The following is a 576,716-nucleotide window of genomic DNA, read 5'->3' on the forward strand; positions in this document are numbered from 1 at the left end:
AATGGGAATTAAGAAAATACTAGATATCAATACAAGTTTATAGAAGAGGAACTTGGGAGTTAAAGTGTTTTATTTATTTTTATTTCTTTAAGATTATCTTTCAAGGAAGGGAATGAAGATATTGACTAATCTGGGATGTTAAGTATTAATGTTATTATGTTAAGGGTAACCAATAAGAATTGAAATACAAGGTAAAAATATCAAACCAATATAAGTGTTTAGAAAAAGGGAGTGAAAACTAAATAATTCAGTTAATAGAATAGAAGGCAAGAAAGAAAAAAGAAGCAAAGAAAGAGAAAGTTAAATAAATGGGAAATGAAAAGGTGGTAATAAATCCAAAGATGGTGATCATAATGTGGTGGAGAGCTAGTTTTCACCAAAATCTGTTCTCTGTTTTCCATAGTAGTAGAGTCGTGGTTGGGACAAAGTTGCCTGGTTGGTGGCCTCATTTCCCCACTCCTTTACTGCTAGGTGTGACCATGTAACTAAGTTCTGGTCAATGGGATATGAGCAGATGAGAAATGTGTCACTTCTAGGTCTAGGCTTTAAGAAGCTGTGCTCCTTATACTCTCCTCTTCCTGCTGTGTGCTGGAATTCTGTAACCAGCTTCTACCAGGCAGATGAAGGTAATGCCCTAGGGAATGGAATAGCGATATGGTGCAAAGGAGCCCAGCAACCTGGACCTCTTATCCCAAGACTGTTTCATGAGAGAGAAACAGACATTATGTTTTGGGGGAAGGAGGGAGGAAGGATCTTTCTTACAACAACCTTTTACCCTAATTAATATACATGATAAATGCAAATCAATTAAAATCTGTTACTGAAAGGCAGACTCTCAGAATGAGTTAATAATAGGTAAATTAAATTGTTATTTATAAGACACACATAGTGATTCAGAATAGTTGCAAATAAAGAGATGGAAAGAGATATACTAGGTAACCACTAGCAAAAAGAGCTATTATATCGTACAAAATAGAATTTAAGGTATAAAACAATAGATAAATGTGAAATAAACTTGACTGGGCAAACTGGGTTGTAGTCCTGGTGTTGTGATTTATACAGCAGAATCTTGGGCAAGTTGCTATATTCTTTTCTAGTTTCAGTTGTCATCTTTATAAAGATGATAATATTAATTGCAGAATTGTGAGAATTAAGAGATGATGTGTGGGAAGATGATTTTCTATAACCATAAAAACATAGTAACTCAAAGTCTATCATATAATTCATGTGACATCTAATGAGTACCTACTATGTGTCAGAAATTGTACTGAGAAGTAGCATAGAAGTCTGTCATAGTACTTGTCATCAGAGAAATTATATATTAAAAATGAGTTTAATAAAGTCTTCCAAGGCATTATGATGGGGGTGAGTTTGGCAAAAAGTCTAGAGAGTGGCCAGTTCTAATGTACAGCAGGGTCAAAAGATTTCATAAGAACAGTGACTCTTAGATTGAATCTTGAAAGATGAGCAGGTGTTTGGGCAGGCTGAATAAGAGGAAGGCCATTCCATGAGAGCGCACAGCATAAAAATAAGTGGCCTGATAGGGAACTGCATGTGAGGAACTCAAGAGTAGATTGATGGGACTGAAGAAATAGATAGTGGCTAAGGTATTTGGTCTTCACCCTAAAGGTAATGGGGAGCAATTTGAAGGACTTGTCTAGGTAATGACTTGCTCAATTTTATATTTCAGAAGGCTTACTTTGGCCACAGTGTGAGATATGGCAGGAGTGGAGGTGCCACCAGTTTAGAGGCAGTGAGGCTCATAAGGAAAGTAATGCAATGCTTCAGGGGCTTGAAACAAAGGACCTGAAGCCAGGGAAGAAAAGTGAAATGGAGGCAAGGTGATAAGAATGTCTCATGCAATGGAGGGGGACAATGAGAGGGAGAAGGAGGAGCCTGGAACAATTTTCCTTCTTCTCTTTTGTGTTAGGTTGGTTGTGGAGATATTTACTGAGAGAGCATGACTAGAGGGAAAAAGAAGTCAGCTGACAGGAAAGTTAACTTCTGTTTTAGTCAAGCTGAATTTAAGGCCCGCGGGACATTTGGGTAGAAATTTTTGGTAAGAAGTTGGTTTTACAGACCTGGAGATTTGGGATAGGAATGTTTGTGAATTATCAGCACCTCTTGGTAGTTAAGACATGGGTGGGTCTGGATAGACCAGGCAGCTTTAGCAACAGACCAAAGGCAGACTATTCAGGCTCTCCAACATGTAAGAGGTGGCAAATGGGCTGAGCAAGAAATGGTTAGAGAATTTGGATGCTGAAGTGTCATAGGGGCCAGTGGAAGGAATAGTTTCAAAGTAAGTCTGGTCCCCAGTTACAAATGCTGCAGATAGGTTAAGAAAAGAATTGGAAAATAAACACTAACGACCCAGTGGGTTAGGGAATTTTCAAAGCCACAGGGGGTCTTTGGCAGTGTTGCCTGGGTAGAAGTTTGGTTTGCCGGGAATAAGAACAAGCATTTATCACCCTCAGGAGTTTGGCTGTGAGGAGGTGGGGAATGGAGGCAGACTGGATCAAGTGTGTTTTTAATTTTTCGGCTTGTCTAAAATGTTTGAATGTGTTTGACATAAGGGCGGTAGGAAGATGCTGGTAGAAGGGGCCTAAGAGTCCAGGAGAGGGAATAACCTGTGAAAAGCCATTTTTGGATTGAAACTAGATGGAAGCAGACTTTGATGCCACAAAGATGATCGGAAATGCCATTTGAAAAGTTGTTCTCAAAGGGCTGGAGGAGGTGACTTGCTATTTATTGAGCGTTCGCTCCGAACCAGTCCATTTCCTTAATTTGAATGTAATGCTCGTATTGGAAGGCAGATCGACTCCTTGGCCAGTTTTCTTTCCACGAAACCGTTAATCATTAAAACTGAATGAAACAAGGGCTCTCTCAAGCTTAACCTCTCTTGCAGATGGTCACCCGTCTGCAAGCTTTTTAACATCACAAAGAATAAGCCATTCTCGGCGTGGCTGTCGGAGCGGCTCTGGAGTGCAGTATCTCCCTTGCTCTGTTCAAGTCGGTTACTGTCCAGGGTGATTTCTTTCAAGCCTCAGCGTCCAAAGGAGGGGAGGTGCCTGTAGTGCGGGCAGCCAACGTTTGGAGGGAGGCAGGCGCGGGCTGCAGGCACCGGGAGAGGGAGACAGGGAGAGGGGCGCTGGGAGGAGTCTCCCGGGACTCCCGGCCACCGCCGCTCCGGTCGCCGGAGCGTGCGCCGGCCCAGCCCGGGCTTTCCCCGCCGCTCCCGGTCCCGGGGGAGGCCGCTCCAGTACCCCCAGCCGCCCGGTGCCCGTGACCACCCCGCGACCGCTTTCGGTTCCGCGCCTTATAAGGCCTGACAGGGGGGTCACGTGCGTCCCGGGCCGCCCGCCGGGAGGAGGGGGCGACGGGGGGAGGGGCGCGAAGCGGGGAGGAAAAGGGGAGGGAGCCGTGGGCGGAGGAAGGAGCGAGGGGCGGATTCTGCGGCCGTGGGAGGCGGCGGTGGCGGCGGCGGGGAGCGGACCGCTCGGAGCTGGACCGAGGAGGAGGAGAAGGAGGAGGAGGTGGAGGAGGAAGGGACCGGCGCGGGGGCGGGAGAGCGCAACGCGGCGGAAGCCGGAGCCAGCGGGAGGGCCGGTGGCTGGCCCCGGGCGGGAGCCGGGCGGCGGCGGCGGCGGCCGAGAGGACCGCGGCGAGGGAAGCGCATCCAGCGGCTCCGGTCGCGGCGGGGGTCCGGGTCCCCGCGCCCCGGCGGCCGGCGGGCGCGGGCCGGCGCGATGGAGCCACAGCACGTGCGCCCCGCGCCCGGCGCCCGCAGCCCGGCCTGGGAGGAACCGGTGGGTACCGCGCCCGCGCGCACCCCCTCCCACTGCTCCTCTGCTTCCCCCTCCCGGGCCGGGTTCCGTTCAGGAAATGGCCCGGGATGAGGTTCCCAGCTGCTTCCCAGCCGGGGCAGCGCTTCCTCCGCCGCCTGGGCTCCTCGCTCGCCGCCCGGAGCGCCTTTGTCCGGCCAGCCGAGGCTCTTCCCGAGCGGCCGGACCTCACGACGGCCCTGGGAGGATCGTTTGCTTCGCTTCATCGACTTACCAACTTTTTACTTGATTTCAGGGCGTCAGGGTAGGAAAGGGGAGAGGAGGAACTCCGACCGTGGGGTCCGCGTGCTGCGCTCGGAGGGGACCGGTCTTCCCTCCCGAGGGCGCGCCCTGGCAGGCACCTGGGCGCGCAGGTTCCTGAGGACCTCCGGCTGGGAGGCTGAGCGCCGCTCGAAGCCCGGGACCACGCCTCCCACTCCTGCTCGCAGCTAAAGCCCCGGGCTTTTTAGGGTTCAGGGATTTGTGTTTTTCTTGCCAGGGATGAAGCGGGAAGCTAACCTCCATTTCGCCCAAGATTTTGCTGCACATGCAACGCGGAGGTTGGGTAATTTTAGGAACCTAGAGGAGCGTGTGCCGTGGGTATTGGGTGCGTGAAGACGAGGAGGAGACCGGGGTGTGTTGGGGGGGGGGTTGCCTTTGGATTTGTTTCCTCAAACTCCTCCAAACTTCTTTCTTCCAACTCAGGCAGTCAGAACCATCGCACATCCCTCCGGGGAGTCTGCCCCGGAATCCCCGTCTCACGCAGAGCTCTGCAGTCCGGTGTGGACTGCCTTTCCCTGGCATCGCGTTTGGGCTCCTCACGCCCTCCCTCGATGCTACTTCGCCTTTGTTGAAATTCTTGAACCTATTTGAAAAGCTTCGTCCGAAATATCTGGCCTCACCCGTCTTCTGTTCGAGGTGTTCTGTTGCTTTTTTCCCAGGAACCCCGCACGTCGGCTCGGGCTAGCCCCCGTGTCTGTTCAGAGCTTCTAGGTCAGGTGCTACGCTAGGTTCTCCTTTTTCTTTTCTAATATGTAAACTCCCAGCTCCTTTGCCCAAGTACTTTTCTCTGCCTCCTGTTTCCCGACCTTTTTAGAAGTGTCCTTCGACTTAGATCCGTCTGTACCTGCAAGCTGCCTTTGCTTTTGTAAATGTGAACATGTTGTTAGGTTACCCATCTGCTCATACTTCTTTGATTGTGGTTATCGCTGGGGATTAAATTATTCTTGAAATTAAAAATACAATTCAGTTTTAAAATGTAAATCAAGGATCATTGAGAAGTAAAATCAGTGACCTGTTTTTGTTCCATTGTTACTTTTAACCTTTTCTATAGGAAGACCCTTTTGAACCCAGAGACTTTCAGCCAACACCAGTCACAATGAAAAATACCTGTTATATGTATTTTACTTAAGGGTGCTGATGCCACATCTACTTTGTGCCTAGGAAAAAAAAGAAAAATTTTAATTTTTTGTTTCACTTAAAGTGACAAAAATGAAAATGCTCATTTATTGGCCCTTAAAACTATAGTCCTAACAGAAATGTGTAAATGAATTGGGACTTTTTATCCAGACCCCAGAACTCTCCTAAAAAATTAGGCCTATTTTCTTTAAACACTGAAAGCTTTTTTATTTTACTCAACAGTTGGTTCATCCAGCATCTAATAAGTTCTAGGAGTGTTGGATATAGCAGTTACAAAACAGACACAAATCCTTAAGTCCTCACAGGACATACATTCTTAAATGAACAGAATGTCAGTTTCATATATGTTAATAGTTTACATTTAGATAGCCTCCCAAAAAAAGTCTTAAGAGATCTCAGGTATTGGCATAAAATGATACTTTTGGCAAAGTGATTTTATTTGAAACTCTGTGGCCACATGTGAATAATCACAAAGTTTTGAGAATTCTCATTTAAGATAAGTTAACCAAATTATTGGAAGTGGCATATAAAGAAAAAAGAAGATAAATTAGGGAAAAAAGTATTTAAATTTTAATTATTTCAGAACTGGAGTGAAAGAACTATCAACCTAATCTAATTGTATGAAGGGACACAAAATTTCACCAAAATTCAGGGATTCTTGAACTTTTCTTGGGTCAGTGACCCCTTTAAGAATCTAATCAAAGCTATGGACTCACTCCCCAAAATATGCCTATGTAACATACTTATACATACATACATAAACACTGAAGGCCTTTTTATTTACTCAACAGATTTTATCCAGCACCTGCTATATTCTAGGACTGTTGGATATAGCAGTTAACAACAAAGACAAATCCTTAAATCCTCACAGCATACTTTCTTAAAATACTTAGTTTTAATAAAAATGTTTAATAATAAAATCTCAAGAGAATCACAGAATTCCTAGAACCCAATCTGGGGACCCTCAAAGAACTTGGGTTGAGAACCTCATTTCTGACCTAGACTTCATTTTGCATTTGTTTGAAATCTGCTTTTTGAATTTAAATATAGGCAATTTTAATGCTTTATCATAATAGTATATTCACTTATATTTATGAAAAGGCATATTCAATATTGAACAGGCAATATTCACATTACACAGATCCTGTTGCATTATCCCTTATTGTATATAACAGCATGTATTGAAGATTTGGTCTCCTTAGTGTTTTTTGATGGAGCCTAGAACATGATTCTACATGGAACTATTCAAACAGAAAAGTAACAATTTAAGGAATCAATGCTGAATAGTTAAGAAAACAACACTTCTGACTTGAAATACACCCTTGTCTGGATTTGAGAAGCAGCTTCTGGACTTAATGACATCCTTTGTATTTGGAAATGAAATGAAGTTACTTAGTTAAGTGAGAGCCTTTAAATAAACTGTCAGCCTTATTATTACTCCAGTTAGGGCATTGGGCTTAAAAGAAGATAAATGTTAGCATTCAGGTTACTGTGTATGTCCTTTAATGCTTGCTTTGGAATATAATCAAATCAGTGGAAATAGAGGCATTACCTAAATTTCTAATCAATTAAAAATATTTTGGTGGTGGGAAAAGGTGGGCAGGAAGATATTTACCTATGACCCCTTACTCATAGATAACATCTTGAGGGGGAAATGGATAGTTTGAATTCTAGCCAAAATTTTAAAGGTGTGGGTGTATTTTACAAAGTAGTTCTTAGAGGAATGATACTAGGGTACATCTTACTAAAATTTGTTTTTATTTCCACATAATTTTTATCTAGTTGGCTCTGATGAAACTTCAGCACTCATGGAAGATTAGGAAGGGAAGTGTTTCCAAGGAAAAAGGGTCAAGAATATGAGAGGTTATAAGCATTTTATACATTAGATCTAGATGACAAAAGATTCTTGCTTGGGTGCAGGGTATGACCATGTATGCATGCAGTTGGTATCACAATTAATCTCAGTCTTTTCAGTTAAGGTAACAAAAAAATTTTCATAAAGTTTTGAATGTTAAGTTCTAAAGAGGTAACAGTATATTTTGGAAGTAGTTCTAAAGTTTGAATGCAAGCAGGCCTGTACTTTTTAAACTTGCAGCGATCTTTGCATGGTTCCCATTGATTAGAAATGTGAGTCCTGGGATAAGATAGTTTTGAAAGTGCCTGCTTGGGTTCTTCAGGATATAAATGTAGATTTCTACATGTTATATATATATAATATTTAATGTAAAACAATAGAACACAGGGGATTTAAAAGTTACATAAAGATGTTTAGCTTTCTTTGTTATGAGTATTGATCAATGATGATAATATGACTTAATAAATAACAATATACCAGTTTTCATAAAATTGGTATTAGAATAATTGGCTGTGATTTATACATCTTCAGTATAATAATTTTTTTTTAATAGAACAGGAAGCCCTATAAGTAGAAAGCTAATTTAATGGTAACTTCTATTTCCATTACATCCTGAGCACAATGTCTATGTGGCTTATGTTCAAGTTTTTAATAGTGTGTTTGTGATATGTATGTTCCAAAGAAAGATTTCAAAGTAACAATAATAAAAGAAATAATCTAAGACAGGTCTAAGAAATTACTTGGAAATTTGAAAACAAGTAAGGAAAAGCCAAGGAAATCTTGTAAATCAAAGAAATAATGTTGTATACCACATATTTGAAATTTTAGTTGCCATTTTGAGCTACACTAAGATGGTTGAAAAATATTGAGCCGTTGGACATTGCTATGCTATTTTTAAGGAAAATGAAGAGCATTTCAGGTTTATAATATACAGATTGAATATTCATCTGGAAACTTTTAATTTATAGATAAGATCTGAGAAGAAACCAGTGATCAGGTACCTTAAATTAGGGATTACTTGAAATAGTCTCCTCAGAAGAGATAATTGAGGGAAAGAGGGTTTTTCATGAGCTGCCTTTTGTGGGAAATGAAGTGACATTCCTTCATTCAGTATTTTTACTCTGAGCATTCTATGTGCCAGAGAAATTGTAGAGCAGGGATAATTTATTTAGCATGAGCTGTCTAAGACTGGCTATGCTTTCCAAGTAGCTACCAAGTTTTGGAACTTGCTATGGAGTTTTTGAAGAGCAGGTGTTAACTATGAGGTTAATTTTTATGAAGTAATTAATACTTTTACTTTGAGGATCTATTTGCTCAGCTCTTGTACATGAAGCTCTTTTAAACTGTGTTGATGCAGTCTTATTGAATCAGAGTGAGAAATGTATTCAGTTTTCTTAAGATCACAGAATAGACATGGGCGTTAAACCCTGCCTTTTAGTCTGCCTGGATTCTGGAAAATGATACCCTATAAAACTCGAAAGCCTAAAGTGTGAATAGAAGCATACAATAATTGACTAACTTTGTTGTATGTGGTAAAGTGAATAGAACATTAAGATAGTAATCACATGGTTTTGACTTTGGTCCCAGCCCTGGATTTTGGGCCTCCATTTCTTTACAGTAAAAGAGAGGTCTGAACTAGGTTTGTTCTTTAAAAGGTCCCTTTGCCAGGTGTTCTTGTCTACACTGCCAAACCATTGGACTTGTCAGTGCCGAATAAACTGGGCTAAAGGCCATTATTTTGATTATTTTTTCTCTTCAATAATTCTCTTCACAGTGATTATGTTATTTGTAGATATTGAATTACAGGGCCATAAGAACTCTTAAAGTTAATTTTGTCCAACTCCTTCTCTTCCTAAAGAAGACAAATGAAGCTGGAGAAGTAACCTCTAGCAGTATCACATGGCTGCAATCTCCTGTCTTTGGAGATTCAAACTAACCAGCACATTTTACATTTTAATGAATTTAATCAACAAAGTGGATATATAGTGTTGGGATTGCATATTGTTTTTTAAAGCCTCTTAGAACTGGTAGTTCTGACACGGCAAATTATTGTTGAGATTAAGATTGCAAACTAAAAAAAACCCAATAGCATCTTAATTTGGATGACCCTTAAAGGTCATACATATCAACTGAAAAATACGAATGGGTTCTGAAGGGCATGAACACGAGAAGGGGACTGAATGCTTTACTGAAGCGTGAGGAGATCCAGAGTCTAGCAGGGACTTTTTGCCCTACTTAAAAACGTAGCGGACACCAGTTGGGAGGAAATCTGTCATTTTACTATCTTTTCCCCCAAGCCCTCCCACACCTACAAGAGTTCTTTGACGCTGAGTCGGTACGACCTGCCGCGAGGCTATTGATCCCAAGTGCCCGCTTTAACCAGCTCGCTGGGGACGAGCTGTGCGCGGTGGCTGCTGCCTGTTGATCCCGTTTCCTCTCGCTCTAGTCCTGGTTAGGGAGTGGCTCTCCAAGGACCTCCAATGTTTTCGTGCTCGGGCACTGGTGTTCACATGGCTCCAGTGTATTGTTTTCTTCCAGGCAGTCTCGGCCAGCGCTTCAGTTTGGACATTATTTTGCATTCTGTCGTCTTGGGCGGCGGGTACTCTCTTGTTTCTGCGCTCTCTCCCCGCCCTTCCCAGTTTCCTGTTAGGCAAAGGGATCGCTCTTTCTGAGCGAAAAGTTCTCGGAGCGGAGTGGAACCTCCCGGAAAATGCTCTTCTCTTCCGTGTGCGCCGGATGAAGGTGGGGGTGGGCCAGAAACCAAACTGCGCGGTTGGGATTGCTGCAAGGGCCCAAGCCCCAAGGCAGAGGCGGGAGAGGTATGGGTCACCAGAGAAGGGCTGGTGGGTAGTGAGAAAAGGAGCAGCGCCCAGCCACCTCAGGGGCAGAGGGGACTTTTATTCAGAGGGAACTGTGAGCAAGGCCCAAGCTTCTCTGGATTCTGGTTCCAGAAGGTGGCAGGGTGCGCCCAGGGGAGGCGGGAGGAAGCTCGAGGTTCTCTTTCCACTCCGGGAGCCGTTCTTACTCCTGCGCCCATGAACCCAGGGAGGAAGCATCGCCTCTGCCACTCCTGCGGGGGTTGGCCGTGGCTTCTCCCCGCTCTCCCGCCCATCCCGGGGACCCCAGGCCCTAGAGGAAGTGGGAGGCTCTCCCGATCCCCCTTCACTCCTGTCTTCTCTACCCGCGCTGCTCGGTTCTGGGTCCGAGCCCTGTAACATCCCGAGGTGGGGTGCGCAGGGGTCCCAGGCGGGCCATGGTTCGCGTCCTTGGTGCCCCTCCGCGCTCGCCGTTGTCGCCGCAGCCGGGCGAAGGAGCCTGGGGGCCCCTGGGGAGGGCGCCCGGTCCCCGGGGACCCTTCCCCGCGGGGGCGGCTAGGGGATCGGAAGATGGCGGCAGCTGGGCGCGGGGCTCCCGGCACGGCCGGGACAGAGCGCACCGCTTGACCGCCGCCGCCGCCCCCGCCGGGCGGTGCTGTGTCCCCGCAGGACGTGGAAAGGATGGCTGGGGCCGGCGGCCAGCACCACCCTCCGGGCGCCGCTGGAGGAGCGGCCACTGGGGCTAGCGCCGCGGTTACTGCCGCCGCGGTCTCGGCGGGTCCCGGAGACGATTCGTCCGACAGCGAAGCGGAGCAAGAGGGACCCCAGAAACTGATCCGCAAAGTGTCCACCTCGGGGCAGATCCGGACCAAGGTGAGGCGGACGGCGGCGGGCGGGGAGAAGAGTGGGTGCCCGCGGCGCTGGGAGCGCGCGGGGCGGTGCCGGGAGCGCGGGAGCGGCGGTGGGGGCGGGGCCTGGCCGGGGGCGGGGCCGCGGGAGCTGGACAAGTGGCCGGAGGGGATTCCCGACCGCGGGGTAGGCGCGGGGCGCGCGGAGGCGGAGGCGGAGGCGGACGAGAAGCGAGCGGGAGCGTGGAGCGTGGGAAAACCCGCCGCGCTGTGGAGAGCTCCCACTCCGGGAACTTAAAAGGACTGCTATTTTTTGCCTTCCCGGCCGAGCGGTGGTTCGGTAGCGTGTGCGTTGCGCACGCAGGCCGACCAGCCAGAGCTGTAGGGAGCCCGCCAGCTTCTCTAACGCGGGCAGCAGCCTGTTCCTGCCTTGGCCGCTCTGTGAGGGCGGGTGGGAGTGACCCCGGACAGCCTCTGCCTCCTGCTGCCTTTTGCAAGGCAGAAAGCCGTCCGGCGACGCCGGCGGTCAGTGATGCTCGTGGTTAAGCGTACTCTGCGCGACGCAAAAAGCAGCCCAGGCTTTTAAAGAGTCGTAGGTTCCTGTTAAATGCAGAATTCAGATTTTATCAACACACCCATAGTTATTTTTAATAGTGAAAATTAACCTCTTGTGTTATGGAGTTTAGCATTTGTTAAACTCTTATTTCTGAAGCAGGTACTGTTGACCTGTGAGGGCTCAAAGTTGAGTTTGAATTTGATCCTGAAAATATACATAGCAAATGCTTAAGACTAAAGGATTATTTATATACTCTGATTTTCGTCTTCAAAAATCATCTTGCAGAAACTCGGTTGTCTCTGGGGGATTTTAATGAGGAATTTGGAAAGGGAACCAATGTAATCACTGGATTTGTGTGCTCTCTTGAAAAATAAGTTTGCAAAAGTTCATTCACTCTGTACCCATTTTTATGAGAATTTGTTTTCTAAGGTTAATGGACCTCAATTTGAAAGTAGGACTTTTATTATATGCCTGTGGATTCATGCTTATGTTAGCCTGCCTCATTTTTAAAAATAAATATGCATAAGCACACACAACTGTTAACAAGATGGACTTAGCAGAGTAAGAGTCATTTTTTTAAGGGCACATCTTGTAACTCCTCTTAATAATGACATTTTTAACTTTAACAATTTGTCGTAAGGATATGGAATTTAAAGTATTTTTAGAAGATTAAGGCTAAATAAGTAGGGACTTCACTAAGTTGAAATCTTAATTTTAAAAAAGTTCACAGAACTGTTAATAATGGGCAAAATAGCAAGTTTAAAAATGGTATATTTTGTGTATTCATATGAAATGGTTAGAGTTTTATAAAGATTAACTGGTAAATTTATACTGTTTGAAAGAAAATTTGAAGTTGGCTCTAACTTGAATTGAGTAAAGTCAACAAATTTATTGGTAGTACCACTAAAATTTGTAGGTGCTATGAACTCATGGTCATAGTCAAGCTTATACTGTTTAAATTTGGTACGATCTGTGGTTTGGGGTGAAGCATATTATCCAGACTAAAGTTAAATTCAAGAAGCATATTTATTTTTGGTTTTCCATTTAGCTTTCTAATAAAGTATTTAGTACATTTGTTTTGCCATCATTAGAGAGAGTGATTATTAAATAAAATGTTCCTTAAATCTCCCAAGATGTATTGTTTCAGAAATTCTGCCTTTTATACTAACTCATATAAGTGTGTATAAGTTTATCAGCATTTTCACGTATGAAACCTGCGATCAGGGTCTAACACCTCTGATACCAGTGAGCCTCAACCTCCCTGCCAGCCCCCCAAATTTGGACTGTTCATATAAGCTACAGATTTCATCAGTTACATTCTTTATCACATATACTGATTCTCAGGGCAGAGCGTGAGGGCAAGTGAGTGAATTCATAAAATGAGAACTGCATTTGATATTCGTTCCCAGTCTTCATTTATGATCATGATAAAGGTCAAGGGAAAGATCTTCAGAACAAGACAGATACTTGCTTGATACCCTGTACAGATAAGATGGGAGAGCCTGGAAAAGAAGGGGACCCTAGGACCAGCCCAAGGCTTAATGGTTTTTAAGATAGAAAGCAGCTTTTGCTTATATATCCTGAAGATATACCAGGTAACCACCAGGTCTGACAGATTGTGTTTACTAGTGGCATCTTCAAATCTGTTGTGTAGCAGCGTAGGATGGTATATGTGGCACATGCACATATACGTCCACACATATACATGTATGCACATGTATATACGCTGTCTCTTTATAAAGCATTTATGCATAGATATACAGAGGGCCTACAGCAGAGACTTATACATGGAAATCAAATATATTTTCTAAATGAGTGACTGTATATATATTATATACTTATATATAATGCTTCATCTATATGGATATTATTGTTAAACATAGCACTTATTTTAGTTTCAAGATCTTCCCGATCATAAAGCTGTTTAGTTAGTTCAGGTTTGGAGTGAAAAAAGGCCACTAATTTAAGTGATTACCTTATTTGAAGTGTTCTTTGTTACAAATACTGGTTAAATGTTTGAGATAATTTGAAAGTTAGTAAAGAGTCGAGTCTTAAGTTGATGGTGGCATTTGAAAAGTATCCAGACTTTTCTTAATTGAAAAAGTAATGCATGCATATAATAAGACATTTAAACAGCACGAGGTAAATATTCAGTGGTGGGAGGGTGGCCAGTGAAAAGTGATCTTGCTCTCATCCCAGACCTTCTAGTCTGTGTCTCGGGGCAGTTGTTGACATTTTCTTGGTGTTCTTCCAGAAAATGTCTATGCACATACATATATAAAAAACTATTAATTGGAACATTCTACACAAGTGCTGTGTCTTGTTTGTTTGGAGTTACAGTTTAGACGTTTTCTTAATAGCATGTGTACCTCTATCTCATTTTTTTAATGATGGCAAATTATTCCATTACATTAAGTTGAACTAAGTGAAGTTGCTGTGTTAGTAGGTCAAGGGTGGTCATGAGTAGAACAGAGATTACCAGGGGCTTGGAATTTTGGTCAAACGGTACAGAATTTCAGTTATAAAATAAGCAAGATCTGGGGACTAATGTACAGCACAATGACTATACTTAATATCCTGTATTGTGTACTTGAACTTTGCTAAGAGTAGATCATAAACATTCTTACACACAAAAAAAGTTAACTACATTAGGTGATGGAGATGTCAATTTACTTAATTGTGGTAGTCATTTTACAATACATATCTAGCAAATCACCCAGGTTATATATTTTAAGCATATACAATTTTATCAAATATATCTCAAAACAGGGAAAAAGCATAGGATTTACTTTAAAATAAAGTATCTATAAATAAACTCATACTTTATGGAAAGGCAGTATATGGGAATATCGATTTGTATTTTTTGCTGCTTTCGGAGATACAATTTATGCAGTTGAAACATATCTGTCACCATAAACTGTAAGGCAATTCCGATGGTTCAACTTAACATGTTAGGTCATCAGTCAGTTAACCTATTCTCTATGGAAGGAAATAGGGGTAATTTTAGGACAGCACTAATCTCAGTTTTTTTGCAGTGGATATGATGACTTCTTAAGTAGAGAAAAAGAGTGTCATGCTTTTAAAATTAGTGTGGTTTAATAAAATGCTCATGTACATTTTAGCACCCTCTTCACATCCCCATTTTGTATACTCTCTGTTCCTTTTTCATTTTGCATTTCATCCTCATTCCTTTCCCTTGCTGGTCTCTACCGTTCTTTTTTCTTTCTCTGTTTCTCACATTTTTCCTTTCTCTATATCAGCTAATTTCAGGTAGTCTCATCTAGCTACCAGGAGCTAAACACTAGATGATTTTGTCTGCCCTATTTCCCCAAAGGAAAAACAATAACTTATATACTAAACTGGAAGCAGTGATGACGTGGGAAAGCCATGGGGAGCTATAACTCATCATATCTCCTCCTCTCTTTACCCTTGGTTATTATCCCTAAATTCTTAGTCCTGTTGTAAGGAGGTTTAGTTTACTTTCAGATTTACTGTTGTTGAGAATTTCACAGGTATTTACTGAGAATGAGACATTCTGAAATAACACTAATATAAATGCAGACCAGCTTGGTTCTGAACATGAACATAAAGGAAGCTCTGTTTGCTTTTTATTGGCAGATGAATACTGTAGTCTTTCATTTTGCAGGGAATGGCTAGAGGAACCTTGGTCAGGCTTGTAAACTAGGATTGTTCAACTGTCTTAAACCAAATGGTGTAAACAGGTGGGGACTATCTTAATTACTTTTTCTGACAACTACTCATCTTGGCCATATCTTGAAGCTTCATGTGTCAAAATGTCTCCTAGTTAGGTTTATTATGCTCTCATTTAATTTTTGACACTTATATGTCTTCTTATATATATAAAGGACTAATTTTGAATGTCCATAAATGAGTCTCTAAACTTTGTTCAAACATACCTCAGCACTGGAAAGATATTCATAACTTTGCAACATTGTATCTCAAGACATCCCTTAAAGTCTATTAAGAAAACAGTAGTCACCACATTCTTCAATTAGTACATAGGTTTTACTTTAACATAAAGGATGTGTAAATAAACTCTTGTGCCTTTTTGGAAAGGCAGTATATGGGAATATTGATTTGTACTTTTTGCTGCTTTATGAGATGGAGTTTTATATAATTAAAATGTTGTCTTTCACCAAAAATTGAAAGTAGAATAGACTAGGAAACACTTGTTCAGCATTTTTCAGATTGTAATTGGTACCTCATTAGTGGGTTGTGATAGTTTGCATGCAGCATTTAAAACAGAAACAGAATGGATTATAAAATATTGTTTAGAACTTCTACCCACAGTTTGGGGTGGAAGCACTGTATTGGGTAATGATCCAAATAAAATGAGAAACAGAAACACGGCCAGAAGACCATTAGGAAATGAGAGTAAAGTAATATTGACAGGTTTATTGTTCAGAAACTCAATTGTGGTATGCGAGGCAGGTAGGAACTTTAAAAGTTGAATGGATGATGACCAGGAAGATATCTTTAGTAATAAGAAATTAACATTCATCTAGGGCAGAAGTGGGCTAACTTTCTCTGAAAAAGGCCAGATAGTAAATTTTTAAGCTTTGTGAGCCATGATGTCTGTGCTGAATTACTCAACTCTACTGCTGTCGTGTAAAATCAACCAATAGACAATACCAAAGTGTGGCTGTGTACCAAAAAAACTTAAAGGACAATGAAATTTGAAGTTCATATAATTTTCATGTGTTAAGAAATATTCTTCTTAAAAAAAGCCGTTTAAATGAAAAAACCTTCTTAACTTGTGGGCTGCCCAAACCCAGGTGTATACGGCCGTGGATTTGGCTGTGTGATGGTGGAAAATGGCATATAGTTAGGTTTCCAAAGCACTGTAGAGTTAAGGTGCAGCTAAGTGCTGTCAGCATTTAAGAGACCAAATAAAGCTAGATTTCAATCCTTTTAAAAATTTCATCTTTGTAGAACATTTTATTTTTAGCTTGGTTTGCGTCTTAGCTTCCATTTTAATGTGACCTAAATATAGACTGGAAACTCTGAGTCTTGGTACAGTAATATATGGCATAACAGTTTTCTTTCCATTTTGATTACAAGTTAAACATGGTATCCCATTATTAAAGATAAGAGACATAATAAATAATTTACTAAACCTTTACATGTAACTTGAGATGCGTTATTTGGAAGTATCTAAATTTAGAAAGCTTTCGCTTCGTTTAAGGTTGCGTGTTTGCTGTGGTGGGAGTGATGAAAGGTTATATGAAACTATTGTAACCACTTGGGGCTCCTTTCTGTTTCCAGGGGACAGTGTTTCACTCATATTGGATTTGTTAGGCTTTACTTACTCAGGAAATGTGTTTATAAGCAAAGGTTTTAATTAAAGAGAGTTTGTTTTATGTCTAAGAATAGATCATTGAAAAAGACCCTAACATAATGACCCTAACATAATCAGTACATCACATTTTTCCCTTGGCAAATAGTTTGGTTTTGTTAGGTACCCAGTGTTTTCCTCTGTGACTATTTAGTTACTTGAAACATATTTGTATTTTTGATTTGGTGAAGTGGCTTAAAATTATCAACAACAATTATTGATAATAGCCTTAATTTAGGATTCAACTTACATTGTAGTTTAATGTTTTTTTTTTTCAAATGAATAGATACAGGAGTAGACCCATTTCTCCTGCTTTTTGTAATAAGGATATTTTTAAAGGCTGATAGGCTCTTGTTTTTATGTCAAGAAAATATGATTAACTTTACCACATGTGGAGCTGGAGTCTCTAACCCTCTCTCTGCACTGGTTGAGTATATCAGGACTTTTTCAACTCACCAGGATGTAATTTAGTATAATAAACCCATTTTGTATAAGCTTGGGGCATTTATGTCATAAATCGAGTAATAATACCTTTCCACTTAACATTTTATTGTTTAACAGAGCAGTTTTATATACATGAACATATTTATTAGTTATGTGAAACTATCAGTTTTATAAAGGATAAAACTAAGACCAAATGAGTATCCGTCCAAGTAAATGGCAGGGTGGAACTCAGAAGCAGGCCCTCTGACTACTGTGCCATTATTCCTTGGCACAGTGGCTACTGTGGATGGGTTTCAAATACCTTTTTTCAGTAGTCCCATAGCTTCTTGGGTTTTGAAACTTCACATCTGCAGTATGCAAGTATGGTGTACGCAGGCAGTCGGCTGGCTTCTCGTCACCTCTCTCCCTAAGTTCCCCTTCTCTCTCTTCCCTTCCCTCCTCCTTCCTGCCCTGCCCTTAATTTGTTTCATCTGTGAGCAACTCTCTCCCCAGTGATTTTGGTTTCATAATGCCTTTTGGCATTTGAATCCCATGTTTTTAGTGACATGTTTAAGTGTATATGTTTGAAAAGTGAATGTCAAAATAAAACATTTCAGCTGAAATTTACATTTGTTTTAATTACTGTTACTAAAATGATGAAATCACTTAGAAGGACTATTTTAGAAAAAGTGCTTTCAGATTTTCAAAGAAAACTGTTAGTTTCACTTCCATAAGGTAAGATGCTATTTTTAAAAGGTCATAATATAGGTTTAAAAAATTATATAAAGTAATTTTCCATTTGACCTGTTAAGGCATAGTTGGGGAAAAATATGAGTAAAATTTATTTTTAACTAGCTAGGGAATGAGAATGAAATATTTGGGGCCCAATTTTCTCCATCTGACTATTTTTTGCAGATAAGGAAATGTGCCAGGGTGTGTATGTGAGCAAAAATATTGAGTTGGATTATTTGTACAAACTCATATAAGACTTTGAAGTTGTGTCATATATATGTAATGCTTTCAATACCTTGCGTCTATCTGTGCTCCTTCTCTTTTTTTTTTTGTTCCTTTTTTTTTTGCATCTCAAGATACTCAAAAAGGTATTTTTGGTTTTCTCAGGTGCCAAGGATAGAGCAGTAAACACAATCAAAGCAGCCAAAACCTCTGCCCTCACAGAGCTCACATTTTCATGCAGGGAGAATTTGTGATCTAACACATATGTAAAATGCATAGTATGTGAAAAGATGAGAAGAGAAAATAAAGCATGAGTGGGAGCGCAGGTGGTGTGGGAAGGGGAAGGTCTTCCTGAGAAGGTAAAATCTGAGTAGTGTTCTTGAGGGAAGGAGCCGCTGTGTACCTCTAGGGGGAAAGCAGTCTAGGCACAAAGAACAGTAGCTGTGAAGACCAAAGACAGAAGCTACAAGAGGAGGTCAGTGCGGCTGACCAGGGGTGGGGTGGTGGGGGGTTCTGAGGGGAAAGCAGGTAGAAAGTTGGAAATAAGTTAACAGTGTCAAAAGTAAGGTTTAACTATAGAAAAGAGTTATTAACTTGGGGTTCATGCATTCCACAGCATGGACAGGCTTCAGAGGGCTCCCCAGCTTGTATGTCTATGTGTATGCCCCTCAGAAGACTAAACTCATTGATTTGTAAAGGGCAATTGCAAGACAGACAATAAAAGACAGATGAAAACACACACACACACACACACACACACACAGAGTAGCCCTCTATGGTTGTGATTTGGAGAAGTGCTGAAATCGGAGGTGAGTTCAGTGAAATGAAATGAGAAGGAACACAGAATAGCAAGCTTCCCAGAGCAGTTAGGTAGTATTGGCTTTGCTGCTCAGCTCCTTTGTGTACTTAGTCATGTTACTATGTGGCAGAAAATGCTGTGCCCATCAATATCTGTATTTCTCCTGTTCCTCCTGGCCCACCATTGAATTTCATTTCCTCCTTGCAGATAGATGGGTCTGTGTGACTGAGTTCAGGTCAATGGAGTATGGGTGGGAGTTTGTCACTTGGCTTCTGAAGCCATTTGTGGGACTCTTCCTGCTCTGTCTCTTTGTTCACCTGCCCAGCTAGACGTAGATCATTCCATGGAAGGAACTTGGATCCCTGAATGACTTAATGGAGCACAGCCTCTGTGCTCCTGCTCCCACACCTCACAGGCCACAGTGGATTGTAACACAAAAGGGAGGTAGACCTTTCTTGTGTTAAGTCCCTGAAATTTGGGCATTGTTTGCTACAGCACTTAGCGTACTCTGACCAATACACTTCATCTCTCTGAGCTTCAGACTGTTCATTTGCAAAATGGATTACTACCCTCATAGGGTAGTAAGGAGGAGGAAATAAATGCACAGTATGCTTTTGGATCCCTGATTATTATAATTGTTTTTAAAAGTGGTAGGAAATCCTGATATCTCAATTATTCTTGATATGTGTACCTTCTAAATAATCAGTAGGGTATATAGATCACTAAGCTTTATTGACTATTTAAAAGACTTGATAAGGGAGGAACAACCTAAGACAGGCACAGTTGCAGGGGGGCCATCAGGTGAGAATTTGGGGATCAACAAAGGTGAGGCTCAGAACCTCACCCCCCCTGCTTTGAGAGAAATCTTCTGCATCCGCGGATGTCTTGCTGCCCTTGTCTAGCCTGAATTAATACTTAGTCCATAGGCACACACCTGATCATCTGATCATCTACATTTGCCCTCTTACAGCACTAAACTATGTTTTCTACCTTTATCTTGCATCTACCTACCACTTCAGCATTTTATTAAAAATAAAAATAATAATAATAATAGAGGGAGAAATGTGGGATCAACATATAAATCAAGTACAAAAATCAAATGAATATTCATATTTGACCTGATTGTTTATAGGTCATAATGCGTGATCAAAACCGAAAGTTTCTGTGATAAATGCCCTTGTACTGTTCACCATGTAAGAATTTATTCACTATGTAAGAATTCGTTCACCATGTAAGAACTTGTTCGTTATGCTTCAGAAGATTGGAGACTGACGAGAATTAGACTTGAGATGGATTAATGATTGTACATTGAGCATTGACCCCCCTATACTGAATTTTATTGTTGTTAACAACCATTTGATCAATAAATATTAGAGATGCCCTCTCAAAAAAAAAAAAAAGACTTGATAAAACTTGTATTTTACAGACCATTGTTTTGTCATTTAAAAAATGTCTTTGCTGCCATGCAGGGTCCTTTGGACATATGAAAAACATTGTGCAGGAGAGGGGAAGACAGGCTTGCTCTACCTGATGGTTTTAGTTAGGGCCAAACTTCTTTCTAGAATAATGTATGTTCTAAGTGTCTTATAAAAAAAATGCTTTATTAAGAACAAATGGCCACTTGGAAGTGATAGTGGAAATAACTGGCCAGGTAGGCTTTTAGGTACTTCCATGCCCAAATCTCTTCTGTCTTGGAATGATCTTCCTTAGTCTTCTGTCTCCCCTTCCTCAACTCCTGTTTACTCTTCGGTTCATGCAGTCTGGCTTTTGCCCCAACTACTTCGTGAGAGCTTCCTTTGCAAAGGTCACTAATGATCTAATTGCTAAAATCCAGTAGTGTCTTTTTTGTTTTTACTGTATTGTATTTCTTGCCAGTTTTGTAAGTGTTGACCTTTCTTTTTTTCCCCTCACAGCTTCTCCTTTTGCTTTCAAGATTTAAATTTCACTTGTCTTTCTTACCTTTTATCACCTCTCGGGCTCCATCCCCAATTCCTTTTGCTAATGCTGCAGGTATTTGTTTCCTAGGATTCTTACTCTGCATCTGTTGTCTTTTCCTGAATTGATTTGGTTCATTATATTAAACTTTGACTACCAACCGTACCAGTCTTTCTCTAGCTTGCACTTTTTCCTGCAACCTGGACCTGTATTTCTTTTGCCTACTGGACACATAACTACAGTGGATCCCATAGCCATCTCAGCCTCAGCATTCTCAGACTAAACAGCTACAACGCAGTCTCCCCACTTTGCTCCACTAGTTTTATATCTTACAGAAGGATTTGCCTCATAGTTAACCCTGTCCTTTTATTGTGCTAATCTTCATTAACTCATTTACTTTCAACAAATATGCATCCAGTGCCTGCCTGCCTACTGGGCAGGCAGTGTGCCAGCCCTGGGGATGTAGCAGCGTACAGAGCTGACAGTTCCTTTCCTCATGGAGTTCAGTCAGCAGTCACCAATTTAGTCAATTCTGTTTTCTCTTACATCTTCTCCTTTAATTTTCATAATAAACTGTTAAAGTAGGTACAATTATTATCCCCGTTTTAGAAATGAGGACACTAAGGATTAGATAAGTAACTTCCCCAAGGTCACACAGCTTTCAAGTGACCTGTTTGATGCCTAATATAGCTATGATACACTCTCTCTGTCTCCTGCATGTGTCTGTTGTGAATTCATACTTCCCTTTCCGTTTCTATTCCTGCCTACCCTAATTTCATTTAACCTTCTTAATTTATCACTTGGATTTTTGCAATGGATTTGTCTCTGGTCCACTGCTAGAGTTTTTTTTATGAAAGAGAGTATTGTGATTGTAATACATTTCATACAAACTATTAGACATTGCCCATTACTATGGGATAAAGTTTACACTTCTGAGCATGGCTTAGTAGGTCTTGTTTAATTTGACTCTAAACTATCTCTGTTCATTCAGTCAGTATTTATTGAGTACTGTTGTAGGTGCTGGATTAGTAAAACAAAAAGCCTTGCTTACTAGAGCCTATGCTCTATTGAGGGAGAAGAATAATCATATAAACAAATATATAATACATCAGATTTTTCATAAACATAATGAAGGAAAATAAAACAGGGCAAAGGGAGAGGGAGTGATTGAGTTGTGTATGCACATATGCGTGTGTGTAAAAGTATTTTGGTTGAATTGGTCCAGGAAGGACTCTGATGAAGTCATGTTTCAGCAGTGCTCTGAGTGAAGTGACATGAACCAAGCGGCTATCTGGTGTCAGACCATACCAGACAGAGTCAGTGCTGTGGCATTCCAGTTGTACTTCTGTCACTGTCATCCTACGGCCAGTCATGCCAGACTCTTCTCTGTTCCCAAAGTAAGGCAGGGCCTGTCTTACCTCCAAGTTTTTGCGTGTTATTACTTCTACCTGGAATGCTCCCTTTCTCCTATTTTTCTTCCTGATTTATTTTTACATGCTCTTACTTCCCTCCATTTCTGAAAGTATTTGAATGGTTTACGTTCAGTACTGGGTATCAAGCCTAGGTAAAATGTAGATGGGACTAAGAGACCAAGAGGAAGGGTGGTAGGTTAGTCTATAAAGCAGGGTGTTTGCATGCTCTCTCTCTCTCTCTGTCTCTCTCTCTCTGTCTCTATATATATATGTATGTGTATATACATATTTGGCCCCAAGCTTTCTCACAGACAAAGCAACAAGATCATTTATAAAACTTTATTGTCAGTGGTGCAAAAGCCCTTTAGATTTTAGCAGGAAAAAAAGCTTCTCTAGGTCCCAAAGAAATATGTTCTGTCAGTCTTCCACATGGGGATCACCGAGGCAAGAAGCAGATGCTCCCCTCGCCTGTGTTATAACAGATGCAGGAGGTGTCCTTACAGTGTCTCCCCTGGTAAGGACTGGATGTAATCCAGACTACAGCTTCATGGCAGCAGTTCTGTAGGAGATTCAAGTAAGGTAGTTTTAGTTATAGCTAAATCCAGGCATAAAACCAAAATATTTTTGAAGATTGAACAAATGGTATGTGCTTCAAACAATCCTCTTGTTAAACTGAGTGCTAAAATACTTTCAAAGTAGTGTAGAATATTAGGTTGTTAGCTGTTTGTGTTTATTCAGATACAATTGATAAGAGGGGATTGAGTGGTATGTTCTTAGCTAGAGTGGAAAGAAAAATCTCATGTTTTTCAATGGCTCTCAACTTCATTATTTCTAATAAAATTGTTCTACAGCCAGGTTTTTAAAAAATATGTTCATGATATTTAATGAGTGCAATGCAGAATAAAAGATGTATATGTTTTAGGATTATTATGGATTATTATGAAAACAAAAATATGTTCAGTGTTTGACCTTATAGAGTATTTGTTTTTCAATGAGTGCCAAAAAAATATGCAGAATAAAGTGCAGAGAATGTATATGTTTTAGGATTATTATGGATTATTATGAAAACAGTGTTTGACCTCATGGGCCCCTGAAAAGGTCTTGGGGACACTTTGACAAGACAGCAGATTGGTTGTTGTGATGATTTCCATGAGATAATATACATATTTAGCACAGTGGCTGGCACATAATTAGCACTTAATAGATACTAGTTACTATAGTACTATGAAAGAAATACAGTTACTGTTCCATAGCTAGCTTGATCTTTAAAATCAGCATCTAAAACAAACTGTTTTTGTTTTAGAGAAATTAAGCACTAGCTAGAGAAGTACCTGGGGGTCAGGTGAGGGCCTTTTTCTTTCAGTGAAATGACTTTTTTAGGAGAGAGAAGGGTATGTTTGTGGTCTAAGGAGAATAGTCCAATTGAGAGGGAAGATAAATGAGGCAAAAAGGAGAGAGGAAAATTACCAGAAGAATGTTCTTAACAATGTGAGGCGGGATGGGATCTAGTCTTTACTGGAAGCAGGTCAGTTGAGTGTGGTAGGTGCAGGGGCAGGCCTTTTTGAGGCTATTTTGTGATTGAGTGTTAGTGGAGTAAGAAGCTAGCTCATCAGCTGAGAATATAATGGGGAGAAGATATTGGTGATCTGAGGAGAGAGGAAAAGGTGTGAAAAACCTGAACAGGACTGGGGGGAAGTGAATAGAGTAGAGAAACAGTGTCAGTGTGACCACCAAGTGGCACTGAGGGCACACCTGAGGTGGGTGACCACGAATTCAAGGGAAGCACTGTCAGCCAGGCTGTAGGCCCATGTTCAATTGTGTGTGTACAGGCACAGAGTAAGTGGGGAACTGGGTCAAACCAGGGCTGTGGTTTGCTTAGGTAAGTAAGGCAGAGCAAGAGGGGACAGGGAGACTGAGGGTGGGTGCAAAGGGGAGATTATAGTGACAGCCTCCGGGATTAATGCTGGGTAAAGAACAAGCCCTTGAGACAGGTCCTAGGAGGTGACCAGGGACCAAGCAGCCAAGGAAGGGTGGGAAAGAAAACCAGTGCGAAGAATTAGTCACTCAGATTCAAAAAGGAAAAGAAAGAAAAGAAAAATTACCAAAAGAAGCTGTATAGTTTTAATTACACTAAATATGTTTTACAGATGCCTTAATAATAGTGGGGAAATCTCTAGATCAACCATACACAGCTGGGGTAACTCTATAAAGAAAATACAAAGACTATTTTACTTTGAACACAAGGAAACCAGTTCTTCAAAGGAGTACATAGATCTGGTTTGAAATTTAAAATAAATGAATTTGTGGAATTTGAAATAAAGTACAAAGGAAGCCCTAACGTGCATTGGTAATTCATGAATGAACCCCTGTTCCAGGTCTTACTGGTTCAGTTTCAGAACCTCTGTAAGCCTTTGTTTCCTCAAAACTAAATCCTGTTAAGGCCTTGTGAGGATTAAAGAGAGAGAGAGAGAAAGACCTTAGCTCAATGCCTGGCACACAGTAAATCCTGGGAAATGTCAGCCATATATTCAAGAATTGGAAACTGCCTTTCCAGAGGGTACCTCTGCCCTTAGAAGTGTGCAGGTGAGTCAGGTGTTAGTGAGATCTCTGATCATAGTGAAAAAAATTCCCATGCTTATTCCTCCCTTGGCGACCAGAAATTAGAGCTGTTTGATTGTAAATCTTTCTGTAGGTTGGGAAGTGGGGAGAGATTTAATATTGGATCCAGTTAAGATTCCACACTCAGAAGGGAAGAATGTTGAAGGAGATTCACCTTTTCCCTGGTAACACTTTCACCGCACCACCATCCAAAAATGTCCCAGCATTTCTAAATAATTACCATTAGAGTATTGATGGTCTGTCCCCTCTTCTTCCTAAAGAAGAAGCACTCTAACTTGCTGGATCAGCTCTTTCCATTCTCCTTATTGTTTGGAACACGAGTGCATGGATATAATGAAAGGACAGGAAAACATTCCCTATCTGGTATTATTACTGTAAGGGCCTTAGGGTATGTGGTGTAACTGAGAGGTTGGACTGACCCGGGGAAGTCACATGTACTTGCCTTCCCTGTCAAGGTAAACTGTGAGCATATCTGAGACATTCCCTGGGAAATATTTAGGCAAGGGAGGAAGGAGGACTGGGGTCCTACGGGAGCAAGTAAGAGAAGCAGCCAGTAAAGTATGGATTATTGTCATCATTGTGACTTCATGTGTACCTGCAGATTGATTTTAATGCACCATCTGCAGTACAGTATAAGCACTTGATATATAAAACGTTTAAACTATAAAACAGTTGTAAACCCATGTTCATAGCAGAATTATTCACAAGAGCCAGAAAGTGGAAGCAACTCAAGGGTCCATTGATGATGAATGGATAAACAAACTGTGGTCTATACATACAATGGGATATTATTCAGCCTAAAAAGGAAAACAATTCTGATGCATGCTTCAACATGAATGAACCTCGAAGAAACTAAACTGAAATAAGCCAACCATGGAAGGACAGGCAGTATATGATTCCACTTACATAGGTACCAAGAGCAGTTAAATTCAGAGAGGGGAAGGAGAAGGGTGGTTTCTAGGGTCTGGGGAAAGGGAGGAATGGAGAGTTAGTGTTAATGGATGTAGAGCTTCAATTCTGTGAGATGAAACAAGCTCTGTGGGTGGCTGGTGGTGACGGTTGCACAGTAATGTGATTATACTTAATGCCACTGAACGGTGCATTTAAATATGGTTAAGATGGTAAACTTTATGTAAGGTGTATTTTACCATAGTTGAAATGAATCATAAAGCAAGTGTCATAGGAATGGCCCACTATAAATGTAAATAACATAAGAAAACTTTTTAGTGAGGTAAAAGTTAAAATCTTGAGGAATGTGCATCAAGAAAACTATGAAACTTTTTAGAGGGACAAAAAGAATTTGAGTGAATGCTTTAAGTTTTACCCAATTTATCTGTAAATTTTACACAATTACAAATACATATGCTTTTGGAATTTTGGCTTACTGACTAAATGATCTGAAAGGTCATAAATTGATATCTAGTTACAAAATGAGGATGAAGAGTAATGAAGAAGGCCTTAGGCAATCAGATGTAATTAAACAGTACAAAGCTGAAAAAAAATTATATCACTTTAGTAATAAACTAAAAGATCAATGGAGTAGAATTAAAGAGTTAAGAAACTTACCTATAAATATATACAACTATCTTTCACAGTAAAGATAGTATTTAAAATCAGTGGGGAAGAGATAGATTATGTAATAATTCCCCTTGAGGCAACTGGCTCATCATTTAGTTAAAAAAACTGCAAATCATACTGTGGACTAATAGCTTCCAGATGGGTTATAGATCATATTTATAATAAATGAATCATAAGAGTACTAGAGTAAATACAGGCAAGTCATGCATAGTTTCAGGGTTGGAGGGAATTTCAAAATGTGACTCTAAGAAAGAAAATAGAAATTAAAAGCTTGTTAAATCCTGACATTGAAATTCAGTGTGAACCAATTGTACAGGGCAAATGATTTCCCCAGTTACTCTAATGTTTAGCTAGGAAGATTATTTCTCATTCTTTGTTTATGATTCAGTTTTGAAGTATTAAAATATTGGTTAAATGAATTATGCTGTATCCATATAAAAAATCACTATTCCCTCAAGTGTACAGTGCCTCGTAGGCAGGAGGTATTTAGTAGGAACTGAGTAGATAAATGAACAAATAAACAAGTTGATTTGCATCATATTTATGTGAAGGATCCTCACAATACATTGTGCATAAAAAGGAAATTATAATGCCACCTTCCACATGTAGACTCTGAGCCCCATGAAAGGAGCTCACAGAGACCTAGTAATTTCTCACTGTACTATGGAATTATGGGTGTTTTTTCTTGTCTTTGTTTTTTTCTATTTAAAACATTTTTTTTTACAGGTTTCCTATTTACTTTTGTAAAAAGAAAGACCTTTAGTTTTAAAATTTGGATGTACCTCATTATGGAAAAATGCAAATAAAAATTTTGAATTCTTATATACCAAAGGAATTTAAATGCCACTTAGTTTGTATTAATAAAACATATATGATAAATTTGTGGCATAATACTTCATATTTTCACAGGTGAATTAAACATTTCTGTAGGAATAATCAAAGACAGATCGTATTATCTATGTAGCAGCAAGCGTTAATTTATCTAAAGAAATGAGTGAATAATTATTCAATAATTTATCATTTCTGTAAATGTAAAATCAAACAAAAAAATCCCTGCGTGTACTTATAAACATGGTTCCTATAGTCATGTTATTGAGATGTTAGAAGCTGAATGTCTGCATAGCCTAATTTTTATCATAAGCAAAGTGTTAAATATTGATAATAAAATCAGTAGTCCCTAAAAAGGTTGTTAAAATTTGTCCTATTTGTAGATAGAATAATAGGGCTTGTAAGCTGATACTACCTTAAGATCTAGGTTTTTAATTTGTTTCTTTAATAAACTGAATATTAATTCTTAAATAATTTGATAATAAAAAGGCTGGCTATTGGTAGCCTGCTAAAACTTATTTGAACAAGAAATAATTAGCAAATTGTAATGTATTAACAGAATACTAATGGGAACTTGTTTGGTAAAATGTACACCTTTTGTGAAAAATTCTCCTTTCAGACACTGAAACAGTATAAGCATGTCTACTAGAAATGCTTTGTATGCAGAAATAATTGAATTTTATTTTGATGTTATAAGACAAAATACATGACCCAGGTCAGTGATGACATACATCAAATGACAAATATTAGTGAAATGCTGCCTCTGTGTCACTGTGAGGTTAGAAGTCATACCTTGAGGTGGCCTGCAATCTTTAGTGTGACTTGCTGACATTACTGTGTGACACAGTATGACATTTAGTATAGTTTCTCACATAATAAACAACACTACATGCACGTACTTAACATTTTGTGTAGAGGATCCTCATTTGTGGGTTGTGTGTTTACTAATTCACATACTCATGAAAATGTAGTTGTAACTCCTAAATCAGTATTTGAAATGCTTTTGTTGTTATTCAATGAAGACTTCACTCCTCTTAGTAACTTTCAAATATGCAATTGAGTATTGTTAACCATAGACACCATGCTGTGCATTACAGCTCCAGGACTTAATGTATTTTATAACTGGAAGTTTGTACCTTTTGACACCTTTCACCCATCTTCACCTCCCAACCTCACCCCCAGCCTCTGGCAACCAACGTTCTGTTGTCTGTATCTATGAGCCTGCCTTTTGTTTTGTATTATGTTTATGAAGATTCCACATATAAATGAGATAATGTAGGTTTTGTCCTTCTCTGACTTTTTTCACTTAGTATAATGTCCATGAGATCCATCCATCCATATTGTTGCAAATGATAAGATTTCAGTCTTTTTTATGGCTGAGTAATACATTTCTTTATTCATTCCTCGATGGCCGCCTAGGTTGTTTCCATATCTTGGCTGTTAAGTAATACTGCAGTGAACTTGGGGGTGCATACATCTTTTTGAGTTGGTGTTTTTCTTCTCTTCAGATAAATAGCTAGAAAAATGGAATTGCTGGATATTGTAGTTCTATTTTAAAATTTTTGAGGAACCTCCATATTGTTTTCCATAAAGGCTGCACCAGTTTACATTCCCACCAATGTTATGAGGGTTCCCTTTTCTCCACATCCTCACCAAAATTTGTTATTTCTTGTCTTTTTGGATACTGGCCATTCTGACTAGTGTGCGGTGGTATCTCCTTGTCGTTTTGATTTGGATTTCCATGATGATTAGTGATGTTGAGCATCTTTTCATGTACCTATCTGTATGTCCTTTTTGGAAAAATATTCAGATCTTTTGTTCTTTTTTAAATCAGATTGTTTGGGATTTTTTGCTGTTGAGTTGTGTGAGTTTTTTGTATGTTTTAAATATTAAGCCCTTATCAGATATATGATTTACAAATATTTTCTCACATTTAATAGGTTGCCTTTTCATTTTTTTTGATGATTTCCTTTGCTGTACAGAATTGCTCTGATTTGATGTAGTTCCACTACTTGATTTTTGCATCTGTTGCCTTTGATTTTGGTGTCAGATCCAAAAACTCATTGCCAAGGTGGATGTCAACGAATTTCCTGCCTTAGTTCTTCCTCTAGGAGTTTTATGGTTTCAGGTTTTACATTCAAATCTTTAATCCATTTTGAGTTGATTTTTGCATACGTCTAAGGCAGTTTTATTCTTTCTCCTATGGCTGTCCAATTTTCCCAACACCATTTATTGAAGAGACTGTCCTTTCCCCTTTGTATATTCTTGGCTCCTGTGTTGTAAATTAGTAGACCATGTATGTGTGGATTTTGGTGCTCTCTATTCTGTTGATGTGTGTGTCTGTTTTTGTGCCAGTACAGTAGTTTTGATTACTATAATTTTATAATATTGTTTGAAACCAGGGCGTGTGATGCCTCCTGCTTTGTTCTTCTTTCTCAGGACTGTTTGCTATTTGGGATCTTTTGTTGTTTCCACAGTGACTTTATAGAGCTTAACTACTGCAAATAATGAGAATGAACTATATCTTAAACTATTTTAAAGTAAAAATATAATTAATTTTATTCTTCCTTCTCAGGATTGCTTTGGCTATTCGGGATCTTCTCTGGTTCCACATGAATTTTAGAACTATTTTCTGTAGTTCATTAAAGTATGCTGTTGGTATTTTGATAGGGATTGCTTTGAATCTGTAGATTGCTTTAGGCAGGATGGCCATTTGGGCAATATTAATTCTTCCTATCCATGAGCATGGGATTTATTTCCATTTATTGGTATCTTTAATTTCTCTCGTGAGTGTCTTGTAGTTTTCAGGATATAGGTCTTTCACTTCCTTGGTTAGGTTTATTCCTAGGTATTTTATTCTTTTTGATGCAATTGTGAATGGAATTGTTTTCCTGCTTTCTCTTTCTGCTAGTTCATCATTAGTGTATAGGAATGCAACAGATTTCTGTGTATTAATTTTATATCCTGCAACTTTGCTGAATTCAGATATTCTAGTAGTTTTGGAATGGATTCTTCAGGGTTTTTATGCACAATATCATGTCATCTGTAAACAGTGACAGTTTGACTTCTTCCTTACCAATCTAGATGTCTTTTATTTCTTTGTGTTGTCTGATTGCCATGGCTAAGACCTCCAGTACTATGTTGAATAAAAGTGGGGAGAGTGGGCACCTTGTCTTGTTCCTGATCATAGAGGAAAAGCTTTCAGCTTCTCCCTGTAAAGTATTATGTTGACTGTGGGTCTGTCGTATATGGCCTTTATTATGTTGAGGTACTTGCCCTCTATACCCATTTTGTTGAGAAATTTTTTATTTTAGTTCTTAATCTTTGGGTTAAATTATTAAGTATTGCTGCAATTGATCTAACAATCAATAATACATTTCTCACCTCTGTGTTGGTTTAATTTAAAAGGAACAACTGTGAGCCTAGAGATATTCTTAGAGACAGAAGGATGTTGTTTACTTTTTTTAAAATCCATTACACTTTATTTCCTTTTCCTAATCATGACTCTTCTGAGATGACTACTCACTGAGTTTATATAACAGATGCCCAAGGTGGTCTTTAAAAATAGGCGCTGTATTTTGTTTCAGGGAGTTCATATTGCTTAATGTCCGAATTACAAGAAAATCTTTTGTTATAAAGTCTCTTTACATATTAAATGTATGTTTTAAGAATTTATAAGCACATATATTGAAATGCTAATATGACATAACTGTTCTTGCTTTTGAGTCAATAGAATGTTGTGGCTCACAACATGGACTTTGGTTTTTGAAAAAGGCCTGGTCTTAAATCCCAGTTGTCATATGAAGTGACTTGGGGAAAGTTACTTAATCTAAATCAGTCTCATCTGTAAGACTGGGATAATAACAGAACCTATCTCATAGAGTTGTAGTGAGGATTTGTATGGGATAATAGTATTTAGAACTGGAACATTATTTGTGGTTATTAAAGGTCAATTATTATATTAATATTAAACAAATATATATTATGTATGTAGTAACAAGGTTGGTAGTTTAAAAGAAAATTAACATCTAACATAAGCATCACATTTACTATGTGGTCATCAAATAAAAAAATCATTCAGATCTGCTCATTGTTGTCAGATGGGGGCATCCCATTAGTTCTGTTTTAAACAGTTTCTAAATTTACCAGATTGTGAAATCTCATTATGAAAGCTTAGACAGGGCAATGTCTATTGAAGTTTTGCTTGTAATCAACAACTTATAGAACAGTATAAACAAAGACTTACTAGTTTTCAACTAATAAGACGCCCTCCCATCAGGTGTCACCTTCTCAATGGGGCCTGTCCTGGCAGTGCCATCCAAAATTGCGTCTCCCCGTCTCCAGCCTGGCCTGCTCCAATTCCTGTTCCTTCTTTTCTTTTCCCTTATCAGTGCTCACCATCTAATACCTAGGTGGTATATTTATTTATTTCTCTATTGTCCATCTATATTGTCCATCTTCTAACACTAGAAGAAAAACTCCATGGGGACAGGGGTATTTGTCTTTTATTCCCTGCTGTGTCTCTGGTGCTTAGAACACTGTATGTCAGAGAGTAGTATGTCAGAAGTACTTGCTGAATGAATAAGGGAGTAGCTGTAGAACTGAGAAATCCTTCCATGTCTTTTAGTTGTTGTAATAGTCACCCTTCTCTTCCATATCTGTGTGGTGAGAGTGACGCCATTTCAGAACCAGCATCCTGCCCAGTACACTCAGTATTTTATAGCAGGGTATGCAGCATACTAATAGCTTTCTTTCTTTGCCATTGTTGAGGGTTCTTTCTGTGCTGGGGATATAAAAATAGCAGAATGCAGTCCCTTCTTGTAGGGGGAGGGGTAGGCAGACCACCTATACTGTATGTGGTAATGGATGCCTGCTGCAAACACAGAGGGCGCTCTTGGACAGATGTGGGCGGCTTCCAGAGGAGGTCATGTTAACTGAGTCTTGAAGAGTGAAAGTCAGGCACCAGGGAAGAATGATACTCTAGCAAGACTGAACTGCATAGTCTTTTTCTCCTAGTACTCCTCTCTGAGTACTCTGTTATGATCACCTTAAACTTTTTTTTTTTAATGTCCACTGAATTCTGGAACTTTTTTTCAGGGGTTCTCAGCAATTGTCATTGGCATTTTTGTTAGACTATCTAAAACAGGCAAGACCAATTAGAAAATTTACTAAGTTCTACTTATACTCTTATTATGATTGAATATGTATTTTTGAATTAAAGATTTTTCTTTTCATTATAATAATTATGGTTTTGGGTACACTGGAAAACTCAGTGACAGTTGAAAAATGCTGCTTTATTTGCATTTTCATGTTTTAGATATAGAAAATTATAACTGAGGTTGTGTGTGTTTTTAAAAGAATAATTCAGGCATATTTATTCTAAAGAGTATGATTTTTTTGCCATTTTAAAGCCCTATTCTTACAGTTTCCATTCTTTCTGTAAGGTCATCACATTTACCAAAATCTCTATCCTGAGGATGATGAAGTTCAGGTATCATTCAAAAATGAGTTGTGAAAAGCACCAGATTTCATCTTCCCTTTCTTCCTTGAATAAAGTAAATATTTATCAGTGGCATATTAAAATAAGTATTGAGATGACACTTGAAACAATCCTCATTCTGGAAGGGGGAAAAAAAAGGCGTCCTTACCCGAAGTTGACATACTGGCTCTAACGTATCTGTGTATCTTCGAACTCAGATAATGTTTGAAAACAGGCTGCTGTCCAGTACCCACCCATGCACTCATCCCCTGACGTCTTGAACAGAGACTATCTATGTATTAGAATGCAAAGACTAGTAAAACATGTCTCCTGCATTTTACCTGTTCACTGTCTGGAGTGTCTTTCTAATGTTGAATGGTATCTCAAAACTTACTTCTAATAAATGCATACTTTGACTTGACAGAACAAGTTTTGGAAAAATAGAACTGAATATTTGAAAATATATGTTACCCTTGAAATGAGTAGTACCTGGTGCTTTGTTTCCCATCAGACATCAGAGTGCCAGTACATGGTAATGGATATTGCCTGAGTTTTTAAGGCATATAGGCCCTTCTGCCTTATACCTATAGTTGAAGTAGTTAACATCTTCAAGCCTCAGGTTTCCTAATTTAAAAACAGGTAATTTGATTTACCTTGTTGGGTTGTGTGATGATTAAGTGAGGTGAGATATGTAAAAGTGACCTTTAATTTGCTTTCTGTCTTTTTTGTACTTTTCCTGCTCTAGGTCATATTTCTCAATTTGTTAAATTCACATTAAATTTACTAGTGGTGTTTGAAAGTGTAATAATCCCTCCAATTTGGCAATACGTTTAGAATACATTTAGAATATTCATTTTTTAGGCTGGCAGATTTGAGGCAGCTATGCTGCTGTGCTGTTTCTTACAGATCTCAAGCAAAAGAATTTTGTAACTAAAATATTTACTTGATCATGAAAGTGTGTCTCTGGGGCCTACGAACATCAGTGAACATGAGATCTAAGTATAAATGTGCAATAAGCACTTGGCTCAACTTCCACTATCATTGTAGTGTTATTCTCTTTTCTTAATTTGCAAAGCTTTCAGAAGTCCCTTTGAATTGTAGCCCTTTAGATCTGTTGACCACTTCCTATTGCTCCTGCCCACTTGTTTGCACTATGTAAATGCTATTTATTAATGTCTATGGGTTGCTGGAGCCACTAACTGAACCGTAAAGAGGGTGAAGGTGGGGGCTCTGAGGCTCATGCAGTGGTGGCTATTCACGTGGTTATTGTAACCACAATAACCACGTGACGTTACCTGTTGGAACAGTCTTCTTCTACTCTTCCTATTTTCAGACTGCTTTCTGCATTTTTACAGACTTACTGTCATCTCAGTTCTACCAGCATTAGCTGTCTAATGCTTCTAATTGAACTTTCCTGTTTTATTTTTGTAGGCTCTAAAATCTCCTGAACAATTTTAAAACAATGCATTATGTAAAAAGCTTTAAATCTCATATAATAGCTTTTTCCTTATAATGTAAGCCCACTTTCAGTGTGATTCCACTTGCCATTTTGGGCCATTGCATGTAATCCTCTTACAACATTTTTTTTTGCTGGGAATTGCAGATGGTGTTTATTAATATCACACAAATCATTTTTATAAATAAATTTCTCAAAACTTATTCTTATTTAAGAAAACAGGTCTCAGCCTCCAAGATGTTAACTTAAAATAAGTTTAAAACATTACTTGAGTAGTAAAAATTGTTAATCATGTTGTTTATAGATTGGGTAATAGACTGATGTGTGGGAAGGGAAACAGCACGACTTCTTATAGGCCTTCAGAATGAAAGAATTGTTGCTATAGCCTGAATGTTTGTGTCCTCTCAAAATTCATATGTTGGAACCTAATCCCCAATGTGGTGGTCTTTGGAGCAGGGCCTTAGGGAAGCGATTAGGTCGAGAGGATGGAGACCTTGAATGAGATTAGTTCCTTTATGAAAGGCACGCCAGAGCACTCTCTCGCCCCTTCTGCCCTGTGAGGACACAGTGAAAGCCAGCCATCTATGAACCCAGAGCTCCCTCGCTAGATGCCCCCGAATCTGCTGGCATCTTGGTCTTGGACTTCCCAGCCTCAGGAACTGTGAGAAATAAATGTCTGTTGTTTATAAGTCACCCGGTCTGTGGTGTTACAGCAGCCTGAATGGACTAAGACAGTTATTATATATCAAAAGAAATTCAATGTATGATATGTTTGGATGTGTAATTTGTGCTAGTGTAGTAAGGTATCTTCTGTGACCTATCACTGAACCTTTCTGCACTGGCCTTTTGGAAAATGAGCAGCTGAAGAAAGAAGCAAAAAGTCAACCTAGAACATAAAGCTGAAAGGGAAAAGACATAATATTTATTTTAGTTAAGTGTTCTGTAAGAAAACATTATAACCTTTTTTATTGTGCATTTTCTAGAAATCGTACTGCTATTCATGTTTAACCATGTTCTCTTTACAGCTGACTGTTTTAACTTTGCTTCCATGTTCTGTGACCATAGAGTTTTAACATACAATGTAGAGGATTTGATTATTTTAATTTTAAATAACTTGTGGCTCTTTCTAAGAATATGTAAACAACAGAATATTGGTTTAAAAAATGTGCCATTCAGATATGACTGTACAAATCATCCAAGGGAATTAGCTAAGGCTTGCAAATTAAAACAGTTTGATATAGCTCCAGTTTCTATAGCATCGAGAAAGCTATAGGTTATTGAAATGTTTTCTGTGTGTATATGTGGTTGGGCAGGTTTTTTCTTTTAGTGCTTGTAACAAAGACATTCATCCTTTTCAAATAAAAGTCACCAAGGTTTTTTTCTTCATTAACTTTCATAGAATAGAAAATTATGTACCACTTTCTCTTTCTGCACAATGTTTATTTACTCTCTTTTGGCAGTTCAATTCAGACATTCCTCTTGGTGCTTTTAAATTGCTTCTATTTGTAATAATCCCTCCACTTGACTATTTAATAAATTCTTTAATATAGTCCTTAAGAAAGTGGATTGTATATAGAAAGACTGGAAAATGCTTCATCATTGTGCCCACATTATGAATTTAACCCTTCTAAAAATAACAAGCTTTTTTCTGATGTGGTTTAGATCACCATTTTATTAATACTTAAAAGAGTAATGCTGCAACCTTCAGAGTAGAAATACATCATTAGGGAAAGTCTTTTGTCAGGCTTTTGAAAGCTTGCATGAAATTTTACTACTGATTATTACGAGTGGCCCTTGGCTTACTGTTGCAATATAAAAGAATAAAGTCATTTACTCAATGAATATTTTGTATTGTATTCATATAAGTAATGTATTCATATAAGGAATAACAAATGTAAGTTTCTGAATATTGTTCATCTGAAACAGAATTGAAATTGGAAAGTAACTTTTACTGTCCTTGGCCCTGTCCTTGAACTGTTACCTGTTTAATGGGAAGTGTAAGGGTGATTTAGGGTAGCCTGTTCAGAAATAACTTAAGACTCGTTTGACTTTTTGTTCAAAGCACTCATCTGCTGTTCTGGCTAAAAAGAGTGGAAGGGACTTCTGACCATCCAGATTTAAATATTGTCTACTTCTATTTCAACCAAACAGAATTAGGATAAAAATATCTAGCTCTAATGAGGGTGGCAATGGTATTTTAGTTGCTCCATGGCTAAAATGATCTATTTCTTTCTTTAAAAGAGAAAATATTTTTGGAAAAAGGAATGAACAAAGTAAAAGGTAATAGCCTTTCATGTTCCCATCATCCAGAATTAAACAGCTTGAACATCTTGTCATATTTACTTCCATTTTTTAAATTTGCTTAAATTAAAATCACTGTATTATTTTTGCAAAAATAAATGATACATGCAAATGTATGTAAGTATGATACAGTTATTAATCAAAATAAATGTATGGAAGTACTCTATCAGCAAGGTTTCAATGCAAGAAACAAAACATTCTAGGTGTTTTAAGAAGAAAGGGATTTAATTCAGGGAATTGGGTCATTCCAAAATCCCTGAGAGGTGGGTGGAGTAAAAATTAGAGGCCACCACTGAATTGTGAGTGTCAAGGTACCATGATGTGTCAGAAGGCTGCAGGTATTCCTGGAAGCACCTCAGCCACTGCCACAGCGTCTCCCACCTACACGTACTGCCAAGACTGGCTCAGTGGTATTTTTTTTAGTTCTGTAAAGACTTGAGAATATCTGCCTATTGTCTTATGCATGAGTAATTTGTCTGAATATACTATTCTTGACTCCCATTTTCCTTCCCTCCAAATTTTGTTCCATTGTCTTCTGACTTTTTCGTTGTGGAAAAATCTGAGAATTGCCTGATTTTCATGACTTTTTCTCTCTGGATGCCTGACTAATTCTTTCTTTGTCCTTGAAGTTGAATAATGGCTTAGTTTTCACTATACCCAAACAGAAAAATTAAGTTTCTATTTAACACTGCAATTTAGATGTCTTTATCATCACTGATTGGTGCCCTTTTTTCTCTATGCTTTTTGACACAATGCATTTCATACAACAGCTAATGTTTCTTAGTCCAAATGTAAGAATATTAGAGAAGGTATTTAACTTTTCAGTTCCAGACTTACTTTGTACCTTATGAGATGCTGAGTTTACTACCATAAGGTATTTGAGCACTTGTCGATGAATGGGTTCTGTCCTCTAGAACAGAAGGTTGGAATAGGTGACCTTGTAAGTTCCCTCCTTACAAGGGTAAGGATACTCCTTAATTAGTATTTTGTGACTTCAGTATTAGCATTCTGGTAAAAACTTTTGGTCATTATGTTTAATGTAATAAAAATGAATGAATTATTTTCAGTTCTTGATAATCATCTTTTGAAAACTAATTTATAAATCAACTCATCTCTCAGAAATCTTCCTCTGGAGCTTAAGATTCTCGGAAGGCTACTAAACTTGACTGTTGTATAGGTCAGATCTGCACTATTAAGTTATAAAAGAATCCTTTATGACTATTTTTTTCCCTGCCCCACTTTTTTGTCTTGGAGTCTGAAAGCTCCACATTTCTGAGCATTTTCCATGAAGTATACCCATTTTAGTCATTATTTAAATTTTCCTCAGAAAATTTTGTTCCCAAATTGTTTATTTGGATTTTATATATTACAGCTTCATGTAAGATTTTATTTGAATTAAAAAAAAGGCTTTCTTGAATTTAACAGCTTAGAACCAAGAATCTAGTTCACAGCCCTTTACAGGGGAGGACACTAAGAAGCAGAGAAGTAGCTAAGAATTAGTCACAGCCCGTAAGTCAGAGAGCCTACCTCCTAATTTATGCTTCTTTAGCCACAAGCTAATAAAGTTTTGGGAAACAAAAGCTCAGGCCATTCTTCATTTGAAATTTTCCATTTTATATGCATATTTTAAAATGCTAGAGGTAATTTTTTTCTTTCAATAATTACTACGTATTTGCCAAATGGATTTTCCAATTTCACATTCTTTCTGTGTTTATTAGTTGCCATTCTACTAAGGAAATGCTTTTTCTTCCCATTGGTTTTTAAATTTATTTTTGTGTATATCAGTATGGACTTATGACTCGCTGTTTCACTCAGTGTGTTGTAAGCCATTACTGTTACTTGTTTTGATGTCCAAATTATCTTAAATCATCCAGTAGGAGCTCTCTCAGACAGTTTCACTATTCTTTTGATATGTCCCTGTCATTTTTTTTTTTTGAGAGGGCACCTCTCATATTTATTGATCAAATGGTTGTTGACAACAATAAAATTCTGTATAGGGGACTCAATGCACAATCATTCATCAACCCCAAGCCTACTTCTCAACAGTCTCCAATCTTCTGAAGCATAATGAACAAGTTCTTACATGGTGAACAAGTTCTTACATAGTGAATAAGTTCTTACATGGTGAACAGTGCAAGGGCAGTCATGTCACAGAAACTTTCAGTTTTGATCACGCATCATGAACTATAAACAATCAAGTCAGATATGATTATTCATTTGATTTTTATACTTGATTTATATGTGAATCCCAGATTTCTCCCTTATTATTATTATTATTTATTTTTTTTTAAATAAAATGCTGAAGTGGTAGGTAGATGCAAGATTAAGGTAAAAAACATAATTTAGTGCTGTAAGAGGGCAAATGTAGATGATCAGGTGTGTGCCTATAGACTAAGTATTAATTGAAGCTAGACAAGGGCAACAAAACATCCACAGATGCAGAAGATTTCTCTCAAAACAGGGGGAGTGAGGTCCTAAGCCTCACCTCTGTTGATCACCAATTTCTCACCTGATGGCCTCCCTGTGACTGTGCCTGTCTTAGGTTGTTCCTCCCTTGAGGAATCTTACCCGTCTCTGGCTAACCAGTCATCTTCTGGGGCCATACAGGGAAATGTAAAGTTGGTAAGTGAGAGAGAAGCAATATTCTTTGAAAAGGTTAGCTTTTTACTTCTTTGCAGATTTATGCCCTGTGGCTTCTATGCCCAGCATTTGTCTTGAGGTATCTTTACCACTTGGAAGAATTATGATACTCGGTAATTTTCGATATGAGGCACGAATTCTACTAAAGGGTTGTAATTAGGAAGGAAGAAGAAAAGCTATAGAAGTAGCAGACGGAAGAAAACATGGGAAGATTGATTATTTCTTTGACATATCTTCTTGTAGAGTAACATAAGTATGTATAGGTTTAAACAAACAACTAATTAAATTGCGTACACACATTAACAGAATAGGAATACAGCTACATAACAAAAGCAGACCTACAATTACTAGCCATATCCAGTGAAACCAAGAAAACCAGTTAGGTACCCTAGGCATTTGATGTCCCTGTCATTTTTAAGCACTTTTGAACTTTCTGGCGTAAAAAGATATGGCAAGTTTGTCTTGTTCTTTCCTTCCCTAACCTTGAGATAAGCCCTTCCTCCAAAGAGTCCTAGTTCCTTCAAATGGAGAATGGTATTTAGAAACCAAGACCTGAGCTTTAGGTGTGGTGTTCATTGCTATTGCAGTGACCCTGTCCCCAGCCCCCTTCAATGGCCAGAGTTATATACACATTTACATCTGTATTTATTTCTGTATCTGTTTGCATTGAAGACCATGACTTCACCCTGATGCCCTTTAATTTCAATCCAACACCACAAGTTTTCTTTAAGTTTTCTCCCAGCTCGGATAGTGAGAAACCTGGCTTCCATTATTCTCAATATATTTACTTACGAGATCAATCCCCTTTGTAAATAACTGGTCTCTAGATGCCTTTATCCCTTCTTCCCTGTGGTTGTTGTCCCACCCCACTCAGGCCTCAGCGCGTCATGCTGGGCTGCACACACACCCTCCTCCTTCTGCTCAGGCTCTGGCGTTCTGCATAGGGATGGGTGGAAACACACCTCCACCGCCCTACTCTGCCTCCAACAATCCACACTTGCCTGCCTTGTGCAGCCTCACCTAATGGGCTTTAGGACTGAGTTACTACAGAAAGAAAGGAAAATTATATTGTTATTGCCAGCAATAATAGCTCAAAGTAAAGTTACTTTTTTGGAATATTTTTCTAGACCTTCCAACTATAATTGTAATGACGTCTGTGTCCTTAGGATTTTCATATTCCTTACTATTTATGTGATTTGCCTTATTATCTCTCATGTTCAGCCATAAAATTACATTTTATTATATGTTATTTTTCAATGTTCATACATTTCTGATGCAGCAGCCCAATTTTTTGAACTTTATAGTGCCATGTTTTTGTTTCATGTTATCTCATTGGAGCCCACTGCTTGTCCAGTAGTAGAATTAATCTGTAAAATAATGTTAGCTTGTTCCAAACAGTCAGAGTAATCTTTTCAAATCATCATTTTTATTAGGTCCTAGAATACTGTCTGTTTAGTTTCTGAAGAGAAGGGCATTTCTGTCATTCTCTCAGAGAGGATCAGGTGCCCCTCCTGTGAGCATCAGTAGTATTCTCTATTACCCCTTTCTTTACACTTACAAGTGGGTTTTTTCAATTTGTATGTTTCTCCCTGGGGACCAGTATAGGGTTTGTTGAAATTCTTGTGAAATGAACTGGACTGTGAAAACGAGCAGTCGATCCTTGGCCTTTGCGATAATGGAGAGTTGATAGGGCTTACGGTAGAGGCCCTGACTGCCCGGACTAGGGAAAAGGCATAGAAATATGTTGGCTTTAACTGGAGTAATACTAGTAATTTTCTTGGCAGTATGTGGTACTTCAGCACTCTAGTCCTGTAAAAATAAACCATAATTGTCCAGATTCTAAAAAAATTAATGAATTCAAATAAGGGTGTTTAAAGATGGCACTCTTATTGAGTATGACGCCAGCTGTCAGTATTTTAAAATGTCTGAGAAGCTGAAAAGAGTAAAAAAGATGATGATGGGTTTCTTTTTGCTTCAGGGAACATGCAGCTTGCATGAGGAGAGATGTAGAGGGGGCAGTGAAACCAGTCAGGAGCAGTATGACACTACGAGGCCACTGAAACTCGTTTTCTCCATTTGCAGAATAGGGACATGCCACCCTCACTGTTTTATTCAGCAGCAAGACACAAATGGAGAAACGTTAACAACCGTAAAGAATCATACAAAGGCAGGGTCAGGTTCTTTTACCATTGGGGACGAAGAGTACCCTGTGCTCCCTGGCTTCACAACGCCCCCTCACCGGGCTCTGTAGCTGCTGCGGCCGGCAGGGGGCGCCCTGCGTTAGGGGCCGGCAGGGGACGTGCCAGCCCGGGAGTCGGTGGAGGTGGGGAGGGTGGTGAACCAACCCCTGCAGCAGCCAAGGATTGGGGTAGGACCCAGCCCTCTCTGCTCTGGGCTGCAGGGGGCCCCTATGGTTTCTCTGACACCATGGCTGGTGTGCCAACCCACCCCTGCTCGAGACTGACCCCACTTCTTTTCCTCACTTAATCCTTTCTCCTGGATTGCTGCCTGGGGCTTGGTTTTCTAAGGCACCTAGGGTAGGACAGACAGTTTTCTCTTTTTTGTTTTTTAATTAAAAAAAAATTTTTTTTATTTTGATATCATTAATTTACAATTACAGAAAGAACATTATGTTTACTAGGTTCCCCCCTTCACCAAGTCCCCCCGACATACCCCTTCATAGTCACTGTCCATCTACGTAGTAAGATGCTATAAAATCACTACTTGTCTTCTCTGTGTTGCACAGCCCTCCCCATGACCCCCACGCACTATACATGCTAATTGTAATGCCCTCTTTCTCTTTCCCCGCCCTTATCCCTCCCTTCCCACCCATCGTGCCCAGTCCCTTTCCTTTTGGTAACTAGTAGTCCATTCTTGGGTTTTGTGATTCTGCTGCTGTTTTATTCCTTCAGTTTTCCTTTGTTCTTATACTCCACATATGAGTGAAATCATTTGGTACTTGTCTTTCTCCGCCTGGCTTATTTCACTGAGCATAATACCCTCTAGCTCCATCCATGTTGTTGCGAATGATAGGATCTGTTTTTTTCTTATGGCTGAGTAATATTCCATTGTGTATATGTACCACATCTTCTTTATCCATTCATTGAGTGATGGACATTTAGGTTGCTTCCATATCTTGGTTATTGTAAACAGTGCAGCGATAAACATAGGGGTGCATCTGTATTTTTCAAACTGGAGTGCTGCATTTTTAGAGTAAATTTCTAGAAGTGGAATTCCTGGGTCAAATGATATTTCTATTTTGAGCATTCTGAGGAACCTCCATACTGTTTTCCACAATGGTTGAACTAATTTACATTCCCACCCGCAGTGTAGGAGGGATCCCCTTTCTCCACAACCTTGCCAACATTTGTTGTTGTTTGTCTTTTAGATGATGGCGTTCCTTACTGGTGTGAGGTGATATCTCATTGTGGTTTTAACTTGCATTTCTCTCATGATTTGCGATGTGGAACATCTTTTCATGTGCCTGTTGGCCATCTGGATTTCTTTAGAGAACTGTCTGTTCAGCTCCTCTGCCCATTTTTTAATTGGACTATTTGCTTTTTGTTTGTTGAGGCATGTGAGCTCTTTATATATTTTGGGTGTCAATCCTTTATCGGATCTGTCATTTGTGAATATGTTCTTCCATACTGTAGGATACCTTTTTGTTCTATTGATGGTGTCCTTTGCTGTACAGAAGCTTTTTAGCTTGATATAGTCCCACTTGTTCATTTTTACCTTTGATTCCCTTGCCCTGGGTAGATATGTTCATGAAGAAGTCACTCATGTTTATGTCCATGAGATTTTTGCCTATGTTTTTTTCTAAGAGTTTTTTGGTTTCATGACTTACATTCAGGTCTTTGATCCATTTAGAGTTTACTTTTGTGTATGGGGTTAGACAGTGATCCAGTTTCATTCTCTTACATGTAGTTTCCAGTTTTGCCAGCACCATCTGTTGAAGAGACTGTCATTTCCCTATTGTATGTCCATGGCTCCTTTATTGTATATTAATTGGCCATATATGTTTGGGTTAATGTCTGGAGTCTCTAGTCTGTTCTACTGGTCTGTGGCTCTGTTCTTGTGCCAGTACCAAATTGTCTTGATTACTGTGGCTTTGTAGTAGAACTTGAAGTTGGGGAGCAAGATCCCCCCCCACTTTATTCTTCCTTCTCAGGATTGCTTGGGCTATTCGGGTCTTTTACAGTTCCATATGAATTTTTGAACTATTTGTTCCAGTTCATTGAAGAATGCTGTTGGTAATTTGATAGGGATTGCATCGAATCTGTATATTGCTTTGGGCAGGATGGCCATTTTGATGATACTAATTCTTCCTAGCCAGGAGCATGGGATGAGTTTCCATTTGTTAGTGACCTCTTTAATTTCTCTTAAGAGTGTCTGGTAGTTTTCAGGGTATAGGTCTTTCACTTCCTTGGTTAGGTTTATTCCTAGGTATTTTATTCTTTTGGTTGCTATTGTGAATGAAATTGTTTTCCTGATTTCTCTTTCTATTAGTTCATTGTTAGTGTATAGGAAAGCCACAGATTTCTGTGTGTTAATTTTGTATCCTGCAACTTTGCTGAATTCTGATATCAGTTCTAGTAGTTTTGGAGTGGAGTCTTTAGGGTTTTTTATGTACAATATCATGTCATCTGCAAATAGTGACAGTTTGACTTCTTCTTTACCAATCTGGATTCCTTGTATTTCTTTGTTTTGTCTGATTGCCATGGCTAGGACCTCCAGTACCACATTGAATAACAGTGGGGAGAGTTCCCGATCTCAGAGGAAAAGGTTTCAGCCTTTTGCTGTTCAGTATGATCTTAGCTGTGGGTTGATCATATATGGCCTTTATTATGTTGAGGTACTTGCCCTCTGTGCCCATTTTGTTGAAAGTTTTTATCATGAATGGATGTTGAATTTTGTTGAATACTTTTTCAGCATCTATGGAGATGATCATATGGTTTTTGTCCTTTTTTGTTGATGTGGTGGATGATGTTGATGGATTTTCGAATGTTGTACCATCCTTGCATCCCTGGGATGAATCCCACTTGGTCATGGTGTATGATCCTCTTGATGTATTTTCGAATTCGGTTTGCTAATATTTTGTTGAGTATTTTTGCATCTACGTTCATCAGGGATATTGGTCTGTAGTTTTCTTTTTTGGTGGGGTCTTTGCCTGGTTTTGGTATTAGGCTGATGTTGGCTTCATAGAATGAGTTTGGGAGTATTCCCTCCTCTTCTATTTTTTGGAAAACTTTAAGGAGAATGGGTGTTATGTCTTCTCTGTATGTCTGATAAAATTCCAAGGTAAATCCATCTGGCCCTGGGGTTTTGTTCTTGGGAAGTTTTTTGATTACCAATTCAATTTCGTTGCTGGTAATTGGTGTGTTCAGATTTTCTGTTTCTTTCTGGGTCAGTCTTGGAAGGTTGTATTTTTCTAGGAAGTTGTCCATTTCTCCTAGGTTTTCCAGCTTGTTAGCATATAGGTTTTAATAGTATTCTCTAATAATTCTTTGTATTTCTGTGGGGTCCGTTGTGATTTTTCCTTTCTCATTTCTGATTCTGTTGATGTGTGTTGACTCTCTTTTTCTATTAATAAGTCTGGCTAGAGGCTTATCTATTTTGTTTATTTTCTCAAAGAACCAGCTCTTGGTTTCATTGATTTTTTTCTATTGTTTTGTTCTTCTCAATTTTATTTATTTCTTCTTTTATCTTTATTATGTCCCTCCGTCTGCTGACCTTAGGCCTCATTTGTTCTTCTTCTTCCAATTTCGATAATTGTGACATTAGACTATTCATTTGGGATTGTTCTTCCTTCTTTAAATATGCCTGGATTGCTATATACTTTCCTCGTAAGACTGCTTTTGCTGCATCCCACAGAAGTTGGGACTTTGTGTTGTTGTTGTCATTTGTTTCCATATATTGCTGGATCTCCATTTTAATTTGGTCATTGATCCATTGATTATTTAGGAGCATGTTGTTAAGCCTCCATGTGTTTGTGAGCCGTTTTGCTTTCTTTGTACAATTTATTTCTAGTTTTATACCTTTGTGGTCTGAAAAGTTGACTGCTAGGATTTCAATCTTTTGGAAATTACTGAGGTTGTTTTTGTGGCCTAGTATGTGGTCTATTCTGGAGAATGTTCCATGTGCACTTGAGGAGAATGTGTATCCTGTTGCTTTTGGATGTAGAGTTCTATAGATGTCTATTAGGTTCATATGTTCTAGCATGTTGTTCAGTGCCTCCATGTCCTTACTTACTTTCTGTCTGGCGGATCTATCCTTTGGAGTGAGTGGTGTGTTAAAGTCTCCCAAAATGAATGCATTGCATTCTATTTCCTCCTTTAATTCTGTTAGTATTTGTTTCACATATATTGGTGCTCCTGTATTGGGTGCATATATGTTTATAATGGTTATATCCTCTTGTTGGACTGAGCCCTTTATCATTATGTAATGTCCTTCTTTATCTCTTGTTACTTTCTTTATTTTGAAGTCTATTTTGTCTGATACTAGTATTGCAACACCTGCTTTTTTCTCTCTGTTATTTGCATGAAATATCTTTCTGCATCCCTTGACTTTCAATCTGTGCATGTCTTTGGGTTTGAGGTGAGTCTCTTGTAAGCAGCATATAGATGGGTCTTGCTTTTCTATCCATTCTGTTACTCTGTGTCTTTTGATTGGTGCATTCAGTCCATGTACAGTTAGGGTGATTATTGAAAGATATATACTTATTGCCATTGCAGGCTTTAGATTTGTGGTTACCAAAGGTTCAAGGTTAGCTTGTTTACTACCTTACTGTCTGACCTCACTCGCTTATTGAGCTGTTATAAACACAGTCTGATGATTATTTCTTTCCCTTCTTTTTCCTCCTCCTCCATTCTTCATATGTTGGGTGTTTTGTTATGTGCTCTTTTTAGGAGTGCCCCCATCTAGAGCAGTCCCTCTAAGATACCCTGTAGAGGTGGTTTGTGGGATGCTAATTCCCTCAACTTTTGCTTGTCTGGGAATTGTTTAATCCCTCCTTCATATTTAAATGATAATCGTGCTGGATACAGTATCCTTGGTTCAAGGCCCTTCTCATTGCATTAAATATATCATGCCATTCTCTTCTGGCCTGTAAGGTTTCTGTTGAGATGTCTGATGATAGCCTGATGGGTTTTCCTTTGTAGGTGACCATTTTACTCTCTCTGGCTGCTTTTAATACTCTGTCCTTGTCCTTGATATTTGCCATTTTAATTATTATGTGTCTTGGTGTTGTCCTCTTTGGATCCCGTCTCTCGGGAGTTCTGTGTGCCTCCATAGTCTGAGCAACTATTTCCTCCCCCAGTTTGGGGAAGTTCTCAGCAATTATTTCTTCAAAGACACTTTCTATCCCTTTTTCTCTCTCTTCTTCCTCTGGTACCCCTATAATGTGGATATTGTTCCTTTTGGATTGGTCACACAGTTCTCTTAATATTGTTTCATTCCTGGAGATCCTTTTATCTCTCTCTCTGTCAGCTTCTATGCATTCCTGTTCTCTGGTTTCTATTCCATCAATGGCCTCTTGCATCTTATCCATTCTGCTTATAAATCCTTCCTGAGTTTGTTTCACTTCTGTAATCTCCCTCCAGATGTCTGTAATCTCCCTCCGGACTTCATCCCTTAGCTTTTGCATATTTCTCTGCAGCTCTGTCGGCATGTTTTTGATTTTTGTTTTGAATTCTTTTTCAGGGAGACTGGTTTCTCAGGTGTAACTATCTTGGACTGGACCAGATTTTTTTGCCTTTTCATGGTGATAGCAGTTGCTGTAGGCAGGTTGCGGGTGTGTCAGCTGGGAGAAGAAAGTCCTTTCCTGCTTGCTGGATGCCTTGCCCTTCTCCACTGCCTGTGACGGTTACCCGCACTCCTGGAGCAGCCACCGGCTTAGTCCCCTAAGCTGCTGTGGGCGGGGTTTTCGTCAGAGCAGCGCGGAGCCCTGCGGGTAGTGGCAGGCATGCCAGGTGCGCTCCTCCGTGCTAGCGGCGACCCTGCGAGGCAGCTATGTGGCAGCAGTGGCCTTTGGGTCTGGGCCGGGTGGCTTTGTGTTTGGCTGGGATTCCGGTCGGCTGCTGGTAGCGTGCCTGGTCCCTCTGGCTCCACTGAAGGTGCGCGCGAGGCTATTACGTGCAGGCTTCTGCCGGGCTCTGGCTTCACTGCCGCTGGTGCACGCGAGCCATGCCCGGGCTGTTTGGTCACGCCGCTGCGAACTAGCACAAGCCTCTCCTGCGGTGCATGGATCTGCTTTTGATTCCTTCTGGCGCTGCTGTCCCCGGTGTGCACTGCCACTCTCCTGCTACTGGGCCCATGTGTCGGGGTCCGCGCCAGTTGGAGGAATGACTGGCAGGCTGCTTAGTGCCGTGAGGGGCTTCAGAGCTGCATTGCCTCCATTTAGGGCGCCTAAGTTACCCCGGTATTCCCAGCTGCCGAGACAACGTCGTCCAGCAATGGGGTCCCTGTCTCTTTAAGGCTTGCAGAAAGTACTCGCTTTTCTTTTGTCTCAGGGGTGCTGCCTGCCCACAGGTTTTACTTTTCCATTTCTCTAATATCTAGCACCCTGTGCACCTTTTGTCTGCATTCTGGATGCGGATTTCTAGAGCTATTTGTTTAGCTGCCCTGGGCTTTCACTCCCTCCCCATTCCAACTCCTTTCTTCCCACTGGGTTCTGGGGTGGGGGAGTGTTGGGTTCCTGCCTGGCCGCGGCTTGTATCTTACCCCCTTCATGTGATGCTGAGTTCTTGCAGATGTAGATGTGTCCTGGCTGTTGTACTGCATCCACTGGTGTCTCTTTTAGGAATAGTTGTATTTATTATATTTTCATAAATATATATGTTTTGGGGAGGAGATTTTCTCTGAACTACTCATGCCACCATCTTCCCGTGATCCCCCTCTGTCTTTAAAAGCTAAAAGAAAGTAGTAAATGAGCATAAAGATAATAAATTATAATAATAAAAATTTTTTTAAATTAAACCCAGAAATTCACCATATTTTCTGAAGAATTATACAAATAAATAAAAGTGGAGCCAGGGCTATACCCCGTTTTAAGAAGCATGAGGGCAGGGAGAGGAGCAGCATGGGTGTTCAGGTAAAAGCAGTGACCACAGCAGAGCGCTAGTGTGTGAGCAGATTGCACACCCTATTCCATACCATTCCAGAAACTGGTAACCCGACTTTAACAATCTTTACGTAGTGACAGAACTGCTTGCCACACATACTTATGTAAATTTATTTCATATAAAGAACAACATAGACATTTATGCATTTATGTACTTTATATGTTTACAAATTTTTGCACCATCATCTAGTGGTTTGAGAAAAAGATTTTTTTGAATTGTTTATTCACAGGTATCTCTTAGAAGTTCTTCGCTGTTCATCCTATTGGTGCCCAAAAACAAACAGTACAATCTGTTCTTTTTTCTTTGCTACCACATTGTAGGAAATGATCCCTTCTGCTATTCAGTGTTGTATATAAGACTGCTTGTGTGTTTTTAGTTTAGGTGTAAATATTTAAAACTGCTCGGATTTTTTCAGGAAGTTATTCACAATAGCCTCATTCATCTTAAAGAGTTTTACTATTAAAAAACATTGATACTGAGGATAACTTAATGTAAATGAAATAAGCTCTAGTTAACTAAAAGAAATGTACGTTATGCATTCAAGCTTTAGTGCTGTAGAACATTGCCTATATTCTTTTCATTCTGAACAAATATTAAAATAATCTCTATGGTTATATCTAATTCAACCAATACATTCTTAGAATATAATTTTATAGTTGACAATATCCTGTGTAGGCTGTAGAGGATCAAATTTTTTTTTCCCAGACTAGTAGGTTAAATATGCTGTATTTTTGTTCCCTACAATATATCTATAATACTTTGAGTTGGCAGTGTTCTGGCAAAAATGACAAGTACTTTATAGCTGCTTAGGTTCTGAGTGTAGCACAGAAGCATAGCAAATTTGGAAAACAGATGTTAGTGATCAAATTAATCTCACTTTATTAACCCAGTAAAATTTTTCATAGTGCTTGTTCTTTGTTAGTATAAAATAACCTTTCATCTCATAAATGGATATTGTGTATGCACCCTGGATTTATGTTTACTACTTGTGCTCATGGTACTTTGTACTATTTTTATTCCTACTTTTAAATATCTAGCCATCATCCATTTTGAGCTACTCATCCATTTCATGAATTAGACATATGATGCAACATAAGGAAAGAAATGCAAATTTAGGCTATATTAATGTAAATGATATGATAAAATGTTAAAAATGTTAGTTGAGACTTGCTGGAGCACAAACTGAATTAACTGCTGAGGTGTATTGACCAACACTATAGTTGTAGGGCATATAGAACCTTTGAGAATATAACAACTATTTATAAAATCATAATATTACATTTCATATTTGTAAAATGAATGTGTATTTGTAAAATAGTTTCAAGGATTTCCCTCTCCCATCCTTCACCCCACAAGGTAACGGGCATCATATCTCCGTGACTTTCCAGGATGGCTTTGGCTCCTTGGGGTATACTTAGAGGTATGCTGATTTAGGGGAAAAGTACAGTGACTGATTTGGAGTTTGTGGCAATAGATAGTTTGAAAACTCTCACAGTTCTCAAAATAGGAGCAACAAGGCTGTTATGATGCAGCAGACATACATCTTGAAATGTTAAGAGAAATGATTGAAGAGGAAAATTTTACAGCATGCAAGTCTTTTATGAGAATGAAATGAATGGTTATGGAGAGAAAAATGTAAAATAGAACCAGCCTTATCAAAGGAAACAAAATGGTACCAGGATTTAAGACTGAAATACAGTCCTGTGCTTTTTCTTGACTAAGGTAGGCAGAGTTCTTAAATTGAAATAATGGCTTTTAAAAATAATTTCAACTCTTGGAAAATCTAGGAGGTGTGCTTAAAGTCCATAGTCTACACAGACTCTTTCCTCTGAATTTCTGTAATATGAAATACTCTTAACAAAGATATTTAGTACATGCTGATGTGTATACAGTGTGATGTCTGTATTTTTATCTCACTTATTAGACTTTAAGTTTCTTATAAGAACAATAAGAACAGGGATCTTTCATGCACCTTTTTAATGAAACTAAGTGCCTAAAACATTGCCTTAGATATAATTATATATTCAATAAGTGCTGCTTACTAATAGATGAATAAGTAGGCAAATTTCCCTTGCCATTTCTCTTACTTTGTCTCCACAATATTGAAATATAAAGGTAGGCCTGAAAATTACAGTAACTTTATTGTTAACCAGAATATGTATATTTTTTACTTTTCACTGTTTTTATCCACTGATGAAAAAGTTACTCTAATATATATTATTCTAACTATAATTATTTTCCTCAAGCAAACATTAGTTATAATAAGTTCCTCTAAAAATTGTTTGATGCAAATAGATGTTTAGGGAAATGAAAAAAAATTTAATTAATAACAAAAAAGACAGTTACCTTTGGCCATGACAGAGTAACAGAGACTTCCTGCCTTGTAGAAGTACACTGAACAATGGTTTTCAGACAACAGATAGCACATGACAGTGATCCCTTAGAGAAAGGGGGGCAGGGTTGTGTGGCAGCCAAGGTGTGAGCCACGTGATTGCACCAGCTTACTGCCTAGAGCGTTTCCAGGCCCCAGTGCTGTAGGGAAACCCAAAGAATGTGCTGTTGTCTTGCTTGGTTGAAGAAGCAGATTTCAAAGTTTGATGGGGTTTAGAATTTGTGGGGAAAAATACTGAAGAGGTGAGAGCTGCACAGAAGGGAAGCTGTAGAGATCTGCCAAATGCCTTTGAGTCTGGCCAAGAACTAATCAGTGCATGCATAGGAGAAAACCACCTAAGGAAAGAAACACCAGAAAGCAGTAGGCAAAACAATCCTCAGAGCTCATACCAAGCTGAGAATAGTTCATATTTTCACTGGAGAGAGTGGAAAGACCTTATAATACACAGAGCATCAGGTAGAATTCTCAGAGGGGCATTTCCTCAGTTATGTAACTGATTAGCTAGATCTAGTCTAAAGACTGCTCTGAACATGCCATAACAAAGCTTACAAGTAAGCCTCAAATTAATTTACACATATTCTACTGCAAGCCCAACAATATTTAAAGGAATAAAACAAATTACAACCTAGCAACAAATCCATGGTGTTCACACTTAAGGAAAAATTACCAAGCATACAAAAGCAGGAAAAAAACGACCTATAAACACGAGCAAAAGTAACCAGTAGAAGCTAAATTATAAATGAAAGAGATGATAGAATTAGCCAAAAAGATCATTAAAACAATTATAAGTATACTCCATTTGTTTAAGGAGGTAGAGGAAGACATAAACATGGTAAGAAGAGAATATCCTAAAAGCAGCTAGAGAAAAGACAGACAAATTATACATAGAGTAAAAATAAGAATGAAAGCAGGCTTCAACAGAAACCATGCTAGCCAGAAAGTAGAGTGAGATCTTAAAATTGTTTTAAGAAAACACTTACCAACCTAGAATTATATGCTTTGCAAAAAATACTGAAAATGAAGTTGTAAAATGAAGACTTTTAGACAAAGAAAAACTGAGAAAATTTATCACTAAGAGATCTACACTGAAAGAAAGAGTAAAGGAATCTCTTCAAACAAAAGAAAAATAGTACCAGAAGAAAATTTAGAAGTACAGAGAGGAATAAAGAATAATCAGAAATAGTATGTGGGTAAATAAAAAATACTTTTTTCCTCATATTATTTTTAAAAATGTAAAGGGTGATAGACTTTTAAATGCAAAATTAATAATGTGTTGTGAGGCTTATAAAATATGTGGAAATAAAATGTAAGTAAAAAGCAATAGTACAAAGGAGAGAGGTTTACCATTATAAGATTCTTATGCTGTACATGAAAAGAAAGTAATACCTGAGTGTACACTGTGATAAATTAAGGACATATATGGTAAACCATAGATAAACCACTTTCAAAAATAGAAAGCACTAAAAAAACACATGATGCCAATAATGGAGATTAAGTTGAATCATAAAAAGCACTGATTTAATCCCAGTAAAGGCAAGATAAAAAGGGGTAAAAAGGTAACAGAGAACAGATGAAACCAATATAAAACAAATAGCAGGATGGTAGATTTAAATGTAGTTATATTAGTAAGTCCATTAAATGTACATGTTCTAAATACTCTTTTTTGAATGAATTGCTGGACAGGGTAAATAAGCACGACCCAATTATGTGTTGTCTATGAGAAACCTGCTTTAAATGCGAAGATAAAGTTGTGTTAAATGTAAAAGAACAGGAAAAGATATACCGTGCAAATACTAATCAAAACCTGGAGTTGTTACGTTAAGATCCGACAGAAGAGACTTTGGAACAATGACTATTAGAAGTGGTGTAAAGAGGGATAGATACTACACATGATAAAGTGGTCAATTCATCAAGAAGACTTAAAAATCCTAACTGTATGCAGCTGTAACAGGTAAAAAAAAAAAACCAAAGAAACTAAAACTGATAGATCTGAATGGAGAAATGGCCAAATATTTGGCCATTTCAACATTTCTTTCCCTATAACTGACAGAACAAGTAGAAAATCATTAAGGATATTAAATCATGAATATCACTATTAACTGACCTGATCTAATTGGTATTTGTAGAGTACTCAATCCAACAAGAGCAGAATACACATTCTTTTCAAGTGTATTTCCCAAGATAGACCATAATCTGCATAATAATCAAGTCACAATAAATGTAATGTCTTAGTTTTTGACTGCTGGTAACAAGTTACCAAAAATGCAGTGGCTTAAAACAACACAAATATTTATTACCTTATAGTTATGGAGATCTGAAGGCCAGAATGGGACTCAGTGGGTTAAAATTAAGGTGTTGGAAGGTGTTCTTTCTGAAGGCTCTAGGGAACAATTGCCTCGCCTTTTCCAGTTTCTAGAGGCTGCCCATATAGGCAGCAATGTCTGCCCAAGTTATTCCTCATAGCCTGTCTCTTTGGTTCTTTGTCTTCTCCCTCCCTCTTTCACTGAATAAGGACCTTTGTGATTATATTAGGGCCACGTGGATAATCCAGGATAATCTCCCCTTTTTAAGATGAGCTGGTAAACTTAATTCCATCTGGAACCTTAATTCCTTTTTGCCACATAAGGTAACATATTCACAACTTCTGGGGATGAAGATATGGAGATCTTTGGAAGGGAGCATTATTCTGCCAACTGTCTGCCTACTATCTGGTTAAAATGATTGAGATCATGCCGAGTATATTCTCTGACAGAAGGGAATTAAATTAGGGAAAAAAATAGCAAAATGGTATTTGGAAAAATCCCCAAACATTTGGAAACTAAACAACACACAAATAATGCATAGGAAGAAGAACAAACACAAGCCTATTCCAAGATATTTGGAACTATAGGGGAAAATCCCGGAGGAGTTGATAGAAAAACAAGTGAAAATGTAATTATTGATTGGGACATACTGATTTTGTGGAGCTACATTCCTGGCACCTAGGGAGGGAAAACGTTAGACTCCAAGAAGTTAAGGAACGGGGAATGACAATTGTGTTTTCCCACCTCTACCTGGAAAAAAAAATCATGTGATCCACCTAAATCAAGTAACAACTGCACCTGGCAGTCTGACCCGCTGCCGGATTGGTCATTCCCATTCACGTGCTATGAAATAAGAGAAACTCAGGTAGATGCAGTGTAGAACTGTTCTACTGTGCTTGATGCCATCAACATGAGCTCTGGAACTTGAATCCCTCTCATACATATACAAATACATGGTCTGGCACAGCTTTCTTTGAGTCTGACTGACATGAATTCAGTTGCTTCTCCTGTGGTTCCGGAAGCCTTGGATTCCTTGCCTTGTCTTACATGACAGTTGAGGCTGGAACCACCCATTGGCACGGCCCGTGGGGCTTAACAAACCAAGTAACAGTGATCCAAATCAAGTTGAGCAACAAATCTTGGGCTATATGTTATTACTAACTATAGAAACATTATTTCTAACAAAGATTTTTTTATAGACATTGTATTCTATGATAATATTTACTAGTTCTAATAACTTTTCTGGATTCCTTCACATTTTCTTCATAGATAATTATGCTGTTTCTGAATAAAGATACTTTTACTTCTTTCTTTCCAAACTGTAATTTTTTTATTTCTTTTCCTTGCCTCATTGAGCTGGCAAGGAAATCCAGTATGATGTTGAGTAGAAATAATGAGTGTAAACTCAAGTGAAAAAAAAAAACCTATCATATGGTGGGTAATATGCAGTCATTATACATGACAAATGACTAATTCTTACTGAATAGATTTAAGCTTTCATTTTAGAAGAGAAGAGCATGCAAATGTTGTACATAAAATAGATACTGTTTTCATTAAAAAATTCTTACATTAAAAATAATTAACATAATTTTATAAAAGTTGCATTTTAATATTCCATCAAAATTATTACCAAATTTTGAAACAAATCAATCAGGATTCAGTTTGGATCCATTTTTCAACCATTTTAAGTAACTGAGAATACTTTATAATTACTTTACCCCCACAGGCGTTTTTTACAATTCTTTTTCTTTCCTTTTTCATGAAAACACATGCAAAGGTCCACATTGTATCCCAACCCTAGGGCCATTTCTGGCACCTAGCTGGTGCTCCATGTACATGTGTTAAACGAATGAACATTAAGTATTTAGTAGAATACTAAACTTTTTCTAAACCCAATAAACTGAAAAAAAGTCTTTGTGTGCTTTAGAAAAAGCTGTTTAAAATCATACAACTAACATAAAGAATAAGGAAAAAATGCTGTTTGTAAATATAAAAATATTTTATTTTCATTTTTATTTTTTTATTAAGGTATATCATTGATATACATTTTTATGAAGGTTTCACATGAAAAACATGTGCTTACTACATTCACCCATATTATCAAGTTACCTGCATACCCTATTAAAGTCACTGTCCGTCAGTGTAGTAAGAGGCCACAGAATCACTACTTGTCTTCTCTGTGCTACACTGTCTTCCCGGTAACCTCACACACACACACCATGTGTACCAATCATAATACCACTCAATCCCCTTCTTCCTACCTCCCCTCACCCCGCCCTGCACCCCTCCCCATTGGTAACCACTGGTCCTTTCTTGGAGTCTGTGAGTCTGCTGCTGTTTGTTCCTAAGTTTTTCCTTCATTGTTCTCCACAAATGAGGGAAATCATTTGGCATTTGTCTTTCTCTGCCTGGCTTATTTTACTGAGCATAATACCCTCTAGCTCCATCCAGGTGTTGCAAATGGTAGGATTTCTTTTCTTCTCATGGCTGAATAATATTCCATTGTGTATATATACCACATCTTCTTTATCCAGTCATCTACTGATGGACACTTAGGTTGTTTCCATATCTTGGCTATTGTAAATAGTGCTGCAGTAAACATAGGGGTGAATATGTCTTTTTGAATCTGAGATCTTGCTTTCTTTGGGTAAATTCCTAGGAGTGGAATTCCTGGGTCAGATGACATTTCTATTTTTAGTTTTTTGAGGAACCTCCATATTGCCTTGAAAAATGGTTGAACTAGTTTACATTCCCACAAACAGTGTAGGAGGGTTCACCTTTCTCTGCATCCTCACCAGCATTTGTTGTACCTAGTCTTTTCAATGTTTGCCATCCTTACTGGTGTGAGGTAATATCTCATTGTTTTTTTAATTTGCATTTCCCTAATAATTAGCATCTTTTCATGTGCCTGTTGGCTATCTGAATTTTTTCTTTGGAGAAGTGTCTGTTCATATACTCTGCCCATTTTTTAATAGGGTTATATGCTTTTTGGGTGTTGAGACATGTGAGTTCTTTATGTATTTTGGATATTAACCCCTTGTTGAATATGTCATTTACAAATATGTTCTCCCATAGTGTAAGATGCCTTTCTGTTCTACTGATGGTCTCCTTTGCTGTACAGAAGCTTTTTAATTTGATGTAGTCCCATGTGTTCATTTTTGCTTTTGTTTCCCTTGCCTGTTGAGATGTGTTCAGGAAAAACTTGCTTGTGTTAATATTCAAGAGATTTTTGTCTATGTTTTCTTCTAAGAGTTTTGTGGTTTCATGACTTACATAAAGGTCTTTCATCCATTTTGAGTTTACTTTTGTGTATGGAGTTAGACAATAGTCCAGTTTCATTCTCTTAAATGAAGCTGTCCAGTTTTGCCAACACAAGTTGTTGAGGAGGCTGCCATTTTCCCATTGTATGTCCATGACTCCTTTATCGCATATTAATTGACCATAGATGTGTGGGTTTATATCTGGGCGGTATATTCTGTTCCAATGATATATGGGTCAGTTCTTGTGCCAGTACCAAATTGTCTTGATTACTGTGGCTTTGTAGTAGAGCTTGAAGTTAGGGAGTGTAATCCCCCCGGCTTTATTCATCCTTTTCAGGATTGCTTTGGCTATTTGGGATCTTCTGTGGTTCCATATGAATTTTACACCTATTTGCTTTATTTAGTTCATTGAGGAATGCTGTCAGTATTTTGATAGGGATTGCATTGCATCTGTAGATTGCTTTAGGCAGGATGGCCATTTGGGCAATATTAATTCTTCCTATCCATGAGCATGGGATTTATTTCCATTTATTGCTATCCTCTTTAATTTCTCTCATGAGTGTCTTGTAGTTTTCAGGATATAGGTCTTTCACTTCCTTGGTTAAGTTTATTCCTAGGTATTTTATTCTTTTTGATACAATTGTGAATGGAATTGTTTTCCTGATTTCTCTTTCTGCTAGTTCATTGTTAGTGTATAGGAATGCAACAGATTTCTGTGTATTTGTTTTGTTTACTGCAACTTTGCTGAACTTAGATATTAGCTCTAGTAGTTTTGGAGTGGATTCTTTAGGGTTTTTTATATACAATATCATGTCATCTGCAAACAGGGACAGTTTAACTTCTTTGCCAATCTGGATGCCTTTTATTTCTTTATGTGGTCTGACTGCCATGGCTAGGACCTCCAGTACTATGTTGAATAACAGTGGGGAGAGAGGGCATCCCTGTCTTGTTCCTGATCTCAGAGGAAAAGGTTTCAGCCTTTTGCTGTTCAGTATGATCTTAGCTGTGGGTTGATCATATATGGCCTTTATTATGTTGAGGTACTTGCCCTCTATGCCCATTTTGTTGAGAGTTTTTATCATGAATGGATGTTGAATTTTGTCAAATGCCTTTTCAGCATCTATGGAGATGATCATGTGGTTTTTGTCCTTCTTTTTGTTGATGTGGTGGATGATGTTGATGGATTTTCGAATGTTGTACCATCCTTGCATCCCTGGGATGAATCCCACTTGGTCATGGTGTATGATCCTCTTGATGTATTTTTGAATTTGGTTTGCTAATATTTTGTTGAGTATTTTTGCATCTACGTTTATCAGGGATATTGGTCTGTAGTTTTCTTTTTTGGTGGGGTCTTTACCTGGTTTTGGTATTAGGGTGATGTAGGCTTCATAGAATGAGTTTGGAAGTATTCCCTCTTCTGCTTTTTGGAAAACTTTAAGGGGGATGGGTATTAGGTCTTCACTAAATGTTTGATGAAATTTAGCAATGAAGCCATCTGGTTAGGAGTTTTGTTCTTAGATAGTTTTTCGACTACCAGTTCAATTTATTTGCTGGTAGTTGGTCTATTCAGATTTTTCTGTTTCTTTCTGGGTCAGTCTTGGAAGGTTGTATTTTTCTAGAAAGTTGTCCATTTCTTCTTGGTTATCCAGTTTGTTAACACAGAATTTTTCATAGTATTCTCTAATCTTTCTATTTCTGTGGTGTCTGTAGTAATTTTTCCTTTCTCATTTTTTATTTTTATGTGTATAGACTGTTTTTCTTGTGAAGTCTGGCTAGGGGTTTATTTCATTTATTTTCTCGAAGAAACAGCTCTTGCTTTCTATTGTTTTATTCTAGATTTTATTTATTTATGCTCTAATTTTATTATGTCCCTCCTTCTACTGACTTTGGGCCTCATTTGTTCTTCTTTTGTAGTTTCGTTAATTGTGAGTTTAGACTGTTCATATGAAATTGTTCTTGTTTCCTGAGGTAGGCCTGTAGTGCAGTATATTTCCCTCTTAGCAATGCCTTTGCTGTGTCACACAGATTTTTGCAGTGTTGAATTATTATTGCCATTTGTCTCCATGTTTTGCTTATTGTCTGTTTTTATTTGGTCATTGATCCATTGGTTATTTAGGAGTATGTTGTTAAGTCTCAATGTATTTGTTGGATTTTTCATTTTCTTTGTGTAATTTATTTCTAGTTTCATACCTTTGTCGTCTGAGTAACTGGTTGGTACAATTTCAATCTTTTTTAATTTACTGAGGCTCTTTTTGTGGCGTACTATGTGATCTATTCTTGGAAATGTTCCATGTGTACTTGAGAAGAATGTGTATTGTGCTGCTTTTGGCTGTAGAGTTCTGTAGATGTCTGTTAGGTTCATCTCTTCTAATGTGTTGTCCAGTGCCTCTGTCTCCGTACTTATTTTCTGTCTGGTTGATCTGTCCTTTGGAGTGAGTGGAGTGTTGAAGTCTTCTAGAATGAATGCATTGCATTCTATTTACCCTTTTAATTCTGTTAGTACTTGTTTCACATATGTAGGTGCTACTGTGTAGGATGCACATATATTTATAATGGTTATATCTTCTTGTTGGATTGACCCCTTTATCATTATGTATTGTCCTTCTTTGTCTCTTGTGATTTTCTTTGTTTCGAAGTCTATTTTGTCTGATGCTAGTACTGCAAATCCAGCCTTTTTCTCCCTGTTAGTTGCATGAAATATCTTTTTTTCATCTTTCCACTTTTAGTATGTTTATGTCTTTGGTTTTAAAGTGAGTCTCTTGTAGTCAGCATATAGATGGGTCTTGTTTTTTCATCCATTCAGTGACTATGTTTTTGATTGGTGCATTCAGACCATTTTCATTTAGGGTGATTATTGATAGGTATGTACTTATTACCACTGCAGGTTTAGATTCGTGGTTACCCAAGGTTCAAGGTTAACTTCCTTACTATCTAAGAGTCTAACTTAACTTACTTAATACACTGTTACAAACACAACCTAAGGGTTCTTTTTTTGTCCTCCTTTTTCTTCCTCCTCCATTCTTTATATATTAGGTATCATATTCTATACTCTTTGTCTATCCCTTGATTGACTTTGGGGATAGTTGATTTAATTTTGCATTTGCTTAGTGATTAGCTCTTCTGCTTTCTCTACTGTGGTTTTATTACCTCTGGTGAGAGCTATTAAGCCTTAGGAACACTTGCATCTATAGCAGTCCCTCCAAAATACACTGTAGAGATTGTTTGTGGGAGGTAGATTCTCCCAGCTTTTGCTTATCTGGAAATTATTTAATTCCTCCTTCAGATTTAAATGATAATCTTGCCAGATAAAGTATTCTTGGTTTGAGGCCCTTCTGATTCATTGCATTAAATACATCATGCCACTCCTTTCTGGCCTGTAAGGTTTCTGCTGAGACGTCTGATGTTAGCCTGATGGGCTTTCCTTTGTATGTGATCTTATTTCTCTCTCTGGCTGCTTTTAATAGTCTGTCCTTATCCTTGATCTTTACCATTTTAATTACTATATGTCTTGGTGTTGTCTTCCTTGGGTCTCTTGTGTTGGGTGATCTCTGTACCTCCATAGCCTGAGAGACTATCTCCTTCCCCAGATTGTGGAAGTTTTCAGCAACTACCTCCTCAAGGACAGTTTCTATCCCTTTTTCTTTCTCTTCTAATTCTGGTACCCCTATAATGTGAATGTTGTTCCGTTTGGATTGGTCACATAGTTCTCTCAATACTCTTTCATTCTTAGAGATCCTTTTTTCTCTTTGTGCCTCAGCTTCTTTGTTTCCTCGTCTCTAATTTCTATTTCATTTATCGTCTCTTCCACCATGCCTAAACTGCTTTTAAAACTCTGCATTGTATGTTTCGTTTCTGATATTGTGTTCTGTAATGATTGTGTCTCCTACCGGAATTCATTCCTGAGTTCTTGAGTATTTTTCTGTACCTCCATGAACATGTTAATGATTTTTATTTTGAAATCCCTTTCAGGAAGATTCATGGGGTCGATTTCATTTGAATCTTTCTCAGGTGTTTGATTCATAATTTTACTTTGAACCAGGTTCCTTTGGCATTTCATGTTTGTATATGGTGCCCTCTAGTGCCCAGAAGCTCTACTCTCTGGAGCTGCTCAGCCCCTGAAGCAAAGTTGGGGGTCATAGGGGAGCGGTATTGGTGCCTCTGGGGAGGAAAGAGCTGTTTCCTGCTTGCTGTCTGCTATGCCCATCTTCACTGCCAGAACCAGTGGGCTGAGCACACAGGTATAAGCCTCTATGCTTTGTGTTTGTAGTTTATGTAGATGGGGCTTCCCTTTGGCTGACCTAATGCCAGGGTAGGGTTTGCCGGTTTGCGAGCCAGGTGTGACTCACTGGGATAAAGGCGCCGTAGGCTGTGTTTCACGGAGGGTCCTTCAAGCTGTGTAGCCGGCTAGGTAGCTGGAGTGCCCGAAGATTAATAAAGTTTCTGACCTGTTGGCAGAGTGCACCTGGACAATTTTGTCTATCTGTCCTTTCTCCTGAGCAATAAGCTCTGTGCAATCCTTGCCCCTTTAGCAGCCCTCTTGCTGTTAGGAAGTCTCTCAGACTGCCTGCCTTTCTTTTGTCCCAGAGCAGCCAGATATGGATCCCTGCTTTCCACAAGTGGCTGGAATCTCAGTCTCTCCAAATATTCTGCCTGTCTTAGCTTTCCAACCCTCTAATCACAATAGTACCATGAAAGCATCATGAAATGTCGGTTTGCGCTCCCAGAGCAGATCTCCAGAGCTAGGTGTTCAGCAATCCTCCACTCCCTCCCTGCTCTGTTTCTCTTCCTCCCCCCAATGAGCTGGGGTGGGGGAAGGGCTTGTCCAGCTGGGCTACGGGTTTGGTACGTTACCCTGTTCCATGAGGTTCATTCTTTTCTCCCGGTATATGCAGTTTGGCGCAGTCCTCTTTCATGTTCCTCTTTCAGGATTAGTTGTATCAATTATATTTTCGTATTATATGCGGTTTTAGCAGGAAGCCTCTGTTTCACCTCTCATGCCGCCATCTTTAATCCTATCTTCTAACATGTTTTAAAACATTTTAAAAACAGTAATGATAATGGGTATGGGCTAAAAAATACATTATTTTCAAAATCTTACACATTAGATGCCCCAAAGCATTAACTTGTACTACCACAATTGTTCATGTTTGGAAAAAGACTTGAATTTCAAAACAATTCTGTTCATATTAATTAACTCCACAATATATACTTTTACCCACTTGTACCTAAATATGAATTTAATAAAGCATCTTACATATTTTAAGTATTGAAAATCCAGTGCTAAAATTACTTGGAAACCATGGTTGTAGGGGTTCAATTTGGATTGTTACTCTTTGATTATCATAGTTGCATTCAGCACCTTCAAACTTTCTCCTTTCTAATCTCTCTTGAATACCAAATGCAGACTTAATTTTCTTAAAACACTGAAGCTTTTGTTTAATGCTTTAAACTCAAACCCTCTTGTGGGGGAAAGGAAACCTGGATATTAGGTATTAGTTCTGCCACAAAGTGCTTTGTAACCTTAAGCAAATCTTTTGTTTTCTCATACATCTGTAAGTATGTATGAGTTTTTACTTCCATGATTTCTTCTCTGTCAGTGGGCTTTATGATCTAGCTGTAGGTTACCCACCCAATTCTACCCACTCCACCCTCCCACCCTTTCCCACTCTTACCCTCTGCTCTAGGCTGCTCTTCTTCATCATTCCTGTCTCCTCCCTTCCCCAATTCACACACCATTTGCTGTTAATTACTTTCTGATTACATCATGCTATTTCTCTAGACTAGAGTGACATCTTTCTTTAGTCCATTGAGTTAATTCTGCACATACTTTAAAAATAGTCTTCTAGAGCTTATGGTTAAAGAAAAGTTCCTGGTAGTATGCTGGAAGTACCAAATAATGTAACATTAAGGTAGATAAGGAATTGGGAACAAGCCATTTGGTTTGTTTGGAATTGTGCTTCTAAAATGGAAGCCACCAGCCACATGTGGCTGTTTAAAATCAATTAAAATGGAATACAGTTAAAAATTAAGTTTTCACAAATCCTACCATTTGCAACAACATGTATGGAGCTAGAGGGTATTATGCTCAGTGAAATAAGACAGGTGGAGAAAGACAAGTACCAAATGGTTTTACTCATTTGTGGAGTATAACAACAAAGCAAACTGAAGGAACAAAACAGCAGCAGACTCACAGACTCCGAAAAGGGACTAGTGATTACCAAAGGGGAGGGGTTGGGGAAGGAAATGGGAGGGAGGGAAGGAGAAGAGGATTAAGGGGCACTATAATTAGCACTCACAATATTGGTAGGGCATGGGGAAGGCGGTACAGCATGGAGAAGACAAGTAGTGACTGTATAACATCTTACTATGCTGATAGACAGTGACTGCATTTTGGGGGGAGGACTTGATAATGTGGGTGAATGTTGAAACCACAATGTTGCTCATGTGAAACCTTCATAAGATTGTATATCAATGATACCGTAACTTAAAAAAATCAGTTTTAGGTCTCACTAGTACATTTCAAACGTACAGTAGCCATATATGGCTAGTGGCTACTCTTTTGGACAGTGCAGATTCCATCATTGCTGAAAATTCCACTGGATATTGTTGGCCTAGAAGGTCGCAGGTGACTTGGAAGTTCTGTTTCAGGGACTTCTGGGGGAGAGATACATTGGCAGATGATCAGATGATCATCAATACTTGATGAAGAAACAAAAGTGATGAGCTTAGACAGTTGGTTCTAAAGGTTTGACAGTGGCAAGAGGGAAAGATACAGGAGAAAATATGATGGCCAAGTGAAAAGAGGTGTGTGGGAAAAAAAGCCTGTAATTGGAGGAAAAAGTAGGAAGAAAAAGGTAGATAGTGGATATTCAAAAAACCTAGTGATATAGAATGTTGACGTGGTTTTCATTCTGTTTCCATTTTGGTGGGAGCCCCAAAAGGTCACAAACAAAGCAGTGGGCACAGTGATATCCATGTTCCTTAGTTAGGTTTGTATTTCTTAGCTCAACACCTTGAAAGTGTGCTTGTGGTTGAAGATGCCAGGACAGGGCCTGGGGGTGGGGCGGGAAGGCAAATGATCCTTCCATGTCTCCTCAAGCTGAGTGTTGGGCTTGGAAGGAGACTGCTTGGCTCTTTTGACATGACCTGTATCCTCCTGAGGCTGTGAGCACATGAATCTGGACTTGAAAAGTTTAGAGGTCAAATGCTAGAGCTATCCCCACCTGCCTGGCTCCAGAACAAGGAGAGGCAGCTAGCTACACTGGCCAGGGAGCCAGCTGTGCTTTCACTAATAACAAGGCAGCAGTGTCTATTTTCCTTGGGCCAGGAGAGGGCATGGTGGTCTTACAAAGAGTGGCCCCACCCAAGAGCCTTTGCTGCCAGGGACAGCGTGACCTTCGAGGTAGAGGCTGGAGGTGTGCCCATCAGATACAAAGGCTGAGGGTGCACGGGTGTTCTAAGTGATAACTTGGGGGAGGGGCTCTGCTTGAGCCTTGGGAGCTGCAGAAAGATGTTTCCAGAGGGAAAAATCTGCAGAACCCAGGAAAATGTCCCTTTTGAGGACTCATACACTGGGTAGTGAATTGAAGGAAGGAGCTGGCAGATTCAAAAGAAGAAGGCTACTGTGCCTGGAACAGCCCAGGCTGGGGTAGGGAAGAAGCTTTAAGTTTGAATAATAGAGTTTGAAATTTGGGCTGACATTTTACCTAGTGAAATATAACTGTGCTTGTGACCAGATGATGTTTGAGTTTTAGGAATGACTGAAAAAGCTTTGGACAGGTTTCGTCCATGTCAAGGAATAAATAGCCTTCTGAACAGAGTAAGGGTGCAGTGGAGAACGAAGACAGTTTTTGCTGCTTGCACTCTGTTGGGTCCTACTGTTTTGGGCAATGGCTGTACTCAATTGGAGTTTGATGAGAGTATAGAATGTTTAGGAGAGCTCTTAAGAGATTGTGTTGAAAACTAAGTGAAAGGCTAGTAACCTGCAGCATGTCGGTTAGAAGAGAAACAGTGGGCATTAAGTGGATCAGGTGAATGAGATTTTGCTTCTCTTTCCAGGAGTGCTCTGTAGTCTGGGATAAGGAAGAGATTGTCATATATTTGTCTGGGGTTTATGGTTTTGGTAACTTTTAAGCCTTATAGTTTTGTGGATTGTCATGTTGAAGTGAGAATAAAGTAAACGGAGAATGCTATTTAACATAGTTGAGTTTCCTCTTTTTGTGGTGGTTCAAGTGCCCTTTGAAAATGCTATTAGGGTGGTAGCAATTAAATAGATTTCTTTTCAGTTCATGATGGGCTGAGTAATATTCTATTGCTATTTATTTTTAGGATTGGTCCATTTATTATGTACATTCTATGAGGACTCTTACTATATTTCATCAATTAAAATGCTGTCAGCTGCAGGTAACGAAAAAACCCTGAGTCATATTGGCTCAAGCACTGCGAATGGGGCAGGCTCTAGCTCACTTCTCTCTGGTGTTCTCCGGCTTTGCCTTCCTCTCTGTGTTAGTGTGTGTTTAGCAAGGTGCCTGAGTCAGTCTCAGGTGTCATGTTCAGACAGCAGACAGAAAACGGCTCTCCCTTCAGGTATACCAATAGCAGTCTCCCTCCCCTCCTCACACCCCCCACCACCACCCCAGAGACCTCCACTCAGTGGCTGGAATTGGGTTACATCCCACCTCTGAACTAATTACTGATGACTAGGTGAAAGGAATCCTCAGAACAATTTATTAAACTAATCAATATGTACTTGGTAGAACTAGGAATGAATAGAGGCAGCATCCCCTAAGCTCTGCAAGAGTAGAGAGCTAAACCATGTCAGGGTTCTGTTAGGAAGGAGGAAAAGGGAAATGGGTGTTGGGTCGAGTCTTGTACCTACTCCTAGAATGATATAGAATGACTAATTGATTAGATGGCAGAAACATGGTATTTATACAAAACCCTAAAATACACTGGCTTAAATATAAAGTTTATTTCTCTCCCACCATTAATAGAGGCATGTGGTCCAGAGCTAGTGGGAAGCGGGGACTCTTAACACAGTTTGAATACTAGAGTTGCCCAGTTGTAACAAAAAGAAATCCCCCAAATTGAGAGACATAAATAGTTTCTCTCTTACATCCCAGTTCAAGGAAAGCTTCTGAGGTGAGTGGGTTTCTCTGCTGCAGGGAGCTATTCAGGGATCCTGGTTCCTTCTGTGTTGTTTCTTTGCCATCTTCCCAGGAGAACATCCTCACCTGTGTGGTCAAAGCTGTCACCATTTCCAGTTCTAGCCAGAAAATGGTGAAAGAGAGCACAGAGGAGGTAGGCCCATCTATAAAGGCTTAGGTCAAAGTGACAAATATTGCTTCTGCCCACACTCCATTGGCAAGATCTTAGGCACAGGGGCATATCTAACTGCAAAAAACCTGGTGTCTTAGTCCATTCGGACTGCTCTGACAAAATACCATAGGCTGAGTGGCTTATGAACAACACATTTATCTCTCATAGCTCTGGACTCTGGTAAGTCCATGGTGCTGGCAGGTTCACTGTCTGGTAAGGACACTGATCCCATTCATAAGGGCTCTGCCTTCATGACCAAGTCACCTCCCAGAGTGTCCACCTCCAAATACCATCACATTGGGGTTTAGGCTTCAATATATGAGTTTTGGGGGGATATAAACATTCAGTCTATCATACCTGGGAAATGTACTGTTGCTGGGCAGCCTCCAAGGTTACTCAACTCACCACCATTGCCAGCAGCATGAAGTGGGAAAGAGAGAGTCCAAACCAGGCCAAGTGTCCATAAGGGGATGGTGCTTAAGTTGCACCAGTCACTCCTGCTCACATCCCATTGGCCTAAACTTAGTCTCATTGCCACATCCAAGAGGGCAGGTGGGAGCAGGAAATGGAGTTCGTAGCTGGAAGGCCAAGTATTGGGAGAAGGCAAGAAGAATGGATATGGTGGACTATTAGCTGTTCCCCTCACACCATGGTTTCTCTCTGCTCTGTGTAGGATCTTTCTATCTGAAGTCTGTTTACTTACTAAACAAAGTTCTATTTAATGCCCAAGGCCAAGAGTCACCTGTCATAATGATTCTGAGTTTGGTTAATTGCCATCGTTCCACCATTGGAAGCTGATATTATTAGTAAAGCAGTATTAGTAGAGTCATTATGAATTAAATTTCCAAAGGCGCTTTTTATATAAAATTTACATAATCTTCTAAAACAATTTAGTTGTATGTATGTATATTATGTAGTGTTAAACTTTTATAACCTAACATGATACATTTGATAAAAAAGAGAACAAATCTTTTTGGAAGTTAGTAGTAGATGTTCTTCTTAAAGCCCTTTTGGACTTTGGTCTGCTACTCTGAGGTGGCCACTAGCTTTCTTATGTAGAAACTATTCTTTAAGTGGTTATAGGATATTGTCTTAAACTTTTATATTTACTCTTTTATGTGCTACTCTTTTTTTTTCTTGGTCATACTTATAAACTAGTTTAGTAAGGTTTATAATTAGATAAATAGATTATGTACACCTTTTATATATAAGTAAATTAAAATGAAATTAGATGGTGTTAAAAAACTTTTCTAAAATTTTGAGCATGATCTCTAATACTATTACTAGCTCTACAAAGGCAGGCATTTGTATCTGTTTTATTTACTGCTGTATCTCCAGTGCTTAGAATAGTTCCTAGAATGTAGTAAACACTCAATAAATATGTGTTAAATGAATGAAAAGATATGTAAAGTACAGTATATTTCATGTATGAATCATCAAACCTGATTTCTTACCTCTGCACTTAAAGAACCTATATGTCTTATGTCTCTGAGTGAAGTAGTATTTATGTGCCCCACCTTCCAAGGGAAAAAGTGCAGCAAGCATTACATCTTCCCTGGCTCTGTCTGTCCTCAGCAGATTCATTCTTTGTGTATGCAGAGAATCATGGACAGTAAAGGTAACACTATGTGATATGGCCTAACAGGCATCTGAGATGTAGGAATGTGTGAATTAGAGGGAGGGAAAGGAAATGTTCTCTTTCATCCCCAAAAGAGCAAAAACACCCACTTTTATCAACACAGCTTTTCTCAAGTGGATTGGAGTTTGAGTAGTATGAGGAGGAAATAAAATAATTTGGATCCTAGAATGACTTTTGGGGTTTAGGGAGATGAAGTTAAACAATCTCTTGACCTGTTTCATGATTTATTTTCTTCTCATACTGTAATATATTTTTCAGAATATATGTATCACTGATAATATTGAACATGAAAGAGATAAGCTTTTTAGAGTAAACATAATCTTAGCACATTGCTCTCCCACTGCAAATTCATTATCTTTTACAAATAGGGCTCTGTGAGGCCTGAGCACATGGAATTGCAAATGAGTGAGCTTTACAATGGCGACACTTTTGGGAAGGAGGGTGTTTTAGCCCAACATTTAAGGATGAGTCAGTGAAATGGAAAGATCCTGGGGAAAGCATTCTGGGCCTGAGAAAAGATACTTAAATAAGGACCCCAAGATAGGAGAATATGTGTTTGCTTAGTCAGTGGTGGTGGTGGGTAGACCAGTATGCCAGGAATATAAGGTGCATGGTGCACCTGGAGAGGTGGCTTCAAGGGCAGTGAAAGTGCAGATGGTCGTGGGTCTCCAGGGCAGAGTTTTTGTTTTATTCTGTGTCTTATGAATGACCAACAAAGCTTTTGAACAGAGAAGTGACAGGATGAGAGCTGTATCTTAAGGAAACAATCCTGGAGAAGGAGTATGGAGAATTAATTAGAGGGAGGGACTAGTTTATATCCATATCATTTCTTTTATGAACAACAGGACACTTCTGTTGGATTTGGTGTTCAGCTGAGGCCTGCCCTGAAAAGCCAGCTTCCCTGTGCGTAGAGGAACAAGAACTGTGAGGACAAGCCCCGGCTGTGCCAACGGGAGGGTTTTGGTTTGCAGACCTTGTGCTCCTTGACAGCAGGGCAACACCTGGCGTGCATCTGCTAGGAGAGCCAAGGTGGACAGGGCTTGGGGTTCCTCTTCTCACTCACAGGCCTGGAGGAACAAGTATTGTGTTCATACTGTCTAGCGTGGACCTCTCCGTGCTTTGTCCCTCTTGTTATTGCCAGCCTTTGGCAAAGACTTGTTTGAATGTTCTGTCTTGCCTCCATTTTATCATGGGTTATTAAGAGTAGAATAGATTTGCACACTTGGGCTGAACTTAAAGGAGAGGCAGTAACTTCAAGGGAAGCTTTAGTGCTGGTGGCAGGCAGGTTAGCTGATTCAGCTCTTGTCCCCAGCAGGGGCTTCTTCCCCCAGTGCTGGTCCTCATTTCCTCATCGGAGGTTAATTGCTAAAGTGTGGGTGAGAAATAACGAAGTTACTAGGATTGGGGCACTGGCACGAGAGCAGATAGGAAGACAAGATTTCAAAAACATTTTGATGGCAACTAAAAAATTTAGGGGTAACGAAGAATAAGGCAGTTTTGGGATTGTATGTTTAGGAGAATGCTGCTGCTGGTAATAGATGTGGTCACAGGAGGAGGAGCAGCTGCCATGGGAAGGTGTTGAGTTCATTTTGAATTGTGGAGAGGGTGAGTGACTTTTACCCTCTGTTATGTAGTAATTTACTGTAAGTTTCAGAATTAGAATGTAGGTTTCCTAAACCAGGTCAATGTTTTTTCTATTATACTTAGACTATATTACATATAAAATGTAATAAAATGTACTTAGTGAGTTGTAGGTGGTGATAGCATCACCACGTGGAGATGTCAAGGAGGCAGCTGTAGAATGAAAAGTTGAGAATAAATGCAGAAACCTGTTTTAGGAGTTACGTGTCTATTTAGAGGACATAATTGGAGCAGTGTGAAGGTTAAGTTCATCCAGAGAGATTTGGCATGTAGGATTTAATTGGACATAGTCAAGGGGCAGTTTTCTTGAAGAAAGAGTGAAAGTTTAGGTTCCCTACTACCTACCTACTTTCCTCTCTATGAATTCAGAGAACTGGCAGAAATCTGAGAATTTCCTCTGCATTTGGGACCCAGATTTTCTCTAGGGAAGAACCAGAGAATTTTAGAGGCAGATTATTGAAGACGAAATTGAAGTTCCAGAAAATAAGCAGGTATTTTGCACAGACTGGTCAGTAGCCCTTTGTGAGATAGGTATTTGTGGTAAATATGTAACTTCTGTTTGTATGTGGTTAGTCCACCAGATCCTGAGCTTCACCCCATTTGCCATCCCATCCTTGGCCATACCATGGATGTCCACCTCCTGCCTCAGCTACAAACTGCAGTTTAAGGCTGGGGACATGAGGAGAGCAGCAGTATTGTGAGATTCAGGCATGTTGTGAGGTTGTCTGCTTTGTACATTAGTGATAGTCACTAAAAAAAGAAGAGTAATGCTTAGTGGTTTATTTTAGGCCATGTTAAAATACCCCTACATCAAAATAGTTACTGCTACATTATTTTCAATAGCCAAAATAAGGAAACAACCCAAGTGTCCATCAATAGATGACTGGATAAAGAAGAGGTGGAACATATACACACTGGAATATCATTCAACCATAAAAAAGAAAAATACTGCCATTTGCCATTTGTGGTGGAAAGCCTTTTGTATCACTGGATTGGATGAACTTATTTATTATGCTAAGTGAAATAAGCCAGTCAGAGAAAGACAAAGACCATATGATCTCACTTACATGTGGAATCTAAAAACAAAACAAAACAAAATGAACAAAACAGCAGTAGACTCACAAACACTAAGAGGTGACCGGTTGTTACCATGGGGGAGGGATTTGGGTGGAGCATTGGTTGGGGGTGTGATGAAGAAGCACAAAAATCTCAATCATAATAAAAGTTGGTCATGAGGATGAAAGTGCAGCATGGAGAATCTAGTCAGTGGTTCTGTAGCATCTTTCTATGTTGACAGATAGTAACTGTGCTAGTTGGGGTGAGGATTCAATAATGTGTTGAACTGTTGAATCACTGTGTTGTATATTTGAAACCAATACAATACTGTTTATCAACTATACTTCAATTAAAAAATACACTTAAAAAATAGTGTGTCATTGTGGCCATGTGGGAAAGTTAAATTAAAATGTCATGTGTGGGCAAAAGGATTATTCTTGAAAGTGAGTAGGGGCATTTGATAAAGGAAGAAGTAAATTCAGCATTGGAAGGATAGATTTTTTTTTTTTACTGCTTTTCAACTGAGTTATTCTGTGCTGCTCACATGTATGGACAGGGATTTGTCTAACTCTAATAAAAGGCCCATCTATGTTCTCAGCTCTAAAAGAAAAACCTGGGCATTTGGCATAACACCACTACCACCCTGTGGTAACATGTTGTAGTTCATTGTATTTCTGTACAGCATGCACATTTTGTACCTTCTCCTTTAAAGGAAAGTACAGTAGTACTTTATAAAGTCATATATTTTATCTCTCCAATACTAAGTAGAAAAATAACATTTAGAAACTCCTGAAGAAGGAACATATTAAAAATAGAGTGCTTAATTTTAGGAATTAACAAATAAAAGTTCACAATGTAATTACTATCTCAGGAAGTTAATTATATCCATAGCCTTTCTCAGTAAAATTATAAACAAGTGTAAGGGACAAGGCACTTTAGTATATCCAAATGGTTTATTGGTAAAGGGGGTAATGAGAATATGTTGAATAATCTCTATATAATTTTGCTTAGAATGCATTAGTTTAAATGTCCCAAATATTAGAGTTTATAGTATTTCAAATAAAACAGTGAAGATACTTTGAATATATTTAGAGGTTTCAAAATACCTCACCAGGCACAAGGAAACAATAGCTTCCTTCTTAATGTTTCCTGCTGTGTACATTCTCTTGATTTCTTGAGCAGACCCAATCACTTCTCAGGATTTGTCCATGCTGCAGCGTAACTAGTTTTTGTTTGACAGATTGAACTTTTCCTTTTTAGACATTGGAGAGGTCCTAGGAGTTGTGGTGGAAAGCCTTTTGCGTCACTGGATTGAACATGGCAGGATGAGAAACTGCAGAGCCACAGACCCATTTGAGTTTTAGGCTTCACTTAATCACTTGTATACAGAATTGCAAAGAGCATTTGCTGCCAGTGTAAGACAGTTAGCCTGACTGTATTTTCCTCTTAGTATATACGTCCCAGACAACCTGAATCAGAATATGTGTGTGCATATGTGTGTTATGTGTAAAAGTAAATAGTTACTTCTGGTAAAATTTTTTAAAAAGCAAAACAGTACTGGTTGTATATTTTTGTGAGAACAAAAATGAATAAAACTGTTTCACAAGCTTCTAGAATATTAAATGCCAAGGTTTGGTTGTGTGAACTTTAAATATGTTAAGTGCATGTAATCATCTTGCCTTACAGTTTTTGACCTGTATTTCATGGAGCAGTAGAATTCCTAAGAGTTACCCCAGAATGGGGAGGCCGAGCTGGTCACTTTAGTATCTAACATCTGGTCATATATCCTTGGATTATTTTTATACACACGGCTGCTTGAGGACAACTGCTCCGAGGCAGTGTTTTGTGATGCTGGAAACAGCCCACACCTGCATCACCCTGTTGCATCATCATATGGCTCAGATTAGCCCTGTCTCCGCCCTTCTATCAGCTGGGTGATCCGCATCCTACTGTGCTGGCTTCTGGCTCTAAACCAATACATCCCTTCCTTGTTCCCATTGCAGTTTCTCTCCAGCGTTTGCTCTCCTGGCTGGGTGACGCAGTCTTGGGTGATGGTGGGAGCAGGAGACATTACTAGGGACGTGGGAAGGAGGAGTAGCCAGGGCCCCTCCTCTCTCCACACCCCTCCCCCATTTCCCAGCCCTTGGTGGTGTCCAGTGCAGATCCCAGCTCCTCATTCCCTCATCCACAGGCCTTACTCTAGTCGTCATCTGCAAACTATATATGTGTGTTTTTTTCTCTGACTGATGGTTGGTATAGCCGGGTTTCGTGAGGGCTACTGGCTGTCCAGAGGAGGAAGGGAGGAGCTTGAGTGAGCTGTCATTAAACCCTAATTACTCCCCCTGCCTCGCTGGCAGAGCCAGGGGGTGGTGGAGAGGGGGCACAGATGGGATATCAATGGGACTCCACACACAGAGAAAGCAGCAGTTCTGGTGTAGAGACGCAGTACTTCCTCAAAACGGGTTTTAGGAAGATTCTTACAGTGTGTCTTTAAACTGCTCAAAGCCAGAGAAGAATAGTGGTTAGACTGAATAGTATCAATTAAAAGGAAGTGAAAAAAAGGCTCAAGTGATGAATTACGTCTTTTAAAGGGTTTATACAAATTATTACTTAAGCATTGTTCATGAGTGTTTTTATTAAGCCTGACTGATAATTGTAGTCACCAAAAGCATTTTAATGTGCATAGGTTCCCAATGCCCTATGCCAGAACTATTAAATCAAAACTTGCCAGAAGAACAGAGGTCCTTTATGTCTATAAAGTTCTCCTTGTGAGTCATATAATCAGCCAGATTTTAGAATAATGGGTGTATTTAATAGAGCTTAATGTAAAGTATGTATGTTTATGTTAATAAAGAGGCTCACATTTGTTTTTAACAAAGTAGGAAATTCATGGTGGGACAAAATTCAGAAGGGAAAAGCAGCATACAAGGTGCAAAAGCCAGAAGATTCTGGAATCAAGAAGAACTGGGGAATATTCTGGAGGCTGATTGAAAAGTCAGGCTTTAAGCAATTTAACATGTGGCTAATAAGAGAAGCTGACAGACTGAATCGGAATGAGATCAATTGGCTTACCGTCCAAAGCCCTAAGAAAAGGGGCAGCGATCAGTCAGTATAAATTCTGGCATGTTTGTAGAGGAAAATAGATTTTGTTTGAATTACACACACAAAAACATCATTTAGAAGGGCAAATAAAACAAGTAATGTGACAATAGGAGATACAATACATTGAAGTGCAAGCTTGTGATGAAGATAGATTTTTAATTTTAGACCTGTAGGGTCAAATGCTGATTTGTGTGATTTGTGTTTGACTACCTTTCAAGCCAAATTACCTAAGTTCACCTGTTGGATAAGATATGGAAGGATAGAGAACCTTTACAAATGGTAGTTGATTTGCACATTTTATAGGTATATCTGCCTATATAACTTCCAAATGAAGTATTAATGCTGATGAGATGGATGGCCTGCCTTAATAAAGATGAAATGGTAGTAAATAAGAGCAGAATGGCTTTCAATTTGGGGGAAAAAAAGGCAGGAGAGCCAACAACTAAATCCTTATATTTGCTGCAGGGACATTTGCAAACGAGAATGAGTTTCCCTGGATCCAGTTCTCAGAATACTGTTCAGTTTCCTGCTCAGGCTCTCACTTGAGGGCTCTTAAGATGGTGTACAATTCACATTTCCCCCAAAAGACATTTCCACTGCTTTACTTGAATGTCAGTCTTCACTTCATTTATTTGTTCAATGAATAATTACTAAGAGCTATTATCTGTGCTAGGAACTATGATAAGTGCTTGGCTACGGAGGTGAATAAGGTGGGCCTGGCCCTGCTCTCATTCTGCTCGCAGGCTAGTTGGGGAAATAGATGTATTAATTTGGGGTCAGCTGAGTTTGGAAATGTCAGTGGCATCCAAGTGGTGATATCCAGCAATAGTTGTTGTCATTTTCTGATTCTAACTGGTAAACAAGACTCATGTTCTAAGAAGTGAAATAATCATATAGCAGTTGCAAACTCTGCTCCATTGCTGTATTAAGTGCAATTGCATGACTTATTATTTTGTTTAATGTCTAGAAAACTTTACACAATTTGGGGCTGTATGCTTTATGTATACGTTTTGTGGTTGTTTCTCTAAATATAAGCATTGGGCCCTTGGTCAGGAGTAGTAGTTATTTAGCTTGTGTCAGTCCCACTTAAAACACCTTTTCCTAGAAGCATGACCCTCTAAAATAGTACTTACTTATGATATTTTATACTTATATAGCATTTATGAGTTTATGAATTATATTTGTGCATCATTTTGTTTCATCCTAACAATTCTAAGGAATCCAGGGCTGGTGATATTTATTCTAACCTTATAGATGTGGAAACTTTGGCTCATAGGTGTTAGTACTTATTTGTGGTCACAAAGCTAGTACGTGGGACCAGAAGTAGAGTCCAGTTTGGGATTCTTTTTAGGAGTCAGGTCTATTTCTTTTATATGTTCTGCCTGTGTATTTCTTTCTTGCTGGAAAAAAAAATCAGAATATTTTTCTCCATTGAATTCCTCAAGTTCTTATCAAAAGAAGTCTTGATTCTTTTAATTTCATTTGTTTCCTGATTCTCATTAAATTGATTAACATGGATTAATGATTTTCTTGTATGAGGTACATGGCTGTATGTAAAATGGAAACATATTATGTGAGAGACACACACACACACAAATTTAAAACAATTCCTATGCAGGAAGACTAATGCTATAAATTGTGTATGAGCGTAGTGCTGTGGGTGCACCGAGGATGGGATGGGCCTGAGCTGTGGCGGATGATTGGACGGGGTGGGGGGCTTACCAGAAGAACCAGAGCATAGACAATATTATGAGCAGAAGGAAGAGCTCATGAGAAAGCTTGGACATAGGGAAGCATGGAGGATTTGGGGATCAGCAATTACTCCTCTTCTGTGCTATTATTAGGTGAATTTAGGAGGACTCCTGAGGGCAAAGCTGTTAAAAAGGGTAGGCCACTAGTGGAAGGAAGAGAGTAGAAATATGGCATGGGGGACAGGAAGCCATTAAACATATTAAACCGAAGTGTGGTGGTGTCAAATCTGTTTTTTCAGGGGTAATTCTGTCCACCTTGGGAGAATGGACTAGTTGTGGGAAAAACTGACAGCGTAGAGAACACCTAGGGAGATGTTGAGTCAAGGGGGTAGGAGGAGCTAGAACTAAGGCAGGAGCAGGAGGAGTGGAGAGATGAATTGAAGAGATGGAACCTTTTCTACAGTAAATAATACGTATGATGAAGACTAACATTAGTGATGGTAATATCTTGTCATACACATTTTAAGAGAATTTTGTATTCTTTCATATCCATTGTCTCACATGTCTTAACACAGTGATAAATAGGTATTATTTCTGCTTTAGGGGCTAGAGTCTGTACAAAGAGGTTTACTATTAAAGTCGGATGGAATACTGATGTTATAGGTTCTGTACAGACACTCAGGAGGGCATAGGCAGCATCCCTGGAGCCTATATAACAAAACGGATAAGGAAATGTATATGGCAAAGAAAAAATCTCTGGGAGGATGGAGTAGACAAAAGTTAAAAGAGATAGGAAAGAAATGATTACATACAAAATATTTAGTGTGAAAACCTCTTGACCCAGTCTGCTCCAGCTGCTATAACAAAAATACCATAGACTGACTGGGTGTCTTCAACATTAAATTTATTTCTCACAGTTCCAGAGGCTAGGAAGTCCAAGGTCAGGGCACTAAGATTTGGCGTCTGGTGAAGCCTGCCATCTTCTCAGTGTGTCCTCACGTAGTGGGCTTTGTAAGAGCTGTAATCCCATTCATGAGGGCTCCACCCTCATGACATCATCTCCTCCCAGAGGGCCCACCTCCTCATACCATCACGTTGGGGTTAGCATTTCAATTTGCAGGGTATGCAAACATTCAGCCCGTGACAACCCAACCCTCCCATCACAAATTCCATTCCCATTCCCTGGAAGAGAGTTAAGGGGTCATATTGGGACAAGACTAGGAGGAGCTAGAGATTCTTCTGGAATTTTTGAAAGCATCTGTAAAAGATGAGTCATCACTGACATTTCCACTTCACCATTTCACGCTTTTTGCCAAACCTATTGGATGGCCTAAAAAAAGCCAACATTTGAAAATGTACATTTATCAGATAACTTGGGCATCAACTATCTGACTTTTCAAAGATTCTTAGCTTTACTAAAAGGCTCATTAAATGGCTCTTTGTAAAGTTGCACACTCCTCAGCACATTAAAGTAGTATTCTTTCAGAGGAACTTCAGCTTGTGACACAGATGTGTTTCTGAAATTTTAGGTGAAATCCTAGAGCCCCCGTATGTGTAATTTAAAAGAGAAATTACTTCTGTTTGCTCTAAGCAAGGAGTGTGAAACGAACAGTTCCACAGCTTTAAGACATTAGACTGAACAGTCTCAGAAAGCCAGCTAGTTAAGGATCTTTCAAATTAAAGTTCACTGTATTGAAAAGTTTTTCAAAGCCAAGTTCATTTAACTTTTTCCTTTGAATATTTGAAAACTGGATTCTTAGATATGGTTTTACTGACTATTCGTAAGGGCCAGAAAGTATTAAACTATTATCTGCCAGACTGTATGACTAAATGCAGTTAAATGTAAATTTCTAAGCCCTTTTTTGAGGGAGGGGAGAGTTTGGTTCAATCCCTTATCCTAGAGATTGTGTACAAAATAAAATTAAAATTTAATGCTTAAATTTGACACATTCTTAATTATAACTGATGATAACTTTATGTCTTACTAACTTCAATGTGTTATTCTAGTTGAACATTAATATTGAACGTAATAAATGTTATAATTTTAAAGAATGATTCCATTTTTTCACTTAGCATTCTCATTGTATTTTTTTGAGATTTTTGGAATAACACATGTCTTTCTCTGAACCACACTTTGATTATATGTTTATATTTGCTAGGGTTGTTGCAAATTAACGATTTTTTGTTATGCTCCTTCTTTTATAAGAAGTGTTTGTTTAGCTAGCCATATATAAACAGAAGTTTATTTTGAGTATTAACTTTCATGTGAATAACTGCCTCCCAGTTAAATCTTTTAAATCATGTCTCTTTTAGTAAAACAAGCTAGCCTTAGAATGCTTTCTTCTTTTTTCTTTAAGAATTGAAAATGAACTGTTTGTATATTATAACAGAGAAGTTTGTAAATGCATGAAGATAAGGACTGTATCTTACACATATTTGTATTCCCCACAGCCACACACATTGCAGATTAACCCATGGCTTATAGAAGATTTAAGGAACATAAAGTTATATAGAAAAAAACAGATACATTATATGCTTTGAATCTAACTATGTAAGGACCATCTTGAAACTAACAATATTCTTGCAATCAGGATAGGCAGACATTTTTCCTATCCCTCTGCCTAGTTCTCCCAAAGTGTGCATTTAGGAGCACATACACCTTTGTTCATTATATCTGCTGTTTTTAAACACATGAAAAGAAACAGACTCAGATGGGCTAAATGCTGGAAACTATAAAATCGTTTCCAGCCATTATTACCTGTTCTGATTGTTTCATTCTTTTAAAATCCAAAGTTACCTCACATATTGTTTTACATTTAAAGATGTTCAGTTCAGCATTTATGGTGGCCCTAAGGTGTCAGTTAATGTGTTAGGTAGTGATGTTATTAAAATACACAGGATGCAGTCTTTGCTCTTCTGAAGATCACAGCATGGTGGGGCCACAGCCCGTAAACTGATTCCATTCCATGGCACGGGTGCAGTTACACACACTGGATAAGGGTGCCTTAGACGGACAAAGCTGGGGTGATCACTTTTTCCTGGGGGTCAAAGAAGCTGCCAGAGGGGCAGTGGCCCTGGATCAGAGTTGGACGAATGGGTGCTTTCAGAACTGGCACACTGAGGAGGGGACGTTTGGGTAGAGGGAGGAACATGGGCAGGGCAGGCAATGATGCTGGGGCACTGCAGAGGTCTTCACTGATATGTATGGAAGTCTGGACTTTATGCTGCAGACAAAAGAGAACTAACAAAGGGCTTTAGCTGGGACATAATATAAGCAGGTTTTCAGTTTAGAAAATTACTTTAATAACCGTGTGGAGAATGAAGTAGGAATTAATGCTTTCTTAAAACAGTGCTTATAGAACATAAATAGGCCAAACATGAAGTTTTCTTCCTCATTGCCTTAAACGGTACTTTACAAAAACCCTGATACACTTAGTTCTATTACTGGAGTATCATTGGAAGTTCAATTTGTACAGTGTGTCAGTTCTCTGTGTGGATTTAAGAATGATAGGCTCTCTACCCTGGGTATCGTCAGATATTATAGCAGGACAGCAATGCAGCTCACCACATAATGCACTCTAACCCCTTTCTCTCTCTGTCCTTTGCATCTAGTTGCTGAAGCCAAATGCGGAGACTTTTCCTTGATTGTCTCCTCTTTTTTGCCCTTCAGCCTATTAGCAAGCAAGTCCAGCAGATTCTGCCTCTGAAATAACACCGCAAATTGCTCTACTTCTCTCCATCTTACTAATGCTACAACCTTAGTTCGAGCTCCTAGTGTCTCCCTTGAAATACTGCAGCTGCTTCGTGTTGGTGCTCTGCTTTCTCACCCATTTCCTCATCTCACCCTCCTGCTTCACACATTTTGTTAGTTTTTTGCACTTACAGTAAAAGGCAGACTGCCCATTGTGGCCAGCATCTCCTTGCGCAAATCTCCCCTAACCTCATCTCTTGACACTCTCCTGCTCCAGCTGTTATTTGCCCTCAGAGTGGCCTGCAAACATATACGCCCTTCTGTCAAGAAGCTCTTATAATTTGGTGCCTGGCAAACACTCCCTGAACTTAATAGCCTAATGATATCATAATAATAACACTTTCTGCCATTTACTGAGTGTTTTCTGTAACTCAGACAGTGTGCCAAGTGCTCTCCAGGCATTATTGTATAATTAAATTAGATGCAACAAGCTTATGAAGTTGGCATTATTATTCCCATGTTGGAGGAGCAGAAACTGGGGCACAGAGAGCTGGAGTAACTGGCCCAGGTTCATGTTGTTAAGTGTGTGGTGGAGCCTGACTTGAAGTCTGTCTGTCTGACTACAAATTGAGTTCTTTGGTGTATTGAAGTTTCAAAAGTATTTTGTTACCATTAAATTGTAATGATCTCACAACAATTACTGGAGGACAGTCTCAAAGTGAGTTATTGAGAAAATCTCTTATCTGAAATTGAAAGTAAACATCAATATAATGTAACTATGACAACAAACTTTTCTTAATATTTTATGCCTTATTGATAATAAAAGATAGTATAGTGCAAAAGTTGGGAATAAAGTCTGGAGTCAACAGACCTGGGTTTAACCTCAGTACCAACTATTCATTCATATAGATCTCAGTATCTTATGTGCCAGATAATATTCTGGGCACTTGAGATATGTCAGTGTGCAATCCAGTGGGGTGGATTTAAAATTTTGGTTCTGTAAACTGTTTTTGTCTTGAAGTCTTCCTATAGCTTTACTACTGTTCTTTGAATTTGGTATAAATGTGATCCATCTTGGACCCCATCCCAAGATCTAATTGAACCAGTCCTGTGATATGTCTCCTAAGGACAATCTCACAGCAAGACTGAAAGTTTAGTTTGCTATAAGGGTAGTTTCATTCTTACATCCTTTCTTCTTCCCTTCCAATTAAAATGAAACATTATATTTAACTTTATTAGATATAATAAACTCAGGGGCCTTCTAATAAGAGTAGCACAATAAACATAATAAATGTGTGAATTACATTATATGTTAGAAGATGCAGAGTACTCTGTGTGGGGGAGTAACTAAGATCAAGGTGGCGGGGAAAATGAAGAGCCTGTTGTATTATTAAAAGGGAGGTCAGTGAGGTCATCTCACTGAGAAGGTCAGAGACTTGGAGGAGGTGAAGAAGTTGTACAGATGGACATCTGAGGGGAGAGCAGTTCAGAAGGACAGAGTAAAGAGTGTCCATACCTAAGGGAGGAGTGTGCAGGCCACTGAGAAGCAAAGCTCTGTTGTGGACAGAGGGGTTCCAAGTATTTTGCTGGTGACTGTGAAGTGAACTTGCATAGATGAAGTATTTAGCTCAAGGTCTGGCCCAAAGGCACACAGCCCCTGCCTATCATTTCCAGTCACATCTTCTGCTGCTTACCCTTGCAAACCCTACCTTGAATTTATAACCAAAAGCTCTCTGAAGATTCCCCAAATACCCATGTTGTTTTAAACCTTTCTACCTTTACACACATCAAAACACCCTTTCCATCTCAAGACCCAACCCAGGCTCTGCTCTGTGAGGACTTCTTTCACTGCCTCTGAGGCAGAGCTGATGCGTCCTTCCCTGGACGCATGCTTTGAATACGTATTTGTTACAATAACATATAGCTAATGATAACTGACATTTAATGAACACTTACTATGTGCCATGCAAGAAGTCCTTTACATGTTTTTAACCCTCACAACAACCCTGAAGGGTATGTCCTATTGTCACCCCCATTTCATAAATGAGTTAAAAAGGCATGAAGCTTAGTAACTTGCTTAAGATCATCTAGTTACTACGTAGTGGCACCAGGAATTGAACACAAGGTTTCTTGCTCCTGAGCCCATGACTTTCTTACCCATATTGCACCTCCACTCTGTGTGCCATTTATTGCATATCTACTATGTGCAAGGCAGTGGATGCATCACACTCTGTTTCAAGCATTAGCCGATGTTCATGTCTCTTCCATACTATTTGTTATTGCTTGGAGGCCTGGGAACTATGTCAGATTTGCTTTTGCTCTTTAGGGCTTTGAACATGTACTTTCTTGGTTGAACGGAAAGCTGAAGAAAATATTCCCTCATGTAATTTGTGGGACATGGGAAATAATATTCAAAATGTTAGTGGTAGTGTATCATTAATTCTGAATTTGACCTGGTTTTGAATTTCACTTTAATCATGTCGTTGTGCTTGTGTCTCTTCCCAGACCAGTATTAAAGAGGGACAACTATTGAAGCAAACCAGTTCTTTCCAAAGGTGGAAAAAGCGATACTTCAAACTGCGAGGTCGTACACTCTATTATGCAAAGGACTCAAAGGTAATTCAAAAGAATATTAATTACAAACATTTTAGATTGTGGATGGATTTAAAATGTTGGTTCTTCAACCTGTTTTTTGTCTTGAGGCTCACTGTAACCTTACTGCTCTTACATGAATTCAGCGTAAATGTGGTCCATCTTAGTCCCCACGGCAAGGGAGTCTGTTTGAGTCAGTTTCATGGCATGTCCCCTAAAGAAGATCTTATAGGAAGATTCTAACATAGTTTTTTCTTTCTTCCTGTCTTGTTTCCTTAATGGAACATTTCCATAATGGAAATGAAACATTAAGTATAGACTTATTAAATATAATAAACTCAAAATTTTGGGTTTCCTCCCTTTCTTGCTACTTTTTACCCTATAAATCTTTCTCTCACCATGAGAGAGAAAATTGCTATAGTCGCTAAGAATCCATGCTCTGGTGTCAGACAAGAGTTGTTATCCCAGTTCCGGCACATTCCAGTGGCGTGGCTGTGGACAGCCTGTTGGTGAAAGTAGGCTTAAATGGGATAATACACATGAAATGCTCACACAGTGCCTGACATGAAATATTCAGTTATGTTAGCAGTTAAGAATAAAACTCATAGTTAAATAAAATCAAGGCTTTAAATAATTTTTACAGAACAGTTGAATAAATAAGAATGATGTAGTTTTGGGCAAAAAATATGATGAGCCTTCATTTAAAACTGGTAGTTGAGTATTCCTTCAAAAGTTAAGATTTCTTGCTACTGTGCCAGTTGAAAAATTAATAATTCCATATTAAAAAATGTATAACTAGTAGAGTTATACAGCAGGAGGTAAAAACAAATAAACAAAACTAATTCTTAGTTTATGCAGCTGTAGAAATAATAACCAAATAAAATAATCTTACTGTGAAAGTCATTATGCTCAGTGCTGTCCTGATCCGGCTCCACCCTGATTTTTCCCATTTATTTCTAGGCAGCATCGACCACTCAATAGCCTTCATTTCAGCCTTGCCTCATCTGTCTCCACCTGACAGAATTCTGTTCTCTTTATCCCCTCAAAGGCTTATTCCATCATTCACAAGGCAAAGGTTAAGTGTTTTCTGCTGGAGAAATTATCTATGACCTTTCACAGCATTTTGTAGTATCTCTTCTCTTCTGCTTTTAATTGTCTATATTACATTCAAATTATTTGTGCCTATTCCATCTCCTGTGCTAGATTATAAGTTTTTTCTAGTCAGGGAACAAGTCTTTTGCTCAGATTGCTTGGATTCACGTGGACTTGTGTAACCCTCTGGAGATCTTGGGGTATGGTGGAAGCTATCAGAGAAAGGGCCTCCTTATCTGCAGTTTTAGGGGTGCACTGTTACATCTGCTTTGCTGCGAGAACATTGAGTGAGTGTGGACAATGACCAAATGACTAAAAGTGGGAAGGATATATAGTGAATTAGAATTTCCTAATCTCTAAATTGTACATTTTTAAAGATTCCATTTTTAGGGAGTTTTTGCCACTGAAACTTTTTTTATTAAAACCACTTTTAAGAGTACAAAATAAGCATCATCTTGTATTTGCAGAGCACATTCATCATCTCCTTTGAACACATTTATAGATGAGGAAAATGAGGTTCAGGAAGTTCAGGAACTCACCTTGATTTGAGCCAGAACTAGTTTTTCTCATTTCTCACTTAGCAAATGTGGGGACAGTGTGTTGCCTCTGCCTTTCTGCAGAATTGTTAGGAGTTCAGAGATACTGTTCTGTGTGTGTGAGTATGTGTGTCATACACTTAGTAGGTTCTCCATAAATGATGCTTCTGGAAAGCACAGAGCATTTTGCATTGGAACACTGTGCCACGGGGTTCCTTAAAGTCCAAAAGTTTGGATTCATGGGTTAGTTGCACTTTGTGGTTTTCCTCACTCTTCCTAAGAAGAAAAAGTATCACTAAGTTAACTTTTTCTTCATTTTCTATTTCTAAACACTGACATAGATTCATAGTCATGACCTGATAGTAAAAAATGTTATTGGGGAGCACTGAGTTAGGTTTTAATTTAATGTGTTTATGCTCTTTTTCATTAACAGTCTCTGATATTTGATGAAGTCGACCTCTCAGATGCCAGTGTGGCTGAAGCAAGCACAAAAAATGCTAACAACAGCTTCACGGTACGGCGATACTCTGCTAACTCCTTATTCAGAACTTTTAGAAAAACCTTTCCTGAGCATGTGCAGAAAGCCCTCTCCAGTTACTAACCGTGTGTCACCTTCTAGGTGTTGGAGTTCTTAACTGACACAATGAACTTGATAAGTACATTCATGATTGTTTGGGTCAGTGAATCAATGTATTAAATCTTTGTTTTAGAGAATATTTACATATTTTTCCTTCTTAGACCTTTTAATTTTAGTGCTATGAATTTTTCACTTTTTTAAAGTTTAAAACTTGAGCTAATACCATGGTTCTTGAATATCCCAGAAGCTAGTTTTTTGCCTTCAGTTATAAAAATAACGTTTTTCTCCTCTTATCTACTTTTACTTTATTACTGTAGTTTAGACAGTTGCTGTAGTTCAGGCCTTCATTTCTTCTCACTTAGGTAATTCATTTGGTAGCTACTTAAGAGGTATCCTCTGTTCCAGTTAATTCCTTTGCACTAGCAAATCACATTGCTTAAAAGGTCTCACTGGCTTGCCATTGCCTATCAAATTAATCTGCAACTGCATATTCAAGTCTTGTAAAATGGCATGTCTGAGCGTTTCAGTGTTGCTGGTGATTATTTGTCCTGGCACACCCACCCCAGCAGCCCACTATTTCTGTCTGTAGCTGTGCTTTTCCCATTCCGTCTAACTCCCAGGACTCTTCCTATGTCTGTAGCTGTTGAAATTCTACCAGTTCCTGAGAGCTTATCTCATACCGATTTTTTTCTACTTTTTTCATTCAAAAACATATGAGTTGAGTACTCACTGTGTGCCAGGCACTTGTGCTTAACCACAAGAGATTCAGAGATGAATGTATATATATATATATCACTTAACTGAAGATATTCAGAGTCTAGTCCAGTAAAGTCCATTGGGGGTACTTTCTGTCACTACATACGTATTCGTTAGGTCCCCTAAAATACATTGCTCTGGCTTTGTTTGCATCCCCACCCACACTCCCAGTGCCTGCTCCTGGAGGCCACCACTACTGACAGTAGTGGTTATGTTCCTCACCCAAGCATGCCAGGGCATGGCAGACAGATGGACACAGATGGAGGTACGCACCGGTAGGCGTGCGGGTGAGGGAGGAAGCAAGTGAATTCAGATTTAGTTTTATTAATTTATGGGCATGTGGGATAATTCCCCTCTCCCCAGGGAGAGTAGTTTGAGGAGAGGAGAGCCAGGAATAAAATTCTGGGAAAATGTTGAAATTTAAAGTTTGACCAATAAAGACTGAGAAGAGAGCATGCTGAAATGTAGAGGGAGCATCAAGAGGCAATGATGTCATGAAAAGCCAGTAGAAGAGAGTTTCAAGACAGAAGTTGTTAAACATCAAGTGCTGCAGGGAGGTCAGGTCCAAGAAGAATGAAAAGCATTTGTTGAATTACTTAGCTTGGAGGTTAGTTGGTTACATGGATGTGAATAGTTCAGGGGAGGGTGGGCAGGCATTCAGGGGCACTGCAAATGTGAAGTGGAAAGGCGGAGCAGCCAGCGTAGGTGACGTTTTCTAAAAGCGTGGCTGTTGCAAGGAGAGCCGGTATAGTCAGAAGAATGTTCAGGTAGGCAGAGGGTTTTGGTTTTGTTGTGGTTGTTCTTTTGTTTTGTTTTTAAAATGGGTTTTGAGTCTGTATGAAGAGAGGAAAGAATTGTTAGAATCATAAGTTGAAGCTTCGGGAGAGGGGATAATTGGTGGAGCATGGTTGTAGGTAAGCTTAGGGGCTTGGGACCCAGAGCACAGGGAGGAGATAAGCTCTGACGAGGAGAAGGAACGTGTATGGGCGGGCGGATCATATACTTCAAACCCAAGTACTGTACTGATGTTTTCTCAGTGAAATTAAAGACAAGATCATCTGCTATGAGTGAGAACTTAGGTTTGGAGGAGCTCCTGTAGAAAATGAGAAATGAAATGAAACAGGGACCTATAGAAGATTACAAGGTAGTAGTGTCTTCCAAAGATTGGAGGCCAGGTTTAGTAATGTTCTCTTTTCCAATGCCTACAGCATTTTCTTTACGATAGGGGTAGAGAACAACTAAAGTGATCCAGGGTTGATGGTTATAGGGCAGGGCATACTGGATTGTGAATGTTTGAGGGATCCATAACTCATCCATCTTCTCCCTTTAGGTTCTCAGTTTTTGAGAATGTAACACAAGGAATAAGGGGCAGCTTTACTCACAGCTGAATGGGACCCAACAACCACTAAATACAGAACTTCTGATAAACTGTTGCAGGCCTAAAGCCAAAATGCTGCTTATTCCTCCTTCCTCTCAAGTGAAGATCGGGTAGGGTGACTAGTCAGATGAACCACATGCCCTCCCTGGGGAGTAAGCAATAATCCTTCACTCCATGGAGACCTGCAGGGGAGGGGAATAAGGGTTTCCCCTCAACAGGGATCTGGAGTTTAGTCTGAAAGAGGGTTCCAAAATTTAGGTGAAGGATGGAATAATTTCAGGTAGACAAGGTCTAGGATGTGGTGTGAAAACTGAAAAATTTGGGGAATGGTTATTCAAATCCTCTGTACAGCTCTTTCTTAAACCTCCAACTGTATGCAGTCTCCTCTATTGTACCTTTCTTCTAGAACTAACTGTATTCTGCCTTCTGTTTAGTTAGGTACTTAATATTTATTATAACCTCCTCGAAGACAGGGACTCTGCCCTATATTTTACCTCATAGTACATTATCCATAAGTATTTGCTGATTTTAATTAATAAAGGTGAAAGTTTATGTAGGCATGAGAAGACATTTTGTTGAAATAAGTTCAAGAAATTTCTTCACTCCAGTAAATATTGTTTCTGAGGTTTGTTGGACTAGAAATGTAGAGGCTAAAATGTTAGGCAGATTGCTTAGAGTTTTACAGCAAATCAGTCTTTCCAGGGAATAAAATGGAATAGAACTTTTCTAGGGTATAAGCTTTCCAAGGTATAAAATGAAAGTTTTCAACCAGTAATTAACAATCCTCCCTATCTTTAAATATTTAAATTTCCCACCTGCCTGGATTACAGTGACTGCTACTGATGCTGCTCTTTTGGCTACTTCATGTCAAAGGTGAATGGCCCGGTGTAGTAGTGGTACAGCTGAGGAATCCAGGAACAGCTAAGTTCTGCTTTGCTGCAGCCACTCCTTCACTCCAGGGAATTTCTAAGGTTGATATATTGACATGGGACAATAGTCCAAGGAAAACTGATAATTAGTAAACAGAAAGTGAAAAGGCTGTGCTTTGCCCCCAAACCCACTACCAGACTCTCCAGTACAGTGGATTCTAGAATGAAGTTCTAGAGAGCAGGGCAGAAGCTGGCTAAACCTGGGCAGTTACTGAGTAATATTCTGTTGATGATGAGCGGGTGGCTAGGACTGGCTGAGCTTCTAGGGGAGAGGACGTAAACACCACTGAGTAGAGTCAAGAGGATTTGCGGACATGGTTAAGCCCTACCTGCATGATCATTACTTTTCCTTTCTTGCACAGTCCTTTGCCACCATCTCTGAAGATAATGATTGTCTTATTTTTGTGGTTGTCTAAATCACCTCATGTATTCATTTTCTTTTGTTACCTAACAAAGTACGACAAACAGTGACTTAAAACAATGCCCATTTATTATCGCACAGTTTCTGTTGGTCTCACAGAATAGCTGGGCTCCTCTCTTCCAGGTCTCAGTTTGAAATAAACAGATATAATAAACTAAAAATACACACACGCACATGTATTTTTTAATTACCTTCAATCAGGCTAATTTTTACCATGGTTACGGTTTTACATATGTCTTCTACAACAGGCAGCAAGGACAGCAGAACCCACTAACACTGGAAGCATTTCCTGTGACGTTAGGTGTCAGTGATGCGATCAGAGAATGGAAAAGAACGATTCCTGAGAACTGTGTTGGCATTCTATAAGCCTTTAAGATAATGTTTATCATTCATTTATTTGTAGTTTTAAGTTCTACCTTGGCATTGTCCATGACTGTGGAATTTATAATGCATTTTTCATTTTGTCATTCACTTTTTAACTGTTCATTTTTTTTATTACATTTTTATTGATACGATGTTCTGGAGTTTTATTTTCTCCTTAACATTTTTTTTTTTAGTTTTACTTTTACTTTAGCATTTTATCTTTACCACGCCTCTGTTCTGTATGTGCGTGTGTTCTTCTATTAGACTGGAGGGGAGAATTGGTTTCCCCTTGGTCAGACTGGTGCTCCCCTGGAAGGGATCCCGGGCCTCCTGATGTCCAATCCAGGGTTCTTCCATTGGATTAAAATTCTTTATATATCACATAATATTCCTTCTGTCTGGATAGTCTGGATAGTCTTTGCCTGTTCTCTTTGTGTGTTTCTCACTGATCATGATAGGCATATCCCCTGCTTTTTTTTTATTTCTCCAATTACGGAGCTTAGACTGTGAAGTCAGACAGCTGGGTTTGGGTCCTGGTGGCCTTGGATAAATTAGTTAATCCCAATCCTAATTTGTAATTCAGGATAACAACGCCACCTGCCTCACAGGGTTATGAGGATGAAGTGAAATGTGGTAACGCACTGCATTTCCTAGCACAGTGGTGAGCACATACAGTTTAATAAATGTCAGTGGCTGTTACCATGCACTTATCATCCCTGTATTCCCTTCACAAGTGATAGTATGTTGCCAACTCCTGAAAGTTTGGGAGTTTTGTAGGAGGTTGTGGATGAACATTATCTTGAGAAAACATTCCATCCCGTCCCTCTTTCAGGGATACAGTGAAGATTTATTTCCACTTTTGTCTCATATTAATAAGGGTTACTGGGAAAAGCAACCATTCTGTAATGAATGAAAACACATTGTTCCTTGTTAGGCAAATATTATTTGCCAAAGTGAGCTTTTTAGTGATTTGAAAGTCATCATAATCATGTGGTCTATGTTAGGCTTTTGGAGTGTGCTGTTGCAATCACTGTTTTTTTCTTTAAATTTTAATGAAGATTAGGTTAAACCTTAAGAAAATGAGTCATCATTTTTACAGAAATTATTGAATTGACATTAAAACTTCTATGGAAGCTTATAAAGAACGCCCCCCTCTTTTTAACTGGAAAGAAATACAGAGGTAATTAATTTGGTTTATTTGGCCACTCTTAAAAATTTTTAGTCAGTGATCTACAAGTGTGTTTGAAATGCCATGGTTACTGCACATCCATGCTGGTTTACTTGGTTTTATGAAGTGCAGATACCATGTGAGAGCACTTATTTTTAGTACTAATTGAGCACTGGAACGAAGTCGTTTTAGTTCAGGGGTCACTTGCCATAGCAGACATGACTGAAGCTGATTAGTATTAGATTGTGCATTCTTAAAAAGTATGCATAAAACAAACCAGTAAAGAGAACATACTGTTATGGCACATAAAATGCTGGAAATTATGCATTCAGAGTACAGTTGAAATGACCAGGCTGTGTTTTAATAGGAGGGGAAAAATGTTAAGAATTTGTTTCTTTAATGTTTGCTTTCTGTTTATTTTCTCCTTAGCTTCCTTTCCATTAATATAATTCAGTTCATCTCTCTTAAGAGAGAGAACACATCCTTTGAACCTAAGAGAGTGTCAGTTTACTTTTGTCCATTAATATCTCAATCTTTAGTTACAAAGGAAGTAAAGAAAAATTATTTCCTTTACATATCATTTTTTAACACACATCACAAAACAGGTATTTAATCACCAAAATAAATAATCACTTAAATAAGTTCTCAACCTTTTTTGATAATATTGCTTTTAACCACTGTGTATCTCTCCTAAATGCTTTATATCTGATGACCCATTCGGTTCTGTAGATTAATCCCATAAGGTTTTAACCCTATAAGGAGCATACTATTATGCTCCCCATTTTATAAATGAGAAACTTGAGACAGAGAAGATAATATCTAATGCATATAAATAGCTAGAATCTGAACTCACCTCTGGCCTCAGTCTGTAGTCTTCACCCTCTGCTCTCCTGCCTCTTTATTTGGACTTGTAAAGAAAGATGGTTCAGGTCGTGTTCCTCTAATGGATTTGTATGTCACAGCTCAGTTGTTTTTTTTCCCTCCAAGTCAATCCTAGAGTCTTGTGTTGGGTCACCAGATATATAGCAAGCACTTTCTGGTCATATTACAAATTTAGAATACTACATTTTATTTTGGATGCTATATTTTAAACAAATGTTGATAAAGAGCTCACGTGTAAGGTAACCAATATTATAAAAAGGTCTGGGAATTATGAGGATTGACTGCCATTAAGGGGCACGTTTTAATTTAAAGCTTTGGGAAAATGTGACATGTCTTTTTCATATTGGAGGGATTAGCATGTATAAAAGGCAGTAGGTGGGTTTTGTGTAGTGCGGTGTACAGGACAAAGACCTGTGGTTGAATGCATAGAGGGATAATTTCAGCTTTATGTAAAAAAGAGCTTTCTAACCTGAGTCATCTGATAGAACAGGCAGGCCTCTTGTAAGGTAATAGCTCTGCCCATTATTAGAAATCTCCCTAGTCATCTCTTCCCTGTGAACAGAAAGAGGCCTTCAAGAAGAGAGTTCTCAGAGCAGACTCAGGTTCCGAGTGCTGAAATGAATTTCTCAAGGTTGGATGGCTAACAGCTCTGCACAGGCTAGTGCAGAATTCAGGGTTCTCAGCTTGTGGGGTTTGTTGGGATAGGCAAGGAGGAGTGGGTTTAGCGATTGCTAGGCACTGTGCTGGACACTACACATGCTGTCGCGTTGTACCTCACAGCAAGAGCTATGTGGCCGTCCTTCAGGAATGCTGTTGGAGAGACCTTTGCATGGTGTGTGTATTGGGAGAGGGTGAGGAGAGATGGTGGAGACAAAATTCCTTTGCAGGCACAAGAGCTGTCTTCTTTACCACTGCATCCCCAGGGCTGGCCCGGGGCCTGGCACAGAGGAGAAAGGCCAGAAGTATTTGTTGAATGAATGAAGGAATGTGTCTTGCTGAATGAATGAGTGATATTTGTGAACTCCTGTTTTTCTTTGGGAGAAAAATGTCATTTCAAGTTTAGCTTAGAAAACATGGTTTCCTAATTCTCCCCCATGATGCTGTATTTTAATAAACCCATAGATACTTGTATTCTTGTTGAAGTCTTTACATTGTGACTAAGACTATTTTTATACCAACAATAAGTCTTACAAACCTGATTCTTGCCTATGATTAATTGTTGCAGTGGTCGCACATAATTACTAGGTGCCTGATAATGGCAAACCTCATATGTCTTATGTCTATGTTGATTAAATGATCTTACAGTGCTCTGAAATGATACCACATTAGTACAATTTAAGTGCTTATTGTTTTACCTTTTAAAATTGACTTATACTTAGTTTAGATGTATTTATACTATGAAAGCTGACAGTTTTAAAGTTAAGTCTGGTATTTGTATTCCTTTTTTATGTAACATAGATATAAGGCTTTTGGAAATAAAATATCATTGTTTCTGTGGGTGTATCATGTTTATCTCTTCATTTAGTGATGTTGCATTGCATCTTTTCTGAATGCATAACCCAGAGGAAGATTTCTTAAAGCCATTGTGAGCATCATCAGACTGAACTCCTAGAAGGCAAGAAACCATTGGTCCTTTGCTGCTGGACTAAAATCATGGGTTGGAGATAAGGTATGGGTGGAAGCACTGTGCCTTTGTTTCCACCTTCATTAGTACCTTTCTGTCAACATTTCAAGTAGATTTCCGAATGTCTTCATCTTCACTAGAAGCCTTCGCTAAATCGTTCAAATGGACTTTGTAAAGTCAGTCAAGAACCAGTGAGCATGTCCTTAGTATCGTGGAAACTGCAGCTCTGAGAACCTGGGCTTGCTGGCGTCATCAGCCTGTGGATGTCCTGGCATGTGGATCAGTTGTATCAGGTGGTCTGTCCTGGTGTGCACAGACACCACCAAGCCCCTATAATTATGACTTTAATATCCATAACTATTATTTTTAATTTAATTAGGTTTAGTTCAATCTGGTCATTCCTAGTGAATCCTTACTACCTCACCAGTGAGGAGGTTTATGTAGAACAACATACCCACTGATGATGAGCAGATGCTTCTTGCCACACAATATCAGGTCTTGTGGTGGTCATTAGACTAATTACCTTTAATGGAAGAGAGAAGATTAGCAGTTTTGATCACCCTTTGCATTGAGATAGGTCTCAGGTAGGAATTTAATTTCCAACCAAAAAGTGGTCAAAAGATTTTCATTTTTAGTTCACTAGTTTCTACCTTAAACATTTCTGTAGTCTATGGATCCAGTTTAAACTTTGCCAAGACCAAATCACAGTGCTTGAAGGCAAAGTCACGTTGGTACTTACAGGAGATCAAGTACACGCTAGTCAGCAACAGACACGTGGAGTCAGCAGCAATCTCCCTGTTGCTGTTAGGCAGGGTGAGTGCCACCCAGTTGGAGTTGTGCTGCTGTTGTGGAAGTTCTGTTGGTCCTCACATGATGAGACTTGCTGGTCGCACATCTTAAGGCTTTTGGACAGTCCTGGTGCTCAGGCTGTGCTGGCTGATCAGAGTTTATAAAGGCTCAGACAAACTGTCCAGGATACTTTCAGGTGCACCTGGTAAGCTCCCCTTATGGAGCTCAAGGCAGAAGTTGATCTCTGAATCTTAGGAAAAAATCAGATTAGTAGCAGGAAGCTCTTGAACAGAGCCAACATCTTAGAGTAGAAAGTGTGGCCATATGATAACCTGACCCTTGACATCAGAACTTAATTAATCCCCTTCCAGCAACATTGAGTGATGTCTGCCATTGATCCAGGCATGGCCTAATGACACTGTCTGTCTGGATCAGCTGGTGAGAGTCCTTGTCCTTGCAAAGGGGATGCTTTACCCACTTCACTAATGCTTTGTAACACTCTAGCACAGCGCTATTTAGTAGACTGACAGTGGGTAGTTACTAGGGTAATAACCAGAAGTCTCATAGGCCTGCATAATATATAAAGTGGGAAGAGTCACAGTGTATTCTATGTGTTGTATGTATGTCTGTTCTGTGTATCTCATGTTTATAAGGGATGAGCATTTGGCCTCTGTGGTCTGCTTTCTGCACAAACCCTGGCAATTTTCTTTTCAGAAGTCTGTGAATAAGGGATGGTAGCAAGAATTAATTTTTCATAGTTGTCTAACAGTATTATTAGAGCTGCCCTATTTGTTAGGCTCATAATATGAGAAAAGCTGTCAGGACAAAGCTGCCAGTCCTCTTTTGGTGACCCTCTGTAAGAACTCAGAGTGGTTCTGTACAGGTAAAGTCTTGTTGACGGGCACTCGCTTCAGGTTGTATGTGCCTTTGCAGGATGGCTGGAAGCATGCCCATCAGGAAGGACTGTTGTGACTGTATGCAAAGTGACTTCTGAGAAACCGCTAAACAATTTTAACATGAGGTTTAACACAATATGATCCAGATACACACTTTACAGGGTGGATTGTGAAGAAAGTTTTTGCATGTCTTTAGATTTATCAATGTTGCCCATGTCATCAGAATTAGGAGCAGTAGTGAAATGTACTGTTTATTTGTGCAAAGTCATATGTACAAGGATGTTTATTGCACATTGTAGTAGCAAAGGATTGGAAACAGTCCATATATGCAAGTTAGAGACTGGTTGGAATTGAATTATGAAGTGTCTCACACAGTAGAATGTTATGCAACCATGAAAAAGAATTTTTGTCTATAACAATACTCACTGAACTCCAAGTTTTTTCTTCAGTGGGAAAAGTGAGATGTGAAACAGTGTGCATGTGTAAGATGTTACTCTCTGTGTTTGTGTGTGCGTACATGTATTTAAATCTCAGAATGCCGTGTATTTGTTGTATATGCAGAGAATATGGAGAGATACACAGAAGCTGACAAATATTGGCCTTTGAAGGAAACCTGGTTAGCTGGGGGTGGGCTTGGGAGGAAGACATTTCATTCTAATGAAGTCTTTTCACTCTAAATATATTTTGAACGTTTTTTTAATCACAAATGCTTATTATTAAAAAAGAATTGTAAGTGCTGCACAGGAACCCTTTTTGGTGGCTTCCTATCAGATAGATGCATTTGACAAAACTGATGAATTTAGCAGGAAGCCCAAGTTGAACACTGGTGTAGTGTCCAAGGAAACCACAATAAAAGTATTTATCAGACCACCTATAATAGCAGAAAAGGAGAGATGGATGAGAGATCTTGGGGGTAAAGACTGGAGAGCTGTGTCCAAAGGGAAGAGAGAAGGAAGAGGAGGAAATTGGAGTAGAGTTGTTGAATTTGGGAGGATTGGCATATAAATGCTGCCTGTAGCTAAGGGTAGAAAATGAGAATACAGGCAGGTTTGTGGGGAGTGAAAAGAAGACATTGTGAATTAAAACTGATGGGTAAGATGACCTAGTGATGTTTTGTAGGAAATGGAATGATATGCTTTAAAAACTATTAAAACAACATGAAGTACTCTTTTGGTATTATTTTCATGGCTCTTTTAAAGCATCTATCATATTCAGATATCTTCTCTGTTCCTTAAGTATGATTACAGTGTAATAGAAAATTTAGGTTTTAGAAATCTGTAGTTTTCTGGTGACCAGTACAAACAAGATAATTATTTTGTTTTGATACTTCCCATTACATACATGTTCTGTACAAAGCAATTTATGGTTTCAAAGCAGAAGAGCTTGTGCCAAGGGAATGAGGCTAATGCATTGTTGCAATCTCTGGTACAGTCTGAAAATCTTAAATGAATGTGAAACTTTTAATGTATCCATTAACTAATAATACTCACTGCTAATTTACAGTGGAAGTATATGTGACAGCCTTCATAAATTATTTCTGCAATCACTGTGATCCTTTTTATTACAATTAATACTAAAAACAAACATCCCTCTCAGATTCCCAGGTACAATGTAATACCTCAAATATAATGCTGTATATGATTATATATCTTATCAGTATTTTGTTCTACAGGTGCCTGGCTTGCAAAGCCCTATCTATGTTAGTAAACTAAGTTGTTATTCATAGTATTATCTTACCAGCAGCTCTTCTTGCTCATCTTTAAGGATTGTACAAGTGTGTACAGGACTGAGATATAACTGTGGAATGGCCCTGAGTATTTTTAAGAGGAAAAAAAAGAAGCCATACATGCAGCCTTTTCTGTCTGTTCTTCTAGAATAATGTCAGTAAATTCTTTGCCATTCCTTTGTTCTCTAGTAGATGGCCTAGGAAGACAGAATTTAGTTGCATAACCTACATGTACTTTGTAACTTGGACAGGTTACAAACCTTTCTGAGCCTTGGATTTCTCAAATGTAAAATGGATTGCTACTTTTTGAGTTGTGGGGATGAAATAAGATATCTAATATAATGTAATGTAATCTAATATTGTATAACTTAGTGCACACAGATTCTAGCCTGTTATAATTACTCTATAAGTGCTTTAAGTGGTAATTCTTGGTAGTTTGAACTCGTAAGCTGATTTTCATTCCAAACGTGAAACCTGCAGTCATCTGAACTGCTCCCTTGTTGTCACTCCTCACAACCAGATAGTCGCCAATTCCTATTAATTCTTCATCTATGAAAACTATTAAATCCTTTTCATCTCTATTCAGATCTCTCAAACCTTCATGGAAAGCTCTTGCATGGCAGCCCCACTGCCACCCTGACCTCAGGTCTTGCAATACCTTTCCCACGGTTTAATAAGAGTTGTCTCTGACCACTGAGCTGACACTCTACACAGCTGCCAGAATCATCTTTTCAAAAACAAATGATTAGTGTCTTTTCCCTGCTTAAAGCCATTTAGTAGTAAAGATGAAATCCGTATTCCTTAGCATGATTAAAGGTTTTTCAAGATTACTTCTCTTCACACTCTGGCATCTCTTTGTTCTTCACCCTGTTACTATCATCACACTACTTAAAATACCCAGTCCTTACCTTAACCTTTCTTCATCTGTGTGTTTGTGTGTCCCTTAGGTTGTGCTATCCCTGCCTTAAGTTGCAAATTCCCCTTCTTTGGACTCCCTCCCTACAGACATACACTCAGAACCGTACTCACCCTTCCATCCTTGAGTTTCTCCCCCACAGAGCGTTTGTGGAGGCTTTGGTCTTGGTTAGCTGCCCACTGTGCTCTGGGTGCACCCTGGGTGCTGAGACCATACATAAGGGTCCAGATCTTGAAGGATCATGTACACCAACCTCAGTGTTTTGGAAGATGATGGGAACCTAATGTGTTGTAATTAGGTTTACTTATCTATGTTGCCCATGTACTGCCAGCCTCGGGAGTGAAAGGACTAGGCATTTCATCTCTCTCCTCAGGGCTGCAACATGGCTTAGCATAAAATAGGCACTCTTTACGTTTTGTAATGAATGAGTAAATAATTTAATGGATGGATTCAAATTGAGAGTGTAAGTTTAAAATTCTGACAATAGGTAACCTTCAGCACTTTGCTCATAATGTTATAACTCAATCTAACCCTTCATATTTACTCATCATATACTTTGTGCTAGGATTATGTTTGCCTTTTAGAACACAGTTGTGAACCAGTTCAAGAGCTGGGTGGAGTCAGAAAAGAATCAGATGTTAATATGTGAGTGGGGCAAATGCCATAAAGGTAAGAAGAGCACATTGTGATGGAGAATGAAAGTGGAGACCTCCATAGATACGTTGCCAGGGAAGTTAGTAAACTCTGGTTTTCAAACTTCTGGGCGTTGAACTCCAGCGGAGCCTACACACTTGCCAAACACTAATCAAACTACATAGAATCATGCAGCTGATTTGTGTAGCCTGCCTTTCAGTTTTGAATTGTTTGCCTCTGGTAGTTGTGAAATATGGCTCCTCTGTACTGATATTAATTGATTTTGGTCTACCCTTAGAGTGCTGATTAATAATTTTTAACTTTTTTTAAAACCAATTTTGGTAAACCAAGTATATTTTTAGTAATGAGATATAGTTAAAGCTATTTTTATAAAGCTAAATGAAGTTATAGCTTAGTTATTTGAAAATTATTACTAAGGAAATATTTTATATTGCTACTCTGAAACTTTCTATATCTTAACCCTTTTGTTTTGTATTGACATATGCTTTGATAACAGTTGATTTTTTAGCCAAAAATACCAAATCATAGCTCAGTGGGGTTCACTTTCAGCATGGTTCAGTGGCCCATACAGGCAGCTGAGAACAGACCCTGCTTCTCTGGTCTAACAGGGAAAAGTGGTTGTGATGTTTTTTTTTTAATGTCTTAAACATTAATCTGTTTATTCTCATAGTATAAATTTCTAAAAGTAGTTTCTTCACAGTCTTGTTTCCCCTACCATCAGTTCTTTTTTTTAATTAAGATATTATTGATATACACTCTTATGAAGGTTTCACATGAAAAAACAATGTGGTTACTACATTTACTCATATTATCAAGTCCCCACCCACACCCCAATGCAGTCACTGTCCATCAGTGTAGTAAGATGCCACAGATCCACTAAGTGCCTTCTCTCTGTGCTACACTGTTCTCCCCGTGATCCACCACACCATGTGTACTAAACACAATGCCCCTCAATCCCCTTCTCCCTCCCTACCCATCTGCCCTCCCACACCCCTCCCTTTTGGTAACCACTAGTTCCTTCTTGGAGTCTGTGAATCTGCTGCTGTTTTGTTCCTTCAGTTTTGCTTCGTTGTTATACTCCACAAATGAGGGAAATCATTTGGCACTTGTCTTTCTCCGCCTGGCTTATTTCACTGAGCATAATATCCTCCAGCTCCATCCATGTTGTTGCAAATGGTAACATTTGTTTTCTTCTTATGGCTGAATAGTATTCCATTGTGTATATGTACCACCTCTTCTTTATCCATTCATCTCCTGATGGACATTTAAGTTGCTTCCATATCTTGGCCATTGTAAGTAGTGCTGCAATAAACATAGGGATGCATATGTCTTTTTGAGTCTGAGAAGTTGTATTCTTAGGGCAAATTCCAAGGAGTGGGATTCCTGGGTCAAATGATATTTCTATTTTTATTTTTTTGACAAACCTCCTTATTGCTTTCCACAATGGTTGAACTAGCATACATTCCCACCAGCAGTGTAGGAGGGTTCCCCTTTCTCTGCATCCTTGCCAGCATTTGTTGTTCTTAGTCTTATCGATGTTGGCCATCCTTACTGGTGTGAGGTGATATCTCATTGTGGTTTTAATTTGCATTTCCCTGATGATTAGTGATGTGGAGCATCTTTTCATGTGTCTATTGGCCATTTGAATTTCTTCTTTGGAGAATTGTCTCTTCATATCCTTTTTGGGTGTTGAGGCATGTGAGTTCTTTATACATTTTGGATGTTAACCCCTTGTCAGATATGTCTTTTACAAGTACATTCTCCTATACTGTAGGATGCCTTTTTGTTCTGTTGATGGTGTCCTTTGCTGTATAGAAGCTTTTTAGTTTGATGTGGTCCCATGTGTTCATTTTTGCTTTTGTATCCCTTGCTCGAGGACATTCATTCAGGAAGAAGTTGCTCATGTTTATATTCAGGAGATTTTTACCTATGTTGTCTTCTAAGAGTTTTATGGTTTTATGACTTACATTCGTGTCTTTGATCCATTTTGAGTTTACTTTTGTATATGGGGTTAGACAGTAATCCAGTTTCATTCTCTTACATGTAGCTACCCAATTTTGCCAACACCAGTTGTTGAAGAGGATGTCATTTCCACGTTGTATGTCTATAGCTCCTTTATCATATATTAATTGACCATATATGGTTGGTTTTATCTGGGCTCTAAAGTGGTTGTGATTTGAAGCCAGAAGATCTGACTACATTCTCATTCTTCTACTTACCAAGTGGGCAATTTTAAACAAGTTACATTTCTTTTTACCTATCATATGGGCCAGTTATATGGAAAATTAAATGAGATAACATGTGACCATATAGACAGCAAAACACTTTGAAAATGTATGATGATACAGGAGTAATCATTCTGCTTATTTATCAACAGAGCCCTTAAGTGTCCTATTTAATGGACTTGTTTATTAATTTCTTTAAAGAAATGTTGGTTGTACCCATGGATACTAATTGAAATTATGAATATAGTAAGAAAGTAGATTACAAGTGTCATTGATTTACCAGTTCAGTATTACAATATCAAAAGTTATAATTATGTAGTATATTTATGTTGTGGGTATGGTAGGCTGGATAGTGAAGCCCAAGATGTTTATGTTCTAATCCCTGGAACCTGTGAATGTTACTTTATGTAGCAAAGGGGACTTTGTGATTGTGATGATGTTATGGATCCTGAGATTATCCTGGATTATTGGAGTGAGCTCAGTGTAATCACAGAGGTTCACAAAAGAGGAAGGCAAGCAGAATCAGAGTCAGGGAAGATGGGACCATGGAAGCAGAAGGTTACAATGATACAAAGAAGGGACCATGAGTCAGGAATGCAGGCAGCCCCTAGAAGATAAAAAAGCAAGGAAATAGATTCTCCCCTCCAGCCTCCAGAAGGAATGCATCCCTTTACACCCTTTGATTTTACACTTCTGACCGCCACTACTCTCTAAGGGAATAATTTGTTACAGTAGCACTAGGAAACTGATACAATAGGGATTGACTAAACCTTAATAATTATAGTTTGCTGGAGTTCTAAGAGACTTTTAATACTGATATGGGTCCAGACTTTCTTTATGAGACAGCATTCTTCAAAGAAACAGTAGTTTATTATTATACATGGAATTCATCTATATAAATGATACAATAGGATACCCCAAAAAGTAACACTGACATTCTTTCTTGGTAGACTCCCTGAGGCCTCTGCCATGTCTCTTTTGCAGGGAGAGCAGGGCAAGGGAGCAAAGCCTACCCAGGGACTGTCTTTACCTTCTGTGGTTTCACTATATCCTTCCACCTTTGGTTCTGTGGTGAACCAGAGGCTTCTAGGAAGTTACCATTACTTCATAGCAAAACCTTAAAGACAAGATAGTCCCAGACAGATGTTAAATAGACTGCTTTTTTTATAGTTTTGTGTAAACTATTCTAAGAGTATATAAGTTATGTAATATTGAATTTAGTTGCTCATTTGAAAAATGTTTGTATTCTGCCATTTTACATGTCTCTGTTTTATTGTGTTCATATTTTATTAAATGCTTTTCAATAAAAGTTTAGCCTTAGAGTATTTTGGATTTTTAAATATAAAAACTAAGGGGGAAAATGTGCTTTCATGAGATCCTTTGGAAATACTGTGTGTATAGTAAGAAGATTGATACTGATAGCATTGAAATCTGTGTTTCTTTTTTTGTGGAAGTATCAGAATTTATATTTTATTTATATTTGATACCCTCAGGCAATAAAAAAATTCAACATTAGGTTATAGAGGAAAATCAGAATGACACTGAAAATGACATTGTTATGAAGCCTTGATTCCTTAGTCAAAAAGTAGGTTTTATGACCAAGTGACCTAATCTTAAGCAGAGTCACCGAAGCTCAAGAATTGGTCAAGTAAGATTTTCATGGCGGTCTTCAGCTCCGTCCATCCCACTCAATCTCAACTAATACAGAAATCTTACTTTATTAGCTTTGTAAACGTTTTGGAGCACTTGAGGAGGAAAACATTACTCACCTAACCTGAGTTTGATACAGCACAGGGAGGAAGAATGTCAGACCCAGTCCTGGTAGGTGTGGCCTGCAAGCTGAGTTCAGGTCCAGGGGTTGAAGAGGGTCTGTATGCATAAAAGGAGGCTAAAACAGCCAGATCCCTCACCTTCTTAGATCCTTGAAGAGCTTTGCTTAGGGGTTCTCAAGTGCTTGGGTACATTATTTTTTAGCTGTTAAAAATTTCAAATATGTACAAACTCAGGATAACCATTGTGAACCCCCACATTTCCACTGTCCAACTCCTACTATTTAGATGTTTGCCACACTTGCTTCGTCTGCTCTCTTTTCCTTATTTTATCTGAAGTATTTTAAAGTAAATCTTTCCCATTATTGTACTTGACCCCTCCTTCTTCAGTAGGCATCCCTAAAAATATGGCTGCTAGGTTTGAACTCTTTCTCTTATCCATCTTTTTTTCAAACAAGCCTGGATGTGCAGAAGCTGCAAAAGAGAAAGATTTACTGAATTGGCCATAGTTACTCAGTTCAGTATTTCAGTGAAGGAATCATCCTTTTTTTTTTTTTTTTTTGCTATCACAGTATTGTTACCTTTTTTTTTAATTCCTTGTATAAGAAGTGTATGGACTAATTGTAGACAACTCAATTTAGCTTCTGTGTTTTTTCTTTTTAGTGTATTTTAACAAAATTAACTCCATACTTAATTTACATAGATGATTGAAGAATCGAGTCATGTGTTCCTGTAGGTAAGAAGACAGACATGCTTTTGGCAGAAAGGCTCTGCTCTCATCCAGAGGTTTTTTCCCTCGTTAAAGTTAGTAGATTTCTCAGAACAATTGTTCTATATATTTAAAAACTCCATTAGAATTTTTTCATAATTGCAATTTTTAGTGGAATCTTGTCAAAATGTTTTATATATATGCTACAGAATTCTGTCATTTATGTCAATGTATAGGTAATTACTTGATTCATAGTTTGATTTTTGAAATAAATATTATATCCACAGATGATATATAACTTCTTAGATGGGAAAATAAGCAGCACTAGGACAGACTTCCTCATGCTCATGACTAATGCCTCCCTTTTTATTTTGAGAGCCTGTGGGGATGTTTGATTTTTCCTAGTCTATATTACAGGAATGCCTGCTAAGATCAGTAAGTTGTTATTCAGCTAAAATGACTCATCGGTTAGAGAGAGGATCAGTCAGCCAAAACCAAAAGGGAGGAATGACTTTCACAGTCCTCTTTGACTCTCAGTGGACAGTGTGTATTTGTGTTTGTGTATAAATCAAAACATGGTTCTAGACATCTGAAGAGATTTTTATATCATTTTAGATTTTAGAAAGGAAACACCTAAGACTTTATTAGTTTAGCCACCAAGTAATATGATGTACGGTCATATTTACATATTGTGCTGCCTGCAATGCAGCATTTCTTTATAAATCCCAGCTGTAGAGAATAATGAGATTCTTGCATGTATATATATTACCTGTCAACCTCAGTCTGACCTTTAGTCCAGTATATCTAAGTTATTTTACATCCGTTTAGATACTGTGAAGTTTGTGTTTCAAGATCTCATGGAACTACTCTCTTTCTTTATAAGCACTTGGTGCAGATGCCACAGTGTTTACAGCCGGAAGGCAGATGTTTATGGTCTTGCATCAGGATGATAATGTCTCCTCGTCATCTAAATTTCTGTTACTTTATTGATTTAAATTTTACTGTGTGTTGAAAATACCTGCGACATATTCTTGGTCTTCGTGCCAGAAATACATTTGTTTGACATTATACTTTTCCTAGTCTTCTATTAAAATCAAACACCCTGGGGGGAAAATATGCATTAAACTCTTATTGTCTATTAACATCTCAGAAAAAATTACTTTTTAGGTCAGTAGTTTTCATTTTAGAAAACAGATGGGGCTTGAAGCAACTGGTTAAGAAAATAGGAAAGTTCTGACCCCAGAAGGCACAGGAGTCAGAGAGTCTCTGCAGGACTTGCAGACCCAAATGCCTCTGGGGGGCCCCTTGGTAATGAACATGTATGAGGTGACCAACTGAAGAAATAGGTTTAGGCTGCATGCACTGTGATAAGCAAAGTTAAGTGCCTGTCTGACGGGATGGATTTTAAGTTGCTGCTGTGATCGCTGTCTGACAGCACAGCGCTCAAGTGCTCAAACAGAACGGCCCAACAAAAACATCCGAAGGCATTGTTTTGTACCCTCCATGATCCCGTGGGGTGCTGTAGGTGGTGGGCTATTGCAGACTGGTTCTCCCCACCCCCACGAAGGAGTGCGAGTAGCGGCAGATGAGGACAGTGGAGCTCATTTGGGAGCAGCAGGGTGCAGAAAAGGGAGATAGGGAACCATAAAGATTAAGAGCACTTTCCCTACATTATTTAGACCAGATCTTGCCTTGACTGATGGGAAAGTTAGGTGCTTCTACCACTCTTCGTGGTTGATAAACAGGGATGTGCATCAGAATCACCTGTAATCATACTACAGATTACATCTGAAACTATCCACACCTTTCCCCCAAGTAAGATTTTGATGCACCTAGTCTGGTTTGGAGCATGGTTAGATGTTCTGGAAAAACTCTTGGGTTGGTTCAGGTGTGCACACACAGTTGCGGACCTGTGCTCTTGGATGGCGCAGTTCCTAGTTTACTCTATGAAATCTGTACTCTCAAAATAGTTACTTAAGATGCATGATATATTGCAGCTTGGCACATTCAAGTTGCCAAAGTGAATTATTTCATTCCATAACAGAATACTGAAAAAAAAGCAACATACGTGATTGAAGAGTTGGATATATTTTATGAGGAAGGATGGAAGAGGTATATAAGACTGAGCAGTTGGCAGCTTCTGTCTGGTACAGCAAACCTAGTATGAAAAGGATTTATACCTGAATCATCTTGACAAAAGACAGATTATATCCCCCTAGTTATAAAAAATACAGACACTAAAAACCTGTTATAGCACAATTAAGCTTTCTGTTTGTTCTGTTCCCAAGAAAGGCTTCTCACTGCAAGTGAATTTTTAGTTCATTCAGGGCGGTTCAGGAATAATCACTGAAGATATAAGTACTGCAATTGGGCAGATGTGATCAGTTTGCTGCAAAGAATGTTAGGTTAGAAATAAGAATTTCCTAACAAAAAAAAGTTGTTGGACATTTAAAGTTACCACAAAAGGTTGCAGAGTTTCCTTCATTGCACAATCAAAAATGTGAGTTACAAGTAACCCTCTGTCTTGAATAATTAGGAGCAATACCTACTAGGGATAGCGCTCTGAACTCCTTCAGTGCTGCAAGGGGTTAACCTTGCTAAGCCTTTTGCCGGCTTATATTCCTGCTGTGGGTAAGGGTAGACGCAGTGCAATTAAAGTGGGACAATTTTTACCTAATTTGTTTGTTGCTATTTTCATAATCTTCTAAGGAGTAGGTCATCATCATTCTTCCTATTTTGGTGGTTTGCTGATCAGGGACTGTTTTGTTGGCAAAACTGCCTCCATTTTTTACTTAAGCTCATGTTACTTGTGGTTGTGAACTGCACTTCCTCAAGAAATACATACATTATAGAAGAAACCTGTAAATGTGTACATAAGTTCTGTCAGTGCTAAGAGGAGTTGTGATGCTGGTGTTTACTGAGCTTGGCTTCTGGAGCAGATGCTGCACTGGGTGCTCTAGCTGGGCCGTCTCACCCATCCTCACCACTCTGCCCGGCCCTAAGGGACTGCTGTCCTTGTGCAGCAGATTGGAGACTGAGGTTCCCGAGGCTCAGACAGCAGGGGAAACACATTCACAGCCACACGAGTAGCAAAGGCTGCTGCTGGTATTCATTCTGAGAGGGTCTGACTCCAGAGTTTAGGCCCTGAATCCCTCTGCTGTTGCATTAGTGATTTCCAGCTGGGAATTTGCAGATTAGCAATGCCCTGTAATTCAGGGCATGTAATTCTTTGTAGAAATTTTTATCACTTTTTAAGTTCTAACAGTACAGTGGGAAACAATGAAATACCTTTGGAACCCTGGTTCTCTGACTTGGCTGCACTTTTGAATCACCTAGGAGTTAAAACTGGTGACTGGGTCCCACTCTGACCTGTTCTGAGTTAATTGGTTTGGAGTGTTGCCTGAAAATTGGGATTTTTAAAAATCTTCCCCGTGATTCAAATGTGCAGCAAAGTTTGAGAACTACTTTGGAATAATCCAGTGTGAGGTTCAATGCTAATTCCCCATCCCTCTGTTAGTAAAAAAATTAAATTATGTTATTGCAGAAGTACTATGTATTGACTTTAGAAACTACAGACAAACCAAAAAATTAAAATGATCTGTAATCTCTTCACCGAAAGGTGACCAGTATGGTATTTCTTTTTTTCCCTGAGCATGTTTAGTTTTTAACATCTTAACTATAATGTTACTCTTATATAGAATGTTGTATATTTAATAGCAGATTGTCTTATATTTGTTTCTTGTATTTACATGATTTACCCTACCCAGTTGTGAAATTCCTGATTCTTATACGTACACACTAGTGTTCTTGGGTTAACACTTATAGGCCAGTAATCCTCAGAAAGTGGAGCGGTAACTCCATTAACAGAGATTTGTATGTCATCCCCAGCAGCATTTAGGAAATTACCTCAGATGTCTCTCCTTGGCACTCCATCTCATACAGCACTTTTTCAGATAAGCACTCCTTGGATTACTTCCTTGTCTCCCTTCTAGGATATTAAGGCAAAGCCCATTTGGTTTGACTCCCTGGGCTCTGGCACGCAGTACATGCTCAGTAAATGCCGGGGTGGATGACAGACAGATGTGTTCCAGGATCTGAGGTGGGAGTGGTGGTTATAACTTGTAAAAAAGTAATTACCGAAGTAAGTTCAGATGTTCTTGAATGAATGAATACTTGGGGACTGTGGGTTAGTGGCAAGAGAGGGGAAGGGGGTGTTGAGAGAAGTACAGGAGCTAGGAGACACCTTAGGATAGATGCACTGCAGCTCCTTCAAGAAAGGGACCAAGTCTGCTAGTTCCAGAAACTTCCTGGCTGTGGCCCCCAGCAGGCTCAGCCGGTCTTCCGCCTCCCCTCCCCTCCTCTTTCCTTCCATCTCCCCACCCTACTCACTGTCATAATAAAAAGGCTGAGTCTGATACACGTTCAGAGTAAGAACCCAGGAATTCTCAGTTCACTGCTCCCCAGATATTTTCCTAATAAAGATTTGGATCAGAAACTACTGTAGTGTGATGAAAACCTGACTCGTGACTGGCACATTCTTATGTACAAAGGCTGAGGATGAGAAAGGATTTAATTGAAAGGTGGGGAGGGGACTCAGAGCACTGGGGACCTGGTAAGAGGTAACCCCAGAAGGGAAGGGGCCACTCTGGGAGATGTTAGATTTGCTTGGTGAGCCAGCCTTGTGTTTAGTTAGGCCCAGACAACTCTGGCTGCTCGCTGAGCTGGTTTTAGCTGTGAACACAAAGCCAGACATCTCTGCATTGCATGATTTAGGAAAGATTATCTTTTCCATACCGACTTCTTATAATTTAAGATTATAATCAGTAGATGAAATCACAAGGGCTGTAAATCAAAATAATTTATGATTTCTTGGTTTTTGAAAACGTCTCATTTTAAGAATGAGTTATAACCTTTACTTGCTTATCATTGTCCATTTTTAAGCACATTTTATGAAAAAGGAGAAATTGCAAATGTGTATTTTACTTCATCAGCATACAAGGTGCATGCATGATTTATGTTGTTGAAATCCTTTAGAATTGAGGCATTTATGTAGTTCCAAAGGCCACAAGAAAAATTAGAAGCTATGTATCCTTTTCTCTCCCTTTAAAAAAAATTCACAATGACTTTTAAAATATATAAAAGCATAAACAATAGTTAAAACCATCAGACATCCTGCTTTACGTAGAATTCACAAAAAAACACAGTTGAAGAATAAAATAGCGCCCAGGCCGGCGGAGGTGGGGGCCGTGCACAAGGTGGGGCTGCTGCGTTCGGCTCTGCCCGGCTGCTCCCCCCTGGCCCCCTGCCGCGGACGTCTGGAAAGCCTCACCGTGCTGAGCCTGGGAGCTCCGCGCCCCGACTGGGTATCTGGTCAGCCTTTTAAGCCCTAGAGGACCCGACTCTGTGCTCTGGGGACAGGAGCGAAGAGCTGTGGAGCAGCCATTGGTACTTGTACTGGGAAAACATAGCATACAAGCAAGAAGCTGACAGCCTGAGTGGCGAAAATGTTTTTCATGTCAGAGACCGAGAACTCTTGCAGTTATGTCAAACCTTTTCCAGATAGAAGATAGCAAAAAGTTGCAATCGAAGATCTTTTCATCTCATTGATAAAGCCACTAATAAGCCAGTGTCACCACAGTGCGTCTGACCAGTTCTATCGCTACAAGATGCCTTGTCTGATTGCCAAGGTTGTGGGCAAAGAAAATGGAATTAAGACAGTTCTAGTCAACGTGGTTGATGTTGCAAAGGCACTTAATCAGCCTCCAGTGTATACAAGACCTGCTGGATGGATTCATTAAAAATTTGTTCTCTGACCTGAGTGAGAATCCTGAAGCAAACAGTAGGTACTTCTTGTTAAAGCTTGTGGCTATGGAGTAGGCTGCACCCACATCATAAACTCTAAACATTCATTCTCAAAAACCTACCTGAGAATAGTGATAGTGGTGCAAGAAAGAAAGAAAAGGAAGAGAAAAATAAAGGGCAAAGACAAGGAAAACGGTTCCCTGTCCAGCAGTGAGAGACCACCACGACCACCAGCAGCAGCAGGTGAAGTCAGCTCTCTTCCGCCTGCTGTGGGAGAAGAGGAGGGGGACCGGGGTGGGGGAGGACACAGCTGAAGAAGCCCAGAGGTGCAGAATGGGTGACATCAGTGACCAGACAAAGGTGACACTCAGCGATTTGGAGAAGACTGTTGAAGAGTGGGCCAATAACCTGTTTTGTTTTTGTAAATAAAAGGAAAAGACAGTATTATTGACTCATCTGACAAATTGTTGCTGAAGCAGAAAGGCTAGATGTAAAGGCCTTGGGCCCTCTTGTTTGACAGAAGTTCTTTTTAGTAAGATTAGAGAACAAATTAAAAAATGCAGGCTCCATGTCCGGCGATTTTGTCACAACAACCAAAAACCTCGGTGGTGTTTTCTGCACGGTTTGGAGCGTGTGGAAGCAGGGCGCCAAGGGCAGTGCATCCCCAGGAGTGCACATGTCTTGAAGGAGAGTATGATGCAGACCTTCCAGGAGAGGTCATCATCACTGGTCAGAAAAGGCCTCGAAGAAATACGTCTAGGAAGAACCTGCCTAGGAGGTTCGTGTCACAGCAAAACCATTTATATAATGGTTGAAGGAGGCAGAGGAGGAGCCCTCTGGTGGGGAAGATGATGAAGATGAGAATATTGAGGTGGTCTATCGAAGGCTGCTAGTGTACCAAAAGTTGAAACTGTGAAGTCAGACAAGGATGACAGCATTGATACTGATGCCATTTAAAGGGGTGGGTGCAGCCCAGCTGCACAGTGTAATGCTGCACATCTTTTTGCATCAGCCAGAAATGCAACATGTATGTGCAAAAGCTAAAATGGCTTATCATCATGCTACACTTCCTACTACAAATGCATGGCTGTGAGGGGTCTGTAACTAAGCCCAACAAGACATCTAGGAATCCATACACATATCAGTAAGCAGAAGTAGTTTGCTTATTTATAGCATATTTCTTTTTGAAAAATCATTGGTGGACACATTTGGATCACATTTATATGGTTATGAAAATAAAGATTTGATTTTGGTCATTTTTCAAATAATAAAATAGCAAGCATGATTTATTTATTGAATAATACTTGTCTCACTATAAGATCATAATGAAAGAGAGGAAATCCTTAGAGTTACATCATATAGCAAAAAAATAAAAAAATAAAATGGTAGAGGTGATATTTATTCATAATAAATATCAGATTTATTCAGACAATGAAAAAGTACCAGCTTTATTCAGACAATGAAACTTGGAGATTTCTGGAGTGCCGTGCCAGTTGGCAGGAGTGTATTACGATTTAATGGTGTCTCTCTGCTGCATTTGACGAGCTGTCCTAAGAAAACATTGTGAAGCAATAAGCATCCATTTGGCTCTTAAGTAATGGGGAAGGCATTGCTATTTTCATTAACTATTTATTCAGGAAGAGAAGAACCTACTGCTAATAAGCTTTATCTAGGGTAGTGGAAAACAGAAGAAAATGCACAAGTGAGGTTCTGTTCAATTTCATGTGCAATTAACAAAATACCCAAATCTGAACCATTGGTGTTCCTCTCCCATGTGATTTCTGGCTGGCTGTATTTAAGGGTGAGTGCCTGTCAGATCTATTAAAGGAGTCTTGCTTTAAGGAAGGTTGTGTAGCCTAAACTCATGACAGAAGAGGAGGCATTGACTGGTGAGTAGCTAAGACCAGGCTGATCTCTGTAGTTTTGAATAATGAACTTACTTTCTAAAATGAACAGCAGTGATTGAGGCTTGCCAGTTTACTCCTTTTGGGACAGGTTTCTTTGTTTTGTTTTAGATGACTATTGCCTTTCCATGACTTTGAAAATCTCTATAATGAAATATGTAGAATGTCACTGGATCAGATGGCTTTTAAACTTGAGGAAATTTATGTGCTGTATAAAGTATATAATTCATTATTTGGAAATGGTATGTAGGAATGTAGTATTTTGCTCTTCCGTATGAAGTAAATGGTTCCTTCTTTGCAGTAAATGCTTAGGATTTAGCATACTTCAAGGTTACAACCAGAATATTGTATTCACACATAAATAGGGGCTTCTTTCAAGTCATTTCAGAGTCTTACTTTGAAGTACTTTTGGTACTAAAACAACATGAAGTTTTCACTCAACTTGCTGTAAGATTCTTAATATAATTAATTTGTGTTCTTTGGTGATACGAAAAAAGGGTGAGTCACAATTATTTTTTCCCCTTTAAGCCAGCTAAAGAACTTAAATGCAATTCTTTTTCTCTGCTCTCCCTAAAGAGTAATACAGTGAAGCTCTACTCTGTGGGGAAAAAAATCCATCATGTAAATCATATTAAAATAGACAACGGGAAAGATATGTAAGCCCAATATTATTTAATAACAATATTCTTGATACCATTGCAAACCAATTATGCAGTCATTGAGTATTGCATTCCTTTGGTTAGCAGTTTTCTTTACAATTTTCCATATTGAAAGCTATGTATTAATTCTAAGCTTACTATGAATTATTTTCAAGTAAATTTAAAATCAGTTTTCAAGATGTATTCCATGAGATAAGAATACATTGTTTGGGTTCATAGCCTTTGATAAAGGCTGGCAATCCTGTTAAGTACCTAACAGTGAGATCAAAGACAAGAAAAAGCTCCTTAGAATTTTTTGTTTCTAGACCACATTGTATCATAGTCCCGGAACTAAATTCATTCATGTTACAGAGAATCTTTCTTATCAAGGAGATAAACACTCAGAGATTAGAAATGAAATTACTTTGTTAGATTGTCAGGTTTTGCAGTCATCATTCTTGTGGGTTATAAACAATCATTAGATTGAATTATCCCTCTCAGATAATCACTCCATTCAGAAGACTGATGCTGTGTGCTGAGAACAGAAAGGAGATGGAGGATTGGATCAGTTCACTGAAGTCTGTACAGACCAGAGAACCTTACGAGGTAAAGTAGTATCTCTGCTGTTGCCTCATGTTTGTAGGGAATAAATGTTAACCGAAGAGCTAAGGCTATCTTCTGCATTAAAAAAAATATATATATGTGCAGATTTGTTCAGCAACTTGTTTAAACCTGATACTAAGATTTTTTTTTTTACTTAAAGCAAAATTGAAGTTTTTAATCAAAATTTTCATTTTAAGTTACAGATTTGTAATTTTAATCCTTAACTGAATGCATTCCAAATGTTAAACATTGTAGTCTTGCTGCTTTGTTTGGCCAATCTGTGCTAATGTGTCATTTCTAGGTGGCCCAGTTTAATGTGGAACATTTCTCAGGGATGCATAACTGGTACGCCTGCTCCCATGCCCGACCCACTTTCTGTAACGTGTGCAGAGAGAGTCTTTCTGGAGTCACCTCCCATGGCCTGTCCTGTGAAGGTACTGTAGCTCCCTCCACACTGACCCCACTCTGAATACACGGCCGCGGGTACTGCTGGGAAGTGAACAGAGGAGCATCCTCACAGGAAACACTGCACCTGTGTGGAAGCTGTAGCTGGGAACATCTCAGCTGGAGCTCTAAGTGGAGCTCTGCACTAACTTGGGAAACAGTTTTGCTGAGGAAAAGCTAATACATTATTTGAAAGGTTGTACAAATCAAAATGTAGCATTTCACACCAGAGGAACTAGAAACTACTGTTGAAAAAGAAAATCTTTAGTGTGTATTTTAGTTTTCTAGTATTCTTTTTCTGTTCTGACTGATTATGGAGAGCAAGACTTTCTGTGAGGAAAGAATATACTCTTGGGCAGAATTTCTGATTGCTACTTATATTTCAATGTTGTGAATGTTTTATTTCATTTATATTTAGATGGATGGCATGCTTTTTAATTTATTGAAGTTTTCTATAAGACCTATGCTATTGTTTTCATTATAGAATTTGTGGGTTTATTAGTAAACAAAAGAGTGACCATTAAAAGGAGATAACACTAATAATTACCACAAGAAAACTCATAACTTCTTTAGATTTAATTTTATACCTCCATGATCACACCAATATGGACTATTTTTTGAACCAAATATAATACTAATACTACCTTTTTTCTCTAATACAAAAAAATTCTCAAAAATTTTTAATATAACTTTATTATAATTAAATAATAAAATAGTAATAGAGTTATGGTTTTAGTTCATTTTGAATTATAAAATCTGCGATATATCATTATTTCAGCAATTTACTGTGATGCAGCATAGTGGTTACGACTAGAGTTCTGCACGTTAACCATCGTGGTTCCAGGTCCACTTCTGGCATTACACGCTGTGACCAAGAAAAGTAGTTGAACTCTTTTGAGACTTTTGTTTCCTCATCTGTAAAATGGGATACTAGTCACATCTCACAGAACACCATGAAAATTAAATGGGCAGATACATAGACTAAAACTAGTTTTCTAGCCAAATAAATTATAGAACTTTGTAATTGTTCTGTGACAAATCTATCAAGTGAATAATCATAGGTTGCACCAAGGCCTGATGCATTAAAATTCATAAAAACAAACATTTGGAGGAGTAGTTAAACTTTTTTTTTTTTTTAGATTTAAGAATGATCACACAAAAATATGTAATTGGCCCTTACGACTTCAGTAGTTTCAAAGGGTTCCTGTAGCTCTGAGTTACTTCCATCAGGTCTGGAACGTTATGTGGTGTTATTTTGAAGGTCTTTTTACGATTGCCTTCTAGTCTCTAATCCCAAAATGCTAAAAATGATAACAGGGCTGAGATACTCTAATATTCTTTCGATTTCTGACTTGAGAGTTCTCTCTTACTAAATACATTGAATTGTTTAAGAATTGAGGTTTACAGTGGGATGACTAAATATTTTTCTAAGCATTTTATGAGACTGACACACTACCTACTGCGCTAACAAGGCACCTGTTTTTTCTAAGCATTTTAAAAGAAAAATGAAAATTACATTAGCTGATGAGAATAAGAAACTTAAAAGTCTTTAAATAAACTTGTTATTCTAGTAGTAATGAAGTCTTGACTTTTTCTTAAATCTCAAACTATTGTATTTTTAAGTTATATTTTAGAGGAATATATGTTAATATTCACTTTCTCTGCTGATAAAATTTTTCAAATCTGTGGCATTTTGTCATCAATATTTTTAGAACTGTAGCAGGAGGTTTGAAAATCCCGTGTTTTATGAATATACTTAAATATACTTAAGTTGCCTTTTTGTGAGAATAGGGTTATTTAGGATATTTTTTTATAACCCAAGTAATTCTCAAACTTTAGAAGCCTCAAAAACCTGAATAAAGTGTTTACTTGATTAAACCATAGAGATAGGCTACAAGAGGCTTTAAAAATTGACAGAGATGTGTATTAGAGAAAAATTAATTCAATAGTGACAACGAATAACTTTTTATTAGAAAGAAATCCAGCCTCTGGTGTGTGAAGACATCACTAAATTTATCTTTCTGACCTTATTCTTCACAATAAAATGAAGCCGTACTGATTTGTCTTTTGGGTTTGTGTTGAATAATAACTAAAGTTATTATTTTAGAGCTTTGTATATATAAAATATATGAATGAAAAATAGAAGACAAAAAACAGTTTTCATAAGTAATCCCCCAATTAATTGAGAATTTTAATTATAATTTCAGAGCATAATTGTTCTTCAGTTATTTAAACACTATTTTAACAAAAAAAATGTTAATTTGTGATTTTAAAAAATCAACAGCATCAAATAATATCAATATGGATACCTACAAATTTTTATCTTGACCACTGTTGAACACTTATAAAGATTCAATGTGGTAAAGACTGGGTATTGAACAAAAATCTCTTAATTTTGTTACACGTCAGTGTATTTTTTAAGTTCTGTGGTTTCAGAATAATAGTTTTATAGGTAAGGGAAAGTGCTTTATTAGAGAATAACTTGTTTGGAGAAATTTAATTGTCACCTAACAAAGTTAAGGTGTCTTTTAATATTTCCATTCCTGAGTGACCGTAATTATAGTCTGGTTTGTTTTATTACTATTATTATATGTTTAATTAAGCATCTTTGCAATTCTCAAGGCTCATTGCATGAAGCACTTGACTGTTTCAAAAGTGTGATTTTTATTTTTGATGATCTGTTTAATTTTTAATGGCAAAATGGTCAAAAAGCCATGAAATTATATCCTGTGCCCTCTTTTACTTCCTTCCTTTCCTTTTAGAAAAGTTATAAACTGTTAATATCGAGTACTTATTTATACATAAAAATCAGCCTGAGGATTATGTTGGAGATAAAACTAAAACTAGGGCCACACTTTTAAGAAATATAGTTAACAGATGAAAAGGCCTAGAGACACTAACTCATCAGTTTTAAAACAGTCATTTGTATTGGAGCAAAAAAGAGCAGGGTATGCCAAAATTGTTTTTCAAACTTAGCTTACTTCCTGTAGTGCTGTTTCTTTACACAATTGTTTATCAGCAATAAAATTCAACTGAAAAATAGTGCATTCTATATGGAGTCTGTGCTCAAGTCACAAGATCATTTATCTCACAAATGGTAGGATTTCCAGGCAAGAATTTGTAAATGGACACAATGTGGTGAAACGTTTCCAGTGTCTGATATTTTTCAAGGGAAAACCAGCTTAGTGTAAGTGACCCTTTATATGTTGGCCATTCATGATACCCGACACATTTTAAACATTTAGCTATAGACATCTTAGTTATTTTACCTGACCCTTTTCGTTTTTATGGTGTATCAAATTAGGACTTTAAAAAGAATGGTGTGTAATCCATCATTTCAAAAATTTTTTAGTGCTTTACTGTTAGAAATCTAAAAATCATGTGAAAAGGAGCTACCTTACATTTAGAATTTAGTAGCCATTACCTTATATATTTCCACTGAAGTGATCTCTACTTCCAAATATTTATCTGGAAAGCCAGACACTGGTATAACATCAGTCTCCACTAATGCCTGGATAATTTGTGTCCTTAGAAGGATAAATAAGCTTAGTAGTCAAGTTGTGATTTTCATAAGCAAGGGTTAACTTTTCAAATCCGTGGTTTACTTGTTTCGTCATACATTTCCTATTTCCTTCCTGGTTGTTACCTCTTATTTCTCTCTTTTTTATTCTGATATTTGCATATATTTCAAAATGATCACCATTATAAGTATAGTTAACACCTATCACCATACACAGTTACAGAATTTTTTCTTATGGTGAGAACTTCTGAGATGTACTCTTAGTAATTTTCAAAAATGACTATAGTCACCATGATGTACATTACATCCCCAGCACTTAACTTCTTTTATAACTGGAAGTGTATACCTTTTGATCACCTTCACCCATTTCATCATTCCCACCTCTAGCAACCACCAGCCTGTTCTATCTATGAGCTTGTTTTTGTTTCTGTTGTTCAGATTCCATGTATAAGGGAGATCATACAGTATTTGTCTTTCTCTGTCTTATTTCACTTAGCATAATGTCCTCAAGGTCCGGTCCATCCATGTTGTTGCAAATGGCGAGATTTCATTCTTTTTTATGACTGAGTAATATTCCATTGTGTGTGTGTATGTGCGCGCATGTGTGTGTGTGTATACACCACATCTTTATCCCTTCATGCATTGGTAGACACTTGGTTTGTTTCATATCTTGATGAATTGCTGGATCACATGGTAGTTCTATTTTTAATTGTTTTGGCAACCTCCATACTGATTTTCATAGTAGCGACACCAATTTACATTCCCACTAACAGCACATGACAGTTCCCTTTTTCCACATCCTTGCCAGTATTTATAATTTGTCTTTTTTGATAATAACAATTCTAATAGGTATGAGGTGCTATCTCACTGTGGTGTTGATTTACATTTCCCTGATGATTAGTGATGTGGAGCATCTTCATGTGTTTGTTGGCTATCTGTATGTCTTTCTTGGAAAAATGTCTGTTTAGATCCTCTGCCCATTTTTTAACTGGATTGTTTGTGTTTTTGCTGTTGAATTGTGCCAGGAATCATTATATATTTTAGACATATGAGAGAGAAATATGATTTAAAAACATGTCTTCCCATTTATTAGTTGCCATTTCATTTTGTTGATGTTTTCTTTTGCTGTGCAGAAGATTTTTAGTTTGATATAGTCCCATTTACTTATTTTTTGCTTTCGTTCCCTTTGCCTTTGGTCAAATCCAAAAGATCATCACTGCCACTGATGCCAACAGGCCAACTGCCTTTGTTTTCTTCTAGGAATTTTATGGTTTCAGGTCTTACTTTCAAGTGTTTAATCCCTTTTTAGTTAATTTTTGTGTGTTGTGTAAGACAGTAGTGCAGTTTCATTCTTTTGCATGTAGCAGTTCAGTTTTGCCAGCACCATTTATTGAAGAAACTGTCCTTTCCCCACTGTACATGCTGGGCTTCTTTGTTGTAAATTAACTGATCATACGTGCATGGGTTTGTTTCTTGGCTCTCTCTTCTGTCCACTGATCTGTCTGTTTTAATACCGATAACATACTATTTTGATTCCTATAGCTTTGTAATATAGTTTGAAATTAGGGTGATGCCTCGCCTCCATCTTTGTTCTTCTTTCTCAAGATTGCTTTGACTACTTGGGGTTTTTTGTGGTTCCATATAAATTTTAGAATTTTTTATTACAATTCTGTGAAAAGTGCCATTGGAATTTTGTCAGGCATTGCATTGAATCTCTAGATTGCTTTAGATACTATGGGTATCTTAACAATATTAATTTTTCCAGTCCATGAGCATGGAATATTTTTCCATTTGTTTGTGTCTTCCATTTATCTCATCAATGTCTTACAGTTTTCAGTGTCTTTTATTTCTCTTTTATAGGCTCCTTTATGATAACATGGCTGGGGAAAATTAATGATGCATATACTGGGAGCATCACTTCATCATTCCTTTTTTCTACATTATAATATACTCATTCTAACATAATACTTCTAAAAGACAGTGCCATCTTTGTGGCCTTTATCAGCCTATTTCCCATGATGTCTGGATATTTTCTGGACGTACTTGCACTTTATCACTCCTCTGAATTATCCTGTTCTTTTTCTTGCTGATATTTTCAAACTTTTTCTTTTAAGTATATGTTCAGAAAAACACATATATCAGAAGCACACAGCTCATTGGATGTTTAACAAATTAAATACTTACATAATCAGCACCCAGATTCAGAAGTAGGATGTTACCAGCACCTCCACATTCTCTGTGTGAGTGTTGCCTCCTTTCTCCTCAAGGAACAATTCCTTTATCTCCTTTTTCTTCTTCTTTTCTGAGTAAGTAGAATCTTTCTAAGTAGCAATCCGTAGCTTGATAAAAGCGCTTCAAAACGCATAGCTGTATAGCTCTTTAGAATACTGTTAATATTGCTGAGGAGTAATTTAAACTTTTTAAAATATTGTTTTCCTTCCTTTCCCCGAGCCCTTTAAAATTTCATGCTTTGATTTCCTTTCATTATTGGTCCAAAAGTACATATTCCTTTAGAAATGGTTGACTTTTTTTTTTTTTAGTGTGTAAATTCAAGGCTCACAAAAGGTGCGCCGTGAGGGCGACAAACAACTGCAAGTGGACGACCCTGGCCTCCGTCGGGAGGGACGTCATAGAGGACGAAGACGGGGTAAGCCTGCTCTCCCTGATCTTCCCAGCACCCTCTCTTCTATTTTCTGCCCTGAGGAAAATGATGACAGAGTTAAGCGGGAGTGTTTACTTTTAGAGAAGGTTTGGATAATTATGAATTTTCATTTCAATTAGATTCCTCTAAGGTCCCTTGAGCTCTCAGATTTTAAGGGAAATGAATAGGACTTAGGAGTGTTTGTCATGCTGGGCTCGTGGTGTAGTCTCTTACTGACAAATTAAAATGTTCTTTAAGGCTTAGTGAAGCTGTTTCTTCAGAAGTTCACTCCTCAGACTTTGCAGCCTCCCCTCAGCAGAGCCTTCTCCTTCAAAACCGTGCCTCTGTTGCACCGTGCATACAAGTCTCTGGTAGCCCTTTGTGATCACTTTATGTTAACGCCTTTAGGTGTCTTGCTTCTAAGCTAGACTACAAATCTTGAAGGGCAGGGAATTAGTCTCACATATCATTGTAAACCTACAGTGCTGGGAGCTTAATACATGCTCATTAAACTTGGGGTAAATGAATGGATATCATGAATGATAATACTATGGATTCCATAGAGAAAGGACTAATTTTGTCTTCCCTAGGATAAGAATGATGTCCTCCACAGTCTTTAGTTTGACTTCTCTCTATCCCTGCTGTACAGGTCGCTATGCCTCACCAGTGGCTCGAGGGTAACTTGCCTGTGAGCGCCAAGTGTGCTGTCTGTGACAAAACATGTGGCAGTGTTCTCCGTCTCCAAGATTGGAAATGCCTTTGGTGTAAAACGATGGTGAGTGTCCCTTTAATTAGTTTATTGTCATAACTTTTCCATCTGTGTGATTTAGAGGCAAAGAATTTATGGCACAGCAGAGCCCAATAGTGCACAGACCCATTTTTAATGTTCTTTAAAGTATATTCCTTCCAGTTTGGTTACTTTACAAATGTCCTTTCTGTAATACTTACTCTTGCTATATAGTTCCTTAGTCTAAAGATCTCTTTGCCACAGGTTTATTGTTTTTCATTTTGCTTTAGCCACACTCAGTGGTTTGCTATTTTCAAGCATTTTACCACCTGTTGCAACCAGAAAGCCACCAAATTGTACTGACATGCAAAGTGTAATTGTGCTGCAGTCCTGAGTGTGTTCCATGACAGAATGCTAGTTTAGGAGGCCACGCACTGATGTAATTTAAATGATATGCACTTATAGAATATAAATAAGTAAATATTTTTAAACTTCCCTTCACGTGCAAGAAAACAGCAAGAAGCCCACCCAGCATAATGTAGAGCCGCTGGCAAGGATTGGTCCTGTCTGTGTCAGGCTGTGTGAGGACTAGGCCTCAGGTCTGCATGAGGGCAGTCAGAGCAGGAACCTCAGTGAGCTCAGAGAGTGGCAAGGGGCCAGGAGGCAATAGCTGTGAGTGCCCATCTTACCCCTGGGCCATGCTTCCAGCTATGACAGTTTTGAGTCTTGGAAGTCAGCAACCTCCCCACCCAAAAGGTGCGAAAACCATTGCTTTCCATAGCAGCAGTGCAGGTCAGCAAATGTAAGAGATGTGAATTATGATAACGTTGATTTCATATTCAATGAGATTGATTCCATTGGCCGCAGAGGAAAAGAAGTCCAGCAGTTGTTTAGTCAGACCTGATAGGAATCTGTTTCCTTTTTATTTTTAAATCAAATGTAATTCTTTGTCCTCAGGCTTTTGTTATTCTTCATCTGGTGCCTCCTTTTTTAGTCATAGGTGTTACTTTTTCTTTCTCTTACCCTATTTAATATAACACACAGACTATATTAGATATCTCTCTTCGGAGTTTTGATGCAACCCTCACCCCTAAGACCTCTTATGCCAGTGCTTATTTTAAAAGAGTGTTGTAAGATACAATTTTAAAGTTAAATAAATATGTAAATAAATAACAATAATGCTCCCATAAGTAAGGTTTTAAATCTTCATCTCACCTAAGATTTGTTTTTTGGGGGACAACCGCTCATGTATGCATCCACTGTTATTTTTATTAGTCTGTACATTTACTGAGGTGTCCTTCTCTACTTCTAGAACTTTAGATGTTCTTCTCTAACTTTTTAGAAAGAAAACATGAGATTAATTATTTTAGAAAGGTTTTGTATCATTTGTCTTTACCTGTCCCTACTTTCATTTAATCAGTAGTTTTAACTAACAGTAGGAGTTAATTAGGTTTTTTTTACTGATTTTCTCAAGACCACCATTTAAAATTTCACAAATAGGATAATAGTATTATTACAGATTATAGAAGGGGGCATTCTGAGATGTTTTTCCCCCCACCTTTTTCCTGGCAAACTTGAATGTCACCTTATTAAGAAATCATTCCTGCCCCCATGTTCATTAGATATGTGGGCTTCTGAGCCACTGTCACCTTTGTTATATCCCTCTACTTAGTCTTATACTTCTTATATACTATCATTTATCTGTTTACATATTATTTTGTTGTTAAATATGAGTTTTTCACAGCAGAATATCTAGTTTCTAAACATAGTCATCTAGTTCAAAACAAAACAAAACCGTACTTCATAACCCTAATGAGTCAACTCCTAAGTTTTCCTGTCTCTGAACATAGTATCTTTACAGTGAGAATAGTGAAGATAAAATTGTATGTCCTGCTTTTCTCATCTAACATTATTATAAATATTTTTGTTCTGCTCTGTGATTCTCATACTTTTTATTCCTTTTAAAACTATCTGTGCATGCGTGTTTTCCAAAATCCATTTGGATTTCCTGATTATTATAAATTATAATAGAAAACAATCCAAAATTAGGTCATCAGAATAAGAGTCACTATTAAATTTTGGTTATTTTCCCAAAAGATTTGATAAAGATGTGTTTAATTAATATGCACTTTTCTAAAAGGACTAACATAATAAAGCCATATTAACCAAGTGCTTTGTGAAGAGTCTGCTTTCACTGCTTCAGACATTTAAAGGCTCTGTAAGTAAGTGCATAAAGCATTCTAAATTGCCTGAGGTCCACTTGGTAAGTGAGCCCTGCTTTTGATCTCAATAGCATCTTGAATAACCTTGCAACATTTTGCTTCTACAGAGTTAACATATTTACTAACTGCCTGTACTGTGTATATCACTTTCCAAGTTGAGTTTGCAGCAATAGGACCTTTTCATTTGCCTCACAGAGCTTGAAATCTAGCTGAGAAAATAGGCATGGACGTGCTTATAACTACGGTAACATGAAAATGTTAAAACACAGGTGTGAATAGAAAGAGGATCACTGCAGAAAAGAACAGACACATTACAAGCTTCATTTACTTTCATTAAGTTCTATAAGGATATTATGAGGTAGATGTCATTGATTTGTTTTTTCCAAAAGTTTTTTTTTATTTTGGTATCATTAATATGCAATTACATGAGCAAAATTGTGGTTACCAGATTCCCCCCATTATCAAGTCCCCATCATATATCCCCCATTGCAGTCACTGTCCATCAGCGTAGTAAGATGCTATATAGTCATTACTTGTCTTCTCTGTGCTATACTGCCTTTCCTGTACCCGCCACTACATTATGAGTGCTAATCATAATGCCCCTTAGTCCCCTTTCCCTCCCTTCCCACCCCAACCCCACCTCCAGCCCTTTCCCTTGGCAACTATTAGTCCATTCTTGGGTTCTGTGAGTCTGCTGCTATTTTGTTCCTTCAGTTTTTGCTATGCTCTTATGCTCCACAGAGGAGTGAAATCATTTGGTACTTGACCTTCTCCACCTGGCCCACTTCACTGAGCATAATACCCTCTAGCTTCATCCATGTTGTTGCAAATGGTACAATTTGTTTTCTTCTTATGGCTGAATAATATTCCATTGTGTATATGTACCACATCTTCTTTATCCATTCATCTACTGATGGAAACTTAAGTTGCTTCCATTTCTTGGCTATTGTAAATCATGCTGCAGTAAAAATAGGGGTGCATATGTATTTTTGAAACTGGGCTCCTGCATTCTTAGGGCAAATTCCTAGGAGTGGAATTCCTGGGTCATATGGTATTTCTATTTTGAGTTTTTTGAGGAACTTCCATACTGCTTTCCACAATGGTTGAACTAATAATGTACATTCCCACCAGCAGTGTAGGAGGGTCCCCTTTCTCCACATCCTCGCCAGCATTTGTTGTTCCTAGTCTTTTCTGTGTTGGCCATCCTAACTGGTGTGAGGTGATATCTCATTGTGGTTTTAATTTGCATTTCCCTGATAATTAGCGAAGTGTAGCACCTTTTCATGTGCCTGTTGGCTACCTGAATTTCTTCTTTGAGAAAGTGTCTGTTCATGTCCTCCACCCATTTTTTAAAAGGGTGATTTGCTTTTTGGGTGTTGAGGCATGTGAGTTCTTTATATATTTTGGATGTTAACCCCTTGTCAGATATGTCCTTTACAAATACATTCTCCCACACTGTAGGATGCCTTTTTGTTCTGTTGATGATATCCTTTGCTGTACAGAAGCTTTTTATCATGATATAGTCTCATTTGTACATTTTTTATTTTGTTTCCCTTGCCTGAGGAGATGTGTTCAGGAAAAAGTTGCTCATATTTGCATTCAAGAGATTTTTGCCTATGTTTTCTTCTAAGAGTTTTATGGTTTCATGACTTATATTCAGCTCTTTGATCCATTTTGAGCTTACTTTTGCGTATGGGGTTAGACAATAATCCAGTTTCTTCTCTTGCATGTAGCTATCCAGTTTTGCCAACATCAGCTGTTGAAGAGCTGTCATTTCCCCGTTGTATGTCCATGGCTCCTTTATGGTATATTAATTGACCATATATGCCTGGGTTTATATCTGGGCTCTCTAGTCTGTTCCATTGGCCTATGGGTCTGTTCTTGTGCCAGTACCAAATTGTCTTGATTACTGTGGCTTTGTAGTAGTGCTTGAAGTCGGGGAGCATAATCCCCCCAGCTTTATTCTTCCTTCTCAGGATTCTTTGGCTATTCGGGATCTTTTGTGGTTCCATATGAATTTTAAAACTATTTGTTCCAGTTCGTTGAAGAATGCTGTTGGTAATTTGATAGGGATTGCATTGAATCTCTAGATTTCTTTAGGCAGGCTGGCCGTTTTGACAATATTAATTCCTCCTAGCCAAGAGCATGGGATGAGTTTCCATTTGTTAGTGTCATCTTTAATTTCTCTTAGAGTGTCTTGTAGTTTTGAGGGTATAGGTTTTTCACTTCCTTGGTTGGGTTTATTCCTAGGTATTTTATTCTTTTTGATGCAATTGTGAATGGAATTGTTTTCCTGATTTCTCTTTCTGCTAGCTCATCGTTAGTGTATAGGAATGGAACAGATTTCTGCATATTAATTTTGTATCCTACAACTTTGCTGAATTCAGATATTAGATCTAGTACTTTTGGAATGGATTCTTTAGGGTTTTTTACGTACAATATCATGTCATCTGCAAACAGGGACAGTTTAACTTCTTCTTTGCCAATCTGGATTCCTTGTATTTCTTTGTGTTGTCTGATTGCAGTAGCTAGGACCTCCAGTACTATGTTGAAAAGAAGTGGGGAGAGTGGGCATCCTTGTCTTGTTCCCAATCTTAAAGGAAAAGCTTTCACCTTCCTGCTGTTAAGTATAATGTTGGCTGTGAGTTTGTCATATATGACCTTTATTATGTTGAGGTACTTGCCCTTTATACTGATTTTGTTGAGAGTTTTTATCATGAATGGATGTTGAATTTTGTCAAATGCTTTTTCGGCGTCTAAGGAGATGATCATGTGGTTTTCCTTCTTTTTGTTGATTTGGTGGATGATGGTGATGGATTTTCAAATGTTGTACCAGCCTTGCCTCCCTGGAATAAATTCTACTGATCACAATGTAAATCTTTTTGATGTATTTTTTAATTTGGTTTGCTGATATTTTGTTGAGTATTTTTGCATCTATGTTCATCAGCGATATTGTTCTGTAATTTTCTTTTTTTATGGTGTCTTCGTCTAGTTTTGATATTAGAGTGATGCTGGCCTTGTAGAATGAGTTTGGAAGTATTCCCTCCTACTCTTTAGAAAACTTTAAGGAGGAGGGTATTAGGTCTTCACTAAATGTTTGATAAAATCAGCAGCAAAACCATCTGGTTCAGGAGTTTTGTTCTTAGGTAGTTTTTTGATTACTAATTCTATTTTGTTGCTTTTAATTGTCTATTCAGATTTTCTGTGTCTTACTGGGTCAGCCTTGGAAGGTTGTATTTTCCTAGAAAGTTGTTCATTTCTTCTAGTTTATCCAGTTTGTTAGCATATTATTTTTCATAGTATTCTCTCGTAATTTGTATTTCTGTGTTGTCAATAGTGATCTTTTCTTCCTCATTTCTGATTCTGTTTATGTGTGTAGACTCTCTTGTGTTCTTGATAAGTCTGGCTAGGAGTTTATCTATTTTGTTTATTTTCTCAAAGAACCAGCTCCTGCTTTCATTGATTCTTTCTATTGCTATATTCTTCTCAGTTTTATTTATTTCTGCTCTAATTTTCATTATGTCCCTTCTTCTACTGATGTTGGGCCTCATTTGTTCTTTTTTTTCTAGTTTTGTTAATTGTGAGTTTAGATTGTTCATTTGGGATTGTTCTTCCTTCCTGAGGTAGTCCTGTATTGCAGTATACTTCCCTCTTAGCGTGGCCTTCACTGTGTCACACAGATTTTTGCGGTGTTGAATTATTGTTGTCATTTGTCTTCATATATTGCTTGATCTCTGTTTTTATTTGGTCATTGATCCATTGATTATTTAGGAGCATGTTATTAAGCCTCCATGTATTTGTGGGCTTTTTCATTTTCTTTGAGTAATTTATTTCTAGTTTCATACCTTTGTAATCTGAGAAGCTGGTTGGTACAATTTCAATCTTTTTTAATTTACTGAGGCTCTTTTTGTGGCCTAGTATATATGATCTATTCTTGAAAATGTTCCATATGCAGTTGAGAAGAATGTGATCCTTTTGCTTTTGGATGGAGTGTTGTGTAGATGTCTATTAGGTCCATCTCTTCTAATACGTTGTTCAGTGCCTCTGTCTCCTTACTCATTTTCTGTCTGGTTGATCTGTCCTTTTGAGTGAGTGGTGTGTTGAAGTTGTCATTGATTTTTTTATGGACAGTGATGTTGATGTGTGCCAGTTAGCTTCCTTCCCTGCTTCCCTGTCAGCCTTGCTCTTTCCATCCCTTCCTCCTCACACTTTCCTCTTCTCCTCCTCTGTCTTTGCCTTCACAAGCCCTTTATTGGCTATGTACTACTTGCCTGAGACAATGATGAAAGTAGGCTGCACAGGCCAAATCAAATTCCCATCTCTAAAATGACTGGCCCATTCCTTTTATGTATATATGTTTTGCCATTAAAGTAATTCATGAATTTTGTGATGCCTTTGGGTTCTTAGTGATTAGTTCTTTAGATGTAACTTACACCATAACAAAACAGTGTCTTGTTCTTATGATTCTTGAAAGTTTATTTGTTTATTATTAGGTACATACTGCCTGCAAAGATTTATACCATCCTGTATGTCCACTTGGCCAGTGTAAAGTGTCTATCATACCTCCAATTGCACTGAACAGCACCGATTCTGATGGTATGTAATAGTAGCATGAGTATGTATATTCCTGGCATGCTGAATGCTGGTATGTATATTTATTTTTCCTAGAATAAATAGAACTGTAGTTGGTTAATCTGGTCAGTTTTTTTAATAATTCCATTTTTAATTCTGAACAGTACATTTAATTTTTAAATGAACATTTTAAATACATTGGTGAAAGTATTGTAAGTAGTACATAGATTTTGCAAATCAACAGATGAAAGAAGATCATGACTGTGTAATGAAATGCCATCTGAAAGTGTTCTTTTCTATGTAACTAAAACTGCCCACTAGCATAGCTCTTATTGAGATCGTTTTTCCTATATTTTCAGTGCAGAAATTTATGTTTATAAATTCATTCACTTTTCCAGAATCTTACAACCTAGTTGTAGGTGCTGAGAACCTGTTTATGATACAGGTTTTGGGATAGCACACCAGTAACTTCTTTCTAAGCAAACTATTTACAAAAGGCTTTTTCCATATACTATTATTAATGTTTTGTACTGATAAAGTTCCTTGTGCTTTCCAAACTTTTAATATAGATTATACCAGTAGGTAACACAGATATAAGGAAATAAAGTGCAAAGATGTGATTTGGTTTTTTTAAACCTGTGCTATAAACAAGCATCACCTCCAGATTTAATATATAAATCAGTTATTCATTATAAATTTTAAAAATGTTCTAAGGCCTCATCAAGGAATACTTAAAATATTTTATAATCTTGAGTATGAACATGAATTCTTTCACAAGTATGAATTTATGAACTCTTGTTTCTTTTTTAATTATTGTTAATGCAGGTAATATAGCTTCAACTATCTGACTTTTACCATCATTGGTGGTTTTTCATTTTAAAGCATATTTGAAAAGATAAGTTCTATAGTCATCATGTGTAAAGAATAATCCTCTCTCCATTTGGGGGGCTACATTATAACATTGTTAAAGTAATAAACAATGGTCTTTATCAATTTATCTTATTTTCTCTGAAGTTTTGTTTATAGTTGAAAAGAGAAAGCTGTATATATTGATCTTGTACTGTGTTCTTTTTTATAGGTTTCTGTAGAGCAACGTTTTCATTCTGTGTTAGTCCTCTGTTGGTTTTCGTCAATTCTAAGAGTGGAGATAATCAGGGAGTGAGGTTTCTTCGTCGATTTAAGCAGTTGCTAAATCCAGCTCAGGTGTTCGATTTAATGAATGGAGGTCCTTATTTAGGGTAATTGATTTTGTTGTTTTACTTGTTTTGTGGGGGGTTTTGTTATGTTATTTTTTATTGAAATATAATTGATATCCAATATTATATTGGTTTCAGATATACAACATAGCGGTTCAACAGTTACACACATTACTAAATGCTCAACACAATATGTGTAGTTACCATCTGTCAATGTACAAAGATATTGGAATATGATTGACTGTATTCCCCATGCTATGGTTTCATCCCCATGATTAATTTATAATTGGAGGTTTGTATAGGGTAGTTGATTATTGATAAATCTTGTTTGAATGAAAGGTAATATTGAGCATGAAATATGTTTGGACTTAACCAGTTCATGAAAATTATAGGTTCATCTAGACATCTCTGTGTTGATCTTCTCATCCATCCCTTTCTTAAGACTCTTAATTATGTTTTGACATGACCTTTTTTATATTTATATAACTTCTTTAATGTGTTGAAAATTCCAAAATGTGTTTAGAAAATATTTTAGAATATATCCTATGTTAAATACTAACAGTTTGCTGAGCTCTAAGAAAGATAAATTTTATTAAGATAGAGATACAAAATAAGTTCAGAAAATAATTTGTATGGAAGGCTATTATTGATTTTTATATAATACAAATAATCAGTTATTTAACTGAAGCGCAGATACTATCATGTGTCTCACAGCCATTTCCTCAAAGAATTTCAGACTCAGTTTACATAAATGCCAAAAGTGCTTTTATTGATTGTTCAGTTTCAGCTTTCTCGAATGTCTTATAACTTAAAATTAAATAAAAAATTTTTTTCAATAAGGGAAAATATGCCTTAAGGCAGTTTTAATACACTTAAATTTAAAATGGTTTTTGTTGAAAAGGTGGTATTGTATCATCTGAACCAGAGGCCTGCAATCTCTTCTGCCACTTTATGATCACTTCTGCCATACCAGCTTTTCTTGGGTTCCACAATTACCTTGCAGCATGAACACAGAAGTAGAAGTGGGGACTTTAGACACTACTGCCTGAAAAGGCCCCATCTGTATTATAATTTACCAGTTCCCTGTCCTCTCTCTTTCTCTCATCAGTTTCTCTGTGCCTCTTTTTACTTTTGTCCCTGCAGGGTCTTCCTTCTTAATCTCCATTGCCTTTTTCTTGCTGAGTCCCAGGCCCTCTGGTCCCGTGGGGATTGGTCTTCATGGGCATCTGCCTCCTCCCTCACCTGCTTGTACCTCCCTCCCCCTCCCTTTGGGTCCCGGCACGCCCTCAGCAAGCCTCTCTTCTCCCCTTTGTCTGCTCTGTTGCTGGTGAGCTTTGTCTCCCTTTCTAGCACATCTGTTTTATAATCTGTCATAGTTCTAATATCTTATATTCTTTCATTTTTACCACCCACCCTCTAAGAATCCAGGCAACTCCCTTTCTGAAACTTCTTGAGATTGTCTCTGTTATCATAGCTTGTAGATTTTCCACAATACTTGACGTGTTCAAAGGTACATTCAGGAGGTGGGATGTGTCATAAGTTGAGATGAAGGAAGATAGAATTAAAAAGATTGACCTGAGAAAAGGAGAGAAAAAGTAAGAACTGACTGGAACTAAAACTGAGCCATTCACAAGGTTGGGCAGGTCTCTTCAGGAGCTGCCCTGAGTGTCACTCAGTAGCCCCAGTGCCCCAGGTTCTCCACCCCTGGTTTGTAATTTGCTGTTTGTAAGGATATAACATATCCTTGTAATGGGAAGAGAAAACTCCTTACTTCTGCCATCTCCCCTGTATCACTCCCCTTTCATCCTCTTTCCTGGGTTCTGCTTGCTTTCTTATTTCTCTATCCTCTTTCTCCTAATTTTATTTCCATGTCTTCTTTATGACCAAGAAGTTTTCTTGAGTTAAAAATTGCACTCAAATTAATTTTTATAGAATAATGTATATCTAAGTAAAGGTTCTTAAAGTAAGTCTGAACATGAATACCAGTAAATACACAACAGCAAAGAACTGGAAAAAGTGACTTTATGTTAATTTATATTAAAATGTGATATTTTTTACTTTCAGTCTAAGATTATTCCAAAAGTTTGACAATTTCCGGATTCTTGTTTGTGGAGGAGATGGAAGTGTAGGTTGGGTTTTGTCCGAAATTGATAAGCTCAACTTGAATAAACAGGCAAGTAGTAATTCTTTACATCGCTAATGAACACTATGACTCTGTAGTGACCTGTGGAAAGTGTGGGAATGTCATGGTCCCTACTTCTCAACTCGTCTGTGGTCTCCCTGTTGTTTTCTCTTGCAGTGCCAGCTGGGAGTGTTGCCCTTGGGCACAGGAAATGACCTTGCCCGGGTTCTTGGCTGGGGAGGTTCCTACGATGATGACACCCAACTTCCTCAGATTCTGGAGAAGCTGGAACGAGCCAGTACTAAAATGTTGGACAGGTAAAAGCAAATTCTCCTTTAAAACTAGATGGAAAATAGCACACTGAAACCAATTTTTGGTAACTTAAGATGTTACTGACTGAAAGTCCCGTGAGGACAGAGACTTGTCCACCCTCCCACCCTGACGTCCAGAGCAGAGCGTGGCATAGTGCAGACACTTAGTAAATCTATCTTTTGCATAAATGAATGAATTGCAGCAAAAACTGAGAAAACTAGTTGAATGAACCTATTATTTTCAAGATAGAAGGCTGTGTTGATACAGCAATTACTTTTAATTGCTGCACAGCTCAGAAAGCTTAAATAGTTAATTTTATGGGGTGCTTTTGGTGAGTATAATGGGTTTGGCCCCATCATCTTATGGTTTCATTAAAGCTAAGAAACATATAAATTTTAGATTTGTTAGAATATTTCTTCTTAGTTATACATATTAAGAATGAATTGAACCAACAAAGAACTAAATGCTAAAAAAGATAAACCTTTCCCAGGGTGGGGAAGGAGCAGGAAGACTGTTTCATATGAAGGAACTCTCACTGTGCCGCAGTACCCAGATCATACTCCTAACAGCTTTCTCTATCAATGCCCCGTTTATAAAACAGAAATCACAATGTGTGTACCCTGAGTATTGTAGAGGAAGTGTTGAGAATTTGGGCATAGGGAACAATAGGACTCAGTAAGCAGTAACCTTGCCCCTCAAAAAGGAGAACAGAAATGTCAAAATATCATTACAAGCTTGAGCTAGCACAAATCAGAACAGCTTTGATAGGATTAGCCATCTGTGAAATTGTTCCTGAAAATAACAAAATCTCATGAGGGAGCCACCAATCCAAAATGTAATTACTCTCGGATGAGCTATAACTTAATTAGTTGTAACTTTGCCTGTCATAAGGCAATGTTGTAATGGTTGATCCTTTTGCTGACAGAATATATTAAAAGAAACCTGGACTGCAGAACGATTACCTGTGTTTATCCAAAATTATTCATGAGAGGGATATGATATTCCAATAGTTTAGGTATTAAGTGGATTCAGTGTCCAGTTTCTGAAAGAGCCTTGAGTAATTTCCTAGACAGCTGCACAGCTCTTCGCTTACCAAACCACATGGGCTATTGTAAATGGCTTTTTGTTGATATTTTAAATACCACTCTTGTTGCATCCTGGGAAATGCTGCTAGGGATTTCCTCTGCCCTGGCTGAGTGCTTTTCCCTTGTGTTTTAGAAAAAGTAACTTCCTCCTGTGGTTAGCAGGGAAACAGCGCCCCTGTGGTGAAAGTCCTTGATACAGACCTGCAAAAAAACAAGAAAAAAAAAAAATCAAGGGAGATTTAAAAACCTGGGACCATTATTAGAAATAGAAGAATATTTTGTTCCTGTGTTTTACTAATTTAAGAATACTGTTTGTACAGTGTAGCACAGAGAAGGCAAACAATGAATCTGTGGCATCTTAGTACACTGATGGACAGTGACTGCACTGGGGTATGGGTGGGGACTTGATAATATGCGTAAATGTAGTAACCGCATTGTTTTTTTCATGTGAAACCTTCATAAGAGTGTATATAAATAATACCTTAATAAAAAATTTTAAAAAATACTGTTTGTAAGAAATAGGTAAAAAAAATCTGTTTAATCATATTCCAAATTACATGAGCTTTTTCATAGAAATCAATTGATCTGATCCTCAAAACAGTGCTTAGGGGTGGCTAAGACAAGCATTATTATGACTTGTCTGCAAAGATGAAAATTGAGGCTTGTGGAGACAGTAAGAGTGGCTCATACTTTTTATCTACCTGGCATTCTTAGTTACTTTACGTGATGAAGTACCATCTTTTTATTATCACTACGCACCTAAAGATAGCTGATATTATAGTGTCCATCTTACAGGTAAAGAGTTCAGAAGGTTTTTGTATTACCAGTGTCACATAGCTAATTAAGTGGTGGAACTGGCACTCTGCGCTGAATCCAGAATCTAGTTGCTAGGTCTTCCCTCGACATTGTACTCTCCTCATTAATGCACATACGCACCAGATGGGGCCTAACCTTTTGGTCTCTAACTCTGCTTAGCTAGTACCAGTATGTATCCTTTCCTGGCTTGTGCTGCCACTTTCTCCTTTTTCTTCAGCTCCAACAATCTCTTATCAGCGGAGGTGGTACAGCATGGAAGGTGCAAGGAACTTAAGATATTTGAGTGGATCTCTTTCCTATTTCTTTAACTGTCATTTGACCAGAGAAGTATTTCTAGCTGTAAGGAACTTGACTTTCATGTTTTCAATTGTGGTTCTCCCTATATGTATATTTATAAACTGTAATTATTTTGTGTGTTGCTTGTTTTGTAGCTGTTTTCTGCACTAGAGTGTAAGCTTCATTAGGAAAGTCTTACTCACCACTGTATTCTCAGACCCTGGAATTCTTACTGTTGCTTTGAGAGGTCCAATAAATATCTGTTGCATGGATGAATGAATGAATGAATGGCTTTTTTTGTGCTCAAATATGTATTTGTAGTATATTCATGTCAAGAGTTGAATAGTAGCTTTAAGTAATTATTCACTTTATACATCTTAACATTCCTTATGTCTTGGGGGATTTTCTGGGAATTTGAGTTTTTATGCAAAGACTTATTAGTCTAAACGATGTATTAGGCTCTACGTAAATACTGATGCTAATCTTGGGATTCTCCTGTAGGTTCTATCACTGGCTTCAACTGTGATACGCTTTTCTTAAAATTCATGTGTTACAGTACTGCTTTTATTATGCTTTGTGTCTTTATAAAATCTTTATTTCACATCCTGTTACTGATAACCATAATGTCCCTACCAAATTGTTCTTCACAAATTTTGAAATTATTATTTTAGATAGAAGACTGGATTTATCTAGAGTTGATTGCTTTTCTCTAATATCAAATGAGTCAATGGTTAGTTTGAAATTAATATACAGCTAATTGAAATAAATTTGCTTCAATTAAGTATTTTTTCTATTAATATTTTCCTTTCTTTCCCATGCTTACTTTCTTTCTTAATTTTAGAATGGATACTTAGCTAATTTTCATTTCACGTGTATATAGTCTGACTTGACAAGACTGATTGTTGTATGGAAAATAATTTATATTCTATAGGTAGATGTATTTATTTAATCTAAGACATTGTTTTAGAACTTTGGGTTGTGACACATTAGTAACTTAGATAATTTAGTTAGTAAATTGTAGCAAGCATTATTTAAAGAGTGAAACAGTGAAAAGAGTTTAGAAAAGTCAGACTGCATTGTGCCTGATGAAGAGAAAATCTCGTGACATACGTGCATTTCTTATTGTGGGTTGTGGCCTTAAAAAAGTTTGGAGGTCATTAATCAGAGAATTGGTAAGATGTGGAAATCTTAAATTATGAATTCAGCCTTTTATGAGATTACTAAAATTCCATCTCTTTCCCCATAGTTGGTTGTTTTAGATATAGTAAAGCATAGTTCATGAATATTTGTGCATATGTATGTATATGAGGTGAGGAAAAGTCAGTTGATTAAATTTTAAAGGAATTTTAGACCAAAGATCTTTCTCCCTTCAGGTGGAGTATAATGACCTATGAACTCAAATTGCCACCAAAGGCTTCTCTACTTCCAGAACCTCCAGAAGCATCTGAAGAATTTTATGTAAGACTTTAACCCTTTACCTGTTTCATTTGAAAATAGGTGTGAATATCTTGAACACATAAGAAAACTTGTAAGATATGGTAGCATATTTACTGAATTATATTTTTTGTTAATTGGTATGGACTTATTGACTACTTCCAGTCCTCTCCCCAAGAAGAAAGAGTTCTTACCATCTGGGTTAGAGTCCTTCCATGACCGCCTACCCTGGGAGTGTGAACCTAGCCTTGTCACCTGCCTTGGTGGGCCTCCATTGCTTCATCTGTGGAGGGAGGCAACAGTGTTGTGAGGATGAAGTGAGGTCACATTTGTGGGTACAGCACCAGGCATGCAAGTTCCCCTTCTCTTGCTCCTGAGAGTTCTCTCCAAATATTCCACCTGCCTGCTTTCTCTTACCAACAGGCCTCCAGAGAAAGACAGCTGATGACAGGTTCCTTTTAGCTTGTACTCACCTTCTGCTTCAGCCATGAGCACTTGCTTAGTTATTAGGTGTTAGCCCAGCTCCATTAAACAATCTCCGAACACACCAATACTTGTGGCCAGAATTTCTTTTTTCCTGCTTTGCCTGCTCTGTTGAGGGTTCATCAGAACAGGTCTCCAGGTTAATCCTGTTGGTCAAGATAAAACAAAGAAACAAAGAGCCCTTCATTCCATCCCTGCTGCAGACCATTAATAACTACAGCTTTTAGGTGTTCTTAAAAATTCAGCACTCTTATTAAACCTCAGAGCACTGGAGATTGAAAATAGAACCTAATTTTCAAAAGATTATTCTCTGACTCAGATCATTTGATCTAGGATAGCTTATTTTTCCTTCTAGGAAAATTCATCTTTTTATTTTACAGTTGAAATCTTTGTTTTGTCATTAAGAAAAATTATGATCCTGTCAAAACTAAGAAAAGGAATGATAGCTAGAAAGATAGGGCTATTCCTTAAAGAGGCAATTGTACTTTAAAATTTTTTTCTAATATGAAAGTAGCAAAAACTGCCTCTAAAAACTTTGGAAAATACAAAAGAGAAATAAAATCTTATAGTTCTGCCATGTAGAGATAATACTACTAAAAATTGATATATTTACTACTTTATTTCTAGCAACATTTTATTTATATTATTTTATCCAACTATAAATGTAGTAGATATTTTTATAGGAACCAGTCTTTTTTCTTAATAGTATTTTTGTAATGTTCTTTTTTCCTCAAAGAGACAAAAAGTAGAATTCTTTTGCTCTGCTTATTTCAGAGATGTCTTTTTCCTCCCATATAAAGGTAGACAATTTACTTTTATCACAAATATATAGTCAGTAAATATGAGATACAATTGTAACCTCTTTTATTGGTTTTGAATGAAACTTCATTTATTTTGTTTTTTTCTTAAAATATTTCACAACAAAGGGATAGCTTATGTTTAGATTACAGGTTCAGATAGTGTTCTGCATTACTGATCAGTCACCATGTGACTTTTTGCCTCAAAAACTGCAACAAAAGTGGGTTAAACCTTCCCTCTTAGGCTCAATCTAATTTTCTAGCATTTTTTTAAGAAAAAATGTCAATTTTGGACTGATGCAAAATTTTTTTCTTTTTCAATTTTCCTTAAAAGGACACAAAATGTGGTTGATCTTCCTAATTACCCTTTTAACTGTTAGCCTTCTGCTGGCATCACAGAATCATAGAGCTAAGGAATCATAACAGTTTATTGATTAATTCCTTGTGGCCATAATTAGGTAATTCTGTTTGCTGCTGTACTTTTTAAGCATTGTAAAAATAGCAATGCCATGATTTCCTTCAGTAGCAATGATTCCATTGTTTACAATCAATATTAGAGAATTCATTGTTTACATTTAATGTAAAATCCCTATGCCATTGTGTTCTTCTCTGCTCTCTGTCTTTGTGATGAATGTGTATCCCTCCATTGGCATCATGCTCAGCTTACTGCTGTTCCCACCATAGGTGTCGCTTGCCCCAAGCAGCCATCCCTCATCTCCAAGCCCTAATTCTGTCTCCTTGCTCAGTAGTTCCACAGCCTCTTTACTTGCCCTTAGGTTGGTGCTGTTGTGCTGTAAAGATCAGGCCGTGTGTATTACTTACTCACCACCAAATCATCATCTGGTATTATGACTGGCACAACATAGTTTAAAAATTCCTGTTGTTCACTTTTGGTCTATATATCAAACCCTTACAGAAGAATGGGCATCTTGGTATCAAAGCCCCGTGGCCTTGTCTATTTCTTGGAAACCAGATTCCTACTGCTTTCCAATTGAATTAAAAGCTTTTCAATGCAGAAGTCATATTTTTGGTCTCTTCGACATCTTATCCCAGTCATACTAGAAAGTCTTCAGATGCTTGCTTATTCATGCTAAGGTTATCAAAGAGAAGGTGTGAGCTGCTATACCCAGATGAACTCCCTGAAAACACAGTAGAGAATGGCCTCAAATCTCTGGAAATGAAGTTCTTACTATTAGTTTATTTTTAAATTTACTCTTACAGAAAACTTTTCTTCTCTCAATTCTGTCTGTCTTTTAGCTGCTTGGTAATGGCATGCTAAGAAGTTGTAACTTTATTCTTTCATTCATTTAACAATAGTAAGTGGCTATGGATACCTGGGACTGGAAATAAAAGACTTAACTCTGCAGCTTTAGTTAGCTTAGCCTGGTGGTTCCCAAGCTGTGTGCTGGGGTGCCTCAGGGCACCACAATGAGCTCAGAGGGCTACCATGAGATATTTTTAAATTTCAAAGAAAACACTGTAATACTTGACATCTGTTAGGCACCACCCAAACTACTAGCTTGAGGTGGTGCACAGTTTAAACATTAGGCTGCACCACATTCCTTTTGATGACACCATAGTTTTGGGAGGTTCGATTTTTAGTAGTTGCTGTGATAAAAAATGAACACTACAAAAAATTAGCGTTGGCTAGGAGATGCGGGTATTATTGTGCAATCTGATTCCAAGATTTGAGATGTATACAGTGGCCACAGATCACAAATAGTTATTTAAGAAAAAAATAAGGTGTAATTTTTTTCTTTTAATTTATATGCATTATTTTTCAAATGGTTATTAATTTGTTAGGACATAAATACATTTAATTAAATTGCTTGGACTTAACTACTGTTAGGTATTTCTTTTGGCCTAGGGGCACTGTGACAAAATCTTTAGATGTTAAGGATGCCATGAGCCCAGAAAGTCTAGGAATCTCTGGTCTAGTGGGAGGGACAAACAAGGAAATGATCAGCAAATTTAACTTATATCAGGAAATAGTGGTTGCACAGAAGAGAGGGTTCTTAGCCTGGCAGGCTCACTGAAGTCTTTACAGAAGAGGCTGTGCCTAAACTGTGTTTTCAGCACAAAAAAAGAGAAATCGGAGTCATCAGATGAAAAAGCATACACAGAGCTTCGTAGTAAGGAGCTTGGTACGTTTGGGGGCGGTACAGATAAATCTATAGAGTCAGACATGTAGTGTGAGGGAAGAGCATCAGAAGGCTATGGCAGAGGAGAGGAAGGGAGGTTTGGAATGTCTTGGGAATTACAGAAGTTCTTGTGTGTTAGTTGGAGATTTTTTTCTGGGAGGTAGGAAGGATCCACTCAGTTGTGTGAAGCAGGGATGTGATATGATGAGATTTGTGTTTTAGAAAAAAATCACCATGTTGGTAAGTGGAGAATGGTTTGTAAAGGGGCAGGAGAAATACAGGAGTCTCAAAGAGTGGGCTGTTGTAATTATACCCTTGAGAAGTGGCAAAATTTGTATTTGACAAATTCAATGAAGCAAAGACCAGGACTTGCAGGAGGGGCTGGTGGAATAAGACCCGGAGTCCTCAGGCTTGGTGTCCTTACCTGCCTGCTCTTTGCCTAGGTCTTGGGAAAATCGCCCAACGCACCTAAGCCTTAGCTTCCTTGGCTGTACAACAGGATAATTAATGGAATAAATATATACAAAGTACTTAATCCCAGTGTCTGGTACACAATAAAAAACATTAACTATTATTACTTTACTTTCCTGACTCTGCTAAGTGACTACTTAATAGGTTAATAACTGACATCAATAATTTTATCTTTGGACATAAATGTTACTCATTTTCCTCTGGAAGAAGTATTCTTTGTCTTTGGTTATTTTTAATGAACAAAAACTTGGATTTTTAAATGTAAATTCAAGTTGAATTAATGATAGGTTAAAATATTTCCCCTTAACTTCTTAGGCTTTATGACAATCGACCATGTAAGGGAAAGAAAGAAAACCAATCTTTTTGAGGAATTTCTCTTTTTTTCAACTTTTTGAAAGATGTATTTTCATTTTTCTGATCTTAACTATTAAGATGCAGCTTTTAATATTTAAGTAAGAGATGAATAAAGTTGCAAGTCAACACAATATGTTGAGGCTGTGAGGTTTCTCTCCTCACCTCCTCTCTGTAATGCAATATTTCTTTTCCATATGTGGTCTGCCTTTGAAGGAAGTAAGATAGAAATTTAAAAGAGTAGCATACTGATTAGCTACTGGTCGAAATGATACAAATCAGAAATGAGATCCCTTTGGGTAGAGGCCAGTCCAGGAAGGCTTTACAGGGGAGGGAGGGTAATTAAATCTTCATTGAAGTCTGAATGAAATGACATTGATTAAAAGCAATGGAAGTATATCTGAGGTAGGCAGAAGACCATAGGAAGCCAGCTTAAATAGAACAGATGGTTCATACTGGAAATTTTGGAACTGTGTGGCATGGAATATATTTGAGGCAAACATTTAATGGAAGGCTCTGAATATGAGCTGTTTAAATATTGTGCACATTTTTACATATTAGGAAGATATGTTCTTTCAACAGAATGTTAAAGTTTGAGTCAAATAGCAAAGGGAATATAGGACTCCTTAAGCATTTTGATTATTTCATTATTTGAGAGAAATATTTATTTACATGGATGTGTGATAGTACATTTAGCATTTATTAAAACTTTTTATTGAATTATAATATCCATACATAAAGGGCACACAGATCTTAAATGTACAGCTTGGAAAATTTCTAAAACCAAAGGATCCCATGTGATCACAACCCAGATCACGAGGCGGCATTACGAGCACTCCACGAGCCCCCCATGTTCCCTTCCGTTCACCACCTCTCCTCCCACCCCGCTAACCACTCTCCTGAGTTCTAACAGCACAGAGTATTTTTGTATGGTTTTGTACTTTATAAAATAGAATCATTCTCATTGCCCTGTAGCCTTTCATTGCATGAATGTACTGCAGTGTCATCCATTCTGCCGTTGAGTGAATGCTGCTGTGAACCTCTCGTCCATGTCTTTCGGGGAACGCACATCTGCGTTTCTTCTGGGCATATATGTAGAAGTCGAGTTGCTGGGTCCTGTGGTACTATGCATATGTTCAACCTGAACAGATACTACCAACATCTTAGAGTGTATCAATTTGCTGTCCCACCACCAGTGTATGAGGGTTCTATTGCTCCACAACCTTGCCAGTATTTGGCATTTTCCAGTTGTCATTGCTGCTGTAACTACAAATAAAAATACATGGTGGTACGGCATGTGGTTTAAGCTTGCAGTTACCTGATGGCTGATAAGGCTGGTCACCTTTTCATCTGTTTATGGCCCATTTGTGTATCTTCCTCATTAGATTTCTACTATTTTGCCCATTTGTTATTAGATTGTCTGGCTTTTTTTGTTACTGACTTATAGGGGCTCTTTATATATTCAGCTATTTGATATTAAAGTAAATTTTAATGGAGTTTATGGATTTTTCTAAGACTGTAAATTAAAAAATTTCAGAAACAAAAAACCTTTCACAGAAAGGAAGTAATTGTTGATTTTGTGTAAAAATATCTCATTTTTGAAGCAGTAATCACCAAGTTGTGCAAATGCGAGCAACAATAATAGTGTAGGTTTTTTATTTTTTCAGATAACATGTCAAGATTCAGTTGCAGCTCATCTTACAAAAATCCTCAATTCTGATGAACACGCGGTGGTCATATCGTCTGCCAAGTGAGTTGTGGAGTTGAAATCATGAAATAATTACACGGAAATGAAAGAAAAACTGGTTCCTACCATTTATGTCATTTCTTTGTGATTTATTTTACAAAAAAATTTGTGAAATAGCTTACAGAATTAGATAGACTAACTTTGCATTGTCTATTTTTGAAAATTACTTTAGCATCTTATTTGCAATAGAGTATATTTAGAAGGTATTTTTTGAAGCTTAACTTGAAATATTTTTGTCAAAAAAGTTGCAATAAGTGTTTAAAGTTTAATCTAAGTTCCTATTTAGAGACGCACTAATGATTAATTATAATATGAGAAATACATTCACTGTAATTCATTATTTCTATAAAGAGTATTATTTAGGAGCTGTTTACATCAGGAAAAGGAAAATATTGATGAGGTTTTTCAAAATGACATGAGCATGTTTAAATTACATAATTGTATTTTAATTCAGAGTTACCAGATTTTAGTTAAGTTGATTCTGTACAGGAGCCAAAGCTTCCTGATTGTATTATTCCAAATGTTGCCTGGCTGGAATTTAGAATTTAGTTTTGAAGCGTTCTATATGGATGTCATAAGAACTGGAAAGTCAGCTAGAGAAAGGGTTGAAAACCACTGAAATTTCCAATGATGAGCAAAAGTAAAAGCATACTGTAGGATTCTGGCTAGCAAGGACATACACTTTTATACAGAAAGAGGAGAAAAGGAAGAAAAAGGAAAGAAAGAGAGTGGGGAAGTGGTGGAGGAAAATATACCAGGCTTTAGTGTATTATATACTTAATTTGCAAAGAAGTCAAGGAAAGACAAGATAAATCATTATAAACAAACTTGCTTGTGACAAAAGCACAGAAGTGTGGTGATCATTGCTATGGTGCCATGACCCCCAGGAATAGGAAATAACACTGAGCAATGGGAAAAGAGTTGAATGTTTTAAGGCAAGGGAAGCACACTGGCTGCCTAGATGGGTGGACGCAGACTCTCTTGGTTGGGTGGCCAGTTGTTAGCTTTTTGTTCTTGTGTGGTTGGGTGTTTTTTAATGTACTGTATTGCATTATGGTGAAATATACAAATTTCCAGTTTGTCCAGGGCCTCATCATTCCCTATTGTCTTTCTAATCTCAGGCCAAATTCATGTATCAAAGTTACTTCCTAAATTACTTCTACAAAAAAGACATTTGCCTTTGCTACCCTTCAACTATGAATCAAATGCCTCTTTATAAGATATTTTAGAGACTATGGCTAGAAAAGAGACAAAGTTGAAATGGAAACTTTTAAAGGTATAACCCGTTATGAAAGAATTGCTCTTTAACACAGTTAAGTAAATATTTTATCTTGCCACCGTTCATAGATTGGATGTTAGCAAAGCCTTGATATTGGTCTTTAGATGTGTTTGATTACTGACTCCTATACATTTTATGTATCTTTTAATTTTTGTTTTTTTATTGAGGTAAAACTGGCTAATAAAAAGATTGTCCTTTTTCAAATAAAATATTATACAGAATCCCCATATTAAAAAATTAAAATTCTTATTTTGTTGACATTAATAATTGGATTGTATTAAATTATTAGTTATTTATGAGAAAAATTAAGCAATAAGGTTATAGATGACAGAGTTTTATATTCAATATAGTTTCCAGCATCAAATGACATTTTTATGTAACTGAAGACAATTTCCATATAACCATGTAACCAAAAATCCCCAGAAATAACTGGAAACTGCATCAAATGTAGTCCCAAGATTTGCACATAAAAAAACAGTGAATTCTAAAGCATAAGAATTCACTAATTCTCTCTAATATCACTAATGGTTATTTGAACATTAAAAAAATTATATCCTATATTTCTAAATGAAATGTAAATCAAGCATTTGTGAAATCCTTGACGTATTTCTGGAAAACAGCTTGAAAACCACTGGAGTAAGTCATGGTTTTGTCCTAAATAAGAGTAAGTCTGAGGTCCTGGTTGAGATCCATCCATCTCCTAGCTTTGTGATCTGTATCTGTTTTACCTCCCTCAAGGAACTGTTAGGAGAATTAAGTTGACTAATGAAATAAATATAGAGCTTATAAACTACAGTGCTGTATTAAATTATGGTATCATCACCTCATGATTTACCAAATAACATGTCAAAATTTGTCTTTGGTTTTAGCCGGGCTCCTTGTCTAGACTCCACCCTCAACTTCCGCCCTGGGTTCCTCCCAGATGGGTTCACTTTTCTTTAAGCCAATTCTTTTCCAGCCCTGGTCTCTTCTTGTCACTTTGCTCCCAGGCCTGCCAGCTGGCCTTTCCAACCTTAAATTAAAATCCTTGAGGATTTGCCATAAAGAGATTCAAAATCAAAAAGAGAGGGCAATATAAAATAGCTTTTTACCAGTAATACACTTGATTTTAACTTAATTTTTGTTATGGACATTTTCAAACATATAAAAGTAGAGAGACTGGCATGATGATTTCCCTCTCACCCATCCATCACTCAGTGTTAGAACTTTACATTTTACCGTCTACTCCCCATTTTCTTTTGCTGCAATATCTCTAAACAGATCCCAGAAACCATTTTAGTCCATGTTCATTATATATACATAATAATCTTTTCTAATCTAATAAATTAATAGTTATGCTCCAAGACCATCTTTATTACTCTATCCTATTCCATTTCCCCTAATTATCTTCAAAAAAATTTTTAAACACCTGATTTATTCAACTCAAACTCCAAATAAGATTTACCTACTGCATTTGGGTTATATACCTCTTTAAGACTTGTAAAATCTGTAATCTCTTTGCTTTAAATAAAATTTTTTATTGAGGTATGACATACCCCAGTGAAATGCCCAAGTCATATAGGTACAACTTAGTGATTAGAAAAAACAATACATACATGCACATACTCACATACACATTCTTGTAACCACTGAGATAAAGAATTCCTTTCTTTTGTTAGTGCCATCCACTGATTGAATGATACAATAGTAAGACAGAACATTTTAGCCCTCTTGTGCATGTTTATATTTGCTTCCTAAATTGTAATGCCCAGTAGCCTATACTGTTTTTAAAATTTTTTAATGTTGCAAAGAAAGATGGAAAATTTATATCCATTAGTATAGCTAATATGTTAGGCTAACTAATGAAGTTAGAATGGGATAACCAAATGTCAGCATTTCTTTGACTTTGACCGGAATTTTGTCAGTGCAGTATGGTAGCATGAATTCTCTTCTGAGAATCAGAATCACTAATGTGCAATTACAGATGTCACTTACTAATAAAAATAAAAAAACAATGTTATTAAATAAATGCAGTCTATTCTCTAGGCAAAATCTCAGAAAATGGGATCATCAACAGGAAAAAATAGTATGAATGGAACCATTGTCACAGAATGACAGAATTTTAGATTTGAAATCTATCTTACAGATAATTTAGGCAATATCCTCATTGAATAAATGAGGTAAGACATGTAGTTAGAATCTTTCCTCCAAACACATAGGTAAATAGGGGTTTTTATAAATTATGCACTGATACTTGTAAGTCACCTTTAATATCTGGTTAGAATTTTTTTATATCAGATGAAAAATGAATTTTCAGTAATTAAAGGTGATTTACAAGTATCATAGCCTGCCTTAACATTTCAAGAAATTCCATAAAACTATTATACATGAACGAAAGACAAAACCTGACATGAATAACATGAAGCATCTCTAATAAATGGCAAGCTAAATTCTCTGTAGAATTTTGAACCCAAAAGACTAGAGGTTAGGAAGTACTACATTTTGTCCAAGTGAAATCTAGAAATGGTTGCCAAAAACCAACAAACTACACAAAAATTGTTAAGAATAATTCATTGATTTCTTAGATGACAAATGTAAAGGTTTGGAAGAGTGAGCGTGTGTGTGTGTGTGTGTGTGTGTGTGTGTGTGTATCTGTGTCTGTCTGTCTCCTGTATCTATTGAATGGCTTTATTTCATAATACTTAAGCTTCTGAAAATTTAACCATTATGTCACTCACATTACCAGAGAAAATTGTGAGTATAATGGAAAAAATGATTTCCGGAACCTGTTTTTTTTCTTCTTAAAATTCTTCAATGTACATCAATGATCAAGAAAAATATTATTATTTAAGAATGTCTGATTTTTGTTTTCAGGATCACTATAAAACCTTACTGCAAAAAGTTGGTCATATACCATTCTGTTGGCTGTTTTTTTTTAATTCAACACCACTTCTGGAGACTTTTGAAAGACAGATTTTGTTAGTGTTTCAGATTATATTTTCTTTTACTTCATTTCTATTGCCAAAAAAGCAAATGTAATTAAAAGAAACAAGTAAACCATATATTGTTGATATTAACAAGGCCTAAATTAAACTAGTCTTGCATGTTATTGAATTGGTTATCTTAAGGGGAAAAAGTGGCTTAACAGAGAGTAGAACTCAATGCAAGTGGCAGATTGATTTCCAGCAAATATAGCAGCTCTTTCCTCTTCAGGAACAATATACTTTCAAGGTACCCATATAACAATTGTAGAGCGACAGTTGCAACATAAGACAGTTGCAGCATAAGTGACAATTTATCCTTATTTGTTCAACATTGCAAGTTCTGTTATGAAAATGTGTAAGGTGCAGGAGATAGTGCTTTTATTTTTTTAATGACATCTCCAAATACTTTTCTCAAGAATTTAATTTAAATAATTGAGACCGGTTTATTTTAACCTTAAAATAACTCCTATTTAAATTATGTGGAACAAGGTTTATTCGTGTAGTATCCATTTATCACTGAGAACGTCTTAAACTTCCTAGGATGTGTTGCACAGCAGATAGAATCATGGGTGTATATACAAATGATCCCAATTTTTTGACAGTTTACCTAATTGTGCTTACTTTTAAATATATTTGAAATCAAATCAGCCTACCTAGTTTACTGAATTACACAATTTCTTTTCCTCAAAGGATACTATGTGAAACTGTAAAGGACATCGTTGCCAAAGTAGAGAAGGCGTATGAAAAAACACTGGAAAAGGCTGTTGTAGCCGATGCTGTGGCCAGTAAAGTAAGCGGGACATGTTCAGGGCATGGAAGTTTTTTTACTGACTATATTAACACTGAACTGTGTTTCACAGCTAAATGGATTAGGTGGCTCTCCTGCCAAGATGTCTTTAATCAAGAGAAAAATTACTTTTGAATTAGCTCTAAGGGTTTGAAAAACATACTACTCTATTTTATGGTCACCATTTAATGTGTAGGAAAACTGCATTGCTGAAAACCATCTGAGAAAGTTAACTTTATGACTCAGCTCCCTTTTCCTACGGAGTAAAATCTCGAAGGAGCAATGCACGGTAGTCAGCTCACGGGAAAGTGCTGGGCAGCTGGGGTTCCAGTGGGGAGAGGAACAGCCTTCTGTGTCCAGGCGCACTTCAGCCAGTCAGGCTCCCAGCCGGCACGGTTCCTTGGATCCCCTAGACTGTGGTGCTCTGTCCCTTGCAGGGTTCTGTTTCTTACATTGCCTTTTTCTTTATAGGTTTTTTTCCCCCTTCATGAGCTTCCTGAGACTAAGATTAGAACAGTGTACCCAACCTTAAAAGCTACTGTCTTTGCTTTCATCTGCTCATGCTTACAAAGGCTTGGCTATCTTAGGCTTGCAAAGGAATGATCTCCCCCAGATTTATGCCGAAGATGGTGGTTTAATTGAGCGGAAGGAGAAGAAAATAGAAATAAACATGCTTGAAGTTTTCAGCCTCTATCTCCTGTTTTTCTACTCTATGGAGAGCTTCAGGAGACAAAACCCCTCCTGAGTCACACTTCTTTATCTGTTTCTGCTGTAACTTTGTCTTGGCTTGTCATCAAAGACAAGTAAATGCAGGAGGAAAGGACTGGAAATTGTGTGAAGATAAAAGGTGTGTTAGTAGCCTCACAGCTTCACAGTCCTAAGTGTTTCTTTACCCTTGGTAATTCTAGACAAGCAGAAAGAAACAAGGGTCAGGTGTTTTTCTTTCTGCATCTTTCTTTTTTCTTATAAATCCTTGTGCATTTTCCTTTTTTGTTCTTGCTTTGAGCCAATAATCCCTTAGGCACTGTTCACTCCTTTGCAAACCAAAACTATGAAGGTAAGCTTACCAAGACTCAGCCAGAGCTTCAGTTTACAATGCTCAAACTGGTGTGATAACTTGATTACTTTTTTTAAAAAGCTCATGCAGTGTTTTGTATAATATAAAGAAAATTTTGTGTAATGTATACATTTTTGTGTAATGTGTCACTTAAAGTCTTTTTCGTTTTCTTTTAAAGAAAAATAGCTATTCAAAGATAGTAAAAATCTTCATCTATGACATGGAGTCTGAATGGTTCTAGAAGTATCAATAAATTTATGTAATTGAGCTATTTTTACAAATAATTAACTATTTAGTTCAACAGCTGTCTAGAGTTTAATTCATAATAGCCAATTAGTGATCAACATTAATGTAGGCATCTTTCCTCTAAAATCAGAAACTATTCATTTAAGTTATCATTTTCCATTTTCACTAAATGGAGCTTCATTATTGTATTTTTGTTTCTTTAGTGTTCTGTCCTAAATGAGAAGCTTGAACAGCTGCTCCAGGTTTTGCACACAGACTCCCAGGCTGATCCAGTTCTCCCAACCATCAGCACCATCATCGTAGAAGAGGATCCTGTGGAATCGTCCAGCGAAGAATCCCTCTGTGAAAGCAGGGACCAGCTCCTGGATGACACTACAAGAGCTTCCTCCCAGAAAGCTGTCAGGTCAAAGGAAATAATGTTGAGGGCCAACAGTTTGGAGAAAGCAGTGAGGCAGGTCATTGAAGAAGCCAGAAAAGGTACACATGAACAAAATCAGATTTTGAAAAAGTTAGCCCCATTCCTGTTGCAAGCACAATGGGATTTCATATTGCTCAGACCTGACACACTTGAGAAAATTTTGTATTAAAAATTAGTGTTTATTTGTGAATATGAAATGCTTTTTGGTTCATGTTTCAGTTTTCCTAAGTGTATATTAATATTTATGGATTTTATTTTTACTTGTCCAAACATATTTCTCTTCTTACTACTTAAAGTCATGGATGACCAGACAGTTCAGTCCTGTGACCCAGTTAATCAATCATTTGATTATGACAGCACAGAAACAGATGAATCTAAAGATGATGATGCGAAAGAATCATTAACTGGTAAGAAAACTATGATAACATTATTGTGGAATTAGATAAAAATTCAGTTCTGCTTTTAGTTTTCAAAAGGCTTATCAATGTGAAATAAACTGTTTGATGTTTTATTTTTAACAAGGATTTTAAGAAGTTAAAGCTTAGATATTCATGAGTACTAAAATAATAAAGGTAACATTATTTAGACTATGGTCAAGTACTCTCAATTTCCTCTTTTATCATATAATCTGGAGATCATCAAACATGGCTAAATATTTTAATTTTCCTAAAGAAACAGGGAAGAATCACATAAATCAGTAGATTTTAACCTATTTTATTTGAGCCTTTTAGATTCCTTTGAGAATCATATGACAGCGGATGGCCCCACATGTATAAAATTTGGCATTTAAATAATTTTGCAGTTCCTTCAGTTCCATTGATAAGCCTAGATGGTTGCTAATCCTTATCACTAAACTAAGCTTGAAAATCATAAGACATCTATTTACAGTGCTATCTCTGTTAAAATAATTTTTGCCAGGAAATTAAAATGTAATCACTTAAAGAATATTAACTATCTCTGTGTTGTCAGGCAGCTGCACCTGGGGAGGTCTCTTCCTGTATATTAGGTGAAACCTCAACCTGGGCCGGGAGGGTTCTTATCTCTAATGGAGAAAGAATTCAGGAACAGATCTGACAAGTCTAAGTAAGGAAGGAATTCATTAAAGTGAGAGTAGTAGTGAGTGGCAGCAGCCATTCTGACGGTAGAGAGCAAAGGAGAACAAAGGAGGAAGGAGAAGTTCATTGAACTCCTGCTCAGCATGGGGCAGATCCCTTGACAGCTCCTGAGCCAGGGTCACTTGGAGTCCCGTGTCTGCTTGACCTGCACGGCATGGGAACATAGGAACCACCCTAGGATTTGGGGGAGCCACAGAGCACTGGATAAAGTGAGGTTATGTTCTGAGAACTTCACAAAGCGATGAAGGGATTATCAGACAGGCTACTAAAGAGCATGATCACACAGCTGTAGTCCCATCCAGGTCATCCAGGTGATGGGAACTTGCAGCCCAAATCAGAGATCTCAATAGCCTCTCCCTACTTGTCTGCAGTAGGACAGAGAGAGTGAAGGCTTGTGCTTAAGCCTAGAAAATTGAATGAAATAGCGAAGTAACAAAACACACTTAGCTCTGGGAAAAGGGGTCTCTTATTAATCTCCCAAGAGGCTTGGAAGAGCACAGAGACAAATGCAGGTAAGTTGAGCAGCAAGAAAGCTTTATTTAAGGTGAAGTACACACTGAAAGAAAAGAGAGTGTGGGCAGCCTCAGAGAGGAGGTGTGTTTAAGGGTTTAGGGTTTGGGGTTTTCTAGGGCATTTTGGTTAGGAGCCAGCCTAAGGCATAATGTATACAGGTGATTCATAATTCCTTTGAAGTTTTGTCTTGAGAACAGGGTTATTTAGGTGACTGTTGGTCTGGATCTAGGCATTCTTTATCCACATAGGTTCATTTACACTTCAGAGGTCTATCATTGTGCTTACAAAGTTACATAATTTATTAAGGGGTTGGAAGAAGAGGAAGTGCAGCATACAGATTAAGTTAAAGAATAAACTGGGCTTTTTTTGCAGGATAAGTAGATTTTTATAATGGCATGATCCTTATCCCATTTCCCTGCTCTATCTCATCTCTACCTTTTAGGTTTTAACAGAAGGTAAATTTATACTTTCAATATTTCATACTGTATGAGGGAAAAATTATTAATTTACTAGAATAAAACAGCAGAAATTAAAATACTAATAAAGATGAGAAGTTAATATGAAAATAATTACATGGTACTAATGAAACGTCAACACTATTATATCAGAACTGTTTGCAACCATTTAATTTTTGCTTTTATGTTCATTACATATAAACTTGGTCAGATGACTTAAATTCTCTGTAATTTCCTTATTGTAAAATGGGGATAATAATTACCTAGTTGTTGTGAGGGTTAGATAAGTTAGTATATGTAACATGCCTAGAACAGTGTCTGGTACATAGTGCTGTATATGAGTGTTGCTGTCACCATCATTATTATTGCTGGTGCTGCTGCCAATCACATTAACTTTGAGATAATAGTCCTTAATTGTATTTAAAACTCTTAAAAAAGTTTGAAATTAGACCTTACACCTCATGTTTCTGGCATCCAACCTACATATGCGTATTCTACAGCTTCAGCCCTTTTAGACTTCATATGTACCTATTGCAGCACAAAACCCATCCTGTAGTGTTAGACCCTGTTGCAGCATATAATCCAGTGTAGGCCTATTTTATAACCCTCTTGACAAATGGTCATTGAGCCTTTGGACCACTTGTTTTCAATTCCTCCTACTCTTATGGTCAGCTCTAAGTGACAGAAAGTTTTTCTTTATATTGAGCTTTGTATTTTCTTCCCTAAATTTCTACCCATGATTACAGTTATTAGTAGTAAAGTTTAATATGTAATAATGTTAAAAGTAACAGCCACTGGCATTTTTGTAGTGCTTTATGGTGGGCTGAAAAGCAAAGATGACTCTGCATGTGGCAGCCCTTAAATGATACAGAAAACAGCTTTCATGGCATCATATCCTCTTCTCACACCTTATGTTTTCTTTTGCAGATTATGTCTCCAAAATTCCTCTACCAATCTTTCACTTGATTTTAAACTTTGTTTTTCTGGTGATATCCATCTGCTCAATGGTGTTTACACCATTAAAATGTGATGCCCATTTTTTAACAAAAGTCTCCAAGATATTTCCGTAGTGTAATAGCACCCTGATACCCATACACTATCACTACACTACACTACTTCTGGATGTTTTTGATTTTATAAAGACTACCTGAGATTGCTTTTTTGGCTTGAAGTATTATATAGTAAAGCTGTATAAACCTAGTCTTCTCCTGGTTTTGTGCAAGTGGTTTTTTAAACATAATTATAATAGTTAGTCTCATCCTTATCAACTTTTACCTTCTTGATTTGGATCTGTTGTTTCATCCTGTCAAAATCTTTTGAAGCTTGATTCTATCATTTCAAGTCTACTTCATCTAGAATTTAATAAGCAGGCCTGTGTGTTTTCATCCATTAAAAAAGGTTGACTGGAGCAGGGCTGGATGGTGTCCTTGTGGTATGCTCCTTGATAATTCCCCCTAAGGTAATGAATGACTCTCTTTGGAGGATTGGTTTTTCAACACTCATTGCTAATGATTGTAAAACCAGCTATCATCCCACCTTACTTTACTCTCGTTAACTAGATACTTCCACTGTAGACTGCAAAGGAAACTGAAAAGTATAGACATACAGCTATAGACACTGATGTTGAAATAGACTGATTTATATAAGCCTTTGATGGTACTGTATTTGATCTTACTTTTTGGCTAGTAATCCAGTTTAGTGGGAATCAGTAGCAGTAGACATGTTTCTGTATTAAGTAATCAGTATGTTCTTGAAGCACATTAATTGTACTATTAAATTATGTAATAAGTCATATGCCTGAGATGTCCAAAATACAGTATATTAATGTGATTAATGAGACGTTATGTTTAAGAAGAACCATGAAACATTAATTTAGTTATCTGCAATGGAACATCAGTCTTTAGTCACGAGGATGTTTTCTGCTTTTTATCAGAAATGAATATCAAAAGGTTATTTTTATTAGAAATTAGCTGCAGGGCTCCCATCTGTCAAAAAAAAAAGAGTGGCTGTTCTGCTACTTTTCTTTAATGCAACTGGATGTTTTTGAACAGAGAGAAGAGAGTGTAAGATTAATATAGTTAGCTTGTAATTAGTCTTATGAAAAGTAAAGATAATTAAGTTTTAGAGTATCTTTAAATTGAATTTGAGGATTACTGTTTTTTTAAACACCTGCCAATAGCTTCTAAATTAGTTAAAGATACTATTTGTTCTCCAATAAGTTGCTGCAATTTAAATAGAAGTAAATCTCATTTTGGTTCTTTGAGAATAATTCTGTTATAGAAAAGTGTCGCGTGCCCTGTCCTCGCCGGCAAGAACAGCATGCAACAACAGCAGGATTCTTCTGCAGAAAGCTTTATTCTTCAGCTCTTTGTGAAACAAATGAGTTGGGCAGGACCCAGAGGGGAAGGAGAGGCTTGCTTATATAGTTCTCATGCTCTGACCTGGTTGGTGCGGCTCCATATGCCTTATTAGCATAACCATTTGGTGGGTCTCATTGGTCCTTATGCCAAGGCGCAATTAGCATGTAGTTTAGTGGTGTGGGATGATTTGTCATTAGGAAGTTCGGGGCCTTCCGGCTGCCCTGCATGGGGCGCTATTTTCTGAGCACGGCTGCCAACATCTCCCCCTTTTTTGTCTAACAGAAGCTCAAGGCGGAACTTGCCAGCAGAGGCGGAGACAGAGGCCTGACCTCCATCATACTTCTTGATGCCCCCTTTTTGGAGAGGGGTTCTGGGCATCTACCCCTATGCAGTCAGGCATGCCTCTCAGAGGGGTCCAAGACCTCTTGCAGTGCTTTGCCTCGCATCCTCTGGCTGGCGTTGGGACCGCTTGGTACAAAGGGTTTGGACCCTTTTTCTCAACCCTCTTGCACCATGAGCTTCTTAAAGAAAGCTGTGATTAAGCATTGAGGTACTCGGGCCTGGTGCAGTGCCACATGGGCTCAGGGTGCAAGAGCTACCTCAAGCTAAAGCCGAGCTTCCTTCTTAAGCATGTTGAGCCACACTTGGGGAGAGGCGCCAACGTCTATCGCCATTAGGGCTTGAGCAAGGATCACCTTGTCCTGCTTATGTTGGTTGCGGAGTCTACATAACAACCAGAGTAAGAGCATGAGACCTCCAAGCAGGAACACGCCCATCCCAGCCATGCCCGCCCACTCCTTGACGTGGGAGAGAGCTCTGAGGAACCAGGAAGAGAGTCCTTCCGCTACGGAGATATCTAGACGGGTGGAGTTGATGTGGATAATTTCTCGCCGCAGCTCTTCTAGTGTCCCATCGAAGTCTTGGGACCAGTTTCCTGAAAGATACTGGGACAGGTCTCGTGACAGATTAGCTGCCCGTGTAAAATTTTTATATTGAATGCTAGTGATGCAGAGGGCACGATATTTCCGCTCACATCCCAATTGGGCCATTTGCCAGAGCACCTCCATTTGTTCCTCCACGAGATCTATGCGTTGATTGAGGATCATTATTCCTCCTTTCAGTTTGCCATCAAGTGTGGACTGTTGGTCCAGGGCAGAAGCTACTGAGGCTGCAAGGTTATTGAGCTCTGTAGCCGATTTGATGGAGGTGTCTAAAGCTATACCAGCGGCGGTGGCTGCGACCGCGGTCGCGGAGATCAGGAGCACTATGGCGGCTGTAACACCGAAATCGCGCCTTTCTCGAAACAGTCATGGTGTTAGGGGCGTCTACGGGAACAGGGACCCAACGGGGGATGCGGACTACCAAAGCATTGGTAAAGTTACGCGCATCCCAACACTGAGACAGAAAGCAGGTTTCATTGGAGCAGGAGTCAAAGCTACTATTGGATAAGATAAACAGAAATGGGGGGTATACGCATACTGGAGAAGGTGGAAAAAGGGAATTAGGTGACTCTGGACCTGATTTTGCTGAACACGTGTAGTTCTCGTTGTTATGGGTCATGATCATGTTCCAGTGTGCGCGCATGTGGTTATTCTCGCACCAAAAGGTGATATTTTTTACACCGATTCCCCCACCCTGGAGGGCGGAAAAGGGGGAGAGGTCGGTACACGAGCCATTGACTCCACACAGCATCCATTTATGGAAGGGGTTCATGCTCAGCTGCTGACGAAACTCGCCTTCGAGCACCTTTACTGGCCACCAAGCCTCATTGGCTGGCCGTCCCTCCATATCTGGGGAGATGGTAAACTCCTGCCTCTCAGTTGCCCACGTTACTACAGTTGACTGACAGTCAGTCCAGGGCCACAGCTCTCCCTCATAGTCGCCCACACAATGGGAGGCATATTTGGGTTGACGAGGCCTGTCGGTGGAATTGTTCCTGGGAGAGTGTACAAATGTGCCATTGATCCAGAGAACCATCTGGTGGATAGTCATGTTCTTATAGGACGGGCTCCCTTCCTTATTAGGCCCTTCAAATTTAGCTGACATAACGGGGAGGCTACTGGCCTCTAGAATTATGTCACTGAACCATCCGTATTTCCTCCGTTTCAGGGAGATACAGCCAGCTAGATTCTGAGTGGTGAAGCATAATGACCCATTAGTTACGAAGGATCGGTTTTCTCCCAGGGGAGCTACTAGGGTGTCTTTAACTAAGTAGGGCAAGTTCATACTAGTATTGGTAGTGAAAAAGCGCGGAAAAACGGCTGCATTGAAACGGACAGGCATAGGCTTAGGAAAGGCAGACAGGATTCCCCATCTCAATACTCCCTGAGTCGGGGTCTCCAGTGTCAGGAGCAGGGTCAGGAGGTACAGCGAAGTCATCTCCTTTGTTTAGGACTTTCCTCGTTAGGCGCTCCGGGATCCAGAAGGGATTTTCTTCACCCTGGGGGAAAACACACACAGCTCCCCTGGATCTGATTATGATTGGATCCGGGCCCTTCCATTGGTTAGATAACACATCCTTCCATTTTACTAGTTCTTGTGGGTCTTTTGGCCACTGATTATGGCGATCCGCTGCTGTATGGCTTTGAGCATCCAGATTCAAAAAATTTATAGTGAAAAGTGCTAGGGTTATGGCAGTTTTTGGTGTGGGGGGTATATCTTCAATTCCCCCTTTTTGTTTAAGTAAATAGGATTTGAGCGTGCGGTTCGCGCGTTCCACAATCCCTTGACCCTGTGGGTTGTAGGGAAGGCCAGTGATATGTTTTATCCCCATGTGATGACAAAATTGAGCAAATTTTGTAGAGGTATAGGCTGGGCCATTGTCTGTTTTCAGAATCTGTGGTAATCCCCATGCGCTCCAAGCTTCAAGGCAGTGCTGGATGACATGGGAAGCTTTCTCTCCTGACAATGGGGAGGCAAAGATGACTCCTGAACAAGTATCCACGGATACATGTACATATTTCAGTTTCCCAAAAGACGAAATATGCGTCACATCCATTTGCCAAACTTGTAAAGGCCTAATACCTCTGGGGTTGATCCCAACATGAGGTGTGGGAAGGAAGCTGCAGCAATGTTGGCAGCTAAGGACAATGTTCCTAGCTTCGGCCCTGGTTATGCTAAACCGCTTGCGCAGTGTTTCGGCAGTGACATGAAATTGTGTATGGAATTTTGAAGCTGTGGTGATAGGGTCTAGCAGGGGAAAAGCTATATTTCTGGTTGCGAGGTCTGCCAGGTGGTTGCCTTGGGTCATAGGCCCGGGAAGGCCTGAATGTGCTCTGATATGAGTTATATACAAAGGAGATTGCCTATGAAGTAGTGCTGATTGTATCTGTTTGAACAAAGTGGCTACTGGGCTGGACGCTTTGATTAGCCCGGCCACTTCTAGAGATTTGACTGCATTAACTACATAACAGGAGTCAGACACAATATTTAAAGGTTCAGGAAAGATTTGTAGGACCTCTAAGACTATGCGACATTCCACTATTTGTGGAGTGTCAGGCGTGTAGCCTTTTGTCACAACTTTGCCATCATGGACATAGGCACCTGTGCCTGTCTTAGACCCGTCCGTGTAAACTGTTTTTCCATGAGGCAGCGGGGTTAGGCTAGTGACCCGAGGAAATACTAGGAGATGATTTTTGGCGAAGTTGATGAGGGGATGTTTAGGGAAATGATTATCAAAGGTTCCTGAGAAACTGTAAGCAAGTATGGCCCAATCATCATTCATAGCACATAATACTTGTATCTGTTCTACGCTGTAAGGGGTTATAATTTTAGCTGGAGCCTCTCCGAAATGTGTCATGGAGGTTTTTACTCCTCTCAAAGCAAGTTTGGCCACGGCTGCTGGATAGTACTCTATTGTCCTAGCCTGAGAGGCTTGGGGATGAATCCAGATCAGTGGGCCGTGCTGCCATAAGACTGCTGTTGGCAGCTCTGGGGTGGGAAGGACACACAACTCAAAGGGTTCATTCGATTGCACTCTATTTAATTGTGCTGTCATCAAAGCCTGTTCTACTTTGCGAATGGCTTGTAATGCCTCAGGTGTGAGGGAGCGCGGTGATGTTAGTTGTGGGTCTCCTTCTAGGGTTTTAAATAGTGGAGTCAATTCAGTGGTGGGTATCTTTAAGTATGGGCGCAACCAATTAATATCCCCTAGGAGTTTTTGGAAGTCATTCAAATTTCGCAATTGATTATGTCTTATCTCAAGCTTTTGGGGGCAAATTACATCTGTGTAAATGGTTGCTCCTAGGAATTTGCTAACACTAGATTTTTGGACCTTCTCGCTTGCTATATTCAGTCTCCAATTTTCTAGGGATCTAGTGAGATCTATATATGCTTCTTCTATTTCCGCTGGTTGTGGGGAGCAAAGAAGGATGTCATCCATGTAATGGATGATCTTTAGCGTGGGATAGGTCTTACGAATTGGGTCTAGCGCTCGCTGAACGTACAGTTGACATATGGTGGGGCTATTTGCCATTCCTTGAGGGAGGACCTTCCACTGAAATCTGGCATCGGGTTGTTCATGGTTAATAGCTGGCAAAGTAAAAGCAAATCTTTCCCTGTCCTTGGAGCTTAGAGGTATAGAAAAGAAACAATCTTTAATATCTATTATGAGCACTTTCCATTCTTTGGGTAAGGCAGAGAGGAGTGGCAGTCCCCGTTGTACGGGTCCAAGCATTCTCATTTGAGCATTTACTGCTCTCAGATCATGAAGCAACCTCCATGATCCTGACTTTTTCCTGATTACAAATATGGGTGTGTTCCATGGGGACACAGAGGGTTCTAGGTGTCCCACTTGGAGCTGCTCTTGCACTAAGCAATGAGCTGCTTCTAATTTTTCAGAGGATAGGGGCCACTGAGGAACCCATACGGCCTCCTCTGTGAGCCAAGGTATGGGCATGGCATCTTCAATGGCCCCTATGAAAAACCCAGGCCGTGACGGTCATTCTTTACTTTGGGCAGGATGGGCTCTATGTGTCCCTGTTGGTGTTTCCCCAGCCCCTTGCCAGGGATGTATCCCATGTCCATCATCATGCCTTGGGCGGGGGTGGAGTATTCATTAATGAGTTTGAGGCCTAAGTCTCTCATGACATCCCTCCCCCATAAATTGACCGGTAGAGGGAGTACATAAGGGGTGACTGTACCCTCTTGTCCTTCAGGGGCTCGCCATTTCAATGGTTTGGCACTAATTGAAGGGCTTGACTCATATCCTAAACCTTGTAATGAATGTGAGGATTGGGTCACAGGCCACTTGGAGGGCCACCAGGTTGCAGAGATAATACTTTTATCTGCTCCAGTGTCTAGGATTCCCTCAAAGCTCTTTCCCTCTATTTGAAGAGTTAATTTTGGTCTGTCTGCTAAATCTAATACTATGAAGGCTGAATCCCAGTCAGAGGAGCCGAAGCCCCTTTCTCCCCTCTCCGTGTTGGTAGCAGGATAATTGGCGTGGAGACTAGGTAAAACTAAGAGCTGGGCTATGCGGTCTCCCGGGGATATAGGATAGATTCCTCTGGGAGCCGAACACATGATTTTTACCTGTCCTTCATAATCTTGATCTATGACTCCGGGATGAACTACCAGGCCTTTCAATGCAGCAGAAGAGCGCCCTAGGAGTAACCCAATGGTATTTGGTGGTAGGGGGCCTTTAAAGTCTGAAGGGATAGGCTGAACTCCCATCTGTGGAGTCAACACTATTCTGGTGGTGGCACGGATGTCCAATCCCGCGGAACCTGAAGTGGCTCTCCTTGGGGGGCCTGGTTGTTCCCGAATGACACTTGCGTGCTGGTTGCCCCATATATTTGCGGGCCCTGGTGACGGGGGCCCCTCTGGGCGTTTTTTGGCAACTCTAAGGGTTTCCCTTCTATATCTTTAATAGACCGGCACTCATTAGCCCAATGCCTGCCTTTCTTACACTTAGGGCACAACTCAGGGGTCTTTTGGGTTGTTTGTTCTGAAGCTGGGCTCCTACACTCTCTCTTTATATGTCCTAATTTCCCGCATTGAAAGCATTTGATACTTCTGTTAGTGATCCTGGCTTGTTTGTGGCTCTGTAATATGGCCGCGGCTAGGCCCGCATTGGTGAGTGGCCCTCCTATTTCTCTACAGGCTTTCAACCAGGCATGTATCCCTTTTTGTTTCCAGGGTGTTATCGCCTGTCTGCATTCCTTGGTACATTGTTCAAACACTAATTGCTCCACTAGGGGCATTGCTTGTTCCTGATCTCCAAATATTCTGCCTGCGGCCTCTATCATACGAGCGACAAAGTCAGAAAATGGCTCGCTCAGCCCCTGAATAATTTTTGTCAAATTGCCTGATACTTCTCCTTTGTTGGTGAGGGCTTTCCATGCCTTGGCGGCGCACGTGTTTATTTGTGCATATACCTGTAAGGGGAAGGCGGTCTGGTCGGCTACCCACTGTCCTTGGCCCGTCAGCATATCATATGACCATGCAGGCTGTCCTTCGGCCGCGTTTGCGCGTGCCTGGGTCATGCTGATATCATGCCACAATGCCTTCCATTCTATGTATTGCCCCATACTAGAAAGGCATGCCTTAGTTACATATTGCCAGTCTGCGGGTGTCATGGCTGTCTCTGTTAATCTCTCAACTTGTGCTATGGTATAGTTAGCACTGACTCCATAAGCCCGAACGGATTCTGCTAACTCCTTAACTTGTTTATGGCTCAGGGGCTGGTGAGAGCGTACACCGTTATCCTCAAATACAGGAAACATTTGTCTAATTGCCTGAAGAGTATCTGGGTGGCAAAAGGAGAGTGCGCCACTCACGTAAGGTGGCGGGGCAAAGGGTGTCGGGGGACACCCTGCTTTCATTTTTTCCTTGGTCCGCTTTTCAACTTTGCTGGTTCCCTTACTTCTACACTCTGCGGTTTTATTTTCTTCCCCTTCCTCTGCGGACGTTAATTCCTCCTCAGATTCCCTATTGGAGAGTTGGAGGTCCCTCAACTCTTTCCAGGGGTATTTACTATTTTCTCCGAGGCGATTGTCACTCGCTTCTCGGGGCTCTTTCGCTTTTGCCCTAGGTGGGCTTTCTCCCTCACTCTGAGGTTTCTTTACCTTCGTTTTTGTGGCCTTTTTTCGGCCGCGCGCGCTCTCTGTTTCCCGTTCCGTTTCTGACATGCTCTCTTGGATATCTGTCAATGCTCTCTGACCTTCTTTTATTACCTTTTCACATCTCTCATCTTGCAGACAAGCTCTAATCAGTTTCCAGAGGGGCCTGGTGCCTCCCCTCAGGCTACCCTCCTCCTCCTCTCTATCAAGATCTTTCCCCAGTTTGTCCCAGCTCGGGATTGAGAGGGACCCTGAACAAATGAACCAGGGGGCCACACGGTCTATCTCCTTCACAAAAGATCCTAAGACTTTGCTGGAGACCTTCAAGTTTCGCTCTTTGAGAGCTGTCTGCAGCGCCGTGACTAATGACGGTGCATTCCCCATGGTGCCTCCTTATTTACAGAGAACCATCAACCATCATCCTAAAAAGCAGGGGCCTCTCGGAACTTACCCCTCCGGGCTTTCTTCTGACCTGCAGTTCTGAATCCTCTCCAGATGTCTGAAGGGTCCTCCCTGTGCCGGTGATGTTCTGGTTCCCGGGTTTCGGCACCACTTGTCGCGTGCCCTGTCCTCGCCGGCAAGAACAGCATGCAACAACAGCAGGATTCTTCTGCAGAAAGCTTTATTCTTCAGCTCTTTGTGAAACAAATGAGTTGGGCAGGACCCAGAGGGGAAGGAGAGGCTTGCTTATATAGTTCTCATGCTCTGACCTGGTTGGTGCGGCTCCATATGCCTTATTAGCATAACCATTTGGTGGGTCTCATTGGTCCTTATGCCAAGGCGCAATTAGCATGTAGTTTAGTGGTGTGGGATGATTTGTCATTAGGAAGTTCGGGGCCTTCCGGCTGCCCTGCATGGGGCGCTATTTTCTGAGCACGGCTGCCAACAGAAAAGTTTTTTAAATGCATTGAACTTTTACAAAAATATGATAGAACTGTTTTAGGCAAATCGTTTTGAATAAATGATTGAGAAGTACAGGAAAAGTATATTGGTTTCACTTGAAAAAAGTACCATTTTTTTTCATGTATAGAAGAAAATATTAACCCATGTAACCCATGTTTCACGTATTAGCTCTGGGAATTACATTAGTTAAATTTGATCATTCACCCAATGTTTATGATTAAAGGATTGCTTTGATAGTATACATTATAATACACAGGTTCCAGTTTCAAAAACATCATCTTCTTTTTACCTTTAAATATGGGTTGATTGCATTCAAATCAAGTCTTACTGACCTTTAGTTATGGTAGGCATCTATTTTCTGCTGACCTCCCACTATTTGAAATGAGAGATCAAGGCATTACCTTAGTTAGATTCCCTCCAAATAGTAAATTTCTAGGAAATAAAAACAAAATTATAAAGAATAGGTAAATACAATGTAATATTTTCAGTTCCACTGATTGATTTAATCATTTAGTAGATTATTTTATGCCTTAAATTATATGGGGCTTGCTTATTTTTATAGCTTTATTATTAACCTCTTTTTAATATGGACTTTTTGCCAACAGTTAAAACTACATCTCGGTCTCCAGATGGCCGGGCAAGTCGTTCCCAAACTGACTCTGGCCCTGGTCCAGCTGTGGCAGCCAGCAAAGAAAACCTCCCTGTGCTTAATACCAGAATAATTTGCCCAGGTAGTACAGATTCTGAAATGTGTATTTTTAATTATTTCTGTTAAGATGTATAAGTACTTATTTCTGTGAATTATTAAGTGTTCTTAAAGATAAATGTTCTTTTACGAGAATATTCTTCGTATTCTTATCAACCAAAATCCAGATCCTTAGACTTTTATGTGTATGAATATTGGAGAAAGTATTAAAATACATGAAATTTTGATTGTGTAATTCTAGAGTGGGGCTCAGGTGCTTATTAAGCACCCAAGGTAAATCTGATCCTATATTCTTTTACCTTTTAAGAATCTCCACAGCTTTCCTCTTAATTTTAAGCCATAAGTCTCTCTGCAGTTATTTTTAACTAATAATATTGCTTCATTTTGGAACATCTGAGATGTCTATTCCAGTTCTGATAAGATGAATTTACCTTAGGATTAGGTTAGTACTAGTGGAAACTACGAGTTGTGGACTTGTACAGCAGGGAAGGGAGGAAAATACAGATGCCTCAGAAGTGTCCTCACATACCAGGTGTCTGGTGGTGAAAACGCTCTAGATTCATTCCAGAGTAGATTGGAACCCAAAATACACCCTGAAAATCAGTTTTTCCTAAAGTTCTTTTTAAAGGTTAATCACAATTCAGTAATAATAGTTGGAGACTTTATTATCCCACTTTCAGTAGTGGATAAAACAACTAGACAGAGATCAACAAGAAAATAGAAGACTTGAAAAACACATAAAACGAGTGTCTCTTAACAGATATCTGTAAGTCTCTTAACAGATGTCTGCAGAATACTCCACTAACAATAGCAGGAAACACATTCTTCTGAAGTGCATATGGGACATCCACCAGGGTAGATCGTATGTTAGATAAAATAATTCTCAATAAAGTTAAAAGGATTGAAATCATACAAAGTATGATCTCCAACCACAATGGAATGAAATTAGAGATCAGTAACAGAAGGAAATTTAGGAAATGCACAGATATGTGAAAATATGTGAGTCAAAGAAGAATCACAACTGAAAATTTAAAAATACTTTGATATGAATGGAAACAAAAATACACCATACCAAAACTTATTTGATTCAGCTAAAGCAGTGCTTGGAGTGAAATTTATAGCCATAAATGCCTATATTAAAAAGGGAGAAAGATTTCAAAAACCTAACTCTCTGCCTTAATAAACTGGAAAAAGAAGAGCAAACAAACCCAAAACAAGAAGTAGGAAAGAAATGGTAAAGATTGAAATGGAAATGAGTGAAATTAAGAATAGAAAATAATACAGAAAATGACCGAAACCAAAAGTTAGTACCATGAACAGTTTAACAAAATTGACTAGCCCTTAGCTAGCCTGACCAAGGAAATATAGAAAATTCAAATTTCTGAAATCAGAAATTGAAGAGGAGATAACACTATGGATCTTGTAGAAATCAAAAGGATTATAAGGAAAAGCTATAAAATATTGCATGCCAACAAATTAGATAATCTAGATGAAACGGACAAACTCCTGGAAATATGCAAAGTGCTGAAACTGGTTGAAGAAGTGTAAAATCTGGCTAGACCTCTAGACCTATAACAAGTAAAGAGATTGAATTAGTAATCAAAAACTTTCTACAAAGAAATCCCAGGCCCTAATTGCCTCACCTGGTAATTCTACCATATGTTTAAAAAAGAACACCAACCCTTCACAAACTCCTCCAAAAACTAGAATAGGAAGGAACACTTTCTGACTCTATGAGGCCAATATTACCCTGATACCAAAACCAGGCAAAGACATCAAAAGAAAACTACAGACCAATATCCTTTAGGAATATCAATATAAAAATCCTCAACAAAATGCTAGCTTAAGTGAATCCAACAACTTAATAAAAGTATACACCATGACCAAATGAATATTATTACAGTGCTGTAATACAGCATTGATTTAGTATATGAAAATCAATCAGTATAACATATCATATTAGTAGAATAAAGGGCAAAAACTACACAATCATCTAAAGACAGAAAAAGACAGAAAAGGCTTTTTAAAAAATTCATCACTCTGTGGTGGTAATAACACTCAAACTAGAAATAGAAAGGAATTTCTTCAACCTGATAAAGGTCATTTAGGGAGAAACCTACAGATAACATCCTATAAAGTGGTGAATGGCTGATAGTTTCTTCCCTAATATTAGGAAGAACAAGACAAAGATGTCCACTCTAGCTTCTCTGTTCAGCGTTGTATTTGAAGTTTCAGTTTGGGCATTTAGGCAAAGTAAAATGAATTTAAGGCATCCAAACTGGAAAGGTACAAATAAAACTATATCTCTTCACAGACTGACCTTAGACATAAAAAATCCTAAGGAATACACATGCACACACACAGCTAATAAGTGAGAAATACAAGTTTATAGGATAAAAGGTCAACATGCAAGAAGTAATTGTATTTCTACTCATCAGTAATGAATAATTTGAACATGATATTAAGAAAGTAGTTTACAATAGCATCAAAAATAAAAAAATTAGGAATAAATTTGACCAAGAAGTTACAATGCACAAAACATTGCTGAAAGAAATGAAGACCGAAGTAAAAGGAAAGATATCTGTCTTCGTTTATTAGAAGACTTAATATTATTAAGATGGCAACTCTTCTCTAATTGAGCCACTGATTGCACACTATCCCTGTCAAAATCCCAGCTGTCTTTTTTTTTTGCAGAAATTGACAAGCTGTTCTTAAAACTCACGCAGAAATACAAAGGATCCAGTATAGCCATAAAATCTTAAAAAGGAAGAAAAAAAAAACTGCCCGTTACTGGCATAAGAATAGTCATATCGGATCAATGAGATAGAATTGAGAGTCCAGAAATAAACCCTGATATTTATGGCCAATTGCTTTTCAACAAATATTCTAAAACAAATACTCAATGGGGAAAAAATAGTCTTTACAATCAGTGGTCAATCAGTGGTACTGGGACGACTAGATATTCATATACAAAGAATTAATATGGATGCCTATGTCACACCATATATAAAAATTAAGTCACTATGGATAAAGGAAATGTGATACACACACACATACACACTCACTGTAATATTACTCAGCCATAATAAAAGAAGAAAATCTTGGCATTTGCAATAACCTAGATGGATGTAGAGGGTATTATGACAAGAGAAAGACAAGCGCCATGTGATTTCACCTTTATGTGGAATCTAAAAGACAAAACCTAAACAAAGAAAACAAAAACAGACTCATAGGCACAGGGAACAAACCGATGGGTGTTAAAGGGGAGGTGTGCATGAGGTGATGGATAAATTAGATGAGGGGAATTAAGAGCTACAGTGTTCCCATTATAAAATGTATGACATGGTATAATATATAGCATAGGGAATATAGTCAATAATATTATAACAACTTAATAGGGTTATAGATGGTAACTAGATCATTTCATAATGTATAGAAATATCAAATCACTGTTATATACCTCAAGTTAATACAATATTATATGTCACTTATTCTTCAATAAAAAAGAAAAGTCATCACAGATAAAAGACTTAAATGTAAAAGCTGAAAGTGTAACACTATAAAAAGATAATGCAGGCATAAATGTTATAGCCTTAAATTAGGCAGCGCATTCTTAGGTATGACAAACAAAACATAAGCAACAAAAGAAAACAATGTAAAGTGAACTTTATCAAAATTAAATATTTTTGTGATCAAAGAGCATTGTCAAGAAAGGGGAGCTGCCAACCCACAGGATGGGAGAAAATATTTGCAAATAATGAATCTGATAAAGGTCTAATATCTGTGATACATAAAGAGCTCTTAAAATTTAACAATAAAGACATATCACAATTTAAAACTGTGCAAAGGCTCCAAGTTAACATTTTTCCAAAAAGGTATACAAATGGCCAATAAGCACATGAAGAGATGCTCACCATCATTACTCATCAAGGAAATGCAAATCAAAACCATAATGATAGCTTCATCTTACTGGGATGGCTATGATCAAAAAAAGATTGATAATAACAAATACTGGTAAAAACATGGGGAAATTAGAACTTCCATATATTGCTAGTTAGAATGTAAAATTTTGAAAAAGTTTGGCAGTTTCTTAAAGAGTTAAATACAGAGTTAACATATAACCCAGAAATTCCACTATTAGGTATGTACTCATGAGAATTGAAATACATGAATACACAAAAACTTGTGCATGACTGTTCGTAGCAACACTATTTGTACTAGCCAAAAAGTCGAAACAACCAAAATATCTATGAATTGAAGAGTGGAGAAACAAAATGTGATATAATACTACAATGGAGTATTATTCAGCCATTGAAGCCATTATTTAGCCAGTGCTTGAATGAAGCACTCATACAAGTTACAACATGATCACCCTTGAAAACATTATGCAAAGTGAAAAGAAGCTTGACACAAATAGCCACATATTATATGATTCCATTTATATGAAATGTCCAGAATAGTCAAATCCATAGAGAAAGGAAGTAGTTCAGTAGTTCCGAGGCTGGGGGGTATAGGAGAAATGGAAAATGACTGCTAATGAATATGGGGTTTCTTTTGGGGGTAATAAAAAAAAGTTCTAAATTAGATGATAGTGATCATTGCACAACTTTGTGTCTGTACCACAAACAACTGATTATACACTGTAAATTGGTGAATTTTATGCTGTGTGAATTATATCTCAATGAAAAAATTAAAAATTAAAATAGATAAAACTTAAAAAAGATAAATCCAGCACATGTTTAGTTCTGGAAAGGCACCCATGGCTAGAGGTCAAATCTATTCACACTTGGAGTCTTGGGATGACCTTGCTAGGCTGAAGTTGTAATTATGGCTAACTGGAAAATATTTTGGAAGATGTACTTTTCTATGGGGCAGCTAGAGTTTGACTCTTAACCTCTCCAAAGTGTTCTTTCCTCACCTAAATGGTTGTTTTGATCATTTATTTACGTTTAGACGTAAAAGAAACTGGCATAACAAAGTATGCCATAGCAAATTCAGAACTATGAAAGTAAATGACTGAATAAAATTCGTCTTGATTATTTGATAATCAGCTAAATTTTATAGTAAGTAATGAATAATTTCTAAGAAGAGCATATTGTGAGGACTGTTTGCCATAGAAAGGGCTTTTTTTTCCTAACTAGATAGTGTTTGTCAATTGCATGACATATTTTTCTTCAACATTTGTTCATTTGTTTTCTTAGGCACCTATTACTTTGTCTTCTTTCTTCAGACTTCAGTGCTTCTAGCCTTAATATTGGGTTCGGTAGATCATAAATTTCTTAGTTTTGAATGCCATAACTACTTAGTAGAAAGCTAACTAATTGTTGAAATAAATTTTAAGTTTTACATATTTAGAGGTACAATAAATGCTTCATGTTTTATGTGCAATACTGTATTTTTATAAAATTCATAAATACCTGCATTTAATGTTTTACAACTTATCCTTGTCACCAGCTCTGAGTTTTCACCTTAGTACATCTGTTAACATTTATTTTTTAAATTTTTTATTAAGGTATTATTGATATACACTCTTATGAAGTTTTCACATGAAAAAACAATGTCGTTACTACATTTACCCATATTGTCAAGTCCCCACTCATACCCCAATGCAGTCACTGTCCATCAGGGTAGTAAGATGCCACAGATTCACTGTTTGCCTTCTCTGTGCTACACTGTGTTCCCTGTGACCCCCCACACCATGTGTACTAAACATAATACCTCTCAATCCTCTTCTCCCACCCTCCCCACCTGCCTTCCAACACCCCTCCACCTTTGGTAACCACTAGTCCCTTCTTGGAATCTGTGAGTCAGCTGCTATTTTGTTCCTTCAATTTTGCTTCGTTGTTATACTCCACAAATGAGGGAAATCATTTGGTACTTGTCTTTCTCCACCTGGCGTATTTCACGGAGCATAATATCTTCCAGCTTCATCCATGTTGTTGCAAATGGTAGGATTTGTTTCTTTCTTATGGCTGAATAGTGTTCCATTGTGTATATGTACCACATCTTCTTTATCCATTCATCTACTGATGGACACTGAGGTCACTTCCATATCTTGGCTATTGTAAAAAGCACTGCAGTACACATGGGGATGCATATGTCTTTTTGAATCTGAGAAGTTGTATTCTTTTGGTAAATTCCAAGAAGTGGGATTCCCAGGACAAATGGTGTTTCTATTTTTAGTTTTTTGAGGAACCTCCATATTGCTTTCCACAATGGTTGAACTAGCTTACATTCCCACCAGCAGTGTAGGAGGGTTCCCCTTTCTCCACATCGTTACCAGCATTTGTTGTTCTTAGTCTTTTTGATGCTGCTCATCCTCACTGGTGTGAGGTGATGTCTCATTGTGGTTTTAATTTGCATTTCCCTGATGATTAGTGGTGACATGGAGCATCTTTACATATGTCTGTTGGCCATCCGAATTTCTTCTTTGGAGAATTGTCTCTTCATATCCTCTGCCCATTTTTTAATCAGTTTATTTGTTTTTTGGGTGTTGAGGCATGTGAGTTCTTCATACATTTTGGATGTTAACCCCTTGTCAGATATGTCATTTACAAATATATTCTCCCATACTGTAGGATGCCTTTTTGTTCTGTTGATGGTGTCTTTTGCTCTCCAGAAGCTTTTTAGTTTGATGTATAGTCCCATTTGTTCATTTTTGCTTTTGTTTCCCTTGCGCAAGGAGATGGTTCAGGAAGAAGTTGCTGATGCTTATATTCAAGAGAGTTTTGCCTGTATTGTCTTCTAAGACTTTGATGGTTTCATGACTTACATTCAGGTCTTTGATCCATTTCGAGTTTACTTTTGTTTATGGGATTTAACAATAATCCAGTTTCATTCTTTTGCATGTGGCTGTCCACTTTTGCCAACACCAGTTGTTGAAGAGGCTGTAATTTCCCCATTGTATGTTCATGGCTCCTTTATTGTATATTAATTGACCACATATGTTTGGGTTTATATCAGGGCTCTCTCGTCTGTTCCATTGGTCAATGGCTCTGTTCTTGTGCCAGTACCAAATTGTCTTGATTACTGTGGCTTTGTAGTAGACCTAGAAGTTGGGGAGCATAATCGCCCCAGCTTAATTCTTTCTTCTCAGGATTGCTTTCGCTATTCGGGGTCTTTTGTGGTTCCATATGAATTTTAGAACAATTTCCTCTATTTCATTGAATATTTTGCTGTTGGTATTTTGGTAGGAATTGCATTGAATCTGTAGATTGCTTTAGGCAGGATGGTCATTTTGACAATATTATTTCTTCCTACCCATGAGCATGGGATGTGTTTCCATTTACTGGTATCTTCTATAATTTCTCTCATGAGTGTCTTGTAGTTTTCAGAGTATAGGTCTTTCACTTCCTTGGTTAGTTTATTCCTAGGTATTTTATTCTTTTTGATGCAACTGTGAATGAAATTGTTTTCCTGATTTCTCTTTCTGCTAGTTCAACATTAGTGTATAGGAGTGCAACACATTTCTGTGTATTAATTTTGTATCCCGCAACTTTATTGAATTCAGATATTAGATCTAGTAGTTTTGAAATGGATTCTTTAGGGTTTTTTTATGTACAATATTATGTCAACTGCAAACAGGGACAGCTTAACTTCTTCTTTGCCAGTCTGGATGCCTTTTATCTCTCTGTGTTGTGTGAATCCCATCTCTAGGACCTCCAGTAGTATGTTGAATAGAAGTGGGGAGAGTGGGTATCCTTGTCTTGTGCCCCATCTTAAAGGAAAAGCTTTCAACTTCTCGCTGTTAAATATAATGTTGGTTGTGGGTTTGTCTTATATCGCCTTTATTATGTTGAGGTATTTGCCCTCTATACCCATTTTATTGAGATTTTTTATAATGAATGGATGTTGAATTTTGTCAAATGCTTTTTCAGCATCTATGGAGATGATCATGTGGTTTTTGTCCTTTTTGTTGATGTAGTGGATGATGTTGATGGATTTTTCGAATGTGGTACCATCCTTGCATCCCTGGAATAAATCCTACTTGATCATGATGGATGATCTTTTTGATGTATTTTTTTAATTTGGTTCACTAATATTCTGTTGAGTATTTTTGCATCTATGTTCTTCAAGGATATTGTTCTGTAATTTACTTTTTTTGTGGTATCTTTGCCTGGTTTTGGTATTAGAGTGATGCTGGCTTCATAGAATGAGATTGGAAGTATTCTCTCTTCTGCTTTTTGGAAAACTTTAAGGAGGTTGGGTATTAGGTCTTCAGTAAATGTCTGATAAAATACAGCAGTGAAGCCATCTGGTCCAGGAGTTTTGGTCTTAGGTAGTTTTTTGATTACCAGTTCAATTTTGTTGCTGGTGATTGGTCTGTTCAGATTTTCAGTTTCTTTCTGGGTCAGACTTGGAAGGTTGTATTTTTCTAGAAAGTTGTCCATTTCTTTTAGGTTATTCAGTTTGTTAGCATATATTTTTTCATAGTATTCTCTCATAATTCTTTGTATTTCTGTGGTGTCTTTAGTTGTTTTTCCTTTCTCATGTCTAATTCTGTTTATGTGGTAGACTCTTTTTTCCTTGATAAGTCTAGCTATGGGTTTATTATTTTGTTTATTTTCTCGAAGAACCAGCTCTTGCTTTCATTGATTCTTTCTATTGTTTTATTCTTCTCGATTTTATTTATTTTTGCTCTAATCTTTATTATGTCCTTCCTTCTGCTGACTTTGGGCCTCATTTGTTCTTCTTTTTCTAGTTTTGTTAATTGTGAGTTTAGACTGTTCATATGGGATTGTTCTTCTTTCATGAGGTTGGCCTATATTGCCATATACTTTCCTCTTAGCACAGCCTTCGCTGTGTTCCACAAATTTTGCAGTGTTGAATTATTGTTGTCATTTGTCTCCATATATTGCTTGATCTCTGTTTTTAGTTGGCCATTGATCCATTGGTTATTTAGGAACATGTTGTGAAGCCTCCATGTGTTTGTGGGATTTTTCATTTTCTTTGTGTAATTTATTTCTAGTTTCATACCTTTGTAATCTAAGAAGCTGGTTGGTACAATTTTAATCTTTTTGAACTTACTGAGGCTCTTTTTGTGGCCTAGTATATGATCTATTCTTGAAAATGTTCCATGTGCACTTGATAAGAATGTGTATTCTGCTGCTTTTGGATGTACAGTTCTGTAGATGTCTGTTAGGTCCATCTGTTCTAATATGTTGTCCAGTGCCTCTGTCTCCATACTTATTTTCTGTCTGGTTGATCTGTCCTTTGGAGTGAGTAGAGTGTTGAAGTCTCCCAGAATGAATACATTGCAGTCTATTTCCCCTTTAATTCAGTTAGTATTTGTTTCACATATGTAGGTGCTCCTGTGTTGGTTGCATAGATATTTATAATGGTTATATCTTCTTGTTGAATTGATCCCTTAATCATTATGTAATGTCCTTCTTTGTCTCTTGTGACTTTCTTTGTTTTGAAGTATATTTGGTCTTATACAAGTACTGCAACTCCTGCTTTTTTCTACCTTTTAGTTGCATGAAATATCTTTTGCCATCCCTTCACTTTTAGTCTGTGTATGCCTTCAGTTTTAAAGTGAGTCTCTTGTAGGCAGCATATAGATGGGTCTTGTTTTTTTATCCATTCAGTGACTCTATATCTTTTGATTGGTGCATTCAGCTATTAAACCTTAGGAACATTTCCATCTATAGCAGTCCCTCCACAATATACTATAAAGACAGTTTGTGGGTGATAAATTCTCTCAGCTTTTGTTTATCTGGAAATTATTTAATCCCTCCTTCAAATTTAAATAATAATCTTGCAGGATAAGGTATTTTTGGTTTGAGGCCCTTCTGCTGCATTGCATGAAATACATCATGCCACTTCCTTCTGGCCTGTAAGGTTTCTGCTGAGAAGGCTGATGATAGCCTGATAGGCTTCCCTTTGTATGTGATCTTATTTCTCTCTCTGCCTGCTTTTAATAATCTGTCCTTATCTTTGATCTTTTCCATTCTAGTTACTACATGTCTTGGTGTTATCTTCCTTGGCTCCCTTGTGTTGGGAGATCTCTGCACCTCCATGGCCTGAGAGACTATCTTCTTCCCCAGATTGGGGAAGTTTTCAGCAACTAGCTCCTCAAAGAACTTTCTATCCCTTTCTCTCACTCTTCTTCTGGCACCCCTATAATACAAATATTGTTCCATTTGGATTGGTCCCACAGTTCTCTCAATATTCTTTCATTCTTTGAGATCCTTTTTTCTTTCTGTGCCTCAGCTTCTTTGTATTCCTCTTCTCTAATTTCTATTTCATTTATCTTATCCTCTACTGTATCTAATATGCTTTTTATACCCTCAATTGTGCTCTTCAATGATTGTATCTCTGACTGGAACTCCTTCCTGAGTTCTTGAATATTTTTCTGTACCCCCATGAGCATGTTAATGGTTTTTATTTTGAACTCCCTTTCAGGAAGATTCATGAGGTTGATTTCATTTTAATCTTTCTCATGTGTTTTCTTAATTTTACTTTGAACCAGATTTCTTTGGCATTTAATATTTGTAAATGGCCCCCTCTTGTGCCCAGAAGCTCTACTTTCTGGAGCTGCTCAGCCCCTGAAGCAAAGTTGGGGGTCATAGGGGAGCGGTATTGGTGCCTTGGGGGAGGAAAGAGCTGTTTCCTGGTTTCTGGCTGCTATGCCTGCCTCCACTGCCTGTACCAGTGGGCCGAGCTCACAGGTATAAGCCTCTGTGCTTTGCTTTTGTAGTTTCTATAGACAGGGCTTTCCTCTGGCTGGCCTAACGCCAGGTAGGGTTTCCCGGTTTGCGAGCCAGATGGGGCTGGCCGGGAGAAAAGTGCAGTAGCCTACGTATCACGGAGGGAGTCCTTGGAGCTGTGTAGCCAGCCGGGGAGCCGCAGCACCTGGAAATCATGAAAGCTCCCAACCTGCTGGGTAGAGTGTACGTGGACAATTTTGTCTACTTGTTCTTTCTCCTGAGCAGTAAGCTCTGTGCAATCCTTGCCCCTTTAGCAGCCCTCTTCCTAGGGGCTTTCTTGTTAGGAAGTCTCTTAGACTGTCCGCCTTTTTTTTGTCCTAGAGCAGCTGGATATGGATCCCTGTTTCCACAAGTGGCTGGAATCGCAGTTTCTCCAAGTATTCTGCCTGTCTTAGCTTTCCAATCCCCTAATCATGAGAGTACCGTGAAAGTACCATGAAATGTAGGTTTGTGCTCTCAGAGGAGATCTCTGGAGTTAGGTGTTCAGCATTCCCAGGCCTCCACTCCCTCCCCTGCTCCATTTCTCTTCCTCCCGCCAGTGAGCCGGGGTGGGGGAAGGGCTGGGGTCCCGCTGGGTCACGGTTTTGGTACGTTACCCTGTTCTGTGAGGTTTATTCTTTTCTCCAGGTGTATGCTCTTTGGCGCCACCCTCTTTCCTGTTGCTCTTTCAGGATTAATCATATTAATTATATTTTCATATTTTTGCAGTTTTAGGAGGAACCCTCTGTCTCACCTTTCACACCTTCATCTTTAATCCTCTCTCCATCTGTTAACATTTTTATCTGAGTATTATTATCTATGTTTTGAGAGTATGGAATTGGCAACTCCATAACATTCTGAGTTATTCAACCTTTATTGTAAATTCCTTACAAACTTAATATTGTGTTTGCTATAACAAAGTAATACTATTTGTTTCTTCATGGTATAAAATCATTGGATGACAGATGGGTAACTGTCACAAGGAGATTCCTGTGTTGGTCCTCATGATAACATGCAGATTCTAAGAAGCATCAGAAACCTTGAATATACCAATACAGGTATATTGCTTAGTTCTGATTAATGAGAAGAACAAACACTGAAAACCATGCTTTGGGAGCAAGTTGTTTAGGATTAGGCCTGGAAACAATGGACTGGCTCTTTCTGTGTTTTTTCTTGATATGTGATCCTGTATGTTTTTATTTTTGTGGCCAGGTTTAAGAGCAGGACTAGCTGCCTCAATTGCTGGGAGTTCTATTATCAACAAAATGTTACTAGCAAATATCGATCCTTTTGGTGCAACACCATTTATTGACCCAGATCCAGATTCAATGTAAGGAAATACTTTTGTAAATATTTTGTTTAGCCTTCTCTTTTTACAGTTTTATACTAATGGTAACATTTTAACATATTACAGTAAATATGGTTCCACATGCAAAAAGGATCATTATCAACTTTCAGAAGTTGATGATAAGTATGTTGACCCATTTGCCACACTGTGCTTTTCATGATCATTTCCAGGCTGTTGTCTCTGATGACAGACCTGCAACGAGCAGTGGTTCAGCGCCACTCACTTGTCCCTAGATGCCATCTTCATCGGTGCCTCATGTCCGTATTTGTGCTCCTCCATTCACCTCCCTTCTCCGTGGCCAATTCTGCCATCTTTCCCCATTCAGCTTCTAGGTTTTCTTATTTCAGGGGAAGCTTCTGGTCCTCCCCTTCCTAAAACTCCTAATAAAATTGTCAACAGTTTACCATGTACTTCCTTTTACTTCCATGTTGAAATGTGCTTTTGTTAGAGCTCATTTCTCTAATGACAGTCCTCAATGGCAGTACTGTGTTTTAAACATCTTTGTAGTTTCCAAAACACCTGAACGAATGGGCTTGACGTAATTGTTTTCTGCTCCATAAATATTTGTCTACTAATAGGAGTACCAGTGGAAGAGAATTTCTGATGACCAAAAAAAGGGAGAATGGCACCTGACGTCAAGGCCTTCCCATCTGTATTTGTAGCAAAGGGCCTGTGATGAGATAGAAGAACCACGATTTTGTTACAGTTAATAAATAGCAAAGCATTACTGTGACTCTGTCTCCACTTTGCCTTGCTCATCATCCCTTTGTATCACAAGTACCAAAAATTACACACAAGTATTGGGTTGGTGCACATGGCAAATTATTCCTGCCAAGCTTTATTCTACAAGAAATGGAAGCTTAAATGGTTTTAAGTGCTGTTTTGTGTGCAAATTGTAATTGTTGTGATGAACATGTAATTGACTTGTATGTACTTTTCCTTATTATCATAGAGATGGATATTCTGAAAAATGTGTCATGAACAATTACTTTGGGATCGGATTAGATGCAAAAATTTCATTAGAATTTAATAATAAGAGAGAGGAGCACCCTGAAAAATGCAGGTAATTCTGGTAATAGTAATAATGTCATTACATGAAGGCAATTTTAATTTCATTTATCTCTTTTGCTTGCTCTGCCTTTAAAGAGCAATTTAATAATAGCTGCTGGAATTGTCTTCCAATATTTATTTTCAGGAGCCGAACTAAAAACTTGATGTGGTATGGAGTCCTTGGGACCCGGGAGTTATTGCAGAGATCATACAAGAATTTAGAACAGAGAGTTCTACTTGAGGTAAGTTCATCTTGAAGTAAAGACATTTCAGATTATCAGATCATCTTAAAAAATAATCATCTTGCTTAAAAAAAATTTTTAAGTAATAATTAAATACTAAGGAAAATATGGAAGTGGTTATCACCTTATCCTAAAGGAGATATAGACACTGGCTATGGGGACAGACTTTTATCATTATAATTAGCTCCTGAAATTCGGGTGCTACCATAGAGTCCTGGGAGTCCATTTAAAGGCTAGCATTTCTAAAGGATTTTCTCATTTAAATTTCCAAATTCAATTCAGTTCTCTAATGCCTGAAGTTTTTTGCAAGTACCTGAAAAATAACTGCCATAATTAATAGAATCTTTTAATTTAAATGTATTTTTTTCCAGTTATTTTTAAAAAATTAGTCCAACAAAAAGAGATTTTGAACATTTACAATTTTTAGTATTTTTTACTAATTTAAATAGGAAATTAAGGATAGCAAAAGTTATTTAATCTCCTCTGATAACAGGCTGGGACATGGCTCTGAAAACTCTACTAATTTCTGTGAATTTTATTTTCTTCACCCCTGATTTAGGCTTACTCTTTATGCTGAAAAGTATATCTTCCCTATCTTGTATTTTTATATAACCAGATATTTTAGATTAAGGCATAGCCTACATACAGGAAAGTGTACAGATCTTAAGTCTTCAGCTCAATGTATTAAACAAAATATGGACTGAAATGTGGACTAAAGAGGTGCCTGACTCATCCATAATCAACTTAATGTCTTCTTAGTAAGAGAAGTCTTTTATAGGTACCTTCCATTCTAGAGCACAACTACATGACCAACTAGTTTGATTTATCATTGCTTGTAAAATCAGGAGAGATGCTGTCCTCTCCCTTTATCTAAATGAAAGCCTCTGCCTTGCTCTCCTAAAAAAATATCAAGAGAGATGTGACTGGCTGAAGCAGTGCAAATTCAGGAAGGTTCACGCTGAGTAAGCACTCGCCTTGGCGGCCTCGTCGGCTGGTCAACTTGAGTTCTGCTCCACGTTGTTTTCTTATCCATGTCCCTAAGTCAGCCGCACTGTTGTTAAGGACAGGTAGAAAGTTGAATTTATCATTTTTATCCCCAGTGTCTTGCACGGTTCTTGGCCCTGTCTTAAGGGGGAAACAAACAAGATCATTTTGCATAATTTGATAAGCACTCTTATCAAGCTCCAGAGCCAGCCTTCTCTGAGAGTTAGGGAACTATTTAGATCAGTGTCTTGCCTGAGGGTTTCAGCCCCAGGGCAGGTTCACTATGGATTTGGTGAGACCAAGAAATGACAAGGGTATGTTCTTGGGGTAAAAAAGTTTATACCTGGCTTTATTCTCTCAGCAGTAGGTCTATAATCCACCTCCTCTCTGCCTGGGCAGAGCTCTTTATATAGTGACTCAGTCAATAATAGCTCATTGCATATGGGTGTGGAAGCATTAGTGTAGCAGTAGGCCAGTTACATCATCAAGTAGTTTAGGGTCAGGTGAGGATCCTGGCCATTGGAACTTCCATTTTCCACACAAGCATTCAAGTTAACAGATCTCTGAATCTATCTATTGGACCCCTGGTTTCTGAACCTCATGGGTAAGAACCTTTAATTTAGAGGTTTATGTTAAGTGGTAAAGAGGAAAATAAATTAGTAAAACAAAATCAATGAAGACATGTTAATATACACAAAAAGATAAGAAAAAATAGAGAATTCTTTGTCATAGTTAAAAATAAACCAAACACCTGGTACTCCTGAGGACTGTGGAGACCCATTGTCTAAAAATTCATTCCCTGATGCTGATTAGGATCACCTGGGACAAAGATGGAGCAAAGAGATGCTAAGCTAATGAAACTTATTGCTGTGCTTAGGATTTCCAATACTATGTTGAATAAAAGTGGTGAGAATATATATCCTGGTCTTGTTCCTGATCTTTGAGGAAAAGCTTTGAGCTTTTCACTATTGAGTATGATGTTAGCTTGTCATATGTATGGGCTTGTTATAATATAGGGGGCCTTTATTATTAAATCCTTAAGACTTCTCTGGATTTTTTAAAGTTCATCTTTATTTACAGAGGCAATATTTTTTCCAATTCCTTTAAGTTAGTTATTGTCTTGCCAATGGGTTTCAGCCCCGGGCAGGTTCACTATGGATTCAGTGTGACCAAAGAAATGACAGTAGAAGGTTCCTGGGGTGAAAGGGTTATATCCAACTTTATTCCCATGGTGACAGGTCAGTCGCTAGAATCCCGTGCACTCAGCAAGTCTGCATGCACCAAGCTGGTCTCTGCCTCTCTACCCATGCAGCCATCTCAATCTCCGTCCTCGGTGCTGCCCCTACTCCAGTCTGGTCTCTGCTCTCCTGTAGTCTTGCAGCCATACCAGCGTGTTTCCCAGAGCACTGAGTGGAGCTCTTTATATAGAGTCCATAACAATGTATTGCCCACATGTGTGTAGTGAGCTAGCCATCCAAGGCCAGGTGAGAATCCTGGTGACAGGAACCTTCACTTTATCCACAGTTACATAATTTAAGCAGCTTTTTCTAAAGCACACAAAGATACCTGTTCAATTTATTGGGTTCAGAAAAAGTTTATTATTCGACTAAATACTTAATGTTCATTCATTTGACAAATACACATTGAGCACCAGCTATGTGCCAGGAATGGCCATAAGTGCTGTGATACAGTTGTGGAACTTTGAATCCATTTTCATGCACAAGAAAAGAAATTGGAAAAGAAAAAAAAGCCTGTGTGTGTATATCAAATATGAAATATTATCAGTTATTTAAAATGGTTGAAAAGTGGGTTCAAACTGAATTCTCATTTGTTCTAAAGATTGAAGATCATTTTTATTGGACATTAAAATACAATATATATAAAGTTATGTTAATTATTTTTCAATGAAAATATAGCATCTACTTTAAGTATGACATTTGCAAGCTCTTCTCTTTTGACGGTTTAAATCTTCTACTCAGGAGGAATTTACTCACATGCTATGCGTAATGACTTCACCATCCATAAGATATTTTTTCCTTATTTAAGTGATAATTTAAATTTCATTAAGTGATTAACTCAAGGGCATGGAGTATAAGTTACTTCCCAACATACATGTTTTTTCCTTAGTTCTGACTACTTGAAGAATTCAGCTTTGAGGTTAGCCAGTCACCAGTTAGTTACAGAGCACCAGCAAAGTGGCAGGAGTTGTGAGAGGTAGAGGTGCAAGGTGACATGGCTAGGGCTCAGAGTCCGCCCTTGCAGAATCTGCCTTCTCTGAAAGGCTGCTTAGAATACATACAAAGATGACCAAAACACAGGTGAGTATATAAGGGACCTGAAAAAAACTCAAGATTAAGTATTGACTGATTTTGATAGAAAGAAGTAAACATTTTCAGTTTGGTTTTCTATAACAACTTCTGCTGTAGTTACTTGTGTGATGAAATTTTTTTAATTAAAAAAATAAGATAAAGGTAATGTGTAGAAATATATTTATAGGATTGCAAACATTACCAACCCACTTTCCTTCTTGGCCCTTTGTCTGATATTCTCCTGACTTCCAAGCTAGATTTTGTTTGTTTTATATAACCTCTAAACCTTTGCCTTACAGTGTGATGGGCAGTACATTCCTCTGCCCAGTCTGCAGGGAATAGCAGTGTTGAACATTCCCAGCTATGCCGGAGGCACTAACTTTTGGGGTGGCACTAAGGAGGATGACGTAAGTATTCCCTTGCCCTGTCCAGATTCTAGAGGCTACCCACGTTCTTTGACTTGAGGCCCCTTCCTTCATCTTCTAAGACAACAAAGGCAGGTTGAATCCTTGTCATGTTGCATCATTCTGATCTCTTCTTCCTCCCTCTTCCACTTTTAATGACTTTTGTGATTACATTGGGCTCACTCATCCCAGATTATCATCCTGAATAATCTCCCCATCCTAATTTTATCACATCTGCAAAGTCTGCTTTGCCATGTAAGGTATCATTTATGGGTTCCAGGAATTAGGACATGGATATTGTTGGGGTGAGGAGAGGGGTGTTAGTCTACCTACCAAAATACCTTCCTGTACTTTAAATTTCCTAAACTAATGTGTACATTATTACTATTTTTATTTTTTTAAATGTCAAGTGGGTTCATTTGGTCTTGAGGTTTAGGGCTATTTTTGTTTTCTTTTAATACTTTCCTATGTCAAAAAAAAAAAATGACCTAATACATGTAATTGTTCTAAAAGTAATGAAAGAGAGGGCACAATTATTGAAGTATAAATAACAATAAATACGAGGAGTTATTACAATCTCTGAAGAGTCACACATTGAATGATAGGCTCTTTTATTTGAGAAATGATATAATGGTTCATATTGACCCATTTCCTCAGGACTCTTAAATGAGTAGGCAGGGATTAAAGTAGAAAATAAATTGGAAAGTATTTGTAATTTTCATGATATGAATATATTCCAATCCTATTGGAGTATAAAAACTTACAGTAACAATCGGTTTTTGGTCAGCCTGTCACTACTCTTAAGTACTTGAAAGGGAAGAAATCTGTGAGATTAAATAAATAAATTTAACATTCCTTAAATACTTACTATGTAGTCAGTATTCTGAGAACTTCGCATTCATTATTTAACACCCACAATTTTTATCTAAAGTTTATCTGTGAAGAAACTGATATGATGTTCACACAAAGTTAGGAAATAGCAGAGATAAGTTTTAAAACCAGGCAGTCGATAACAAAAATGATTTAAAAAAATCACCGATGTATGCAAATTCATGTCCTGATAGTTCAGCAAAAGTTTTAATTAGGATGCTACTTTATACTGAGTAATTTTTTCAGAGCCATGATTGTTTATTATACAGTAAAAGAAAGAATAAAAGGGACAAAGTAATACAGCCTCAATTTAAATTTTATATAAAATTAATTTTGTGAAAATGCATTTAACATCAAAGCAAAGTAAGCCTACATGATTTTTATCCTGAGGTTTCTGTTTTCTTATTTTCAAATATCCTAAAAAGTTGTGTTAAGATATAAAGCACATTATACATATCACAGATCACACGTTGGAAGATTTCCCTTAGAACATACCAAGTGGACTAGATCATAATTTTCATGTTCATTAGCTTAAGCCTTAAGAAATCTATTCGATATCACCTTTTTGTTTTTTTAGATGATGTGCATCATTTTATCAAGACATCTGAGTTATATGTGAACAGACATTTACTACATTTTATACCAAGACAAATTATTTAGAAATATAATGGCTCACTGGTCCAAAGAGTGCTTTATAGAAGGGCATGAGTATTATATCCATGTGGGTGTTGAAATCTTTTTTATAAAGTTTGTTTATTTTAAGTCATCTCCAGGTATTTTTTTTTTGTCTTTGGATTGCCATTTCCTAATAATATTTATTAACTTTTCAGCTTAATATTTGTGTAAGTCTTTTAATATGTATATTGAGAATTTAAATTAGTTGATGACCTGAACTTTATCAGTGAAAGTGTAATATAATTCTCCCTTTCAGATATTCGCTGCACCATCATTCGATGACAAAATCCTGGAAGTCGTCGCAGTATTTGACAGCGTGCAAATGGCAGTTTCCAGAGTCATTAAACTGCAGCATCATCGAATAGCACAGGTTTGTCTGTCCAATGGATCCTGACTTCACTGTGTGAGCCCCTGGGGAAGCTGTTCCCAATGACTGCTGCACTGTATATTCATCTGTAAAATATTGGCTTTTTTGTCATATCAGTTGTCATTATAGCATCACTGAAAAGCGGAACATTCCAACCCACAGAATGGACTGAAAGTCAAGCTTGAATGCAGATAGAGTGTCAGCTACTCAGGATGATCTGTATTCTAAAATAACTTGTTTTATTTCAGTGTCGTACAGTGAAAATCACTATATTTGGTGATGAGGGAGTCCCAGTGCAGGTGGATGGTGAAGCATGGGTACAGCCTCCAGGGATTATCAAAATCGTGCACAAAAACAGGGCTCAGATGCTAACAAGGGACAGGGTATGTAGCAAAAAACATTCTTCTAGACTTTTACAAGACTCTTTAAAAACCATTCATTGACATGAAAAACAAAAACCAAGGAAAACTATTTGAATTATGTCCTAAAACTAGCATTTAGGTAATTGTGGTTTTAAGTATGAAAAAATATTTAACTTTTAAGAAAATTTATAGACTTCATTTATTTATTTTTTGGCTTGCAGAAAATACAGAGAATTCTAATTATATTCCGATTTGCTTTCTGACCTTGCTAACAAACACGTAAATTCTCCTATTATTAACACCTTGCATTAGTGGGGTACATTTATTACAGTTGATGAGGCAGTATTTATACATTACTGTTAGCTGAAGTCTGTAGTTTACATTACTCTTTGTGTTGTGCATTCAGTAGGTTTTGACAAATGTATAATCACTTCTACCTATTACTGTATCATACAGATTACTTTCACTGCCCTAAAAATTCCTTGTGCTCCAGCTGTCCACCCCTCCCTCCCTTACCCCAACCCACGGCAACCACCGATCTCTTTACTATCTGCAGAATTTTGCCTTTTCCAGAGTATGTATTTTTAAGGTCACACCCATAACAAATAAGACTACCAAGATCTATCCTATCTATTGTCCATATAACAGTAAAGATCAAAGCATAAATTGAAGCTCTTTTTTAACATTTGAGCCATATATTGTCAGTGTATGTTCCTTTTTATTTGTTGCAATACACTGGAAAACTTGAAAAAACATTTTTTGTAACTTACGATTTCTTTAATGAGGTATTAGGAAAATAGTAATAGTTTCAAAGTCATTCATATTGTATATAAATACACACTTATTTGTTCCTCAGAGCTCTAAACTAACAATTCATTGCAATGTTGGTTTTAAATAGGCTTTTGAAAGCACTCTAAAGTCTTGGGAAGATAAACAGAAGTGTGATTCTGGTAAACCAGTTCTTCGAACCCATCTGTACATCCAACATGCCGTTGACTTGGCAACAGAAGAGGTGTCCCAGATGCAGCTCTGTTCCCAGGCTGCGGAGGAGCTCATTACCAGGTGTGGTGGGCCTGCTGGCTTTCGGGCTCTGAGAACTCTGGTCTTGGCAGATTTTGGTAATTTCTTTTAAAACATCATCTCAGTTGTTTGGGGTATCTAAAAGAGATGCTTTGACTCTCTGTCTTACTTGCCGCCTCAGTAATTGCCACTCTCCAGCACACGCGCGCGCGCACACACACACACACACACACACACACACACCTAAAAGAGATGCTTTGACCCTCTGTCTTACTTGCCGCCTCATTGGTGCCTCAGTAATTGCCACTCTCCAGATTCTCTCCAGCGCGTGTGCGCGCACACACACCACCACCACCACCATAAAAAAATAAGTTCTGTGACTATAAGACAGATAAAAATCACCATAACCAGGAATCAGAGAGGAAGGGCCATGGGTAAGTTTATTATCTCTTCTTTACCTAAAGCTTATCTACCAAATGAGGACAATAAGAGCTACTTTCCCAGATCCACCGTGTGAAGTGCTTATTAGCACATCATGTCTGGAATATTTAGTGTCCCATGAATGGTAGCTACTGTATTCTTCCCACAACTTCCTCTGATCACTGATAAAAATGTTGAAAAAGAAAAGAAGGGAAACAAAGCTCAGAGGTACCAGGGGCTAATTTGCTCCCTTTCCACTGCCTCCTCCTCATCGCATGTGCTCCTCTCAGTTCTTATTTGCCTGTTTAAATATTTGTTAAATGCTTAGAATGTACTGGATGTTAGATATAGAATAGGAAAGATACTCATTCCCTCCTGCTGGAGACCAATGTTCAAAATTAGAATCAGGTATGAAAACTGCAAGACACTGAGTGGCTTAGAAGAAAGAAAAGGGAAAATGAATATTTAGTCAGCTAAATCCACATCACTGCATTACTGTTCATCTCATTTATTATCCACATAGATAATAGTTTTAGGGTAAATTCATCTCTTTCAGATACTACAAACAACTTCTATGACTCCAATTTACAGTGTTCTGTATTTTTGTCTTTGTTCTGCATTTTTTCCCCAGCTTTATTGGAGAATGATTGATAAATAAAGGTGTATATGTGATGATTTGATATATGTATGCATTGTAAAATGATTACCACTCTCAAGCTAATTAATATGTTATAGAAACCAGTATGGAGATTCCTCAAATTAAAAATAGAACTACAGCGTTTTCTTGAAACCAAAATATACTTCCCATATTATTATCAGGTCAACCATGCCAATGATCTTATCCAAAAAAAGAAAGTGAAGACTGGCCAGACTTCCTTTTGGTCAACCTAGTTTGGTTCCCCATATGTATTTTTAAATTTTGCAAGAGGTGAAAATCAGCTCACTCTTTTTTATTTCCAGAATTTATTCATTCAGCATTCAACACCAGGTTGGCTTCTTGTGTGTGCCAACCATCATATTCAACACCAGGGATGCCATAATCACTGCATTGTGGTCCCTCTTCCTAATTTACTGACAGAGAAGTAGGAGGGAGAGGTGTGGCCAAAGCATTGTCAAAGCCCACTACGGGGCTCAGTAGGCGCTATGGACCTGCAAAGGAGGCCAGAAGGTAGTGAGGGAGGGCTGCCTGGAGGAGGTGATCTAACCAAGTCTTAAGAGAAGCAGCATTCTGAGTATGGGAACCAACCTGGGCAGAGGCCCAGAGGAGTGTGGGTGCTTGGTACTTTCAGGGACTCTCAGGGAGTTTGGGGTGACTGAAATTTTGACACATATATGTAAGAGTATGGGAAATACGGATGGAGAGTCGAGGAGGGGCCAGATCTTTATCAGGATGTTTCTGGAAGCAATGTGGAGCATTGTCTACAGGACAGCAAAGCAAGGACAGTGTGAACGCTGTTGGAATGGTGCCGATAGAAGACGGTGGATTGAGGCAATAGAAAAGAGTGATTTAAAATAGGTAAGAGTATAAACTGGGCTTGAATCAGGAGACAGAATGACTGTAAAGTTTCTAGTGAATGGCTGGATGGATTGCAGTGACTTTGATGGAATCATAGGATTCAGGAAGAGGAGTAGATCTGAATGCTGAAAGTACAGAATTTAAATTACATTAGAAGTACTTAGGAGGAGATTCGGTAGGCAGTTGGAAATGTTGATCTGAAATTGATTTACCACTTAACCCTTTTTTAAAAAAAATTAGGATTACATTTACCCATCTCTTTCTTCTGATAAACAAGTATTCTTTATTTCTGAAGGTTATTATTAAGAATGCTGAGATGACATTTGCAGGTTCTTTTGTGGCTTAGATCTCAGTTGTATGCTCCTTAAGAATTAAACTCTTTCTGCTCTCGACTTTCAGGGTTTCTGTCTCTTCTGTTCTACCCTTTTCAGTTTGAAGATCATTCTCCTTGAAGATGTGAGAAACAAAAAGGGTTTGAATAGTTTTGCCTTCTTGCTTATCTGCAAACCTGCTATCATTTTCTAGCAGTTGGTAAAACTTTTCCTCTCTTTCTTTCTTTGGCTTTGGTGCCCTCCAAGATTCTGTCTTTCCAGGACTATTCTTGAAGGTTTATATTTCAGACAGCTATACCACAATAGGCTTTGGAGTTGGATAGGCATAGATTCAAATCCTGGTATCAGCACTTACTAGCTTTGTATACATCTAAAGCTCTCTGAGCCTCACTATCTTCTGCCAAGTGGAAAAAATTAATCACAGTTACGCTTTAAGTTGTGAATATTAAATTAGATAAATGGTAAATTAAAATTTAATTACATAAAGCAGTTAGTATATAGATGGTGAATATGGCAGTGTCATTCCTCTAATCTGTTTTATTTGTTCCTGGCTGAAGTGTCAGTAAATAAAAGACAAGTTTCTACTCCCTACATTTAGGACCCCATTTATTCCAAAGACAACTACAAAATGAAGTGTTAACATATTTTATTCTTCCAAATAATGCCTCCATATGTTTATCTCTATATATTTATCTCTGATTCTAAGCCTAACTTTGTATGTAAAGGCTTTTGATTTAGTATTCTTTGCTGCAGTGGGGTTGAATTTTGTAAATCTACCCTGTGCCATTCATAACTGAGCCGTCATTTAAGAAAATTTTTCCTTTAATGACCTTTTTTTTTTCTTTTACTTTAATTCGACTACTTCTACACTTGAGAAAAATCAGCAATACTCAAAAGTTTTCTGCTCATTTGTTTCATTTTTGCTTTCAGGATTTGTGACGCAGCCACAATCCACTGTCTTTTGGAACAAGAGCTGGCCCACGCTGTGAATGCGTGCTCCCACGCACTGAATAAAGCCAACCCTCAGTTCCCAGAGGTGAGGACTTAATGGTAAATTCTCTTTCCACAGATTTTTTTGGTATTATGAATATATTTTGATACTATAAAATGTGTCATATCCCTGAAAGAAAATTATACAGTTTCTGGCTCTCTGCCAGAAGCCTCTGATAAATTTGTAGCCAAATTTTTCTTTGTTTTCATTTTCATGCCATTTTTCCATTCCTGCTCTTAAATTCTCTTCATTTTTTTCTGTCACTTGTTCCCTGTCATTTTCCTTCTATTCCTTCTTCTTTTAACTACTACCATGCCTCCTTCCTTCTTATATCTTCTCCCCTGTGCTTGATAGAAGGCAAACGTAAAAAGCATGCATTTTATTAGAGCTCTTCATTCATTTGTGAAGTTGTGCACTGAAATTATTCTTGCTTCATTTTGTTGTACTAAGTTGGTAAATTTAGTAAATTTTTTAATGTGGAAGTTAAAATTTTGTAACTTCAGTACATTTTTTAATGTAAAAGTTAATAATAGAATCTGAATGTAACTCTTGAATGTGATTCATGGTACAAGGTTAAAGTATAGAGAGAACTGATAGCATTATTTTACTCTTAATTATTCAAAGTTATCTAAATTAATATACAAATAAGTGCTAGTCCTCAAGATTAAAGTCTAAAAAAACAACCTGGTTGGAAGTACTGAGAGTGAAAGTCAGTGAATAGACCTAATTATAATCAGGTAATGCCCCTTTTAAGACATCATATTCTTTGATGTAACTTTTTTATTGGAATATATTGCCATATAAATATTTGTATGTAGATGTGGCTCTGAGTATCTTCACTATAGTCAGTACATTTTTTTTGGTTCTGTGATACAAAAAAAATCTAAGAGGTAATCATGCTAACAAACATGAGTGTGAAATTATGCAATTATTATAGAATTTTGGTAGATTTTAAAAAATAGTTGTGATGTGATTCAAATTGGAAGAATAAACTTTAAAGTGTTTGCCAATGATTGAGTCCCTATTTAACAGAGATCTACTTGTCTTCGATGGTTTCTTTTTTCCCTAGAGTCTTACAAGAGACACTGCCACTGAAATAGCCATGAATGTGAAGGCGCTGTACAATGAAACAGAATCTTTACTAGTTGGCAGGGTTCCTCTGGTAAGCAAGGAATGATTGATAACATAAGAACGATGATAATGTGTGGGCCTCACCTTCACTAGGGAGGATGCATTCATTAGATCCTAATACAGAAGCAGCCTCTGGTGTTCGGCCTTAAAAATGAGCTTCCTTTTACCTAGCTTTTGCCTTGGAGAAAATACATGGCTAAACCTGGGAGGTGTGACTCAGACTAACAGAACTAGAGCTTTCCCCTCACACATGCCATCATGTTTTTTTGTAATCCTGCTCTCCCTAGTCAGCTTTGAGCTTTATAAAGTGTAGTAGGCATTCCACAGGTACTCATTAACTCATTATTGCAGAAAAGTAGGGAAAATCTCAGGTTTTGTTCCTGGATTTAACATCTGAAATATGATTGGCATGGTTTTCTAGATTTGCTTAGAAGACAACACTTTATAGACTCTATATCAAGAACTAACTAGTCATATCCCCAGATTAACTCAAATTGGTGCTAGGAATCAAGTTGAGGTCACGTCTTTACTGACGACAGTCCATAGACCAAGCATAAGCGCTGGAGGTCCACGGATATCCTCTTTGGCTTGGCCAGTCTTTGTCTCGTCAGCCTTAACTCCCTCACCATTTTCGAATGTTCTGTCTGTCCTAGTGGGTCTTTTCGCCACCTAGCGTTCAATTTTGGTTATTCACATAGGCTGTTGAAACTGTAGAAAGCAGAATGCATTAGATATATTTTTCTTCCTTGTAACAGTTCTAATTACCTGATAGGTGATGATCTTAAAACATTTCTCCTGACTGTAATTTTATCTCTTGCTTTGGAAAATATACACCTAAATAAAAGTGACAGTAAAAGTCATAGTATCTGGCATAGTGGGAAAATGGAAGGTGTGTCAAACAGCCTAGCTAACTAGTAAGTGACTATGGTTGGAATTTCTCCTTGATTGGGGTCCAGAAGAGTACCACCTTTGAGCATCCTTTACTCTGAGAAGAGAAGCCTAAGGGCTGCACAAAACCCATTGCTCTCACCCACCTCTAGAAGAATCTGAGATACAACTTCCTTGGGGCAAGAAGTGGCCGCCTCTGCAGTGGCCGTGAAGAAAACCTTTGGAAAGAAACATGGGTTATCTCCCTTGATAAAACCTGGGAACATCTTCTTTGCTTTTCTTGGCATTTGTGTTATTAACCAGAATCTTCTTGCTGTTTTTCCAAAATTATTTCTATAAGAAGTCTAGTGGATTATGACTTTGTTCCCAATTTTTAGATAAAGGTCATATATTTTTTGTGTTAATTTGAAATACATTTAATGGAATTTCTGGTTGACCAGAACTAGAAGCATAACTTACTCTGCATTTTAGCTCTCTGCACTAAAAGTATCCATTGAATGTTACTTACTTAATATTTATCAATTGTATTAGATTAGTATAAAAGGACCCTCCTCCATTTTTAATTCATCTGTCATTGTGAAATATGGATGTTTGGTTTAAAATGAATACCAGTACATTCTTTCAAAACCTTTAAATATATAACAGGGTGAAGAATCTCCATGTTTTTATTAACTACTAGCAGTGGTAGATACCTTGAATACTGAGTGGTGGATAGGGAGAAAAATGCCTATAATAAAGAGTAGTAACATTCTCTGTACTTTCATTTAAAATTCCGAGTAAGTACTCTACAATTTTAAAGTAATTTACAAAAGTACTGTTTAGCTGGAAAAGACCTTAGAAATAACCTACTCACATTCCACTGTTTATTAAGGAAGAAACTAAGTCTCCCAAAATCAATTACCCCTCCCTTGGTTGCATAATTATTAACAAGGTCAGAAATGGAATTCAGTCACCTCTCTCCCAGTTCTGCACATAAGTGTTAATTTCACGTTTACTCATTTATTGAATTTTAAGTACTTTTCAATAACTGCTTCAAATAGGTGGATAATAGGTGACTAGTTAAATTATCTTTAAAGTTTCCAAGCCCTCTTCCACATTACAAGTCACTTACTTTTTGCTTTTCCTATGTGTTTAAAACAGCTTTCATTAATTTTTCTGAGATTCATAGTTTTTTTCCCTTAAAGTTATTATTTTAATATAATTCTCCAGATTTTTGTGCCAAGCAAATTCTTATTATATGACATATTATGACCAATTTTTAAAATATTATTGTTCACAGAGTGACTTTTGTAAATCAGAAGGATTTTTGCCACAAATAAGTAGAACAATGAGATTGCCCACTAGTGCAAGCAGGCAGAATGGGTGGATGGATGCATGGATAACGAGAGAGAGAAGGAAAGAGAGGTGAAAGGATTTACATAGAGAAAACACCAAAAGCTGTACTTTTTGCCGTGAAATTATTGAAGTCACTCCAGCTTTTTATATCATCTTTGGGAAATAAGGATAAATCTATCCAGATTTTTTTAAAATGAACTCAATATAAAATAATTTGTTCTTTTTTTTTATATGCCTTTATCTTAAGAACAATAGCCCAGCCTAGCCTAGTAAGAGATGAGGATGTTCACTTTCAAAATAATTTATTCTGTGTGAGATTGGTCACTGAGCCTTGTTTTGTTCTTTTCAATCTGCTGGTAAGTAGCATCTGGAATCTCCACATGAAGAGCGGGTGTCCAATGCCTTACACTCTGTGGAGGTGGAGTTACAGAAATTAACAGCAATTCCCTGGCTTTATTATATCTTACACCCAAATGAGGATGAGGTATGTAAAATCCAGCCTGTCTCTTTATAAATGTAGACTTTATGATTGACTGAATTTGAACTTATTTTTTTTAAATGAGATATTCAGGGGAAAATAAATTTTGTATACTGCTTTCTCAAATGAACTGTTCTTGAACAAGCAAGAAAAGGCTTTTATGTGAACAAAGATATCTTTTGGAAGTCAGCACATTTTCAGTATACATAATATCATGATATTTTTTTTGAAGAAGTTACCACTTAAGCGATGCTTTGTGTTTATTGATGGGTTCCTTATGTTCTTATCTCTAATATCAGAGTGAGTGTCTCTTAATAGCAGAGAAAATTCTTTTCTTGCTTCCATTTGAACAGGAGCCTCCTATGGATTGCACCAAAAGAAACAGCAGAAGCACAGTATTTCGCATAGTGCCAAAATTTAAAAAAGAGAAGGTTCAGAAGCAAAAGACAAGTTCACAGCCTGGTAGGTAATTCACACTGGGAAAAGTATAACACCTGAGAAACTAAACATTTCATCAAGCTGATGAAAATGTTCTGGAACTGGGTAGTGGTGATGGTTGTACAACATTATGAATGAACTAAATGCCACTGAATTGTACACTCTAAAATGGTTAAAATGGTAACTTATTTTATGTTCATTTTACCTTTGAGCATAAATAGGTTCATTGAACATAATTAGGTAAAAAAGTCATGTATACCTGAATAAGTCCAAATATTAGTAGGCATCTCTACTTATAAAGCACACAAGAAAACAAGGTGGCTGCTTTTTGCCTTTGCTTTGTTTATGTTACAATGTCTGCTGAGATGGCTCTTGTTCAACAACAATAAGATCTTGTTCAACAGAAGTTCAATGTATTAGTGTGTACCATATTTTTCTTCTTCAAAGATCCATCTATAATTCAGATAAATGGAATGTAGAAACTTTCATTTACTCCTTTAACTTGCTAAGTTTTCCACTTTAAGTTATATATTCTGTTTCTCCTGTTTTAAGGACCAACTGCACCATCTCAGCCCCTCAGTAATGACAGTCAACTGTGACCTTTGCATACTGAAGCAAAGGTTAAACTCTCCCTTTGATGTTGTCTTTTTTGTTCCCTTTCCATCTTTTGAGGTTGAATTTAGTACTGTACTAGGGCCAAAGCACCTCAGGTTCTGTGTATAGGATGGTAGGTGCCTATCAGAATCAAGTCATTTTATAATTCTGAGTTAACTACCTCTTTTAAGAAGTGATACATGACCTTATATTTTTGACAATTACAGAACAGCTACTGAAGGGCATTTTAAAACCAAATATGGCAAGTAAGTAGACTTTTATGAAGTAATCAATGTTGAATAAAATGTATAAAAGAGTGATAACACATGCTGAAAAATAACAATGCAACTAATCATAGAAAGCAGTGTTGACAGTTTCTAAATGACATTAAATTGAGTTAATATATATTTATTGCTATAATTATAAATAATTCTAATTATCAATAATAATAGAATCAATAAAGACAACACTTGGAGTCAGCAAGACCTGAAGCAGAAGCTTGTATAAAATTGAATAAGCTGTATCAGATCTAAAATGTTAATTTGCATTTTTAGCTAATTAAACTATAACTAGTTTCATATATGGTCTTGAGGAAATCCTCAGAGCTTATATACACCTGTTAATACTGATCCTAATCATGAGAAGTACATGTTTTATACATATTGTGTAGTTTGGGTGGCTTGAAGAGGAAAGTGAGCTAAAGCTTAGGCACAGTACACAGCAGCGAATGTCTTTGGATAGCCAGATCCTTGTGTTCATTGATAGTCCATAACCTGCATGGGAGAAAATGGAAATGTCATTTGGTCGAAACTCCACCTTTAACCTTTCCCTTTGCTGGCACTGCCGCTGTCCTCTGTTTTGCATCTCTTTGGCCAACCTTTGCTTTGTAATGCACCAGGCATGTAGAAATTAAGGGGGTTTTGCTCTTAACTTTGGTAGTTCAGAAATGGGGCACAGAGGAAGTTGCTGCTTGGCTGGATCTGCTCAATTTGGGAGAGTACAGAGAAATCTTCATTCGTCATGACATCAGAGGGGCTGAACTTTTGCATCTGGAAAGGCGAGATCTTAAGGTATTTCCTTTGTGCTTTTCTTCCGCTTTTGAGATTTTTTTCTGCAAAACAGAATCCTTTCTACTGCACCTCTTCTGTTATGTGCTTGTAGCTTGGCTTATGTCATGCAAATATGCAGTCACTAACACACATTGTCCTGTGGTCTGAGATCCTTGTATGCTTTTTAAATAAGAATGTCAGCGATATTTTCCTGTCAAGATCCTTTTTCCACTATCATAGCTAAAGCTTAGCATGAATTTAATTTCTGCATCCATTTGGTATGGCTGTTCCTGTGCTAATATTTCCAAATGGGTCATGTTTCCTTCAGCTCATTGTATTGGATTGGCATGAAAGGAGATAATTGTTGCTGAAAATGACAAAAAGTAAACAAAAAATTAACAACTAAAAATTGATTCAAAATACCAATAATAAAGCCTTTCTAATATATTAACCAGATGACAGACTTATAGCAGCAGCTCCTTATAGTCTTGTAATTTTGTTGCATTTCTAAATTGACCTTTCAGAGGTTATGTGAACAACTAGACAAATAAATTCAATTTTCCTTTCCATGACTTACTGTTAAAATCGTATTATTCTCAAAAATACATTTTCTTTAGTAAATGATATAAATATTTTGTCTTGCTTTTGCTAGAAAGCAGCTCAGAATCTATTTGTCACATCACAGAGGAGGACAATCATTAATTCACTGTCTGCAGCGATTCTCTTGTTTCTTTGGATAGAGACCCAACAGGGGAATGGCCAAAGTAGCCTATTCCATCTCAGAGTTAGGAGAAGGATTTTGTTATATTCTGTTTTCTTACCATATGCTGCCATTTTAAAGTTCCAAGATTGAAACAAGTGACAAAGCTTTCAACATTTGTTGGAGTGATCCCTTGCCTGTAGCCTAAGTTCTAAAATATATAGAATTATGGTCTGGCAAATTCTTAACAAATTCATGAACTGTTTATGTTTTATCTACAAATACATCAGCACAGATTTTTGTAACACATAATGAGCTGTATATAGATTTTTATGAAGCTGTCATACCGTTTTAGCACATCAAAAAAGTGGACACCACTTATACTTAAACATTGTTTAGCCAAAATAATAAAGTAATATATCAATTACTTTAGTTGAGAGTCCCAAATCTACAGCATGGCAAAATATACAGTGTTAGAATTCATAAAGTAAAGGTGGACTTCAAAACTTGAAATGAGTGCACAAAAAATATAAATGTAGGGGATCATTCTATCCAACATATTTGTGTAGCTTCTGATATCTTTGGCAGGAAGCAATATTTATTGAATAGTTAGTGATTAATATATTATTCCAGCCTCTCTAGGTGGTATCTGCTGTTTAGCAGTTTACATTTCATTTGTCATGAATAAGCATACATTTAAGAAATAGACTGTGTGCATGTGTGTGTATATATATTATGTATGTATATGTTAGACATTTGTACATACAAACATACATACATAAATATACAAATGCCCACACAATGAGCAAAGCAGATAATTACACAGTGAAAAAACAAACTAACACATATACTAAGACAAAGTTAGAGTGCTAGGATCTGGCTGGAAAAAGGAATAAGAGTAAAAAGGAGAAGGTTAAAAATTATTTCAGTAAACTTTCTGTTTAGCTTTTCATGGGACTTTTTTGTTCAGCTTTGTTTTTACTTTTAATGAAAATTTCTTTCTTTCCCTCAAAACTTTTCTTTTAGAAATCTGTACTGACATGGTCTTTTGATTCTAAACAGGGTGTGGAGGAATGGGAAAAGGGAACCAATTTTATAGAAAGAGCCTTCTGTAGAACAAAACCAGGAAGGTAAAGAATGAGCTCCCCTTGTTCTCTGTGGGGGCAGCTGTAGGAGGGAGCAGACCCTTCAGAGTAAAGTCTCTAAATAATAGTGAAAAATTACCTACTCACTAAATAATCTTATTCATTCCCATTGCTTCAAATACTGTCTATGAATATATCAATGATTCATAAGTTTCCCTCTCCAGCCCTGACCTCATTTGTGAACTTCAGGATTATATTGCCAATTGTGCCTGACACTTGGCTATTACACAGGGATTTCAATTTTAACATGTCCCAAACCAAACTCCTGTCCCACTCCCACTCTGAATCACCCCTCTCTCCTGCTAGGTGCTCAAGCCAGAGAAACCCAGGTCATAGTCAGCACCTTCCCCTTCCTTATCCTTTTCCCCCTAACTCACTAAGCCCCTCAACAAGCCATGTTGTTTCTAATCTCCATCCATTTCTCTTTCTCCTTACCACAGTCCTCCTCCATGCTACTGTCACCTCTTGCCTGTGTAAAGAGCGTAGCTTCCTAACTGGCCCTTTTATTGATACCCTTGTTTCCTCCAGTCCATTGTCCACCTTGCAAAGGTGGTATTTTAACATCAGGTACGTCATTTTTCTGCTTTAAAGCCTTTCAGTGGTTTTCCATTTCTATTAGAATAATGACCCACATCTTTCTGAGTCCTTTGAGGTTCTGCTCTTTATTCAACGTCCCATGGAATCACTGACACCTGGCTTGGTATGTCCCATCCACCCTCCCATATTTCATTTGCTTAAAAATATGAAACTCTTTCTCGCCTTAGGAGAGTGCATTCCTGTGGTGTGCTTCTCTCACTGCTTCTCACCCAGCTAACTCCCACTCACATCTAGGCTCAGGTGTTACTTCCTTATCACCAAGACAACTGGAGAGAGAAATGTGACAGTCTAACGGTGGGAAAGGAAAATATTTCAAATGTGCTTTAGCAGACAAACAAACTGATTATATTATTTCCTCTCTTGGAACATTGTAGGAAAAGTGAAGTACACCAAAGAAAATAGCACAGACACAGTGGTTTTTGTTTGTTTGGTTGGTCGGTTGGTTTTTATTTTTCAATTTGGAAAGTTTTGTATGAGTGGCTAGGAGGATAACTGAATATCTACAAAGCATCCTTCTGCAAATTAAGCCTATTTATCCAAAGGAAGAGAAAACCGGTAATAAAGAATATGATACAAAAATTAAATATATAATAAATGTCACAGCATAACTTTATCACAATCTGACTCCTAGAAGACGTGAAAGTATGAAACTCAAACTAAAGGAAATATAGCTAAGAAGTTGGTGTAGTCTGTAGAAAACATTTATTTCCTTTATACCAAAATAGTAATTCTGAGTAAGGTCTGCCTCTACCAAAGACGTTTTTGTTCTTGAGGATATAATGGGCATATGCCCTAAAAATATTGAATACCAAATATATTTCTTATTCAGGTACCTATGTTATCACAAAGCATAAAGAATATTTAAAAGTCCACTCAAATCAAAGAATCTAAATGCAACTGTAAATGCAGTTATATTTCAAATCTCAGTAGTAGGCAATAGGATTGTCCTCAAAGATTTGGCCTCGCTTTTAAGTTTGCTATTTTAGCACACACAAAGGAAATGTTGTTGCCCTAAGACTGATTGTGGATGACCTGGTGTCATATGAGAAAATATTACAGGGCCAGTTAAGTATTGTAAAAGTGTTATCATGAAATTTTCTCAAGCTTGAAAAGAGGGCTGGGTATGGAAAGAGTGTTTTCCAGAAGGGTTCAAAATTGCCAGTAGCATTGCTGCTATAGAAGTCAAAGGGCTCATGAAAGAATATGAAAGAGAGAGAACACGTGTGTGTGTGTGTGTCTGAAGACTTAAAACCATTTAATCTATTTCATTTAAAAGTTTAAAAGTAATTGTGATCTTAGTCTACAAAATAGAGTGATATTTGGAATCTTCTCAGACAGTCTTGTCCCTTATAATCCTGTTTTCCAGGCTGCTTTGGAAGTCAACTTCTTACTAATTTTCAGGTATTCCAATCTCTCTGTTTTATAAAGAAGTTATTTGGCTTCACATACTAGCAGATTGATAATGTCCATTATACTTAAAGAAGCTCTGTGGTTTGGAGGCATTCACCCTTTCTTTCGGCTTTTCAGACAGTGAAAATTGTAGCAATCTTGGATGTGTTTCATTAATTCCTGCAAGTATGTATTTGCCAAGTTCCTGCTGTATGCTGCCCACTCTGCAGTCCTCATCCATTTCTTAAAGTTAAACATTGGATTCTTGGTCCTTTATAGGAAGGCAGATCCTTAAGAAACAAGAAGAATTCTGAGAGAAAGGAGCCAAATGTGTTTTGAGGAAAAGCAACAACCTACAGATATCTATGTTTAAGTAATTTTTTACACTTACACATTACAAAGTATAAAGAATATTTAAATATGCCACTCAAATTGAAGACTCTAAATGCAACAGTTGCATTTATATTCCAAATGTAGGTGGTGGGCACTGGTATCTTCCTGTAGGATTAGACCTCACTTTTAAGTTTAATATTTTAGCAGGGAAATGGATAGTTGCCTGAGGGCTAATTGTGGATGTCCTGATGTCCCATGTCACATTTCTCAGAGATCCCAAAAGGACGTGTATTTTAAAAAAAGGAGAGAAAGAGAAAACTAATTTTGATTCTTGAAGAACTGCTATTGTGTACAGTTTACGAGAGTGTTGTATTTAAGAGTTTGCGTAAGATATAATTTTTTACTGGTTGATAATTTTTCAATATCAGGTTATTTTGTTTTATAAACTTATTTTCCAGCTTATATTTCATGAATCATTGAATATCAAATAAACTAAATGTTTATTATGTTATTTGCCAGTTAAATATTTAATCCCCAGTTTTTTCTTACCAATAAACTTCTTTCTCTTCTTTCTTTTTTTCTGCTTGCCTTCTACCTTTTTTGTTTTTTGTTTTTTTAGGACCTGGGGATAACGAAAGTGGGTCATATGAAGCGAATTCTCCAGGGAATTAAAGATCTTGAGAGGAGCACTCCTCAGTCTGAGGTGTAATCATATTGGTGCTATTCCTTGGAAGGGAAGTAATTGCTACTTAATGCAAAGTTCTTGGAAACAGGTGGCTGTTCTTGTAGTTTTCTGCCTAGATAAGTAAGCACCAGGAAAGCACCTCTATGGCTTGCTATTTTTCTGTGGGTAAAAATTTTTATTTGAGGTATTAGAAAATATTTTTGTGCCAAAAATTGCATTCCACAAAGCTATTTTCTTATTGTGCAAACCCTACCTATTCAAATATGTTCATATTAGTAGAATGGTAAGAGGAATCTGAGGCAATTGCATTGACTAAAAGGTGGAATTACAAAATGTTCACTTCTCTTACACCTGGTCAGAGGGAATGTTCTTACTGTGCAGTCATGAAATAGGATATGGCTAAAGTTTCTTAGGTTTCATTTTTGGAGGCATTGGCTTCCTAACGTCACTGGTTAGGAGACTCAGATGTAAAGTGAGTCGTGTTTTGAATGTTAGATTCGGCTCACTTCAGATTTCTAGCACTCAGTGGTCAAAGAATATGGTTAAAAAAAAAAAACCAGGTCCTATGAATGAATGCAAATCTTAATGCATGATGTTACTGCCTGGATTGCCTCTCTTTCTTGCATGTCACATGTACTATTGTAACATTTAGCTTTAATGTCAGTTTGAATGTAATATAATTTATTACTACCTAAGTACCTTTTTTGTTAATGAAAGGCACTTTTCTGTTCTTTGATGTGGAATTTTGCATAAATATCCTGTATCTAAGAATTTGTGTCTGTGCCATAATCCACAGATGATATCATCTTATGCAAACCAATGTTACATCAACCTGTTATAAACAGTAGGTGTTCACATTAAGAAAATTCTCTGGATATTTTCCTAAAAGTACATGTTCTGTTTCCTAACAAAACTTAGTATATCTTTCCAAACCAAAATTCCCACATTTTGTTCTTATTTTTCAATTTCATAATTATTTAATACTCTGTTTGCATTTATAATATAGTAGACTATTGATCCAGAAATTTCCCCAAGGTCTCAACTGGGACTTGTATGCTTGTTCGCCATCCATGCTCGCCCACTAGCTAAAGTGGCTCCGATATGAACTTCCAAAAAGAAAAGATGAATTTTTTCTTAAGGGTTTATGTAAATATTATCTCACTTAATTCTTGTAGATATTATTTTCCTTTTTCTAAACCACTATACTTCATGGTAGCTTATTAGGAATCAACATTATAATTATCAAATCTTTGAAAACCAGAAGCATACATATCAAAGTCATGAAAATATCCTCAAATAAGCTTTCTTTAGACATTACATACCAAAAAATTAATTATAATATTTAAAAATCATCTATTTCAGAGAAGTAAACAGGGTATTGACCTATGGTGACAGTTTTCCTAAAGATAGGTGCTCAGTAGATAGACACACACACAAATGTACATATACAAATATATATGTACATATACAAATATATATGTACATTCACACTTATGTACATATTCACACTTATGTACATATAATCTTGAATGATTCTTTCATTGATATTTTCTAGACAGTGATTTGCCAAATGCTTGAAGAGAAATATTGATGAAAAAGCATTTAAAATGAACTAGTATCAGACAAATAATTTAATTGTATCAAAAGAGTTTAAATATTTGACACTTAATCTTATTTATAACTTGAGCATTTAACTTCTAGTAAAATCACACAATTTGGATATCTTAAAAAAACATGAACTTGATGGGTTCCTGAACAAGTGTGTCTGACTATATATTTTACCTAAGTTGTGAATAAATGGAAATTTCCCAAGAGGAATTATATCAAGTAGCTTAAGAGAGTAAAAAGCTACTCATTAGATAATTTTAATGTCATCCTCACCAGTAACATCAAAGTTCTTCTTTTCCTGTCCCTTTTATAGTTCCCCGCCCTGAAAGGTGTCCTGCTCTTCCAGGCACTTCTGTGAAATCAAATGGCAATGCCAGATTCTCACAACTCTGCTGAGATCACAGATCCTGGTCTGACTGCACCAAAAAAGGGGAGGTGGAGGCAAGGAGGTGAGAAACTCTAGAGAAGAATGAATTAATATAAAACTACTTACTGTTTTTCACTTCTCCAAAATACTCCTTTGCCAATAGAAAAGATTGTCAGGCTGTCACAGAGATTCTCAGAATTAGAGAGTAAGGTATAAATGACTGAATATTTTTGTTTGGCATTGATCTTTTTACTCTTAGGTAACATCTCATATATGCTGTAAAACTGCAGTTAATAGTATCCTTAGCTAGACTTTTCCTGCAAATGATTTTTGGATGAGGGAAATCCTTTAAAGTGATAGTTTTGATACTTCTTTTATTAAATGAGAGTGGTTTTTCCTGTATGCTTGTCTGTGCATGGCTGTGTAGGCCCCAAGTGACGTTTGCCCAGATGGTCCCCTCAGAGCCTCCCTAGGCCCCTGTCAGTGTCACGGGAACCAGCTGCTTATAGTAGATGGGGCGACACAAAAAAAGAGGGTCTGCATGCGGTCTGATCACAGCTCTGGTGAGTGCTGGTGGGACCTCTATACCTAAGTAAAATTTTGGAGTACTGAATTATTTTCCCTCCTGTCTTCCCACCTCCCTTTGTGAATTTCTTTCCCACTTCCTGGATTCCTATTTTCCCACATACCCAGTACAGTGATGGTTGCAAAAATTCTCACTACAATGTGCCACCCTTTCCTCATCAGCTGTCCCACTACAAAATGATTCTTCTTCCCCACTTTAGCACCCATTGTAGGTCATCGGCAGAGTGTTATAATAAAATTTAAAGACACCAGTTTTGTAGCTTGCGTTTTATAAAAGGAAACTTCCTAATATAAATAAGTTAACAAGTTAAATAACATGGGGACCATGATCTGTATTGCTCTGGCTGAGAAGAGATGCCCTGTGAATGTCTAGATCTCTACTGTTCAGTATTGTAGCTACTAGCCACATGTGACTATCTAAATTTAAATTAATTAGAAATTTACTTTCTCAGTTGGGCTAGCCCCATTTCAAGTGCTCAGTAACCATAGTGGCGGTGCACATGTTGAATGCTTCCTCATTGCAGTAATTCCACTGGATAGCACTGGTCTAGATGCTGCTACTCATAATGTGGTCCGTGGATCACCAGCATCCATATCACCTGGGAGCTATTATAGAAATGCAGAATCTCAGGTGTACTTCAAACCTACTGACTCAAAATTTCCCTTTTAACAAGATTCATCAGGTGATTATTACTGGCCTAGACAGCATATTCTTCCTCCTAGATATTAGGGATACGAGGGCTTCAAAAAGATCCTAAAAGTAGCTCACTCTCCAATCCAATTTTTTGTCTGTTCTCCAGCTATTCCCAGAAATGACTTGAAACTGTAGCTGAGTTTTCTTCTCAGTCTTTATTCGTAATTCTGGTTCTAGATGAGTTCTACCTACCCAGTGGGTATATTTCGGTAGCTAAGGTGTAACGCAGAGGAGATTGGCTGATGGACACAGCTGGCCTCTCTCCAGCCCCTCACCTCATGTCTAAGTCACAAACAATCTACATTTACTCAATTTCTTGCTCAAGTGGCATTCTCATTTGTTCACAACTTAAGTCACAGGGAACATTGCAGAAAAGTCACTGAGATAAGTATAGACCAGATCAATCTCCTACAATTTGTACACTTTCACTTTCTCTTATCAGTAGATTATGGTGTTGACATAGTGCATGCTTGAGGATACATAGCAGCACCCACACATTAAAAGAACCTTTAGGCATGAACAAAAAAGAACCAAAAGATTGTAAGTAAAGTGAATACCATTAAAGCCCTTAAAGAGGGCATGTTTTCCTAGACTTTATTTTTCTTTTATGTCACCTTACCTTGATTCTCAGGTAGTTATTATTTTAAAAAATTCTTAAAATAGTGCCTGAAAAATACCATAGTTTTGATCCTCAAAATACAAATTTGTTTAATTCTATAGTAAAGTCTTTCCCAATGACTGATTGTCAATACTCTTTCACTTACTAGTTTTTATATACTGAAATAATTTACAAAAACATTACTGCCTAGAGATTCTTTCACTGATTTTAATGCATAAGGAGGGCATTACTTTAGTCTTCATAGAAATTTTTTAACGGTATTGAGGAAGGAAATATTCATGCAAAGCTTCAAAAATTTTAGTGGAAACTTCTATACATCACTTCTAAAGTAAGTTATCTATTATTTCCAATTGGGGTGAAAACATAGTGGACTTGCATATGGACTTTCACATACACAGATGTGAATTCTTTAAGGATATAACTTTTAATTAGGCTCTAAAAGCAGTGCATCTCTCAGTCTTGACCTCTAGGCCCTGTCCTGCCACCTCCCCCATAATGAACTCATGCTGCATTTTTCAGATGCACGTTGGATAAAACAGTGGGCTTAGAGCTTAATAATACAAGTAGCAGTTTTAAAACACCCAGTTCAGCTGAAAAGAGTAGTGAAGATTCCCCAAATACCAAGTATTGGTCAGTGGAATAGCTTCCCTGAGTAGTTCCCACAGTGCTTGGCTGCCAGGCCTCCCCTGCCCCTCCTGCAGTCCCATCCCAGGTGCCATGGGCCCTGGGATTGTTCGTCTGGGCCATGGCATCTCCCCAGTGACTTTTGTGTAGCAATTTCTGTAATGGGTGTCAGGTGGTTAATATGATGCATTTGCAGTAGAGTGCCTTCCTAAAGAAACAGCGAAACCTTTAAAAAGACGATGCTCAGTGTGTCTTGTAATATGCAGAGCATTAATTTTTTTATCTTTATTACTATTTCTCTTTATTGTTTTCTCCAAGTTTTGTTTAAAGACATTTCTGTTAGAAGAAAAAACTATAAAGGTTTATCATACAGAGAACAGAGAGATGAGACAGCTGGACTGTACCTATTTGTATACTTCTTTCCATTATTTTCAGGAAAAGAAGTGTAACAGAGTAGCTGAGACTTCATGAAACTCAGTAACGATGTTTAAGATAAACCCTATATAAAGAAGATATCCTATTTCTGTATATTTATATCCTCTCTTGATTTTGAATGCACTTCCAAATTTTAGTTGGAAATATAGGAATCAAGCCACTACTTAAAAGTTATAAAAACTCCACATAAAATATTTGATTTAGTACAAGTTATTCATTGTATAGGAATTTATAAATAGCCTGGATATTTCATAGGAACTGCATTTCAAGAGTAAATGAATCAAACCTAAAGGAACATAGGGTAACTTTTTAAATGCATTAAAATAACTTTCATACTTAGTTGAAGATGCCATTGAAATAGGACAATGCAGTTATATATACAAGCTAAGAAACAAAGAATATATTTTGTGGTCCTTGCTATTTGATTGCACTATTGTTTACCATAGCTTAGCTGTATCTATTTCTATATTCTAAGTATTAAGCTGATATGTAGCTAAAGATTTCTTACAGTTCTGGTAACTGGTAACTAGTGCTGTGAAAAGTTTTGGTATTGTAACATTCCCAGTTTTGTGAGTTATATATTGTATATTGAAGATGACTTAATAAATTGGAGTAATATATTTATCTAGAGCTGGGAAAATAAGGTAATTATTTTCAAATTTTCAAGTAAGTTGTATCAAAATTTTTTTCTTCCTCTTGAGTGAGCTAAACGTCTCACTTTTATGTTAAAATATCTATTTATACAACAGGGGTCTCCTTTTACTGGTTTTATTAATTTTCCTATTAAAAGTTTTCGTATCTTTTTATACCAAAATAATTATCATGCTGGTTACCCAAATTGCCAAGATTTTGCAGGAATTTTGGCAGGCAAAATATTTAATAACCAACCAGCTTTGTACATTTTCTGGCTTTGGGGGCAAGAATTTTACCTTTGAATCTCTGTGTGAGGCAGCACTGATACCAGCAAAGTCAGTAATAGTGTTACTCATAATCATCAGTAGAAGGTTTTCACAGGTTGTGTTAATCAGTGCATTTATTTATTATGTTGTGAAATTTAATCTTTATTCAAAGAGCAAATTCTAGCTCTTTGTTACTGCTCTTGCTTAGAGTGTGATAGCTCTGTTAATGATTTACTTACATACTTGAAGTACTCATTTCTGTCAAACAGATGCCCAACTTCTCATTGTAAAAAATAATGTTCTTTTCCATTATGAATACTGAAGAGTAAAAGGAACTTTAAAAATAATTTTCATGTTCAAAAAGAAAAAAGGAAAAAAGCATAAAGCCAAAATGAAATCAGCAGTATTAAGAATTCAGTGCAACCATGGGATTCATGGAACTATGTTTTGCCAATACATATTTTGCCTTCAAGTTAGAACTTCTCTGTGGCAAATTTTCAATTTTTGCTATAATAGAGATCTCAATGATTGTACTGCCAATATAACATTCAAATGAACACTGAGATCTTAAACCCGCAAAAATATCATATGCCTCTAGGGGCCAGCTCTAGGTTTCAGGTGTATATTTTTAACACAAGTTTGTATTTGATTCTGTGCTACGTCACAAATAGTAACCATGATAATAGTTTATTTGTTTGTTTCTGCCAATTAAGGCAGTGGGATTTTAATTGAAGTTCGAATTTTTTTGTTTAAAAGCATCCTTTACTCTTTGAAAAAACTAAAAATTTAAAACAATGGCACAACATGCCACACAGAATAAAATCACGTTTTCAAGGAAGAAAAAAACTGTTCTGACTTAATATGAGGCAATGTTGTATACCAAAGAAATCACTTTAGCAAGCCCTCAATTCAACTGTTTTATGGTTACACGGTATAAGCAGTAGATGAATTCTGAGCCATTTAAGAACTATAGTAAGAAATTAAGAATTCACTTACTGTATTTTTAAAGACATAAGAGTTTTTAAAATTAATTTTACTGTTGCACAAGCAATTACTGAAGGCAGGACAAAAAATAAGTGGGAAACATTATAAGGTAAAAGTAGGTTGAGTTGGTAATTTAGCAAAGATTTGGGAACACATAGTTTGAACACAGTTAATTTGATCTTATACTGTAGAAATGCAGTGTGAGAGATACAGTAGGCATAATACCACAAAAACAAAGCAGTGTCACATTGATGAAGTCTGCGACTGTGTCTTAGCAAAATAGCCAGTGAATTCAGGGAGCCCGTTCTGTTGAAATTTAGAAGTCAGTTAAGCAGATGGTTTGGGTGACTTAACCATTTGTGTTTATTCCACGAGGCAAATTTCTCCACTTTGTGATTGATGTAGGGAGAACTTGTATAAAGGGCTTCACTAGTTCTTTTAAAAGAACCTTACTAAATGTGCATCAAACCATATCATTCAAACTAAAGAGACCCTCATGAACTTGCTGAGCCTTAACATTTTTTAGCAATAATAGATTTTCCTTCCATTTTAAACAAAAAAATATTAAAACTTATAATATAAATAGCTGGATTCTGTGATAGTCGAGATGGGAATATGATTTAGGTTTGTTGGGTTCCATAACCAACTCTGGCACTGGCTCACCGAGTCCCTTCTACAAACTTTTTGTTTAGATGCCTCAGTTTCCCCAATTAGAAATAGCACACAATGTTATCTTATGCAAACTTAGTATTTTTTTCTTTTGCAAAAGGAACTATGTGTATGTCATGCCTAAGTTTGCTATTTCTTTCCCACTGTTATTTGAGACCTAAAAAAAGGCTTCCAAGACTATAGCATGAAAATTAGAAGTTCAAATTTATATCCCTTGATATTCAGTTTAAAAATGAGAGTGAAGTTACATTAGTACTCCATGTACCAGAATAGGTTTGGGTGTTTTCATATTTACTAGTTTCATATTAATTCATTTTAGGATAGACTAAAAACTCATTTCTAAAACCTTCATAAATTTTGAGTAATTTTGCTTTTTCTACACTCACCCCAGACAACCATTTTAATTAAGAGCTTCTTTAATTCTTAGATTAATTCCCCAGAAGGAAAGTGTCCCTTTAAATCAGTGGTTACACAAATGGAATATGGACTCTCTTACTTTGTTTTACCCTGTGACATCATTTACTCTCTGTACCAAGTGAATTCTTCTTGGCTTCTGTGCTGTTTGATCCAAAGCCTGGATCACTAGCTACATTCTCTGGCTGTGGAATGATATTCCCTCACGCAAAGCACCTCCAAAACTTTCTGTAAAGAAACTAAATTACAGATTGCCTTGTCACCACAATAGAAATCTGAGTACGATTAAGAGAAATACATCCCAATAAGTCATTCAATATAGATGAGGGTATATGGCTACTGACTTTATTTTTACCTGGAATTTGAATTCAGTCACTATCTGATCTTCAATTTAAGTTTTATTTCCTAAATCTGGCATTTATGATAGCATAATATCATAACTTGGAGCTCCTGTTATATTCCCCTTCCCTAAAAACATTGGAATTATGAGGGGGTGTAAGCCACATGACGTAAAGGAAAAGACTGAATCAGAATTCATTCACATGCTATTTTAATCTGTCTTAATGACATAACAGTTTTCACAATGACAGATCTCTTAAGTGATGGTTCCAGAATGATTTGGTACAGTGATGGAAAGAAATTAGTTTTCTGGGAATTGGGCTTTCCACAATGACCTGATACAGATATCCTTAGCATAATTAAAACGAATTATAACTTTAATCAGAGCCTACCCTGTTCACAGCTTCCATTTGGGCAGCAATGTTTTAATATACATAATGATGAAGATTGAAAAATTGCCAACTCGAGCAGTTCTTTTGTTTCCTCTCCTCCTTCCCCTTGAAAAGCATTCAGAAAGCTTTTGGGAGATGACACAGTCTTCATGGCAACATTAGCGGTTATGTTCTGCCAAGAAACTTGTCAACTAAAACACGGAGCAACACAAATGCTTACCCCTAAACTTAGTTTTGAATTGTGGAAGCAAAAGCATTTTATATATCAACATCTTTTCAATATTTATGCAATTGCATGTTTTGATTTTTGTCCATCTCAAAAATTGAATTGGCGTTCTGTGTTCTGTTTCTGATTAGTTGAAGTAAAGTGATAATTCCATTGCCTTGGTTCAGGCCTTTATCAGTACAAACCTTTCCCATTTTGCTGTGCTTTTGCCATTTTATTTTCTCAGCAACCAGTTTTCCTACCCGCTTTCTCTCCCACCTCTATTCCACCTTTCACAAAGCTGATGAGTAGTTTTTCTACAACACAAGTTTGCTTTGTCATCCCTCTGCTAAAAATTCTTAAGTAGGCTCTACTTTTTTCAGAGCACAGTAACCCAACTCTTCAGAGTGATGGATAAGGGTCTCTGACTTGCCTTTTCCCACTTTTAACATCTTCACCCAACATTTCCTTTAGAAACCTTTTGTAACCCTAGAATTTGAAACTATTCACAAATCAGTGCCTTGGCAAAAATCATGTGCCATTGATCCACTCATTCAAGACTCAGTTCAAGTTTAACCTTCTGTAAAGCTTTACCTGACTTCCCCAGTCAGAGTATTTCATCCATGCTTCATAATAGCTTGAAACCTTTTCTGTTAAAATAACATTATATTCAGTATTTTTTTTATATAGATGCCTGCCCCTGCTGCTGAATTGCTCTAACTTTGTAGTCTATGTCTAGCTAGCACATCATAGGATCTTAATAAATGTTATTAAATGAATGAAGTTAATGTAGAACCCAAATGTCTCTATATTTTTATTCTTACACAGTGAAAGCTTAGACTTCCCTGAGAGTGCCCGAGGGCTGTGCATTCATGAGCGAGTGAGCCTGCATCATGCACTCAGGGCAGACCAACAGAAAATGAAGAGCAGGGAAGAGTAGTTGTTTTATGAAGGGTATTTGTTAACTTAATCAGAAATGTTTATCAAATCTGAATCCTTCTCTCTAAAATGAGGCTACAAAAGTTCCACGTAACTGTCAAATTTTATTTGTAGTTCATAAATATGCCCTAAAGATTACTTTTCCCTTCTGCAGACACATTCAGTATATACAGTCCACACAAGCACATATGTTGATACACAAAAATAATGAAACTTGAGAAAGAATTTTTTTTAATTGTGAAAGTGAAATTTCCTTAAAAATAATATTCATCCAGAGACATAGACTGAATCTGTGTGATTTCAGGTCATTTACAGTTAATGATTATTTCATTTTTTATAATGTATGAAAGCCTGTTTGTGACTGTTACCACCCCTTGTAGAACATAAAGCCTAAGAACTGTTAACCTAAGGCTTTGTTTTTCTTTTGTGACTCTATGAAGCCTTTCTACCATGTTCCCAAGTATGATAAGAGGTTAACTTAAAAAGTTCCATATAGTTAGTAATTTCTAAAATTAAATAGTAGTAAAAAAATGCATGTAATTAAATACCCTTTCCTTTACTCATATGAGAAACATTTTTCTATCTGCTCTATACCTGGCATTTGATTAGATCTTGGGGATATAAATAAAAGGAGGCATAGCTCATGTCTAGTAGAATTTGTTTGTTTTGATGTGGTTTTTTGTTTTTTTTTTGTAAAATCTGTTTTAAGAAATTGAGGGGACATTTTTAAATGAAATATTTCTCAGGTTATTTCAGAGACGTGGTCTCCTTCCACCCAAAAAACTAGTCAAATTTTGTGCTACAGAAGTAATCCCATTTTTATGTTCACAATTTTTATATTTTCAGGTCAGCCACAAATATTTTGGGGCATCACTTGTCAATTACATCTTTCATCAACCCTGTGGAACCCCATGTCCACAACCATAGATGTTATGTGTGATCAGTAGCTAATAGATTTGTAGAACATGAAATAAATTTGAAGTCCATTTTAAGAAGGCATATATCCCTAGGAGTGACACATGCATCAAAATTATGAGGTATACATTGTGAGCCCACTGTAGAGGAAAAGAGTTACAAAGTAATCCTTCCTGGTATACTTCAAAGGCTCCATTTGAAGTTGTGGCTTCATTTTCCACCTCAGTTGTTTGCAATGGGAGGTAGGGAGTATTAATCTTTAACAAGTAGCATACTTATCTAAGCAAATAGAAATATACTACTAGCATTTGTGTGCCATGATGCACTGACATATAGGTGAAACCAAAATATTTGAGTTATAAAAATTAACTTCTCTGAATATTTATTAATGGTTAGGCAATAGATTCCTTTATGAGAAGAAAACTGTCTTTATCTTCATTATCAGAAAGTAGGGAAAAAACCTTATTTGTATGTATATTTATGTTTTGATAGAAATATTTTAAAGTCACCATTTCCCATCGGTATAAAGTATCAACCATTTTTTTGTTCTCTAGCAAAAGGAAATGATTAGTTTGATACAACTTTACTATTTGTTTGATGTTTTAAAAGGTCCACAAAAGAAGGAGGCTTAGAAGGCTGGACACTTTGCCCTTATATTTACCGTATTTATTTTGCCTTACAATAAAGAAAATCAGTAATTATTTGCCTCCTATTTGTCATGATGTTGGAAATCTTGCTGTATAGTTCCTTTTGTCTCTGACATTGCAAAAATAGGTTGAATCTAGCCTTTGCCATAATATTTATAGTTAAGAATTCACTACATTTTGGTAGTCTGTTTTGAAACTTGTATCTGAAAGATGCAAATCATGTCTATTTATTACATGGTGGGCTCTGTTTGCTGCAGAAAAGAGTGAAACTTTTAACTGCTTAGCACACTTGCCAGTGAAATATACCTGACAGAGCAGAGGTTATAACTTTGGCTCTAATTACTTTTAATAATGGTAAGAAAACGTGACTTTTGTTTACATGCTGTTTACAATGGCATAATTTTTTAAATATATATAACAATTGAGATATTTATTGCATACTATTTTAAAGATGTTTTATGTATTTTCACCTTTGGGATATATTGTTACAGTTCCTTATACAGATAATTTGGGTGGCTTTGTTAATATAGCTAGAAATTGTTATGACTACTAAGTGACCAGTTTTCCGTGCCTTTTATTGTGGGATGCATGATTATGTATTTATTGTACGGAAGTCACTGATGTGTGTATTTTTGTACTTTGCTGAGAGTAATGGTTGATCTCAATGTATATGATGATGAGACATGCCTTTCCCAAAGGGCACTGCCTTGAGACCGTTCTCAAATAAAAATTAGAATGCATTTGGAGAATGTGTGAAGTCTATGTTCTTTCTGGTGGGAAGTCTTTTTTTTTTTTTTTAACTTTTTATTTTGAGAAGTTGTAGATTCACATACAGTTGTAAGAAATAATACAAAGAGGTCCTGTGTACCCTTTACCCAGTTTCCCCAGTGAGAGCGTCTTGCAAGCCTATAGTACATCACAGCCAGGATATTGACCTTGATACAGTCAAGATGCTGCACAGTTCTCTCACCACAGGGACCCACAACGAGGACCCCTCATGTTGCCCTTTTATAGCCACACCTACTTCCTTCCCACCTCCTCCCCCATCTTAACCCAGCAACACAGATCTATCTCCACTCCTATAATTTTGTCATTTCAAGGACACTGTATTAATGGAATCATACAGTATGTGACTTTTTTCCCCTCAGCTTAATTCCCTGCAGATCTCCTCCAAATTGTTGCATGTATTAATAGTTCCGTTCTTTTTATTGCTGACTAATATTCCATCTGGTGGGGTGAGTTCTTAAATGACAAATATAATTTGGTTTATGGTTAGTGAGTCCTTGAAATTCACCAATAAACACTTGTTAAGAACCAAATGCCTGATAGGCATCGTCTGCAGTGCTGATGACCTATGAATAGTCCTTTTGAGATTACTTACTGTCTAGTGAAGGAGAAAGAGTGTAACCCAGAGTGTTATGTGCAGTGATAAAAATATGCCACCAAATATGTGGGCAGCACAGAGGAAGGGAGGGTGCAGAGGAGTTTTAGGGGCACCTTCTGGATAAGCCACATTGACTTGAGTCTTAAGGCAGTTAGCAGGCAAAGCCTGTGTGTGAGAAAGGCCCGGCAGACAGCACAAGGCAAGTCAGGGAAACAGCCAGGCAGCTGTGGCTTACCACTACTGAAGCATAAGAGAACACAGCAAAGAACAGCAGATGGAGTTTGAGTGGTGAGGACAGAACAGGGCCATCAGATTTGAGCCCTGCACAGGACCTTCTTAGCTGGAGGGACTTCTTTAGGGCAGTTTTAGTGGAACTGGAAAGGAGGAAATAGATTTGAGAGATCCTGAGTTGTGGGTGCCATTCACTTGGAGACCTGTTGTGGATGACCAAAAGAGAAGAATCCCAGGTTTCCTACCAATGGAAAAGGAAAATATCAAGGTCAAATTCGGATTTGGGCATCATGGGTTTTAAGATGATTGAAGGGTGTCCAAATGATACATGCAATGTTGGCATGAAGTATGGGAAGGAGATACAGCTGTGGGTCGAAGCCATTAGGGAAGATGGGCTTGTCACGGAAGATCCTCAGGGACTCGGAATAAAGGCCCGCAGCGCTGGGACTAAGCCCACTGAAAATTGAATATTAGCCCCATTTGAAACACCCTCATGTACTCCACACAATTCCAGTTGCTTCTACTTCTGGCAGTGATCTTTTGGATAAATGTGGGCCTTGAGAATGTCTTTCTTGGAGCAGTGGCACCAACTTAACAAACAGCAAGCAGCCCTGAGAACCACCGAGTCAGGTGAAGCTTATTCCCGCCTGTCTCCTCTCCCACTCAGCCTCCCTCCTACCCAAATCTCTGCTGCCTAGCACCCTGGCACGCCTGAGAGAGTCTGCAAACGAAAGGAACCGTTGATCATATCTAATTTTTTTCAAGATTTTTTGACAGTTACAGTGAGAAACTCATTTTCCCCAGTATGCAAAAATAAATATGTAGATGTGTGTGTACACACACACACACACACACACATATACACATATATGTTAGCAAGTTTAACAAAACAGTACTTACTTTCAATGTGCTTTAATAGTTTCTATTTTGCTTTTAAAAATACTGATTGCAAACTATGAACATGATTTTATAATCCACCTTTCATTATAGTCTACCTTTTATAATGAAAGGGTCAGCAAACTTTCTGTAAAGGGCCAGGTAGTAAATAAGTGTGGTTTTGTAAGCCATGTGGTCTCTGTCAGGTCCACTCAACTGTGCCATCACAGCAGGAAAGCAGCCGTAGACAAAACGTAACTGATGAACGTAACTGTGTGGCAATAAAACGTTATCTACAAAAACAGATGGCGGCCCAGCCCCTGCACTAATAGGTCAAAGCTCACAGTTCAACAGTTGCCAATGCTCAGCTGACTGCCTAAAAATCATCTGGAAAGCTTGTGAAAAAAAGTTCAAGACCTAGCCAGACCTGCAGAACCAGAATCACTGGAGGAGGGGTTGGGCTGCCACTTTGATCCCCTCTCCCTGAGTGATTCCTACCTGTGGTCAGATTTAGGAGTCAGTGATCTAATCCAACCCCACAGTCCCCATATTACAAAAAATAAACATAAGTGTGAAGGCTAAGTTGTGAACTCTGAGCAATTGTAAATAAATTTAAAGAATAAGGTCATACAAACTGGGGATTCACCACAGTGCAGTTAAATTGGAAATTAATAACAAGTCTGAAACAATATAAAACCTACCTTTCATAATTTGTTCAATAGATAACCTTGCAGAAACTCAGCAAAAGTGATAACCAATGAAAGGACAGAAGCCAATGTCCATTAAACTGATAATGAGAATATTAAACATCTCAAGGCTATTATAAAAGGTTACTCAGCTCAAAGACATGAATGTCTAAAAGCTCACTACTCTATGATGACAATTTTTCAGCCAATGAGGAACACTGATACATACCACTCTACTATGCTTAATTATGACTTGATGGACTACGTAATTTCATGATTTTGATCTGGAATCAAATTTTTAAAGCCAGTCAGCTGATTTTGAAGTGATGATTGCATGATGTCAAAGTTTTATTTTGGGGGGGGCCTAAAGTGATTTTTTAATTTAAAAGTGAAATTCGGTCTGTATTTTCAATATGGAAATTATCTTAATACAGGCTTATCAAGTATACAGTATATATGGACTTTAACATATTAAAACAAAACTAGTATAAACAGGCACAAGAAACACTGAAAGTTAAAAACTAAGGTTAGTGAATTGATTGTAAACTGTAGCTTAAATATTAATTTATATTCACTTTTATACTTACTCATATTGGTTCTGCAGTCTCTGATAAATAAAGTACTTTAAGCTTTCATTGAAGTAATTTATTTTCCCTGCATGTTGAATCTAAATAAAAGCAAAGCTTTGACATCCTCCTGTGAACTGCTGCTTTTTTTTTCTCATCCATGTCGGTTTCATTGTCCCCTGCCCACAGTACAACACACAACACACACACCACGTCTTCTCTACCTGTCAAACTCCTGCTTATCCATAAAGTCTCAGCTCAAGGAATCCTGCAATGGAACCTTCTAAAATTCACCAAGACAAACCGACACTGGTTTCTGTTCCCATTACACTTTGTTCCTATTACATCTTGCTAGAGCAATTATATTGCATCATAATGATGAATGCTTCTCTCTTCCCACTAAATCAGCTGTTTCTTAAGATTAGAGAGCATGTATTATTCATCTTGTCCCCACTGAATTGCACAAAGCTTGACTCCTCTAGCTGGTCTTCAAAAAATGTATATGGAATAAATGAAGAGAGTACCTCGCTTGCAATATTTTGTTTAAAACTCTTACATCTATGTTCATAATTGACATTTCATGGCCCTTGTCTAGCTTTGGAGTCAAGGCTCATAAAATGAATTGAGGGAACATTTCTTCTTTTTTATTCTGTGGAAGAATCTGCATAAGAAAAGAGCTGTCTGTTCTGTGAATGTACGGTAAAATTATCTGTAAAACTGTCTAATAATAGCTTTATTATTTCCTATTTTCTTTGGGTTTGTTCTCTTATTTTTCTAACTTCTTGGGGTGAATGCTTATAAGTATAATCTCTTTACTTATCAATAAAAACATGTCAATTATTGATTTTCCTGTAAGTACTATTTTTGCTGCATGCCACAAGGATTTTCCTATTTTATTTTTTGGGGGCCATGTAGGAAGATGGTCATTTGCTTGTTTAGGAATCTAAGGGACAAGTTAAATCTCTTAAGGGAGGTCAGTGGGCTGAGACTCAGGATAGGTCTTTTAACTCCCATTAGTTAGGAAACCCAGGCAGAATCTCAGTCAGACTGACCCAGCATGGTGGAAGCGGGAGAAAGCTGGAGTTCAGTGGAGAGATGTTTTGGGTGCTCAGACTGGACAGCAAGTCCCCCAGACACTAGGCTTGCAACTGCCCCCTGACGCCATGTGATAGCCCTCCAGTGTGCAGATGCCCTGCCTGCTCAGGACTCACTGGGCAAGGCTGAGCCTGCTGGGGAAGGTCTCAGGCATCCCACAACTTTCAGAATGTGGTCTCATTATTATCCTATTTCAAGCACTTAATAATTTCCTTTATGAATTTTGTCTTCAATTTACAAGATTTTAATTTGTTAAAGGCAGCTCTCTTCCCTGGAGGTGGTCTGGTCATAGCCCATCGGATGGGTTAATTTCTGACTCACTCTTACACTGAGGGGGCTACCTTTGTTTTTAGTTTAATGAGATGGGGGGTTGCTCTTAGACTCCCCACTTAATGGTGGGTCCTGGTTTGACTGTCTTCTTCCTGAGATCCTAGGAGCCATGAAAACAACAGCCCAATTTAGCCATTTTAGCAAATGCCCTCAGATAAAATTCAATCATAAGCTTAACTCTTTGGGTTCTTGTCTTCCTGAAGATTTTACTCAACATTTTATTTATTTACAAAGGGAAGGTTGGTCCAAATCTGCACAATCCAGTATGGTAGCCACTAGCTATATGTGGCTATTGAACATTTGAGATGAAACTAGTCTGAATTTAGATATACATATCAGAATTTGCAAGTTAGTATGAAAAAAATAATGTAAAATGTCTCAATAATAATTCATCTATTGGTTAAATGTTGAATTGATAGTTTGGATATATTGGATTAAATAAATTTGGAATCAATTTCATGTGTTTCTCCTTAGTTTTTTAATGTGGCTACTTGAAAGTTTTAAATATACATGGCTTGTATTAGATTTATTTTAGACTATGCTGGCTTAAATAGTCTGCAATATTATTTAGAAAATGTACCTGTTTTTAATCACACTGTTAGATTCATCTTTTTTATATTATGCATGCTTAATATATATTGTTAGGATACTTATTTGTTCAAATTTTATGAGCATGAATGGAGATTTTACTTTTTAAGTGGAGTATTTTAATTAAGAATTTAACAAAGAATTTTTAAAAACCAATTTGGTGGGGAGAGTTTGATTCCCAGTTATTTTCTAGAATTTCTATTCTAAAAGAGAGCATATAATGAACACTTGATTTGCTGTCAGTGTTATCTCTCAGAAGTGACCAATTTTGGGCTTGTAGAATGTCATGTTAGAGGACAAAAAACTGAATGTAGAAAAATGTGGACAGAGTCAGGCATATTCCTTAGAACTTAAGGAAAAAAGCTTATGTTTAAAAAATTAAGGGGAAAAAAGCTGTTTAGTAAATGGTACAGGAATAATTAGATATTTATAAGGAAAGAGGAAAAAATTAGATCTGTTTTTCATACCATGTCAAAATTAATTCTAATAAAAGACATGAATGTGAAAAGCAAGGCTTGAAACTTCTTAAAGGAAATATAAGAATATTTTTATGTCAATGGGCTAGGGAAGGACAATTTTTAGTAAAGCACAAAAAGCATAACCCATTTCTAAAAAAAAATTCATAATTTGATTAAATAAAAATGTAAGTTTTGTTTAATAATAAACAGCATACAAAAGTGAAAAGACAGGCGACAGACTGGAGAAATTATTTTCAAACATACAAGCTACCATGGAATAGTATGCATGAAATATATATACCTATGTATACAATACATACATTTATATATACATAACATATATACATACATCATACATATATAATGTATGTACATGTCTCCCACAAATCATTCATTTTTTAAAGTCGAATTTATTGAGATATAATTTACAAACAATGAAACTATCTTTTTAGTACAGTTCTGTGAATTTTGGCAAATGCATAGTGTTGTGCAATCAGCACTACATTTAAGGTATGAACTATTTATTTCATCTATAAAAAGTTCTGTAGGGCCTCTCTAATCAATCTCTCTTGCCTTCAGATCCTGACAATCATTGATTTATTTTCTCTATATACTTTTGCCTTTTCCAAAACATCATTTAAATGGAATCATATGTGTATGGCTTTTTGAGTCTAGCTTCTTTCGCTTAGCATAAGAAATTGAGATCATCCATCTCATTACTTCTATCAGTAGTTTTTTATTGCTGAGTAGGATTCCACTATATGGATACAATGGTTTGTTTATCCATTTGCCAGTTGGAGGACATTGGGAGTTTCTAATTTGGGGTAATTATGACTGTAACTACTATGAAAATCTGTATACAGTTTTTTATATGAACATGAATTTTCCTTTCTCTCAGATAAACACCACAGGATTGATGGGTCATATGGTAGATGTATGCTTACATATCTACTTATAAGAAACTGCAAACTGTTTTCCAAAGTGCTATGCCATTTTCATAACTACCATTGATGTATGAATATTTGTTCCAGTTGCTCTCATTCTTGCCGTACTTGATACTGTCAATGTTAAGACAATTCTAATAGGTAAGTTCTAGTACGTCAGGTTATTTCATTGTGGTTTTACTTAGCATTTCCTTAATGACTAGTGACATAAGCATCTTTTCATGTGCTTCTTTGCCATCTGCATAAATTCATGAAAATTGATTTTTAAAACCAAACAATTCATTTAAAAAATGGACAATTGCATGAACAATTTCCATCAAAGGAATTCAGAATAGTCAATATTAATAAACATCTAAAAATATGTTCAATAGTACTGTAATCAGAGAAATGCAGGGAAAAGAGATATTGTTTTAGATCCCTTGGTGACTAAAGCATCGATCAAGGAGTGGAAGTTTCCCTTGAGTTGGCCATTTCTCTTCCCCAGTTAGTATCCTACTCCTGAACCCAGTATGAATAGAGTCCATTTTATTTGTTGATACACTTTCTTAGTGCCTGCCAGTTGTCAGCCTGAATTTCTGCATATCACTTGAGCCTAGATTCCCTGACGCTGTATTTTGTCTGCTTTTTGCATCACCTCTCATACTTGGTGTGAGATCCTTTGACACCTGCTGCATTGATAAACTATTTTTCAGACATGGAACTCTGAGGTCCAGACTGGATATGCACCCAGCTCTGTTGGTGCATATCCAACAGATAAAACCTTTCCCGAACTAGTGGATGAGTGTAATAGATAGCCCAGCTAAGAGTGATGAAAATTTACAGCTCTCGGCACCTGTTAAACTTTCAGACTTCCTTCCTAACCTGTGTCAGACAGATCAAATTTAACACTCTTGAGGCCCAGACCGTCAAAATAGAAACACATTTATTAGGACACAGCTGTCTCCCTTTACCTTCCCTTACTCCTCAGATGTAGAGATAAAGTTTTGGTTTGAACTATAACCCTGTCTTAGAGATGACCGGGCTTTGTGAGTCCTTTAAGTGTGCAACCAGGAAGACATGTTCCAAGCCTGTTTGCCTTGTGAAGTACATCTGTTAGCAACCCTTTTGCCTTAGTTCCTGAATAGCTCTGCATTTGAACAGCTTGGCCCTTCTGCTATCTCAAGATTTCTCTCTGGCTCTGCCTAGGCTTGCTTTGCCTCTCTTCAAGGCCCTCTGTCTATTGTCCTTTTAGAGAATACTACAGCTCATGCCTGATTTAGCCTCTTTAGCAACTAGACCACGTGCGACCTGAAGCCGCGTTACCGTCAAAGCTACCGACTCTGATCCCAGACCTCCACTGCTATTTCGTCCCCATTCCTCAGTCCAAGCCTCAAGGCAAGCACGTGAAAAGAGAATTGAAAGATACAGAGATGTGTTTGTTACTCAACTGATGCCTATTGCCCAGTGTGTGACAGAGCTTTTTTTCTATGACAGGCAAGAAAAATTAACGAGAAGCAGGACACAGTCCCTGCCTGCCTTCAAGCGGCACAACAGTCAAATGGGTTGTATGGAAGCAAAGATAATGGGTGAAAGAGGAGGTAGGCAGAGGCAGAGTCTAGGGAAATTTATCCAATGAAGGCTTTCTGCCAAGTGTTTTTCAGGGGGAGAATTCTGATTTCTCAGTCAGATGCTTGGAAATAGGAGGCGATGCCACCTTCTCCAGGTGGATAAAGAGTTTTCTAAGGGACCAGGTGGCAATAGAAATCCCAGAATTATAGGTCTCTGTGTCATCTCTGTAGGGTTGAGGCCAAGAGATTCCAAATGGCAAGCAGAGATGAGGCGGCATGCTCTCAGCATTGGTCTGCTGGTATTCCATTTGTTGAAGTACTGGGGTTTTTTTTTTTCTAGGGCATCCAAGAATCTGGGATGACATGAACTACATACTCCTAAATATCTATTATTAGTATGAAGGGTAGGGGTTCAGTCTGGCAGAATAAAAGAGAGGCTGGTGGTGGTGAACTGTAGAATTTGAGAGCCTTTAGGATCTGTAATTATAGGATGCTGGCATGAGAGCTTTAATGCTGAGAGGAGGAGAAGGGTGCCTCGCAGCTTTGTGTAAGGTCACAGGGAGAAGAGCTACCAAGGTGTTACTGAGACTGGTAACATGCTAGTGGGGCTGTCCCTGGCCACCACTGCTGACATGTCATTTGAAGGTCACTTTGGCTTCTTTGAGGAAGCCTGTCAGTTATACGTTGTGGCTTAGAATTCCTCAATATATTCTACAGCTAATGGTACTAAAAAGGGAATTAAGCCCAAGAAGTACTTTAGTTAGAAAATGTTCATGCACATTTGGTATTCTGAGATAAGGATGGGTGAGATTTAAATAAACGAGTTAGAAGGCAGGAAGGAGAAACAACCAATTAGTTGTCTTGGTCCTGGGAAGAGTGGATCTGAAGATGGAGCTTTAGGGGGTAGCTGGTTAATTCTCTGGCTCGCTGACTCAGGTGGTACTGGGACAAGTCCATTTTTATCTGGCTGGTAAAGATGTCTGTCTGAGACAGGATATAAATAGGATGTCATAATTTATTTTACAAACTGCGGTATCTTTGAGAAAGAGGCACTAACAATGGGCCCAAACTCTGATTGTACCCGGCTTGTGTATGTTCATACCAGGCAATAAAAAGATGTAAAGTCACCCTGAAAATAAATCCAGAGGAGTGCTCAGCCCAGAGCAGTCTTGTTGATGCCTCTGTGGAGGTAAAAGATGAGCAATATGAATATCTCAGTGGCTTCTGGCATAGGTGGAAGTGGGCAACTTTGTTATTGCAACAGCTTAGAAGTTGGTGTTATATTACTGAGAAACAGGGAGCTTAGGGAGGAGATCCATTTGGAAGGTTGCCCAGGGCAACTGAATGCTTGGCAAGGGACACAGAAAGCCTATGGCTTCTCCCAGCAGGTGTTTGTTCTTGCGTGTATCTTGTACATCATTAGTTTTACTTTTTGACCCGCAGTAGCAGAAATCATGAGTCAAGGAACATGGCACCTGAAGTTAGCCAAAGTGAATAAATGAGCAGAGGGCAGGATTAATAACAATTTTCTATGACATGCAGGTGACTAGATAGAGATTTCTCTCTGAGGGCAAGCAGAGGATTTGCTTGGTCTCTTCATATATTATTGCTGTTTCAGGATGAGGGACAAGAGGTCCAATACAGGCTGTCTGGGAAGGATGGAACATTGTGGTGTCACAAGACCCATTGGAGGTGGTGAATCAGACTGTTGAAAGCAAGGAGAGGAAGCATTTGCCATGTCCTGGCAGAAGGGACAATATACAGATTCTGTAGAGTATCTTAAGAACCAAGCCTTATTTCTACAGAAAGAGCTATCTATTTGCAAAATGCATTGTCCAGTTGTGTTTTAATGAGGAGATGCTGTAGTGGAAAGCAGCACTGACCTCAGAGGTAGAGACCAGGCACTTCAGTGATGATGGGCAAGAGAAATAATAATGATCTAGAATCAGATAGGATAATGTACACCTCAGCAGACTTCTACTGAGGACTTCAGTTCCTCCTAGAACTTGGTTAAGAATTCTTAAAATTACATAAAGAATCAAGTGAGCAAGAAATGTTCATGAAAACTAAAAAACAATGATAAAAAATGCTGACTAATACTGAAAGTTGAAGGGCACAGGTTTGACAGCAAAGCTCAAGCAGCACCTTGTAAAATGGTGCCTTCTCTTTCCCATAAAGGAATGGCATTTCCTCAAGTCATACACAAAAACCAATGTGGTGGTTTTATCAGACCTGATTTTGCTGTACACCTTCCTTCTTTTCATCAGTAGTTTATATGGCAGTTTCAGAATAGCTACTGACCATCTGAACAAGAGAGAGAGAAAATTAGAGGCCATTAAACTGTTAAACAGGAGCTCCTAAGAATCCTGTTATACCAATTATACCCTGTCTATAGGCATGATGTTTCAAGATAACAAGATCTTTGTAAGAATCTTATTACAGCTACTCATAAGTATAGCAACCTGAATAATCAAATGTGAGATAAACATACACTTTAAAAAGGAAGAATTTTAAAATCAGTTTAGAGATAAAAGCTGAATATGACTAAGTAAGAGATTAGGACCTTATAAATTTGGGCCCTAGAAAGGGAATTTTAAAAATAAATGTATAGATGTCAAGAAATTTGACACCATTTATAAAGATAACACATTCCATTTTAAGACAGTGTTAATTATTTTCCCTCCTATATTTGAACCCACATCCTTCCCTTCCCTTTGGAAGAATGAAGTCTAAAACATATTGAATGATCTTTCTTGTATGATAGCCTTTCAACTTCAGTTCACCATATCGTTGTAAGTCTTCCCTTCTCCAGGTGAAGTATAGACAAGTTAAATTGCACATGTTGCAAAAATTCTAGCACTCTCACCTCTGGTCATATCTCACATGGTTAAACAGGTGTGGACTGATTAGCTTAGCGCAGAGCAGGGCCACCACCTCGTTTGTTCTGAGCAACATACCAACATACTAAGCTTAAGGTTCTTAGTATGTTTGGAGCAACATACCAACATACTTTTGTTGGAGCAACATACCAACATACTAAGATAAAGGTTGCATTTGCTGTGTTTTGGTAGCCACATCCTTTATGGGAAGGACACTGTATCACCCATGAAGTGATGTAAGCCAGTAAACCAACAAACCAGAGATGGGGCACTACTTTGGAGTTCATGAAGACTGACCATGAGGAATCCTAGACTGTTCTTCAGAAGGTTGGTTGATTCCCAAGTTCTGTTGTGGGAAAGGAGATCAAATCTGTTTGGGATGACCTCAGGGAATCCAAAATAAATAGGTCTCAAAAATAGTATGGGGCTAGACCAGACATCTCTAGCATAGTTCAGTGGCCCAAAGCCCCAAATTGAATAGGGATTTTCTAAAGCCTGGGAAACATTCAGAGTATTGTAAAAGTTCTGCTACTTTTCAGCCTAGATTTCTACCACAATGTTTAATGCTGGGCCAGAAGTAGACATGCAAGATTCATGCTTCACATGTATGAGTATTACCTACTTCAAAAAATTCAGTAACATAAGGGTGTTTCTGTTGAATATCATGTGTTATCTAATGAGTAAGGATACTTTTATCTGCAAGTTAAATTAATACTCCATTTGAAAAGCAAAACAACGAAGCAACAAGGAGTGATAAACCTATGAACAACTTGTCCCATGATCTGTTCTATCTTGTCTAAAGTATTCAATATTCAAAGGGCTTCTCTTTTCCTTTAGATTCTTAATCCAAGGGAAGTAATCTACTATCATTTTAAAAGTAGTAAGCATGTGCTCCATTGGCTTATATGGAGAAGAGGTCTATTTCGCCTTTTCTAAAAGACCTTTTGGAAAGTTGTGTATAACTTTTTTTGTAAATTATTTTCCCATTTATACTAAAGCTTTTGAAATGATTGATTATATTTGTGTTTATTTGAATTAGAAATGTCTGTGACATAAACTTTTTATAATACTTTGTGTTTCTATTTTATAATTGACTCTGCACCAAACATTTAAAATCAAAGCAATGATATAAAAAAAATCTTTTATGAACTAATTACACTTTGATATAATTATTTGTTTTTAATTTCAGTTATATGTTTTATTTTCTTGATAATACATCTGCATCTTACATATTGGAAGTGAAGTCACCAGTTTATGATGAATTAGATCAGAAGAATCGTTATATTTGAGTATGATGTATAATAGCACTCAAATTTATTTTGCTAACTCAAGAGCTCTTTGATTTGGAGTGTTGTTTATGAATTACCATCTCTACTATTTACTAATAATTAAAGTTATGATGTTAGGAGTCATTGAACATTTAATGAACACCTACTATATATGAAAACACTAGTAGGTATCATAAGAATGTTTAAGATGTGTTTCTGTCCTTTAAGAGACACACTACAAAAGTTAGGTAATTATATAACAAACTATATAACAAACTGTAAAACTTGATGAAATTATAATTTCCACATTTTTCCACTTTCAGAATGCTTTACATTAGTTTATTAGGTATTATTAAATTAAATAATGCACATAAAGCAACTGCCAAAAAAGATGGTTTACTCCATTATCTTTTCCTGTATTTTCCAGTATTCTACATTGTAAGTATGTATTAATTTATCATAAAACAACAATATCCAAAAACTGAACAATGTAGAAAAGAATGACTTGGTATTTCTCTTTTACAAGTGAACTACCAGCTGGGGCCATCACTCAGGCAGGAAACAGGAATTCAGCAAGTGGGCCAAAGGGAGACTCAAGTTTTAAAACAGGAAGTGCAATGGAATCTGCTTCTGGCTGTCAGAGGTTGCCGGTGTAAGGCTCTAAAGCTCCTGGGGAAAGACGATGCTTGCCTTTGTAGTCAAAAGGTCATTAGGAGGATTAAGCTGAGAGGCTAGTGTTGTGCAGTAAGCTTGGTTCCATTGAAAGGTAGAACCAGATTGACCCAGCTAATTTTGGTCTGAACTATGACATTTACTGCCCTATCTGATCTAGAACAAATCATTCAACTTTGCAGGATCATAATTCTTCCATGTGTATATAACCCAAATACCTTGGCTTCATTTGACTATGTAAAAAAATGAGAGCAGCATTTCCATTAAAAAGCAAAATGACATTGGAGGGCACACTACCAACTTGACTACTGGGAATTGCTCACTGAGCTGCCCCTGAGGGTGTGTGGCGCTTCCTGGGTCCAACCTTAGGTGCACTTAGACACAGCCTGTTCTCTGAGTAGCCACACGGCGGCCTTGGCTCCTTAGAACACCACCGGCTTTCCCTTCTCCACAGCCCCCTTCTGCAGGGAGTACGGGCAGAGGGTACTTCTGATCCCTGCTACAACGTCCCAAGCATGGGACAGGCCTTTCCCTGAATTCCCCTTACCGCAGCACAGATTGGTTTATGACATTTATCAAGATTTAACTGAAGACCCCTAGAGTTCAAGAAATGATTGAAGAAAACAACTGAGGTGATACAAATAAACTTTATTTAACACTTCATGAAGCAGACAGTCTTTATTTGGAGAACTGCAGAAGACAGGAGCTTTTAGAGCATAAAATTTAAAGAACAAGGAAGAGAAAAACAGAAAATATATGATTGTCCGGGGCCACATAACAACCTTGTTTTGGGGGAGAAGGAAGAAAACAGGTATAGTGTCCTGAGTTGCCTTGGCATTTGGGGATTGGTAGATTGGATATACCGTGTTTCTGGACTAGTGGAGCATTTATAGTGGCATGAGAGTTATCTAAGTTTTGGTTTGCTGAGGTGGCACCTGGGCAGGAGCAGTGTTATCGCCAGCCTAGAAATTAATTTCAACACAAGTGAGCGAGAGAAAAATAGAAATCTTCCTCCCTCCCTCCCTCCGTTCCTCCCTTCCTTTCTTCTTTCCTCTTTCCTCTCTTTTTCAATGAATAGTTTCATTAACAACACCTACTTTGTGCCAGGCATGTGTAAGTAAAAACAGATGTGGTTCTTGATCATGAAACATTATGCTAGTGAATGAAGTGAGACACACTGACCACATATTGTATAGTCCCACTTAGATGAAAAGTCCAGAAGAGGCAAATTGATAGAGGCATAAAGTAGATTAGTTGTTGCTTAACACTGGGGATGAGGTGGAGGATTGACTGCTAATGAAGGTGAGGTTTCTTTTTAGGGTAGACAAAATTGTTCAAAATTAGATTTGTTGATGGGTGCACATCTCTGTGAAGGACTGAATCGTACACTTTAAAGGGGTGAATTGTACGGTATGTAGAGTATACCTCAATAAAGCTGTCAAAAAAGAAAATAATTTAAAACAGAATCCAGGAAGTAGGGACATTTGTAGAAATGGATCTCAGTCTTAAATTTCACTTCATATGCGTTGTACTCCAAATTATTGTACCTAGCAAGAGAGACCACAGTGATTGTCTTGCTAGGGTGAGTTGGGAGGGTTTATGGCTCTATTAACACATGTTAGAATAGTAAGAGTTGAGCTCATTGTTCATCTAAATAAGCAGTACCAAGCAGCTGTTTCAGTTAATCATTATGAGGACTGCAAACAGCACTCTTTAAAAGAGTACTCAACTCTGTGCATTTTAAAAGAATGGTCTTAATTTGTTAAAATAAATCATTTCTCCTTTTTGCATTTTTTCTTTTAAAAAGTAACCCTACGATGTTTTTTAAAATCTTGTTTTTATTAATGTTAAGGCTTTAGCATAAGACTTTGCCTCAGATCTTTCATTTATTTTTCTATTTTTAAAATCTTGATTAGAAACATAGGAACCATTATTTATTAAATACTACATAGGTTCAAAATAGTTACAGAGAAAGGGAATATGAGGTTGAGCATGTGGCAATGCTTCCATTTTCATACTCTAAGGCGGCTAAGGTTTCTTAGAGAAGCATTCCTGGTATTTAATGTTAATATAACCAATTTCATAGTTCCTCAGCTGTGGGTGTGTGTGTGTGTGCGCGCGTGTGAATTTCATAGTTCCTCAGCTGTGTGTGTGTGTGTGTGTGTGCGCGTGCGTGTGTCCAGTTTCATTTGGCTTGTGCTGCTGTTAGGTTTTTATAGAAATTCATTTCCCTTTCCAGTTTCCGTCTTACTGGTGTGAGCATGGCAAAGTGTAATTCAAGCTATACCACTTTGTGTGAGGCTAGTTACACTATTGTTTTATGTATGAGGAAGCTGAGACTCTAGAATGATAAGATACCTTGATTTGGTTGCTTCTCCAGTTAATGAGAGGTCTTTCAGTTGGAAATCAAGTCTCCTGATTTGTTTCTTTTAGTTAAATACCTTCATTTTCCAGCCTTCAACCTCTATCTTCTCAAATCTTGTACTTAGGAATAAATATCTGATTGAACTTCACTTTATGTTGCTTTTTCTTAGAACTGACTTTAATAATAGACAAAAGAGGTGGTTATCTGTGTGTTATAAATGGAGGGGGGAAAAATCAAAGGTGATTATTCTTTAGAGCCATTTTTCCCAAAAAAGAGAAAAGCCCCGTTTATTTCTCCTATTGTAATTAAGTAGTAGTTACTGAAGATGCATCCAGATGTTTTTAACAAAAGGCAGCAAATAGCACCAGGGCTTTGACCTAATGGATTTTAGAAAAGGAATGTCATAGTCATCAGAAATAAATCTCTCAGGATTGTCTCTCACATAGAATTCAAGTCCACTAATCAACCTGCTTCTGTGGCCTCCTTAAGATCTAGTCTCTGCAGGTGTCTTCCCTATTGAAAACGCTCCAGTGCTGTCCATCACACTTACTCCGATTTCCTTTTTTGGCTTACAAAGCCCTGCAGGATCTGGTCCACGTTTGTTTAGTTCTCCAACCTTATTTCATCTTACTTTCTCATATTTTCCCCCTCAAACCCAATTTAGGGCATTTGAATTAGTTGTTTGCTTTGCCTAGCATGCTCTTCCCACTGATATCTGCATGCCTGTTTACGTGTCTCCTTATGCCTGTTAAGTGTCTCCTCTTCCAAAGGGCCGCCCCTCGGGTAGCCACCCAAATCACATCATTTATTGTATTTTCTTTGCATAAAACTTAACGCCAACAGATATTTTTGTTTCTTCTACCTTCCGCCTCCCCGTAAACTCCCTAGAACCTGGACTTATTTTTCTTAGTCGCTGTTCATTCGACAGCCTGCAGTAGTGCTTAGCATATTCAGGAGCTCAACAAAACATTGTGTAAGGAACGAGTATACGAATGCACCCTTTCATTTATGTCCCCCTCTCTTAAACGGGGCAAACCTCAGAATGAGGATACTCTTAAAAATGTCTTTCTCATCTATGAAGTATGTCCACCCTTGAGAAATTGATGTCCTTGAGGTGACTGTGCAACCTGACTGGACTAGCCCTTCCGATTCTAAATGAAAATAAACACACATTAGCATTTCATTTAGGGCTTGGTTTCTCCAAGAAAATGCTTTACTTCCCCATTCCGATATCGCGCAAAGACGTAAGCTAAGCACTAGGGCCCTCGATGCTAATTGCGGAGGTTCGGGTCAGGCCGCTGGCCTGGCGCGCCGTGAGCGGTCCTCCCTAGAGGTACAGGGGGAAGGGGCGGGGCCACGCTGAAAGGCTGAGCCTCGCTGGGGTCGTCAGATCTGGTAGGGCTGTGGCTCTGGGAAAGGGCCGGGAATCCGAAGAAGGCAGAACTAGCCTGTGGCGAAGGAGGCCAGCTGACATCAGCTGGTAAGACCAAGAGGTCGAAGGAAAGGAGACAAAGTCTAAAATCAAACCTGCAAAGCAAGCCAAGGCTTGGATATTTTTCCAGAGGAAAGGGTTAAACGGTTTCCACGGTAACGGATCAGGAAGCGCGCATGACGTCCGCCGCAGGGTCGTAGGTCAGTCTCGAGTTTAAAGCTCCCACGGGTGAGCCAACTGTAGCCAATGAAGAGGCCTCCTCGAAGTCACGCGACGCACGAGCCCGCTCCTCTAGCAGCCCCGGAGCACGTGGGAAGGTTTTTCCTGTTCCTCTTTTTCTAGTTTAAAAGCCACCCTACTTTTGCGCGGGCTTGGTACCGGGAGTTCTCGCGAGAGGTGCTCACTCTCTCGCGAGAGTGAGTGGGAGGCGTGCGGACTAGGTGGTACTGCGGGCTGTAACTGCGGCGGCTGAAGCCCAGGGTGGGAAGGGCGGGGGCGGGGCCGCGGGGCGGGGAGGGGGGGAGGGCTGGGGGCCGATGCGGGCGGGGGCGTCTGCCTGCTTGGTGGCTCGTGCGACACCTCGTTGCGGTCCGGTGACTTGCTTGTGAGCTGCGCAGGCTTCTTCCCCAGGTGAGCACAGCGCAGTGTAAGCGCCGTTGACTAGGGTGGCGGCGGGGTAAGGGGCCGCGGTGGATGGAGTGGCCCGACTTGGGCCCTCCAGGCTCTCCGCCTGCGGGCAGCTCCTGCTCTGACTGCAGGTCTCCCCAGATTAGCGCTTTCGCACGGCGGAGGGAGAAGGGCGGGAGGAGCGGGGTGGAGGGAGGAAGCCCTAGGCTTGGGGAATTGGGGGAGGCGGTGTCAAACGGGCTCGAGACTTTCTTCCTGGGGCCTGGAGTGTGGCCGCGGAGATGCAGCCGTTCGGAATGGCAACCTCAGCTTCCGTCCCCTGGGTGGTCTTAAGAGCCGAGTTCCCTCGGTGGGTGGTGGCGGCGCGTGTGCTTAGTTTGTGTTCGTGATGCGCGCACAGAAGCATATGCAGGAGGAGGACGTTGCACTCTGGCCACGAACAGCATCCTTCACAGTCAGAACCCCTGAGCCCTGGAACCAGGCGAAACCCAAATCTTGTGACAGAAGCGGAAGGCTTCAAGCAGCAGCAACTGAAGTGTCAATGTTTGGATTAGCTGTCAAATTTCTCCAAGGCTTTGTTAATGGTTTAAGTGCTGGCCATCCATATTTCGAATAGATTGAGTATACTTCTCTTATTTCAGGCACCTAAGCTGCTTTATATATTAAACACCCCCCCCCCACACACACATCTAGTAGATGTGACCTAAGTGTGGCAAAATGACAATGGTAGTGGAATCTAAACCTCCACAGTGATATGACTTCATAATAACAATTCTTCTGTTTTCTCTCTCCTCTAAAACCTCAGTACACTGGAGTGGGTTTAGCTTAAGATGTTAAGGAAATTTCAGGGTGAGAAATATTGCTGAACCATGTATCTAATGGCTTTAGTGCAAACAGGAGTTAAAAATTTTTGTTTTGCTTTTTGTAATTATTCATCCCCTTGCAAAACATAAAAGCTTTCCGTAGCTTTTTCCCACCTTGTTAGGGATGTTGTTTGATTGATACTGATTTTGATATTCTGGAAATACTTAGAAAATATAGGGTGCTCAGTAATGCAAAGATTATTTTAAGGTCTTGTTTATGATTTTGGAGTATATGGTAGCACAGTTCCCAGCACAGTTAGTGTCAGTTAAAATAGTGCAGTTTAGGGAATCTTTTTTAAACAGTCACGTTTTTCAAGTAGTACCTGAGTTAGTCATACTTTTTTATGTTCTTTCTGGCATAACTGACACAAGGGTGACAGTCAATTTCACTGTTAGTTGTAGCTGTGAGTAACAGAGCACTTTATGAGAAATCAAAGAATGTAAGGCAGTCAAAACAAACGGGTTCCTGGGCTGATCTGGTAACTAGTGATTCATGTATCTACACACATAACTGCACTATTTATAAGGGCGTGGTTGTATGCTCCTAGGCTAGTGATACTTCCTGGTTGTTTAGGATGTGGGATTTAAGGAAGACCCTGAACCACAGTGCAGAATTCTCTAGATTCTGAACTCCTGAGATTAGTCTAGAAGCTGAAGAACTCCTCCCTTGCCTTTAGAGGCTAGAAGAAGGATAGTACATTTCTTTCTTTTAATTCCAGGAACTTAACTGTTTGGAAAATGAAATGAAATCAAATCAGATGATGCATTATAGGTTATTTGTAAGAAATTTCCAGTTATAAATAGGCAGTGGAGTTCTGTCTATACTTGGAGAAGTGTGAAAAACTTAGGCGGATGGGCACAAGAGACCAGTCTAGATTTAAAAGGTTCCCTCCCATTCCATCTTGGCAAACCGATTTTCAGGGATAGAAAAATAGAATTTTTTTTCTGGTCCTTAGAACGTTTTGGCAAGGGTTTCAAGATTTTAGGGTGAAGATATTTGTTGTTTTGTCTTACCTTTGAAAAATAATTGTAGTGACTTTGGGTGGGCTAATTATTTACGTAAGCTGAATTTGTTTTTTTTTTTTCTGTCAAGTGGCCTGAATTTTAGTAATAAAATCAATCACTTGAAGGGAATGTGGCGTGGAACAGGTCAGGAAAAGATCTAAGCTTAACCTGGACTTGAATTAAGGGTATATAAATTGGTAAACTAGGAAAAGGAAAGAAAAATACTTCAACTGTTTAAAAACAGACCAGATAGATCCAAATGTCTTCAATCTGCCATTAATCTTTATATATAAAAGTTCATTTTATTTTTAAATACTAGAGTGAAGGCATTTTAAGTGTATAGATTAGAAGTTGGACAGGAAAATAGGAGAAAACTTAACTTTTTGGATTAATTTGAGAATGTTTCATGAAAAAAAAGATAATTTAGTGGCCTGGAACAGAGTGGATGTTACTTGAGTGAAAATCAGGTATAGTATATAAAGTTTGGGTTTTGGAGTTAATCAAATCTGTTAATCAATATCTGAGCTTTTTCCCAAAGCTTGGTGTGAGAGTTCAGAGAACTAAAAAGTTACTGTGAAGCACGTAGTAGCTGCTTACTCAGTGATTTCTTCTTAGACCTCTTTTAATGGCTTTCAGATTATTTGGTTGGAGGGAACAAAAACCCATTTGAATTAACATACTAAAAAGCATTTGTCATAACATTTGGAGGACTGCCTCTGAAGTCCATTGCCTGAGGTCCAGCTCAGCATCCTGGGAATAGAAAATGTCCAGACAGTTATTCCTACTGTTTTTCTCTGAGAAGGGGGTCTTTCATCTCTGCTACCTTGTTCTCTGCTGCTCTGTACTCTTTTCGTCTGTTGTACTTTCTTTCAGAATGGCTCTCTTTAGAGCTCTTGGTTTCTGCTTTCTCACAACATTGATTTGCATGAAACTTTGGTTTGCTATGATACCAACATCAGACTTAACTTCAGTTTTGCAGCCTGGTTCTCAAAAATATCTCCAAATCTTAATTCTGAATTCCTGGAGAGAGATCTGATGGTCAGGTATCTACTTGTAATTCAGTTCGGTGAGGGTGGGCAAAGATAGCAGTTAAATGGAGAGGAGACTTAGGTGTCTCAGCAGTTTGTGCTTTTTAGACTGGGTACTGAAAGTTCTCTAAAAAGAGAGTGGACAAGGGGGAAATGATGGGTACCTCTGGTGTACTTTAATATTCTGTAGTTTGTTTTTCCCCTAGAACTGCATTGAACTTGCTCTCAGCAGTGGTCTTTTGTCAGGATAATTCTCCTAGGTCTGTGAGTTAGGGCAAATGCTGTAAAAATTTTGTGCCTCTGTTTCCTTGTATGTAAAATGGGTTTCATTACAGCAGCTTCTGTTGTGAGAAATGTAAATTTTCTTTAACAGCAATTAAGCAGTGCCTGACCAGCACAGTGTAAGTGTGTGGTTTTATTATTACTGTGGGCATACTACAGCTTTCAGAGATGAAAGAATTATCATTTGTACTGTCAGGAGTTTAAAGTCTAGGGCTGACTACTCTATGCTTAAAACTGTTTCTTGACTTATGTGATACTAATTTTTTCTTAATCTCTACCTTGCCTGTTTCTTAGACTGCCACTTACTTTTGGTTCTTTGTTAACCTGCCTGGGAACCCTTTATCGTGGTTGTCCCTTTGATTCTCTCTTGCTCTGCTGTTCTTTCCCCGTCTCCAGGATTGATTCCTAGAATAACAGCTCTAGCCCTGACCATCCCAACTCAGCGTATTTTTTGGGTGCCTTTGGATATTATATTGACATAAACCATTTGTCTTCGAGTTACCCTGTAGTTGGCAAAGGCTCTTTTCTTCCATCTCCCTGAGCTTGAAACCTTAAAATGATCTTTCATGGTTTTCTTTTTTTGTGCCTTATGCATCCTCTCAGTTAATAGGTTCTGCACAGGCTTACAGGATGTCTCCTCTGTGCTGAGCACTGGACCATCTGTAGAGCATTCCTGACCCTGGCAGCTTAGGTGGAGTAGGGCCTTAATCGCTGTTTGCTAGAGCTGCTTAAATGCCTTTTTAGCAGTATACTAATAGAGTCATGGCATTACGAATGGGACTGAGGAAGAGAAATGTGTTCCTGGGTTAAAATTCTGAATGTACTTTTTGTTAAAAATAATCTTGTGGATTAAGAACACTATTCCAAGTTTCAGGCAGCACATTCACATTGAAATCACAGCCTCGGGATTTTAGTTTTAGCTTTTTGTTTTTGTTTTTTAAGTTGTGTTTATTGTCAAAATACAGGGAATAGAGAGGCAGATATTTTCATAGAAAACCACTTAGGCCATAGTCAAATCTTTTTTATATGGTTGATCATTGTTTTGAAAGACAAAACAAGGTAGTAACTTGTAGCTTGTAGTATTTTTAGATTTTATAAGTCAAACAACAGCTCTTTACCTAAGGAAGAAGCTAACATTTGAGTTCCTGCTTTGTCAGGGACTGTTTTTACATACATTATTTAATTGTATTCTTACAACAATCCTGTGAAGATGAACATTAGCTTCCTTATCTGCAAAAAGGGGATGGCATCACCTTTGTGCCCCTGTCTGCTTGTTAGGTAATTTTCTGTTTTGCTTTCAGTGGTTGATCTAGGGTTTACAAGATAACTTTCACTTATCAGGATCACTTGTATAGTGTAGAAGCAGTGTTTTTTCAACTTCGGCCCATTACATTTTGTGTGTTATTTTGTCAAATACTTTACTTCTTTGTATGTTGTAAAACCCATAATGCTTTGCTTTTATTTTTAGTTTAAACTTATTTTTTAAGAGATTAAAACAGGAGAAAATATCTTTATAAAATATCTTTTATATTATCTTCGTTATAATTTATAAACTCTTTTTTCTTTTGTTTAGATCCAAATTTTCATCTGGTAGTGTTTTCTTTTGCCTGAAGAATTTCTAATGATCCTTGGCTGGTGATTAATTCTCACAGCTCTTTTTAGATCAGATAAATTTATTTTACTTTAATTTTGAAAGATATTTTCATTGGGTGTAGATATCTGGGTTGACACCTTTTTTAGATGTTGCTCATTGAATTTTTTGGGTTGAAGAATAGTTTCTGACAGGAAGTCTACTCTTTCTTTTTTCCTTTGTATGTAATGTATACTTTTCTCTCTGGTTGCTCTTAAGTTTTTCTCTGTATCGCTAGCTTCCAGAAATTTGGTAATGATGTGCTTTGTGTGTTTCTCTTAATGTTTATTTTTCTTAGGGTTCATTGATCTTCCTTGCATCTATCAGGTTATCATTTTCATCAACTTTGGGAAATTCTGAGCCACTTTGTCTTCATATATTTGCTTCCCAACCCCACGCTTCTTGGGACTCCAGGTATCTTTTACAATGAATCATTGATGCTGCTTCATTTGTTTCTAAGTTTCTTTTCTCTTTGCTTCATTTTGGGTAGTTTGTATTGCAATGTCTTTAAATTCATTGAACTTGCCTCTTGCAGTGTCTTATCTGCTGTTAATTGCATCCGGTATATTTTTTTAGATACATATTTTTTCTGTTGAAGTTCAGTTTGAGTCTCTTATATCATCTGTTTCTTTCCTTATCATGATCATATTTTCCTCTCCCTTCTTAAGTATATGGAACATATTTGTATTATAGTTTTAACACCTTTTCTGTTCATCATTTCTGTCAATTCTGGGTCTGTACTTAATCACTTTTTTCATCCATATATTACTCATCTGTTATATACCTGGTAATTTTTGACTGTGCCAGCCATTGAGTTTTATGCTGTTACCTGCTCAATGTTGTTGTATTCCTTGAGAGTGTTGGATTTAGTGGGAGGTGCATAGTTAGGGTATTTGGAATTTGTTCGATTGTTTTGAGACTTGCCTTTAAGCTTTGTTAGGGTAAGCCCAGATCAGCTTTCAGGGTAGTGCTGATTTAGTCTTCCTACTAAGGCGATTTCCTTTTGAGGAGTCTGTCCACTGTCTGATATATACAAGGTTTTTCCACTCTGGTTGATTGGAGTGTGAACTATTCCAAGTGTTGTCTGGCACTGCGTATTGTTCTGCCCACTTATCTTTTCTTAGAGAATAAAACTAATTCATACTATAAATAGATGATGCTGACTTGGAACATTTTTTAGACTAAAGGAAAGGAGGAAAGACTTTGGAATATTTTATTATTATTATTATAATAAAAGAATTGATGCACATCCACAGAAATAAAGCACATATAATTTCATGTACACAGATAAAATCAGTATTTTTTACCCATCTAGTTTATGTTATCTTTTATGTTGCATATATAAATACACACATGTAGTAATACAGATTTTAACACATAATGAAATTATGTGAACATGCTGGAACCTGCCTTTTTTTTACTTAATAATCTATCATCTTAACGTATTATAGTTATATGACATTTTATAACATTAAAAATATCTCAGTTGTCATCAGTGACCACTATCATTACTTTAATCTGTGTCATAACATTCCTAGGCATGTACATAGACACACACGTCAGAGTTGTATATGTTGCTTTTTTTAATCACAAGTAGAGAACATATTATTTATACTGTTCTGCAACTTATTTTTCCTTTAGTATTTTGGGAGCAATGTCAGTATGTATTGATGATAGCAACTGTCAATTTCAGTATGTATTGATCTCTTTTCAATAGCTGGATAATAGTCATACAAATGTGTTATGATTCATTTGAATTGATGGACTTCTAGATTATTTTTAGGTTTTTATCTTTTTTTTATATATTTTTGTGAACTTTGTGCAAGTGTATATATATATATATATATAGTATAAATTTTGAGAAGTGAAACTGCAGGATCAAAGGGGTAGGTGTGATTTATTGAAAGTATCTGTGTCTCTGTTTTTCCATCATTTCCAAAGCTGACTTTGTTTTTTTGCTTTACCAGAAGTATAAGTCATATCATCTCATATTGGATTCACTTTTATGGACTGTTGCATAGATATCCTGATAGATTTTTTTTCTTTGTGGGATAATATTTTACTTATGTTTTAAGTTGCATATGAAATGACAGAGTAGAGTTCAGTAACTGTGTGCATTCTTCTTTAATGAATGAAACAGTGTAAATGTGGAATTAAATGTAGTTTATTTTTTATTAATGTAAATTCTGAGGTACTATTCTGAAAATAGATGATGTGAGTTTTGGGTGGCATGATCATATTGGTCTGGATTTTTTTCTTCCTTTAATGTCTCCTCTAAAGTTTTTTTTTGTTTTTAATGTTCCTTCTTAGGTCCATATTGGGTTCTGTTTGCTATAGTACTCAACTTTGAAAAGAGTATTTTATTTAGGTCAGCTATTCAGGAATGTTGTGTGTAAAGTGAGCTGGGTAGGTAGCAGTGTCAAATCCGGGATGTTATCTCAGATCACCCTGGCTCCCTCTAACCTGTAACCATTTCTTCTGCCTCAGGGGCATGGCTTCCAGTGAGCAGCTCAGCTAGATAATTGGTCCGTTTTTTTCCTGTGAAACCTCCAAAGAGTTAGTGTTTAATCTTTGCTAATATTGACTTTAGTTAGCAGCTGCAGAGGTAATTGCAGCTTCCTATCTCTTTTCCCAGCTCTGCCTTTCCAGAGTCAGAGAAAGTAAAGATGGTCTGTGTTCTCTGTCCTTTAGCATTGTTTTTAATGGCATTGTATCATGGGGGATGCACTCTAGGTTATTCAGTCACTCTCTCAAGAGTTTCTGGCACCTAGAATTCTTCTTATTTCTCTCTGTTATAAAGTGTGATGAACAGCTTTTCAAACCTTAAACACTCTGAAGAGGTGGTGAAGAGCATGGGCTTTCGAGTTTGAAGATTTGGATTTGAATTGCAACTCTACTGAGCCTATGCTAGTTGCCTAATTTCCTTTTGCCTCAGTTTTTCTCATTGTAAAGCTGGAATACTACTCTGCCTGTCCTAAGGATAAATGAGATGTTAACATAAATGTCTTAGCAATGCACTTGGTGCATTATCAGCTCTCATTAGAACCCTGGGTGCTCAGGATCATTCTTTACTGTGATGAATTCCCAGGAGAATTTTTTTGTAAGGCAGGAATATTTTCAGGGTTTGACATTCACTACAAAATTGCCGAGCAGAAAGGAGGTGCTGGTTTAATCAGGAGCTGAGTTTGAGAGTTTTGCTTCTCTGGAACCCTTGTGTTGACCTCCATATTTTGTGTTTTATATGAAGTTTGAGGCAAGTCCCTTTACCTCTAAGGATTTCTGGCAGTTGAAGAGAACTGTGGGAAAAAGAGAGTGAGTTGGCCTGGGACAGTAAAAGGATTTTGGCCATATAAATGTTTATATTTGCATCTTGTTTTGAGAATTTTCATCCTTTTGATCATTTTGTACCATAAGTAAACATTCTCATTCTTCTTTACCTGTGTTTTATAGTTTCCAAAGTACCTTTTATAAATTATTTTCCATTTGATTCTTACCATAAACTTGTCCAGTAAGTAGGGTAATTTTTACATTGATGAAACAGATCCAGAGATATGCAATTGACCTAGAGTAAACCAGGCTAGTGAGAGGTAGAATAGGAGCAGGAGTGGTACTCTTCTGAACCCTGGTATATTGCTCTTATCTTGAATTGTTGGAACCTCTCTTTCCTTTCTTACAATCCTGCTTCAATTCCAGTCATTTGTCAAATGTTATTGTTTAAGAGACCACTAGGATTTATCTTAGTTCAAATAAAATACCATCATAATTCTTTGTCTCAGAATTAGAATCTAGAAATCACTAAAGGGAGGTGTGTATCTGCATGCCTGCACAATTTTGTCTCTATAGTGAAAGAATATAAAATCAGAACTCCACTAAAATTTAGGTTTTTTTTCAGTTCTGATGTGGACTAGGTTGAAATTTGGTTTTGCATATAAATCTCTTCATGTTATAAATTTATATTAACCAAATGTCTTAAAAATCTCAACTAGGTAATTCTTGATAAAGCCAGTTTGGTTGAAACTAATAAGCCATTTCTTAAATCATTATTGATTCAAATCTTTTAGTTGTTTAGTGATTTAGAATTCAGTTGTGACTCTCACCCTTTACTATAATACAACATTTTCCTTACAAGGCTCTGAACTCAGAGGGCCATAGTTGCCTGTTCTCCCCAGTATCCATAGCATCTAGTGCAAATAGGCTTTGAATAAATGGACAGATTACTCTGGTCAGATGTGAATATTGAGTGGTTAATACCCAAGTTGATTTAAGCTCTCAAAGGTATTTTATCAAAGCACTGAAAAAAAGTTAAGACAGTTTTAAAGCTTCTCCCAAGGAGAGGGGGAGGGGGGTGTGGTGTGTGTGTGTGTGTGTGTGTGTGTGTGTGTGTGTGTGTGTGTGTGTGTGTGTGTGTGTGTGTGTATGTGTGTGCGCGCGTGCTCATGTGTTTTAAGTACTGTTAATCATTTAACTTGGATGTTTTTTGAACTTTAGTCATTGGTATGCTGTTAAGATTCTTATATAAGAGATTTGTTTTTGTTTATCTGATTTTATATGATATGTACAGATTTCATATTCTCATTTATATATTATCAAACCTTTCTGTCCAAGAAAAAAGAATGTTTAGACTATCCACAGTTGCTGTGGGATAGGGTGATTTTGGGGAAGCAAGAAAGCTAGAATTCTTCTTGTGATATTCTCTGTTTTAGATTTTAAAAGGTTTTCCAAGTATTCTCATTGAGGCTTTCAAACATTTTATGTTTTGTAATGAACAAGTGTAATGAGATTGACCAGATAAGGGTAACTATAATAATTTTGAACCTAAAAATAAGATTTTTGTAATAATTTAACTCATTAAAGTATCCATATTCACATATTTTTTTATATACTCATGTTGGATTGCTAAGTAAATTTCTATGGCTCAGAATTTTTTTTATGTTTATTTTTTTAAATGGCTAAATTTGAAGATGTTATTTCAGAATGCTGGCCTGAATACCACTGAGATCAATAAATTAGTTGTTTTCTTTTTCTTCAGGTGTTTTATGGATTAACTCTTCATTGATTACATACAGTAGTGTAGTTATGGCGACCTTCCAGACATTCAGAAGCAGTCACGTGAAGACTAGAGCATCGGTAAGAAAAGTAATTTCCCTGTATTAGGCTCTGCTTAGTGGTAGTTTAATAAAAATCTTGATTTTTTTGTTTGAAGTCTAAGCTAAGCAGCTCTGATATTCTTGATTTTAAGTGAATCTCATTATTGAAATTAGTAACATTAAAATACTGCGAAGATTGGCATATATAAAAATAGTGATATGAAATCATGAAGATAATAAATCTTATTTCCTAGAGTTCACAATTTCTCCTCATTTCTTCTCAGCAGATCTTAAGTTTTTTTTTAGCAGTATAAACTTCAGGTGTAAATTTTCTTATATACCTTTAGCTTTACTCCCAAATACTACCATTCATTCATTCATTCATTCAGTATAAATTTGCTTGCTTCTTAAATGCCAGGCCTTATACTGGGTATTGGATTATCAGTAGTGATCCAATTAAATATGATTCCTCATCTTTTCTTTCTAGTTTGAGGAAGACCCCCCTTTTTCTCTTAAGACAGCTTGGTTACCTTTCCATTTCTTGACATTTTTGTCTTTTGCGAAAACTGTGGTATTGTTTAAAGGAAGGAAAGGAGAATGGGTGCTAGGAGATGGTTAGCAGCCTTTGTAAACCCTTTGTCTAAGCTTTATCTTCTACTTTATATGACACTGATGACTGGTCCTCACATGTTAAAATGGTCTTTGACTTCTAACAGCATTTTTCTTGTTTTCCTTCTCTCATGATAACTCTTATCTACTTTGCTGATCTTCCCAACTTCTAACTGTTAGTGTTCTTATAAGCTTGTAGGCCTGTTCTTTCTTCTAGTCACTCATTTCTTGAGAAATAAGAAATGTTTGGTTTGCTAAGTATAAGAATAGTTCTCAAATCTGTAGGGTGCTTACAAAATTGGAAAACAGAAAGTAAACTTAATTTTTAAGCAGTATGGTAATTGCATTTTAAAGTAATATGCTCCATATGTTTTTAGGTTAAATACCTTTAAACTTAATAGGTCCACTTTTAATTTGAAAAAAGTATAATAAAAGGTATTTTCTCTGTGTTTCTACTTTCTGTAAACTGTAGTGGACTATATAGTTTTTTCAGATTAGCTAGTGGACTCTTAGCTTTAAACTAATACCTAAATTGTACTGATTGCTTTAATAATTAGAACTAAGAAATATATATATGAAATACACTAGTGAGCTAGTTACCTTGTTTTTCATGTATAATATTACATACCTATTTGACTTGAATTTACCAGTATATACCTAAGATAAGGAATTAGGATGCAGCTAAAATTTCATACGATTATTTTAATTTTTTTTGTTATTCACATAATCCCTATTAGGTACAAAAAAGATCTGATTTGAATTCACTTGAATTCTTGGGAACCCTTTTGGATGAGTGTGAATCCAAATATCATATACAATTTATATGTGTGTGTGTGTGTGACATACTTATACCACTTTTCATGTCTTGATTTGGTATAGCTGAATGACGGAAACTTCCCTGTTGGCTAATGTGGACCTCAAAAGGTGTACTTGTATTTCCTAGATTTTACTTACTTTTGTATTAAAGATATATTGAGTGTTTATTGGGAACCAAGTATTTTGAAAATCAGAAAAAGCTGTATTTTCTACTCTATTATTTTTTTCTAACATTTTGTTATAATTTCAAGCATAAAGAAAAGTTAAAGCATAGTACACCTACACATAAACCTGCATACCATCCACATCAACAGTTAATATTTTTTCGTTCTTTCCTGTGTGCTCGTGTGCCTGTGTGTATATATTTACTTTCTGGCAGGACCATCTGAAGTTATGGTCTTAATGTCTCTTCACTCCCAAACACTGGAGCATGCTTCTTCCAGGAATAACAACATCCTTCCATATAATAACACCATTATCACATCCAAGAAAATCAAATATAATTGCCTTACCTAATACTCAGCCATACTCAGATTTCCTATATTATACCTACAATGTCTTTGAATCCCACTCCCATTCTGGGATCAGTGTAGGCTCGTAGGCCTTAAGTTGCACTTGATTGTCATGACTTGCTTACCTTTCTTTTGGTCTGAGAGAGTATCTCCTTGCATTTCATTTTTTAAATTCAAGGCTGACTTCTGGAACAAGCTAGGCCAATTTCTTACAGAATGTTTCACATTCTAGATTTGTCCAGTTGTTTTCTTACAGTGTTATTTAAGTTATTGTTTTCTCTTCTGTGTTTCATATAAACTAGAAGTTAGGTTTAAAATATTAATTAGGCTCAGGTTAAACATTTTTGGCAAGAATACTTTATAGGGTGATTTGAGGACAGAATTTTAACTTTTCGTATGATCAGTGATAAAAAATTGATCAGTTGATTAAGGTAATAATTCTGCCAGAGCTGTCCATTTTAAAGGTAGTTTCTTTTTTTGGTTAGCAATCAATGGGATGATGCTTGGCTGTGTTTTTTTCCAACAATCTTTCACCTAATATTTTTGGCATCCCTTGATGACCCTTTCCTGAATCTATTTTGTCCTGAAATTGCAAAATGGCAGTTTTCCTAATTTTATCATTCTTTTTATTTTTATTAACTGGCATTTGTCTTAAAGAAAAGCTTTCCCTCATCAACCCATAGGTAAACTACAGTATCTGCTGTAATAGCAGTGTAGATTCCCTTTAATTGCCAATTTTCAGATCAATGATTTGGTGGAATAGTCACATCCAAATGGTGGCAAATGAATTTATTTCCATTCATTCATTCATTCATTTATATTGCTCTGGACTCGATGGATTTTTAAAATTATATATTTTTCAATGTTCTAATTATTTATAATCATTTGTTCATTCTCATTTATTTACTTTAAGTTGTTCAAATTGCCCCACCCTTGGTCCCTGGGAGCTCCTCCAAGCCAGTGCCTCTCTCCTTTTGCCTCAGGCTCATAATTCTTTGATTGTTTAATAGCTTTCTCATACAACAGATTGACCCAGTTTCACATCCATTTTCCCTTCTTCAGACCAGAACTAGATTTTTTTTCAAAGAGCCCTAAGTAGTATTTAGAAACCAAGATCTGGGTACTAGGAGTGCCCATTGCTCCTTCAATGTCATGAGTTTATATTTGTAGTTTAAGTTCAGATTTCACATTTCTTATTTTTCCCTTTTTTGAGTCCATGTTTATACCTTAGCCTGAAAACTCCCACCCATTAATTGAAAGTTTTGAATATTTTCAAGCCTACAGGAAAGTTGGGGAAAAAAAAAAAACAGTGAACCCTATATATACTCTTCACTTAGATTCACCCTCTGTTAATTAACCCTGTTCTACACTCACACACATATTCATACACACACATATGCCTATACACATGTACGTACTTCATTTTTGAAACCATGTAAGGGTAGGCTGCAGAAATATTAAAGTTATAACCACCAGATATCTCCACTATAAAGATGACATAATTGATCTGTAATTAATATGATTAATAAGTTATCTGTAGGGTAAGGCTTCAAGACAGTGTAAGTATACTGTTCCTCAATAGCTTTTAGCCCAGTGTATTAGAATATATTGATCCTTTCCTAAATCAGTAGTTACACTGGGAGTCACAAATGAGATTTATCAATTTTGTCATTCTCTCCATGTTTGTCAGCCAGCATTCTTACTTAAGGAAGTGCTCTCCCCTTACCCCCACCCTTTTAGCTGTCTCTTTTAATGGACATGTAGATTAAAAAAAAAAAATGCAGTTGTTGTAATCCATTGCCATTTTTATTCTTTTGATGCCCAAATTTGGCCACTGGAAGTTCCTTCAAGTTGGCTTTATGTTCTTCTGAAATGACCCAGTTAATCTGTGAGCGCTTCGTAGCATTCTGTCACAGAAAGATGTTCCAGCCACACATCTTGCTCTCTTTGCCTCAGACCTGGAACCAGCCATTTTTCCAAGGAGCTTGTGTCCTTTTTATTGGTGAATGGTATTTAGAAACTAAAATGTGGTTGCTGGGTATGCTCATTGCTACTGAATATAGTTGCTACTTGTTTCTGTGATCTTTCAGTGGAAAATATAGTATATATATATATATATATATATATAAAGAATCATGAATTCATGTTGATAGTTAAAATTCAGATTTAACATTACATATTTTTTAACTGCTCTGATTATGTATTTATCTCTTCTCTTAGACTAAAGATTTCTGTTCATTTTTAATTTATTAATATTAGCAAACATTTATTTAGTTTATACAATATGCAAGGTACTGAAATCTAGGGAAACAAATTGAGTAAAATACAGTCTCTCACCTCACTAATTTGGTGTAATGACTAGGAAAGACAAATATAAATGAAAACGTCAATAGTATGTTGTGAGATAGGTTAAATGATCTTAATGTGCAAATGATGTAATGATCAAATGATCTAAGGTACAGTAGGAACTTTGGGAGAGATGTATTATAACTAAGTGGTGGGAAAATCTTTACAGATCTTGGAATTGGTAGGATTTCTACAGGGTAAGATTGGGAAATAAAAACATGTCTAATAGAAGAGCATATCAAAAAATCAGCAGAAGGAGAAAAGGTAGAAGGAAATTAATATTCTATTTATGTCTGACTACTCATTATTTTCTGTATATAACTTTTCCCTCCCTCTGTTCCTTTGCATTTATGACATCCTCCCCTGCCAAATTTAGATTACCTTTCCTCATTTCCATCATGTTTGCCTTAAGACCCCTGAAAAGCCTTATTTTGGGCTTTTATCTCTTTCTTTTTTCCATCTCCAACTTTGTTATGAGAATAATCGCTGTTATTATAATGCCTTACTGTAGCTTCCACATCATCTCACTCCTTATATAAATTGTTGCTACTCTTATGCCAATGCCTTGGAAATCAGGTGTAGTCTTGTTAGATTTTAGTGCAGGGTAAGAGTAAGTGAACCCAGTGTGAGTGCCTTGTGGTCTCTGGTAGGTTGAATACCTGGGCTATGGTGTGTGTGTGTGTTTTGAGTGTGTGGAACTCAAGCCTTTTGTTCTTTCTTCCTCTGAGTTGAGTTCTGTGTATGTTGAATGGTGCCAAATGAATATTAATTGGAGAGGTAGTAACTTAACATTCAAAACAAGAATATCTCCAGGATCTTTTACTGTGTCTTAGAATTAAATAAATTAAAAATATATTTTATTTGCAGAGTTTCAGTGAAGATGTTTTCCAGTCTGTAAAGTCTTTATTACAGAGTGAAAAGGAACTATGTAGTATATCAGCAGAGGACTATTTGAAGCAGGATGAATGTGCCAACTTGACTGAGGTTTGACATATTACTTCCTATTCCCTTTGCTAATAAAACACAATGTATTTCCATGCTTCTTTGTAAAACTGCATGATCAATTTTTTTTTATAATGCCTAAAATCTCTACATATCAGTACAATGTATGAGAACTACCTGTTCCAAATACCAACTGGCGTGATTGTCTTAGTGTGTTTTAATGATACATTTAATTAAGTACATAGTCCTTACTGACCACTCATTGGACATATAGCACTGTAATAGATGATTCCTACTATATCCAGTAACGATACTTTAATACTAATATTTCTACTCTGAAACATAAAGTATGTATTCATTTTTTGGGTTATTTATTGTCTTGATTAAATAAGTTCAGTGCTTTAATTCAAAGTGAAAAGGCAGTGTGATAAATTTATTTTGAAGTTAAGATAATCTATTGCTTAAGGATAAGACATTATTTGCTCGCCTTTTTCTCTTTACATCAGTGTTTCTAGTCTGTCTGAATTTTTTACTATAAAAAATGGTAAATTTTTTTCTACAATATAACTATAGTCTGTTAACACATTTATGTTACCAAATTAGAATATGGTATTAGCTTATTGAAGGTCAAAACTGATAAATGTTTTTTTAAATCAGGGTTCTGGTAAAAAGTCTTGATTATTTTTATTTCTGCTAATAATTTTCTTTCATATTCCTTGAGAAACTGTATCTGAAGTAGTTCCACAGAATGATGAGCACAGCTCTTAGGCCTGTAGTGTTCTCTAACCTGAGCCCTTTCTTTCTGTGTCAGCTCAATTCCTGTGGCTCTTGACTTTTTTGTTACCTTTTTACTGTATTTTAGTAAAGCTGAGCCAATCTCCTTAGTTGTTGCCAAGTGACAAGTGTCCTGTGTCCTTTTGCCCTCAAACAATTTTCTAGTCACTTACGTAGTGCCTTTCTGAACCCATATTCCTTGATGAGGCCTTCCTTGATCAGTGGGAAATAGAAAACTTCGCAGGCATCTTCAAAATCCCATGTCAGCTTATTTTCTCTTTTGTATTAAGTAAAGGAAACTTGAAAGAATGGAAAGAATTTCTGTCTTACTTCAGGGTGTGCATATCTACAAGTATCTTTTCAAAGAAAGGAAGGAAATTTGTTTTTGACTCTTTTTTTTTTAAAGAGTGCCTATTATGTGCTAAGCACCTTCCTCCACATTGTCTCACAACTACGGGAGAAGAGTTGTTTTGCCTTGAATTGTATAAATGAAGAGTCAGGCTCCTAGAGGTTAACAGTTTATCTCAACACCGGGAAACTGACTGTAACACTTCTGTGAGGTAGTATATATATTTAATCAGAATAAAGATCCTGGGCTAATTTAAGATTCTGACTTTTTTCTGTATTACCAGAAAGAGATCAAAAGTGGATTGTTACTTTATATTTTAACTATGTAGTTTTTCCTTAGTTGTTGAAATTGATTATCCATGTTGCTATCATTTAAGTGTTCATATTTTTAATTGCAGTACTTGCTTAGTAGACAGTTTACTATTCTGTCTTCAAATGGAAAAAATTTCTTCCTATGGCATCAAAGATATAAAGGGAATATGAATTTTTAAATAGTACTTTCAGGTTATAAAAGTAGTACATGTTCCTCAGAGAAAAATAAATATTGAAAGAGCAAAAAGAAAAACCATTAATTGTATGAATTAGGAAAAAAAGAAAAAACACTGAAAAAATAAGATTACTTAGTGTTCCATCATCTAAAGTTAATTACTGCTTATAGTTGGGTGTACAGCCTTTCAATATTATTTTCTGTGCATATGTTTTTAAAAATAAGGTTGAAATTGTGTGCGTGCTCTGTATCATTTTTCTGTAACTTGTCTTTTCTACTTAGTAATGTAACATTTTCTCATGCACTGAGTATTCTTTAGAAGTTTATTCATACACATTTCTGCAGAGCAATCTCTTTATGAGGGTGTTGAAGGACATAGGTGATGCTATCGCAGGGAATCAATAAGGAGATATTCTTGGGGGCCTACCCAGTGAGGGCTTTTCTAAAGAGGCGTATCTAAACTGGATCTTGAAGAATGAGGAGGAGCTAGGCACGTAAACATCCAAGGAATAGAGATCCAGGTTGAGGAGGCACTGTTGCAGAGCCCATAGGGAAGAACATACCAAGCATGTTGTAGACCCAGAAGATGGGAGTAGGCCCATGTGTGTGAATGAAAGTGAGGTAACCCACTAATTCAGAGCCTTGGTGTGTCAGGACTGCACTGGCATGTTTTGACATGGAGGGTTTTGACAGGGAAATGACACCAAAATTCCTGGGACTAGGTAGGAGAGAGAGTGCAGTACTGCAAATGAGAAGTGGTGGGGAGGGAATGGAGAGAAGTGGATGTATGTGAGATATGTTTTGGGAGTAGAATTGATTGAACTTGTTAATGAAATAGATGTAGGGGAGGTTGAAGTACTGCATTATGGAGCCAAGTCTTTGCTGAAAAACCTTTGTGACCATCTCTGAAAAAACAAGTCATTGTGTCTAAGACAGTTGACAGTTCTTTAAAATTAAGGTATAATTGGCATGTAATACTATATTAATTTCAGTTGTAATACATAATGATTTTGATATTTGTATTTTATGCTTTATTTGCCTTTTTCCTGTTTCTCTGTTCTATCATAATCTAATTGAGATTAAGATTTAAAAACTCTAATTAATGGTACTGTATTCATTTTTTATTCAGGTCACATTTCTCGGTTTTAATACTGTATTCATTTTTTATTCAGGTCACATTTCTAGGTTTTAATGAAGAAACAGATGCTGCTCATATACAGGTATGGTTAGTTAGTTTATTGAACTGGAAAGGACTGTAAGAGATTATTTGGAACAAATTTTGAGGCCATGAAAAATTTGCCATATTAGCTCAAAGTTTACACCAACTCTTCTTATCATTCCTGTTTAAAGCTAAAAGAAGACATTTTGAGATCAACTTTTGAGTGTGCCTTGGACATTTTCACTTTTAGCATTTTTCACTCAGTGTTCTTGTTACCGAAAGCAGTTTTAGGTTAGGAAACCACAAATGTCATTTATCTGACAAGGTAGCAAAATGCAGGCTAACATTTTCTCCATTCTGTGCATAATGTGGAATGTAAGGCTTGTTTTTAAATTTTGATGGTTTTATGATCTAACTCCACAGTCAGATTCTTATATTTTTAGTTATGATAGTTAAATTTAAAAGGTAAAATTTGTAAAAAAAAAGAAAAAAAAAAGATGATTAATCAATGCAAAATATTTTAATTTGATTTAGGCAGGTCTTTAGAGAGGGACTGATATATATATGATAGTGGAGATTAGGATCAGCAAAGGAAGCTTCACAGTTACGTAAAGGGTGATGGAAGCTTGGGTAGATGTGGTATGCATACTTTTTTTAACCTTGTGCTGCTTTTTAAAATTTGTGATTGCCATACATTTCCTTTTGTGTGTAAAGCATCTCCTAATAGAAGAAGAATAGTGCATATCAGGTGATAATGTCTGAACACTGCCCTTTCTTTGTCTTGATTGTGCCCTTGCCTAAAAGAAATAGCGGTAGACAGAAGGCAGAAGAGAGGACATATTTCTGAGAATGTGAAGCTGAAAAGAGAAGTATTCCAAGTATTTCTCTCTTATTCTGCTTCCTTGTTAAGAGTTACTGATAAAATCATGTTTATATTGGAGAGTACTCTATGAAGGGTCAAAGACTAGTAATTCTTTAATTGAGTAAAGTATTTACATAAAAAGGGAAAATCAGAAGAAAACATAAAAGCTATTTTCCTTTACATTTTCATGAAATTTTCAGTTAAAGTCTAATATAATACCTTGGAGAAGAAAATAGACTTTAGTTTACAAATATAAAAGGCTCCAAAGTTAAGTACATTCTATAGGTAAGAATCTGTATGAAAAAAATGGAAAATTCCTTGGTTAAACATGAAGACTGCTGGTTGACATTTGCCACTAGACACCATTAAATGCCTAATGGGCTTGGATATGTGAGGTACAAAGTGGACATTGATACCAATATGTATAAAATGCTACAGATAAAGCAGCTATTAAAATATTTTAGTATATTTTATTTTTTAGTTTTAAAGCACTTTATTTTAGATGATAAACTGCATATGTTAATGATTATGAATTGGAAAGTTTACTAACCAGTAGACCTTATGATTTTTGGATAGGACCTTGGAATCTTAATAAAAGTGTTACTCTACAGTGTTACTGTTTTAAATTAGGATTTAGCTGCAATTTCTTGGGAACTTCCAGATCTTCTGAATTCACTGCACTTCTGCAGTTTAAATGAAAATGAAATTATTTGTATGAAGGATATACATAAATCATCAGATATGAACAGTGGTCCTCTAAGCCAGGTAATAACATTTTTATATATATATATATATATATATATATATATCATGTCTAATGAGTTTATCAGGGTAAATTTTACAGTGACATTTGATGGAGAGTGTTAAACTTATATGCTTGGATGAAGTTTACTTTTTTGAAATGCTATCTCAAGGAAATACGGTTCACTGAAGGATAGAAAAATTTTGGCCGTAGCTTTAAATTAGATTTTCCATTTATGAAGTTCCATAAATGGTATACAAGTACATACTGACTGTTTTCCTAAAAATTCATTATTTCTGGATTTCTTAAACAGCTTCTACCTTTGCACAAGCTATAGGAATTTTTTCTTCTTTATGGCCAGTTCTAAATTTATGTACATATTGTGCTATATGTTTTAGAGAACATATTTTACCTCATTTTCTGGTTAAAAAAATTCAGTATAAAGTGGATATGTGTTTTTTATTTATGAATTGAAAATGTTACCATTTCAGACAGGTGGTTAGTTTTACAATATTCAGTTTTCCGTTCTTTACTAAGTATTGATAATCTATCAAAGAGAAATACTTTGCAGTGTTTACTTCCTAAAAATTGAGTAAGTAGGTTTAAAATTTGGATTACTTATTCTAAGTATAACAGACACTGTTCACTGTGAGGTCTACAAATAAAAGTAGATTGTTGCCTTTTTCCTTAATTTTTTTCTTGATTTATACTTCCATGTTTTATTTTCGAGGATACAAGAGATGAGTAGCTATTACATATAGTTTCTGTTTCTTGAATAAATCATTCTTAACTATTTTCATTTTTTAAGATAATATGTGTGGAAAAATCTGGTGACTTACATTCTTAAAGCTGTAAACGTTACATACATTGTAGTACTAGAGAAATTTAGATGAAAAGAAGGGTCAACTCCTTTATGATAGGAGAGGAGGTGGTATCATGCTGGACACTACAGGATAATGGGATACAAAAATAGACTAGAACCTGGTTCCTGCCTTCAAGAAGTTCACAATGTTGTTGGTGAGATAGGTGAATAATTAAATAGGAAAAATCATAGGGCTGTACAATAACATGGGAAAACATAATTATCAAAGGATGAATAGTAAGTTCTGTAACATTTAAAGAGAGAGAATTCACAGGTAGAATTTGAATACTCAGAAAAGAGAAAAATGGGAGAAAAAGAGATTGGGAAGTGAGAAATGTAGAGAAAGAATGAAGAAAATTAAACATTACAAAATCGGAGCTTTACAGGATGTGTGCATTTCTTTCTTTTTCTGAGACCGTTATTTCTAGATTTCACATCCAGAAAACATGACTAGTATGTGTAATGTGTTCTGAAACTAAAATTTTGTTTTCACCTTTCTCAAGAGTCATCATTCTGGAATGCTTTGTGTCATGAGAGTGTCACCTACATTACCAAGACTCAGAGTGGATTTTATCTTCAGTCTCTTAAGTAAATATGCCACTGGTATAAGATACACCCTGGACACACACTTGCATCAGAAGCACCGACTTGAGACCACTAATGAAGATGATGATGATACTAACCAGTCCGTGTCTTCCATAGAGGATGACTTTGTCACTGCTTTTGAGCACTTAGAGGAGGAAGAAACTTCAAAGCCATATGATAATGGTTTGTTATTCACTAGACTCTTTCTCGAAATGCAGAATTAAAGTTCAGTTTCAGCGGCTTTAAGGAAGACTTGTTCAGTTGAGATTTATTTTGAAATTTGATGCAGTTGAAACATTTTAACCTTTTTTTCCTATTGTCTAAGGAATTAGTTTTCTTGTGATTTTGAAGTTCACTGTAACCTGGTTTTTACTTTTGCTATTTATGTTCTTATTTTGGTAGTACTGCTCAAGCACTTTGTTTACCTTGAGTGTTTAGAACATGCCTAGGTGCACATTTGAGAAGAGTTAGCTGGCAGAGTCACCACATTAGTGTTTCTAACATGTGTGACAGGCCTGCTAAGCATTCCATAGGCCAGGTAGTCTCAGATAGGGGGTGAAATTCAAGTATGTTGGTTAAAGTTATATTTTCTTTCAAGTGTGACTTGGGATGAATCTGTTAACATAGTTTAAAAGACACTTAGAGTACAAATAAATATTTCTTGCTTAAAGTCTTTTTCTCACTGACTTAAATTAATTTTTAAAAAATTCTGCTCAAGAATAATTTGATAATTTTTTTTCCCCTAGGAATGAACATTAATGCATTAAGGAGTCAGTGTGATGCTGCTTCACAGACTACTTCTGGACACCATTTAGAAACCCAGGATTTTAGGGTTCTCATTAGCTCTGGGCGGCAGAAATCATTGGCTAAACCTTCAACTTCCTTAATAAATATTCTGAGACATAAAGAACTACCTTCTGTGAAAACTTCAGTTACAACATTAATTTCAGAGCCTTGGATCCAGAGGAGTTTCTATAGGTCATCTGATGCTTCAGATAAAGGTAGTGATAAGCAGAAAATGGTTTTTTCTTCTTCTCCTGCCTACTCCTCTGAATCAGAATGTTCAAGTCCAAGCCCGGTTATTTTCTTGGATGAAGAGGGATATCAAAAAAGTTTAAAAGCAAAACTTGAGTTGCCTAAAATTCCTGTGATGAAAGATGATATAGAGGATTCAGACTCAGAAGTAAGTGAATTTTTTGATAGTTTTGATCAGTTTGATGAACTAGAACAGACTTTAGAGACTTCTTGTCCATTTCTAAAAGATACTGTCATGGGGAAGCCATTGCAAAAGAAAGGGCACAAACATGAAAAATCTTATTCTATAACCACTACTATGAATCCTCAAAAGTTCAAGTTTGATCGTCCAGCTCTCCCAGCCAATGTCAGAAAGCCAACTCCTCGTAAACCAGAATCCCCTTACAGTAATCTGTGTGATGCTCCGGATTCTCCTCGCCCAGTGAAGGCATCCGGGGAGGACAGTGGTTTGTTTAGCCCTATTCGAACCTCTGCTTTTAGTCCTCTTGGAGGCTGTACTCCTGCTGAATGTATTTGCCAAACAGATATTGGTGGAGACAGGATTCATGAAAATCATGATTCTCTTTATTACACCTATGAAGATTATGCGGATAGCATTTCATGTGAAGTACTGGGCTCGGTTCTTCATACCCAGTATACGAATGCAACGTCAAATAATAAGAGTATTGGAAGGGGAGAAGATAAAACCGTAGCTCTTAACAATGACTCCCTTGATGAAAAAATTAAATCTAAAAATAAATCCTTAATGATCAAGGATAGTATTCAGAAATTTGCAGCAGATCTTGTGGAAAAAAGTTTTGGTAGTGCATTTAAAGATTTACAGAAAGGAGTCTCTTCTTGCACCAATGCATTGTGCCACTTAGCCCTCAAATTGACATCAGTTGTTTTTCAGATGGCATTTAATGAACTGAGAAGGCAGCGTGCATTTTCACTGAAAGAACGTGCCATTAGTGGCCTGGCTAACTTTTTGGTGTGTGAGGCTTTGTCAAGTGCTTTAAAAGATTTGCAGTATATCAAGAAACGGGTATTTACAAACACAGTTGCTAGGTTTGCTGCAGATCTTGCTGAAGAGCTTGTTTTTGAAGGTATCATGGAAGTGTGTCAGTTTTCATATCCTGCAACACCTGCCTCTCCACAGGGTTGGTCATTTGACTATGAAGACAAAGTAGTAAAGTCATATGCAAAAGATTTGTCTGAATCTGTAATACAGGAAGCATTCATTGAGCTGTCACAGGTTGATGTGACCTTTACAACAAAGGCAGCAGTTAGTGTTTCTACAGATAACATAAAGTACGTGAGTACAGAAAATTTAGTGCCATTAACCCAGATCTCCACACTTTCTCCTACTTTTATCAGTCAAACTACTAGGATTACAAAACCAATGCAGGAACATAAAAAGGAGTACACAGTACAGCAGGCCTTGTTTTGTACTTCTGGAATTGTTACTTCTATACCAGTGCCCTTGGCAGGAAGTGCCCTTCTTCCATATCATATTTCATCTAATATATATCAAGCAAAGTCTCATGTGTCGCCTGATGATACTAACTCAGAGGGTGATTCTACCCCAGCATGTGGTACAACAAAAAGCAAAGGAGAGGAAGGAGCTTGTTTCAGAAATATTTTTTTACCTTCAGAACACAATCCAGGAAAACAGAATGATTTTAAACTAACTAATGATGACACTGAAATACAAAGTTCTTCAGAATTAGCAAGCAATCCTGTGATTATTAGCAATTTTTCTGCAATAATGGTGCATACTATAGTAAAGGAAACTTTAGAGTCAATGACGTCATTCAGAGTTACAAAAACAGTTGATGAGTGCACAGATTGTTTAAGTAAAACAGTAATAGGAAAAACCCCTTCATTCCACTGTGATCAGGCACCACTGCAACAGAGTGAACCTAGTAATAAGGACATGTTTGCTGATCGATTGTCTAAATCTGTTATTAAACATTCCATAGACAAAAGCAAATCAGTGATCCCAAATGTAGATAAAAAAACAGTACACAAGGAAGGCTTGCCTGTTCCTGGAGAAGAGTCACAGTTGATCTTGGAAAAGTTCCCCCAATTTTTTGATGCTCAAGATCAGTTAACTCACTTTTCACTTTCAGTAGGAAAGGATTGTGTTTCAGAATGTAAAGGTTCTATGACTCATGGATTTTCTGTAGAGACACTACCACCATGCCCAACCACAGCAGATCAGAAACCTAAGTTGAAGGAAGTTGCTAAGGACAAACAAGTGAAAAAGCATGATTTGAATAATACAGCACTTGAACCCTTGTCTTTTGGGCAGGAAACCCCTTTGTCCCATTCACATACTTTCTCATCTACAGTGCTTACATGTGCGGATGGTTTCCATATGGAAGATAAACAGAAAATCAGAGATGGAAATGTAATACCTGATACTCCTCCATCAACTCCTCTGTTACCATCCCAGGCTTGTTCTGAATGGGATATCAAGAAGTTAACCAAAAAGCTCAAGGGGGAATTAGCAAAAGAATTTGCACCTGCAACACCACCTTCTACACCTCACAACTCATCTGTTGGTAGTTTGTCTGAAAATGAGCAAAATGCTATAGAAAAAGAAGAGTTCATGTTGAAACTCATGCGGTCTCTTTCAGAAGAAGTAGAAAGTAGTGAAGGTGAAGAGCGTCGAGAAGTGGATGTGAAGTCAGAGCACTCAGGGAAGAAAGTTCAGTTTGCAGAAATGTTAGCTGCACACATCATTTCTCTTGCAACTGAAATGGCTGCTTCCCATTTAGATAAAAGAATTCAGGAAGCCAAGGTTAAAAGCCCCTGCTTAAATGTGCAAAGCAGTATATCGCCTACTTTTTTAAATAGCTCAGATGAAAATTTAAAAACGTTATGTAATTTTGCAGATGATATGGCAGCAGAAGTCATTACAGAAGCTGAGAAAATAGCAAAAGTGCGAAGTTGTTTGCGCTCTAGGCACAGGAAGAACAGTTATGTTGGTGGTGACGAAGATTATAGATCAGAAGAGAAGTTCAATGTAGAGGCTATAGCACACCCAAGAGAAGTAAATCAGTTCATTCTTTCATTACCACCAAGTTCTTACTTGTCAAGTCTGACATATAAGTATCCCAGTTGTGAAAGTGTGACAGATGAATATGCTGGACACATTATCCAAATCCTAAAACAGGAAGGTGGCAATAGTGAGTTAATAATGGATCAGTATGCCAATAGACTTGCTTATCGATCTGTTAAGTCAGGATTACAAGCAGCAGCTAAGACAGCCAAAATGAAGTACAAGTCAAAAGTGTTCCCCATGCAGAATCCACAGGGGAAAACCAACAATGAACTGTTAGTACTTATTAGTAAAGAACCCCACCAAGAAGTGGATGAAAAAAGACAGAGTGAAAGTGGAGGAGGTTACCTTTTTAAGAATCGTACGTGTGAATGGACACGGTATACGTATAGAAACGAGTGCTCTGAACTGTACAGTTTTTCATCCTCTCTTGCTCATAGCATAACAAGAGATGTTAAAAAAGAGCTGACAGCATCTGCCACTGGCTTGCCAAAATCCTTAACAGATGCTTGCCTTTATGAAAAATCTGGATGTGATGAAGATACCAGATCTCACATTGAGCCAGAATTGCCTAAGTCTCTTCAGCCTTCTTCACAAAATCACAGATTTTACCACAGTACAAGCAGCTTGAATGGACATGGCTGTGGAGAGAATGTTGCTCAGGCTATAGAACAGTATGCTAAAAAAGTGGTGGATGACACTTTGGGGCTAAGTTTAGGATCTGCAGTTTCCCATCTGTCGGAGACTCCAGAAGCAGCTAATAGGACCACATATGCAGAAAAATTGTCACCTCTTATAAGTCAAGTTTGCAGGTACTGTGATCGTAAAGAACTGCATGATTGCACTGGAAATTCATCTCAACACTTTTCCAGACGGGATTCCCCTGCCAGTAGGAAGACAGATTCTACTTCAAAATTTAGCAACGTCTATCAGAAATCTAGAATTTTTCATCTTGATGTCCCTCAAATTTATGTTGATCTTGATAAGAAGACAGTGCTTGCTGAGAAGATAGTTGCTGAAGCTATTGAAAAAGCAGAGAGAGAGCTGAGCAATGCCAGTTTGGCAGCTGATAGTGGAATTGGGCAAGAAGGCATTAGCTTTGCTGAAAGCCTTACCACAGAAATAATGACATCAGTGATGACGAATGTGGGACATGCTGGTAGCAGGTAAGTTTTGTATTTCTTTTGGGTCTTAAAGATAAAATGTAAAGTTAAGCTCAGTCAGGTATGTCTTATCTTAGGTCCTAATCAGAAAAATACCATTTTTAACTCTGAATTAACAAAAAATTTTCCCTATGTGTTTCATATTCTACACATTACTTTCACAGCCATTGTCTCATTATCTCACAACAACCCTTTGTTGGAAAGTATGAACCATTTACTGACCTAGATAATGAAACTTAGAGAAGATGACCACCTTGCCCAAGTTTCCATAGCTATGAAGTTGGTAAAGTTGAGTCAAAGAAACAGCTGAAGAATTTTTTTTAGCAAATAAAGAGTATTACCATGTTAATTTACAACTCTAAGATTAAATTTTCATAGTGTTTTCTTTTTTCTGTTCACAAAGGGAAGTTTTCTCATAAAGAACATAATTTAATGAAGCTGCTATGTGGAAGAAGGCACAGTTTCTCCAAATACTTCCTCTACTGCTACCATTTCTCTTGATAGGCCAGTATCTAAGGGGACAGTTCTTTTTGGTAGTCCTACATGTCCTCTTCTCCAGTAGCTTTGTCTTATGCTTAGTGTTTCTAACACCTTAGTTAAAATTTTCACTTTTAACCACCTTTCTCCCTGGAAAACATCAGGACTAACTTGTGTTAGCACTTTGTAGGATTATATTTGTTAGTCTCCCTGGAAAGAGAAAATTCCTCCAGTTGAGATGGAATTCAACTGACTCACATGATCCCCCAGATTTTTTAGTAGCAAGGCAATGGCTTTTTAAAGCCATGGCAAGGGCTGTCACTTTTCTTGGCCATCCTAAAATAGGAAGAGCAGTTTGGCCAGGACTTTGAATCCAGTTATAAAATAGAACCCTTGAGAAGAGAGATGTATGTTTCCGGGGAGCTAAGAGAGGTCTCCATTTGCTGTAATCAGGCAACCTTCTTTCTCCTAGACCAGGGGGTGGCACACTGTGTATGCTCATTTTTGTATGGTCTGTGGGTTAAGAATAGTTTTACATTTTTTATGTAGTTGAAACAAATCAAAAGTATACTATTTTGCAATGTGAAAATTCTGTGAAATTCAAATTTCAATGCCTATACATTAAATTTTATTACAACACATACATGTTCATTCATTTATGTATTGTCTATGGCTGCTTTTTATGCTTTCACGGTAGAGGTGAGTAGTTGGAACACAGACCTTATGACCGGCAAAGCCTTACATGTTTACTATCTGGCCCTTTACAGAAAAAATGTGCGAGCCTTTGTCCTAGACCCATGTTTTCTTTGTTCATGATTATATATTAGTTTCTAATATGATGATAGATAAAATAAGTGATTGATAAATATACAAATGAATAAATATTAGTAAACTAGACCCTCAAATGAAAGTGGCTTCAGGTTGTTTTTTTGTGTGACTTACACGTTTTAGTTGTGGTAAAATGCACGTAACAGAATTTACCTTAACTCTTTTTTGATGCACAATTCAGTCGTGTTAAGTATATCCACACTGTTCTGTTCCTGATTTATTTTCATATGAGCCCTGATCTATTTTTTTACTGCGATATGTACAATAAAATACACAAATCTAAGTGTACAGCCCGATGAATTTGACATGTGAATTCTGCATTCAGTGTAACCATCACCCAGATCAAAATATCAAACCTTCTCACTAATTTTTCCCCTCTCAAGCCATTTTAACTGTTTTCACCCCCCACTCCATCCTAGCTTCCTGGGAGGAAAAGAGACTTGCCTCTAGATACCCCTTTAGGTAACAGTCTCTCTCAGACATCCCTCCAGGGCCTCAAAAATACCTTTGTTATTGATTCCTCAGTATTTTTCACTTTTCCTCCTAACAACTGGGTGAGTAGGTAGTTCCCTGGAGTTCTTCCTGTAAGCTGGTGCCATCCAATTCCAACCTTTTTTCAAGGCTGATAGAATATTACTGTATACTTCTTTTCGTCTTTCTCTTCTCTTAATAATTGTGCTAGGGTTCTGTAGGACTGACTACCAGAAGTTGACAGTGTAACTGTTTCACATTTTCTATTTGTAAAGTTAAAATGGTTTGTCTTTCAAGCTTTAAGAGGGTTTCATTCAACTGGATTATTGTTATTATATTTTTATTTTAGTACCATTAATCTACAATTACATGAAGAACATTATATTTACTAGGCTCCCCCCTTCACCAAGTCCCCCCGACAAACCCCATTACAGTCACTGTCCATCAGCATAGTAAGATGCTGTAGAATCACTACTTGTCTTCTCTGTGTTGCACAGCCCTCCCCATGGCCCCCCCATATTACACATGCTAATCATAATGCCCCCTTTCTTTTTCCCCTGCCCTTATCCATCCTTTCCCACCTATCCTCCCCAGTCCCTTTCCCTTTGGTAACTGTTAGTCCATTCTTGGGTTCTGTGATTCTGCTGCTGTTTTGTTCCTTCAGTTTTTCTTTGTTCTTATACTCCACATATGAGTGAAATCATTTGGTACTTGTCTTTCTCCACCTGGCTTATTTCACTGAGCATAGTACCCTCTAGCTCCATCCATGTTGTTGCAAATGGTAGGATTTGTTTTCTTCTTATGGCTGAATAATATCAACTGGGTTATTTTTAAAGGTTTTACTTGGATTATTTCCCTAGTATCTCTTTTCTTAGAAATGTTTGATTAGTGAAAGTATTTCACAAAACTGTAATGTACAGAAAGGTGGCATGTGAGTGTCAAATGGGGAATTACATGCTAGTTCATTTTTAGAAGAGAAAACATCTTAACAATATTCTCAGCTATTATTTCTGAGCTAAAATAACCTAAAAGTCATTAAACTCTCTGCACCCTATCTAGTAGGTCATTTCAGTCAAAAAACCATTCGATGTGGCACATACCAGGAAAGTTAAAAAAAAAAAAAAGTAATAGTCTGTAATGGTTTAGAACTATAGTGTGCCTGTCCTGGAATGCCCAATTCTTGTTGCTGTATCTTAAACACAAAATGAGAATAGCCCCAAAGAGGGGGGCAGGTCAGGACCTATTCTAGGCACTGGCAATAAAAAATAACAAACACAGGTGAAAATATGTGTTGTGTGGAGCTAATGTTACAGTGGAATATGACAGACAAATAAGACATGTAGTATGTCACATGGTGATAAGTGCTTCAGAGGAAAACTGAAGTACGGAGGGGAGCTCGTGGTGATGTTGATAGTTGCAGTGGGTGGGGATCTTGCAGTTTTGAATAGGCAGCAGGGGAAGCAACTGACTTAGCAACATTTGAGCAAAAAGCCAATGATGAAGAGACAGTAAGTCATGTGGGAATCCAAGAAGAGAGTTCTAGGCAAAGGGGAAGGACTATGCATGTTGGAGAAACAGCCAAGCAACAGGCTTACATGGCTGAAGCGAGTGAGCCAGGGAGAGCAGTAGGAGATAAAGTGGAGGTTTTAGAGGTTTTCATACCAGATAGTATATTATAAGGATTTGGACTCTTCTGATTGGTGAGAAGCCACTAGAAGGTTTTGATCAGAAGACTAAGAATTTCCCTCTTCATGTTGAAAATATCACTTTAAAATGCTTTGTTGAGCATAACATGTAGAGAAAGCAGTTTCAGTAATTGAACAGTGAATGGCCTTTCTTGTGAAGATGAAATAAAAATATAATATCTCTTCATTGAAAAATAAATGAGAAGGGTTGTAATCCAAGTTCTAAATCTTAAAGAGACTTGGCTAGTTTTGACTATAGGCTTGACTGAAAGAACTAGAGTTCCTTGAACTACTAGAAAGAGGTTCCTTTTAGTACAAATGAAAGTATTATCTTATGAAGCAGATGATTAGCTGAAGAACTTGTGCTCCTTCAGAGTGGTCCCACTTGAAAATACGAACTGCTCTATGGAGAATCTGGGTTCTTGGGATGGAATTAACAAGGTAAGTTAGAAGTATTGGTGGCTGCCTCATTTAACTTTGAATTAATATGCTCTCCTGCAGTGTCTCCTTATTAGCTGACACAAAGGGTTCAGTGGACCACTGGTCTGGCTCTGCATATCATTACCATGGCTCTTTCATGAAATTGATAGTCTTAAAGTTCAGAGTCTGGTGCTTGCAAATTGAATTTCTTTTCCCTTTTTTCTTTCTTTCTTTCTTTCTTCCTTTAGTCCAAAAGAAATAGAAGACTTTCAGTCGATTGAGTCTCTTGGTAGCCAGCAGATGAATCTCAGTATTGGTGATGACAGCACGGGTAGCTGGTCCAATTTAAGTTTTGAAGATGAACACCAGGATGAAAGCAGCAGTTTTCATCACCTAAGTGAAAGGTAACTAAAATACTGCACGTCATTGCAGAGTTTAGGTCCTCAGACCTCAGAAGTTAACTATAAATTTACATTGGGTGTTATTTTAAAATAATTTTCTGAATTTGAAAATCTGCCATTATTTTCAAAATGTTATTATATTATTAAAAATATGTTTCTAATGTTTTTTGACATTTATTAAATCCAGTAATGAGCCAAGCTAATTTTCTTTGGGTATGTCAATAGTTGATTTTAAAACTATTGCATATGTTTGATTTTATACCCTTTAAAAAGCTTTTCCTGGACTTTCTGTGAATTTTTGAAGAAGAGAGAGATTTCTTTCTCACTTTCAAGAGGGTACTTTTTTTATCTTTAGAGGATTGGAAAAAGGACAGTTATCTACAAAAAGCATCAAAATGGCTCTGTAATTTTTTTTTTGTTATCAGTTAAAAGTAGTATTTTGGGAGGGGGAATTCACTTGTCTTGCTATTCAGGAACAAAATGACCTGGAGCGTTTATATTTGAATGACTAAAAATACATAAACTCATTATAAAAATATGATCTTGTGCAGCAGAAGGCGTTTACCTCGTATATAACATTTCTTAGTTTTGTTTGTAACAGTCTCTGGAATATTTTACTATGATAAAATGGCTTATTATATTCATAACTCTATAAAGGCATTTGACTAACCTATAAAATGCTGTAAAGTCTTTATCCATGTTAACTGAAAATTGGAAATAATAAATACCATCCATGGATGAGTCTAAGGAGAGCACAGGGCTCTCAGCATATGTACTTCCCGTTTGGGGCATATGCGGCAAAGCCCTTGTGAGGCTCCAGTTGAAAAGAGCCATTGGAGCTGACTTACCGGGTGGGGGAGGTAAGAAGGCTGCTGGAGGAGGGGATGCAGCAGCAGAGGGGAGGAGATGGCTTTTCACCTGTTAAAGCATGTCATCTCAGAGTGTTTTGTTTGATGCTGGGATTAACCAGTAAGTATTAATATTTTTATAAAATACCCGTTTTGTTTTAGTTTTCTTAACTAAATAATCCTGTAAAAATCACCAATATTTCTTAAAATCTAGATCCAAAAAGGAAGTCTTTACAACTGGTAGTGGGAAGTTGGGGGTAATATCACTTATCATCATTTGGCCCTTTCCGTAACTTTATCTAGAAGAGAGTATTTTGTTAACACTTAAATTGTCTTCTCATCTTTGGGAAACACAGACTTCTAGAATTCCAGTGAGGGGTTGTATTGTTTAGGAAATCCTGGTGTTACAGAGGGAGAACGACACTAAGCGTTAGGCAAGCGGCACTAAGAGGACAGTAGGTAGTTGAATAACTTTATATGGAGTGTGATCTGATTTGATGAAAGTTGCAATCAAGCTCCGTCCTTAGTCCTGTCCTCTTTAGCATTATCTTATTGGTGATATATAATACAGTAGGACCCCCTTACCGCAGTTTCACTTTCCAAGGTTTCAGTTACCCGAGGTCAAGTGCAGTCCAGAAGCAGATGATCCTCCTTCTGACACGTCCTCAGAAGGTCATAGTAGCTGCTGACACTACTTCACAATGCCTGTGTCACTCACCTCACCCCATCTCATCACATAGGCATTCATCTCTCACACCATCCTAAGAAGGAAAGGGGTTAATAGAGCACAATAAGGTATTTAGAGAGAGACCACATTCACATATTTTTATTGCAGTATACTTTATAATTCTAATATATTACTTGTTATAGTTGTTAAGTTCTTAATGTGCCTAATTTAAAAATTAAATCTTAACCATACATAGGTATGTCTGTACAGGGTTTGCTACTCTCCGTGGTTTCAGGCAGGGGGGTCTTGGAATGTATTTCCCATGGTTAAGTGGTGGGGGGACTGCTGGACTCATTATTTGTGAATGACTTAAAACAAAGTTGAAGAGAGAATCCCGTTAACAGAATCAACATTCAAAAAAACTGAATCAGGCTGAGGCTAAAATAATTCTGTTTAACATGAGTAAATGCATTCAGATTTACAAAATTAATTGTTTAAATTCAGGATGGGGAAAACTTGCTTGATAGCATTTGTCAGAAAAAACACTTGTGGTTTTAATTGACTACGGTCTTAGTAAGAACTACTATGCAATGTGGTATTAAGGTTCAGAAACAAAGAAAAAGCAGAGCTCATCCAGGGTTGGTGATGTGTTTTTGCACATATAGTTTCTAGGGCCTCACCTCCCAGAGATTAAGGGTTATTAGGAGGGTGCACAGAGTCTAAATGCTTGATAAGCACCTCAGATGATTTAATGCAGGTGGTTCAGAGTCCACACTTAAGATATGTGGCTTGACATGTTTTGTCTTTTGATGACATCTGCCATAGGAACTATTATTTCCTGGTACAGAGATCCAGGTAGGAGATAAAGACTTCACTGGTTTGGACATACCTTGCACTTTCACTCTGGATAGGAAGTTCAGTAGAAGGCAAAAGTTAAAGAAGAAATAATAATTTCAAATTTTCACAGGTGTTTAGAAGGGATTATAATTACTTGGTCAGAAAGAGAACTGTGTGAATTTTTTAAGTTTTTCAGCAGTTTGTGTATTTCTTGAGTTATGTAGGAGATTGAGTAAGATAGGGGCCCAGATTCGCAGAATAGTTGAGATAACTTTTATGAGCTGTATTGGAATTGATAGTGGTCTTCATTGAAGGCCACAATAAGGAATTTTAGTCCTTGACTACTGCTGGTTTGAGGTGTGCCTGTTCTAGACATTAAGAAATATAAAAAGACACAAAATAAAATGGAAGCATGACAGTGTTCAAAAAATGAAATAGGAAGACTGAAAAGTGAAGAAATTAAGTTGTTTTATGTTGGGTTAACGTAGGATGAGCATATCTTCCAGTTTGCTCAGGACAGTCTTGGTTCATTTCTCTTGTTCTGGTGTAATTATTAATGGTGACATTTCATTTTCGTAAGGGCCTGGTTGGATGAAAAATTATATAGTCACCCTAGTTAGAAGTTGCATTTCATAAATAACTGACTTCAAGTCTGGCTTGAAGTCAGTTATTTATGAGGGGCAGAGAGGAGGGAATGAAAGTTAGAGGGAATTTTAATTTCTGGTCTTTACATTTTTTTGCTGTATTTTCATCTTCACCTAATACTTAGGTGATAGATTTTTATTATTAATTAAATGGAGGAATCATTGTTATTAGAATGTGGGTAAGAATTTTGTCTTTTTTTTTCCTTTTGTGTAGATAATCATTCTATTAGAAATAAATATAGTCCCTGAGTTTATTAATTTTCTCTTTCTCTTTGGCTCATAGCTGTCTGTCCATTCTGTATTTCCATATTCTCTCATTTTTGGTTTGTCTGACAACAGACTAAAGGAACAGAATTCTGTTTTAATGGTTTTATAATAGAGTTACGTTGGAGCATCAGTTGAAAAGACACTGCTCAGTTTAACTCGACTTTAATGCATTGTGGTTTGTGACGGTTTGTTGCCAGAGTAAATATGGATATGTAAATTGCTGAGATTGCTTGTACAGTATTTAGAACTTTTAAATAAGCATCTCTTTTTTTGGTAATCTTGTCAACATTTACTGATGTACAAAAGATGATTTTATGTTAATTCATTTTTTAGAACCAAAATTTTAATTGGACTAGACATTTTTAGAATTACCTAGCATAGTTTGGGGAATGTAGCTGCTTACCACTGCAAACTAATGTGCTTACTAATGTAATGATTAGTATTTTTAAAAATTGCATGTTTCAGTTTTAATATGAAAAATTGAACTAGTTTTGTTTTTAAACACAGTTGTTTTTTGTTTTTTATTGCTTTGCTGCTGTTTTAGAATGTAGTCGCTTTTTTCTATTGATCAGCTGGTATAAGAAGTTATCTGTTGTGGCATTAGTGACTGGATGACCAGGCCAGTGTAAGGCTTGAGTAAGCCTTGGTAATTCAATATTATGGAGAAAATGTATGTTATTTGCCAGCTACTGAATTATATATAATATTTGAAATGAAAGTAATTGACATAATAGTATTTGAAAATCAGAAAGCATCTTTTCTCCAAGTAGTTTGAAAAGGTCTATTTGGAACTGTGTTTCAGTGACTACCATCCCATTCCTCGCCACCCCCCACAAGCCCATCACTGTTTACACTATCAGCAAACTTGACAGAATGTTAACCTGTGTTTTTTTTTCTTTTTAAACTGTATCCAAAACTAGAGAGAACTGGCTTTTTAAAAATTATATTCCAAGATTGCCATAGCCATTGGTTTCATTGTGAAACTTATTACTCCATGTGGTGTCCTAATCATTTGGTTGGCTTAATCTGTAAAATAAATACAAAGTCAGAACAATTTTTATGATGTATTGAAGATAAGTAAGGCTCCCGAGTCTCCAAAGCCGTCAGGGTTCTTTTGCAGTAGCAGTGATGGTTTTCCTTTACCTTCATGGTTCCTCCACTCCACTGAGGCAGCTTCAGAACATCCAGTTACCACTGACAGAAGCTGTTCCAAGGAAAACCAGGGTCTTCTGAACTATGCATTTCCTAGTTCAGCTCTGTTCTTTTCTTCCTCTGGCAGTAATGGTAACAGCAGTAGCTGGAGCAGTCTTGCTTTAGAAGGAGATTTGTATGAGGACAATTTATCCTTTCCAACATCAGACAGGTTGGTCCAGTCCAGAAACTTAAAAACTGATGAGTCTTTCCCCACTAATGCATGATGTCATATTCACAAAAGAATGTGGGTTACCGTGCCAATATATATCAACCTGCTTTTCTCCTATATTTTGACATGATTCTGCTTGATAAATTTACATCTAATAAAAAATTCAACTATGCTAAAGATATGACTGACATCTAATTGCAAAATGTGTTACTTTTTATGCATGTATTGCTCTGCTTGTTTTTTTTTTCATTCTACCAATAATTTCATTAAAAAGGGCTTGCTTCCTACAGGATTTCTGTTTTTTTCTTTGGTTTTTGTATATAGTTTTATTTCATATTTAAGAAAAGTGTAGGGAAAATTCATTTCTACTGTGTCACAAACATAAATGGCATCTGCAGAAGCATTAGTAAATATTCATGGCATTCTATGATATTCAGATGCTGTGTAATCTAAAACCAAATTAGTAGAATATTTTGGCTTTAAGTTATTTTAAATTAAATTTTACTATGAAATTACTTGGTGCTCTCTCTGTCATGGTCAGGTAGAACTTCTTGGTTACTGGTAACTTATCTAGGCATCATTTACAATTCAGATTTTAATGTGAAATGGTGTGAGAAGCAAAGCTTCCTTTTTTATTTGTCATTTCTCCCCTCTTTAAATGTCATTTGTCATACTATAGCATTCATTCTTCACATTTTAAGGATTTGTTTTAATATAATTATTAAGTAAAGCTTTTTTTTTTTTAACTTTCTGCTCTTTCATTTGAAAAGTGATGGGCCAGATGAGCAGGATGAAGAGCATGAGGATGATACAGAAGGTAATCACAATTTGTTTCTCAAGGTGTTTGCATGTTTTTTGCATAAGGTTCCTTAGGGAGTCTTTAGCGTTTGTATTTGTGTGTTTTCATCAGTGAGACATCAGTTGTTAAAAATCAGTGTATTTACATTACAAAACAGGATATTCTTATACTAATGTAGTGTCAGGTCCTTTGTTGAGCAGTTTGTCTTATTTGATTGCTAAACTAATAAACTACTCATTGGTGTGAATAAAGGCTGAACTACTTTGAAGGAATTATTTAGTTATTTGAGAGGGAAACTTACGATAATCTCTAATACTGTTTTTCAAAATATAAAATTGTTACTTATATTATGATTTATTGTAATTATGGCATATGTCATAGTTTTTTCCTTCCAAACCAGTAACTTGTAGAATTAGTGTTTGATGTCAATTTTACATAAGTCAGTGTTTGTGAGTCAATTCTTCCCTCTCTCTCAATTCAAGTCTTAGACTCACATACACACATATTTGAAGAAAATACTCAATTCTTCCTTTAATGAGCATAGTTCTAAATATGTGTATACTAGGTACTAGGTACTCTTGATCACAGAATTCTGTACTTTGATTTGTAATCTTTAAATTCAGATTAATTAGAATGTCTGAATGAACCTAGAAACTTTTCCTGTTGAATCTGAGTTTTCATCGTCTTTAGATGGTTGTTGAATTTTTTTCCTAAAACTCTTACATTTCCTAATTATGAAAACACTAATAGTCTTCTGTAGAGTGGCACATAAAAATATTCAAATTGTTTGAGATGTTTGTTTTGAACCAGTGATATTTTTGTCGTCATTTCTTTAGAAGTGGGTAAATTACTGAAATGAATTTCTTGAAATGTACTTTACAACACCTGAGTTTCCATCTGTTTTATCACCAGTTATACTTTTCTTGTTTAGGAAAGTCATGTACCAATTTTTGAGCTAAAATCATGAGACCTAAGATTATAATTTTTTTTAGTAATGCATTTGCTAAGTAGACATGCTTCATAAAGTGCTTTTAATAATAAGTATTTATCATCAGATATAAGGTGGGGTAGGGCAGTATTTTTTAGAGTTATGGATATGTAGGATCTGAAAAATCAAAAGTTAGCATTAGTGCATAAGTACAGCCATCTTAAAGGGTTAAACACCACCCTCTAGCCTAGGAGAAGGAAAATTATTAGAATCTTGAAAAACAAATTAGTCAGCCAGTGTTAAATGTAGTGACCTTCAGTTAGCTAACCTCAAATCAGTTAATCATGAACACCAGGTGGTGGGCAGCTGCGGCCTTCAGACTGCTAACCTTGGTCGGATAGTCATGCATACCAAGCTTATCTTGCTGAAACCCACCCTAGCATTCTGAAAGTAATCTTATCTCACTGAACCCTCCCCCCCCCAAAATGTGATGCCAGCCGATGAATCATGTGTATGTGCTTGTAGAAAAATACTGTCCTCTTAGAAATGCTATAAAAACCTCTGGCTTTGGCTGCTCAGGGTCCTCGTTGAGACCCCCTGTGTCGGGCTAACTTGGACCCCAGCTAGCTGGTTCCTGAATAAATTCCTCTTGCTTATTGCATCAAGAGACGCCTTTCGTGAATGATTTGGGGCGGCGTCCTCCTCTGGGAGAATCCAACAGATAGACTAGGTAATACTTATTTTTGTTGCCTAAAAAAATTGACTATGTTTAGAGAAGTTGTTTACTTTTTCCCATGTAATACCTGTGGGCAAAGTTGTCCCAAAGGCTGTACATGGTGTAAATAAATACAAGCTGTAAGTATTTCCCTGAATTACTCCTTATTTAACTTTACTGAGAAACATTAAGAGGAAAGAAGATACAAGTTAATACTAAAAATTTTACTTTTGGCACTAACCAGGCTGCTTAGGATTTCCTTGTGAATATGTAGAAATCAGGCAATTTATTATATGTAGATACAGGGTATTACTCAGCTTTTGAGATTTTGGCCATCTTACATTATATAGAAAATTATAGCCGGCTTTCAAATTTGTTAAATTAGAAATTGGTAAATTAGGGAATAGATTGATATGGATTTATAGAAAGATTGAAAATTATGGAAATACTGAAGGCAACAAACCTCATTTTGTGGTGTTGTTTGCAGTTACAGGCTGTCAGGCGCTTCTCTTTTCACTAGTATTTAGTAACTTCCCTAAAGAGAGAGGCCACTTGTTAGGCCAGGCAACCAGTTGCCCAGAACTGGGAGACAGTAGTAAAGAAAAGCCTTATGGTGGCTTAGCTTCCAGTACTATGACCTCGGCAGGACTTACAAAATGGCCCAGAGACCATGTCTGATACTATAGTGCACTATATTCATTTTTATTGTTTTGTTTTGTTTGGCTTTATTAATATTGTCAAAATGGTATTTTTTTTGTTTTTAGGGTTTATTTTTTTGTTGAGGTACATACAATAAAGTACACAAATCTTACTGTACACCTTAATGAATTTTGGCATGTGTATGCACTCATATAACCATCACCCAGATTGAGATAAACATTCTCACCAATTTTTTCCCCCTCTACGTATTTATCTATTTCCCTACTCACCTCCCCGGTGGCAACCACCAGTCTGTTCTCTGAGTGTCTATGAGTCTATTTCTGTTTTATTTGTTTGTTTGTTAGATTCCATACATAAGTGAAGTCATATGGCGTTTGTATTTCTCTGCACCAGACCCATTTTTGATTGAGCGATCAGTGGGGAGAGAGTAGGGAAAGGCAATACATTTTGGACCAATTTTTAAATGAAAAATTAGGGGCCAACATAAATCCTAAAAATGATTAGTAATGGTCTAGAATGCCTTGCAAACTATAAAGAGGAATCAGGGATGATCACCAACATATTTCCATTATTGGCAAAAGTTAGCATGATGCCTGCAGCATGCCCTGTGTTTGCTCACTCTTTGTGTGGGAGGTGTAACTCTGGGGAGAGGAAATCCCAGCCAAAATACCTCTAAAACCAAAATCAGTCAAAAGGAGAAAAAAAGTTTAAAAACCCATTTTTTGCTTACGAACTGTGGTCCAGGGCCGCATTTTTCTGCTCCAGCAGAAGCAAGCAAGACCTCCTCCCAGCCACTCAGGTTCAGATAAGCCCTTGGTTGCCCAGGTAATTACTGATTGATACAGAGATGAGAACTACTGCTCTCCACCCCCTAGGAATGCCTTTTGATATGTAGATGCACTAAAGCCAGGTGAGATATTCTGGAAATACTACAATTTTACCCACAGGCCACCCCTCCAGAAATCTTGCCTTAAAATATACTCATTCCCCCTCTCCTACAATGGTCCCCTGGTGAGAAAATGAGCATCAAAAATAAACATTGTGACCAGACAAAAGACATAACAATAACAACAGCAATAAAATCATGATAATCCTCAAACTGGAGGATTCAGCTAGGGTCAAAGTCCTATGCAGATTAAGTCCAAAGCTAGTCCACTCCAGCAGACAGTAACTGAAGAGGTAGAGAGTTCAGAGCAATTATCACATGGCAGCTGCAGCTAGGGACTGCATATAGGCCACAAGGACTGTAGAAGAAAATAACTTTAAGAGCGATAAGATACATGTTTTAATGAAACCAGCATAGGCAAATCTTGTCCATCAGGTAGGATACATGCAAGAGAGTGGTCCTGTGATAGAACAGTAGCAGGGATGGTATCATATCCTGGTCTAGTATACCAGACTTTCAACCCCTCCCTGTGGGAGGAGTTACAGATGGGTCAGTATATAGGGCTATGGGAGGTACGTGCACTGGCCATAAAGATAAAACTTCCCTGTAAGATGCTCTTCCTCTCCGATGTTTTGGGTACAGTACTGTGATCTTTGGGGGCCACTCTGCCAGGAACACACAGGAGGCCAGCTTCCAGGCCTTTTCCCTTAGGTGCCAGAAGGGCTGGCCATTGCTGGTCCATGTATTGAAATGTCCAGGGCCATGTCCAGTGTCTCCAGGGTTTAATGCAGTAGGGGCTGGCAGCAGGATGTTTCTCTGCCGGTCATATCCTGGCTTCAGTAACTCTTCTTTGGTTTCTACACACAGTTGTGTAGGAGAGGCCGCAAGGTGTGTGAGCACATCCACAGGGCCCAAAGCTCCTCTACAGAGCTTCTCATTCAAACACCATAGCCCTGTCCATAAGCAAACTCACCAGCCCCGTAGACTATTGGTGTCCACCTTCAGGCCAGATTTCAACAAACCTTTGTACCTGTCTATCATGCCTGCCCTGGAAGAGTTATATAGTACATGAAATTTCCACTTTATTCCTAATTGCTGTGCCCATCCTTATAACGCATGTCCAGTAAAGTGGGTACCTTAAAGGCTCTCAATCACCTGCAGCAGGCCATAGGCTGCAAAGAGGTGCTCTAGGCCCCTCTTGGTGATTTGCTGATTTGCACAACGTGCAGGAAGAGCAACCAACAGCCCAGTAGCCGTGTCCACACGAGTCATGGCATACCGATATCCTTCTGATGTGGGCAGAGGCCCAATATAGTCTATCTGCCACCTAACAAGGGGTATCAGCCACCTTACTATTATCCCATGCTGCTGTGGTATCCACTAAGTCCCTCTTATGAGCACACAAGCCACTCCTTCCGGGCTCAGCTGACTTCAAAAGTCAATGGCAAGCCTCATCCTCCAGGAGGGAGGAGGCCAAGTGGTGAGGCTGCTGTTCCTGCCTTCGCAGCTGCTGACACTCTAATGGTTCTGGAAGGGCGGTTCCTCTTTGCACCATTGCCAACCAGACATGGCGGGGGGAGGCAAGAGTAGTCACTAGGGACCCAAAGAGAGATGGGGGAGCTGTATGCAGCACCAGATTCCTCATTTCTACAGTGAACACCTCCTCATTGGGGCCCTCGTGGTCCATATTATAGATGATATTTTTCATACCCAATTCCCGCAGTACCTGTTGGAGCTCTGCATATGTTTTCTAACTACTGGGTAAATATGGTAAATCACCCTGATTAGGCCAAACAACCATGATGGCAGCTGTCAGCTATACCAGGAGTGTCTGGTTCCCTGTGGTGTGAAGGGCATTTTCCAACAGCTGCCAGAGGGAAGGGTGAGTCATCAGGGAAGCCATTCAACTCATCTCAGTACCCGACACAACAATGTTTTCCACCCCCATATCCCAGAGACGTAAAAGCCATGTAGGCAGAGATTCTGATGGCTTCTGCTTATACTGAACGCTCATGTGCACCAGCTCATCCTGGGTGTAGGGACGGAGCATGGAGTGCTCTACAACCTGGGGAGGGGGTGGCTGCAGTTGTTTTATTTTCTTAATTACAGCCGGGTGGGCCTTTAAAACAGGACATGCTGGTACCTGGGGTGAAGGATCATCGGCCCGTAGCCCTGCCTCTTCTCCCCCTCAATGCCCCTGGCTCCTCTTCCATCTCTGGGGCTTTATGAAGGCACCACTCTTTCCTCCTGCTTCCCCATGGCCTCCTGCAGTGCAGCTTTTCCTGTCGCCTCCCCCCTCACCGCTGCTAAGGAATCTTCCAGGGGTGCAACCTGTCTTTTCAATAACTGTCTTTCTTCCTTAATGGCATCCCATAGGTTATCACCCAGCTCCTCCAAGTGATGCTGAAGTGCGTCTCTGTCCTGCCTAAGTCCCTCTCTCTCCTTGCTATCCCCCTCAATAATCCTCTCTTTCTCCTGTATAACATTTTCCACTATCTCGATAAAGAGAGACCCTACAATGCCAGCCGCTACATGGCCTCTCAGGGCCTCTAAGCAGTCTTCTATATGGTGGAGGGCTAATTCTGCAGCTTCCATTTGTCTCTACCCTTCCTCAGTTCTGGGGTAGGCCCCACCCCTCTAGGAGGTACTCTACCCTAGACCAATTCCCTACCAGGGGCTCCCAAATTGGAAGCCCCACAGATGGGGGGACACTAACAGGTGAAGCTCTACCCTCTGCTGCCACATCCACTGGGCCTCCCCACCATCCACAGCTGGGGCTTCTGGGCATCTCCCCTCATCTCTAGGGGCAACCCTCCCAAAGGTCATACCCATTATCAGATTTTGGGCTCAGAGATCCTGCCGACTACCCCAGATATAACTCCAGGGAGAGGAAATCCCGGGGCAAAATACCTCTAAAACCGAATCAGTCAAAAGAAGAAATAAAGTTTAAAACCAGTTTATTTCTTACAAACTGTGGTCCAGGCTTTTCTGTTTCTGCAGAAACAAGCAAGATCTCACTCCAACCTCTCAGGTTCAGATAAGTCTTTGGTTGTCCAGGTAATTACCCATTGATATGGAGATCAATTACTCCTCTCCACCCACTAGGAATGCCTGTTGATCTGTAGATGCACTAAAGCCAGGCGAGGTATTGTGGAAATATTACAGTTTTATCCACAGAGAGCCCATGTCTCAGCAGAGCTTATCGCTCAGCCACCATTAAGCAGGAGTGTTATACACATGTTGGTCCACAGGTCCTTAGTTTTATTGTCAACAGGGGTTCATCCTTCTTTACATTGAAAATAAAATTTTCGTAAAATGTGAAAATGAACCTGAGGGCAACATCTTATTTATGATAGAGGTACACCAGAAAATTCCCTTGCCTGGCATTTGGGAAGTAAGTTATTGCATATGACTTTTTTTTCTTCATATTTTGCTGAAAGAATGAAGTGATTAAGAGCATGGAGTCACACTGCCTGTGTTCATGTCCTAGCTCAGCCACTTCCCTGCTCTGAGATTCTGGATCTCTCTCTGCTTCAGAACCCTCACCTGTAGAATGGAGACGATAATAGTTCCTACTTCATAGGATGGTTGTGAGGATTAGAGGAGTTTGTGTATTTAACGAGCAATACTTACAATGAAATATATGCTATTCATGTGTATGCTGCTGCTCGTTATTTCTCTTAGTTCAGAAAGCTTTCAAGTCTACCTAATATATTTATTCGAGGTTTTATTTCTGTGTTCTGTTTATATTTTGATTGTAATCACTGCTTTATGGTTTTATTTTTTCTCTTTTTACCTGTAGATCATATTTTGACACAAATCAAGACATTTACAGTACTTGAGTTCAGTGCCTCAAAATAGAGTTATGCATCGTGTAGTCAGGAAGTGATCCAAGTCATTCTTCTGTTTTAGTGTGATTTTGTCCTTTCAAAAAAATGTCTTAGTTGATGTTAAGGAAAGATGGATTTTTCCTGCATTCGTTGGACTCTTAAGAAATGGAAAATAGTTATGTATCTCTGGAAACCAGAGTATTGAGAGTTGCATTGATAAATTTCACTTCCTGTTATTTAATTTAAATATTAGGTTTGGAGCAAGATGGAAAAACTCTGCTAATTACGAATATTGACATGAAGCCTTGCACTGTAGAACCCCAACTAAGGATCATTCTTCAGTGGCTTGTTGCCTCTGAGGCTGATGTTGCTGAACTTTATTTTCATGACTCTGCAAAGAAAGAGTTTATGCAGGTAAGTACCAGCCTTACAGGGTGGTTATGAGGATGGCTTTAACAGCACCTGAGGTTCTTTGCCATGTAAGTTGATCTAATAAGATGCCTGATGATAGTAGAGTGCATAAATGCTTAGGCAATAGAATCTCATAGTTGGTTTCAGGTATCAGTCCTGCCAATGTCTATCAGTGTAACCAGGGGCAAGTTTACCAGTCTCAGTTTCCTTATCAGCATTATGGAAATGACTACAGAATTTATCCTACAGAGGTTGTGAGGGTTAAATGTAATACTGTTAAGTAGTACCTGGTTTAAGTTCTCAGAGTTAGGTGCCATTAATAAACTTTTCATGTGTGTTCATATGAAAAAATTCTGTTATTCTTTGTATTTAATTGATTCATAATTGGGCCTAGTGTGTCTCTATGTTAATCCAGTTTCATTAGTTTGAGATGCTAGCATGATCAAAAGCCAGTGAAAGTTTTAACATCTAATAAGAGACAATGGACCACTTTGAGTGCTCAATAGGGTTCTAATAATAAAATGTTTAGATTTGATACACCAATAGGATATTTTTATTGAGAACTTACTGTGTGCCAAGCACCTTGTTAATCACCTTCAGTTTATAGTCTTAACGGTTTTTGTCCAAGAATTTTCCTCATCAGAACTTTGGTTTAAGTTATTCCTATATAGAATAGTCCAATGAACAACCATGTGAATCGATCAGTTATAATAAAGAATAATCCAGTTACTCTTCATTCTTGACTCAGAATTTACAAAGGTATTGTTGAAAGAAGTATGCAGAAGATACATAAAAATATTTTTTTAATATTTTGTTTTTACTTAGAATTTCACATTTTTCTGATTTAGGTTTCTGTTTTGGGGCAGGAAAAGAAAATAAGACAAAAAGAGATGCTCAGAAATGAACTGTCAAGGAGAAAGAATTGGTAGGAAAGGTGTTAGAACTGACCTTAGGGAGGCAGACATTTTCCAGGTTTTTGTTCGTAGGTAAACTGAGGGCTCAGGAAGGCCTTAGGCAGAGCTGAGGGTGATGGTGCTTGGGTAAGGGCACCTTGTCCCCATGTAGCCTAGGAGAAATTTCTTGCAGTTCCTCAAAAAAGTTAAACATACTGTTATCATAAAACCCGGCAATTCCACTCCACAGTATGTACCTAAGAGGAATGGAAACATATGTCCATGGCAACATTATTTCATTATGAAACAAAAGTGGAAACCTTCTAAATGTCTATTACCTTATAAATGGGTAAATAAACTGTGGTACATCCATGCAATAGAATATTATGTGTTAGTAAGAGGGAATGAAGTACATACATGACCACACCATGGGGGAGGCTTGAAATCATTAGTCTGAGTGAAAGAAGCTTGTCACAAAAGACTATATATTTTATGATTCTATTTATATGAAGTGGCCAAAATAGCCAAATCTGTAGAGACTGAAAGTGTGCTAGTGATTGCCTAGGTTGAGTGGTCTGGGAGAAATGAGGAGTGATTACTAATGAGTAGGCATTTCATTTTGGTGTGATAAAATGTTCTCATATTGACCGTGGTGATGGTTGCATTCAACTTGGTGAGTATACTAAAAACCATTGACTGGTATACTATAAATGGGTGGATTGTATGGTGTGTGAGTTATATCTCAAACCATTTTTTAAAAGGGTAAGCATATTTATATTATAAAAAATTAAGGTAGTTTTTATGAAACTAAACAGAAAAAAGATGAGTGAAGACATGTTCTGATTGATCACAATAGTTTATTTAACCCTGGGGCATAATTGACTTAAAACATATTGGTTTCAGGTGTACATCATAATCATTCCGTATTTGTACAGTGAAATAATCACCACAGTATTTAATTTTTCAGTTGTTCTTTTTGGTTGAAACATTAACATTTCTTAACTTAGAAAGCCATGTTTCTTTTGAGGCTAGAGTGTGTATTCCGGAAAAAAACCACACCAAGTGTTATGGAAGGAAAAGCCACATCCTTTTAATAAGCTTGACATTGACTTTATTATTTTATGTTCCTAATTGAGGGTGTGGCAGAACTGTTTAGTTAGTTAAAGAACCGCCGGTAGGAGTGTAACCTCTCACTCCCACACGGACTGTCCACTGGGTGAGGTTTGTGGAGTTCTGTCCCTAGTGATCCCAAAGTGTCATTTTGTGGAAGAGGTGTATTTATAACAGGCAGGAAGGGGAAATGTTTAAGTTGTTTCAAGGGCTGGTGGTGTAGGGGAGAAGACCTTGTTTTATCTGGGAAACAACATTTTACTGCAAGTAGGACTCTCAGTTTTATCTGATGTTAAAAATGAAAACTTTATTGTCGAAAAATTGTTTGGGGTTAATGTTTGATAGAACTCTCTCTCTCTCTTACTAGCTTTCAAAAAGATTACAAGAGAAAGAATGGAAAGTGGGAGACCTCCTGCAGGCTGTACTGAGATACTGTGAAGTGATGGAAAAGATTTCCAGTGAGGAGCGATGCAAGTCACTGTTCAATTGGCTCTTGGAAAATGCATAGAACAAACTCCAAACCAATATATTTTATCATTTGTTTCAGAAGAGGAAGAAATAGTTAAGATGCATAGGGTTAAATTTGAGTAGTGAATATGAATAAAGTGAATCGGGAGGAAGTAAATACAGCTTTTTAAGTGCTTTGTGTCATCAGTATATATAGTTCATACTTTTGTAATCTCTATCAAATATTATCTTCATTTATTCTTCTGTACACATGTGTAGTGTGTTAAGACCCTAAGAACATGTGTTTGAAGGAAAGAATAATAATAATAACCATGATGTTTTCAGGGACACTGACAGCACTCTGTTTGCATCCAAATAGTGCTGTAGTAACTTGCACTGAGGGGACTGAGGATGGCTTCCAGGGAGAGAGTTAAAATTGGGCTCCTTTGCAAACAAATAGTATCCACAATAACAGTAAGGCTTTTTTAAAAACATTTTTTGTCCAATGTTAAAAACTTGGTTTTACTTTCATGGCTCAGCTTTGATATCTTTTTGAATGCTCCAAACTATTTAATTTCTCAGAAGCATAGTATTTTAGGTTTCTATAAATATCATAGTTTCCCAAGCCTTCTATCAAATGATATTATTTGCTAATGTTACCAATTGTTCTGGCATGAAAGTGAGAATGTGTGTGTTTATTAGGGAGTACTTTACCTTGCTAGTGGCTTGTGCCCCCTTTAATTTTACTGTTTTCTTAGTTAGAAACCCACTGTAAACATAAAAAGGTACTTACAATGAAATGTGTACAAGGATTGTGCATTAAAAGTTTTTTCTTTTTTATTATTTTGGGTGCCCAGCTTATCCTATAAATGAAAAAAAGGCTTGAAACATGTTGAAATGTTAATGCAGAAATACATTTAGAGTAGCACAGTAATTTGATTTTCACTTTTGGATTTTTGAAAAAACAATCCACTTTAGCAAGGGTAAGCTTTTTCTAGAAAAAAATGGGATACCCCCCCCAAACCCTTGAAAAAATGTGTCTGCACTATTTTGTAAAGTCCTCTGACATGATGTTTCTGGGCTCTACATTTCCTATTACTTTATCTTTAGAAACTGAAAGTTGCTTTCAATAAAGGACCAAGATTGTGTCTTGGTTTTGTATGTGAGAAAACGTGCATGTGAATTTTTCCTTCTTACATTAGTGGATCGTTGTAATCTAGAGTAAATCGCTTTTTGTTGGGGGCTTTGGTTTTGCTCCATTACATTTTCTTTTTTTCCTGAGCACTGACTGTCCTGGAAGGTGCACAAAGTATAGAAGACACAGCACCTGCCAGGGGGCAAGGAATAAGGGCACTTAACATTAATCGTAATTAATAATTATGGTAGAGAAATGTATTTTATAACAAAAGAGTCAAATCTGCTTTTTAAGAAAAATGCCAAAAGCTGTTTAAATATTTTGAGGTTACATTGTAAGCTGTGGTTTTTCTGAAGTTTCTTCAAGTATTTTCTAAGGTGGAGAAATGCAGGAAATGTATATAACCAGAATTGTTTCTGTCTCTAGCTTCTCAGAACTTGTGATGCAGCAGCACTGGACTGGGTTTTTAAATGTTAGGAACCAGGTTGTTGATAATAACATGGATTAATTGTTTATTAAGTTCAGATGGAATTTTTACAAGTATATGTAACTATCAGGTTGTGTTTAGTAACTTCAGTGTATGTGTGGATGTGATTAACAGCAAAACTTAATTCTGAATTTCTTTTAAAGTGATAGTATCTTCTGTAAAGCTTGTAAAGCTTTCTGTGCTTGGAAATATTTATGTTTATTTCTCTTACAGTAATAATCATTTTGATGTAAGATTTCCCTCATATCCTTGTTTCCATTGCCTTTTTCTGGAGCTGTGCTGGATTCAGAGTTCCCTTATTCAGCTACTACACATAATGACAGACGAGGCTTTAGGGATTAGCATGCATGGTGGTAACCACAGTGGAGCCCCATACTCGTATCTGCTCAGTGCAGGAGCAGAGAGAACATATGAAGCCCTGGCAGACATGAAAAGAAGTGTGAGGTGAGCTTCCGCATACAGATTGAAGCCATTTGAGTTTAGAGCAGTATCTTTTAATTAAGTACAGTCTAACTTACTTTCTTTAAAGGCACTTTGTGATTTTTCCAAAGACATTGTAGTTCTGTTAGGTTGCTCAATCTTTAGAATAGCTCTTTTTGTTTAGGACAACTCTGTCTTACTTTATTACAGATCTACTTGACATATTTATAACATAGTGATATTTCCATTCTGTACATTTTGGCCCTTATGAAGTATCATGTCTTATTACTCAGAACTGTTGAAGTTGTGATGTGCATTGAATTGAATTTTCTATCTATTTCAGAACTATCAAAGGATTTGTAGAAAAAAAGTGAATGAGGCCTCTGATAAGAGGATTTTAGAACATTAATTCAGCCTGAAATGTGTGGCAATTCTTTCATAGTTTCCCAAGCCAAGTTTAAATTCCATTTATATTTTGGATGATATTAATGTTGATTTTGGAAATATTTCCTGATCTATACAAAAGTAATGATTCATTTATGAAATCACAAGAAAATCACAGTATCAGATGGTATGATACTGTTTAATGGAGTAATAAAACCTTTGAGAGTATTCTTTCAGTGAATATATGTGATAGCATCTTTATACTTTGAAATATTTTACTTACCCTTTCAGATATTTGATGTGAATTACTTCAATTTATAATACTTAAATTTTGCTTAAATAAGGGTTTTCATGTTGTTGGCAGGAGAATTTAATTATTAAATGCACCATATATAAACTGATAGTTTACCCACACGACTAAGACATCAGTGCACAAACTTTAACCTCGATTTATCATCAGAGCCTGGATTCAGATGTTTTCTTATTTAATTATTTAGCTAATATTACTCTTCCACAATTAATATTATCAGTTTCCCATCCATATATTGTATACATTTTTCAAAAGAAACTCTTCACGGAATTTTTTAAAGATAATGCATCCATACTTGGGGTGTAGGGAGAATGCTTTCCATTTAAAACCTGTCCACCTGTCACCAGCATTGAAGAGAATTAGAGTTTCAGTGGGAGTTATAAAATTATACTGAAGTGGAATGCATTTTTCTAATTTTCAGCAGAAGGTCCCACCCACATTCATTCACTCACTGTATTCCTGCTCTGAAGATGCAGGTGCAGTGTTAGTCACGCTCGTCACTTTATTTATTTATTTATTTCACCATCCATGTACATTCCTTTCACATGGGTAGAATTGTAGTTCTAGAAGTTCATGTTTTGTTTTTGTTGCAATGTTTGAATACTATTTAATATCAGGTTTTAATATTGCTGGATTTGCTAGTTCGTTTACTTGTGCAGTGTTAAAAGTAATTCACATTCTTATTTAATATACCAGATATATAGCAAAAGCAGCTTTGTGTAATTGCAGCTGTTTATTTGTTCTGAGTTACTGCATTAAGATCTTGTGTTGTATAACAATAACTTTGCTTTTCAGTAATATGTTAATTTACTAAACTATGAACTTCAGGATGCACTAAATTTTTGTTTTCGCAGTAGTTCAAAATAAATGTTTCAGGAATTACTTTTGTAATAATTTGCAATTAATTGTCCTTTTATCTTTGATCAAACTGTTTAAGTCTGTGATCTTTCCTCTCCCAACTAAGAATTCTCCAATAAATGTCAGAGATGCCTGGCCTTGGTTTTCATTCTTTGATATCTTGTTAACTATACTAACTTAAAAAAAAAAAAGACAAAACATAAGTGGAAGTGCCATGAAAGCAGAAACATTGAATGATCTCAGTGCTTCCAACTTTTTTTGAGAACAAGAAAAAACAGGAATATTTTTCATTTGACACTGGATTCCAGCTGCTTATTTAGGTGGGTCTGAATGCTGACATAAGTGACTTGAAAGGGTGTTTGCCCAATCTGTTTTGGATTTTAGTGCAAAGTAAAATATTATGGTTGCCTTGCGTACGGTGAGCATGTATGTTACAGAGTTTTCTGGCCTGGACCGAGCACTCCTCCCATAGGATATAGGGATCCTACTACCGTCATGCGATGGACTGTCAGGCACTGAAAAGGCAGGTGCTGGTGGTTTATTACTAATGGAATTTGACTTTGTTTTAAGTATTTTAAGCCCAGAAATTAGGGAATGATTTTGTAGTTTTCATGAGTGTTTCACAATGCTAGGAAATAATGGTAGCAGCAGTGGCTTGGGTGTGCGTGCATCCTGGTCAGCAAGAAAACAGTTAAAAAATGCTGGGGAAAAGCAAGATTTCTTAGACTGTAATTCCAAAAAGGATAAAGGGGCCCAAAAGGAATGGGAAGTTTGTAACAAATTGCACATTGGGGTCGTTTGTGATCTGTCTCAGCTGGGATTCAACAGAGGCTAAGAGACAGGGCTTGAAGAATTACCTCAGATTTTTAAAAGTATGGTAGATGGAGAGAACTCACATTTCGAAGGATGAACATAATCTTGTTGCTATTATGCAAAAAGGGAAAGTCAAGTTCTAAGAAGTTTTTGCAGCATTATGTTTACAGCAGGAACAGTGGAGCATGTGAAGGGAGGGGTTGCCCTGTTTTTCTCATCCTTCATAGTTTTGTAAGCCATCTCACTCATTTTACTTATGTGCTCTAGGGCAAGGAAGGGAATATTTGGATTGGAAAGAGATAAGTATTTTCAAGAGAGAGTTGAAGCCCTGAATTTGACTTTCTAGCTTCTCCCCCGACACCTGCTCTTTGTAAACACACACCTAAATAGATTTATTAGCATGGCCAAGGCATTAAAGCTGTACTTCTGTGTGCTGAATTCTGCCCCCTGATAGGCTTTGGCCCAAAGTGACATCTTTTTAAAATAATTATCAACACTCGAAAATAAGGAGATTTCACTTTAGATGTTTTGTGTTTCAGCTCTTTGAAAAATTGGAAGCTCTGGAACACTGATTAAACTATGTGGCAACAGTTTGGCAGGAGCTGAATAATGATTGCTGCTTTAGTCCTGGCTTCTGTTCTTTTTGCCTCTTTCAGGGCCTGTTTTACATCGTCAATTTCTATTGTTGCCCACTTGGGGCCATATAGATGTTTGAGATACAATCAGCACAGGTTTACCAAGAGCAGATTCTATCAGATAAATATTTCATTTTCAAACAGTTCATAATTTAGGTCACATCCTTTACCACACACTACAGTTCTCCAAGGCAGTTTAGTATCAGAACTTGGGCTCTGGGGTCTAAAGAACTTGAATTAAAATCACAGCTCTGCCACTGTGACCTATCTGACCTAGAACAACGACCTAGGATGATGGTATTTTCCTCCAGGGGGGATTTTCATTTGCTTCTGACTGATGCCTGGGGCCACAACTAGTCTTGGAGCTCCTTGATTTAAATTCAAGCCTTGAGGTTTTCTGGATCTTTTAAGTAGCTTGAAATTGTGCTGTACATCCAGGCCAGGGCTTCTGTACAAACGGGGTACCCCTCAGGGGTCAAAGTTAAATAGGTGGTGTGTGTGTGGGGGGGTTTATGAGATCTCTCTGTTGAATGGGGTGGAGAGAATGGACTTAACCTTCTAGCCCTCTGCAACTGCCAAAATACTAGTCAATATCACAGTTTTCCTTCAGGTTTGCAGATATTCTTAAGACAGAAATGTGTTGAGAGCTGGGTTTTACCTCTTGGGTTCTTTGCTTTTGCTAGATTTTGACCCATTGATTCTTCAGTATCTTATTAGCTGTTTGATGCTTTCAAGATGTTTTAATATTTTATCCAACTTGCCCTCCCAGGTAACCATTCAATACTTTAATTTACATGTATTAAATTACCTTTTTGCTTTTCTCCATGAACTTTACCCTTGATATCCCTTTTATTTTTGTCCTTATTTTTAATTTATCTTTTTGAAGGGTTATAAAGGCATATGATGTTAACTTCCAAAATGTACAATGACAAGTTCCTTCTCACCATTCTCTAGCCTAATCATCCACCTCTCATGGAGACAAACAGGTTACCAGTTTCTGCTCCATAGGAATTGGGCTATGTAGGACATTTCAAAGCTTGGATTGGCTGTTGTTTATTGTTGAATGTTAATGGGGAAGAGTCACAAAGCAGGAAATGATTGTCATAAAAATCAGGTTAGTGGTTACTTCTGGGCAGTGGGATATACAGGACGTTAATGTGGTATCAGCAGTATTCTATTTCTTGGCTTGGATAGTGGTTAACCTGTCTATAGACTGCAATTCTGTATACATTTCATATGTGTACTTGTGCACAAGCACATGCACACACCCAGTGTTTAAAAAAACAACTGCAAAACTAATCACCTTAAAAACAATCAGAACAGATGGGTTATGTAGAAAACAGCAGTTTAATTCACAGCAACCCACTCAACAGTTATCCTAGAAGCCCAAATGTAATAGAAGAATATTTTCAAATGCTTATTAAAAGGAATCAGATCTAGAATTTCATATCTTCTATTTCTCATGAGTGAACATAACATTAAGGTAATTTCCAATAGACTCTTTGAGTACGTTTACAGTTAATTTACCTGTGCTGGAAAAAACTGATGAATATACTATTATAAGAAGGAAGTTCAGCTCTAAGGAAACAGTGAGGAAGCATGTTTAAAATGAGTAAATGAGAAAATGAATGAGAGAAGGAGCTACCACCCACAGGCTTTATATGCATGTTCTTATAGGAGTCTGTTTACTATTATGGCAAGCACATCTCCGAATACAGAGATCAATCCTCCCTATCATTATTCCCTCCCGGGTGATCCTGAGAGCACACCCCAGTAAACTTCCTCCCCAGGAATATCAGTGTTTTCAAAGCAGCCTGATCCGTGAAATTGGTGCAACCGCTTTGGAAAGTGATTATTACCTAGTTGAGTTGGACTTAGGTGTACCCTATGTCACAGTAATTTTGCTTAGAGTTTATTACACAAACTCCAGAAAATTTTGCCATATACCGCAGAGGTATGAACAGTGCTATTAACAGTAGGTTGGAAAAATAAATTGTAATATACTCATCCCATGGAGTTTTATACAACAGTGAAAAAGGACTATAACTTCATACATCAGTATTGATGCATTGCAAAAATACAATAGCAAAAGAAGCAAATCAGAAGAATACAAAAAGATGAGCCCATACAGATAAAGTTCATAAACAGGCAAAAGTATGTCTATATATACACATCCCTCTGTGGCCATATATATGTGTATGCATATATATGTATATACACACACACACACAATTTGTTCATAGGGGGTTATGGGATGTATTAGGTGGTTTCTGTAAATTGTGTACAAAAACAAAATTGAAGAAAAATGATGCTTAAGCATAATAACTGATGAATAAGAAAAAAGCCAGTCAGAAAACTTCAGTGGTTCCTGAATTGCCCCAGGAGAAGGTATATGTTACCTGGGGTTTGTGTGTGTTAGTCTCTTGAGGTTGGGGTGGGTGGGGTCAGAAAGAAGACTGCTGTCTAAGGAGGCAGTCAAAGAGAAGCTTTGCCCTCGCCTGTCTTCTGCATGTCATGCACCTCCTGGTCTGTGTGCCTACATCTGAGCCCCAACCCCAGCTCCTGACAGAAGCTTGATGTCACCCATGCCCTGATGTTCTAACAGGAAGTGCCTGTTGTCTGCAGAAGGGCTGGATCCAAGGAAGAGATTGCAGGGAGGTAGGCAGAGGAGGGAAGGAGACAGAGGAGGGCACTTCCAGGCAGAGCCTATGGCAGGAAAGGGAAGGACGCCATTTGGCCAGGGGAGGCTAAAAAGGGGCAGAGCTGCAGCATAGCCAGGGTGGGCCTCAGCCAGGATGGGGAAGTGCTCATCTCCCAGAGAGCTGCCTTTTGATGCAGCATGAAGAAAAGGGAACTGATGTTTGAGTTCCGGGTAGGCTGAGGTGGTCATCTTGGCAGCTGGCTCTTGACAGTGGCACCCATGTCTCACACCCCCACCCCAGGCTGGACGGTTACTGGCCTGCGGGACTGGACATGCTGCCCTTCCGCAGATATTCCTGCAGCCTGTCTCATGGGGTTCACAGCAGGGCTGGCAAGCAGCCCAGGGACTTACCGCCTTCTTTCTGTCGCCATGAGAGGGGAGTCTTTGGGAAGAGACCACAGAAGCCCAGACTGCCAGTCTGGAAACAAGGGTGATCCACTCTGCTCTCCCGATGCTGCAGTGTTACTCTGAGCCTCAAGGTGGTACAGCAGCACAGTGCATGGCTTACAAAAAGCCTGAATTAAACTTGGTGAAAATACTTCCTTAGGCACGAGTAGCCTGACTGCTTGAACCATCGTTTCTCAGTCTCTTGCGGGCATTCCTTGTATCAAATAAGCTGGCTCCTGATCTAGCCTGATTTCTAAGGTCTGGCTAGTCCATCCGCTTCCACTCCTAGTCAGAATCTGGATCATTTTCTCAAATCTTTGCTGGTTTCTGCTCAGGTCCAGGTCAGAACTGCTGCCCTTTGGTGTTGGGAGCCGTCCTCACGGCCACCACCTGCACAGGGCCAGGTACACAGAAGAGATAAGTCCAAGGGGATCCTCAAACAGCCACTGTGAGCAGACTGTACACTGTCGCCACCAGCGTTCCTCATGTGTGCGTAGGTCACTGCCTGCCTTCACCTGTTCCCACCCGCCTCCCCTCCATACATCCTCAGTCACTCCTCTGTACTTGGGAACTTTCTATTAGCATTTCATCATGTCCATGCCATTTATAGTTATCTTTTATTCTAAGTGTACTAAATTTTTCTCCAAATTCAGTCTCTATTCAAAATTCCACCTTACGGATAGTCTTCCCTGACCAAGGATGTGAAATAGCAACTGTCTTCCACAACTTGTTCCCTTGCATTGCTCTATTTTCTTTCTTGGTCTCTTTTCCCACCTGAGATAAGTATACATTTATCATCTCTTCATTCTCTAGAGTGAAAGCTCTCCGAGAGCTGGGACTTGACTGCTTTTGCTCTGCTTCCTGAGCCCTACAACAGTGTCTGGCATGAAGTGGGCACTTAGCAAATGTTTGTTGAATGAATGGATGGATGGGTGAGTGTATGGGTGGGTAGGAGGATGGATACAGAGTTTTACTCCTCCCCAAAACACCAGTGAAAAAAACAGACTAGGAGTTTGGAGTCTGGGATTCTGGCACCAGTGGAGCCATTCGTCACTTGTAAAGCTTTGAGCAAGTCACTTGATCTCCCAGCATGGCCTGTTTCCTTATGTGTAAAAGGAGTGGGCTGGACTTCATGATACGAAGTTCCTTCCTGTCCTGACAGGTTTTGATTTTACGATTATGCATCCAAAAGGGGCCCAGGCTGTAAGCCAGGAGATAGACAACATGTGTTCTTGGCAGGAAACTTTATAAGTAACTACCTAGCATCAAAAGATGCATTTATATGTGTGGATAAACACATGATTGCTTTATATTCTCTAAGACTTAAAAATCATTTTCCTAAGAAAATATTACATGTAATACATGTAGTGTTTTTTGTTTTACTTAATTTCCATTTTGACCTTGGCTCCATGTATTAATGATGCTGATTTTTCTAACAAATGAAGCTTTAAAAACTTCTGTTCTTTTTGGGGGATTCTCCTAGGTCATTTCTTCTCATTAGTAATTCATGATTATTTAAAGAGTTCTTTATTTGTAGAACTATAGCTCTGTATCTACAGCAGACATACCTACCAGCCCCTTATTTTGGAAAATTAGTGACATTATTTTGAGAAAGATGTCATGCTCTTACTTCCAACATGGTAAATAGGTTTCAAAATGAATAATAATAAAAACAGCCTACCTTTAAAGAAGAATTATCACCTTAGACCATGATTTTCCTCTTGCTTTGGTCATGGCTGTTGTGAAGGATTGGTAGTGTCTGGTATCTCGAAAACCTTAAAAGGTTTTTGGAATGAATGGTCGGTGGCATATGAGAGAAAACACTCATATCCTTGAGGTATGGGACTTGATGGACGTGGTTCTGCCTTTCTTATCCAAGGGAGGAAGTCTAAGTGAGCCTGAGGGCAAAAGGCAGTGCCTTTGTGATATAATCTGTGGGGTCCTCCCAGTCCCCAAGTTTAAAATGATTACTTTCCTCTCTTTATAATACATATTTTTTAAAAACCCAAACCAAAATGACTTGATATCAGTGGTAGACAGAATAAATGTCCCTCACTCCAAATGACTCCACATTCTTTTCTTATCCCCAGAACCCGTGAATATGTTACCTTACATGGCAAAATGGACTTTGCAGATGTGATTAAAGTTAAGGACCTGAGAAGGGGAGATTTTCTTGGGTTATCCAGGTGGGCCCCAGTCTTCTTAAACTGGAAGAATCTCTCCCAGCTGCAGTTAGAGAAAGTAGAGAAAGATGTGACTGGGGAGGAAGGGTCAGAGGATGTATCACTGCTGGCTTTGAAGATGGAGGGAGGTGCCAAGAGCCATCAAGTGCAGGCAGCCTCTAGAAGCTGGAAAAGGCCAGGAAATGGATTCTTCCTCAGACCCTCAAAAGGGATGTGGTCCTGATAACACTTTGATTTTAGCCTGGTGAGACCCACAGAACTGTAAGATAATAAAATCTGTGTTGTGTTATGCCACTAAACTTGTGGTAATTTGTTACAGCAGCAATGGGAAACAGATGCATTACGTTCTTGTTTGGACAAATACTTTGAGCTCCCCTGAGTAAAAGAAGAGGGCTCCAGCCAGGAGTATAGAACTGTGCCATCCAGTATGATGGCCACTAGTCATGTGTGGCTACTGAGCCCTTGAAATGAGACTAGACCAAGTTACGGAAACTAATCATTTGAGGTTGGCAATGTGGATTTGGGCTAAATTTCTTCAATGAATTTTCTCCCTATGGTTCTCTACATCAGACCCCAAATTTCCAGTTTTAGATTTGCACAAGTTGAAATACATATATTTCAAAAATGTAGTATGAAAATATTATGAATAGTTTATTCATATTGATTACATGTTGAAATCATACTATTTTAGATGTATTGATTTAAATGAAATATATTACTAAAGTGTATTTCACCTGCTTCTTTTTAACTACTAAAATATGTGACTATTAGGAAATGTAAGCTGCATACACACAGCTTGCATTTGTGGCCCACATTATACTCCTGTTGGCCAGTGCTGCTACAGAGCATCAGTGAAGGATAGGAGGAGGTAATTTCAGTGGTGGACAGCTCTCCAACCAAGTGGTGAATTGTGATGAAAATATTCCGGGATGGATTTCTAAGAAGAAAGATCAGGCCCTCTTGCATCTTCCTGTACTGGATAGAAAGAAAAGGTGTCTTAGGGGTTTTCACAGCCTCAGCACCTAGCAGAGTGGCTGGCACATGCTCTGTATTTATTTGCTGAGCATACCTTTGATGTTGCTGACTCAGGAAGGTGCTTTGACAAAGCACATCAAGGTGGTAAATTTGGTTTGAACAATTGTCCTGAAGGAACTAGAAACTGTGATCTAACAGAAAACAGGATACAACAGTTGAGTCTTTCCCCTTGTGACCAATATTTGTTGCCCTACCTTACCCCTCCTGGACAGGGTCAGTTAGCATTTCCAGGAAAGAGAAACATCAAAAAGGCTTGGAAACCAAAAGACAGCCTCAGATATCTGAGCCTCAGTATTGAGAAGGATTCCATGTAGTGATTTCCGTGGTGCCTATTATCTCTGGGCAATTTTCAAGTAAAGGCTTGAACTTAGAATCAGGAGACAAACTCTTCATTTGAAGTTCTGGTTCTTTGATTTGCCACGTGATCAATTTAGCTTCCCTGTAGTTCCCTTCATCATGCCTGTGTAAAGAGGCAAATGTTTATATTTATTAGCACCAAGCACTGTGAGGATTAATTAGTGACTCCAATTAAAAGTATTTTTTACATCTCAGAAATAATTTGCCTCAGAAAAAAATTATCCTGGAACAGGATTTGGGATTCTGATCAGTTCCTGACTTTGACAATTGCGGAATCTGTTGTGGTTCAACAGCTATTATGGATCCGAAATACCATATTTGAAATTGTCCACCACGGTTATGTGCAGCTGAACATTGCTGGCTATTTTTCCCTGTATGATGTCATTTGCTTAACTCAAATGAACTTTGTGCCATTAAAAATGGAGAAATACAATTGATTTTAATGCCATTTGAGTCTGTCTTGAGGTATTGTGGACGGAAATATCCTGGTTACTTGGTTGGGGTGATTCACATAGTAGAGCAGTCTGAGGAATAAACTTTATCTTGTCCTTGTCTTTATTTTTGTTTTCTATATGGAAACTAATCATTTGAGGTTGGCAATGTGGATTTGGGCTAAATTTCTTCAATGAATTTTTTCCATAGTTCTCCACGGCAGACCCCAAATCTTCAATGCTAGGCTGTTTGCCAATGCAAACCTACTCACGGGTCTTCTGAAAGGCTGCTTGCCTGCCAGATATTATGGTCAGCCCTCTGAGGTTGGCTGTGCTCAGCACTCAGTGCATTTGAGTCAAAGACAGAGAGTTACCATTTAGTCCCAGGAGTAAGAAAGTGAATTAGTCATAAGCGTCGCCAGCAGAGACTGCTCCTGGGCTCACAGGCTGAGCTCATTAGGCCCCACACTGGGGCTTGGTGTGGGTGACCGGTGAGAAAGTGCTGATGGCCTGGTAATCGAAGACAGCGTGTGCGCACACTCACAGCTCCTGCTCCCAGGACTGTCTTCAGCAGACAGTATTGCTGCTGTGCTAAATACACACAGAAACATCTATACACACACACACACACCCCAAGTTTTGTTTTTCCTGAAGCTTCAAGAAAGTCTGTAAGTCAAGACAAATGATATGACCTGGGAGTAACTGACCAGCCTGCTGCCATGAAAATGTCATATTCACAAGAAATGAATAACAGGCCTGCCAAAAAACAAGCTACATAAATGAAGGCACTATCTACCCACAGAGAAAATAATAGAAACACAATCCAACTATTCCATAATAGTCTATGCAACCTATTCTGATATGGGTAAGATTTACAAAATTTATAGCCGTGTGTGTTTATCCTCTTCAACTAAACTATTTTAATAGTCTTAAGGCTCCTATTTAAAATTGAAGACAACTCATTGGTTAAAATAATGTTTCTTTGAATTGACTGAATATAGAGGAAATATCTTAGCATTTGGGAGGATGCCATGAGACCATATATGACCGGGTGCAGTTGGATTAAGCTTTGACGATGTGCGTGGTGCGTGCCCTCCCTCCCTGCCCAGTGAGTAGCTTTGGTCTATGTAATGTGTTCAGTTTGAGGGCCGCTGGAAGCCATGCCTTTTATTCCCCTTGTACTTCATTTTGCTAGCTCACAGAGCTGGAGGTCATAGGACAGTGTGTTATGATCATCACTGTTTAAAGCTTATCTTTGTGAATGTGGTTGTACTTGGGGATTGTCAAAACCTGAGGAAATGTGGCCTTTGGTGATGGCTATGGAACAATGTAACATTTTCAGAGGAGCCCAGTGCTGGGAATGCTATTCATGGGCTAGGCAGATATGAGGTAGTTATTTCTGTCCGTGGAGCTCCTGGTACTCAAGTGTAGAGAATGTAGACATTTTGTTGGCCATTTGTTTTTCTGCTTAAATAAGTGTATCTGGATTGTAGCCTTTTAGAAGATTGTACAGGCTCCCACATGGAATACCTTGTTAGCTTCTTCTACCTGCAGGTAGATGAGACTCACACAAGACCTACGAATCACAGCTTCTGGGGATGGGGCACCCAGGAATCCTGATTTCTTTAAAAAATTTTTTAATTTTAGGATAGTTTTAGATTTATAGAAAAGTTGCAAAGATAGGACAGAGAGCTCTCATTTTATGCCACAGCCAATTTCGTTTCTTAATATCTTAGGTTAATATACATTTGTTACAGTTAATGAACCAATATTGATTCATTTTTATTAACTAGAGTCCATACTTTATTCACATTATGTCCTTTTTCTATGACAGGATCCTATCCAGGATGCCATATTACATTTAAACGTCATGTAAATGTCTCCTTAGGCTTCTCTTGGCTATGACAGTTTCTCAGACCTGTTTTTTATGACCTTTGAGAGTTTTGAGGAGTACTGAGCAGTGTTTTGTAGAATGTCTCTCAATTGGGATTTCTTTGATGTTTTTCTCATGGTCGGCTTGGGGTTTTGGGTTTTGGAAGCCCACAGAGGTGATGGGCCCTTCTAGTCACGTCACATCTGGGGTGCGTACCGTCAGCATAGCCCACTGTTGATATTAACCTGGATCACCTGAGATGGTTTTGATAGGTTTTTCCCCTCTAAAGTGATTCTTTTTTCCTATGTTTTCATGCTGTACTTTTTGTAAGGAAGTCATTGTGGGTGGTCCACATTAAAGGAACGGGGACTTACAGTCCATCTCCTGAGGGAGGGAGTGGCTACATAAATTATTGGGAATTCTCCTGCATGGGAGATTTGTCTATTCTCCTCCATTTATTTATCTATTTAGTCATCTATTTATATCAGTATGGACTCACAGATACTGAGTTATACTTGTATACCACTGTGTTTATCAAATTATTCCAGCTTTGTCCATTGGGAATTCTTTTAGTTGGTGCCTGTATCCCTTTGATATATCCCCATTATTTGTGTGTGTGTGTGTGTTTTGTGTTTTGTACACTTCTGGGACTTTCTGCCACTAAAAGATGTTCCAAGAATCCACATTTTTAACAAGTTCAAACAAAAGACAGTTACCAAATCCAGTCAATAGATGAGAACTCCTCTGAGGAATCATCAACCAGCATTTCCCTGGGAGTTGAAGGGCTCAGGGCCACAGGCACTTTGGTGGACAAGGGCAGCTGTAAATCCAGGGAGAGGAAATCCTAGGGCAAAATACCTCTAAAAATGAAATCAGTCAAAGGGAGAAATAAAGTTTAAAATCCATTTATTGCTTACAAACTGCAGTCTGGGGCCATCTTTCTTTCCTGCTTCAGGAGAAGCAAACTAACCCTTCTCCTCACCTCTCAGGTTCAGATAAGCCCTCCTTTGCCCAGGTAATTACCCACTGATACGGAAATGAACTACTTTCCACCCCTGAAGAATGCCTATTGATATACAAATGCACTAAAGCCATACTTCTCTCCAGCCCTGAGGATGCAGATGCACTAAGGCCAGGCGAGATATTCTGGAAATACTACAGTTTTACCCACAGCAGCCATTGCTCTTAGTTGGTCTACTCCCTGTCAGAGATCTTGATCCATATAGCTGTTCCTTGGGACTTTCTGGTGATGTCCCTGAGAAGGTAGGTCAGAAAAGACTGGAGGACAACACCCCTGAGTGCTGGCTGTGGAGTTGGGCTGGGATTCATTCAGAAAGGAGCTGTATGGTGGGGGGGAAGACCTGACTTGCAGGTGAGCCTGTGCTGCAGGAATGGGAAGGAGTAACTAGAGAGTGTCCAGTGCATGTCTGCATGTGTGTCCATGCTGAGTTGCTCATGGGTAAACATTTCTTCCATCTACCTTTTATAACTGTGTCAGCTTGAGGTACCCTGCTGCAGAATGTGCATGCCGTGGTGGCACATTGAACCCATGGAGGTACATCCAGTACTCATTTCAAATTCTTGCTGAATACTCCACAGTGATGATGAAATGCAACCAGAGCACACAGAGCCACCCCAGCATGAAGGGACTGGTGCCAGCTTTTCTTGGCTTTTCTTCGTTGGTCTCTGTATTTGCTTTGGCTCCTCTGCCCTAGTGAACATCTGTTTACCTTCTCAGAATGCATCTGGAGTGTTTCTAATGAGTGATGACAAATAACATATACTCCTTGACATTATGGCATTTTTAAACTGCTGAATGTCTGTTCTCATGGTCAGGACTCACTTGTCAGTGACGTTTATGTATATCCCCATATTATCCATTTTGATTTTTTCCTTCCTCTCTACCCCATGCCACTCCTCTGCCCCCGTGCTCCCTCCCCACGACACAGCATATTCTCCGTCCATTGTGCAGGGGACATGTAAGGCCTTCCTGCACGTAAGCTCCCCTTGGCAGGCTACGCTGTCAGCAGCAGCTGCCCCCCAGGTATGATTCCTGGCACACTCAACAGCCTTCTGGAAGCATATTTGCCTTCTGGTGCTTTAGCCACTATTGATTATTTTTATTGGGGATCAGGGGTGTTGCATTTCATCTCACAGGACTTTTTCCCATGTGTGGCTGGGCTTGAGTTGATGGCAGACATTCACTGAAAATGGGACTGCTGTCTTTTTTATTTTTTCCATTTGAGGCAAGAGTGCAGATTGGCTATACTTTTGATTCTCCTGCTGCCACCTGGGAAGAATTCGTCATTTCATTCCCAAAGGAAAAAAGGAAAAAGAAGCACATCTGAAATAATCTAATGTGAGTGTGTGCCAACAGGCTTCAACAACCCTGGGGCAGCAACTCCAAAAATGTGTGTGACTGGCTTTGTCTAGGAAGGACCTGTCAGTGAGAAGACTTCCTTGAGTTTCTACTCCAGGTCTGTAATAATGACGGTGAGGGTAAGGCTAATGACAGCAATCAGGGAACATGTGTCGAATGCCTTCTAGTTGATAAAAATGTGTTCACATAGTTGTTTTCACAATAACTTCATGAGGTAGATACCACCCTGCTGAGGAACCTGATGTGGAAGGTTTTTTCTTTTCCTTCGAACTCATAAAGCTCCTAAAGGTGTACAATGACCTTTTGACTGGAGAAGCTAGGTAAATATACGAGGCTCCCAAGTTACAAGAGAGCAAGTGTCAAATGGGTAGAGACACAAATGAAGAAGAAAGTTCACGGCATATCTTCGTGGGTCTGAACCAAGTGCTAGGTGGAGCTGGGGGTCTTGCCTCTAGGATGTGACCTGGGGGTCACGCCCAGGACCAGCCTCCTGGCCTGTTTCTCCTGGGTCCTGTCTTCTGGCCTCTCCTCTGCACTTCCCCTTGCCGGTTGCTCTCTGGGCCTGCCCTCCTCTGAGAAGGTACTTTCCTGTGTGTTCCCCGCGGATGCTCCTCTGGGCTCCCAGCCACCCGGCACTGACCTTGCAGTCACCTCCTTCATTCCCTTCCTCTGGGAGGTCTCGGGGGGATTCCATGCTAACCCCTCACCCGTTTCTTCTTCCCAGACTGGCAGAGAGCATTTACACTGCTACTCAACTACAAAGACAGGTTCTAGTCTTCTGGAAAGCCTGGCTTTACAAGCATTAAAGCTCCAAGACCTGGCTACTGGGCCTTATTCTGCAGTGGCTGTGACGGCTCACGGGCTGGCCAGTCCATCATCAGAAGGTCCCTTCCTCTTCACGGCCGAGCAAGAGCATACCCAGAGGCAGAGGCGCCACAGGCATTCGTCTGGGGCTCCTCTCCAGAGTCCTTGGGACAAAGGAAGCCAGTCTTGCACAGGCTCCTGGAAGCCCCTCTCCTTTTGGCCTTCTGTCTGCTTTCCTTTCAGGCTGTCTCCACCAGGGTTCTTCAGTCTCCTGCAGGGAGAAAGCTTTTCCTGTTTGGGTATGGACAAGCTCTGTTAATTCTGGATCCTTAACATTCTTCAGAACCAAGTACACACAGCTTTTCAAAAATAACACAAAGAAAACCGCTTGCTAATATCCAAGTTGATAGGTATTATGCGAAGACCTACAACCCTCAACACACAAACAACCCAGAGCCAGGGCTGAGGCTGGGAGGCTGAGGCTGACAGAAGCTCAGCTTACCCCTCTCTCCAGGAGCCTTGAGGAGTCCCAGGCCTACCTAGTTTTGGAGCCAGCATTACATAGGTCCCCCTGAATGAATACGGGCAGAATGAATATGCCCAACTGCCACCTCTGTTTCTTTCAAAACACGTGCTTTCTTTGGCACCATGTTCCTGCTTCTTCTATGAGGGACACCGCCACCTCCTTGGAGCAAAGCCGCAGTGAGTAACGTCACCCCAGAGCCCGGTGGTGACTGCTCATACTTCCCGCATTTCCATCAGCCCCAGGTTTTCTTGATGACTCATGCCATTCCCTGTATTTCATTTCTTGCAAACCTTCACTGAATAGTTATTCAAATATTGTGCCAGACAGTGTGAGGGTGGTGGTGCAAATAATGGGAAGATTTTGTCCTTGTTCTCCTGAGACCCACATTGCAAAGGAGAGGTAGCTGGTGGATAGACATTTTCATAATTTACATTTCTTTTGCATTATTTATTTGTGTTTACATTTCTAGTGAATGGAATTTAAGAAAGCTCCAGAGGAGGGTGAGGTGAGCTTTGACATGATGCTCAGGGGAGTTTTCAGGAGGAGGAATTTGCTCATGACCTTGGACTGCAACTGGCAGGCATTCACAGGTGAGAGTGTCTCAGGCACAGCAAGCGCAGGAGCGGACCCCGAGCAGGCCCCCATGACTACTCACATGTCTAGCACGGCACTTGTAAGAGAGGTGGGAAAAGAAATGAAATGGGAAGGGATATAGGGGTGGCACTGTCGAGGGCTTCCATGGTAAAGAACCGTTTTTCCAATTCTAGTGATAACATAAAAGGTACCTTGTATATACATTAAAAATACTCAGCAGAATTCTCTGCAAAGGGAAGGCAGCCATCACCCACCCCTATACTGTCAGTTCCAGCTTGGAGCTTTTTAGAAGACATGGAAAAAAGCTATGTGTCAGCATATTGTACCAGTGTGGAAACTTTTTACTGAAAATGAATAATTTATTTTATTTAAGTCTGTTTTGACTTTGTAAATGGCATTGTACCTTTTATTTTTGTGTGTGTTTGTAGCCTGTATGCTTTGGGACCTAAGAAGGCAGGCTGGTGCTAATCTACCTGGGCTTGAACTTCAGCTCTGCTGCTTCCCATAGGTGTGAAGATGGGCAAATTCCTGACCTCCCCTGTTTCTTGGTTTCTTTATCTGTAAAATGGAAATAATAATAGTATGTACCTTTCAGGGTTCTTGAGAGGACTAAGTGGAATTCTACATGTAAAAAAGCTCATAGTGCCTGGCACAGGGTAAATAATAAGTTTTTGCTATTATTATTATTATGCTTTTAAAAACAAAATGAATTATTCATATTGGTGTTGAAAGAACAGAAAGAGTAATACACACACAGTGAAGCAACAACCACAGGTGTCCATTACTACCAGTGGGTGAATAGTCAGCAGAACTCCTGCCCTGAGCCTCCCAGTGCCTCCCCAGCCATAGGCAGTCCCTGCTGCATTTCTTGTGGATCTTTCCAGAACCAGTTTGAGTGTCTAGAGTACATATATGTGTGTGCCTTCCTGTCTTTGAATCTGAAATATGTATCATTTTGCATCTTATATTTTCTCATTATAACAACTTAGTGATCATTCCATATCTGCATATAATTCTTTTAAATGCAACATAGTATTTTATTTCTTATGTATAAACCTAGTCCCTCTTACATGGAATATTAAGATTACTTCCAATCTTTGTGTGAAAATGTTCTGATGATCATTTTAATACATTTTCATTTTAATGGATAGTATCAAATTGTAAATTATGAAGAGACTTCTTCCCTATCTTTTCATAAACTCTTTAGTGCAGTCTACATGTTTCATTCACGCCTGGTGAAGTGGATTTACTGTAGGGGATCTGACGTGAAGTGTCTTCAGCTCCAAGGTGGTAGAGGAAAACCAGAGGGCACCATCTGTGAGGTACAAGGAGAACTTTCTAGTGAAGAAAATCTCCCTGATTGAATATTATTATCCTTAAAGTGTTTCTTTTGAAAAAAATATTGTTATATTAAGCACAAAAAACATACTATACTTTTTTATCTGTTATTACTTCATCTATTGCTTTCCCAACTTTAAAAAAATCTGTGAGTTTAAAAAGAGAAGAAAAAACTTTTTGTAGTAGGTATTTTAAAATTTTTCATGAATTTTAAAAATTTGCCATAGTTTTTCAAGCTTTATGGAATAAGCCTGTATTATTTTCATAATTGAAAATAGGAGATAATATGATGCTTTTTTGAGTATCAGATTAAAAAATGAAAAACACTGCTGGAGGAAGGTATACAAACAATTGTATAGAAAGGGGCTAAGCAGCGAGGAGGGTCAGGTAAGACGGAAGACGGCCTGGCAGCTGAAGACCCCAGGGGCTCCAGTCAGCCCTGGGCATGAACTGTGCCACCACCATCTCAAAAAATATTAATATTTAGGGATCTTGAGTCATGAAAAAAGGGCTCAGGAAGGACGTAATAGATTGGCTCAAGTAAGCTAGCGAGGAACTGTGTATTACATGTCAAAATAATCTTCACTAAGATAAGTTTTGATATATTGTCATTTAAAGGGGAAATCAGCTGCTATGTGGAAAATGCGTTTATGTGCACAACCTCACTGCTTAGCCATGCTGGAAAAATGAGGCCATACTATGTTTATTCTTCTTAAAAGCATACGTTACTTTTAAAAATGCTATCTTCAGACAGATCTGTTTGCTTATTATTTGGTGAGGTATCTTTGATTATACTCGTCCCTCCTTGTTCAAGTTGTTTAAGACAGTGTCATTATAAAATATTGATAGTGGTCATGCAAGACTCAGAAAAATGACGCACAGGTCTAATTCCTTTCCAAAGAATTCAAGGGACTTTCCATATTAATTTATTTGAATTCCACTTGGAATTTTCAGTTCAGAAAGGGGCTGATGTTTATAGAGTAAAAGCATAAATAAAAATATAACATAGGAGCTTATGTTTTTATCCTCTATAAAGACAGGGGTCACAAAGCAAATGACTTATGTTTAACTTTCAGGAAACAAACTCTGTAAATATCATCAAGCACAAAAAACAAGTTTTATTACAGGTGTCTGTCTGTTCACAAACAAATGGTGTGTGGTATATGCCATTATTGATCTACCTAATCTTTTTGTTTAGTTCCAAGGGCTTTACATGACAACAATCTATTAGTCTGCTTGAAGTGATAGATTTTGTTTTATTTTTTGAAGAGTCCTATTTTCTTCCTAACCCCCTGTCATTCCTTAAATGGTCTGGATTATTGAGCTTAATACCTTATTTTAATCCTCCAATTTTATGAATGTATTGTATTGAATATTCTTGAAATTATGGGGATAAAATTTCAATCTTGTTTTTAAATGTGGAGATTTTGTTGCAGTGGTTCCCACTTTGATCTGTGCGGTAGTCATTTTCTCCTTTTGACAATCTGTCCTTATTATCAGTGTGAATGAGGGTTTTGCTAGGCCTATCCCATCCCACTACTTCCCTGTGTTTTTCTAATACCGGACACACAACTACTCAAGGGAAGAAACCACTGTTGGTCTCATAAACTTAGGATGATCTATTTCTCACGACCTTCCAGTGACCTTCCAATTGTGCCTCCAGGCCCTAGCCCTCGTGATTTGAGAGGCTCCCTCACAGGGAACGAAGGCTTTCAGGTTAGAGGAGTCCATTCTTGCCTGAACTGGTGGGCCAGCCTATCTGGGCACCCAGCAGAGCCCTCTGTGCTAGATGACTGAATTCCTGACTTAGACAAAGCCACACTACTTCTACCCTGATGATTTCTAAATTCAACTTTCTGAGCTCTAGGCCAGTATGCCTACTAGATATCTCCAGGGCATCACACATTTAGGTCTAAAACTGAAATCATGCTGTCCACTCTCTTCCCAATGCCACTCTTGCTTTTCTTCCAGTTCTTCTGAATGCTGTCATTTATGTAAGCCAGAAATCCAGGAAGTCATCCTTTAGACTCCCCTCTTCATTCTTTCTCTGAATTCATTTCCAATTCCTATCAGTGTTTCTACTAATTAGTTCTCCTGTTTGTCCCGTTCTCTCTATTCCCACTGTCCTACTGCAGCCACCACCACCTTTCCCCGAGACTGCTGAAGTCCCCTCCTAAATTGGTTTTCCTCCTCCCTCCCTGGCCCTCCTCCCCCAGTCTCTTTTCCATACCACGGGGATAGTGATCTTTTTAAAAATGCAAGTGCACTCCTCTTCCTTACCCCTAGTGGATTTGCATTGCTCTGGGAGAAAGACCCAAATCCTTCTCAGGGCACGGGTTCTCAATGGTCCAGTTCTTGCCCGCTCTTCTGGCCTTGTCTCATCCACCCTGCCCCTCTCTCTACACTTCAGTCTCAGTGGCCTTGCAGGTCTAAGGACTTGCCTTCCCCATTACACAACCATGTCTTAACATGTACTGTGTCCTCCTTTGGAATGATCATGCTACCTCCAACCCGTCAGTGGTAGCCTGAATAATGGCCCCTAAAAATAGCCAGGTCCAAATCCCTAAAACCTGTGCATGTTACCTTCTATGATATCAGGGATTTTGCAGGTATGGTTAAAGATCCTGGAATGGGGAGATTACCCTGGATTATCTGGATGAGCCCTAAACGTAATCTGCAGAGGTAGATCTGGCCCAGAAGACAGTGTGCTGATGGAAGCAGAGAGAGATTTGAGCATGCTCTGGCAGGCTTTGAAGGTACAGAAAGGTGCCACAGACAAGGAATGCAACCCAAGAAGCTGGAAAAGGCAAAGAAACACACATTATTTTCTAGAGCCTCCTGAGGGAGCATGGCCCAGTCTACACTTTGGTTTGTGCCAGGTGAAACTCACTTTGACCTGCTGGCCTCCTGAACTGTAAGATAGTAAGTTTCTATTATTTTAAGCCACTACGTTTAAGGTAATTTGTACAGTAGCAATAGTAAACTAATGCAATATTTAGCAAATGCTTTGAGCTTTCCAGAGTAAAAGAGGGCAGGCCAGGGGTCTACAGCTGCACTGTCCAATATGGTAGCTAGAGCAGGTGGCTATTGAACACTTGAAAGTTGCCCTCAAGTTGCAATTGAGGGGGGTACTGTGAGAGATTTGGGTCACTTTCCTAAAAACAACTCCACTGAGAGTCAGGGAAAAAAAAATGCATTGAAGTTTGATGGCGCTACCATCTGCGGTTAACCATCCTTTGCTCTAGCTACAGTAATGGGCCCTCGTGTGCTATGCCAGACCTGGCAATCGTGGTGTGTTATCCCTAAGGCCACGGAACCTGGACTGATGGTCTAGTACCCAAGCCAGAGCAATCAGGGGCCTCTCCAGGGAATTCATATGAAAGTGGAGATAGCACGCTCTCTTTCCCCTAGAGATGCTGGACTGGAATCATGCAAGCCTGGAGCTCTCTGTTATGCAGTGCTTCCCCTTTCCCCTTGCTTAGGCAAAGTGCCTCCATAGTAGGGAGAATAAGGTTGGTGCACAGAGAGGAGCAGGGCTGAGGTTGGTAGGGGGGCAGTTATTCTGCATTATTTGAAATAAGATTTAAAAACTTTATATATGAATTGTGTGGAGAAAAAAATTATTCAGAGATTCTTGAGAGAAGATTAAACAATAGAAGCGATATCACCCACAGTGGCCTTGTGAATGGCTGCAATAAATCTGGGCCCCAGTCAAGCATCTGCCTCCCTGATAAGTTCCATTCCACGCCACACCCCCACCCGCGGCCCACGGGGAGAGCTGTGAGGCCAAAAAGGTGCAGGGTCCGTGATCCCAGCGCTCTTGTTGCCCTTCCTTTCTGTCCTGTTGGTGATGATTTGGATTATAATATGACCTACAAGACAAAGATTTCTGGGTCTGTTTTGTTCCCTGTTGTATCTTCACTCATAATAAGTGCTCAAAGATATTTTTGAGTGAATGAATGAGTGAACAAAAAAGTGGCAGCAACATTCACTTTGCCCGTATTGTGTTAGTGCATTAAGAGATGCAAAGATTTAAAGTTGGGAATGGTTCCCTGCCCTCACAGAGGGTACAATTAGTTTTTATTTTAATTCTTTCTTTCCTAATTTATTATAAGCCCATAGACTGAAAATTACTGATTTTTTTCTCTTATAATTTGTAAAATGTGTTTCAAGAGAGCACCAATGTTCTTAGAGATTCTCACTTATCTGGATCAGATATTTCCTGGGATGCTACAAATGTGTGCAGATCAAATGCTTAAGAGTTACAGACTCCTGGGAAGCTCCAGCTTTATCCTATAAGGTACAATCAACTTTTTGTTTTTAAATTTAGGAAATAGATTGAAAGAGTAGGATGATTTAATTCCACATATGGGGTGAAAACTATCTTACTCATGGAGCAAATGGAACCCATGCAAGCAAGCCACAGAAACTGTGAATAAAAAGACCGTAACTACTTCTTGATGGTAGTTTTCTAAATGCCACCAGTCAGTCCACAATGAGAGATCTGCCAGAGTCCCCTTTTCTGTAACTGTGCTTCTGAACTGAGCTTGAATCACCGCCAACATGCTGTCACTCCTTGACCCGACAGCATTGTTTATGTTAATCTACATGGGCCCTGGGCCTGGGATAGCCGGTGCCCAGTGTACACACACAGGTCCGGGGCCGCCTTCTCAGCGTCAGTGCATCCTCACGGTGAGTACTGCCCACAGGGTCAGGGCAGGGGTACTGCAGACGTTTGCTGCACCCTCGATTCAGTGCACAAGGTAAACAATCTATAAACTATAAACACCTGGTCAGTGTCCTCCCAGTGAGGGAGTGTGCGCACAGGCTCAGCAGGAGGAGCTCGTGCAGGGTACTTCTGTCTACTTAAGGAATCAGTATCAGCCAGAAAGGAATTATGACGTCAGTTTGGTCTTTGTGGATTTTCTGATTCAATGTTTATGGAGACACACCATTAAATGGTTAAGGTATCTGGTCCAATTTATATCATACAGTAGTCATTTTTCATTTTCCATGCTCTGGTGCTTTTAATGTGTTCTCTGTGACACTGTGGAAATAAATACTGTAGAGGAAGCTGAATGGCAGTGGTGCTTCACAGTCTTTCTTTCCCTGCAGCAACAGAGCAAGGCCTTGGCAGCAGTCAGTCAAACGACAAAGCTGTGGTGTGGAGGTGTCCTCTGTCACCCGGCAGGATCTGGGGCCTGGTGTCAGGCGTGTTTCAGGGTCTGACCCTGCAGCTCCCCGACAGACCTGCACAGGAGATCTGAGATCCTGCTGCCTCCCTTTCTTGGTTGTGAAGCGAAGATCTGAGCGCTGAGCCCCTGCTTCGGTTCATGGGGTGGGATGGTGTCTGTGAGGCTCTTAGGCCTTTGTAAGCAGGTGCTGTAAGAACGGGAGACAGAAGTTTCCAGAGACGAAATGATGGTCAGGAGGCCCTTGGAGGCTGACAACCTCAGTGTGACTGGTTTTCCTCTCTCTCTCTCTCTCTCTCTCTCTCACTCGACGAGCCCATGGCATGCAATTTGTTGTGATGTGAGGACTTGAGTGGAGGGGAGAAGGTACTGTAATCACCTCTGCAGGCTCCTGCCTCACCCCCCACCAGGGAAATGGGGAAGAAAAAGGGATGGGGGAAGAAGGCAGGTTGAAGGGGAGGCAGGGATGGGCTTTGGTGCTGATCCCCTCTCAAGGGCTCAGAGGGAGGAGAGGTGCTGACCCCGCCCAGGGCCCCTCACCACCTTGTTTCTTTTTCTTAATCTTTTTCTCTTTCTGGGGCTCCTATCTGATGAGTAATGGCATTTTTACTTCTGTCTTCGGTGTCTTTGGCTTTTTGTTTAAAATTTCTATCTCTTGACCCTTTCCTGCTTCCTTCTAGAATAGTCCCTCAATCTGACATTCTAACTCACAAGCTTAGTCTCAGCCGCCTTCTTCCAAGCATTTATCCCTTCTCTGTGTTATCTTTCATACATGTTGCCATTTTGTTCTTGTCACTTCTCAGTCTTGTTCCATAGTACTAAAAGTGTCCTTTATTTCTCTAGGCATATGAGCCACCAGCCAATGTGTCGGTGACAGTTTGGGACAGTTAGTTGACACTGTCTGACTTGTCTTTAAGGCAGTAAGTATGACTCTTGGGAGCTCATTTCCCCTGGAGGCATTAGGTCCTTATTTTGGGAATGTGTTTTGAGGAAAAGCCAAAAGCCCTAGTTTGTGTCACTGTGGATGATCAGAAGGTGGAAGCACCTCTGGCCAGATGCATGATTGCTTTTGTTGATCTGGGTATTGAATTGGCCTTCAAAGAGGAAGAGGAGAACATTTTAGGTGGAAGGATGGGGAAATTTGAAGATATAGAAGCATGAAAGAACATGGGAGTACCTGTAGGCCTAAAGTGTCCTGCTTTAGCAGAAGGACTTAGTGTAGTGAGAAGTAGCTCATCCAGTTATTGTCCAAAGATGAGCACTGGCATGTGGACATGGAGTAAAAATAACTTAAGCTATAGAAAATTCAGAAGCATGGAGCAAAAGCAAGGCAGCCTCTGAAAGATTTGTTGGAGAAGTTTTTCTTTTTCCAAGTGTTTTGGCTGATAAGTTAAACTCTGAACAAATATAATGCATAGCCATGTTGGGTAGTGGCTTTGAAAAATTATGTGAATTTAACCTCTTGGCACCTTAGAGCAGGAGGGGATCTTAGACATCTTAGATCTCTGTCTTCCTGTCTGTAAGTGAGGGGAAGTTGAAGTACATGACCACTTGTGTCCAAATCAGGGACCCATGTCAGTACTGGGTTCACCACAGTCTGTTGTTGTCATATGATTGTGGTAATTATAAAATAAATCACATTATTTTCTCATTGCTGTCAGGCCTCCTTTTATAATCAGTGGCATTGTTCTCCTCCCAGCTACCTTGGGTCGCATGGTATTGATGGGAATGGAGACCTGTCATATTAGAGAAGGGCGTGTTAGCAGAACGTGTTAAGTCAGTGCATCAGGAAAACGTAACGTAGATCAGCAAATGAGTGTAGCAAAGCAGATGAGACAGCAAATATGACCACAGAAGTTTGATATTTTTTTTAATCATAGAAGAGAGAGAAGCCACAATTTTTTTTAAGCTGGTAAATAGCCTCAAAAGTCTTGATAAAAATTGGACCTCAAAAACAGTTATTCCTAGGTGTCTTTAGTTGTGGTAATTTATTTCATCAGGATATCCTGATGTGTATTTTAATTAACTATGTTAGGTTTTTTTCCCCTTCCAAGATTTTACAAAGCACATTGCCCTGTACATGGGGGCGAGCAATAAATAATAATGTTGAATTGAATTCAACTGCACTGGTTTTATAATCCAACCCTATCAAAAATCAAAGAAATGGGTAGTTTTTCTCAATGTCCTTTTCACCCTAATTCATCTGTACAAAGCAGGTGATTCATAGAAATGAAATTAAATAATTAGACTGGAGGGAGGTATACATTTTGATTTGTCCCAGTCTTTGGAAACTTCTAGGCCATCCCAGCTATGTGACCTCAGGACGATTTTTTCCACCTCTCTGAGACTCACGTTTCTCTTGTGTAAAACAGGGATAATGATATCAATCTCCCAAGAGTGCTGTACATGGATCTCCGAGGGCCTTTAGGCATCCAGCACACAGAACACACTGCAAGTATTTTGCCTCCTGCTGCCATTTTACCTTTTCACTCATTTTCTTTCATCTCTTCAAGGGTAGCAATTTATGCTTGCCTTAGACGTTTGGGTTATCTACAGAGTTCTTGTTTAATTTCAGAGAACTAGCTGGTACTTGTTAGTACTCCTCCCTTAGTCTGCTCTCATCCATCTTGGTAATGTTTACAGAAACAGGAATCTTTCAGTGGTTGGTTCCTCCATCCTTCAAAGACAACGTGGCTGTTGCATACACGGAGCAATGTCTCAGTTACTGAAGGGCTCCTGTAGGCACCACCTCCTACATGTCATATCCATGTAGACTCCGAATAAAGCTGCAAAAGAGGCAGTTAGGCTACACAGCCACATATTCATTTTTGTACAATTTTCAACCTAAAGGTCTGTCTGACAAGGCAGCTTCCAGAAGCCCCTGCCATATAAACAAAAGCAAGGGCTCTCTAGAAGGGGTGCTGCTGAGCTGCAGGATATGATTTCCTGGATACATTGCTCAAGTTTCACAATATAAAGCATGGAAAGAAATGACAGGGAGCAGAAAGGGGAAACATTGCAAAAAGGCATTGAGCTGCTGAATTGAGGTGATTCTTAACGATATTTTTGGTGATTTTCTGTATTGAAAAAAGCTCCAACCAACATGTATTATATATGTAATCAGATGTTAAAAGGTGATTTTAAAAAAAGCTCATCCAAAGAAATTGGAAGGAGGTATCCTGTACCTCTAGATGGGACAGGTTGGTGAGTGTCCAAGGGACTAAAAGGAAATGGTCCAGGAGAGGGGGAATTGTGAAGGCTAAAGAAATGCCTCGTTTGGAGAAGTCCCAAATTAAACAAATTATTTTAGATTGATTATACATATTTCATGTAAAAATTTAATCAATCCAGAGAAGAATGAAATAAACTGATTTCCAAATCTTTAGAGATAACAACTCTTAAAAAGTTGAGAAAAAAAACTCTTTTCAGACACTTTTCTATGCATTTATGTAATTTAGTTATGTGTATAGAATTTTACATAAGTGGAATGAGGCAACCTGCATTTTTACTCGACAATATACATTAATCAGATTTCTGTTATCAAAAGAAAAAGATTTTTTGTTATTGTTAACAGATACATAATGTTTCATCATTCTATAATCTACTTTGAAGAGTCTTCTTTTAATTGGTTATAATAAGCAATGTTCTAAAAAACATCCTTGGGTATATATACTTTTCCAATTGGGTGATACTTATTTAGGTAACATCCTCAGAAGCCAGTTTATTGGGACATTTTATATTTTGATACATATTTTATAAGCTTATACTTTGAATAATAGTACATAAATTTATGCTTCCATCAGTGGTATATGAGTGCCTGTTTCCCACACCCTAATGGGGAATAAATTCCTTGTTGTCTTTTGTATGTCATGCAAATATTTTTCTCTATCTTATTTATTTTCCCAGTCCTTTTTATGGTGTGTTTTAAAATAGAAATTCCAAATTATATATAAATTATCAGTTTTTTAATTTGTTTTTTGTGACATGTTTATTTTTTTTCCCACAGCTTTAGAAATATTCCACCAAATCATTTTATACTTCATATAATTTTATTTTTCAAATCCTCAAATCTTTGAGGTAACTGCAATTTATTTTGGTATAAGGGAAGAGGCAGAGACCTTGTGCTATTTCTCTCCCTATTTCAAATAGTTTTCCAATATCTTTTTAAAATAGATAGTATTTCCCTATTGATTTTAACATTTTAAAGTATCTTTTACATTTGGAAGTTGTCTTTATTTTCTATGCATACTTGGACTTACAAGATTGTTTATAGTTTCTCTTCTACTTATCAGTGAATCTATTCCTGCATAGTGACTCATTTATAAATTTACTATGGTTATGTATATTAAGTATCTGATTGGGCAAACTCCCTGTTGCCAACCCCACCTCCAATTTCTCTTCTTTTTCAGATTGGGTATTTTTTCATGTTTTTCTGCTAGCAATATTTTAGAAGCATTCTTGATTGACTACAATTTTGATTTGGATTGCACTTAATTTATAGATTAATTTAGAACTGATAGCACCATAATACTGATTTTTTTATCCACCAATGCTCATTTATTTATTCATATTCTCTTTCATATCTTTCAGTAATGCTTTCTGTTTTATAACTTTCTACATATAAATGCTATGTATTGCAGATGAAGTTTATTTCTGATTATTCAGCAAAGTGTGATGCTTTGTTCTTTGTTGGAGTAGCTAATGAGGACCTACATTTCCCAGAATTCTTATCCCTGTTGACCAGGTTAGGATTACTCCTAGGAGAAATTTGCAGGAGATTTGAGAGTCAGAAATGAACATCTGTGTTTATCAGGGATATTGGTCTGTAGTTTTCTATTTTGGTAGTTTTTTGTCTGGTCTCATAGAATGAGTTTGGAAATATTCCCTCCTCTTCTATTTTTGGGAATACTTTAGGAAGGATGAGTATTAGCTCTTCTTTAAAAGTTTATTAGAATTCACCTGTGAAGCCATCTAGTTCTGGACTTGTTTATTGGGAGTTTTTTGATTACCAGTTCAAATTCATTACGGTAATTGGTCTGTTCAGATTTTCTGTTTCTTCCTGGCTCAGTCTTGGAAGATTGTATGTTTCTAGGAATTTTTCCATTTCTTCTAGGTTGTCCAAATTATTGGCTTATAAAATTTCATAGAATTCTCTTATTATGTTTTGCATTTCTGTGGTGTCAGTTGTAACCTTTTTTTGATTTCTGATTTTATTTGTGTCCTCTTTCTTTTTTTCTTGAGAATGAATCAGCAGCTACAGTGTGGTCAGAGGTGAGGAGGGGTGGGTGCAGAGTTTCTGGTGGGTTCCAGCTTGCTCCTGCTTCTCCTAATATCATGTATCCCTTCTCACTGCTGACCAGCCCAGATTCTTTGCTGCAGCCCAGACAGGTGGCAGTCATGAGGAGCCACCGACCTTCTGTGGGCTTCTACACCAGTCCCATCCATCCTGCAGGGGATATGCCTAACTTTCTGCAAGCTCTGACTCATATACCCACCCCAGTGCTGGTCATATATCCACCCCAGTGACTTTGCTCTTACCCTTTTCAGAACTGTACTACTCTAGTTCCCTTTACAGTTATCCAAGGTCTAATTCCAATAGTAAACTCCTGATTCTTTAATATTCATACTAGTTCTGCTTCTGTAATCAAACCCTAACCAGTACACAAAAGGTGGAAAAGCTGACATAAGGACAGGCTCACGTAGATCTGTGAGGAAAGCCTCAGGTGCAGGGCCAGCAGGAAGGCAGGCAAGAGCAGGGTGCACTGGGGTTTCATCACGAGGAAAGGGACCCCGATCTTCCACTGCCTTCCCATTTCATAGAGGATTTGGGAAGGTAGGATCCTTTGGTCAAATTAGCTGATCCTGAGGTTTGCAAGGGAAATTAAATGCTGGTGAAAAAATACATATTAACTACATTGTTCAGTGTTAAATATAAATGTTGTGAGGATAACTTTTTAGTTCCTAATTTGGAACACATCTTGTACTCTAGGTTACGTGCACATACACAGGCACAGAGAAGTAAGTATAGTGATAAGAAAGTGTTCCTGTATTTCTACTTTGCTGAGTATTTTTATCAGTAGGAATATTTATCAAATGTCTTTCTAGAATTTATAGAGATGCTTATTTTTTCTCCCATGACCAATTTCCATGGTAACTTTTCCTATAGACCGAATGTTTGTGTTCCAAAATTCATACATTGAAATCTTAACCCCCAATGTGATGGTATTTGCAGGTAGGGTCTTTGGGGGGGGTGATCAGATCATAAGTGTGGAACCATTATGAATAGGATTACTGCTTACAAAAGAGACCCAGAGAGCTCCCTCAGCTCTTCATCTGCGAGGACACAGCCAGAAAACAGCTATGAACCAGAAAGTGGGCCCTCAGCAGAGGCTGAATCTGCCAGCACCCTGATCTTGGACTTCCCAGCTTCTCCAGAACTGTGAGAAATAAATTTCTGTTGTTCATGAACTACCCTGTCTATGATATTTTGTTATAGCAGCCCAAAAGGACTAAGACACTTTCACAAATAGATCTCCTTGGTTATTTTTGTTTTCAGTCATGATCAGGCTTTGGGATCAAGACTATACAAGTCTAGAGAGATGGAAATCTTCTAGACTTTTTGTTCATTTGGAATTAATAAATATTATAGGAATTATCATATGTTGTAATTTATCTATAAACTTAATCAAATCTTATTTACTTTCAGGGGGTAAATCTAACTATATTTTCAATTAAGAAAATAATTTTTCTTTTGGGGGTAAATTGTTGATTTCATTTTTTCTGGAAAACAGTCATAACAATTCCAAGTTTTTACACAGTATTCTTTTACAAAAAATCTGACCTAACATTAAAATTTCCCATGTTAATGTAGTTGTGCTTTCTTTTCTCAGAGGTTAGTTTATTTTTTGCATCTTATTCATTCTGATGCTTTTATTTTCTTTCTAAATCATTTTTTTCTGGTTTTATGTTATTCATTCTTTAGTCTTACTGTTTTTGGCTTATTATGCTTTTTAAAAACTTCTTTAGTTGAGTGCTTTCTTCATTAAATTGTATTTTTCTTATGTATTAACAACCACGTCTAAGGTAATGGATTTTCTATTGAAAAATGCTATTGGCTGTATCTCTCAAGTTGTTTATGGAGGATTCATACTGTCATCAATTCTTAAGTAATGTATAATTCAAGGTTTAGTTTTCCTTTGGCCAAATAATTATTTTAGATCAGGTTTTCATTTGAAGAAGATATTTTTAAAATCATATTTTATTGTCAGTTTATGTTATTGTGTTGTGTCAGAAAATTAGTAAATGTCTCATTGGGCTATGAAAAGAAGGTATATTACTTACTTTGATGTACGCTGCCAGGACTGAAGGGGGTGGGACTGACAGATGGAGAACAGAGGATTTTTAGAGTGCTGAGTCTATTCTGTATGATAATGCAGTGGTGGATACGTGATCTTGTATGTCTATCAAAACCTGCAGAAAGGACAACACAAAGAAGTAAGTATTACATACTTAATGTAAACTATGAACTTTGGTTAATTATAATATAATACATCAATATTGGATCATTAATTGTAATAAATGTACCAGACTAATGCAAGATGTTTGTAATAGGAGAAACTGTGTGTGGGGTGGGGGGTTGAGGGGAAGAATATGGGAACTCTCTATACTATCTCTTAAACTTTTCTGTAAATCTAAAACTGTTCTTAAAAAAAATGAAGTCGATTAATTTGACTCACTTGTTTCTGACCAAATGTTGCTTTCCTATAGAGGTCATAAGGTCGCTGGAAGATATAGCCAGGCCCAGGGGCAGCAGGCCAGAGGAACTCCCTCATCTCGTATGATCTGGGCCCTTTTCATAACTTTTCATATAAACCTCTCAGCATATATTTTTCCTGTCAGTGTTTGTCTCTACAATTAGAATGCCTAAGTTCTTTTGTTCCTATGCAATAAAATATTTGGTGATACAGTGTACTTTCTTTTCTATAAAAATATTCCAAAATACTTGCTGTATTGTGTATATTTTACAATATAAGGAAAAAGGTAAGAAGGCAAAAAACCAAGCCACAGGTTTTTCTGGTACTCTTTACTGTGAATCTTGGATCCACTTTCTAACACTCCTGCTTTTAGATATGTTTGTGGCAAGCACACAGGCACACTTGATAAAGGGTTTTGAAAAGAAGCTCTGAACTGCTGGGCTCTGGACCTTTTGATCTTATTAAGTGGGGTTGGTGACATTTAACCCTCTTCTTCCCTCCTGATTGCCCCTGCAGAGCTTGCTGAAATCAGAAAGACTTACTCATCTTGCTAGCCATCCATCGGGGGTAATTAGGAGACAGAAGGTCAGAGGATGCTTTTGCTTTAAGGACAAAAGAGAATTGGTAATAGGATTTTATTTTATTTTGGCACCCAACAATAGCTGCTATGGCCAATTGCAAAAGAAACCTCTGTGATTTTAATGGTACAGAAGCAGGGCTCTATTATCAGGAGATATTAAATACATTACTTTATACTTGAGCTAATAGGCTCTGGTATAGCTAATGAAGCCAAGGGACACTAAAACCCTAAATCCCAAACTAGGCTTGGGTGTGTATGGTAGGTTCTCCTTACCTTATCAGTTTTTAAGGTGGGAATCTTCATATCTTTTCAGCTGGACTGTAAGGCAAAAACTATTTTTATAATATTTTCAAGTTATTATTTGCCCATTTCACTGGGTTGACATTTGCATTTATGGTGGATAAAATTGCTCATATCTAGGGCCAGTCAAGACAGTGGCACCAAGCTGTATCAAATAATTTTGCTCTTCCCTACCAGGAACTGGTAGTATAATTTGTGAATATCATTATGTCCTGCTCTGACCCATCTGTCATGTCTTTCTCACAGTTTATAGGACCTGGTTTATAAGCAGAAATTTGCATTTTAGATGAATAAATGCAGACCTTTGAGCACTTTTGCGATTGTTTGAGTTGCAGGCTCAACTAGCTGCTTTTTCCACGGGACACCACATTTCTGTGAAAGAATGATTGACAAACTTGTATATTTGGTAGATATTTTTCTTAGAGATGAGAAACTTGAGTCTGGTACTTAAAGGGAATCAATGGACAGTATTTATGGCTTTGAAGTGAAAATTAGAGCTTTTAAGTGGAAATTAGAATTTTGGAAAACTTGCATCTGTCACCAGAAATTTGACAGCTTCAAAATACTTACAGACTTTTTAATGGGATCAGTAATGATATGAACAAATGTAATCTTTTTATATTGGATAATGGAGGTGTCAGCATTTCAAAGATCTACTGATATTTTCCAAAAGACCAATACATGATGCTGTAAAATTTGAATTGCAAGAAAGACTAATGGATTTTATGTAATGGTTTTAGATTCTGCATTGAAGATAACCATTAAGAAACTACCAGTTGTTGGAGTTTGGTGTAGTATCACCGAGTAGACACAATGATCTAAAATGGTTTAAGATACTCCTTTTTCAATGGCTTATCTCTGCGAGGCTAGATTTTCTTCATATACTTCAACTGGAAGTATATATTGTAGTCCACTGAATATACCACTGGATTTGAGAATCCAACTCTTCTCTAGGAAATCAGGCATTTAGGGGATGTGCATGCATAAATGGGAAACAACACTTTTATCACTGATTTTTTTGTTGGAAAAGATGTAGTTATTTTTCACAAGAACATATTTATAGTGATATGTAGTGGGATCATTTTTCTTAGTATTAAATGAATTAATATATATTAAAGACTTTTTTGTTTTAATTTCTAATAAGGTAATTATTGACAGATATAAAGCTCTTTGGGAGGGCCTCAATAATTTTTAAGAGTGTAAAGGGGTGTTAAGACTAAAAAGTTAGAAAACCACAAGAAACAAGGGCACATCCACCATTAACTTTTGGTTTAATTATCTTGATTCATTAGTAACCTCTTCATTGTAGAATCTCACTGACTTTTTGTAGTTCTCATGGTGCCCATGGTAGTGCTGGGCTTAGCAGGTGCTCAGTGACCATGAACAGAATCTGTGTGAACTTCTTCACCAACGTTATAAACTGTGCTTCTGTGATTGTGGCCTTTTGTGGCAACACTGGACCCTGCGTGGACAGGTGCAGCTCACCAATTCAGTAGATGTGTCCTTGAAAAACTGTGTGTGACTGAAAATGTAAGACATCTATTTACCTGCTGGCATCAAATTATCTTTAGTTTGCTTATCAATTGTGATGCTTATATGGTTTCTGTTTCTTTTTATCCAAGTTGTGGTCAAACATCCAACCTGAAGAAAAAGCTTTATAGTCACTACTGAGGAAAAAACTATACCAAATCCTTCCCTGTCAAGGAAATTGCAAATTACCATGATTCTTCTCTTTAGTGGGAATTTATTGGGACTGTGGTAGATTGGGTTCACTACAAAGCCTTACCTTTAAGAGGGAAGCCCTGCCCTCCTGGGTCTCTGGGTGGGGAGACCATATGATGGCAGGCACGTGTTGAAGCAAGATGTTTAGAATCAGATACTGTCAGAAGCACGATTACTGCTTGTTTTTGTGAGTTTCCATAGGAGGGAGGCAAAACTGTAACAGCCATCTCAACAACTAAAAATTTCTCTGGGTTAAAAAAATTGTTTTTAGAACAAAGACAGGCAGTGGTAAGATTCAAGTAAATACAACTACTACTGCTGATAGTAATAATGGCACTAATAAAACTTGGCAAGTTTATTTTAAATTCAGTTGTATCTAAAGTAATTAACAAGTGTAATTTGTTACTATCTTTGTATCTTCCCCAACCACAGGTCATGACCTCCTAAAAACTATTAAAACATGGTTTACAGACAGAAGTTTACATTTTAGATGACTGAATGCAGGCTTCTGTAATAAAAATAATTTGTCAGCAAGAGGGTCCTTATTTCTTTATGTTTAGTAGAAGACAGTCCCAACAAAGAAATCTGTCATTTAGCCTTTTTAGTTACCAGCATCTTAGTTCTTTAAGCAGTCAACCAATCTCCGTTAGATTCACTAGTCCATGACATAATGGTTTGAAATCCAAGGAGCAGAGAATTATCCGTGGTCTGCTTGGTCAACTCAATTTTTCCTCTTAAAAACCATCACAACTATTTCATTTCCTCTTAAACACCGATCACAACTATTCCTTTAAGTGTTTTTTCGCTTTTAAGTATTTGAGGATGTGGGGCATATAATTCCAATCAACATCGTATTTCTCTATTTCAGAAAAATTTGAAGGATTTGAATTAAAGCCCAACTGTTGATAGCCACAAATTCCATCACAGCATTTCTGTAGCTATGGCCCGGCTCCATGTAATACACCATCCTCCTCAACCCCATGTAACACGCTGCAGGAGAAGGGAGGTGCTCCACGGGTCGGATTTATTTTAGACTCCCACACCGCTGCTAGACACGGCATGCTCAGAAGTGGCACCTTCAGACGCCACTTCTGAGGCTGCATTAGCTTGGGACAAATCAGGATTCTGTCTGTGGTAACCAAGGTCTCATTTTGAGAGATACTGTGCATGGGTGCCATGGATCTGACTTCGGCTTCACTGTGCTGAGTGCCTGGTCCAGTACAGAGGAAGCACTCAGTGTGTTAATACCTCTACTGCTGCAACCGTGCACTGAGCCTAGGCAGCTACTACCTGAGCCTGAAAGAGAGTGATGCCCATTATATTTACTTTGCAATATTGTTGTGAAAATTAGAAGAAAAATTGCATAAACAGTAATTTGCATAGTGGCCAATACATAGAACTAAAGAAATTTCAGCTGCTACTATTAATTATGCTATCGTCATTGTTATTTTCACTGTTCATACTGGAAGAATATATATCCTTTTGCTAAGCCATCCACTCAGTATAACACGGCATGCCAGAGGACTATAGCAGTTACTGTCCTTGGGCGTTGATATTTTCTGAACAGATAAAACATCACACCAACTGCTGTTTCAATGATTTGGAATTGACATCGTCATTTATTTGTTTTGTGTACACACCATAAAAGTCTCTCCATTAACACACTGATAGCATCTTTTATTTTCTTTCACTCAGTCCAAAGTTTTCTCTGCCAACAATTAGTCATGCTTTCATCAAAAGCAGTGACTACTTAAAGGAATATTGACATTCTATAGAACTTCGCGCTTCTCAAATTTTCACAATTGTTGTGGGAAATAAAGATCAAATCAGAGTCATAGCCCATAGCATAGGAAAGATATGGTTCAGAAAGAAGTGCAGGGTGTTTTTTGTTATTGCCAGATAACTCTGAACTGCAGACACTTGCCAAGCATTGTAGAACGGCTTTGGGCTGAAGGTTCTTGCTCCACAGATTTCTTCCTTTTATGATTGCCCAAGTCATTGAAAGCAAACTTTGTATTGTGCCAAAGGAAAATAACAGAGACACTATGTGGCAAGGGGATAAAGAGGCACAGAATCTCAATCATAATATCAATTAGTCATAGGGATGAAGAATAGCATAGAGAATCTAGTCAATAATTCTGTATATCTTTCTATATTGATGGGAGCTACACTAGTTGGGGTGAGCATTTAATAATGTAGGTAACTGGAGAATCACTGTGTTGTATACTTGAAACCAATATTGTATATCAACTATACTTCAATAAAAAAAGAAAAGAAAGACACTATGTGGCAATAGTCTCTTGTGCTTGACAGCAAATTTCATGCTTTTAGTTGATTCAGATCTTTAGAAACAAATGGAAGCAAAATAGGCATAAAATAACAACCAACAAGAATGCTTAGAGGTGGTAATTGCTGCACAAACTTTTGCTTTGTTGATTATTTGCAAATTCAAGTAGCCTAGTTCTAGTATTATATTCTCATTTGTTACAAGATACTGCAAAATAGTGCAGTTCTTAAGTTTCATTAAGATTTTAATGCTATGGCATAATCCCCTAATTGTATTCATTTTCCCCTTCATTCTGTTAGTAAAAGACAATCCCATATTCCAGTTGGGCACACAGACCCCATTTCTTAGCTCCCTGGAAGCTAGGCATGTGATTCAATTGCAGGCAATGGGCTATGAGCTGCCCTTTAAAAAGAAGCGGCTGCCGGTGCTCTCCTTGACCCTGCCTGTGGGCTTGGGTGGAGGACAGGAGCTGCCGGGGAGAGCCACTCCCTGCGGAAGAACGGGGCCGCAAGGTAGAAGGTTCTTAAAAAGTAAATTTGACTAGATAATAGACCTTAATAATAATCATAGTAATAAGAAAACAGGAAAAAAAAAAAAAAGAAGAGGAGCCTGGATTACTGAAAGGAAAATTCGCTTCCAGTCGGCTTGAGGCCGTGTTGGCTGGCTGTGCTACGGCAGTTTGCGCGGTGCCTTCGTTCCTGCTAAAGGTGTTCTAAATCGTCCGCACTTGTGATTTCCCCTTGGATGAAGGGCTTGTAAGACAGGAGGTGTTAAAAGGAAACAAAACTGACTTCTCTGACACTCTTTTCCAAGGGGAGGACATAGCTCAACTTCAATCACAGGCACTTGTAGTTTATTATGTGTCCTCAGCATCTGTGCCGGTTTTTGATTCTTCATATATTTTTTCTGTGGTTTGTTAAGTGAAGTTAAAATGACTGTGCTGTGGCTGTTATAACCTAGTCCAAAAGTAGTAAAACTTCTGTATGCGCTCAGTGAAGTAGTCAGTATTGATTCTTTTTCTAGGTAAGTTGGACAGCCAGGAGATAACTGTAGAAATAGTGACTTTTGCATAGGGAATTCATTTTGCCACAGAAAATGGTACAGAGGACAATGGGAACCATGATAATGTGAATAAGGGGTGGCTTGTGTGGAGGTGTCGGTTGATGGCAGCTCACCCTGCCCTTCTCTAACAGTACTCACCCCTTGAACTTAGCACGTACCCAGACTGCGTGTCCCTGACAGAGCCCTGTACATCCTGCCGCGGAATGAAAGGAAATAGGGAAGCTGTGAGGACCCCTGTGAAACTCCCTCTGACATATTTAGTCTGAAGCCTGTGGGTATTCCCTCAAACTTCAAATGTGTGGGTGACTTTTAGTCAAATCAGAAGGAGTTTTGCATCTGTTGCCCAGGTAGAGCCAAGGGAAAGGGGGCAGGCGTGACAGGCCACAGTAAGAATACGATACAGAAGTCAAGCGCGGGTACGTTTTTGTCTCTCTGATACTCTTGGTACATCTGGGATGGTAAATAGCACTGTGAGTCATCCAGACAGTGGAAACGGAAAGTGTTGCTGTGTCTGCTATTAGGCTTTGCATCAAGAAAGTGCTCCTAGAGAGGCTTGGAGAGTGTCTGTCCTCCTCTCCTGGCAACTTTTGCCGGGAGTCCTGCCAGCATGGGGATTTCAGGGATTTCCTGTGCTCCAAGTCACCAGTTTCTTAAATATCATCCATGGTTCCCCTGGAAATATCAAAGAGAATGACTTCTTAACAAAGGAAGTCTAATGCGCCCAGAAAGAAGCCCAGTTCCTTAGTTTGGGCATCATAGGCCTTTATAGTCTGGCTTTAGGCTACCTTTCCAGCCTCTGCCTTCCACCTCCATGTATTTGATCTCAGATGGCAGAGGTGCTGGAACCTTCTAACTAGATTGCAAATTTTGGCTACACAGCACAACCCATTATTCCTTCAGCTTCTGAGTAATTAGAACTGACCCCATGACCTTTTCCACTATAATTTTGTTTTTTCACTGATGAGAGTCTTTGGTTTTGCTGCTGGGGTCCAGAGGTCAACCCTGAGACCCTCAGATGGTTCTCCAAACGGGGGAGGATCAGGCAGCAGGAGGCCACGCTGTGTGCTCCCTCCAGACTTAGCCCCAGCGTGCCAGGCCAGCGTCAGAGTGGAGACCACAGTTCTGGGGCCCCAGCGCTGCCCGCTCTCCTTAGGTCGTTCACGAGCATGCTAATCAGCATCAATTTCCCTGGTGGTTTTTGTGATGTGGGGTTTGTCCATCCCAGAACCGCAGATTCATTTAAAATAGTTAATCCTACTGAAGATAGAAATAACTCCTTGTCTCTGTTGATCCTAGCTGGTGCCCAGTGACCAGGAGGTGAAATCTTGGGAATAGAGGCCTGGGCTTCTGACTCAGCAGAAACCACGGCCTGACATTTTTAGCCTTTTCTTTGGTCCATTCCTGCTGTAGAGCCTATTCTTCCTACAGCCCAAATTTGACAAAATATCTCTACCAGATTATACTCTGAGGTGCACCAGCTGCCCCCATTAAATTTGGCCCCATTTCTTGTTATCCTTCTGATTCTTGAGATTGATAGTACATTTCTCTAATGAATCTCCAGATTTGTACAATGCTTGAACCAACTACCCAAGAAGAGGAGAAAAAGACAGTGTCACACTTGAGCAGCAGTTCTCAACCAGGAGTGTCTTGAATCTAGGACATGTTTTACAGTGTCTGGAGATATTTCTGGTTGTCACAACATGGTGGGAATGGGGAGCTATGTGTGCTATTGGCATCTAGTGGTCAGAGGCCAGGAATGCTGCTAAATATCCACAATGCACAGGACAGCCCCTGTGACAAAGAATTACCCAGTCCCAAATGTCAATAACACTGGAGGTTGAGAAGCTTGGAATAGATGAAGACGAATGTTCTCATGTATTCTGTGGTTCAGGAAATAGGTTCTAAATTTTTCCTGAGCATATATTATATATATAAATGATGCTATGCTTTATGATTCTAAGAAATAAAAGTCATCTTCACTAACATCAAGAAGTTTCCAATGTACTGGGAAATAGTACATATACAATGAAAAGTGTTGTTCATTATAGCAATAGTTCACTTACAAGAGAGATTGGTACTTATACACGCTTGCTAAGACTGCTATTACAAAGTACCACAGACTGGGTGGCTGAAACAACAGAAATTTATGTCTTTACAGTTCTGGAGGCTAGAAGTCCTAGATCAAGGTGTCAACAGGACCAGTTTCTTCTGTGGCTCCTCTCTGTAGGTTGCAGGTGGCTGTTTTCTCCAGTGTTTTCAAGGGGTCTTCCCTCTGTACATGTCTGTGTCCTAATCCCCTCTTCTTCTAAGGGCACCAGTCATGTTGGATTAGAGCCTGCCCTGCCCTATTGCCCTTGTTTCAAAATAACAACCTCTTTAGAGACCCTGCCTCCAGATACATTCTGAGGTGCTGGGGGTTAGGACTTCAACATACAAAACTGGAAGGGGACACAATTCAGCCCATCACAGTACTCTTTTGTTATAACTTCAAAGGAAATATTTAAATGTTAACTAAAATAAAGGAAAATTGGCCCAACACTTATTAAAAGTTTTTTTTTTTAGTCTCAAAAGTAGGAAAGGTTGCTGATCTGAGCAGGGATGGTATTTTAGGAAATTCTCCAGGATGAAGGCCAGATTAATTCCTGCCTGCATCATTCATTCTGTAGTTCTTTAAGCTCCTGTTACATTACGTGCGTTATGCTAGTCTCCTGGGCAAAGAAAACATTCTTGCTCTTTTGGAGCTCAAAGGCACATTCATGTGTGGGTGTGGGTGTGGGTACGCTGGGGACGGTGGCTGGAGGGTAATGGGGAAGACCCCTCACTGGAAGAGATCAAGGACAGTACATCAGTGTTTGTATGGACCAGGTGCTGAGGGCCCCACTGGGGGCTGTGACTGACTCTGACCAGGGCAGAAGTTCAGCTAGGACATGTGGTAGATGGGTGGCTCAGCGCAAGCATCCATTACAGGGGCTAAACTGGTTGCTGAATATTTTGAATGCCATCCCAGGGAGCTGGGGAAGGTGGAAGAGAGGGTAAGATTGTGAACTGGATTTTGTGGCTCAACAGGAGTTTGCCTGGCTGGGACAGGGGTGGGGAGGAGGAAAGGCAGGGAACTATGAATACAGGCACACCTTGGAGATCTGGGTGTTTGGTTCCAGACCACCACAATAAAGTGAGTATCTCAAAACAGTGAGTCAAACAATTTTTTTCCCAGTGCACATAAAGGTTATGTTTACATTATACTCTAAGTGTGATAGCATTATGTCTTCAAAATGTACATCCCTTAATTAAAAATGCTTTATTGCTAAAAAATGCAGACCATCATCTGAGCTCTCCACAAGTCCTATGTAATCTTTCTGCCTGAGGCAGGTCTTGCCTTGATGCTGATGCAGCCTTATCGGGGTGGTGTTTGCAGAAGGTTGGTGGCTGTGCGATTTCTTAAATAAGACAACAATGAAGTTTGCCATATCAGTTAGCTCCTCCTTTCACTTGAACTCACAGGCCATTGTAAGGTTGTTAGTCTAATTTCAATTTGTGGAGTCTCAGAGGAGAGGGAGAGAGACATGGCAATGGCTGGTCAGTGGGGCATTCAGAACACATACCACATTTATCAACGAAATTCACTCTTCTTGTAATCAGTTGGGGGTGGTTTGTGGCTGATAAACTTGCTTCATGCAGGGTTGCCACAAACCTCCAACTTGTAAAAAATGCAGTATCTATAATGCAACAAAGCAAAACACCATAAAATGGGTATGCCTGTAGAAGGAACAGCACGGAGTCATGAAAAGAATCAGACGGAATCAGACGGCAAAAGGGGGCCACAGACCAGATGTGGATGCATCTTGCTAAGCACTGTGCCACCGTCCTCACTGACACATAATAGGTTCTCAATAAATGTTGACTGAATAACTAAATGAATGAAAGGGCACAGGACATTCAGAGAATGGTTAAAGTGGTGGGAGGAGGGCTTGGAGGAGTTTGGGCCACATGCAAGGGCTGCCAAGAACAGGGGAGGTCAAGGGAGCCAGGGTTCCCCAATTCCAGCACCCCCGGAAGCTCTCCAGGGAGAGGCCGGAGAGGGCATATCTGGGAGTCAGACGGGAAAGAGAGGCCCTGTGCTGCCCTACTCACAAATCTCTCAAAAGGGGTAGTTTTAGGGCTTAGACAGTTCTCGTCCCATCAGTCACACACAAACTGTAACTGGATGGACTTGGTTGCTGTAACTAATTCCCCAACTGTCCGTTTTCCTATCTGTAAAATTGGAATTAGTATCATCTCATTGATTGAGAATGAGCTAATTCACATGAAGCATTACAGGAATGGCACACACATTATTTTTAGTTCAGAATGTCCACCCATGGAATATATCACTTTTAGGATATAGTCTTCCAAATAATTCATCAACTGTCTATTGATTTTTGAAATATCTTAAAGAGGAAGACATCTACCATTCTACAGGTAGAAATAACAAATGGGAATAATGACAAGTGGGAAATGTCTTAGAAGACCAAAAACTTAAGATGCATTGAGTGCTAACTATGTGTCAGGCATTCTCCTAAGCAACTGACACACGTGCCCTTTAATCCCCTTTCAACAGCCCAGCAAAGTCGTATGTGGAAGGTTCTATTGCAACTTTCACTCTGCAGACCAGAAAGAAATGAGGAGGGAGGCTGGGCAATTTTTGCCGGAAGTCAGTGACAGAACCACTTTCTAATTCACTCATCCTGTCCTCAATGAATTGTCTAGAATGTAACTACTGGGTAAAAGAAGACAGAGAAAGAGAAAGAAGCTCTGCTTGTTCTGCTGAATCTGATGAGTCCTGGCATCAAACCTAAAACAGTTAAGACTTCCTGGAAAATTCAAGGAAAGCAGGCATATTTAAAAATAAACTCTAAAATATCTGAAATATAACATGCATATAGAAAAGTGCACCAGTCACTTCTGTTCAGCTTGATGAGTTACGACAGAGTGAACGCTCCAGAGTAACCACTGCCTAGTGGAGAAAGCATCCCCCCTGTGCCCGACCACCTCCACCTCACTGCAGTTTCCCTTTCCCCTTCTTGTAAATGATTTGTAAGGATTTTCCAGCCACTGACCAAGAAGAGAAGCACCTTGCTTAGACGGCTTAGTTGAGGGTGGTGACAGAGGGCTTGACACCTTCCAGGAATAAACTGAAGGATTAACTGAAAGTCACAAAGAAGCACAGGCCAACAAGAATTGGAAGGACACAGGATTACATACACAGAGCCTTTATTCCAGGCACTATTCTAGGGGCAGCTTAAGGACTTTTCATGGGTAATATTGACTACTCACGAGTTTCACTGTAGTGTTGACAGGCTGTACCCTCACCCCGGGGCATATCTGAAATCATGGTTTGGTTACCTGCGGGGATTCTCTGGTCGTGGAAGCAGCTCAGGCTCATAGCCCAAGTGAAACCGACCTCTCCACACACAGGAGAGCGGACAGAGAGCCAGACGGTCAGGGCTGCCCAGAGCGTGGCAGTCCTGGCTCAGTTTACCCTTGTTGCCTCAGGTGTGAGAGACGAGCAAAGCCCAAGACAGCAAGAGGGGTGACCACGGCTGCCCCAGCGTGGTGGCTCTGGAGCCCATTTACAGCTCCAGCCTGGGGGAAGCCGTGGCGCCAGAGATCCTGCAGCAGGGCCTAGACAGCGCCCCCTTAGGATGGGCTTTGGAGATGCAACCAAGTTGGATTAGCATCCCGCCCCTTGGGATGGAGCTAAAGGGGGTTTATGTCCCCCACAAAGACAGGGTTAGAAACACGCTGCAAAGTGCTTTGGTGCTTTGGTGCCGGCTGGCTTGGTGGTTTGGCTGAGCTGGGGAAGGGGAACACCGGGGGGGGGGGGACAGGAGGTGGGATTGAGTTCATATTGAGAAGTGGTGGGAGATGAAGTAAGAAAATGAGTTGCAGCTAATTGTTGAAGGCCTTGCCTTTTGGGAAGAGAATTTTTAACAGCATCTTGTAGGTTACTAGATTTTTAGTAGAGCAGTGATATGGTTGTACTTGATGAAGATTGTATAGTTGGTGGGGAATTCCCTCCCACAGACGAGAGGGAGAGAATGGAGTGGAGAACGCGAGAGGCCACTGAAGGACGCTGGTGCTGCGGAGTTGGACTGGGGTGTAGCAGCGGGCAGATGAATCGAGAGATGCTGAAGGAAACTGGATGGGATGCAGAATAACAGGAGTACAGCATTGTGCAGATTTAAGGGGTATGAGAGTCAGGCTCCAGGGAAGGGCAGGACTGGAAACTTCTGACAGGAAAGACTCTGGGAAAACAGTTCCCTTTTGAGTAGCGAGTTGAGTTAATCACATGCTTCTGTTTATAACCACTGCCATCATTGGGTCTCATTAAGACCCTCACTTATTTGTTCCTTTACTTATTTGCTCATGCCCCCTCCCCCTTCTGACTTTATTGAGTTATAATTGACATATAGCATTGTGTAGATTTAAGGGGTATAAAGTGATTATTTGATATATGTATATATTGTGCAATGATTGCCAAATAAGGTTAGTTGACACATCCTTCACCTCACATAATTACTTTGTGTTTGTGTGTGTGTGTGTGTGTGTGTGTGTGTGTGATTATGTGTATGGTGAAAAGATTTAAGATTTACTTTCTTAGCAACTTTCAAGTATTGTTAACTATAGTCACTGGCTGTGCATTAAGTCCTTAGAACTTACTTATCTTATAACTGGAAGTTTGTATGCCATGATGAACATCTCTCTATCTCATCCAACCTTCCAGCCCTTGGTAACCACTAATCTCTGTTTCTATAAGTGTGGTTTTTTAGATTTCACGTATAAGTGAGAATGTACAGTATTTGTCTTTCTCTGTCTGATTTATTTCACTTAGCAAAATGCCCTCAAGTTTCATCCATGCTGTCACAAATAGTAGGATTTCCTTCTTTACGGCTGAATAATATTCCATCACATACACCACATCTTTATCCATTCATCCTTCATGGACACTTGGATTGTTTCCATGTCTTGGCTTTTGTGAATAATGCTACAATGAATGTGGGGGTGCAGGTATCTCTTCAAAATCTTGATTTCATTTCCTTTGGAAATTACCCAGAAGTAGGGTTGCTTTACTCATATCTCTTTATCCCCATTCTCCAGTCTTGTTTCCTTCTCCATATGCAATCATTCAAACATTTGTGTCCTTTTGTTTGTAAGTGTTCTGACAAAATGTTTATTGTTTTCTTTTGCATATAATTAAAAAAATTTTTTTATCATGGGGACTTTTGAGCACACCCCAAAAGAGATGATAAAATATAATAAACTCTCCATGCCACCATTCAGCTTCAACTGTCTTCAGCCCATGGCCAATCCTATCCCATCCATACCCCATCCACTTCCCTCCTTTCAGAAACTGTATCATTTCATCCATTGGTATTTTAGTGTACATCTCTACAAGGTAACATAACCACAATATCTTTATCAACAGCTTAAAAACTATTTCCTTAATACCATTGAATAGCCAGCCTCAAAATTCCAATTCTTTCATAAATGTTATTTCTTTTCACAGTTTTTAATATGAATCAGGATTGGAATAGGCCCATGCATAAGTTATTGGTTGGTTTTTTTTTAAGTCTTTTTTAATCACTAGATTTCCCACTGAATTTGTTTTTTCTCCTTGTAATTTATTTGTTGAGTAACTTAGGTTGTTTATCCCATAATAGTGTGATTTTACTGATTGCATTTCTGTGGTGTAGTTTAACAAGTTCCTCTGAATCTGCAGATCCTTTGAGTTGGTAGCTGAATCAAAAGACTATTGGATTCATGTTTAAGTTTTTGACAATACTGTTTAATGGGTTGTCTTATGTTCTTCCAACAGGATGCAAATAATATTCGTTTGTCTCTTTTTTTGTGTGATGTTAGCACCATTGGTAACAAAAGCTTAGGATCCCATTCATTTATTAGTGGATTAGTTATCCTTTGGTATGTGACACTATTGCCACAAACATAGTTGCTTGCAACAAAACACGTTAATTCTCTCATAGTCAGAAATCCAGGCATGAATTAGCTGAGGTCTCAGCTTCATGGTCTTTCAGAAGTGTGCAAACAAGATGTCCAGTAGGTCTGTGGTGTCATCTGAAGCTCGACTGGGGAAGGATCTGCTTCCAAGCTTCTGTGGTTGTTGGGAGGATTCAGGTCCTTGCCGGCCTTTGGTGAGAGGCAATCACAATTCCTTGCCACCTGTGCCTCTCCACATAGCAGCTCACTTCATCAAAGACAGCAAGGAAGATAGAGAGAGCCAGCTAGTAAGACAGAAGTACAATCTTTGTAACATAATCATAGAGGAAGCATCCCGTCACCTTCACTGTATCCCACTGGTTAGAAGAAAGTCACAGGTCCCACCCATACTCAAGGAGAGGGAATTACAGAAGAACATGAACACTGGGGCAATTTGGGGTCATCTTAGAGTTTGTTGCAAAATGGTGATATTCTACTTCTAGCAGTCCTTCTTTGTTTATTAGCTGAAACATTTCTATAACAAGAAACTTACCCTGATATAATTTGTTATCCATGGTGTAATGCATAGAGGAAAGTCAGAATAATTGTTTGATTCTTTCCTTCTATTTACCAGTTTCCAGAAGTAATGAGCTGATTCCCTTGCATTCTCCAATAGTGGCCAATTTTATGGGTGTGTATTATTAATTACATAAATGGTATTGTGCTAAACACTGCATTCTGTTTATTCTTTTTTTTATAAGAAATTCAGTGCTATTTTTAAGATCTGTTCATAGAGCTGTATGTATACTAGTTCTTAGCTTCTGTTTGTTGAATAATATTGCATTCCGGGATGTGTATCACCCATTTGATCAGTCTGTTCACCCAGTAGACACCAAGATGGCCTTCAAATCTCTGTCATGGTGACTGTTCTCATACTGCTTAAGACCCTTGTACTTGTAACTGCTGGACAGTAGAGTATAGGTAAGTAACCAATTTGCTTAAATAGTGTCAAATTGCTTTCCAGAATGGCTGCATCTACGTTCTCATGGAAATGATTTATTACCATCTGTAGGTCAGCTTAATGAGGGAGAAAACACCTCAGTGTCTTATGAATTTTATGCTCTTCACTAAGATGAACTAAATTTCATAAGGAAGTTCTCAAAACCATTCCTTGTAGAGGTATCCAAGTTACTGTACATCTCCAAAGCCATAGCTCTGCTAGGTGATGGGGGCTAAGAGACAGAATCTTGTACTAGCAATTTCCAACTTAGACTATTGTAATCTGGTACAGTGTCCAAATTCCATTCCAGGCCTCAGAAAAGTGGGATAGGAAGAAGAGAACACAGAAAGTAGTGGACATGGAAGGACTATGGAGGAGGCAGGGGAAATCACTTCACCTATTTAGAAAGGGGCAGTTGCGATACTTGTCTTATCATTCACTCACTCAACATCTCAGACATGGAAACGGAAACCTGGAGGTGATGCCCTTTCTCCAAGGGTCATTTGTAAGTGCAAGGCTGCTTGGCCAGTCTGCTGGCTCCCAGGTGAGGTATGGGAGGAATGTCGGGGATACAGAAGGGAGAAAGAGAAGAGCAGGTGGCTAAAGACTGAAGCAGGTTGGGCAAAGTCATTTAGGAGCCAGCAAGGGAGACGAAATGTGAACTGGGGGGCATTAATCTATGGTTAACTCTTGGAGACTGTGACCCTTATAAACTGTAAACAGTTTATAAGCCACTAATGTAGTTTTCAGTACAATTCTTACGAAGTAGAAATTATTCCTCTTTTATAGATGTAGGAACAGAGGCTCAGAGTTTTTATGCCGCTTCCTCAGTGTCTTGCAGTTAGGAGTGTCAGATGGCAATTCACGATCAGGTCTGCTGATGCCAGAATGTTTGCTCTTAATACAGTCTGCCACCACCACCGCCCCCCCCCGCCCGCCAGAGAGTTGTAAAGAGGGTGTGGTAAGGAGGTCAAGGGGAGTGAGGAGAGGAAGTGGTTTCAGAAATTGTGGGCTTGGGTGGAAAAAGCGCTTCACCGGTTTCCTTAGGCTGCTGCTGTGGGGTGGTGGGAGGTCACACTGGTTGATTCAGGGAGAGCCTCTAGGACAACTAGAAATATTGACATCATGTGGGACCACAGGCAAGTGGAAATACAGAGTCATATCTTGAAGCCTAAAACTACATGCAGTTTCAATCTTAATCACAAAGTTAAGGAAAAGGTAAGTGGCCAGTATGAAAATGGCTTTTGTTCAAGCCTATAAAAACAAAATAGAGAATATTTAAATGGTGTTGATGATAACTTAATCACAAAGTTAGGGAAACCATAAATGACCAAACTGAAATGCCTTTTTTTCCAAATCCAGACAATACAATGGAGGCTGTGGTATTGATGATAGAGTTGTTAGGAGGGAGGATGTAGAAATGCCATCAAAGCAGCATCCCTGAGTGCCTGTGTCAGCAGAACCTAAGAGGGTGGGAAGGAGCATTCAGTTCGTCTGACTTGAAAGTCCACTGTTGAGTGGCAAGGAGAAATGAGTGACCAATGCACTTTTCTACCTGCATTCTCTACCTTGGAAACAGGCATTTCACTCTGGGCATGTTAAGTAGCAGACAGTTCTTTTCTCAAGTAGCATTTTAATGAGCAGAGCCAGCATAAATCCATTGCTTCCAAAAATTGGTAGACAGTAGTTCAAGTGGCAGAGTGCCAGGCAAGTTGACTTTTGGGTTTTAAAAAAACCCAGTATTTCATGACCATTGCAAGACCGAACAGGGTTTGCAGGAGGAGCTCTTTATTGAAGCCAGGTGTGAGCTGTCTCCTCTTCCCAGCCTGGAGGCTGTTTGGGTCCTGAGGAGGACTTCCTGTGGTGGCTGTGCATTTCTGGCCCAAGCCTTTGCTGCACCAGTCTTCCTTCTACTCCCACATCTTTTGTTTCTTTTTCTCCCTGTCTCTCCCTCCTTCTTTCCCTCTTACTCTGAATGTTTGTGTCCCTCCAAATTCATACGTCAAAGTTCTAATAGGCATGTGATGGTGTTTGGAAGCAGGGTCTTTGGGAGGTGCCTGGATTTGGATGAGGTCACTGGGTTGGAGCTCTGCGATGACATTGGTGCCCATAAAGGGGATGACAAGGTCATAGTGCTTTCCTGGCCATGTGAGGATACTGTGAGAAGGTATAACAGACAGGAAAGGAGTCCTCACTAGAACCCAACCATGCTGGCACCTTGATCTTGGACCTCTAGCCTCCAGGACTGTGAGAAGTGTTTGTTGGCTAAGCCACCCCATGTATCATATTTTGTTGCAGAAGCCTGAGAAGACTAGACACTTCTATTCCCAAGTCTACTTCCTTGAGCAGTTCTCTATGCCACACTATACCCAAAATGTTTACTTTTGCTTGTCTGGGAATTGAACCAAAATGTTTAAAATTATTCATAATTCCAACATTTGGCTCCTGATATTGGACCAATGGGATGCTATTTATGTCCAAGTCGGCTGCAGTAGTTCTTTGACCCAGGAATGAGTGTTCCTGTTTACCCTTAGCTGTGAAGAGGCAGCATTTGTAAAGTTTTGCTGGAGAATTTCTTCTTCTGTAAGACAGGATAACACTGCCTTTCTGCACCACACACTTGCAAGGAGTAAATTAAATACATGACAGCCCCTTGCTGAGTGCCTGGCACAGAGAAGCTGCTTGGAAAATACTGGTTGCTCTGAACATAAAAGCAGGATGGCGGTCCATTACACCTTCAAAAACAAAGGAGTCCTTTCCTTGAAAGAGAAAAAGTGAGAAAATGCTGAGAAAGAGGCCGGGGAGTCAGAGAGTGGAGCTTGAAGGTCTGTCTTCTGAGCCATCTGCTTTGACGTTGATGAAAGAAGCCTTGAGAGAAGCCAAAGAAAATTCTGGCTACCAGAAGGTGGCATTTTATTACGGCATTAAACTGGTCAACACCCAAGGTCACCTGGGGAGCCCTGTGGACGAACCCACAGGGATATGCGTTTGCATTCAATCTGGCCCTTCAATGAAGACCTGTTAAGTTGAAAAGGCCAAAGCCCACCAGTGACCTTCATATTGTCAAGTCCAACATGTGCTTTCTGGTTCTTTCTTTACCCTGGGGAGTATTTGAAGTTGGTCACCACCTGCCTCCAAAGTCTTTTTCTCAGTTACCATGTGACAAAATTGACGTTTTGGAGTTCTCGGTTAGATTCTCTTCCTCTATGTGTCCTCTCAGAGTTGGTGGTGCCCAGGATTTGATGCCTACCTCTCTCCTGTCCTTTCAGGCAATTTGATCAGTATCTTGACTTTTAACCACCACCTGCGTGTAGCTGATGCCCAGCATGAAACTCTGCTGATCTTCCTTCTCACTTAGTCGCTCCTATTGGTTGGCATGTCCATCAGTCCTTCTTGCATGTCTTTGCAACCCCACTTCTCTCCAGCCTCATCCAGGGCTGCCTCAGGCGAGTCCCCCACAGTCTCTTGCCTAGAAGAGCTTTGGCTCTTCACCTGATCCCATGACATCGAATTCTGCACTCACCAACCCTTTTGCCAAGAAAGCGCACTTTCTAAAACACATGAGCTTTAAAAAAAATCAACCTGGTAGATTGCTTGTAACACATGAACTTAATATGTTATTTATTATGGTCATTGTTATATTTGGACTTTCTGTTACCATCTTAAAATGTATTTTTTTTTCTCCCCTACTCACCCTTTCTCTCCATTTCTTTGGAAACTATAACTTTAATTTTTTTTGGTAAGCCATCCATACATTTTTAGTATATAGGTACATTATAACAACATATAAAATTACCCAGCATCTCTCTCTGTCCTCCTCCTGCACAAGACTTTGGCAAGTTAATTCTCCTGTATTTTCCCTCTTCTGTCTTTCTTGTTTTTGCCATCTAAAATGTAAAATACAAAGTTAGTTATTTTTCAAGAGTTAATAATTACATTAATAACATAATTTACTAGTTTCTTTCTTTGCCATTTTAATAAGGTTTCTAGTCCTTCCTATTTCCTCTTTCCTTTTTTGGAACTATTTAAGATTTCTTTTATTGAGTGTCCATAGATGGCAAAAGCTCTTAGACTTCATATGTCTAAAAATGTCTATTTCAACTTCTTTTTTATGTTAAAAATTTTTTTATTGAGGTATAACTGATATATAACATTATTTTAGTTTCAGGTGTACAACAGGACAATTTTATATTTGTATATATTGCAAAATGAACACTACTCTAAGTCTAGTTAACATCCGTCACTTTACATACAAGATCTTTTTTCTTTTTCTTGTGTTGAGGATTTTTAAGATCTCTGTTAACAACTTTCCAATATTCAGTATAGTATTAACTATAGTCACCATGCTGTACAGTACATCCCCATGACTTACTGTATTCTGGAAACATACCTTTGACCCCCTTTGCCCATTTCACACATGTTCTAACCCCTGCCTTTGGCAACCACCAATCTCTTCTCTGTTTCTCTGAGCTGGGTGTTTTTTGTTTCATGTTTTTGACTCCACCTATAAGTGAGGTCATATGGTATTTGCTTTTTCTGTTTGACTTATTTCACTTAACATATACCCTCAAGATCCACCCATCTTGTTGCAAATAGCAAGATTTCCTTCTTTTTATAGCTGAATATTTCATTGTATGTATGCATGTGTGTGTGTGTGTGTGTGTGTGTGTATGATTTTCTTTATCCATTCATCCATTGGTGGACACCTACGTTGTTTATTCCATTGGTGGTTTGACTTGGTAAGGACTTACATAATGGACAGTTATTTTCCCTTAGACTGTGGACATCACTTCTTTGTCTTCTGATTTTTGTTGTTGATGATGGGAACTCTGCTGTTGGTCCTACTGTTACTCCTTTGTAGGTTAGCCATCTTCTCTGGCAGCTTCAAGATGTTTTTCTTTATAGTGATGTTCTCCAGTTTTGTTAAAATATGTCTAGGTATAAACACAGACATACAGACACATCTATGTGTACATATATATATATATATGTATATTTGTGTGTATTTAATTTAATGTATTGTGCTTGGCATCCTGTGCTTATTGTAAGTCTGTAATTTTGTTTTTCTTCAATACTGGAAACTCAATAATCATTAGTCCTTTTGTATTTTTTTCCCACCAATTCCTCTATCCTTTCATTCTGAAGCTACTCCCAGTCTTTGGTTGGGGCCCCTCATCTTCCTTTCCCTGTCTTACACCTTCTTATCTTCTGTGTTGCATTCTGGGTAAATTCCTCAGTACAGTCTTCCAGATCCTAATTCTCTCACCAGTTGTGTTCAACATTTATGCAGTCTATGAGCTTTAATTTTAGTGACTGTATTTTTTATTTTTGGGATTTGTATTTGGCTTTTTTTTCAGAACCGTATATTATATTCATCATTCATATCTTCTTTTATTGATTTTTTTGTTTCTCACATTTGTAATTACCTTTATCCTTTCTGGGTTTTAAACATACTCATTTTAAAAGATTTTTGAGATTGCTCAGGTATTTCCATATTTGAGGGTATTTTGAGATTGTCTGACTTGCTATGTTAGATTGCCTTTAAAATTTAGGTTTGCATGTTCATCCTGAGTGGCTTGCCCCTCCTTAGAACTCTGTGTTTTTTTTTTCTTCTTGTTGAGTGGTTTTTGACATTGCCTCCACCTGGCTCTCAGGAACTCTATTCTGGTGAAATATTAGGGGCTAGACAGCTCCTCCCACGTACTGGGGACACAATCATGCAGCCACTAAGGGTGAGTAGCTTCACCCAGGATGGGGCTGTAGGCTGTGCCTGCTCCTTCCTGGCTTCTCTAAGAAAGCCAGTGAGTTAGGCCAATGGCTACAGTTTTCCTGCTTCTTTTATAAATGAAGATTAGCACCATCTGTGGCTTCAGGCGGTCATCCTGACTCAGGACTTATTTCCTCTTATCCCGGAGATACAAACTTCGGCTGCCTCTGCCTTCCTGACTGGGACACCAACAGGGCAGACCATGACTTCCAGCTGTTTACCACTGTCTGAGTCTCTTCCATGAAAATACTTATTGGTCCGTATGATTTTACACATATACAAAAAATGTTTCACGTGTCATTGCTGGCCTGGAGTAGAGCCGGAGAGCTCAGAACTGAGCTCACAATTGTACCTTGCCTGGAAGGGCCTTTTCCAGTTTATCTCTGTGACCCCAGGCCTGGCACATGGCAGCGCCCCATGAATTTTGGGGGCTGGTGGTTCCTGCGACAGGAGCCTGTGGGAGACACAGAGCCTTGAGGTTGAGCAAACTCAGTTTACCACAAAGTCGGGGTAAGTTCTGCTTGTTGAGCTTGATTTCACATACTCCCTGGGGTTCTCTTCTCTGGCAGCCATGGGGGTGGTAAAGTGACCTTAATACTATGGAGAGTACTGACCCTTTTATTATAGAAAAGTCTCCTCATCCACTTAGAGCCCTCCGTGTTAGTGTTTAAAGAAAGAGTGATGCCCTTTAAGCTGACCTGTGGCTCATCAGATGAGTTGGTAGCTTCAAATTTGGTTTTTGGGACCGTGGTCCATGTTTATCTTCAGCGGTAGAGACGGAAACCTTGTTGATTGCTGCTTTAGACTGATCAAGTACCCTCCGTGGAGAAAACAAGTCAGTTATGTGCTCTCATATAAGTGGGATCATGTCAGTGGGCTGTCAGAACTCAAAGGTGTGATTACATCTAACTTCAGTGTAACGTTCACTCTTCTGCACATTTTTCTCATTTATCTCATGAGTCATAGAAATGTTTTGATGATTGTAGCAAAGTCTCTGGCTATTTGTATTTAACTTTCCCAAGATGGAAGAGCCTTAATCAACTACAGAGAAAAACTATATATCTAGCACATGGCCTCAGTTCTTTCTTTGCCTTTTATTGGAAACATGTAAGGTTTAGAATGCTGAGCCCTGGGTGCAGTAGACAACCCAGTTTGCTGCACGTTTGTGCCGTTTTGGCACCTAGATGGCTCCAGATGGTGTAGAAACATTAAATGTATTTGCCTGTCTAGCATCCATTTCTATCCTTCCAGGAACTGAAGGTTTCTCTCTTGTGGTGAACATGTTCCACAACCTGAGCCAGGTCCAGCCTGCCACAGAGGAGCCATATGACCCAGGAGTAGTTGAGGAGTGGGCCAAGCAAGTCAGCTGGAACGGAAGCATCCCAGGACATTTCTGCTGGAACTGCTGGAAAAACTTTCATTCTGCTGGGATTCTCAGCTGGCAGCAGTCTTCCAAGTTTTTGGAGAACACCTATCCAGCAGGTAGAAAAAGAAGTAGAGCTCCAAGGACATTTTAAAATTTATTTTTAATTAATTTGTAATGAAAACTGTATACATTTAAAGTTACAACATGATGATTTGATATACATAGTGAAGTGATTACTACAGTCAAGCTAACTGACGTGTGTATCTCCTCACATGGTTACCTTTTTTTGTTGTTGTTAGGAGAGCTTGTGAAAACTACTTTCTTAGCGCATTTCCAGTTCTCAGTACAGTATTGTTAACTCTAATCATCATGCTGTATATGAGATCTCTGGGCTTATTCACCTTGCATAATTGCCACTTTGTACCCTTTGACTAAAATCTCCCCATTTCTGCCACCTTCCTGCGCCTTGTAAACACTGTTCAGCTCTCTGCTTCTATGTATTCAATTCTTTTAGATTCCACATATAAGTGAGATCATGCAGTGTTTTTTTTCTCTGTCTGGCTTATCTATAGCACAGTGTCTTTATCCATAAATCTTTCAACACTTAGTTTGTTTTCATATCTTGTCTATCATGAATAATGGTGCAGGGAACATGGGGGGGGGTACAGCATCTCTTTGCAGTACTGATTTCATTTCTTTTGGGTATATTCCCAGAATTGGGATTGCTGGGTCATATGGTAGTTCTATTTTTAATTTGGGGGGGAACCTTCATACTATTTTCCATATGGCTGTACCAATTTATATTCCCACCAATAAAGCACAAGGATTCCCTTTTCCCCTTTTCTCCACATCCTCACCAACATTTGTTACCTTTTATCTTTTTGATAATAGACTCTGATAACATTGGTCTCAGACCTTACATCCAGCTTTGCCCATGGTCAGATGTAAGCAGGTATGTAAGCCGATGGGTTTCTTTCTTGGCTTAGCTAATTTGAGTTGAATTTCTGTCCCTAGAGACTGAATGTGTTTTGGTGACATTTATGAACAGGAGTTGGGAATTGGGAGTCATTGATCAGAATTCTTGACAGCACACTCTCTATATTTTCATCCATTCCAGGCCCAACCTATTTTTGATGCATACCTGGTTCTCAGGCACATGTAGGAGTTTGTGAAGCTTATTGGGCAAGCATTGGCTTTTGGTGTCTAAGGTTTGAGTTTCTTTGATCAACTGAAGCTGGAGGAGCCAAAGAGTCAAAACTGGAGGAAGGGAAAGAAAAAGTAGGTCCATGACGCAGGATACCTGCTTGTCCTAAGAGCCACACAGGCACCAGAGGCTTTGAACCATTCCTGACCAGGCAGGCCCAGCAACTGAGGACACGCCTCTCTGGGTGCCTGGGCTGCTTTCTGTTCACTCAGTCAAGCTGCTGAAATACCAGCTTACCCAGAGAGTCAAAGTAATCTTCCCCAGGCTACACAGCCTCTCAGTCTCCAAGCAATCTTTCCAGTGATCAGACAACACTTCTTCCTGCCTTAGGGAAAAAAATACACAGCAATTAGAAAGCACAGGTAGGCACAGGATTCTATAAATGGCAGGGGAAATGTCCGTAGATAAATGACAATCTATGGAACTGGGAACCTCTGCAGAACAGGTGGGCTTTCTCAAAGTTCAGGAGAAGCAGGACAGGGTGGGGGCCTCTGAGCTTGTCCCCCTCCTGGCAAAAGCCGTGGAGCTTCTGACTCAGGACACACAGCTGTCGTGAGGCCACATGGGGTGGGAGGAGGGGCAGGGCAAGACACAGAAATGAGTGTGCAAGGCAAAGCAGATGTGAGGAGGAGGCCTGGCTCATGATTAGAATCATGTTCCTTCCTTCCGTGTGTCAGGTTATGGATTGGAGCAGAAACACCGACACTGTCATGGAGGGACAAAGCATGGGGGCAGCGGATATCAGGAGGACAGGACGGGGAGGAAGCGGTTTTGTAGAGAAAGAGGCGCGTGAAGACTGCTTCTCCGGCAAAGCTGCCTCAGGGTGTGTAAGGATGGCAAGGAATGCTGGGCTTATACGGAGACCTTGGACCTTAGGTCCTAAGTTGGGTACAGCACAGAGGGCTGGGTCAGAGGAAGCCTGCCTGGGATCAGAGGCTTTCCTACCACAAGGAGGATTCCCTGCGCTGACCGGTCCTAGCCGTGACAGATGTTTAAAGAGGAAAGAGCACACAGTGAACATGGGAATGAGGCCCACCCCTCTGCCTAGACACCTTTTGCCTGGGAAGCTGGTACCATCTGTCTGTCTCCCTGTGGTGTACAGTCCTTAACCATCCATGAACTTCAGTCCACAACGTCAGCCGTGCCTCACTCATTCAGAATCTCCATGCTGCATGCCAGCTCCACGCAGGAGCAAAACTGTGGGGCAGATGTGGCTGCTGCCCTCACCTTTCTGACTTCTCCGTGCCCTTTAAGCCCCTCTGTCGGATACCCCTTTGCAAGGGCTGTGGCTGAGGCATGTGCACAGCTTGTGTTCCTAACCACGAAAAAACTCTAGCTCCATCTGTGGTGTGTCAGCATCCTCCCCCTTCTCCTGTTTGCAGCCTCTGCCCTGACAGATGCGCTTCCTCTGGCTGACAGAGGGCAGGAAGCCTCGCTCTCCTCTGCCTCCGATCAAGGTCTTCCCTCCACTCCTCCAGCCCGCCTCCGACCGGGGAGTTTTGGGAGGCCCCAAACTAGGCGTTCATGCCATCAACTGAGTATGTGGGAGGAGTGGGAGATACTGCTCTAGGGAAGTTTTGTAACACATTTGAGATACTTGCAGTGGTGCCAGAGAAGGGGCTAAATGGACAACAGCACGCGTTGTATATTATTCCACTATATCCATTCCAATTTAACAGTGGGTACGTTGTGGGAAACCCCAGACTCAGAAGTGTAGAGCCAAAGGATCTGCCACAGCAGCCCACGAAAACTCTCTCTACCACTCACCTGAGAGCATGTCATGAAAAGAATAGAAAATACATGAAGAAAAGCTGGTCAGTGCAGTTACTTTAAGGAGACGCCGAGATGGAGTCTGTGCCACAGAGTGCGTGGGGGCTCTGTCAACACTGTGTTATTAAACAGGAGCTCCCAGCTCTGGGTTCTCCTGCAAGGCAGAGGCCCCGGGTGGGGGTGTGAAGTGTGTCAATGCGAGTAACTGTCCCTGGACTCGGGCCGAGGGGTAAGGCCTCTACCTGGGGTGTGAGTGTCTTGCTAGTTGCTTTATTTTGTATCACTGCAGAGCTTGGCAGCAACTACTCTGCATCGAAGCATCTCTGAAGAGCGGTTGTGTCGGTGGCTCTCCCCGACAAGTGCCGTCTCCAGCTTGGCTTGCCATGGAGAGACCGCCTTTCAGGTACCTGGGGCAGATGTGGCCACGGCCACAGGAGTCCTGCGTTGAGTCATCCTGTGGTGAGGAGTTGGGCCTGGCTGACCTAGCAGAGCCAGTGCTCCAGGATTATGCTGGTTGACCAAGTTGGTCAACTGAAAAATTCCTTAAAATACCCCAGGGGCATATTTTTATTTTGTATTGTTTTTGAAAGGATAAATAGTCTGTTGTCAGAGAAGAGAGCTCTATGACTTTTATAAAACTGGCTATGTTGAAAGTTGAAAAAAAATTAGTTAAAAAGCTAGAAATTATGGTTACTAAAATATCTTTGCTAATAGTTTACTGTCTGGCTTGAGTGAGTTTATCTTGAAGGTGTGGTGGGGCTGGAAATTTATTGTGAGTCACTACATAATGACAGGCTGCACTATCAGGCATCAGCCCACACACAATTTTCCAGCCCTGAACTTTTAATGTTTCTTACAAAATGAAAATAATACAGTCTTATGTTTTATTCTAGGGATGAGGTGGTTGGCACCACTTTAGACTTTGCTGAAGACTTGTGAATTGGATGTTTCCTACCAAATTAAAATGTTGTGAGGAAGTGTCTTCTTTTTACTTAGCTAGCTCAAATCTCTTTTTGCAGAAAAGTCATGAGCATATTGAGCATATTGTTTATTGTCTGTAGGTTGATTTCCTCCTTTGTGGGTTATTTGCTTGACCTGGATTATCATCTCTCCAAATGGCTCACTCAGCTCTTGGAATCATAATTACACATTTGAAGGAAGACTAAACTAGCAAATACAGATGGCCATCTCTCTGCATTTTTAATTTTGTCTTGCCTTCTGCTTTTTTTTTCTAGGATTGGAAAACCACAGACATATTTTCTCCTGAATTGAATCAAAGATGGCCTCATGGAAGAGGTAGTAAGTAGATGCCCTTCTTTATACACTGGGATTGGTCTTATGTTTTAATAATTACTCAAGTGCAACTGAGTCCTTGGAAGACCAACTTTCATTGTGTCAACTCATGGGAGACTCATATTTCGTGGAAGCCTTCCTTCATCTGGGGCATCCTCTTGCCTCACTGAGGTCTGCTTTAGCCTTCATGCCTCTGCTAAAATGCCTCCTTAGACTCCCCTGCTTGTCTTTGTTCTCTGAGATTCCCACGGCACTTCCAGTGTACACCCATTGCGGGTGCTTGTTCAACTGCTTGTTAATTGGTTGTCTTTGCCCTTGTTTTTGTGTCATCTTCTCAACTAGTTTATAAATTCTTTGAGGGAAAAAAAACATACTGGTTGATTTTTGTCAATCTCTGTGTCTAACACACAGTAGGCATCCTGGAAATGCTTTCAGATTGATTTGTTCAGGAAGTCTCTGTGTTCATTAGCTCTCCTTCAGGGCAAACCACGAGCTAGATGCCTTGTTAGGCACTTTCCCCTTCACTGTTATGGAGTCTTCTGAAGGACCCCAAGAGATAAATGTCATTATAATTTTTTAGGTGGTGGAAACCAAAACACAAAGAACCTTCCCTGAGGTCCCCCAAGCCAGGAAGTGGCAGACCAAAGGCTGTCTGACTCCCTGTTTAACTTTTTCTGTGATGCTTTCTTTATAATGAGAAATAGGATTGTTGAGGCCAAGAGACAGAGATGCTTCCTGGGCGGGAAGGCTGCTTAGGAAGTTAGCTTGAGGACTCTGGAACGTGTTGGAGGTGCCTGCAGAGAATAACCGTATAAACTGCTGGCTAGCTCCTACCAGCTGGCCCGGACCTGTGGCCCCAGCTGGGGCTGGAGAATTGCCACTCAAGTGTCTCTCTACACTCTGCATTTAGTTCTTCTGCTTATATCCTTGTTGTGCTAACTGACATCACAGGCTCTTGATAGCCGTGGGCAGGGAGAGTGCCTTTGCAAGCTCTGTCTTTTATTTTCCCTGGCTTGTGACATTTTTCCATGTGATGGACTTGTGTCCTTATCACTCTCACACCAAGACCTTCTTCCAGACAGAGCTTGCTGCAGGCAGAAAGGACAAAGGAAACCATCTGGCCCAGAGGATAGGGAGGTGGTTCTGCAGGAACTGAGCAGAACTTTGAAGTCCCTTGAGCCCACGGTGGGTGAGGGGTGTCGCCACAAATCCACATGTCTGTGCGCACAAGGCAACACTGTGACAGCACACACTGCATTGTTGTGTGTCACCCACACAGTGTGTTTGAACGGGCTTGCTGGATGGGAATCCATATGACTGTAACAGTGAGAAATCTTGTGCCTAGCAAAAGAGCTTTACAACAAAAGAGGAGATTCGACTAACGTACGCCAGTGGTTTTGGATAATTTTCCTTTGTTAGTCAATAAACCAGTCTTCAGGGATGGGGGGATGTGAAAAATTTCACCCATCCACAGTAGTTTCGCAGTGTCAAATGTCTGTCACAAATTTTGCTTGTGGTCACTTCCAAAGCCTATAATTTAAAAAATGCAGCAATTATCTCAACCAAAGTGCTATTGAGTGCACTTTCCAGTGGCTGGTCCGCGGGCTCCTTTCCCAACAATGTTTTCCTCATGCAAAAAGCCCAAAGGAGCGTGTGCGTGGCTCCTGAAGACAAGAAGTCAACTCCGTGGAAAATTTGCATGCTGTAATTGAGTTGCCGGGAATATTCAAGACATAATTCTTCAGGCCTGCTGTGATCATGGTTCCCTGGAACCTTCCAGGCTGGCACTGGAAATGGCAGCCAGACTCTTCCAGTCTCCTGTGATCTGGTTCTTAGACTGAACCTTCATCATCCAGCTCAGATGTTTTTCAGGAAGTTGTAGCTGGCCTACCTTTAGCCTTCCTAGCCCTTAAACTCCTGCAGTACATTACACTTTCACAATGCATCTGCCAAGCATTGTGTTGTACTGAAAAATGTACAGAGACATCTTGTGATCCTGGCTACAGGGTAAGTTCTTGGAGGGAAAGTTCTTGAAGAGAAAGCATTTAGTAGATGCTGAGTACTTCTGAATGAAATGACTAGAGAGATGGATTTTATGCACACTGGCATTTCTTTGAGTTGTACATCTCTAATGTGTGATTTGGTCCTGTGCACACACATGGCATGGAGGTGTGGAAGTTGAGGAAGGAGTCCTGTAGAATCCTTGAGAATGATTTTCAAGGAAATTACTTGCCAGTCATTTCTAGTTGAATTTAACATGGGAATCTTGAATCTGCAGAGGTTTCTTGTCTCATGGTGCCCTTTTGTAATGCTCAAAGGGACAATATGAAATATGAATGTGAGTATTCCTTGTGTGTGCCTAAACTGAATCCTGTCATTGCATTGCAGTGAAGTAACATGGAGCTGACTTGAAGGAAGCTTCCACCACTCCATTATTCCACCATGCTATACCCTGGGATACTTTCCTGTGCATAGGAGCACCCTTTACTCTGATCCTTATTCTGAGCCATAAAATGCTTCCCCAGTGGAACCTTTAGATATCCAGGGTCCACATATGCTCAGACAGTAAAGCTTGAGGTGTGCATATGGGGGAGTGTAGGCAGATGTTGGTATGATTTAGACTGAAGGCAGGAGAAACCTTTGTCCTGGAGGTTTTGGATTGGCTGTCTCCATGATCCTGAATTCCCAGGGCCAAACAGAGGCAAATTACAGAACTGAAATTTACCTCTCATCTCCCTTCCCGTCTGTTCCTATAAGGTAATGCTGTACTTCCAAAAGGTAATGGGTTTGTGATGGTGTGCGTAGGGCCTCCTTCACCAACCTCCTATCAAAATCTGTGTCCAAGGTGGTACTAGTTTGAACAGTTGGGGTGACCCCAAGTTCAGCTGGAGCCACTGGTGAGGCTTAGTTTCAACAACAGTCCTAAATCTAGAGAAAGAGCATTGGCACATCTCACCCTGGCCTTTGGATTGGCTCTCCTTGGGTCACGTGTACAGCCCTGCTCCAGTCGTCTACAACTTAGGACACCACATGGGTAGGTGGAGACAGATTCTCTTATTCTTATTCACAGATTCTTATTCACATCAGATGATAACTTCATGTTCCACTTATGGAAGTTACTCTATAAACTAACAAAGTTCACTCAAATTAATTTTTGAATCAAGCTTTTCTTCTCCAAGATAAATAATTTATACGAATCAAGCCACAACTCCCCCTGGGAGATGGTTTAGGCATATTTATGCTTCAACAAAATTCATAGGTAATAACAATACCAGTAGCTTTACCCCTCTCAGTGCTGTGCTCCTTTCTGGGAGGTGAGACAATGTGGTGGGGGCAGCGAGCAACCGGAACCAGGTGGCTTCCAGTTCACATGAAGTACATAAGGAAAGACAAAGATTACGATGTCTTCTATAGGCATGTACCTTTCAGTCAAGGAAAGGAATAATATCTAGTTGTGGGATTTTAGCCTTTCATAAAGGCAATGGCCCTTTAAATCTTATATCATAGGTTCCTACCTGCTCTCCATAGTTTTTCTCTAGTATCATTCTCTTCTTTGTGGTCACATAGAATCCTCACTCTTCTCTCATCTGATTTTGCTCATTCTGCTTTGCTTTGCTTGAATGAATCTGTGTTTCTTTTGTCCACAAAGTATGGCTATTGTCTTTCTTTTCTCTATACTTGTTTATTCTCAGAACTTTGAATAGTAGTTTTAAAAACTGTCCCCAATAAACTATGTCTTCTGCTATGTATATATTTAAACAGAAAATTAAGAATGAGTTTCTGGTGTCATGTCCTATCTTTCAGAATGCATCTTTCCTCCTACTGAGAGTGCAGGCAATCATGACAAATGAGAAGCAATCATTTCACACACCTTAGTAAAATAAATTTTCTCTGTCAGAACAGCAGGTGATAAGATCTTCATTTTGATATATACTGCAGCGTCTTCAGAAATGAGCTGGTAAACCTGGTTTGCAAGAGAATGGATATTTCCAGCCAAGGAATATGTTGACGGGACTCTAAGCCTGTGTAAAGCAGTGTAGAGGTGAATGCACTCGGGCAGGTGGCCTCACAGTGAATTCTGTTAGACTAGAACCCATCTAAACCCATGTTGTAAACTACAGGTGTGGAGGAAGGGCTTGGTACCTTATTTAATATTCATTTCTACTACTGGTATTGTTATTACCTATGAATTTTGTTGAAGCATAAATATGCCTAAACCATCTCCCAGGGGGAGTTGTGGCTTGATTCGTATAAATTATTTATCTTGGAGAAGAAAAGCTTGATTCAAAAATTAATTTGAGTGAACTTTGTTAGTTTATAGAGTAACTTCCATAAGTGGAACATGAAGTTATCATCTGATGTGAATAAGAATGAACACAAATTGCCTCTCTGGAAGCTTTACCCCTCTCAGTGCTGTGCTCCTTTCTGGGAGGAGAGACAATGTGGTGGGGGCAGCGAGCAACCGGAACCAGGTGGCTTCCAGTTCACACCAACTCTGCCATTTCGCAGAACCGTGACTTCGGGCAAATGACCTAACCAGTTACTCTGTGCCTCGGCTCCCTAATCTGTACAATGGGGGTGATAATAATACCTAACTTGGAGGAGTGCTCCTGGGACATAAATGTATGTTTATTTTTAGAGATGAGAAAACCAAGGCTCTAAGAGTTGGGCATCCCTCCCACGTACCCAGAGCTGGGGAGTAGATGGGGCAGGACTCAGACTTCAGCCTATTCGCCTTCAGGTGACGCCCTTCTTCACTAGAGTGCTTCCCAGACTTGCCTGTCATGAGAATCACCTGGGGGTCTTATTAAGGACACGGATCCCCAGGCGTTTGGAGTGGGGACCAGGAGTCTGTGCTGCCAAGTATCCCAGGCGTTAAGACCTGGCAGTGACATACCAAGGCACTCCACCTCCCGCGGGCCCGGAGCCCGTGCATGGGTGACGGATTTGTGCGCAGGGCAGTTCTGCTGCTCTCTTCCCACGCACCCTCCCCCTTAACCAGCCTTTTCTTCCCCCACAATTTATTTTCTCCACTGTTTCTCTGCGAGTGCTGGCTACCTAAATCATCCTCTCTCTGAGATTTTCCAGGCTCTCTGTGTACCTGGTCACTTTGTTCAAATATGATGACTCAGACTTCCCCTTTTAATCCCTTCTTTTCTGCTTCACTTGACCTTCTGTTCTTCATTCATTGCTTTTTAACCCTCCCCTTTCCTTTCCTTTAGGCTCCTCAAGACCGTGAGGATGACCAGGGATGGCATATCTGTATGCAATATTGTGATGCAAACTGAACTGTAGTATGATTTTTCAACATACGTCATAATGAAGTCCAACATTATTTATATTAAATCTATATAGATTTATTACAGACAAAATAATGACTGCACTGTATTTGACTGCAATTGATTATGTTTTACTCTAGGAGCCAAAATGAGTATAGTGAGCCCCCTTAATAGCCAGCCATGCCTGTGTAATTTGGAGAGGGTCCCTTCATCAACATGTTACTTCAGGGACTGTATTGTCATCTTTGGGTGATACGTGGGTTTGGAACTCTGGGTCATAGTATAACTTCAGATCCCAGTCCATTTCCTACAGGCCAGATGATGGTTCAAAAATAGTATTTTGCTGAAAAAACTCTCGATTTCTTAATTATGTAGGTCAATGTCAAATGCTCTCATATCTAATGTGACAGCAAATCGAATCAAGGACTTTGGCCCACATGCTACCTCTTGAGGAGCCAAGCCTGAATTGGATGCAAAAACGAGCAGTTGTGTGTGCTATTGTGGTCTGAATAAATGGCACTTAGAAGCACCAAATTGACTGCATACTCATGAGAGGACAAATAATTGGGCAAATGAAATTTGTAGCTGCTTATTTACACACCAATATGGATTTTCAGTTGGAAAGCACATGATTATTCCAGGTCGCATGGAGGCGTTCTTGGAGGATAGGATTAGTCATGTTGTTAAATAATCATGTTGGTCTCTTTTATTCCATGATCATTAAATGCTTCTTGCATTTATTATAATTCTCAAGGTATATATGAGGAAACCCTATAGAGACAAACTGCTTTTCTCAGGTATGTATAATTTTTTGTCTTCTAAGAATGCATTAATTCAGTGTATTTTTGTTGAATGAATGAGTCCCTGACATTTTAAGGAAAAAGTTAGCTCAAAATGGTCTCATTAGAATATTGGATGAGATATAATTCAGAGATAGAGGGCAAGTGACACTAAGTGTGTGAGCTTCCGCAACTAAGTCCCTTCATCTGTTTGAGCCCAATTTTTTTTCCATCTATAAAATGAAATGCTACTTACCTTCCTGGGTTGTTCAAATAATGATGTACCCCAGTGTATGCAAGAGTGCTTGTCAACTGTAAAGCTCAGGAGCAATAGATTTTCATTGTGTAGTGTTTGGTGGAAAGGAAGAATTGGTAGAATTTCACTGACTGAACCTGTCAGAACTTGGGAGTTTTGGTTTGGTTGACTTGTGAGGTGACATTGCAACAGGTAGAGAACAGAGGACACCCTGGTCTCTATCACTGGGTGGTGACTGATGCCCTTGACCGCTACTTAGAATGTCAGAGCTAGAGTGGCCTCCTGGGGTTTCAGTCACTCAGCAAGATAGCTGAAAGACTAGTTTTGCGAGGAATTTCAGTCCTTTGAAAACACAGCTTCATGGCCCCACAAGTTTGGGAAATGCTGCATTTCATTGCTTTCATCTTAGGGGTATAATTATAAATATGCCTGGTATAAGCTGGACTGTCTAGTACATAAACACTAGCTCCATGTGGTTATTCAACCAGAAATTAATTAATATTTAATAAAATAGAAAATTCAGATCCTCAGTCACACTAGTTTCATTTCAAATGGTTAATAGCCGCATGTGGCTAGGCGGCTACCATAATGGACAATGCATATATAGAACATTTCCATCACTGCAGAAAGTTCTATTGAATAGTGCAAAGTCCAGAGGCCTACTTCAGTAAAATAACTTATTTAATTTTATTCACTTAAGCCTTTTAATATCTAGCAAAGCTCCCATTCTCCAGGATGCTATTTAGAAAACACAATTTGGCAGCCTTGGAGAGATGGGCCCTCTGCCTGGCTATGCCATTCCAGGACATGCTGAGCAGTTCCAGTGGCCTTACAGTGCTTCAAATCCTGTTCCTGCTGCTGCCTGTTTATCTGAGTTCTAGTCCTTGTTTAAGATTAATTATTTTGATATTCTAAGACACACCTCACCAAGCTTCATGTCTCTGCTAAACTCTCCAATAGCCAATACTCTCTGATACAGAACTTCAGAGATGGAAGGGACCTTAGAGATTGTGTAAATAATTGTCCTTATTTTTCTTATGAGTTAACCTGAAGCTCAGGAAGGTTATATGACTTTCCCACAGTCACTCACTGATAGGACAGTGTGTGCTCCTGATACCTACTTCTTGTTAAAGCTGTTGGTTCATCTCTTTGCAAACTGAAAGGGAAAAAAAGTATTAATAGTCTAGAAATGTATCAGTGTAATATGGGTTTTATCTCCAGTTTGAGATCTTGCCTATCTTTGAGAGAGTGAGATTGGAGTACATTTATTCTGTATTTCTTAGCCCAAGATGTTTTTACAGCTCTGATTGAGGAGGGCCTATCAGTGACTGAATTACCCATCATTCAATTTTTCCACTTTATAAAAAAGTCTTTGATTATTTTCAGCAAACAGCCAATAGCCAGGCCATATCTGCTTTTTATTTTTTTGGTCATGGGATATAAAAGCGAGTGAAAATTGCAACCTACGTGATGGAAGAAAAACTGCACTCTTACCAGTTTATAGCAAGACCGACATTGGCCGTGAAAGATGCAGTTCAGAGATGCAGGTCAGATATGTGTTTCTGTGCCTGCCACTGTGGCAAGAAGGTAGCACAGGTGGGTAGGCCATGGGTTGTAAAAGGAAGACAGGTCATCTGTCAGGGTACTTTCTCCTGAAGAACTGCCCTGTTAGGGCTGTGATCTGGAACAAATATACTTCTGGCACCTTTGCTAGAATGTCAGTGGGAAAGCCCCATTAGTCATCTCGGCCAGATGGGAGCTTCTGGAAGTCTCTGCCCTGCTGTGTATGTCTTATTGATGAAAACACTGAAGCAACAGGGCTTGTGACCACAAATGTCTCATCCTACTGACTCTCTGGCCCTGTAAGGATCTCCAAGACGGGAACAAATCCCAGAGCCTGGTCTTTGAAAACTTTGAGTTTTAAAAGGTAGGAAATGTCATGTTCACCATTTCTCTTGGAATAAATTTCCAGAGAATTTTGAGGTTTAACAGCTAAACCCAGCTAGACTACTGCAGAATCTCTGAGTGAGGCTCCCTACCCCCTGCCATCCCCCAGGTAATTTTTGAGCACTCTGATATTTGAGAATCACTGCTCTTGAGAAATCACTCATTTTTTTCAGAAAGTCATCTGCTGCATGAACTGTAATACAATTTAATTATCATTAAACAGAATGATGTCAGTATCTTTATTTTGACTTAACTGAATTCAAATTTTGCCCATCTCATACAGAATCTGGCAAGAACTTCCTGTTGAACCACCTTATATCAGAGCAGAGAAGCTTGCTGATTTTCTTCCACCTGTTCAGAGCATCTTTTCCTGTCTTGTTATGTGTAATGAGAGTTAGAGAAAATTTTGGCTCAGGATATGGCCCAGAGATTCAAGTCCTCTAAATCCTTCCTTTCATGGGGAGCTCCACAGACAATGTCCAGGTTTTAGAGCAAGACCTGGATGCCATCTGACACCAGACCCCTCTTCTCTTCTCTATGGCTCTCTTGTTCTGCTCCACAAAGTGCTGTGTCTGTTAGAAGAGTTCATTTTTAGGGATGGATTTGAGCCTATCTGAGGTTGCTTGGATCCAGAGGTTTATCAGCAGTGGACATCCTCAGAGCAGAAAAGCTCAGTGTGGAAGAAACAGCCCCGGGCCGAGCGTCAGGAGACTAGGGCCTAGCCTCCGCTCACCCGGCAGCCAGCTATGGTCCTTGGGCATGTCTGCTTATGTCTCTGGACCTCCCTTTCTCCAGCTGTAAGATGAGATCATAGTGGTGCAAATTAAATTTACTAAATCCAGTGGCTCTTTGATCTAAAATGATCAACTGTGACATTTGGTATTATTGACCACTTTGTCCTTAATGTTCACCTCTTTTGGTGTTTGGGCCATCATTTCCATGTTCAGCCAAAGTTACTAGGCTAAGCATTGCCCTGGGAACTCACAGAATGAACAAGAAACCTTTTGTCTGATGAGCTCTCAAGATACGTAAACATAATCTAACAATTTTCTCTCTTCCGTTACGAACTCTTCAAAATTTCTGTATATAGTACTCTCCTTGGAAAAGAGTACTCATCCCCGTGATTTCAACTACCACTTAAATGCTGTTGATTGAAACTTATTTATCTTTAACCATGACCTCCTCCCTGACCTTGAATTATAGATTTATGTTCCTGGTCATCTCTACCTGCTATCCCTCAAAATGTTTGAAATTAAACGCATTTTACTCTTACCTGCTTCTTGCCTTCTGCTCTTAAAATCTGCTCTTTCTCTTGAATTTCTTGCCTTGGTTAAGAAAGGGTATGCCAACTAGTTACTCAGGTTAGAAAATTCAGGGTCATCTGCCGCTCCCCTCCCCCAACATGCAATTTGGAATCCACCTCTGAACTGTTAATAGTTTCTGCCTCCTCCTTCCTATTATTCCTGTTACTGCTCCATCAAGGCCTGGATTAGTGCTCATTGGGGATTCATCAATTTTAAGATGCACATCACCTTCCACATTTTAACTTTCCCCAATTAGGATGCATCTTTGAGTTTCTGTTGGCCAAGCAGCAATCATCAGGTAGAAACCACAGCCTGCACACATGCCCCAGAACTTGCAAACAGGCCTCAGTCATGTGGAAACTCAGAGATAATAGTGGAACGTTTTTAAAAGAAATGATGCATCGTTAACACTCCAAATGTCTCTTCAGTGGGGAAAGTGTCTCACAAGAGTTAGACTTGTGAAAAGGGCTAGGAACACCTTCACCAAATTATTTTGCTTATATTTCCCTATTTATACATGTGCAGGGGTGATACATGATAAATCTCCATTGGCGTGATCTAAAAGAGCCCTTTCAATAACTACAAAATAAGAATTCCAAGTGGCAAGGTACATTGTATTATCATTTAATTGGCATAATTTTTCTTTCTGGAGGCAAGTAGAATAATGGTATGATGAATAATTGATTATGTCTTAGACTTGCTAAAATATGGATGAAATACAAAACTCCCTAATGAACCAATACTTTCCTGACTCTTTTCAGGTCTCTCTTTCACTTTCTTCCCCTCTGGTCCATTTTTCACACTGCCATCAGCATGCCCGGATCTGATCAGATCATTCCAATTCTTAGAAACATCCCCTATGGCGGAAGTTCCAAATCTCAGGGTGCATCAGCATTACCTGCAGGGATTCTTAAAACACAGATTACTATTTCCCAGTCTCTGAGGTTCTGATTCAGTAGGTCTGGGCTGGGGCTGAAGAATTTGCATTTCTAATAAGCTCCCAGTTAATACAGATGCTGCTGGTCCAGGGAAGCATGGACCTTTGGCCTAAAATCCGAAGTCCTTCTGTGGGATTCAAGGCTGTTTCCCAGGAGTTCCTATTGTCCATCTGCATCATCATTTGCTGATGTGTTCTCAAGTATTCATGCTCCATCATGCCTGGAACTCTGCATTCCCAAGCATGGAAGGCACTTCATGATTCTGTTTTTTTTTCTTTATTCACTGCCTTAGAACTTCTGAAAATGATTTGACTTTAAGGATACAGCCCATTGAACAAATTCTTCAGAAGAAAAGATTTCTTTTACTTATCTTTTCCAAAGAGGTAAATTTCAGGATGTTTATCTATTAAGATCAACTTCTAAGACAGCTAAACTCAATGTTCAGGCTGTTACAGTAATTACAAAGATACTCTTTGGGGACTGACAGGTCACGAAGTTTGAAGGGGTTTTCCAATTTTCTAGATTATCAATTTGGCAATCATCCCTACACAGAATACAGAATTATTGTGAGTCAGTGGAGCCATTATTATGATAATTTTAAATATTTGTAAGATGTTGTAAATATATATGGTACTGAAAAGCAATTTAAATGGTACCAAAGTAATAAAAATCTTCCCTGTTTCAATTTATTTATAGTTCAGGCTCACAAATAATGTGACAAGATAAACACTCTGGGAAGTGGGAGCATAGGCAGAGTGGGAGCACAGGAAGGTGATTTTAAGGTGTGCTGTGAAGCAGAAAAACTATGGTCAGCATTATATGATGGCTTTTCTAGAGTTGTAGCCTCTGACAAATAGATCTACAAATAAAGATTTAGGTTGTATTTTGAAAGGGCAGTTATCACTTGAACTATTTAAGTCATGGACTATTTCCTATGTAGGAACTTCACTGGTTTTATATGTTGTCTGTGTATGTTCACATGCAAACATATGTACACAGACACACACACTCTGCTTCAGAAATGCAGAATTAATGGAGTTAGGACATAGGCAGTGTTCCCTGGCCTATTCAAGTTTCATGAATAGAACTTTCATTCTTTCATTTAATCATTCAATGAAGATTGGAGTGTATAGTGTATACAGACCTTTTCCTAACCCTAGAAATGCAACAACAAATGAATTTATACAATAAAAAAAAGAATGAATGAAAGCTTTTTTTAGAGCCTAGAATAAAATTGTAACAACTTAAAATACAATTATAACAATCGACATTTTTAACATTTCCTGAACCCTTTCCAGGTTTATGCTAGTGTTTCCATGCATTTTGTCAGTTTACATAACTACCTAAAGTTAAGTACAATTATTATTCCTGAAGAAATGGATGCTTAGAAATTCTAGGTTAAGACCTCATCCGATAATACACAGATGATAAGTTGTAGAGCCAGGATTAAAGTGATCTTAACCTCATGCTATGTGTGTAATTTTGTCTACAATGCTGTAGTCTAATCAGGAGATAATTTCATAAGCAATTACCTTGCTATATGATAAGTGCTATGATAGGGGAAACGTGGGTAGGTGGGATGAGGTGGGGTGGGATGCTGGGGTGAGGAACACAGTAGAGGGGCAAGAAAGGTTTTCCAGAGAAAATAAGGGCTAGCAGTTAGCCAGGAGCAGGGAGAGGAGTATCTGTAAAGGCCTGGAGGTTTGAGAGGCTGTCACCATGAGTGATTGGCAGAAGGTCAGCAGGGCTGAACTATGAATGTCCTCCCAGCTAACATCAGCAATACCCTGTGTGGCTTCAGCGGCCACTGCATGTTGGGTTCCCGCTATACACCCCTTGGAGTTTACTTTTAGCCTGGTCTGACTGTCAGTGTAAATGTTTCAGTCTACTAGAAAGAGAGGTTGTAAACCAGCATGCCCAGGTATGATCAGATCATTCCAGCACTTAGGAACATCCCCTATGGCTGGGGGTCCCAAACTTACGGGGTGTCAAAGTTACCTGCAGGGTTTCTTTAAACAGATTTCTATGCCTTAAAGAAAATATTTCTGTTTTTCTACCAGAAAAAGGTTGCAAACATCTTGTGCACCAGGTATATGTCCCATAATTTGTATTCTATTCAATGTAGCCAGCACAGTTCTCTGTTTCGGGTAGGCACTGATGAGATTGCTGGAATGAAGTGCTCCATTAAATGGTGTGGAAGGTTTCGTACTCTCTCCTGTGGGCATTTGGTGCTTTTCTCTATTCCTCCAAATCGGGTGAGGGGAGGACCGTCTCTTGGTTGCTGCCAGGCCCCAGAGCCACTCCGTGGGTTCACCTGGGCCCTCTAAGGCAGGGGTGATCTTGTTAAGAGCTGGCTGCCTGCCTGCATGGCCTTAGGCTACTGAAACCTGAAAAAGGCCTTTAAAACAAAGCGTGTGAGGAACTGGGGTGTGCTCAGGAAGAAGAGAGGAAAGAAAGAGTCTAGAAGGAGCAGTGTCTTCTCCCACCCTTTCCTCTGCTTTCCTCTGTCAGTTCTACAGTTCCCAGGAAGCTTAACGTCTGATCCTATAAGGCATTTTAATCCAGTCCTAGCAGACAGCCAGGTATATACTTGCATTTCTTGTATTTAGTTTTCAAACATTATTTCAAAATACAAAGGCCGTGGCATTCAACAAGCCAGTTCCCATGTATCCAGATAAAGTTTCTCCTACTTTAACCCTTCAAATCCATGTCCCCTTTCTGTCCACGAGGCAAACACAAGTGTAAGTGTTTTATGTCCCCTCCCTGTAGACTGATGACTGGTTTGTGCTGCAAATCAAATCTCAGGTCCATCCTCATCTCCTTTCCTACTCTCCTCTAATTTTCATATTAGTGAAATCTATCAAATGTTCCTGAACCACACACATAACTCCCCCCTAACCCCATCACCACACCCACACCCACACCCTACACCCTGAATAGAGATGGCATTTTTTAGTCTTTCAGCTCCCCAGAAAATAAAAGTAATATTAGTATACTAACATTTTTATTCAGGTTTTTTCCCTCCTATTTTTGTAGTGGTTTACATGAGGTTTTGGTTCTTTTTCTTCAAATATATACCCATGTGACAAAATAACCATATTTTCTTCAAATACATAACCATCTGAGGTTCTTAAATACTTAAGGTGTCCTAAATACTTCTTCAAAGTGCACACATGCACACACATAAGCACGATTGGAAATCCTTTAATATCAATGAAAGGTATATTTCTGACCTTGAAACTCTCTAATTAATCAATACTTTCACTGTGAGTTTTAGAATTAGTTCTTGGACCTGCTCAATTCATTTGTTAAGCCCCAAAACAAAACCCAACTTATTTTCTACACAGAAACAAATATCCATTAGGTAGGTTTAATGGTGATTTGTGACGCCGTGTCAGCTAAAGGGACCCTTTATGATGGTGTCCCGTGCAGTTCCCCTGGGGCCCACCATGTAGCTGAGTTTCATGAAAATATTTGCTTTTGGTCATAATCATTTTCATGACACTCTTTCTATGGTTGAAAACCACATAATGTGAGGTCGCACATGAAAGATAACTAAGATGAATACAATAGCAAAAATCTCTCTAAAAACATGGAATGAGCAGGCAGTCTTTATTTCCTGGGTATGGAATATTTACCACATGTGGTGTGTTTTTAATGATTTAATTAAGCAGCCATTTTATGTAAAAGAAAATATTAACATATTGATGATATGGTGGTGGCATGGGGAATTAACTGACAAGTTTGACCTATGAACACAGTTTTTTTGTTGTCATTGTTCTCAATGGAGAAGATGGCTGCAAAACTTTAAGAAAGCGTTTTCCTCTGCTTGTCATGGGATTCCAAGAGCACAAGCACCCTTGGGGTTCTAAGTAGTTTATGATAGACTCATAACACTTTAGGAGCAGGTCCCAGCAGAGTGGACTTCCCCATTCTGTGATCACTGAAGAAGAAATACTTTTCTTGTGTCAGAATTTCTGTAGCTTGCTTTGATTTTGTTTTTAAGGTTGGGAGCAGTACTCTAGGTCTTCTACTAGTAGAGATGAAGAAAGCAGGCCTTTCATGGACCTGGGTTCTTCCACTAAAGGAGAGTTTAGGAGGTCCATCCAGAGGCCAGGGAGTAGTACCCTGCCTATTGAACATGCAGGCCAGATGAGTGCAGCCTGGAAAATCATAGCATGAACTTTGCAATTAGTCCTATTAAGCTCTCAAAAGCTCATGGCTAGTGTGGACTCCAACCTGATTTGTATGGCTCTGTGGGTAAAATTGCAATATTTCCAGAATTTCTCACCTGGCTATAATGCATCTCCATATCAATAGGTGTTCCCAAGGGGTGGAGAAAAAATGTGTATCTGAACCAGAGAGGTTTGATGGGGTCCTTATGTAGCTGGATTGTGAGAGACACGGGTGAGCAGAGATAGATGACTGCTTGTAAGCAATAAATAGGTTTCTCCTGCTTTGTTTCTCCCTGGCCTGGGAACTTATTCCACCCCCCTCTCCTCCCCGGGGTTACAGGAAACCAAAGCAGAAGCAGGCACTCTGGGAGAGACAGGCCGGGGAGACCAGATGGAGGGTATAGAGAGATTTACACTTGAACACAAGGTTTAAGCAGGGAGCAGGAAAGGGGCACTTTTGAGGATTTCGGCTTCAAAGGTTATTTGCGTTGGGCTGGGAACATGTCTTTTCCTCCAAGAGTTCCAGGCTCCAATTCCTGGGCTCTTTCCCATGGACTTAGATTGCTTCCTAGGGAGCCACTCTACTCCCCAAGCTGAAGCCAAGCTCCTGGAGGCAGGGTCCTCTCTGTAAAGCACGGCAGTCTAGTGTTGTGGTCGAGAGTAAGGCTCTGGCTATTAAGGTTCAAATTCCAATTCTGCAACTTACTAAGTAGGCAAATTGTGTTAATTTCTGTGTACAGCAGTTCCGCGTCTGCGAAATGGGGAATTAATAATAGTACTACTTCAGATTGCTAAGATTAAGTCACCTCACACAGGTTAAGTCTTAGAACACTATCTGATATGCAGGAGGTTCTTAATAAATATTAGCTGTTATTATTGAATCATTTACTTTATTTTTCTCATTGCATTTACTGAAGCAGTGGAAGCAGAGGTGGAGGTTGTAGGAAGAATTTTTTTCACAAACAAATGCAAGGCCATGAGCCACTATAGCTTCTTGCCCTATTGGGTAGTTCAGGCACCTGCAGAAACAGGCTGGTCGGGGCTAGCTGGGATGAGGCCATCCCTAGTGAGTAAGCCACAGAATCTCCTCCTGGGATTCAGCACTCATTAGGTGAGCTTGGGCTTCTCACTGTTTCTGCAGATTCCATGTATAACAGCACCTTGGGAATAAATGAAAACTATGCCATAGAGGCATCATGTAAAAAAATCAATTTAAAAAACTGCCACTTTTCTATTTATCTGATGTAGTATTTTTAAAAAAATGTCCTTCGTATGCCCTCCTTGGATTACAGCCATGTAGAAGCATGGTTTATCCCTTTATAAGCCCCTATTTGTGCAAATCTTTGGTCAGTTACTCTGGTTTGTTTTGACTCCCTGTTGTGGTTATTGCAAGGCTGAGGTGAGTGTGACATACATGCTCTGTCTCCAGTGGCGCTCAGTTCTCCGTATCCACCACTGTGTCAGTGTGGATATTTCACTCATTGAAGTGTGATAGAATTCTTAGGCCTGGTTGCAGCCAGGATAACGAATGTTCAAAACTAGGTTCAGTAACCAAAATCAAACATAAAGAAATTATCTTGCTTTAGGTTTTTCTCTGGTTCCCAGCCGCCTCACTGCTCTAGCTGTACTGAAGCTTTCGGGCTGCATATTTTATCTTTCTTTGCATCTCCATGGTGCTGAGCCCCTACAAAGTCCCTGGTAAAAACCGCTGACGGTGCTTTGATAGGTAAATGTTTGTTGAAAGTATTAATTAAAACAATAATCTTTTTGTACTCTTTTCCTCTTGGGTGGCCACAAGACAGGTTCTTTCTACTCCGCTGTTCTCCTTCTTATTTAGCTCGTGTTCAGCTCCAGGCTGGCTGGAGGCTCACAATAGCAGTCACTTACTTGACTTTTGTATTTCATGGAGAATAAAACTTAAAACAAAAAAGCATTTGGGATTCACGTAGTGTTTCCAACAAATTATTCTGATAAGAAAATCAAGTGAAAATAACCAGCAGTGTGGTAGGCTGAGCGATGAATGCCACCTCATGCCCCCAAAGGTGTCTGTGTACTCATCCCAGAACCTGTGAATATGCTACCCTTACATGATAAAAGGAACCTCAAAGATGCGATTAAGTTAAGAATCTTGATTTTTGGCTGGGTCTGCAGCTTTTTTTAATTTGCTTGCCTTAATAAATTGAATTAAAAAAAAATGCTGAGCTCCAGCCAAAATCTTGAATACAGCCTTGTGAGAGACCCTGAGCCAAAACTACACGGCTAGACTGGCCCCAAATTTCTGACTTATAGAAACTACATGAGATAAAAATTTATTTTTGTTTTAAGCCATTGAGTTTTGAGGTAATTTATGTAACGATATATAACTTGTATATTGACAATGTTGTAAATTGCATTTTACTATGAGATAGGTAATCAAATACACTGAAGAAAAACAAGCCAAATACGTACAGCTAATTAAAGGAAAATTTTGGTAAGTAGAAATGAATAAAATAATCAGAAAAAACAAACGTTAAGCAGGAAATTGACTATAACCAGGTCATGCATTTTGGTAGAAACTAGCTAGCTGCTCACCATGAACTCCCTTTTTCTTCCTGGAAATGCTGCTACCTTTCCCAGAGTCCTTTGCAATTAGATGTGTTAATAAGACTGAAGGGGAAAAAAAGAATCTTGAGATAGGTTATCCAGGTGGGCCCAATGCAATCAAAAGAATCCTTGTAAGAGGTGGGCAGAAGATAAAAGACAAACGCAGAATTGGCAATGCCAAGCTGCTGGCTTTGAGCGTGGAGGAAAGGGCTATTAGCCAACAGGCACCTCTATCAGCTAGGAAAGGCACCTCTATCAGGAAAGGCAAGGGTGCAGATTCTCCCCAGAGTCTCTGGGAGGAAGACAGCTATGCCCACCCATTTTTGGATTTCTGACCTCCAGAGCACCAAATTATAAATTCATGGTTTCGAAGCCACTACGTTTTGTGATACTTTGTTACAGTAATAGAAAATGAATACAAGCATCTATATGTTCCACCATTTTGTAAAAGTAAGACATTTTTAATGGCAGAAGTGTAGTGAGGATTGGATGCCCCCAAAAAGCAGCTTGGCAACTTTGCATGATACACCGACAGGTATGTGTATATGTGTTGGCAAGGGCATGGTTCTGTTGTTTTCTCCTGTTCTGAAGATAAGGGAGGGAAAAACCAGCATGGCTCTGTGAAGCCCGGAGCCCTTGGCCCTTTGCTACCAAATGAATGTCAAGCACAGTGAAGAGCCAACCTCCCTCCACACAATGAGAATCACTGGAGCACAGCCCCACTGGGCCTCTGCTGCATGAGGTGGCAGAGCTTTCCCTCCTGTCCATACTTACCATGGACTTCCAAAACCTGCTCAATTCACTAACTGGAATGACTTGCTTTGTCAAGGTGAAATTGACCTAGATAAGTCCTATAAGCTTAAATGCAGTCTATCAAGCCTATGAAGGTTTTATTCCAATACCTTTTATTCCAATCCATGGATAAGAAAAGTCTAGACTAGTTTTGTGGGAACCCACTACTTTCAGAGTCCTTTCAAATTCTTTCTTTAAAGATCTATATTTCTTGCTTGCATAAATAATTTTTTTAAAGGGCTTAATAACAGGGCCTGACTTCGTTGCTATATTCTTCATGAAATATCTCCACTCCTCACCAAACTGTAAAGCAGTAGGAGTGTGATCAACTTAATGAGTCCAATTTCCCCTTGCAGCTCCTTGCACTGCCAGAAGAGAAGGAAGCTATTTTCTGTGGCAAAAATAAGAGGAGGCTGTTCTTGTGGCAGACAACAGCCACTTCTGCACCCAGCGTTGCACAAAGCAGCCTGCACTGATTTCCTCAGAATGGCAGTAAGGACAAGACATGAAGCTGCAAAGTTGTGGTGACAGCACTGTAGTTATGAGCTTGAGCTTTGGAGTCAAGCGGACCTGGGTTCAAATTCTGACTCTGGTTTTTCTTAGCTGTATTATGGGAGATGTTGCTTGACCCTTTTAAGCTTTACTTTCCTTATTTAGGTTGTGTTAGCAGTACCTGTCTCACTGCAAAAATTATGTAGGCTAATGAATGGGATGCATGTAACATAGAGCATTATCACAGCACTTAATTATCTGATAAATATTGTAATATAGTCTAGGTATCACTTACACAAATTTTAGACCTTGTGGATGATTACTTCCCTGAATGCTAAAACTCAAAACTTCTCCCTTCCTCCCTGCCTTGACATTTAAATTGTATTCTGGTCAGGAGGCAGTTGTAATGCAAAGGAGTTCACTTCTAATGGATGTTCTCTGATAACTTGAGTCTCTCTGGAGTTGAACATTAGACAGAAAGGGTGAAAGGGGCTTAGCTGATTATTCAACCCTTGCCTTAGAATCCATGTGCTATTTCTATGGAAATCCCCTTTATGCCTATGAAACCTCCACGTCTCAAAAGTTATTTACATCTGTGTTCTTTCCCGCTTCTCTTCCTATCCTTCTAATCCCCTTATGGGACAAGAACATTATCTCTTTTCCTCAAGTTCACACAGAGGGCTTTTGTCTTCACCAAACTTGCTGCCTGAACCATCTAGGTTTTTGAGAGTGGAAGATAAGTGCCTAGCAGAGTCAGTGATTCCTCCCTGCAGCTCATACATATCTGAGATTCGGCTGTCGGCGGCACTCCATTAGGCTCACAGTTTTTGTTTTGTATTTTAAACAGGCAACTTTCTGTCATGGAGCCCCACACACTTTTACCACCAGCTGCCAGGCTTGCACCATTCTAATGGGACATCTTAAAGTATCTTTTCAGTAGAAGCCTGTGTGTAGAGAATCATTTTGGGGATCCCAGCACACCCCAGGGTGATCCATCAGTCCTCCTCACCCCTGCACATTTCTCGTTCCTTGGATCAGGGACCGCACCGGCAAATGGATATGTGGGCATCAAATTTGATTCCTTCTCTTACCCTGACAATTACTAAATCTGTTATATGTACATCCACAGTTCTCCTTGGCTTTATCTTCTTTTCTCCTGCCCCACTGGCATCCTAGCTCAGGCCACCTTGTCACCTATTCACTGTGATTCTTCTGGATTAACCTTTATGCCTGCAGTCTTCCCCCATACATTTCAGACAAAGTCATCTGCTGGAAGCATACATCTGACCATTGATGAGCCCTTGTTGTTTTCAGGATAAATTATATGCTCTGCATCGGGACTTACATTGGTAGTTGGTAAGGGGGAGGACCCTGGAGTTCAAGGATAGCTCCATCCCTTACTTCTGTGTTACCTTGAGTAAGTTGCTCATCTGCAAAATAGGGATAATGATGGTACCCGATAAGATTGTTGTGAAGATTAAGTATGGTAATGCATGTAGAGTGTTTTGGACAGAGTCTGACATGTACTAACTCTCAGAAGTTAAGCATGTGACTATTATTTGGTAGCAGTGTTGGATATCAGACAGCTTTCCAAACAAGGACACCCATCTTGCCTCAAAAATATGCTCTGCCACTGAAATGTATGTACTTTTCAGAGCAGCCCCATATGCGGTTTCTGTCAGTTGCCAGTGTGACACAGCACTTGAAGGTAAATGACAGTTGCTATGGACAGAGAATCTATGTCAGTACAAGATAATTTTTTAAGCTGATTCTATAGTATAGAAGAATTATTAATATTCTGGGTAGAGCAATTTTCCTGTGTTTATCTTTTAAAATATATATATACATGAAATACACATGAATATAGCAAAGAGCTTCTCCTGTGTGTTTTTTTAGAAAATCTATTTTACATAGCTGTCTGAAATAGTCTACTCTTCTTTCCAGAAACCTTTGCTAATAACTCCCTTTTGCCTATAGAGTGATAGACTCGTAGGATATCACGCAGCATTTGAAGGGAAGGTCGGGGCAAAATGAGCCCAAAGGAAACTGGGAAAGAGGAGAGGAAGACCAGGAAGCAGAGTAGGAACATTTTTTTCTCAAACAAGAGATAAGTTTCACTGGCATCCAAAGAACAAAATTCACCTGACATTGAAATGTACTCTAATATTTATGTTGTTTTCTTTTCTTTCTTTTTTTATTCACTGTAGAATGAGGAACAAATCACAACTTACTTTGATGCAACAGAGACCACAATGTAGATTTTCCAAAATCTCTTTTAAAAATCTCTGTATTATGCTCTTCAAATATCTAGAGCCAGTCTTTGTATAAAATATCACAGCTTTGTTTATTACCTTAAGATTCTGCAGAAGCCTAAAGATATGGATTAGATAGACCACTTTTGCAATTTTGAAATATATCTATCACCAAGTCCAAACTAATGGAAATACCTAAAAAACTCTCTTCTGTAGGAAGTCTCTAACAAACTGTCATTTATTTCCTTGAAGTTGAAAGAATCTGGGGGAGGAGGAGGTGTCATTGTCACTGAGGAAAGAGAGGAGGAGTTGGGGGTGAGCCTCATCCCAGAAGCTGAGGGAGAGGAGAGCCTCAGAACAGAAGGGTGGGTGAGCGGTGTGGAATCCTTAGAGCCAGAAACTTACTGAAAAGCACTGACGGGTCAGTAGAAGACTTTGACGGAGATAACTCCATAATTAAGTTAGTTAAAATATGTAAAGAACTCAGTACATAGGTACTTTGAAAAACTATTTGATAGTTTTTTACTAACTTTCTTATGAACATATGCCTATCCTATAATTTCTCAGTATTTACCCAAGAGAAATGAACACATATATCCATAAAAAAGACTTTTATAAGAATATTCTTATTACTTACTTAAAATCACTTTTTAAATTAAGTGATTAATTAAAATCACTTAATTTAAGTGTTTCAAGTGAAACAACCTAAATGTCCCTCAACAGGTAGAATGGATAAACAAATTGTAGCATATTTATATTAGAATATTACTCAGCAAACAAAAGGAATGAATTACTGAATATGCAGTAACATGAATAAATGAACATGAACTATTATGCTGAGTGACAAAAAGCAAAACTCATATGTAAGACAGAAATAAGAACAGTGTTTGCCTGTTGGGGGTGGTTTGAAGATGGAGATTAGGACTGATGGTGAAAGGGCTTGAGGAGACCATCTAGAAATAAGAAATTGCTATGGACTGAGCTGTGCCTCCCTGCTACATGCAGCCCCCCATCAAATTCATATTTTGAAGCCCTAATTCCTCAATGGAACTGTATTTGGAGTTGGGATTTTAGGAGGTAATTAAGCGTCAGGTCATATGAGTGGGGTCCTAATCCAATAGGACTGGTGGCTTCATAAGAAGAGAAATAGAGAGACATCTCTTCCTCCAGTCATGTGAAGGCACAGTGATGCGGCAGTCATCTGCAGTCGGGAGGAGAGCTGCCCTCACCGGAGTCCGACCACGTGGGCACCCTGATCTCAGACTTCCGGCCTCCAGAATTATGAGCAATACATTTCTGTTATGTAAGTTACCCAGGCTATGGTATTTGTATGGAAGCCCAAGCTGACTAATACAGACATATTCTATTTCTTGCTCCTAAAATGTATGTATTTTATTGTATGCAAATTATACCTCAACAAAAAATAAGTATTTAAAAAGTAAGGAAAAAAGGGAAAATGGAGAGATAATGCAAACCAAGGAATGTGGGTGGCCTCTAAAAGCCATAAAATGTATTCGTGAGTGTTTTTTTCCTGGGTAAGGGAAACATGCAAAAATGAATAAGTCGGGCATTTTCAGAAAAAGATGGCAGAGAAGGAAGGAAAGGTAGAAACCTCCTCCCAAAAACACATAAAAGAAGACAAAATAGCAAATACAACTAACTTGAAAACAACCTGAAGACTGAAGTCCAGACCACCTACACCTGAGGAAGGAGAGAGGACCACACAGAAAAGGGTAAAGTGGCAGAGCCAAGTTCAAGCAGGACCCCAGTCCCCACCTACCCCACCCTACAGGTGGGATAATGGGTAATGGAGCAGGGAGGGCTAGGAGCCCAGGAGCACTGCACACCTGGTCCTGGGGATCTGCTCCAGGAGCACGAGCCCACATTACACTGGGGTCTGGTGATTGGTGGGTCTGGAGCCCAGGGGCAGGCAGAACACTCTGGGAGGCTGAGACTCCGGAGAGCCGTTGTGGAGGACAGGAACATTCTGCCAGTCCTGAGACTCAAAGCAGAAGCAGCAGTGTGAAAGACTTGCCAGCAATGGGAGGGTTACCAGAGAAGCAAGGGTTGAATGGAGCTCTCTCTGCAGGAGAAAGGGCCCGTACAGGATCCTTCCCCAGTCTTTCATCAGCCGTACAGGTCGGGAATTCTCAGGAGCCCCAGATGCTCCATCCCCCTTGCTGGCAGCACAGCCCCAAGGCTCCTCCCTGGGTGTGCTGTCCACCTGGCCCAGCACCAGCATCAGACTTTGTTGCCTGGCAGGCAGAGGGAGACCCCCAGCTTCCTTGGCACCATTTCAGCCCAGCCAGGGAGAGCCAGCCCCAAGAGCTCCTTCCTCCTTGCAGGTGTCCACGTTCAGGGCTGTGTGTCCAGCCCAGACAGAGCCATGCATCAGCCTGCCCAACCCATTACCCCTGCAGCCCTGCCATTGCTACAGGCCAGGCGGAGGGTGGCCCTGCCCACAGTGAGTTCGGTAGAGACTCCTGAGCTGATTACAAAGGCAGTGGCTGAGGCAAACTGCCAGCATGGGCAGTTAGTTGCCCCACCCACTGCAGGCCAGTAGCTGGGGCCCCTGCAAGATAGAGCCAGGCACTAGAGAGAGAAGAATCTTGAGTTTCTGGGCACCATAGGATGTTGTCTTCATAAAGCTGTTACTCTGTCGGCCAGGAAGCATAGCAGAGCCATCTAATAGAAAGGAAGAAACACAGAAACTCTGACAGAATGAGTGGATGAAAGAATATGATCCAAACAAAACTACAGGACAGAACCCCAGAAAGAGGGCTAAATGAGCAGAGATCACCAATCTTCTAGATAAAGATTTCAAAATAAAAGTCATAAACATGCTCACAGATTTACAGAAAAGTACTAAAAAACTCAGGGAGGACTTCAGCAAAGAGATAGAAGACCTGAAAAAGAGCCACTCAGAGCTGAAGAATACAGTATCTGAGATGAAACATACAATGGAGGGATTTAAGAGTGGATTAGTGCAGTTGAGGAAAGGGTGAATGAAATGGAAATTAGAGAACAGGAAGACAAAGAAGCTGAGGAATAGAGAGGATAAAGGATCTCTGTGATGAAAGAATGATAAGAGAGCTGTGTGACCAATCCAAATGAAATAGTATTTGCATAATAGGGGTACCAGAAGGAGAAGAGAAAGACAAAGGGGTAGAAAGTCTCTTTGAGGAAATAATTGTTGAAAACTTCTCCAATCTGGGGAAAGAAATAGACACTCAGGCCAAGGAAGCACAAAGATCCTCTAATAAAAGAAGCCCCAGGAAAACAACACAAAGACATTTAATAATTAAAATGGCAAAGATCAAGGATAAGAAGATAGTGTTGAAACCAGTCAAAGAGAAGAAGCAAAATAGTTATAAAGGAAATTCCATCAGGCTATCAGCAGACTTCTCAGCAGAAACTCTATAGGCCAGAGGGAATGTCATGATATATTTAATGTACTGAAACAGAAGGACCTCCAATCAAGAATCCTCTACCTGGCAAGATTATCATTTAAATTTGAAGCAGGGATTAAATAATTTCCAGATAAAAGTTGAAGGAATTCTCTCCCACTGAGCCAGCCTTGCAGGATATGTTAAAGGGACTGCTGTAGATGGAAATGTCCCTAAGGCTAACTAACTTTCACAAGTGAAAATAAACCCATAATCCCATAATAAACATAGTAGACCAACTAATTACCAAGCAAGTATGAAATTAACCATGAAATCAGTCAAGGGATACACAAAAAATGCAAGATTATGACATATAATATGAAAAATGTGGAGGAGGAAGAAGAAGAAGAAAAAAAGTACCTTTAGATTGTGTTTGAAATAGAGTAATCAACAACTTAAGATAGACTATTATATAGTAAGGAAGCTATCCATGAACCATCATTAACCATAAAACTAAAGCCTGCAATGAATACACACACAAAAATAAACATAAATAAGTAAATAAATAAATAAGAGAAAATTACAGCACTAAAGAAAAACATCAATAGCAAGAGAAAGGTCTAAGAGGAAGAAAGGAACAGAGTGGAGGCTATGAAAAACAGCCAGAAAACAATGACTAAAATGGCAATAGTACATATCTAACAATTATCACTTTAAATGTAAATGGACTGAATGTACCAACCAAAGGACATGGAGTGGCAGAGTGGATGAAGAAACAAGCTCCGTCTTTATGCTGCCTGCAAGAGACCCATTTCAGACCCCAAAACATAAACAGACATACAACAGAATGACAGTTTGAAGAGGCCAGGCAAAAACAAGCAAACAAGTTGGAAGAGAAGATAGCAGATTGAACACAGGACCTTGGATAGAAATTGTTCTGGGGCCCATGAAGGGAGGAAGAGAATCCAGCCTTGCCTGATGGTTGTAGGAGATGACTTGCTCATTGACAGAATAAGCTGGCTTGGTGGCCTGTGCCTTGACTAAGTGGGAATTGAGGCTAAGGGAGTGAGGTGGGTTCCAGCGATCCTCAGTCCCACTGTGCTCTACTGCTTATGAGGCCACTCCTGCGTGTGGCTTTAGCCTTGTTACCTTTTGTAAGTCTCACCCACCAAATCAGTGAATGTGTATTTGGGGGCAGGGGTGCTAAACTAGTGACACTATTGAGTTGTAGTGAAAAAACTGAATTCTAAGTATTTTTTTATTGTGGTAAAAAATGCATGACATAAATTTTACCATCTTAACTGTATTTAGGTATACAGTTTAGTAGTGTTAGTATATTTAAACTGTTGAGAAACAGATCTCCAAGAACTTTTTCATCTAACGAACAGAAAGTCTAATCTCATTAAGCAATAGTTACCCCTTCCTTCCCCCCAACCCCTAGTAATCACTGTTCTACTTTCTCTACGAACTACTTTAGATAACTCATAAATGGAATCATCCAGTATTTGTCTTTTTTTGTGACTGCCTTATTTCACTTAGCATAATTTCCTCAAGGTTTTTCCTTAGTTTTGCATGTGATAGGATTCCCTCCCTTTTTAAGACTGCATAGTATTTCATTTTGTGTACACACACACACATACACATACACACACATTTACACACACCACATTTTGCTTATCCATTCATCCATTGGTGGATATTTTGGTTGCCTCCACTTCTTGGCTACTGTGAGAAGAGCTGCTATGAAGATAGGTATATAAACATTTCCTTGATACCCTGCTGGCAATTCTTTTGATGAATACTCAGAAGTGGAATTGCTGGATCACATGGTAGTTTTAATTTAATTTTTTGAGAAACCACTGTGGCATTTTTCCATAGTGGCTGTACTATTCCATCAGCAATTAACAAGGGTTCCAATTTTCCCATGGTCCTTACACTTGTTTATTTATTTATTTTTGATAGTAGCCATCCAAATGGAGGTGATATGATTTCTCATTGTGGTTTGGATTTACATTTCCTTGGTGAATAGTGTAGAGCATCTTTTCATATGTTTGTTGGCCATTCATTCATCTTTTTGGAGAAATGTTTATTCAAATCTTTTGTGTATTTTTAAAATTGGGTTGTTTGTATTTTGCTGTTGAGTTGTAGGAGAATTTTATATATTATGGATATTAACTCTTTATCAGATTTATGATTTGCAAATAGTCTTCCTATTAATAGGTTGTCCTTTCACTTTGTTGATGTTGTTCTTTGATGAACAAAAGATAAAGTTTGATGTAGCCCCATTTATCTTTCATTCTATTAGTGTGGTATAGTACACTTATTTTTGTATGTCAAACCATTCTTGCATTCCAGGAATAAATCCCACTTGGTCATGGTATATATATTTTTATAATGTACTATTGAAAATAATATTTTGTTGAGGATTTTTGTATCAGTGTTCATCAGGAATATTGGTTTGTAGTATCTTTGCCTGGTTTTGGTCTGAGGTTAATGCTGGCATCTTTGAATAATCTTGGAGTATTCTCTTCTATTCAATTTTTTGGGGAAAAATTTGAGAAGAATTGTAGTTAGTTCTTTAAATGTTTGGTAGAATTCTCTAGTAAAGTCATCTGGTTCTAGAATTTCTCTGTTAGTAAGTTTTTGATTACTGATTCAATTCCCTTACTAATTGGTTGGCTTAAATTTTCTATTCATGATTCAGTCTTGATAGGTTGTGTGTTTCTAGGAATTTATACATTCTTTCAGGTTATACATTTGTTCATATTCTCCTATAATTCTTTTTATTTCTGTGGCACTTGTAATATTCCCTTTTTAAATTCTGATTTTGGTTATTTGAGTCTTCTATCTTTTTTCTTGTTAATCTAGTTAGCAGTGTCAGTTACGTTGATCTTTTCAAAAAACAAACTCTTAGTTTCTATTGTTTTATTTTTGTCGGTCTTTTTTTTTTTTTGCCTTCTGTAATTCTCCATTTCATTATCTCTGCTCCAATCTGTCTTATTTACCTCCTGTTAGCTTTAGGTTTAGTTTGCTCTTTTTTCCAGGTGTAGCTAGTTTGTTAATTCAAGGTCTTTCTTCTTTTAATATATGTGTTTATAGCTTTATATTTACCTCTTAGCACTGCTTTTTGCTGCATCCTATAAATTTCATTTTCATTTGTCTCCAGGTATTTTCTTATTTCCCTTGTGACTTTTTATTTGACCCACTGGTTATTTAGGAGTGTGTTGTTTAATTCCACAGATGGGTGGATTTTTTTGGTTTTCTTCTACTGATTTCTACTTTCATCCCATTGTGATCAGAAGGGACACTTTGTAATATTTCAATCTTTAAAAAATTTTATTGACACTTACATTAAAGCTGGAAGTATTTTAAAAGAAAGCTGAATTGCTTTTAGGTATTGCATATGAAAATTCAAGTAATAGCTGAGTGGTAATTCATAGAAAAGACCATTTTTATTTCATCTCTAAATGGTGAATCTTGGAAGTATTGCATAACCATGAATCACAAACACAAATCCCAAATTGAGTAATCTATTTTACAACTTTTTACTCAATGAAAATCACGTATAAGCCTATAGTCATAGCCTTGTGCCTTGGTCAAATTAGACTTAGTGGTCATTTAATGTGGCCCCTTATGCCGCTGATGAGGAAACAGGAAGTCCTGCCTATTCTAAAGGAGTGAGTCTCAAAGGAGCATGAGTTAACCACAAGTTATAGCTTGCATTACAACACACTGATGATGCCTTTAAAGCCATCCACAGAAGTCCTCATGCATGCCTAAGTAAGCTAAATCTTTCTAAAGGTATTGTTGGATGTTTGTAATATTTACATAGTTGAGAATTTGGAACTAAAAAAACATTTATTTTTTAAAGCAGTTTTAGGTTTACAGAAAAATTGATCATAAAGAACAGAGTTCCATTATAGCCCCGCCTCCTCCAATTACCCCCACTATCAACATCCCCCACCAGAGTGGTACATTTGTTATAATCTATGAACCTACATAAATACATCATCATCACCAAAGCCAGCTCATAGTTTACATGAGGGTTCATTCTTGCTGTTGCACATTCTATGTTTTTTTAAATATGGTAAAAATATATAATCTTTATCATCTTAACCATATTTAAGTATGCAGTTCAGTAGCGTTAAGGTATTTATATTGTTTTGAAATAGATCTCCAGAACTTCTTCACCTTGCAGAACAGAAACTCTATGCCCGTTAAACAACTCTCCTTTGTCCCCTTCCCCTGATAACCATCATCTACTTTCTGTTTTTATGAATTTTGCTACTTTAGATAACTCAGGTAAATGAAATCATCCAGTATTTATCCTTTTGGGGCTGGTGTTTTTCACTTAGCATAATCTCCTCAAAGTTCATCCATTGTAGCAGGTGATAAGATTTCTTTCCTTTTTAAGGCTGAATAATGTTCTGTCATAAATATAGAAGCACATGTTGTTTAGCCACTCATTCAGTGACTGATATTTGGTTTACTTCTACCTCTTGGCTATTGTGAATAGTGCTTCTATACACTATACAGAGATACATGCATGAACAAGTATCTCTTTGAGACCCTGCTTGCAATTCTATTGGATATATACCCAGAAGTGGGGTTGCTGGATCACATGGTAGTTCTAGTTTGAATTTTTTGAAGTGCTTTTACACTGTTTTCCACAGTAGTTGCACCATTTTACAATCCCCTTCATAGTGTACAAGGATTCTAATTTCTCCCTATCCTCACCAACACTTGCTGTTTTCTGTTATTACTATTATTATTATTTTATAGTAGTCATCCTAATGGATGTAAGGTGTAGAATTCAAAACCTTTGATTCTCTCTATCACTGATTTCTTTCTTGTGATTGAACTTCCATGAATTTTGGCCATTATGTTAGGGTTAACTGCCAATTTCCTATTTAGGATTGAAATAAAAATTCTTCAGACAAAATATTGGGAAAAACTGACATACTACTCAAGCAAGAGAAAGAAGTTTGCAAGATATTGTGTATTAATGAATTATTTCTGACAAGCTACAATGAAACCCAGTTTGTGTGAAAATGAAGATGCAATGCAAAATGTAAAATTTAAGAAAAACTTGTTATTTTAGTTCTGATCACTATAAAAATGTGAAATAAATTACTTTATAGAAAATATTTTCATAATGAAAGTTTCTATACCACACCTACTTCAAACAATAAATAAATAATACTTTAATCCATAGAATTATATCTATATTATATGCAATTTAGCAAGGAGGGAATGACAAAAGGTGTAAAATAAAAATAAGGAAAATGATTTTAAATGTGAAAATGACAATAAGATTTATTGAGCACTTACTGGATCCCAGGCGCATAGTGTTTTTATGCATTGAATTATCACAAAATCTCTATGAACTAGGTACTACTATGCTCTCGATATTACAAGTGAGTCTCAGAGAAGTTAAGTACGTAATACAAGATTTAAAAACTCTGAAAAGGTGGACCAACATTCACACCTAGATGTTTCAACCCCTAAGCCCCCACTGTGGTTTCTTCCTTTCTGAACAGGAATGTCTTTAACTGTTATGCTATGCCTGTCTTATCTTTATATGTTTGGAGTAGGTAATTTGTTTCTTTAGTTTCACGGGTATGCAGATGGAGAAGAATTGTGCCCCTACAGTATTATTTAATGAAATATGCCCAGAGCCTCATCTGGACATGATATAGATGATTGAGATGATAAGATCTGAGACTTTTGGACTGATGGAATTTCGGTGGGATTTTGATCCTATAATGGGTTGAAACTTTTGGAGAACTTGGGATGGGGTGAATGCATTTTTCATGAGGGATGAATGTGAATCCTAGGGGCTACAGAATGGACTGTAGTAGGCAGAAATTTGGTCCCCATGATCTCTGATCCTGGTGTTAATCCTATGGTTATATTGGCACATGGCAAAAGGGACTTTGCAGGTGTAATAAAGATTGCTAATCAGCTGACCTTAAAGCATAACAAGCATCCTTCCTGCATTATCCAGGTGGATACAGTGTGATCACAAGAGTCCCTGAAAGCGAAAGAGGAAGGCAGAGAGATTCAAAATATGAGAAGGACTCAGATCACCATTACTGGCTTGAAGATAGAGTGGATAACATAGAGACCATGAGAAGGAAATAAATTTTGCCAACAACCCAGATAATCCTGGAAGCAGATTCCCCTCCAGAGCTTCCAGGTAAGAGCCCAGGTCAACTGACACCATAATTTTGACCTTGTGAGACTCTTAAGTATAGTCTGAGTCTAGCCTGCTGAACTTCTGACCTATAGACCTGTGAGATAATAAATGAATGTTGTTTTAAGCTACTAGGTTTGTGGTAATGTATTATGGCAGCAGTGGAAAACCAATACCAGGTATTAATTATTTGTGTTCAAAGTAGAACATTTTCTGCAAAGGAAATATTTGGATCACTGCAGAGTTCCTTTGGTCAAATCTTGGGCAGGGTTCCACTGCACATTCCTCCCAGGCAGCCCTAAAAGCACGTGTACAAATTCACATGTAGACATCACACCAGTGAACCTTGCTGTCAGTCATAGCACTTACTACAATGCACTGTGTGCTCTGTGTGTCTCCATCACTCCCACTAGACTTAGTGAGGACAGAAACCATTTCTTCTTCATTCTTGCTCCCCCAGAGCAAAACACAGTGTCTCACAAGGTAGACACTTGACCAATATTTTTTTTAAGGAATGCTAAATGTGTTTGATAGGTAATGTCTTTACAGGATTTACAGGACAACATTGGTTATGGGTTGAGGCAGAGTAAGGAGTCAGAGGGGATAAGATATTGGAAAGAAACAATTTGCAAGGACAAAGGAATGTAGAGTTTAATACTTGCATAATTACTGTTGGTTTAGAAAAATTTCCTTGATAGATCTCTCCTACCAGCACCAACAGCAGTATAAGGTTCAGGAAGTAGGTTGACCATTGCCTAAGTGGCTTGTGAAATATAACTTAGTAGCTTACATTCCCAACAAGTTGAATAAATATGTTTGTGTGTAGTTTTACCCCCCAAGGGCGTTTCCCCTGGCTCCCTGCCGCTGGACTCATAATTCCTGTTTAGTAATTCAGTGGCCACTGACTCCCTCTGGGAATGGAACCCTCCATAGCTGATATTCCCCATGAGGAGCAGAGCCAGAAAACACACTGGGTACAGCCTGAAAGAGGGTGGTCCAGGGACCTCAGTGCCAACTCCAAGAGCCTGGAGATGGCTTGGGAGCAACACTTATAGCTAGGTTATACCCCAAAGGCAAGCCAGAGGCCTGGGATTTGAAGATGTCACCCAGGAAAGTAAGCCCCAGGGGACATAAAGCAACTGGGAGAAACCACTGTAAATAAATAAATAAATAAATAAATAAATAAATAAATAAATAAATAAATAAATAAATCACCTAACTTTTATGAAAACTGACACTGTCTTGAAAACAAATTTAATAAATGCCAGCCCATTCTCTATTCCCAGAGCCGTAGCTGCTATTTTGGTCACTGTAATTGAGAGTAAAAATAATCTCTTCCATGCCTGAAAAACAGCCACCAGCTACTCTATTTTAAATGATGTAGAAAAACATAAAGGGAAGTGAAAACTGGACTTCTAGGGATGGCAACTGGGCTATATCCAGTTTCACTGGTGGTTCTGTGCAGTTTGCAATTTCTTGTTGTTGAAGTAGATCACTGCATGTTTTCAGTGCCCCAGTACTCGGGGGAGAACATTAACCTATTATCAGGAGTGCAATTCTTGACTTCAATTCAGATTGCAAATTTGGGTCAGCCATTTGCTGCTCAAGGTCAGAGTTTCTTGCCCTAAGAAAAGCAGAACAAGCCAAAGGGGAGATGAGAAGTGAGAAACTTGAAAGTGGTTGCTTTTTAAACTAGTTTCTGGCTTGATAATTTGGTTTGCTTTCAGTGAACTCTAAATTTATTGGTGTTTTTAGCAAGAAATGTCCTCTCTACAGAGGCAGGTCCAGATTTTGTGAAGCTTGAACCTTAAATACTGTTGGTGGTTCTCCTTAAGAAATGGAATACAAACATATCTACTTTGCAAAGTTTACAAAAAAGATATGATCATGTGAATTCACTGTCCCTCCCAGAGCTCAGGAAGGTCCCTGTGTAGGTGAGTGGCCCCTGAGCTTAAGCTTCATTACTTCCTGGTAAATCCACTTCTGCATCTATCGAAGGTGGAGTCTGAGAAGAAAGCGAAGTAGCAACTGACACAGGATGTGTTTGTAGAAAAGGACTTTAAAGTTAACCCCAATGTTTTACAGATGATCAGATGAGGAAGCTAAGGCTTAGAAAGGATGAGCAAGGCCCAGTGTCATACATTTAATCAGCATTTGAATCCACTTCTCTTCATTTTGTTTTCCAGACTGGTGTTTCTGTGCTATTTCTCAGGATACCTTGTAAAACCAGAGGAAACAACAGGGTAGCTACGATGCAGTCTATTTCACATTGTAGAGGGATAGAGAAAGCCTGCAAGGGGGTCATAACCAGACGAGACCAAACAGCATCTCAGAGAGGGAGGATTTCTGTCTCTCCACACCTCCCTTGGTCCTGCTTCCAGAGGTGCTGTCTTGCCAATGGGTTTCAGCCCCGGGCAAGTCTGCTATGGATTCAATGTGACCAAAGAAATTGACAGCAAAACGTTCTTGGGGTAAAAGGGTTATAACCAACTTTATTTCCAGGTGGCAGGTCAGTCACTAAAATCCCGTTCACTTAGAGCGAGTCTGCATGCAACAAGCCGGTCTCTGCCTCTGGGCCCCTCTGTCTGCACAGCCATCCTCTGGGCCTCTGTCCTTGGCGCTGCGACCACTCCAGCCTCTGCTCTGCTCTCCTGCAGCCTTGCAGTCCTGCCACCATGTCATGCCCAGAGCACTGGGTGGAGCTTTCTTTACAGTCGACAGCCATGTGTTGCCCACTCACAGGTGTGCAGTGAGCTAGTCAATCACAGCCAGATGAGAATCCTGGCCACAGGAACTCTCATTTATCCACAGGCACACAGTGTGACTGCAGGTATTTCTAAAAATTTCAAGTACAAAAAACATTCATACCCAAATAAATGTTACTCTGTTATCCCCTTCAGAGTAGATTCTTACTCCAAATTGTTAGCCCTGCTGTAACTGTTCTTAGAAACTCTCTTTTTGGTTAGCATTTTGTCAGTTTGGATTACCTGAGAAAGTATCTCAGGGCATTTTTCTGCCTTCCTCCCTCCCTCCTTCCTTACTCCACCCCACTCCCTTCCTTCTTTTACTCTTTCCATTTATATTTTAAAACCACCACCAACAAAATATTATCTAGCTTATTTACCAAGTTTGGTGCTGAATGATTTTTGGATGTTTCTCTAAATCAAGGCCGTAGTTAAAGGTTTAAGATTTGGTATCATGAAAATATTAAAAATAATTTAATATGGATGTTGAAGAGGACTATGGCTTTCAGCTAGACTCCATGGGAGGAGGTGAAGCAATTAGTCATCACTGAAAGCCAAGAAGGGAGAACTGGTATCTTCTTACATTAAAAGGCCCTGTGCCAGGTGAAAGGACTCATGTGTCTGTGTGCAGGGCATTGTGCAGCATGATTTCTCATACATCATCATGTCTGCTCTTCCAACCTCCTGACGCTGGCACAGTGAATCCGTGTGGCTGTTGGGAAAGGGAGGCACTAAGAAGGTAAACTGAGTGTTAGAGCTGAGATTGGAAGTAAGTCTACCAGCCCTCAAATCAATACCCTGTCCTCTGGATGGCACCGTTTCCTCTATGTGCTTTCTCCCTTCAGTGCCTATGTGGAACTCACAGAGGGCCTGGCAGAATTCCAGCCTGGCTTACAGCTGGGGGTCCTGGAAATGACATCATGGAATCAGCCCCAGGGAAGTTGTCTCACTGGAGGGTTTCAGCCCTGGGCAAGTTCACTCTGAATTTGGTGAGACTGAATAACAATAATGGAATGTTGGGGATAAAAGGGTTTATAGCAAGATTTTTTTTAACTTAAAGAAACTCAGGGTTTGGGGAACAGCAAGCTCTGTAAACAGAGCCTTTTTGTACTTAAACAGTGGTGTCTAAATACAGCAGTGGCAAACCAGTGCTGTTAGCAAGGTCCTCATGCCATACTTTTCTTTCTGAAGGCTTTTTAGTCCACCAGAGCTTAATTACTGTTATCTTGGTATTTCCAAAGTTGTTGTGTAAACAGGGATGTTGCAAATGATTTGTAATTCCCAAGTCACAAATGGAATAATGAAGGCACAGCTAGATTACAATTTATGTAATAAACGTTCACATTCCTTGTATGTCTGTAAGTCAGAAACCTAGTAACTGTTCAGATGGGCAAAGACAACATGCATGTCGTTATGATTAATGTTCCACAGATGGGACCTGGCAAGGCCGCAAAAAGGTTGCTTTTTAACTATAATTACAGCTGCTGGGAGGGATATTGTGATACATGAGGAGTACATACAGAGTGACATCTATAAAATGGAGAAGCTGGAGGGCTTTTAGGAACTACACAGAACAGAAATTGATCCTTTCCTGCCAAAAGCTAGGTGAAGCTTTAAAACTCTGCTACCATGAGACATTTTAGAGTAGTCATTCTGTGGAGAGTTGTATTCACAGCATTTGTATAGATAATAGTAACCAATAGCACCTCTGGACTAATTACTGTGTGCCATGCTGAGTGTTCTACATAGCTTATCTCATTACATAATTGGAACCTATAAAATAGCAAGTAAAACAGATGTGGTTAGAACCAAGGAAGTAGCAAATAAAAATAGATGTGGTTACAACCAAGGAAATAAGGATTTGGTATTTAAAAAAAAATCAGCCTTTGAGTAATTGCATAAAGGCTAGGAGTTCTCTGAAGTTTGTAGATAAATCCTGATACCATCTAGTGATGTTTGGTGTGGTTTGCAGGTGCAGATAGAATGCAGCAAGGACCAGCAGATAACCCAAAAGTAGGCCTACAAAGAACCAGACCCAGGACAGGGAATTGGCTCTGGGCCACATCTCTTACTGTGGAGATATTGCTAGTTAAGGAGAGAATTACATCTTAATTAGGTGAGTGTTTAGGTTCTGGTTGTTTGATGTGAATTCCTGCTTAAGTCTGATAATAAACTGTACTTCATTCATGGTATAATTCTATGTTCTTTCATGATTTTTATGAAGTCCCACTTAACAGAATTTGGAGTATTGCTAGCTAGTGGATGCAGCTACACGAGGGTCCAGATTTTGGCTCTGTATGTTGTAGATCATGTTCATTGACTTGGAGAGGTGTTTATAATGTACTGTGAGTGATGTAAGCAGTATTTAAAATACCATGTGTGATATATGATAAAACAACAAAAAAGACAAACGAAACCCTAAACAGTGTTTGAAAAATGGGGAATAACTAAATGTCTGTTAGGCAAATAAATTCAAGCATATATGTGTATATGTAGTCACTAAAAATATGGTCACATAAAAATGTTCTCAACACTGACAATGTTCATAATTTATTGTTAATAAGAATAAAACATAATCCAAAAAAGGAAATTTATGCTTCATGTAATTATAGATTAATGATAACAAAATAAAATTTAAAAAAAGGAAATTTATGCAGAGACAAAACATTTATAAATACAGATACTAATACATCAGTCTGTTTACTCTGGGAGGGGGGGATTACAGCTGATTTTTAAAATGAAATTGAAGTTTGCTTTATTCCTCAGAACAGTGTTAAATTTGCAGGACACTAAGGTCATACAGAGTTCCCATAAACCCCACATCCAGTTCCTTCTATTATTAACCATCTTACATGAGTATATTTGTTACAGTTAATGAATCAATATTGAAACATTATTCTTAACTGAAGTCCATACTTTGCTCACATTTATTTTTTATCTAAAGCTATTTTTCTGTTCCTACCAGAGTCCTACCAGGACACCACATTACATTTAGTCATCATGTCTTCTTAGGTTTCTCTTGGCTGTGACAGTCTCAGACGTCTATTGTTTTCATTGACTTGGACAGTTTTGAGGAGTAGTGGTGCTCCACTGCTGAAATTTCTCTGATGTTTTTCTCATGGTTAGATTGTAGTTGAGGGTTTTGGGGGATTTTTATGTTCTTTTAATTTATCTGTATCTTTCAAATTTCCTAAAATGAACATGTATTACTTTTGTATTAAAACAGTTACTATTATAAAAATCATATATACATGTGAGTATATGAATCTGTCATTACCAGCCATCATATTCAAGGATGGCTGAGTCAGCAGTCAGCACTACAAAGTTTGTGGTTGGCAAAGTTTCCCCTCAGCATGTTTCAGCTTCTCGTTTCAACATCCTCACCTTCTCCTATCACTCCATTTCGATGTCTAAGACAATTGGTAAAGGTTTGAAGTATAGCTTCTCCATTGGGTGCTTGCATTTTAATAAAAGATTCTTAAAATTGGAAATGTTTTTAAAATCCAAAGGAATTAGACTCTAATGGTGAAAATGCAGGGACCTGGTGGAGATGTTTGGGATGGGTGGAGGAGATTCCATTCTTCCCATCTCTATGCTGAATTCTGCAGTGATTATTCTCTGTATGAGATGCTCAAAGATTTATCAGAGACATGTAACTTACAGTTTGTCAAAGGATAAAATCCTTTGTGCCAGAAACTGAATTAGTACGTCTGAATAGTCTTTCTTCCAGACCTTGGAATCTCTTATTTCTGCCTTCAAAAGATGGTTCCTTCCTTCATTAGATAATAGTGGCCCAACTTTCCTTTCCTTCTGCCACTCCCCGGCATGTTCTGGAAGTGGCTATCTGACCAGACCTGAGTCAGACAGCTCCCTCCTCTCCTGCAGTGATTGGTGGATCTGGGCTAGACATGTGACTAAGTGAGCCAACGGGTGCCTGTCCTGAGGTTTTTGTATAAGTATCTAGGAAAGATGAATTTTCTTCCTGTTATGGTTGTTAAGATGATAGGATATAAGCCTGGAGCTGCTAGGACTACCACAAAGATTGTCTGGATTACCACAAACAAACAATCTGAGAAGAAAGCCAACAGAAAGGAAAGTAGACCCAGGAAGTGAAGCAGAACAGATGCCCGAGGATAATATGTGAGCATCTGATTCTGATGAGCCAGACATATCTCCTGTACTTTTCAGTTACATGAGTCTTTAAAGCCTCTTTTCTACTTAAACCAGTTTGGTTTGTATTTTTGTTACTGCAAATGGAAGACTTAATTAAAACACTTAATCTCAAGACCTTATTCCTCTAAATAAATTAAATATCTTTTTACCCAAATGTTGACTTCAGTACCCTTTTCCTACTTCTCAATGTTATTTATCTTTGACTCTTCTATCTTGTTTCCTATCCAAAATATAAAGACCAACAGTTAAAAATTTAGTCACACTCATCATTTAGTTTCACATAGCCTACACAGTACATCTCCACTGATGATGCAAATAAATTTGAAATACATTAAAATTTCAAACATATTGTAAATAGTTTCTGTGATTAGGATGTAGCTTCAGCTTTGTGACTTTAAAAAATCTTCCTTCATTTTCAGCAAGGCTGTTAACCAGCAGGACCTCTTTCTCGCCCCAGCAGTTTCTCAACTATCAGGAAATGCTCCTGGTCAGTTGCCATGGCAGCAGCACCAATTCAACTTTCCCAGTTTAAAAGTGTCATTTGTCAAATGAGTAGTTGCCCTCTTTTCTGCCATATCCCAATCTCTGGGCCAATGTGAGACAAATTAAACAGAATAACGTGGTATTCTTTACACGGGAAGAAAGGTGAGGGTGAATGAAATGCTGCCAAGAGGTCATAGAAGGTTGGGTTGGATGTTTGGACATCTGACAGCCACGTAAACTGCGTCTCAACCCCCACCCTGCCACGTGCTCACTATCAGACTGCGAAGAGCTTATCAAAATCTCTGTGACTCATCTGAGAAACAAGAATAATAGTATAATAATAAGCTAACATGTAATATAATTATATACAAAATAATAGGACTGATGTGAGGTTAAAAGACCTGGTCTGTGAAGCACGAAACACAATGGCTGACAAGAGAAAGCATGCAGTCGGTCACTCACCGGTGGCCATTTAGATAAACAGCTGTGATCGCATTTGGGATTCCCTACATGCTTAAAGTTGGATGCCATAGATGAAACCTGTGTATTACAAGCTGATCCTTTTGAGATTAATAGTTATATGGGGAAAATTCCATAAAGAACTAATTTGGGTAAGTTACTCACTGTCTTGCTTTTTATGGAATTAAGTCTACAGTGTTCACAAATTAAACTATAAATGACCCTCAGAAGCACTGTTACAAACTTTTGACCTCTGACACCATCTCTGTTGAAGTGACTCATCGGACACTCTTAAAGTGTTGCATGCTACATGTCCATTAATTTTTCTTTTGTATTGAAGTTAAAATTTAAAATAGATATTATCAAAGCTATTTTTATATTATGAATCTTTGTTAGAAAATGATTTTTCAAAACAAGGACTGTCATATGTGACTTTTCTGAACATAGGTCTCTCGAAATCTGTGTTGGAACTGTAGGAGCATTTCTTATGTTTTATTCTGAAAGGACAACGAATGATTTCAGGATGGAGCTGGCCTACCATTTGGAATGTTCCCCACAGTTGCATGATTGAAGAGTGTCTGAGATGTTAAGTTGTGTGAACTCTCATTGGATTTCTTCCATCTGGATGATGAGGTGGTAACATGAAGGAAACTTGGTCTTCAAATCTTGAAGCTATCGCTTCTGATTGACTTCTTTTAAGGAGGTATGTGAGGCAATGATAAGATAAATAATAATAGGACAGAATAATTTAGGATAAATGCTGATGACAGTTAATTAGTAGCAAAAGAGATAAGCTAAAGCCACTTGTAAGTGATGACCATAGTTACATCACACATGGAGCTTACTTTCTAAATTGCTGAGTAACTTTCTTCAAGTCAAAGTGCTACAACAGGGAATAGGCTATTTACAAATAGTGTTTCTTATACAATGGGGTAGGATTTAGGGTCATTCACGTATACTCAGCATTTCCAAAGGTTAACAATGTGAATCATGAAACTGGCATTGCATGCTGCAGAATGTCACCACATCAAACACCTAGCTGGCGTCAGGGAAGGAGGCCTGATGTCATTGTATGTTTGGGTATATGTTTTCCTAACCCAAAAGCTAGTTCCTGTGAAACTCTGTAGATCTGAGGGGAGCTTCTCCGTGACTACATGCAGATTCTTCAGAATACTTTTTCAATCTTACTCATGCTAGTGAGACTCATACAGCCAAATGCCCAGTAGAAAAATAGATTTGGAGTTACCCTAATGAAAGACCGAGGGAAAAGGATTTGTTGAGTGGCATTCTACAGAGGTCACACCGAGGATACCGAGCTGAGGAACAATTAGAATAAAAGCTACATGAATCCAGTGGAATCCCATCTCAGGTTTCCATTGCAATGACACAGCACAGTTCAAGAGCTACATGTGCGGCAACCAGCGTTACAAGCTGCAACCTGCCTCAGGCTTATGATCCAGATTTGCACCTTCTATCAGGGCTGCTATTTTCAAAAGGTCTGCTTCCTTTGAGGAACTTTACAACTTTTAATTACCCAATTAGGAAAACTCTGTTACTGCGTTATAAAGACTAACGCTTTTAATCTTCAGGAATGTATAGCTGACTTGAGGTGAGTGATTAAAAATAGGAAAACAGCTAATGATGTAAGATATTTAGATTAATATTTTCATAGAGTTAGCTAAGGAAAATGCTGGGCTTTCTTGAAAGCCAGCATGATTATGGGGTCTGTCCTTCCACCTCTAGGCCAAATTAGAGTTTCTATACCTTCTCCACATTAGAATTCAGGGATCTGATAGATGAAGAATCTTCTGCCAAACCCAGAAGTTTTCTGAAAGGAGGTGCTGGCTCTTTTTCAGCATTATTGCCCTAGTGCCTGGCATAGTGCCTGCTCTGAACTGAATCTTTATGCCCATCCAAAATTCATATGTTGAAACCTGAGCCCCAGTGTGATGGTATTTGGAGGTCTGCCCTTCGGGAGGTGCTTAGGTCATGAAGGTGGAGAATTCAAGAATGGGACTAATGCCCTTACAAAAGAGGCCCCAGAGAACTCCTTGTCCCTTCTGCCATGTGAGGACACAGCCAGAAGAGACACAATCAGAAGACGGCCGCCTGTGAACCAGGAAGTGGGTTCTCACCAGACACTGAATCTGCTGGCGCCTTGATCTCGAACTTCCCAGCCTTCAGGACTATGAGAAATAAATGTCTGTGGTTTATAAGCCACCCAGTCTATGGTATTCTGTTATAGCAGTCTAAGCAGACTAAGACAATGCCCTGTGGATAAGTGGGCATTTAAGTGTATTGATCAAACAAATAAATGAATTTAGATTTGCCAGTGTGTGGTAAACCACCCAGGAAAACTTAGTATACATTGTTATTCATTCGCTGATTGGCAAGTAGGACATTTTTGACATCATATGCTTTTACCCACCAAATGATCACATTATCTTTACAGACCATAATTTAGGCATGGACATCATGCAAAATAGGAATAAATTCTGATTTTAAAAATAAAACAGTGCATCGAATGGCAAAGTGACTTGGGTGGTTCATCGGTGAGGACTATGATTCTGATCTCCCAGGAAGGTGAGCAACTTGCCTTGGCTGACACCTGCCCTGCCTGGCCCTGCGCGTCTCGATGGCTCTGTTTAGAGGAGGGCAGCAACTAACTCCGCAGAAAGACCGAGGCAGCTCCGACAGGGGCTGGAGGGGATGACCTTCAGGGACTCTTGTGTCCCTGGCATATTCTAAGCCAATAAAAACAGCAAAATAAAACAAGATAGAAATCCCTGCTCTCAGAACTAGTATTTTTTGTGAATAATCATCAATCTGTTACTTGGTGTCTTGCTGAAAAGATAAAATTAAAAAAAATTATGATGGACTTTTTCTTTACATTCCACCAGTCACCTGGCTGTCATTAAGAAACAACTCAAACCTGGTATGCTTTGCATCTTAGCCTAGGTCCGGAGGAGCTTAGCTTCTGCCCCCAACCCTGTCTGCTTGCTGATGCTGATGGGGAGGTTGGTACATTTGTTTCTGTGTTGGCTGACCTTTGAGCTCGGGTTCCGGGGCTTGCAGTGCCCCTCACAGGGATGGGACACATCCTGGAAATGGCCTGGCTGTGGGCTTCCCTGGTGTTCTCTGTGGGTGAACTCAGGCAACCAACAACTCCGTGACTCCAACAGATGTTTTTGTCCCTGACCCTCGGGCACCATGCCTTGTCATCTCGCATACGGAGGGTGATGCCTGGCACTCTGCCTGATGCCACCAGGAATGAGCAAGGCCCCAGGGAGTACTGCCAAGTCGTGCTGGTGAGCTGCTTTCTGGGGGCCAAGTGGCCACCAGATAAATGCACGGCTCTGCTTGCTAAGAACACTGTCAGGGGACACACTTGCTTAAGCATCTCACTGTTGTATGTGGTTGTCAGTTCTATATCTAAGTTCTGTGTTTTAAACCATTTTGTTTACACATTGTGTTCACCAAATTGTGCAATTGTGGTGACCAGAGGGGCTCACTGGACAGAAGCTGTAGGTTTCATGGTTGCGTCTGTAGCAAAATATTAGTGGGAAAACATACTGCCCTAAGTGTATTCTAGTTCAACCCTTAAGATTAAAGTCACCTAAACAGTAAATAAGAAAAACTTCTTCCAGTCAACACCGATGATGTACATCCACTTTTGGTAAGATCCTAGTGTAGTGCAGAGGCACTGAGATTGTAGTCAGCCTGGCTGCAGGTCCTAGCTCACCATTTATAAGCTGAGTGCATCCTTTACATGTTTTCTATTTATTAAAAAATTTTTCTTTTTCCCACTTTAACAGATTTAATTTTATGGAAGTATTTCTCAAGGTAAAAAGAAAATATGAGTGAACAGATAGGCAACTTTACCAAGTAGTGAATCTCTTTGAGCCTTGATTTCCTCACCTGCATAACAGAGTTCATTTACTCAGTCTGCAAACATCAGTTGAGCATTTCCTTCTGTTGGACACTGTCCTGGGTCCTGCAGGTGCAGTGGGGGAAGAAGACTAAGTTCTATTCTAGCAGAGCTCCTAGTCCATTGGCCAGAATCATTGTTCAGGAATAAATTTCAAAGCAAAGAACTCAGAGAAAACTACCCAGAGCCACTGGAATACCAAGACAGAGAAACGTATTCTGTTGGGACTATCAAGCTCCATCTAGAGGTGAAGTTTCAAGCTGAGTCTAGAAGATGAACTGGGTGTGTGTTAAGCCATGACGAAGCTTGGAGCAGGAACCAGGGAATGCATTCTGAACAAAGAGGAAAGTATATTTTGGGCATGACAGGGCAATGAAAGAGCACCTGGAAAGACGGGGAGGTGCTCCTGGAGGAAACGAGGGCACAGGAGGACCAAATGCATCCTCAGTGAAGCTCTGTGTCTGCAGCACCTCATTTCACAGTTGACCATCAGCTGCAACAACACCCCTTAGACTAGGAAAATGATTAAAGAATTTATCTGATTATAAAACTCTCTCTCTAGAGAGAATTTTAACATTGATGTGTTTTTAAGAATACATACATGAGATTCTACGTTTACTCTCTGTGTTGTTTAAGCTGAGACTTGCAGAATAAGAAGGAATATTGGCAGAGAGAGGGGAGGGGCCTCCAGGCAGAGAGATGAGCTCGTGGAAGACCCCAAGATGGGGAGATACTGGCTTGTGGGAGGCCAGGGAGGCTAGGGAGGCTGGAGTTCAGGAGAAGAGGGCGGGAGTGGTGAAGATGAGGTTGAAGTTGGCAGGGTCAGACCACGTGGGGCATTATAGGTCATAGCCAGCATTTGGGCAACTAGGAACTTTGACGAATTTTGAAACTTATAAGGAAACAGAGATGACATGGTCTTACTTTTTAAGAAGACCACCTAGCAGCCATGAAGAGAATGATTATGAGTGAACAGAAGTGGAAGTAGGGAGATCAAACAATTCTGGTGGAAGATCATGGTGGCTGTGGAGATGGAGGGAAAGTGTCATATTCAAGGCAGAGTTAACTAAGGATATTGCTAATTTTCCCATATTACAGTTCATTTTATCAATGCTTTATCATAACTTATTACTAAATCTAATGTTTGTCTATTTTTACGTCCTGAAAAAGCATGTTGGTAGAGAGGATTGCTTTACTTACCCTCTCTCTTTTCTGCACTTTCTCCTTCCACCCTTAACTCTAGGGGTTTCCATCCATTTCTAGGTGACGGTGAGAACATATACCTATGAGCCACATCACAGATGTGTTTGGGTTTGGGTTTGGCCGCATGGGCAGGGGAGACTTGAATAAGTAGAGACAAGAAATTCCAAATGTGCTGGACAGGGAGGGGAGAGAAAGTGTCTCCAGCGTGAAACACGTCCCCGCCTACTCTCCATGTTCCAGGCGGATCTCCAGCCTGTCTGACCTCCCAGGTTGAACCACTAGGTCACGGAGGTCAAGCCTGGGTTGCTGAAGGGCCCAAGAGTGAATGGGAAAACTCTTCTTGGTGAAGAGCAATGGACTCCAATCAGCTATAGAATACTGTCAAAAGTCAAAGTTGATTTGACATGGAGTTAATTTTGGATTGTATGAATCATTGGCTGGTGAAGAACTAGAATGTTCACAGTGGGCATCTCTTAGGGGATGTGTTATACAGGTGGTGACTTTCCTTTTCTTCTTTAATGCCTCTATATTTTGCAAATTTTCTGCAATGAGTGTATGCTCTATAAAAAACTGATATTATTATTGTCACTGCTATAAAAAATTATAGGCTCACCAACTTCATCAGTTTTACTAATTATGTGCAATGCATTTGACTTCAGTGACAGATGGCATAGTCTTTGTTGAAAGGAACTACATTTTTGTCCCTTTTTAAGATTCAAATAGCAGAGCTGAGAACTCCTAATAATAAATTGCCTATTTGTGAAAACTGCCTTGTATACTTGGAGATTTTCTGAGAAAAAGCAAATTGAGACTTTACTCAAAATATGTAAAATATAACTAGTTTTAAAATATAAGTAGTGTGTCTACTATATCTAACACAACTTTAGCCATAGGATTATCATATATATACCTTAACGGCATATATATGAAAAATATCCAATATACATATTGTATTTATATATGTATATTGTATCTATCTATTAATCTATCTAATATCTGCATCACCCACAAAGTTTAACTTCATGCCCTACATTAGCTTAGTGTCTTAGTAATTGCTGAATAATTGTTGGAAGTGTAAGAAAACTAATGTGCCATCTTGAACTTTAATTATTAAAAATAAGGCAAAAATGGTATCTCTCAATTTTAAGTTTTCTTACTTTATAAGAAATTTTTAGTTTTTTAAATAGATTTGTGTTTGGGTGGAAAAAAATTAAATTAGTACAAGAAAAAGGATTTGATATAATAGCAGTATATCTAAAAAAGAAAATAAAGGCTTTCTTTTACCAAGATCTAAATATGAAGAAGTGATTAAAAATAAAGAAATATAATCTTAGGCTGCATTAATATAAATACAGTGTCTCCAACAAGAAAGGTAACTACTCTATTGTACTTTTCATTAAAACAATAAACAAAAATCCCGTTTGTTTTTCTTCAAAGAGGAACTATCTTCCCATGGTTCAGTCACCAAAAATGCAAAAGTGTATTTACTGAAAATTTCTCCATCCCATACTGTCTTACACCAGCCATGTTGCCATCTCCCTCAAGAAGTAGGTAATACTGCTGGCTCTTGTTTATCCTTCTCAGGATTTTATATAGTTACAAATATTCCCTTCCATTAAAAAAATGGCACAAAGTTGCAGAATACAAAATTAATACACAGAAATCTGTGGCATTCCTATACACTAATGATGAACTAGCAGAAAGAGAAATCAGTAAAACAATTCCATTCACAATTGCATCAAAAGAATAAAATACCTAGAAATAAATCTAACCAAGGAAGTGAAAAACCTATATCCTGAAGACTAAAAGACACTCGTAAGAGAAATTAAAGAGGACACTAATAAATGGAAATTCATTCCATGCTCTTGGGTAGGAAGAATTAATATTTTCAAAATGGCCATCCTGCCTAAAGCAATCTACAGAGTCAGTGCAATCCTTATCAAAATACTGACAGCATTCTTCAACTAACTGGAACAAATAGTTCTAAAATTCATATGGAACCACAAAAGATCCAGAATAGCCAAAGCAATGCTAAGAAGGAAGAATAAAGCAGGGGGGATCTTGCTTCCCAACTTCAAGTGCTCTACTACAAAACCATGGTATTCAAGACAATTTGGTACTGGCACAAGAACAGACCCATAGAGCAGTGGAACAGAACAGAGAGTCCAGATATTAGCCCAAGCATTATAGTCAATTAATATATGATAAAGGAGCCATGGATATACAATGGGGAAATGACAGCCTCTTTAACAGCTCGTGTTGGCAAAACTGGACAGCTACATATAAGAGAATGAAATTGGATTACTGTCTAACTCCATACACAAAAGTAAACTTGAAATGGGTCAAAGACCTGAATGTAAGTCATGAAACCATAAAACTCTCAGAAGAAAATGTAGGCAAAACTCTCTTGAATATAAATATGACCAACTTCTTCATGAACATATCTCCATGGGCAAGGGAAACAAAAGCAAAAATGAACAAGTAAACTAAAACGCTTCTGTACAGCAAAGGCAATCATCAGTAGATCAAAAAGGCACCACACAGAGAATATATTTGTAAATGACATATCTGATAAGGGATTGACATCCAAAATATACAAAGAGTTCATGCACCTCAACAAACAAAAAGCAAATAATCCAATTAAAAAATGGGCAGAGGAGCTGAACAGACACTTCTCCAAAGAAGAAATTCAGATGTCCAACAGGGTCATGAAAAGATGCTCCACATTGCTAATCATCAGAGAAATGCAAATTAAACCACAATGAGATATCACCTCACACTAGTTAGGATGGCCACCATCCAAAAGACAAACAACAACAAATGCTGGCAAGGATGTGGAGAAAGGGGAACCCTACTACACTGCTGGTGGGTATCTGAGTCAGTTCAACAATTGTGGAGAGCAATATATAGGTTCCTCAAAAACTAAAAATAGAAATACCATTTGACCCAGGAATTCCACTCCTAGGAATTTACTCTAAGAATGCAGGAGCCCAGTTTGAAAAAGACATATGCACCCCTATGTTTATTGCAGCACTATTTACAATAGCCAAGAAATGGAAGCAACCTAAGTGTCCATCAGCAGTTGAATGGATAAAGAAGATGTCGTACATATACACAATGGATATTATTCAACCATAAGAAGAAAACAAATCCTACCATTTGCAACAGCATGGATGGAGCTAGAGGCTATTATGCTCAGTGAAATAAGCCAGGCAGAGAAAGACAAGTGCCAAATGATTTCACTCATCTGTGGAGTATAAAAACAAAGAATAAACTGAAGGAACAAAACAGCAGCAGAGCCACAGAACCCAAGAATGGACTAACAGTTACCAAAGGGAAAGGGACTGGAGAGGATGGGTGGGAAGGAAGGGATAAGGGGAAAAAAGGGCATTACAATTAGCACACATAATGTAGTGGGGTGGGGGCACAGAGAAGGCAGTATAGCACAGAGAAGACAAGTAGTGATTCTATAGAATCTTACTACACTGATGGACAGTGACTGTAATGAGGAACGTGGTGGGGACTTGATAATGGACAATGTTGCTCATGTAATTGTATATTAATGATACCAAAAAAAAAAGATCCAAAAAACCCCCACAAAAACAAATGTCAGCATTATGCATAATATTCCATACCTCTGTATTCTTGCTTTTTTGGGAGGGCAAGGAGCATTTCAGGAATCATTTACTGTATATTCTTCATTTACATCTATATACTATCCCATGGTGTGTGTGAACTATAACAAATCCCCAAATAATGAATACTTAGGTTGTTTTCTGGTTTCTGCTTTGACAACGCTTCAGAAAATAATCTTAGAACATACATAATTTTTATGTGTATAAGTATCTCTGTAGGATAAACTCTTAGGAATAAAATTGGCAAATCAAAGAATATACACATTTTAAAAATTTTGTAGTTTCTGCTAAATTTTTTCCCCATGGGTTAAACAACTTGCACTCCCACCAGCAATGCATAAGAGTAACTATCTCTCCATTCTTACCAACAGTGTGTTATCAGACTTGGAATTCTGTAAGACAAAACTAGTCTCTCAGTATAGTTTTAATTTCTGTTTCTTTTATGTAAGGATGATACATTTCTAGGCTTGTAAGTCATTCATATTTCCTTTTCTGTGAACTGTCATTCATATACTTTGTTTAGTTTTATATTATATTGAACATATTACTCAGTTCAAGTCTAACCCTTTCTAGGGTCTGTAAGGTCCTATAATCTGTACCAAGGCACACGAGAATTTAATGGACTAAAAATAAAGGGGGAAATTTATGAAAGAAGGAGATGATAAAAATGGGAAAATGATGCCAAAGCATTCTGGAAGTTATGATCATGCATTAACTTTTCCTTTGAAGGATTCTACATACTTGGACTGTCACTTTAGGGAAGTATTTTGATTTCATATTGGAAATTAGAAAAAAATACTTGCCTCATTAAAACTTGTATTATCTTCCACTTTGATAGAAATCAACTTATTTTTTTCCACAAAGTATAACAATTGTGTTATAGAGTCAAGAACAAATGATTTTAAAAAAATAATGATGCAGTCAGGATTATACTAACAATGTGAAATGGAATACTGAAGCAATTTTGTGGATTTCTCTGGTTACCAACTAACTTCCCATCTGATATATGCATGTGATTAACACTTTTTTAAAAATTTAAAATGACTGTGGCAGTAAACTATCTACCAGTATTCATTCATCTTTTCTTCTACTCTACAGGATATTTTCCTGGGTGTAATGAATTTTGCCCCAGCTAAAGTCATTATTTCTCAGCCCCCTTTGCAGTTAGATTTGATTATGTGATTTTGTTTTTGCAATGGGATGTGAGCAGAAATGATATGTGGTACATCTGACTCTAAGCCTAAAAGAATTACATGTGTGTACATCCATTTCATTTCCTTCTTTTCTGCCCCCTGGAATGTAGTTTTGATGGCAGAAGCTGGAGGAGCCACCTTGCACCCAGAGATGGTAACTTGTTGAAAAGTCCTGGACTGCTCCGTAGAAACTTCTTATTTAAACTACTCTATGGCTGAATCTTTTGGTCACAGCATCTTAGCCTGTATCCTTAAAAGTGCAATGCATCTTTGCTTCATAAAAAAATTCTCCAAAACATAGTGGCTTAAAATAATAATCAAACATTAGCTCATGATACTGTGGTTTGTCAATTTGGGCTATGTTCTAGTTGGGAAGCTCTTTCACTAGTCTTGCCTTCATTCACTTGCATGGCCACAGGTAGCTGGTAGGTCTGCTAGGAGGATAATTAGCTCTGGATGGCCTTACATGACCAGCACTTGGCTGGGGCAATGGTAGCAACCGAGCCAAGTGCAGGCAGCCAAGTGAGGAAGGAGTCCAGGCTTCTTTACATGGTGGCTGGGATTCCAAATGCAGCAAGAGACAGCAAGCCCCAGTGAGCATTTGCTTTTCACCCTTCTGCTTGTGTCATAGTTGGTAATGTCACATGGGCTAAAGCAAAATCACATGGCCAAACCCAGAGTAAATTCAGAAGGGGACCAACCAAGGCTGTATATTCTCAGCAGGGTTTGTCCTCGACAGTGTTGACATTTGTGGGCTGTTCAGCAGCATCTCTGGTTCCCACCTATCAGAAATCAGTAACAGCCCTCTTCATGCCCCTGGTCACGCCAACCAAACATGTCTCTAGACATTGCCAGTGACTCTGGGTGGCAAAGTTGCCTTCAGTTGAGAATCACTGATTTACAGGGAGATACGAATCTGGCATAAATCATTAGGGGTTATCAATGCAACGGTCTATACATAACAGCGACTGATGGAGTATCTCAGCGTATTTTTCTTTGCTATATTGTTAACCTTACATTCTGAAGGCCGTGCTTATTGTATTTACAGTGATGTGCGTGTGTTTGAAAGGCTGTTCCTTGGTTCCGGGCCTCAGCCCTTGTCAGAGCTTAACATTGTTTGTGATTGTGACTTTCAGGCTTAGACTTTGCTAGGACAGAGCTACTTCATTTATTGGAACGTATTAGGTGTTGTGATAGATTGGAGTATCGAGCCCAAACCTTTGTTCCCTCTCTTTGTTTGCTCACATCTTCTTCATTGTCATGTGCTTACCATGTCTCACGAGAGGCAGATCCACAGCCTTGCTCCACTGTCTCTGGGTTTGGCCATATGACTTATTTTGGCCAATAGAAGGTGAGCCTACTTGACTGCCAATTCTAAGCAGAGGTTTTAAAAGCCATTGCATGTGCCTCTGCCTCCTGCCATGAGAACAACGTGCCCCATGGAGGAACTAATCCTCCTGCCTGGTTTCCTGTAAGAGTTTGTCAGGAACTTGACCTTGAATCTAGCTCACTGCTAACACAGCTGGCCCACAGGCACCAGGCAAGAAATGACTTACTGTTGTAAGACTTTAATAGTTTATTGTAACATTACCACAGCAAAAACTGACTAAAAAAAGTTCCATTTAAAAAATTCTATCAAGCTTCTTTCATTCTACTGTATAACCACTGTGGAAAAATTAAAAAATTAAGAAAGGAAAATCAGCTGTAATTCCATGCCAGAGAAGAACTGTTGTTACCATTTTGATATATATGTATTTCTAGACTTTTTTTCTGTACACATCAGTTCTTTCATTCAATAAATAAATATTGAGCTGCTTTCTAAAAATTAGATGCAGCTCGATACAGCAGTTATAAGATAGACATGTTCTTGCCCTCAGAGAGATTATAATCAGGTAGAAAGGCAAAAATCAAGAGCTATGAAGCAATTAAACATTCATTTACAATTCTGATAAGTGTTATGAATGTGAAATAAAGTATGTTAGTGGAAGGATTAACAAGAGGGCATTGTGGGCTCTGGGGTCAGGAAAAGCATCCTGAAGAAATAACATGTTATATATATAGTAATGTATTTCATACATTATAAAATGTAATGTTTCATACATAGTAATATATTCATAATTTTATACATTGTTTTTCTTTTATATATAAATTATAACATAAATGTTACTTACTATGTTCTTTTCAATAGATAATACAAAATGAACACCTTTCCACATTTATATATTTTTACACCATCATTTTAATGTCTGTATCATATTCTACTACTATGTAGTTACCATGTTTTATTCAAGCAGTCCGCTGGTGTTGGGCATTGGGTTGCTTTTCATTTTTAGTTACTATAAGCAGTCTCATAAGGAACATTCTGGCAAGGTCTCCAGTGTATTTATTGAAGAGAGATAATTGTGGTGAAAATTAGTAAATTATATGCTGTGAAGCAAAATTCTATAACATATCCTGACCTCATGTATCCCCTAGGAAGCAAGATGGAAATATTTATCTTTGAAATAAAATTTCTCATGTATTGTCAGCTAACTTAGTCATTCCTGAAGATCCTTGGGGAAAATTCAGACTATCTTTCTTGGATGAAGATTTAATGGGGGTAGATAGGGGCAAAATGTCAAGGGAAATGATATGTGTATACAAAGTCAAAAGAGCCAGAATATCATCTCTGCTTTTTCAAATCAAAATGTGATCTGTTGTCATAATGCTTTGTTTCTGTTTTAGCTTTTTTTCTTTCCTCATTGTGGTTATTGTTACTTCATCTGTGGCCTGTTTCCAAAAGCAATGAGTGAGTCTCCGCAAGATAATCACTAGAGTATCTGATTATTTCATGAGTAATAGGCCAGGAGAATGTCCTAAGCAAACAGTTTAGCTTGAATGTATTGTAGGATATTGAAATTGTCTGAATGAAAGTAAAGTATGATAAAATAGAATTCACACAGTTTGTTTTACACAGGACAACCAAGTCTGACATTCTTATATTCTTTAAGAACTAGCAATCTAGGATTATATATTCAGGAATGATATAAAATGTAATTTTGGAAGATAATGGTATAAAGTTATAATATGGCATTTTGACTTTAAAATATGGACAAATCCATTTACCTTGTGGCTGACAATGAGGTAAACCTGCAAATATGTGTTCATGTTACTCTCATCTATGATGAGCACATACTTTTGGATTGTGAACCCAAGGTATGAAAGTGGTCAAAAGGCCTCATTAATTCCAGTTTACTTGGGTAACATAAATGTGACAGAGGCACATGTGTAATTTGAGAAGTTGTAATATAAGTGGCTACATTTAATTGAAAGACCATCAAAAAATGGTATTATTTGGGAGGCAGTCCCTTTTTTTGGTTAAAGCAAGATTGACTCACATTTTAAAACATTTTTGTTCAGAAGAGTAATGGAATCCAATTCTCTACTTTAAGTCAATGACCTTGAATCTGTAGCATCCATAGTTAAAAAAATACAAGCTAGTCCTTCGGATGAAGTAAGTTCTCTCTTTTTCTAAGATACTAGATTCTTGCTCTCAGGTGACAAAAGGAGATACTTTTCTTTTTTCTCTATTTCCTTTGGAAAGGATCAGATTAGAAAATGAGAAAAAACGTTCAGGATGTCAGAAATCCTGGTCAGTTTAAACAGTGACATTACGGTGACAGTACTTTAGTACTTTAGTCTGTGTTAGTACAAATTTAAAGTGACCTAAATGGTGATTTGGCTGTGCCCCATTCTATAGCAACATGTGGACTCAGAAAGGTAAATAAATGGTCATCCACTCTGTCTTTGAAAAGGGAGGCTTTGCTACTCAGCTTTACTGGGTTCTGAGAAAATTGTTAACTAAATTCCGTTTAGTCTTTCAACAAATGTGTGTTGGGTGGCCCCCACTAACTGTCTTCTGGGTCTTTGACTTTTTGGAGCTTACAGTCTGGTACAGGGGACATAATATACAGGTAAACAAAATAGAATTAAGGTAAGTCTATGGAAGCAGTAAAAGCAGACTGTAAGGATGGAGACTGGGGCTGGGGAGCAGAGGGAGAACCAATTTAGACAAGGAGGTGAGGAAGGCTTCACAGCTAAAAGCTGAGAAGGAATCAAGATGAGTTTTAACTGCTATATCTGCAGTGCCGCACATAGCTGGGCTTGGATGAATATGATTCAAATGAGAAAATGGATGGATGTGTTGGGGAAAAGCACTTGGGGCATAAAGACAAGCCTGGGAAGCAAAGGAGGTCAATGTGGCTGGAGCATCATGGATGAGGCGGAGGACGCTGAGTCTTAGGGGATTATAGGTGCTCTTTGAAAGGAGTTTGGATTTACATGTCATGGAAGTCATTTGAAGATTTTAAAATGGAGTCATCTGAATTTTGGTTTAAAAGTTTGACTAATTTTACCCTAAGTAGCCAAAACAAAAAGAAGAAAAGGAAGAACAAAGCTGGATGCCTCATACTTCTTGATTTTGAAACTCTACAGAGCTATACCAAACAAAATAATGTGGTACTGGCATAAAGATAGATGTGTAGACCAGTGCAATAGAAAGAAAGCCAAGAAATAAATTCTCATATATATGTTCAAAGGAAGGACAGTCTTTTCAACAAATGGTGTTGGAAAAGCTGGAATATCATATGCAAAAGAATGAAGTTGGACCCTTACCTTACACCATATACAAAAATTAACTCAAAGTGGATCAAACATTTAAGTTTAAGAACTAAAACTATAAAATTCTTAGAGGAAAACCGGGGAGAAGTTTCATTGAATTCAATAATGATTTCTTGGATTTGACACCAGAAGTATAGGCAACAAAAGTAAAAATAGATAAATTGGACAATATCAAATTTTAAAACTTCTGTATATCAAAGGACACAACCAACAGAGTGAAAAAGCAAGCTATAAAATCAGAGAAAATATTTGAAAATCATATATCTGATAAATGTTTATATCCAGAATATATAAAGAACACCTACAATTCAACAACAACAAGAAAATTGAATTTAAACCATGGGCAAAGGACTCAAACAGAAATTTCTTCAAAGAAGATACACAGATGGCCAATAGGCATATGAAAAGATGCCCAACATCACTAATCAATAGGGAAATGCAAATCAGAAGAGCAATGAAATATCATCTCATACTTATTAGGATGACTGCTATAAAAATAAAACAGGCAGTGACAAGGACTGGCAAAGATGTGAGAAACTGAACTCTTTTGTGCACTGTTGGTTGAAATAAAAAATGTTATAGCCACCATGGGAAACAATATGGTGGGTTTCCAAAAAATTAAAATAGAACTACCATATGATCTAGCAACTCTACTTCTGGCTATATATCCAAAACAATCGAAAGTAGAGTCTCAAAGAGATTTTTATACACCCATGTTCATGGCAGCATTGTTCACAATAGCCATAAGGTGGAAGCAACCCAAATGCCCATGAATGGATGAATGGATAAGTAAAATGTGGTACACACATATAATGGAATATATATTTAGCCTTAAAAAGGATGGAAATTCTGACACATGCTATAAATGGATGAGCACTGAGGATATTATACTATCTCAATCACAAAAAGACAAATACTATACAATTCCACTTATATGCAGTACCTAGACACAGAAAGCAGAATGGTGGTTGCCAGGGGTTGGGCAGAGGGTGAAATGGGAAGTTATTTTTTAATAGGTAGAGCATTTCAGTTTGCAAGATGAAAAATTTCTGGAGATTAGTTGCACAAAAATGGGAACATACTTAACTTAATATTACTGGACTTTACACTTAAAAATGGTTAAAATGGCAAATTTTATGTTATGTGTATTTTGCCACAATGTTTTTAAAAATTGTTTAATATTAATAACCTTAGGCAGAACACATGTAAAATGTATCCTTCTTCCCCCTTGGCCCAAACCCATGAAGCTGTTCCCTGGAGTACACGTCATGCCAGGTCGTCCTTGTCTCTGTGTGCTGTGCTCAACCTCTTCCTGGATGAAAACACCCTGATAAGAGCTGCTTTGCCTCCATAAGCCCTGAGGGCAAGCCAGCCAGTCTGCCCTTCATGAATGTTTGTCTTTTTATCAGATATAAAGGGTGGTGAGATTCAAGTGTCTGGGGACTGACAGTCACAGAAATCAAGAGCTAAAAAAGATGTAAATGAAGACCTAGTTCTAAAGACTAGGTAGAACATCACCCTGGAGCTTCCTGGTGGTTGAATGACAGCATCAGTGTTTCAGCCTGGGCCTGGGCACGTTCTGATGGAAAGATCTATCCAGCACCCTAAAAGGCACTAGATGGTGACTGGCAGATGCATAGATGAAAACAATTCCGATTTGGTTTCTTTCCAGTTAATTACACAGTCTGACATTATTGGTTTTAATCAGAAATGTGAATATGTGTAAAGAAAGGATTTACAAATTTTCTTGCATCAAGTTTATTCTGGAGTACACAAGGCTGAAATTGAATGAAAGTGACCAATTATCAATTACTGAGATAACTCACATGCTTATATATCTGGCATTGTTGGGTTGCTTTCTCCACACCTATCCTCAGACTCTGAGCTTTTTATCACTGTATTTTGGCCCAGGTCTACTACTGCAAGCACAAGTTGTAAGGTAGGTGGAGAGAAAGAAATGGAGGCGAGAAAGAAGGGGAGAGTGAAGATGGAGGGAAAGGTGGAGAAATGGAAAAAACATTCTCTGAGCCTCTAAATCAGTGGTTCGCAAGCTTAAGTGATCATTAGGATACACAAAGCCTGGTTACCACATAGATGCCGGGCCCGCCTCTGAGTTCCTGACCCGTGTCTGGGATAGAGCCCAAGAATGTGCCTTCTAACCTGTTCACAGGAGATGCTGATGGGGCTGGTAGAACGACATTTTTTGAGGACCACTTCAAGTCATGGGTCTTAATCACAACAGTAGATTCACCTAAAGAGTTTTGAAAAATCCTGCTGTGCAGTTGACACTTTGGACCAATGAAGTCATATTCTCTGGAGAAAGAACCCAGACAATAGTGTTTCAAGGGTTCCCAAGTGTTTCCAAGGAAGGAGCCAAGACTGGGAGCCACAGCAGAAGGCCGTTGCTCCTCAAGTAAGCTGGGCAGACCAGCAGCGCTGGTGTCACCAGGGAGCAGAGCAGAAACGCAGACTCCCAGGCCCCACCCCAAACTGCTGAGTCAGCACCTGCATCTCACAAGCAAACTTTCCAGACTTTGATGGCCACATGTGCACCTGAAGAAAACACAGGTACAGGGAAGCAGGGTCTGCTGGGAGGGATTTGTAATGCTGGCTAGAGGATGAGAACCAAACGCCTGCAGAATCGGGCCCCGGTTTCCACCTATCCTCATTACACCAGACAGAGTGAAAGGAAGGGGAATACTCAGGACTGAGCCCTTTGATCAACATTCCTTTAATATGTCCAAACAGCTTCTTGCAATGAGCCTTTCATGTGAAAAATCAAGTTGAGAAGAAATAGATTGAACATTTTTAATTTTTATGTGGATGCAGTCTTTAATGTATTAAAAGAGTCACTTTTACACTGAATGTGCTTAAAATACCAATAGCTACAATCCCTATGCCCAGTAGCATCCAGAATATCTGCTGCATTCCCACAGGCAAGGCCGACCGAGTGACTCCATCTGTGTGCTGTTCATGTGGCTGCTTCATGGCCAGTGGCCTCACTGTGTCACTGCGTCATTATCAAAGTGGCTTTGGACACTTTTCAGATGTTGTTTTCTGAATTGAAGGGTGATCCAGAAGTGCCAGCTATGAAGTTCTGATCTTAACAAAGAAAACAGAAGCAGTTCATGTGGTGGGAAACTACCAGAAGTGGGACAGAACATAGCAAGGGAAGGTGATAAGCACAGGGGCTCGCTCTGGAGATGGTGTGGGTTTGAATCTTGCCTCTGCTACTTATTAACTGTGTGTCTTTTGCAAGTAAATTGGTCTCACTGTACCTTACTTCCTTCATCCATAAAATTGGGATGGTGATGATAATGGTCCCTAGCTCACAGATTGCTAAGGGGTGAAATGAGTTAGTATTTGTCATCACACCGCAGTTGCTGTACAATGATTGTTAAATACACAAAAGAAGAAACATAACAATTTATATTCCTTTGCATAGTTTAACCCCAGGAAAATCTGAAAGATAATGTCTCAATTAATAGAAAAATATCCTCTGTTTCTGTGGGACCAGGTAATTTTAAGTTACTCCCATCAAGGGGGCCTTTCATGGAGAGGGAATTGTCAGGCTCTGGTGCTGGGCTGAGTTAGTTCTGTGAATAAATTTCTCTAAATAGGATGGGACATAGTCTCAATTGTACAGCCAAGTAATAGGAAGTAAGTAACACATCATTTAGTGCCAAAATGATAAAAAGGATGTAAATTAATTAAGAGAAAAAGTATTTTCAAAAGAGGATAATACTTAATAGTAAATAAGTACCGTAGAAAAACCTCTTCTCTGAAGAAAAGAGTTGGATACAGTGAATTCAGAACAAGAGGCTTTTGTGGGCCATTTACACCTAATGGGCTTCATATTAACACAAGATTAAGAATTTTTTTTAATGCTCTCAATGGACAAAATCAAAAATAAAATGTTTTCCCCTTCGTTAGGTAGAAGACGATGCCCCCAGAGGGCTTCCCTGGTCCTGAGGCTCTATCTCTTGGGGCATGTGGGTCCACCCAGCCGCAAAACCCAAACATTGCTGAAACACACACATGAAAACATAACCCAGGCTGCTTTCGGTAACCCCAGAGTCTCCATGAAACCACTGTGAACCATACACAAGGATCACATCACATCACCCCAAATCACACATTTCAAGTTATAAAGACGGCCTGGCAAATAACCTCCCTCCTGCTAATTGAGAATTTCTTCCTCCTGCTTTGCAAGAAATGGAAGAAATGGCCTCACTGGCTGATCTGTTACCTCTCTTGGCAGTTCCATCTCTTCTTGGCCATTGTCTTGCATGATGGTATCAACCCGGGGCAAGACAATGACAATGGAACATTCTTGGGGTAAAAAGAGTTTATACCCAGCTTTATTCTCACAGTGGTAGGTCAAGCACTGGAATCACGTCTGCATCCAGCAGTCTTCAGGTCTGTAATCCACTCCGTCTCTGCCTCCATCCAGAGCACTGGGCAGAGCTCTTTATATAGTGACTCAGTCAATAATAGCTCATTGCCTAAGAGTGCGGAAGCATTAGCCTAGCAGAAGGCCAGTTACATTATTAAGTAGTTTACGATCAAGTGAGGATCCTGGCCAGAGGAACTTCCATTTTCACCACACACCACCTTTTAAAATTGAGGTGACCCATCTTTGATTTGCTTCTCTCTCAGTTTCCCCTCCCTTAGAGACCTCATCCTTCCACAAAGCCTTTGCCTTTGTATGTCTAGTGTAGACCTCCCTTCTGATCTCCAGGCTTATCATACACAAGTGTCTACACTTCCTCTAGCTTGTCTTACAGACATCTGAAACCTATCATGTCTAAAATTGAACTTCTGATCTTCCCCTAAAACCTGCTCCTTGCAAATCTCAGTTGATAACTACTTTAATATTCCAGCTGTCCAGGACACAAACCTGGGAGTCCTACCCAGGACTTCTCTGCCACATCCAACAGTTAACCCATTAGGAAATCCTGATTTAGAAATTATCTAGAATTTGACCACTTCTCACCACCTCTGCTGCTACCACTTGGTCTGAGCTGCCACTGAATCTTACCTGAATTACTGCAACAGCCTCCTAATTTTTAAAAACATGAGTCAAATTATACTACTTCTCTGATAAAAAACTTGCATGGCTCCACATTTTACTCAATACAAATTAAAGTTCTTACAGACTTTCATGGTGTGCTTTACCTCCTTGTTATCTCTCTGATGCCATCTCCTGCTGCTCTCTCCATCCCTTACTGCCCTGCAGCCATACTGGCCTCCTAGAGCATGCTCTACCTCAGGATCATTGCACTGATTGTTCTGGCCACCTGGCACACTCGTGACTCAGGTAACCACATGGCTTATTCCTTCACTCCTTAAAGTCTATACTCAAAAATCATCTTCTCAATGAGACCTAATTTGACCATTGTATTTAAAACAGTAGTTCTCCCTTGCCTCCCAGTCCCCTTACCCTGTATTACTTTTTGTTTCCCTGAGAACTTTTAATCTCCTAATATACTAAATAATTTACTTATTTATTATCCATCTCCCCTTGCAAGAATGTAGGCACCATTAGGTCACGGAAATTTGACATATTTTATTCATATTGTGGGTATGCAATAAATATTTGTTGAAGAAATGAATCCCTGATTGGCTTGACTGTAGCTTTAGTGAACAGTCCTGCTGGGGCAGGAACCTTTGTAATCTTGCAAGGTCATCAGAAAGGTGTATCATATTTAAAAGACTGGAATAGTGACCTCTTCCAGTAAGGACTACTGGGTATTGTCCCTGTCCAGGCCTATGCCTTGTACCTGCTGGCTTCTCTCTCCTGGCCCCCAGGGCCCGTGTGTCCCGGTCGAGAACCTGCCATGAAGAACTGCAGCTTCTGCCACCAGGTGGCCTGGTATGTTGTCGCCAGTCCCCGTCTGATGCTAGGCTGTGGTAAGCGGGAGGCATGTTTGTAGGTCTAAGGTCCTTACTTTTATATATTGTGTAATTGTATATCCCCATTACTGCCCTGGAAAAGGAAGAGCCAATGATAGTAAAAGTGCAAGCTTGGAGGGGTTGCTGTTTTGCCGTCCCCTGCCCCCATCTTCAGAACTGTATCCTTCAAAGCCTTCAGATTTGGTTGAGAAAGCCATTAATTCATTTCAAGATGAACAGTCAGGGTAAGCCCCCATAAATTACAGGGAAATCATCATTCCCTGTTATCTCAGCAATGTTGATTATCATCCCATTTTTCTCTCTGCCTCAATTAACTCTTCCTCTTTAATTAAAAAAAAAAAAAGCCATAGGGGAATAAGAAATGTTCAGATTTAGCAGGCTGCACAGAGTATAGGCTAAGCGCAAAAGCATGTGCCTGCTGGAAATTTCACCATTTTTTTCTTTCACTATAGATGTGATGATTTTAAATGTTATGTTTTTTCCATGAGAGAATGATAAAGAATCATGTTGAAGTAGTAAAATGACTATTGGCCTTGAGGTCTTCCAAGGGAGGCCACCGGTTCCCTAGCAGGGAAAAGCTAGCAAGTAATTCTAGCAGCAATAATACTTTGGAGAACCTGCACTGTGCCCGCCCCTTTACTATACATAAACTCCCAGATCCTCACAGGCGCCATGAAATTTAGGCTCATATCTGTTTTATAGATAAGGGAATGAGGACTCAGAGGGCCCAAGGTCCCACGGCTAGAGAGTGGTAGAGTAGCTTTGAATAGAGGATGCGGTTCTGCTGCAGGGCCTACCACACTTCTCCCCGCTTGATCCTGGGCTACTGTAGTTGGCTGATGATTCAGACTTAGAGAGACTGAGTCTGCATTCCCCAAAACAGTGCTTGGTATGTAGTAGGGGCTCAGTGCATGCTAATTTCTCATATTGTTCTCTCTGCAGAGTATCGCTGATGGCACATGAGGTCATGGAAGAAGCAGTAAATGTGACCTTACCCAAGAGTGCAGTATCATTGTAATAGCAGCAAAGTTTATATAGAACTGTTTGCCAGGTGCTTTTCTATGTCATTTATGTGTATTCATTAATCTAATCATAACATACTCTGTTATCTCCCCATTTAGCAGACTTGCCAAGGTTTCAAATAAACAATAAGTGAGAGAAGTGGGACTTGAACTTGGGCAGCCTGTCACCAGAGTCCAAACCCTTAACCACTATGCTAGACTGCCTGCCAGACACAGACTTGCTGTAGTGTAGGCACTGTGTATGTGTACGCACGTGTACCCACATGTTAGGACTGCTATGAATTGCATTGATGTGCTTTTGTGGCTCCATCTTACACAGCATTAGCATTATGCCCAAATCTGAGACTTCCCTTTATCCTACCATAATGACTTAATCAGAGACATGCTATAAGCCAGGTGGCAGAAACACCTGCAACACTTCTAAGAGGACTGTGCTAAAGCCAAGGGACTGACGTACAGCCCCACCGCCCTTCAGCTACAGCACAGTGCTTGAAACATGCGCAGAAAGGAAACTAACATTTCAATTTGTTGAAATGCAGATTATACTGATGGCACAGTTAAAATAAATACCGTGCCCTTTGAAAGTCTCAAATCATTACATGGTGTTAACATGTGAGGATTCTCTTACAAGCTGGTAATAGGCAAAAATCCATTTTCAGAGCAGAAATATGTTTTGGAATTCACTGGGCCTTTTGGGAATGGCACTGTTTAATTCTGCCTCCTAGGTGTGGCCACACCACCCATGGTCTCCACCTTTTTTGTAGATCTAAGATTAGAGCACTTTATAATGAAGACCGTTTTTGTGCAACAATAAAATATTTCTGAGAAGGATGTTAGAACCACAGACTTTCTTTAAAAAGTGGTATCTTGTGTTGTTTACTTATAAAATCATTTCTAGTACAAGAGAGGACTGTGTCCTAGAAGAACTGTCCCAGAGAGCTCATGAACAGGAAAAATGGTTTGTACCACTACTTTCTGGAAAGCAAATGGATTTTCATGTGAACTCAGCAAGAGGTCAGACCACACTGACATGTATTTTCTAGTTTATAATCTTACCTCCACTGCCATTATGGACTGCATTACACAACCCTCTGACCCAAGGGCCAGTCATGTGAGCTTTTCATCAGCCTGTAGAGTGGTCTTTGCACAGCATGGATCCCGCCAAGAGTAGGGACCAGTGGGCGGCCAGACCTCAGGCTCTGGGCACTGGTACTCAGACCCTGAGTTCTGCTCTGAAATAGAATCATGATATCATTGTGAGCCAATTAAATTGCTTCTCTGAGCTCAGTCCTGGTTGCTCCAGGATGGTGATTCCCTGATGATTGACCTATGATATTGTCCGGTAGCCTGAATAATGTGAGGATATTAATTAACTGAATATTATTTCTTTCATTACATTTCTTCAGTTTTTTTCTTTTTTGTGCCAGTGCAGGAGGAATTTGGGGAAGGGGGATTAGTTTTTTTCTTTTTCTAGTTTGGCAGAGCATGAGTTAAAAAAGAAAATTTCTCAGTAACTGATACCTACCACCCATTCAATTGTTTAATCCATAATTTTAACCAGGAGTCATTTATGTGTCTTCTTATTCATTCACAGTCATAATCTAATCCATCAGTAACTCTTTCTACCCTCAAAACATTTCTGGAATTTGACCATTTTCATAATATCCAGTGCTAAAGGCCTCATCCAAGGCATGGTTATCCCTTACGTGGAGCAAAACAACAGCCCCCAAACCGGTTTCCTGCCCCCTTCTTGCCTTCTGTATCCTATGTAACAGCCAGGGGGATCTTCCCTGCTTAAAGCTCTCCAGCTTTTTTTGTCACTTTGCAACCACACTGGAAGCCAGTCCCTTTGCCAAGGCCTGTGAGATCCTGCATAGTGTCTGCTCCCCACAACCCTGAGCCTTTCTTCTCTCCACTCACCATTCAATTCACACTGCTTCCAACTCAGCCTTGCTCTTATTTCAAGGTTTTTGCATTCACGTTCACTCTTCCTGAAATGCTCTTCTACATCTTCCACCATTGCCTCTCCCTTATTCAGGTCTAACTCAAATACCAGTTTCTCAAGAAGAGGAAAAATGCCTCTCATGACATCCTGCACCCTGAGATTCCTCCCCTGCACTCCAGTGTAAACTCCATGAGGACAGGAATGTTGTCACCACTGGCCCCTACTTAATCTGCAATGCACAGCACCGTATCTTCCACATAGAAGGTGCTATGTAAATAAATGAATGAATCTGTGTATCCCAGCTGGTTTGGATATTTGTTGCTGGTGAAGTTCTCAAAGCATACTATGCAATGGATACTGCAGCTATATGGTGATAAGAAAAAATGCACTGATTTTTAGTTGGTTTTATTATTGTTTTAAAATTTTCTACACACAATTCACCCCCTTATTTGCTGTACCTGGGATGGACCATTCCCAGTGCCCTGCTTTTAATATAGCCCTGGAAAATAAATAGTCCTCCTCATTTCATGGACAGTAGAAAACAGCTGACCTAGAAAACATAAAGTATTCAGAATAGAGTCAGAAAACAGGATCACTAAAATCTACAGAGAAAAATTACTTCACTTCTAGTGTGTAAGCAATCAGGGGTAGGAACTTTACAGAGCATTTTGGAAGAAACATCTGTATCAGGCAGGAATCAGATGGAATATACTCTTGATGAAGATGCTGTAAAGATTGTTGAAATGAGAACAAAGAAGTTTTATTACATAAAATTAGCTGATAAAGCAGTGGCAGGGTATGAGAATGACTCCAATTTTGAAAGAAATTCTACTGTGAGTAAAATGTTATCTAACATCTCATGCTATAGAGAAATCATTCATAAAAGGAAGTCATATCACTATTTACAATAGCCAAGCTATGGAAGCAACCTAAGTGTCCATCAGTAGATGAATGGATAAAGAAGATGTGGTACATATACACAATGGAATATTATTCAGCCATAAGAAGAAAACAAATCCTACCATTTGCAGCAGCATGGATGGAGCTAGAGGGTACTGTGCTCAGTGAGATAAGCCAGGCAGAGAAAGACAGGTATCAAATGATTTTCCTCAATTGTGAAGTATAACAACAAAGCAGAACTGAAGAAACAAAACAACAGCAGACTCAGAGAGTCCAAGAAAGGACTGGCAGTTACCAAAGGGAAAGGGATTGGGGAGGGTGGGTAGGAAGGGAGGGATAAGGGGAAAAAGGGGGCACACATAACATAGGGGGGGACATGGGGAAGGCAATATAGCACAGAGAGGACAAGTAGTGACTCTATAGCATCTTACTGTGCTGATGGACAGTGACTGTAATGGGATGTGGGGGGTACTTGATAATGGGGGGAATCTAGTAACCACAATTTTAAAAAAATGCAAAAAAAAATACTAAATCAAAAACTGTTTTTCACTGCTTGTAGGTTCAGGTCTTCACATTCACATTCAGTGTGTCTTCATTTTGGCTCAGGAATGCTGCAGGCCCTAAAAAAAAAAAAAACAGGAAGCATCATATGATATAGTAAACTTCATTGTCTCATTTTAAGAAATTGTCACAGCCACCTCAACTGTCAGCAACCACTACCCTGATCAGTTAGCAGCCATCAACTTCCAGTCAGGATCCTCCACCAGCAAAGATTATGACTTGCTAAAAGCTCAGGTAATAATTAGCATTTTTAAACAATTATCTTTTAATTAAGATGTGCAATATTTTTAGACACAATGCTATTTCACTATGGGCAGACTACTATATAATGTAAATATAACTTCTTTGCACTGTGAAACCAAAAATTTCATTTGACTCACTTTATTTGTGATATTTGCTTTATTGTGGTAGTCTGGAACTAAATTTGTAATACCTGTTGTGTGCTGGTACTTGAACAATAGTTTAGCTGGGTATAGATTCTAGGATACACATAATTTTTCCTTAAAATGTCCAAGGCACTGTGATGTAGTCTAGATTTTCACTCAGTAATTTATTCTCTTTATGGTTCTATCTCCTAGTCACAATCTTTCATGTGGACTGGATCAATAGGTATGGAAGATGAGATACTGGTTAAGAAGAGTTCACTTAATAATTGGGCCAGACCCCCAGGTATACTTCATTATTCCCTCTGTAAAGGCATCTCATGAAAGAGACATTGGGAGTCTTGAAACTTCTTTATTAAAATTCAACAGGAAAGCTCAAGTATTATTATTATTCTGCTGTATTAGAATATAGAACACATGGTTTGTTATGCAAAGAACTTCACTTTGTAGCAAGCACAGCTGGTGGTTTGGTCTGGACACATCATCCAAGAGGTGTCTCTTTGGAGGGTTGGTTAATATAGATAGACTTGGCTCAGCTGGGGTGACGTGGTTGATGCAGCTGTGTTCCCAATGTCCAGCCTCCAGTACCAGTGGGCTAGTCTGGCATGGTCTTTCATATGTGATGGCAGAAGTACATAAGGCCACTGAAAACATATAAGCCTTCTTGAAGTTTTGTTTCAGAATGGGTACAGTATGACTTTGGCCATATTCTATTGGACAAAACAAGTTACATGTCCAAAAACAAAGCCAAGAATCACAGAAGTACACATTATCCACATTGGTGTACATTGTACAGCTATTTGGAAAAGAATGTGGGTACAGGGAAAAGTGAAAATATTAGAGCTAATGACGCTTTCTATCATAGATTCTAGTAAATAAACATATTTGTAAAAATTTGTACAATACAGGTTTACTGAAGGAAGAAGATTTTCCCCATTAGTAAGATTCTGGCTCTTGTTCTTTCAAACAAAATATATCTTAAAAAATGTGATGGGGAGCGTTGTTTGTTTTTCTGATCTGTCTGGAGTTTTGTGGTAGCATAATAAGCTCTGGCTACTTTCTTTGTTGTCTGAGAAGAGCACTGCCTCCCTTTACATGGCTTTGCTTCAGTCTATATCTGAGAAAGGGCTGAGTATGTTGCAAGGATGTAGTAGGGGTTGGGCTGAGAGGATTGAAAAAGTCTTTTTACCACTGAAAGAAAAAAAACAAACAAAGCTGTGTTTAGGTTTTAACTTTCTTGTCGGCAGGCATATCTTACTCTTCTTTGAATTTCTCCATATAGTAGGAAGTGGGGGCAGCGTCCTGTAGCAGGACAAACACTGACACGAAAGTTGAGGCCTCGCTTCTCAGTCTGGCAGGCCATTACCACCCACAAACTTGGAAAAGTCACCTTAGCTCTCTGGCCCTGAATTTCCTGTTGTAAACGGCAACTGATGTTAGGGTGACCTACTTATGCCCAGAGGGGTTGTGAACAACAAATGACCTATCAAATGGGAGAGGATGATGGAAAACTGCAGGGGACTGCCCACATATAACTGTGGTGGTTCATCTGAATTCTGGGCTTGTTAACTAGGTTAGGACTTGAGCTTAAGGAGGCTGAGGCTATGGATTTAAGCTATGCAGGTTTTATGCTCAGGAAAAAGCTTTTTGAATACCCGGAAGTGTGGATTCTTCCCCTTTTATTATAATCAGAGGAGGTGCAGAGCAACTTGGATGCTTCTGGAAAGAGAGGTTCTGGGAGATCCTGCCCCTGAGTAACGTGTTTTAATAGGTCATGGACTCCAGTGATCTTTTAAAGAAAACTATGACTTTTCTCTGCAGGGAAAAATACCTATGCATAAGAACACGCAATTTCGAGTCTCATTTCAACATTTGAATGGGGAAACGTTTTCCTACAACTCTTGCTTTAAAGAAATAATTTTCCTGTACTTTGTGCTCAGCCTGGCCCTATGGGAACGCTGTGCTTCCCAGGTGCCTTCCTGAGACAACTCCACCTAGATCTCAAGAGAAAGGACTGAGCTCTCTCCTGGCTTCTTGCCCTCCTTTTCAGTTTGTCCTCTCTGAGACAGAAACAGAAATTTAGCACTTAAACATTAGTGTATATTGGCCCCATATGACCTTTGAAGGTTGTATTGCAAAACAATTTTTCCATTAGCCTAGTTTCCAGTTTTTCAATTCATTTACTCTTTTCTATGTCTTCTCCTCCTCCTTTTCCCTTTAAAACAACCTTTTCCTATCATTTTACAAAGGCACATCACTAATGATGATATACCTTAAAAGACATCTTAAAAAGACCCATCATGAAATTAATGTAAGCTCAGTGTAATCTTTTACTTTTGTAGGGAAAGAATCTAAGGTATCCACTACATCTCCACAGGTGAATGGATAGCAGCACCTTAGAGAAACAAGCCAACTAGCCACCTACAGCATTTCATTTTGTTGCAGAACTGCTAAATTAGCTCTCTAGGATAGGTTACTCTTCATAGGTGGCCATGAAATCTCTTATCATTCATAGTATCCCACCTGCAAGGAAATTCAGATTTATAACCACCAAAGGATGAGGACCATTGGGAAAATGAGGAAGACATAGAAGGACAAGGTGTGGGAAGAGAAACCATGAGTCCAAAAAATCACAGATCATGACAATTAGAAAAAAAAGATGATATTGGCAAGTGAGGTGATTTTTCTACAGCACTAAAATTCCCATCCTGCATGTCAACTGAAGAGCATTTTGTCAGAGGATATCACACAATAATCCACACACCCTGAGGTTTAAAAAAAAAATCAAATAGTCATATTTTAATTTGTCTATTATCCCTCTGTATGGTATTTTCTGTTGATTGGACAAGTGGTCATCTTATTCTAGTGCACTGTTTAACATCCATCCTATTTTTATACTTATTGTATATTATGTTGCTCAGACTTTATGAACAATTAAACAGAGGCACTACCCTTTTAAAGTATTGTTCTAGGTCTTTAAATGTTGCCAGGTGAAAGAATAGCAAAAGGGGGACAGTGCTGAGCAATGGTTTTTAACAATGTGTCTGTGGTTATGCACTCCATCAAAGAGCTAAAGAGCCAAAGAAAGTTTAGCCTCTTCCCTGGGAGGTGGGTGGGTGGAGGAGGAGAACGCCCCTGTGCACATAGACACATAGTTGAAGGATTTAGGTGGAGGAATACTCCTCCTAGAGCCTCTGCTTTAAAGAATTAATTTATTTCCCATGCACTGGTAGGAAAATTGCAGTTTCTTGGGCTCAGCTTGCAATGATCGTTTTCTCCTTTTATAGACAATAGCCTACTGGGAATAAACATTAAATAAACAAGCCCGGTGAGATCTAATATAAAATAGCTGATCTACTTAAAAGAAAATGGTGAACAAAAACATCTTGCTATGTGTTTTTATTCGGCTTTTATGGAAATCTTCTGGGTGTGGGAATTCAATGTTTGGAACTGTTAGATTTGCTCATCCTTTGAACCTTGTTATATGTGTACCAGGTGTAGAAAGAGGTGAAGGCCATGGCTCGGGGTTTAATCATCCATGCAAATCATATCTCACTGTGTATTTTACTATAATGTTTCAGAAGTGTTTAAAATAAGCACCTGCCTATTTGAGATGACTGATAAATGGGAAGGTAAACAAGGAAACGGCATGGGCCTTGGTTTCCATACTGTTTGTAAGACTTAGAAAACTCATACTGCCATTAATAATCATTGCTCAGAAGTGGTCTGAAAGGGGCACGGTTTGAAAGAAATACTGTTTACTCTGGAAGAAATATTGTTTTCTCTGTTCTGCTACTTTTGAGAAACTTGCATTAGGTAAATGTTTCATCTCATTGCTCTAGTTAAATTTTCTCTGCAGAAACTAGGCACCCATACTGAACACAATTGGTTATCTATTTTTTCTTCCATTTGGAATGGATCAGTCAATAAGCCCAGCAATACTGCACTTAGATAATTTACAAATAAAAGAAATATTGGTCCAAGGTGCATGATCTAGACTTCTAGTTCTTCTTTCCCCCTTTTCTTGCCCACCCTTAAGGAAATGCACTTTGAATAAGTGCCTTTACTAAAGTGTGACCTGGAACCCAGGAAAAAGAATAAATCTCAAGTAGTCAGCTCTAGTACTGGTTAAGAACATATGATGGCAATAATTTGAATGGAGATGTTCGTCCACCACAGTGATTGTGGTCATTACTATCACCACCAACACCTCTGTCACCATCAGCAGCAGCAGTGTCACCATCTCTATCATCATCACTGCCAATCATGTGACAGGAACTAACTGCCTTGGTATTTTCTTTGCATTATTTAAATAAATAACCTCTTTGGTGTGAGGTGTAGACTTTGCATGCAAGTCCCATTGCTTGTAATGCTCTTCCCTGCCCCTGCCCCTTCCTGGGTAACACTGACCCACCCTTCAGAGAACACTTCCCTGGGAAGGCCCCTTGGCTCTCTGGTCTGTGCCCCTCTGCGCCCCCTTACCTTTCTCTTTTACAAAACGGCGATCTCCAGGAGGGAGGGACCATATCACTTTTTGCTCACTAGGCAGTGTGTGCAGCATTCAGCACACCACCTAATACATGAAACTTGGTAATCATTCAGCACATGTTGCAGTTGGACCATATGCACCCCCCACGGAGCTCTGAAGTCAGCATTCCACTCCACTACTTTTCTGGCGCTAGAGATTTAAAGACTGTTGTTCTGCCTCCCCTGCTTCTTCCTATGCCTGCTTCTCCCCCTCCTCCTCACCACAACAGCACCGTGTAGTGGTAAAAATGGGGGCTTCACATTTAGACTATCTGAGTTAATAAATCCAGATAGTATACACAAAGCACTGTGTGCTCACTCTTTATCATTGCTGTGATTCCCTTCCTACGTACTTCCAATCCGTGGGTGGGGTGCATCAAATCAGATGTGCCTGGTGTCATTGAATTAGCCAGGTTCCTGCAAATGGAATTGGTAATTTAAGACTGGCCATACTGATCTAGAGAGGCATATAACACATACAGAGAAATGGGTGAAATCCATTACACTTCCTGTAGCTATAGAAAGGAAAAAGATAAAAAAACAAGTTATGCAGACAGAAGGAGGATTCTAGTCAGAGTAGGTGTCAGTCAATCAAGAAATATTGGTCCAAGGTGCATGATCTAGACTTCTAGTTCTTCTTTCCCCCTTTTCTTGCCCACCCTTAAGGAAATGCACTTTGAATAAGTGCCTTTACTAAAGTGTGACCTGGAACCCAGGAAAAAGAATAAATCTCAAGTAGTCAGCTCTAGTACTGGTTAAGGTTTTAAGTTAAGGTATAGTGAAACCTTGCATATGTTGCCCTAAGATCTGAGAAGGGTTGAGGGTAGTGGATGAGAGAAATAAAGGGTACTTACAAAATGTTCTGGAAGTGGATGGTGGAAGTAGTAGTAAAGATATGAAGTTTGATGGGAATTCACTGCAAGTACGGAGATTGATCAAAAGCTAGATGACAAAGATAATTATTGGCTGAAATGATGGTGAAGCATGGATTTGGTTCACATCTTTTTTTGTTGTTGTTTTTTTGATTAGTGTTTTCAAGGTGAGGTTGTACTAATAGAGTGGGTATATTAGCACCTTCACATTAATATTCACCTAACAAGGAAGGCTAAAAATGGGATCAAAAACTGTCTTCAATTTATTAAAATCATCCTGACACGACACACTCTGGATTTACCAAGTCAACATGTGAGGAATAAATGAGAAAATTTTATACATCTGTTGCAAAATAGAGAAAAATCAACATACCCTAGAAATTGGTGCTGTAATTGCAGGTTTAATTTTACCAGTGGTTATATTTCTCATAGTTTCCTGGGTTGGAGTTGATGACATGGGAATAAACAACCACAGAATTAGCAATTATCCCATAATTTAAAAAGTGTGGTAAAATTTGTTTCTGTTAAGTATTAAGTTTTCCACTTGCATAAAAGCTTACTACATGAAGCATTTGGGGAAAATGGATCAATCTTATGTTCTCTCATGTTAGGAGCTAGTAAAGATAATGATATCATTAAACTCACTATCTTTATGAAAAAGAAAAAAGTGATGGCTGATTCGTATCTCTAAATAGCCACATTCATTAGATCCTACTCTCTTGAGATATGGGAAGAATAGGATAAAAAATGTTTTTGAATTTTAATTTTGCACAGTAAAACTGATAAAGATTATTCTGGCCATTCTACCTATTTATAGCACAGAGAGGTTTAAGATAAAAAGCTGGAAGTTCCCCACAAATTATTCCACCTACAGTAAGCTCATGCTCCCTTACTGTTACATAATTTTTCCTTTATCCTAATTTCTAAGGGCAAGAAAACTACAGTTATTTCTTTATGTCTATGACTTTGCCAGGCCCAGAGAAGGGACCCAGTGAGAATTTCTTGATAAGGATGGATAAATCTACATGTGTTGAGATTAAAGTTTGGGAAAGCTGACTTCGTGGCTTACTACCCAGGAAGGAAGACCAGGTAGGGAGAATAGGATTCACTGTCACAGAGAGTCACACTGCCATTTTCTCATTCACATGGGTCCTAGTTTCCTTAAAGCACCTGAAGGTGGAAATAAAGCAATGCTGGGGAAGCAGGGGAAGCAGTTTTTCTAGAACGTCGACCACCTCATCTCTCTGGTCCTGAGGTTCCTTGTCTGGATATGTCCGGGCATGTTACCTTTCAGGGATGGTGGCTGGGTGGTGGGGGTGCCCTCTCCCCTTAAGAGAACTTGGAGGTGGACAGCTGGTGCCTGGGTAGGACAGACGGATGCAGGCATGGGTCTTCCTCCCGCCCGCCTAGCCCAAGAACAAGATGGAGAACAAAGGCTCTGGGAAGTGCAAATTGTCCCCCATCCAGAGACATTTGAGGAGCCAAACACTACCAAACACCAGGGACCTGGTTAGAAGTTCACTGCCTTCAGCTACGAGGGAGGCAGGGCCACTTCACGCCCTTCATTCGAAACAGGAAGACCCAGCCCTTCAAAGGACTGGCTTAACCATTATGAATACAACTCATTCTTTAGGTATTAGAGTAATTGGCTTGATTGAACTTGAAAGAAATAAAGAAACCTTTATTCCCTGATTCTTCATGTAATGTATAGTGATTGCAAACATTTTATAGAATACAGAAAAATATAAGGAAGAATCACTTGAACTCGTTCAAAAATGATAACATGTTTAACCGTTTGGAATATTCCCTTCCTTTTTTTTCCATAAGTAAATAAATGAATAAATACTTTAAAACAAATTGAATCATAATGGACATACTGTTTGTAGCCTTTTTCCCCCCCCCTCTTCATATATTGTGATCAGTATCCCTTATTCTTAAATGATTTTTAATGACTGTGCATAGTTATATTTACCTAAACTCTGTATTTGGCCATTTAGGTCGTTCACAGTTTTGCAATTAAAAATAATGTAATGAAGAACTCCCTTGTGCATAAATCTTTGTGCACCATCCTGAATATTTCCTTATGGTTCATTTCGACAGCAATCATGTTTTAAATTTCTTATCAGGAAAAAACCCTTTTAAAAAATCTTTAAGACATTATTTTTAAAAATGCCATTGGCCACACACATACAGATACAGACACACAGTAAAAAAAGGCTCAATAAATTTAAGAACACCTCAGGCCTATCTCAAAAGCATTAGTGGAAGACTCTCCCACTCTTAACCTTCCCATGCAGTCAACAGCAAATTGTGATGAGACAAGCCTGAGAAAGAACCCTTCATTTAAAAAGCATCACCTGGGGTGAGGTTACCCCAGAGAGTGGTGGATGAGTGATACAGTGCGAATAATGAAGTGAAGTCCAATTTGATGGAGCCTCTAGTTCCTTAATTCACTTTTTTTGGCCTTAGGGGATGAAGGGAGAAGGACAATTCCCAGAGCTGACTTACTGAGATTTTTCCACAGGCCAGCATTTTGCACATTTCCCCAAAGCCTGGGAAGCTTATTGAAGCCCTTCATTTTCAGCTTCCTGGTCCCTGTCTTTCATTCAGGATGGAAAAAGGATCTCAAAACCTGTTGTTCCATTGTCTCTAAAAAGGTGTTGCAGTTTTGAAGAGAAGTGAAGAGTTTAGCAAATCACCAGGTATTAAATTCCACCCATGTCATTATCCATATGCATCATTGAACAGCCTTTAAAATTAGAAGAGAGCAGATTTTATTTCCCTAGCCAGTAAACCTGCCTTAAGCCTTGACGAAATTCCCTGGGCTGCTTCCCCAGCCACTCCGACATGGCCACGCTGCAGCAGCAACATGGGGACGTGGAATCGTGGCAGTAGTGGGGCAGACAGACACTGACCACTGCAAAGTGCGGAGATGTACTCCTCAAGGATATAGGTTCTGGGCTAGAATACTAGCCCTTGGACCCATCTGTGCTCTGCTAATATCAGGTCTGTACCTCAGGCTGATAAGAGGTAAAACCAGGATGGGATGATGTTGGTAAAATGTTGAATCTTGGCTCAGCTATTTTCTACCTTTATCCGACTTTGGTAGCTTTATTTTATTCACATGCTCACTGTTTTTTGTATCTCTGCATTGTCAAAATTTCCTCTTCCGAAAGAATCTGATAATTTTATTACCCCCACACATTAGCAGAATGAGAGGGTCCCTGGCTTGCCCCTGAGATTATACCAGTTGTAGAGGGCTCCTTTCTCCTTGTAAGGAGTGTGTCACTGGGTCTTTGCACTTCTACCATCCCTGGAGAATGGTAGTTTGTTAGTGAGAATGGAATGGGAGTAGAGTTGGTGACTATTTATTTCAAATTATAAATCCCAATATTTAAAAAGTAAAAGTATTGCTCCACATAAATGTTTTCTGTGTATGTCTGTTTGAAGCCAAGAATAGGGTGATAACAAGAGTCCCAACTGATCAGTAGATACAATTATTGTCTTTTTTTTGCTCTCTTCTCCTGACTTTCCTCGAACTCCGATTCTTTGGGCAGTGCTGTTCACTGCTTGGTGTGGAGACCCACCTTGGAGCTGACATTCAACCACTGCTGTTTGGCTCTGTGATTTTGAATCCAGCTTCTACTTAAGTTATTCAAATTCACTACTAGAGTCAGTCTTCATAGAGAGGAACTCATTTTTTAAACATCTTAAACCCTGATATTCTAGACTAGTGCTAAGGAGGGGGGAAGAAGCCAGAGGTTGAGCCTGCACTCTGGGATGAGTCAGGTGCAGGAAGCTGGAGGGCACCTAAATGATCTGCGCAGGTATGTCCTGTACCCAGTTATGGAGGCTCACAAGGGTGTGCTTTCCGAAGCTACAAGATGGCCAGATTGAACAGAGTGAGAATCCCAAAAGCTTCTCCTTTTTGGTGGGTTTTAGTATTATGTCCCTAGAAAGCCGGACTTTCACAAACACAAGTCCTCATATTCACGATTTTAGATAGTTTCTCTCCATGGCTATGAGGAAATGAGAAGAATTAACTCTGAGACAGGGACTCTGTCAGTCTTAGGGTTAGTGCCATTGAACTTCCGGACCGTGTGGGAGGAATCTGTGGCTCTGAGTCTGGGATGGGAGGTATTAGCTACATGAGATCTGCTTCAGCACAGAGTATCACTCCTGGCCAGGGGTGCCCTGTCTGTTCCGAGGTCAAGTCATAGCCTGAAGTTCATCTGTATTGATCATCCCAGAGTGAAGTTGATTATTTCTAAGGCTCTGAAGTCAGGATTTGTTGTGGGTTCAACTGGGATGGACCTACAATTATTCAAGAATGGAAGAAAAATTTATTTTCTGTAGACTGAAGCATTCTCAAATGCTTTTTAGCAGTAGAATTTTTTGGCCAAATGTAATTTGATGTGGAACTCCAGTATGAAAATAGGAAGAAGTGTATGTTCTCCGGTACCTTTGGAGTTCAGCCGTGGAACTTCACCCCCAAGACGCAGCATGAAGGCTTCTCAGGGTGAGATTTTCTAACCAAAGTGGAAAATTCCTCTCCAAATTTGTGTGTGAGCAGAACCTGCTTGCGCTAAGTGGTAGCACATGGAAAGAACCTGGCACCACTGAGGGATGTCATAGGAAGCAACTCTGCGAAACTCATTTTTGTGTTTACTGTAGGGATGTTGTTAAGGATGTGGTTGATGACATCCCACAGTGTTTCCTTTGTGAAGATCTGCTGAAGAAATTTTTCTCTTCCCTCATGACTACAATTAACCACATTTCTCCTGAGCAACTGGGTAGTTTACATGCTGTAGGTACTGTAAATTATAACCTATCTGTATGCATATCTATAGGGTAGGGCTTTCCAAACTTACTGCACACTAGAATCATCTGGAGAGCTTTTTAAATGCAAATTCCCAGGCTCACCCATGCCCAGATGGATCTGAATGTCAAGAGGGCACCAGCATTTTATAAAGTTCTTTGATTCCACTGTGCAGCCTGAGTTGAGAACCACTTCTACGGGTCCTTGTATCATGTATTATGAGCATTGTCTTTTTCTATCCATTTACCCAATTTGTTCATTCCTAGTATCCCTTTGTTAGCCTTGTAAATCTTTCTTCAAAAGTGAGTAGATGTGCACATATATATATATATATATATATATATATATATATATATGTGAATATATACACACACATTAGTTTCTGATGATTACTCCTGCAGGACACATACTGATTTGGGTCTTCCAGGAAACAGACACCAAGATGGCATTAGATGTGTGAGAAATTTATCCAGGCAGACACCTGGGAGGGAAAATGTAGAGGGATTCCTGGAGGGCTAGGAGCGCCATCCATGCTCCATGTGGGTCTGATGTTTGGGAGGGAGGGAGGGAGGGACCAAAGGATGGCAGTGCAGCTCTGAGTTTGGCAAGGTCAATCAGGAGTCCTTGAGCCAAGCCACCAGCCAGAGGAGCTCAAGGCTCCCACAGACAGGCCAGACAGCATCCTGTCATGCTCAGCCTTTGGCTGGGAGCACCCAGAGAAAAGCTGGGCAGGCACAAATGGGATGGTGGATTTCAGAGCAGAACACCTGGGCTCATAGGTCAGTTATGCTCCCTGCAGGTGGAGATCTGAGAGGCGCATTTTTCTGGTGGCCACAGTACATCTGAATCCCTTTCCCACTCTGATTCCTCCCATTATTTGTTTTTAGAAAGTAGCAAAGGATTATGAGAGATGTGGATGCATGGCAGAAGAATGAGAGAAAGCAGAGCCAAGAAAGTGACAAATGGGGAGGCATGATGGTGGCTGCAGGGGGCAGAGTGGACATCACATAGAGCATTAGTCCTGGTTCAGCAGCAAAGCAAAGATGCGAGGCTGGGGCAGAAATGATAACTGAGAGAAGAGTGATTCTTCTAGAAGGGAAAATTTGGCCAAGTTGTGGAAAGGACTGTGCTGGTTAGACCACAACAGAAACCATCAACTAAAAGTACGGATGTCATTTGCACATAAGCTTTGGAGGCATATTTCCACCTGGGGTGGTTGCCTCTCACCCACTACTTCAGCAAAGCACAGTTTGAGCTTTAATATTAAGAAACACACTTAATTTCTTTGGCTTAGTGGTTTTCCTTCTTGATTTCATGTTGTAATCACTTGGGGAAATTAATTATACTGATGGGTAAGACCCTATCAGACTAATTAAATCAGAATTTTTGAGGACAAAGTATGGATATCTGGATGTTAGTATTTTTTTAAAAGCACCTAGGTGATGGTAATATGCAGCCCAAGTGTAGCTCCTTTAGCAAATGAATCTAAAAACTATTAACAGAGCTTGTGAAAGGCGCATGAACAAAATGCACATTTAGTCACATAAATATCTGAGGAGAATTTGAGAGTATGGGCCTTGTGTCAGGTGCTTCAAAATGCTAAGATTGAACTTTTACATAGTCCATGAAAATTATATTTTCAGCCTGACTCTCCCATGTTTGCACCAAAAAACATAATAAAAACATTATCTGCTCTGCCACACCAAAATTATGGAAGGAACCACTTCCCACTCCCTGCTCACATTTTGTTTTCTGCAAGCAGGGTGAAAATGGGTTTCCATTTCTTAACAGACCAAAGCAGTTTTGAAGCAAGGATGTATAGGTCTACTACATGGACAGCAGCTCGCTGAGGGGTCATCTCAACAGTCATCCATTAAATACTTACCCTGTGCCTGGTGCTTTGCTGGGCACTGGAGAAAAGGTGCCACAGAATAGAGCAAGGAGTGGTACTCTTAGGACACCCAGGCCCAGCCCTCTGTGAGAATGGGAGGGCCTGGAGGTTCAAAAGGCTGAGTGGAACGAGGAATACCATTTGGACAGAGATGAACCACTTGAATGGCAGTCCAACATTGACCAAAGGACCAGTGGTAGTGGTGTAGTAATTTCGTTTTCCGTACAAATCTACAATCATTAATTAATTAAGAGCATCCCATGAGCCAACTCTGTGCAGGATACTTCAAGTGATTTCATTGGAGGAGCCCTGGGAACTGGCCTCGTCTGCTCTCTGGGAGTTCTCTGGTGCTGGCATGGAGAGAATTAAGTACGCTTTTCCCTGAAAAGTCCCAGGGGTAGGGAAAAATAATGGTGCATCAAAGGTGTCCAGATCTCAAACCTGTGACTATGTTGCATTACAAGGGAAAAGGGACTTTGCAGATGGGATTAAATTAAGGATGTTGAGAGCAGATTATGCAGGAAGGTCCAATCTAATCACATGTATCCTTAAGAGAGGGAAAGCTTTCCCAGCGGCAGTCAGAGAGATGGCAGTGTGACCTGTCCTTGTCGGCCATAAAATGGAGAGAGGCCACGAGCCAAAGAGCGCAGGCAGTCCCAGGAAGCCGAAAAAGGCAAAAGAAAAGGATTCTTCACTAGAGTTTCCAAAAGGAAAGCAGTCCTGCCGACACCTTTTTTAGTCCAGTAAGACCCATGTTGGATTCTGACCTACACAACTGTAAGATAATAAATTTGTGTTGTTATATATAAAGCACTAAATTTCCAGTAATTTGTTACAGCAGCAAAAGGAAACTGTCCCCTAAGGATCCCAAATCCATCTGTAGAAAGAAGAGACACGATGCTTAAATTTTGGGGGTCTTATATTTTAAAATTTTTATTTTGAGATAATTTTAGATTTATAGGAGAGTTGCAAATAGAACACAGTTTCCATAAACCCTTTACTCAGCCTTAACATCACACATAATAATAGCAAAATTTTCAGTATTAACAAGTTAATAGTGATACAATACTATTAAGTGAATGAGATTCATTCAGTTTTACCCGTTTTTCTGCCAAAGTCCTTTTTCTCTGTTCCAGGATCCCACTTAGCATGTAGTTGTCATGTCTCCTTGGTCTCTTCCAACCTATGACAGTTTTATATCTTATTACTGGTGATGCTCACCTTGGTCACTTTGCTGCAGAGTCTTGCCCTATAAAGTTCCATCTTTCACTTTAAAATGAATATATATATTCTAGGAGAGATACTTTGAGACTATGCAAATAGCCTGTTTCTACTTGGACATTTGCCCACTTATCTTCTCTATGAATCTCCCCTGCAGCAGTAATGTGGGGGTGTGATCACAGAAGCTCTGTAGTTTCATTATTCCTTTTACATTTATTAGTGGGAGTTCTGTAAGGAAGAGTTGTCCATTGCCTGTTTTTTATCTATTTATTCAATTCTTTATATCAGTTTGGACTCAACGATAATTATTTTATCCTTTGGGTTTTGACCCAATGCTATTGTTATTTATTTATTTATTTATTTATTTATTTTTTTGAGAAGGCATCTCTCATATTTATTGATCAAATGGTTGTTAACAACAACAATAAAATTCAGTATAGGGGGGTCAATGCTCAATGTACAATCATTAATCCATCTCAAGCCTAATTCTCGTCAGTCTCCAATCTTCTGAAGCATAACGAACAAGTTTTTACATGGTCAACGAATTCTTACATAGTGAATAAATTCTTACATGGTGAACAGTGCAAGGGCATTCATCACAGAAACTTTCGGTTTTGATTATGCATTATGAACTATAAACAATCAGGTCAAATATGAATATACATTTGATTTTTATACTTGATTTATATGTTGATCCCACATTTCTCCCTTTATTATTATTATTATTTTTATTTTTAATAAAATGCTGAAGTGGTAGGTAGATGCAAGATAAAGGTAGAAAACATAGTTTAGTGTTGTAGGAGAGCAATTGTAGATGATCAGGTGTGTGCCTGTAGACTATGTGTTAATCCAAGCTAGACAAGGGCAATAAACCATCCACGGATGCAGAAGATTTCTCTCAAAGCAGGGGGGATGAGGTTCTGAGCCTCACCTCTGTTGATCCCCAATTTCTCACCTGATGGCCCCCCTGCGACTGTGCCTGTCTTAGGTTGTTCCTCCCTTGAGGAATCTTACCCGTCTCTGGCTAACCAGTCATCTTCCGGGGCCATACAGGGAAATGTAAAGTTGGTAAGTGAGAGAGAAGCCATATTGTTTTAAAAGGTTAGCTTTTTACTTCTTTGCAGATTTATGCCCTGTGGCTTCTATGCCCAGCACTTGTCTCAAGGTATCTTTACCACCTGGAGGAATTATGATACTCGGTAACTTCGATATGAGGCACGAATTCTATTTAAGGGTTGTAATTAGGAAGGAAGAAGAAAAGCTATAGAGGTAGCATATGGAAGAAAACATGGGAGGATTGATTATTTCTTTGACATATCTTCTTGTAGAGTACCTTAAATATGTATAGGTTTTAAATACTAACTAATTTGTACACACATATTAACATAATAGGAATACGGTGACATAAACAAAGCAAATCTATAATTACCATCCATCTCCAGTGAAGCCAAGAAAACCATTTAGGCACCCTAGGCATTTGTGAAAATTTGTCTATGATATGATGGATATTTTCCAACTGTACTTGAACAGTCTGAGAGAAATCAGACAAATTAAAGCAGCCCATTTCTGGGATCTGTTCACTTCCCATATGTCCCTTTAACCGTAGATAGTCTATAGTCATAAGATTTTGGAGTGCTACACCTTGCACCCCTCCCAACTCCTGGTTGAGTTCCAACAGTACAGAGCCGGTCAAATTCGTTGTCTCACTGTATGCACATGCCAGCCTAGACATCTCCCTCCTCATTCCAATGGCAAGTCCAGGAAACGGTGGGGTGGACGCAGCCACGACCGCAGCATCGCCCGGATCCCTGTGGAGGCTTTTTGATGATCATCCCCCGGCACGAGTCCTCCAGAGAGTGCTGATGCCGGAAGCTCCTCCTCATATCGTATCTTAGTTCATTTTCTGGGTATCCAAGCTAGGCCTTGATCTTCTGCATAGAAACAAACAGACCCTTTGCCCACACTTTGACATGCCCTCTATACCACTGAGCAGAACTCATTGGAGGTCAGCACACAGGGACTGCTTCTTTTTTTTTTTTTTTTTTTAATTAAGAGAAAGGAATATTATCAGAAAAGAGTACCTCCATAGCTGATCATCTGACACCCTTTAAGTGATCAACATTAAGGATATTTAAAGCATGCGTTGATCTTTGATTTACCAATAGTTTTATCCTATCAAGGAGTAATCCCCCTTTTCTTTCTATCTTTCTTTCTTTTTTTTTTTTTAATCTTTAATCTACACTTACATGAAGAGTACTATGCTTACTATGCTCTCCCCTATATCAGGTCCCCCTAACAACCACATTACGGTTACTGTCCATCAGCTTAGCAAAATGTTGTAGAATCCCTACTTGTCCTCTCTGTGTTGTGCAGCCCACCCTCCCCTTTCTCCCTCCCCCCCATGCATGCTAATCTTAATAACCCCCTTCTTCTTCCCCACCCCCTTATCCCTCCCTGCCCACCCATCCTCCCCAGTTCCTTTCCCTTTGGTACCTGTTAGTCCATTTTTGGGTTCTGTAATTCCTCTGCTGTTTTGTTCCTTCAGTTTTTCCTTTGTTCTTATACTCCTCAGATGAGTGAAATCATTTGGTATTTCTCTTTCACCACTTGGCTTATTTCACTGAGCATAATACTCTCCAGCTCCATCCATGTTGCTGCAAATGGTTGGATTTTTCCACTTCTTATGGCTGAGTAGTATTCCATTGTGTATATGTACCACATCTTCTTTATCCATTCATCTACCGATGGCCATTTAGGTTGCTTCCAATTCTTGGCTATTGTAAATAGTGCTGCGATAAACATAAGGGTGCATCTGTCTTTCTCAAACTTGATTGCTGTGTTCTTAGGGTAAATTCCTAGGAGTGGAATTCCTGGGTCAAATGGTAGGTCTGTTTTGAGCATTTTGATGAACCTCCAAACTGCTTTCCACAATGGTTGAACTAATTTACATTCCCACCAGCAGTGTAGGAGGGTTCCCCTTTCTCCACAGCCTCGCCAACATTTGTTGTTGTTTGTCTTTTGGATGGCAGCTATCCTTACTGGTGTGAGGTGATACCTCATTGTAGTTTTAATTTGCATTTCTCTGATAATTAGCGATGTCGACCATCTTTTCATGTGTCTCTTGGCCATCTGTATTTCTTTTTTAGAGAACTGTCTGTTCAGTTCCTCTGCCCATTTTTTAATTGCGTTATTTGTTTTTTGTTTGTTGAGGCGTGTGAGCTCTTTATATATTCTGGACGTCAATCCTTTATCGGATCTGTCATTTTCAAATATATTCTCCCATACTGTAGGGTTCCTTTTTGTTCTATTGATGGTGTCTTTCGCTGTACAGAAGCTTTTCAGCTTAATGTAGTCCCACTTGCTCATTTTTGCTGTTGTTTTCCTTGCCCGGGGAGATATGTTCAAGAAGAGATCACTCATGTTTATGTCTAAGAGGTTTTTGCCTATGTTTTTTTCCAAGAGTTTAATGGTTTCATGACTTACATTCAGGTCTTTGATCCATTTTGAGTTTACCTTTGTATATGGGGTTAGACAATGGTCCAGTTTCATTCTCCTACATGTAGCTGTCCAGTTTTGCCAATACCATCTGTTGAAGAGACTGTCATTTTGCCATTGTATGTCCTTGGCTCCTTTATCAAATATTAATTGACCATATTTGTTTGGGTTAATTTCTGGAGTCTCTAATCTGTTCCACTGGTCTGTGGCTCTGTTCTTGTGCCAGTACCAAATTGTCTTGATTACTATGGCTTTGTAGTAGAGCTTGAAGTTGGGGAGTGAGATCCCCCCTACTTTATTCTTCTTTCTCAGGATTGCTTTGGCTATTCAGGGTCTTTGGTGTTTCCATGTGAATTTTTGAATTATTTGTTCCAATTCATTGAAGAATGTCGCTGGTAATTTGAGAGGGATTGCATCAAATCTGTATATTGCTTTGGGCAGGATGGCCATTTTGACGATATTAATTCTTCCTAGCCATGAGCATGGGATGAGTTTCCATTTATTAGTGTCCCCTTTAATTTCTCTTAAGAGTGACTTGTAGTTTTCAGAGTATAAGTCTTTCACTTCTTTGGTTAGGTTTATTCCTAGGTATTTTATTCTTTTTGATGCAATGGTGAATGGAATTGTTTTCCTGATTTCTCTTTCTATTGATTCATTGTTAGTGTATAGGAAGCTACAGATTTCTGTGTGTTAATTTTGTATCCTGCAACTTTGCTGTATTCCGATATCAGTTCTAGTAGTTTTGGAGTGGAGTCTTTAGGGTTTTTTATGTACAGTATCATATCATCTGCAAATAGTGACAGTTTAACTTCTTCTTTACCAATCTGGATTCCTTGTATTTCTTTGTTTTGTCTGATTGCCGTGGCTAGGACCTCCAGTACTATGTTAAATAACAGTGGGGAGAGTGGGCATCCCTGTCTGGTTCCCGATCTCAGAGGAAATGCTTTCAGCTTCTCGCTGTTCAGTATAATGCTGGCTGTGGGTTTACCATATATGGCCTTTATTATGTTGAGGTACTTGCCCTCTATTCCCATTTTGCTGAGAGTTTTTATCATGAATGGATATTGAATTTTGTCAAATGCTTTTTCAGCATCTGTGGAGATGATCATGTGATTTTTGTTTTTCTTTTTGTTGATGTGGTGGGTGATGTTGATGGATTTTCAAATGTTGTACCATCCTTGCATCCCTGGGATGAATCCCACTTGGTCATGGTGTATGATCCTTTTGATATACTGTTGAATTCTGTTTCTAATATTTTATTGAGTATTTTTGCATCGACATTCATCAGGGTAATTGGTCTGTAATTTTCTTTTTTGGTGGGGTCTTTGCCTGGTTTTGGTATTAGGGTGATGTTGGCTTCATAGAATGAGTTTGGGAGTATTCCCTCTTCTATTTTTTGGAAAACTTTAAGGAGAATGGGTATTATATCTTCTCTGTATGTCTGATAAAATTCCAGGTAAATCCATCTGGTCCAGGGTTTTTTTTTCTTGGTTAGTTTTTTTATTACTGCTTCAATTTCTTTGCTGGTAATAGGTTTGTTTAGATTTTGTGTTTCTTCCTTGGTCAGTCTTGGAAGGCTGTATTTTTCTAGGAAGTTGTCCATTTCTTCTAGGTTTTCCAGCTTTTTGGCATATCGGTTTTCATAGTAGTCTTTAATAATTCTATGTATTTCTGTGGAGTCTGTCGTGATTTTTCCATTCTCATTTCTGATTATGTTGATTTGTGTTGATTCTCTTTTTCTCTTAATAAGTTTGGCTAGAGGCTTATCTATTTTGTTTATTTTCTCAAAGAACCAGCTCTTGTTTCGTTGATTTTTGCTATTGTTTTATTCTTCTCAATTTTGTTTATTTCTTCTCTGATCTTTATTATGTCCCTCCTTCTGCTTACTTTAGGCCTCATTTGTTCTTCTTTTTCCAGTTTTGATAGTTGTGATGTTAGACTATTCATTTGGGATTGTTCTTCCTTCTTCAGGTGTACCTGGATTGCTATATACTTTCCTCTTAAGACTACTTTCGCTGCATCCCACAGAAGTCGGGGCTTTGTGTTGTTGTTGTCATTTGTTTCTATATATTCCTTGATCTCTATTTTGATTTGTTCATTGATCCATTGATTATTTAGAAGCATGTTGTTAAGCCTCCATATGTTTGTGAGCCTTTTTGTTTTCTTTGTAGAATTTATTTCTAGTTTTCATTCAAACCTTCTAGTTTCATACCTTTGTGGTCTGAAAAATTGGTTGGTAGAATTTCAATATTTTGGAATTTACTGAGGCTCTTTTTGTGGGCTAGTATGTGGTCTATTCTGGAGAATGTTCCATGTGCACTTGAGAAGAATGTATATCCTGTTGCTTTTGGATGTAGAGTTCTATAGATGTCTGTTAGGTCCATTTGTTCTAGTGTGTTGTTCAGTGCCTCTGTGTTCTTACTTATTTTCTGCCCGGTAGATCTATCCTTTGTGGTGAGTGGTGTGTTGAAGTCTCCTAAGTTGAATGCATTGCAGTCTATTTCCCTCTTTAGTTCTGTTAGTATTTGTTTCACAAATGCTGGTGTTCCTGTGTTGGGTGCATATATATTTAGAATGGTTATATCCTCTTGTTGGACTGAGCCCTTTATCATTATGTAGTGTCCTTCTTCATCTCTTTTTACTTTCTTTGTTTTGAAGTGTATTTTGTCTGATATAAGTACTGCAACCCCTGCTTTCTTCTCACTGTTGTTTGCCTGAAATATGTTTTTCCATCCCTTGACTTTAAGTCTCTGCCTGTCTTTGAGCTTGAGGTGAGTTTCTTGTAAGCAGCATATAGATGGGTCTTGCTTTTTTATCCATTCTATTACTCTGTGTCTTTTGATTGGTGCATTAAGTCCATTTACATTTAGGGTGACTATTGAGAGATATGTACTTATTGCCATTGCAGGCTTTAGATTCGTGGTTACCAAAGGTTCAAGGTTAGCTTCTTTAGTATCTTACTGCTTAACTTAGCTCACTTATTGAGCTGTTATATACACTTTCTGGTGATTCTTTTCTTCTCTCCCTTCTTATTCCTCCTCCTCCATTCTTCATATGTTGTGTGTTTTGTTCTGTGCTCTTTTTAGGAGTGCTCCCATCTAGAGCAGTCCCTGTAAGATGCCCTGTAGAGGTGGTTTGTGGGAAGCAAAATCCCTCAGCTTTTGCTTGTCTGGAAATTGTTTATTCCCGCCATCATATTTAAATGATAGTCGTGCTGGATACAGTATCCTTGGTTCAAGGCCCTTCTGTTTCATTGCATTAAATATATCATGCCATTCTCTTCTGGCCTGTAGGGTTTCTGTCGAGAAGTCTAATGTTAGCCTGATGGGTTTTTCTTTATAGGTGACCTTTTTCTCTCTAGCTGCCTTTAAATCTCTTTCCTTGTCCTTGATCCTTGCCATTTTAATTACTATGTGTCTTGGTGTTGTCCTCCTTGTATCCTTTCTGTTGGTGGTTCTGTGTATTTCCGTGGTCTGTTCGATTATTTCCTCCCCCAGTTTTGGGAAGTTTTCAGCAATTATTTCTTCAAAGAGACTTTCTATCCCTTTTCCTCTTTCTTCTTCTTCTGGTACCCCTATAATACGAATATTATTCCTTTTGGATTGCTCACCTAGTTTTCTTAGTGTTGTTTCGTTCCTGGAGATCCTTTTATCTCTCTCTATTTCAGCTTCTATTCGTTCCTGTTCTCTGGTGTCTTTTCCTTCAATGGCCTCTTGCATCTTATCCATTCTGCTTTTAAATCCCTCCAGGGTTTGTTTCACTTCTGTGATCTCATTCCTGACATCTGTGATCTCCGTCCAGACTTCATCCCATTGCTCTTACATTTTTCTCTTCCATTTTTTGGAACACTTTAAGGAGAATGGGTATTACGTCTTCTCTGTGTGTCTGATAAAATTCCGAGGTAAATCCGTCCGGCCCCAGGGTTTTGTTCTTGGGTAGTTTTTTGATTACCGTTTGAATTTCCTTGCTCGTAATTGGTTTGTTTAACTTTTGTGTTTCTTCCTTGGTCAGTCTTGGGAGGTTGTATTTTTCTAGGAAGTTGTCCATTTCTTCTAGGTTTTCCAGCTTGTTGGCATATCGGTTTTCATAGTAGTCTTTAATAATTCTTTGTATTTCTGTGGAGTCTGTCGTGATTTTTCCATTCTCATTTCTGATTATGTTGATTTGTGTTGATTCTCTTTTTCTCTTAATAAGTTGGGCTAGAGGCTTATCTATTTTGTTTATTCTCTCAAAGAACCAGCTCTTGGTTTTGTTGATTTTTGCTATTGTTTTATTCTTCTCAATTTTGTTTATTTCTTCTCTGATCTTTATTATGTCCCTCCTTCTGCTGACTTTAGGCCTCATTTGTTCTTCTTTTTCCAGTTTCGATAGTGGTGATGTTAGACTATTCATTTGGGTTGTTCTTTCTTCTTCAAGTGTGCCTGGATTGCTATATACTTTCCTCTTAAGACTGCTTTCGCTGCGTCCCACAGAAGTTGGGGCTTAGTGTTGTTGTTGTCATTTGTTTCTATATATTTCTTGATCTCTATTTTGATTTGTTCATCGATCCATTGATTATTTAGTAGCATGTTGTTAAGCCTCCATATGTTTGTGAGCCTTTTTGTTTTCTTTGTAGAATTTATTTCTAGTTTTATACCTTTGTGGTCTGAAAAATTGGTTGCTAGAATTTCAATATTTTGGAATTTACTGAGGCTCTTTTTGTGAGCTAGTATGTGGTCTATTCTGGAGAATGTTCCATGTGCACTTGAGAAGAATGTATATCCTGTTGCTTTTGGATGTAGAGTTCTATAGATATCTATTAGGTCCATCTGTTCTAGTGTGTTGTTCAGTGCCTGTGTGTCCTTACTTATTTTCTGCCTGGTGGATCTATCCTTTGGGGTGAGTGGTGTGTTGAAGTCTCCTAGAATGAATGCATTTCAGTCTATTTCCCTCTTTAGTTCTGTTAGTGTTTGCTTCACATATGCTGGTGCTCCTGTATTGGGTGCATATATATATTTAGAATGGTTATATCCTCTTGTTGGACTGAGCCCTTTATCATTATGTAGTATCCTTCTTTATCTCTTGTTACTTTCTTTGTTTTGAAGTGTATTTTGTCTGATATTAGTACTGCAACCCCTGCTCTCTTCTCACTGTTGTTTGCCTGAAATATGTTTTTCCATCCCTTGGCTTTTATTCTATGCTTGTCTTTGGGTTTAAGGTGAGTTTTTTGTAAGCAGCATATAGATGGGTCTTGCTTTTTTATCCATTCTATTACTCTGTGTCTTTTGATTGGTGCATTAAGTCCATTACATTTAGGGTGACTATTGAGAGATATGTACTTATTGCCATTGCAGGCTTTAGATTCGTGGTTAACAAAGGTTCAAGGTTAGCTTCTTTAGTATCTTACTGCCTAACTTAGCTCACTTATTGAGCTGTTATATACACTTTCTGGTGATTCTTTTCTTCTCTCCCTTCTTATTCCTCCTCCTCCATTCTTCATATGTTGTGTGTTTTGTTCTGTGCTCTTTTTAGGAGTGCTCCCATCTAGAGCAGTCCCTGTAGGATTCCCTGTAGAGGTGGTTTGTGGGAAGCAAAATCCCTCAGCTTTTGCTTGTCTGGGAATTGTTTAATCCCGCCATCATATTTAAATGATAGTCGTGCTGGATACAGTATCCTTGGTTCAAGGCCCTTCTGTTTCATTGCATTAAGTATACCATGCCATTCTCTTCTGGCCTGTAGGGTTTCTGTTGAGAAGTCTGATGTTAGCCTGATGGGTTTTCTTTTATACGTGACCTTTTTCTCTCTAGCTGCCTTTAAAACTCTTTCCTTGTCCTTGATCCTTGGCATTTTAATTACTATGTGTCTTGGTGTTGTCCTCCTTGTATCCTTTCTTTTGGGGGTTCTGTGTAATTCCATGGTCTGTTCGATTATTTCCTCCCCCAGTTTTGGGAAGTTTTCAGCAGTTATTTCTTCAAAGAGACTTTCTATCCCTTTTCCTCTTTCTTCTTCTTCTGGTACCCCTATAATACGAATATTTTTCCTTTCGGTTTGGTCACATAGTTCCCTTAGTGTTGTTTCATTCCTGGAGATTCTTTTATCTCTCTCTCTGTGTCAGCTTCTATACGTTCCTGCTCTCTGGTTTCTATTCCTTCAATGGCCTCTTGTATCTTATCCATTCTGCTTATAAATCCTTCCAGGGATTGTTTCACTTCTGTGTTTTCCTTCCTGACATCTGTGATCTCCCTCCGGACTTCATCCCATTGCTCTTGCATTTTTCTCTGCATCTCATCCCATTGCTCTTGCATTTTTCTCTGCATCTCTGTCAGCATGTTCATGATTTTTATTTTCAATTCTTTTTCAGGGGGACTGGTTAGGTCTGTCTCCTTCTCAGGTGTTGTCTCTGTGATCTTTGTCTGCCTGTAGTTTTGCCTTTTCATGGTGATAGAGATAGTTTGCAGACTTGGTACGAGTGACCGCTGGAAGAGCTTCCCTTCTTGTTGGTTTGTGGCCTTCCTCTCCTGGGAGAATAGTGACCTCTAGTGGCTTATGCTTGTCAGCTGTGTGCAGACAGGGCTTCTGCTACCTGCCCATTTGGTATGGAGTTTATCTCCGCTGTTGCTGTGGGCGTGGCCTGGCTGGGGCTGCTCCTCCAAAGTGGTGGAGCCCCATTGGAGGGGGAGCGGCCAGGAGGCTATTTTTCTCCATAAGGGGCCTCTGTGCTCCCTGTTGCCCAGAGATCCCCAGATTCCCTGCCTCTGGTCTAAGTGTCCTGTCCTGCCCCTTTAAGACTTCCAAAAAGCACTCTTCAAACCAAAACAACAACAGCAACAATGAGAGAGGGAACAGAAAAAAAAAAAAGGAAAAAACACGTGATTTTTTTTTTTTCTTCTTCAGGCTCCGGTCCCAGGCACCCACTCACTGGTCCTGCTGCCCTGCCTCCCTAGCACCGGGGTCCCTGTCCCTTCAAAGCTTCCAAAAAGCACCCGCCCTCCGGTCCCGCAGGGAAAAACGCGTGATATTCTTTGTCTTCAGGTGCCGGTCCCAGGCACCCTCTCACCGGTCCTGCTGCTCTGCCTCCCTAGCACCGGGGTCCCTGTCCCTTTAAGGCTTCCAAAAAGCACTTGCCAAAAAGAGAAAAAAAAAAAGGGGAAAAATGCGCGATTTCCTCCATCCTCAGGCACCGGTCTCAGGCACCCGCCCACTGGTCCCGCAGGGCATAATGCACGATATTCTTTGTCCTCAGGTGCCGGTCCCAGGCACCCGCTCACCGGTCCTGCTGCTCTGCCTCCCTAGCACCAGGGTCCCTGTCCCTTTAAGGCTTCCAAAAAGCACTTGCCAAAAAGAGAAAAAAAAAGGGGAAAAAGCGCCATTTCCTCCGTCCTCAGGCGCTGGTCTCATGCACCCGCCCTCCGGTCCCACAGGGAAAAACACGGGATAGTCTTTGTCCTCAGGTGCCGGTTCCAGGCCCCGCTCACCAGTCCCACCGCCCTGCCTCCCTAGCACTGGGGTCCCTGTCCCTTTAAGGTTTCCAAAAAGCACTTGCCAAAAAGAGAAAAAAAAAAGGGGAAAAGCGCGCGATTTCCTCCGAGCTCAGGCGCCGGTCTCAGGCACCCGCCCACCGGTCCTGTAGGGAAAAACGCGCGATCTTTGTCCTCAGGCGCTGGTCCCAGGCACCGCTCACCAGTCCTGCCGCCCTGCCTCCCTAGCAACGGGGTCCCTGTCCCTTTAAGGCTTCCAAAAAACACTCGCCAAAAAAAAAAACAAAAAAAAGCCGCTCCGGTTTCTTTCTACCCGCCAGGAGCAAGGGGGAGGGGCGCTCGTGTCCCGTCAGGCTGGGGCTTGTATCTTACCCCCTTCGCAAGGTGCTGGGTTCTTGCATGTGTGGATGTGGTCTGGATGTTGTCCTGTGTCCTCTGGTCTCTATTTTAGGAAGAGTTTTGTTTGTTATATTTTCATAGCTCTATGTGTTTTGGGGAGGAGATTTCCACTGCTCTACTCACGCCGCCGTCTTGGCCACGCCTCTATTGTTATTTATTTTTGCTCAAATTGTTTCAGAGTTGGCCATTGCGAGCTCTTTCTAGTAGGCTTCTTCACCCTGTCAGTCAGTATGCCTCCACCTTTTTTTTTTCTTTTCTTTTTTGGTAGTAGTGCTCATGTTGTATTTTCCTTGCCTGGCCCTGGAATCAACCACCTCTCCAAGGAGTGCTCTGGTTCCTTTTACTGGTAACTAAGATCCGGGTACTAGGTGTGGTCATTGCTACTGGAATGCCACTGTTTCTAACCCGTGCAGCAGACAAGCTGGAGGTATATGTACATATATTAGCCATGCACACACTCCGCCCACACATATGTATATTTGTGTGTGTGTATACATACATATATACATATATATATATTCTGTATTTACTTGTGTACATATGTATTTTAAAAATCAGTTCAGGCTCATTCCCCAAGTCCAGTCCAACACCACAGGGTTTATTCTAACTTCCTCTCTTTTCTTAATTAGAACTTGTTTCTGCAACTGTGAGAAGCCTGGCTCTCATTATCTACAATAGGTTTACTTATTTCATTTTTTCAAAACAAGGATGTTTTAACTTGCCAAACTCCCCCTCCAGTGACCAGAGCACAGGGCAGTGCGGGCTGCCCACTGCAGGATGGGGCGCCCCTCTGGTACGGAGCAGAGCCCGCGGTGCTCTACTGCCTTGGGGGGGCCGCCTCCCCTGTGCAGCTTGGCTCTGGGTGGGTCCTTGAGAAGCGCGGCGAGGTGTGGACCTGAGCCCACGACTCACCTGCCATGGCTTCCTGCCAACTGTATCCAGTTGGCATCGCCTTACTGGGGGACCTCTGATTTCTGGTCAGACTTGTTCAGTCTGTCAGAAGCCGACTTTACTTAGGACATGAAAAGCAGCTCTCAGAAACACCAGCCACGTGGATTAAGGAGAAATGCCAACTCACCGATCGGCTTAGGGCTACTCATGAGGAGTACACAGGGACATTTTTAGAGCATGTCAGGCTAGAGAAAGAGACTTTAAATATAACCAGCCTTACAGACACTTAAAAAAGTTGAAGAGGACCAACTTGATGTTGACAGAGGAATTAAATTCCCTGGTTCAAGAACTGCAAGGAGAGAAATCCAAATGCTCAAATCAAGAAGACGAGATGGTGGAGATGCTAAAATTGTTTGAGTCCTTAGAAGAGGTTATGAGACTCACCACAGCACACGGAGCTTTTCCAAACCTGCCAGGACTCCAAGAGCCAAGCCCTGAGGGTCCCTTCCCCTGGAGCCTGCGAGCAGTGCTCTGCCCTCCCCCCCACTCAGGCCTCCCAAGCTGCCAGGCTGTTGGCCCGCTCTGACCTCCACCCTAGGGTCCTGGGGGCCTGTGTATCCAGGGCAGCCCACCCCTCATACATACTTTCTCCGCAGTGAAAAAAAATGTCATACTTAAAAGACTAAACTTTTCCTCACATTGAATCCTCATCGAACTGCATTTCACAAACAATGTTTTGTTAATATTTACATATTAATCTTACAAGTGAAGTCTTTATATTTTATTCTCTGTGAATATTTTAATTTGAAAATATATGCAGTTTATCAATACTTTTCATTGCCAACAAAAATATTTTTTCTTGAGTCGTATTGTATGTTTGTGTATTAGTTCAACCCTATTATGCATATAAAATAGTTTCAGAGTTGTGAACCCATATCCCTGTGACTCACTATAGTGTTTGTGTGCAGTTCATTTTGTATTTAGACTTTCAGTATCCAGTTAAAAACGCTGTTTTCCAAAGACACTGAGGTCAGCTGCTTTCTTTCCCACTGCTTAATTTTCTAACCATTCTTGCAACTTTTCTATTATTTCAAAACATAAGGTGACATCCAGCTCACTAACTTTCATGTTCTTCTGAAAACATCCCTTTTGAGCAGGGCTAGTGCTTTTGCATCTGCTCCAACTTTGCCTCAGAGAAGAGGCTTGGAATCCCAGGTTCCAGCACTTTGGCACTCAACTCCTTCAGTCCTAGGGAAGCTGTTAATTTAGCAAATTAATTTCAATACATCACAATGCAGAGCTAGTTGCAGCCATAGGTGTTGATTTCCAGCCTTACATATTTTATTTCTCATATATGCATTTCACTCTTCTGCTAGATTCCAAGCTTCCTGAAGGTATTAATTCAGTCTTTACATCCCTGTAGCAATCTACTTAGGACACAGCTCGAGTGGTCTTTCCATCTAAAGATAGAAAGATAAAGTATGAAAATATGGACTGAGTGTGATTGGGTTTTGTACAACCAAAACCAGGCAATTTCTTCCACCTGGAGCCCTCTTTCCAGCATCTCCTTCTGTGGCCCTCTTGCCTGTTAACACTTCTGCTATGTCTAGACTCACCTGAAGCATTCCTGGATTTCCCTCTCCCCTCCATTGTCATTGGGCAGCCCAGACTCTCTTTGCTCAAACATTACGTGAAGACCCCCTAGATAAAACTTAGGACTCTGTGATGTAGTTGTTGGCTTTCTTGACTGTCTCCTTCATAGGTCTTTCTCATCTTCGTATTCCCAAGCACATGGCCTGCGGGGAATCGATGCTCAGCAAGGGTTCATTGAACAAATCGATAACATCATTCATTAGAGAAGTGAAGTATCAGGTGCATTAACATGTGTTGTCCCCTGGTCTTGGGAGCAGGACAGTCTGACCCTTCAGGACAAGTGGGGACTTGCAAATAAAACTCAAGTGTGAAGGTATGTAACTTGCGGGCATAAGACTCATTGGGATCAAAAACTAATTGGGAAGAGAAACAATGTTTATCGAGCACCTACTATTGTCAAGAATTGCCAGATACTTTACATGCATAATCTCATCCAAGTGACTTTTTTTGACATTGTACAGAAAAGAAGAATCTAGTGCCGAACTGGTCTAGTTCTCACAAGTCTTAAGTGATTTTAACCCACCTCCATCTTCCGCTAACTTCCTCCAAAATCATTACACTTCCTACTATGCCATGTTGTTTGGAGGGAGAGAAATGCATTAAATTAATTTATGAAATTTTTATAAGTGTAAATTACTGAACTTTATTTTGTAAAAATAATTGAAATAAGTAAAAAGCCTTAAACTGAGGTCAAGCTACATCTTGTTAGCAAAATAGTCACGTGCAAAATCTCTTATTATTGCCAGTGGTACCCTTGACAAGTCCACTAAATAAAAACTGTAATCCTTGAACAATTTTGTTCACTTTTAATACAGGCTTACAGGATAAAGCTTGAAAGATCAAACTTGGTAGGCACTCAGACATCCAATATACCTATCAGGAGTTGTAGCTGTTATTTTTGTCTAGAATGCATGGACTGACACTCTTTTTTTTTTTTTTTTTTTCAGAAGATCCAAACAGCCCAAAAGTCATGGTATCATTGATTTTGGTGCAAGAATCCAGTTGACTGAAGGCTTTCCTTTGATGTCTGAGGTCTCACTCATTGGTTTGGAGCAGCTGGATATCATTAGAAGGTTGTACAGTTTTTATTGGATCTAAGCTTGGCTCCATGAGACTTGACAGAGAATGATAAGAAGTTATTTTTAATGCCCAACTTTTTTCAAATAGATTCTTCATAAAACACAGTTTTGGTTCTGCAAATTATTATGATTGGAATGGGGGAATTTGTTACACTTCACGATTTTTTCCAAATACATTGTGTTGCAACCAGTTTTGCTTTCTAGCCAATTTTGTGCACTTGGCAAGCAAGCTATCAGCAAGAGCATCTTCAAACGAGACACTCGTTTTCACTTCCCCCTGGGTGATGGCTCGTCCACTTCAGAAGACATTCATTGCCCGGTTAGACATGTGAGAGGTCAGGCCAGTACTTCCCAAACACAGTGTTCCATTCAACAATGTATAATTCTGCTGTTTCATCAAGCTGATTAAAATGCTTTATTACATCCTGCGACAAACAACTTTCTTACTCAGAATAAAGAATAATTGTGAATGGGGAAGTGGAAAATGATTTTAATCATTTACTGGATGAGGAACATAAACAAGTAAAAATGTTAGAAAAACGGTTAGTAGTTATTTGTAAACTGTTATTACTGCAGCCAGTTTATCTAAAGACGCATGTCTGAAGTGATAGATTCAACAATTTTTCAAAGGAGTAAAAAACAAAATCTGACCCTCAGCTTCCTTTCTCCTTTACTCATGATTATATAGAAGCATTTTGGATGGATGATTGACTAAGTGAAAGACTGAAAATCTAAAAAATAATCTAAATTTAGAAGAAAATTATGGGGCCATCGTTTTTTACAGAATATTCTCATGAAAAATAAAAATCCATCCTTTGAGCCGGGACATAATTTTAATAGCTCGTTGAGGCTAAAGTCTTACAGCTATGCTTGGTAAGCTTTTTTCTATTCTTTTTTTTTCTCATGCAAATAAAACCAAGAAAAACACACAGCCCTACCTCAGGCAAGTCTGAGAATATATTATTTCTCAGAACTCAGTTGGATTTATGGTCTATCTAATGTGGACTCTGTTCTTAGAAGATAAATATAGGAAATAATTTCAAAAGGATAACACTTTTGCTTAAAACAAACACAGTTTTCTGGCTCTTCCTTTCCCTTACCATGCCTCTAGCCCTAGACTTTATTATCCTCATTTCTAATTCTTTTTGTTTTCCCTATACTTTAGCTCTAGGCCCTAAATGGGTTCTGGGTACACAAGATATACTCAGTCAATTTTATGGAGTGAATTTATGAGTTCTGGGGGAAATAAAAGCCTCCTTATTTCATGCAGACAAAAGTTGCTTTCTGACTACTCAGATTTCCTCCCAGCATAAACCAGGCCTCCGTTGTAAGGCACTAGGTTTATTCAAGTCACCAGGGTTTCACTGTGTCACTTCGACACCAGAGAAGTAGTGCTGGAATATCCAATCAGAGCTGCCCTTTGTCTCCTCATCAAAGGGGAAAGGAGATTACACAGAAGAGTTTCTGGGAAAAAAATGCAAGGAGTGCTTTTTCTCCAAGTCCTCCCCCCTACTCCAATACACACCACACACCCACCCCAACACACATACCATATGTGAATGTCAGTTGTTTACATACATGCTATGGTGGCTATCTGTTGTTTTTGCTTGATCAAGATTCTTTACCCATATTCTGATAATAGAATCCTATTTTTAGGAATCACCTCTCTCTCACTCTCATGTTTTTGTGTGGCTGATCACACTTCCTACCCGGGAGGGAGCTAACCATTATCATCATCACCACCACCATCATCACAGCGATAATTAAACTATCTAACTTACTGTGTGTGTAGTATGCACCAGATTTATTCTGCACACTTTATATCTATTAACTCTTTCGATTTTTACAATACTTATATAAGGTCAAACTATTATCTCCACTTTATAGATAAAATCACTCTCACAGAGCACACAACCAATATACAGAGAAAATGAGATTTGAATCCAAGTCATCTGCTTTAGGTCTCTTTTTAAAAAAGGTTTTATGCTCTTATTCATATGTTAAAATGCCCTGGGCCAGGCATCACAGTATTTCTTGTACTTGGCCATGGCAATTGGCTGACTTATGGGAATGTGGCCCAATTGGTTGGCATATGGGCATGTGACCTAAGCTTGGTCAATAAGAGCCTTCCCTGGGATTTAGGCTGGAGATATCAGGAAAGAAATAAATCAACTTTTCCTGGGGAACTAAGTTGTTATCATATGGGTCTGGAGCTGTTTGTGACCTTCTTTTCCCTTCTGGGGAAAAGACTGATGCTGATACCATCATGAAAAGCAGATGCTTAGAGAAAGAGAGAAAGAAAGTCCTAAGGACTTCGTTTGACCATGTGGATCTCTACGTACCCAAAGCTAGACATTGCTTATTTTGCTTAAGTCAGTATGAACTAGTTTTCTTTTTACAGCTAGTTTTAAATGATACACACTAGAATCTTACCTGATATACACATACATACTCTATCTACTTGACAGTAAAAGATATTTTCTAAACTGCTTTGTTCTAGCAGTCTGTAGATCAACTATTGCTGGCTAGAGTTCTTTTGTAAATACAATTCTGTTTCTCTATAGCTATTATTTGATTATCTTTTTTCTTCCTCAGATGCATCCCTAAATAATCCCTTCAGTCATCCAAAGTGAGCTATCTATTTGGCTAGCGTGTCTATAGATCTGTCTCTCTTGGTCTGAATTACAGAAATCTCAGTTCTGCCTATTTTTAGTATGACTAGCAACAAGTTTAGTCAGGAGAACTCAAGACTGCAGACACCGTATAGCAGGCTTCACCTTGATTTGGCTGCTGGTCTCAGTGAGGCTTCAGTGGAATTGAGGCTTGATAGGCAGAACTGCAGGCAGCCTAAGAGGATCAGACAGACTATACACAATAGTCAAGACCAGATAAGAGAGTGAGACAGGCTGAGACTGAGGCTAAATGGAGAAGACAGAAAAAAAAAAAAAAAGGAGGGTTCAAGATGGTGGCACAGAAGGATCCTGAATTCACCTCCTCCAATGAAGCACAACAAATCTACAGCTACGCCAGGAACAATCCCTCTGAAAAGCTAGAACAAAGGATAAACAAAGGATAAAAGGGCCACATCAAGACATGTAGGAGAGGTGGAGGGGCAGTCTTGCCAAAAACTCCACTCTAGACACAGTGACCCACTGTCAGGAGGGATCTCATGATACGGAGTTTGTTCCTGAGGAGCAAGGGATTTGTGCCCCTCTTAAAACTCCGCCCCTTGGGAACTGCTCTTAAGAGATGAGCCCCCATAGCATCTTGCCTTGAAAGCCAACAGGGCTTACTTTCAAAAGGACCATAAGGCTAAAGGGAGTGGAAGAGCCATCTAAAGGGCTCTTTCACACAGACCCACTTACCCCAGGACCCAGTGCAGAAGAAGCATTTTGAAAGGTACTAGACTGTATGTGAAGGAGATTGAATTGTTAATATTAGAGCATCTGCCAAATAGGTAGAAACATGTTGGTACTCTCCCCAGGGACAGAGGCGCCGGTGGGAGCCATTTTTGCATTCTCCTTCTGACTTGATAGGGCTGACATTGGTGGGCACTATTTTTGCAGCCTGCCCTTAACTTGCTAGTCTAGTGGGAGTGCCCAGCCCTCTGTCCTACAACTGGGGCCTGTTCTGCCACAGCTGGGGGGCATGCACAGCCCACACAGGGGATGCCTCTTGAGCACCTGGTGGCCACGGGGGAACTGCATTTCTGAAACAACTTGGGGGCCTCTCCTTGTTAGGCTACCACCCCCACGGCACTGTATAAACAGTAGTCTAAACCTCACACCCAGTCTTCATGTGAAAACGCCTACTTTCTTGTCCTGGAGCTTCAGCCCAAAGGGCAGGTTTTATTCAGTGGTTATAAAGGTACCTCCAGGGAACATGGGAAGGGCCATGCAATATTAGCACCCTCCCTTGGTATTGCTAGAGCTAACTGATACCATGCCCAGAAAGGAGCTTAGACAAATATCTAAAGATATGAATTTTGCAACTGTTGCCCAGGGGACACCTCCAGATCTTCTGATCTGGAAGTCAACAGGGTTAATGATTGCAGACTCACAAGACTATATATATATTTGTATACCTTAAAAGCCACTACCTGAGAATATGGCTTATAATTGGCCTGAAACTAGGGACTGTCTCAGATCCCACTGTTTGGAATATTAAAAGTAGCAAGAGAAAAACAACTTGTTACATATAAGGGAACCCCCATAAGACTATCAGCTCTCAACTAACTATCATTTTTCAGCAGAAATTTTGCAGGTTAGAGGGAGTGGCATGATATATTCAAAGTACTGAAAGGAAAAAAGCTTTCAATCAAGTGTGCTCTCAGTAAGGTTATCATTCAGAATTGAAGGAAAATAAGAGTTTCCCATATAAACAAAAACTAAAAAAGATCACTACCATTAAACCAGCCTTATAAGAAATGTTAAAGGAACTTCTTTAAGCTGAAAATAAACATAAGAACTAGTAACAAGAAAACATATGAAAGTAAAGATCTCCCTGGTAGCAAATATATAGTAAAGGTAGTGGACTAACCATTTACAAATCTACTATGAAGGCTAAAAGACAAAGTAGTAAAGTTAACTATAATTACAATAATTAGTTATGAGATAAAAACAATAAAAAGATGTAAAATGGGACAAAAAATAGAACACATGGTGGGGGATTAAAAATTTAGTTTTTAGGATGTGTTTAAACTTATGTTATCAACTTAAAATAGACTGCTAAGTATATAGGATGTTATATGTGAACCTTGTGGTAACCACAAAGCAAACATTTATAACAAAGACACAAAAGACAATGAGAAAGGAAATTAAACATAACACTAAAGAAATTACCAAACCACCAGGAGAGAGGGCAAGAGAAGAAACAGAAGAACTACAAAAACAGCCAAGAAACAATAAACAAAATGGTAATAGGAATATACCAATCAATAATAACTTTAAATGTAAACCAACAGACTATGGTTTCCAATCAAAAGACACAGAATGGCTGAATGGATCAAAAAACAAGACCAATATATATGTTGCCTACAAAGGACTCACTTCATATCTAGGGATGCACACAGACTAAAAATGAAGGGATGGAGGATGGAAAAAGATATTCTACACAAATGGAAGTGAAAGAAAGCTGAGGTAGCTGTATAGTCAGACAAAATAGACCTTAAAACAAACTAATAAAAGACAAAGAAGGCCTTTAAATGAAGGGGTCAATCCAACAAGAAAATAATAACCTTTCAAATATTTATGTATTTAACATAGGAGCACCTAAATATATAAGCAAATAATAACAAACCTAAAAAAAGAAATTGACAGCAATACAATAATACCAGGAAAGTTTAATACCCCACTTACTTCATGGATAGATCATCCAAATCAATAAAGAAACATTGGTCTTTAAAGACACATTAGACCAGATATGCTTAATAGATAAATACAGAACACTTCATCCAAATGTAGCAGAATATGCATTCTTCCCTAGTGCACATGGAACATTCTCTAAGATATGTCACATATTAGGCCACAAAAGAAGTCTCAATAAATTTGAAAAGATTGAAGTCATATCAAGCATCTTTCCCAACAATGATATGAAACTAGAAATTAATTACAGGAAGAAAACTGGAGATTAAACAACATGCTACTGAAAAACCAATAGATCAATGAAGAAATCAAAGAAGAAATTAAAAAATACCTGGGGACAAATGAAAATGGAAATATAATAGTCCAAAATTAATGAAACACAGCAAAAGCAGTTTCAAGAGGGAAGCCTACCACAAGAAACAAGAAAAATCACCTAATAAACAATTGAGTTTGACATCTAAAGGAATTAGTAAAAGAACAAATGAGCCCAAAGTTAGTTGAACGAAGGAAATAATAAAGATAAGAGTGAAATAAATGAGATAGAGGCTGAAAGGACAATAGAAATAGTATCAATGAAACTAGGAGCTGGTTCTTTGAAAAGATAAACAAAATTGACAAAACCTTTAGTTAGACTGGTACCACAGAAATACAAAGGATCATAAGAGACTACTGTGAACAATTATAGACTAAAAAATTGGAAAACCTAGAATAAATGGATAAATTCCTAGAAACACACAATCACTGTATCATAAAGAAATAGAAAATATGAATAGGCTGATTAATAGCAAAGAGAATTAATCAGTAATCAAAAACCTCCCAAGAAACCAAAGTTCAGAACCAGACAGCTTCACTGCTGGATTCTACCACAGATTTAATACTGATCCCTCTCAAACTTCCAAAAAATTAAGAGGAGGGAATGCTTCCAAACTCATTCTACAAGGCCGATATTATCCTGACACCAAGACCAGAGCCAAAGACACCACCAAAAAAAAGAAAACTATAGACCAATATCTCTTAAAAAAAAAAAAGATGCAAAAACTCTTAACAAAATATGAGCAAACTGATTTCAACAATACATCAAAAGGTTCATACCTCAAGATCAAGTGGGATTTATTCCTGGATGCAAGGATGGTGCAACATCTGCAAATCAATCAACATGATAAACCACATTAACCAAATAAAGGGTCAAGATCATATTATCGTCTCAATAGATGTAGGAAAAGTATTTGACAAAATTCAACACCCATTTGTGATATAAACTTTCAAGAAAGGAAGTATGGAGGGAACATACTTCAATATGAGAAAGGCCATATATGACAAACCCACAGCTAACATCATACTCAATGGTGAAAAGCTGATCGTTTTTCCTCCAAAATCAGAAAAGAGATAAGTATCCCCACTCTCACCACTTTTATTCAATGTAGTACTGGAAGTCCTAGTCATGGCAATTAGGCAGAAAAATAAACAAAAGGCATCCAAGTTGGGGAGGAAGAACTAAAACTGTCATTATTTGCAGATGACATGATACTATATATAGAAAAACCTGTTAGAACTACTGCTATATAGAGAAAAACTTATAAATATTAAACAAATTCAGTAAAATTACAGAGTACAAAATCAGTATACAGAAATATGTTGTGTTTCTATATACTAATAATGAACTATCAGAAAGAGAAATTAAGAAAATAATTCAATTTACAATTACATCAAGAAGAATAAAATTCCTAGGATTAAACTTAACCAAGGAAGTCAAAGGCCTGTATCTGAAAACTGGAAGACACTGATGAAAGAAATTGAAGATATGAAGAAATGGGAAGATATTCTGTGCTTGAGATTGGAAGTATTCATGTTGTTGAAATGTCCATGCTAACGAAAGCAATCTATAGATTCAAAGCAATCCTTATCAAAACCCCAATAGCATTTTTCACAGAATCAGAACAGGTAATTCTAAAATTTGTATGGAACAAGAAAAGACCCTGAATAGCCAAACTGATCTTGAGAAAGAAAAACAAAGCTAGAGACTTCAAACTATACTCCAAAGCTATAGTAATTAAAACAGTATAGTGTTGGCATAAAAACAGACACAGATCAATGGAACAGAATAGAGAGCCCAGATAAACCCACACATATACAGTCAATTAACTTATGAAAAAGGAGAATATACAATGAGGAAAGGACAGTCTCTTCAATACATGGTGTTGGGAAAACTGGACAGCTACATATAAAAGAATGAAACTGGATCATTGTCTTAGCATTATACACAAAAATAAACTAAAAGTGGGTTGAAGACAAATATAAGACCTGAAACCATAAAACTCTTAAAAGAAAACATAAACAGCAAGTTCTTGAGCATCAGTATTAGAAATTTTTTTCTGGATATGTTTTCCCAGGCAAGAGAAAAAAAAGCAAAAATAAATAAGTGGGAGTACATTCAACTTAAAAAGCCTTCTACACAGGAAAGGAAGACATCAACAAAACTGAAAGGAAATGCGCTAAATGGGAGAAAATATTTGCAAATGATATATCTGATAAAGGATTAATATCTAAAGTATATAAAGAATTCATACAATTTAACCACAAAGAACAAACAACTTGATTAAAAAATGGGCAGAGGATCTGAATAGACAGTTTTCCAAAGAAGACATACAGATGGCCAACAGACAAAACACTGCACATCACTACCATCAGGGCAAATAAAAACCACAGCGAGATATCACCTGACACCTCTGAGAGTGGCTATTATCAAAAAAGACAGCAAATAACAAGTGTTGGTGAGGATGTGGAGAAAACAGAACCCTCATGCACTGTTGGAAATTTAAGTTGGTGCAGCCACTATGGTAAACAGTATAGAGACTCCTCAAAAAAATTAAAAATACAACTACCATATGATCTGGTTATTTCACCTCTGGGTATTTACCTAAAAACAGGAAAACACTGATTCAAGCATATATGCATCCATATTTTCATTGCAGAATTATTTAAAATAGGCAAGAGATGGAAACAATCTAAGAGGTCATTGATAAATACAATGACAGTACAATGGAGTACTACTCAGCTGTAAAAAAGAATGGAATCTTGCCATTTGTGACAACTTGGCTGGACTTTGAGGGGATTATGCTAAGTGAAAAAGTCAGATGAAAAATGAAAAATATTGTATTATTTCACTTACATGTGGAATCTAAAAACAATGCAAAACAAAAGCCAACTCAGAGATACAGAGAACGGATTGGTGGTTACCAGAGGGGAAGGTTTTGGTGGGGGTGAATGAAATAGATGAAGGAGTCAATTGCATGGTGATGGATAGTACTAAATATATAGTGGTGATCACTTCATATTGTATACAAATATCAGATTAGAATGTTGTACACCTGAAACTTATACAATGTTATATACCAAATGTATTTCAATTAAAGAAAAGAAGAAAGAATACAGAAACAAGCTTGGCAGAAACCAAGGCCTGATTCTAAGGCAGTCCTGGGAATCTGGGACTGACTTTTGGTCTTTTGCCCACCCATCATCCACTCTCCCTTCTGTGGTTACAACACTCTCATCCTATTAGGAGACCCACTTCTCCCTTGCTCTTTGTGTGTATGCTTCCAGAGAAGGTGAAGCTGACTGCTCCCTAGGATCCAAGTGGAGCTTGTGTACCAGACTAAATCAATCAATGCATTCCATCCCCCAGCTATTGGGCTTGGTTAAGGGATGACACAGGACCTAAATCAGGCCAATCAGAGCCAAGAAAATGAATACCCGAATGATTGGGTCATTGGGAAAATAGACTTGATATTTCTGGCTGGACTTGAAACCCAATAAGATGTAAAGACTGAATATGCTTCAGTATACCCTGTGTTTAAAATCAACATAGAGGAAGATAAAGTTATGAAATCAAGGGAAAGTGAAAAACGAAATCCTAGTGACATTGTTTGGGCCCTGAATTCAGTTCAACTTGAAGCCATCAAGCTCTACTGTTGGACATTTTATTAAGTGGGTCACTAAATCCTATTTTTACTTAAGCTAGGTTGGTTTGGGTCATCTATCTTTTGCATCCAGATGGTTAATTTGCTGATACAGGATTTTACAGGATCTGTCTCCGTATGAAATTTTCTATTCATATACAGCTTTTGAGCCATGGTGGCTCAGGCTCCATAAAAATGCCATAGTTGTACATTTTGTGAATTTTGTACACAAAGGTCATGTTTTCTGGATAAGAGCACAGGGAGAAGGTATAGGTGAAAGACAGTTTGATTGTATGACCTTGAGGATGGCGCATGAAGCAGTTAAAGGCCAGATACCTTCTACTAACCTCAGTACTTCTTAGCAATGGTCTGAGAGGTGCTTCCAAACACACAGTTCTGGCATGGGTGGGTCCAGTAGACCTGAAGAATGACTCAGCTTTCAAACTCAGACTTAAGACTATGGGATGTCCAAGCAATGGTGTGATCCTGGACACAGGATACCAAAGAGTGTGTGGATAAAAGGAGTTATCAACCAATCAATGAGAATATTGGTTTCTAGTGGTCACTGAATGCTTCTAAAACTCCTGGTCCCAAGTATCCTTGTCTGTTTTAAGTATCACCACTGGGTTAGATTTTTACTATGTCAGATGCATGTGTGGTTTATGAGGTATATGTCAGTGAAGCCCTCTGGACTTCCTAGATTATCTCATAACCTTGGCCTTCGTGTTTTCTGACTAGGTTTCTCCTACTGTTGCTGGTTCAGAGCACATGAAAGATGTGGCCTATTGGCAGCCCCTAAGCAGCTGGTTCATTTGAAAGCTCACCCTGTTCGGAGGAAAGAGATGTGTCATCCACAGCTCTATGAACACTTCAGACTGAGCTAGGAAATAAGCCGAGCATTTCTGTGTTCTATTGCAACTGATACAAGGCACCTGTAGAAAGGAACCAGGGCTGGAACCTACAGTTTCAGTGAGATGGTCCTGAAAGCTCTGGCCGTGGGGAATCGGGGGATGAACATGGTTTGTGTCCCTGCTCCTCTGCCCTGTACCACAGGCAGTATGGGAACTGTCATCACACCATCAAGGGCTGGCATAAAGGCGATGTTTTAGCTGTGGTGTCAACAGGCTGAGTCATAGTGGGCTGGAATGGAGGTAAGGCAGTTTGTTGGCAAGGACAGAGGGGCAGGAGCTAAAGAGGACGTACTCACCAACAGAAGCGGAGTGATGGCTTGGTGTCAAACGGAGAACCTGAAAGGACATGGAGGCTGGGCTCTCTATACAGAATTTAAGGCAAGGGAGCAGATAGACCAGCCTTAAGTCAGGGCTAGACAGGCAGCAGAAACAGGAGCATGATCATAAAGAGAACCAGGAACTAGCCCTGACTTGTTGCTTTGCCAACATGCTGTGGGAAACCATAGGCTTTATCTTCCCTTACCCCCTCCTTGAATTGTTCTAGGCCCTAGAGGATAAAGATCCTACCTCTTCTGAGTCCCCTTTCCACAAGAACCTTGTGTGCTGTTCATTATTCTCTAGGTGGACCCCTAAAGGCATATATGGGAAGTTTGCTTCCACTGGATGCTGAAGGGAGAGCTCGGTTCCCCCACAGCCTGAAATTTCCGTTGATTATTCCTTCTATATATACTTTATCTTGGAATAAGAGTTGTTGAAATCTTGGTGTTTGAGTCTCAGTTGTTCGTTCAGAGAAGTCACTTTTAGAGCTTTGTTTCTGGGCAACTAAGACTTAAAGAGGTTAAGAAAGTTGCTCAGGGCAACTTGCTGCTTTGCCAGCATGCTGTGGGCAGCTTCTTTAATTACATGAAATTTCTCAATGTCTAGAGCTATTTGACTATTTTAAGCAACAAAATAATGTATACAATTCTACAGTTTTTTTTGAGATATATGTTCTTATTTACAAAGAGGGTTTGGGTAATTTGAAAAATAAATGTTCATAAACTGAGGTTACTGAAATTAAAAATGAAAATTATAAACTATGCAGAAGGAGAAAAACAAATGGGTTACATTAGCTGATGACATCTAAATAAACAGTTCCTGGGGAGATAGAATCACTTTCCTGGTACTAAAAGGAACATATTGTATACCTGCATGTCCTAACACAAGGAGCACAGAATTACTTACTGGACAATACCCACAACAGCAGTTTCAGAGACAAAAGGATAGTGTCCACGAGTATAGGCTCTGATGGCAGGCTGCATAGGTTCGAATCCCAACTCTGCCTATTTCTACTTGTGTGGCCATGAACAACTTCCCTAACCTCTCTAGGTCTTAGTTTACTTATTTGGTGAATAGGGGAACTGACAGAACCACTTCCATTTCATTATTTGGAAGATTAAATGAATTAATGTATGAGAAAGTAGAGCAATGTCTAGCATCTGGGAGCACTAATCAGTACATCTTTTTCTTGCTATCTCTTATATTAATCCTAAATAGAGACGAGGGCCCAACAAAGTATTAATTCAAGAATGGTCAGAGAGCTTCAGAAGGTGAGCTTAGAGGCTCTAGACAAATTGTATCTTATATTGCATTAATACTCCTCATCCTCCAACTTTTTGGGGAACTTCCTTTTCAATCCCTACCTTCCTCTTTCCCACAGCCAAATTCCCAGCACCCTGCACTCTCACTGCCCCCTGTGCAATGTTTCCTGTTATTTATGCTTCCTGTTGTTAGGTATTCCTGTTCTGTTGTCCTTTTTTCCCTCCTCCTCTTTTATGCCTTGTCAAAATTAGCCTTTCCCAAGTACTGACCTCTCAAGGAAACTGACAAATAAATATGATGAACTAATTCAACTGAAGGTGTTTATGATGATTAATTTGTGTCAATTTGGCTAGATTATGGTACCCAATTGTATAGTCAAACACTAGCCTAGGTGTTTTGTGAAGGTATTTTCTAAATGTGATTGTTACTTAAATCAGTAGACTTTGAGTAAGGCAGATTACCCTTTTGCAATGTGGGTGGGATTCATCCAATCATTCAACGGCCTTAAGAGAGGAGAGGAGACTGACATCCTCCCAAGGAAGAAGGAATTCTGCCTCCAGATTGCCTCTGGGTTCAAGATCCCTGATAGAATTTCCAGCCTGTGGGCCTGCCCTGCACATTTCAGACCTGCCATCCCTCACAATGACATGAGCTAATTCCTTAAAATTAATCTCTAACTTTCTACATCCTGTTGGCTCTGTTTCTCTGAAGAACCCCAACTAATGCAGAATTAGTATGTATAATGATAAAATAGCTTCCTCATTGTGTTAAGTGTTCCTCACTTAACATTTGCAAGTTAACAAGGGCTCAATTTTAAAAGTAAGCAACGTGAACATTTTTAAATAGCACCGGAGAGCCATTTGAGGGTAGAGAGCTATTTCCTAGTGACTGAAATCACTTCAAACAGGCAGCAGCCTATTCATGAGATGAGCCCTGAGCTAGTTCATATGTGGATTTATTTCCTCCTCTCCCAAAACTATGCATTGGACATATAGAAATGACTTTAGCTATTGCCCCATACCACACACATTTCTTCTAGACTGGGTTAATGTTTAGAAATCATGTATAAATAAAACTGCATATTGCTCTATGTACCTGCTGTCTCCATATTACTCTATGTACCTGCTCAGAGAGAGAATGGCTCGATGTAACTCACCTATTCATCATGTAATTCACATAATCATGGTAACAGCAAGATAGACATGAATCATTGTTTCCTTAAGAGTCTGAAAGGAGACAAAATCAAATATTTCTCTGAAACTTCCTGGGGGAAAACCAAGCATCCACCCATTACATTAGGGTGGAAAATCAATCAGCCCAAAATCAAAGTCTTTCTTCTTTAGCTTTTCATGTGGAAGACTGTCATCAATAAATCTTCCAGAGTCATCGTTGTTCCTGCAGAAGTTATATCCCAGCCTTTCAGAAATGGCAAAACAATGATAGTGAAGGGTCAAGGTGGACTTTGGAAAAGAAATAAACTCCACCTGGGATGTGATAAAGTACCAAATTATTTTGATTTCTACATTACAGACTATTATTAGGGGGATGGTGTTTTCCTTGCATGAAAATGCAGAAAATTTGTATTCACTGATAAAACATAGTTACCATATTTCTTTGCTATTGTTGGCGTTCCGACAATCACTTCTCCTGATCCATTCTTGTCTGCCCACCTACTTGTTCTCCAATTTTCAGTCTGCCTTGTGAGAGCATGGATGCCCCGTGAGCATGAAGCACAGGCTGTGATTCCACATCTTGTAATGGAAACAGGTGAGCCAGGCAATCTCTTGATGAGACTGAGGAAGTCTGCAATAGAGTAAACAAGAGGCAGGAAAACTTTAAGAGAGGTTTACTGCCTACTGACTACCTGACCCCGACTCACCTTTTGGGAGAAGGCGTAACCAACCCTTTGTGAGAGCTGGTTGAGAGCTAACTTACCTGGGAGCTGTCAGAAGGTGAGTGTCGGTTGATGGAGGGGTGAAGGAGGATTAAAAGGGAAAAGTATGAAAGGACCAGGGACTTGAGGTCTGGTTTTCAGCCTGATTCTAAGGAGTAGCACAAGGCATCACCGAGTGCTGTGGAGCCAGCAAAGAAAGGTGAACTGTTCTTTTATTAGAATTAATACATTGGGATAATTCTGTAAAGCACCAGTTAGTAACTTTCTCCCCTACCTCTGCACCCCAAAAATCCCTTTGCTTATCTTCTGGAGGCCTCTTGTTCCCCAAACCTAAAGCTATAGTCATTCATTTGCCACCCACTGTGGCAGCAGAAACAGAGGGTACAGACACTAGAGAGGAGTTGAGAGACAAGCATGTGAAAGCAGAGGGCAGGACAAGTGTTCCCCGTCCTCCAGACATAGGGGCATGCATGGGGCCAGGAGGGGGGAAGGGGAGAGAGGACAAGGCCAAATACACCCACCTGTACCAAGAGGCTTCCTTTGCCCAAGCTGGGAGCGTGGTGGATGCCGAGTGGCCACTGACTAGTCCTTCTTGCTGCTTTCCTGCCATTCCATGACCCGGTTACTCATCAGGTGTTGTGAGAGTGGGGATCTGTCCACCTTCGGTGGGGTTGAGAAGGGATGAGTTGAGTCTAGACTAGAGTTCCTAAACCTCAGCATCATTGATACTTTGGCCTAGATAATCCTTTGTTGCACACTTGATATTAGGATGTTCAGCGACATCCCTGGACTTTACCCACCAGATACCAGCAGCCCCACAGCTTCAGCTATAATAACTCAAAATGTCCTCAGACACGTTCCAGGGTTCCTTGGAAGGCACAATTGTTCCCTGACCCCTGGCTAAGAACCACTGGTCTAGACTGAACCTGTTTGAAATCTCCCACTGAGCCAATCTCTCCCACCCACTTCCACCTCCCTGCCAAATCTGTCCTGTACACTCCATCTTTAATACCTTAGTCTAGGGGATAGCCTTTGGCCTGGATAACTGCTGTAGCTTCTATCCTAGTTGGTCTCCTATATCCCCTTTTACCCTCCAAAAATTGGTTCTCCACCCTGAAGTCACAGTGATCTTTTTAAAAATGTCTGCTCTGAGAAAGGCAAATACCATATGATCTCATTTTTATAGGACTCTAAAGAAACCCCAAAACAAATGAACAAACAAACAAAACAGAAATAGACTCATATACAGAGAACAACCTGGTGGTTGCCATAGGGGAGGGCACTGGGGTCATGGATGAAACAGGGCAAGGGGACAAAGAGTTACAAGCTTCCAATGATAAAATAAGTACATCATGGGGATGAAATGTATAATATAGGAGAAAAAAATCAATAAATTTTTAAATATCTTTCTATGGTGACAGCTGGTAACTAGACTTACAGTGGTGAGCACTTCATAATGTATATAATTGTTGAGTCTCTATTTTGCACACCTGAAACCACTGTAATGTTGTTTATCAACAAAAATTTTTAAATGAAAACAATTAAATGTCTGTCTTGCACTTAAACCCTTAGGGGTTTCCCATTTCCTCAGAATGAATATAAAATCCTCTGCTGCCTGAACTGGTCCTGTGGATCAAGATGCTCTGCAGGCCCGTTTTCCCCCATTCACTCCCTTATTCTCCAGTCTCCAATAGCTCTGTTCTCTTTTCTTTCTTCAGGTGGGCTGTGATCACGCAACCACATGGCCTTTGCACATGCTGTTCCTCTGCCTAAGGTGCTCTCCCCCTACATATTATCCTGCTTAAAGCCCAGTGTTCCTCCATCAGCTGAAGCACCACTTCCATGGGGAAGCCTTCTCTGACTGAATCAGAAGGAATCAGGCTCCCCCAGCCCAGTGCACTAGCATAGGCGTGGAGGGCCCCTTTGCAGCACATAGTGCAGTTGTGATTTTATACTAGTTGGTTATTACAGCTCCCTCCCTCCATCCCCCTCTTCATCTTCTTTCCTTCTTTCCTTCCTTCTTCCTCCCTTTGCTTTTTGTGGATGCAGGTCCACATGACGCTGCTGAGCCTGATCTTCAGCCCCCCCCGCCTCTAGAATACTACAGTTCTCATTTAGTTCTTTCTCTTGTGACCAATCTCCCTTTCTAGCAACCTACCATTAACCTCCCTCCCCTCTTTCTGTGGGTTAAGAAGTCCTTTGAAGAGATATGAATTGCTGGAAAGATGCCATGCAAAGCTTTCCTCGTGGGCCCTTCCTAAGGTGAGGGAAAAGCCCTAGTCTTTTGTTCAAAGCCAAGGGTGGGGGGGTTCCACCTCAGCCACTGTGCTGTTCTGGACTTTAGCCTGTGTAGCTGATGATTTAAAAAAATTAAAATTCAGACAATGGGAAAAAAGGAAAATCTCACTTGTGTGATTTTTCATGCAAACTTTACTTATAACAGGGCTTTCAGGCAAGAGAAAGTATACTTAATGATAATGGCTGATAGCAGTGCTGCTGATGGGTCGCGAACTTGTCTGGCTCTTCTCTTTCTGGTTTGTGGTTCTACCCCAAGTCTGTAATGACATATAAAATAATAGACCACTTATCCCAGTCCTTCCTCCTCATCATAAATCCCATTCTCAAGACACAACATGGACCTTACAGGATGTGAATATGTCAGTAAAAGTGTGCATCACTCAATAGATTGCTATTGTTTAAAGACTTCATACCTCATGTTTAACTTAAACTGATTTCCTCCACATGATTCCACTTTAAACCTGTGTTTCCAGTTTGTCTTTCTCAGTCCCTATTGGAATTCACTATTTATTTCCAGATGAAAGTTTCATAAAGTGTTCTAAACCAAAGAATAATGAACTCTTCCAGTTTTGACAAGACAGTGCTGGGGATATAGAGCTAATAATCATAATGTGGAAATAATGCATTAATGCATTATTATATTAATTCAATAATGGGAATTATTTTAGATCTGTAGAGGTTACAAGACACTTTTCACATCCATTATTGCATCATGATAACACTTGTGGGGTGCTAAGAGAAAACGCAAGATCCCAGGCACAGGTGGGAGAGATGTTCTCATTGGAAATTCTATTTTACTAAGATTTCTATTGGAAGCACCTGGGGTCACATTCTTGTTTGCCTTACCAACTCAAGGAGAAACACTCATTGAGAAAATTCACAGAAGAGTTAGATGGGGATATTGGGCTGCTGCCCTGGTAGCTGGCTGAAGCTCCATGAAAGCAGGGACTGTTTTTTCTTCAATATTATATCCCAGAGCCTAGCCAAGTTCTTGGTATTTAATGTTTCCAGTAAATATCTGCTGACCTTCTGCATGTGACAAGTACACAATATGGAGATGGGTGGGAAGCTTCTAATACAGATGGAAAATCAGAAGAAAATGTGAAAAGTGAAGAAAACTGGCAATAAATGAGCTTACCTTTTTCCCTTTTAAAATATTTCATCTTTAATTAAATTGTCCTTTAAGGCTGTCTTTAAGATGGCTTCTTAAATGATCACCTTGATTTTCATTTTTCATAGCTGGAAAAGAACACAAAATGTGGATTCCCTTGGGTTGTATGGTAAATCTATTCAATCCTTTCTCTGTTATAAAATGTATTTGTTTCCTTGATCTTAAATGGAGTCATGTCGGATTAACATCATGAGGGACTGTTAGGGATAAAAATTGTGCTACTGACATGGAACATTTTCAAGAATAGATCACATACTAGGCCACAAGAAGAGCCTCAGTAAATTCAAAAAGATTGAAATTGTACCAACTAGTTTCTCAGACCACAAAGATATGAAACTAAAAATAAATTACACAAAGAAAATGAAAATTCCCACAAACACATGGAGGATTCACAACATGCTCCTAAATAACCAATGGATCAATGACCAAATAAAAACAGAGATCAAGTAATATATGGAGACAAATGACAACAATAATTCAACACCACAAAAATCTTTGGGATGCAGCCAAGGCTGTGCTAAGAGGAAAGTATATTGCAATACAGGCCAACCTCAGGAAAGAAGAACAATCCCATATAAGCAGTCTAAATTCACAATTAACAAAACTAGAAAAAAAGAACAAATGACCTGAAAGTCAGTAGAAAGTGGGACATAATAAAGATTAGACCATAAAATCAAGAAAAATAAAATAATAGAAAGAATCAATGAAAGCAAGAGCTGGTTCTTTGAGAAAATAAACAAAATAGATAAACCCCTAGCCAGACTTATCAAGAAAAAAAGAGAGTCTACACACATAAACAGAATGAGAAATGAGAAAAGAAAAATCACTATGGACACCAAAGAAATACAAAGAATTATTAAAGAATACTATGAAAAATTATATGCTAACAAACTGGATAACCTAGAAGAAATGGATAACTTTCTAGAAAAATACAACCTTCCAAGGCTGACCCAGAAAGAAACAGAAAATCTGAACAGACCAATTACCAGCAATGAAATGGAACTGGTAATCAAAAAACTGCCTAAAAACAAAACTCCTGGACCAGATGGCTTCACCACTGAATTTTGTCAAACATTTAGTGAAGACATAGTACCCATCCTCCTTAAAGTTTTTCAAAGAATAGAAGAGGGAATACTCCCAAACTCATTCTATGAGGCCAGTATCACTCTAATACCAAACCCAGGCAAATAAACCACAAAAAAAGAAAATTACATACCAATATCCCTAATGAACATAGATGTAAAAATACTCAACAAAATATTAGCAAACTGAATTCAAAAATACATCAAAAAGATCATCCATCATGATCAAGTGGGATTCATCCCAGGGATGCAAGGATGGTACAACATTCGAAAATCCATCAACATCATCCACCACATCAACAAAAAGAACAAAAACCACATGATCATCTCCATAGATGCTGAAAAAGCATTTGACAAAATTCAATATCCATTCATCATAAAAACTCTCAACAAAATGGGTATAGAGAGCAAGTACCTCAACATAATAAAGACCATATATGACAAACCTACAGCCACCATTATACTTAACAGCCAGAAGCTGAAAGCTTTTCCTTTAAGATCAGGAACAAGACAAGGATGCCCACTCTCCCCACTGTTATTCAACATAGTACTGGAGGTCCTAGCCATGGCAATCAGACAACACAAAGAAATAAAAGGCATCCAGATTGGCAAGGAAGAAGTTAAACTGTCCCTGTTTGCAGATGACATGATATTGTACATAAAAAACCCTAAAGAATCCAATCCCAAACTACTAGAACTTATATCAGAATGCAGCAAAGTTGCAGGATACAAAATTAATACACAGAAATCTGTGGCATTCCTATACCCTAATAATGAACTAGCAGAGAGAGAAATCAGGAAAACAATTCCATTCACAGTTGCATCAAAAAGAATAAAATACTTAGGAATAAACCAAACCAAGGATGTGAAAGACCTATACCCTGAAAACTATAAGACACTCATGAAAGAAATTAAAGAAGATACCAATAAATGGAAACTCATCCCATGCTCATGGATATGAAGAATTAATATTGTCAAAATGGCCATCCTGCCTAATGCAATCTATAGATTCAATGCAATTCCTATCAAAATACCAATAGCATTCTTCAATGAACTAGAGAAAATCATTCTAAAATTCATATGGAATCACAAAAGACCTCAAATAGCCAGAGAAATTCTGAGAAGGAAGAATAAAGCTAGGGGGATTATGCTCCCCAACTTCAAGCTCTACTACAAAGCCACAGTAATCAAGACAATTTGTGCTGGCACAAGAATAGAACAATAGACCAATGGAACAGACTAGAGAGCCCTGATATAAACCCAAGCATATATGGTCAACTAATATATGATAAAGGGGACATGGACATACAATGGGGAAATGACAGCCTCTTCAACAGATGGTGTTGGCAAAACAGGACAGCTACATGTAAGAGAATGAAACTGGATTATTGTTTAACTCCATACACAAAAGTAAACTCGAAATGGATTAAAGACTGTAAGTAATGAAACCATGGAACTCTTAGAAAACAACATAGGCAAACATCCCCTGAATATAAGCATGAGCAACTTCTTCCTGAAAACATCTCCTCGAGAAAGGGAAACAAAAGCAAAAATGAACACATGGGACTACACCAAACTAAAAAGTTTCTGTATGGCAAAGGACACCATCAACAGAACAAAAAGGCATCCTACAGTATGGGAGAATATATTTGTAAATGACATATCCGACAAGGGGTTAACATCCAAAATATATAAAGAATTTACACACCTCAACACCTAAAAAAATAAATAACCCGATTAACAAATGGGCAGAGGATATGAAGAGACAGTTCTCCAAAGAAGAAATTCAGTGGCCAACACACACATGAAAAGATGCTCCACATCACTAATCATCAGGGAAATGCAAATTAAAACCAGAATGAGGTATCACCTCACACCAGTGAGGATGGCCAGCATCAAAAAGACTAAGAACAGCAAATGCTGGCGAGGATGCAAACATTGGGGAACCCTCCTACACTGCTGGTGGGAATGTAAGCTAGTTCAATCATTGTGGAAAGCAATATGGAGGTTCCTCAAAAACTAAAAATAGAAATGCCATTTAACCTGGGAATCCCACTTCTTGGAATTTACCCAAAGAATACAACTTCTCAGATTCAAAAAGACATATGCACCCCTATGTTTATCACAGCACTACTTACAATAGCCAAGATATGGAAGCAACCTAAGTGTCCATCAGTAGATGAATGGATAAAGAAAAGGTGGTACATATACACAATGGAATACTATTCAGCCATCAGAAAGAAACAAATCCTACCATTTGCAACAACATGGATGGAGCTGGAGGATATTATGCTCAGTGAAATAAACCAGGTGGAGAAAGACAAATGCCAAATGATTTCCCTCAATTGCGGAGTATGACAATGGAGCAAAACTGAAGGAACAAAATAGCAGCAGACTCAGAGACTTCAAGAATGAACTAGTGGTTACCAAAGGGGAGGGGTGTGGGAGGGCAGGTGGGGAGGGAGGGAGAAGGGGACTGAGGGGTATTATATTTAGTACACATGGTGTGGGGGATCAAGGGGAGAACAGTGTAGCACAGAGAAGGGACATAGTGGATCTCTGGCAACTTGCTGCACTGATGGACAGTAACTGCATTGGGGTATGGGTGGGGACTTGATAATATGGGTGAATGTAGTAACCATTGCTTTTTTACATGAAACCTTCATAAGAATGTATATCAATCATATCTTAATAAAAAATTAAAAAACAAATTTTACTCTGCTGATGGGCAGTGACTGTGATGGGGTATTTGGTGGGGACTTGATAATGGGGGGAATCTAGTAACCACAGTGTTGCTCATGTAATTGTATATTAATGATACCAAATTAAAAAAAAAAGAAGCAATAAAAAAAATTGTGCTACTGAAAACATTACAGTCTAGGGTGCATAGGATTACTCCAGGAGAGAGGATTTAAGAAGAGTCAGTGAGTCACTTAAAGGAAGAAGCTGTACCTACAGGAGTGATCGGTTCTTAATTTGTGTGAACAAGTTTAATTTTTCTTGTGATCTCCTGTGACACTGGAGGCATATCTGCTGGAGGAGTGTTCTTGGAGCGTGGGGATGAAAGTTTACCCACCTTTTTCCCCCTCTCCACATATAGTAGACATCCTAACAGGAATATGTTACATTTTTTCTTAAGAAAAGAGATGTTTGTTAAGCACTAATTGGATGCACAGCTCTTCTGAATATGAGCAGCTGAAAACTCACAGTCCCCTTTGTGGATCTGAAATCTGGGTATGAAGCTAATCATCTAGTTGGTGTGGGTATATATACATAACAGAAGGGATGGGGTCTGGCTCTGCCGTGAAGCTCAGGGACTTAGCTAGGTCTCTGCTGCATAGGTTTCCTCTATGGGGCACTTCCTGCTTCTTTGCTGCTTCCTTCTTTGTTCCAATTCCCAGGCTATGTCAGGGTGCTAAGGGCAAACTCACTCTCATATGACACACACACATGAGCATTTCCATAGCTACCCTCCTACAGTCACACATTCTTTATCTGCATGACCTGATAGAGCTATTCCACTGTTTTGGGGTCTAAATGACTCACTGCTAATTTGCAGTGTCATATTATTTAGATCACTAATCTCTCATGGCTGTTTTTTTACATTTGCGTCTTGAAGATGTTCTTATTTCTGCCACCATGTAGGTCTAGAAGGAGGACTACAGGGAGATAGAAGGAGGATGAAGCCAGTCATGTTTCTATTTCTAAAGGAAATTGAAATGTTTATAATCACTACATTTCTTTCAATCTTTGTCACCACTGATTGTTCGCCTATTATTTATGTACCAGTAGGAAAGATAAAAAGGGTCAAATGAACTATGACACAATGCTTCTTTATAGCATCAACTTTAAGATATATACCAGTTTTAGAGATGTTAAAATGTTGGAGAAGGTAAAAAAGAATTGGCAAAACAGGTCTGTGCATCTTACCTATCAATAGATCAGTGGTGTGCCATGCCCAACCCAAGCTACATTTCAAAATTATAAAGTAGGCATAATCACTTATATGGACCTATTTTAGAAGCATCTGTTTATTACATGAGTTTATTACATCATCACATGAGTCCTGAAAGAATGGAAAGCACAGAACCTCTGATAGCTGTTTCAGAGCAGTGGTCAGATATGGTCCAATGCACAGAATTTGACTTATATTCCAGTTTTGTTCAGCTTCCATGAGCACATTTATTTATTTTAAATCCAACATTCTTTGTATGAGAATTTCTTTTAAAATAATAGCCACTCTTCATGCCTCCCACAAATAACCATCCTTGCATCCTTGCTGCTGACTTGGCACCAGCAGTTAAACACAGCCGGTTTCCCAGGGCTCTGCCATCCAGCAGGAGGGATGCTAAGGCAGCGTGGGCCACAGCATTGCAACTCTGATTGGCCTTGCTTGGACAAGCTCATCAATCACACTGTTGTCTATTTGAATTTAAAAGTGCAGCGATGTTTATATTTTCCAAGAGAAAAGCATGAAAGTATTGCTTGCTTCCCTTTTTCACTTTATAATAGGAAACTGTTCAAAGCTGAAAAGGTAACTCAAAAGCCACTGCGACACCTTCATAATGAACTAAAATGGGATTTTGATGATTCGCTTACACATCAATCAGCGCAGCTTTCCTTTGGGAGCAACCTACTAGCCACCAGGGCAGAGGGGCAAGGACAGCACACATTATGTCCCTTTGCTAATTTCTGTAACACCAGCTATAATTTGCTGAGCACTTACTATTTGCCATGCACTGTTAAAAGCAATTCATAAGCTTAAGCCACTTATTTTTCATAACACATCTGACAGGCAGGTAATATTGTGAGCAATATCTCACAAATAAGGAAACTGAGTGTTATGTGTTGAGCTGTGTCCCCCCAAAATATGTATGGTGAAGTCTTACCCCAGTACCTCAGAATGGGACCATTATGTGGAGATAGGGCCTCTAAGGAAGTAATCAAACTAAAATGAGACCAACAGTAGGGCCTCCTGCAATAAACTGGTGTTCTCATGAAAGGGAGAATTTGGACCCAGAGCATGCATCAGGGAGAACTCCATGGGGCATGGCGCTGGAGAGAGGCCTGGCACAGACCTCCCCCTCACAGAACCCGGGGTGGGCTGCCTGCTGGCACCTTGATTCTGCGCTGCCCACCTCCAGCACTGTGAGACCTTACATCCCTGCTGGGTCAGGCACCGCGTTTGTGGTTATGTGTTCTGGTAGCCCTAGCAACCGTATCCCCTGAGTATCTAATTTGCCAAGGGTCACCCACAGGATGTCTTTAGTTCATACATGAACATTGGTGTCTGAGCCTGGAGCGTGGACTCCCTTTAGCACCATGCTCTACAGCCCCATGGGGTCAGAACAGAGGGTGAGTCCATGGGGTGAGGCTCGTGGCTCCATGGAGTGGCTGCTTGTCTGACTTGTCATGCTGTTGGTGAAATAGTTTATATCATTACTATTATTATTATTATTATTATTATTATACTTTTATTCTTCAGGTCATCAAAGTATAATAATAATATGCTTTTTTATATGAAAGTATAACTGGCCCTGCCCATCTGTCCTACAGGCTGCAGGCCTGTACTGGAGCCAGAAACAGACAGACTGCAGGGACATTGTAGCCCAAGTCATCCTATGGATCTGATGATTAGGGTCCTTATGAAATGGGCTGCACTTTCTGAAGACATTGCAAATCTTCTCTAAGTCCTGCATCATGACATTCAACCGCTCAGAAACTTGGATGACCATTCACACCTTGACAGGCAGAATAAAGTTGCCAACGCTTTCCCTCAGGCAGCATTGCCCTGCCCTGTTGTCAGCACTCACTAGCGCACCCAGCCCTTTCTCCCGGTGCGCAGGCACATGCGGGTGTCTGCGCGCACAGACACCTCCCTCAGCCTGCTCACGTGCTTCCTCCAGGACTCACCAAGTCTTCTTTCACACCTGGGCTCTCACTCCAGGTGTTTCCTTGACCTGAAGCTACCTTCTTGTCCCTGACTTACCTACTAAAACCCTACTCAGTTGCAAAGTCCAGTTCAAGCCTCACATCCCCCAAAGACATCTCTCAGGTCCTTTCAAGTAGAATGATTGCCCCTCTAACTCCAAATCCCAAGGCCCATTTCCCAGTCTGCCTTCAAATGGAAATAACTTTGAATGTTATCTTCGTAAGCTCTTGGGAGACAAGGTCTTTGTCTCTTTGATTTTTGGGCACCCTCTGCAGCCTCTAGAATGGTCTTCTTTTTACAGTAGGTACCCAGTAAGTTTTTGCTGGGTTTAATGAAGTCTCCAGGTCACCCTAATGAAGGCTTTCAACAGGCTCCAAAAAATTTGCCAACCTTCAGGAACAAAAAGCAAAGACCCAGAGCCTTGTCCTTGGCTTGCATTTTGAACAGAGACAACTCATAAAGCTGAGCTACTCTTTGTCATGTTTTTCCTAGATGAAAAAGAGTGGGCCTATGATCACCAAGTGTGCTTTGTGGTCCCAACGTCACTGTCTAACTAGTTATAAGGTCTTAGTTTGTTTTTAGACTTAACTACTTTGCCCTCTAGGAGTTGATAATACAGCATATCCTGGCAACAATTACTTCACATTAAGTAATGAAATGACAGCCCAGAGAACATGGTGGTCCCAAACAGAAACAGCCTTCAATGTCAGATTGGGAGCTGCAAATGGTCAGTCTGTTTCATTTCTCTAGACTGCTTTCTTCTTAAGAAATGTGAAGGTAGCACAAAGGAAATACGCTTCCCTGCTCATGGGCCTCACTGAGAGTGACCGTCCAATTAAAACCACCCCTGATGCTCGTGACTTGATCTTGATAGCAATAACTTCATTAGCAGAATGATAAAAAATTTGTGTCCCTTACCCCTGGGATAAGTTCATTTTGAACTTGATGGAAATTATCAGGTCCAGATGGCAGCTGCCGTGGTTGTTAAGTGCATGGAACCTGGAATCATCTAACTGGGGACAAATCCTGACTATACTACTCACTAGATCTTAGGGACCGTGGATGTGACTTAACTTTCTGGGCCTCAGTTTCCTTGTAAAATGGGAACAGGGAACTCTTTTTTAAAGGACTGTTAGAATAAATTTACTGAATCAATACACTGGAAGTGCATTGACTAGTAACCAGGACATAGTGTTGGATTTAATGTTAACTGTTACTATTTCAAAGTGTTGTCTTCATCAAAGAAAGGAAACAGTAAAGAATATTATTGGCTTCATTGCCAATAATATTCTTTAATTGGACTCCATCTCAGACTCCTTTCTGCTTTTTTCTCTTTTCAAAATATGTTGTAAATTGTAAGTAAACATACAAGTGATGCATGTATATTTAGTTTCACATACAACCTCACTGTTACTTCCTGGTATCTTTCCAAGATGTCTTACAAGTTATCAATCTCACCAGGACAAAGTGTGTTTTCTGACCGCTTCCCCTTTGCAATTAAGGACTGTGACCACTCGCTTACGCACAGACTGAGACCAGCAGCCTTAACCCCAAAGGAGGTCAGAAACTCCCAGCTCTTCCCGCCGAGGGACTAGCTGAGAACCCGATACTGTGTGTTTTAAGGCTGTGGCTACAACTGTGACCGTAGGAACTGGGAACACCCACCAATACCCTGTTTTCCCCCTGCCCCACTTCCTTCGCTTCAATGCCATTAAGCATGGTCACAGTATATTTGTGAATGTTTTGAGTGGAGTTAGGTTTCTGGTGTTTATTGTTGAGTTGCTAAAGATTTGGAGAAAAGACAAATAGACAAGCAAAGGACTAGACAGAAAATACCCCTGGACAGACTAGCATTATGAGCAGTTATGCTCAGGATGATCAGGGGTCCATGAAGTCTAGGCTTTCATCACAGCCCCAGGATTTGGTCAGCTGCTCTGCAAATAAAACCTGCCCTAGACACACAGTGAGGAAGCTTTATTTGCATAGGAAACCTGCCAGCCTGGCCTTGCAGTTAGTAGGTCACAGTCAGGGTGGTGAGTTTTCCTGTCATAGTCTACCTTCATAGAAGCACTGTACTGGGGGGTTAACACCAAGGTTGGGGGGCATCTCCACTCCTCTTTCCAGGCATTCTACCTCAATTAATTACAGGGCTCTGCATCTGTGATCACTTTCTGTATTGCCTTTCTCCGAAAGCATGTGAAGTGTAGAAAAGTAAGATAAATCCACAGAGACTTCTGAGAGTGTTGGAGGCTTGGGAGTAGGGCTGGACGGGCTGGCGAAAGAAGGTCAGGTTGCACTGTTTTGCCCATAGGCTTTCCCAGCCTGGCAGGAAGGCTCACCCCTCTAACTCGATCATGTGCTCTTACACATACTCACTCACCCACGTAATTTTACACATAGTTGCTCACCCACATAAACTCCATGTGTGGAGGCTGTGTCTATGCTGCTTGCCACTGTATGTCCAGCAACTACCACATGCTGGGCACCTCTCAGACTCTTACTGCGTATTGGTTGAATAATAAATAAATATCTATTGATACAGACATGAATCCATATGAATTGGTATGGTTCAGATTTAAAATACTCAGCCCCATTATCTTTGTGTGTACATTTGTGAACAATCATGCTATTTTTTCTGTTTAGTCAATACGGTCATTGTGCGTGTTTTGCCTTTTATATTGTTAGAGTAGGGATAGCAACCTTCTGAGGTGTGAGGGGAGAAAGACACTTGAGAGCAGCCTGTGAAGGCTGTGGGTGCTTTCCTGGGAGAGTGGAATCTAAAGTCTCTCCCTTCATATTTGAAAAGTCTTCTGGTAGCAAACTTCTTCATCCAGGATAGATTATGCATTCCTTGGGTGCCTAGAATTTTACAACTCCTTTGAGAGGAGCTTAAAGAAACTGAGGTCACTAGATCCGGTGAGGCATAAGTTGAAGGGCACACTTTAGGATTATAAAAGGTTATGCTCTTTGAAGATGATGTTGGCTGCAAGAGTATAAATTATAGATTAATATGTGAATAAAGAGCCTTGAAGTTTTACTTTTTCATGTAGTAATTCTTGTAGGAATATAGCCTAAAGATATAAAAATCAGTGAAAGTTCCATAGCCAGTAAAGTTCATCAGATCATTTCTACATGAAAACCAAAAGTTGGAAACAATTTTGATATTCAGAAATGGACAACAGCTAAGGAATTTTTGGGATGAAGCAATTAAAGTGGAAAGTTGGACACTTTGTTGTGGCTGTTTTGATACCAGGAATATTTTCTGTCCCTGAAGAGCAAACCACTGAATTCATAAGTTGAAAAAAAAAGTGATGTACTTAACATGTGTTATCTCTGGAACCCAAGTTCTTCCTACCTTTGACCCTGAACCCCAGGAACTTTGGTGATTGGGTGGGTTTGAGAGATAGGAGGAGGCTATCTGTTATACAAGTAAGGTGTAATTTAAAATCAAAAGCTTAATGATTTATTTTCAGTGACACCAAATAGTTGTGAATGTTAAAATAGACATGACACCCCAAAATATGGGGTCAAACCTTTACTTATGAAGGTGATATTTATTATAATCATAAGTAATTATGATATGAAATTTAGGATGAGGAAGAATATTAATATGAGGAGAAATACTAATAACAATATCAAATAGAAAAGAGGATGCAAATGTGCATGTAGAGTCCAATCTAAATAATATAAACATTTCAAAATAAATATATAAATATGCACAAGTAAATTACTTACATTGATTTCATCAATAAGAGAGTATATTCCTTTCTTTTTAATATTTTATATTTTCATGTAGGTACATATTGATTTTATATAAAATATTACAATAGTAATATTAAAAAGTAATTAAATTAAAGTATGTTGGATTAGGTTGACTATAAAGAACTTTTTATTTTTGTAAATAAACTATTTTTAGGACAGCTTTAAATATACAGAAAAGATACAAAAAAATTAATTTACTAAGAAGATAGTACAGAGTTCCCATATACCCTTCACCTAATTTCTGCTATTATTAACACTTTACATTAGTACGGTGCATTTGTTATAGTTAGTGAACCAATATTGGCACAATGTAATTAAAGTGCAAAGCTTCTTCACATTTCCTTAGTTTTTACTTAATGTCCTTCTGTTTCTGGACGCATCCAGGGCACAAGATTACATCAGTGTCATATTTCCTGAGGATGTTGTTCACTGGGACAGGGTCTCAGAAGTTCCTTGTTTCTGATGATTGTGTCAGTTCTGAGGAGGTCACGTTTTATTTAAATTGAGGTACAACTGATGTATACATTATATTAGTTTCAAGTGTCCAAGATACTGATTTGATATTTGTGTGTGTGTACATATATATATACACAAGTCTAGTTAACATTTGTGACCATACATAATAAGAACTTATTGATGGAAAATGCTTTTAAATGCTTGAAATGAGCTCCTCAGGTGAAATGTGTGGCTACTTCCCCCTAAGAATTATGGGGAAAGGGTGCCCACTTTTCTCCCTGAAGGGCTAGTGAACCTGAGGGATGATGAGCAATCTGAACCATTCTGTTCTAAATATCCACTAAATTATGGACACAGAGACAGGACAGTTTAATGCTGCAGCAAGAAATCTGGCAGGTTATCTGCCAGTGAGATACCGTCCCAAGGGCCAGCTCTCCTAACAAATTCCCAACTTCTCATCATGCTTTCCTGACAAGTCCCCCTTCAATACAACCCCATTACAGATGAAGGAACCCTTGAGGACTGAGTTTGACCTACTTCCATGGTGTGCCATTCAGTGTGCTGTGCGAGGGGCCTACACCACCTACCACTTAGCCAGGCACTGATGGATTCAAGGATAGATTTAGATAACAATGCCAGAAACATCCTCAGCTGACTGTTTTCTTACCTTGCACTGGCTCTGACCCCTACCCTCAATTCCTGAAGTCCAAACCTCTCAGGGAATAGATCCAGACCAGGATAGGTCTCAGGAGAGGGCAGAAGAGCCTCCAGCAGTCTGTAGTGGCCTTCAGGGTTCTCAACATATGGCCAACTCTTTAACATAGTAGTATTAATATGGCAATACAGAATAGCAATAGGGGTCACATATTTGTGGTGGGAAGGAAAATACAGACATCTCATCTTCTGAGTAAAATGAAAAGCAATACCATTAATTTCATTAATAATTTTTACTATTGGAGGCAGTATATAAAAGAGGGAGTTTTATGGAGAAGATATTTTATTCCCATGAATCCTGGCAAAATACCACTTGGATCAGAAACATCTGATAAGAGCTACCTTCCCATGGCAGTCTGGGTTTTCCTAAGGACAACTTTAGGAGAATTGCCTTGAACTCTGGAACCTCATCAGAGCTTCCTGGGACTTCCTGGGGGCAGGCTAGACCCTGGAGATGTGATTCTGGGCAATGGAAAAGGAGGAAGCAGTGTGTGAGAGAGAGAGATCACATGAACTGCCACAACATACTTGCGGCAAAGGTGTCCAGGGGAGGAAAAATAGCTCCAATTTGGGGGCAGTGGAGTGCCCAGGCTATCTGTTCAAGGCAGTAAAATATCATACCTGGAAAAGAGATCATAGCCCATCTACGCTTGTGGCCCTATAGAGATGGGGCTGGAAGAAGGCTGTATTAGTTTACTGAGGCTGCCATAGAAAAGAACCCCTGACTGGATGGCTTAAACAACAGATAGTTTTCTTAGTTCTGGAGGCCAGAAGTCTGAGATCAAGGTGTGGGCAGTGTTGGCGCCCTCCGACGGCTGTGGGGGAGGATCTATTCCAGGCCTCTCTCCTTGGTCATCTCCTCCCTGTGTCTTCACATCGTCTTCCCTTTGCATGTGTCTGTGCCCCAACTTCCTCTTCTTTAAGGACCTCAGTCATATCAGCTTAAAGCCTATCCTAATGACCTCATTTTAACTTAATTACCTCTGTTAAGACCCTATCTTCAGATACAGTCACATTCTGAGGTACTGGGGGTTAGGAGTTTACAAAACATGAATTTTGGGTGCTTTGCAATTCAACCCATAACCAAACTCTTTCATTTCTGACTATGGTCTTCTCCCATCTTTAGTGACTGTAGGTCTGGGGTCCTCCACTCTTTACATACTGAGAGAGGGGTGGAGAAAATCAACCAGCAAACATTGCATACAAGACTCCACTTTTACAGTGGGTACTGGATGAACCACCTACTCAGTCCCAACCTAGACTGGACCAGCTCTCCTTCCAAATGAAGCACTTGCAGAAAATGCCAAGTGCTATGGTGAATCCAAAATAGTCCAAAACTGTGAAGCTAGGCAGTTTGGCTGTGTGGTGGAGCCCATTAATTATAGTGTGTCCTGATCGTGTTTATTTGTCTAAACCCTTCTTGGTATTGCAGAGCTGCCCCTCTTGGACAAAAAAAGTGAGAAGCCCATGCAGTGACAGTCATCCACCCTGTGGTTCTGTCTCACTGGGATGGGGCGCCGCATGATGTGGATTCCCCTGAGTCCCATGGAGAGAGGCTCCTGAGGGCAGTTGTGGGGTGATTGCAGTGGTCCCCAGGACCAGCTGCCACTTCACTTAACATCAGCCAAACACTTTGTAGATTAAACTGATGGTTGGACATGAGGAGGATGGCTGATGAGGCAAGAGAAACACTCACAAGTCCTTTCCTAAATGACTTTTGTCCCTGCCCCAGACTGTGGTAAAATAGAGCAGGGACCTGCTGGCCAGCCTTGTTTGTTTAAGCTGTTGACTAATCTCTGAGTTCATGTGCTGAGCTGGTTCATGAAGTTCTTGAACTTTTATCATCCTTGGACTTTTGGCAGAGTGAAAATCAAATAAGAAACTGGTACTGTCTTTAAAAGGAGCCTATGGGATTAAGTGAACTGAATGTTTAACTTTGAATTAAGAGATTCAAAGAATTCATAAATTTGTTGCATGGTATTTGTAGACAGCTACTCTGTACCAGGCACTGTGCTAGGCTCTGGCATCAGAGTGAAACTGAATTTTCCTCAGCTCTATTAAGAGCTCTACTCACAGAGGCTGCCTCTAGAGTCCTTAGGTAACACTGATCTTTTGTTTCTGTGAAACAATGCTCTAAATGCAAACTACTAATAAGCACATATAATTCAGAGATTAAAGAGAAGTGACTATAGATCTGTGCTTTCCAATGTGGTGGCCACTAGCCTCAGTGAGTAGTGAGGAACTGAGGAAATTCATGAGCTCCATATAGCTGCCATGTTGGAGAGCACAAATTTAGAACATTCTCACTGTGGCAGAATGTTCTATTGGACAGTGGTGATGTAGATAATGAACAAATAAATATGGAATTTGTTCATATGGAATATTTTTCATTTCAAAACATTTTGTAAACTGCAGCCTATGACCTAGAAGGGACAGTTAAGGTTGCTAATTTATACCTCAGGACTGGAAACAACCTTAAAGATTATCTAGATTAACTACCCATCTGATGATTAATCCACTCTAGAACAACCCCACCAAGCCTCTCCATGTTGGACTTGAAAATTCCAACAAGAGACATGTGCCTTTCAAGGCAGTGGGTTTTTATCAGTGAATCCCCCCTAGTCCAAAATGTTGGTATTGTTCAGCACGAGGCTCTTAGAAATGCTAATTTTTCTTTGAAGATATTAAAGAATTCCATATTCTTCTAAATGCCTTTACAATGAGTCACAATTTCCATCACAATTGTGTATAGAAAGATTAAATGTCAAATGTTAATGCAAATGTCAAAAATAAAATGAGGTTAGGCAGTCTGCCCACTTATCCTGTGATATGCTAGTAATAATAAAAAATTAAGTTGGATGTATTAGCACATCCAAATAGATGACTTATTACTGGTAGTGATCTTACACACTTCTCAAAAAGATTTCACTATTGAAAAATGAGCAGATTTTTCAGGTAAAAGATTAAGTTTACCTTGTGTTAACACCCACATCTTGAGAAGTATAGTCCATCATGATAGAAATATTTCCATACAATACCTGCTTGGGTAAGCAGAGCATACTGATGTAGTCTTTGTCACACTGTCAGCACTATGGTACTGAGCCTGGCCATCGCCCCACAAGTGTGCGAGCCTGGGGCCAGTCTACTGTATGTTCCCTGCTTGTTCCATGATTCTACCCCCAGCCCCAGCACTGCTCTCACCAGTCATTTCTAGTTGCTATTGGCTATCCTTTCCTGTAGGGGAGAGTCCGCTGCTTCAATTCTTCTGTCTCTTTTTATGCATGCTGGATTTATGTTTACAGAGAAGAACCTGTAATGACTATTTTAAGATTCCTAATTGCTGCCACTAAGAGAAGCAGACTTTGGGACAACTCTTTTCTGAGTACCCTTCCTCTTACTTCCAGTACTGACTGATGTTGATTGACAGAAATCTTGCTGGCTGATAAGTGATGCTGTGTAGTAGTCAGTAATAACAACAACAACAACAACAAGAATGAAAAGAATATAACATGTAGGTATTAAGCAGGTAGATATTAATCTGTATTTAGAACATAGATAATATTCATTCATTACAACCCTACAAGGTTGTACAATGTCTTCTTCATTTTTCAAATGAGTTAGCTAAGGCACAGAAACATGGGCGACCCAGACAGTAAGTGGCAAAGCCTAGATTAAACACAGAACATACGGCCCCAGGGTCCCTGTTTTTAACCATTTTGTTTTAGGATAGATTTGTAAAGCTTACTCTGAAATAGAGCATGGACATATGCATGGTAAATAAACACTTCTTTCCATCTTATTTTGCGTGAGGACCTTTGGCAAAACCCATGTACTGTTTTATGAGACGCAGCCTTGTATAAGAGAAAGAACATAAGATCTATGTGAGAATTGATATGCCGTTTGTTCAAGAATTCGATACATGTTAGTTTGAGCACACTCCCATATGAGTACCTTCAGTTTTTAGTGTTTTTCTTCTGCCTGTCCTAGAAGGCTCAAGTGCTGGGTTTGCGTGTGAATATGTTACACCTGTTTGTTGTGGTGGTGGCGAAAATGATATTTGACAAATTCCTTATTTCGGAAATGGGTTTTCTCAGAAACACTGCAACATACCTATTTTTTCATCTTTATTGTTGCTTCAGTATTTTAAGATTCAAGAGGACCCACTTTAGTCAACAACACTGATTAGGTGCCTACTGTGTGCCAGCTCATATAGCCTACTGAGGAAAGCATGTAATAAGAGATAAAGTCACTGTAAGGAAGAAAGTGAGAGAATAAAGCTGAGTGAGAGAGGAGAAAGTGCTCTTAAAAAAAATCTAGGGACTTGAGAAAAGCCTGGAGAGGCTGTCATCTGGGTTGAGACTTGAAGGTTGAATAAGTCAACAAAATAAATAGAAATGGCAGGAAAAACTTCACGGGTGCACCTCAGACTGCAGAGTGTGAAGTGTGTACAACCTGCTCTTCCAGGGTTTTTCATTTCAGTGAATGGCACCCCTCAGTTGCAGAAGACGGAAACCTATGGGGTATCTTTGACTCTTTCCTCTTCCTCAGCCTTCACAGTCAGCCACCAAACTCAATGCACTCCACTTCCTAGATGGCTCTGGGATCCCTCACTTCTCTGCACCATTTCTGCCACTACCATGGTATCATTTCTTGCCTGCATTTGTCAACGGCCAGCTCTGTCCATCTCTTTCTACTATCCTCCCCCAAACTCATTATCTACATTGCAGCCGAGGCACATTCTAAATTGCAAACAAGTATGCCATCTCCCCTGGGGGTGGGGGTGGGGGTGGGGAGCTTTTATGACTCTCCATTGCTTTTAGAACAGAATTCAAATTTTATCATGACTGACAACCCTTGATGATTCAATCTTTGCTTATTTTTCTAGACTCTGTTTTACCCATGCCTTCCTCACACTCTAGTCAAGCTATACTGAACTTCTTTTAGCTCCTTAAATACATCCTGTTCAGCTTCTGGGCTTTTAAATTGGGTTTTCCCAATAGTGTTGGATAGCTATTACTCATTCCACAAGTCTCATTTTAAATATGCTTCCTCCAAAAAATCTTTTCTGAACTTCCCAATCTAGGTGAGAACTTTTCTTATATGCTCGCAGAACACAGTTCACTAATGGCATTATATAGTAAGAGACTATTTCCTTGAGTATTTGCATGTTAAAGTGGGAACAAAACCATAGGTGGCAAAAAAAAATCCCATATTTCAAAGAAGACACTTGTAGAGAAGGGATCTGGAAACCAGATTAAGGATATAAATGATCTAGGAAGAAGTAATCAAGGGATAGTTTGTTTATGGAATATATGGGAGGGTCTTTGAGAGGATGAGTTTGAGAGGCTAACATTTGTTCTGACGTTTGAGATGACAGAGGTACTGGGATTGGTCCCATGTATAAGTAGATTAAAACTAAGTGGTTGTAGCTGAAGCTGCCTGCTTGGTGGCAGAGTTAAGATGAAACTGTACTGGGAACAAATTACGTTTTACTGACAACAGGGCAGAAGTGCGTATAAGGATCAAGATGTGGGCAGCTGAGGAAGAGACAGTCGGAAGATAATATTTAAAGGGACTCCATCCAAGAGGGCTTTCAGTCAGAGAGGCTGTGGCTAGAAGAAAGAGAATAGGACGTACTACAAATTGCAGAAACTGAGAGGTGGGGTTACAAGTAATTAGCCAGAGTTGAAGGAACTTCAGTCAGATGTTTTTGGTGGGAAAATCTTCAAGGAAACATGAAAGTGCCCCATGAATTAGCTCTGAATATTCACTCACCAAGCCCAAAGAGCACCAACCCAAATTACAGCTATACCAGTAAGTAAGACCTTTCCTATCCTTTGCTCCGCCCTGCACTACCCCACCCACAGCACCTGCTTTTGCCTATGGCAAATTTTCCACACTGATAGTTCTAATGTGCATAAGGGAAGAACATTTAAATGGAATCAAAGTTTTTATTATTAAATTGATTCCTTCTTTTAAAGAACAAACTGAATGTATTCTCAGGACTAAAAGTGACAGAGAACTTTTTATTATTTAAGTGTGAATAAAGAAATCGTAAGACTTGCTAGAGATTCCCAGCTAAAAGGAAAAGAAAAACATGGATTACTGAGCAATTTTAAGGTTTTTGTTTTTGTTTTAATCTTAGTATGTCAGCATTTTGATTATGGTGTGCCTAAGTATGAATTTTTTGTATATATCCTGTTTGGAATTTTCTGACTTTTTGAATCCAGGGTTGATGTCTTTATTCAGTTTGGAAAATTCTCACTATAATCTCCTCATATGTTGCTTCTTCCCTATTCTTTCCTTTCCTCTGGAACTCCAATTGCATATATGTTAGATTACTTGATAATGTTCCAGATCTTTCTAATATATTCTGCTTTAATTTCTTTTTCCTGCATGTGACTCATTTTGGAAATTTTTTTATTGAACTGCCTTAGAATTGACTTTTTCGATCCAGTCTGCTATTAAGCTTATCCAATGAATTCTTAATTTCAGATATCTTATTTATTTTTTATTTTTTTAGAATGTGTATTAGATTATTATTAAACTATTCCATTTCTCTGATGAAACTATCTGTCTTTTCAGTTACTTTCTTTACCTTTTCTTTCTTTTTTTTTTTACCATATGTATAATAGTTATTTTTAAACCCTTGCCTATTGTTTCCAGTATTTGCATCATTTGTTGGTCTACCTCTATTGGACAGCTTTCTTTTTTTCTCTTGATTCTGAGCTGTACATTCTGGCTTCCTATCATGTCATGTAATTTTTTTAATTGCATAGTAGACATAGTATATAAACGACCTGATGTAGACACTATTTTGCATTAACGTCAGTCAGACCTCACTCCAATCAGGACTCGAGCTGGTTGCAGCTTTAGCTGCAGTGCAACTCTTCTAACAAAATATCTTGAAGGTTATTTACTATTTATTTGTATTGTTCTTATTGTAGATCTTCCTCTCCAGCCATATCTGCCACCTCTACTGTGAGGCCCTTGTGAGCTCTCCTTCTACCTCCACAACCAAGCTCCCCAGCCAGGTCAGCTGCCCAGTACTCAAAAATCCTGTGGAGAAAAAAACTGGTAGTCAGAGAAAATGAGATGGGCATTTGAAGTTCCTCCAAATTTCAGTGTATTGTGCTTTTCCCAGTAGAATCTCTCTGCCTGTAGCGATCTCAACATTATACCTGTTTGGGTTTATCCTGACAAATTCTGAGGGAGGAAAGTAGCAGTTGGTATTTTCTCACCTAGGAAAGATTTTTCATATAAAATACAGTCCCTTTAGATTTCTTTGCATCATCAACTTGTTGATGTCTTTTTAAAAATATACTTTAAAAAGTTTATCTGGTTTTGTCTGGTTATTATGGTTATAGTGGTAGTAATGGCCTGTTGAGATCTCCTACCTAATAAATAAATCAAAGCTGATTTTATTGAGTGGTTTTAAAGTCCTATTGCAGGGAAGAAATAATATACATCCTTTTCCTTTGGCATTTATTAGGTTCTGTTCTTTCAATCTAGGGCAACACTTGTCTTAGAGTGTGTAGGCTTTATGGTAACAACAACTATGTGTTTTATTCAGCATTGTACCTCCTATGCCTACCACAGTGCCAAACACATGGCTTTGTTCAGTACATGTTTGTTGAATGAATAAATTATCAGCATAAACAAAGACATAGGGATTTGAAATAAATAGCATAGTGTGTAGAGAAATTACAAGTTATTCTTTGTGTTCTAAAGATAGAATTTTAAGTATAAAGCAGGAAGTGACGGAAAATGAGGCTAAAGTACATGTGGGGAAAGATTAAGGAGGAGTTTGTAAAGAGCTCAGACTTTATTTTCATTAATGGTAGGCCACTGGCTGGTTTTAAATGGGGGAAATTAAATAGCCAGTTACTCATGATAAATAGATCATCTGGAAGATGGGTTTAAGTGGGAGATGGCTGGTGGCAAGAAGGGTAATAACAAAGACATTTTAGTATTCTAGGCAGAAAATGAGAGGCTCACTAAGGGAGAGGAGGGAATAAGCATTCTGGGAATATGGCAGCATAAGCAAATACCTTTGACACCCTTCTACTCCCATCTCAAATGATAAAGTAATGGGGATGGGAAACTTACTTGAGGCTTCAGGTCCTGAGGAATAGAAAAGGACAGGCTAATTTCCAGACAGAATTATTTACAGAAATGAGTAGAACTAAGCATTAACAGACTCCAGGAAATCTGAAAAGATAAGCGACCCCATAGCTTACTAAGAGACTCTGGCCAGATGTCCCCCATTCATGCAAATAGACATATGGGACTATTTGAAGTTTCCCCTCCTGAGAGAATCCCATTGGCCTTCCTTAAGCCAGTCTACTGGTGAGGAAGCATCTCCCTTATCCCTCACTTCCCATGTGTCTACCATTGCTCAGGATACCTCCAGTAATTTGACATCACACAGTGGCTGTGGGGACTCACACTCATGGACTTTGGTAGGAAAAGAAAGGTCAATATAATTTAAAGGATCTCAGGCTTCAAAGAAGAACTCTGGCCACCAAGCAAACAAAATCAGTACAGTTGGTTTGCAGAGGAGATTTAGTTAAGAAGCAGAGGTGAATTTCAAAATGATTGTAAGGAGAATTCTCAAGGAGATATAAGAAGATATTACAAAAGATGAAATAAAGGAACATATTCATGAGGAGAATCAAAAAATAAAATAAAAGGAAGTTGTAAGTTAAACAATAAAAATAATAAGAGACACACCTGGGATACCTATTATGGTGAAAATAGGAATTTCAAAGGGAAAGAAAGAAAATGAAAGAAGAAATAATAAGCATTGGTTTCTGAAGCAAACCAAAGGGGGAAAAGGTTTAGGGAACATTTGGAAGATAAATGCAGTAATACTTCTTAATAGCATTAATACCACTTGATTATGTTTTCAGAAACAGCTACAATTTCTGATTAAAATCTGTATTTTCCAAAATCTATTTAAAAGGTATAATACTTCAGATAATTTTATTTTAAGGATAAGTCTTCGATAATACTAATAACAAAAACCTATCAAACAGCTGTTTCCCAGGAAGCTGGTGGTAAAGTTACTATGAATATTTTCAACATCGTGCTCAGAAGAGAAACCAAGCCGTGGGCAGGTGCACTTCCTTTCTACGTGACCAACACAGTCTTTCCACTTCCACCTCCTATCCAGGTTCCCTGGATTCTCATAAATTACCATTAGGAAAGCACTGCTTTAGGGATAAAACAGTGTATTTTATGATAACTGATAACCTAAAAGCTTAATTCAACTGTCTATTGATTCAAGTCAATGTTAATTTGTTATAGCTTATTAGTTAATTTGTTAGCTCGGGGGAATGTGATAAGAACAGGTTGCTTGTAAAGGGTTCTAGAAATGGAGGTTAGATTTTTAGGGAAGCCAGATGCAGGTAGGAGATTTCAATGGGCCCTCCGTGAGCAAAAGCAGCCTCAACCTGAGACCAGACAACTCACGGACACTCAGAGGAGTAAGAAAAGAGACAGAAGGAGAACTGGTCAGTGCAAATGACACATGACACCAGCTTTTGAAGGTCGTTCAGGCTGACCCCATCTCCAGGGGAAGCTATTTTCATGTTCTTATTTCTTATCACAGTGATATTCATTTTAAAAATGGTACTAGCATAAAGGGATGCAGATATATTTTATAATTCCCATGCTTATAAATTAGTTGCAATTGCCTTCAAATTTAGCAAGTATGTCATGCAGGGTCCTGGCTGCAAACAGATGACAAACCTAAGGGATTTACTGAAGCGACTTTAATTTTAAGAGGTGTGGACAGGGTTAAGCAATTTAACAAGAGATGGTGGAAAATCCAAGGACCAGGAAAAGGAGGATGCCTTTCCCACTGTAGGAGGCTGAATACTGGCCCCCAAAGATGTCCACATCCTAATCCCCAGAACCTGTGAATGTATCACTTTAAGTAGTGAAAGGAACTTTGTAGTTATGATTAAGTTAAGGATCTTGAAAAGGGACATTATCCTGGATTATCTGGGCGGGCCACATGTAATCACAAGGGTCCTTGCAGAAGAGTGGCAGAGTCAGAGATAGGCTGTGCCTGCAAAGACAGAGGTCAGGGATTGGAATGACAAGCTTTGAAGATAGAGGAAAAAGGCTGCAAGCCAAGGAATTTAAGCAGCCTCTAGAAGCTGGAAAAGACCAACTGACTCTTTTCTAGAGACCCCAGAAAGAATGTAGCCCTGCAGACATGTTAGACTTCTGACCTCCAGAACTGTAAGATAATAATTTTGTGATGTTTTAAGCCACTAAATTTGTAGTAATTTGTTACAGCTGCAGTAAGAAATTAATACACACCCTTTGGCCTGAAGGGACAAAGAGAGAGGAAGGTGTTACTGTTGTTTAGAAAGCACTGGCGCTGTGGAGAGGGAAGGCCATAGGAGCTATAGCCACATGGAACAACCATGACCAGAATCTCCATGAGAATATGATTGGGGTACTGGAGGAGAATCAAGGCCCTTCTTTCTCTCTCTTGCCTTCCAGAGCACTGCCAGTGCCTCCCGTTGGCTGAGCTCAAAGTAGCCACAGGACAAGGGAGCCCAGGTGAAGCAGGCCGCAGAGGTCAGCCTCCTGGACACGACGTGGGGCAGAGAATGAACCTCAGAAGGACAGGGAAGTTGGGCAAATGGAGAATAATAAAATCAAGATTCTTGACTTAGACCATCCCTGTTATTATAATGATCAGCATCTACACACTATTTTATACAAAAAAGCATGTATCATACCATGTCTTCCCCTATTTATTAGAGATTGGAAAATCACTTTTTTTCCCTTTCTCTTTTTCTAGCCAGAAATTGCTGCGACAGCCTTGAGAAAATAAACAAACACAAAGCTCATTATAAAATTCTAATGGTGTGATACTCACTGGAGGTAACTGGAGGCAGCAAACACATCACCTGGCCTCTGAGATTTGAGGACATCTAGCAGGCTTTTGGTTTTCATGGAATTCTAAGGTCTGGGCATCACACTTTCACATAATGTTATAACTAACCAAAGAGCTCAATGTTGCAAAGAAAACTCCATGTTGAGAACGTTAAACATGGAGATCAAGGATCCTAACTGGAAGCATCTCACAGAAGCCTTCCTTGTAGAGACATGAACCATAAGGGCAAATGTATTATGGAAATACTGACAGCTAATGTGAATTCTCATCTTTAGAAATTAGAAGAGAGTGAGGTCTGGGAATACTATCATTTCAGTAAAGACTAGATCTAAAATAACCAAGTTTTTCCTATGTATATTCAGAGAAAAATATACCGACAAGACATGGGAAACTACTTTGGGGATTTCTAGTAAAACCTGATTGACAGAATAATCCTAGTAATCCAGTCCAAATACTTAATCTCTGAAAGCAAAAACAGTGCTTATGAAATAAACTGAGTTGAGGAGAGTCAGGCACTTCAAATTCATTATGTTCAACATAAACCTCATTGTTCTTTGCACCAATCCACCTCACCTGTTTTGTCTCTGTGTCCTCTCTTTAAGACAGCTCCACTCCTCCGTCATTCAACTAGAAACCTGAGTCACCCTAGACTCCTCTCCCTTTTTCACCCCCCATTGAATAGTCGCCCCTGCCTTCTAAATATCTGTGATCAGTCACCCTTTCTCCATTTTGACCTTGTCTGCCTTAATTCATGCATCGGTCACTTCAGCTCAGACAATTGCCAGCTGCCACCCACCTGGCCTTCTTATTTCCCCTTTCTCCCTCTTACATCCCACCATCCTCTGTTACGTCAGAATAAACTTTCTAAAAACAGTCATCTGGTTGTGTTGCTCTTGAGCTTAAACATTGTCATTGGACACCTGATAATCTCAACGTGGTTCAGAAGGCCAACCATGATCTGGTCCCAACCTACCATATCAGGTCGCTTGCCCTGCTGGGGCCTCTTGTGCTTTATCTGCACTCAGTGTCTTTTTCCCAAATACGCCACACTCTTCTGAGCCTCCATACCTTTGCCTGTACTTCCAGAAATGTCAACTTCCTTGTTCTTGATCCCACAGATTCCTATATACCTCTGAAAACCCAGACTAAATGTTATTTCTGTGAAAACCTTCTGGACTTGCATTTAGTCACAGTTAGTCAGAGTCTTCCTTGATTACTTGTAGCATTACTTGTAAAACAACACTTAGAGAACCATATTTAATTTGTCTTAAATAGCTTTACCTATTAAATGATGATGAGTCAATGAGGGAAGGAACTGGGTTTCTCAGGCTTTTAAAAATGTTTATTTAATGAACAAATAAGAGAGATTCAATGTCTTTGGCAGTGGGTTTCAATGCAATTTGATAGAAAATAAAATTTAGAAAGTCATTGACCAAATAGGTATGGGGTTTATATATTAATTGGGGAGTGGAATACTGAGGAGTAAGTAAGTAAATAAAAAGGCCAGGAAGGTTCATTACCTTTGAAGGAGCAGCAGTGGACTGACGGAGGAGTTGCAGATCCATCCTCACGGAGGCAGGAATACAGTGAGATGGTATCCTGAGCGTACTGAGGAAAATAACTGCCAACAGAAGGGCGTCACATGAGGAACTCAGTAGGAAGGCAAAATATGCTTCTATATATGCAGCTCGGTCACCCCACTCTCTGTACCATTATGTGTTTTGAGTTGGAGTTGGTGTGTATGGGCTCTTTGCAGCCACATCCAAAACCTGCCTCACTCAGTCACTTTGAGGATACAGAAATGGACTTGGGAAGGGGTTTCTGGTTTTCAAAGTTGCCAAAATATTTAATTTGGAACCTATATTTGGAACCACGGTAGATGCTCCACTCTGAGGAACTCTCAGGGTAGGATGTTCCTTGCTGAATTATTTTTTTTTTTTGCTGAGGGGTGGGAGGATCGAGGAAGAGAAGGAGATAGGATGAGCCTTTAGAGATCACCAAGTCCTATAGGGGAAACCGAGGCTCGGGATGCTGAGTGATGTCTGTGACGTCACCTTTACCCTGAACCCAGGCAACTCTGCTGAAGGTCCGCAGCCCACCTCTTGGGCTTTCATAAAGGCAGCTGAGCATGGGCAAGTGGGTCTAGAGCCGCTGGGACAACTCACAGCCTACTGCTCTGGGGGCCCTTTACGGAGGAGGCCGTTCAGTGAGAGTAAGAAGGGGGCGGGGGGCGAAAGGCAGGAAGGGGAGCCAGAGGTGGGAGTGGAGGAGGCGGCCTCGCTCAGGGCTGATTGGCTCCCGAGGCCAGCCCTCGTGGAGCGGTTTATAAGAGTTGGGGCGGCCGGGCGCCCTGCCCGCCCGCGCGCCCCGGGAGCAGCGCCCGGCTCTGAGCGCCCCACGTCGAGGCCCGCCTGGCCCCGCGCCGGCCGCGCGCTGCCGCAGGAGTTGGCCGCGGGCAGAGGGGCAAGGGAGGGAGCGAGAGGGAGGCCAGCGCCCGAGCGGGCCGAGCGCCATGCGCCGCGCCAGCCGAGACTACACCAAGTACCTGCGCGGCTCCGAGGAGATGGGCGGCGGCGGCTCCGGAGCCCCGCACGAGGGGCCCCTGCACGCCCCGCCGCCGTCCGCACCGTCCGCGCCGTCCGCGCCGCCCCCGGCCGCCGCCGCCTCCCGCTCCACGTTCGTAGCCCTCCTGGGGCTGGGGCTGGGCCAGGTGGTCTGCAGCGTCGCCCTCTTCCTCTACTTCAGAGCGCAGGTGAGTGCTCGCTTCCAGGGGCCGCGGCCGGGCGCCCCCCTGCTCCCACCGGCACTGGTGGGACGCCGAATCTGGCCGCCGGGCTGCGCTCCCCAGATGTTGCACACTCGGGAGGAGAAGAGGGACTCTGAAGAGGAAGCGTCGCGTTCGTGGACAGCCCAGCGCGGGGCCGGGCGCGCTCGTCGGTGGGCCCCGCGCACTCACCAGGCTTCGCAGCGCTCAGGCTGGGCGCGCTCGTCCTGGTGCGCCTGATTCTCCCCCGACGGGGCGGCATCTGCCGCTCACCTTTTCTGGTAATGATTGCACACCTCTCCTAGCCCCTCTCCGTGCCCCACTTGGAGCTAAGAATGAACTTCGGTCCACTTAGGAAAAGAACTGAGCTCCTTCACGTAGGCATCGACCCTCCTCTGCCCGCCCAGCCCCCGGTGGAGGAGCCCGGCCCCCGGAGCTGGCTGCTGGCCGGCGGGCTGCGGGCCTTGGGGCTGCTGGCGGCTGCTGGAGCACCGGCTTAGGATGCCCAAGTCGCTGGATGGGCCGACAGGCAGTGTAGCCAGAGAAGCCTGGCGGGGACAGGGGCCCTGCTCGCGAGGCGGGGAAGAAGAAACACAGACCCACGTGCCTTCCCACTGAGGTGCGCGGGGAAAGCAAGGTGTGTGTGACCGTGGGGGGGTTCTCGCCACAACCGAACAAATAACCAACCTTTTAAAAGATGAGCAAGCCGGCCCCGAACTGCAGAGAGAAGAAAGAAAGGGGTAAAATTGTAACATTATGCTTTCTGGTGGTTTATACTCTGTGTTTTCTTGGAAATTGCAGTGCAGTTGGTGGGATGCATTCAAATACTCTTGTCTGGCTGGTTCTGTGAACTCTTTCTCAGAGGAAGTGGGGGGCTGACTGTGCAAATTTTTTTTTTTATGGGAAAAGAGAGTTGGGTTTGGACTAAATTGGTTTTCTGATTCAAAGGTGATTTACTAAACCAAACTGAGCGCACCGAAACATGGCATTGCTTGGATTTTATGGTTTTGACACGTGCCAGAATCTTGAACTACACTGCCTGAAATCATGACTTTTTGTTAAATATTCATAAAACAGGAGTTTGCGCTTTATAGAACTAGGTGGAAATAAGAGCAATAGTTTAGAAACTGTGTATTTGTATATTAATATAAATAATCTCTTAAGAGATTTTTTTTCTAAGAAAACTTTTAAAAGATTTCCTTGCAACATAGATTACATAAATCTATATTAAAGCAATAAAACATTTTTCTTTCATTGGAGTACACTGCAGTCAAGAATGAGCTGTTTAGCCATTTTTCCATGCAGCATGTTGATTTTTCCCATTTAATGCTTGTGTATTTGAGGGCCTGCATTGCACATGCACTATTAAATGCTATGGAATATGAATGAGTCATTTATTCAGGATACATTACCCACCTACTTCCTGTATGGCATGGTGTCAGGTAACAGATGGATATACAATAAAAGACTTAAAATTCTTATTCAAACAAAAGAACAGAAGTCAGAAAGGGGACAGAAGATGCAGTAGTTCTCTTTTACCTTTTCTAACACCTTAGGGATATGGCATTTTCATAGCAGTAATAGTGAAGTGAGTGTTCACCACTACAAGAGGCATAGGGAATGAATAAGTTCTAGGGACCATGAGTGGCTTAGATTGGCAAGAACCATAGGAATCAGTGTGACCATGTAGGAAGGAGTGACCTGCCTGGCTCTTTTAATAGTTGTTCAGCTTCTCCTTAGGAATTCTCAGTATTAATGGTCTGGCAGGCTGAAGGGTCTAGCCTTCTGATGATCATTTATCATAACATAGTCTTGATTCACATAGATAATAGTGAAATTCTCAAAATCCTTTTCCAAACTAAACATGTAAGTTTGTGAGCTTAGGTAGAAAATTTTCATTTGGGGAATTTAATGTCATCACATTTCTGGGTACAATTTTCCTAAATTCTGTAAAGGTTCGGTTTTTATAAGACTTCTGCAAAATCTATTAGCCATTACTCTGAATTCCATTTTGTAATAACATTTTTAAAAGGTCATCTCCTAAAGTAAAAAAGTAGTAGTATCAGGAGCCATGTGTTCGTAGGAATACACCACTAGATGTGGTTGCATTTTACTGGGTGTGGTATCTATAGTTGATACCTAAAAGGGTCCTAATCGTTTGGGGATACATTCCTCAGTGTTTTCAGATATACATTCTGAAGTCATTACAAATGAAAGGCTATAATGTTTGGAATTTGTTTAAAATGATAAGTGGGAGGATGGAAGGTAGGGAAGTGACTGCCTATAGATTAAATAAGATTGGCCATGCGTTGGTAATTGCTGAAGCTTGGTGATGGGTTCATAGGGGTTCACTCTATAATTCTTTCCACTTCTATATATATCTGAGGCCTTCTTTCAAACTTTTAGCTAACAGAATAGATTTAATTTAACCTGTCACTGATTAAACCTTTTTACATATATCAGCTCCTTTGGATTAGAACTTGATACCAGAGAAGAGATAGTTTTTTGATTTCCACTAAAGTTGTGCATCAGCTATTTGGGGTTTCTCAATGCATTTAAATTAGAATGAAATTATCTAGTATCAGGTAACATGTTTGTACTTTACAGGAAAAAGAATGAGAATAAGTAGGCAGTTTTATTATTTTTAAGGGGTTGGGGGGTAGCTAAAAAACCTTAAGAAAAAACAGTTCAATTTAGTTTTAACTGCATTTAGAAGCTCAGAAAGAGTAAAAATACAATGACATTTTTCCCTTTTTCAACTCATATTTGAATAGTTAGAAATGAATCAGCTTCCTGAATGTTTGCAGATTGCCTATGCTTAGATTAAAAAAAAAAGTACTAGATCCAGTGTAGATTGGCTTTTACCCCACCAACCTTGCCAAAGAAAAAATAGTGTGTGGTTTGTGCTGTATATTTAACACATAGTATTCTTACTTTGGTTTACAAAGAAAAAAAAAAGACCTTCCAAAAAGTTGCTTGCAAGATTTATGTGCATTTTTTTTCAACATCTGTAACCATATTCAGAGTATAGCGACGAGATAAGCTTTTCAGAAAACTCAATCTGTGTTTCACTTTTAACGTCTTCCTCCCATCCTCCGTGTGCAAACCGACTTCTCTAGCTCTTTGTTACTCAAACAGGAGGGCAGCCACTACTGAAAATCTGATGTAGATGTACGCGGGTTGCCTGTTTGAAAAAACAGATAACAAAGTAGCACAAATGTCAAGCATCCTGCCTCATTTAACCCTACAAATGATTAAATTTTAAGGATGTTTTTAAAAAAAGACTGAGTTTTTTCACATGGATAAATGCATTTGATAAATTCATTTGAAAGTCCATTCAAAACTAGGTATTCAAGATTTATTTAATGTTTTCAGACATTTCTGGGACAGTGAATTCATTTTTTGCTCCGTTTACTGTGATTTTTGACGAATTTCTGTGTTCCTCTGTCAAGTGTAAGTTGATGAAGGTAAAGGCAGCCTGTTTTGCTCACTACCTTATTTGCCGCATCTAGACTGATGCCTGGCATGGTTAGTTTACTGAAAAAGCCTTTAAAATGATTTGCAACACTAGAAAATATATCCTTTTTAAATTCGTAATATGGAAATTATCTAATTAGTAGCTAAAATGGGCTAAAACACAGCATTTTTCAGTCATGCAAATAAATTTGCTATCCAGAGTGCTGTGCCAGTAGATAATGGAGTGGGGGAGGAGATGCGATGTTTTGACCACTGGCTGAGCATTGTGGAGAGTCTAGGACCGATCCCACTCCTTGCCCTGCTGTCCCTCCAGCATAGAGACCCCAGGAGCAGAGGCCCTCATTTACCTGTGTGTGTGTGGTTGGCCCTGCACCCCTGAACCTTTTCATTTCCCTTTCCCTCTGGTTTCCATTTCTGTGAAAGCATTGCTGAGCTGCAAGAGCACTGGAATGAGAAAGACATTTGGTTGTAGGTTAAAAAGAAATGGATCTAATGTATGATCCTTAATTAAACAAAATAAATGAGTATATCAAAATTAATTATGCCATGCTTTCATGATTTCTTTTGGGAAAATCAATTGGTTGCATTTTATCTGTCTTTTAGCTTTAACATTTGCTTCCACAGAAGTGGTTCTCAACTGCATATTTGAAGCACTTGAGGAGAGATTCAAATGGCCCCTAGCCTTAGGGATGTTGATTAAATTGACTGGGAGTGGCATCTGGGCATGGAGATCTTTTAAGAGAGAAGGGAGAAAATCTTTACATTATACTTTTTTTGCATCAAATCATTAACCGTTATTACTATCCTGGTATTTTTGTACTAAGTGGTATTGTGAAAAAATTTATAAAGATTTTTTCCTTGGTGTCCAAGGACATTTGAAGACATTTTGAAAGCAGAAAATCTGTCTTTGTACACTGGCTATTTGAAAGCACTACTTCTCAAACTTTAATGTGCAGTCACCTGGGGTCTAGTTAGAATGCAGATTCCATGGCAGTGCCCCAGGCACTGAGATTCTGCAGGTGGAGGGTGGGGTGGGGGTGGGAGGGGCTGAGATTCTGCATTTCTAACAAGTGCCCAGGGAGCCCAGCAGCCAGCCTGCAGGTGGTTGGGGGGTACTTTTGGTAGTGAGAGGAATGGGGACTGCTGCTTTAGTTTGGTGGCACTTCCTTTGTCAGCAGGACCAGAGGGTAACCAATTTTAGGGTCCCCAGGCATTTCCCCACTAACACCACATAGTTCCTTTAACTCAGCAGTTTTTCTGGTGGTGAGCCAACTGAGGCCTTTGTATGAGTTTTCTTTCTTGAGGCCTGAACCCCATGACCCTTCGTTTCAGTTTTTCAGGCTTCTCTGGCTTTGTGGGAAACAGTGGCCTAAGTGAGTTTTTCTTTTTAATGTGATTGAAAGCTTTCTTTACATAAAAACACACATATTCTGATATGTACTAATTATTTAAAGAAAATTTGAAAAGTAAATATGGATTGCAAACTGTCTTGCTTAATGAGTGGTACTTCTCCAATGATTAGAGTTAATCTTCCTGTTTGCAAAACTGGAATAATAAAATTTGTATTAGTGGGTGCACAGTTGTTGAAAGGCTATCATTTCATTTTGAGAATCTCAGGCATGGGTAGGGTACTTTTTAGTTTATTTCTGATAGCTGGTTATTAAACCTGCACATCTTTGCGATTACTTTTAAAAAGATAAGTAAGCCAGGAAATGTGCAATTTGGTGTTAATTGAGATTTGGTTATTGTAAACTTAAGTAATTTTTCCTTTTCTCATCTAGTCTATACCTACTAATGAGCAAATGCACATAAAGTACCTTGAAGTTTTGAAAGAAGAGGATAATAAACTATTATTATTAAAACAATTGATAGCTAATTATCTCTACCCTTTACTTAGCAGTTGAGATCACCATAAAGATTTGTCAGATCCCCACGAAGAGTAGGCAGACAATTTCAAGAAAAGAGTAATCCTTTAAAAATTGCTTATGCAGGCACCTATTTTATTTCACCAGGCAACTGGCTAATAACTCAATGGGGATATTTCAGGTGGCACAGCCCCTTACATTATAGAGTTTTAACCTGTTCGCAGCATGCACCATATAGGTTGCTCACCCCATGGTCCTCCTCAGTCCTGTGACACTAAATCTAACCCGCACACGTTCCCATGCAACCCTTGACAGACGCACCACTGTACGTTCAGAAATATTGACAAGAGATTCAACTAAAAGGGAAATTATGCCCCTGGTTTGGGACTAGGAAGTGGGTTTCCTCCTCCCTTTTTTGGCTGATTAAAATATACACAGGTTAAAGTAAAAGGCGAGGCCAACATGGTGGCTAAAGATGATGCTGATTTCACCTGGTTTAGTAGGCTTCTTGTTTCTGATATCCAAGTGGGCTTCATAATCCTATCCAGCATGCTGCATTTGACTTAGAGACAAAAGGTTCTCTACCTGCACAGACCACACGTGATTTCCTTGATGGCCCTTCCCTCTGTGAGAACCTCCACGTTGTCAGACTATTTTAATAATTGCCCCACAAAGAACATATGTACGCTTGTGTTCTGGATGATTGTTTGCTCCTCATAAAAATGAATTAGAAGTCAATATTTTTGCTAACTTGAGGGGTAATTGTGTTAACTATTAATTATTGGGGACATTAAAAACTCTTGCAAGAATGAATTTTTTTGTTCTTACTTCACTTTATTAAATAGCAGAGTGATCAGTGAAAACCTCTCCAACATCCTTACTTTTTTTTTTTTTTTCAGATGGATCCTAACAGAATATCAGAAGACGACACTCAGTGCATAAACAGAATTTTCAAACTCCATGAAAACTCAGATTTGCAAGACACAGCTCTGGAGAGTCAAGACACAAGATTAATACCTGATTCATGTAAGAGAATTAAACAGGGCTTTCATGCAGCTGTGCAAAAGGTGAGTCCACACTGAGGTTATAGGCCAAGGGCCCTTGATGATTCTACTGATACTGAGAATTAATACTGGCTAAGTGCTGTTGACTTTGCTCTTTTGATTTTAATAATTTGTAAAACAGCTAAGATAATTTTTAAAGAGATTAGCAGAATTCTTTTGAAGTTGATAGTGGCTAATTGTGGTGACAGAGACATAGATGTTCATGCAAATATTATTTTCCTTCCTTTCTTTTTATTTCCTTTTTTGTTAAGAGGAGGGATTTAAATTCACATTTGGAAGGGGGACAGAGATTGTGGTAGTCAGTGGGTCAGTTTGATAGTCTGAATTCCCTGTTCCATGAACCACTTCCTCGGTTCCCAGGACTCTCTGCTAGCTGTATGTTTGGTTTGTTATGGCAGAATCCCCTTTACACATCAGCTGGTCCAGGGCTCTGTTGAGAATATTTGTAGCTGGTCCATTGTTGTCATCTGCGGGGAGGAGGTAAGCAAGCAGAGCAGAAAGTGATGTGGTGGTGGAGATGGAAATTCTGTGCTCATTTTCTCCTTTTCTGGGAGAGCTGGGTGAGAAGGGAGAGATAGAGATGGGGCCAGAGAAGACCCCATGACACTGCTTCCATCCACAGCTCCCTCTGAGGAACCCTACAGTAACTTCCTTCTCTTCTTTCCTGGATAAGTCACTTGAGGGTCCTACAGCCCTGGAATTATTTGACTTGTTGGCCCACCCAAACTGGGTGAATCCCGGGGCTGCAGGGCAGACACGCCTGCCCACACTTCGCGGGTGGGACTCTGCATGCCTCCTTGCATCCTCCCAACACAGCCCAGCTGCTCGTTGGTAGCTCCCTGCGTCTCCTCTGCTCGTCTGAGAGTAAATCCTAAAGTCCTCAAACTCTTTAAATCTAAAGCAAATTTTAATTTAGTTTTTATTTTAAAAATCCACGTTCAAGAATAGCATTTTTAAAAAGAGAAAATGTGTTGCAGGTAGAGGTAGAGAGATGAAGCTGTGTGTATAACCCTTACAGTTGGTAATTGCTGCATTTTTAGCAAATTCTAAGATAATTTTGATCACATGTAAGAGAACCAATTTTCAACTTACATCATTATTTCATGTAATCATTACTTCATGAAATCATTATTTCATTATTTCACAAAGAAAGGAAACTTGATTAAAAAATAAGTATGCTTATAGATTTCAGTTGCATCTTAATTTCAGAGTTACTGAAATGTAAAAAACGTCATAGAATCAATAAAGTGCATATTGCTTTAATATCTATGAAAGCATATTGCTTATAAAAATTACATTTTCATTATAATTAGTGTATAGGTGCTTAGCTTTATGTAGTAGATGCATACGGGTTTAAATTCTATCTTTTTATATTGTAACTTTTTAACTACAGCAACAGCAGTTCCTCCAGTCTGTTCATTTTTATTGTTCTGTTTTGTTTCATTTTCATTAGTCTGCTTTTTATCTCATCTACCAAATACTGAATAATCTATTTATAAACAATGATTTATATGTACTACAGGAGATCTACTAGGTCAAAACTGAAACTAACTGAGGCAACTCTGTTCAGGTAGATGGTTGTTTCCTAGTGTTCTGTTTAAATTGACCCATATTATATCTCCTTACAAGGAAGAGATAAACTTTCAATGTCATCAGTGTCCTGGTTTTTGAAAAATCATCCTTTGGGTTTCTTCTGGAAGAGTACTTATGCAAGATCAGCCAAGATAGTTCTGAAAATAAAGAATGTTAAGAACAGATACCATTAACGTTTATTTATCAGCATGCAAGATTGATTCATCTTAACAGCTGAGAGGAGGAAAACATCATCTCACAGACACTGAGCAATGACTTTTCATGTATTTCTGATGTTTAAAATCCATTAGAAAACAAGTAGATGAATTCTTGATGTTATCCTAAGTAAACTAAAAGTTAGCCCCAACTAAAAGTTAGCTAATGATGAAAAATAAGAGCATTTCTCTTAAAGTCAGTTAATACAACAAAGAAGCCCAGTGTCCCCCATTATTTAACATTGCTTAGAATGTGCTAGCTAATGTAATTACACAAAAGAATGAAGAAGAAAAATTATATATATATGTAAAAGAGGAGAAAGTGAAGAGAAAAAAATATATGCATATATAAAAGAGGAGAAGGCAGAATCTGCATGTGATATGATTACATACTTGGGAATGTTCAGAAGAATGGAAAGGTTGCAAGCAAAACATCAGTTTGTAAAAGTTAAAAGGTAATAATCACTAGCTGTTCCCATTTCAAACAATAATTAGGAAACACAAATGAAAGAGTCCATAATTTTTAAAAAGTTCTAAAAATAAACCTAACAAGAAATGTACAAAGCTTATGGAAATAAAACCAGAAACTCTACAGAGGTGTTTAAAATAGAATTGGATAGTATAAAGACATAATTATGCAAAGTCATAATTCATGAAAGAGACCAAACATCTTAGAGTAGATCTTATTGTATGTGTGTAAATGTTGTGTATATATGATTTAATATAATATAAAATCATTTTTTAAATGAACATAGTTTGAATTATTCAAAAATGGCACTGGGACAGTTTGTTTACTATTTTTAAAGAGTGATAGCGTTATCCCATGCCCTAAGTGAAAATAAATCCCAGTGAAGAGAGTCCTTGGTGACCAGTCACTGCTCCCTGGCACCTTCTGTTGCTTCAGTGAACTTTTCTGCCCCTACCTGATATATCAGAATTTACCTGTTCATTGTTCCATTTCCTTTGAGCTTTCTAAGTGACTGCCTTGATAGTATGATAAACCGATTTGTACTTAAAGATGTTGATGAACAATAATGGCAGAATTTTCACTGATTTAGGAGCCTGGAATGAGACGTGGTACCTCATTCCTAGTGAGTGACACTAATTATGAGAGATTCAGTATCTGGCAAGACGGAGGAAAAAGATTGGTGGTCAGATAAGAATAATCAACTGCTTTTATTAAGGCATGCAGTTTTAATTATAATAATAGATTAGTATAACTCACAGGACAAGTAGAACTTTATTTCATTAATTTCATATTTGTTTTTGTTGTGCTATAGAATTTTATTCATGGGTAATGCTTTTAAAGAATAAGGAGCTGTCATAATATACCAAAGGGTATTTGGAGGTAGAAGATGCCATTTCTTCCCCCAGACAAGAGGAAGGAGACAAGCGTTATTCTTAGCTTATCATTAGAATCAAGCAATGCTTATTAAGTGCACATACCATGCCAGGCACTTCTCCAAAACTTCGCCTATACCCAAAGATTTATTCTTCTCTTACCCTTGCCAAATAATGACTTGCCAAGTGTGTTATCCTTCGATGATGAGCATTGCTTAATGTGACATTCTGCATATCTTGCCAAAATAATCAAATTTCTCATTTCTCTTTGCCAATTCTGAAAATAGGATGAATGTATCAGACATTCATAAGTAGGTGTGTATCTTAGTTTAAGTTCTAATATAGATATTAAGTGAACCCATAAAACAAAATTACATGTGTGGCTGCAATCATTATTGAAGATCAACCCACCCAGTGGTAACAAATGCTAGACATAAGCACACATTATATGTGTGTAAAAAGTAGTGTTTACCCAGCCTGTCTTTGGTCAGACAAGTAATGCTGTTTTTTCCCCCTTTTTTGTTTGTGGCTGGTTTTCTTGGCTTTTTTTCCCCTTTAGCACAGAACTCTGAAAGCCTCTTGGTGATCGAGTCCTACCAACTGCAATTTACCGAGTCTATCATAACAGTCTATGACAATAAAGAAAACATTAGGACAAACACGGTGTCCGATTTATAAAGCAATTCTTGTTTCCAGCTTTGGCAGCCTCTCTGGCCTCTGCCAGCCTGAGGAGTGGAGGGGTGAGCACTTGGCCCGAGAAGGGGCACTTGGCCCTGGGCCTCCGGCCAGTCTCAGTGGAAGGCCATCGGTTTAGGCACTAAACATACATTCTAAGCACACGGGGCTGTGACTGCTTGATTTGAGTATGCCCAGTTGTTGACCTCATACTAGGTAACTGTAGAAAACTTCCTGAAACTTACCTTCAAAAATATTTGGAAGAGTGATATGGAGGAGAGAGGTCAATATACAAATCACGCAAATCACCTTGTTCTCCAAAGTGGAATGCTGAGTGTGTTCAAGATGACCCCTAAGACATGGGAAGGAAACACGGGGGCTTACATTTGTAGTTTGTAATATTAGCTTTTAAAATGTTTTTGTGGCTCTTTCATAATGTACCTAATATATAGGAATGTTTTTATTTAATATTAAAAAAAATAAATATGTATGTTTAGGAGCACTGAATTTTTCCTCTGAAGGAGCTACGTAATCAGAAATGTTTAGAGATCGTGGAATGAAGCTGCAAGCTTCATCAGAAGAACTACACCTATTTTGCTCACCTTTGAATATATCAGACCTAGTTTAGTCTCAGGAATGAAGGAAAAGAACAAATGAATGATCGGTGACCTATTGAACTCTGTAGAGTAATATTTTTAAATAAACATGGGTCATGGATAAGCCTGGTTTTCACTTATCTGATGTCTTATTAATGTTATAATTGATAGTTACTAATGTTATAGCCTGAAGCAATAATACTTCAGAACAATAGCAATACAAGTTAAATTTTTTGATTGAAGTGCAGTTGATATATTTCAGGTGTACAACAGAGTCATTCATAATTATATGCATTACAAAATGCTCACCATGAGAAATGTAGCTACCAACTGTCACCATACAAAGATATTACAGTATTATTGACTATATCTCTATGTTGGACTTTTCACCCCAGTGGAAAATTTTAACAATTGGAAGTTTGTATCTCTTTATGCCCTTCACCTATTTCACCCATTCCCCCACATGGCAACCAGCAGTTTATTTTAACATGGGTTAATATTTGTTTACAGTCATCTTCACCCAGATTTGTCCCTTTCAACCTGTTTTCCTGTGTCTCTCTGCCTCTCCATAGCTTGTAAACTGTATAGAGGCAGGCCTACAATGTGAACTGAAAACAGAACTCTGGCTTCTTATACGATTCTATAAAACTCTCATTTCACTCCAGAATATGAACAACCAATGGTGATCATGACTACCAATAAGCTATCTTAGTGACATATTCTTGAATAACCATTTCTGGAGCCAGTAAGCCTCTGAGCTGCCAGAGACTTACTGGAAAATGGGGAGTAAGATCAGAGCCATAATTATTAAGCAATTAATTCTAACCTAGACTTCTTATTTTATTCCCTGGGGGTCAGTAAATTTTTGGCCTTATCTCCTGCAGGATTCACAATATAAATGCAGACTATCCTCTGCTATGAAGAATGGTGCACCCAGAGATTCACAATGCTTTGATCTTCAATGAAATAGTCACTGTTACTTGGTATAGTCTATGCTATTGTGAAAAGAGACCCATCACTCAGTGAACTAAATAAAATAGAATTTTTTTCTCCTGTGTGCAGTAATCCAGAGGTGAACCCAAGGACCCTGGGCCAGCAGGCAGCCTCCTCCCTCTTCAGCAAGTCACTGGGTCTAAGTTGGCTTCTCCACTTACTCTCATTCTCAGGTAGAGAAAAGGGAGAAAGGACAAGTGAGGATAGTACTTAGGAGTTGAGACATCATCACTCCCAATAACATCCTATTTCTGGCAACTTACTCATAAGATGGCACTGGGCTGCGAGGGAGGCGGCACACTGTAGTCGCCAGCCGAGTGGCCATTTGCACAAAAGGCCAAGGAAGGGAGTTCCCTATAACCAACTGGAGACAGGAGAGAATGGATCCTCGGGGGCAGCGAGCAGTCTCTGACATTCACTAAACCCGATTTAGGAAGGAAAATGGACTCATTAGAAGAATAGTTAACTTTTGCAAATATGCAAGTTTAAGAAAAATTTGGTCAAGATTTTATTTTCTAAAAGTTAAAGTACTTCAGGATTATTTAGATTCCAGGAGAGAGAGAAATTTAAAAGTAGATTTACTTGTGTGCCTCTCTTTAAAGAACTTTAAAAGGTTTGTTTAGGCATATACATTTCCACATTTTTGCTTTGAGTAAACTTTTATTGTCACCTGCATAGATTTTAGTAGGTTTTGTGGATTCAAGAACATTTAATTTAAAACCAGAAAGTTCATCAGGTTAAGTGGTTTTCTCTATATGTAAAGCTGACCCCTTAGAATTCCAATGTCACTCATTACAAGAAGCCTATTTCCTTTTTTAAAACTGAAGTACATAAATCAATTTGGATTTGAATAAGTCTTACTTCTTATGAAATCATAACTTTTGGAGTTGTTATATAGCCATTATTTCTCATTTACTTTTCAGTTAAATGATACAACAAAAACAAGAGGAAAAATTAAACCCCATTTTTTATTCCTCTGCCTTTGTATTTAAGAGTATGTGTCTCAAGAAAGTTTCTTGAAAACCCACAGTGAAACTTGGGGTTTAGGGGCACTGATTTTCCCAAATCACAATGTTAGTCATGTAGTGGTTTTCCAATGGGATTTCATCTCTGCCATAACATTTTTGGGAACTGCAATTCAATCAACCCCAATCATATCTAGCATTTATAAAAGCTGTCTTTATGGGAAAGCTGAAGTAAGACCCACAGAATTTTCCTACAAAACCAAGGCCTTCTACTGCTTTTTGCCCAAAAGTGGGCTATTGGCTATGATGTACTCAGTGTCAGGGGAGACCTGGGGCAAAAGGTAGGAGAGTTTGCAAGAGGGAGCTAACCAGTGAGTTGTGTTGTCAGAGGTGGGCTTATCTTCATGCTATAAGTACTCCAGGATGGAAGAAAAGATACTCTGACATTTTTAAGGAAACAGAGAAGAGGAAAGACATGCCTGAAAGAGGGCATCTCATTTTATGGCATGGGATCTTGGGCCATGACTCCCAAAGTGAATAAAACTGAGGGTCCTTGGTTAGAGGGGAAGGTGGTAAGGGGAAGATTGGATTGCTTCACCAGGAGTGGCTTTTCCTAGGAGAAGTATAGCTTTTGGATTTGGAGGATTGATGTGGCCTAGAGCAGTGTTTCCCAAACCTGCTTAATCTTAAGAATCACTTGGGACCTTATTGAAAAAATAAATAAAAGGCTCCCAGATATGTCACAAAGATTCTGATTTGGTAAGTCAGGGGTAGACTTGGTGATTTCAGAAATCTTCTCCTGGAAGGGCTGGTAGGTCTTTAAAGGAGGGCTTTAGGGTGGGTACTGGCAAAGTACCTGGAGCCAAGCAGGTGCTCTAAACACCCTCAGCGGAGGTGAGAGCCACTGGTGGATGAACTGACTGTGTTTGAGCTCAAGATTGTGTGGTGTGGAAAGGGTGGGTCTTGAAAGTTACCGAGAGCAGTCTGGGTGTGAGGTGACCGAGAACACTAGGTGGTCATACTAGTACTAATAGTAGTTCTAGTATTAGTAATACTAGTAAAAATAATAATGATAATTATAAACCATAAGGCTCATATACATGAGAAAGTTTTGGTGGACTTGGAATCTCCTTGAACAAGGTGAGACTCCTTCTAGTCAGCACCTACCCCTGCTTCTCATTTGACTCCCCTTTTTGGGGTGAATGACAATACCGTCGTCCTTGTCACCCCAGACCAGAAGCTGCTCCTCCACTCTTACTAACTCTTCACTCTACTCCCATCCTGTGAATTCTACCTCCTTACAAAACTTTTGGCTTCTGTCTACATCACCATCATTTCTAGCCTGGGTGGCTGCAAGTGGCCACCAGCTCCTGCCTCTAGTCTAGCCTCTCTCCACCGCTGAGTGACTTCTAAAATGAAAATCTCAACAGTCACTTACTTTTGACTTAAAAAATCCTTTGGTGGATCCCTGTGGTCATCAGGATGAAGTCTGAGCTGCTGAACACATATTACCAAGTCCTCCGTGTTCCGGAAACTCTCCTTCCAACCCCCTCCTCCCCAGGCTCATTGCCTGTGCTCCATCCCATAACCCCACCGCAGCTTGTGCTCAGGGACCCCAGCACAGGAGAATGCTAGGAATTCCCTAACCTGGCTGTGCCCTCCCCGCTCTGCCCCCGTGCTGCGATCATAAATGCAGTGAGGGCAGAGAGGGTGTTTGCCCTGGAAACGCAGCACCCTTACCCCAGCACAGGACACCTGGCTCCCAGCAGCCATCAATAAATGTTATGGATTGGATGGATGAATGAATGAATTATGAATCTTTGTGATGGTCCTTTATATGGCATTCCAGACCCTTCTTTGTGTAGTCAGTTTTCTGATTGTCTTTCGAAATCCAGCTCAGGCATTACTTTCCAAAGGAAGTCCCCACTGATGCCTGCCTGCCCACCTTTGCACATGTCCAGGGCTCTCTCATATGCACCCTGTCTTATCATTAGTTGTGTCAGCCCAGTGTGGGTCTGGCTCACTCAGATTTGAGGTTTCCACATTCAGGAGACTGTGTGATGTTCTCTCTCCCCAGTGACATGCACAGAATAGAATACAGATGCTCAATGAAAACATGCAGAAACAATTCAGTGAGTGAGTGATCCATGCTTGCTCCCACTCTCGGTGTCATCGGGTGGCTAGCTGCTCGAAGCTGCCAGAAGCAAGCCTCACTGCAGATGCCCAGAAAGATTCACAAAGTGCTGGAGATCATGCCCAAATGCAATGTTTTTACTGCTCCTTTGAGGCTGGAGTTTCCTCCCTCTTTGAGGCATGAAAACATTAGGTGCCTTGAGCCCAGAGGACCTTCATTGGCCACCCTGCCCTACCCCCTTTGGCCTCATTGTCCAACGTGGCTGGCCTGGGAGCTCTGTTCCCGTGCAAGCCTCAGTCCTGGCAGTCGGAAATCCCCTGAGCAGGGCCTGTGAGAGTAAGCCTTCTTCTGAGGAGATGAGGTTTGTGAATGTTGGAAGCTGTGCCAGTGTGAGGTGGCACCATGTATAGTGGCAAAAGAAAGCAGAGCACACTGCAGTTACCCTGCCCAGCCTTTAGACTAGACTTTTTTAATGAGTACCATAGTGCAAGACGTTTTAAATGGGCTCTTTATGAAGACTAATATTGCTGTCATAAGGCTGCTTTATGAAAACCCGAGGGGACCTTTAACTGTAGCAGGAGCTTCCTCATTTAAACCATGAAGGTTAAACAATAAAAACTAATTTTCTATTCCCAGAATAGCCACCGCACTGCCAGGAAAGCATCAGTGTGCTTTAGGAAAACAAGGGCACGCTACTCCAGCCCTTCAGTGGGTAGACTACTTCATCTGTGTGCAAAGATGGGTCTTTTCCAATCAGCTGACTTCTTTGGGGAGAAATGAGCCCCTGCTGACTGTACTTGTGGTGGAAGGAGGGGCCCATCCACATCTGAGTCAAGTTCTTCACTGAGAATTTTCAGAGATGGTCATGGGGGTGGTGGCCGATTCCCTTAGGAGGCAGAGATCAGGGTAGGAGGGGGTGCTCCAGTGGTGGGAGGAGGGGGATAGAATTCTTTTTGAGAAGATTTTGGCTTTGGGAGAATTTTTTAAATGAATAGATTATAGTTAGAAATAAGAACTTGAGACACCAAAATGTAAAGTTACAAGTTCAAGTGAGAGAGATGGCCCTTACCTTCAGGACGAGGGGGCCCATGCCCTATCTACCATCTTCTCTTCCCTACTACTTGCTGGGCAGCTGGATACCACCTGTCCCCAACCAGCAGGGAACATGAGGCCCTGGCCCTTCCCCTGCCCCAGTGCTCCTGTCCCCACCTATCCTGGGGCCCTGCAGGATAATGCTCCAGGGAGCCTGGGCTGAGAAGCACAGGCTGCACTACACCTTTCCTGAGAGGACTTTAGGTGACAGAACACTCAAAGGATCCTGCTTAAAGTTATTTGCTTGCACTGCTTTTGTACTGCTACCATAAGGAACGAGGGGTTACCAGCTCCATTGTGGTGCATGTAAAGTGTCCCCCCATCTCCAGTGGATTAGAAGGTCGGTGTGAGCTTTAGAGAAGGCAGGAAAGCAAGAGGCTGAGATATCTTTTCTAATCCTGTCTCTAGTGGCTGCACACCACTCGGTGGGCATTCTTTCTGTGCCGTGGAAACCAAGAATACCATGCAAATAAAAGCTTTATGATTAACGATGAGCTCTTGGTAAGACTGGAAGACAGCTCTCCCAGGAGGTGGTTGTATGCAAAGTCTAGATGAACAGGAGGGAAGGATTCTTGCAGGAAGAAGGGACTATAAGCCTTCTGTGTGGGAACCTGTGGCATCCAGAGTGTCCTAGGAGTGGTGGAGTTTGGGGGTGCAGAAGAGGAACAGCAGGAGAACCCAGATGGGTAACCAGGTTCTGTCTTGTGAGACCTTAAAGCCCAGGTAAGGAACGTGGACTTGCTCTTGTTAAAGTCTCCGGCAGCTCCTAGACAGAGAGCTGGCTCCCAGCGTGCACTTTGGTTGGAACGATCACTCTAGCAGGAATGGATCAGTTTCGAGGAAAGCAGGAGACTGTGAGGGGAGAGGAGGTAGGAGGCTATTATTATTGTAATCCTAAGGAGAGATGATGGAAGCTTGAAGGAAGGCAGTGGTACTCATGCTGGTGAGCAGAGGATGGATTTCTGAGCTGTTTACTAGGTGGAAATCTGTGGGACTTCTCTGCAGGAATAGGAAACTGGCTATTCATTTTCAGAAATGGCCCATGTGTGGCACTCATTTGCTAACTCGTCTGATGAATACACTATTCTTGTAACTAGGTTGGAGAAGAATTACATGAAAGGTATCATTAAGATGTTAAAATGAATGCATTACATATGTTAACAAGTGTGTGAACCCTGCATTATGTCTGGCAAACGGGGTGTTAAATCCTCTTTCAACCAGCCAGATGTCCCTGCAGCTGCTGCTGGTTTGCAGAGGGAGGCAGCCACCTGAGACCCCAGCTACGAGCTGGAGCCAGTGGTTCCGAAGCATCTGGCTGAACAAATTGCTTCTTCCATGCTCTGATTGACAGATACCGTGTGGGTCACACAATTCACATCACAATGCCTGGGGGGATTTCAGTCTGATAAGCCCAAGACTCAGCAGCTTGACCTTTTCGGGGAATCTTTACAGCTAGGAATGTCCTCAGTGGGACCTTAAATCTATTTGTATTATTTTGTAAGACAAAGCGCTGCAGTCAAAGACCAATTTAATAATACTCTTGAATTGGGATGCTATCAGTCTTGTTTGGGGCACTTGTCCAGCTGAGTTTGCAAAGGCTGGATTGGCATTTGCTTCAAATGTTTATAAATTACCTGGAGCGAAATTCCCATAGTGATTTAAGGGGGTTAAAAGCCCTCCTAGGTGTTGACACTCACAGAGTACAATCTCCCCTATGGGGCTTTGATTTATCACGATCAAGCCAGTTCTTGGATGTCTTTCTTCTCCTGATGTTTGGCAAAAGATCCTAAAATAGTTTAGAGGACGTACAAGGGAGCCTGTCCCAACAGACCGAAGGCACGGTTTGCACTCTGAATTTTCACTATCACACTCCTGGGAATCATGCTTCTTGGATGTTGAGTCAGGAGAAGTGGAAGAGAAGCAGGCTCAGAGACCACAATTACACAATCACATTGATCTTTTGTGTACTTTCTTTCCTGGAGGAGAAATTGTGAAATCCCAACATTTTTCTATGAAATAAAAGTCGAAATTAAAAAAAAAATCATACCGGTTTTCTCGTCTGCTCAGATGTACTCTGGAGGCAAAGAGGAAAGGAGTCTAAATAGGAAAATACCACAATGAGAAGATTAAAAAATGTGAAATTTCCTCATCTCTATTGTTCTAGACTTCGGAGTGGGGGCAGTTTCAAATCTACAAAGCTTGGCTGTCACATCCCAGGCTTGTCAATGTTGGACAGTGTCCACTAGGTGGCAGTATGTCAGAGGCTTTCTTTTATTCTGAATTGTCTGGGATTTCTTTGGCTGCCTACCAGTTGAGGTTTTCCTTTTTGTTCTGTTTTGAAGGGTTAAATGAAGCTATCATAATTTAGGCCCAAATTGTACTTATCTAAAAATGCATAGATTCACAGGAAAGCCTACTTATTACAGCGAGACCATGCATAAATTCATTCACTTATGTGAATTTTCTTGGTAACTTACAATAATCCTAGTTCTAATAAGTAGTTTATAGAAATCAAGGGGCAATTCTTTTTGTCCCTTGCATGTAATATGCTAAATGTGCTGTAGTCTAAGAAGAAAGTTCTCTGATTTTCCTGGGGACATTGCATTCACTTTGGTGGCTCTTAGCCAAGACAAGATTGCAGAGAGTGCTGTCTGCCCAGCTCCCTCACCCTGGAAACTGTTGCTGGCTTTTCTGCTGCAGGCTGTTTGCTGCAAGGTGTGTGGGAGCTACCTACACTTCCTTATGCAAATCTGTAGGCATTCTTATAGTCAACATATACATTGATGTTTATCCAGAATTAACTAACTGTTTGTGTGTTCTGTTTTTAATTTTAAAATAAGATTAAACACATACAACATTTTGAAAAGACCTGAATACATTTTTTTAGAGGAAAGGAGCTGGGATATTCTTTGTAGTGTTTTCCCCAAACTAAATGATCAGAATGAAAGAAGCCAAAAGCAATGTCTGAATAATAAGATTTGAGAATAAAGAACTCTGCAAATGTTAGAACACTCAACTAATGTGACAGAAGTAAGGGACTAATCTGGATGAGAATAAATGTAAATGCAAAGCTTAGAAAATAAATGGAATTGTCAGTTGGGGTAAAGTTTGTATACTCCTTTTAAAAGGGTTTCTTATAATCTTGAAAATTAAAAATATTAGGGAGGCATTCAGGATAGCTCTGTGTTTGGTACAAGCATAGTAAAGTATCTGACCTTTGAGAAAAATGACAAAGTAGAGTGTATCCTGCTCTGTGGGGTGGGCTTGATAGAGTCACTTTTCGCTGAGCCACATGCCCAAGGCCTGCGGGGCTGAGTGTGGGGAATGGTGTAGCAGTTTTCTGAGGCCTTTGGGAATTCCAAGACCGTATTTTCTGATGTTGAGGCTCCTTCTTGTCAGATCCCCAGGTACCTGGCAGCCAGATCCCCAAGGCAAGGTGAGCCTCCTTTCAAAGTTATTACTTCAGGGAGGGAACCACCTTTTAAGGACTTCTGACAGGTGTAGGGGGGAAAAAATAGGATTCTTTTCCCTGTACCCCACTGAGGCTCTCCAGTTGGGGCCCTGTGAATTAAACTGACAAGAAAAGATTAATGAGAGAAAAGCATTCAAGTTGATTTAATATAAATTTTACATGACATAAGAGCCTTCATAAGGAAATGAAACTGGAAAAAAATAGTTAACCTAATGGGTTTTTATACTGGATTTGATGAAGAGTGAAAAAGTGTGGCAAAATGTGAGGACACAAAGGTCTGAGCTAAAGGCAGTAAATGGGGGAAACCTAGGGAGGCTTGTTTCTTCAGGTTCCTCATGACCTCCTTACGTCTTGGTGAGCAGGAGGCTCCTTTCCACCAGGTACCAGGAGGGCACCTCTCACCACAGGGTCTTATGACCTGCCTTAGGACAGAAGGGAGGGTCAGAGAGCCCTTCCTGCCTGTGCTGTTCCTCAAATTTCTTCCGCTTCAAATATTCAATATGCCAAGGTACCGTATTTTGCAGTAGCATGTTCTCAACCCATCACAGGCCATTGATCCTACTCTCCCAGCTGACAGAGGATATTTGATGACCCCATCTTGTAATGTGGGGTTGGCTTATAGCCCTAGAAAGCGAGCTGGAAGGCACTGGTTCAAGTCTCAGTTACATTAGGCAAGTCCTTATCCTCTCTCGGCCTCCATTTCCCAGTCTGAAAGGCGAGGTTAGTAATTGTTACCCAGCCTCTGATTCTAATAAGAATCAAATATAATACAAGGGGAAATACCTTGTTAGCTACAAATGTAAGGGATCATTTAATTTTCAACATTTGGAATATATAAAAGTTGTGAGAATATAATAAATCTATGACTGAACAGAGGTGTCACCAGCCACCCGTTCATGGGAATACTCACTCAGTGATGTTTCTCAGCGCCTGCTACGTATGAGGATCACCTGGGGAGATATACCAAGTCAACAGCAGACTAAATAACTTAGACTGGCTGGGGTTTGGGCCTGGGGCACCCTAAAAGCAGAGTCTTAGAAGAGTCTTATGTTTATGGTTGATATCTGTGCACATAAATGATGATAGTCTTAAGAGTTCAAAAACTTGGGGACAGGAAGGGACACAAGAATAGATATTGTAAATATATATATTTTTTGTGGCTTGAGGTTGTAGACCCATCACATACTCTCTTTTTCACTTAGAAACTTCCCTGTAGGGTTTCTGAAAGGACCTGCAGTTCTTGGATACCCAGCAACAGCTGTAACATGAAAATAGCATTTCCTCATCTTCTCCAGCTAGAGTTTTAATTCATCCTGGGTCATGACACATTTTTTTAGCAGACATCGAAATTGCTTCTAAACGGTGCTGGTTATTGAGTTTTTTTCTAATGAAAGTTTCCGTGACAGCTCTGACCCAGAAGCCACTGATGAAATGGGCAGAGGTTCTTTCCCAAGTGGACCCACCCTCCCTACCTTCGGCTGCAGCTTCTCTGCCTGGGTCTCAAGTTTCAAGAAAATCTCCGATTTGCCCACCTCTGAAATCCTTTGGGAAGTGAGATGGAGGCTCCAGGCCAGCACTACCAGCTAGCCTCTTAGAAATGCAAATGCCCAGGCCCCACCCCAGACCCACAGGATTGGAAACGGTTTCAGCACCACGCCCGATGCCCAGAAGACTGTGCTGCATGCCCACAATGCTTTGAGAGCCACTGAGTCAGCACAAACGCTCTTTCCTTGTTTTCTTCAATAACAAGAGTGTTCTTCTCAATAACAAAGCATGAAACAGACATTTGAAGGCATTTGTCATACTTAGCTTTGCTTCTTTCTCCCCTCCTTCCTCTCCCGTCTGATTATCAGGCAGATCAGGGCTAGAGGGGAAATGAGGGGTAGCTTTGAATCTCTGAGTTACTCTGTCATCAAGGTTCCTATTCCAGTCTTTGAAGAGATAGTGGTCAGATAAAGATACATTGAATGTGTACGTGTATAAGGATATACATGATGTATAACGACATATTATATTGTAAATGTGTAAAGATATATGCAATGTGTATGTAGACATGGTACATATATAAATCTCTGTTATGAATGCAGGGGAGACGAGACCAGGAAATTCCAGGAACCAGAGTACCACTGGGAATCCAGAGGTCATGGGAAGAGAATTGGGAGATTGGAGGCCAGCGGGAGAGAGAAATAAATCTTGGATGGAGTTGGGAGAAGAACAAGGCTTGGTGAAAGCCACTGCCGTGCACCATTTGCCTAGAACTTGCTGGAGATGGTGCCCCAGAGCTGTGCAGGGCAGTGCCCCAGGCCCAGGCAGGGGCAGAAGGCAGCCTGGGATGAGCCCCAGGGTTTCTTTCTAAAAGTCAGTCGTCCTGTGACTTCTTTAGGGCTTTAGAATAGGTAGCTGAGGACAGCTGTGCTTACTCCTCCATAGGTCTTTACGGATAGAATAGATACTCATGTATCTTGGGGATGCCAAAGGAAGAAGCGTCAATGCTATCTTATTTCTAAACCTTTCCAACTGTTAACAGTTGAGGTTGTGTAATTGCCTCTATCAGTCTATCTCTCATCTATTATCTATCTATAATCTATCATTTCAAAGCCCCTGTCTCTAGACCCTCAAAGAACTTATCTGGCCTCTCTTTTAAACATCATGGAGGAGGGGACGGGTAGTCATCCCAATAACAGTGAAAATAGGATTCTTTCCAGAGTGTTTCTAGTATCTAGATATATGAAATTACCAGGCATCCTACTAAGTGTCTACGTGCATTATCTCATGTAATCTGCACAACCCCCATGTGGTAGAGGTGCTGTTACTATAGTATGTGAGGGTGGCTGAGAAGGCATTTGAACTTGAGTCAAAGCTTGAGGTTTCATCCACTCCATCTTACTATTTAACAGGATGCTTCTAAAACTCTATTTGCAGCAATATTTTAAGTTCATTATTGGTAGTCTAAAAGCTCCATGGAGTACTTTAAATACACTCTGACTTTTTAAAATAAAAAATTAACCACTGGGAGTGAGGCATCATTCTCTTTCCTGTGGGCTGAGCTTCAGTGTTATAACAGGAATATGAATGAAATTATGATCATGAAACACTAATGAAATAGACATAAAATGAGCCTCACCAAAGATTTAAGAGGTCATATATTCTGGGGTAATTGTTATTTTCCTAGTTAACTTGATCTCAATTTGTTTACCTGCTACAAATTTTTAATTATATTCAATTATTCCATGTTTTATAATTTACATTTTTTTTACAATATTTCTTCTTATTGTCCAAAGCATTTTGTTAGATGGTATGTGTGTGATCTACTTTTTAAGCACATCAACATAATTCTCTAGGGTGAACTTCCCTTGATAGCTACCTATCACATCAGGGAATTTCTCTGCCTATGTACTTCTGGCATATTGTGAAGGAATGAGGATTAATTTATTATCTGTCCAATAGTCCTGAATTCTTAATGCCTTATCAAAAGATTCTCTTTTCTTTTTATTTCAGGAATTGCAACATATTGTTAGATCACAGCACATCAGAGCAGAAAAAGGTAAGCATGGATCTGCAGGAATACTTAAAGTCCCATAGGGTCATTCTTCTTCTTGCTAACATGGCTTCTCTCATCTCTAGCTATGCTGGAAGGTTCGTGGTTAGATGTGGCCAGGAGGGGCAAGCCTGACAGTCAACCTTTTGCTCATCTCACTATTAATGCCACTGACATCCCATCAGGTAAGTTCCATTTGCATCCAGCATGAAAAATATTTCAAAAGTCATGTATCAGCTCATTTGATTACTCAGACCTATTATTTGCCTGTTACTAAAATTTTAAGAGCCCTTAACTTCTAGACCAGAAGAAAGATCTCATAGTCTTCAGTTAATAATCCACATTGTGGAAACTGATTCTCAATCATGCCAGAATGGACATCAGTATGTTCATTTTCAAATCATCAAAATGGGTGTTTATTTTGAATGACTGTGAACTAAGGTTGCATAACTGGGAAAGACAATCCCTTGTTATGCTCATCTATATTTGCCCAAACAAAAGTTGATTCATCCCCATTGCTGACCTGTGAGGAGCATGAATTATCCAGTGGGTCATATACTCAACCGTCTGCTGCAGAGTTCCAGGTAGGGGCATAACGGAGTGATATTTAAGAGGCAGTAGGGGCTTGTCATTTTCTTTGGGTAAGAATATAGCTCAATGGAGACTGATTATCTTTTGGAAATGAGGAAACCAAGAACCCTGTGCATACTTCTACCATAATGACCCAGCTATCTCATCATATAATCCCTACATATAAATCCTCCACCTTGGGATAGGTGAGAACCAAAAAGATTACAAAAAAAATTATGATAGAGTGACAGTTGAACATTATTATTATTATGCCATTTGTTCAACACATTAGGTATCAGGCATTTCACTCTGCATTTGTTATCTCCAATCCTTATTCTAACTCTGCAAGGTAGTGATTATCATTCAGATTTCGCAGACAGGGAAACTTAAGTCCACATCATTTATCTGCTCAAGGTCACAGTGGTGGCAGGATTAGAACTTGAACTCTGTCCTAGTTGATGACTGCATCCTTGCTTCTCCATTATATGTTACTATGTAAGTACCTATGGCCAATTGGCTTTTTCAGAGGGAAATAAATTTAGAGTTCTTATGCTCTTCTTTTCCTGTAAGAAGTAGGTTAATGTAGTTAGAATAATAAGGGCTCTAAGGTCTGACGGTCTGGATTTGAGGCCCCACTGCACTGCACACTGGCTGTGTGACTTCCTGCAAATTAGTGAAATCATGTGTGTCAGTTTCTTCACGGGGCTGGTTGACAGTATGCACCTCATGGGTAGCTATGAAGAGTTAATGAAGTGCTAACAGTATATATGGAAGTGTATATGGAAGCTGGCATATAGTAAGTGCTGGGTGAATGTAATTTGTTATTATTTGAGTTTCATTAAATAATTATGCATATACCACCTTGCTCGAAAAATGATTTCAGGCAAGTTTTCCTTGGCAAGTTTTAGTAAACGATTTTGAAGCCATTATCATAACATGGGCCACAGAGACTCTTCTTGGCTGTAGACATAAACGTGAGAAACCAACTCTTTGTCCTTCAGATTTTCCTAAGCTCTCTATCATGTCCCAGATACTTGCTTCATAAAATTCTGCATGTGTATAAGGGACCTACAGTGGACTACGCTAATTTTTCTGGGTGAGAACTATTTTGCATGTTAACAAAGGCAGTCAAATTGATACTGATGTATCAGCTGTGTGTGCTATGACTGTACTCTGCACTTATCTTTTCAGTTCATGTTAAATGGCATATGATAAATATTGCATTAGACTCTATGCCAAAGTCTCTTTGGCAACAGCAAGCATGTTTTAGTTATGAAGCTCTCTCTTCAGGCACCTAGCCTTAAATCATTGCCTAAAAACAAGGCAAAACTCCTGGCTAGTTTCCTGTGGTTATTTGGCTTGTGACTGAGTGAAGTGAGGTAGTGTGTGCTTCTTCTAAGAAAACAGAATTTTGTTCCTCTGGCTGGGCTAACAACCCTTGAGTCCATTTCTCCCTGTTTTGGTCGATACTGGAGTTTTCAGAGGAAGGTGGCTTTAATTTTGCTTGTTCATTTTGGGCCTCTGTTTTGTATTTATTTACACCTAAGACAGACTTCAGAATCTGCCTTATACTGACTGCTAGCTTTGGCATTTTCAACGCTTCTTGAAGAAAATGCACTGGGAAGTATTTTGTTAGGCCAGAATGCATCGCTTTCTTTAGGTGGGTGCTCAGGCTGAATACTTGGAGGGGCTTCTTCTCCAGCATCTCACAGCAGTGACCACAGTGGTGGGGAGGCTGGGTGGGCCGTCAGCATGTGTCCTGAGTGATGGGAAGCCAGGGTTGCTGCGGGAGGCCCGTGAGACGGACGGCAGCGTGGTTCTCTCCCCTTGTCTCAGCTATCACTGCCTGTTCTCCAGCCGTCCAGTTTGCACTGGTGGCCTTCTTCCCTATCTCCTCCTCATGCTGTGGTCATCCACCTTTGAACAGTCGCCCTCGCTGGCAGGGCTCTCCTTCCTCCCGGCCACTCCACCTTGGATCCAAGTTCTCCCCGGCCTCTTCCTCCTTTGCTGCTCACTGGTCTGAGCTCTCCTGTTACCATCACTTTCTGCAGCTTTCATTTGGCAGTTGCTTTAACTGAACTTCAACCATGTGCTGTGTGACATGCTGAGATCAAAATGTTCTATTTTCATTTTATATGAGCATTTCTTATTTTCTCCCACTATTCTTGGTAAGTACCTTGAGGGTACACTGCTTGATGTGAATCTTAATTATGGGCAGAGTGAATCCCCATAGAAAGCACCACACAGATATTTGTTGAATGATTGATCAACTGAATAGATCTGTGAGTAGATGAGTGAATGAATACAAATACAGATATATTTCATAGGAAATGAGGGCACTCCTTCCATTTGACTTTAGCTAACATTGGGAGTGTTACATAATCAAGGCTGCTGTTTTTTCTGCCCTCTCTGTCTTAGTCCTTCCTTACCTTTCCTGTATTTCCAAGTCCATGGTCTAACACTAGCTGATCCATCCCATTGAGAGGGTAGATGTCAGCTTAGTCTTTCTGCTCCTCTCTGTTAAGAGCCATCAGGGAGATACACGATAAGGCAAATAATTGATTGAATAAAGAATTGAATATAGGCACAAGGTAAGAAGGAGGGGAACCTCGGGTTTGAAATGGGAAACATGCTGAATTTTGTTTGCTTTGTTCGTAGATTGCGTAGGTGGCTGTTTACCACCCCAGAGGAATGACTAATGTTTGGGAGGATGTGATAGTTTTATAGTCTCATCTTGATTCACTTGGGACCCTGGGTGATATTTACATTTGGGATGCTTTAATCTGGGATGAATTTAGGGAGGACCTCCAGTGAGAAAGGCCATGTGTTGTGGTGGGTCCTGTACAGCAGTGCCACTAATGGCTTCTCTGGCTCACTCTAGCGTCCTCCTGTGGATAAGATGTGGAGTTTGGGAAATACACAGTCCTTGGAGGAATTCCACTGGACTATTGGAATCGTGGAGTCTACATACTGGTTTTTTGCTTGTCTGTCTTAACTGTCTTTGGCTCATTCTCTTCTTTCAACCTTAAGTGACCTTCCGTCTTTTGTTCGCTGAATTCTGTTCCCCCTCTAAGTTCTCAGGCTCAGTAGCAGCTCCATAAAGTAATTCTTGATTCTCCTGGGAGGAAGTAAGCTCTCCTTCCTTTGGGTTCTCGTAGTTTCTGTGTGCCTCTCCCACGGGCTCATGCCTTGCTTCTTGTCTGCACACATACCATATGCATCCCTCATGTGCCATAGGCTCCTTGAGGGCAGGAAAAAGGAGTTTTTGTCTGTATTCCCTCTGAGGTGTCTAGCAGAGAACACTAAGTACATTTTAATATGTCTCTCCCCATTCAGAACATAAATTCTGAGAAGCTATTCTGCCATTGGAACAATGTTATGCTGTGTTTTTCTCCGACCTCATAGAATTGTGAGGATGTTCTTCTCGTTGAAGGGGTGGATTTTAAATCATATGCCTTCCCTTCCCTCAGGTTCCCACAAAGTGCGTCTCTCCTCCTGGTACCACGACCGAGGATGGGCCAAGATCTCCAACATGACTTTCAGCAATGGAAAACTAATAGTTAACCAAGATGGCTTTTATTTCCTGTATGCCAACATTTGCTTTCGACACCATGAAACTTCAGGCGACCTCGCTACAGAGCATCTTCAGTTGATGGTGTATGTCACTAAAACCAGCATCAGAATCCTGAGTTCTCAAACCCTGATGAAAGGAGGGAGCACCAAATACTGGTCAGGAAATTCTGAATTCCATTTTTACTCGATAAATGTTGGAGGATTTTTTAAACTGCGATCTGGTGAGGAAATCAGCATCGAGGTATCCAATCCTTCACTATTGGATCCAGATCAAGATGCAACATACTTTGGGGCTTTTAAAGTTCTAGATATAGATTGAGCCCCATTTTTGTAGAGTGTTGTTATGTTTTTCCTAGGATGTATGGAAAACTTCTCTTAAACAAGCCAAGAAAGATGTATATACATGTGAGACTACTAAGCGATATGACCCACAATGGTACAAGAAGACTCTATCCATGCTCTTGACTCGGTAATGAGGACGCATATTTACAGCCAATAGGAGATGTTGAACTTAAAGTGTGTTACAGTCCAAAGGCTTTCTTACATACTGGCTTTTAAATTTTATAATGAATTCCTAGAATTAAACCAGATTGGAGCAATTATAGTTGCCTTGTTGAAAAACTGTGTTTGGTCTCTGGGAGGGGTTAATTCTCCGGATCTAGCCCACCATTATGTGCCACTATGCCGCTGAAGTCAGAGGCTGTTATCTGATTGCAAATGGGTAATCATCAGAAGGGCTAAGTACTTTTGAGTTGTTACATCATGCTGGAACCTGAAAATACTTTTTTCTAATGAGGAGAGAAAATATATGTATTTTTATATAATATCTAAAGTTATATTTTAGATGTAATGTTTTCTGTGCAAAGTATTGTAAATTATATTTGTGCTATAGTATTTGATTCAAAATATTTAAAAATGTCTTGTTGTTAACATATTTAATGTTTTAAATGTACAGACATATTTAACTGGTGCACTTTGTAAATTCCCTTGGGAAAATTAGCAGCTAAGGGAAAAATGTTGTTTGCTAATATCCACTGTATTATAGTTCTTCATTCTTTTTAACTTAATGATTCTTCAGACTTATCAAGTCTGTGCAAAAACATTAAAATGGATGTCTCTAAATAATAAGCAGGCTGTTGGCCACCAGGTGCCTTTCAAATGTAGAAGCTGATTGACTTTAGAAAGCTGACATTGCCAGAGTATATATGATGGGCTACTGGAATCTGTCAAGAGTATTTATATAATAATTGAACAGGTGCTTTTTTCTGCAAGTGCTTTAAATTACAAATTTTGGCTTTTTTTAATAGAAAAGTTATCAGTGGCTTATCTGCAAAAAGCAAATCCCATTTTTAATTTAGTGAAGGTTATTTCATACTGTACAATAAAAACATTTCCTCTGAACATTATTTTATTTTTTTTTGGTACACAAATAAACTTATAAAAAGAACTTCCTGGGATTTTGTTCTCTTCTTTGCACTAAGATCCCATTCTCTCCAATGTGGTAATGTGGCTTCTATCTTTCCAAAGGTTACTGGGAGAAATGCAGATTTAATTCAAAATTAGGAATAGATTCAGTTAAATGAATAAACTTCAGAGTTTGAAAAATCATTTACAAGGGATTTGGATGCAAGAATGTAGCGTGATAGAAAATAGGGATTTCTTTATTCACAAAAGGAGTTAATGTCATGCATTTAACATGAGAAAAAAATGGTGTTTTGCACAAGTTCATAATGCCCTACAGAACAACAGTTTGACCTGGAGGAACCCCTGAAACATTTTATACCTTCCCACAGTCAAGAGGAATTTAGCAGTGGATGGGATGCTCTATCTCATGGAAATTTATGTGGGAGAGTTGGTTATACACATGAGAGAAATATAGGAAAACGAACAGTTGGGAGGGCATAGGAAGCCATGATTTAAGGCACTTGCCATTTATGGATAAATGTTTCCTGATGGTTGTGACAGGATAGGAAAAAAGAAATGGCAGATGTTAAAAAAGAAATTGTAAATTTTAAACAGCAGACCCGTGATGGTATAATTCAATCATTAACCAAAACACACCTATTGTTTTAAACTATCAATAAATCTGAGGTAGATTGGTACAGAATATGAGTTCAGTTGCATATTGCTGAAACATGGTTTAAGGAAAACTTAATTTTGATAAGCAATTGGAGAATTTCTCTACTGACACAAAATCTTGTTAAATAGAGAGCCTCATTAGCTACCCTGGGCCTTATAATGTGATTTGGTCATTTCCAAAGGTGAATCATATTCATTCATTTGGTTGTTCCACATTATTTATTGAGCACCAACTGTTGGCTAGGCACTGTACCAGGCACTGGGGATACTTCCTGCCCTTGAGGAGTTTTCATTCTACTGGGGGACAGCCTCATAGTCATGTGGTAAGCTCCAGGGTATGGGCATGTGGAGCATGTGGGAGAATAGAGGAGGCCACTGAAACCAATCTTGGGCATCACAGGTCTAGAAATAAAATCAGGTTGGATAAGAGATGGGCTAAAGGGCTCCGAAAGTGGATATAGAATAGAGTATCCATTACTATTGTTAACTTAGAGGCAGCTAACTTGCCATCTTTCAAAGATGAGCTAAAACCCAAAATAAAGGGATAAAAAGAACTAGGGATCCAGTGAAACAACACATGGTGGCACCAACCAGACCTGGGACTAACATGGCAGATGATCTGTGATGCTTAGGGAGATCCTCTATATAAAACCTCAAAAATTTATCTTAACCATAATGTGAATTTATGTATGTAAACAACCGGTAGGTCAGGGATTTTTAGAGCTTTCCTAGAATAAACCCGTGACTTAATGAAATGTTGGTGTGAACTGACCAATGCCTTAAGGAGGCAACTGTCAGTGTGCCAAGTGTGTGGAGGAAAGGAAAAGAACTTTTTTCTGGTGATGCTCAAAGCAATCTGGGATCTGAGTAGCAGGATCTAAAATGCAGGATACTATACGCTACTTTTCCCAGTCAGGAACTACTTTTTACTCCTGCTTTTTTTCTCACTCACCCCTTTTTTCCTACTTCACTCTTAAACATGTTTAATCCTTCCCTTTTTTTTTTCTTTTTTCCTCCCCAGTCTCTGGCTCTTGCCTCAGAGGACCAGTTTGTCTCTCTGGCAGCCTTGGGGTATACAGAGGCTGCCGCGTCTGACTGAAATGAGATGGAGTCAGGTCATGTCAGCACTCAGCAATAGCCCAGTGGATACGTTGAGGAATGACAAAATCATGTCAGGAAACCAACACATACTGGATGCTCTGGCACACTGAGTAGTATGCTCATTTTAACTACACCATTTCAATCTTCCCAACACATGCTAAATCTGAAGGAAGGAAAACATGCCAAATTTAAAGTCATCTGTCTTCTTAAGTCAACTTTCACAACTAAACCAGATTCCTGCACCCTTGCATCTTTCCAAAACACTACATGTACAGCAATTCTTTTTAGTGAAGTTGTTTCTCTCCTACTTCCTTGTGTCTCATTCATCTCCTTCAGCCATCCTAAAAAAAATACAGAGAAGATATTATATTTGTTCAGTAACTTAGGTGGGGATCTGAGCACCTCATGCCTTATCCTTTCTCTCTGCATCTAGTCATTGATTTGGCTTGAGATCGTGGCATGAAGTTATACATGTACATTTTCGGGACATCCCTTTGACTCAACTTGCAGTTCCACATTTAGTCTGTGGAGTCATTTGGTACATACCAAGCATGGGCTGGCTTCACTTTTGTCTTTGTTAAACAATTCTAGAGCTTCCTTGCCATGAAATTGAAATATGTTTCCCAGTAGCTGCATTTATAAATGCTAATTGGTTATTGATTCACATTATTATGATTTAGCCTTGTGTCACTTTTTACAATAAAAATGTGTATACAGTATTAGATTTTAGCTATAAAACAGAAATCTATTCTTTTGATTAGTAACACTTCTATGATACCTCTAGTCTTATAATTTAAAAAATCTATTTCCTAGTCATCTACCCATCTCCTTCTCTCCCCTTTGTTGACTGATTTTCTTTACAGGAGCTTGTTACTACATCTTGACCGGTACTCTGGGTGTTTACAGTGACAATCTCTTTGATATTGCTAGACATGTACCAGTTATAATATTATTCATTTCACTGCTGGCTTTCAATGTCTGTAGGGAAGTCCTGTAGACATTTTTCTTTTTGATCATTTGAAATAGTGTCCCTTCCTGTTAGCAAAGGAATGAGCTAGAAGTTACTTATTCCTTTGGTAGCACCCAGAACTGAAATTGGGATTGGTTTCAGAGACAGTTCTTCTAAAAAATCATCAGATATTGTAGGCTCTCTTATGAGGGTCCTAAAATCACAGGATGTCACTCTCTTGGGCAACACCTATCTTCTCCCTTTTCCTATGGATTCTGCAGAGGCTTCATTTCCTCAAAAGCCTGATATAAATATTATAGACTGGTGGAATGAAAGCTCCTAATGAGGCGTGAACATCTTTTGGAAGAAAGATCACAGATTTGTGTGTCAACCAGACCCAGGGATGGAGTCTGAGCTCTGTGGCCTGGTAACCTTGGGCAGGTGGCCACCATTTGGATTTTAGTTTCTTGCCTTGTGAAGCAGGACTCACCCTGGCTGTGTGGATGAGTTGTGTGGACTGGTACATGGGAGGGGCTCAATAAGTAAGGGCCACTGTACTGTTCTCCTGTCCCATTTGCCTGGTCCATCCTATGTCTCCAGGGTCAAGCACACAGTCTGTCTTCTTGTTCTCTAGCTGCCATGCAGCCTCCTTTTGAGCAAAGCTCTATGTTCTGTGTTGCGGGAGATACCAGGATAGATATTGAATTGATTTCCTAGGGCTGTGTAGGTAACAATTCTGTAAAGTGGGAGGCTTAAAACAACACGAATTTATTTTCTCACAGTTCTGGAGACTGAATGGCTGAAATCAAGGTGTCATCAGGACATGCTCTCTCTAAAGGTTCTGGGAAAGAATACTTCCTTGACTCTTCCTAAGTTCTAATGGTTGCTGGCAATCTTGGGTGTTCCTTGACTTGCAGGTGTGTCACTCTAGTCTCTGTTTCTGTTGTCACATGGCTATTTTTTCTGTGTGTCTCTGGGTCTCCAAATCATTCTCCCTGCAGAGGAACCCCAGTCACTGGGTTTAGGGCTCACCCTGATTCAGTATGGCCTCATTTTACCTTGATGACATTTACAAAGGCCCTATTTCCAAATAAGGTCACAAGCATAGGTTCTGGATGGACACGAATTTTGGGGCAAAACTACTCAATCCAGTATAGTTATCAAGTTACTGGGAGTCCAGGAATGAAATAAATATCTAAAAACCAAACCATAGCTAAACTAGAGTTAAGATATTACCATAATAGAGGTACAAGCAGTACACTTGCTGAACCCACCTAACCTAGTGAGGGCTTATTTTCCTTGAAATATGAATGAAATCATATTGGATTTGAATAAGTAAGATGTATTTGTCTTGGTCATGTAGCTTTATAAGATTTTGTGGGGATTAGGATGAGGCAGTTACATACCCTCTCTCCCCTTCATCCTAGGAAGCCTCCCCCAGGGCCCCCCACAGCCCACCTACCTGCACCAGGGCATCCTGCTGCTGGTCACTACCAGGATTTGTACTTACTCCTTTTTTCTAATGGTCACTGTGGTTTTGCTCAATTAGAAGTTAAAAATAACTAATTTGAAAGAGTTCATCTTTAATAAACATGGAAGAAGAGAGAAAATGTTTCCTAGAGTTGCAGAGCACAGAGAAAGGCAGACCAGCCTGGCAGAGATTTTCCAGGGAGATGCACAGGGCAGGCATTTAGCAAGAAGCTCTGCCTGCACGTCCAGGGGCTGCAGGCAGCTGTGTGGGCAATGCAGGAAGGGCAAGGGGACTGAGAGACCAGAGCCTCACCTGCTACCCTGAAATCTTTGGTAAAGTATCAGCTTTCCTGTAAGTTTGTTTTTATTGTATTTCTCGCAGCATTTTCCCAAACGCTGTGAGATGCAGAATGGTGTAGCCTGCAGATGCGGGGACAGAGGGAAGGCACGAGGCCATGGCCATGACCTTGGGGTGGAGATGCTGGTACTTTAGGGCAGTGTCCTTGAACCAGTGCAGGGAAAGCCGCACTGAGGACATTTGGTCAGATTATAAGGAGCCTCTTCAAATTTAGAAGCACACTAATAGATAAAAAGAGAAAAGTTCACATTCAAAACTAGGGGAAGCACAAATAATAAATGAGACTTGTAAAAAGTGCCTCAATGGGAAAGTAGGTCATAGGAAATAGGGAGGCGCATCAAGAAGAATTTACCTAAATCCTAAGGTACAGAGAGACATTACTTTTAATAGCAGGAGAAAAATATTCTCACAGAGCATCACCCTAGGGACAGGAGCAGCACCTGCCATTCACCTGTCGTTTACAAAACCTCCAACACAGGTGGCCCTGCGTCCAAAAGGCAAGTCTCATCCCAGGTCAGGGCCAGGTCCACAGTGCAGGAGTGGTGAGGAGTGTGGCACGTGGGAATGAAAGAGGGATGCAAAGGGACGCAACCTGGAGGGGTGAGAGTTCATGTAGGTCAGGGATGTGACCTTAATTGTGGTCAGGGGCTCAAGTGGGGATTCAGCTCTGAAGGAAGACTGGCACTGTCCCAGAAGTGGGCCGGACCCCAGCTGCCTGGGAGTATAGGTAGTGCCCCCGCCAAGATCCCAGGGAGCCCTAGGGTGGGAAGCAACCGCAGAGGCCCATATCCACCGAGGCAGAAAGGGCCTGACAGGAGATGGGCCCCCTTGTGGGGAAGGGCCAGGAAGCTGCATGCAACCCTGTCCCCGAAATGGTGATAGGCTGTCACCCTCTGCGTTCATGTCCTACAGCTGCTGGGACAAATTGCCACAGCTTGGGGGCTTAAGACAACAAAAATTTGTTCTTGAACTTCTAGAACCAGAAATCAAAAATCAGTTATCAGTGGGGCGGCCGGTGCTCTGGGGGCCTGCGGGGAGATGTCTTGGCTCCTCCACCAAGCAGTCCCCTGGGGCTGCTTCTACTCGCCTCTGTCCTGCCAGCCCATGGCCTTCTCCTCTTCTCCCTGCGCTCTCTTTGCTTCTGTCTCTTATAAGGACACCTGTCACTGGATTTAGGACCCAGGGACTCTCCTCTCAAGATCCTCACTTACACCTGCAGTGACCCATTTCCTAAATGAGCTCACATCCACAGGTCTTAGGAGTCAGGAAATGGACACAGCTTTTGGGGGTCACTATTCAGGTACTACAGTTTCCAAATCCCAACTATTAATGGGGCCAGTCCACGTGTTGGCCTCCTTTTTGGGGTTATGGCTTCCAGGGGGGCTGCTGGGAGGAAGCTGAGACTGGGAAAGCAATAAATAAAATACTGAATAGCACAAAATCCCCAGATCTGTGACTTTCTTAAAATGTGAACGCATGGACACAGATCCCAGGAAGGATAGACCAATATGAGAATTCGCCACGCTAGGGAAATGCGACTGGATACTTTCTCCTTTTCGAATGCTCCCTGACTGTTACACTGCAGCTGAATTCAATATAAAGAGCACTGAAACTGATCTTTTAAATAGAAAAATGGCACTGCAGCTTTGGCATTAATATTAATTTGGGATAAATGAATAAAGCCTGTGTCTTTTTGAAACAGAATACCCTAGGGGCTTGGGGCAAGGGCATCCCTTGGAGGAGCTGGCTTTTCGGAACGGGAGGAAGTAACTTCTCCCCAGCACATTGCCTTCAGCTGTCTGAAGCCTTTACCTTAGTCTGCATTCAGAAGCAGGGCTGAGCAGCTCTCAGGGAACCAGGTTTAGCGTCTGACACTCCCTCTGTCTCTCCTAACGCTTGTTTTCAGCCATTTCCCCTAATTTTAAGAGAAGATGAGGAAGCAGGATGGTTTTAAAGGAGAATATTTCCCTGAACACCATAAGCTAACCCAAAAGGTTCAGAGTTAATTTTTTTAAAGATGTCTAGACAACATGCTCACATTATTTTCTATCCTTCACAAGAGAGGCACCTTGACAGACACAGGCAAGCTACTGAAATGTCCCCTCAGCCTGCAACTCCCCTGGTAAATAAGGTAGCCTTGTAGCATCGTGGTTCAATAAGCTGGGTTTTTCTTCTTGTTTTTTTTTTTTGTTTGTTTTTACTGGATTGTTGAAAGGAACTCACAGCTCAACATTTTTGTTTGTGATATAATAAGGGTTAGTGGTAAATAAAGGCTTTCTTTTAAAACAGAAACTTCAGTGTTCCAGAACTTAGGAGTTCTTATTTAGGCCTGAGATATTGGCCCATAGAAGGCCAACCATCCAAGCTACCATGTCTAAAGAATTTACTGGCCTGGAGAGAGGGTTAAGCTTCTGGCTCTATACCACGGCAAGAATCGTGATTTTCTAGCTATAAAAGCTGGTTGTAGAGAGGGAACTAAGCAAACATGGTTGGAGAACTTTTCTTATTTGTACTCTGCAATAAAATCCTTTGGATTTCATTGTGCACTGTTAATATTAATATCTATAGCCTTTAAATTATTTTTAAAAAGTTATATACAACATAATCTTGTTTTCACAGGGGATTTAGAGAGATTGGTGGGGTCACTGGTGTCCCTGTAAAGCATGCGTTGTTCAAAGTCCTGGGTCTTCCAGAATTTAGGTCCTGAACCACTAAGTTGATTCATTCCACTTTAAGTGAACATTTTAAAATTTCTGTTCAAGATATGCTTAGGAGAGAAGGAGAGTGATGTACAGTTAACCCTTGAACAACACAGTTTGAACTGTGCAGGTCCACTCATACATGGATATTTTTCAATAAATACATTGGAAACATTTTTGGAAATTTGTGACAATTTGAAATAAAATTTCTCTAGCTTACTGTATTGCAAGGATATAATCTATAATATGTATAACAGAAAATATATGTTAACTGATTGTTATCAGTAAGGTTTCTGGTCAGCTGAAGGCTATTAATAGTTAAGTTTGGGGGGAATCAAAAGTTATACACAGATTTTTGACTGCCCAAGAGCTCCTAACCCTTGAATTGTTCAGGGGTCAGCTGTACATGGAAGGGCAGAAGAGGGGGTTGCAACGTGGTAGCATTAAGCCCCCTCTTGGCTGTCCTGGACAGCTCACATAGGGCTCAAGTTTGAATATCCCATTCAGTAAGAGGATTCTTGAAGTTCATCAGCATCCCCAAAATAGTTGAGCATCTCCCTTCTGTTAGAGGAACATGGTCTTAGAAGCCTGACCCCTGGGGATGGCCCCAGGGACCAAAAATTAATTCCTTCCTGGTATAGAGAGAAGTAAATATATTCTCTCCGTCTCTGTTTTCTTACATTTCAAGTGCTCCAAGCACCAGCCCCTCTAGCCCACTAATTTGGCTCTGTAAAAGGCAGCACTGCAGTCATCAATCTTTCCACAAAATCACTCTCCTTGTCATCACTGAAAAGGGCTTTGGATAAGACACTTAACCTTCTGTAGCCCTCCTTCTTTATTCATGGAATTAAAACAATAATGGCCACATCACCTATCCTGTGCTGCTGAAAGTTCAGGTTAAACAAATGCGCTAACTTGTCAGAGGGGATAAAATGTAATACGGATTGAACAGTGGCATTATTCTTCAAGTCAGACCGGTTACACAATCGGACCTGACTGACGCCTAACAACTTTCTGGGAGCTGCTTTCCTACTCAGCTCCTTCATGCCCCACTGTGGAGCCGCCTCCCAAACCAGAATCATCGCTGGGGAAGGTATGAGGGGTCTGTAGAGTCAGTTCATGCCTTGTTCTCTATGCGGTCCCAGATCTTCCAATGAATTGTACTTTGATTTGACGTTTCAAATGGTTTTTGCCTGCGGGATAGTAGTTTCACATTTGAGGGACTGAGCTTGCTTCGTCCAGCCTTTTTCTTTCTAAAGTAGAAGAGAAAGGGGAGAGGCGGAAAGGAAGGACACCTCAGCTCCAGGGGGATGGGTCCTTGTCTCTTTCCTGCAGGCCAACGGCAGCGACTCAAAGTCTCAGGGCCAGACCCGCGTTCTTGCCCCTCTACACTGAGCACTTGGACCTTCCCCCTCGCAGCCTGGGGAGGCCTCTGAGCCCGTGGTGAGCCTGGTGGTGAGACAAGAGGAGTCCATGATGGTGGCCTAGATAATTCTTCTTCATTTTGTAAAAACAAGTCTTTAAAGAACACCTCTATGAACCCTTTCCTTTAACCTAATACCCTATACCCTAGAGTATCTAGCACTTGGTAAGGACTCCATAAAATATTGAACAAAATTTAAACCAGTGTTTAGGAAAATGAAAAGTCTTAAAGAGGCCATCCCAAAGATCTGTGTATTCTAGTAGAAAGAAAATTTCCCAATGAAAAGAATGGCTCACTAAGGAGAGGCATATTGGACAGCAAAGGTTGGTTAAGGAGGAGCTATTTTGGGGTGTGTGTGTGTCCATGTGTATTTAGGAGGTGTAACTTCGGATGCTTTTTTCTGTAGCAGAGGACCCCAATCACCATGGCTTACACAATGATGACACTGGGAAATGTTTTTCTTCCATAGTAAGAAATCTAGCAGCCCATCCGGCTACAGGTGTAGTGCATCAGGGTTCAGATCTGGGTCTTACTGTTCCCCTTGGTCTGTTCTCCTCAAGTGCTGACTTCATCCTCTTGGTGTTAGCAACTTGGTACAGCAGTTTTGGGTGTCAAATCCAGACACAGCAATGTCCAGAGGAGGAACTACTAAGCACAAGTGGCCCAGGCTTGACCAGTGCCCTTGAGAGGCTCCCAGGGGTGAAGAGAGTGAGTTTTGCAGTTCCCACAAACAGCTGTTAGCCAGAAGTCAGATGAGAGCAGAGGCAGCCATATGCATAGTGTAGGGAAAACCATGTGGATAAGGATTTTAAGCCACTTTTGTGTAACAAACGCAAACTGGAAGATTTCTCTGCAGCAAAGCCCATTGGGCACTATCCACTCACCGTCGTGTGACCTTCACCTGAAACTTTCCCACTGTGCCTGCTTGGCTTCCAAGTAAATCTTTGGGGCTGGATGTCCAGCATGCACACATTTTTCTGAAATCTGAAATTCCCCTTAAATTTCCTGCTCTAGATAAAAACACTAAGGATCTTGGTATAAAAGCTTCCTGTTCTTTTAACATGGTTCCTTTCTGGCTGGGTAGGGCCTACTGAAGGCTTGTGCTTCCAAACTGGGCTGCTCAGAACATGAGATCAATAGCCACTTGGGTTCCTACATGACTTAACAACTGCACAACTGCTCAAATGAGTGGAAAAAATGGTTATTAAGACGATGAGGAAACATATTTCAACTGAACATCAGTTGATTTCGTGGCAGCGAGTCGATGTGGCCCCAGACTGTTCCTGCCCAGCCCTGCCTCCTCACTGCCCAGTCCTCTTCCATGGCGCCTGCAGGACAAGTCCCTGAAACGCAGGTACAGTCATGGCACTTGCTGGTCCTAAAGTCTTACACCAACAGATTAACTTCACATCTACTGGCATCAACCTCATTTTTCAAGTTTTTCTCCTGAAATCTCTAACCCCTGGCCTGTACACATTATGTCCCAGTTACATCAAAATGCCATGTGCCGGGTCATTCACTATGTGCCCTTTCGCACCTCTGTCTCCTCATTCTTGAGGTTCCAGCTCAAACATCCCCTTCACAAGAGGCTTTCTGTGTTGTCATGGCCATCATTCAGTCAGTCCCTTTTCTGGGTCCCTGTGGCACTTGAAGGTTGAATTGTAATTCTGTGTTTACCTGTTTGTTTCCCTCACCAATGCATGGATTGTGTCTTATTCATCTTTGTGTGCACAGTGACCAGCAACTAGGGGCTGTCCAAAGAATATTTCATAAGGGAAGGAGGGAAGGAAGGCAGGAAGGCAGGGAGGGAGCGGGAATGAAGCAAGCCGGACAACATGCTATCCTAGTCCTGGTACACTTCATCTCTCTCTCAGGTCCTGTCTCTGGCCAAGCATCTCTTGCAAATTAAGACTGAAGGCAGTGAGAGGACCTGAAGGGTTTCCTCGGAGGGTACTTGCTGCAGGTCTTCAAGAGCCAGCCTGAAGAGCCCAAGCAACCGCCTTCTCCTTTTGCTGGAACACATGCCCCCCACTCAGTACATGCTTTACTGAGAACCTCTTCTGTGCCGGGCATGTGCCAAGCGATGTTAGTGCTAAAAAAAAAAAAAAACAATTAGACACAGGCTTCAGTGGTCTGCAATTTAGTCATCTCGATATTCTTTTCTGTATACCTCAGACTCCATCCTCTTTTCTCACCTCCTATAATTTCCCCTTCTCTCCAGTTCATGGTTGTTTCTGAACTCTAATGTCACTGCTCAGGGTCCCAAGAATGTCCCTATTTTCACACCACACTGAACCTGAATGCAGAAATCAGACAATCAGCCTCTTATTTTTTTCTTTGGTTTTTCTTCCCATATCCACTTCTCTCTTCCCTTTCTGGGATTCCAATTACACGCATATTAACCTTTTACTGTTCCCGTGTGCATCTCACATTCTTCTCTGCACTGACCGTCCTTTCGGGTTGTTATCCTTGGCCTAGGCATTTCCTACCAATCCTAACCTTTGCTATTTCTTATTTGCTGCTAACTCCATCTAATGAATACATTTCAGGTGCGGTATTTTTTAGTTCTAGAATTTCTATTTGTTTCTTTCTCATAAGTCCTAGTTTTATGCTGAACTTCTCCCTCTCGCCATTTATTTTTTGAACTGATTAGTCTGTGTTTAATATATTTGATGACTTCAATATCTGAGCCACTGTCCTGTTTATTATTGCTCTGTAACATAAAGTCCCAAAACTTAGTTACCTAAAGCAATCATTTGGCTGGAATCATGTAGAGATATCTTCATTCATGCCTGGCAGTTGACACTGGCTGTTGGCTACAGCACCTTTAAAAGTCTCTCTTCCTGGTGGTATGACTACTGTTCTTAAGAACTTACGGTGTCACTTAAGAGGCTAAGTAGAGACTATGGGGTTGGGGGTGGGAGTGGGGAGAGCAATTAGAAGGTTATTGGAGCATCTGAAATACTGAGGTTCAGATGTGGTAGGAACACGTGGGTACACCAACTCAAGCTGTGAAATTGCAAAAGATTGCAATATATTATTATATAATGATAATTAAAAAATTATTGGGTGTCATCACACCTAACTTTCCCGCAAAATAATTACTATTATTATCCTCACCTGATAGATGGGGAAACTGAGGCAAGAGAGTTTCAGTAACTTGACCAAGGGCACACAGTAAGTGGCAGAGTCTGAGTTCAGACCCAGATAGTCGTAGTCCAGAGGCCACTACTCAACACTCTATTATGTACCACACAAGGCCAGGTATGCACTGCCCTCCATTTTCTATGCATATCCCGTCTACTGGCCAGCAACAGAAGTTAATGAGAGCTGATGGCAGCCATTGTGTTTAGACGGGAGAGGTCCGGCCGGGGTTGCACTTCACCATCACTTACGAGGTTCTTTAGCCGAGGGCTTCAGCAGTCCAGTCATGGGAAGAGAGTGGGTTTGGAATTTGGATTTAGTCACAAGATCTGGCTCAGGTCTAGGCTCTGCCATTTGTTACCTCTGTCATCCTGAATACGCTATTTAACCTCTAGGGGTAAAGTCTTCTTATTACCAGAATGAAGCTTCTAACACTTTAAATGGGTGAGTCACATTCATGACTGTGGAGCTGGCGTGATAGAAAACGAGTGAACAGAGCAGCCCCCTCTGCTGGGGTGGCAGCAGCCAGCCGGTGGAAGACAGCATTCAGACAGAGGCCTCCCTGATCATGGATGGTACAAAATTAGTAAATAATGTGTGAAATGTGTGAGAAGAAAATACATGACACAGGCCCCACCCACACAGGGCCCAAGGACAGCATCATAGTGGGAGAAGTTCATCTCCTCCCCTTCATCCCTGTGCCTGCTGGAGGTGGAGTCCAAGGGCGGAAAGCGGGCTTGTCCTTCTTCCCAACCTCCCCACGACCTACCAGTCACTGTCAGGGCTGGGCTGCTGCGGTCATGGGAAGGAGGGGGAGGGGCAGGGGGAGGGGAGCAGGGAAGAACATGGGGGGCACCGGCCGGGGAAAGGGTCGGCCAGCTGACCCTTCGAGCCTCCCAGGGCATGCTCCGTTGTACCGTCAGACTTCAGTTGTAAACAAATTAATTGTAAGATAAAATGACTAAGATAAAATGTTTAGGTTGTCAGAAGAGCCTTAAATCTCAAGCAAGCCCCTCTGGGTGCAGGGCCACAGCCTGGTGTCAGGGCTGGCCTGCTGTGCAGCGGCAGGGGTGGGGGCTCCGTGGTGGAGGAGGCCAGCAAGGTGGAGAGGCGGGGTAGCTTCGGCCCCAGATGGCTTCTAACAGTAACATCAAAGCTCCAGTGTCAAAAAATGTTTATCAGGTGCCCGCCCCAGATACCCTGTTCAGTCTCTTCTGCCCCCGTTCATAGGGGGCTGGTTGTTTGTTCTTTGCATTGGTTCTTGCTGACCACCACCCATCGGGAGGAGGGCTTTGACACCGATGGTCTAGGGCTTATGTGGTTATGCTAAGTGAAAGTGGCAGTAAAACCACTAATAAATCCTGCCATCCACATGGGGTCACATGCTGGCTTCCGGGAGCCATTTACATCTATCTGTATTTTTTATACCAGGGCTTACAGTGGTGAAGTAACATTATTCACATGCCAGTTTGAGATGCATTTTATTAGACATAGGACAGCTACAACACATAACCCTCCAGCCAGCTTTAACTCCTCTGCTGCCACACAGTTGCTGTGAACTTCACGTTCAGGGAGTGACTACTTCAGACAGGTCCCCCAACCTAGACAGGTCCCCCCCAACCATCTTTTATTTTAAGATCTGATTCATTGTTAAAAATGGCTCCTTAAGATAAATTGTTATAGAAGAGGATTGCATTTTTCCAGATATAAGAAGAAAGTTAAATCTTCCTATAGCTGCAGCCAATAATATATAATTAAAAAATACAGATATACTGCATCTTGCGTGAAACCACACAGCTGTCTGTAGTAAAAGGGTTCCTTATAAAGTTTAAATTTTATAAATATTGCCCAAGAGTACATTTTTTATGCATTGTATGTTTTATCTAAAATTACAATGTTGCCTCTGAGACAAATTAAACTCAATTATTATAGAATTTGAGGGTTCATTTTATTTTATTTTTTTTCAGGTTTATTGAAATATTATTGACATGAAACATATATAAGCTTAAGGTGTACAATGTGATGATTTAATACATGTATATATTGCAAAATATTACAAAGAATTTTTAAAATTATTTAGATAATTCAAATCTTTTCTAAAATTAGGCAGATAAAATGCAACAACTTCCTTAAAAAGTCCATATCTTTGGAGAAATTCTGTCCTAGAGAAATCTGAATGGGAGATAAACATATATGTAAAAAGATGTTTACCAAAGAAGCTTTATTTGCAATTGCAAAACACAGAAACATAACTCAGTTACCCAACAGAAGAGTCATTACATAAATGATGGTATTAGAAAAACAATATAGTCTGAAGGTTAAGAGTGGACTTTGGAGTCAGCCAGATCTGAGTTTGAAACCCAGCTCTTTGACTTGCTAATTTTGTGACCTGGAACAAATCAGTTTTTCTCATCTAACGTAATGATTAGCTATTGCTAAATTAAAAAATGCCCCCAAACTCAGTGGCTTAAGACAACAGTCACTAATTACCATAGTTACCACATGGAAAGGTTGGCTAGGGTTGGCCTAATCAAGGCTGGACTGGGCTGGGAGCCTCTGCGTCTTACTGCAGGTCCGTATGTCCGCTAGGTGGCCCTGCTTCACACATCTCTCATCCTCTCTTACTCTACTGGGGTAGACAAGCATGTTCTTTAAATGGTGATAGAAGAACCACAAGAGGGAAATGTGAAAACACATAAACAATATGATATTATAATTTCCACCTCGTTCTACTAGCTAAAGCAAGTGACATTGACCAAACCTCAAGCCAAGGAGTGAAAAAATAACACAGCAAAGAATATGACTCCAGAGCAGGGATTTTCAACCTTTGCTCTATTATCCTTTTGGACAAGATCATTCTTTTTCGTCAAGGGATGTCCTATGAATCACTGGATGTTCAGCAGCATTTCTGGCCTCCTCAAACCAGATGTCAGTAGCATCTACACAATTATAAACCAAAAATGTCCCCAAACATTGCCAAATGTCTCCTGTGGTGCAAAATTCATCCCTGGCTGAGAACCACTACTCAGTAAGGAGGGGTGAAGAATTAGATACAATAATGAAGTCTACTGCTGCAAGGGTTAAAATATTGATGATCTTATATTGTCTTTCAAAGGATTAAATCCAATTGCTACTATTTTAATAAGTGTTTAATGAATACTAGCTTCTAATGTGTTATAACCATATAATAGAGTCATTAAAAATTAGATTCTAGAAGGAGTTCTAACAGCATGGGAAAATATATAGAGATTTTTTTCAGTGAAGAAAAGATATGAAATGATGCATGCATCAAGAAAAGTTATATAAATAATATAAATATAAATGAAAGTATAAATAAAGAAGAAGAATAGATAGATATACAATAAACTGTTATAGGTGATTTTCTATCATGGGATAACTAGGGTGATTCTCACTTTCTTTATGTTTTTTTCCCCTCAAATGTTTCACAGTGAAATTGTATTTATATTCTACTTTTGAAAACAAGTTTCACATACAAACATACACAGCTTAAAATTTGTTTAATTTGCTCCAAATTGACTCTACTCTTCTCTTAAAATAGTTCCTTAAAACAAGAACGTTCAAAAAATCATTTTTTTGGTCCTATTATTATAAGTGGTTAGTATATGCAGTTGATTCAATTCTTGCAATAAAATTCTCTTCTAAAGGCAAGAATGTGTTACATTGGGGGAAAAAGATTTAAATATAAACATATTAGGTATTGGAAATTATGTGGGGAGGCAGATTTACATACCACAGCTAGAATGACAAACTGCTAAAATGTTTCTAGAAGACAATTAAACAGTGCTTTAAAGTATTCATGCATAACCTTTCCATTTCTAAGTATATCACTCTTAGTAACTTGCCCAGAGATGTGTATAAAGGCTGCTAAAGAAAGAGGTTCAATAAAGCATTATATACTACGGCCAAAATTAGGAAATAATGTCCAATGATAGAAAGTTTTGATAAAATACTTTATAGCCAATAAAAGTGTTATTTGCAAAATCATTGAAGGATATTGGGAAATGCTCATCATTCTTGGATATGGAAGAGCTCTATTTACCCTTTAGGGGTCCATCTTACATTTGGGTGACAAACACCCCCCCTCCTACCCACTAAGTTTTAGCAAAGCACATGGTCTTCCACCAGCCCCACAACTGAAACATGAACAGAAATGATGTGAGCAACGTGAGCGTCCCATCCGTAAAGCCAGCTGCCTTCGCTCCACTTCCTCTCCACTCGCCCCTGGCTGGAGTACAGATGTGCTTTCAGTGTGCTGGGACCATGTCTTTAGGGCAGGACTCTAGCAGGTGAAGGAACCAAAAGACAGTAGGTTCCTGGATGTGCTCACAAATAGATGCTTTCATGTCCCTAACTTCTTATTTTGTGAGAGAAAACTCAACCTTTTTTTGTGATGCTATATTTTGTTGTGTTTTATATCAGTAGCTCAGTATGGATTATAACAAAACATAAATTGGTGCCAGAAATAGTATCCTGCAGGGGTAACAAAAATGTAAACTATATCACTTTAACAGGTGTGTGATCTTTTAACAATTGTGTTAAAATGGATTTGTTTCAAATTGATCCTTTAACAGTTGTGTGGTAGACAGCAAGGAAATAGATATAGCAGGCTGAGAAGCTCCTGACCTTTATCAAATTGTAGCAAAACATTTGGTAAAACTGGTTCCTGTGATAACTCAAGGCACTTAACATGCTTCCCAGGCCTGCAGCAATGGAGGTAACAGTGAGACAAAATCAGAAGGTTGGTTTCTGTCGGCCCCTCCTTGCTGCTTTAGGTAGGGAGCTATGAAGAGTGAGATGACGTTTGGCAAGAACTTGTCAGCTTGTCAGCAGAGCCTGCACTGGGATGTCCCCTGTACTTGGGAATGCAGTCTGAATTGACTAGCACTCCAGTAATTTAGACCTCATGGAACTGGAAAATTGAACTGCTTCAGTATCATAAACAGAGAAAGAGAGCCTTTCTCCAGGGCCTGCTGTTAATGGAACCAGAGGAGCCAATCCCGTGGCAAATATAGAATTAAGCGTATTGTTGTCTCACCCAAGTCTGTTATTTCGAATGGCCTCAAAGTTGTTATTAAGTTAGAGAGAAAATAGTTTGAGAAGAGAGATGAGTAAACAAATGTGTTCATAAACTTAGGATTTATGCAGACAAGGTCTTTGGTCATCCTTACATGTTCATGGAAATGACTGGTAGCAAATGGCCCAGAAAACTACTAGGAATTTTCGAAGGATTATGTGATCAAAGAAACCACAAACCTGGTCTACAAAAGCTGTAATTTTCTGATCCCTAAAGCCACCCCAGAAAAGTTGTGCATCCCCAAGGAAGGCATCTCTCCCACGCTCACTTCAGTTGTGGCCACAGAAGATAATGAATGGACAAGCAGAGTCTCTGAGAGGTCAGTGGACAAAGGACTTTCTCCCAAAGAGAGTGAATGTCTGTAGACTGAGGAACTGTCTTCATTGGCTGCGCCAGGGACTTGTCAGTTTCTTTTGGATAAAATTTAATCATTGCAAAGGGTCATAATGATTCTATTTCTCCTTCACCTTTTTTTCTGGTTAGAAGCTTTTATTGCAGTTCTCCTTTTTGACAACATTATTGGACAATAAATATGGGGAAGGTGCTAGAAAATATGCTTATTAACTAATAATAACTAACAAGTCCCCAGGTCCAGATTCCTCCAGCTCTGATAGAGAAGAGTTGATATTAGGCAAAAATCTGGAACTTGGAGTTGGATGTCATAACTGGCTGCCTCCTTAGGCTGTGCCCTTGGGGAAAGAGTGAGTTTATTCCATGTGTGGGTAGGAGGGCACAGAGGAGTCACTGAAGGACTTGAAACAAAGACTGATATGCATTTCCCCTTACATTTAGTAATAAGCTCTCCCATGCTGGGGTTTACACGATATATGGCTGGGCAATGGGTGGCCACATTTTCCTAGCCTCCTTTTTAACTAAATGGCAAATGGCAAGTGGGCAAAAAATAAATAAGCCCATTTATCAATCTGTATTTCTCTTCGTCTCTGCTGACAAGCTGACGTGTTCTTGCCAAACGTCATCCCTCTCTTCATAGCTCCCTACCTAAAGCATCAAGGAGGGGCTGACAGAAACCAACCTTCTGATTTTGTCTCACTGTTACCTCCATTGCTGCAGGCCTGGAAAGCATGTTAAGTGCCTTGAGTTACCACAGGAACCAGTTTCACCAATTGTTTTGCTACGATTTGATAAAGGTCACCAGCTTCTCATATTTTAATGTGGTTGTTATGATTATTTTTAAAAGGCATTTTTATAATCTGCCCCAAATCCTCTTTCTCTCTGCCTACATCCAAGTCATCCAGTAGATAAGTCTAGGCCAGACTACATCCCCTCTTCCCTGTGGGCAAGTGGGCAGAAAATAAATAAGCCATTTCCAAGACACATCCTTAAGAGAAAGCTGCCACCTCCTATCTCCTCTGTCTCCTTCCCCTTGGCTGGAAAGTGATGTGACGCTATCAGGCCTGCTTCAAGCCCTGGGCTAGAGCAGAGCCCTGGGGCCTGTGGGGCAAGCGCATAGACCTGGGGCTCTGCGTGGCCAAGAGCAGAGCAACCTAGGACCCCCAGAGCCCCCGTCTGCCTCTGTGTCCGTCATGAGAGAGAAGAAAGCTTATATCTTGATAGAAGCACTATATTGTTGTGTGTGGTAATAATAATTTCAGTCTACCCTAGAAACTCAGTTGTTCAGGTGAAAAAAAGAAAAAGGGTATGTATTATGATATCAATTAAAAAAAAATGTGTCTATGCATAGAAAAACCCTGAAAAGCCAAGCATCAGAACATTTATTTCTGAATAGCAATGCTATGAATAACTGGATTTTCTTCTTTGTGTTTTCCCATAATTTCCACTCTTTCATTCTGCATATGTATTATTTTTTAATTAAGGCACCAATATATGCTATTTTTTAAAGATAAATAACCTTGGATCCCTCATTTCTTTCCCTCATATTTAATTACTCATATTTTCTCCAAGAGTCACAACTTTTTCAAAGCTAGAAGCATTAGACTAAATAAATGCCCTGAAGAAGTTCTAAGTGCTTTTTCTTATCTCTTAATGCCATTAAGACCTGTTCAACACTTGGTTGACATCTGTCAAAATACTTCAAATTTCAAGGAAAAACTAGAATAATAATTACCAGCTGATTACCCTGGCTTCTGCAAAGTCCCCCATACAGCTGCCAAAGCACCCCAAGGCCACAGCAGGCAGTGAGAGGTGACACACAGCCCACTGAAGAACTCGCCTACATTTTCTTCTCTCTAGCCTCTTTGGCCAGTGTGTTTCTCATACTTTATACATGGTTGTTGTGACTGTTTTTAAAAAATGTTATAATTTGCTCAAAATCCTCTTTCTCCATCCCTACATCCCACCATCCAATAGAGAAACCTGTGCCAGATTAAATAATTAAATATTAAATTAAACAACCACGATTCCTCATGATTTCTCTCTAGAAGCCTCTTTGGCAAACGTGCTGCTCATATTGTAATGTGGTTGTTATGATTGTTTTTAAAAGGCATTTTTATAATCTGCCCGAAATCCTCTTTCTCTCTGCCTATGCCCAAGCCATCCAGTAGGTTAATCTAGGCCAGATTACCTCCCCTCTTCCCTGCGTCTTCCTGCCTCGGTCCGAGCATAGGCGGCCGGAGTCTCGCACGATAACTGCCGCAGAAGTCGGCCTCCCCGCCCCTTGTCTTTTCCCTTGGAAGCGCAGTCTCCCCACTGCGCAGAGCTGTCCTTTTAAGCAAAGGACGGATTTCACCGCTGCTCTTCCTCATGGCTCCTGCTGCTTTCTAGGTCTAGTCAAATGACTCACAGACCCTTCACTATCCAAGCTCCGCTGTCATCTCCAGGCTTCTCTCCAGACGTTATTCCTCATCTCCTTCATCCCAGCAAACACACCCTCTCTGGTACTCAGGGACTAAGCTACACCGAATGTCTTTCTCATTAATAGGCCTTAATTTTTAGAGCAGTTTTATGTGTACAGAAAAGTTGAGCAAAGAATATTGAGAGTTCCCACATAGCCCCTGACCACTACTCCCAGCACACACAGTCTCCTCTGTCATTAAGTTTTTGTATTACATGTTTTATAATTGATGAGCCAATTTTGATACACTATGAACTGAAGTCCATAGTAACATTAGTGTTCACTTTGTGTTGTACATGAAATGGATTTTGACAAATGGACAAGGACACATATCCACTATTACTCATTACACAGAATAGATTCACTGACCTAAGAATCCCCTGTGTTCTACCCATTCATCCCTCCCTTTCCTTGAGCCCCTGGCAGCCACTGATCGTTTACTTTCTCCATAGTTTTGCCTTTTCCAGAATGTCATATTAGACCAGTTAGACTGTAAGGTATGAGTCTTTTCAGACTGGCTACTATTTCTTAGTATTGTGAATTTCAGCTCCCTTCATATTTTTTCATGGCTTGATAGCTCATATCTTTTTATGGCTGCATAATACACCAGCACACAAGCATATGGATATACCACAGTGTGTTTATCCTTTCTCCTTAGAAGGACATCTTTGTTCCTTTTAGCTTTTGGAGATTGTGAATATAGCTGCTATAAATATTTGTGTATGCATTTTTCATAGGCATATTTTCAACCATTGAATGTCTTTTAATTCCTCAAATCTTCTTTAGTTGGGTCTCTTATCTCTGTTCCTCCAATCACGCTGCTCTAACAGCCAAGAACACACCTCCATCTTTCACAGCCTGGGTAGTTCCTATGCACTCAGCTTGCGACTTAGAAATCGCTTCCCCATGAAGTCTGTCCTAATCCCTCCACCGTCCCACTTCCCAGTAGGTCAGGTATGTCTCCAGTGTGCTTCTACAGTATATGTTCTACCCTATCAAAGCAGGTATTATCTGAAACAGAAAATGTTTGCTTATTTCTCTGTATTCACACCAGACCCTAGGCTCAATATGGTCAGTGACCAGGTGTGCCGTGCCCATCACTGTACCCCAGCCACACAGTGCAGTGTCTGACACACACTAGTTCAATAAATCTTTATTGAATAAATTGCCACTGGACCCTTGGATTGCTCTGCCTAATCTCATAAGGTATTATGTGTGTGTGTGTGTGTGTGTGTGTGTGTGTATTAATACATTATAGTAATACAGGTAGTAATATTATATATTTTATATAATTGTGCATATTATAGTATATGCTCATATATGAACATTATATATATCATGTACTAGAATATATATTACATATAGGGGTAATATTTATTATAGTATAAAATATATATAGTAGTATTAAGAATAAATATAAAATAAGAGTATTTTATGTCATTTCATAACTGTTTGGAAAGCATCATGATCTTTATTTCTTTGATCTTTCTTCCACCCTAAATCTGGAGCTTTGGTACCCATCATGGGTTCAGTAATGTTGCTGCCTAGCCAAGGGCTGTGGCACACTTTCTTATTTCTTTATGCAAAAATAACTATGCATGTTTGCTCCTTCTCCTCAGAATACTTCATCCAGTGAACATTTTTACTAGTCTGATCACCACCCTAACCCCAAACATGTTCTCCCCTGGGAACAGTCTCACCTTATGATTATGATAATAGACCTGCTATCATTTATTGGGAGCATTAGGGTCAAGTACTGTGCTAGGTACCTTCATAGGAATTAAATATGTGTTCCTAGTAATCCACTGTGCTCACAAAGATCCCCAAAGAGCTAGGGAAACAGCATGGTCCTTGTTCCTAAACGTAGACAAGAACAATACTAAAGTTTCTAAAAATTCATTTAAACTAAAAACAAAAACAGTTTTCCCAGTTTTCAGGGATTTGCCGGAGTTCACCTTGTTGGGAGGAGATGATAATAGAGAATTAGCCAGTAAATGAGAGCTCTGCCTGGCATAACCCACCACACCTCATTCCCTCTCTCACTTGCTCAGTAATCAATACTTTTGGAGAACTACTCCATGGACAGTTACTGCTCTTGACTCCGATTCCTATACTGATACCACCAGGTGACATTATTTCTTCTATTTTTTTTAAGATAAAGAAATTGCAACTTAGAGAAGTGAAATAACTGTCATGTCACAAAACCACCCAGTTCCCATGATTTCCATGTCCCATAATGTAAAGGGCTATATTGTCTTTAAACCTTCACCATCCCACTGTGCAGTGCTGCCTGAAAAGACATTATTCAATCTGCAGTAACACTGTGACACTCATAGGGCACTGAATTATAGATCATGGTTAGGATGAGAGTGGAAGGCAGGTGCCAAAGAAATGAACACACCTCTTACCCTCTCCCTGAACTGACAAGATGGTTCTTTACATGTAAAGAACACACTAAAAAACATGTCAGCATGTTGTGTGAATACCATGAACCCAGCCACGCATGCTCATGGTATAGACCTACTGATGCATGGAGAGAGCATAAACCACACACAAATATGTCTCTTATCTCCACTAAGCAAACTCGAATATTGAACATGTACTTTTTGTATGTATGTGGGTAACACTATTGCTTTGATGAGGGCCACTTTAAAATGAAAGCAGTTGGGCACTTTACCTTTTTGTTTGTACTGAGAACCAAGGAGTCGGGTGTAACCAGGTGACTTTGAACTAAGTCATACCACAGTGTTTTTATTTGGTCTGTAGCAGCATGCTTGTACATTCTTATGTAGGTTGCTAAATTTCATCAATGTATAAAGCTGTTTTGTATCTATCCTGTAACACTGATGATGATCAGTGGGAACATTGTGCTGTATCTGTTGCGCAGATATGTGTTGTGCAGGGCGCCAATCACTCCAAACAGAGCATACAAGATACACAGAACAAGGAAGTATCAAAGAAGGTCTGGTGCTTCTTGGAATATGTGTGAATTTCTTCTCTTGGTCAGAACAACCACCATTCCACTTGTGAGTGACCCAAGGCTGACGGTCTGCCAGGTGAATAGTCTGGTAACTGTGGGTACTTCTGTTGGAACCTGTGACAGTAAAGTAATCTAGTGTTGATGAAATCTAAATTATTTCTGACTTAATTAGTGCCATTCTGAAGCTTAAAATTCCTTTATTTCCAAAAATTCTGTTATTTAAGAAAATGTTACAAACACAAAAGAAGTTGAAAATTACTGTTTCAGCCTGACAAAATAGGCTGGTTTGGAGATTGCATTTTGAAGTCAAACAGTTCAGATTTGCCTCTCTTGCAACCACTTTCTACAATGGGTATTGGTTTTATCTTACTTCTATCCCTTTGTGTTGCTGCAAGGATTAAATGATACAATGCATATAATGCATTTGGCACCACACCTAGCAAATGTAAATAGCTCCCCAAAAGCACTGAATAGTGAGCAAGTATGTGAGTGCATGAAATGGGATGTAGCTATGCCAAAGCTCGAATGCACTGGAAGTTCTCTTTAGGTCCTGGAAACTCTATGGTCTAGTTTGTTACCACCCCTTCTCAACTAGATGAGTTTAAGCAAATCACTGAAAACTTTAAGATTTTTCTTTTCTACTTTTAAAGACAAGGATCATGCTGTTTTCCTGGCTCTCTGGGGATCTTTATGAGCAGAATGGATTACTAATTGATGTCACATATTGAGTTTCTGTGAAGGTAAGTTACAAGAATAAAAATGTCTACAGGGTTTCTTTTTAGAATTTTTTTTTTGGCAATTCTTAGTATTGACCTCCTCATGGCTGCCCAGACTGCTTGTGTTTTGGACTAGAGAAAGCTGCAGGATGTAAATGATCTGTGGGAGCCACTTGCATGCACACCTAGAAATCACACCCAAAGAGTAAACTTCTCACATGTGATCCTAAATCCTTGCACCAGTAATTTTAGCTTCAGCCCTATCAGACTCAATTGGCCTGGCTGTAAGTATAGTTTTGTGGGGAAGCTAGTTTTGGTTCATTCAGCAATAAATCACCAATGAGCATAAAGGAATTCAGTTTTCTTCCCAGAGCGTGGTCTCAAATCATCTCTTAGAACATGCTCCCAAACTGGCATATTTTAGCTGACTGCCAAAAAGAGGAATATATCAGAAAGTCAGTTGGCCTCGGACATGCACCTGGTGATAAAATCTCTGCCTCTAATGACTTTCATTTGAAGCTTAAAGAAGAAAATAGATGTGAACAGAAAATACAATAACATAAAGATTGGTCATGCAAGAGAATTCCTTCTCGACTATTTTCAATACTTCAGTTATCTCTCACCACATGCTCACCATTCAGAGCAGGAGAACTATAGATTGCAACTTCTTCAGGTTCAGTGCTTCAGGTTTCTTACCTTTTATTTACAGGAGCAGAAGAGAATTTAAGAGGCTGATAAGTTGCCTCTGCTAGACAAATATTTATACAGACCATAGAAGTATTATTCCTGTTGTAGGTTATCACTGGTAGATTCCAAACCCAAAGGCTTTTTCCTGTTCTTGACTAGCATCCTTCTTTCCACTACTAGTAATTAATTTAAAGTAGAAAGCAAGACTATGTATAATAAAACTTAATTATATAGGGAAAAAAGTCCTTAAGACAGATTTGCTAAAATCATAAGGCAATTCAACTGGTAGATAAAATCCAGGTGGCACTTTTCTCTCCTGTTATGTTTCTTTCCCTGATCAATTGTCACTAGGGTTGAGAGTCAATTGTGCAAATCCTGTGTAAGCCACAAAGCTGGGGAGATGGTGGGGCCAGATGCCTTCTATGAACTCACTGAGTATAGGAAGAACTGAAAACATGCCTTGGACGATAGTTGATTATGTCCCAAGAACAGTCACTTTAGGATATGACCATCTTTACTTGTAGAATAAAGGCTATTTGTCTGATCATCCACTTGCCCCTGTTTCCTTATCCTAGCCCTCTGACAAACAGATCTGGTCCCTGTCATTAAGCACACACCCTACACTTGTCCAGTGAATTTTCACTGGCCTACCAGTGGAATGTTGTAGATAGAACTCTTAAAATGGTGTAAAACTTGGATTTGGGTCGACTTCTGTTACTTGCTGTTTGGATGACCTAAAATAACACAATGATTTTCAATTTATTTATTAATCTACAAAATGGGGGACAGTCTTTTCTCCACCCAGCTCATAAGGTTGTGATAATTAAATGAAGTAATGGTTTCATGTGCTTTGTGGATGCTAAAAGCTATAGAATGGAAGGGAAGATGGGGAGGCTGAGTTATTGAGAGTAGATGCTATACCATTTTTTAGTGCAAGTCAGATTGTGGATGTGGGACAGTTTATGCCCCTGCCTATTCATTTCTGCAGTAGGAAATGACTAGTTTTTCATCAAGTTACTTTCCTTTTCCTCCTGGGCATATAGCTAGACTACATTTCCCATCCTCTCTTGCCACTAGATATAGCTATCTAGTAAATTCTGGCCAGTGGAATGTGGATGGAGTAGATGTATAGTGCTTCTGGGCTTGACCTTTAAATATTTCACTATCCTTTATTTTCAGTTCATGGTGATCTTAGAGTCTTAGTAAATTTTCCATGCTTCTCCTTGACCAAAGAAATACTTAGCAGTCCCAACTATAAAGTAGTTAGGTCCAAACAACTTAATACAGATTTATGTGCCAGTAACTTTATGATGTTGGAAAAAGTAGTACACATGAATTAAAAGCCAAATGTTTTTATTGACTCTAGGTTTTCATTCTTAAATATCCATAGTAACTTATGAATGGGATGTGTATGCCGATTTGGACACTACATAACTTCTTTAATCTGGGAATCAGATTGGACACAGCACCTCCTTTATCTCCTATTTCTATGTAGTACTTGCTTTTTATCATAGCAATGACTGAAAACTCAGAGTAAAAAAGAGAGCATTATCAGTGACATCAGCTTATGGGGGTGTAAGATATTCCATTTTAAACAAAATAGACATCTATCCATGGACAAGATACTTTTGTGAGTGTCATAGGATCTAACACCATATGCCGAGGGACTTGGGAGGAGTCTCATCCACCTATGCATCTGGCAATAAGCAGACAGACATTGGTCCATGCTGCAGAACCAAGCGATCCACAAATCAGACCCCTCTTGCTGCAGTCAAAAAAAAAAACCCTGTCGAGTACTGACCTGGGCAGATATAAAAGCAGGAGAGAGGATTTTCAGAAGTTCAGCCATCAAGAAGGGAGATCCTAACAACACACTGAAGAAAAAAAAATACAAATTTTGTCATAATGGAGGTGTCAGTAAAAGAAAGTTTAGGGCCATACTCATCTCAAGGAAACACAGTAAGAGCTAATTTATCTGGTGGTAGTTGACCTCTCCCTCATAGGAAAAGAATAGTAGTGAGAGCCCAGTTACCCCAGTTGCTCTGGTCATGACTGTGGAAACCCATTTCTTTCCAGCAGCATACAGAGTACTGAGGCAGGAACTCCATGGCTAGGGGATAGATAAAAGATGTGATTCCTGCTGCCTCCACTCAGCAGGAGGTCTACCCATGAGCCTCTGGAAGTACCACACCCAGAGATCTCCTTATTGGGTCTGTGGATACCTCCAACACTCTAAGGGTTAAGCCCACATCTCACCCCTGACTTCTTATATGTGCTACCATGTGTGGAGGTGAGAGACAGCTCTAGCATGCTCAGAAAACAGGCTATGTTCTGTGGACAAGGGACAAACTACAAACTAAGCTATAGTGCCACCTTTTGGAAAATAAAGAGAGGATTACAGAAGCAACTGGTCACTTGAAAGAAGCAGAGAAGAAATAAATGCTTAAAAATCCTGCCACAAGAGGGAGTAAGAAGAGTGGAGCAGATGTCCCTACACAAAGACATAAAACATCAGATAATAGCACCACTGAAGAGAATACCCCATCTGAAAGCATCTAGCAAAGACTGAAGGTAGTGTCTCTTACTTCAAATGCAAAAGCAGCAATACTAAACTGCAAGAAGCATAAAAAAATTAAGGAAACATGACATCACAAAAAGAGAATAACAATTTTCTGATAACTGAGCTCAAAGGCACAGAATTTTGTGATTTAGTTGATAAAGAATTCAAGATACCTGTTTTGTAAAACTTAATGAGCTACAAGAAACTCAGAAGGAAAAGTCAATGAAATCTCAAAAAAATACATGATCAGAATGAGATTTTTTTCCAAAGAGATAGAAATCATAAAATAGAACCAGATTATGGTACAGAAGAACTCAATGAATGAATGAAAAGAATGCAACAAAGAGCATCTGCAGTATATTAGAGCAGATAGAAGATAGAATAAGTGAGTTAGAGGATAAGAATTTTGAAACCCAGTTAGAAGAGAGCAAAGAAAAAAGCATGAAAAGACTGAAGAAATCCTACATGATCAATGGGATTCCATCTGAAAAACAAATATTTGAATAGCCAATATTACAGAAGGAGGAAAGAGGGAGAATGGAGCAGACAATTTATTTAAATAAATAATTGCTGAGAACTTCTGAAACCTGGGGAGAGAATTTGACATCAAAGTTCACAAAGATAATAGATGACCCCTATTTTCCTAATGCAAAAAGACCTTCTTTAAGACAACTTTCAATGAGCTGTCAAAAATCAGGTATAAAGAAAGAATTTCAAAAGCATCCAGGGAAAAGGAGATTATAATCTGCAAAGGAACCACAATTAGGCCATCAGCAGAAACGCAGCAGGCCAGAAGAAAGTGGAATGACATATTCAAAGTGTGGAAAGAAAAACCGGCCAGCTAAGAATGATCTACCCAGCAAAATTATCCTTCAGATATGAAGAAGAAATAAAGACTTTTCTAGACAAGAGCTGATGGATTTTATTACAGTAGACCTGTGTTGCAAGAAATAATGAAAGGAATTCTTCAAGTTGAAGTAAAAAATGCTAATCAATATAAGAAAACATACAAAAGTATACAACACACTGGGTAAAGGCAAATATATAGTCATACTTAGAAAACTCTAAATTTGTAATAGCATAGTATGTTAACCATTAAGCTATAGTATAAAGGTCAAATTTAAAAAATTATGGCTACTATGACAAAATTTGTATTTTTTAATGAATACACAATAATGACAGAATAATGAGATAAAAAATATAAGAAGGGTGAATAAAAGGATGAAGCTTTTGTAGATGATTAAAGTGAAGTTGATATCAGATAAAAATGGACTGTTTTATATATGAGATGTCTTAGTAAACCTCATAGTAACCGCAAAGAAAAAACCTAGAACAGATACACAGAAGATAAAGAAAGGGGAAACAGAGAAAACTTCCATTGACAATCACCAATTGATAAAAATATACAAAATTAAGCAGAAACAGAGGGAAAAAACAGTAGAAATAAAAAGGCAATCAGAAAATAATAAGATGGCATTAGTAAGTCCTCCTATATCAAAAATCACTGTAAAAGTAAATGGAATAAATTCACCAATCAAAAAGTAAAGAGTGGCTGGATAGATTAAAAAAACAAGACCCAACTATATGCTGCTTATAAGAGATTCACTTCAGCTTTACAGACACACATAGGCTCAAAGTGATGGGATGGAAAAAATTGTTTAATGCTGGTGGAAACCAAAAGAAAGTAGAAGTAAATATATTCATATTAGACAAAATAGACTTTAAGCCAAAAATGGTAATAAGAGACAAAGAAAGTCATTATATAATGATAAAGGAATAAACTCACTAAGAAGATATTACAGTTGTAAATATATACACACCCAACAATGGAGTGTCCAAATATATTAAGCAAATACTAACAGATCTGAGGGAAAAATAGACAATATAGTAATAGTAGAGGACTTCAATATACCATTTTCAGCAATGGTTAGATTACTGAGACAGAAAATCAGTGAGGATACAATAGATTTGGACTATACATTAGACCAAATGAACTTATCAGACATTTACAGGACATTCCATACAACAGAAGCAGAGTAAACATTCTTCTCAAATGCACTCAGAACAATCTCCAGTATAGACCATGTGATAGGACACAAAGCAGGTCTTCTAATTTAAGAAGATTGAAATAATACTAAGTATATTTTCAACCACAATGGTATGAAATTAGAAATCAACAATAAGAGAAAAGTGGCAATATATATAAAGCAATGCACTCCTGAGCAACCAATGGGTCAAAGAAGAAATCCAAAGCAAATTTTAAAAACATCCCAAAACAAAGGAAAATGGAAACACACATCACAGAACTGATGGGATGCAGGGCTGTTTATAGTGATAAATGTATATATTAAGAAATAAAAAGGCCTCAAATAAACAACCTGACTTTACACCTCAAGGAACTAGAAAGAGGAGAATGAGCTAAGCCCAAAGTTGACAGAAGAAAAGAAATAACAAAGATTAGAGTAGAAATTAATGGAATATGGACCGGACAAATAATATAAAAAAATAAATGAAACTAAGAGCTGTCTTTTTCAAAACAAACAAAATTGACAAACTTTTAGTCTAACTGCAAAGAAAAAGGGAGAATATTCAAATAACTAAAATCATAAATGAAAGAAGAGACATTAGAACTGATACTACAGGAATACATAGGATCATAAGAGACCATTAAAATCAATTACATGCCAACAAATTAGATAACCTAAAAGAACTCAGTAAATTCCTATAAACATACAATATACCAAGACTACATCAGGAATAGATGGACAGTGAGTAATGAGGTTGAATCAGTAACCAAAACCTCCCAACATAGAAAATTCCAGAACTAGGAGGCTTCACTTGTGAATTCTACCAAATGTTTAAAGAAAAATTAATACCAATTCTCAAACTCCAAAAACTGAAGAGGAGGAAATTCTTCCAAACTCATTTTAAAAGTCCAGTATTACCCTGATACCAAAGCCGGATAAGGATACTATGAGAAAAGACAACAATAGACCAATAATCCTAATGAATATAGATGCAAAAATTCTCCACAAAGTATTAGCAAACAAATTCAACAACAAATTAAAAGGATTATATACCATGACCAAGTGAGCTTTAACTCTGGGATTTGCATATCAGATATGCAAATCAATAAATCTGATAATCACATTAATAGAATGAATGAGAAAAAGTTACATTATTATTCAATAGATGCAGTAAAAGCATTTGATAAAATACATCCTTTCATGATTAAAACTGTCAACTAGTTGGGTATAGAAGGAACATACCTCAACATAATAAAGGCCATACACAGAAACCCATAGTTAACATTATACTTAGCAGTGAAAAATTGAGTTTTCTTCTAAGGAACAAGGACAAGGGTGCTCACTCTCACCACTCTTATTCGACATAGTACTCAGAGTCCTAGCTAGAGTATTTGACAAGACAAAGAAATTAAAGGAATCGAAATCAGGAAGGACAAAATTAAATTGTTACTTGCAGATGATATGATCTTATATAGAGAAAATACTAAAAATTCAACCAAAAAAACTGTTGAAACTGATGGTGAATTCAGTAAAGTTATAGGATATGAAATCAACATATAGAAATCAGTTCTGTTTCTAAACACTAACAGCAAAATATATGGAAAGGAAATACCATATAAAATAAAGAAAACTATTCCATTTACAGTAGTACCAAAAACAATAAAATACTTAGGAATAAATTAAACCAAGAAAGTGAAAGATCTGTACAATGAAAACTACAAGACCTTCATGAAAGAAATTAAGGATGTCATAAAGAAATGGAAAGCTATCTTGTGTTCATGGACTGGAAGAATTAATATTGTTAAAATGTCCATGCTGCCCAGTATCATCTATAGATTAAAAGCAATCCCTATCAAAATTCCAATGACATTTTTCATTGAAATAGAAAAAATAATCCTAAAGTTTGTATGGAATCAAAAAAGACCCCAAATACCCAGAACAATCATGAGAAAGAAGAACGAAGTTGGAGGCATCGCACTTTCTGATTTCAAACAACACAACAAAGCTCTATCTTAGTAATTTAAAACGTTTGGTATGACATGAAAATAGACACATAGATCAATGGAACAGAATTCAGAGCATAGAAATAAACCTTTGCATATAGGTCAACTAATATTTGACATGGGAACCAATAATACTTAATAAGGAAAAGATAGTTTCTTCAATAAATTGTGTTGAGAAAAATGAAATAGGATCCCTATGGCACCCCACTCACAAAAATTAACTGGAAATGGATTAAAAACTTAAATATGACACCTCAGACTATAAAACTCTAGAAGAAAACATGGGGAAGAAAACTGTTAACATTTGACTGAGCAATGATTTCATGTATATAACACCAAAAGCACAAACAACCAATACAAACACCAATAAATGGGACTACAACAAACTAAAAAGCTTCTGCACAGAAAAATAAACAATAAAAAAATAAAAGGTAAACCTACAGAATGAGAAAATGTTTGCAAACCACATATCAGATAAGGGATTAATATCCAAAAAATATTGAGTTCATTACAATTCAGTAACAAAAAACCCAAACAATCCAAGAAAAAATAGAAAAGAACAGAGGAACTAAATAGACAGTTTTCCAAATAAGACATTCAAACAGCCACCAGGTACATGAAAAGATGCTGAACATCACTAATCATCAAGGAAATGCAAATAAAAACCACAATGAGATGTCACCTCACATGTGTTAAAATTGCTGTATCAAGAAGAGACATCAAGTGTTGGCAAGGATGTGGAGGTAAGGAAACCGTCACACACTGTTTGTGGGAATGCAAATTGAATTAATCACTATGGAAAATTCTATGGAGGTTCCTTTGAAAATTAAAAACAGAACTACTATAAGGTATAGCAATCCCAATTCTGGGTGTATATCCAAAATGAAATGAAAACAGGAGTTCAAAGGGATATATGCACTTTTGTGTTTATTGCAGTGTTATTCACAAAAGCAAAGATATGGAAAGAACCTAAATGGCCATCAGTGGATGAAAGAGTAAAGATGTGGCCAATGAAATATTATTCAGCCATGAGAAAAGGAACTCCTGCCAGTTGTGGCAACATGGATGAAATCCGAGGGCATTAGGCTAAGTGAAAAAAAAATGCTGTATGCTATCACCTAATGTGGAATCTACAAAAGCCAGACTTGTAAAAACAGAGTAGAATCGTAGTAGGGTTGGGGAATGGGGGAAACTGGGAATATGTTGTTTAAGGGTACAAACACAGGGAATTTGTAGATAAATAAGTCCTGGAGAGCTAATGCACAGCTTGGTGATTATAGTCAACAACACTGTATTACAAACTTAAGTTGCTAAGAGACTAGATCTTAACTGATCCCACCACAAAAAAGAATCATGTGACTTGATAGAGGTGTCAGCTAATGCTATGGTGGTAATTATCTTACACAATGTTATCTATCAATTATAATTCAATAAAAATATATAGCATTTTAAAAATGACTGTAGAATGATTTAATGATGAAACTGTGATTACCTCAAGCTAGTAGTTTCTGCAGCAGCCAGCAGATGCTGGGTATTATTTATGGGTTTGCCTAAAAGTTTTTAGGTATCTGTGGCACCCCTGTGAATTCACTACAGCACCCCAGGGCACGTTGGTGCAGAATTTGGAAACCATGACTCTTGTTTTTCTCCACCTTCCGGTTGGATGAAGAGAACTCTGAAGATTTGGAGGACAGTGAAGACAAGATGGAGTCTGGATCTCTGAGTCACCATTGAAGGAGAGGCATCCTTCAAGGAATTCCTGTTTTAGCTGGTGGTAAGAATGAGATACATATATATATATATATATATATTTCGACATGTCACTGATTTTTTAGGCTATTTGTAGCAGTTGGTAAATGCTGACTCGTACAATCTCCAAGTTAATAAACTATCATTAAGGCTACTTTTGTAAATCCAAACTTGGCTTCATACTGGATTGCTCTCTCCCATGGGGAATGAATGTTAGACGGGCTTGGCCTCTAGCCTTGGTGACTTGGTTTATCTATAATGCCCTGGGGAAGTACAGACAATATTCCAGGGAAGGGGGTCTTTCTCCAGAGACTGATGTTCTCTGAGTCAAAGCAATATTTGTAAAGTAAGCAAAATTATTCCTCAGTGACCACATTATCAATCAAAATGCAAGTATTCTTCGGGACTTTGGGGGCGATCATTTTCCAAAAGAATAAAATGCTGTTAAAAAATAAGCAGGAGAGAACACGGTGAGAAGCGAAGGTCGGCACCATGCCCCGGGCCCCTCTAGGCCTTCCGGCCTCACGCCTGCAAGTGAGCTGGGGGGCCCGGGGACAAGTCGCGGAGTCTGTCCTGCAGAGACCTAGAACCTTGGCCGGGGCTGCTCTCTGGCCGAACACAGGCCTTGCCGCAGCGGTGAACCTCTCCCTCCAGCCCCTTCACCCTCATCCTCACCCCCACCAACCTGCGCGACCTCACAGCAGCGGCCGCTCCGAGCCTGGACCCAGCGCGACTGCCCGCGCTCCTGGCCCAACCCCGCAGGGCCTAGAGGCGAAACCCCCGCCAAGGCGCCGGGATGTTGGGCGTGGCAGGGCGAGAAGAATGGCAGCCTTTCGAACGCTGCAGAAGTCCGTTAGAGCCTTTGAAGGCCCTCAGAGGCTGGTCTACGTGGACGCAGGCTGCGCCGTCCTTAGGCCTTGGAGCCGCGTAGATCCGGGAACTGGGTGACTGACCCGTCCCAACTGGACGAGACCTCCGGACAACCACGAACAAAGGCCTTAATGGGCCCGGAAGGTGAGCAGAGGCGCCGATCGAAGACCGGTGGAACGGTTAACCAGGACATCGGGCGGTTGGTCCTCGTTCTACCAGACCTTGTTAATGTAAAGAAAAAAATGGTAGATTTACGTACCACATTTGCCTAATAGGAAGTGCCCAGCGTCCTTTGAGAAGATTTACTGGCCATTTATAGGAAGCCTGTGTATATAATATGAAAAAGCTGCTCTCAACTTTCCCCCCAACCTTTTAAAAGAAAACTTAAGGCCGTCTAGGTGTTAAAGAGGTTGCCGACGTATGATAAAGTAGAGTTCGAAAACTACACGTCTTGTAAATGCCCATTTGTTTTTTAAAAAATAATAAAAATGTCTTCTGGAAATGACTTTTTGAAATGCAAGTTAGACTACTTCAGGAGCTACATCTGGAGCGACACATGTCCGGGTTTGTACTCTGGGTTAGAGGACGTGGAGTAGAAGACTTTGATGAGGAAGAAAAGAAGGTTCTGTGCCAGACTTCATATTTAGAAGACATTTTTCATATTATAACCATTGTTTTGTGTGTGCATTTTATTCCTCACTACTGTGTATATAGTTGACAATGCTAAATACTCAAAAAGATTTTTTAAAAAATAATCTAGTCTTTCTAGATATTCTGAAGTACCTGATATATGTTAAAAGTAGAGATAGTAAAAAGACATTTTGTAAATATCTTTTTGTTAAAATTCATAGCAAATATGTTTGTTTTGGGGGGAATGGCCAAGCCACCTCTTTGAACAGCACATGTTGTGTTTATGCACTGGTTCAAGGGAGGAGGGAGAAGTAAGCGCAAAGAGCTCTAGTGCCAGTTTGTTTATAGTGAGACAGAATTAACCATTGTTCTTTATGTTTGTGCATTTTGTTTTACTTTACCATGTATATAGTGTATATAATGAACAGATGAGTCCAAATTTTCAACGTCTAGTCTTTCTAGATGTTAAAGAGGTTGCCAAGTGTATGACAAAACATAGAGTTAGTAAACTGATAACATTTTGTACATTTTATGTTAAAATTCCTAGGAAAGATTGTCTTCTGAAAATTTGAGCATTTTAGCCTGTTGGGTTTGGTGGAGAGAAGGAAAAGGTGGCTCCTTGGCTAGAATGTTCATATTTTGAAGACACTTTCAGATTATAACTTAAATGTGTGCAGTTTATTGAAGACTGCTGTGTATATAGTGGACAAACTGAGTCTGTATTTGAAACATCTAGTCCATCTAGATGTTTAGAAGTGCCCGACGTATGTTAAATCTAGAGGTAGTAAAATATCACTTTGTAAATAACCTTTTCTGGTAAAATTTATAGGAAATATTGCCCTTTGGGAATGGAACTGTTAAAATGCACCTCTGTGAACAGTATTGTTCCCTATATTTGTCCAGTGGTTTGGAAGAAGTGGTGGGAGGGGAAAGAACTGCAAAAGGTAATATGCTCACATGTTCATACTTGGACATTTTCAGACAAAATCATTTTTTTGATGTGCATTTTGTTTTCCTTTGTATATAGTGTATATAATTGGACAAATGAGTCCTTTACTTTTACAACATCTAGTCTCTAGATGTTAAAGAGGTTGCCAGTGTATGACAAAGTAGTTAGTAAAATTAGCACATTTTGTATACTTTGTGTTGAAATTCATAGCAAAGCTTTTTCATAAATGACTTTTAGATAGGAATTTATTCGACCACCTCTAAGCATTACACATGTCTGTACTTGGATTGGTGGTAGAAGGAAGTGAGGTAGGGAAGGGTCCAGGCCAAAATGGTAATATTTAGAAGATACCTCAGATTATAGCCTTTGTTACACATGCGCAATTTTATTTAACAGTGCTGTGTACATAGTGGACAAATAAGTTCTTACATGACAATATCTAGTCTTTCTAGATATTTAGAAGTGCTTAATATATGTAAAAGTATTAGTAGAATAACACTTATTGTAAAAAGCTTTTAAAAACTGATGGGAAATACTGTCTTTGGAAGTGGAATTGTTAAGCCACCTCTCTGAACAGTATTTTCTCTGTACTTGTTCATCCGGTTGAGGGAGATGGGAGGGAAGAAATTGCAAAACATGTCTTGCTAGTGCGTACTAGAAATTTCAGCTTATCCATTGCCCTGTGTGTGATGTGCATTTCATTTAACTTTACTGTATATATTGTGTATTTGGGTCCTAATTTTATAATATCTAGTCTCTAGATATTAAAAAGGTTGCCAATGTATGACAAAAGTAGAGTTAGTAAACTAACACATTTTGTATACTTTGTTAAAATTCATTGAAAGGCTGTCTTCCAAAAAGTACTTTTAGAGATGAAATTGTAAAATCATGTCTAAATGATGTGTGCCTGTACTCACCCATGTGGTGATGGAGAGGAGGAGTTAGGAGAAGTGAAAGGTTCTCAACTAGAATGTTCCTACATAGAAGACACTTTTCAGATATAACCATTGTTATACATGTGTAGTTTATTCAACACTACTGTGTATATAGTGGACAAACAAGTCCTTATTTGAAACATCTAGTCATTCTAGATGTTTAGAAGTGCACAAAGTATGTTAAAAGTAGAGGTAGGAAAATAACACATTTTGTAGATACCGTTTTGTTAAAATTCATATGAAATACTGTCTTTTAGAAATGGAATGATAGAAATTATCAAGCCACCTCTGAGCAGTACACATTGTATCTGGTGGTTTAGGAAGGAAGAAGAATGTGCAAAGGGCTTTATACCAGTATGTTTATAGTTACGCAAGATTAACCCTTGTCCCATATGTCTGCATTTTGTTTTACTAAGTTGTATATATATTGTATATAAAGGACAAAAGTCCTAATTTACAACATCTAGTTTTTCTAGATGTTAAAGAGGTTTGCCAGTGTATGACAAAAGTAGAGTTAGTAAACAAACATGTGTACACTTTGTATTAAAATGCATAGGACTGTTCTGAAAACAGCTTGAGAAAATGTAGTTGTTCACATCCCCTCTAAGCATTACAAGAGCTTGTTATACTTGTCTCTCGGGTTGATAGAGATGAGAAGGGGAAGTTTCAGGCGGGAATGTTCTTATTTAGAAGGTACTTGCAGATTATATATAGCCTTTGTGTGTAGTTTATTCAAGTTACTACTATGTGTATAGTGGAAAAACTTAAACCCTTATTTGAAACATCTAGTCTTTCTAGATGTTTAGAAGTACACAACATATGTTAAAGTAGGGAATTAAAGTAACACCCTTACAGTATTTTCTTCTGTTAATTCATAAGGAATGGTTGTATTGAGGGAATGGAATTGTTAAAGTAGGAGATTGTTAAAAGTGTTAAACAATGGCTTAGAGAGTGCTGACTCTTCACTGGGTGGTGGGGGAGGGGGCAGAAAAAGAAGTGCAGAGGGGTTCTGTGCCTGGTGAGTCTTTAGACAAATCAGATTGTCTAATCATTCTTCTGTCTGTACACTTTAGTTAATTGCTGTGCATTAACAGATACACAAGGCCTAATTGCAAAGTATAATAAAAGTAGAGGTAGTAAAATAATCCCTTTATAAAAGCCCTTTTGTTAGTTTTTAGGAAGGACTGTCTTCTGTGAGCTACTTTGTTAATCCACCTCTTGAAGCTAGATGTAGTCCTGTGCTTGGTGGTTGAAATGGTGGAGGAAGGTGAGGAGGAAGGGTAAAGGGAAGGGCTCTTTGCTAGTACCTCCATGTTCAAAAGATATTTTTAGGTTATAATCATAGGTCTGTCTTTACTTCTTATAAAGTACCTGTGTTTATTGTGAACAAGGTATATTCATTATTTTGCAACATCTAAGCTTTTTAGATGTCATTAAGCTTTTTAGAGTGTAAGAATAGAAATAGGTTAGCATAAGCATAGCCATCTTAAAGGCCTAGAAGCCATTTTCTGAGTATGTGACTTAAAAAAAAAAAAAAAAAACCTGGGCCTGGGTAAGGCCTTGAAAAACAAGTTAATCATGAGCACCCGGTGGTGGGCAGCTGTGACCCTTGGTCAGCTAACCTTGGTCAGTTAATCTTACATACCAAGCTTATCATGCAGAACCTCCCTAACCATTGAGGAGTAGTCTTATCCTGCCCTTGCTTAACCCCAGGATGTATGTCTTGCAAGAATAATGTATAGTTGTGGAAAATTACTATGAGTTAAGTGCTTTGAAAATGCTATATAAACCCTTGGCTCTGAGTGCTCGGGGTCCTTGTTGAGACCCGCTGCGTCGGGCTGACTTGGACCCCAGCTAGCTGGCTGAATAAAGACTTTGCTTGAATTTACATCTCTATGCCTGTGTAGTTTGTTCTCTGGAGAAGCCTTGGAAGCCCGGACCCTAACAAGATATTGTGAGGTGACAGCGTTACGGTAAGTAGAACTAGTGAATTAACCAATTTGTAAATATTTTTTTGCTTTAAGTGATAGAAAAGAGGCATCTTAGACATGGAATTTACACCATGAGAAATGTCAAGATTTGTTCATTAGGTTGGCAGCTGAGGGGCAGAGGAAGTATTGAAAGGAATGTATGCAGATATGTTCATATTTACATTTCAGTGATAACCATTGATGAGTGTGCATCTCTTATGGCTGTGCTGTAGGAATACATTGTTAAGTAATTCAGTGAAAACATAACCTCCATGCTAAATATTTTAATAGTATAGATTGGACAATGAATTCTCTTAGAAGCATTATGCTTTGTATACTCTCTTGCTTTATGTCTAATTTTTAATTGAACATTAAGGGAATGTAGCATTTTAATTGTAACTCTGCCAATATCTTTATCTAGAGGCCTGTTGCCATTTTTGTCTTTCATGAAAAGGCAGGATACATTTTTTTTTCTTTCAGTTTGGGTTGGTATAGTGTATTCTTGGTTATCAAAATACATGGTTTGGGGGCTTTAAAATGTTAAATATTCATGATGTGTGAAAAAGCATGATGCATAACTACAATCTTAATTACATAAAAATGGATGCTTAGTTGTGTAGATTCACACATGGGACCTAGAAGAACACATCAAACTGAAATGCTTGTGATTATAGATGACTTTGTTCTTTGCTTCTTGGGGTTTTCAGTTTCCTATTATCTCACATGTTAACTTTTAAAAAATAAATGAAAACCTGCATGAAAAAAAAATCAGGAGACAGTTGGTCTTGGTCTTACCTTTGTCTATTAGCATGGACATGCATTCTGAGTGGTAGGATGTAAAATGCATGGTCACAGGAAGTTACGGTGAAGCAGATTTATAGTTCAAGACCCTTTTCCTGAAGGAACAACACAGCTCACTTGTTCAAAGCCAGTGTTCAGTGCTGGGACTTCAGGATCCATTTCTTCTGAAGTAGGTCACATTTTCAATTTTGGTCTTGTTTCCTGACCTACCTATAGAAGATGGTAGTTCAAAATCAGGTAAACATTTCTGGAGACGTCTCCATTTGATTATAGCCTTATTAGGAACATTTCTGAGAATTTTTCCCAGTTATCCTTAGGAAGCATAGAACTGAAAAGAAGATGCTCTCCTCATGAATAATTAAATGCCATCATGTTTCTGGAAAACTCATAGCACACACATGTCATTATCTTCTTGGTGGTTTAGGCAAAGTACTGAAGCTCTTTGATTAGCCCATGTCTTTCCCTTTATATCTGTTTATTAACTTTCTTCATGCCCAAACTTCTTACAGGCTGAACAGAGGGAACATGCTGCTGGTTGTGGTGGAAGAGTAAAGAGTGAAGCTTTTGGTCCCAAGACTTTTGGAAAATATTCCAAAGAACATGTGGTTCTCTGAAGGTGTTTTCATGAAGAGTGGTTTGAAAAGCCCTTCTGCCATAGACCCAGTCACACCACTGAAATCTAATCCCCTTTGTGAGTCTCTCGGAAGAGAAAATATGTACTTTTACTTTGTGATTTCTTCAGTGTTACTGATGTATAATTGACAAATAAAATTGTAAGATATTTAATGTGTACATTACAGTGGTTTGATAGATGATTTATGTTGTAAAATCAAATTTAAGAAAACAACTAATTATTTTCATCCTTATTTGAAAGGATGAGTATTTTATTGTTAAACTATTTGGGGTTAATTCCATTCTATTAGTTATCTATTACCACATGACAAATTGCCCCCAAATTTAGCAGCTTAAAATCACACCACTGTGTTCTGGGCAGTTGTTTAGCGCAGTACTGCTTGGGACATGGAGGTGGGGGATTGGTGGTGGTGGTGGGGGGTGATAGGAAACTAACACTATCATGAAATTCTTTTGGATCAAAGACTGCAACCCAGTGTTGAAGGGGGTGTTGCCTCTCAGCTTGATGAGGATGTTGATGAATGTGTGGTAGGTGGAAATAAAACAAATAGATACTTTGTGCTTTTCTGTGTCTCCACTAAGGTCCAATAGACATTTATTGATCAATTACAGTGTACCCTACACAAAATGCTTCCCATACCTTCTTTCACTTAATGCTTATTATCATTCTGTAAATAATAATTTACCTTTTACTTAAGAAATGAAGATTATGAGAGTCCAGATTATTTATCTGAGTTACTCCCAATTTGTGAGATTTGAGCACAGATATTCAAACTAGAGCCTCAGGGCTGTTTCCTTTACTACACTGGGCCAACTCTTAGATCCATAGAGGTGACGTAAATACTAGTAGACAGTCATGAAGATTAATACAAGTTTTCAAAAAAGGAACTATGGTATTATTATTTCAATGGAATATAGTAAATGTACCAAATCAAAGGTTCTGAGATTCTTAAGCTTGTATGAAAATCCGGCTTTCTGTCCGCAGCCAGAAGCTGAGGAAAAATCAGAATTCTTACTTCTCTGTTGCTGGCTTCCAACTGTTATTTCCATGGAAACATATCAGATCTGCAAAAACAAGTTAAGTGCCTTAATATCATCACCACCCAATGGCTGGAACTTACCATGTTTCAATCTAGCTAATATCCATTTCCAGAGGAAAAGAGCAGAGAACTGGCATCACAGACTTAAAGGGAAACAAATCTATTTCACTTTAGCCATCTATTGCTGGCCAAGGATGGGAGTCATTGCTTTCGAATTTCCATTTAATTTTAGGCAAAGTCGACTAGAAGAAAAGGTGTCTGAACTCTGATTCAGAAAGTAATTAATAGGAATTACCTATTTACTTCTTTGTTATTACCCCTTATTGTTATTGACCAGCAACATTTACTTATTTGATTGATAAATCAAAGATCAATTTATAAGCTCCAGACAATAGATACTACTGGAGTTACAAAAAGAAAAGAATGGTTACTATGGGCCCAAAGAGATCAGAGAAGACTTCAAGGAGTAGCGGGACAGGATGTTTCTTTATCAGTAGTCTATGAATGTTACCAAGGACATGTATACAGCAGGTTCCATTCCCTCTGTGGTTGCTCCTTTGCTATAATATAGACAGTTGGGTCACTCCCCAGCCAGAATAGGAGAGCTAATCAGACAATACTTGTAGAACGCTTTAGATGCTACAAATTGACTTTCTCTTAAGAAGACTTGTAAACAAATACTGTGTCATTATAAGACCATTACAACAGCTTGGGTGGGCTTTGGCTTTCTGCCTGGAACCTGGAAGTCGAGACAATCAGTAGTGTGATTATACCACTCTGTGGCCCATTGGTTCATGAAGCTGTTGAGGCTTTCATTACATCCATCAGTCAGCGACAACTCTGGGGCACCCACTGTGTGCAGAGCACTGAGCCCTGTGGGGAACATCAGAGCAAAGAGAAGGCGCTGCTCCTGCTCTCCGGGAGTTTTAAGTTTATGGGGACAGTTAAGAGCATACACACAAAAACGTGAAGGAAAACAACCGAAAGCAACAACCATTTCACCACCCCCAAAAATTAACCCAAACCACCTTTTCCCTGACAGTTAGCTATTTCCAGTTGGTTTGAGTGATTGGGTGACCAGAGTTAGATGGAGTTAGATGGAAATTGGAGACTGTAATTAAAAAAAGAAGAAGAAAGAGGAGGAGAAGAAGGAGGAGGGGGAGAAGAAGCAGCATTCACAAAAAGAGCAGAGGTGAGTGGGGAGCGGCATGGGCATTGCTCAAGGGTAAGAAAGGAGGTGAGAAGGATGAGGCCGACAAGGGGTGGTGAGATTTGATCCACAAGCCCAGCACCAGGGGTAAGAACAATCCAATATCGTGGGGAGGGTAAGTTATGGAGCTCAGCATCCTGAAATTCAAAACTAAGAGTTTTCATTTACTTTCAGAAAATTAGGCATTTCTAAAGGCTTCTGTGAAAGGACCAGACACCATAGAACAGAGCCAAGAACAGAAGCAGCACGTAGATGACACACCATCCTCTGGATCACTCGGTAGAGAGAATCTGAGCTCCAGCTCTTCTGTGAAGTCTATCTACCATGCCTTGTCCCTCCCCTGAACATTTATAGTACTTAGAGTTTATACCACATAACTTAGCACTTGATTATTCCCTTGTTTAGTTTGTTCATAGTTTATGAAATCAATGTTGGGGCCATGGCTGACACAAACGTCATTCAACTCAATTACTGTTACCATCAAGGCAGTGTTTTCTAGAGGAAATAAGGGGCTATGCAACATATATTTTTTTGAGCTTAGGGAAGAAACTGGCAGTTGAGCACCATGACCAGCTTGTTGCTCTGGAGTAGAATGTAAACTTCACAGGACTGAGCTTCTCAGTAACTTGCATAACTGACAATACTGGTTTTGATATTTATTTTGCTTGACATTGGCATTTTTAAAATTAGGTATGGTCAGTACTGTCTTCTGCTGTTGTTTTCTAATGCCATGTCAGCTGAGAAGAACTAGGATCCAGAACCAAGATTCCTTTGTCCTCTAAGCTTGAATCTCACCTATGATGTTGAAGAAAATAAATTGTCCCAGGGAAGGGGGCTATGCTCTGTGAGCCTGAATCAGACCCTGGGGAGAAAGGGTAGGATGGAGGGGAGCAGAGGAGATGCAGCCAGGGGGAGGGGAGCTGGTAAAGTACCAGAAGGTCTGCAAAATAGCCTGAGACCCTCCCACCTCTTCTCGCTCATTAGGTGGATTTGGCCCCAAACAATTTGAGTTGAAAAACAAGCAACTAATAAAAATATGGGAAAATGCTCAACCTTACGAAAGACCCAATAAATGGAATTTAAAAATAACAGTGAGTTATTTTTGAAAAGTTTTAAATGAGAGGGATATGGTGAGAATGTTTTTTAATTGGTAGCTTTGTTTGATTTGAAATTTTAACTCAGTGTTGAACTCTTTAGGTACAGGTTGTAATTCAGATTTCAAACTTTTATCATGTTTCAAACATTGCAAATACATATTTCTATACTGATAAACACCACAGTGAACCAAAACACCAAAACCTGGCTGTAGTAACAGTTTCAGCAGATTCAGCGGAAGTGAGGCACACCTACAATGAAGACTGCTAATTAATGCCCCTACTGTTGCAATAAAAACAGCCAACACTCACCCTGTGCCAACTGATTTTCTAAGTCTTGACAGGTATTATCTCATTTGATTTCATAGTAATTCCACAAAGTATCTTTTACTTTTCCTCTTTTCCCAGAAACAGAATCTAAAATTTAGAGAAAGTAAGGTTGAACCACATTAAGTGGCTAATTTGATGCATTTTGACCTACAGACATGGCAGTCTCAAATGGTTCAACCTGTTAATGTGCCCGAGGTCACACAGTGGACCAGTGGTACAACAGAAATTACCCAAGGCATCTCACTCCAAAGCCCCAGGTGCTAACCACTAGCCGACACTGCCTGCATTTAGCTAAGGGATGAGGGAGGGTGAGCCTGGAGACAAGATTATAGTGAAATTGGAGAGCCATTGAAGGCAAATCACATCAGGATAGTTCAGAAAATCATATTTATATAGTCTAGGGAGGCCAGGTGATTCACAATGGGCTAGATGGGGTTTGCTGAAGCAGAATTCTGATTGTTTGGCTTCAAAATTGCCACAAACTTAGGGAAGTATCTTCTCTCTGAATCTCACACTCTTCTATTAAATGTCAAGGACAACCACATCTTCTTGAAGGATGTTTTGTAAGGGATACATAAGCTGAATAGCCCAGAAGACAGGAGCTGCTCAACATTTCCGTAATGGGAAGTCCAAGCAGTGAGATGCTTCCCGAGAGACTGGCCTCACTTTGTGAGAGAGAATACGGGACCAGGCTCCCATCCACATTCTGAAGGTGGGTGAGCAGCCATTTTCTGTTTCTAGATGGTTTGCTGCTTAGAACTGGAGACCTACCATGATTCAAGAGTTCTGAGTCATTCTGATAGCCAGCTTGTTGTTAGCATAAATCAGATGAAGTTCAAAGCCCACCTCAGGTCAAGAAGAAACATTGGCTGTTGTCACTGGAAGAACTCCTGAGGCACTTGCTTTCGTAACTGTTGCTGCTAAGAAGAGGTTCAAAGCAATGTTTAGGCAAAATGATCTTTGTACTTCCCACGGTTTATGCAGCCAAGCTGCAGATGAAAATGATAACAATTTATTTTGAAATTTGCGCTTTAATTCTGATGGATTTCCTAAGCAAATGATTATGAATCCCACAGCTGCTGGGTGAGCAGTATGTACCAGAATAAATCAATCATTCTGCTACCTCTAGAGTGGTAAATAATATGTCTTAGAGCAGTAAAGATTCCTGCATTCAAGATAGAGAGTACCAGGTACAACTTGCATGTGACTGCAAATATTCAAATGAAATGTAGGGATCTGCAAAGACTGAGTAATAAATCATGTGGCAGGCAAGCACCTTCTCATTTGCATGGATTTTTGTTGAGTTGAAAGAAAAAAGAAAAATAAACTAAGGGCCAGCATAATACAAAAGCCAGCTCAGGATATCAATTACTGTTTGTGACCTGGCCTGGTCTGGCAAAAATTTAAATACAGGTTAATGTGATTACTGCCCAGAGAACAGCTTGATGAAAAGCAGGTCATAAGAGTAAGCACCTCACTTCCACTCTTGCTGCCCCCACGGTAAATCCTTCCGGCTCTGGGTGAGGAGACATGCTGAACACAGCCTGGCATGGAAAGGGCCTGGGGGAGTCCTGCTTTCCTTCTCCAAAATAGTATGTTGGAGTTGAGAGAGTGATGGAAAGAGAAGATAAATGCACTCATTACATAGAAGGGAAAATAAACAATGGCCAATGGAAAAGAAGGAGAAAATTAGGAAGCCAGGAAATGGAAGTGGATTTTTAACAGTGAAACATAAGTTTTCATTATGGAAATACTTGTAAGACTAATAGGGAAAGTCTGCATGTCAGACTGAAGCATTTATTATGTATTCACTTATTTATTTACCTTTGAAACCCCTCTAGATTTAATATTTAGGATCTTTTGAAACCATGTTTAGCCCTTCTTAAAAGTGCTGCTACCTAATTAAAGAGCATTCTTTTTCAGAAAATCGGATTCCTCTACCCTTTCTTTGCTGGCAGCCCTGTAGTCATCAGAGAGCAAAAAGTTGAGCTGAAGGATCAGGGGATCTGTGTTTCAAGTATAAAGATTTTGATGTGAAAGGAAAAACTGTAAGGATGGGGAAAATAAATGACATAAAGAATCAATGTATAGATTTCACGTTTTTGGCTATCTCTGTAAGATTGATCTGGATGGTTGAAAACTTGCAAAACAGTGTGTGTCTGTGTGTAGAAGTTAAAACATGATTTGTCTTCCTTTTGGAAACCCATTATTCCAAGAGGGGGGTATTTAAAGTGGTCACTGCATCTTTGGTAGCTCTGCTTTTCTGGAAACTTCTTCACACTGGGCAATCCTCCTGTATCCTCTTGTCAGAGGTAATGTGGCAAAGGAAAGACTTTAAAAGGTGCCTGAATGTAACAGAAAGTCATAATTCCCCATCTTACATTTCACACCACTTCAGGCAGATTGCTTCAGGCATCCAGGTCCAAAAGTGAGATCTAGCAGCTGGTGTTCCTTCCCCATTTGTCATAATTATAGAATCAAAACAAATCCATCATGTCTATTAACAAAACAATTTAAAACATCCTAAATATAATGGAAGAAGCATATAAAATAGCAATTATGATATGAAGTTAATAGGTAATATAGTATTACTATATTCGGCAAGAATTGGTCCATTCTGACATGAAGACTCTAGGATTCTATAAAGATTACTATACTAACAAAATAAATAAATAAAACATCCTGAGGTCATCATAAGTTAGTGCTCCCTTTGTACATTCAACTCTGTTAGACTGTGCTCAGGACCTGTCGTTTGCTACAGGATAACCAAGCATCAGTGTGCACAAACAGAGGTAGTGTTGGAAGTTATAGACACCATGTGTTGATCTAGATTTGGTCCACATCGGCAGGCTGCTAGCTCACCCAGAGGTTCTAGCTACAGTTCTGCTGGATGTTTTAGTTTCTTAGTCTTAGTACTCGCCCTGGGGAAGTCAATCCCTGGGTCTCAGTTACCACATTTATAAAAGAAAGAGCTCAGATTTCAAGAATTTATAACATTATCCTAAGGAGTGTATAGCAAACCTGTATACAGATTAAAATTTCTTTGACCAACTATGATTACTCTTGGGAAATACTAACCTCACAATGACTCTGTCTCCTACCTGGCCCGAGTCTAGTCCTGAGGAAATACACAAACCTCTGGGAGTATGTATAGGCCAGTAGCAATGCACCCACCACCATCCACCACTGTCACTGACAACTTAAGCTTTTCTAGAAGTGGATCGGTCAGGCACTGGTCCTCATGGTTAAGCCTAAGTTTCTAGGAAGTCTTTCTCACTAGGCTTGAGGTAAGGGAACCAGTGCACTTCCAAGTCCACCTGGGGCAGGGGGTGTGTTGGGGAGCAGAGCAATAGTTCTCTTCAGTGGCATTGCTGAAAGAAGTTCTTGCTGTATCCTTTCTATCAGAGTTGAAGGGGTTCCAAATATGTTGAAATTCCACATGCAGAGAGGGTATGCCTCATACTTTGGTATCTGAAGAGGAAAGAGAACTATTTCAACATTCTGCAAATAAGTACTTCTTTTCAGCCTTTCATTGAAATCATTCCTCCAACCATTGGAAAAGATACACATCTACGCTCAAAATATCTCCTTAGCAAAAAGCCTTCTACCACAAATTCTCAAGATTTATATTATAATCATTTTTTCCAAAGACTTTTCAAAGACATAACCCATTCAACTAAGAATCACACTTTCATTCCAATTTAAAATAACACCCAGCAGTTCAGAAGCCATTCAGAGCTCCACAGCCAAGCATTTCAGAAGGGTCTCTCATGTACTTAATTCTGTTTTTGTGCAAGAATGTATACTTTCCTTGCCCGTTTGCTTAGTATTTATTAATTGCTCTCCTTGTCATTTCTCATGTTCCCTGAAATGTGACATTCAGCCATCTAGATGGATAGAGAAAAAGCACAAAATAAAAGTGAATAATGACAGTGATTATTGAGTTGTGAACTGAGAACAAAATCTCCTTATTCTATATTCAAATTAAATAATTTTCACAAGAGTAGGAAAAGGTAATTCCTTCCAGCACAGGGGTGCAATGAAATAAACTGATGTGACAGATGGCCACTCCACAATCCACCCTAATTAGCATTCATTAGCATGCCAGATTGGAGCTTGCTCAGGCACTGAACATGGGGTGTGCACAGAAACAGTGTCTCCATTAACCTCATTCAGAAAAAATGCATCTTTTCACCTCTGGTATGGGCCTTGGTACGAAAGCAATGCCATGACAATTGGTGCTGAGTCCTGTTCCCCAAACAGGAAGGGTTTCAGGCTTGGGCTGAGCCGACCTGGAGGGAGTCGGCCATTCCTAAAGAGAAACAGGCTGCATGGACACTGAACAATGTGAAATTCAGGAAACAGAAAGGCCAGCAGACTGGGGAGAGGACTAGGAGGCGGGCAGGGGAAAGTGTTGTTTTCACCTTTGCCATTGGAGAAAAATCATTCCCTGATGTTGAGGGGAGAGCCCTTGTTTGTGTATCATTTTAGCGTGTCTGGGTTGTCTTTGTTCAGTGTGAAAAGCCTTTTACTTGAGCTGAAAAAGGAAAAAGGAAGGAAAATAAGTGTACACCACTGCCTGCTTTCCTGGGAAGACAGAAAGCATCAAAAGGAAGTCTACATAAGGTGCCTTGGGCATAATAAATATATGGTATTTTTTTTAAGCACTGCCTTTCAGGGTGTTCCTGAAAAAACACTCCTCTCCTAGGGCTGTATGATCATCAATCTAAGGAAAATTGCTTCCACCAGCTGATGACACCCAAATCCATATCTCTAATTTCAGATCCCTCTTTAGAGCCTGACACTCATATATCTAGGGGTTTATAGAGCACTCACTCATAGGGGCACCTGACAGCAATTCTCCGGGCATGCCATGTGGCAGGAGTGGTGCAGTGACGAATCCAGACAGTTCATTGTTTAGTTTGGGAGACAGACAAGTAAAAAGAAACTCTAATAAAGCTGGGGGAGAGAGAGAAAAGAATGATGGGGAGGATCTGGCAGAAGCCTCACTTACCTGGGGTCATGGAGGCAACAGAGGAAGTGACATTGAGCTGAGACACAAAGTAGAAGGAGGAATTACCCAGGCAAAGCTCAGGGCTAGGAGACTGCAAAGACATGGGGAACAGGGAGGGGCCGCAGCTTTTGCAAGTTCCTGGAGGGGACAGAGATGATGGAAGGCTTGAAGAAACAGTGGTGTTTGGTGTAGCAGGACCGTCATCCATGCTTCAGGCATTCCCAAATCCAAACCTGTCCCTCCCTCTGTGTCTCTCCCCCTGCAGATGACACTACCACCTTCCCAGTTACCTAGAGCAGCAGCCTGCATGTTGTCCTCTTTTCCTTCCTTTCCTTCTTCCTCAAATCCAAGAAACCACCACCTTTCTTCTAAGAGTCTTGCAAATGGGTCTCCTCTTCTCCAAGCCCATGCCCCCTCGAGCGCTGTGACAGTCTCTGTACTTGTCTTCCCACTTGACGCTGTCCCCCTCCTGCCATGATTCATATGGTCATTGCAGGGCTCTCCCCAGAACACGGAACGTATCACATCTTTCCTAACAACACCCTCACAGTGTCTACGCATGGCCCTCAGAGTGAGCACCTGCTCTATCACAGGCCAGACAAGGTCTGATGTTATTTGCCCTCTGCTCAACCTTCCAAACCACGTGTTTCTGGCCACTTACCTCACACACCCTGAGATCCCACTATGTGGGACTGCCTTCACACGATGGACTTTTTTGTGTGTCAACTTGACTGCATCACAGGGTGCCCAGGTATTTGGCTAAACATTATTTCTTAGTGTGTCTCTGGAGATATATATATCCAATTGGTTCTGTTTCTCTGTTACCCTAACACACTTCAATTATCAGATCTTTCCCAGCTCTCGAGTTTTGTGTTTGGTGCTTATTCTTTCCCAAAATTCCCCACACCTCCTGCCTAGCTAACTATTCACTGTATAATTCTCAGTGGCAACTTCACCATCTCTGAAAAGCCCCCTTTGAAACCTCTATTCCCAGTCTAGGCAGAGACCCATGCCCCACCAGGCAGGCTGTGCTTACCTCCCCCATTGCACAGGTCACACCTTCTTTCTTTACTGAGTCTGCCTGACCTCCTCATCTGGTGCAAAGGGCTCTGTGAGTAGGTGTCAGTCATTTCATCCTGTGTTCATCTGGGCCTAGCACAGTGTCCCCAAGCATTCTCTAATGGTATCCTGCTTCCCTAATCAGCACAAGACATTAGAGTAAGTTTCTGGGTATTATCTGCTCCATTATGAAGCTGACTCTCTGATGCCAGGGAGACTGTCTTGTTCATTCCTCAGCTCTGACAATGGTACCTGGCATAGAATAGTGCTCAAATAATTGTGTACTTGTTGAATGAATGAATGAATTTGACATTCATGCCCTTATGCTGGCATTGGCCCATTATTCCTTCATCATGGCAATCACTGTATTTTTCAGTTTTCTTTGACATAAGATTTTCTAGGAAGCTGTCACTGACTATATGGCTTTGGACAAGTTACAGCTGCTTCAGTTTCCCCATCTGTAGAATGATGGTTATATCACAACCTACTTCATTACATTTTCATGAGGGTTAAATGAAGTTATACATGTACAATGTTTAAAGAGTGCCTGGCACATAATAATTGCTCAATAAATGTTCACTATCATCATCACCATCAGCAGTAGCAGCAAAACTACTTCCATTTTCATCTGACAGTCCCTAATCCTTTAAGATCACACCTTTGAAACATTTTCCTATGACAAAGCTTTCGAGGAACAACTGTCTCAATAATTTTAGGGGCAGAGGGCTGTTTTGTGCACAGCTCCTAGCACAATGGTGGTCATTAAATGCTTGATTGGAATGACAATTTGGAATTCCTCTTTTAAAATACTTGACTCTTTATATTCATCTTTTCATATTGCCCACTACTGAACTGATCTGTGCTTTTCAACAGAAATGAGTTCTACTAAAACAGGCTTAACTTGTCTGCTTCTCCCACTTTCGTTATGAATAATAGTTATGTGCAGAATAACAATAGCATTTCTATTTTTATACATGACATTCATCCACCTGCTTTTCAAAACCTGACACCTGAGCCAGATACGTTTCCTCCTAGATTTAGAAAGGAACTTAAATTGGAAAAAAATATCCTCAGCTGCTCTAAGCAGCAAATAAACACGTGACCACAGTGGCATTTCCGTGGAGATGTTAAAAAGCCAATGTGGGCGTGCTATTTCAGGTACATTGGACAGGTGCATGTCACACTATTTTAGGCATGATGGCTCGCATTCCTGTGGTGCCAATAAAGCTTTCATGCCAAGGAAATTTACTAAGGATAAAAATAAGATCTTTCTGGTGTCTGTGATGGATGCTTGTGGGTATTGAGTATGCGGCCTGACCCAGGTGTGAATGACTGTATATTATGTATAAAGTTGAAGCATTGTCCAAAAGATGGCACTGTTTATTTGTGTTTGTATCATGAATAATTGAAAACTTTATATTATGCAGGCACATTAATGAACTAAATGAAGACAGAGCAGAGATATCATTCTCTACACAAATCACATTGTCTCTTTATTATGGGCCTTTTCAAGCTCTTCATCCTGTTGTGGGACAAATGAATGTGCCCAAGCTGTTTAACATAATAAGTGCAATGTCAGCAAACCTTTTATTTATTACGTACTTACTTTTTCTATCTTAAAGAAGATTCTGGAATCTGTTTTTGAAATCATTACAGATGTACTACAGAAGATGGGTAATTGAGACATATTTAACTTTTCAGTCTTTCAAAGCTAGATTTTCACATGTAAGTACTTCCTGAGAATCTTTTAAGTGTGACTGCACAGGGAACACATAACTGATAGTTGCTGCTATTAAAAAGCATTATTCTTAGAAATTACATGTGAAACAAGAGGTAAAGTCTCCAAAATAATTTCACTAGAGCAAATAGGAAATTAGGACTGATAACACTGGTTTGATGCCAACATGTACTAGGGGATACTTCAGGACAGAAGTGGACGTGGTGACATATGGCTTTTTAGGAGTACTTCTGACATTGTGGTGTACATATATATTTTTGCTGGCCCAACACATCTGTAGGAAATCACCTCCTCCATTCTTAGGTTATTTCTATTCACAGATTACTGACTGAAGCAAGTCAAATGGCAACACTAAATTCAATGGGATAGGGAAGCTCAGGGCTGCCATGTCCCTGGAGGGGAAGAAAGCCAAAGATTTCGATAATGAGTATTATTACCTACATTTGGAGTGTGGTGTGCATAAGGCTTGGAAGCAGAAGCCAGTGAGTGGTTTCACTAAGTTGAAAGGGGAGGGGTGTTAGATATACAGATGAATAAAACCACTGACAAAACTTCTCCTGAATGACCAAAGAATCAACATGGGGAAATGACATATGCATTGATGCACATATCGGTATATAGGAATGTTTTTCACTCACTCTTACAAAGTCACTTACAACCAAGTCATGATCAGAGCTTTATAGAGCAGAAAACATTTCCCCTTAATGTGAAAACATTCATGGGACTAATGTCCTTTTTGATACTAGCAGAAAGCAAACAATGTTAAGATATATTTATTATGATAGGTAGTATTTGAAATCATTCAATTATTTCCAGCAACGTAAGAGAACATATTGGGGTGGGCTGCTAAGAGTTCTGTAGCAATTGAGAATTTGCAAAAAGCCAATAAAGATTTCTCTTATGCATATTTAATAATAGCTGAAATTTTATGGCAGAAAGTGCCAGAAAATTTAATTGTGTCTATATGTCTGTTTTCTTTATATCTTACATCTTATTGTACCTTTCCATGTCTGTAATACTTTGTGACATTCTCTCAGTGTTCCAGTATAATAACTTGTATTGAAGTTATCTGTTAACATTTTATGTTTCCTGAAGAACTCGGTAAAGGGATAATGGTAGGATTCATTGACATAGGGAGAGGGAAACTGCTTAGCTACAGAACAGATTGGGGGAAAAAAGTCTAGAACACCAGCCAGAATAGATTCGTCCTGTAACAGTTTCTGGACATATGCATTACTGTTGTTGAGCATTTGGTTTCTCCTGATGCTGTATATCAATGAGACCTGTTTGATGCCTTTTACAATGCACTTTAGGTGACCATTAAAAAGTGAATTTGGTCATGTAGTTCACCTGATTCCAGCTACATAATGAATTATGAATGCATAATAAATCTTCATATATGTGAGTGCAGTAGAGAAGTTAAATCATAGCCTTGGAGTCTGACACAGCTTAGCTGCTACGTACTTGTAATGTACTTGCTGAGGGACCTTTCCCAAGTTATTTCACCTCTCTGAGCTTTAGTTTCCTTATCTATAAAATGGGATCAACCTCATGTTTTGATAATTAGATGACATAATTTATATGAAGAACAAGGCATAATGCCTGAACATAGTAATTATGCAATAAGTATTGGCCTCTAGCATATGGGTTTTTTTTTTCCAGAAAGAATTACATACCTTATCTCCTTAAACCTCATGAAAGAGAAACAGAAAACCTATTATTAGGCCTCACCTGAGAAAACTAAGGCTCAGAGATTTTAAAGGGTATACTTCCAGGTCTACTGGTATCCAATTCAGTGAAATTTCCCTGCCATCATTGTTTAGATCACTAAAAAGCATTCCTATTTATAAGCCATCTTTGTGTGTGTGATGGTTAGTTTTATGTGCACAGATAGCTAGGCTATAGTACCCTGTTATTTAATCAATCACTCATCTGGGTGTTGATGTGGAGGTATTTTGTGGATATGGTTAGCATCTACAATCAGTTGACTTTGAGTAAAGGAAATTACTCTTGATAACATGGGCTGGCCTCATTGAATCAATTGAAGGTCTTAAGAGCAAAAACTGAGGTTTCCTGAAAAAGAAGAAATTCTGCCACAAGATTGAAGCATCAACACCTGCCTGCTGGCCTGCCCTACAAATCCTGAACTTGCCAGTCCCCACAATCACATGAGCTAATTCCTAAATAAATCTCTCCACCCGACCTCTGCTTCTCTCTCTCTGGCAATGAATTTTAAATTCCAGACTATTTCTAGTGAGTGTAGTTGGAGTTCTCCAGAGAAACAGAACCAGCAGGATATAAATGTATATACATACATTTCTTGTGTGTGTATGTGTGTGCTTATGTGCTGTGTTATGTATATACACGTGGAGGTGTGTGTTTGTGTATGTGTGTGTGTATAAATGCAAACTCTCATCCTGTTTCTCTTTCTCTGAAGAATCCTCACTGATTCAATGTACAAAGCTAAATCTCCTAGAATGCTCTTCCTGGGGGCAGGACTAACCCTTGTTATAAGTACACAGCGTAATGCCAAGCTCCAGCTACAAGTGGTTGCTGCAGGAGGTGGAGCCAATCATCAGAATAGCTGCCTCCTCTGATTAGCTGCACTGCCTCAGACCACTTTTGAGTTGGGATGTTGCCTCTTTAGAAGCTGACAATAAATGACAATACAGATGTGCAAGTGGGAACATCTATTGATGACTTAGTATGTGGAGATAGGTTCTTGACTTTGGACACAGATGTTCCATGCTGAGATGATCTTCCCTGCTACTGACATCTGGAACTCTTTGAATCCCAGCCCCCACAGCTATATGGTACAGGTTCAGGAAACGAAAGCTATGCTTCATATAACCTAAGTGAATCATTGGGAAAATCAGACAGAAAAACATCTTATAATTTTCTTCCAAACCAAGGGGTAGCAGGCTTGTCTCTTTTTTACCCTTGAGTTAGTTTCCTATGTTTTCTCCATGAAAACCTCATGGTATCAAATCTGAGAGACAGAGGTGTCTTTCCTGCTGTCCCAGGACAGCCCTTCCACTTGCATTTTGAGTTTCACTCCTTCCTGAACTTCAGTGACTCATTCTAACAATTATCCCCTCCTTCTCTGACAAACTTCATTAATAATGGTAATAATGATAACAATAATAACCTCCATGTGTAAGCAATTACACAGAATTAAGTTTCAAGTCTGTGAAGCCATTGTTAGTCTTTTCATGGTACTGGGGAGGAAACTGAAGCTAGAGAAGCTTAGGGAAGCTTGTTTACAGCTACACTATCTTGTTAAGGCCTGAAAGTCAAAATCAAGTCTGTTGGAATCCAAAGCCTTCTCTTAGCTTCTTCATATCTTGATCAGCTTGCTCAAATTTACTCCAGCAGTAATCATAGCATAAGGCATGGAGTCTTGTTTTTTTCAGTCTATTTTAGTCATAGAGCTCAGCCTCCAGGAGTCTGATTGCTAAAGTATTAAAATGGGGCTGGACACAGCCACACAAGTCGCTGAGCCCTATTGTATTAGGTTTTCAGGCCCGCAATCTCCCAGCTTGGGCTGCCAAGAGCTGTCAGGTAGGGGATGCTGTCCTCTCTGACTTCAACTTTCTCCTCTTTAAAAGTCCATGGTGGCTGCTCTGCTATTTCCTATAGAGCAGAAAACTCATGCTTAGGGGTGGGGTTGAGTGGAACCTGGGCCTTCCTGTGCTTTGCAATGATGTGACTGTGGAGTGACTTGCTTGGGGCAACCACTCTCCACTTTACTCCAGGGTTGCTCCCATCCTGGATGCCCCCTGTCCCTGCTACAATCTCTGTCGTTGGGAAGTCCATGAAAGGTGAACCTACGAAGGCCCAGATTCAGAGTGAAGAGCATGGGCATTCAAGTCAGACGGCTTTGCGGTGGAACCCGACCGTGACCAGTTGGCTGGGTGTGTGACATGGGACAAGTTGCTTAACTGACCCAAGCTCTGCATTTCCATTGGAACTCATCCATCTTGGTGGGTGGGTGAAAGGGACATAAAAGATTTTATATATAAATAAATTTATGTCATTCCATGCTCAGCACATGGTAAACCCTAATTATATGGGTCAATTTTCATCCTGCTGGATCCAGATGTTAGCACTAATTTTATGTAAATTACCATCTCACTGCATATTGCCTTACGGTTCCCTCTTACTGCTGCATGGGCTGAATGGCATGCTCCTTAAAGTCGGTAGAATGATGCTCATACTTCACGGCTGAGCATATAATAACTGCTCAGTAAATATTTATAAGTTGATTTATTGCACTTCTACTACATGTGGTGCATAAAGTTAAGTATTTGACCATAAATGTACTTGTGTTTGAAGAATTTATGGTTCAATAAAGAATTTTTAAAAGAGCTTATAATTCCACTTTTCCCTCTCTTAACCAGTTCCAAGTTCATCCATTGTTAGAGGTGAATTGTAGCTAGAAACTAAAGTGCATGGTATGCTTCCACATTTCTCTGTTAACCGGACAGTTCTGGCGTATTGTAAAACTGTGATCTGAAGTGACGTCAAGAGAATCTGCTTTCAATGTTCCAAAGCCTCTGCCTCCTGGCTGCCTGTCTGACTCTCTTAACACCAGTGAGGTGATGAAGATGTCACCTCTTTGAGCCTCTCAGTTTTCTCATCTGTAAAATGGGATAATAATACTGCCCATGTGAGGGTTAAATTAGGCTATGTTAAAATTGTCTGATACCCAACCTCTATCAGGCACCCAGTGCCAGCAGCTCAGTCTGGGCATCCGTCAGCCTGGCCACCCTCCCCCGCTTGTTGACTTGCTCCCTCTCTTCCCCGTGGCAGGGATGACTCCTGTCTGTTCCCTGCTGTGTCCCCAGTACCTAGCAGTGTGTGGCACGTGAATGGAGCTCTATCAATGCTTGACTAAGAAGGATTATATTATAGATGCAGGATTACTGTGCGAGCAGCAACATGACTTCTTCCTTTAGGGATTTTCTCCATATAACATGTAAAAGTTGCTCAACCTGCCACAAATGGGCTTCTCAAAAACACCTGTGAGGTTTTTACACTCTAAAATTCTTATTTACATAGTATGGTATATCTCAAAATTTTAAACAGAATTATCATATGATCCCACAGTTCCATATCTAGGTATATCCCCAAAAGAATTGAAAGCAGGGAATTGAATGGGTATTTGCACAGCTGTGTTCATGGCAGCATTACTCACAATAGCCAAAAGGTGGAAACAAACCAAACGTTGGGTTTGGATAAATAATATGCAATATGGATAGATAGATAGATAGACAGATAGATAGATAGATAGGCATAATGGAGTATTATTCAACTTTTGAAAGGAATACAATTCTGATGCATGCTACAATATGGATGAACCTTGGAAAGATTAAATGAAATGAGTCAGAAACCAAAGGACAAATACTCTGTGATTCCATTCATATGAGGCGTCTAGAATAGGCACATTCACAGAGAGAGAAAGGAGAATGGTGGTTAGTAGAGGATGAAAAGTGGGCAGAATGGAGTTATTCTGTGATGGAGACAGTTTCTGCTGGGGATGATGAGGAACTTCGGGAGATGGATCATGACAATGGTTACACAACAGTGTGAATGTACTTGATGACACTGCATTGCACACTTAAAAATGGTAAATATATGTTATGTATATTTTACCACAATAAAGAAATCTGATTTAGTCCAGCTCAGGCCAGCAGGAGAGTCTGCTCTGCTCTGGAGCAGGGGCAGAAAGGGAGCTACTGTGTGGAAGCTGTAACTCAGACAGCACTCTCCAGGGCTGCCTGGCATTTTTAATTACCACTAGGGCCTGACTGTTCCTCACAGTGCAGTTGGGGGCTGTGTCGGTTGGCCCATCAGATTCTGATTGCCCTGCAGAAGCTGCCTTCCTGGGCTGTAATTGCCTTTTCAGATTACCATGGTGCAAGGATGGTAACCATTTGTTTGAACCTGATTGTGTCCTCAGCATGACACTAGCTGCTGTGCATAACAGCATGAATTGAATTCAGCTGACTTGAAGTTTGGTTTCCCCCATTGGCTCTCTCTTCACCCCACTAGCCAACCCTCTTTTTCCAACTTCTCTGGCTTCACTATGGCTTCTATTTCCCTGTCAATATAGGCCAACTGCCAGGGTTGAAATGGCATCTGTGCTCATCTGAGTATCCCATGGATGACATCCATAGCGGAAGAAGCCTGTCTATACTGTAGATTAAAACTATGTTTTTCCCGCCTTAGCTGCCAGAACCATTCTTATCTCTGAGAATCAAATCTGTTCTATGAGTTCATATATCATCATTACCTACAATACAAATTCTGAAATCAAAGCAGAACTGGCAATTTTATTGATGCTCAGAGAGGAACAGAGCCCAGGTCACCCTGAATCAGTTGTGCTGGCTTTGCCTTGCTGACAACATCACACATGTCACTGGCAAAATTACCAGGGAAAAGATGGCTTGGTAAGTTCAGTGCAGAAGGTAACTTGTCAGTGACAGGGGTGTGATATTTTTATCCTTATAACTCAATGTTAATGAAATTGGTGGGATAACACCTGACTGAGAACATGTCCCTTGGGGAACAGGAAGAAGCAGAAAGTACTGCAGTCAGTTTGTTTTCAAAGTCATTTTTCTCAATATAGCCATGATTTAATCAGGTGATCTTAACAAGAGATGAGGAGTTGGGGACCTGAAGAAATAACCAATAAGGCCGGTTCTGTCGCTCATAAGTACAGCCCCTAGATCAGTTCTGTAAGGCACAGATAATCCATCATAGCTGGGTCTCAGTTTTCTCATTTGTTCAGTGGAAAAAAACCATACTGTATAGCCCTTTGCTGTTTTGAGGGTTTATGCTATATGTTAAGTGATTCAAGATCTAAGAATAGAAAGAATTATAAATACAGATACTTCACTCCATCATTTTGTGATTGGTAGCAAAGGTTGAGGTAGGGTAATCAAAATGCTCAACCATGAAACATTGCTATCTGCCTCTTTAAGGGAATGCAAGGGAGACAGGGAGAGGAAGGGAAACTAGAAAGGGGAAAGATGTTAGTTGATTGGAGGAAGAAGAAGGGAAGGAAACAGAATAAAGACATTGATCAGAGTTCCCTAAGACTACCCTCAAGTTTGACTCACAGGACCATAAAGCTGCTATATGCATGGTTATTATTTATCACAGCAAAAAGATACAGATTAAGGTCAGCAAAAGAAAAGGGCATATAGGGTGGGCTCTGGAGGAGACCAGGTTCAGTTGTCCTGTCCCCGTAGACTCACACGGACAGCCTTCAGTGCTCCCAGCAATGATGTGTGACAACATGTATGAAGTATTGCCAACCAGTGAGCTCACTCCAGCATTAGTGTCCAGAGTTTTTGTTGGGGTTCAGCCAGTCACATAGGCATTGAGCACCTACATGACTGACCTTGGCTACTCAGTCTTCAGCCCAGCCTTGGGCTTCAGGAATACAAAAAGAGGCATTCACAAAAAATCACACGATTAGCCTAAACTATCTGCCATACAGAGACGTTGCTTTCAGACAGGCAGTTCCAAGGGCTCAAAGGTGATCTCTTAGGAGCCAGTCAACGGTGAATCTTTTCTTTGAAATATGCAACGTTTGGGTGCCCCCAGTCTGCTGAGTTAAGCTTCTGCTGCACAGACAAGGAGATAAAAGGGAGCCCAAATTCTTTCTACCCACCCATCTTGAGGGCAAATCATGGCTGAATGTGCTGAACCTCATGGGTATGCACAACTGACAAGGTAAAGTTATTGCAAACACACAATTCATCTATCACTGCTCCCTGCTTCAAGAGTCTCTGAATTGTGTTTATTTTCAAGTTTGATTTACAAATTTCTTTCAGAATTCAAGGGTAAGAAAATATTTAGCTTCTCATGTCACCTCTCACATGCTTCTTTGAAAAGCTAACAAGTGATTGTAATGCAGCATCTTCCCCTGTTCAGTATTAAGTTTTGTGCTCATTGTAGCAACTTTTCTCAGCCTGTTTTCTGACATAATTTACTGTCTTCCCCTCTTTTCTTCAGCATGATAGAGTAGAGAGAGCACAGCTCTGGAACCCAAAGGTGTGGATTCAAATCCTGGCTATTCAGCATGCTGGCTCTCTGGTCCTGGACAAGTCACTTAACCCCTTTAAATATGTGCTCTTATTGATAAAATAATATTTCAAGATTGTAAGGATTAGCAATAAGTGCCTGATGCTTGGTGGTTACTAAATAAAGGGTAGCTCTTGTTACTACCTTGTCTTTTTTTCTCCTGTATTAGTGATTTATTTTTATTTCTTGGCCTGAGTTTTTGTTTGCTTGTTTTTGTTTTTTTGTTAATGTAAACTTCCTTAAATCTCTGTTCAGAGCTGGGTTAAGCCTTTATCGCAGACATGGAGAAAAGGGGAATCCAAATTCCTTACATTTCTGTTAAGATTAAGGAGCCCTGTCCCTCAATTCTCTGTTGATAGCTGATAAGATGAGAACATATAAACAATTTGTGAGACTTAGGGTTTATCACTTCATACGATGGGTGTGAGAACTGGCCTCCCAGTTCTCTGACTGCAGAGAGCCTAATTAACCAACGGCCCTGGGTGTGTTCTGAATCTCTTTCTACATTTGTGCTGAGGCCGCCTTCCCATGGGCTGCTCCCTGGTGAGTGCTGCAGGAAGACTCCGGCAGGCCTGTTCCTGGGAAATGCGGTATCCCTCTGACAAACAGTTTCAGCCCAATCGCCTCCCTGAACTTCCCTTAGGACTGCCCTGTGATCCAAGATGCTTCCGCTGGACCCCCTCTTTCTGCCCTCTCTCTCTCTCACTTGAGTCAGACCTGCATGATGGTCTGATGACTCTCCCAGCCTTTCTTGGATCCCGCCTCATTTTCTGTCATAGAGGTTTTCCATACTAAGTTTCTTGCATGTTTTATCACATACGGGCATTTGCTTCTCAAAGCCTCCAGATTTGTCTGTAGACTGTTGGCCTAACATGTGATTGACAGAATTAGCTTCTTTGTTTGCCTTACAGGGAGTGAGCTTTACCCAGTGTGGACCCAGTGTGGCACTAGTACCTTCCCATGCTGCAGTCTTCATACTTACTCTGCAGCAAATCTACACATGCAATATCTGGAGATGCTTTTCTCTCTTTCTTGGGTTACCTGGTTGCATTCTTCAAGGATACGGTGTTCCACACAGCTGCTATCTTGGTCATGAAACAGTCCCAGACATAAAGGCACATCATAAAGAGGATGCCTGGTTCTCAGGGGTGGATTGGGCTGTTTAAAAGTTCTGAAGTGCTTGTTTATAGGCAGCATTTCCCTTCCTTAAACCAAACACCTTGCACCAAGGAGCATTCCTCTTGACAGACTAAATTACATTTTAACTCAGATTCTCAGCTGTTTGCCTTGCCTACCTTAATCAATAAGGCACCAAGAGCAAACAGCTTGACATCTATTAGCTGGATCAGTGTGAAAACCCTGTTGAGCTTGTTATTGTGCCTTCAAGTCTGTTCAGGGAGCTGAAACTAATTGAAACTATTTTAAGAGCCCATGAATTTGGGACAGTTCTGATGTTATCTACTCACAGCCTGGACACTAGTTGTTTTGCATATGTCTGTATTATTAGAACATTACTTGCAATGTACTTACACTCAACCGACACTGCATACCTGTTCCTAGATACAAGGCCCAATCATGGCCATGGCTCCGGCAAAGATGGGCTTCCAGCAGTGCCGGGGCCAGAGGACCCTGCTGAGGGAGAGGGGACAGAGTGAGTGTGTGAAGGATACTCCAGGCAGCCAGAGGCAGGCATTGAAAACATATGTGCAACAGACCAAGATTTCAGCCTATGGGTAAAGCCTTTGGATGGGAGCATCTGGTAGCTATAAATTGGTAGAAGTCCACATGGTGGTTAACCCAAGAAGGCTTGTTAGGGGATGGTGGTTCTAGTCCTTGGGTAGGAAGGATCCTGGGAAGGAAGCACAGCAGAAACACAGGCTGGGACAGAAAAACCAGGAAGCCAGTTATTAGCAGGAAACTGGAGGGAAAAGAAGGCAGGAGGCCAGGTGCTGGAGATGCATTCTGAGGGCAGCATGGGGTGGGTGGCCAGGCCAACTGTGCCCCTAGAGAAAGCTTCCCTGCTCCTCGTGGCCAGGGGGAAGATCAGTGTCTGGTCACTTGCAATGTCTAGGGGAGCTCAAATTTCCTATGGGCCTGTGGGGTGGGGCTGGGGAAAGAGGAAAAAGTCAGAGGAAGAAGAGGTTCAGTTCAGAAAGCTCAAGAGATTGGCACAGAAGCAAAACAGTACAGCGAAAAGGACAAAAGATCCACATGTGGAATAAAGGAGCCGGTTGCCTCTGTGGTCACACTTGACCCCACTGTCCAGACCTCATGGGGGAGAAGGGTTTCCTTCTTCTCAGCTCTCCACCTCTGGGCCTGAGCAGGCGTGGCTCCCTGCATAAGGGACAAGAAGGCAGGTGTCTTGCCAATGGGTTTCAGCCCTGGGCAAGTTCACTATGGATTCAGTGTGACCAAAGAAAATGATAGCAAAACGTTCTTGGGGTGAAAGGGTTATACTCAACTTTATTTCCAGGTGGCAGGTCAGTCACTAAAATCCTGTTCACTCAGAGCAAGTCTGCATGCAGCAAGCCAGTCTCTGCTTCTGGGCCCCTCTGTCTGCACAGTTGTCCCGCACAGCCATCTCTGGGCCTCTGTCCTCGGTGCTGCCACCACTCCAGCCTCTGCTCTGCTCTCCTGCAGCCTTGCAGCCCTGCCACCATGTCACACCCAGAGCACTGGGCAGAGCTCTTTTTATAGAGTCAACAGCCGTGTATTGCCCACAGGTGTGCAGTGAGCTAGTCAACCATGGCCAGGTGAAAATCCTGGCCACAGGAACTCTCATTATATCCACAGCAGGCTGCACGGTCTTGTATCAGGGTCAGCACTCCCCAGCTCATTCAGCCTCAGTAATTCAGCCTTTTTCTTAGTTGGGCTGTGCTAGATCCTCTTACATCCCAGAACCAAGACAGCCCCTCACTGCATCCCTACTTGCCAATGCAGACACTGGATCTTCCAGGGGCATCTCAGCCAACTTTGCTCAAAGGAGCACTGAATTTAGGGGATTTTTGAATGGAGGCATTACTATTGTGCCACTGAGATATCGAATTGGCCTCTTTTCCCTTCAGAATGTGTCCAAGATTATCTGCTCATTCTTCTTTCCTCTTAGTAAGAAAACCAGAGGCGCCATCCCTCGCTGTCTGCAGCTCCTGCAGCAATGAGTCACCGTGAAGCCATGGGCTCTCCTGCTGCCCGCCCTCCAGCCCATGGCCTGCTCACTGCCTCACCCAAGAGATGGTTCCAGGTGTTCAGCTTCTGCTCCTACAGTGACACCCCGTTGTCATATCTTTGCTAACTTTTCCTCCTTTCTGGTAACTTCAATTTTAGCTGCTCATTTGCTTAATTACCTCTATTGCTGATACTCACAAAAAGACTAAAGATGTAACAGATGGTACCTGGGGATGGATGGATGTTACGGATGCAGAACTGTCAACACACCTATCTCCATTGCATTTTAACTTTCACATTATGTTCCCCCCGTGGACTGTTGGCGATGAGCTGCCAGCGTCTGGATGCACATGGAGTTTAGTAATTCTTTTTCCCTCCTGAGCTTCCTTCCCACTCCTCCCTCACTGTATTTGGCTTCCCAGTGCTTTTGTAATGATCTCTGTAGCATCTTTAAAAACTATTCCACCTCATTTAAAATGTGGCATAAATGATGAGGTTTTGACAAATTAAGTAATAACAAGAAGGCATTTTCAATATTCTGTATTTTTCCATTAAGCTACAAAAAAAAAAAAAAAGAAATAGTGATTATAAGAGTAGCATTCTCTTACCATGGTTAACGATGTGTTAGCCCTGCTTTCATCAAAAATCTCATTATTCAAAGACTTATAACTCAGCCCAGGAAATCTCCCCTGAAGTTGGAAATAGATCCAATCTCAGTTTAGAAACTTACTTTGTAAAACATCTGAATGCGGACTGGGTATGTGATGAAGATGTCAAGTAATAAATGTCTCAGGATGTTGAAATGATGGGGCAAAATCAACAGAATGAAACAATGCCTTATTGTTGAGTGCTGTGTGAAGGCTAAAAGATAATAAAATAGAAATAACCGATGTTTGGGAGTTAGAGGACGCAACTGTGGTTGTGGCTCTGTTTCCAAACAGCTGTTTGAGCAATTCCCTGGTTCTCTCTGGGCTGAAGTTCCCTCTCTGTCTAAAGACGGAGCTGACCCGTGATCTCTAAGGTGCATTTTTAGGCACTTAAAATATCAAGTGGATTGTAAGCTACAGATTTAATTCTCCACCAACAGGAACTAGGGCTCTTTGGAGAAGTGGCTGATTCCAGGGCTCACACAGTGTGGGTGAGCCCGAAACATCTTGTTCTGCCAGAAATAAGGAAGTGTTGAGAAAAGTGATGAGAACATGACATAGGAGGTGAGAACCACACTGGGGTGCTCTCTGGCCTAGTCTGGGACCATTTTTTCAGCACCGACATATTAAATATGGTAATGAGTTAGAAAGGGAGATGGAGAGACAGAGATTAAAAGAAAGAGCAAATGATAAAGCAAATGAGGCAAAATGCTAGCAAGGGCTGATCTGGTAAATAATATGTGGGTGTTCTTTGTACTGTTGTTCTTAGAGATGTGAGATTATTTCCAAAGAAAAAGTTTTTCTTTTTTTCTTTTTGTTTTTCTATTTTTCCTTCTTAATGTGCAGATTTAGAGCTATGTAGCTTTAGGGTCCAGGTAGGAAAAAACAAAAATCTAGGTTATAAATGTGGCATATGAGACAAAGTGCAATACAAGTTAAAATACGCTCGCTATTCAAATGTTAGAACACACCTGGAATGTTTGGATTAATGCCTACTTTTTCTCATTAAATGAGATTCTGAAAATCTTAGGTATATTTGCAGAAGGGGAAAGAGAATGATGAAGAGTTTTGGAATAAGTTGTAAAAGGAAATTGAAGTTCTAGCAAGAGAAAACTGAGGTGGGCATGGGGGAGATGAAAATTATTATTGGATATTTGAGGAACTAGAATGCTCCAGAGCATAAAACATATTCATTTTAGCTCTAGGGGACAGGATGGGGTCATCTTTTCTATTACAGTTTTCCATGAATGAAATAGTTACCCCACCAAATAGTGAATTCTTACTGTTCTGCCTCTACAGTGATTGATCAGGAATGCTGTCCAAAGAATTCTCACTGTAAGAGGACAGTTGGTCCAAACTGGTGCTTCCCAACCCATTGGCCTGATAACTCTGGAAAGCCTTGAAATTATTTCAAGAGATGCTCAAATGTGTATGTACCCCCAAGTACCTTTAAGTCCAATAAATAATGTGTTTCAGGTACATTCATTACTGTTTCCAAATGTATGTAGATGCTATTTCACTAATAAATAATTCCATTTTGAAACCTTTTTGAATTTATACCACTTTTATTATGTTACATTTTGTTTCAGTATTCATCTTAAAAGAATAACTATAATCATGAGTAAAATCTATGTTTTTTCTTTGTTTTGTTCTCCCATACAGGAAGGTTTGAAGAAACAGAGGCAATATTCCTCAATATAAGAATTAATATTATGAAGATGTTAGTTAATCCCCCAAATAATTATAAATTTAATTCAATTCTATTAAAATCTCAACTATTTTTGTGGTGAGCAGATACAGGAAGATTGACAAATTGTTTCTAAACTTTATTTGCAAGGATTAATGTTCAAGAATGCCCCATCCTTACCCCAAAGGTAACAAGAGGTTTCCTTTTGTACCAAACAGAAAACTCAAATAAAACTACTCTCGTGGAGCTGAAGGAGACAAATGAATGGGAAAGGAAGGATCTCAAATCAGAGTTATTTATGGGAGAATTCAGCATGTGATCAAGATATGATAGGTATGTCTGCAGAGAAAATAAAAGGCACTTAAGGTATTATAACACAAAATGATTTAATTCAGATATGTATTTACAAAGCTGTTGAAAGGACTTAAAGAAGCAATTTCTGGAATGACCCAGAATACTGTAGCCTGCCTGCCAGGAGCCCTACTATCTTGGCCACTATCAGGAAGGGAGGGGACTGTAAGGCCACCACAGGAGCTATGGAGTTTAAGAGTGCTCTGCTGAAGCTGGCATCCAGGGAAAAGGAAGCTGCCATCTCCACTGCCTCAATTTCTGGCGAAGAATGAACTTCGGAGTATCCTGCAGAAATGTCCCATGTTTCCAAGACCTCCAAAAACCTGAACACATGCACCTAACCGGCAGCACCTTATTTTTCCTGAGAATTCTAGTTGCAAAGTCAGTTCTTGGTAGGGAAAGGAGGTTGGGTTAGGAAAGGTGGCTGGCTGAAGGTGGGTACCAGAGGACTTGCAGCAGGATTACCAGGAAAATTTTATCACCAAGGAAAACAATATTTACTTAGTTATTTCCATTTTGAAAAAAGGACCAGGGCCACTCGTTCTTAAAAAAAGAAAATGATAATGTAATAGAGAATCATTGGTCTAGATCAGAGATTAGTGATCTTTTTCTATAAAGGACCAGATAGTACATCTTTTGGCTTTGTGAGCCATTTGGACTTGGTCATGACTCAAATATTCCACTTCAGCAGGAAGCAACATAGATACTACATAAATGAATGAATGTGCCTGTGTTCAAATAAAACTTTATTTACAAAAACAGGTGGTTGGCCATATTGGCCCATGGGCTAGAATTTGCTGGCCTTGGTCTAGAAGATAAACAGTAAAGTACCTTTGTACATTAAGATTCCATAACACTGAAAAATGTGCTGATGTGATTATTGTTAAGTGCTCACCCATTGTAATTGTTTTTCTCATAATCTTATAGCTTGGAAATATCAGTTATAGTAATTTCATTTGAAAATGGAATAATCTTCTCTGTATGGTGTCTTTTTTAAAAAAGAAAAGAAATTCTCAAAATGCCAAGCTATTCAACTTTAAAGTCTCTTTGATCCTGAACAGCTCATTAATTCAGACATTTTCAAAGAGATGTGTGACAGATCAATGAGCACCTTGCCCTGAATGAGGGAGGAGATTAATCTATAACTGGTATATACTAACCAAATCATGACCTTGTACAAGGCTGTCACATTCTGTCAACTTTGCCAAAGAGCCTGAAAACAGGGCTCCTGTGAAGAAAAGTCTACCATTTTCATCATGTCTACACCAAGATTCTCATCTTTCTCCCAAATCATAAGCACACTTACCTACACATGCACACACACCTGCACTCATACATATGCACACACTTACACTACCATTTTGTGATGGCTCCACTTTATCAAGTGTCCTGTTTTTGATATAGTCAACTTCATATAGCCAGTTCGTATAAGCTCATATTTCTATTCCATAATGCTCAAGATTACTACTTTAGAATTATGGAACATATTTGGGCTAAGAAGTAGTTGATGCTTCCACTGATACTAGTTGATCTTAGCTCACCATTTATCTAACTGATCAGAAATTTACAGCAAAACAGACATTTCAGAAACAGATGTTTTTTGAACTGAGATAGACTATATAGACTATTGAGGTGATCAGGGTCAGCCCTTCCTTCTCTTTGTAGAATAGGAAACCAGTTCTGGAGTGAATTTACACAGCTTATTGGTAGTGCTCAAATATGGAATACCTGCTCTTTTGTAAATTAAGTCTTCTAAGAGTTTTCGTATACAACAAACCACTTCAGAAATGTTTTAAAAATATGAAGTACTGATGGAAAATGTTACCCACATATGTTTGGAAGACTTAACTTTATATGAATCAGTTTTCAATGTAAATTATTTATGTTTTTCTTTTGACTTCCTTTGGTAATTGTAAGTCAAGAATTAGGTGATCTTGTAGATAGTCCTTGAAAGGAAAGGAGCGACACACAGCAGCAATTTACTGGAGAATTCCGCTTTATTAGGGAAAGGTGCTGGGTTATATAGGAAGGGGCATGGGGTGATTGTGGTGTTACTTCTACGAGACTGGTGGCTATTGGCTAGGTGCTGGGATTGGGAGGGGGGTGAGAGGTGATTGGGCTTCAGGTGGCACCGGCGGGAACTGAGGTCCCCCCCCACCCCCTGAGGAAAAGCCGGAAGTTCGCCATCTTACTGGTGGGGCCCTTCATTCCCCCCTTTCTCCTCTATGGGGCTGTGGACGTTGCTTTCTCTCTGACTGCTTCCTGCTGAATGGGGGCGGAGAAGGGAGTGAGGGCTTGAGGATTGGAAGGAAAGGGTTGATAGGACTCCCCACAGTAAGGACGGGTAGATGTGGACTTCTTCAGGTTGGAAATCAATGAAGGTTCCCTGTAACCATAGGTTGAGGACCTGTTGATTCCAATGATGCCAAGAGGATATGGGTGTCAGGAGCCAGGCGTCTGCGGCCGTTGTTTCCAGGAACAGTTTCTAGCAGAGAGAGGGGTCCATCTCAGCTTGTGGTGAGGAGGTTACGTGAGGGTGAGGGATCTTCTGTGGCCAGAAGCTGGTAGTTCCTGAGTAAAAGCTGGTTGAAAGCTTGATTAGAGATTTTTCCGACTTGGGATTTGATGAACTTTATTATACAGGGTAAGAAGAGACAGGCGAGAAGAATGATTATTATGGGGCCTGCAATGGGCCAGAGCTAGGTAAGGAGGGGGTTTGTTAGTATTGAAGAGAATGGGTTGGAATTGGAAGCAGAGTGAAGGTTGGAGGCAAGGTTGGTGAGTTTGGTAATGTCAGTTTCCACAATGCCGGATTCGTTGATGTAATAGCAGCACTCCTCTTGAAGGAAGATGCAGGTGCCGCCCTTCTCGGCTGTAAGCAGATCCAAGGCCCGCCGGTTTTGAAGGGTGACTTTAGCTAGCAAAGTGACCTGTCTTTGGAGAGAGGCTAGGGAATCGGCAGTGGATGTCAGGGCTCCCTCAAGTTTGGCGTTGAGATCTTTAATTGCCCATAGAGAGTGACTCAGGGCTCCTCCCGAAAACCCTGCCCCAATGGCTGAGGTGGTCAAAGAGATACCGACCATGATGGGAAGGAAAGCAGCCCTTTTTGTGCATGAGGGCAAGGGAGGTTGGAGCTCAAGGAATTCTGCCATGCTGTAAAGTGTAAGCTGTGGGATTACGGTGATGAGAATGCAGGGTGTATTGGAGTTGGGAGGCAGTGAGTTGAAAAGACTGCCATTACAACAAAAGAAGTGTCCCGGTTGCGTAAAAGTCTTAGAGCCAGAGGTAGGGGTGTAGATAGAGAGGCAGTGAAGTGCACTGGAGGGGGGGTGGAGTTGGGCTTACACAGTGGTGGATGGTGGGATTATCTGCATATTCTGGTTCTCATAGGGGTATGTCTGCCAGGGGGCAGAGGGGTTGTCCTTCTGCATGGAAGGAGTAGTTGGAAATAATAAGGGGCACGGCGGCCAGCAGTGGGCGCTGTAGTGATGCACACAAGAAACAATTGGCGGTGTTAAGGGTGTGGTTGAGAAAGATGGTGGTGTCTTGAATGAGCTGTAACCAAGAGTAGGAGGAATAAGAAGATGAAGAGGTGCCATCAAGAGTTTGGATAATGACTTTTTCAGAATGTCTGATATCTGATGCAACTTGAGAGATCTGGAAATGAGAGGGAACATACTTTTGAGAGATATGAAGGGTACTGTGGGGGGTTGAGGACCCCCCCCCATAGTAAACTGAGGCTGTGACTCTGGCAGCTCATCAAGAGTCCCAGGGGTCTGGGATTGATAAGGAGAATGAGCTGTTGGGATATTTCATGAAACGGTTGGAGGAGTAATACTGTGGGTACTGGAAGTTACTCATGTAGTGAATGGCGCAAGACCAGTAGGGACATCCCCCGTAGGTGTCTGGCCATTGCCTGCAATAGGCTTGTTTTTGGTCATAGAAGAAGCAGAGGTAGGGAGAATAAGGGTAGCTGCTAGTGAACACTTCGGTGGAGGGAGGAAAGTGGAGGTATAAAGGCTCAGAGCAGCTTTTCAGAGGGCAGTCTGGTGTGGCAATGAGGGCAGTAACTTTTGTTTGATGCTGTGTGTAAGTCTGTCTGACTTTGAATCGCCATACAAAGGAGGCTGGGGTGGCGGGGAAGACGATAGGAATGAGGAAAAAAAGCGAGAGAGCAGTAAAGGAGGAAAAAGTCATGATTCAGGTATGGATGGCAAAGGGGGTGAACAGGATTTTGGAGGAAAGAGGACAGTAAGGTCAGGAGTCTGGAGGGAGGGAGAGTCTGCAAACTTTTGTAGGTTAAGAGATCTTTTAGGTGATGTGGGGACAGAATGGTAAGGGGGGCCCTGAATGTCAGTTTATAAGCTTCTTTCTGCAAGAGCTGTCTAGCGGCTAATGCCCGTAGGCAGGGGGCCCATCCCTGAACTGTGGGGTCTAATTGCTTGGAGAGATAAGCTACTGGGGCAAAGGATGGGCCATAATATTGGCCTAGGACTCCTAGAGCTTGACTGGACCTCTCATGAATGTATAATGAGAAGGGTTTCAACAAATCAGGGAGATGGAGAGCTGGGGCTTCCACAAGGGCTCAACGGAGCTTAATGAAGGAGTGTTGGGGTGAGGAGGATAATGGTTCTTCAGGGGGGCCCTTGCTGAGGTCGTATAGGGGTCTTGCTAACAGCGAGAGGTTAGGGATCCACGCTCTAAAATACTCAGCCAGGGTTAGAAAGGAAAGGATTTCTGTCTGGTTTTGGGAACAGGCAGGTCAGAGCGGAGCCATTTTCAGTCTAAGGTAATGGACTTTCCTCGTTGAGATAGGAGGAATCTGAGGTAAGTGACAGAAGGGGAAGAGATTTGAGCATTGATGGGGAATACTTGGTAACCTCTGGAAGCTAAAAGGTTAAGTAGAGAGGCAGTGTCAAGATGAGACTGTTCTCAAGAGGGACTGCAGAGTAGAAGATCGTCCATGTATTGTAATAAGGTGGACTCGGAATGATCATGATTAAACTGTTTGAGGTCCTGAGCTAGGACCTGTCTAAAAATATGGTGACTATCAAGGAAGCCTTGTGGCAAAACTGTCCAAGTGAGTTGTTCAGAATGTTTTGTGTATGGGTCCATCCAGGTGAAGATGAAAAAATCTTGGGAGCAGGGGTCTAGAGGGATAGAAAAATGTGTCCTTGAGATTTAGGACTGAGAAGTGTGATGCCAAGGCAGGGATCTGCGATAAAAGGGTGTATGGATTTGGAACTAAGGGATGGATAGGGACAACGGCCATGTTGATGAAGCAAAGGTCTTGGACGAGGCGGAAAGATCCATTGGTTTTTTTAACAGCTATTATGGGGGTATTAAATGGGGAGTGAGTGGGTCTGAGGTAATTTTTGTTTAAGAGATCTTGAATGATGGGTTGGAGGCTTATGAGGGCTGAAGTGGTTAGGGGGTATTGGGCCTGACAGATATACTGAGAGGGGTCATGTAATTTGATAGAGGCAGGAGGACATAGATCTACGGAGGGGCTTGTAATGTCCCAAACTTTGGGATTTACAGGGTGTATGAGGGCGGAACCGGAGCTTTCATTGGGTAGCGGTGGTGGGGGGGGGGTCGTTGGCTATGAGGGCCATCAGAAAGGGAGTACTGGGGGCTGTGGGATCGGATATAGTTATGGAAACGTGGAGGAGAGAAAGGATGTCCTGTCCTAGTAAAGGGATGGGACACTGGGGCATAACCAGGAAGGAGTGGGAGAAGGGTATGGGATTGTCTTGGATTGTGCATAAAAGGTGGGGGTTTAATGGGAAAATCTGTTTACTTCCTACCCCGACTACAGGAGTAATGGCAGGCGTGGTAGGGCCCTGGTATTCTCGCAAGACTGAGAGGGTGGCTCTTGTATCTAGGAGGAAGGAGATGGGGCAACCGTCTACTATTAAAGTAACCCTGGACTCCTGTTTGGTGATGGAAATGGTCGGGCGAGAAGCCCCTGGGCCCTGTCAGTCTTCTTCTGCCAGCCCCACTATGGCGGGCTTAGGATGGGGGTTGTTCATCCAGCTTCCCCTTCGGGTGGCTGGGCAATCAGACCCCCAGTGGCCCTTTTTGTGGCATCTGGGGCATGAGGTGGTAGGAGATCTGGGGGAGGGGCACACTCTTGATGAATGTTGTTCTTGTCTGCACTTGAAACAAGCTCCTGGGGGGCGCTTGCTTGTAGAAGGGCACCCAGGTTGTGGTTTTATCAGCTGGGCTAACATTTGGAAATTGGCCTGATCAGCCTTTTGTTTACGGCATTCTCTCTCCTCCTCTCAGTTATGGAAGACTTTAGAGGCCACTGTTAGGATCTTAGTCTGTGGGGTAGCAGGGCCCTGTTCTAACTTTTTGAGTTTAGCTTTAATGTCGGGGTAGCTTTGAGCTAGGAAGTATGTCATAAGGACATGTCTTCTGTCAGGCATTTCTGGGTCTAGGCTGGTATACTGTAATAGGGCTTGAGTGAGTCTGTCTAAGCTACATCCCAGAGGGGGGGGGGGGGCGATAATTTTGGGAGGCCTTCGGGACCGAGTCTGAGGGGGACTGAAGGGAGTGATGCGGTCCAGCCGCACCTAGTTGAGCAGGTCCTGAAGTGCGGAAGGGGGGCGAAGAAAATAAAGAAAGAAAGAAAGAACTGGGAGGGCTGACGCTCCCACGCGTCACCAGCCAGCAGCCCAGCTGCTTACCTCTGTCACTCCAGTTGGGCTTAAACTCACAACTCTGAGGTTAAGAGTCCCATGCTCTGCCAACTGAGCTACAGCAGGGCTCCTATTAGTTACTTATGGAATGCATAAACAGAATGTTCTTTGTTTTCCATTCTTGCTACATCGGCGAGTAGGGGAAGGGCATAGCTAGAAGCAGGGGCGGTGTTTCTACACATCTTCAAGGTCTCCCTATTTTCAGAGTGAGGAGTCTTGGCTTGTCTTCGAGGACAAGATATGTTTTGGTGGACAGATAACTTCCAAGGACTGCACCGGTTGTTCTCAAGCTTGTGCTTTCTCATGCTGTGTTCGGGGAAGGTGCTTTCTTATTCTGCTTACAAATATGTGAGAAGACAAAGGTGGTCTCTAACAGGGGAGAAACAGGTGATGAGCGCAAAGACGGAGGAGGCCCCCCCGGGACTTAGTTAAAGGGGGGCTGAAAGGCTCAGGTTTAATCTGCAGGGGACGAAGGCGGAGGAGGTGAGATGGGGGAGGAGATGGTGCGGGAGGAAGGAGAAAGGCTGTTGTAGGAGAAGAAGGGGAAGGGAGTGAACGGGAGGCTTCTGCGGGGGTGGCGGCTTGCAGGCTAGGAAAACTTGGGGGGGACGCGGGGAGGAGGAGGTGGAAAGCTTCGATATAGGGAATCTCCTTCCATTTTTTCAGGCGCTGGCAGTAGTTAAAGAGATCACGAGTGCTGTTAGGATCAAGAGTTCCCCCTGTGGGCCATTGGTTGTTATTGTCTCAGGGGTATGTCGGCCAATCTTGGGAGCAGTATTTACAGAGAAGTTTTGGTTTTATATCAGGTGTCAGGGATAGGGTAGCCAGATGCTTAAGCAGGCATTCAAGAGGCGAACTTTCAGGGAGGGATGAGGAGGCTCCCATGGTTAAAGGACAGAGAAGGAGACAAACAGGGGAAGATGAACGGAGATCCTCGGACTGGAGGCAGACGGCAAGGAGACAAAGGGCGTCCCCGATGATCCTTGGTGGTCTGTGGAAACTCGTATATGAGTCGGAATTTCTTAGGAAGTGTGGGTCGTCACCCAGATTTCCCTAAGAAGGCAAAAGTGCCAGAGTCATGAGGTACCTAGCGCTAGGAATTTTCGGCGGACGGAACGGATTTCGGCAGACAGAACGGAAGGACGAAGGGGGAAAAGGGAGCGTTCTCATCCACAAAGGAGTCACCTCATTTATGGCTGTTGGAGGAGGGGCCTGAGGGCCTGTTGCAGCTGTGAAGGCCTGAGGTGGGGTTTATGGCTGTTGGAGGGGAGGCCGGAGGGTCTGCAGCAGCCGTGAAGGCCTGAGGCGGGGAGTGTTCCCTCCTCGTCCCCAAGCGTCAGGGCCTTGCTGGACGATCACGGTCAATGGCACTGCGATAGCTTGGGGAAGAGTGTCCCACTCCAGGGGAAAACTTACCCAAAGGCCAGAGAGGAGTGGTAAGTGTGATGAGCCAGCACCGGAAAAAGAGGACGAGGGCAAGCTGCTGCTGGTGTCGGTGGGGGGGAAGACGGGGCCCAGTTGGGGTGTCCCGTCTCCCGGGTTTCGGCACCAATGAAAGGAAAGGAGCGACACACAGCAGCAATTTACCGGAGAATTCCTCTTTATTAGGGAAAGGTGCTGGGTTATATAGGAAGGGGCATGGGGTGATTGTGGTGTTACTTCTACGAGACTGGTGGCTTTTGGCTAGGTGCTGGGATTGGGAGGGGGCGAGAGGTGATTGGGCTTCAGGTGGTGCCGGCGGGAACTGAGGACCCCGAAGAGAAGCCGAAAGTTTGCCATCTTACTGGTGGGGGCCCTTCAGTCCTGAACTTACAAATTAACTCTTGGGTTTTAATGGACTTTGAGAAGTCATATAATAGTATACTTGCTTTCAAAATACTCAATTAAAAAAACTGCCCTAAAAAGGGGCCTGTCATTCTCTTTAATGGTAGGGTGATAAATAATCTTAAATCCCATGTTTACCTAGGAATTTAAGAATTTTACCCTTCAGCTGCTCCTGAGGGTATATGTTTATTGTTCATTTCTCAATAATCTTCTTTTAAATGTTTTCTAATATTTCTACATTATCCTCAAGCTTGCTAGACACATTAAACCACATAAATGTAATTTGTTTCACTTTTAGAAAAAATAGTAAATTTTAATATAATTGAGAGTGAGATCTTTTTCTATGCTGTGATAAAGGATGATTTTTTTCTATCTAATATCACATATTTGAGCAATACACACATTCAGCTACATTACTGAAACTGCAACTTTGGCCTCTGGCATTAAATCTCCTCCAGATATCACAGTCCCTTCCACAGAGGTAGCATTAATCTTCTCTACTAGACAAGATGTTCTCATTATTCACCAAGATAACTAGTTCCCAGATTTGCTGACGAGATACTTTTTCAAATGTTCAGACCAAAGAAGTGACAAAACTTACTTAGGAGAAGAAGACAGTGGGGTTGAAGATCAGCCTACCCAATGCTTAGAGCATGAGTTATTCCAATCCCTGTCCTAAGAGACAGGTATGATTCATGGTATACATACATCCAAGGTGCATGATCAAAGGTTAAGCAAGAGATTAGCATGGTTTTCCTGCATAAATTGAATTTTGTTTTGACTACATAGCATGTAAAATGTGGAACAGTTATTCTCTTTATTAATTTGTTTCTCTTATTTATTATTTCTCTAAAGAGACTGACTTTTAGCTAGATATTCTGTTACCTGCAGCCAAAGGTAATCTAAGGGAAACATTGATATTATAATAATATTGTAAATGCTGCTTGTTCCTTTCAATATTTAGAATCTGCATATAGAAAGAGCATGGAATACTTAATAGTTATAAAACACAATGTAACTATTATAAAACTTGTCAGTGTTTTTCCAGAGTTGGTGGATCAAGAAGTAGAAGCTTTAATGTATTATTTTCAGCCAGTTTTGAAGCCTGGCCTCGAGAGGCCTTGTGTGTTTCTGCTTGCTGTCCCTCATGCCTCTGCCATCACCATAAGAACATGCCTGGGCTGGCCTACTGGAGGATTAGAGACACATGGAATAGTGATACTGTCTGAGTCCAGACTAGATGAGCCAGCACAGCTGCACCCCCAAACAGGTGAGCATGCAAGCCAAGGAGAGCGGAACCACCTAACCAATTATCCCGGGAGCATGATCAATGAACACTAATACCATGCTTCTGGGCATCTCGGTTGTTATGCAGCATTACTGTGGCAATAGATAACTAATATAGGCTAATGCTCCCATACATCCTGATGCCCTTCCTTTTGGGCACATGGTAGGATTGTTTTCCCTTGATCTGTTGAAGTTAGGCATGGCCATGTGACTTAAGTGAAATATAAGTAGAAGTGATATGCATCTCTTCTTGGTGAAGGCATTCAGTTATTTAAGATGAGGGAGTTCATCTTTCCTTTGAGTGGTGATGGCACAAGTATATGTTAAAATGGAATTGCCGTCAGTCCAGGTCCTTGAGTAACTACAACAAACAGGAACTACCCTGTTGGCCTGTGTAGATACACAGCATAAGCTAGAAGTAAATTTTTGGTGTGTTAAGGCACTGAGCTTTGAGGGTTGTTTATTATCACAGTATAATGTAGCCTATGCTGACCCATGCAAGTTGCCTAGTAGACTGGATTGCAAAGGTGACCATCGGGCATGGACTTGAAGTGTTACCTGTGTGATGTCCAGAAGAAAAATATTCAAGGCAGAGAGAACAACCAGTGCAAAGGCCCCAGGTCAGGAGTGTGCCTAATGTGTTCAAGAAGATTTGTGTGTGCAGTAGGGTGAGGAAAACATAGTGGGAGATGAGTTTAAGGATGAGGAGGGAGTTGTAGGTCATGTAGTGCCCTGCAGGTCATTCTAAAGACATTGGTCTTTAACAGGAGTGAAATATGGAGAACTTGCAGGGGTTTGACAAAATAATCACATTTGTTTGACTTGGGTTTTAACAGAGTGGAGAATGGACATCCAGGATAAAAGCAAGCAGAGCAGTTATAAGCTGTAGACCAGCAAAGAGGTGATAGCCGTGGCTGGGACCAGGTAGTCGTTGTGGAAGTGATGAGAGGTGGTTCTGTGTATATTTTGAAAGCAGAGTCTATGGGATTTTCTTGATGGATTGGATGTGGGATGTGAGAGGAAAAGGAAAGTAGAGAATGACTCCAAGGTTGTTGGCAAAGGAAACAAGAAAGCAGATAGTAAGTCTTAGAAGCCAGGCAGGAAAGTTTTTATCTTATGATGTAAACAATGAAAGCCATTGTTGGTTTGTGAATCATGAGCCTTGGGAATTATGAAGTGAGGAGAGGGGTGTAGTAGACAGATTAATCTGAGAACATACTAAGAAGCTGATGGTAGGTCAGATGGGGCTCTGATATAAGAAGGGGTCCCAAGTAGACTCCATGGATATTATCCAGGAATGGCTCAAACTGAGTGCAGCAAAGGAAAAGGCAAGAAGTAAAGTCAAGAAAAGCATGGTGAGGAAGGAGAAAGATGGCTTTCCAAGGCTGCATTCTGCTTGGAATTAAAATTAGCTTTGAGTTAATGAAAAGCCTTGCTGCAGTATTCGAGAGGGTCCGGAGATCTCTGGTTCACACTTGCTTTAATCAGTGATGTGAAGATCTCCTGCAAGTGAGTGAAAAATGACACATACCACTGTAGGGCTTCCCTCCTCTCTTTGGCTTCCTGCTGCTTTAGTTTAGGTAATGTTTCAATGGCAAGCAGAGGAACAGAAGGATACACAGATTATCTGTTTTAGACTAGAGTAAGCTTGAAATAAATGGGCTATATTAGCAATAAATAAATAAATATAGCTAATCCACTGATAAAAAATATATGCTTTGACCTTAGCAGAGCAGAGACAGTAATAATCCCTTACCTTACAAAGTACTTTGTAAAGTACAATATGGTAGAAATAAAACTGAAGATTTCAAGACATGGAGGTATATTTTTATGGTCCAAACTACATTTGATTCTAGACATGCATTCTGAACTAAGACTTTCATGAAAATAATAATAATAATGATAACAAAACAACATTAAAAAGAATGTAAAAACAAAGCTAATCCCTCTCTTAAGAGACATAAAATTTCCTAACCCATTCTTGGCCTTCTGTCCTGCTGGTTAAAGAGAAAACACTTTGAATTAGCAAAAACTTGTCTTATTTGTATTGCAAGTTTGAAAACTGATAAGTTTACGCATAACATAAACCCCAAATGTCTGACGCAGCCTCAAGGACCTTACCATGGGGTCCCTGTCACCTCTCCAATGCTACCTCACTCAGGGGACCTGAGCCGCACAGCAGCCCTCCTCCTAATTCCTCACTCACACCAAGATCTTATCTTGTCCACATTAGAAACTTCCCACAAGCCGTTTCCTCTCCCTGCACTGCTCCTTACCAGCTTTTCATGTGGCCAACTCCTTTTTGTAACAGTCAGGTTCTGGGCTAGAAACAGTTCACACCAGATGGTCCACACAAAGAGACTTGAGGGGTAAGGGCTGGGCTAGGGACATCCCTGAGGGTGCTGCCCCAGAGACTACAACACAGGGAAGCCATTGTCATACCTCGGGCTCAAGGGGCAAGAGGAGGAAGTGGTATTACCTGAGCCTGGTGTCAACTAGACACACGGGTAAGGACTCTTCCAGGAGGAGTTGTAATTGTGAAAGACAAAACTGTCACCATAGGTGTGATGTCAGAGCATGGAGGGAAGGCCAGGGGACACCTTGACATCTCTATCCTTCTGCCGTCAGTCTAGCCAGTGTCTCACTTGGGCAGAACTCAACAGGAAGTCTGAGGGCAGGGGAGCTCACGTTATGAGATTCTCAGGAATCAGCCTCCCCGGGTATAAGAAAGGTTAAAAAAAGCAGAGAATGGTTGAGAGTGGGTGGAGGAGGGGTGGGGAAATGGAATTAATCAGTACATTGTTCTTTAGTTCTCTGTTTAATGATCACTTCCTCATACAAGCCTTCCTTGAGCTTCCTGTCTATGCTCTTGAGTAGGTCCCTTCTAGTACTTTTAACTCTTTTCTTTCCCATCTGTAACTATAGCTGTACCTAATTATTTATTTGTTCAAATACCCTTTTCTGATAACCCATGGCATAGGCTCATCAAGGCAGTATCAAGGCGGCCCTGTTCTGGATAACTGGTGCTTCCTACAGGTGTCTGGCACATGGCAGATGCTGAGATGTCTGGGAAAAGAGAAGCAAGGAAAGGAGGGAGGGGGCAAGGAAGAGGAAAGTTCTCTTTAAAAAGATAAAGTGCATGCATGTATGTGCATGCTTGTAATTTCAAAATCTTCACCTATCACATTAAAAACAAAACAGATATGGTTAAAAGATTAAAACAGAAAAATATAACAACTGAGTTAGGGAGAGATGGTAAAATAGGATTTACTGGTTGTTTCCTTGTTACCAGACACATTGCATGTCATTCCAACTTAATCCCTGTGACAGTCCTGCAAGACAAGGAGTATTATTCCCATTTTTTATGTAAGCACAATGAGTTCCAGAGACATAAAGTGGCTTACTAATATTGCGCAGATCATGAGTTTTGTTTAAAACCAGTTCGCATGGGTTGACTGCTTGAGTTCCTTCCATTAACTCTTGTGTACTCTGTTGAAATATTCAGGGTACTAGACACCTTTTCTCTTCTAAAAAGACTCAGCATCATGTCTTTCAGGCTTTTATCTTAAAACATAATATCTACCTCAAAGTGGCTTTTGTAAAAGGTAATTTAGCAAGATGCTTTGTTTATGGGAGAAAAAAACCCAATCATGGTATAAAGATGTTCATCCTTGGGAACAAAAGTAGACAAGTAATAGACTGGATGGTAATTGAGGCAGATGCCTGTGAGAATAATTTGAAGTAATCTGTAAGCAATAAAATGAAGCGAGTACACTTCCCTTCCTTGGCATCACCTACCTAATACACTTTCTTGCAGTTGCAAGAGAACAAAATCCCCATAATGGAACCCCTTTGCTCTGTCCAAAAAAAGAGTCCTTCAAACCAACCAGCTATTCAAGTTTCTCAATTCCCATATTCCATAAAGCAAACAACATACAAAATAATCACCTCACTTTATTTTCATTAAATTTTTACAGCATGCATCAATCAAATATCTATAGCATTCAGAATGTTGGGAGGCAGAAGGGAATACACATCTGGTTTGAAAGCAAGATGAAAAATGCAAATTACATTTCTGTATCTATATATGTATATGTAGAATGGCTTGAAGTAATAACTTGCAAAAGTAGCACACTGATATGAATTCAGAAGAGAAGAATTTGCTGGAGGACTACAGTTTCTCTATTATGTTTTCTTGTTCCATTCTAAATCATTTCCCATTCAACTACATTAATCATTAATAATATTTTCATTCTACTTCACCTCTTTGGAAATGTTTGGATAGTCTAATTTTGATATTAGAAAATTCTCTCAATTTTATCTTGTATTTTAAGCATAGAATAACTTACTTTCATTTTTCCTTGTTAACAAGAATAGATGTTGGCCTTGCACTGAAAACTTATGAAGTGTTAAGTACCAAGATTTAGGAAGGTTATACTAATTTGATTTATTGACTGATGCTCATAAGCTAATTAGAGTTTCAAAAAATTATGCTTTTACTGACTTAAAACAACTGACTTTTAATACTATCTTAAATTAGAATTTTTAACTATTAAGTTACTTATCTATCTCTAAATAACTGGATATTTGAAATAAGATCATCTCAATAGCCAGTCTTGTGCCTTATCAAAAAATGCATTTTAGCTCTTTTGTTATTTATCATTGCATTTAGTTATAGCTCTCTAGATAGATACATAAGAAATCTTAAGAACAGATTCTGCTTCTAGTAAAGCTGTAGCAGGTAGTATTTTCCAAAGATAGTTGTATATATATATGTATATATATATATACACACACACACACACATGCACACATATATGCAATTTTTGCATTTGCATTTGGGTCTCCTTTCCTTGCATTTGGTCAGAGCCTTATGACTGTCCTGACCAATAAACCAATAAGACATAAGTAATGCTATTTGACTTCTCAAACTTTTCCAAAAACTGAAAGAGAAGAGAACTCTCTCAAACTCATTTTATGAGGCCAGCATTATCTTGACATCACTAGAGAAGGACACTAGTAGTTAAGAAAACTACAGGTTATATTCCTGGTGAATATAGAGATTCAAAAATTCTCAAATTCAGCAGCACATTAAAAAAGTCATACAACATGATCAAGTGGGATTATCCCTGGGGTGCCAGAATGGTTCAACATACTCAGATTAGTCAATGTGATATATCATATTAGTAGAATGAAAGAAAAGAATCATATAATCGTCTTAATAGATGCAGAAAAAGCATTCAACAAAATTCAACATCCATTTATGATAAAAACTCTTAACTACATAGGTATAGAAGGAACATATCTCAACATAATAAAGGCCATATATAATAAGGCCTGAGCTAACATTGTACTCAGTGGTGAATTATTGAAAGCTTTTCCTCTAAGATCAGGAAGAAGACAAGGGTGCTCACTCTCACCACTCTTAATCAACACAGTACTAGAAGTCCTAGTTAGAGTAACCAGGGAAGAAAAAGAAATAAAAGTATCAGATTTGGAAAATAAGAAGTAAGATTGTTTTTATTTGTAGATGATATGATCTCATCTATAGAAAATCCTAAATACTCAACCAAAAAATTATTAGAGCTAATCAAAGATTTCAGTTAAGTTACAGAATACAACATTGGCATACAAAAATCAGTAGCATTTCTATATACTACCAACAAATTTCCTGAAAAAGATATAAATTGATCCAATTTACAGTAGTGTCAAAAACAATTAAATACTTAGGAATAAATTTCACTAAGGTGAAAGATCTCTACTCTCAAAACCACAGGTCATTGGTGAAAGAAATTGAAGACAACACAAAAATGGAAAGGTATCTCAGGCTTATGAATGGGAAGAATTAATATTGTTAAAATGTCAAAGGGTATCTATAAATTCAAAGCAATTCCAATCAAGATTCCAATGACATTTTTTACAAAAGTAGAAAAAGCAATCCTAAAATGTGTATAGAACCACTATAAAGATTCCAAATAACTGAGGAAACACTGAGAAAGAACAAAGTAGGAGGTATCACACATCCTGATTTTGCACTATACTGTAAAGCTATAGTTATTAAAACAGCATAAAAACAGACAAATCAACCAATGTAATAGAATTGAGATCCTAGAAATAAACCCAAGCATATAGAGTCAATTAATTTTTGACAAGAGAACCAAGATTACGCAATGGAGAAAAGACAGTCTTCGATAAATGGTGCTGGGATAATTGCATATTCATGAGTAAAAGAATGAAACTGGGCCTCTGTATTAAACAACTCACAAACCTAACTCAAAATGGATTAAAGACTTAAGTGTAAGACCTGAAACAATGAATCTCCTAGAAGAAAATACAGGAATAAAACTCCTTGACACGAGTCCTAGTAATGATTTTTTTGGATATGACACCTAAAATATAAGCAACAAAATAAAAAATAAACAAGTGGGACTACATCAAACTAAAAGAAACCATCAACAAATTAAAAAAGATAACCTGCAGAACAGGAAAAATATTTGCAAACCATATATCTAATAAAGGGTTAATATCCAAAATATACAAAGAACTCATACAAACTCAATAGCAAAAAATACAAAAAATATAAAAAAAGTCCAATTTTTAAATAATGGGCAAAAGCCCTTAGTAGACATTTCTCCAAAGAAGATATGCAAAAGGCCAACAACTACATGAAAAGATGTTCAACATCACTAGTTATTAGGAAATGCAAATTGAAACCACAGTGAGATATCACCTCATGCCTGTTAGAATGGCCATCATCTAAAAGACAAGAGATAACAGTGCTAGTGAAAATGTAGAGAAAAGGGAACCCTTGTTCACTGTTGATGAGATTGTAAATTGGTCAAGTCACTATGGAAAACAGTATGGAGGTTCCTCAAAAAGTTAAAAATAGAACTTCCATATGACCCAGCAATCCCACTTCTGGGAATAGATCCAAAGGTAGTGAAAACACTAATTCAAAAAGATATCTGCACCCCCATGTTCATAGCACCATTATTTACAACAGCCAAGACATGGAAACAACCTAAGTGTCCATCAGTGGATGAATGGATAAAGATATAATGAAGGGAATATTATTCAGCCATAAAAAATGAGGAAATCCTATCATTTGCAATAACATGGATGGATGTGAAAGGCATTATGATAATTGAAATAAGTCAGACAGAGAAACACAAATGTGATATGATCTTACTTGTATGTGGAATCTAAACAGAAAACAAAAACTCAAAAAAGAGATCAGATTTGTAGTTACCAGAAGTAGCGGGGGTGGGGAGAATTAGAGGAAGGTGGTCAAATGGTATAAACTTCCAGTTACAAGATAAATAAATATTATATGTAATGCACAACATGACTATAGCTAACACTGCTATATGATACATAGGAAAGTTGCTGAGAGTAAATCCTATGAGTTTTCATCATAAGGAGCGAACTTTTTTTTCCTTTCTTCTTTTTTCCTTTTTATTGTATCTGTATGAGAAGATGGATGTCAGCTGAACCTACTGTGGTAATCATTTCATAGTAAAGGAAAATCAGATCCTCATGCTGTATAAACTCTTCCAGTGATGTATGCCAATTATTTCTCAATAAAACTTGAAATAATAGGACATTTTCCAATGTGTTATACAAATGGCCCTCACTTAGTCACTTATCAATCAGCCCAGAAGTGTTGCAGCCTCATTGTCCATTCTGAGTAGCTCTGTGGGATCAGTGTTCTGCCCCTTTTCTGACCTGTCTGAGCTGTGATGCAGTGATGAGGGCTCTTACCTCCTTTCTAACATGAAAAATATTTCTATGATTCAGTTTCCAAATTGAAAATAGATTCCCCTTTGAGCAGAAACATGAATGTCATTATGCCTTGCAGTTAATTCTATTAAAGGTTCACCTAGGCTGCTCAGCTCATTTACATCCACAGTAACACGATTCATATTTTAAGGTGTAGTGTGTCCTGGAAAATATCCCGTGAGATGATTATTGAAAAGTAATTCCCAGGTGAGGTAGGTTGGGCAGCACTGCATAGTGTATCTCTCTCTTGGAAATTCTTACTGCACATTAGGGATTTACAGGCTCTGGAAAATCCTGCAGTAAAGACAGTTGGCTTATCCTAAAATTTTCCCAACTTGATCTGAGCTTCCATTTTGATTGATTTATTATTTTTTTTTGCTAAATATCTATTAACCTCTTTGGGGATTTATCTCTTATGGGACTTATTGGAAAGGCTGGTGTCAGGTTTTAAGGCAAAAAGCATTCTGATAAAGACTCATAAACATCACAACATCCCTGAAATGTATTCAGAGACAAGAATCTAATTTTACAGAAGAGGAGACTAATTCTTCAAGTAGCTAAATAAAAATCAGAGAGAGCTCTCATGTTACTGGCATCTAGATAATTACTCTGCAGACTGAAAGAAGTGTGGATGTGACATCATATTTGTAGGAAACATGAATTTGGTTTGCTTAAAAAGGAAAATGCTATGTGTGTGTATAAGTGTATGCCAGTGTATGTGTATGCATGTGGATGTGTAGATTTTTGGTGTCGTGGCCTGAGTTGGTCCCAACTAGGGTTCTAAAAATATGAGAAGAGTTGAACTCAATGCATGGTCTACTGGCATGGCTGAGTAAAAGTCCAACCCCCCAGACATGTGCTCCCAGAGCCTCCAACATCATAGAAATCATCATGTTTTCTGGTCTGAGGAATAGATCTACTGGCTTGGGTACAAGCTCAAAAACACAGACCCTCTTGGTACTAATTTAGTGCTCATCGTACTTACGAAACTTTAAGGATGGAATCCTCTTAATTTGGACACCAAACAGAGGAAAAAACCATTGGCTTCTTTCTATTTCATTTCCCTTTGGTGCACGAGAGCTATGGTGCCACATTGAATCCTGTATCCCTTACGGAGGCGGTCCCATTGTTGAATATAATCTTACCAGACATCCATAGCAGAATTCTCTTGGTGAAAGGTAACCACCGAAGGGACATGTGGTTTTAAAGGTTTTTCATGTCAGTCAGCAGTCAAATGGCCTGACTTCTGTTGCAACTTACTAATAGGCCAAAATCGAGTTAAGTTGGAAATTTCCTCCACAGAGTTTTGTAGAGCTTCTGCTGATGGAACTTTAGCAATCCAATTGTCTTTTATGGCTTTAAGAGATCTTATCACAGCTTCATTGCTTTCATAGCCAAAAGCTGTTCAAAATGGAGCTATTTTACCCAAACCCAAGTGTGACAAATATGTTTACATACCTATTATATAGGAATTTTAGCAAGGAGAATCTTTTCATTATTTCTAAACTTTTTTGAATGAAGCATAGAAACTGAAGACAGAAGATTTCTGTGGTACTTGTTTTTCTTTACGAGGTGATATGTATGTTTATAGATCTGGAGGATTTGGTTTAGAATCCAGCTGAGCCTCATAAAACATCAGGTTAAATTTTGACTCAGTTTGACACTTGTTTCCAGTTATCAAATGTGAAGAAATGGAGTGTATTGTTAGGTAGCCTAGGGTATCCTTACATCAAAGTGCTTGGGCAAATAAAAAGATCTGACAGATAAGAGAGGTTGTGTTTTGAAAATGATGCTAACTAAGCTTGGATGTTAATGCTAACATGCATCTCAGGCTCCTAGACAAACAATTAGCTCCTGAGCGTGGCTGCCTGGCTCTGTCTTCCATTCCACTCACTGGTGGCCTTTAACCCCTCACTTTAATTTCGGCCCATATATACTTCTCAGTGTGAGGTGAATAGAGGCACATTCAATTTTCAGCCACATCCTTTGCAAATTCTGGGTCAGTCATTTACTGCCTCACTTTGAGAATACTGGGGAACTTGGCAGTTTGAGGCCTCTGATAAAACTGAGTCACCTATGTTCCCATTTTGATATTATGTTATACTTACTTGAGAAAAATCACTTTCATGCCTGGCCTCTGAGAAAGTTTGTGTCAACTGTTGGCATTATTCTAATTTTGGTGCAAATTTCTTTTTATTTGGCAAATATTCATTATGGTTTGTGGTTTGGTGCTGGAAAAATTTTTTGTTTCAAAAAAATGGTAGTTGGACTATTTTTTGTTCATTCTTGTTTTTGACAGACTTCAAGGCAAGGGAGAGTAAAAAATTCTCCATTTTTTTTGTTCATTCTTTTTGTTGTTTTTGACAGATTTCAAGGCAAGGGAGAGTAAAAAATTCTCCATCATTTTTTAACCAGAGCCTGTATTTCGTGGTGGTCTTATTGCATATATCCCCTGAGGTGTCTCAATGGAAGAAAATCCTAGTGTTGTGTTAAATATGATCAATGATGCTGCTTTATAAATAAAATTCTCCTTGTTCAGGCCACAGCACTATGGGTAGCTTACTTAATACTCATCCCCAGCACCACACATGTCATCTCCATGATTTCTGTTGGTAGCAGAGTGGGAGAAAGGGACTCCATACACTAAATAAAGGCAGAATGATTTGGTGCATAACTTTGTACTCAAGTTATTTCTTGATAATTATTTAAATCATCTACTGAAGTCTTTTTGCTCAATATATAATTCTCATTTCTATCTGGGGCCCATGCAACAATATAATTTACCTCCTACTTATTCTCCTTTAGGATTTAGTAAATAGTTTAAATGTTGTGTGACTAGATTAGATATAGGGATGTTTTAATAAAATGTGCCCAAAACTGAACTCCAAATATTATCCCTAAACCCCCTTCTTTTAGTTGCCCAACTTAAAATTTTGTTGTATTCTTTACTTCTCTTTCTCTGACTATATTCATTGATCCATTACCAATTTCAGTTGAGTTTATATTCATGAGTATATTCGTTCCTGGGGTAGACCTAACAAAGTATTACCAATAGGCGGCATAAAACAGCGTAAATGTATTCTCTCAGAATTCTGGAGGCTGGAAGTCTGAAGCCAAGATGTTGGCAGGGACATGCTCCTTCTGAGGCTCTGGGGAAGAATCCTCCCGGGAGTGGTTTAGCTCCGGGGGGAAGGGTGTTCCTGGCCCGGGGCTAGTCCCCCGTGAAACCGTGAAAGCGAAATAAGTCAAGGGAAAAGATGGGTAGGGAGAAAGCCTGTTATTCCTTAGAGTCGCTAGCCAGGCTTGGCACCACCCACTACCTCCTGCCATGGCTCCGGCTCTGCTTCCCATGCCCGCCCCTACCGGCAGGAAATCCACGGGCAGGTCTTTGGTGACTGGCAGATGCCAGACCAACTACACACCAGGAATGGAGGGGAGGAGAGAATGGCCGTTTTCTCTCCGCCCCTTACCCGGGAGCCTGTGGGAGGCTTTGCAGTGAGTGGTAAACACCTATTAGTATGTAAAGGGACTAAGGCCACGCAGGAGATCCTGGAAATTCTGCCATTTACCCAACAGGTGGCCAGCAATCCTTGGTGTTCCTTGGCTTGCAGAGTCACTCCAATCTCTGGTTCTGTCTTCACATGGCCTTCTCCCTGTGTGTCTGTTTTCACATGACCTTCTTATAAAGGCAACAGTCATTGGTTTTAGAACCCACCCTAATCCCATATGGCCTTATTTTAGCATAACTAATTGCACCTGCAAAGGCCCTAATGCTGAATATGTTCTCATTCGGAGGCTTCACATGGACAGGAATTTTTAGGAGACACTATTTAGTCCAGCACAATGAGATATCCAGGATTTGAACCCTTCTCACCATCCCCATTGCCACTGCCCTGGAAGAGCACCCTGACCCAGCTCCAGGCTTCTCTCCATGCACCCCTTTAATCTATTCTCAATGCAGCAGTGAGTACAGTTAAAGAATCCTTCGGATCCTGTTATTTCTTTGCTCAAAATCCTCCAACGGATTTCCAACTCTCTCAGAGTAAAGCCACACTTTTCAATATGCCTTGTATGCGCTAAGCATGGTTTGGTCTCCAGTTATCTCCCTGACTTCCTGCCCTACTATTCCCCCCTTCATTCAGTCCATTGCAGCCACAACAGGTTCCTTGCTGCTCCTTGAAAATGCCCCATGCTCCGCAGCCTTGCGGTTTTCTGTTCACTCTGACTCAAACGTTCTTCCTGAGGTACCCCCAGGTCATATCCCTTTGCTTCCTTCAGGTCTTCAACTGAAGTGGAACCTTGTCAATGAGACTATCTTAACCACTTTCCGAGTTTATGACATCTGCTCTGACACTTCCGATCATTCTTCCCTGCTTTATTTTTCCTCTTAATATTAGGTATTATCTAAGAGATATATAGTACTTATCTACCTTCTTTATTCCTATCTACACAAGGTAAATTCCCTTAGGGGAGGAATTGTCTGTTTGTTCATTCTTGTATCACTAATATGTAAAAAAGTGCCTACAACATAATAGGTGCTGAATGGATTTGTCCAGAATGAGTGAATGGCTGTGTCACTTACATAAATGTATCAAGCATATGTGTAGCAACAAAAGAGTGGTTGAGACCATTCCTACATCACATTTTTCATGAAAGGAAGAAGAGACTGATTTATTTCAAAGACCGCTTTCAAATTGCAAGTCAAATGCCATGTGTGCTCTTGCTTACCCCTCACCCCTTTCAAGACAAAGTTTCCCTATCAGGCTCTGCAGGGGACATGGAAGTGGAGTCACCCTTTGCCCAGTATAGTAAAAGACTTTTTGTTTGAAAAGAAGGGAAGTGAATTTTGTAGAAGAATGCTTTATTTCCTCTATGATATGCAATTACATTTTAAGAAGGGATTCCCATCCATAAGGATGCTTCAGGCTGTCCTCCAAAAATAAATAGAGTCATCCCCAAAATGAAGGTCATCATCTTCAAGTAGCCAGAGAACATATGATAGGAGTAGATACAGTTCAGCTTTCCTTGATGAAAAAGGGGAAAGAAGTTGCTAGAGATAACATGACATTTACTTCTGGGTATCTCAAGGGCAGGGTGAGGGAGGACAAAACAAGTTCAATTAGATAAGCAAAAGGTGAAATAGCTGTTTAATCAAGTAACTAAGCCATGAAACTCACAGTTCTTCTAAGAGATACCATTATCCTTAACGGAGTTCTTTAGAGCATCTTCAATTTTTCTAATGCAGACAGAAAGACCCATAAAGTGCTTCTTTTTGCTTGTTTGACCACAGATTATCTGTTCCATTCAATCTCCTGGGGAGCTGATGCTTTTCCCCTGGGCTCTTCATGGAATTATATTGAGAGGCAATCTGTCCAAATTATTTAATCAAATAATTCTTGCTCTGGCCAATATGAAAGTGCTTAAATATCTACACTTAATACTTCTCCCTCTAATGATATTCACTTATCTAAAATTACCCCTTAATTGATGAGATATATGAGCAAAAATACTATTAGGCAAGATTGAAATGAACTCAAACCATTTAGAATGTTTTCATGCCAACCCCTGAATTTACTTAATCTCCAGTGAGCAGTCTAAAAAAATAGGATTTAATCTTCACTAGGACTAGCTTAAAACAGCAAAGGGAAAAAAGGTTGAACAAGGAAAGAAATATATATTTGGTTTTTAATGTCTTCACCACACAAAATCCTATGATTCTTATTTGATTCCTGCATGTCTTAGTTTTGGAGAAGAGAAACATCCCAATACATTTGAGAATAGTGCGTTTCATGTAAGTTGGCTCAAACGGTGTTGAAGAAACTAATTAATTAAAATCACAATTTATTTAATGCCAGGTTTATGAGGCATAATTCACATAGAGTAAGTGTAAGTTTTTATTGTGTATGTACAGTTGTATGTATTTTGATGTACGAATAAAGTCAGTATAATCAAATGTGTACAGGTTTTTCTGCATATTTATGTTTTCATTTTTCTTATTCAGGAGGGTGATTGCTGGATTGTATGGCAAGTAACTTTAACTTTATAAGAAACTGCCAAACTGTTTTCCAAAGTGGCTGTACCGTTTTGCATTCCCATTGGCAATGTACAGGAGTTCCAGTTGCTCTGTGTCCTCACTAGCACTTAGTATTGCCATTTAAAAATTTATGTAGCCACTGAACAGATGTGTAGTGATATATTATTTTGATTTTATTTGCATTTCCCTGTTAACTAATGATGTCAAACATCTTTTCATGTATTATGTGCAATCTATCTTATTTTATGAAGTGATTGTTTAAATCTTTTGTCTGTTTTTTATTGAGTTGCTTGTTTTCTTATTATTGAGTGGTGAGAGTTCTTTATGTATTCCAGATACCAGTTATATATTCCAGATACTTATTTGCAGAGGTAGATGGACCTGCTACCCCAAA

At 39.3% G+C, this 576,716-nt stretch overlaps 3 protein-coding genes, 3 long non-coding RNA genes and 1 pseudogene across 12 annotated transcripts; 5 read left to right on the forward strand and 2 right to left on the reverse strand.

Moving 5' to 3' along the window:
• The first annotated feature begins 3,606 nt into the window (after positions 1-3,606).
• DGKH (diacylglycerol kinase eta) lies at positions 3,607-202,903 on the forward strand. Of its 4 annotated transcripts, XM_073212570.1 has the most exons (32): positions 3,607-3,806; positions 10,581-10,784; positions 80,816-80,926; positions 82,964-83,044; positions 109,158-109,262; positions 109,561-109,693; positions 115,764-115,870; positions 116,514-116,639; positions 123,307-123,409; positions 124,464-124,623; positions 126,646-126,754; positions 126,881-127,020; positions 130,566-130,650; positions 136,537-136,619; positions 141,549-141,648; positions 143,152-143,425; positions 143,663-143,773; positions 156,379-156,504; positions 168,380-168,497; positions 169,468-169,578; positions 169,711-169,807; positions 173,400-173,507; positions 175,306-175,419; positions 175,665-175,799; positions 176,677-176,840; positions 179,997-180,102; positions 181,127-181,219; positions 183,776-183,895; positions 184,243-184,351; positions 185,149-185,187; positions 185,861-185,991; positions 190,754-202,903. In XM_073212570.1, the coding sequence occupies exons 1-32, from the start codon at positions 3,747-3,749 to the stop codon at positions 190,841-190,843; spliced, it is 3,753 nt and encodes a 1,250-aa protein (XP_073068671.1). In that variant the 5' UTR covers positions 3,607-3,746; the 3' UTR covers positions 190,844-202,903. The 4 variants fall into 4 exon arrangements, with proteins under 4 accessions (XP_073068671.1, XP_073068672.1, XP_073068674.1 ...); XM_073212571.1 differs by lacking the exon at positions 185,149-185,187; XM_073212573.1 differs by lacking the exons at positions 185,149-185,187; positions 185,861-185,991.
• Positions 3,820-4,683, forward strand: LOC118973265 (uncharacterized). The gene is made up of 3 exons (XR_005062531.2): positions 3,820-4,086; positions 4,321-4,428; positions 4,527-4,683. It is a non-coding gene; the product is annotated as an uncharacterized lncRNA (long non-coding RNA).
• Positions 105,979-107,079, forward strand: LOC108383408 (eukaryotic translation initiation factor 5 pseudogene; annotated as a pseudogene).
• Positions 202,904-219,992: 17,089 nt separating the features above from the next.
• AKAP11 (A-kinase anchoring protein 11) lies at positions 219,993-269,601 on the forward strand. 3 transcript variants are annotated; one of them, XM_037022895.2, is made up of 12 exons: positions 219,993-220,105; positions 229,940-230,037; positions 235,148-235,264; positions 238,004-238,051; positions 239,483-239,617; positions 240,960-241,224; positions 241,788-246,288; positions 250,415-250,570; positions 255,110-255,193; positions 255,964-256,010; positions 263,265-263,425; positions 265,793-269,601. In XM_037022895.2, the coding sequence occupies exons 2-12, from the start codon at positions 229,987-229,989 to the stop codon at positions 265,931-265,933; spliced, it is 5,706 nt and encodes a 1,901-aa protein (XP_036878790.2). In that variant the 5' UTR covers positions 219,993-220,105; positions 229,940-229,986; the 3' UTR covers positions 265,934-269,601. The 3 variants fall into 3 exon arrangements, with proteins under 3 accessions (XP_036878790.2, XP_036878793.2, XP_073068676.1); XM_073212575.1 differs by lacking the exon at positions 219,993-220,105 and adding an exon at positions 225,213-225,324; XM_037022898.2 differs by lacking the exon at positions 255,110-255,193.
• A 163,235-nt stretch (positions 269,602-432,836) lies between these two features.
• Positions 432,837-459,374, reverse strand: LOC140843518 (uncharacterized). Its single transcript, XR_012121360.1, has 4 exons — positions 459,265-459,374; positions 458,240-458,340; positions 433,823-433,923; positions 432,837-432,941 (listed from the first exon to the last, which is right to left on the reverse strand). It is a non-coding gene; the product is annotated as an uncharacterized lncRNA (long non-coding RNA).
• On the forward strand, positions 459,086-488,063 carry TNFSF11 (TNF superfamily member 11). The gene is made up of 5 exons (XM_017676575.3): positions 459,086-459,471; positions 465,725-465,892; positions 482,443-482,488; positions 482,569-482,667; positions 486,523-488,063. Exons 1-5 carry the CDS (start codon positions 459,232-459,234, stop codon positions 486,942-486,944), a joined length of 975 nt encoding a protein of 324 aa, XP_017532064.2. The 5' UTR covers positions 459,086-459,231; the 3' UTR covers positions 486,945-488,063.
• A 10,447-nt stretch (positions 488,064-498,510) lies between these two features.
• LOC140843519 (uncharacterized) lies at positions 498,511-521,803 on the reverse strand. 2 transcript variants are annotated; one of them, XR_012121361.1, is made up of 4 exons: positions 521,163-521,803; positions 520,221-520,496; positions 513,940-514,012; positions 498,511-498,796 (listed from the first exon to the last, which is right to left on the reverse strand). It is a non-coding gene; the product is annotated as an uncharacterized lncRNA (long non-coding RNA). The 2 variants fall into 2 exon arrangements; XR_012121362.1 differs by lacking the exon at positions 498,511-498,796 and adding an exon at positions 510,718-510,849.
• Positions 521,804-576,716: the final 54,913 nt, after the last annotated feature.

The sequence above is a fragment of the Manis javanica genome, chromosome 9 (genome assembly GCF_040802235.1).
Source record: "Manis javanica isolate MJ-LG chromosome 9, MJ_LKY, whole genome shotgun sequence".
In the NCBI taxonomy this organism is placed as follows: domain Eukaryota; kingdom Metazoa; phylum Chordata; class Mammalia; order Pholidota; family Manidae; genus Manis; species Manis javanica.

What these genes read in the sequence shown, in the direction of transcription:
- DGKH (XM_073212570.1), top strand. Translation starts at nt 3,747, where the DNA reads ATGGAGCCACAGCACGTGCGCCCCGCGCCCGGCGCCCGCAGCCCGGCC. An exon ending in CCATGGCCTGTCCTGTGAAG is followed by an intron (nt 109,694 to 115,763) that starts GTACTGTAGCTC and finishes TTTTTTTTTTAG; the next exon opens with TGTGTAAATTCAAGGCTCAC. An exon ending in TGCGAAAGAATCATTAACTG is followed by an intron (nt 143,774 to 156,378) that starts GTAAGAAAACTA and finishes TTTTGCCAACAG; the next exon opens with TTAAAACTACATCTCGGTCT.
- AKAP11 (XM_037022895.2), top strand. Translation starts at nt 229,987, where the DNA reads ATGGCGACCTTCCAGACATTCAGAAGCAGTCACGTGAAGACTAGAGCA. An exon ending in ACGTGAAGACTAGAGCATCG is followed by an intron (nt 230,038 to 235,147) that starts GTAAGAAAAGTA and finishes TTTTATTTGCAG; the next exon opens with AGTTTCAGTGAAGATGTTTT. An exon ending in GTGGGACATGCTGGTAGCAG is followed by an intron (nt 246,289 to 250,414) that starts GTAAGTTTTGTA and finishes TTCTTCCTTTAG; the next exon opens with TCCAAAAGAAATAGAAGACT.
- TNFSF11 (XM_017676575.3), top strand. Translation starts at nt 459,232, where the DNA reads ATGCGCCGCGCCAGCCGAGACTACACCAAGTACCTGCGCGGCTCCGAG. An exon ending in TCCTCTACTTCAGAGCGCAG is followed by an intron (nt 459,472 to 465,724) that starts GTGAGTGCTCGC and finishes TTTTTTTTTCAG; the next exon opens with ATGGATCCTAACAGAATATC. An exon ending in GCACATCAGAGCAGAAAAAG is followed by an intron (nt 482,489 to 482,568) that starts GTAAGCATGGAT and finishes TCTCATCTCTAG; the next exon opens with CTATGCTGGAAGGTTCGTGG.